The sequence below is a fragment of the Emydura macquarii genome, unplaced genomic scaffold, assembly GCF_026122565.2.
Source record: "Emydura macquarii macquarii isolate MOO-44397 ecotype Brisbane River unplaced genomic scaffold, CSIRO-AGI_Emac_v2 contig_71, whole genome shotgun sequence".
NCBI classification, from domain to species: Eukaryota; Metazoa; Chordata; order Testudines; family Chelidae; genus Emydura; species Emydura macquarii.
The window spans coordinates 7,748,170-8,160,245 of record NW_027130208.1 but is presented as its reverse complement, the minus strand read 5'-3'; the positions used below and the strand labels follow the sequence as shown (position 1 = coordinate 8,160,245).

General features: G+C 43.1%; 6 protein-coding genes across 18 annotated transcripts; 5 read left to right on the top strand and 1 right to left on the bottom strand.

Moving 5' to 3' along the window:
- Positions 1 to 53,036: 53,036 nt before the first annotated feature.
- FRMD4B (FERM domain containing 4B) lies at positions 53,037 to 238,627 on the top strand. 6 transcript variants are annotated; one of them, XM_067542255.1, is made up of 24 exons: positions 53,037 to 53,204; positions 99,885 to 99,999; positions 155,468 to 155,533; positions 156,559 to 156,653; positions 159,061 to 159,153; positions 168,199 to 168,283; positions 181,860 to 181,916; positions 183,056 to 183,078; positions 201,327 to 201,410; positions 202,580 to 202,645; positions 203,909 to 203,966; positions 205,233 to 205,319; positions 220,257 to 220,333; positions 221,520 to 221,658; positions 222,166 to 222,307; positions 222,911 to 223,044; positions 223,127 to 223,246; positions 224,665 to 224,893; positions 228,491 to 228,547; positions 230,092 to 230,239; positions 231,520 to 231,639; positions 232,702 to 233,504; positions 234,707 to 234,827; positions 235,431 to 236,983. In XM_067542255.1, the coding sequence occupies exons 3-24, from the start codon at positions 155,468 to 155,470 to the stop codon at positions 235,558 to 235,560; spliced, it is 2,934 nt and encodes a 977-aa protein (XP_067398356.1). In that variant the 5' UTR covers positions 53,037 to 53,204; positions 99,885 to 99,999; the 3' UTR covers positions 235,561 to 236,983. The 6 variants fall into 6 exon arrangements, with proteins under 6 accessions (XP_067398356.1, XP_067398373.1, XP_067398364.1 ...); XM_067542272.1 differs by lacking the exon at positions 53,037 to 53,204 and adding an exon at positions 55,933 to 55,956; XM_067542263.1 differs by lacking the exon at positions 53,037 to 53,204 and adding an exon at positions 97,578 to 97,683.
- A 17,968-nt stretch (positions 238,628 to 256,595) lies between these two features.
- Positions 256,596 to 278,285, top strand: LMOD3 (leiomodin 3). Of its 3 annotated transcripts, XM_067542219.1 has the most exons (5): positions 256,596 to 256,679; positions 259,779 to 259,936; positions 265,348 to 265,651; positions 267,974 to 269,377; positions 273,955 to 278,285. In XM_067542219.1, exons 3-5 carry the CDS (start codon positions 265,358 to 265,360, stop codon positions 273,979 to 273,981), a joined length of 1,725 nt encoding a protein of 574 aa, XP_067398320.1. In that variant the 5' UTR covers positions 256,596 to 256,679; positions 259,779 to 259,936; positions 265,348 to 265,357; the 3' UTR covers positions 273,982 to 278,285. The 3 variants fall into 3 exon arrangements, 2 of the variants coding, with proteins under 2 accessions (XP_067398320.1, XP_067398325.1); XM_067542224.1 differs by lacking the exons at positions 256,596 to 256,679; positions 259,779 to 259,936 and adding an exon at positions 264,631 to 264,648; XR_010918648.1 differs by lacking the exons at positions 256,596 to 256,679; positions 259,779 to 259,936 and having other exon boundaries at positions 265,231 to 265,651; positions 267,974 to 270,597.
- On the bottom strand, positions 278,274 to 292,527 carry ARL6IP5 (ADP ribosylation factor like GTPase 6 interacting protein 5). The gene is made up of 3 exons (XM_067542233.1): positions 292,301 to 292,527; positions 280,645 to 280,862; positions 278,274 to 280,221 (listed from the first exon to the last, which is right to left on the bottom strand). Exons 1-3 carry the CDS (start codon positions 292,474 to 292,476, stop codon positions 280,049 to 280,051), a joined length of 567 nt encoding a protein of 188 aa, XP_067398334.1. The 5' UTR covers positions 292,477 to 292,527; the 3' UTR covers positions 278,274 to 280,048.
- A 1,330-nt stretch (positions 292,528 to 293,857) lies between these two features.
- On the top strand, positions 293,858 to 321,693 carry UBA3 (ubiquitin like modifier activating enzyme 3). 3 transcript variants are annotated; one of them, XM_067542197.1, is made up of 18 exons: positions 293,858 to 293,984; positions 295,492 to 295,533; positions 298,624 to 298,744; positions 300,050 to 300,130; positions 302,080 to 302,162; positions 304,396 to 304,476; positions 305,699 to 305,742; positions 306,030 to 306,094; positions 314,533 to 314,688; positions 314,817 to 314,919; positions 316,696 to 316,809; positions 317,089 to 317,142; positions 317,995 to 318,031; positions 318,102 to 318,183; positions 319,468 to 319,568; positions 319,694 to 319,757; positions 319,855 to 319,909; positions 320,850 to 321,693. In XM_067542197.1, exons 1-18 carry the CDS (start codon positions 293,959 to 293,961, stop codon positions 320,936 to 320,938), a joined length of 1,398 nt encoding a protein of 465 aa, XP_067398298.1. In that variant the 5' UTR covers positions 293,858 to 293,958; the 3' UTR covers positions 320,939 to 321,693. The 3 variants fall into 3 exon arrangements, with proteins under 3 accessions (XP_067398298.1, XP_067398301.1, XP_067398309.1); XM_067542200.1 differs by lacking the exon at positions 293,858 to 293,984 and adding an exon at positions 295,284 to 295,367; XM_067542208.1 differs by lacking the exons at positions 293,858 to 293,984; positions 295,492 to 295,533 and adding an exon at positions 295,342 to 295,367.
- Positions 321,694 to 323,339: 1,646 nt separating this feature from the next.
- TMF1 (TATA element modulatory factor 1) lies at positions 323,340 to 354,471 on the top strand. 3 transcript variants are annotated; one of them, XR_010918622.1, is made up of 17 exons: positions 323,340 to 323,615; positions 329,320 to 330,563; positions 332,881 to 332,984; positions 333,492 to 333,618; positions 334,596 to 334,701; positions 336,446 to 336,588; positions 338,349 to 338,515; positions 338,690 to 338,846; positions 339,493 to 339,585; positions 341,464 to 341,620; positions 342,571 to 342,763; positions 344,335 to 344,404; positions 344,487 to 344,579; positions 345,702 to 345,839; positions 347,129 to 347,275; positions 347,372 to 348,875; positions 350,630 to 350,650. XR_010918622.1 is itself a non-coding variant. In XM_067542183.1 (17 exons), exons 1-17 carry the CDS (start codon positions 323,474 to 323,476, stop codon positions 350,771 to 350,773), a joined length of 3,351 nt encoding a protein of 1,116 aa, XP_067398284.1. In that variant the 5' UTR covers positions 323,340 to 323,473; the 3' UTR covers positions 350,774 to 354,471. The 3 variants fall into 3 exon arrangements, 2 of the variants coding, with proteins under 2 accessions (XP_067398284.1, XP_067398288.1); XM_067542183.1 differs by having other exon boundaries at positions 348,750 to 348,875; positions 350,630 to 354,471; XM_067542187.1 differs by having other exon boundaries at positions 323,341 to 323,615; positions 345,720 to 345,839; positions 348,750 to 348,875; positions 350,630 to 354,471.
- Positions 354,472 to 359,425: 4,954 nt separating this feature from the next.
- EOGT (EGF domain specific O-linked N-acetylglucosamine transferase) lies at positions 359,426 to 402,451 on the top strand. Of its 2 annotated transcripts, XM_067542162.1 has the most exons (16): positions 359,426 to 359,647; positions 362,595 to 362,695; positions 363,942 to 364,050; positions 364,862 to 364,956; positions 366,884 to 366,988; positions 368,637 to 368,743; positions 370,703 to 370,806; positions 375,745 to 375,837; positions 377,001 to 377,072; positions 377,256 to 377,342; positions 378,867 to 378,935; positions 382,155 to 382,216; positions 383,392 to 383,511; positions 384,401 to 384,503; positions 384,876 to 385,001; positions 402,369 to 402,451. In XM_067542162.1, exons 1-16 carry the CDS (start codon positions 359,438 to 359,440, stop codon positions 402,399 to 402,401), a joined length of 1,596 nt encoding a protein of 531 aa, XP_067398263.1. In that variant the 5' UTR covers positions 359,426 to 359,437; the 3' UTR covers positions 402,402 to 402,451. The 2 variants fall into 2 exon arrangements, with proteins under 2 accessions (XP_067398263.1, XP_067398271.1); XM_067542170.1 differs by lacking the exon at positions 402,369 to 402,451 and having other exon boundaries at positions 384,876 to 387,344.
- The last annotated feature ends 9,625 nt before the right edge of the window (positions 402,452 to 412,076 follow it).

Below are 412,076 nucleotides of genomic sequence, written 5' to 3'. Positions count from 1 at the left end.
GGAACAATGAGACAACACTAGTCAGCGTGATAGACAGTGCTATCAGCATATGGGTTGCCTAACCTTTTTCTAGTTTTTTGTATGAATTATATTAATCCTGCATTATATACAGGGAATGTCATGTGAAAATAAAGATCTTTGTGGTTGCTCCTGCAGCCACGTTGCACAAAAAGACTACAGGCTAAATAAAACCCTGATTAATTCTTTATTTACCAGTATATTCACCTGAGCAGATTTCGGAGTGACCCAACTGTTTGCTTTTTGACTGGCTGAGGTCTGCCTCAAATTCACTATTGATTTAAAACAAATAATAAAAATAACCAGAGTAATATAAACAGCTATATTCTGACTATAACAAAAAATGCTTTAAGTTTGTTCCCTGCCTTTTCCATTATACTAAAAGGAAGAGGGTTTCGGCTAGATCCTGATGAGGCTTTTGCGGATGGGGTTCTCAGTCTGAAATGAGGATTATGATATGGAAAATACTGAGAACTCCTTGTCTGAAGGCCATTATCCAGGGAGAAGAGACTTCTGCGGGCTATATAGCACAGATAACCAAACAACCCCGCCATAAAAATTTTATCCCATTCAGTGCTATCATTTGATTTCAAAATAAATAGTTAAACTGGTGCAAATGCCTAGTGTAAAACCACTTAAACTGGTTTAACCCTTTCTTAAATTGGGTCATTTTAAACTGGTAAATTGCAGTGCCAGCTAGACGGGGTTAAGTGTGTCTACACTAGGTGTTTGCGCCAGCTGATGTAGACTCAATTTAAATGAGAAACTAGCCATACAACCTTGCCAATTTTAAACTGAGTTTGTTAAACCAGTTCAACTAGTATAGGTGAGAGGCCTTCATTAAACTGTAAGAACGCCAAGTAACAAGCTCAAGGAGCAAAGTGCACGGAGGAATGAAATCTTGACTCAGTGTTCCCAACGACAGAGCTGATTGGTCCGCTCCCTTATAGTGACATGCCAACGGCAGGCAGCTGAATCAGGTTTATCCCAGTCATCCTGCGGAGTTCTTTTCTCAAATGATTTATTCTTAGGTTTCATGATAAACTGTGTCATTTTAACATCAACAACACTTAGGTCTAAATCTGTACCTGAAAAACTGTTGCAGAAGGTGAGACCTGCTCCAGAACAGTTTTGGATGAAGAACCAAGGATGTTTTCAGTGAAAACTTTGAGAAGACTTCTATTGAGAAGCAGTTCTTTGGCTAGATTGTATCTGTCCTCTCTTTCCTCCCTTGTGTGTCTCGTTACTGGTGACAGTCATAGGAAAACAGCATCTTTGTTTATTTAAGAGTTCAAAATAATAAACAACAACATTATTTGTATTGCAGCCCTACAGTGATCAGTCAGGGAACCCACTGTGCATTGTGCCATGTCCTGTACATGCACAGAATGACGATGGACCCTTCCCAAAAGTCTAAGGCCCAGATCCTCAGAGGTAGTTAGGCACCTACCTTCCATTGAAATCAATAGGAGTTAGTTGCCCAAATAGCTTTGAGGATCTTTGAGGACCGAGATCCTCATTCCCCACCTGAATGTGTATTGTTCCATCTTCCAGTCTCCACAGCAACTCATTGTGATGTCACAATCTATGAAGTTTGCCTTGAGATGAGAGGGAAGCAGCAAGGACAGCAGAAATCCTAAGCTGCAACGACCCCTTTTTAATGTAACACTTGCTAGGTTTGGGGTTTTTTGTTTTTTTTTAAGCAGCAGGTGAGATCCAGAGGAAGAAGCTACTAGCATTTTACATTCACATTGCATGGGTGTAAATGAGTACACAACGGGAAAGGCCCTGGAGAACCAGGTCCATTTATAAGTGGAATTGTCTATACAGAGTCATTTTCTAAATCCTTCACAAAGGGTCACGGAATGTTTTTACTCATTTCTAGCTCAGGAAAGTTTCCCGATTTAACACATTTTTACTCTTCCCTCGGTCTGCTGTTTGATCTGACAAGAGGCAACAGAAGCCTGTGGCAATTTTCTCTATCTACCTGGAATGAAATATTTACAAGAGTTTTATTTCTAAGACAAGACGATTTGACAGGAAGGAAAAAAACCCCCAAAACTTGAAATACTAGAGGTGGGTTTAGGTCAGCCCCACATTAGTTTGTGAAGGAGGGTACCAGTCTCACAAGTCAGCGATGCATTTAAAGATCCAGTTGTGTTGGGTTTAATTGTTCAGTACAAAAATGTGCCTACAAAATGCCTGCCCATGATTAGGCAGCTATTGCACCTACACCACAGCTTATCACCAGTATTGTCCCAGTGTTTCCTTAAATTCCCCGTCTGTCTATATCCATCAGCCACCTTTTATCTCATACTTAGATTGTAAGCTCTTTTTGGGCAGGGACTGTCTTTATGTTCTGTGTTTGTACAGCATCTAGCCCAATGGGGTTTTGGACCATGGATCTTAGTTAGAAACTGAATTGAATCTAAAGCCTAGACGCCAATAGACCTGAATGAATGCTGGAGCTGTATTCAAAATCCAAGTCTGGGTCCATATTCAGCAAATGGCCCCTCTTGTCCCTGTAACGCTCTGAACCCAGCCCCCTTGTCTGAACAATCTGAGCTTTGGGAAGTGTAAACTCTGAGTTTGAACTTGGTGGTTTGAGTTCTAATTTTCACGGCATTGGCTGCAGAGCCATTGAGTGAGCGGAGTGTCAGGCTGCTGCTTCCTATCCTGTCATCTTACCAACCGCTATGACATCAAGGTCTCTACAAACCTTTAGTCAGTATAAACTGGAAGTGTAACAGGTGGCCTGGTGACCAATTAGTTTCAGGTCGGCAACTATCTACAGCACTGCTTGCATCCAAAATTCTTAGACTATCAGATTTTCTTTGGCAGTAATATAATAAGCCCTGATATGAAGGGTACTTTGTGCATGCTAAATAGTAGCGCACCACAGACCAGATTTTAAACAGCTGAATGAATAAAATAAATAAGTGCACACATGGTTTAATGCTCCATACTCCTCTGGATGAGGCAGCATTTAAAAATGAGAGACAACATGCTTGGAAAGGCCTATAATGTTTGACATGGTTTGACTTGTTTGGGTATGTTGGGTATCGTCCTCTCCAAGGAGCTACATGAGTGAAGAAAGGAAGTTTTGGAGTTCATGATGTCTGCTCTCCAAGAAGTTAACACCATTACCATGACAGGATAGAAGAATACACTGTGTACTAGTGATGAGATCATAGAAAATATGCAACAGCTATTTCCACAATAAGCCATTTAACCTAGATGCAACCTTTCTCCTCCTTCTTTTACCAGCTGGTTACAGTGGGAAACAGGACTACAAATTATTTGCTTATGCACCTCCCTCCTATGTGCACACTGTGTCTATTGGAGGTAGCACACTTAGTGGTTGCTACTTTATGAGGCTGTTAAAGTGTTCCTGGAAAGATTGTCAGACCAGGTAGAAAATAAAATAAATTAAACAGACATTCTAAGCACTATCCATACTTAGTCAAATCTGCTGTAGCTGGCACTTTTTGGTATTCAGAAAACAATCTTGGTATTAAATCCATGTTCTCAAAATATTCATTGACTTTTAGCACGACTCTTCATAAGACAAGCAGCAAATAATCAGAACTTTCAGTCTATTCCTCCAGGGGCTCTTAACAGTGGAAAAATGTTGGCAACATCAGTTTTCTACCTGAAAGTTATAAAAAAACAAAACACAAAAAAACCAGCAATGATGTTTTTCTTTAAAAATGTTGTAACAGTCAGAACATTTATCAGGTGCCATTTTAATGGCATAATCTTAGTGTAGTGGAAAAGCAAATTATTATTATTACTTATTTTTACCAACTCGAGCGCCTAGGGCCATTAATGATAAGTGAGCAGAATTCTTTTTTGGCTCCTGCATCATCAACAAAGTTGATTACCAATTTTTCATTAATAACCATGGTGTAAGGAGGTACAGCAGTGGTAGACTTTGGATCCTAGGACAACTCAGTGGAGCTGACAGAAAAAAAACCCCTCAGTACATGTGACATGGAAATCACTGAATGAAAACAAACATGGAAGGCCACAATATTATTCTTATAGGCCCCATATGAGCAGTCCATCCCTATTCAGCAAAACATTTAAGCATATGGTTAACTTTAAGTATGTGCTTATGTCCCATTGATTCTAGCAGTTTAAGTGAACTTTACAGTTAAACGTTTACTTACTTAAATGCTTTACTGAATTGGAGCCATAGGGTCAGTCCTACTCCCTTTGAAGTCAGTGAGATTTTTTGCCATTGACTTCAAGGGTAACAGAATCAGGGTCATAGTCCTATGCTGACTATAAATGCACTTTAAACCTCACTAAAGAGCCCAGGGGGGATTCTTTCTGAGATCACTGCAAAGTGGGAACACTGGAAAGCTTGTGCAGCACTTACTAAAGAAATAGTTTGTTCTTGAGCCTTAGTCTCTGTGTTTGGTTTTTTTAAAAAGGCATTCAGGAGACAAAAACACCACTGCAGTTCCTCGTTACGCTACATTTTAGATCAGCAGGCTTGCAGTCCTCACTGCCAAATATTGCCATGTTTTCGGACAATTCATGTGACCCGGGTTGACGCCACCAATTTGTTCTGCAATGTCACTTCATAGGAAGGTGAAATGGAGTGTTTCCATCTGCAGTTAATCACAGCAAATTGTATAGGGTCAAATACACCCCCTAGACCTGGCATTTTTGAGACATTATTTCAGCTTTATTTTTAAATGTCTTATTACTTGCAGATCGTTTAAACTCCCTAACAATAAGCTGTTTTAGCACAAGGCTCACATCACCCCTACCACCTCCACCACCTATTCCTTACACTGATTCACCAGTCTTGCTATGGCAGTATTTGGATAAATTAAAGTGCTCTTTATTAATAACCAAATAGTGGAAAAAAGACAACTGCTATTTTCTTCACTTAAAAACTGGAGTGGATTTTTATAAGCAATTGCATTATAATAAAAAACAAACAGACGTTAAATGTAAGTGTGTTTGTGTTTTTAAATGTGTGTCTATCCTACGTGCAACCATTTAAGCAATATTAGACTCTTCCACAGACAATAGTATACTGCACCCATTTCACTGTGCATTGACTTCCTCAAATCCCCATATAGCTGCGGTACAAGAACACAGAAGCAAGGAAAATTACAGTCAATTTTAGTTGCTGGGATTGTAGCCCATATGGTATGTAAGATCTCATGCTGTTCAGAGACACCTCTGGACAAAGCACTGGGAGGTAAGGAGCATGTTAGGTTAGCCTGAACCTGTACTGCCTTGTCCATGTTATATTTTAAAGTCCTGAACACTATGCAAATTCTGCTGTTTGTTTCCTTCCTCTCCTTTACTTTGTTATTTAGGTAAAGACAACTGAAAATTCCATTTGAAAAATATTCAAACAAATGTTTGCTGTTGGATCCAGTTGGCTACTAGGTTTTGGCATGGATCTATCAATCTAGTGCTTCCAGGGGCTACTGTTTCTGGAGCTCACTATCTCTCCAGTACCAACCCACCATAGAAGAGTCCAGATGAGGAATTCTGATGGGATCTATAGGAATTTCCACTAGGGAAGCTAAAGAACATTCTGACATGTTGTAAATGGGCCAAGCCTGCTAGCCCACCGGATGGTGCCAGATCTAAGTGCATTCCTAGGTGAGGCAGGGAGATGAGGCCAATTCTCCTAGGCTGGAAAAGGGAGGGTGAAATGTAAGACAAGTGTTGTATGTCAGACACAGGAGATAATTGGTCCTACAGTACTCGGCACTGGGGAGGCCCCAGCTGGAGTACTGTGTCCAGTTCTGGACAGCACTATTTAGGAAGGATGTGGACGAACTGGAAAGAGTCCAGAGCAGAGCAACAAAAATGATAAATGGTTTAGAAAACCTGACCCATGTGGAAAGGTTGAAAAAACTACCATGTTTAGGCTTGAGAAAAGATGAGTGAGGGGCAACTTGATAAGAGTCTGCAAATATGTGAAGGGCTGTTATAAAGAGGATGGGGATCAATTGTTCTCAATGTCCACTGAAGGCAGGACAAGAAGTAATGGGCTTAATCTGCTGCCAAGGAGGTTTAGGTTAGACGTTAGGAAAAGCTTTCTAACTATAAGCGTAGTTATGCTCTGGAATAGGCTTCCAAGGGCGGTCATGTCGTCCCCATCATTGGAAGCTTTTAAAAACAAGTTGGGGAAATGCCTGTCAGGAAGGGTCTAGATTTACTTGGTCCTGCCACAGTGCAGGGGGCGGGACTTGATAACTTCTCAAGGTCCCTTCTTACATGTCTATGATTCTATCATGCATGTCCCTAAAAGCTTGCATGAGACTGCTTTATATTCTCGGGGGGAAGGGGAACGTTTCCCTCTAGCATCAATGAAAGGCTGTTATTGTTCCCTTCCCAGGGGTGGAGTCATAGCCAATCTCTGTATACCTGCAGCAGTGGGGCTCACTGGAGAAGCTTCCAACAAGGGCAGGATGGACAGTCAGTGAGCCTGGGACGATAATGGGCCCCAACCAAAAGGTACTGGGGTCGCACTAGCTCATAGCTCTATTTCGAGACCAGGCAGAGGAAAGTGGAATGCTGTGTTTCTGAAATGTTACTCACCCCACCAAAATAAGGCCACTGAAGGTGGAGAGATGTCCTCTGGATTTTAACACGGGAGAGCCTCCAAACACGAGGAATGTGGGATTGGCTGCCTCCAGGAACACCACAATAATGCAGGGCATAACCTTGCCCACATCCAGAGGCTGCTGGATGACAGAGAGAGACCAAGATTTCCCACCATCACAGCTTACGTTTTCTTTTTCACCAATTCCCAACTTGTTTCAGAGCTCTCAAGCTCCGTAAGGGCTTGTAAGACTAGTTCCAGAGCGTTCAATCCGTCCCTTCCCCACCACCTACAGAGGGGGTATTTATTTCAGCCTTAGAGCTGGTGTCATTCCTAGAGACTGCGTGGCATCAGGAAGGTAGGTGAGGCAGTACATGGAGAAACCAAGCACCGGGACTTGCAATGGCCCTCCATTCAAAGACTGTCTATCTCTTGGCAGCTCTGAACCTCCCCACTGGAGCTTTTCAAAAGACAACTCTTGCCTTCTGTGGCAAGCCAGCCTTTCTACTGAATGGGGTCAGCCTATCATGAAGCTAGTCTTCAGAACGGTCTACCATTGTGAGTGGGTTGGAAAGCCATGAATGTATACACTGGAATGAGCCTGAAGGTGGTGAAACTTGTTTTATCTGCATGTTTCCGTTAGTTTTTCCTGGTTTTGTGACACGTGTGTTGGTTTTCTTAGTAGTTTAGCTTATTTGACTTTCATTTTCTCCCATTTAACATGCATTTTCTTTTATGGTTTCTTAGCTCAGTTTTATTGTCCTTGTTCTGATTTGCATTGAAGTTCTATATTTCTGTTTGTTTTCTGGTGTTTTTAAGAGATTATTTTAGGGAATTTCCTTTCCCAATCCAGTTTATTCTGTCTTCTTCTTCAGTCATCTTTTGGACTGAACTGCCCTAGTTTTTCACTTTGAGAGATCAGTGATGTGATATCTCATATCCTATCCCTCTGGCACGGAGGCACCATTGTTTATCACATCAATCCACAGAGTAGAGTCATCATGATGTCAGTGTGGATGTTATATATTATGAAACTGTGGCTTATTTTCATAAGAACGTGGCTGCTATTGGTGCAAGAACATCAGAATAATTAAGGGTGCTGCATGATCTATAGGGAATTATCTGGAATTTTATCTAGAATAATCAGTCACTGGCACTAAGTCACTAAGTTCTGTCTTAGGGTTTTGTACTTACCTGCCTTCCAGTAATAGATCCTCCTCGGCCATTACAAAGTTTGTAGTGGACTTCATAGAGTCTCTGACTCAAATCTCTTCACTGGATACAAAAAGTTCTGCCTGGGCTATTTTATTTGAGTAAAGGAGGTTCTATAGATTTGTTTCTATAGATTTGTATAGATTTCTTTGTTGCTATAAACATCTTTCTGGGCTATTGGCATCTTCTCTTATTTCATACAATTTTCAGTATAAAACAAAATCTTTCAGAATTTTCAGCCTGATCCTGTGACCTGCTGCTCTCCTTGGAGTCAGTGAAGTCAGTGAGATTACTCAGGAGATTCATGTTTTTCATGATCGGCCCCCAACGTCACAACTTTTCCAGCAAGTAGAAGTGAAAGCTGGTAAAGATTAGCTTAGCAGAGAGGGTTCACTTCGTGGAACTCGCTGAAGAAAGCACAAATGAAGATGGAAACCACGTCTTGGTTGTGTTCAATTTTTCAAAGTCAGTCAGAGCAAAATCTCCTGTTTATGAGATCACCATGACCTATTGAAAAAGTGGAAGGAAGACAAATCTCTCTTAACGTTGTGACTTGACAAAGGGAAGTTGTGTGGGCAGAAGCTATGAGATGACACTACACATGGAGACGTCTTGTCTTATGATGTGCTCTTTCATTGGGATCATTTTGCTTTCCTCCGGCTGGTGAAACTTTAGGTGCACAGCCTAGTAAGGAAAATATTACATATGTCCTGTTTTGGACATGCTAGTTTTTAAGCTAAGTCGTGATTCCAACCAGACATCTCATATTGCTTTCTTCCCACGCAGTTTATTTGTTGTAACTTCCTTTTTTTAAAGGAACCTTTGTTACATTTTTCACTCGATTACTAATAGCCACATGCTCTGGGTGCGGTAGCTGGAGTAATAGTAGGTCAGAATACTAGCTCCTCTTCATTATAGTGCCCACAAAAGGAAGCATTCGGATTGTGTACATCCGGGGTTTTGTGATCACACCCACAATGTGCCAGGAGCTTTCCAAAGATGAAAGGCAGAGTACCAACCTTGGCCCGTGGGGCCTTTCAAAGGGCCAGTCCCCTCCCCCTGCTGCTAAGCTCTGAGGTCCCTGCCGGAGCCAGAGGAAGGGGAGATCAGCGCTCCCCTCCCCGGCTCCAGCAGCGAGCAAAGCGCTCTGCCTGGGGTTACAGCTACACGGACAGCGGCAAAGTCGCCACCGTCAGATCGATTTTTCTGGATTGACTGAGCAGTCAGTGAAGACCCTCTCAATCAATCCAGAAATCGATGGATTAAGATGACCTTCTCAAGTGGCGTAGTGCTGCGTCGATGGGAACGCGGTTCCCGTCGGCACAGTGCAGTGAAGACAGCGCGCAAAAGAGAAACAGAGAAATCGATGGGAGTTATGCAAGTTTTTTGCGTGGCTTGCGTAACTCCCGTCGACTGCCACCGAATCTCGGAGGTAAGGGTAGACAAGCCCTGGGTCCCTAGGTGCTGGGGTCCCTGCTGAAGCCAGAGGGAGGGGAGCACTGATCTCTGAAAATATCCTAGACTATTAATTATTTTAGAGAGAGGGGGAAACAGGCCTCCAGTCTGGCTGAGTTGGCTTTCATGGGGACTTTACTCACACACATTTGCTCTGCTATGAATGTGAGGCAACATGCAAGATGGATTTGGTCCAAGTGCATTTGAGTATCTCCAAGTTTGGGTCTGCCAACCTGCTCGTTCATGGGAGGCGGTAGTTTACTACAAGCACTTCATCTGTTAGGTAATTGCAGAGGAGCCCAAACATAACACCCACACGGCTCCCACAGAAAATAGCTGGGCTATTTATATCAAAGAGAATATGCGCAAGAGAGCATGAGAACCTTGGCAACCTTACAGAAAATATCCCTATGTTCATGTGTAATTCATTATCAGACTTCATCGCTGTTTATTCTTGGACGGGTAGGGAGGGGACTTGGATCTCGGTCATGTCCCATCCCCTTTTTAACATTTCTCCTTTTCTTCTTATGGTCTTTAGAGGAAAACTTGTTTGCAGTTTTTAAGATTTGCCATGTGCTTGAAGCTCTCATTCATGGAAATGGCCCTATTTTTTCCCCAAGGGTTCACCTCCACATCACATTTGCTTTTGCTGCTATTAGACCCAGGTTCAGTTCCCAAATTGCCCTATAGCTAGATGACTGACATCTCAAAGTCCCGTGGCATCCCATTATCTTTACTGAAAGAGGGGTTTGGGTTCAGTCATTTCGAATGCAGATTACTCTGGCCAGGGTCTGATCCAAAGCCTGGTGAAGTCGAATCAGGTTGTTTAAGACGTTGGACTTTGGACCTGGCCCTCTGTGAATTGATCCATTTTCTATTCTCTTGGATGAAAACAGTGAGCCAGTTATAGGGCAGAGCAGGGCTTTATAGTAGCTTCAAATGACTTTCCATTCAAGTACAAAAATGCCTTTACAAGAGCCATTAGAAGCTTCCGTTTTAGTGGGCCTGCAGCATAACAAATCCAGAGGTTCACGTCCAAATTCCCTCCTTTCTAGGTCATTCAGCGCTGTGGTTTTGAGCCATCTCTTTAGCTATAACAGATGCCGTTCCCCACCCCGCCCACACCCTAAAAGTGCCATAAAGAGTACACAGAAGGGAGATAAGCCTCAATTCTGCAAGACACACCAACTGCATACAAGCTTTGAGCATGCAAATGAGCCGATTTCCATTCAACAAAGTACTACGCATGTGCTTATCTTCAAGCAGGCAAGTAGTTCCACTGAGCTCAACTTGGCTAAGGCTACAACTAGACAGCCAAAAAAAGTCCAGATCCTCTGGAAGTGAGCCTCAGAGTCCAGGTCAACTGACTTGGGTTCACAACACTGGCATGGCAAGGCTAAAAAATAGCCATGTAGATTTCCCAATCGGGCTGGATCCAGGGTTCTGAGACCCTCCCCCCGCACCAGGTTTCAGAGCATGGGCTCCACGTGCTAAAACCTCTACACAGCTATTTTTAGCCCCATAGTGCAAGCCCCACAAGCCCGAGTCACTTGACCTGGTTGCTAAGACTTGTGGCCACAGGATTTTTTTTATGTGCTATGACTTACTTTGCACATCAGAGTTCAAATCCTGCAGTCCTTAGTTCGTCCTGACTCCTTCTGTGAGTTAAGATTTGGCCTTTGGCTCTAGCTTTCAGCTGGTTAAATAAGAGAAGACTGATTACCTAAATACTAACACCACATATGTTCCAAGCCAAGCTTTTCATAATTCACAGTCACTTAATAGAATGATTGTCCTGTGGACACTGCTCCTCTCATTTACGATTGCATGGACCACTTTCACTTCCACAGGTGATTGAATGACCTCCATATGTCAGCTACAGCCTTTGCTTTCTCGGGAACCTATAGTAAGAAAGTATTTAATGTAGTTTTCGTTGTCCTTTAATGCACAATGTAGGCAGCCAGCATATGTGCCACACCCCAGAGTTTAGGAAGCACTGTTTTAAATATAAGGGTAAGAAACATTTCAACGTCAACATTACATACATGGAAATAATTGCCATTTGGCAATATTAGCAGCAGAGGGCAGTACAGATTAAAGATTTGTTCAGTGCAGCTACCCGGCCAGTTTAGAACACAGCTCAGGAAAATCCATCAGCAATATCCAAAAGTGGTTTCATGTTAAAAAACCAGAAAAACAAAAAACAAATTAAAAAAAAAAAAAAAACCTTACAGATTTTCACTCTTTGCTTTGTATTTAAATCACTTTCCAAACAATTTTCCAGCTCTAAGTAAATGATTTTGCAAATATCAACCAAACTGTAAAACAGCCAGTGACGGTTAGAATAGAACATCAAACAAAATATTTTCAGACTAAGTAATTATAAATGTAATTAAGTATAACAGCGTGTGGGCAGCACATAGTTGGATCTTCTTACAGATGCCTGAAAATTTTGGGAGTTATCCTAATAATCAGTGTTGGCTTGGCATTTTCAGAATCATAGGATACAATCTGAGATTTTACCTTTCTCATTTAAACAGGTGATTATTTTTTCCCAAAAAATCAGGGACTTAAATGGTCCAGAAATGTAAGAGGAGCTCTCTCTCTGCAAGAAATTAACTTTGTTGTGCCCTGCTCTTTTTGTTGTGTCATTATCTTCATTTTAAAGCCTTGTTCTGAATCAAGCTGCTGCCCTTATACAGGCTGTACATCTGATATTTGGCTACTTTATCCAAGATCAAACTGAAATAATTAAAATGTCCATGTGATTTATGTCAAGTCAATATCCTTCCTCATGAAGTCCTCACCACACAGAGCAACTCTTTAATTATGAATAATAGATGGGTCAGAAACATATATCTGTGTTAGAAAGACCAAAGAAATGAAACATTTGAACATCCACTGAGAATTAACAAGAGCTACTGAATTTGTAAAAGGAATCTTAGCTTTCAGTAAATAACAAGTCTCAATTTCTATATGATAATTCTGAATTGAATAGGGTTGTCCAAAATTCTGGAAGCATTAGATATTTGGAAATATATTTTGAGACACCTAATCACGTGACCTGGTGATACAATGAATTTGTCTGGCAGGACAGCCCCTTCATCTCCCATTCTGAACTGCCTGGGGAGAAGGCTGTGCTTTACAAAATCCCTGAAAGGTCACCAGATTTAAGCTATTTTAGACCAAAAGGGTGCAGGGTAGGGAGTGAATTCCGAATCAGTAAGGCCCTAAAAATAAAAATAATAATAATAAAAATAGTACCCAGTCAGTAGCTCCTTAATTACACTAATAGGGCTTCAGCTCAAGTACCTCTGCTGGTCTCAGCTGTGGCAGTTTGGCACGGGGCAAGAGGTAGTACAGACTTATACCATTTAGGAATTTAACAGTCAAATCTAGCACCTTAAACACCAGTTGCAAATTCATCAGCAGTCAGCACAGATCATAGGGCACTGGTTTAATATACTCACAGCAAGATACTCCACTGACCAAGCTGGCTGCTACTTTCATGTTATGGGCAAGGATGCCTGCAAGGGACAGGTATCTCACACTGTCCAGCCATCACGTCTTCAGTTTCTATGTGGTTTTAAAGGTGTCCGTTGCAGCATACGTAGCATTAGCATGATCCCCTTCTTCTCCAGGCAGATACTCTGAAATTGACCAATTCCCATCTGTTACACAACATTAAAACTTTATAGACCAGGATAGCATTCATTTGGGGGTAAAGATGTACTAAAGTAAGTCCCAACCCAGCAAGCTGATCTGTGTGTGTGAACTTCTACAGCCCATGTGAAACCCCAGCGAAATCAATGGAGGCCCTTTCCCCAAGTGGAACAGCTTGCAGTATTAGGGCTTAGTTTGTATGATCAAAGGAACAGGAAGTTGTTGGCCCACACTGGAACTTTGCAGTTATATTTCCTGTGTGTACAGTTCCATTTTGAGATATATATATATATATATATAACTAAATCAAATTCACCTCTTATCTCTTCCAGTCAGATTATATATTGCATGCATATGCATAAAGATGGGGGGGGGAGGGGAAAGCATCTCAGACATATCACTCATGCTTGTCTTTCCCAAATAACTAAGCTTTTCCAGATTATGGCTGTACTTTATCCCTGCCTCAACAAGCAACAGAGAGAAGTCAATATTTTGCCAAAATAGATCCATCCTATCCTGCATCTTGTTTGATGCCTTTTAGCATGTCATTGTGGGTGGATAAAGGGATAATGTGCATTCTACAGCCAACAGATGGGTCTCATCTTGCATTGTTTTATTGATAGTTACAGTTATTTGCACCATTTTAGGCCAAACTTTATTTCAGGAATTTCTTCCCAAGAGCATTTGTATACATAGTCAGGAAAGGCTGCCCAGATGCATGTTGCTGACTGCATAATTTGGATACATCTGTTTTGATATGTAGAAGATTCAGAGGGAGGAAATAAATAAATAATCTCTCCGCAAGTGTTATTTGAGAACTAAGGCTTTAATATTTAAAGCATCCCTTGCTGCAGGTGCAGTGCACTGAAGTTATCAACATTTTATATGGTACATAGTGAGCTAATGTAGACCTCAGGCTTAATTTAGTAACAAGATTACTCAGGAGCAAATAATGTGCTGAAACCCTTTAGGTGACAAGGAAATATGACTGAAATAAACTTGGCCAGTGTGCTTAATAGATAAAAAACCATTTATTTCTTCTTGAGAACTTAATTAAATTTCCCATGAATTCATTTGTAGCAACAGTGATAAATACCATATGTGGAAACAGTCAATGAACTGTTAGCAAGATAATTTCCTGATTTTGGCCTATATCTTAGAGTCTAAATCCACATAGATTCTAAATACAGCCAGTATGTGTTATTCCATTCTGAGTCTCAGCTAGTAGGAGTGTGTGACCAGACAGCGTGTGTGAAAAATTGGGATGGAGTGGGGGGGATAATAAAGTCTTATATAAGACAAAACCCCTAATATTGGGATTGTCCCGACCTCTGGTTGCCCTAGTCTGTGTGTGTGTGTGTGTGTGTAATTGATACATTTTGTGATGTTGACACAAGTTTAAGTCCACAAAACTATTGTTTGTAAAATCGTGTTGAACTATATAATGACAAGAGACTTAATGTTACTTCTTATATTTAACAGAGAAGCCTTCAGTATTTGGGATGGAGGAAGGATTTCTGCTCTGTCAGGGAGAAGAGATCATCCACAGAGCTTTCTTGCCAACAGTTCACTTATCAATGGGAGTTAAGAGGCTCAGTACTCAGCAGTATCACACCCCATGGCAGTCCGTTGTGAGGCGCACAGTACTAACCTTTTAACGGTTATAACAACTCTATGGATGGCACTTCTAGAATCCTAACTCTTTGCCATTCATCCTGGAAAACATTAAATAATCAGGACATAGTGGTTATTACCAAGAAAGGCAAGACACAGTACATATGCAGACATCTGCAATTATCTTGAGCAGTGTCACTGAAAGAAACTGACTGACAAGTGAGAGAGACAAGGTCAATCTATTTTATGGGACCAACTTCCGTTGGCGGAAGAGACAAGCGTATGAGCCTTTACAGCATTCTTCTTCAAATTTGGAGATGGTACCAGAGTGTCCAAGCTAAATACAAGGTGGGACAGATCGTTAAGCATAAGAAGTTAACACATGCTGTAGGAGACCTCTTAAAATGAAGTCGGCAATTAAGGGGTAGCAGACAGTAGGGTGTCACAAATTGTTGTAATGAACCACAAACCAGTATCTCTGTTAAGTTCATGATTTTTAGTATCCAGAAGAGTTGTGAATTTAAGTTTGCAGGATCGTCTTTTGAAGGTGTTGTGCAGGTTTCCTTTGAGGCTGAGAGGTCAGCTATGGAGTGATCACTTTGTGAAAAGTGTTTGCCCATGGGTGATAGAGTGTTTTGGCTTTTTGTCATTTTTCTGTATACGTTCATTCAAGAGCATAGTGATTGTCCAGTTTCATTCAGATACTTGTTGTTGGGGCACAGGATGAGGTACGCACATGTTGTGATAGGCATGTGTGGGACCCAGGATCTTGAGATCTATCTTACTGGGATCATGAGAGCCTTGTCCAAAGCCCTTGGGAGTCACTGAAAGGGTCTCTTTGATTTCAATAGGCTTTTGGCTCACGCCCCAAGAATGGGCAGGAGGAAGGGGATTGAGAAATATATGGTTGTGTTAATAGGACAAGAAAATTATCCCCTGTCATGCCTCATGTTTGACAACACCAACTAGCAAAGTTCTTGGATTAGGATTTCTCAGAATTGAGGTAGCCGTAATATTTTAAATCATCATGATGGTTTGGTGAAGTGTCCTTTGTCTCCTGGCAACATTTGTAGGCTCATGCCATGATCAGGTCCCAAAGAGTGAAAAAACTAGAATCTTAACCATATTGTTCACAATCTTCTTTTTACAGTTAAGTCAACATTATCAATGCAGTAATGCTACCACCTCAGGGGCTGCCTTAGAGGCCTGAGTGCTATGTTTGGGTCGCGTCTCCTACCTGGAAACATAGGTTGGAATGCCAGCTGGACCTACTCAGCTCAGCTTTTGTACTCACTTCATCTTTCCAAGACACATTAGTGAGTTCCATGGAACTTAAGAAAATCAGCTCTGTGCTCTGGGTTGTTGCCTAAAATGCCTCACGTTTTGCTATGCAGCCTGCTGACTGTCTGCCTTGCAGCTCTGTGCGGTATTTAATAAGCAACTGGGCATCAGTTTTATCAGGAGAGAAGGCACGGCACTTTCTTCTGTTAGTATATTTCTAATATTCAATACATCTGGATATGAATCTTTATCACATTGTGCCGTCTTTAAGAGATTTGTCATTGTCTTACTAGCTCTGCCATCCCATTGGTCTGTGGGTATTTTGGCAAGGAGATGATGTGCTCAAACTGATAGATCTTTGTGAATTCTTGAAATTCCTCACCTGAGGTCAGGAGTTTTGTCAGTAATTATTCTACAGCTTCCAGGCCTTGCATTTTGTGATCTGATACAGGTAATCCCCATTCCACCGTTTGTTACTGAATATCCCTCTCAACAATAATGCCCTTAAAGGAAAGAGCAAAACTTGGCATAACAAGAGTAATCACTGTAGATAAATAACATTTAATTCTACTTATCGACATTAGTGGCATGATTCTGCTTTTTCTATTCAAGCAAATCCCCAGCTCTAAGTGTTCTACAAATCTCTGTTCTATGGTCTGCCCCCACATTGACTCTAGTGACACCATCACAGGCCCTAACCACATCAGCCACACCATCAGGAGCTCATTCACCTGCACATCTACTAATGTAATATATGCCATCATGTGCCAGCAATGGCCCTCTGCCATGTACATCGGCCAAACCGGACTGTCACTACGCAAAAGAATAAATGGACATAAATCAGACATAAAAAATGGAAACATCCATAAGCCAGTCGGAGAGCACTTCAATCTCCCAGGACACTCTGTAGCTGACTTGAAAGTTGCCATGCTTCTACAAAAAACCTTCAAAAACAGACTTCAGCGAGAAACTGCAGAGCTGAAACTCATATGCAAACTTGACACAATCAGACAGGGTCTGAATAGGGACTTGGAATGGTTCTCTCATTACAAGAAGTAATTGTCACTGTTCACACATTCTCACCTCCTAATCAATGGTTGTAAATAGGCCTCATCTACTCTAACTGAATGGACTTTGCTTATACCTACCTTCCCCATTGTTGTTCCTTACCCTTGGATGTACATATATACCTCCTATCTGATTTCTATTCCTTACCTTTGATGAAGTGAATTACAGCCCAGGAAAGCTTATGCCTGCAGAAATTAAATGTGTTAGTCTTTAAAGTGCTACAGGACTCCCGTTGTTTTTGCTGTATACAGACTAACATGGCTACCCCTCTGGAACTTTTCAAGTTAATCTAAGCCAGGGGTGTCAAACAACGGCACCGCTGAAAATTGCTGATGCTGCGCCGCCGAATATGGGTAGACTGCATGAAATTTTCGGCGGAGAGCATTGCATGGCCCTTTCGAAGTACAGGTTCTGTGATTTTGGCCCGTCACCTTGAGCGATTTTGACACCCCTGATCTAGGCACTTGTAAGGATCCCTCAGTACTGCCAGATCTGAGCATCTGACAATCATGCATGAATATATCCTCACAATTCTGCGGAGAAGTAGGAGAGTACTGTGATCCCGACTTTACATATTGGAAACTGAGGTGCTTAGGCCCTGATTCAGGATAGCGTTTAAGCACATGCTCATATTCCATGAAAGTTAGACATGTGCTCATGTGTTGTCCTGAAGAGGGATGGATTTAAGTACATTCTGACCTGCTTTCTTGAGTCGGGGCCAGAAAGATTAAAGCTGGGACTTTAAAAAGAACCACTGAAAATTCAGTGGGAGTGGGGGGAGGTGGGGAGGGGGACTCCCTTAGGCTCCTTTGAAAATCCTAACCTAAGATCACAAAGGGAGTCTGAGAGCCAGGAACCACACCCAGTAGCTGCAAGAGCAGCTTTTAAAAATGTGATCACTCAGCTAGATGATCATTTATTAATATGCTTTACAGTTATAAACATGAAAACACAGCAGATTTCCTGTGGAACAGCATAAGGAGGTTTTCTATGGATCATGCGGCATGTAGCAGGAACTTACTTCAACTGGTAGCAGGCCTATAGTTGCCTCAGTTTCCCTCATTTCAGCATCTTGATCCCTGTGCAGGAGCCTTCAGCATGCAACATCGTTGAAGTGACTTAGCCGCCCAGTGAGCCACAGGGGAAAAAAAAAATAATGGTAACAAGTGTTGTGCAAAGATCAAAAGATACAAGAAAATAATCTTCCACCTTAGGCTCCTCCAGGGCACAGGCCTTCCTCTGCGGGTCGGTCTTCAACTCTTCCATTGGATTCAGCTTCCCACCCTCCTGGGCTCCAGTCACCCTCTACATCCCGTAGTCAATAGGGCAGCTGTTCTAATTCCCACAGTGGGAGGAAAATAGAAGGACCAACACCACCCTGTATAGGGATCTAAGCCACCCAAACTCTTTAGCTTTCCTTTAGCTTTCCCCAGCGACTCTTCCTCTACCAGCCTTCCTCCAGCTTCCCCAACATGTAAACACTCTGCCCGGGGTCTCTCAGCTGTGACATCCCAACAGGCACCTGCTTATCTCCTTGTGCTTGGGAACTAGGGCTTATCTCACACTCACTCTGGAGTCTCTCTCTTAACTGAGCTCCTGGCTCCCCTTATATACTTCGGCTGGTCACTTGACTGTCATTCCCATGACTCCTGGTTCCCTTACTTAGCAGCAACTTCTTTAAAAGGCCAGCACTGGAACAGGCTACACCAAGCATTCAGGCCCTAAATGTATCTAATAGCTAGCCTATTTCCTTGATCTTTATAAGAACAGGGCAGCCGATAGCACGTGACATTAATGACCAGGAAAATGATTAAAATATAATTGGCAGAGCACACTGCAAAAGTCTGACCTCCTTTTATTGATGGGCTGTTAGCAACGTAAGCGAGTGATACACAAAGACATGCATGCGAGTTTAGCAAAGATTTTGTGTGGAAGGGAACCTTTTTTATGTGATATGCACCATCACATTGCATTTTAATTACGTTTTTCCCTTGGTATCTAGGCAGGAGTAGAATACTAATGACATTTCAAATGACCCAAAAGCTAAGAGGGTAGGCAGATTGGTAATCTCTAAGAAGGCTCTCTTACAAAGGGGAAGGTCGGCAACTTGACATCAGAAGGTAACTAATGAATATCTAGTTAAAATACAGATCTTACTGTTCACTCCCCCTCCCCCCCAAAAAATGTTGTATTATTGATTGTGTTTAAATATGTTTAAACACTGACCACTCTCATGAGGTACAGCTCATTTTTATGAGAACGCCAAGGGGGAAACCAGCATTTTTACAATCTTATTCCAATTTATGTCAATACAACACAGACCACTCTGTCTAAGGACAACAGACAATAGCATTGGAATATGACCTATAAGGATGCCACTTCCTCAGTTTTGTAGCCATTGGGAGCCCATTCACCCACTTTTACATTAAACATCTAAATATTAGCAGGGTGGTGTTGCCTGAAATCATTATTGTTGTACGTACTTGTAACAAGCCTATGTGTCCCCACTTGGGTACAGATTGTCCTGATAATTCTGTACAATGGTCATCAGTAAAGTCATTACAAGGGACAAATGTTACAGTGGTGCTGATGGGATCCCCTGTACTAAATGTAGGAAATACCAGGAATATCCCTGCTTTGTTATCTACCTCCAAAGGCAAAATGATGACTAATTAACTGGTCCAAAGATTTCACATGTGGCTACAGAAGAAAGCTCCCTTGATTATATGGCAGCCCATGGTAATCATGATGCTAAAGAGCCCAGTATAATTTTCAAAAGTTTCCTAAGTGATTTATGACTCCAAATTCCCTTTTCAAAAGTGATTTAGGCAATTAAAGTCTTCTAAAAAATTTACCCTAATCCAGCTCCAATTGTAGTAAATAAGAGCCTTTCCACCAAATTCAAAGGGAGTCAGATCAGAACCTATATTATGTATTTTGTGACCATGCTGCAAATCTCTGTTTACTTTTCTAAAAAAGAAATAAGGTTTGTATTCTTCAAAATGTTGAGAATCTTTTTTTTTTAATTATGACTATATTAAAATAACAACCAATATTAAATGGATATACAAACTCTGCTTATCAGAAAGGAGTGTCTGATTCATGTGTTTTGTGCAATAGTTAATGAAAAACCCCTAGAGATCAAAAATAAATGCTTTCAAAACACTTTGCATTGCAAGAGTGCGAGCTATTCCTAGGGGGAAGTTCTGTGTTATATTGCTTTCTGTTTGCACAAGAGAAAGACGTTTTCTTCCATTATTGAGGTTAGTAATGCAATATTTGCCATTTCATTACATTGTACTGCTGCCAGAAGAATTCTGATTACTTTGGGCAGCATTAAAACAGAATAGCTTGCAAAAAGATTTGATCCAGTAAGATAAATCAGGGAAGGCTTCCACTGAAATGAAAACAATATCTAAAGCTATGAATTAGCCTTTGCCATAGGTTGCTGTTTACAGTAGAATTTTATCATCACTTGCTTGGTTTTGTAGTTAATTCCCCCCTTCTTCCTTGCTTCCTGTTCTTTGATACTTGCCTGTTCTAGGAGCTTAGTAGATGATTTAAAATTTCTAAATGGACAAGTTTTGCCACATTAGGTTACTTGGCAGGACTGATCTGATCATATCTCCCTTATTCTAGCAACACGTCTTTTGATCTCGTGGCAGGTTGGGCTGCTCTGTAGTGACCCTATGGGACCGAGCTTGGTACTGCAGGTATTCCCTGCCTTAGTCTGTAGGTTTCAGGCCGCCTGCTTGAAGCAGGGTGGGCTGAGCTCAGGGGCATGTGCAGGAAATTTAAACTTGAACGTTTTTGGAGGGGCATGTTAAACACACACAAATGAAAAAACGAGATTCCTGTAACACTTTAAAGATTAACCAATTTAATTTTTATAGGCATAAGCTTTCATGGGCTGCAACCCACTTCGTCAGATGCAAGAAATAGAAATCAAATGGCAGGTATATATACACATCCAAGTTTAAGGAACAACAATGGGGAAGTAGTTGAGGCCTATTCACAATCATTGATTAGGAGGTGAGAATTACTTCTTGTAATGAGATAGCCATTCCAAGTCCCTGTTTAAACCCAGGTTGATAGTGTCAAGTTTGTAGATCAGTTCAAGGGGCAGAGGCAGTGTAGGCCGGTGGTCCTGTCCGGCCTGGGCGTTGCGGCCCTTCCTTGGGCCCAGGCTCCGAGAAAGGCCACAGCGTCTTCCTACAAGGGGAATAATTTGGTGCCTATGCACCAGTCTTAGCCCCGGCCCTCGGGTAGGGCGGGCAGACAAGTAGTCTGTAGCCTCCGGCCCTTAGGCAGGGTGAGGCAGGTAAGCAGTCTGGATCTGCTGTCTGTAGCAGCAGGGGAGAGCACTTTCTCCCGGGATGGCTAGGGAAGAGGGGAGGGGGACGCAGGCCCCCCATCTCCACTGCGACCCAGCCCAGGGCCCTAGCAGTTGCAAAGGCGTTTGCCACTGAGTCGGCGGAGCTCCCTCCGCAACACACCGATGGGGGTCTTGCCCCTGACTTAGCCACTGGCTATGGCTGTCCCAGGCCACTTCCTCCCCCTGGTCCGCAGGTACCTATGTCTTCCGTGTCCTCGGGGTCACTGGGGTACTCGGCACGCGGCAGGCTCACCAGTCCCTCTTCGTTGACCACCGGCAAGTCAGGGAGCTCCTCTACAGAGGGCAGCTCCTCCAGGTCACATGGCTCCTGGGGTTCCTTGGTGTCAGGCAGCTCCTCCAGGTCAGGGCCGGCCTCAGGGGGTATCTCCCACCTGTGGGCCTCGGGGGGCTCGGTCTAGTCACTGGGGCCCGGAGGCCCTACCCAGTCCCTGGGGCTCGGTAAGTCAGGCAGCTCCAGGCGCCTCGGCTCTGGGAGGCAGTTGCTCGAGGAGGCTGCCCAGCTGGGGTCAGACCTACGCTGCAGCCGGCAGGATGGCACGTCTGCCTCCAGCAGCAGCCTGTCTCCTACTGAGCAGTGGGGCCTGCCTTTTATATTTCCTTCCCCTGCGGAAGCTCCGCCCCTCTATTGCTGGGCAGACTGGCCTGCCGGCCCTATCACTGTCCGGCTCCTCAGTTGCCGGGCAGACTGGCTTGCCGGACCTGTTCCTGTCTGGCCTGGGTGTTGCGGCCCTTCCTTGGGCCCAGGCTCCGAGAAAGGCCACAGCGCCTTCCTAGAGGCAGACTCAAGTGCAAAATCTGAAGACCCCTACTTGCTCTAATATCATAGAATAATAGAAGATTAGGGTTGGAAGAGACCTCAGGAGTTCATCTAATTCAACCTACTGCTCAAAGCAGGACCAACCCCAACTAAAACATCCACCCAGGGCTTTATCAAGCCGGACCTTAAAGACCTCTAAGGATGGAGACTCCACCACCTCCCTAGGTAACCCATTCCAGTGCTTCACCACTCTCCTAGTGAAAAAGTTTTTCCCAATATCCAATGTAGACCTCCTCCACTGCAACTTGAGACCATTGTTCCTTGTTTTGCTATCTGTGACCACTGAGAACAGCCTAGCTCCATCCTCCCTGGAACCTCCCTTCAGGTAGTTGAAGGCAGCTATCAAATCTGCCCTCACTCGTCTCTTCTGCAGACTAAATGAGCCTAGTTCCCTCAGTCTCTCCTCATAAGTCATGTGCTCCTACCCCCTAATCATTTTGTTGCCTCTGCTGGACTCTCCAATTTATCCACAACCTTTCTCTAGTGGGGGGCCCAAAACTGGACAAAGTACTCCAAATATATATCTCTTCAGTGCAGTGCAGTACACTATGAATGTTGCAATTTAAGGGACAAATTCAGTCTTAGGCTAAGAGGATGAAACTCCCATTGGCATCGCCAAGATTATATTTGGTTATTTGTCAAGCCGCATGTTAGCTTCTACACTTAAAAGTCAAACCTAATTTAACTCAGGTCCCCATCCAGTGCCACAGGTTGACATATAAAAGCAGAAGGATTGGAATGTCTAAAGCACTCCACATTGGCCCAGCTATTGACTTCAATAGGAGTAGATATATATCAATGAGGAGCTTTTGAAAATTCCCCCCGAAGTGGTTAAGGATCTGCTTTTGTCAGTAACAAAAAAGATTAGAGTGAAAGCAGAAAACCTTTTATTCTAGGGCACCTAATTTTTGTATGATGCACATTACATTCTGCCTCTGGCAACTGCACAAGCTGATGTTTGTATTGGAAGCTCACTCTACATCAAAAATAATGTTACCTCTGGTTTGATGCCCAAAGGGGAAAGAACCATACTATCAGTGTAAAAACCATGTTAGTAGAAATTAGATATAGATGGCCACTGAAATCCCTGGCTTGGTCTACCCTCAAATACCACCAAAATATTCCCAGCTAAGTGGGTAACTGTCAGTGTAATTGCCAAAACATCTTATCGTCAGAAGCAAGGGCAATTTACTTTAAAATTAGCTACTCAATTAGTTTTCATAGCAAAAATGAATGTGCTGACTACATCGTGACAAACTTGCTCATTTTTCATCTTAGTTGTCCCATTATACAGGAGCCCTTAAAATGATACAATTTGCTCTTCAGACATCAAATCTTACAAAGTGCAAGCGTGAAATACACCCTCCTGCACTAGCGGTTTAAATATAAAATTTGCCCAAATGCCAGCAGGCTAGAATAAACTGGAAGTAATGCATAATATATAACCCAAATAGATAGGTCATATGCAATTTGATGGGTTGCAAATCTCAGCCTCGTGACACATCTCCACAATCCTTTACATTTTGTTGGCTCCATCTGACAGGGTTTGAAATAAAGTTGTAAACCAAAAAGGCCTTTCACTATCCATCAGTTACAACACTGATGGCAGTGGATGTTGTGTGGTGCCACTGGCTTAAATTACAATTGCTGATTAACATGTTTGAACCACTGACTGTTTCTCAAGAGAACACAACAAGCTGACAACTTCAATTCAGTTAAAAGCTATGCTGGATGTAAGATTCACAACCAGATTTCTTTTGTTGACACAGAGCTGCCAGCACATCCTTTATCAAGGCATTTTGATTGGTCAATTCCTGCATTTTGCAGGGCTTTATGAATCAAATTGTGCTATCTGCCATGTACATGCAGCTACCAGTGAGGCCAATGGGAGAAGACCTTGCATATCAGAGAGTAAAAAGTAGTTCTATAGTAGTCTGCAGCAAGATGATAATGTAACATATTGACAAGTGTAACAATGGCATCCCACTGTCCAGAGCAACTTTTTGTTGATGGTGAGAAGTTCAGAGGTTTCCGGCAGAACTAGATGGAAAAAATTCTTCCCCGCCACCAGTGGAAAATGTTGAGTTTTCTGCAAAAAAATTGAAAACTGAAATATTTTGGCCCAAACCAGAAATATTTTGATTCTGAAATGCAGCTGTGATGGGGCCGGGGGGAGCCTGGCCCACAGAGGAAAATGGAAGCATAAGGCATCCCCAAACTACCACCCATGCGGTACTGCAGGTACATTTCAGAATCAAAACAGTTTGGTTTTCATCTGAAATATTCTGGGTTTGGGGTGTTACTTTTTTCAAAGCAAAATTGAAATTCTCTGCCAAAAGGAGACAATTTTGCCTCAAAAAATTGTTTAGTTGAAAACTAAATTTTTTTTATTGAACAGTAGCGTCGATGGAAAATATTTGACCAGCCCTAGCTCTGAGTTCTGCCTTTGAACTGCCCCAAAACATTCTGAGAGACAAATCTTTTAAGACCAAAACACTATGTGCTTTTCTTCACTATAAGTGCAGTCTCACTGTCATACGATGGTGCATGAATGATATTTATTTGCGGCAAAGGCCCCAAAGCAGAAGGCTAACATACTCCCCCTCTGCTACAGAGATTTGTGCTTGCTTGATTAGATGAGGACTAAATACCAGCAGATTCCTGTCAAAAATAAAATGACACCAAAATATGAACAGAAGAAACACTGGAGCTACAGTATGTATTTTTCATAACATGTTTTTAAAATATTATAACAACGTCAGCATATTCTAGATGTGGCACCTTGACATGCATCCTGTATCAAAGCAGGCAATGATGCCTTGAACAGATGAGAATCTGAGTTGCGTACACTCTTGAGCGCCTTCTGAAATAAGAGGAAATCCGAAAACAAAAATGTAAAATTCTCTGATGTTCCTGAATCTATTTACAGATTGCAGAAGTGAGTTCTCTTTGGGCCCAATCCAATTCTCACTGAAGTCAATGGAAAGATTCTCGTTGTGTTCAGTGGGAGTTTCCTTAGACCCTCATGAAAGAATAGAATAGTAGTGTTGACTTGTCTGCTGCTGTTTAAAAGATACCATGTAGGTCATGGTTCTACAAGTGAATAACAGCACTGAGAAGGATGTGTTACTGGAGCACGGCATGGAGATGTTGCATAGCTCAGAATGATGCATAACTTGTGTGATGTGATGGCACTGGACATTTCTAGCACTAAACAACATCATCAGAATAATGGCACTTACTGGTGGGTATCATTCAAACCCTCTGACTAGTATTATCATCGCGGTTATTCGGAAGATGTGAGGGGCTCCTTCCAGCAACTACATAACTGAATTTGTGTACAGAATTGAAGTTTATCTGCACATAGTAAAACCTTGGACAGAGTTAATATTTGGGAAAGCCCCATACGAAAGGGGCTGCATCAAGTGCAAACTAGAACAAACCAATGAAAACTAAATCATGCGCATCATAGTGAAGGTCAGAAACACGTCTATGGCTATTTCCTTAATTTAATCATTTGCATGATTCTCAGAACGCAACACTGTAAAACATTTGATGCGAGCTATTAATTACAGGCAAGGAGTCCTGTCTTGTAAGGTTTCACTGTATTGATTAAACTGCCATTACATGGTTTAGAAATAAGATAGAGTACTGTAAAAGTAATGAAAATGATTGAAACCAGGACCCTCCATGAATTAGAAGAGGCTGCTTCTTCTGCAACATTACTTACCATTTTATCAGAACACTAATTGTATTGTATTTGTTTAAGACTGAAGAGCAACAGGTTAGTTTTAGATGGGTCGTTGAAACCAAATATATTCATATACACTTAAAACTAGACAAGGCAAAGCACAAGAGAATATACCTGAGGGAATAACCCCACTCTAGCACAGAGATGAACCTGAAAAACTAATACATCTTTTCCACTGCAACTAATAAGTTCTCTGTGCATCCATATTGGTACTCGTTCAATATCTGGAACTCCCAGTAATTCAACAGGAGTTGTTTGTAGAGAACAGCCCTCTGAACTCCCGCTACTCTATGAATTAGGAAGTGCTGACAAAGCAGTAAATACTAAAAAAGAATGAATGATAAAACAGGAAATATCCCTGGACCAACCATCAGTCACTAGTTTTTTAATAGTGACTCAGCCAAAAAACAATTACAATAAAACTTAAAACTAAATCCAAAATTATAAAAAGTTAAAATACTTAAAAATTAAAAAGCGTATACATCATTAAGCCATATATGATCACAATGCCACTTGCTTTTTCCTTATTTTAGCAGCTGACCATATTTGATCAAATGGGACAACCGCTCAGATCACAGACACACTAGCACTGAACTAAACATCACAGCTAGTAATCAGACATGTCTTCTTCATTTATGCAAGATACTTTTTATTATTTCCTTAATAAGTAACTGGTGTACTGTGCCAAGACTTCTTTTTCCTGTTGTGAATGTAATGCTCATGAAACACAGCTGTTCAGAGCTTATGTAGAGAGCTACAAAGAGGGAACCATAACAACAATGAACTTTATTGCACCTACTGAACCCATAAACAATGCTATTTATTCGTAAGCCCCATCTACTGGAACATTTTATATTCACTATTTACGTATATGCAGACACAAAGCATTCTTGTAACAATACCAAACTGACAGCTAGCAGACCCAGGTCATAGATCTAGAAGGTCAAAGGCAAATTTAGTAAGAATTCTGGAAGATTTTTGTCAGTACACTTTGAAATATATATTTTACATTGCATTTTTTGGACAAATTATCCCCTCCACCTCAACGGGGAGAAGCACTGATTCTGCTGGGAAGAGAGAAGAGGCGTTGCTAGGCCACAGAATACCTATGGTGAGTAAGTTCTATGAATTGGAGAAATTTCTGAATGTGTTCAGATAGCTATTGGAGAAAGGTGGTTCATTTTTTCCTTCCCAGATATACACATTAGGCTTGACTCAAGCAACTGAGCCATATTCTGCTGGAAGTGTCCACAAAAGCTCCACAATGGTGAAGACTACTCTAGTCTAAGGAAAAGGTACCCACTTCCCCAGGGTCTGCTATCTCTGCCACCACTGATGGTCCTTGGCAATGATAACAGGGAACTCTCAAAGTGGGCTCCTGCACACCAGGTCATCCAAAGTTATAAGGACTTATTCTTAGATCTCTACCACCCAGTAAGTGACATTTTAGGATGATTAGCGAGACGAGGTGGGTGAGGTAATATCTTTTCTGAGACCAACTTCTGTTGGTCAGAAATACAAGCTTTTGAGCTACACAGAGCTCTTCTTCAGGTCTAGGAAATGTACTCGGAACGTGACAGCTCAATACAAAACAGATAGTTTTGCATAAGTAGTTAGCACATATTCTAAGGGACCATTTAAGATGAAGTGGCGCATTAGCATCCCTGTAGTCATAGGATAAAAAGGGAGGGGGTTAGTGGGTTACAGATTGTTGTAATAAGCCATAAATCCAGTATCTTTATTAAGACCAGGATTTTTAGTGTCTAGCAAAGGTATGAATTCAAGCTCCCAGGCTCATCTTTTGAAAGTGTTGTGCAGGTTTCCTTTGAGGATGAAGACCGATAGGTCAAATATAGAGTGATCGATGTGTGAAAAGTGTTCACCCACAGGTGATACTGTGTTTTTGTCTTGTATCATTTTCCTGTGTGAGCTCATTCGAGAGCATAGTGATTGTCTGGTTTCACCTACATAGTTGCTATTGGGGCATTTAGTGCACTGGAGAAGGTACACCACATGTTGTGATAAGTGTGTGTTGTGAAAGGTGTGTGATGGGGGGCATTGATCATTGTAGAGTGGAGATGTGTCTGCAGGTTTGCATTTGTTGTTCTGGCAGGGTGTGGTGCTGCTTTGGGTTGGTGTGTCCTGGTCTGTGGGGAGCCTGCTTCTGATGATGAGCTTGGAAAGGTGGGAAGGGTTGTTTGAAGGCCAGAAGAGGGGGTTCATGAAAGATTTCTTTCAGGATGGGGTCCCCATTAAATATGGGTTGTAGTTCTTTGATGATGCCCAGTATGGATTCCAGTGTGGGTTAGTAGGTGACAACTAGGAGTGTGCAGTCAGAGGGGGATTTATTTCTGTTTTGAAGCAAGTTCTCTCGGGATATTTGAGTGGCCTGTTCCATGATATGATCTACTTTTCTGGTGGAGTGTCCTTGTTTGGTGAAGGCAGTTTTGGGTGTGGTAAGGTGTATATCCCAGACTTTCTCCTCAGAGCATATTCTGGGGTATCTGAGTGGCTGTAGATGATAGATTTCTTGGTGTGCTTGGGATGGTCACTGGATCTGTGAAGGTAGGTGTGGTGATCCATGGGTTTCTTGTACATAGTTGTCTGTAGGGTTCCATTATTGAAGCTGATCAGGGTGTCCAGGAAGTTGATGCTAGTGTAGGAGTGTTCCAGAGAGAGTTTAATGGACGGGTAGTGGTTGCTGAAGTTGTGGTGGAAACTTACGAAGGAGTTTAAGCCATCTGTCCAGCGAACGAAATTATCATCGATGTACCTCAGGCATATCATGGGTTTTGTGGTGCATGGTAGGATGATGATAAAATAATACTTGGCATATGTACAGCTCTTTGCATTGTAGATCTCAAAGCGCTTCACACAGGAAAAGTATCCCCATTTTACTGTTAGGGAAACTGCAACACAGAAAAACAAAGTGACTTGCTTACAGCCTCACAGCGAGTCAATGGCAGAAACAGGAATAGAATATTGGTCTCCCCGCACCTGGTACAGTGAAGTACTGACTGCACCATGCTGGGCAGGGGTAATGTTAAGTCTCCTTAACACTGTGGTGGGAAGTACATGGTAGCTCAAATCCACAGAATGCATCACTATTAAAAATCTTTTTATTTCATTTCTTGAAACAATATGTCTTTCTTTCTTCTAGAGATGTTTTCTTGTCAATACTACTTGTAAGTTGCCTACTCAGAATTCTAAAGACCTTCCTCACCTCAGTTTCAAATTAACATTCAACTATTTACAGAGTTCTGCTCTCAAGAATGCAATCGCACAGGCTTATCGTTAATATTTTCTTTAAAATGTTTTCCATCAGACCATACGGGTCATACGCAAATGGCAAATAGGAGATGGAAAATGTGCTGGTTGAATGAATTGCAGAGGCAAGCACATGTCTTGGAAAAAATGAAGCACGTTGCATTTTGGGGGGACTATAAGGCCTTGAAGTGTGTTAGGAATTTTTAACCACAAGCAAGTCCCCAGAGTAAGAATATATTGTCATTACCTAAATATTCAAACAGCTGGAGTATTTAGTATGCTGAGGAAAAAAATATCTATTTATCTCATCTCATAAACCACTTGCAAACTAATGAAAATGAACTTCCCTGCATTATATAATCATGAAGCATGCAAAAAGCAATTTGTACTTCCACAGGTCTACTGGTTAGTTAAGATTTAAAGGCTTTATTTATCAGTCCTACTGACTCTGTAAGATTCTGTAGCCAAGCACATGATACAGGAGCCATGTCTACACTTCTTGACCCAGTCCAGGTCTTAAGAACATCACTTCCTCACTGGGTAGAATATTTCACCTGACTTGCCGTGTTGCTCTCAATTGGAAGAAGAGTCCCATTATTTAAATTAATCTCAAGGCACTTCTTAAATGTAGCAGTCTCTTGTTCAGTTGAAAGATATCATTTTTGAAGCTCCCTCTCATTCTTTCAAACCTCGTGTGAGTTGATAAAATTTGCCAGCTATGGTCTTGTTTATTTCAACGTGGGTTTGGAAACAAAGTCTCCTACTTCTCCTGACACCTGCCTCTACTACATTATTCGACTCCTTGAAGGGCATAATGTTCTTTCCGGGCATCTGGAGAGGCCAGCCATGGCTCTTTAGCTCTTTAGCTCATAGTTCCATGGGACTAAATAGATGGTCCCAAAACAAAACTGCACACTACTAGAGTTGGGGGAAGTTCAGATCGGAATATACCTATTTTCAAGTAGCCCACTCAGCCACTTACCATTACAGGGTTCTGGAGCAGTTTGCCCAGCTCTGTATTAATTGCTGTTGGCCATGCAAACGATTGTTTAATCAGTCAGGTAGAAAATTCTGCTCTCTGCAGCCCCTGATCTGCTTAGTGGAGAATGAGAGAAACAAACAAACAAAAAACCCACACCCCAGACAATTTGGATCTATAAAGGTAGGTGGGGTGATTGTAATTGGGTTCATTTCAGTTCAGATGTGTTCTAGTTTGGTGTGTGGAGGAGGGTGGTGTGTGGAGGAGGCTGCTCTAGGAATTGTAAATGAGTTCAGAACCCAGAATCCTGAAAAATGGAGAGAGAGCTTACAGGGAGAGCTTCAGAAGCCAGAGTTAAGACAAGAGAGAGAATCCTCAGACTAGAGAGAGCCCAAAGGACGAGCAGAGCTGGGCTGAGGGAGGGGATGCCCCTGAAGGAGGGAGTGGGGAGAGTTTCCTGGTTGAGCAGTGGAGCCAGATTAGGCTGGTGAAAGCAGAAGACAAGCAGGCGGTCAGGAGGTCACTTACAAACTCCCCCAGGCCGGAGAGCCACGGCCAGAGACGGCTGAAGGCTGGAAGCAGCACAAGGAGATGCCTGCTGGCTCTCTGAGCTGGAGACCTCAAGCTGGAGAACCAGAGAGGACTGAAGTCTGGAGACTTATGGCGAAGTGAGCCTGTCTCCAAGCAAGAGCTGGAACCCTACCTGGGAAGGAAACAAGGCGGAGAAACACCCTACGTAGAGGGGCGGGGTGAGGCATGGAGAGAGATGTGGAAGCGTTACATGGCTGGGGTGAGCCTTGGTGAGAAATGCTGGAGCTTTCTCTGGCAGTTGAAGTGAGGCAGGGTGAGAGACACCAGAGCCGTACCTGGCAGTTGAGGTGAGGCATGGTGAGAGACGCCGGAGCCGTACCTGACAGTTGAGATGAGGCATGGTGAGAGACGCCGGAGCCATACCTGGCAGTTGAGATGAGGCATGAGACATGGTGAGAGACATGGTGAGAGCCCGTACCTGGCAGTTGAGGTGAGGCATGGTGAGAGACGCCGGAGCCATACCTGGCAGTTGAGGTGAGGCATGGTGAGAGATGCCGGAGCCATACCTGGCAGTTGAGGTGAGGCATGGTGAGAGACGCCGGAGCCGTACCTGGTAGTTGAGGTGAGGCATGGTGAGAGATGCCTGAGCCATACCTGGTAGTTTAGGTGAGGCATGGTGAGAGACGCCGGAGCCGTACCTGGCAGTTGAGGTGAGACATGGTGAGAGATGCCGGAGCCGTACCTGGCAGTTGAGGTGAGACATGGTGAGAGACGCCGGAGCCGTACCTGGCAGTTGAGGTGAGGCATGGTGAGAGACGCCGGAGCCGTACCTGGCCGTTGAGGTGAGGCATGGTGAGAGACGCCAGAGCCGTACCTGGCAGTTGAGGTGAGGCATGGTGAGAGACGCCGGAGCCGTACCTGGCAGTTGAGGTGAGGCATGGTGAGAGACGCCGGAGCCGTACCTGGCAGTTGAGGTGAGGCATGGTGACAGTTGTCAGAGTCGTGCTTGGTGCCACACTGTTGTGACAAATGTACTTTTTGGACTGTGCTGGGAGGATTCTGGTTCGTGGTCATTGGACTCTTGGTAATCAATTTACCTCCTAAAAAGGGCTATTTCTATTCTCTGAAGGCTGTACTGAGTTTATCTGAAGAATGAAGAGGGAAACTGAGGCAAACGGGCACTTGCAGGGCTGCTCTGAGACCATAAGACGGTGCCCAGGAGGAGGCCATGTATTTACAGTGATGAGTAGATTGGCAGAGTGCTGAATCCACATCTCTGACCTTTTGGCTCTGCTACGGCGTGGAAGGCTATGTATCCATTTTGATTAATAAAGTGTTAAAGGTGACTGGAGATCTGCGCTCTGACAGCCACTCTCTTTTACACAGCTATAATTTTATTTAAATTTGCCCACGAAGCATTAGACCATAAACTCTTCAGGTCCCAGCTGGCAAGTCATTCAGGTGCGGAGAAGAGAGAGGTCAACAACGTGCTGAGATTGCCATTGTTAACTCTTGCACGGTGCTGTGAAACCAGCCGTAGATGTACTCTCCGTTACTGTTCGATTGGAGCCAAACCCACCAGGCTATCTGCTGACAGCAAGAGTCCAGTCCTCCACGCATATAAAGGACCTTATGCTCTAACGTGCCCCAGGGCCTGGCATTCCTTAACCAGAGAGCCCGCTCCACCATGTCTGAATTGTGACTCTAGTACTTAGAGCCCATTCTCTTTTTCTTAATGCTGCACAAACATTACGGCCACGTTTTCCAAAGCTGAATGTTCTGAAGCTAGATAGGAGCGGGCAGGCGAGGTTCAGCGGCCTGCCAGCCCCAAGAGGTCAGACAATGATCTCGATGGTCCCTTCTGGCCGGAGAGTCTGCGAGTTGATATTAGTGACCGGGTGTTACGAGATGACACCTTTAAGGAGGCTGGGGCTCTGCTACATTCTGCTCCCGGATCACATGATGGGAAGCATGTGATTAAAAACGCAGGCCTGCTGCCATCAAAGGGAGACTCCAGTGAGACCAGACCTAGGAGAAGAGGCCAGGCTGGGCGTGTATAAGAAGAGGCCCGGGGAATGGAAGACAGCACAGTGGTTTTGGGTTCCCAGCCCTGGGACTCCCTTATTAGGGAGTGGGTGTGGATTCTCTCTGTACCGCCACCTTGCAAGGAGATGCAGTGACTTGGACTAGATGACCTCCTGAGGTCCCTTCCAACCCTGATCTTCTATGGTTCTACGACGTCTGTACTCAAACTGAAGAAGGGGCTCATTAGAGCCTGGGAAGGTTGGCCGCTGATCCCAGGAGGAAGGGCTGAAGATAATGTGAAGGAGGACAAACCTTCACAAGGAGAGCTGCATCCCCTGGAAGAGTTTGGGGTGGAAAACTTGGGTTTTGGTTCACCACGGTCTGATTTAAATCCCAGAATGGGTGGAGTTTTGGATTTAGCTGGAGGGCCCAGGTCACTACAGTGACGTAACAGAGCTGGGAGCCACTGAACGACTGATTCTAAGGGGAAAGCAAGGCAAAGGCAGGGTCTGACACTTGGTTAGGAGAGCCCTTGCTACACCTGGCTGTTTAAAGTGCCTAGCCCCCAAGTCAGTGGAAGCTGTAGACCCATGTATCCATCCAGGTACTTTTATAGCCTCCATCACCATAGTGTCAGAGCACCTCAAAAAGATGAATACATGTATCCTTCCATAAGCCTGGTAAGTTGTGAGAGAATTATCACTGTTCTACAGATAGGGGAACAGAGGCACTGAGGGAATGGCTATGCAGCACTTTAGACCTAATAGGAACACGCCTCTCAGGCTGGGGTGACAGACTGGAGCAGGCAGAGTTTATGCTGGTGTTCTACAAATAGCTTTCACGTTGCAGCTCAGGACTGAAGTTTGGGCTCTGAAGCCCGTCCACCCCCAGACCTCTAGAGCCCCACATACCCAGAGAGGCTGAGTGATTTGCCTAAGGCCATGTAGGAAATCTGCAACAGAACGAGGAACTGAACCCAGCTCTCCAGAGTCCTATCCCGTGTCTTAGCCTCAAAAATCTCTTTCCTCTTCAAGCCTAATTTAGGCACCCAGATAAATGGCCTAATCTCCAACAGTGCTAACTAGTCACAACTCCCACTGAGGTCATCGTGAGCTGCAGGTGCTCAGCCCCACTGAAACACAAGCCACTCGTTTAGCTGCCTATCTTTGGACACCCAGGGTAAGATGATGCCTCTGAGATCCATGTGTGGCCCTCCATGTGTGTATTCTACCCCTCGGGCAAGGAGGCTGTTGCCTCTGTGGCACTGTTTCAGACCCACGCCCGCATCCCTCGTGCTCTTGTCACGGTGGGGATCGTGTGCTGCGGAAGCGGGGAATGGAGCAGGGCTGAATGGAGCAGGGCTGGTGCACATTTCCTTCTCACCACCCCACTGAGTGTTCCTTTCGCAAACCATTCCCGTGGAGCCCCTCAGCCTCTTGTGGTGGGGAATTGCGAAGACAACCAGGGCCACATTTCCAGTGAAGACTTCGCTGTGGACTCACAGTGCTAGGAAGTGAAGGGAGGCACCGGGGTCTCAGGAATGTCATGGAGTTACTAGGCCTCCTCCCACTTCTCCAGGATCTGCAAGGTTTGTGAACTGGATTTAGGACCTGTTTTGTGGCAAGACAAACCTCACCCCTAACAGAATGATTCATGAGGAATTCTATGAGGGGAGCCCTGGGATTTTCCGTCTACTTTGTCCCCTTCCACATATTTTCTATGAGAGGGAATGATCCCACACCAGATTTTGACTGAGATCCATATCTCAATTGCCCATCAGCACAGTACGTGGGATCTCCTCCCGGTAACGAGGCAGACTAAACAAAGTTAAATACCACCTATCCCGGCAGTCACTGCAGTCCACTTTTGACAGACTTCTGGCACAGCATAAGCTCGGCATGTTTCTTCTCAGGCTTTTCGTAATGAAAGGCCCAATCCCAGTGTGAGTTTTGTCTGAGTTCAGGATTGGGTCCAAAAAGAGGTGGCCAGGATATTGACCATGTGGGGGGTCAGCCATTCATCCAATTCAGCAGTGGGTCTCATGGATTCTAAATAGGGTCATATTGATTACTATTGATTATCACTGTGAAGTCCCTGATGCCCCAGTGAGGAGTCCTTTATATGTACTTCCTACGTAAATATTCATGTAGGATGTTTGCTTGCTTTCTGCTGCATATTGTTTTTTCCCTACACTTATTAGAATCCAGTTCTGTTTAGACAGCAGAAACCAGTGCTGTGTACTGTTCATCTCTTTCTGGTATGAATTAAAAAAACCGATTAGCAGCCTCTCCGTAACTCACCAGATTTTATCTGATGACAACGTTCACCAAAAAAAAAAAAAAAATCACACTGGCATCCAAAGGTGAAATAAAGACTCACATGTAATAATTTCGAGCCCCTCACCGAGATGAATCATTTGAAAATGAGCATTTGTCAAGCGCCGACATCCTGTACCATTCAGCTTTGAATTTGTTTCTCAATGGTTCTAAGGCAAAGCTGTCTGTTTTCACAGATGTTAATTATTTGAGTCTACAGTTAATTAGTTGTCTGAGTTATTCAGGCTGGAATAGTGACAGAAAGACTGGGGCTTTTTAAGGTGCTTTGTTTATTGTCCCTCCCCCTCTCTGTTCTGTTCAGTTCTGAACCAGACCATTTCGTTTTAGTCATGCTGCCAGAGGCCAGACACTTTGAGGACCTTTAAAATTAAACACTTACACTGGGGAGCAGGAGAGGGAGGGATTCAGTTCCAGGAGCACGCCAGCTCAAAGCTTTAGTGATGCCTCCCAATGTATTCATTCAGTTAGCCACAAATCATATCCTCATGTTACCATCTTCTGCGCTGTCCATGGGCTGCTGACTCGGTCTTCCCTCTGATGGAAATTTCCACTTCTTCAGTAATTGGTGCCCTTCTCTTTGTTACTGTATTAAACAATTGCTGCCGTCAAGACCTTCTAAATAACTGAAGTTTTATGGAAGAAAAGGGTTTGGGGCAGATAAGAAAATCACTCACCACTTGGCTAACCTCACAAATATGCTATTCAAGCCAAATTCTTCCTCCGGCTTCTTATAATTAGGAAAATGCTGTTTATGTCAGTAGGGGGTTGCAGTAGTTTTAACTTGAAAACAGCACTACTCAGCATGTGTAAGACCATGCACTGAAGGCAAAGCAGAGTCTTTTCAGTAAAATGGCAGATCATGTAGTATATATCCTAGTTACATCAATGCTGACTCAGGTTTTTGTGTGTATGTAGGATGTTAAAAATAAGGGGTTTGAGAATTCAGCTAAGTAGCAGTCTTAGCAATCTTAGCCAGGAAAATAATTCACCATGAGTAATTTATTCCAATTTTATCTTTCTGTTTGCAGATTGCCCATGAATAGATTGATTTTTACTCAAATGTACTGTTTGCAGTGTTGTAACTGTGTTGGTCTCAGGAGATTAGAGAGACAAGGTGGGTGAGGTATTACCTTTTATTGGACCCACTTCTGTTGGTGAAAGAGACAAGCTTTTCAAGCATACACAGAGCTCTTCTTCAGATCTCAACCTTACGGATCATTCAGACCAAAAAATGTTTGCCAATATTTCTTGGTCTCTGGATTTCTTCTGAGAAGTTATAAGTATTGGATATTTGATATTCAAATATTGTGCTGTTTTGATTGGTGAGAGATTACCTGGTATGTTGTTGTTCCCAGGTTGGGTGAGCATAATTCTTAGAATTGGGTTTTTGGTGCAAATGCTCATGGTTATGATTCTGAAGTTCACTTTCTCTCTGTATTCTGCAGTATTCACTGTTACAGAAAATATTCCTGCCAGGAAACTCATTTGCTAGAACATTCACTCAAAAATGAACGCAAAAGGGATGCAAACCAAATCAAAGAAAAATTGTTTTAAAAATTCAAATGAATATTCATGGCTGTGTCTCTCACAGCATTCACCCTGATCTCCTGTCACATAGACAGTTTGCAAAAAGCCAGTGAGCATAACACATATTGCCATTTAAGCATTCATCATGCCACCACCACCGGATGTTCTGATGTTTGTGCCTAACAAACTAGCAAAGAATTTTTATTAATGCATTACTGAAGAGGATAGCAGACTGGCATTACACTGAACCTCCATCCGAACTACTTCCACTCTGCTTCCTACATCCACAAAGCCCCGCCAGCCCTACATCTGAGTGTTCATTGTGAGTAGGGAGCTAAATTTGGAAGGGAAAAATGTGAAATGACAAGTACAAAGGAAGATTTTTAAGAACATAGTTTCGAATGAAAACCGCTAATGTTCGATGTGTGGCTATAGTCTGTGTCCTTGTAAAGACACTTTAATTAGTACAATAGTGGGAAGTGCTGTTAAGGGTTCTGTAGGAAATCGGTTTACGGCATCATACTTATACATTACCTCAGATCCATACGTTAAACAGACCGGTTTTTAAAGGGTTGAATTCTGTAATTCGGTGTTGGGCCTAGAAATCCCTCCTTTGTCTCTTTTTGGACCCACTCCTGGAATTCTATTCACTAGTCTCTAAAGCACAGAACCAATTGGCAGTATTTTTAGCAGCAAAACTCAGAACGGGATAAAACCTTGTAGCTGTTGTGCTCTTGAACGTGCTCTACGCTCTCAAGTGTTTGAGTTTCATTTGTAAAAGGCATTCAGGCCACTTTTCATCCAAGCACTTCATCTGGAAAGTTCAACAAAGATTCTTGCTTGGAAAGAAATTGGAGTGTTAAGTGCCTTAGTGAAGCCAATCAACAGAAAAGGAGGTTGTGGGGGGGAGGGGGAAGAGGAATAAAGAAGGTATCAAACAGGACATGATGACAAATCCCGGATAAAGTTGGGCAGTGAGGAACAATAGATATTCCCTGGCACTATGTGTGAAGGAATAAAAATATTGTTACTGTCTATGGAGCTAGCTGAGAATGGCAGTCACACGGAGGCTTTGAGCTAAATGAATTATAGAAGCAGAGAGCACGGAAATAAGGGTAGAATTAAAAGGCTTTGGAGATAAGATGGAAGGCAGCAATTGAAGAAAGAAAGCAGGCTGGGAGGAGTGGAGGAGTGTTTAAATTATATTAACAAAAGCTTGAGGGACTGTGAAGGAAGTGAGACAGCTGGGACTGGGGCAGATAAGAATGAATAAGAGAACGAAAGCAAAGGAGATAACAGAGCTCCTAAATCACCTTGAAAAAAAGTACTGCATGGATGAATGAGATGAATAGAGGCATGATAACTAGAGTCCTATCACAAATTCCTAGAGGGATATTTTATTAAGCAGATACTAGATAACAGAGACATTCAATGCACACATACCAGGCCATATTCTCGACTGTTATAAATCAGTGCAGCTCCATTGACTATGCCACTTTATGCTGGTTGAGGAGCTGGCCCATTGTCTCTAAACCCGTTGGTGCTAAGTGGTATTGGAGGGATGGTTAATAGCGGACAGATTCCATGACTGAGATGTCTATCCCAACAACATATTTATTAGAGTGGCATGAAAGTAATGAACTGCCCCCAGTGCTTGAAAAATGTTGTCATCCCAAGTGAAGGATCATTGAATTGTGGCGTAGATCTTCTGACACAGAGCAAGCTGGGGGTGTTTTCAATTCGTCTAGTTATCACTGTTCATCTAATTCAAGAGAAAAAAAATCAAAAGGAAAGGTCTGTTTGAAGCAGGTAGTGGCTTGAACTAACAGTCCCTTGTAAAGTTCTAGAAATCCTACTAAATCTCGGTGATTACTGAAACAAACCATTTAGGAGTCTTGCTGTGGATTTTATTGAGCTGTCCTCCATACTTAAGATCTATATTGCCTTTTTGGACCGTTAGCCATGGTCAACGGAGAAGACTCTTTCTCAGACAGGGTATCTAAGATGGTTTGCTGTTGCAAATAAAACTGTCAGTAAAGCCGGCAACCATGTGATGAAGCAGAGAAACCGCTTCCTGGCACAGAAGGGGTTAAAGAGAGCCTTTTGGGCCCAGCTAGCCCCGCCCCATTATACCTGCAGCCAATGCCAGGCCTGGAGGGGGTAGAAAAGGAGAGAACTTGGCTCAGTTGGGGGCTGACTGGTGAAGAGGAAGGAGCTTGCAGCTGTGGGTCACTGGCCTGCTAGTTGATGAAGCCACCAATGACTTGGACTAGAGGGCTGATGCCTCAAACTGAAGGAACAGCGGTAGAAAGTAGCCCAGGGCAGTGGATGTAGACTTTCTTCTGGGAGGACCCTTCCGCCGGGATTGATTTACACAGAGCTGGGATCTGGTGGAGGGGGAGGACCTGTGTTCTGCCCCCACCATAAAGACTGAGGCACCTCAACCAAGCAGGGGGTTGGAAGTAAAGCGCTCCAACCACTTGGCTGCCCAGCCCTTCAAGCCCCGTTACAAACAGCAACAAAAATAAAGGGTCTCTTGTGAAATTATAAAATCCTGCTCCAGGAAACAGTCTCAACAAAGGGCATAACCATTGCAAGGTTCATGCTACAGGTTCAGCGCTTTTTAATTGCAGGAAAAAGCCCTAGAATGTACACTGCGTAAGTTAAAGCCTTGGCAACTGGATGACCCACAGCTATGGGGGAAATATTTTAGGAACAGTGTGTAGTGGAGGCTTGCGTGAGCAGTACTTCACTAAGCAATGACTGGGTATCCATTGGAACTCAAGGAGTTAAGCCAGAAAAGGGCAGGCGGAGAGCTATGTTTGTGTGACAAGAGAACGTAAAGTGAAAAATTACCTGTTGGAGAATATAGTATATGGATGGGGAAGCACAAGCATGCAAGCCAATTTAAGTTCAATAAGTCTGTGAGACTGGATAGATAAATCAACCACACAAAATATGATGCAGCTGGAATAGATAGCTGTAATGGCCCTTCACAATTTTGGCTAGCAGAAAGAGGTGAAATTGCAAGGCCTGCAGAAGAATGGTTTCCCAAAGATGAAAGATGCTGAATGTGACCAAATTGGGGTCAGGTCTACTATATTCAGCTTTCCCATAAAGAGCTAAATGACATGGCCCTCTCTCCCACAAAATATTCATAGATTCTGATGGCCAAACCCCTTCATGTCATTTTAAAACATTTTTTACACCTTTGTCCTCTTAGCTTAGCGCAAAAGAACCATCAAAACTACAGAAAAGTAATGGATTTGCTTTCCATAGTATCGTATTGGTTCACAGCTGGGTCTGTTTGAGTGATACATTGGTTAAAGGAATTCACTAGTCATTGGTATGACATATCATGTACCCCAGGAACAAATCTATCACAAGACTTAGTCACCTCCTATTTGTTTAATGTCTGACTACATGAAGAGAGAGAGATTCTGTTTATTTAAATAGGATCCCAACTACTAAACATTCAGGCTTTTGCTAATCTTCTGGCAGCCCCTTATTTTTGGCCTCTCCTAGGTTCACGCCTCCTGTAGAATCATGTGAGGCGTTCTGCATCTGTCCAATTACAGCAGTGGATGACAGAGAGAACCGCTGCTGTGTAGGCAACTCAGACGACAGAGACATGAACAGATACCCTTGCACACACATTCTTGGATTATCTGCTCAGATGAACAGAGTCAATTCCTTTATTAAACTGAATGCAAATAATTTCACAGATACAAATAAGTAAATTTCTGTAGCCAGAAAGCATATGACTGAGGGCAATTAATTGTTATCCCACTTTTCCTCTAACAGCATGATACGGGCTTGTGGGGGTTATATGTGGCGAGTCGGAGACATGCGAGCTCATGATCGAATGACATTCGGATAACTTGCTACCACGTGGAAACGGGAGGCCTGATCCTGTGAGTGACTGTGCACCCTCAGGACCTTTGCAGCATCAAGCCTCCATGAAGAGTAGAGAATGATTATCCTTAGGATTTGATTTGGGTGGGATTTTCAAAAGCAGCCGCATGATTTAGAAGCACCAACCGCCCTGACTTTCAAAGGATGAAAATCCCATCCTGTGTCGAATCGGGAATTTGAAAAACTGTTGTTTGTGCACTTAGTATAAATAGAGTTAACCCCAACTCTCTTTCCCAAGCTGGGAATAGAACCCCGGGGTTTGACTCCCAGCCCCCTGCTCTGACTATTCTGGGTCTGAATAACTTCTCACTTAGCCTGTTTTTACAGTACTGTAACTAGTGGCTTCAGTGGAATTACACCTGATTTACAATAGCACAAGAGAAAGGAGAATCACACCGATTCAAATTAAAGCATTTTAGTTTTAACATGCTCACTTTTCACGGGCCAATTGAATTTTCCATAATATCTCTGTGACAGTTCTTGGGGGTACCCAGGACTGACAGTCACCTTATCACCCCTGCTTCTAGTGAAAGGAACTCTTGCCTATGGTAGCTGAGTGTCAGCTCCCTAACATCACCATACTTTCCCCCACTCAAGCACTCTCCTCCAGATTATGCCAGCACTGTTTTTGCCTTGCAGGTTAACAAGAGGTGCACCCCATTTCCCCTTGAAACTTTCCCCTGTGATAGCCAGCCCCTAACACTAGCTCCTCACAGAAATCCCAGCTTCTCTGCCCCTACCAGAGTTTACCAGTTTTACCTTAGGTCACCACTCCTGTGTAACGCACAGCACTTATAATAAAACAAAAGAAAGTTTATTTGAGAGGGAATGGAGGTTCCATTAGAAACAAGAGAGAGTGTGATGGAAACGGATGGTTACAATAAAACACAAAATCATAAAATGTGAATGAGGGCCGACACTTATTAATAGTTACCTTTCTTATCTAATAAAATAGGCTTTCCTCCCAATGTTCAGTCAGCTTGCAGAACTGGCTGGCTGGCTTCACAGAGACCAGGAGCCAAGCTTTCATGAACCCCCTCACACCCCACAGCTCCACAAGATATTTTCTCAGTGAATTGATGCAGAGTGTCTTTCCCCACATTGCGACACACTGAATCAGTCTTCTGTCTTCCCCCACAGACAGGACGATCCCCTGTCTGATATGTTCTTTTTTACCTCCAAGTGCCTTCCATTGTTTGCAGTTGTCTTTGATGGTTTTCCGTTGACTGTTTTGGGATGAGGCAAGGGTCGACAACTGAACCTTGCATTACATCACTGGCTGACCCAGGGAGGGGTGACAACTCCCTCCCACTGGAATGGCCCATCACCAACACACATGATTCCCTGGTGACTAATTTTTACTCCATGAACATAAGGCATAGCTTTGAGTTTAGTTATATTATGTGTTAAATACTACCTGCATGCACATCTCACAATGATTATCAATATTGATAAGCAGCAAGTTTTTAGCAGAGAACTCACATGCTACCCTTCATGGATGAATACCACATAAGTGGTATATTAGGTTATGACAGTCTACACTGTTGTAGTCACCACTGTTACACAATTATGATAAATCTTATGGAAAGTAGGCCTTGTGAGGTATCATTGGAAAAGTCATAATCTGTTGAGCATCACTATCCTGCTAAAATGTGAGTATCCTCATTGTACATGGAATTATGAAACTTTGCTATATGTTTTTAAGTGAAACATGTTGTGAGTCTGGGGAATGCCCACAGACCAGCCCCTCAGAGGTAACAAAGAGCAATGAACAAAAGTCTTACATGTCAAGCCTTATGTACGCAAAAGGTGTGAGCAAAAGATTTGCAATTCACCTGAGACGCTACAAATCTCATGTACGCCACAGACTGAGCGTCTGCACCCCAGTAGGGGGGTATTTCTGAAAACTAGGGAGTATAAATAAGGTATAATGACATCGCCTCTCCTCCCCCAACTATACTGAAGGCAACACAATCATTTGGAAGACAAAGACACATTTGAACTGGGGGGAGTGGTCCTAACGGGAAAAGCTTTCCAGTTAGCACAGACTGCTGTAGGCTTTTGAGTAAGAGAAACCTTATTGCTTCAGATTTGATTTAGCCTCATAGAGTTTAGGAAATAACTTGCAGTTTTTATCTTTTCTTACTTTTTGTAACCAATTCTTACCCTAACATCACTTATTCTTACCCTAACATCACTTATAATCATTTATAAACCTATCTTTCTATAGTTAATGAACTTATTTTAATGTTTCATCTACACTAGTGTGGTTTTGATTGAAGTTTGGGGAATGCACTCAGGTTACAAAGGCTGGTGCATATTCGTAAATTTTGATGGTATGAAAAACTAATTAATGAGCTTACTCTGATCAAGAGGGTCTTCAGCAGTGTAAGATGCACATTTCTGGGGTGCAAGGCTGGGGGAATTTGCAGCTGTCTCCCTGGCTACAGTTCATGAGTGGCTGTGAGAACCACTCACACAGACACTTTGGGTACAATACTTTGGTACCGTTATTTGCGTGTGCCTTCACAGGCTAATGGCTGTGTGAGAACTAAACTTGAAAGGGCTGCTTGTCACCAGCAGAGCAGTGTGAGAGAGACCCTGAGCTAGCGAGTTAAGGGGTCATAGCAATTCCAGAGTCCAGATTGTACCCCAGGGCATGTTACATAGGTGTAGTGAGTTTGTTAGGACTGAGACAGGAGTTGCTTGTAAAGAACAGTGAACTCTGCCCATTGTCACCAATGGGCCTCTCTGGCACAATCTCCTTGATCAGATATATATGTACATTTTGGCAAAGGAAATGTTTTAAAATTAGCTATATTTGATTTATTTTTCCTGTTGTCTGCATCACTCTCCCCAGCACCCACATGCAACAGCTTGAACGCTAGCCTCGTGCTTTTTTGTACACAGATCCATTTATACATTTTATACTACACAGACACGGCCATAGAGACTAGATCTTAATCTGGTCATGGTCAGAGCTGGAAGATGTACATTTGTATGTAATGCAGAGGCATTCTGATTGGCGTTCTATTATGGAAATGATGAATTTGAGTCTGTTTCAGTAGGATGCTGAACATGAGGTTTGAATGAGGAGGTTTGTGAATGGAGGTTGATAGATGTAATGAGTTTTTCACTAAAGTATTTTTATTTAGGGGGTGTATTACACACACCGGCTCAGAATTACAGGATAGAACTGAAATGCAGTTTAAAAGATGAAAGCATTTAACATATAAGATTTCATGTGTATAAATGACCTTTTTCTTTGAACCACAGAGGATTCTGGCTATGGATGCTCTCGTAGATTCTACGCCCTGACACACAGGCTCAGGTTCTCCATAAATCTAATTGTATGGTTCACTCAATCACCAGACCGCATTACATGTGGAGCGTTCTGAAGGCTGAGAGCACTAATGTAGCACTAATGTAGGCTCTGTTCTGACCGCTCTGCACATTCGCACTCTGCTGCACTGTGGCCATGTAAACAGGAAATAGCTCCTCCCCACAAGCCCCGGGAAATTTTGAATTCCCATTTCTTGTTTGGTCAACGTGGCAAGAGCTTGCCAGCACAGCTGATCGTGGCAACTGCACGCCCCAAATGTGCTCCAGCCTGGAGCCGACCTGAGGTCTTGGATCTCATTGGTCTTTGGGGCAAAGAGCCTGTTCTGGCTCTGCTCCGAGCCAGCAAAAGAAATTTGGATATCTATGAGAAGATATCTCATGGCATGTTGGAGAAGGGGCATAACAGGGACATGCAGCAGTGACGCATTAAGATCAAAGAGTTGAGGCAGGCTTACCAGAAAACTAGAGAAGCTAACAGCCGTTCTGGTTCCTCGCCCAAAACATGCCACTTTTACGAGGAGCTGCATGTAATTATCGGCGGAGATCCCACCACTATGCCACCACGCAGCATTGATATCTCTGGGGAATCCAAGTCCAGGATGAATGAAGACAAGTCCATGGACAAGGAGGAGGATGAGGAGAACAGGGGGCAGGCGAGTGTGGTATTCCTTCCTCCTGAAAGCCAGGATCTGTTTGTGACACAGGAGCAGCCCACCCAGACACAGGAAACCGTGACTGACTGGTATGCCGGGGAAGGCATATCTGGTGAGTACATACTGCTAATTGCATGTCTTTGGTTATATCCCATCTAGAATCTTGTATCAGTGGGAAAAAGTGGTGTGTGCGGCGGTTGGGCTGTGCTTCCTTGTACTTGGTATGCTTAAGAACTTCTCCCCCTTTGTCTCAGACATTATGGAGCATACAGCAGGCAGAGATAACTATTGGGATGTTTCTTTCACTGTAGTCTAACCTAGTGAGCAGACTTCGCCAGCGTGCTTTTAAACATCCAAATGCACGTTTCACCACCATTTTGTTCTTGCTCAGTCTATTATTAAAACTCTCCTTCTCGCTCTCCAGGTGTCCAGTGTAGGGCTTCATTAGCCAGGGGAGCAAGCAATAGGTAGGGAGGATCACCCACACTCACTATTGGCATTTCAACATTGCCAATATTTATTTATGTGTACAGAGATGCTCCAAGAATCCTCCATATCTCCAAGAAGCTTTCATGCAGGTACTCTGCAATCCATTGGAGAAGGTTTCTTGGGAGGGCAGCCTTATTTCTTCCACCACGATAGGACACTTTCCCCTACCACTCTGTTACTAGGATGTATTAGGAATGCAGGACTGGGCCCTTAGTAAAGTCCTCCTGATACCTTCTTCATCTCCTGGCAGCTTCTGCTCAGTTTGGCCCACGGGGTCCCTCATCTCTCCCACCTGTTTGCCCAAGCTATTGCAGGTGGTAGGTTGTGCCTATTATTATTTATATCTATTAAAATAGCACCCACAGGCTACAACTGAGATCGGGGCTGTCTGTACACATAGTGAGAGACAGTCCCCTGCCCGGCAGCACTTACAATCAAAATATACAAAGGAAGGATTGTTCTCTCCATTTTACAGATAGGAAAAGTGAGGGATTGAGCAACTTAATCTCTAGAGTAGAGGGGAAAGATGGTTCAGTGGTTAGGGCATTAATTTGGGCCAGGAGACCCAGGTTCAGTTCCCAGTTTGCCACAGGCTTTCTGTAAGACTGTGGGTACATTACTTCATCTCACTGTTCCTCAGGTCCCCATCCATAAAATGGAGACAATACCATTTCCCGGCCTCCTGGGGCACTTGGGAAGATAAATACATTAGAGATTGGGAGGTGATCAGATATTAAGGGCATGGGGACTGTAAGAGAGATATCACACAGGGAATCTGTGAGAAAGCTGGAAACAGAACTCAGATCTCCTGGCTTCCAGCCCTGTGCCTTAATCAAAAGTCTCCTGAGGACCGGGATATCCCTTATGTGTGTTCATAGAGCCTAACATGGTGACCTGGGATGGGGCCTTTCAAAGTAGTTTGCTCTGCCACTGCTGCTGTTCTGTGGCTAACCAGAGAACCTCATTGTCCAGGACTGACAATCTGGTACCTTTCATAAGCATAACATTCACACACACAGAAAGATCATCAACACTAATGGAGTTTACAATCATCGTTAACTCCATTAGCATTAATATTCTTTTAGGAGACTAGCAATTGACATGGCCACATTTAAATGGGAGAAAAAAGATCATTGTGCAGCAATGTTATCTAAGAGATTATTTTTGATGAGATACAATTAGCGAGGTTATTTTTTCCCCATATTGAGTGACATTGCACTTACTTAGCAATTAGCTTCGTGCAATAGGATGGCATTGCTGGAGCTACATTTAATTTTTTTGGAGCAAGGCTGTTTTGCCTTAAAAAAATTTCCTATTTTTTCAGGCCCTGAGATCATTGCTAAAGTGCAATTACCAGCAAGACAGCTTCCAACATCTATGTATGCCATGTCTTGCCATGGCATTAGGTCTTTCATTTCATGTTTTTCATCTTCTAAATATTGCTTAGTCATATCTTCTGGCTGAAGGCAATAACAGCATTTATTATTGAAAATGATAAAGGGAACACAGAGCTGCTTTGCTGCATCAAAGAATATAACTGATTGTCTGGCTGGCAAAACTTGCCACCTCAAAAACAAACCAACCAACCAACCACATTGGAGAATCTTCATGTCTCATGGGTCTTACGTCATCTGCCAAGAAAATGGAAGAGAAAACAATACTTTCCAAAGGACTTTAAGAGAAGCAATGCTGATATTAGAAGGCTTCCGTTTTTCTGCTACATGGAGCCACAACTACTGAGTTCATTTCACATCAATTCTCTTCATTTGAAGTTTACAATCTTCTCTAGCTAGGCGGAAATGAGCTAATGAGAGAAGAAATCACAACGGATTATGTTGGAAGGTACAAAATGACAAAAACTGGAATACATAATATAACCAACTTGTGATATAGACATGGCAGAACAGAGAGAAGGGACTTCAGCACTGTATGACAGTGTGACAAAGGCATTTTATACATCAAGAGATCACTTATGTCTCAACCCTGTATTGAGTATTCCCCCAGAAGCCAATGAGACATCTCACATGAGTAAAGTTAAGCAGGTGTGAACATGTTAGCTGAATTAGGGACATAGACTTGAATTCTGACTTCCAGAAATTACCTCCTTTCTAGGGTTCAAATCTACCACTGAATTTTACGTTCATAGCCAGGGTTTAGGGGGGATGGAGGTGTTGGTGATATAAAATTCAGTGAAATAAATTTCATTTCCCCTCTTTTCCAAATTTTACTTTATTTTCCCAACTCCTTTCCCACAAATGTGCACAAGGTGCTTTCGTATCACGTCAGGCCCCTTTGCCAACAATTTAAAACTAAACAAACTAAAACCAGAAAGCTGACCTCACCACCAGCCATAACACTCAACCACCACGCACTTCACCCCCCTCAAGCCCCTCCCATACTAAAACCCAAATTAATAGAGACTCTTTGCAACATGCTGTGGAAGTCAACAGTGTCACAGTTTCAGGGTACCTGCACCTATACACCCCCCACCCATGCGCTGCACTGTAGTAGTGTCCCGTTAGGTGATGGCAGGAGTCCTGAGACCTGTCTCTGGGCAGGGACCCTTACCCCACTCCCTGGAGGGGTGTGGAGGGAGTTAAAGTCTGCACTGCTCCCTGCCTTACACTGTGATATCCCCAGCAAGCCAGTCTGCCTAAAGGCCAATGCCTGTGCTTTGCTTTCCTTTCTCTCCAAGGGCTATGAACAGTGCGTCGCCAGCAATTACATGTTACCGCACAGTTCTTTCTAAGCAAGCACCTTTATTCTTAAAGTAAAAGCATTACAGAGAAAACATAAAAGATCCTCTATGCATGCTAAAGCTTACCAGAAGTCACCCATTAGTCTTATGGGGCCCTAGAAGGGCCAATTCTTCTGCAAGGGTTTGGACCCCCTTGGACAGAAAGCCCTGTCCTCTTGCTGGATCAGAAAGAAAGCCCTGAGTCAGTTTAAATGCTGCTTTTTCAAGTCAAAGGCCCTTTCTTTGTTTTCCTAGTCTCTGGAAACCCAGTTTGAACCCATAGATGTGAACCTCCCTTGGAGGTGATACCTCTCGGGAGTTATTTACAATGCAAGTGATTCACCTAAATCCCCCCCTCTTTCCCCACAGACTGTTTTAGTTCCAGATGGATCTGTGGCATTAAGCAGAACACAGTCATACATGCAGTCCTTCGCCTACAGTGATACCTAAATTTAAGACACTATGTTCCCTCAAAGATACTGCATGCAGTTGTAGTATCTGTCACAAACAGACCCGGCTATTTTGGAGAAGGGTGAGCAGGGGGAAAGAGAGAAAGTAGGTTTCCAAACTGGGTAGTCCTCAACCTTCCCTATATTAGAACAGATGATTGTGTACTGGACAATAACCAGATTATCTGCATCAAGCACTGGTTTCTTGAGTGGTGCACAACAGCTGCCTGAAGAGCAAACAGCACTGTGCTGTCCCGAACGGAGGTGCTGACCGTATACACTGGGAGTTCAGTGATCACGAAGGATCCACATGACGACATTTAAAAGTCAGGCTATTTATTTGCCCACCAAAAAGGGGTGCCATGAGTAGTTGTGGTGAAAGCTTCCCGACACAGTTCAACCAGTGAAGTGTATCTCAGCTCTGTCCTGGAAGGGACAAGATTAGGGGAAAGAGGATATATGTCAGTCTCTAGGGCTCAGATCATTAAAGGTTTTTAGGTGCTTAACTCCCATGGGAGTCCATTCAGTCCCGTGCATGTTACATCCCGAATTTCCAAATAATATACATCACCTACCCTAACAAACTGCATAAAGTAACAACCTGTGACGGAGGTCTCAGCAGACAGGCAAAGCATATTTTTATCACTATTCCTCCTATGCAATGAAGGGAATTTGCACAGAGATTTGGTCAGTGTTAGAATCCAACTTTCATTATGGAGAAAGCAGAGCTAATTAAAACAGTGGTTCCCAAGAGATTTTTATCTCCATCTCACTTGATTATCTGTGGTCGTCAGTTCCTTGACTTAACTAGAAATGATGCATAAAAAATACAAACACACTTATTCAGGGAACAGATAGGTAAGTCTTTCAGCAGCATTTCAGGGGTCTCCGAACCTTCAGGAAATGGGAGTTTCTGTTCAACCTAGATACAGTGCTCTGTGTACATTGTTTTTAGGAGCTGTGACTCATTTCAGTTAACCAAGAGCTTGTTAAATGAGAGAGAGCAAAAGCAGGGGGCGGAGGGGCTATACTGTATTGTTAAGGCCCGGCTTGACAAAGCCTGGCTGGGATGATTTAGTTGGGGTTGACCCTGCTTTGAGCAGGGGGTTGGACTAGATGACCTCCTGAGGTCCCTACCAACCTTAATCTTCTACGATTCTGTGATGAAGGTTATAGTCAAATTAAGATATGTCACAGACTAGACAGACAATTGAAATATTTACACAAGGAAGCATGATGCCATCATGATCCAATCTCATGCTCTCTAACCAGAAGTTGATGATTTTAGAGAGGATATTGCAGCACTTGGAAATAATCTAATAGAAATGGAGTGACCAAGGAATGAAGAAGAAACTCTGGTACAGCTGAATCACACTGGCTAATTGGCACATGGAATAACTGAGTTTAAGTAGGTGAGAGCTAGTAGTAACTCAGCATAGTAGCTGCTGCAGTTGAAAGGAGAAGGCTGTTTAGAGTGCTTGTGTGATCACAAACACCACCTGGAGAGCTAGCTGATTTATTGTCTTCCCAGTGCCACGTCAAGCATGAGGAAGAGGGACTACTAACGGATGGTTACGTTAGACATCATGCAAAGAATCTAACATGGCTCTGAAATGGTGCATCCTGAAGACCCTGCTTTGGGCTGGGCAAAGCCTGGCATAGAAGTGAAGGATGAGCCGGGCAGAGAAGCTGAGTACTAGGCCACAGAAAATAAGACCCACAAAGATCTGAATGCTGACACCCTATGGTAGGAGCTCTTGAGGCCTTTTTAACTTAGAGAGGGGACTGAACCCTTTCCCTGGATCAGAACATCACTGGAACTGGGGAGATGCTGTACCGACTCCAAACGTGGTGACTCAGACCTATTGCTAATTTAGTTTAATTTGCTTCTATTGATTATTTGTAATTCAACACAGAGGCAGCATGGTCCAGTAGATAGGGCACAGGACTGGAAATAAGGAGACCTGGCTTCTTATTCCTGGCTTTACTGTGGGCCATTGGGGAAGTCACTTCTTTGGGGCCCTCTTTCCCTTCCAACTCTTGGTCTAGTTTGTCTATTTAGCCTGTAAGTTCCTCAGGGCAGAGCCTGTCTTTTACAAAGTGCTTGTACAGCACCTAGCACAAGAGAGCCCTGCTTATGGCTGGGGCTTCTAGGTGCTACTAACATATAAATAATTGTGTGTCCTTATGTATATGCTTTCTCTATGGGTTAAATCATGGTCACTTTGCTTGTGTGAAGTCAATGGTGCAGATCCTCAAAGGTATTTAGGAGCCTAACTTCCATTGATTTCAAAGAAAGTTAGGCTCCTAAATACCTTTAAGGAGCTGGGTCAATGAGACTGCTTGGGTGAGTAGGATTTGGTCCCGTGTGTCTTTTAAAAATGCACTGCACTGCAATTACATTTATTTTCTATATACTGCTTGCTTTGGTACTGCAACCTTGCCAAGTTTTTCCCCACACCCTTTTAGATGTAATAATACTACAGTTATAAAATAAAGAGCATTTATTTCAACTACTGTACAGTTTGGCTGACCTTTAGAATTTATTCTCTTCTCTGTTTCTAGACTTTGATTTTAGATGATTTATGAAAGGCAAATGGATGCATATATATATATATATATAACATCACGATATTTGTCAATGTAATTTCCCCTTATGAAGCAATGCAACCAAGACAGTGCACATGGTGTGTTTTTGCAGCACAGATAAGCTGTATTTCAAATTGCTGGGTATAACGAACTAACATATTTATGGATAATTGTGCTAGGGCTGTACATAATCTGCAGTGCAGAGTCCACAGGGAATGGCAATGAATAATAGGTGGAGTGTGGGTAGGGGTGAGACACAAGTGAGATCCCGTGGGGAAAGGAGAGAGATTTGGGAGGTGTCTGATGGTGAGTAGAGGTCGATGTCATAGTGTTGTGACATTGCATCACTCTGAAGCAGCTTGGTACGGAGATGGAAATATCACCGTCTTGCACTGGAACATGATGGGCACTTCAGGGGCACCCCCAAATCCCAAAGCTGGAGCCGTAGAAGACCAGCAAAAGGGAGGGAAAAGAACAAGGCAAGAGAGCCCTGAGGTGTGTGGGATCACTGTAGGAGGAGAGAGAATGGGAGTTGTATGAAGAACATTAGCTCAGACTGTGCAATGAGCATTAAGGAGCTTTAATACACCAGATCATTGGCAAGATGGAAACATTGCAATTTGGCTGGGGGAAAACCTGCACATTAGTAAATATACTATGCAGAATGCTTACGCAGGTCTGTCTATATTTATACTTCTGCCTAAAGAAAAAGCACAGCATAGTTTATATATAATATAAGATACTGTACTGTAACCTACACCCACAAGAAATATGGAAACACAGACTTAGCAACTGTGGGACTAATAGCAATTCTCTCTTAAAAAAAAAAAAAAAAGACAGTGTTTTAAAGAAAAAAACAAAAAACAAAATCAGGATGGTACACTGGAATTTTTTTAACTAACCAGATCAACAGGATATACTAAATTTCTGGAAAATGGCACTTTTACACATGTGCCACTTACCCACAATCCTTTTTCTGAGAATGCACAGGACTTACCGTTTCGCTGCTTCGTTTGAATAACAAGTCAGATTTCTAAGATCATCTGCTCCAGCCTACAGTTTACCTGACAACCCCCAAACGATAGTCAAAGAAGACTACGCTGTCTATTCATTACTGTACTTCATACAGCATTAGAGTACCATAGAATGATAGAAGATTAGGGAATGTGGAAGGGTCCTCAGGAGATCATCTAATCGAAAGCCCTGCTCAAAGCAGGACCAACCCCAACTAAATCATCCCAGCCAGGGCTTTGTCAAGCGACACCTTAAAAACCTCTAAGGATGGAGATTCCACCACCTCCCTAGGTAACCCATTCCAGTGCTTCACCACCCTCCTGGTGAAAACATTTTTAGTAATATCCAACCTAGACCTCCCCCATCGCAACTTGAGACCATTGCTCCTTGTTCTGTCATCTGCCACCACTGAGAACAGCCTAGCTCCATCCTCCCTTTCAGGTAGTTAAAGGCTGCTATCAACCCCTCCCTCCTTCTCTTTTGCAGACTAAACAAGCCTAGTTCCCTCAGCCTCTCCTCATAAGTCTTGTGCTCCAGCCCCCTCATCATTTTTGTTGCCCTCGGCTGGACTTTCTCCAATTTGTCCACATCCTTTCTGTAGTGGGGGCCCCAAAACTGGACACAATACTCCAAATGTGGCCTCACCAGTGCCAAACAGAGGGGAATGATCACTTCCCTCCATCTGCTGGCAATGCTCCTCCTAATGCAGCCCAGTACGCCGGTAGCCCTCTGGGCAATGAGTAGAAGAGTTATAAGCCTGTCTTTGTAACACACCAGCACACGTGTATTCTTGTGCATCTCTTATTGGCTTGGCATTCCACATCCCGGTACACAATCCAGCTGTTCTATCCCATAGATAATATTCGACTAAACTACAGTTCAAATCTCCCCCGCCATGCAAGGCAGGAAAACAGAAAACTGCCTGTGTTAAAAATCACAGTTAGCAGTAAATCAGGACGAGGGAGAGGGTCATCAATTGCTCTGGGCCTCCTGAACCCGCGGGAGTTACTCACATTCTTCCCGGCAAGTGTTTGTTTCATGAGGGACAGCGGAGACCGCGGGACTGAGCCGACCGTGCCATGGCCCAGGCAGAGAGCCTAGGATTGATCCCCCCCCCTCGGGCTGCAGCCAGAGACGGACCCTGCCCCGGACCCTGCCACCAGCGGGCAGGCCCCAGGTGGTTGCGGCGCGTCTCCCCCACCAAAAAAGGAAATGCAGCTTCCGCAGCAGCAGCTCGGCGCTGCTCGCACTCGGCCGCCTGCTCCACCCCAGCCTCAGCTGCGAACCCGCGGGGGCGGGGCGGGCAGGAACGTGCGCTCGGGCGGGGGGAGAGAAAAAGGGGCTGACAAGCGCCGCCGCCGCCAGAGGCGCGATGTGCAGAGGCGCCGCCTGGCAGGAGACCGCCCCAGCGGCAGCTCCGAGCCGGGCGGGCAGCGAGGCAGCAGCAGCAGCAGCAGCGGGCGGCCCCGCTGGAGCGGAGCGAGCCGGCGAAGGTAGGCGGGCGGGCGCCCGGGCCGGGCTGGGCTCGGCCCCGGCCTGCGGGGACAGCGCGCCGGGCGCTGCCCGGGCCGTGCATGGTCGGGGTCCGCTCGCTGCCGGGGCCATGTGCTTTGTTGTGCGGGCGGGAGGCGGGGACGCCGGCTGGGCTGGAGCCGGGCGCGGCGGGGGCTGGCTCCGCAGAGCCCGGGTGTGTGTGTCTGTCTGTGTTTGCTGGTGGAAGCAGGCGGCGTTGCAGGGTTTCTCCCCAGGCTTCCCCCCCCCGGCAGCCTGCTCCCTCCTGTGCGCAGAGCCGGTTTCTTCCCCCCTCCTACCCCGGGGGTGTCCGGCTGCTGCAGGCTTAGACATCCCGCGCTCCGTCTGCGGACACTAATCCCAGCCGCCGGGTCTGGCCGGCCTCCCGCAGAGCGAGCGAGCCCCCTGGGCAGGCTGCGGAGGGGGAACATGGGGCGATTTCTTTTGTGTGGCGGCGGCCGGCTGTCAGCTTTGTTCCTGGCCGGGGTGAGCTGACCCCCCACCTTCCTCCCACCGGCGGGGCAAACCGGAACAGCACAAGGCAAGACTGCTTGCTTTCAGCTCGAAAGGTGCCCTCCTCCTAGAGGATGAATCACCCTCTCAGGTGCGCTGAAGTTTTCCTTCAGTGGGAAGTGCAGAGAGCTGGTGGCTATAGTGAAAGGAGGCGGATGCTTTCTGAGCGTTCATCCTGGCATTAGACCGTACTGCTTACTTGTCTTAGTGATAGAATAATCTGTAATCTACAGCCCCTCTTTCCACACGGGATGCATGTCTCTGATGACTGAGTGCTTCCCCGTAGAGGGGAATACAAAGCTGAAAGCAAATGGTACTTCAAAAAATAAAGCACAGTTGTACCGTTTATACAAACTGTACTTCTTGTCTTAATGGGAGGTATAAAATAATTCAAGCGTTGTTTTGAATTCCCTGGTCAGAACAGGTTTATCACTTATTTGTGGCATTTGTCTGTGTGCCTTTATCTAGAAGGATTTGTCTAAATTCAGTAGTATTTGCAGGATAGCATTTTTATCTGTATATGTTGCAAAAGCAAGTAAAACGTGAAAGGAGATGGAGATTAAATTTTACCTTCAGCAGATGAACATCTTACATTTCTTTAGTTCCACCCTCATTGTAGTCAACAGCAAAGGCTCACCATTTCCCAGACATAGAGAGTCATTTGTTTATCCACAGGCTCAAAACATTTACTAGACACTAACCTAAAGAGAGAGTCTGCTAGCCAGCATGGGAGATACCTGTGCCGTCACTATCCTACCCTTCCCTTAAAAGAAATAGTCTTATGTACTGTATTCATTTGCAGCATAAATCATCTGCTTTCTATGCACACCCTTGCAAATACTTATCCTTCTCTTTGCACACAAGAGTACATGTCTGCAGGATCAGGGCCTCATTTTGTTAAAGTGTAACTTACTATGTATATTTCCCTTGTTTTTGTTACACTTGCTTTTCCCTCCTGGCCTCAACCCAACTTCCTCTTTCTTTCCTAGAATAGTTTCTTTCCCAGTATTGTTTTCAGTGTCTGTTTCCTCTTGTCCTTTTCTTTCTCTCCCTATCTCTCTCCAGTTTTTTCCCCTACATTATATTCTTCACTACATGTTTTCTTTCTCCTACTTATCCCAAGACTGGTCATTCTCTCTCCTCTACTACTTTTCCAACTTCAGGCTTCTCTGGGCAAGAAAGTTGCCCCAGTTTAGCTAAAAGTGTGATTTTTGAACCAGCTGAGTGAAACTACCTAAGGCTGTGTGGACACTCATGTTTCAGGTTAGGTTAAACTGATTAGGAGCAGGCTTAGTCTTCTTCTGGTTTAAGAGTAGCTTTAAGTTTATCTGCACCAGAGTTTTCAGCAGTTTAACTCAATCTGTTTGAAAAACAGTATTTAAATTTAAACCAGTGTAGTTTATGCACATAGACAAGGCCTTCTAAATGCCTCATCTAAGTTATAACCCTATAGGACATGTACCTGCTTTGCATGTATGTATATAAAATAAGTAGTCACTTTTTCTCTGGCCTCACACACTTCTTTATATAGAGGGCACCAGCTCCTCTGAATGTAAATCAACATACCTTCAGTCACTTTAGTGAAGCTATGCCAAATGACAACACCTGGAGACCTGCCCCAAAGTTAGGGCAGAGTTATTAGACATCTGGGCTCAGACATCGGTAGAAGTTAGGAGCTTACAGACGTTTGTGGATCAGGGTTCTTGTAGCCAGAGGATTTAAATAAATGATGGATCCTGCTGCAAAACCAAGACTTATCTGCTGGGATACTTACCAGAATATTGTCCCTGAGTCTTGCTAAGGGTTTCCATCTTTTATAGTCTCACTAGGAGATGTATGATTGACTTGAAGGCCCCCTTTGCCCTCCTGGATTGGAGAAAGAGCTTTCTGTCTCTAATTCTCTCCCTCTCCCCCTTTTTCTTCCATCAAGAGCTGCTGTATGAGTGGTTTTAGGCTCTGCTTTTGGATGTTCTTTCTCAAGCCCTGTCTTTGCTCTGAGCTCCTGCAGAGTGAAGTTGAGCTGAGTCTTGTCTCTTTCACTGCTGGTCGCTGGGTTCCCAATAACAGCAGTGAAAATCTGTTGGGTCTTTAATGAGTCTTCACTCAGCTGTGGCTTGGGAAAGCTCTGAGCACCTGCTTTATTTGCAGGCCCAGGAAGACTGCAGTAGTGTCATTTTATCCTTGGTCACATGTGGCTAGGCTATTTTCACACCCCCAAAGGTAAGAACCCAGAAAGAAAACTTTTGGAAAATCTCAAAAGGCAGATAAAAAACAGTTGACGTTCTTTGCAAAACATTTTTTTTTTAATTTTCTGACCTACTTGAAGCTTGTTTTTGTTTTTTTAAAGTGAACTTATTCTACAGAAATCAGCAATACCTGCCTGAGAAAGACTTGCATTCCTTGGAGGTGAATGGATTGTCAAGGTCTGATCTACACTATGTAGAACTTTCCTGTGCTGATTTCTCTGGGCTTCTATGTATGCAGCTGAGGCCATATTGATCTTTAGTCTTCAGTTTGATTTTGATGTAATGAACACTTCAGAAATGCCGGCCACTGAAATTGTACACTTCAGTTAGTTAAAGATATACATGTTATCTTAAATCAAAAGGCAACACTTGTCTAGAGATTTTTCTTTCCTTAAACAAGCCCTGGAATCCTTAAATTTGGAAGCATTAGAGGAACAAATGAATTCCTGAGGTGTAACTTGCCGGTATCTCTTTTCCTGTGGCTTTCTGCTAATAAGTTCCTTTTACTTTCACTAAAGCGGATCTGTTTTATGGCCAGTAAAACTACTATCCAATTCTCTGGAGTAAATTTTGTGAACGAGACTTAACAGTGGAAGCTGGGGATGTTACATGGTTTTCTGCTAGAATTTTTCTTTTTTTAAACAAAGAAGTTTAAACTTTTAAAGCTCATTTGAAAAAATATTTGGCTGGTTTATTTTTGTTTTTTGTAGATGCGTAAGAGTTACCAGCTTTGTCAACGGTGAATTCTGCTAACGCAAGTCATAATTTTGTTGATGGTTTTTACATGTATCAGCCTTTGTAGAAGTCTTAACAGAGAAGCTATGGACTGGGAAGGGGTCATGGAGAATGAATTGCTTTAGCCACTCCTGCAGCATATAGAGTTGGGTAGTATCTCTCTAATAGTTGTGTGGTTTTCGTCTGTAAGACGCCATTGGGTAACTTCCAAACAACTGTGTTTGCTAACTATATACAAACATACCAGGCATAGCTTCATCTATATGCTGCTAATGTGTTGGGTTAAGATGGATTCTGTTTAAGGGGATGCCACCCAGTTCTTGTACACCGCCCACGCATCCGTCCCAAAAGATGGTCCTTTTGAGGGATGGTGGGTGGACTGAGATGGGGTTGGGGCAGGAGCAGGGCAACACAGGGAATCCTGCAGTACCTTTGCATAAAAGAAGTGCTGTGGACTGCAGGGGCCAAATTGATCCCTGGGTCAGCAGATGTGACTCCCTTAGGTGTGCTGGGCAATTCACTAAATGCTGACTTAAATGGTGGTGTACGTTCAAGTGGGGTATAAATGAATTAGATATAGTGGGACAAGTTACACTATCTTACCCTTTATAACCATTTTCGGATCTCTTCTACCGCCCATGTGTCACTGGTGCTGTAAATCACAGATGAACGGGGGCCCCTGGACTTCATGCTAGCTCTAATCCTCCATAAGGTATGAGATGTGAAAATCAAAGGTATGTTTTATGTTACCAAAACTTCCAAGTTTACAGCTTTAGTTTTTTGGGAAACAATTAGGTTAATTATTATCGGGATGTTGCTATTTCAGCTGTACTCGGAACCTTTTTTAAAAAAATAAATAAATAAAAGCCACAGGCTGGCTTGCGCTTTGGAAAACTTGGACCCATCTTATAGTGCGCTGGTAGTTCCACTACGTTTCTGATCACAGTTTATTTTCATTTGTTGTTGGGTGCACATGGTTCAGAAAACGTGTGATCTGGGCTCTTAGGATGGGCAGATGCTTGATCTTTCTGAGGGTAAGTGAGGTCAGAATTGGGGCCCTTCTGGATCACAGTCGTGTATGTTGTAGCTCATTACTGAGTTATGAAATGCAGCTTTGTGTAATAACTAGCGTTTAGAGTCTTATTCCATTATCCATTCCAAGTGGCAAATAATGCACATTAATCGAAGCTTTGTGTGGCGTGATATATACTAGATCAGAAGGCCAATAATTGAAGGAAATATTTCCATTTTGATATTGACCATCCCGTAGCAAAGTCTGCAGGTCTCAGAGTGGTGTGCTATCATTTGTAAAGGTGCGCCACGTACGTTTTAACTTTAAATAGTGCCGTTTATGTGAGCAGAGATTTAACTTGTATTACCCTGATTTACAGTAGCATGACGCTGTTGACTTAAATGAGTTACACCTGACTTACAGCCTGGTCAGTGAGAAGAGAATCAAGCCACGTGTTCTTCGTACTGTATTTCTTAGCTAAAGAATTCCACCTTCTTCTAAACTGACTTATTTGAAAGGATAATAGATATATTTGACCTTAGCATCCAGCTGTGCGTGAGAGGCAGTGAAATGTCCATAATTAGAGAAAGGAGTGTCTAGTCTGGCCTTGACTATCGGGAATTCATTAGAAATAATGATGCCAGACACCACAATGCAGGGGAAGGATGAGATGAGCTACCAGAGAGCTCTTCCAATTCAAATGATTCACTGAAAACGCCAATGTCTCTCATTGCTTCTTCCGCTCCATGCTGATTTCAACTGACAGCTTCAGCACAGGACCAGATGAGAGGTTGGCCATTAATGTCCGCTTCAGTCTCTTTGTCACCTGACTGAATCAATCCGATAAACGCGGTCAGTGCAAAGGAGAAGAGTGAGCCAGAGATGTGTGAAATGGGAGAGCTGAAGCTTGCAAAATGAAAATCTTGCTTGCCAGAGTTCAAATCTTTGTGGAGCAGCTCTCTATCACGATTCGGCATAGTGAAGGAAAACACAGGCTGGACAGCAATTAAAATGAACATGAATTAGACCAGTCTTTCAATTAATTGGAAGCACACTCAGACCTAGTTAATCTAACCAGCATTACCGGGTCTGTTGTTGTTGTTTGGGTTATAACCCCAAACTAAAAATTGGCAAATGCACGGGAATCGGTAGGTTTAGAATTTTATCGCAATACCGCAGTAAAATGGGCTTCTTTGTGCTTTGTACAGGAATTCCCATTACAATATTGAATGTAAAGATTTGCCTGTTGCACAGCAAGTTTAATGAAACAGCTGTGTTTTGCTTAGGGTTTTGGGATTCTGATCAGCTGGGGACAACTGTAGAACATCCATACCCACATGACCAATCAAGAAAGGTCAAGAGCTTTGTAGATGGCCATGTCACTAAAGAGCAGGCTGACTGAAGAGAGGTGGCGATTGGACACCTTTGGATTTGTAATCAGAGGTTCAGATAAACCAGTACAAACCACAGGCTGCAAGACTGGTCAACACTTGAAACCTTTTAGATATCCAGACATGTGGTTAAATCAAGCACAGTGTATGGTAACTGGGTTACTGGGTTTTAGATGAGCTATGTGAATGTCTCTGTAAAAACACATCAACATTACATGAAGACATTGCTTATCTACAATAGCAGCGTCCTAGCCAGCGTAGAACATGTACAGTTGTGGTTTTTTTTAAATGAGGTCCACGCTTTGCTTTCAATACAATGCTTAAGTGCTACAGAGAAGCTCTTGTTGGTAGATCCAGCCAATTCAAAACATTAACCTTCTGCTGCCCCTTCCCCAAACATTGCATCAGTGCTTTCAACAACTGTTAACGATGCCATAGTTAAATGGGATAGGTTATACAGAGCAGAAGAAAAAAGCTTTCAACACTGTCAAACGCTGTACCTTGAAATGACAGGAATTTCTGAAAAACCCGTAATGGATGTTGAATGTCTATACACTCGTGCTTCAATTAGCCTTTCGTGTGTTTTTTAGTTGATAGTTTAGTCATCCATTCTTGACTTTTCTAGGGTCCTTTGTATGTGTTTTAATTTGAATGTGATATAGCCTCTGCTGGCTGGCTTTTTTGTATGGGTGGATGATCTTTAGAACTGCTAAAAATGTTCCAGGTCTTGATTTGTTGTCAAAACATCAATTCAAAGAAAGGGAAAAAATTCTGAATTTTTTTTTACTAGCTCCAACTATATCCAGCTGCTAAGAATGGATAAGAAACATATGATCTGTTGGCTTATCCATGATGATGCCCCCTAGACTCTATGGTAATAAAATAATTAAAGGGTCACTCTGCAAATTGTTAGGTCTAAAAATATACACAGGACTATCCTAGAAGCATAAGATGTAGAGGTGATAGACACTTTAAATCATCTGCTCCTATCTCCCTGCTAATGCCGGAATGATCCATATTGTACAGTCCAGTTCTAGATTGGGATTTTCAAAGGAGCTACTGTGTGCTTACAAGAGAAGTTGGGTGTCTAAATTCTTTGGAATTCATTTGAATATCCAACCTTAGGGTTTTATCCAGACACCTTTTAACTGCTCAGTTCCTTGGAGACAGAATTCCACAGGCTGAGTTTAATCTCTCACACAATGAATCCTTTCCCTTTTTAGTTCAGTATGTAGCAGAGATTGTTTACCAAAGCAGTGTGTTTAACAATTGTGTTGCCTTGTTAACAAAAAAAAAAGAGATGTGTTTTAACTTCTAAGCTTGCATGCATGCATGCAGTCAGTCAGTTTTTTTGTTTGATTCTCCGCCCCACTCAAAATCAGTATGTCTTTTTTTGTGTGTCTCCCTCCCGCCCTTGGGATTTAATGTCTTGAAAATACATTTTATTGCCAAGCCACTGACAAAAAGATTCAAGACCAAGGTTGAAATCCTGGTTCCACTGAAGTTAATGGAAGTCTTGGCCATTTGAGTTTCCACCAGGATTTTACCATACATTTTATTTTACTTTATTTTTTAGAATTGTGTTGGTTTTATCAAAATAGATATACTAATAATACAGTCGTATTTTACTCATGATAGAGTCAGAGTGGAATGGGTTACCATTGATAATTGGCAAGCAGGATTGTGGTGGGAGTTAAAATACTTTATGCCATCCCGGATATTTCTATGAATTGGGGACTAACCTTTTGTAGATATAACTGGAAACCCTGAAGCCTGCTTTCTGGTATTGTAATGCCTCTGCAGCTATTACGTCAGAAGTGTGTAAGAGCACCATTATGCTATGATTCTCATACTGGGGCTGGATTAGTGATGGCATGGAAGCTATAATGATGTCATTTCAAGAGCATCTCAGTTATAGCGGGTTTCTGATGGCAAAACAGATCAGTAGAGTCCTATTACTGCCTTCCTCCTTCTGTATTTCCTACTATTGTTTAAGTCATAATTTGTCTGGACCTGGCTTTGCTTCCTACTCCAAAACATCCTGACAGCCTCTCTGCTACTTCTTTTTTCCACATTCCCCTTGATCAACTTTTCAAATGGCAAAGATATAATCCAATTGATCATTGCTAAAATGCAACTATTCAGCTAGATTTGACTGTATAGAAAAGGTTTCTCTCTACTCTGACCATTGCAGAAGATGAAGCGGTGACTAGAACAGAACAAGCTGGACAGGGATGAAAATGCTTTCCAAAACTTTCATCCTGTGATCACTGATGCTTGTCTGATACGACAATATGCCTGGAGCTGCACAAGTCAAAAATGAAAACAGTCCCTGCCCCCAAAGAATTTTTAACCTTACAGATGCAGGCAAGACATGACTCACTGGGAAAACCAAAGGAAGGAGGTATTTTGAAAATGTTTTTGCTTATCGAACGTAAATGCGTCTTTAATTTTTTTAAGTTAATCAAATGGGATTCCATTTCCCAGTTTGGTAATGTATCACATGCGCACTGTCATGAGAAAAACACCAAACTGAGAAACAGTTATTTCAGTTTACTCGTGAAGCAGATGCAAAGTGGGCTGTGATTAAACAGCAGTGTGAGGACTCAAATCCTAAAAAGACAATGTTGCACACATGAACAATCCCATTGACTTCAATTGCTCCACTCCTATGCATAAAATTAAGCACATATATAATTATTTGCAGGATCAGGGCTTAAGAGCAGATACAGGTCCCAAAGCAAATTTGAAAAGAACTAAAATGTTAATTACAGTCTTTCAGTAAAACCAACCTACTGCATGTATGTTGCACATTGAGCAGGGGTGTGAAAATTGGAGGTTCAAAGGGAAGCTCTGCATCACTAGATTATGTATGTTGTATATAAACAATCAAGTATTTTAGTGAAGTAGAATAAAACCATTTTAAAGAACTTGACCCAGAAAAGGAAATGTGGTGGGAAATTAATTGTCTTTTAAAGGTTTTAATGATCAAAAGTACCTAATTGGAATTTTATTATAAACATCTTTGCTATTTAGGATGACCAGATGTCCCGGTTTTATAGGGACAGTCCTGATATTTGGGGCTTTGTCTTATATAGGTGCTCATTACTCCCTCCCTCCACTCCCAGTCCTGATTTTTCGGTTACGATCTGGTCACCCTATTGTTATTAGAGGTAACTTGCTGAAAAGAAAAACTTTTAACACATCAAATATGTGAGAACTAGAAAGCACATAATTAAATGCTTATCTCCCCTCCAAAAAACTTGAGCCAGATAACTAATGGAAACTTGCCTAACTTGTCTATTGCCTCATTCTCCTTGAAAGCAGGATGTATTTCTTTCTAGCATAATGAAGTGCTAAATTGTCTTGTGAGGGAAAGATGCCTTTGCCAAGGAATGTTTGGACCAGGTTATCTTTCCTGATTACTGCATTAAGACCACATTCTGATGCTATGCATTTGTGTCTGTTTGACAGCCCTGGAGGCTGAAGTCCTATTTGTCAACGGAGCATAGAGAAAACTGCGGTCACCTGTCAATACAGCTTAACGCTAACTGTGTAAGACGACTTCTCTGGGTAAAAGGATAATTCGATTTCCAGGTCTGTTAATCCTTGCCTTGTCTGCAGAGACAACCAGTTGGGGTTGTGGGTATCCCTTCCTGCTAGAAACTGACTTAGATAAGTCATCATCTAGTAGCAATTTTCAATCACTGAACTTGAAGAGGATTTGAACCAGCCTTCACAGGTGGTAAATGGATCCCAAGTCTCTAAGCCACTCATCTCTGGCCATTGTGGTGTGTGTAAGTGCTTACCAGAGTTTAGTAGAAACAATCTGGTGGTCTTCTCAGGTTCCCTCTAAGAGCTTTTCTGGCCTCCTAATTCCAAGTGCCCTATCTGCAGCTAGGAGAGTTTCTCCTGACTAAGGTTAAGATTTTGTCACGGTTAGTTTTAGTAAAAGTCACAGGCAGGTTATGGGCAATAAACAAAAATTCATGGGAGCCCGTGACCTGTCTGTGACTTTTACTAAAAATAATGGGGTGCGGGGGGAGGAGAGCCCAACAGAGGGATGACTGAAGCCTGAAGGGGGGAGGAGGCGTTGAGAGGCCAGCAGTCGCCACCGGGGTGACTCAGACCTTGGGGCTCCAGCGTCCGCGCTGGGTGGGAGCTCCGGGGCCCCCGCCACCCCGGGGCTGAAGCAGACAGCATCATGGAGGTCTCTGAAAGTCATGGAATCCGTGACCTCTGTGGATGTAATTTTATCCTTCCTCATGATGTATATCGACACTGGTTGACAGATCTATTAATACGTACGGGAAGAGGGGATCTACTGAACTGTTCAGCCTCCCCGAGGCTTTAATTCGCATCCTGCCCCTTTGCCAGTGAGGTGAAGTGTCTGGTTTTGGAAAAGAAGAACAGCACCTCTGGTGGCATGACCCTTTCAGCTTAGGTTCTGTGGAACAACCTGGTACATCAAGGGTTTTTTAAGTAAACAGGATTCAAGACACGGGGGTTTTATAAAAACCTAAATCAGAGCAGTCCATTCGGCTAAAATAACACCAGACTTTAACCCCGTTGTGGAGTCCAGCCTCACTGGTGCTCTTAATTACCTACTTCACTGCTAACCGCATTCCCTCCCCTTCAGACAGGAGGGAATTGCTTTAGGTAGAGAGATTTTAAACCAGGGACCCCCAGCCTGAATTCCTGTTTCCTGAACCTAATCCCCTTCACCTCTCTGCCGATAGGCAAAGTCCATCTTTAGCAAGGCATTAACTCCTTGTCTCCCAGGAGTCCCACCTTGTCATAGCACCGTATTCCTGTCTGGACAAGTTACACCTGTTTGTCTATTTCAGTGAAAGAAATCCTTTCGCTTGCTTTTCACATACATCGGTATAACTCAAATGGAGCCTGCGGTGCGCAGGAACTTTCAGATGAGAGGCTTGTTTTGTACCAGACACACTTAACGGTATTTATTTGCTTGAATAGTGCCTAAAATAGAGTTGTGGGGGGTTTTGAATGACAAGCGAATAGGGCCTTTTGGTTAGGTTTAATTTTGACAGCTCATATTTTCTTTTTATCTAACTACTTCGTAGTTATAGGCTAGGTGTCTAGCTTCACTTGGCATTTCTTGTGCTGCTGTCAGTAAACTTGTAATTTTCTCTGCGTGTGTGTGTCTTTTACATGATGCCAGAGTTCTGCACTACCATCATCTTATATGACCACGACTTAGAATTATCCCCGAAGAATCGCTAGACGCAGAGGGAAAGAGCACTGAATAACACTCTGAAAATGCCAAATTAGAAGGAGAATGGCAAAAACTTGTTTAAATGAGTGTTTGGATTAGCAGGAGGCTGCGAGGCAGATTTGTGAACTGAGTGGATGACAAATACTGAAATCCTGGCGGGCTGGATTGACCAGGCGTTGGTAATGGGATACAGAGCCTTTCACTTAGAGGTTCCTGGTCTGAGGCCAGGCCTCGAAGAGATCTTGATAAATGGAGAGAGATGTTGGAGAGAGATGGGCTCAAAATAAGATGAGGAAAAACAGAGCATAAGGTATGTAATTTCAGGAATGTGAATGCTTAATAATTATCCTTGAAAGTAGATGGGCAGATGACACCGAAAACACAGTTTCAGGTATATGGGAGAATGGAGGAAGAAATTAGAGCTAGACTAGTAAATGCTTGGCTGAAACGGAGAGAGATACTACACCATTTAGGTGACAGGAAGATAGCAATAAGATTGAAAGGGAGAGCCTGTAAAATGGTGGTCCATTCATTTTAACATATGGTATTGATGTTGGGCAGCAAAGATGAAACACGAGCAAATGATCAGCCCCACAGAAATGTGCATGTTGACGTGGATGAGTGATGTAAGCAAGAAAGACCATGTGAGGAATGTAGAGAGACATGCTCGGACTAACACTCAAAAATGAAAAAATGAGAGCACGTAGGTTCAGGTGGTTTTGTCGCTTAAAGCATGGTCCGGCCAACTATCTTGGTAAAAGAGTTCTACAGATCACGACCGAAAGAAGATGACAGAAAGGCAAACCAAGATGAACTGGTCAGATTTCCTAAAGGAAGACATATTAGCATGTGGTGTGAGAGAGAATATAGCATTGAACAGAGCATTTTGGAGGGATAGGACTCCTAGGACAGACTCTGTTTGATAGGATTAATGCAGGGAAGAAGATGATTTATATCCTCCATGTAGTTTTACAACTCTCAGCTACAGACTACGTAGCTCTATGCAAAGCTCTCGGATATGGAACAGAATCAGGGAGGAACCCATAGGGCCATCCCAACGTGACCCTTCCTTTGTTTGCTGTAAGAAATAGGGCAAAGGAGAACCAATGGAATTACAAGACCAAATCTAATTTCTTTTCCATTGTGTCTGTAGACAAAAGGCATCTACTAGTGACGCTGTCTGCACAGGCTCTCAATGTTGCATGCAATGACCTATTCTTCATATCCCCTAATGTTTCCCTCCTGTTTCGCACGTGGTTTACTGTACATGATATGCTTGAGACAGACAGATTATATGGAAGGATATTTTGTTAGAAGCACATCTTTTACTTTGTGGTATAAATATATAGATATCTGACCTTATATTATACTGTAGCATATATTCCATGCAGAAGAACTGCATCCGGGTATTAAGTTTTTGGAATCAACTACTCAAAAGTTAGGAAACAAATGAAGGTTGAAAAGCCAGCCCTATTTCTGCCTACCCATCCGTCTGTTTTGGATACAAAGATACTAATAGATAAGCACAATTTAAATGGCAGTTTTGTCAGAGATTGCATGTGACGGGGATAGGGCAGTTTCCTGCTTAGAGTGTTTTAAGATGGTCATCGGAGCACTACTCAGTAGCCTTCTTTGTGATGTAAACTAGAATGCCCAGAAAGCGTCCTCCTGTCAGGGTCTGGAGCACATTAGGCCTGTTTGGCATGGGTGAGTGTGAGATTTCAGGATCGTTTTACCCCCGCCCCGGGGCAGGTGGGAGTAAACGCTCTGTTTAAACAGGGAGGTGTTTGAGGTGGTGATAGAAGCATTGTTCTACCCAGAATGCAACTGCGTCTTACTACTTCTGAAAAAAAGATCTGAAAAGGGTCAGGTTTTTTTTCATTATGAGCTCTGGAGTGGAAGGGGGAAGAGAGAGATTGTATGCCTGTAACTCACTGGCCAATGGGTTTTGAGTGTATTGCAGCTCCCAGCAATGCAGACTAGCTCAAGCAGAGAGACTCCAGTTCAGGCCCTGGTGTCAACCAAGGTAGTGGCTGTCCTAGACTCATAGATTTTTAAGGCCAGAGGGGACCATCATGATCATCTTCATCTGATCTGCACATTGCAGGCCACAGAACCTCACTCGCCCACCCACACCTGTTGGAGAACCCTAACCTCAGCTGAGTTACTGAAGTCCTCAAATCTTTCAGTCAAGATTTGAAGTTACAGAGGACCCACCATTTACACTTATTTAAACCTGCCAGTATCTCATGCTGCAGAGGAAGGTGAACACCACCTCCCACCCCCAGCCAAAATTCCTTCCTGACCCCAAATATGGTGATCGGTTAGACCCTGAGCATGTGGACGAGACCCGCCAGCCAGACACCTGGGAAAAAATTCTCTGTAGTAACTGAGCCCTGCCCCTCTAGTGTCCTGTCATGTAAATTGTGGGCCTGCTTCTCTGTCTCAAGCCATAGAGACTTACACCTTTAACTCCTGAAGATTCCTGGTTCAGTCCAAGATGGCAGCCATCACGTAGGTGGGCTCACCTGGAATTCACATCGGTGGGCTCACCTGGGACAAGCGTCTTCTGTCCAGAGCAAGTACATAACCCACTGATCAGTGGATGTAATGTGCCCTCCGCTGCACCCAAGTCACTCTGTTACAGGGTGTGGCTACAGGAGTTTATGCCTCAAGCTCCAAAGATTCCTGGCTCTATCCCATATGTGGATGAAGATGGTAGCGATCACATGTGCATGGGAAGGGAGTTAAACAGGCTTCATGGAGATGAAGAGACTGCTCTAAGCACACTTAGGGAGGATGGTTCCTCTAACTAGTGTGTGAACTCCTAAAATAAACGACTCGGTGAGTAAACTGTAATTCTGACTGATGAATAGTGGCTCTCTGCAGAACAGGCTAAGTCTGCAAATAAACTTCAGGGCAGCGGAAAGAAGCACAACTACAAATATTTGAAAGATGCAAACATCAGTGCAGACAAAGAACTATTCAGGATTGTTGTTAAGGAAGTGTAACTAGAGGCAGAGGCATGAAGTTAAGAGAGCAGAAAATACAGGTCCCGTAGTAGGTAACTTGGAGCTGTGGTAGGAAGTTCTTCTGGAGCAGATATATTTTTTTTGTTTTTTAAAAAAATGTGAAAACTAGAGCTGTGGCTTTACAATAAGCCAGCGTAGCAGAACACTTTTGGCTCCTGATCTTGTAAGCTGCCCCATTCGGGTGGACTCCTGTGCCGCAGAGTCCTGCGACTTCAGTAATTCTAAGGAACAAATCTAGTTACTGGCTTAAACTGGTTTTGTGCACGCAAGTTTGGCTTTCAGTAGGTTTCTGCTTTGGCACGTCTGCTGAGAGACTGAGACGTGTAATTGTCAAGGCTAAGTCCTTCTATGGAGGCACCGCATGTAGCAAAGGCATGTAAATAAAGCGCAGTCTTTTTCAGTTTACATAATTTTAAAAGGGAGAGGGAAAAATACAGGTCTCTGCTAAAATTTCTTTGTACCTTTCGTGCCCAGTTCTCCCTTTTTCCCCCGCACAGGAAGTTTTGACTCTCATCAACTGCGTGTATGTTATGTTTCTGGAAAGGAATTTTTAAAAAAGATATGCACTGGGGAGAGGGAGAGGGGCAAGGTAGGAGGAAAGGGTCCATTCTTTAAACCTGCCCAGTCCATCCCTTCTTCATTTATCCTACAGAATTTACAGCCTGGTAACACCAACACAGTTGAAGTGCATCTGCTCTGATTTAGGCAAAAGCATAAGTAGTGAAATCCTCGTTAACTCAGCCCCCTCTCTCTGTTCCTAGGCAAAAGCATAAGTGAGACTTAGCAGTATTTATTCAGTCCCCCTCTCTTTGTTCCTAATAGACCTAACTTAGACCAAAATAAGTCTGCTTTGAGCCAAAAAAGGGTCCAGGCAGCCTTTATGCCAATTATTGTATTAATTTAAAAGAACACCTTTAGTCAAACTGGTCTAACTCTGCATGTAGGTAAGTGCTGAGTCACTTAACCTCTCTGTGCATCCGTCTAGTCATCTGTAAACTGGGAACTGACAATCTCTCCTTTCCAGGGGTGTTTGTTCTGGTTTGTAATGCTCTTGCAGACCACCAGATGGATGCTGTGTAAGTGTAAAGTCCCCCTAGTAACATTCTGACAATGGTTCAATAACAGCTAGCCGGTTTGGGGATTGATGCATGAGTGAAGAGGAGTCTATTGAGTGATAGAGTCAGCTAACTTCCATGTATCTTTACTTGTAGGAGCAGAAGCCTATTTACATGCTTGCTTAGCTCACTCAAGTTTAGTGTTTGTCTGAACTTTGGAGAAAACATTTTGTACATTCGTAACATTGTTAGAAAATCTTGCATACAAAGTCAACTTCATGGGGAAATTTGTGGACGCTGAGTGGCTTTATGGCCATGAACTTTCTGAAAATTTGAGGAAGAGCAGCAATTGGTTCTAACTTACTCATTCAAATCTTGGCCTTGGACATGCTACGGCTTCCATAGCATCCCATCTCTCACCATCCCATCCCATCCCAACAATACTGCTGAGATATCAACGTGTTTGGCGGCGGGAATCAGATTTGTATAATAGGACTCGGAGAGCAAAATAGCTACTCAAATCAGTGATACCAGCAGACAGGCCTGTCTGATGGCATTTTTTGTGACAGCAGGTATATGACTATTTCATTGATTATGTTGTCACAACCTTTCCTGTGGAAAAAACTACATGGAGGAGTTTTATCCTCTAAGGCAAAAGCAAATTAAACAAACCAATAACTAGAAAATAAATATTGGTGCATTTCTAGGGTAAGGTGGGTGTGTTTCCCATCGTTATCTAGCGTGCAATGCATCAGTTTTCTGCCATGTTTGTAGCTGTTCAAACTACAATAAAATCCTCCCACACCTTACATACTGCATGTGTGTAATTTATGTGCTGCTATCCTGTGTACTGAGGGACCTCAACTATTTAAGTTGTTCCAGGCCAGTTACTCCATACGTATTTTCTATACTAGTATAAAATAAATGTTGACTTACCAGCATTAATGGAGGGGAAAAGTATTATGGCACAAATTTGAAGCATTGATGCTCTTTGTTTACCATTTCCAAGAACCGGGGCCCAGTCTGCTCTTATTGAAGTCAATGAATATATATTTAAACAGCCCTATATTAAGGTTCACACTCAACAAAGAAAACAGAAGTAGAAAATGCCTCGGGTGAAATTTATCCAGTAAACCAGGATTTCACCCATGTGTTTGTGTGCTCCAGACAGCTGAGTTACTATCGGGGGACTCAACCCTGCAATGAGCTCCATGCTGACTGGCAGACCCCATTGCTGGGGTCATAGCCATAGAACCATTTAACTTTGAGTCATCAAATAAGATGTGGCTAATGTTGCCTTGATTTCTGCGTGTACGCTGGTGTAACGGATATTAGAATTGGGTTTATGCAGTGCTTTCTTCCCCAGGCCACTACATTCCTTGTGGCTTTGTATGCTCATTTGACCTGGATGAGTGCATCTAGTAAGCAAAAATAAGATTTCCTATACGCGTGGCTTTTTAGGCTTTGACTTTCAAAGAACAGTTGAAGGAAGGCAGTGTGTTTTAAGCTCATAATCTTATTTATATGGAATTATGGATACAGGGCAGAAAGTTTTCTTCGTAATCTCTATAGCAAGCATGACTATGTTCCTTCCGGTAATCGTACTTAGCCAAGCTGTTGGTAAATTAGACTTGCAACTTAGATATCTAAGATTCCTTATTCAGAACTAGAGGTAGGAGAATAGAAAATAGATTATGAAAGGGCTGGCAGTTTAAAAACTGGGGTCAGGACTAAATTTGTTGTTTCCAAAAAGGACGGTCTGTAGAGACCATCCTAAGAACTGGTGGAGTAAGAGGGGAGGGGGAGATTATTTCCTCCAAATGATTGCTCTTGGCTTCACCGGGGGAATCAAGCGTTGATTTAGCTTCATCGCTCTTTAGTCTTCTCAAACAATCTGAGTTAAAGGAAAAAAAATAAATGACAGCGTGTTCCCTATACAGGATGGAGGTAATCAGTCAGTTATGGAGAACAAAGGAAGATTTCCACGTCAAGGAAGCCAATAAATCCAGTGCAGGTTTATCATGCTGGTATGCGTGATTGTGATCCTAATGCTGAGATATGAAAAGGGGACCGGAGACTTGATTATATTTTAAAACACAGTGCCTGGATATTCCTAGACGGTGGTGAGGTTGTAAAAGGAAGGGAGACCTGTAGTGGAAAGATCGAGGTGATTATACCTCTGGGATAGAACTACTGAGAGAGTTTCCTAAAATGTAATTATCCAAAACCAATGTAATCCCATTTCCTAGTTAATGAAAACTGCCAGGGATCATTCAGATGTATGGCAGCGAGTATATTCCCTTTGTACTTGCTGTTTGGGAACCTTAATGAACCTTATGGGTTTTATCCAGCATCTTGCAAAATGTCAATGTGCCTTAAATATTAAATGAAGCCCATTTGTCTTGATAACAGTGTATGTGATCCAACTCCAGTCCAGTGAAGACTGTAGGACTCGCCATGCTAGATCAGATCACTGGTCCACTTAGTCTAGATCTTGTCGCCGACAGTAGCCTGAAGAAGAGCTCTGTGTAAGCTCAAAAGCTTGTCTCTCTCACCAGCAGAAGGTGGGCTAATAAAAGAGACTACCTCAGCCGCCTTGTCTCTCTAGTATCTTGGGACCAGCATGGCTACAACAGCACTGCAAACAATAAAGATCCGGTAAATGCTGCTTTGGAGACAGGTTCAAGAAATCCTGAATTAGGATTTGATTTACTTGCAGGGAAAGTTTCTTTCTAACCTCCATTAGCGAGAAGCCGACTCCTGCCCCAGAAACGGGAGGGTTTATATCCCTTCTAAAACTCTCGGTTTTACTTTAATCCGGCTTCTTACTCTGGCCTTTTTTGAGTGTCCCAGTGACATGAAAACTCCTGGATTTGGTTTGAGGCTGGTAGGCCAAACACAGCTGCCTGGCTTCAAACAGCTGCTGCTGCTGCTGAGAAGGAACCTGTTATTTTAAATGACTATTTCTGCTCCGCCATCCTGCAGATGCTCCGTGTCCTCACTGCCCATCTGTCGGCCTCCGATGGCTTTTACAAACATTGAAGATCTGAGCCTTGCAAAGACACGGCTAAGGAAGTCTTGTTCCCGTTTTCGAGATGGTTAAACTGAGTCACAGAGCCCTGAAGTGACTTGCCCACATCACACTGGACATCTTTGGCCGAACTGTGTACGGATCCTGTTCTGTGGGCTCCCAGCCTTCGGTTTTTACTCACAAACCTCCTTCCCTTTCCAGACCAGTGTTCCCCAAACAGCGGATCGTGGCTGGCGCACGGGGTGGGCAGCGCCACTCACTCAGAGTTGGCCCATCAGCCCCTCCCAGGGCAGGGCAGGCTTCCTCTTCATCCCCCTTCCCTCCACAGTGAGCCGGGGCTTGCCATGCCATGGCAGAGGGTGATCAATGCCCCCTCATTGGGGTGAGGAGGAGCGGTGGCAGTGGGGGAGCAGGAAAAGGATACTGGCTGATGATATTGGTACCCCTCCCCAATGGATTTGGATTTCTTTTTTTTGCATCCCATCCCCAAAATGCAGTGGGTGGCTCACCCTAGTCAAAAGTTTGGGAACCGTTTTTCTAGACCACTCGGCAGTGTGTATGGAAATGTAGCCAGTGGTCACCGTTGCAAACGACCATCGCTAGTTTCTGTTCTGTGTGTGGCACAGAAGACGTGTGTATTGCAGACACTACAGGTGGTAACTGTGTGTCCAGTGGTGACTTTCGAATGGCCAGCCGTGTACGTTGACCCAGTGGAAACGTGAGATGGGCCGACTGGGTGGGAAGCGATCACGTTCAGGATGTCGCTCCAGACAAGTCGGCCCTGCAAGTGTTTTGTGCAGTGCTAGTGGGGAAGCATAGACAGTGTGAGGCCTGGAAAGATTCATTGAAAGAAAAACCTATTCTGACCTCTCTGCCTCTGAGAGCAGATACAGCTGATAACAGGCATTACTTGAAAAGTACCTTTATGTTTTGAGCTCACCCCTTGTGTGCCACTCTTCCACCAGCTGCAAATCAAACCAGCTGAGTTCTAAGTTCTGGAGGAAAGGTGTTTACAGGAGGGGCAGCAAAGGACCTTTAACTCTAATTGCCCAGGGGGTGCTGCTGAAATAACTGTGCTAGAGAATCAGTGACTTGCCTTCACTAGCAGATTTTAATGCTTTTGTAGCTAGTAGTTTAGTTGGTGGTACACAGCTGACCGAATGGCAGCGCCGTGCGTTGGATGTAGCTTTGTGGATCTTAAGGCAACAAAACAGAAAGTTTGTATTATCAATGCAAATTGCAGAGGAGGAGGAGAAGAAGGTGGAATTCCCCCTTAGATGTTCAATCTACAGGCAAGTACTTGTGCTGTAATCTCTGTAGTTGTATTATTTCTTTGGATGTGTGGGTGGAGAAGAAGTGAAGAGTCATAGTCACTTGCTACATTCAAATATTCCCATTGTGTATGGAAGGCAATTTAAACTGTCTAAAATGACAGCTCTGACAGCCTGGATTGTCAAATATGCGTGTGCACACATTCACGTGCATGGATAAGGGCCTCTCCATCATAGGTCATCAACCAAAATTGAACCCTGAAACACCTGCCCTAAAATCATTCTGCTGCTTGAGCTAAAGGAGGAACATGTCCCAGCTGGTAGCAGTAGTACTGTGTTTTCCTAGATGGGGACATGTAATATGCATGCTCAGCAGTGGATTTCACACTTTACATGTGCAACCTAATTTATATGCAGAACTATAGGATTGCCTTTGCAAACCCCTGGATTTGCACATACGTGTATCCAGGAATGTGTCTAACTGGCTATTTGCATGCACATTCTAGATTTGCGCATACAGTTCTGGCAATTGTACATGCAAAGTGTGCATGTGGGGACACACTTTTGCACGTGCTATTGCCCACACAGCTCTGAAAATCAGGCTTTGAATGCCTAGTAGTGTTAAAAACATTGCATGAATCTTTAAGGTTTTCAGGAACAATAGCATGGGTACAGAAAGATAAACTTCAAGGTGGTCTCACCAGAACTATGTAGTGAAATCTGAAACCATTCCAAACTATCCTTCTTTGGACGTTTAGAGTAAACTTGAAACTTAGCCCATTTACCGTTTTCCATCAAAATGATGCAAGCGTTGGGGTTCAGTGTAAACCTTGGCTCTCATTGATGGAGATGGGTCAGAGCCAGGAGTTTTCAATCTGAATTCAGAGCCAAACTTCAGTGATGCTTAGATCTCGGGTTTACGTTTCGTCCTTTGTAGAAATAGGGGCCAGCTGCTAAGATCAGATGTGGATTCACTTCCTCGAAACTCCTTGACGCCTGGGTTTTGGTTCAGACCCATTTCTGTTTGTGGCTGCTGCTTTATTTCTTAGCTATATATTAAAATGTGAAAACGTTTTTGTTGCTTCAAAAGAGCAGTAAAAGGGATATTTTAAAAATCACTTCAAATCCTGTAATCAGTTGTACTAGGCGACGGTGGGGAAGCTTTGTGTGTATTTCATGTGACGTTTGTTCATCTCGGGCTCGTTTAAAAATTCTTTTGATGCTGCTTTGCTTTCTCTCTCCATTGGCTGATGGAATAATCATACCGAAAATAATGGTGTTGCTTTTGGTGGGGGGGAGAGTACGTTGACTACCCGCAGTGTCACTATACCTTATACTACCGTGTGAGAAGTACGTCATCTTCTCATAATGTTCCTCTGAGTTATGATTGCCCTCCTGTTAGTGCTGTTGGACGTGGAAAGCAGTGCTATCAGATGAAGGCTTATTCATGTGCTTTTATGCACTTAGCTCTGCTAACTGAAATCTTCCTTCCCTGTTTCTTCCTTGTACCTCTCTATCAGCATCACTTTTGCCGTTTCCTGCCTGTGTTCATCTCCAAAACCGCCTTCCCATATTCCCAGAGCAACCTTCCCTCCCCCTCCTCCTTTTTCTGGATTTCATACAAAGCCATTTTGCTTCAAATGTCCGTGACCCAAAAGGAAACCTTCTCCCTTATGGAGGACTGAGCTCAACTGAGTAGGTGCAACAGCTTCCGTGTTCAAGGGTGCTCACGTTTTGTTTTAAAGAATGGAAAGCCAAATCCCACTGTTTAAAAAACAGCTGCCCTGGAACCGTTGCCTCTGAAGGAAGGTGCAAATCTGCATGCCTATGTTTATGTCTCCCTGCATTAACCTAGTGCAAGTGTTTATATCGGCGCCTGCCGCATTCTGATAACGCTGCTGTAAACACATTCCCAGTGAGGTTTCCGTTACCGGCAATAGTAACTTTCAACCAAACTCTTGGCAGAAGAAACTATCAAGGTCACTTGAATTCCAAAAAGGCTTCATTGCAAAGGGTAAGAAATTAACAAATGGTGTTTGGTTGCCTGTGATCAGCCTGGTATAAAGAGGGGGTGTCAGGTGGCAAGAGTCTATTAGTCCTTGTGTATCTCTTTCTCTGGACTAGGAATATCAGTCCTCTGCAACTGGAGCAGTTCAGGCATCAGCAAGGAAACCATTTGAGGGCTTTGAGGTTGGGCAGGCGAAGCCAAAAAGAGCATTTAGAAGCCTCTTCCTTCTATTCAAACAGACCAGGGAATACAAATAACAGATGAACACAGGAGCTGGATGTCTAAATGGGCTGGGTAATTTTTATGAGCAAAATTAACTCTTGCTGCCCAGCCTGTAAAGATAAAGGTAATGAAATCCTGTGCTCCCTAGGGGCAAGCTGGTCTCTGCAGAAGTAGAGATGGCATTCACATTTTCTTCCCCCTCAGCCCACGCCATGGACAGCATTGCAGCTCTGGTTGCGTGCATCATGACTTTGGTCTTGCTCGTGTATGAAGCATCAGGTACTGTCCTCTTCTGGAGACAGGCTACTGGACTTGATGGATGGATGGTCTGAAACAGAGTAAACTATATTACAGGATTTTAGAGTAGCTGGTGTTTGCCCTGCTTTGCTGCTTATGCAACTGTTTACCTGCAGCTGTAATTGTAAATTGCCCCGAGTCCTCCTTTGCATGTTAGTTGCACATGCCCCCTTTCAGCCCCACTGTTTCACAATGGAGATATTCTGCTTGATGCTCCATTGGGGGGTGGAGGGGCCACGCATCGGCTGGACTCCTGGGAAGAATACTGGCTGAGTTGGATAGAATTTTATGAAGAGGATCTCTTGGCAGTACACACAGCTATGCTGGCTAAACTACCTTCTTCAAGAGGGACTTTTTGCAGATGAATGACACTGCCATACCCTATCTCTGGTCCCTTCTTGGCACCTTGTGGGAAACTGGGGCGATGGTCTCCGTAGGCTCTGACTGGCCCCTGTGCAAAGATGCAAGAGGGAGAAGCTCCTTTTGCATGCTACCATGCCTTGTGTGCCATCCAGGGGCTGGGTCAAAGGAAAAAGTGTTTAAAACTGTCCTCTCCCTGAGACAGAGTTTTGCAGAATGTTGATTTCTTGGTATGTCCTCAAAAAAAACAACAACAAAGCCCAGCACCATGATCACTCCCATTGTTGTGGTGTTTGGCAAATGTATTTGTCACAGCTGTGTTCTCAGGCACTGCGACCAGCCAGAGTAAACATAACTGAATATCAAACAGGGGGCTAGATCTGGGGCTAGTGTAAATTGCCACAGCATCATTGATTTTAAGCCAATGTGCACCGACTGATCTGGCCCATAGAGTCTGAAGATCAAAGCGGACTTTTCCCACTTTCTGGTGCTGTGCGATGAGAACAAACGTGCAGCACATTACAGCAAGGCTTGCTAACGCTAATGCCTGGCTCGTTCATCGTGGGGAGTGACAACTGCTCTCTATCTCAGGGGACCCATCGAGCTGAGATTGTTATCCTGGCGTTCTTTGTAACTTCTTATCTCCTCGGTGGTTCCAGGAGTTGATTAATGTGAATAAAAATGTCTTGGTGCCATTGTGTCCCAGAGAGCTGTATAGCCCTAGTCTAGTCACTAGATCAGCCCTTGTCTTGACTGTGAGAAGATAATCCTAGAATATTAGAGTTGGAAGGGACCTCAGGAGGTCATCTAGTCCAACCCCCTGCTCAAAGCAGGACTAAACCATCCTATTATGCCACACTGGCTCAGAATGGCATTTGTTCCAGTTTCCTTGGAGCTGTCTTGACTGTGGTGTTAGAATTTATACTCCATTTGTTTATCTGTTCCATTGAATAGATACGAGGGAGCATCTAATAATCCAACCAAAAGTGAAATATGTAACCAGGTGGAACACGGTGGTAGAACGCTATTGGAGAGGTGTGCGCTTTCGTCTGTGTGAGAGGGACATGCATTACCTGCGTAAATGCCATGCATATTGATGGCACAACAGAGACCTAATTACAGGCCTATTCTCCTCCTCTGTCACAGCTGTACCTTCCATTTGTACATGGCTAAGCCGAAATTTGGATTCCCAGAGGAGACATTGTATGCAATTATATTTTTAATGATGTTATCCAGCTAAAGCGGAGGAGAATTTCCCGCGTTCTCCTGCCCTTTGCCATGTACGCTTCCCCCCCCTCGGAAGAGGAATCCATTGTGGTTTTCAAACTGTGCTTTTAGAACTTCTTTTTCTTTTCTTTTTTTTTCCTGTTTCATGTCCTCTGTTTGAAAACCTCAGAGACTTTTTGCTTCGTTGGGTCAAACCCTGAGATGTCAGCCCCAGATTTATACTGGATATTCATTGTGTTTGAGCATCTCAGAAGCCAGGCGGTCTCTTCAGTTTTTTGGGGGGGATCTTTCTATTATATCTTTCTTTTCAAACCTACTTTTAAAAAAAGAAAGTCACTTGTAATGTGTTCTCAAAATTCCCCACGCAAAGGGAGTCTTTAAATAGATGGACCTCTGGGGAGTTTTGGAAGCACTAAAGCTTAATGCCACCAAAGATTGTGAAATAAGGGCGGGGAGGGGGGAAATCTACATGTTAAATCTTAGTTAAAGCAGAGGCAGAATCCCTTGAGTTATTCTAACACCATATGATGGATGAGAACCTAGGAAAAGAGTCATTTAGACTCCTTAAATAAGTAAGTACTTTCCTTCCCCAAGCATTGGTTGACACTAATCTGAAAAGCAATATTGTAAATGTAGCCTATTTTTGTCTCTTGTCCCCTCCCGCTAACCCCACCTAACGTTAAAAGGCAGAATAAAAAAAATCTACACTAACAAATACAGTAGCTGAAAGAAATGGAACAAGATTTAAATTTGTGCCAAAAGGTGGCGGGCCAGACCCTGACCACAGCTGTCAATATCCGGAGTAACCCCCTTGACCTCTGTGGAGTAATTCCGGATGTAAACTGGAGTAACATCAGAATTTGCTTTTTGGAATTAATTGGTTCTTATTTAAATATAATACATTGTAAGTGGTGTGAGGAACTAGTTCAATTCTGTGGTGACTAGGTTCAAATCAGATTAAAAAAAAAAAAAAATCTTCCGTGCTGTCACACATTTTCATGTTTTTCTCCCTTTTTTTCCAATTCTCTTCCTTTTAGATCTTCACCGAGTGAGATGTGCTGGGCTGTGTTAACAGTTAGGCAGTGTACAACACCGGCTGGAGCATCCCAAGAGGACAATTCTTTTAACTCTTGATTACTCCAGTGGTGTGATACTCTGAGCAAATGGCCTAGTAAAGACTTGAAGTTTAGGCCTTGCCTACACTTCGGATACATCTACACGGACGGCGGCAAAGTCGCTGCCGTCAGATCGACCTATCTGGATCGACTGAGTGGTCAGTGAAGACCCGCTCAATCGATTCAGAAGTCGCCGCAGTAAAACCACCCCCTCAAGTGGCGTGGCGCTGTGTTGACTGGAACGCCGTTCCCGTCAGCGCAGCGCAGTGCAGTGAAGACGCTGTGCAGAAGGGAAGCACAGCAGTCGATGGGAGTTACGCAAGCTACTCTGCGTCACCCCCGTCGACAGCCGCCGAATCGCCAGGTAAGTGTAGACCAGGCCTAAGAAGGGTTTGCCGGTATAGCTGTAGTGGCATAGCCATGCAAACAACCCTTCCAGTCTAGGATATGAAAGAGTTCTTTTGCTGGTATAGCTCATACCAGTTCCCCAAATAAATTATACCATCCAAAGGACTTTTGCTGGTCTGACTGCATTCCCACTAGGGCTTTTGTCAGCATAGCTATGTCCGTTATTTATTTAGTTTCACACTCCTAACCAACAGAGTTATGCTGGCCAAGGGTAGATCTGCCCTTACCGCCTTAGGTTGAAGAGATTCTTCCTACTGTAGAACGAAGAAATCAATGGGAAGGGAGAGTTGCTGTGACTTTGAACCAGAGACACCAAGTGAGACCCCCATGTGCCAAAAACTCAGCAGGTATAAATTGGCATAGCTCAATTGTTTTTCAGTTAACTTTTACCAGCTGAGGATCTAAGCTATGGTTCTTCCTGAAATCAGGCTCATGTATCTTAACCTTAATTCTAGTTAAACATGAGGTGAACTGCTTTTTGGCAATCTATGTATGCACCAAAAGAGGTCCACTCGTAGGCTGGCTCACTTGCTACCTGTGTATGTGTCACTATCTGCCGGCAGGGGCTATAAAAATCACACTAATGATCTGAAATGAACATTTTTGCTGACCCAAGGTGTCGGGGCTCTCTAAAATTGGCTCTCGAAGAGCTAATGCAAGATGGAAATCACAGGCAGGGGAAGCACTGAGGTAGAAGTGTGCAAGCAAACTGGAGCAAAGAGTGAGAAATTGGAACAAGCGGTAGTGGGGTACAGAGAAGACTCTTGTCGCTACCATAGGAAGTCAGAAAATCATGTGAATGTGGTCCTAAGTGCTTAGCACTTGCTTCTACTTCTTGAACTATTGATACGGTAATTCCACGAGAACCAAACCCATTCTCTTAAATATAAGACAAGGTGATCAATTACTGACTTGGCTTCTACTAGGACCAACCTGGGTATGTCTGTAATTACTGATTGATTCTGGGCTATTTGAGTTTTAAATGTAATGCCATAATTTTATCCTAAGTCACGTTCACGTCTCACGTTTTTATTTTCATAAGAACTTTTTCTGTAGAAAAAAATTGGAACGAGTGTGCGGATTTGTTTTTGGAACAGACCAGCTAAAAATGGAATGGCATTTAATATTCTTGGAGGTTCGTTTTTCGGATAGCCTCAATGGGATTTGTAGCTGTTAGGTTCTTTTTAGCCAGTGCATTCATATTAGAGCCCCAGGACCTTCTGAAGCATGTAAAATAACTCCTTTCTTGATAACAGCAGAGTATTTGTTGAAGACCCGCTGTTAAAGCAAACATGCACTTCTTAAGGAGTGACACTGGAGAGACTGTTTGTATTTCACGAACTGATGGGAAGATGTAAAGTTTCTCAGTACACATTAAGAATTCCCACAGCTATGCCACAAATGAAACACAGCTGTTCTTATGTGAACTACCACCGCTTGTTATCTACCTCTTTGTTTCATCCTCACTCTAGATTTCTCCCCTTCCCTCCTCCCCCCCCCCTTTTTCTGTTTTTTACCTGTATGGATTAACTGAGTAGAAGATTTGTGATTTGAACCCTCTTGGAGAAGTCCTGTAGTGTTTAGTATAAACCCATCTTTCTTCAGGTTTTGGAACCATTCTGTAAAATGTTCTGGAGATCTATATCCTTTCTATAAACAAAATTCTACAGGGTGTTTCAAAACACCCCTAGAAAAATATTAAATTGTATAGGCTCAAAGCAATTTTTATAGAACCCTACTGGTTTCATCCCTAATTATATTCTATGGGATTTTTTTTTCCTGTAAGAGTGGACTTTATACATACAATTTATTCCTGAACAAATATGGTTTAACTCTGGAATGCCTGGGGAGTGCAAGGCGATCGGAAGGGGGTTGATGAGTGGGGAAGGGAGTTGCTTTCAGCCCGGGTGTTCGTGTGGGCCAGGAAGACTTAAATCCTTTCTGAGGTGCGTGAGCCTCCTGGTTGCTAGACAGGACGCCTATGGGAAGTGGCATTTGTTGCACTTGTCGATCAGGTATAGCCAGCAGTCTCCCCTCCCTCTCCACCCCCATCCCAAATTCTGATGGTGCTTGTCTGTCAGCGTTTTCTTCTTGTAATATGTCTGAAATGCGGGGAGCATTATTCTTCCTGTATGGGAGTGCAGGGCACGGGGCAGAGAAGGAGTTCCCTATATTCTCCCTTTCTACCCATACTTGAAAACACACACACACGCCACTCGTATTTATATAACTCCTTGAAAATTCAAAGTGCCTCACAAATGTTGGGCCAGATTCTCTCCTATGATCTGACCCCTTAGTGCTATTCGGGCAGTGCAGAGGGGCCAGATCCTGTTTGCAAAGGCCCACAGAGAATTACCCCGGCAGAGGGGAATGCTCTGTGCATGTAAACCCAGCAGCCGTCTTGTACCCACCCTGCAGAATGTGTGTGATGGGATGGAGGAGGCGTAGCAGAACTCAACTGCATTGTCCATCCACTGATGTAGGGACACTGGGCCTTTGGTGTGAGGTGAGGGCAGCCTCTAATTTACCTCAGGTCAACTTCCCTTCTCACTCATGCTGGAGCTGATGCAGACTGGCCCCTGGATGCCCCATTCCTCTATGCTAAGTGGAGCTTGGATGCAGGGTTGAATCTAGCCTCTTAACTAATCCTCATGCTGCTGTGTGAGGTTGGTCAGCAAATACTGACAACTCTTCTGACAGCTGGGGACACTTCAGGCAGAGAAGCTGACTCACTTCCCAAAGGACACAGAGAAAGCCAGCAGCAGGCATAGGATGTTGGAGTTCCTGGCTCCCGGTCTTGTCTTCGGACCACTAGTCTACAAAAATGCATATACCTGAAATAAATAGCACAATTGCTATAGCTGTGTTTAAGGTGCAGGTGGTTTATGTTTTAAACTGTTGGTGGCAGTGGATTCAGCCAAACAGTAATATCTCTTTTGCGGCGCTGTGTGAACTTAAGCAACTGGGCAACACATGTGGGGCCAAATTTCCAAAAGGTCGTATGGCTTATATGTTTTGATGCCCAGAACTCTGACTGTCCTATCTAAATGCTTGTGTGAGCAGAAACGTCTGAGCAGCTAGACCTCTAGAAGCTCAATTTTGTGGGTGCAAATAGCTGTCCCAAAACAAATCACTTCAATCTCGGTACCCAGAAACTTATTTGTTGCTTAATTATGGGTCCCAATTTGTGGCCATTGAAAATTGAGCCTTTCGCTTCAAGCTTAAACAGAGAAACAATTGACTTTAATACCACATGAATTTACAGTGAATTCCTGATCCTTCGGTTCAGAAGAATGGTAAAACTCATTTTCATGCTCAATATGTTTTGAAAGGAAGCGTTTCTATCTTAGTACAGTATTAGCATGTGGTATGAATGCAGATATCATTTACATAATGTGCTACACCAAGATACCTACTTGCTTTAACTGAAAGTGGCTTTCTCAGCTGCGCTGAGCAATCTTGTTTTCTGCCAGAAAATAATAAACTATTTTTTTCTCTGCAAAAATAGCCTCTTCGGGGAATACCGATTAAGAATATTCCCAGGGTCTTGGAGCCTTGAATGCATTTTGCAGCTGGGTGTCTCTGAGTATATTTCAATAGGACCTCAGACTACAGCTTGCAGTTCAGTGCCACTGAAAGGTATGTTGTAATGCTATTAATTTGAAACAATCTGCTGCAATACGGTCATTTTGTAAAGCCCTGGTTGCGGATTGGTGTCATCTTGGTTTTTGGGAAATTAGAAATGGCCTGTAGTACTGAAATATAAATATAAATCTAGGTCTGGTACAAGGGAAGATGACTTGCTCAAAGCTTTAAACCAGCCCCTCCTTGCAGAGAGACAGATTGAATTCTCTTTGATTTCACACCATCACAAGGATTGCATGTTGGATTTACACACTGGATAGTAGCGAAAGGGTGACAGGAATTCAGGCTGCCGTGGATAGGATTATATCTTTTGGTTCAAGCTGCAGGCCAACTGAGAGCTTTAAAAAATGGAAATGGTTATTGATAAATAGTCCTATTTTCCTTGAGAGTATTGGAGACGTGAAACTCTAACGAATCAAACCAGTGTACTGAAAATCTAGCTCATGTTATCAAATGTGAGCTTAGCAAAGGTTAGAGAGAGAGAGAGTTCTTATATTTTACAGCAAGCATTTTATAGAAGGATTTTACTGTGTTCTGGATTTAAAAACTGGACTCTGTCTAAAAGTAAGCTACATAATTTTAGAGCACTTGGACAAACCTTGCCCAATAGACACCTTGATGTACCTTTTCATGCTTTCCCACTGTTCTCGTTAAATTTACTTTCAGCGCGCCAAATTCACTGAGTTACCCTAGGGATGAATGTGGCCCACTATGTTCAGAAAAAGATCTGGTTTATTGTTTAGTATCTTAGGCATGACTTCTGCTTTTAGGTTTATTGGTATTTCTTGACTATAGAATCCTTCCTTGCTAACACCGAAGATAGTGGTTTTCAGCAACACTTTGACATTCAGTAAACAGAAGCACTTCTGTTCTCTGACCTGACTGTCATGTCTTATGGTGGTGTGAAATTCCCTTTGAGCCACATAAGGAGGATGGTCAGGAATCAGAAATGAATACAGGGATTTTAAAAAACAAACAGAAAACTATTCAGATACTGAAGTGAAACCCATGAAAATCTGTCTGAAACCTTTTATTGCAGCTAGTGATAGCTGGCTTGTGCTAAACACGACAGGCTTCGTTTAGTGCTCACTGTTGTAATTACTACCTGGTACTCAATTCAGAGAATCTTAGGAGAAAATTTAGCCCCTGGAATAAGTAGGTGCCACTCCCTCTGAAGTTAATGATAACTGTGCTTATGCCAGAGGCTGAATTTGGTCCCTAGACTCTAGATGTGGAAAAGACCTCCTAGATTCTTTAGGCCATGTCCCTGCCATTGCAGAATTGGGAAAGGTGTGTATTTAATGGAAGTCCAGTTTGGATTAGACACTCAACTGGGAAAATCAGCAAAGCTCCGGTTGATTTATATAGTACTATGGCAATCTGACTGGTGTCAATTCAGCAGTTATCTTAAGTGATGCAAGATCATCAAGAACATAAGTGTTGCTGTTCCAGATGACTGGTTCATCTGATCAGCAACTTGATTTTAGTCCAGGTGCTTAAGTGAGAGGTTAAACTACCCAGATTATATTTGTCCAGTTGGACAATTCTGTATGTGAGGTAAAATTCCTTCCTGACCCCCGTATAGTGGTAGCATCTTATGCCCTGAAAGAGGAATTTTAATGATCCATAAAATAACAGCCCACTTCTTCAGTTTGCTGAGCAAGCTGATTTTCAAGAAGCCTTTCACATCGTAATGAGCCACCTGTCTCTTATTACCAGAAGCCTGAAAGGGACAAGCCTGCCTTATAAATATGCTTCAGCTGCTATGAAATTGCTGTGAGCTGGAAGAGCATTCTGGGTATTGACATGCAAATGAGATGGCCAACCTCCTACTTTGCCTCACAGTTACTGTGAGGAAAACCATAGGCACAAATCTATATAAACAGCTCCCTCGCACACACACAACAGATGTATGTGTGTGTGTGTGTGTGTGTGTGTGTGTGTGTGTGTGTGTGTGTGTGTGTGTGTGTGTGTGTGTGTGTGTGTGTGTGTGTGTGTGTGTACAATTCAGCATGTTAAGCTCGTGTGTGCATCCCCTATACTCTTATGCCAGATGCCTGTTTATAGTGGGTAGGAATTTTACCGTCTCCAGCATAGCGTGCTATCTGCTAAAGTTAATGAGTTGCCGCATCCATTATTAGCCTTTTCACAAGACTATCCTGACCGTGCTGTATTAATTCCACGCCATGTGTTGAGACAATCAGCAAGAAGATTTTACTTTTTGAATTCTCTTTATCCCATGTGTATAAATGCTGCACGGATCAATAACCAGCTGCTCAGTTGCTCAAATCCGAGGGTCCCATCATCTTCATGAGTTGACTTTTTATTATCATCATCATCATCATCATTGTCTAACCAACTGCCAGCACTGGCTTTTAGCTACCCGAGATTCAGATGGACTGGGTGTTAGTTTGAAGTAAACAATACTGCAATCATGATCGTGATAAGCGGAATTTTCCAGAGCCTAACCATAGCTAAGTGGGTTTATAGAATAAGAGGGGGTGTGGGAAAGTAAAAGTGGAACTGGCTTGTACAAAAATATTAGAGCCCTTAATTTCCATTTAAATACGTTGATCAAATTCATAAGTGCTTTGATCCAATGGAAGCTGTGTAAGATAAAGAAAATAAGATTTTTGGTTAGACGTGAAGCCAAAAGCGTAGGACCAGATTAATCATCTTCCAGTTAAATCTTGCAAGTAATACTGTATAAACACTTCAGATCCAAAGGGGATTATAGCTAAACACTGAGCTGCTGGAGGAGTTTAGGGCTGTTCTGACTTGCATAACAGTCATTTAGAAATCCAGTGTCAGGGGAGAGCATGCATTGGGCGGAGTGGGGGTGGGTGAGGAGATGGTGTTTAGGCAGCTAAGAGGGAAGGGAAAGACAGATGACCGAGGCTGTAGAGGGAAAGCTACAGGGGAGGCCTAACAGAGGTGAAACAAAAGGAAACCAAAATGATCTCTACAAGTTGGTAAGCATGACACAGTAATGTTTGTATGGGCTGTCAGGCACCCTTCCTGGTTTGCATTCCCTGTTTCCCCCTTTTCTTTTCTTTTCCTTGCCCTGCCTTGCCGGTGAGGAGTTAGAAATAAAACCCTCCTCTTTGCTGTACCTAGGGGCCTGTTCTGCCGTCTGCAATGCAAGCGGTGTGGTGGAAGTGATCTGGAAACTTCCCAATCCTTCAGCTCCGCAGTATTCCCCTCTCTGTGTCAGCAGAGCGTAATGTGTCTTCCCACAATATTCATCCTCTCTCCCTGGTTAAAGCTGGACCTTTACTGTGGTTCCATTGGTAGCATTGCCTAGTGGTTACAGCAGCCGGAGGGGTGTCGAGACTAAAGTGCTGAGCCACTGTCTCACTGCGTGGCTTTGGGCAAACCCCGTAAACGTTTTGCGGCTCAGTTTACTCGTCTGCGGGACGATGATCTTTGCCTCGCCTATTGTGTGTCGTCATCCGTTGATGTCTGTGAAGCATTTGAGAGGCCCTTTAATTTCAGAGCAGTTCGTGAACCATAGTGCAGTGTAATATTCCCTGCCATCATGCGGCGCTACAGGTGATAGGGCTAGTGGGTTTGAGGGGGAAAAAGCAAAGCTGTCAGTGTGTGGTGTGTAGCATTACCTTCGACGAATAAAGTTATGTACCGTCCTTCTCTTAGCAGTTTACGTGCTTTCCTTTAGTACCTTTACTGAAATATGTATGATTTAACCGAGGGCTTTATTTCCCACAGCAGGGTGTGTGTATCTGAATTCCCAACGATCCCCTGCCCTGCAGGCCCATCCCCTGGATCTCGAATTGCTGTATATGAAGGGTTGCTACGTCATTCCCATGTTGGGAGATGAAATGCAGAGCTTTGATTGCAGCAGCTTCTTGTGCGGTTTACAGTGCACCGGTTTCCTTGGGTTATTTATTTGCTCTTGTCCGTAGCTAGTGACTCTGGAATTGCAGTGGCAGGGCTGTCAGGATGTCAAAGAAAAGGAGTCTCTCGTTTCTCCCGTGCTGCAGAAACCCTCTCATTTTATTTCTCCACTGATCTTTAATGCTCCCTGTTGGTCGCTCGAATCCTCTCAAGGGAAAAATACGCCCATGGAAAACATCAAACAAACGGCAACTGAGTGAATGCAGGGGTTCCTTTCCAGAAGTGATAATACCGCCTCCACCTCAGGGAGTTGCTTATCCAGAGAACACTCTCATTCACCAGGACAATGGGTGGCGTTTTGTTTTCCTGGGTTAGGAGTATATTTTACGATCTCTAATGTGTCTGCACAGGGCAATACAGTCTCCCGGTCGGCATGCATGGCTCTGTTAGGGCACAGGGGAGGAGGACGCGGGATCTGCATTCGAAGCTCTTCCCTGTAAGCTAATTGGTGAAGGCTGCGGGGAGTGGGTGGGGCCATAGCTTGGCTCCTCCCTGATCTGCCAATCTGCAGAGCGAGCCAGGGCTGATTGGGACTCAAGCCGGACCCTTGGAGCAGGAGCGGGGCAAGGGTGGAATTGTGACTCTGAGCGGAGTCCCTGCTCAAGGAGACCTACCTGCACCAGCTGTCATTGAGCGAATGCAGTGAAAATAGCAGTGTAGGCGAGGGCTCATGGCAAGCATCAAGCAGCGGTTTGGGCTAGCGTTCCTAAGCAGTAGTACCCCTGCGGTCCAGGCGGGTTAGGGTGACCAGATAGCAAGGGTGGAACATTGGGACGAGGGGATAAGAGACGCCTATGTAAGACACAGCCCCGAATATCGGGACTGTCCCTATAAAACGGGGACATCTGGTCACCCTAGGGCGGGTTTGTACTGGGGGCAGCAAGCTCCTCTTGCTACTGCCTGTGTTACTGCTGCAAGGGTGTCTGTTCAAGCTGGGAATCGCACCGCCAGCTCCACGTGGAGATGTAGCCCGCGTCACAGTCCCCTTCTTCTGGGGTGTGACCGCTACATGCTGTCTCCGATTCACGGATCGGTCTGGCCAATCCTCCATCTAGTGCGAGCCCAGCGTCCAGGTCATGCCCTGCGTGTCTTTACAGGGCGGGGGGGACACCTTCCGCTAACATGCTGCCCCCACCCTCCTCCTCGGCTAGGGCACCAGGGACTTTAGCTCCGTGCTGTGCAGAGTGTGCACAGCTAATCCGGCTACCCAAATTCCACCACTGCCCACGCTCAGCAGAATCCTCTTGCGTGCAGAGGAAGGGGCAGGATTTACCCTAGTTCCAGATGTTTTTAGATAGTGGGTCGGATTCTCAGCAGCTGAGTGATTCCCTGATCTTGGGATCAGTTCTGTACTGGCTCTAGAGCGGCCAAGGGGGAAGCTCTAAAGCATGCGTGGCTGATTGTAGCGCATAGGGGCAGTGTGCTATCTGAGAACAGCTGTTCTCTAGTCACAACTCTTCCTGTCCGAACACCTACACTGGAGATCGCAGCAGGGCTGTCTTAGGAACCAGCTATACCTGCTTTTAGCCAGCTGGGGGAAATCTGGATTTTCTCCAGGTTCTTTGTGCCATGTGAATTGATGGGAAGGGGGGGTGGGGCAGAGCGAAAAGGCCCTGCCGAGGGCTATGGACCTAAGTAGTGGAATACGAATGATCAGTAAGAGAGAGGCGCATCTTAATAGGAGCACAGGCGTAGGTGGGAGGAATTCCAGAGGTGGAAGCCCTGTGCAGACAATGACGGCCGGAATGGACTTGAATAAGTCACTTAACCTTTCTGGAAAACAGCAGTAACTATTTACCTGCCTTTCAGGAGGGGTGTGAGGAGCTGCTTTTAAAAAATGCTTTGAAAATTAAATGTGCTAAGCGTTGTCGTGTTAAAATCATATTCCGTGTTCATGATGAATTCTCCAGAAAACGAGTGTCAAAAAGCTCATTATTTCTGTCTTTAAAAAAAAAAAAAAAAAAATTGGGAAAATATTCTGTGCAGCTGTTTGAAAGATTTCAGATTGGTGCTTGTGGTACTGAACATTGCATACGGTGCAAGTTTGTAGTGAAATGCTGACAAAATCTTGCATCTGGTTCCCATAAGACTAAACACTCAGGTGCTGTAAATCTGGATCTCCAAGCATTGGTATATGCACGCAAATATCTGCTCTGAAAAACGAGCAGCTTCCCTTCCTGACTCCCTTACATGTGATAAATCATGCAGGGAGGAAGGCGGGCTGGTTCTGTGCTTGCTGTCTCTTGATAAAGTGGAGTAAAAATTGCATTTAACAACAGAAAATAGAGGTGCTCCTTCATCTCATAGCGTAGCTCATCTCATTTTAGCGGGGAAGGAATCTCATTTCTAACTATGGATCTGTAGCGCTTTCAACGTCCCAGAAACTCTTGTATTCTCCATTGGGCTAGATGGGATTGCAGAACAGATCCCCTATACACTGTCCTATTTATCTTTCTGTCTGTCAAGGCAGGCATTTTGCCATGTTCACCCTGCTGGTATCAGAGTGCTGGTCTGCCAGGCTAGTGACTTTTAACTTCAGCAGATGTTTCAGCTTTAAGGTCAGCGGGATCTTTGATGGTTGTATCTTGAGGACGAAATGACAAAAGGGTTTGGATTTTGGAGCTGTGCCCACAGTGTTGCATGTTGTAAGGACTCAGGCTACTAGGAGGAACAGAGGCTCTGGCAGGATGCAGCATTAATCTGCCAAATTGTCATGCCAGCCAAGAACCTTATCGTTCTCTCATTTAAGTTAATGGCAAAGTTCCCACTGATTTCAATGGTATAGGATTAGATCCTAAGTGAGTGTAACTTTTTGTTTAACAGTTCCAGTTTTCTCCCCTTTCAGCAGGTCCCAGTATAGTATAAATTACTCTAGTGCCTGCCCCGGCTGAGCTCTTCGGAAGGTTACTTCCCCAAAAAAGCAACAAGCAGATATAAGTCAAATCACTGAAACTAGAGTAGAATAATTTATATTCTTGGCTTCCTAAACGAGACGGGTGATGCGAATTGATGTGGTTGCCTTCCCCCTCGGATCCTCTTTGTTAACAAATGTTTGCAAAATTACGAGCTGTTACATCTGAAGCGCCACTCCATGCTAATAATCTGAAAGGTGAAATCCGGTAATTGGGCAGAAATTATTAAATGGGCCTGGGAGTATTATTAACCAGATGAAAATTATTTACTAAAATATTTGAGCGCAATTAGCATGCAGTGAGAACAACAGAATAAGCATCTAACGCTGGCTTACTGCAGAAAATAAAATAAAACAAACACTTATAAATAACATGCTATTATATGTATTGGGAGGCAGTGCGGCCTAGCAGATACAGCCCTGGACCTGGATTTGGGAAGCCTAGATTCTAATCCCAGCTGTGCCACTGGCCTGCTGGGAGAATTTGGGCAAGACACTTCACCTCTTTATGCTTCAGTTAATGATACTTGCCTGCTTTGTAAAGCTCTTTGAGATCTGCTTATGAAAAACAAGCTAAGTACTATAGTTATATTATTCTGTAACAAAGATTTCTTTCCGGTTTGGCTTGGCATGTAAACTGTTTCCAAAATACATATACATTTTTCCTGAGGATAAACTCATTCATATTCACATAGGGGATGATACCTGCCCTGGGGCTTGCTTAGATCAAATATCACTACCCACCTGCTTTTCCTCTGGAAGCAGATTCAATCTTCAAACCACTGTGAATGACGTGAACACTTGGATAACAAGGGCAGTTGTTTTTGAAACAGATCATGAGATGATACCGTGTCATGCCACAGTGTTTAAATGGAATAGCCAAAGGCTTATCCAGTAAGTGTGTTATGAAGTTGTCAAATAGGACTTTTAAAAACAATAAGCAAACTGTTTTTAAAAGTAGTAGCTCTTGGCTGCATACGCTGCTCCTGTTGATTTGAGCAAGAATTTAGTTGGGACCTATACGAAGAGCCCAGATTCTGATCTCTGCTACGCTGGTGTAAGTGGTGGTGTTACTCTGATTTATGCCGGTGTAACTGAGATCGGAATTATATTTGCCTATTTAAGCATGTACCGGCTTCCTGCGCTTGCTGCCACTACTACGCACTCCCCCTTCTCCCCCCGCCTCCCCCCCCCCCCCCCCCGGGTCGCTGCTGCCCCGCTTCCTGCGCTGTAGATCCTGGTTGTTTTTTTCTGAAAGGGGGAGGGTTCGGGGGGAAGGAGTGTGCAATTGTTAGGACCTACAATGTGGGACACGCCACCCCTAACAATCATGCGCCCCCCTCCCCCCGAACTCCCCCCTTGAGGGAAAAAACAGGGCCTACAGCGTGGGAAGCATCCCCCTGTTTTTTTTCTGAAAGGGCCCCGCCCTTTCAGAAGGGGGAAGAAGGGGGGTGCAATTTGGGGGATGGGGGGGCACAATTGTTAAACAAAAGCCCATGCGGGGGCTCCATGTAAAAAGTTTGAGAACCAGTGGTGTAGTAGATCGGAAGTTAATGGTCCCAATAGCACCCGTGCTCGTTCAGTGTGGGGATCTGTCCCCCTCTAGTGGCGGATGGGCCACACTGAGAGTTTGACACGGAAGTAGGGTTGGCTAACGGCTGGCTTGCTCTTTCAGCACAGGTGGTAGGAGCTCATGCTTTGATCCGGATGTCTCAGGTTTGATCCCTGCTTCCGTGACCCAGCCAGGTGTGTCGCATTACGCCAAGCCAAGAGGGAGAGACTGAGAGGCAAGGCTTTAAAAACCAGGGAGGCTGGTTCGGAGCGGGATTCCGGATGGAAGCATCTAGGGCGTTGTGAAGGCGAGGCACGTGTAACCGGGTGGAATGGCTCAGCAATAAACAGGTGGAATGATGCAGCAGGTTTTTGCATCAAGGTCTCTTCTTTCAGGGCTAGTGGCTATTCCTCAAAACCAAAACAATTTAGCTGAATCCAAAAGCAAACAGAAAAGTCTCAAGCCACTGGGGTTCGACCCAGTCCTCAGGTGCTTGGATTGTGAGTTTGACCTCCCCAAAGGCGTTCTCCCTTCTTCTGTCTCCTGAGGAGCCCCTGTGGCAGTGCTTCTGCCTGAGCCCCAGTGCAAGAAGAGGGGGAAGCTGAGCTGACGTTCACCCTTTGCTCACGGGGGTGTCCTGCGGCCTGTCACGAGGACGGTGACTCACCAGTCCTTTCAATTCACTGTGCAAAATGAATTCCTTGGTGTAACTTCACCAGAGTCCATGGAGTTACAGCAGGGATGAATTTGGCCGGTGGTGACCTGGAGAAGTGAAACTGCAGCTGTTTGCTTGAAGGGAGAGCGAGCAGATTTTTAAGGGTCTAATATTAATGTTTACATTAAATGGATACCGTCAACCTAAATATCACACCTCTGCCTGAAAACACTTTGCTTGCTGCTGTTCTAAGTGATCAGGTTCATACACCTGAAAGAGAGTCTTGGGGGGTGGAGGGGAGAAATCCTGAGGTTGTTTTTAAAAGTTTTGTTTCTCCGTGCATTTGACAGGCCTCTGTTTGACACTCTTCCTTCCCCAGGCCTGAAGAAGGGCTCTGTGTCGCTTGAAAACGTCTAGCTTTCACCAATAGAAGTTGATCCAGTAAAAGATATATTGCCTTGTCTCTCTCAGGACTCTCTAAAGTAATTTTCACCATTTTTCTCTTGTAGAAAATTAGGCTGTCATCCTGCAATTGTTCCCCAGGCAGCCCCCTGCACCAACACAGAGCTCACTGCAGGATTATAAATTTTCAGGCCAGAAAGGACCGTCGTGGTAATCTAGTCTGACCTCCTGAATAACACAGGCCATAGCATTTTACTCAGTAATTCCTGCATCGAGCCTGTAACTTTTTTTTGAACTAAACAATTGCACAGCTTTTAGAAAGGCCACCTACAGTACTTCAGCATCAATCACGCGTCCACTGAACATTGGCCAAGCAAGGATGTTTCTCCGCCTTCATAAAGATACCTCCCAATTTTCGTGGGAAGTAACAGTTCGTAAATAAAACTCGATCGATGGGCAGGCTTCCCGCGGCAGTCACTGTAACTGTCCCTGCAGAATCACCGTTTCCGGAGCTGGGAGGGAGATCACATTTGAAAAGCTTTTTATCACCGATCTCTTCAAGCGTTGGCTCGTCCTCTCCCTCCTTCTCCTCTTCCCCATCGTGCTGTGTTACACAATGCGTAGTAATAGGGCCCGATCCTCCACTTTTTTGCAGTGGATTTATGCTGGCGCAAGGCCTCTAAAATAAGCAACTCCGTGTGGGCAAGCCCAGGTGCTCAGAGTTGGGGTAGGACGGGTGTAGATGGCACCACGTCACAGAGGCTGGTCTTGCTGTAATACGCAGTCCTAGCGCGAAGATGGCAGAACTGGCCAGCCGTCTGTCGATAGGACCTGGCTTGTCTCCTCAGAACAGCCCTTTGCCTGTCGTACCAAGGTGCTGTCAACAAGGCTGAAAAGTTTGTTTTATTCGTTTTTGCTCAATTTGTTCAGTGACGTGCCAGGCCTGAATTGTAACTGCCGTGATAGCGCACAGAGCCTTGTCAGTTGACGGACGATGTGTCAGTCGATGCCTGATGCTGCGCTGGTTCATGTCCTGGGCCATGGCACCGAAGCCAACAGGTGGAGCCCTGCGTGGATACAAAAATGTGGCTCCGCATCCGCGAGAATCAATTTACATCCGACCCCCCCCACCCCATACGCAGCCTCTCTCTTCTATGGCATCCGCACCACGCCCACGGCCCTGGGCTCCCCCCCCGTCAGCTGTTTGGCAGCCACCCCCACTGATCAGCTGTTCGGGGACCACACCCTCCAGGCAGCTGCTGAACAGCTGATCAGCAGCATGCTTGGGTGGGGGGGATGTGGGCGCCGAAAGGCTGATGGGTGGCCAGCCCCCTCAGATCTCAAAGGCGGGGAAGCAGCCTCAAAGGCAATGAGCTGCAGAGACAGCTGCTTCCCCGCCTTGGAGATCCCTATCTGATCCACCAGCTGCAAAACATGCTCCGCGGATGTGGATGTCTGCAGATTTAAAGCAGATAACTGAAGATGTGCCAGCCTGTACCAATAGGGTAGCACGGAGCGTAAGCCAGCCGAGAACGTGACCCGTACCATGTCCTATGTACAAAGCTCTATAACTTTGGAGTGCAGGTGCGAGAGAAAGGGAACAGCAGGTTGAAATGGTTGCCTGTTACAGAGCAATAAACTAATTTGAAATGAACGAGAAATGCTGAGTGTCTGGTTAAATACACTGGGCCCCCTGTTTCCTTCCCACATGAAAAGACACTGGAGGGGAACCAGGCCTTTGAAAAGCCGCGTGGGGCTAAGAGAGCATCACTATTGGGCTGTATTCCTCCCACAGTGTGGCAGTAAAGGCCATGGCTGTGCCCTGAAGAAAGAGGGGAACAGGGCGTCTCTGGGCAAATGCACGTGGGGCATCTCCCCTTGTGCTGTGTCTCCTCTGCAGAAATGGCAGCCTGCCCAGCTCCGTGGCTGCCACCGATTCTAGGGCTGTGACTGCACCCTGTGTATACGGGAGGGGTAATGAACAGAGCCTCAGCGGATCACTCGCCTTTACAGCCCACGTTGAGAAAACTAAAGCTGAGGTTAGCGCGCGAAACGACGTTCTCAGCACGATCCCCTGGCGCAAAGCAGCCAGACCCTCTGCTGAATCCGTCCTGCCGCTATCTTGCAGGACGCCACGTCATCCTCACCGGTGTTGCTCTTCCCGATAGCCACTGGAGAGTTAAGCAATGCGCAGATCCAAGACATCTGCAACCTGATCTTACACCGATGCTGAGTCAACTGAAGTCAAGGCCAAGTTTTTTTCCCCCACTGTTAAACCCCTCACATTGCCGCAACTGAACCCTTGTGTGTTTGGGTGGCAAACAAGAGTAGAGAACGACCTGATAGCCTGTGCTCTCTGGCTCTGACCAACCTAGCACCTACCACATGGGATCAGCCCTGGACTCTACGGTGTTGGGTTAATTGACTCCGCACTGGAGTTGGCTGTCTAGGCACATGAAGATCAAGTGGGGCTACATCATTGGCCCCTATAGTGTGGCTGCAGTAGCATCCCCTGCGATGCCAGCTGCTTGAGCACGTTCTCTTCCAGTGACCTGGTGGAATGCAAGGATCGGGCAACTGCGTGTGCACACGTATGGCAGGAAGCAGTGTGAAGGTGCAGCAGCAAGATGGTCAACTCAGCACATTTTAGTCGTTGGTATAGGTGGAGGGGAACATGATGCTCAGAACAGCTGCTCTGAGCCCTTGCCACCCTGGTGCTTGGATCCTTCCCCTTTTTTGATCCCAGCCATTGGGATATGTGGAGTTTTTGATGGACGATGACCGTGATTGGGTGGGGGTGGACGGACATCCTGCGGAGTTACGTTTTCTCCTGTTTCTGCCCCTGACCACGCTTCCCTGGGGCTCAGGGGAGTTGTACCCCCAGAGAGGTGCTGGTAGGGAGTGGGCATTCATACCACACAAGGCTCTTTTGAGGATTGTCTAATTAAGGCTTGTAAAGGTCCAGAAAGATGCAATGTGCCAGATAATGAAGTATTGCTATCAGTAGAGCATCACCCTAACCATTTGCATTTATGGCATGTATCCCCCTGCTCTTCATATGTGTGAGTCGACTAGCAGGCTGAAGACCAAATCATGTCGCATATATAAAAAAATGTTTTTTTTCCAGAAATTGTGTTTTGTCACTTTGGGCCAGATCATCGTTGTCTTCAATGGGGCTATGCAGATTTACACCAGTTGTATTGTCAACTCTTTAATTAAACTAATATGAGATAGAAATGGAAAATTGGCTAAAAATAACAGCTCTTGGAAGCGTAGCTTGTTGGTCTATTCAAAAATTTCTTCACCTTCTTTGTTCTTCTGCTGAGAATGAGGGAATTCTTCCCATGGGATAAATTTAATAACCTGAAATGTGACTAGTTTATTTGTGTATCTTGCACTAATTCATTATCTTGTAATTAATTATCATGCAATGTATAGCATGCTAGTTTTTCTGTACCCTGCCACAGGTCTTTGGATATTAAGATGCACAGAGCTCATCTAAGAGAGATCAGAAGATTTTTATTTATTTTTTTTAATAAGGGGAAATTTTATCCCATCTTGTATTTTAAAACGGCTTGAAGAGAGGTTTTGCTCAGACATTCCAGAGCAGTTCACCTTCAAGCAGTAGGTGAAACTTTAAGGAAATTATGGCTTGCTGGAAATAGGATCACACCTTAGTCCAGTTTTACACTGCTGTAACTCCACTGAAATCAGTGTAGGTGCAGAAGTGTAAAGTTGGAGAAACTAGGAATGAATCAGGCCCAACCGATTATAACAGCAGTGCTGTGTCAATTGAGATCTGTGACTAGTATTTCTTCTCTCTCTTAACTCAATGCGAGTTTTGCCATTGATTTCCGTGGGAGCAGGATTGGACTCCACGTTGTAACATTCCACTATTGTCTTAACGCTAGTACCCTTTCCTCTGGTCCAGCTTTTATCTAGCACCAGCAGTGCTCATTGCTTGCTTATTTTTGTTGTATTCTTTTAAAACTCAATACACATTTAAAATTCTGTACAGACTAACTGCGACTCCAATGACTGGAGTTAAAAATTAAGCTCCAAAATTGTGCTGTGTGTATATTCTGACCATTAAGTGAACTTATCTTGGTTTATTTCAAAATGGCTTTCTTTTTCCAATATATTTTTATACAAGTGACAATCCATATGCAAGTAGAGCTAAAATAATAATAGGAAAGCTTGAATTGCGGCTGAAAATTTTTCATTCAACCCATGCATATGAGAAGCTGCAGTGTTTCAAAAACAGTGACCTCATGTACTACCATGCTTGATGAGTTCTTTAATGTAGTTTAATTGCTTGAGGTTAACCTTGTAACAGGGTAGAATGTGACATTCAATCTGTTTTGTTTTGCTCTGTCCTGCAGTGTAAGATGAATACCTATTATGGGCGTGGAGTTCAATATTTGTGAAATAAAAATAAGTTTGCCGACATTGTAAATATCAATTTGTTGTGTCTCAGTGTGACAGCAAATTTTTTAACCATAAAAAGCTGGAAAAAATAATTGTGATGTATGTTAACAGTGCAAATGACTGAGGAAGGAAGCTGAGAATCCTAATAAGTTTCTCATGTTGAGCAGATTGTATCTCTTGTAATGATATGAGTGTAGAGAGGTGTATCAAACTTTAAACTTGAGGGAAACATTTTGAAAACAGCTAGGGTGGTACATTACCCTGGGTGCCAAATTAAAATGAAGAGTCTTTCGAATTAAGATGATTTGTGATCTATTAAAGGAAAGAATACTTTGAACACCTTATATTTTTCTTTTAGTATTTCCATGGCAACATCCTTCTTTACACAGGCAGCAATGTAGGCAAACTGTTGAGGATGCACCTAGCCCCGATGCCCTCAGTGAGGTTGTGATAGATTCAGCGATCTGTTCATGTGAATCCGATTGCAGAATCAGGGCTTTAGTGCATCTACTACTGCTGGCGAACAGAACTGAGAGTAGGCCATAAAATGTGAAAAGAGAGAACTGTCTTATTTTCCAAAATAACGTATTTAAATACAGCACTGCATAGCTAATATTTTGATGCGGTCCTTTCTGGTCTGTGAGCCATTTTTTGTACTGAGTACCAGATTGCAGCAGCTTTGGCTGTAATAGAACTGAGTGCTGCCAGTTAAAACTCCTAAGCAGTCACAGAGCAAGACCGATCAAGGCATAATTAAATTACACCGTAAGGGCCAGATCCTTAATTAGTGTAGCTCTGTTGAAGTCAATGGAGCTATGTTGAGTTTTACCAGCTGAAGATCTGTTCCAGGGCCTCTAAAGGGCCTAATCCAAAGTCCAATTAAGTCCGACTCCAAATTCCTTGAGTAGGCTTTGGATCAGGACTTTAATTGCTTACATATTCTGTTCAATGCCACAAAGGATACCCATGTCTAAACTTTTTTGCATCTGGAAACTTCCCTTCCCAATCTGATTAATGGTTGATAAAAGTGAATCATTTCTGCCAGAGGCTATTAAAATCTGGTGAGAATTGACCAAGAGACTAGGTAGTAAGTAAATCTCATAGTTGCATAATAGATTATTGCCAGATTTTACATTTTCTGGCCAGTGTCACGTAAGAGATCTCCCAAGGTGTGTCTCCCCTGCAGTCCAAAGGGAAACTGCAACTCTGGCAGATGCATCTGTGCCAACACAGTTAAAAATAGCAGCGTGGATTCGCTGGAGTGGGTTTGAGCCCCAGCTGTGCACGCACGCCAGGGTCTTGCGTTGCTGAAGCTTGTGCCGCAGTATCTCCCCTGCTGTTTTTAGCCATAATTGCATGTGTAAAATGTAGTTCACATACATCTACCTGAGTTAGCGTCATGTCTTGGATTGCAGTATAGACATATGCTCAGAATGCCACACTCAACACTTCATGACAGGTAGATGATGTTGTGGTGTTCCGGGTGGGGATAGAGTGAGGGGGCGTCTTTTTCTTGAAGCTGTGAACTAACGGAGCTCTACCTTTTTTGTTGTTGTTTGGATCATTTTTGCCTGATAGGAGTCAAGAAACAAAAGCCTGGTTTATTTTCTATTGATGTGCTAGCATTTATTCTCCTCCGCTAAGCTGATTACTACCTGATTCTGTCCCCAGGGTGGTGAATACAGACCTAGAGATATAGATGAATACTTTGTGATGATCACCGAGAACAGATATTTTTATGGCCACATCTTCCACATGTGGCCAAATATTGGCCACGCGCCAATGTGCAGGTAATGCATTTGAATGAGAGGAAATAGGAATGTGTGTATGCACGTGGAGTGATGGGGTGATCAGTGCTGCAGTTGTTGAACTTGGGGGACAGGAGCTGGAGATGCTGAATTTCAGTATTGTTAAGATGAGGCCATAGGCACCTGTTGGCATACAGAGTAATTGCATGCACAAAAAAGTGGGCACCAAAGTTTTGTGTCTGAGATCCAAATTTTTAGCCCTGCTCTGTGTTTTTGCACTGTTTTCTCAAAAAAAAAATAAAATTACCAAGCGCTGTCAAGAATTAACTGTTGAGGCACACATGTGAGATTTATAGGCGAGGCAACTAGTACGGATTTTGCTTGCCCACTATTATACACTGAATTGATTGTGCACAGAGAAGTGTTCATGCTTCCATTCTGTGTTTGAAAACAGCCTCTTGTTCATGCAAACTGAATAACTGAGCTTGCACATCTGAATACAGATTTTTGCACATGCAAAATGGGTTCAGATTCACCTTGGCGAGTGTAGCCAATTTTGTGTGCAAAAACAGGTGCAGAAAAATGGATGATCAGTGTTGAGCTCTTGAATTGCAAAATGCTCCGGACAGTGAAAGCTGGTTTTTTGTACAGTCTGCCCTCTGGTGTGCAGATGGCTGCCTTAAATAAAATAACACACGGAGAAAAGGGAATGGGAATGTAATGGTCTCAGATTACGCCCTCTTAAAACATTTTGATCACCATGTATACTTTAATCCATTTTAAACTGGAGTATAATTAATACTATGTCTTCATCCCAAAGAACAGTGTGACTTGCTTACAATAAGCTCCAATATAATGAAATTCCATTTATAGGGAAGAAGTATGAAAGCCTCAGTTGTTTCAATGTACAAATTGATTCATCTGGAATTTATTCGGGAACCTGGTTCTGCTCTCATTAATGTAAATGGCAGAACACTCATTGACTTAACTTCACATCCTCCTGCTAAGGGTAAAATATTCCTCTAAGATCTTGATATAAACACAGGGGAATTGTAGGTCCATTTTAAGAGTAAAATACTCCAGGAGCAGAGGATGGATCTTGAGTCTGATATTCTCCTCCTCCTAAATGAGCCGCAGTGTGGTTGAGTGAAGGTTTTTCGTGCACATCGCAGAGAAGAGCTTTGCCCGGTAAGGGTCTCCTCCTGCAATGAGATCTGCCATCGCAGACACTTTTGCCCAGATGAAGCCCCACTGAAGGCATTGAAGAATGAGATGCTACTGCTTGAGCTAAAAGATCAGCTCCGCTAAATTGAACCCGGTGGGATTCCATGTAAATAAATCTTTTGCAGGATTAGGGCCGTAGTCAATAATTTTCTGGTGGGCCAGATGTTCTTTTCTCTGTAGAGTAGACCTGGCCTGGGAGCTTAACATGTAAGAGTCATGACCGCTACTGGCCAAAAAAAAACCCTACTCTAAGCAGAGATTTCCATAACTGGAGAAGAGCCAGAGACGCTAAGACATCTTACTTGGGATTTTACCGTTGTTACTCTTAGAGTAGCTTTCTATTGTAAAGGAAAAGCAGGCAGCATAAAACCCTGAGCTACAGACACTTGAATGTGGGAAGGGGACATGTAGTGGCACTATGGAGGGTGACAGCTTGAAAAGTGATGCATGGGTGTGGGTTTCAAGTGTCCTATAGTGCTGTCAGCCTTTTGAGGAACAGTACACTAGAAAATGGGTAGTCTCCTGGTTTAAGGAACTGTTTAGCAAGTGCCTCTTTACCCACCCTGCTTCTGTTTTCATAATCAGTGTTACTAAGTTTAGCCAGGGCATGTTTCTTTAAGGGATCTGCTTAGTTCGAACTTCTGTCATTAGCGAACATGTACATTGCTGTTCCCCTTCACGCATTAATCTAATGGAGGAAAGAATTATGCATGGGTGAAGTTAAAAGACATTAAGTAAGTCTGGTTTTGCATCTCCAATGAACTGAAACACATAGCTCTAGAAAATAGAGCCCTCGGAGACATTAACAGGGAGCAGTGCCACAGTGTAATTTTGTGTACAACTATCTTGGCAGTAAAGCTTGTTGTTTTGCATGCCAGTCTACTTTGTGTGCATAGCTGGTTATTGCCAGTCTCAGGTGGTGAAGAATTTCAGGAATGAATTGAAAACGGCACATTGGTAGGATGGAAGAGGTATTTTTTCCTGAAGGAAAAACTGATCTTTTGTCATCTTTTCTGTAGCGCTTCATGACGGATCTGGCTAGAACAGAAGAAGGAATGAAGGATGAAATTGGCGCAGAGTAATGGAAAGCTGAAGAGGATTTAATAGAGACGGAAGGCTGTGCCAGAGCTAAAGGTATGATCCGATATAAAATCTTGTCCTTGTAAAGTACTGTGGTATCATGTCAGTGTTGTGATCGCCAATGGAAAATAGGGTAATTTAATCTTGAGAGACAAGATCAGTTTTGACAATCTAATAGACCAAGCCAGGCATTTCATGCCGGTTAGTCATTTGGGTGAGTTGATGATACAGGATCCTCCTAGGAGTGAAGTGGGTGAATTGCAGTAGTGCTTGTCGTAGAAAGGCAGCTGTCGGTGAAATGCAGCAAAGCGCAAAAGGGGTGTAATGATGTTCAACACGACGAGGGTTGGAGTGACTTCTCGCTGCCTAAAGTGTTTGTGCATGTGTGAGATGCTTTATTTTGCACTCCAAGGAGTGTGGATTAATTCTCATCGGGGGAAAGGTGGAAAATTGATGTAGTGAGGCTTTAAATTGGTGAAAAATTGCAGCCCAGTCCTTCTTGCAAGGAAATCATTGCTGTCAGTAGGGTCAGGATTGGGGCCGACAGCTGCTTCGTGTGTTCGGTGATACAAAAAATATATTGAGTACGTGTTGAGACCAGCCTTTCCCTCGGTACAGTGATGTGGTGGTGAAATCATAGTGATCAGTTATCATGTTGTTCTGGGCTTGTGTGCTTTAAATCAGATGTGCAACAAAGCGAATCAATTCACTCTGCCTGCCCCCTCCAACACACACACACATGGGGAATTTATGTAGACTTTAAAGATGCAAAACAAAAGCAAATTACTCTTATAGATCAACAGAGATCCTGTATAAAATGTGCTCATACATGCTGAGAGTTCTCTCTTTCCTCCCATATGAAGACAGGAGCCTGTAGCTAGTAACTGACTACAAAGTGATGCTGTTTTCCTTAGTCATTCTGTATTCTCTCCAAGTAGGTATATTGTGTTCATTATTGAAAAGCAGCCATGATATCAGATGAGGGGAGAGTATTTAAGTAGGGAAAATGGATGTGGTTGGGGGAGGGAAGGACTCTAGCCTTCTGACTTTGGACCTATTTCCATAGTTGAAAGAGGAAGACACGCACATATTAAAACACACACAAAAGAGCCAGAAGAGGTTAGATAGGTTGGACTATCTGACTCTGTGAGTCCTACAGGAATTATGAAATTCCAGCCTCTGTTTTGTTCTGCACTTCCAATGAGCGAATACCCGGGCCCTCGGAAAACTTGGAGTGAAGTTCTTGGGCCCACTGAGCTACCTTTTCCGCAGGACTGAGGAGGGAACAAAGACAGATGAGAAATGCCTGATCCTGGGGGTAATCAGGGGCTGAGCTGGCCCCAGCATAAATTAGAGACAGCTTTCATCTAGTCTGGTGGCAAAAGTCCCCTGGCGGCTGTGCTGCTGCCTTTGGATCGCTGAAGCGTGCAAGGGGCTCTTCCATTCCTCATGCTCCAGGAATTTCCCTACTCGAGGGAAGGTCTTCACCGAGAGCAGCTTTCTGGCCCCTTTACATCAGGGGAGTAATGAAGGAAGGCTGCACTGGGGGGGAATTCTCTGTCCCGTTGTCTTCTCTTGCAAGTGTACAGCCAGGATAGCTTTCCTCTCCAAGGGAAGGAAAATCTGTTAAAACTGCAGACGTTGAGCGGCAATGCGGAGCGCAGGCCATGCGTGTTGTGCTCATACACACCATGTGCACACACGAGACCTTACTCTGTGAAGGTGAAGCCTGACAGTTTCCAAGACAGGTCGCATCTACGCAAAACTATAGCTGCATTGCAGATTCTCCTCTGTTTCCATGTGAGATGAACCCTGTTCAACAAGGAATCGAAGCCTTGGACTCTGAATTGTGCAAAAGATGATAGGATAGGCACTGACCTCTTCAGTAGGAGCTGAATTCTGAGCTCTCTCTGCAGAGAACCCCCGGTGTGGTCTAAGGATCTCCGTGTTACCAGATCCTAGGTTTTGATTTCTGGTTATGAGTGCCGGCGCTAGAAATGCCTGTTGCCATTTTAGAGCTTTTAACGTCTGTTCCTGAGTAAACAGACTCTATTCTACTGAGTCTGGAAAATGCCACTGAGCGCGCCTCTTGGATTTGTTCTGAGGAGGGCAGCGTCACTAATCGCTGTCTTTGGATTAGTAATTGTACTATAGGTCTACAGATACTTGATGACCAGGTTCCTGGCTCTCAGAGCTTCCCAGACAAACACATGACAAGCTCAGGGATGAAATCTAGCTAAATCAGTTTCTTAACAGGCCCCCGGTCGCCATAGTACTGAACACCTTACAGTCTTTCACGTACATATCCTCACAACACCCTTGTGATGTAGACAAGTGGTATGATCCCCATTTAACAGCTGGGGGAGTTAAGGCACAGAGAGACTAAAGGCTAGATTTCCTAAGGTATTTAGGCCCCTAAAGAGGTAGGTGAGATGCCTAGTGGCATTTTCAAAAGTACCCAGGCACCTAAATCATAGTGGGAGGGGAAAAGGGGGTCAGGCACCTAACTTACTTAAATCTCACTAGGTGACTAGCTGCATCTTTTGGCGTCTAATACTTGGGACCACGTTGTCGAGGGGAACTTGTCCAGGGTCACACAGGGAATCTGTAGTGGAGCTAATGAATGGAAGCGAGTTCTCCCCCATCCCAGCTTCGTGCCCTACTCACTGGACCATCCATCCGCCTCTCTTCTGTATGCTAGGACAGCAGAGGGTAGAACTTGCTCTGAAGTCAGGCATGGGGATGGGTGTAGACCGCACCAGAGCAGATTAACACTGGGTTACATCTATGCTGTGTTTTTTAAACCTGCGGCAGAGTGTCTCTGAGCCCGGGCCCTCGTGCTACGGTGCTAAAACATCTGTATCAATGCTCGGGCTGGAGCTCTGGGTCTGAACCCCGCCCTCCTGCCTGGGCCTCTGAACCGGAACCCGCACATTTATACTGTTGTTTTAGCGCCATAGCATGAGCCCCCACATCTGTACACCGGGGCCCTGAAACTGGCAGCTGCAGGTTTTAAAATTGACTGTAGACCAGGGGTTCCCAACCTTTTTGACTTGAGGGCCATGGATGTCATTTTTACAACCCTGAAGGGCCACCGGTCTCCACCAGCAACTCCCCTCCCCACTGTGGACGGACGGAAGGAGTTCAGCGAGGAGGCTGGCTCCCGCCTTGCTGATCTCCCGTCCCCCTGGCTGCAGCAGGGATACTGCACCCGTCCTATAACCCTGGACGCTCCACCTGGGTCCCTAGGCAGCAGCTCCGTTCTGCAGCCAGGGGGACAGGAGATCAGCAGGGACCCCAGCACCTATGGACCCAGGCGGAGAGCTGTGCCATGCTTCCCACTCCAGCCAGGCGGAGGGGAGCATGATCTCCCGTCCCCTTGGCTACAGCAAGGAGTCTGCACCCGTCTTTTAGCCACGTGGCCACGGGCTCCCCCTGGGTCCTTAGGTAGCGGCTCCCTTCTGCAGCCAGTGGAGGGGAGCAGTGGGCCACTTGGATGAAAGCCGCCGCGGGTTGGGAACCACTGCTGCTGACGGGCCCTTGAAGGCTGAGTGGAAGAAGTGGGATTTGAAGCAGGGGCTGCATGAGGAAAAGGCACCGATTTCAGATGAGGCCCCAGATAGGCAGCATTAGAAAGGACTTTGTGTGGAGTTGCCAATCCGCTGCTGGAAATGAAATGCATCCTCTGCAACCTCAGGTGGGGTATCTTCCCTCCCTGTCACTTCCGGTATCCTTAGCGTTCGCGTGAGTCAAGCCCCGATGAGATTTGGGAGTTGTATTGCCTTTAATTTTCATTGGAGTGCTTCTCTGAAGTGCTGTCTCCGCTGGGACATCAGGGACTGAACTGGGGACCCGACAGCTAAAAAGCAGGAGCTGTTTTGCCTTGAGTTGAAGAGCCAGTGCGCTGTCCGTGGGGCTGTCGCAGACTCAGCTCTGCAGATCAGCACAGCGGGCTACCTGTAACGCACTCACCAGTGGGCTACACTGCCTGCGTTCGCTCTGCTTCAGTAGCAACCAGTCACCCCCTCCATTCCAGACAGAGAAGTGGGGACCTGGAACGGGTTGGATGTTCGGGATTTCTTTCACACCTTGAATCTGTCCTTTAGAAGTAGAGTTTGTCATGTCACCAGCAGAGGGCACTATATGAATAGAATAGTTACTAGCTGGCCTCTTCCACTGTGGGAAGAAAGAGTAACACATTCAGCCCTTCCTTGCAGCAGGAGAGAGGAGAAATTTGGTCCATCTGCCGGCCCAGCTCACCTATGCAGTGACGCTCCCATCTGATTTCCTGCCAGCTGGCTGGTGTTCACTTGAAAAATATTGAAAGGAGAGAAGCTGGTGTTACATCGCAACCTCAGCCCCTCTCCCTTCTCAGGGGGTCTTAGGTACCTCCTCGCCATCCGAGGTCCTTCGGAATCCTGCAGACATATGGAAGTTGAAAACTAAAATTCATTAATTAACGTTTGCTCCTGTGCTGGATTTAGTCTTTAATTCACACAAGTCCCACCGAAATCTCAGTTTAAAAAATTAGACACGGGAAACTTTGACTTATTTCAGGGTGGTTGGTTGGTTTTGCTTTGTTTTTTTCCTCCCCTATGATTATAACGGAGACAATTTCTTAATGAAATACTGTTGGCAATCCTTGGAATATTTAGAGATGAAATTGCTGATCTAAATGTGCTCTGGCACGCAGAGCAAACAGCTGGGGAATGTGCCTCGCCTGCAATATTCCAATGGTATGAAGCATCATCAAGGGCTATTCATTAGAGCTGGCTTTCTGCGCACATGCCGTGTGTCTGAGAAGAGAGAATCTGTAACCCACACTTCACTAGGGCATTTCCCAAATGTGCAGGCGACAGACTCCTTGCTTGGGTGGCAGACATCATGCCGTCAGCTCCATGGTATACCGAAAAGAACATACAAGTAAATCCCTTCTGTCATCACTGTGAGTTTCCCATATTGAGAAACAGATGGTGCTTTTCTAGGATTGTACCTGGTGTAAGACTAATGCTTGATTTATTCAGATTGAAACGTGAATTGTATTCCAGGGACTGCTGTGTTCTCACTCGTCTTGGTTTTTGTTTTTAAAGTTGATTTACCAATGGACAGGATAAAGTTGAATTACGGTTAGCTAACTCCCCTCCTCCCACACACACAGAGGTTTAGGGAAGGCAGGACCAGCCACAATTTACTAGAAGAATGCCAAAATACATGGTGCCCTTAGCAATCCTCCAGTGCAAACCTAAATCACATTCATGGAGTTGTGCTGCATGAGCCTTATTCTGAAGGTGCTGGCTGCCTCCTGCAAGGTGCTGAGTATCCTTAAAGTCCCCGATGCTTCAGTGGATATTTAAGGTTGCTCAGCACCTTTCAGAAATGTAGCACAATGCAGGATCAGGAAGGCAGTCACAGCCACCGACATCCCATAGTGTACCTTGTTTTTTACTGGGGTCCTATTTCTTTTGTGCCACCGGCAAGACTTGAAAGGCAGGTAAGGAGGCTGTGAAGAAAGGTGAGGTAAAACAATGGTCCTCCATCTCTTGTCTAGCCTTAACTGGGGTCCCCGCCCGTGTATCAACATGGTATGTGCAGGGTAGAGTGGTCTTGATCCTGTTAGCAGCCCTTAAGTTGCAGACTCAAGGTGCGACAAGCCGCAGCAAGACAACATCTAGCAACCTATTCAAACCGCTAATTTGTGCATTGCATTGCAGGTAGTTTTACAGCATCAGGGTCTCACCCTATGACCACATGAAGGGCCTGATACAAGCACTTAGTTTGTTCCCAGACATCCTCTTCCTGCTCCAGATAGCTTCCCAGAGCTGGCCGTGCTCACATAATGCTGTCTCCTAGGGGGATGGGGCGAGCCCGTTATTCTTAGGCAGTCTTGGCCAGTGAAAATTGCACCCATTAAAACCAAATACTCTTTTGTTATAAACACAAACCGTGGATTGCAGTGACGTTAGAATAGCAGCTAGGTCGGTCCACACACCTCTTCTGTAGCCCGTTGGGTACAAAGAAATGATAGTTTTCTTTTTAAAAGCTCTTCAACCCCCTTCCAGCCATCCTCTTAAAAATCATTTGCCACCAGGGAGCAGTCAGTTACCAGTGTTGTTTTCCATTCTAAGTCTGTGTGTGTGGGGGGGGAATATATGGCACTGTGCGGTAATTGGTCGCAAATGCTGAACTTCTACTTGTATCCATTGTAACAGGAATAAAAAGCCACTCACTCACATGTGTCTAGACTGGCTGCCTGGTCCGTGGGGGAGGTTGTGGTGTTACAGAATGGTCCACAGTGGAGTTGGAGCTGCTGAAACTATGGGGAGCCGGAGCAGGAAAAGAGTCCCGTTCAGAATAATGTCTGTTCTCTCCATGTGGCTCTTCTCCCTGCCTCTGCCAATGGAGCTGCTTTTTGAGTCTGCAGCGAGGAAGTCCTGAAATGCCAAGCTAGCTCCAAGCCATGCCATCTGCGCTTCTCCCACATGCTCTGCTTCCTCTTTCCTGAGTCCTGATGAATCAGACGCCACTTTCCTCCTCGACAGCCTGTAAAGAGAAGGGCACAATTCTATGTCCGTGAATTTCCAACATCTGGCCCTGTGTTTCTGCTGCTGCCAGCTTGCCACGCCGGCGGTGGTGCTGCTGCAGTGACCCGGATCTCCGCTACAAACCCACACGTTGCCTCATCTCAGCGATTTACGGTGAAGGCCTGAGCCTTCTCCCACTCCAAAGTCAGTGGGAGTCTTGCCCGTGATTTCAGGGAGAGCAGAATTGGCCTCAAAATGCTGCATGAAGCCAGGCTCAGAGCAGCCTGGCAGCAGGGCTGGTGGAGTAGTGTCCAAAGGACACCAGCATGGGCTCAGGGACTTAAAAATAAAACAGCTTCTACCCCGCAGGAAGGGCAAGTGGTAGCTGGTGGAGATAACTGGAGAGGCCCGTGGCTGGCATTAATCAGCATTACTCCATGGCCTTCAGTGGGAGCAGACTCTCCATCCTTAGAGGTTTTCAAGGCCCGGCTTGACAAAGCCCTGGCTGGGATGATTTCATCTGGGTTGGTCCTGCTTTGAGCAGGGCTGGGACTAGATGACCACCTGAGGGCCCCGTCCAACCCTCGTCGTCTAGGATTCGATGAGGTCACTTTTGACCCTTTCTGCCCTCACCCTCCAAGTCTGCATCATCTTGTATCTGGGTTGTGGTCTCTGCCTCGGACGACCCGCCTCGGTCTTGTTCTGTCACACGCCCCTGGATCACTGCCCTTTGCTTTTCAGAGGGGCGAGGCCTCCGTTTCCTCTCTCCTTTACTGGGCTGACTCAGCTAATGGTGTCACAATGGACACGGGCAGTTGCGACTTCCCCCCTTTCCCTTTCTAACTTCCTTTCTCATTGTTTTGCGTTTCTGACACTTCCAAATGTCACTGTTCCCACTGGAGGGGACGGCTGATTAAAAACCACTGCTGGCGTCAATTCGTTCCCTGGATGCACCGGTTTTTCTTTTTAAAAGTTTGGACTTGAGTGCAACTAAGGGATTCCACTGGAGCAGCCCTTTCAGATGTGCACTCTAATTGCACTTGTTCGTAGCGGAGTAGAAAAGGTCTGTGATCTGATGTAGCATAGCCAGGGATTTCTGGAAATTGAGGGGCTGAGAGGAAGGGGCAGAGAACTAATCACTGAGGGGTCCCAGCTGTCAGTGAGGACTCTTGCATTCTCTTCCCAGATATGCCACGTACTTGTTTAGGGACTAGCCAAGTCACAGAGCATCTCTGAGTCTTAATGTCCCCATCTATAAGATGGTTATAAAAATTCTTCCCTGTGTCCAGGTCTGTTGTGAGGCTCAGTGAATTAATGTTTTTAAAATGCTTAGAGATCCCCTGATGGAATAATGCTGTTTAAGTGCAAAGTATTAATTACCGGCCGGCCACATGAGGCTGTTAATAACTGGCACTTGGAATTGCAGCCCCCTGGTGTGTCAGCGTGGAGGACGCTCGCACGGCAGCTGTCTGTGCTGGACAACTCCTCTGGATAAACAGAAGATGTTGCTCCCCCAGGGTGTCAATTTTGCTCCTTTCAGAAATGCTACATGTCAGGAAAAGAAAAGGAAACGTGGTATTAGGTCCGGATCGAAGACCCATTGAAATCAGTTATCTTTCCATTGACTCCAGTGGACTTTGGATCAGGCCCACAGTGTGTTAATTATTCCTTATCTCGGTTGTCTTCTGAGGATAAAAAAACAACCTTTAGAAGGCGACTTTGCTCCTTTCTCTGTTCTTGGTCACTGTGGCCTCACGCTTACCCTAGACCCTTCTCCTCCTGCAAAATATCCTGGTGCTTAAGTAGTCAGTAGCTTGCATGTTTTGAATGGCCCAGCTTCCACTTTAATTTTAACAGAGCCCTGTCAAATGGATGTGATCCCTCTGGATTACATGGTTGAAATACCTTGTGCTACCGGAGTCGTTTTCTCTTGCACAGTGAATCGCCTGAGATAATGCTGCTATTCGATTTCTAGATGTGTGCTGCACTTCAAAGCACTGTTTGTGCCAAAGCAAATCTGCTGCAATAAACAAAGCCTATCGACTCACCACCTTTCTGGATCCTAGATTGTCATTGGCTTTTTGGTGCGAAGACCGTCGAACACTCGTCGTACAAGTATTTTGCTAACAGAAAGGATAATGAATTGGGAATGGGTGATACCATTTTTAATCACCCTTGCTTGCAATCTTACCATGCGTCCCCGCTGTATATACAATATACCCACAAAGTGAATTGTTTGGTATAGCTGAGACTATTTTTGGGACTGGCAGCTTGCTAGAGCCGATGCCATAAATCGACCTCTCCCCTCTCCTTTTCGACTGTGCTGTGTTTGCCCCAACGTGTGTCCCTCCTATTGCAAAAGTTTTTTAGGGAAGTGCACAAGATTTTGAAGCTCACTTTTTATCCTATACGGGCATGTCACAAACACCGCTGATGTGATTGGGAAACTCCCGTTGACTGCAATGGGCATTGGATCAAGTCCCCAAGGAGAGCGATTTCATTGCACCACACTTTCGTTCGAACGTGAAAACATCTGTGATGAACGGGGCTTTAAACTACAGGCCACACCGGGCCAGAGGTGCTTAGAGGACACTTGCACAAAGCAAGTACAATGTCCTGGGAACCTGCCTGTGTGAGATCCTTTCCCAGGGTGCATTGTGTTCCCTTTCCCTGCCCCTTGAACAGATCCACCTCTGCTGACCATCGAGAAAGGAAACAGGGTCGTGACCTGGCTCCTCTTGTGGGGCATGTAGTTAAGTGTTTATATTATGGTAGCATCCAAAGGGCACATTTAGGATGGGAACCCCATTGCGCTGGGTGCTGTACAAACACAGCAAGAGATGATCCCTGCCCAGAAGGGCTCGCAGTCTAAAATTGTAGATGGAGGGTAGACAATGGGGGTAAAACATGCAAGCTCCATGAATCTGGTGAAGAGTTGGCTCAGCTTTGTTAGTCCCATGCATCTTCTTGTTCCACCCCTCCAAAAACTTCCTTAGCTGAATCCTGAAAGCTCTGGTGCCTGCCTCCTGTAACAGCTCGGACTGACTCTTCTTCCTCGGGGGGGCGGAGAAGTGGGGAAGGCAGACAGTTGGAGGGGTTTTCCCCAGAGCGGTGACTATTGGACGAGGGCTGGAGCTGCTTCTGATTCTGAGATGTGCTGCAACAGGGACCACAATTGCAATCCTGAGGGTTGGTTTCGCTGCTATGAAGTCTACGTAGTAGTAAGGGTTAAAGGGCTGGGCCTTAGCCATTTGAGAAGCACTATAAAGAACTGTGGTGTAAACCATACCTGCTCCGACCATTAATTCCCTTATTGGCTGACCTCTGTATCAGTACTTTCCAAAGTAGGGTAATTCCCGGCATGTCCAATCTGCATTTAAACTGCACTCCAGCTAACTGAGTGGAGTCCCATTTGTTCGATGCAGGTGGATAGCCAAATGCGGGGCGGCTCAGCCGATGTGAGCAGGCCAGCGTTGTACAATGGCTGTATGTGCTGTATCTGGGAATAAACCAGGCACCAACCTCTGTAATTCCTCTCTCTCGTGAGGATTTTGACTTTGGCTGCAGACCGGCACGCTGTGAATCGTTTCACCTGCTGCAGTCAGGCTGCGAAACGGCGTAAACGCCCCATTTGCAGCAATCGCTTGTGGTCTGGTAGCCATTCTTTGACACTGTCATTTTAAAAAGTGGAGGATTCATCATTTTCTTGGTGCCCCTCCCCCCCATAGTCCCCACCCGTGGGTGCTGCAGTTGCCAAAGACGCTCCAGTTTTACACGCTGCCCTGCCCGACTTTTGTTTCTGATTTCCTCCAGATGTTCGGGGGAGTGGCACTAAGTGCAAAATGATTTTGTGTCTTTCCAGCTGCCCTGGCCATTCCAGCTGGCAAGGTGCTGCCTCGGTGCAGCAACCACAGAAACATTCAGGGTGTTCTGCGGGCCCTGCTCCTCGAAAGAGGCAGCGGGCTGGGCAGAACCCGATCTCCCTCGCCATTCTCTTCTCCAGTGCAGAAGCAGACTCTGCCAGGGTGCAGTTAGAATCGTAATTAGAAACGGAAAAGACCCGTTGGAGCATCTAGGCTGTCTCCCTGCCAATTCAGGATTGCTCCCTGCAGCACATTGGGACAGGATCAAAGAAATGAGCGAGGGTAAAGGTTTGGTTTCTTTTTAGCCCTGAAGCAGGCAGATTTGCTGAACCGACTGCCGTTTCGAAGTGGGCTAGAGGGATTCTTTCTGTAGTGGTGTTGGGTGGGAGGAGATTAGCTTTTGCTAATGAAAGGGCGACGTATTCAGTAACCTTCTCCCAAGCTGTACAAAGATCGGTAAAGACCTTTTCTCGTGGAACACCTGTGTGGTAGCAGATGAACTCTGGCCTGAGTTTTATTTAGACTAATCATGCTTAGAATTTGGACAAGCGGACAGATTTTCAGAACACTTGCTGGGATGAAGTCAGAAGCTGCAGAGGATGCAGTGGATAAGAAAAAGAATTGTCCCAGCACTTGTAGCCTCTGTGTATTTTTTTTTGTTTTTTGCTAGGTGAAGGAAGTGTTTTATTAATTCATACTGCATGCTGTCATCCTACCCTGCTCTGTGATCTCATCAGTTAAGCAGTCCTCTGCACCAAATGGACTGCAGTGACAGCCACTATTCAATAGGTGGCAGTCTACCTTCTATGGTGAAAAGTTCCAGAGGGGTAGCCGTGTTGGTCTGTATAAATGTGTTAGTCTTTAAAGTGCTACAGGACTATCGTTTTTAATCTACCTTCCGAATCCGTGCTGAGCCAAGCCCTACCATGGAGTAGGGTGTTTTATACAGGCCACATTCTGCATTGTCTGTGAGACACACTCATTGGGTCAGATTCTCAGATGGTGTAAATCTAGGGCCGTTCGGGAAAATGACAAGGATCTCCCTTGAAAAATGTATAAAAATAAAAAATATTTTTGTTTGAAAATATTCCGATTTTTTTTTTTAATGGAACAAAAGTTCATTTTGGTTTGAAACAAAATCTGTTCAGTTTTTGGTTTTTCAAAAACTGACAAAAACTTTGGGGGTGCCTTACCACCACTTCCTTCTTACCCTTCCCTTCTCCCCACTACCCCCCCAGTGGAAAGAAAGAAAGCAAACAAACAAACAAGATTTTGACATAAAATTTTTGACCCGTTCCGTACGGTTCCACTGAAGTCACTGAAGCTGTTCCAGTTGACTCTAGCTGAGGATTTGGCAGATTGTTTTGAATAGTGTTATGCGGGGTATAGGTCTGGACAGAAATTAGCACATAAGTGCAACTCTGTTACTTCTTGGTAAATTTGGATTAGCTCCATTAACAGAGCATTACTGGCCCCTAGTGTGTAAATTGCACTGAAGCTGCAGGCATAGCTTTAAACCTATTGGTAGGTGGACTGAAAAAGTGACAGTGAGTTCATATGTCTGCAGTTATGGCTTGCGATCACTGCCACATACTGCAGATCACTAATAAATGTGAGATGGTTTTTTTCCTAATGTTTAGAGGCAAATACATGCACAAAAATTAGGTGTGTGTGTGCAAATGACCAGTTAGATCCCCAAGTTCAGTATGCTAATGAGCACACAATTTTGTGCGTGAATTTGTATACCTAAACTTTTGAAAATCAGGCCTTCTCTTACAAAATCCTAGCCTAGTTCATAGACGTGGGTGTTTAAACAGGGCCTGTTTGGGCATTTGGAGGTTTAAATCAATATGGAAGCATGTGGGTAAAATATTCAAAAGCGCCTAACTTTTGAAAATGCGGTGTAGGATTCGAAGTCACTTAGGCACTTTCGAAAATTCTGCTCTGTATGTGTGTGCGTGTATGCATCAGGACACTCAGTAGTACTAAATGGCGCGCACACTTCTTTTTTTGGAACAGATTCTTAGCCGATATATATTCATGTAGCTCCATTGACTTCAAATGGAGGCATAACAAATTACACCCGTTGAGGATTGCCCTGTGCCATTAGAAAGGCCAGTACCGTTTTATGTCAATTGAGTCAAGGTAACACACGATCTCACCCTCCGATGTTGCAACATTTAAAAATGGGATTAATCCTAAAATCAATCCAATTTCAGGGTACGAGCTCTAACCAGAATCTCAAGGCATAATAGAGCCTGCTTATCCCTACTTACAGTTGTATTTGACATAAGGAACATCCAGTTCAAACTACACTGCTCGATGAACACTGTACAGTGTTGTCAGCTCTCACCATCTCTTGAGTCTCTTCTGATTAATATTCATTCATAGATTCCAAGGCCAGAAGGGACCAGTGTGATTATATTATTATTCATTTAGATCATGTTTATTATTTGTATTCTGATAGCAGCTAGCAGCCATAGTCATGGGGCCAGGATCCCATTGTACCAACACAGGGAAGAAAGGTCCCTGCCCCAAAGAGATTGCACTCAAAATGGATGATCTTTTGGTCGAACTTGGCACGTAGGCTACCATTTTTCTGATAGATGGTCGCAAGTGTCTAAGAGGGGTTGCATAATGAAAATGAAGGACGCTGATAACTTTATTTCTCATTATCTTTGCTAAGCTAATGAGGGACCTGACTGTGGCAAAAGGATTTTTGAAAAGTTGCTTCCCTTTTGCGTTGGGGTTAATTGCATTAGCGCTTACAGCTCGACTTGTCGGGGGAGGCCAGAGGAGGGTTAGACATATGTGACTTAATTAACACAACGTGCAGATGTCCTCTTTCACCGATAATCCTGCGGTTCTTTCCCTGTTTGTCAAAAGTCATTTGAATCAATATTTTACAGGGCAAATTCTAAACGGGGTGTCTTTTAAAGTTGTGGGGTGCTGGCTCGCAAGGAGAGCTGGTCCTGGGAAAAATTCAAACGAACCATTGTTTAGTCGGCATTCACTGGTGGAGTGAAATGGGAACATTTGCAGACAGCCTGATTTTGCCAGAGTTCTGATGGAGCCCTGCCTGCCTTCTTGCCAGCCCAGACATGTGGTCTGTTTCAGGGTGGGGATCCAGGGCTTCCAGAATCTGTGGCGTCAGGGCAGCCTGCCAGACGGATTGCCTCGGCACCAGGACTCCATCCCCTTTCACAGAGAATTTTGAAATTTTGGGGCTTTGTTCTTAAGCTGAAGGAAACCAAAATTAAAAAAAAAATCAAAATCCTTCATGAAACAGAATTGCCTATCTTCACAAAGCCTGATCAGAACCTCGCGAAAGTCTTCTGTTTTCATACCGTCTGCATGGTGCACTTGCATTGTCTTCGTTATCAGTGTGGGTTTCTTTGTCTCTCTTCTGCTATGGAGAGAGCTATGCAGAGTGCTTTTAAATATCAGATCTACTCAGAAAGGGAAACCTGCTCCTTGAAATAACAAGGGCTGGTTTAAAATAGTGACTCTTAACCTTTCCAGACTGTTGTATCCCTTCCAGGAGTCTGATTGGTCTTGCGTATCCCCAAGTTTCACCTCACTTGAAAATTATTTGCTTACAAAATCAGAAATAAAAATACAAACCAGTTTCAGCACACTTAATGATAAATTGCTTACTTTCTCATTTTTACCATATAATTATAAAGTGAATCAATTGGAATATAAATATTGTACTTCTGTTTCAGTGTATAGTATATAGAGCAGTATAAAGTCATTGTCTGTATGAAATTTTAGTTTGTACTGACTTCATTAGTGCTTTTTATGTAGCCTGTTGTAAAACTAGGCAATATCTAGTTGAGTTTATGTATCCTCTGAAAGACTCTGTGTACCCCCAGGGATACGCATGCCCCTGCTTGAGAACCACTGGTTTAAAATACGGATGTTTAAAACCATTTTCTATCCACCAGTCTGCTACTTCAAATTATCAGGCTTGTGTATGTCTGTTTGATGGTTTAAATGAATCCTGTGTAAGCAAGGTCTGAGTGCGCCGCTCAGCCAACTGAAAGGGGGGGCACTTTATTTGCATGGGCTCTATATTTGCATGCATACAATTAGGTGCTCCGCATGATTGCACTGTATCTTCATAAGCGCACCTATGTGCTGAGCATGGGAAATGGTCAGTCTGGCTGGTATTGGGTTACAAAGCACTTTAACTGCAGGGGTAATGCAATGTTGCCCTCCTATGGTATGAACAAATGGCAGCAGAACTGTGGTTAGCCTGTTCTGATGAAAGAGTCACTCTCATCTAGACAGAACTCAACAGAGGTTGCCTACAGATGCTAGAGCACAGTTAAAGCAAGTAGGGAGGAGTGGGGGTTATCTTGCTGAAGCTGCAGTAGCTGTGTACGCTCAGGCACGGATTGACTATCTCCTTCCACTGTTAAAAGGTAGAACTAATGATTTCTCCTGGTGGCGTTTTGTTTTGTCAAAGAGCAGGGACTCTGCTCTGCTGGCAGCTGGATCTGTCTGTAGGGACAGAGCTGCTGTGTAGGCAGGGGGTTTCCCATGGACTCAGAGCTGAAATCACTAAAAGCTGAAATTCAGTAGAACTGAAGTTGCTGGGGAAACTGGGAAACCCAAGGGACTGACAGCTGTGGGGGGGAGGAGGGGCGGGCGGCAGGTGGCGGGAGCCAGCAGAAGGGGAGTGGCTGACCCCAACAACTGAGAGGTGGACATGCAACTATGATGGTCAGTGGGGCAGGGGAAAGCAAAAAAGGAGAGGCGAAGGACACGCCCCACGTACTCTGGCGTGGGGTGGATCCGGCTCATTGTGTTAATGAATTCTGTTTGCACTGTTTTCCCGAAGCAGTGCTGTGTTCCTTCCTTCCTTTTATTAGAAGGTTTACTTTCTGCACTCAGACTCTGTGCTTGCGAGAGGAGAAGTATGGCCTTTTGGGGACGCCCAGGGGATAGTGTGTGATTTCGCAGATGACTTGGTGCTGTATCCTTGACAGGGACCCCTGGGTATAGAACCCGGCCCTTTGCTGCTGCCAGCTCTGTTTGGCAGAAGGGTTACGCTTGTTAAGAAGATTCAGAGACCGAGAGCGATCAGAATTTAAGCCCTTTATTCAGGGGCAGGTATCAAGCAGGAAACTTAAGGATAAGATTTGCCAATATGTTTAATCTGTAATGATCTCCTGGGGCAGTGTTATCTTCACAAGGGGGAGGGCATATTGATACTCGTATTACTCAGTGCAGGTGGATTGTGTCTATTAATAGGCCATATTTTGGATTTAACACATGAGCTACTTTGCCGTAAGGACCCCCAATTTAATTTACCACTTAAGCTCTATACACAGGATACATCAGCATGGAAGAAAACCATGAAAACCCACTTAGGATCATCCCCTCCTATGGACTTAGCAGTTCTAACCCACAATATTTGTTTCCTTCTAATCTGTGTCTAACTGCATTCTTTAAACGGTTATTTCAATGTTCCTGTTGCTACCTGGAGTATTTTATAACACACGTTAACTTTATTTAAGGACATTTTCCTTAAATTCTTGTCATGCACAGTTATTCCTTAGCAAGAATCCAGGACCCTTGTTCAAATGACAGTAGATCAAATAAATGTGTAACGTCTATCATCTCTGTTCCCTTCAAAATTATGTGTACCTCTACAAAGTCCATTCTTGATATCTTTTTTTTTTTTCCCCCTATAGAATATAAATCTGGTTACTCTTTTGGGTATCATACAGGTTTCCTTCTGCTATATTTTCTGTGATATCCATTTTACAATGAGGGTATCAGAATTTTATGTAGAAAAGTATTTCAAAGGGACCCTATCTAGTCCTTCAGAGCCTTATCTAAAGCCAATAGAAGTAAAGAGAGAGATTTCCATTGATTTCAGTAGATACTGGATCAGGCCCCTACAAAACACCTCTGAATTACATTTAACTGTTCCCTTTGCATCCTAAACTTGATTCATTTTTTTCCATTGATGTTAAGTGCAGTGTTCAAGGTTCAGAGGCATTTTGCTTCTTATTCCCCAGTATAGTACTCTTTGATCCTTCTCTCATTCAGTAGTTTGTGGTAGAACAATGATATATTGGTTTTATACTCTTCACTGCCTTCATCAGTCTGCCCGGTCCATCTCTGACCTGATATTTTATAGACTTTCCTCCCCTTGAATATCTTTTGCTCTTCCTTGTTCATCCACACCAATGCTTGTTTCTTACCTTTAATGCAGGCAGGAAGGACAGGTCTGTGTTAAAGGCCCAGGAATAGGAATCAAGATACCTCGATCCTACACTCAGTTCTGCAACAGATTTCTTGTGTGACCTTGGCCAGTCACTTTGCTTTTCCCAGATTTAGTTCCCCCTTTTGCAAAGTGAGAACAATGACACGTCCCTACATCACAAGTGCATGGAGGCTTATTTTGATTGCAAAGCATTTTGAGCAAGTGCCATAGGGACGTGCAAAGAATTATTGACAGTAAAATTCACCATACAAGGCTAGATTGTGCCTTTGGAAACAGCCCTGAGCAAGAAATGCCCCTGCCCTGGGATGCTGTGTAACTCAGGCACACCTGTGGAGTCACAGTTCCCCTCATTGCTTCCAGGGGACAGTAACTTGCTGATGACCTATACCAGTATCTGATTATTGCTCCTACCCTGTGCTGACTCAGCGCTGACCAACAAGTAGCAGGATGGAGCCAAGACTCCACCTTTTTCCCCCATCCTCCCCAATCACTGCCTCCAGAGAGGAAGCAAGAGGATGAGTGAGACTTTTTTTTCTCTGATGTGTCTGGACCCAAGGTCTTAGGTACCCATTGTAAGAAGGGTATGAAAAGGTTTCCACTCCCCTGCATGGTCGTATAGGCAAAGTCAAACTCTAGCCCATGGCTTGGCAGGATTTTCTCCCTGCTTGGGAGAGCCCAAGAGCTGGGGGGATGAGGAGGGAGGGTTACCCTAGTTCTTGCGATCAGACCATTACCTTACTGAGTGTTTACTAAATCCAGCCAAAGAAGAGTAAATTAAAAAAAGGAGATCGTCAAATGGCAATGTACAAAGTGATTGGGAAGCATAAGGGGTAACTATGCCACGTATACACTCATCCAAATTTTTTTTTTTTTTTAAAAAGATACCACAGATGACAGATTAATTAATGTAAAAAAACTTTCTCACTATCTTAAATGGGAAAATTCTTGAATTTACATTCCTGGCCATCTGAAATTAAGTGATTAACGAAAACCAAAAAGGGCATTAAGACAACCGATCTGGATTAAAAATGTTTTAACTTTCAGTTGACTGGGATTTTTTTCCTCCTCTTCAAAACTACATTATTCTGCCATCTCTCAATAAGCATTTTCTTAAACTACAAAGCTGTGCTGGTGCTGGAACTTGAAAAGGATTGAAACTGTGTTTTCTTGTGTTATCTGTTTTAGAGTTAAACTCGGAGAGGAATAGACCATTATGCACCGAGGCCATGAAAGATTTTTCTGGCTGGTTCTTTTGTGAGGCAGTGTTACCTGAGGGAATGATGATTATCTGGATGCAGATTTTCTCTCTGCTACTTACTTGACTGGAAGCATCCTGCTGCAGATTTTTGCCATCACTGGGAAATGGAAACACACACTTCGCAACGTTGTATCTTCTGACTTTTAAGTTTACACCCTCTAACCACAAATAAAAGATAATGTTTCATGTTTGAGGAGGGGGCTCCCCTAGGTCGCAAAGTCTCTAAGGTAGCATTTCCCAAACGGTTGAAAGCTGCGCCGTCCCCTTACCCTTCACCAGCAGGAAGATGAAACCAATATTGCCTCTGCCACGTGCTCATCTTAATTTATACATCCTCCGTGCTTCTCCAGTGCACCACACTTTGGGAACGCTGATGTAGACCTTCCTCATTTGATCCTTCCTGCCTCCTTTTTCTTGCATGATGTGCATGTATGTTCAATTTAAAAAAGCCCCAAACCCTACCAAAACAAGCACATGCTGCTTCCCCTGCGGGGAGTATGACAGAACAAACACGTGATAGATGGGTAGTCACGTTGTGCTACTGGAAGGTGCTCGGATGGAATCTGTACAGAATAGACAAGACTAGAATGAGTGGGGAAATTCACTCTTCAGAGATACTGTTTCAGGCTCTCTGACAGCTCAGGGGTAGTCTCTGCACTGGTCACACTTCCTTCAGCTTGTGAAGATTTTTTTCACAGCCACGAATGATAGAGATGTACTTTTAAAATGAAAGCTGAGACCGTGAAGAACTATTGAAAAGGCTTTGCACTTCCCCTCTGAGCTGTCCTTTCCCAGGCCACCCCACATGTTGAAATACTGAGAGGAAAGGGCACGGGGCTGGAAGCCCAGAACTGGGTCTCACGTAAGGCATAGGTGGCCACCTATGGCAATGCATATTAAAGGAGTCCTTCCACTCCACCTCCCTTCCGTCTCTAGCTGGGAGCTGTGCTGGGGGTAGAGTCCCTTTAACAGTGCACCGATGATGGTGGCCAACTGATAGCAATTGCTCCGGCATGTCCTCACACCACAGAAGGTGGCAGGGGATGTCTGCTCCCTCTTAGGTGCCTGCCCCCTGACTACCCCAGCGCTGCTGCCTTCTTTCCGATGTCTCTTGTGGGGAGGGAGGCGGGGGAACCCAGGACAGCCAAAAGTCTAACGTCAGCCTGGCCCAGCCTGGAACTCCACTCCCGCCTGCAACTGGCCAGAGCAGCAAACATAAATACTAGTAAATGTAAATACTAGAACTGGCCTGGGCATTAACGGACTACCCTGTCTCCGGGGGCAGCCCCAGGTACCGCAGGTTTCCCCTGACTCTGAAGCACAGCTGTATATTTCCTCCACCCCATTTAAAGTAGGGACAATAACACCTGGAGCCAACGGCACCTTAAATCCTGTCTAGTTTAGATTTTTGCCTCTGATAAACCTTGTGATAAAGCCTCTCAGACCTTTTAGTGGCATTTAGCAGATCTCTGCTGTGCTTTGCCAATAACTTATTAATTTATGGCATTTAACGGACCTCTGCTGTGCTCTGCTAAGCATTCTTTTTTTTCCCTTCCCCTCTAATACTGCTCTCTGGAGTTCCTTTTATACCTGGTCCCTGTCTCCCCCTAAAACTTCCAGTTCCAATCCATAGGGCCCCCTAGTCCATAGGGGCCACCTTTTAGATTTAACCTACTTCTCCAGCGTGGTACTAAGTTACTTCTTCAGATTTAACCCATAAGCACTTCCAGTGCCATTTCCCTTAATGCTAGGTTGCAACTGTCACACTAAGGGGTCTTCTCATTACCTGCTCCAGACGAGCCGATCCAAGTCATGACACTGGTATGGTGGGGTAGCTTCTGAGACCTTATCCACTCAGTAGCCTCCAAGACCGTAGACTTTTAGAAGATTAGGGTTGGAAGGACCTCAGGAGGTATCTAGTCCAACCCCCTGCTCAAAGCAAGACCAACCCCAACTAAATCATCCCAGCCAGGGCTTTGTCAAGCCAGGCCTTAAAAACCTCGAAGGATGGAGATTCCACCTCTTCCCTAGGTAACCCATTCCAGTGCTTCACCACCCTCCTCATGAAAACATTTTTTCTAATATCCAACCTGGACCTCCCCCACTGCAACGTCAGACCATTTTGCTCCTAGTCCTTCTATCTGCCACCACTGAGAACAGCCTAGCTCCATCCTCCCTGGAACCCCCTTTCAGGTAGTTAAAGGCTGCTATCAAATCCCCCCTCATTCTTCTCTTCTGCAGACTAAACAAGTCTAGTTCCCTCAGCCTCTCCTCATAAGTCTTTTGCTCCAACCCCCTACTCGTTTTTGTTGCCCTCCTCTGGACTCTCTCCAATTTGTCCACATCCTTTCTTTAGGGGGGCTCCCCAAAACTGGACACAATACTCCAAATGTGGCCTCACCAGTGCCAAATAGAGGGGAATAATCACTTCCCTCCATTTGTTTATTCACTCGCTTCCCAAGTACTCAGCTTGTCACTGAGGTTTCTTTATTGGCATACAATTAAACGACACTTGAGCTGATCAGCTTATGCGGAGGGGGTCCGGACAGGGCATGCCACACATCTAGTTACCCAGAAACCCTCTTCCTTGATATACATTGACACGTCGCGTTGCATTTGCTACACACTGCATCCCGTGTTCTGGGATTGGCTTGGTTGTTTTGCAGGAACCAGTCCCTGCACAGCATGCTCTGTCCATGCACCAGCCATGTTCGACTTTACTCTATACCTCATCTTTACGCTCCCGACTTCTCTTGACCATTTTTACCTTGTAAACGGTTTCCTGGTTGTTCGCACTCTTCTCTTAGCTAGCTCAGACGTTCCTGCCTTTAGCTTACTGACCCATCTACTTCTCTTAGCGCAAAGGTTCCATTTTTAGCCTGCTGATCCAGTTATCTCCTTGATCTGGTCTTCCAAGAAAGGAAGCCTCCCCCATGTTGAATTACTCATGTCAAGCCAGGTCTGCACCTCATTGCACCCATTTTAAAGATGGCGGGGGGAGAACTAAGGCCAGGAAAGATCTAGGGTCTGATTTTTCAGAAGTGCTGCGCTCCCACCGTTCCGCTTGGCATCTCAGGGAGCTGCAGCGTCTCTAAAAATTGGGTCCGAAGTAACTCCCTCAAGAGACACGGTGATCTAGTGGGTCCGATAATGTCTGTGTGAGCTTCAGTGAGCCGCTTAACTTCTCTGAGCCTTGGTTTACCCATCAGTAACAAGGGGATAATTCCTTTTATAGGGTCCTTGTTCTGCTTCTACAAGAAGGCCATGTGGCTGTTTGGGAAGATACCACTGCTTCTGTTCCAAACACCCTAAAAAAGCTGTTGCATGACTCCATCAGGTAGAAATTTTTGCACAAAAAGGGCTGTTTGTTGTGTTCATGTGCTTAGTTACCAAAAATGCTGCATTAAATCAACATTTGCATCACAGCTCCTGCCGTGCGCCCCTTACTGGCCTCCCGTTAGGACTGATGTGAGGGAAATACAAGCCTCTGTGCTCTGGATCCCCAGTAGGTCTCAGGCTCTTGGAGCCTGAATCAAGTCCAGTCACTGTCCCAATCTCAAGGTCCCTAGACACACTCTCCGGGCCCAGACCTTCCCTCTGGCACCCCTACCCTCTGTTTTGGAACCTGGTGTCCTGTCACCCAAGCCCCACCTTATTCAATTCACACCCCATTTCAAAAAACACTTAGTAACACATCTATGTCAGCCCTTCCCTGAAGTGAGGGAATAATGTGGAGTCTCTGCCACGCACCAGGAGGTACCTGGGGTTTGACTCCACTTCTCAGATTAGGATTTTGCTGACACAGCCTCTCCATGTCAAGGTGACGGTGATGATCCATGTCTTTATCTTCTTGCTCATGCTGGCTTGGTTCCTCTCAGTCTGCAGCCTCTCGCTCCCAGTCTTCAAGTAGCTGGGTTTCCAGATGAAGCGTTTCCCTCCTGCTATATCCTCTTTTGGCCCACCCGTAGATCTGTCCCCAATCCCTGATGCAGTGATGCATTTGGTCTGGATGGTCCGTCCCTGACCTGCTTCTTTCCAGGGAGTTGACTCGAAGATTTCCCCCGCCCGCTGGACCCTCTGCCAATCAGCTGGCTGTTCTCTGCGAACCTAGACCACGGTTCCACTTCTGGCTGTCAGAATCCAGCAAGTCGACCGGCTGCGCCTTCGTCCATTCCTCAGTGTTGGGCTGCTCTTCTCTGAACATGTCAGCTGGCTTTTCTTCAGCAGTTCATAACTCAGTCTCCCCTCTCTCTCTTGATTATTTCTTCCCCCCAAAAACAGACTTTCCTCTATGCTTTTTCCCTTCAATAGTGCTTGCATTCAGTGTTGACAGTTCATACTGTCATATATCCCAGTACTGCCACCGTATAGATTCACAGTTGGTATGTGAAATGAATCGGTGAACATTTTCACTGGGGTCTTGCAACTATCCAGCGCCAAACTATTGCTAAAATAGGGAAGCGGCAGCTCTTCTATACACACCTTGTTTTGTTGATTCAGCTGTGCATTGCTCTGTCACTTCCCATTCATTGTGCTGCCCAAGAAAAGGGACCTTTCCAGAGTAGTTGTGTTTTTAGGGATTACAGCCAAAACCTACACGCTGACTGCTTTCTTCGGGTAAAGTAATGACGGGGATGGCACGTGGAACCCCCAGCAGCTTTTTTCCCCAAAAAGCTAGGAAAGATCATATCTCATGAGAATTTTTTTTTTTTTTTTAAATTAAACTCTCTGATTTCTTCCGTTTCGGAGCAGCTCCCTGTAACCTGTTAATAAGGAATAGTCTGCAAACAAAAGGTGTAATTCTCCAGCATCAACAGTTAAAACCTCAGCAGGTAGAACTGCTGCCTAATTTTATACTGAGTGTTGAGACAAACCCGTGATTCTCTTGTGGGCTATTATTTCAGCCTGTTTATTTGCTGTGGTCTGTTTGCGAAGGGCTCAGCTTCCAGGAGGCTGTTTTTCCTGATGTCACGAGCGCTGCATTAATAGGATTATGCTCACTGAATAGTAGATCAAAATGATGTCTCTTTCGGAGGCTGACAGTCCATTCAGCATTTTAAGGTGCAATAACCAAGCAGGAGGCAGACGGTAATGTGAAATGTGTTGTCCAGAGGAATGCACTCCTCATGTTGTTTGTGGGTTCCGAGAGCCACGCTAAAAGAGGCATTATTATATTTATTGCAGCGAGAAGTCCTCTGATGTGATTTTCCATGTGTTACTTCTGAAGGTGTTTAGAACAGGACTTCTAACATGTTGTTTGATCAACAGATAAGCCAGAAGGAACCAGTGCTGTTCCCTTTCAGGCAGATAATGAGGTGATGGAGGGGGGAGAGGGAGAGAAAGAGAGAGAGAGAGAGTGTGTGTGTGTGTGTGTGTGTGTGTGTGTGTGTGTGTGTGTGTGTACATGCTGTGCAATAGGTGTGTGTGTAGTGCCTGCTGAGTATCAAAATGTGGAGGAGAGTATTACTCAGGACTACTTCTAGTTCTTTTCCTGGACTATATAAATGGGGTGGTTGTCAGGGCACATGGAAAAGGGGTTAAAATGTAATTAGAATACATAGTGGTAGCAACAAAAGCTTAACAGAGATTTATATAAGCTGTTAAGAAGTACAAGGCTGCTGTGTGAGCTTCTGGTTGGGGTGAGCCAATGCAGCCGTTGGCTGGACTTCAAGCAACACCCAGGGCATGCCTCGGTGTCTGCCCAGGAAGCACAGTGAAAGAGGAGTTTGTTTTAAGATTTGACCTTGGCTTCTCACAACACCCCTACCCTTTGCACGCTGTATAAAATGAAGCTGCTCTAACAGCAGGCGTTTAAATGAGGACACAGTGTGAGGCAGGAAGCGAGGTTTCTGAAAAGGGATTCTGAAAGGGTAGATCATGGCTTCGGTGTTCATGTGCGGAGTGGAAGATTTGCTTTTCACCGGCAGCCGGTTTGTGTGGAACTTGACAGTATCGACTTTAAGAAGGTGGTATACAGAAAGAGTGAGAGCTTGCCATCAGGTGATGAGAACATGGTGTGGTCTCAGAGAAGTTTATCAGGTAAACCCCTGGCTATCTTTGTTTCATTTAAAAAATCCTAGAGTATTGTCTAGCAGGCGCTTACTAATTCCTAGAAGTGGCATGCGTGTAGATAACGTGATGAAAGAGTAATTTAATAAGACAGCATGTTTGTAGTGGTTAACAGCATCACACTAGCGTTGTGCTGTCAGCCTCCCTTCTGTTTAAAAGAACTAGTTACATTTGAAATCCGCAAGTCTGAGGTGTCGTTAAATATTTCAGTTCAAATGATTCAAGCAGCACTGTGTGTCTGTGTTGTAAATTCACTGTTGGAGAGGTGGTTGCTGTGTAAAATGCAGCTTGCAGCCTGATTGTTAAAAAATGCTTTTTGAGATCGACTGTCCTTTCTATCATAGCCTTTCAAGAGACTGGTTAGTTGCTCTCAGTCTCTTATACTTGAATCTAATCGGTTTAAGTCGATTCATAGCCTGCATTTGCATAAGAATGTCCAAGATAAAAAAGGAGAAACTGTAGCTTATTTTTTATTTGCATTTCCTGAATAGTTATTAAGGAAAGTTCCATCATCATCATATCATATTACCATAATACTTTGCATCATGAAATGGTTGTTATCCGAGGGTGACCAAAATTAGTCCTGAAATAACTGTACTTTGAAGTATGCTTTTAGCAGATACTTTCCTTGCTACTCCATTTACACCTGTCTTGCAGACAAAAATGCAGAAACATATTTGCAAGTATTGTGTTATCCAGTTGCAGTTTGGAGCTAGTTCTTGTTTGCATTCCCCCCCCCGATTGTAAGGCACTGATTTTGTCTGATCACACCATAGGCATAAACATTTATTACAATGATTTTCCTCCCCTATACGTTGTGTTCTAGCAAATGACGCAGTGGGTAGGAATCCTGTTTGCCAAAATATCGCTATGTAACCTCCATCTGAAAGCCACATAAAGTGGAAATCTGCCACTGACTATGAAATCTGTTTGAATTATTGAACTCTCAGTTATGCCCACAAACGGGAGCATTGCTCTAAAATAAAGCCAGGTCTTCTGAGTGTTAGAACATCACCTGGCCACATTGCATAAAACTCCTTTTATGACATATGCCCTGCAAAATGACACTTGTATGGCCATATAGATGTACCTCATGTCCTTGAATTCCATTCCAATGAAGGGTGGCAACCGAACTGCCTTGACTCCTCAGGGTGCATTGAAAGGTATATGGGGCCCAGACCTACATTCTTGGTTTTTACTTCATCCTTATGAAGACAAAATGCTACTCCTTAAGAATAGCAAAATTCCCACTTAGAGCAATTTTGCCTGAGTACAGACTACATTACTCAGGGAGGTGGTGTCCCTACACCAACAGAAAAACTTTCTGTGATGGCATAGCCATGTCAATATAGGCTCTGCAGTGTAGACAGTCTGAGCAAGGACTTGATCTGTGTATTTTACGAAAGGGGCTTTAAAAGTTTTATTTGAAAACTTTTAGACGCCAAGGATAAAGCAGGTCAAAAACTGCTGAGTGTTACAGTTGGTGTTGAGGGTTTAATCTGCTTATATCTTAAATAGTCTAACCCTCTGATCCTACCATCACATGATTCTCTTTCTACCAAGAAGGCACATGGGTGTCCTTTCAAAGAAACCTTCGCCAACACATCCTTGGTGTGCGCTCTGCCTCTACTCGCATCCTACTACTGTAGAGCCAGCTGTACCTTTGCCCCCGCCCTAGAGTACCAGTGAAAGCTGTGGTCCCAGCAGCGGTAGATAGAGCAGCATGCCTCAAAAGGGACTATGCGTGCTTGGGAAAAACGTAACATCTGCTCCCTGGGCCGCTGCCCAGCAGTTGTGGGAGGGGCCTGGCCACGCCCCTTTGGGGAAAGGACAGCCAATGGACATGTGGGCAGGCCAAACAGCTTAGCGCATCAGGGAATGCTTGCTCTGGACATTGGCCTTATGGGTGTACCCAGCCGCCCTCTGGTTACGTAAATCAAGTTTCAACCCTCTGGTTTTTAAACTGGGTTGCATCCTAATCATTCAGGCTGTCGCTATTAATGTAGGAAATGGTTGAATGGCTACAGTGAACATTTCCTTCCTTGGGGTTGTATGAATGATGCTGCACAATCTGTTGCTTTAGGTTCTGGTTCTTCTCCCATTGAAGTCATCGGCAACCCTCCCATTGATCCAGTGGGAGCAGGACTGAGCCCGTAACTATGAAACGCCACGGGTGTGAGTTTGGACGTCAGAGATTTACAAGAGGATCTCGTTAAAAACATTGTTTGATTGGGGGTGGGGCGGTTCTTTTGAACCATGGAAGCATGGAATGATTAATTGGATACCTAAGCTCCCAAGGACTTGGAGAACATGACACTGCATGTATAGTTGAAGGGCCTGATTCAGCACTGTTTTACTCTGAGTTTACCATGGTGTAACTCCATTGAGGGTGGAGCATGCTGGCAAGAAGCTTGAGAAACTCAGGCCCCTATGTCCTATTATACCTCGTCCTGTATGTGATCAGGTCTCTCAGAGAGAAAGGATGGTCCAGTGGTTAGGGCACTGGGACTTGGGAGGGCTGGGTTCGTGTTCCTTTGCGGCCCCAGACTCTATCTGATGGCAACAAGTCACTTAGCCACTCAGTGCCTCAGTTTCCCTATATGTAAAATGGGGATAACAGCGCCTCCCTTACTCTCAGAGGCTCTGGGAGGATAAATACATAAAAAAAAAATGGTGAAGGACTCTGTAATGGAGGCCCAGGAAAGTAGCTCTGGCAGGTGAATGACGTAAAGGTGCATTTCTTCCTCATCCTTCTACTAGTGAGTGAAACTGAACATTTAATGCAGATGAAAAAGGATTTTAATTGCATGGAACTGGTCACAGCCTTCTGGACTTCATCTGTGTCCATAGTCCAGGGCTGTAATAAGGCCATATACAAAGGATTTGGCAATAGTCACTTCTTCATAAGAACACAGAAGGTGCAATTTGTTCATTGCCATGGAACATTTTATCCTATATCTCAATTTCCAGGAGATGCCTGGTTTAACTAGCTAACAGCTGTGGTGGTGGTCTCAGAGTAAATACGGTTTAAGACGAGGTGGATGATATTAGAGCTGCCCTTTACCTATGAAGAGTTTAGAGGCGATTGGATTTATCTGCCTCAATACTTTGGGTGCAATTACTAACCTGGGGCCAGTAACCTCTGTTTTTCAAGTGCGTAAAACACCATTAGCTTTTCCATCACTATAAATCCCTGTGGTAACGGGAGGGCCAGGAGGGTTTTGTTTCCTGGGCTGGTACATTTTCATGACCGGCTTGTAAGGCTGAGTTGAAGGATGGATGAGGTGCCATGAGTGTTCAGCCGTGAGCCCAACCGCCATGTTTAATCTAACAAGAGAGTTGACTTCCTCTGTCGGGTGGGGAAATAAATACCTTAGAACTTCTACACTGGGGGCTCTCGCCTCCACCGTTCAACTTGTCAGGTGTGAGGATTGTCACATGGACAGAGCCTTTGTGCAGAAAGCGGCAGAATCCCCTCTCCTTGTGGAAGGGTCTTACCTTGTGTAGCAGCTACTTTATTTTTTTTTAACCTTCTCGGTCAGCCGCCTGGAGGCCTCTGTCTTTGGTGGTGGCACCACAGAAATTTGCCTCCGAAACCTGACTGACTGACTGTGCAGTGGTACCCACACAACGAGGCACCTGCCCGCAGGGACTTGCTCACCTTGGACCCTGACGCAGAACTGGCAGTCATTCTTTCACACACACAATCCCCATTGGAGGAGCTTGGGGAGGGCCTGGAACTGTCTCCATCCCAGGAGCTCTGCAATCACCTGAGCCTTCCCTACAGAGCAAGGATGTTTGTTTGCTCAGCTCTATTCATTTGGAGGAATTCCTGTGAACTAAGCAGGGGACCCGATGTCCTATTTCCCTCTTAAATAACTTCCGAACCCTGGATAAAAGAAGAAAATGTACTGTACATGAATTTCTTCAGTCACAGGGAACTGAATCTGTACGCCAAGGAATCTAGTCTTACATACAGCATAGAGCATCCAGGAGTCTGTCCTAGGAAACATCATTGAAAGATGCAAAGTACTGATGACGAGGTGACACAGATACTCTTTGCAATTGCTCCAAGCCAATAAGAGCGAATGCCAGTACGGATTGGACAAAATCCCAAATAAAAAATGCAGCTTAGAAGTCTCCAAGCAGGTACCCATTTGGTTTGGGGAGGGAGGGAACGGGGACACGACATCTTTGCAGTAATATCTATAGTTCTCTGGGCCGGCAGCGGGGCTACTGGGAAATGTTAATGGAGACCCTCTGAGACTAATGAGCAATGTTGGACACATGAACCTGCTGTACGAACACGTATCCCACAAAGTGGTTGTCATATTACTGGCCTGATTATCTCTGGGACCCCGAACTATGTTGCACTTGTGCATCCCAGAGCATTCTCTTCCCACATTAGCACCTGCACTTCCGACGATAGAATTTTCATGCTCTGGGCCCATTTGGGAAAACCGAGGATGTGAGGACAAGTGAGTTTTGTAAGCTAAAACTCTACTGACCGTGTGCTCTGCTGTTAGTGTTGGAAGAGAGCACGTGCAGGCGTGTGTACCAAGTGTGCATCAGAAGAGACCATTAGAGGCCCAAGGAAAAAAATCATGCAATAAAATACAAGGCACTATTATAAATCTATGACTGACATAAAAACAGTAGGGAAGAGGCACCTCTGAAACTAGCTGTATAACTGAACAATTTATGTCTGTCAAAGGCTAATGTACATATGCTGAACTCATGTAGTTTACAGACAAAGCTCATTTTAACCTCAGGAAGGTTGTTTTCTCAAGGTCAGGCGAAGAAATTGCTGATGAAGCACAGTGCAGAAGATTGGCGCTCCACACCTAATTTGGGGTGGAGGCATGAGAGAGGAAATGGACAATTTCTTCTTCCTATGGTGCAAAGCTAGTTCGCTTGGACAGCTATAACGACTCGTTTCCTGTACTACCGCACCCGATCGTTTATTTTTCTTACAAAAGTTGACCAAAAATGTGAGAGACTAGTTTTGCCTTTTCAAGGTCATATAAGAAAAGAGAATCTGTTCAATAGGCACAATCCTGAGAAGTGCGGCATGCTCAAGGGAGTAGGAGTTTAAGGATGTCCAGCACTCGAGAGAAAGCTCTCAACACCTTACAGGATACAGCCCACGGGCCAGTGCTTTGCTCATATGAGTCTTCAGAATACCTAGCTCCAGCCTGATAGGCCATGGCTTTCAAAAGTCATCCCTGGGTTGTGTCTCCATAATTGGGTGCCCAACATACGCCACCTTTAAAGCATCCTGGTTTTCAAAAAGTACTGAGCACCCGCCCCTTGGAAGTGTCTCGAGATGAGCACCCAGAATCGTGAGTCACTTTTGAAAACCTTTGCTGTGGTTATAAGCCAGTTTGGCTTTTTGCAGTTGGCGCAAAGGGATTTGAACCAGTGCACTTATGTCTTTCAGAAATACTTTGTGTGTTTACGTCTTGGGCTTTCCTACTGGTGTACTGTGTCTGAATGTTCTCTTTTTAAACGGCTTTTCTGTTCAATCAACAGCTGAAAGCAAGTTTTAAACCATTTTAACACTTTCTGAAGCTTTGAGAACACACCAGTTCAGAGTTAAATTTAATATTTACACATTCAGCTCTCCAAGAACAACTTTCCAGATATCTCTGCCAGACCTATTTCCATTTGAACTCATGATATAACATTTTCTGTTTGAAAGAGTTTGTTCAAATGAAATACGTTTTTGTATTGCCCCTTCCTCCCCCCCCCCCCCCCTTAGCAGACAAACTTCATAACCAGACTATGAACTTCAGCTAATTTCCTTCTAGATGTCACAGTGCCAGTTTCAAAACAGTGGCCTCTATTCACTAATCATTTATATTAGCTGTATTTTTTTTTCACTCTGACGTGGTTCACTAATACACTAACATTTCAAATGTAGCTGGTGTTAGTTTTCAAAAATAAACTCTTGTAGAGGCGTCCAATGGGGAATCGCCTGTGTTTCATTTCCACAGATATTTCAATCTTCTCTGGAAGGTCTGGGTAATTCCCTTTCACAGGGTGAGGGGTTTTGCATAAATGGAATTTAGGGCAATTTTTAGCCCTTTGTGTTTCTCCGTTTTGTTTGTCCTTTTGAGTTTCTATCGTCTTTCCGTTTGCCTGTGTTGTTGTCATTCTTCCTTCAGTAAAGATCAAAGGGATGGGGGTGCTTAAAATAACATTGCAGTATATTTATCTCCTAGTTTTACTGTCCCTAAAAATCAGGGCATCACTCTTAAGACAACTGAATCATAATTAGTCATTAGTAATTCTAGTACATTTTCAGTGACTGCAGAGGATAATGTTATCAGCACTGGGATATATTAGCTTAATTTAGCGTTCCACGTGCACATTCATTCTCCCTCTCTCTGTAGATTACTGTTTATTTAGATTTGTACAAATGCTTTTTTAAAAAAAAAACCTAACATAAATAGACAAGACAAATAATATCTAAATGTATAGCAGTGTAATCAATTATAAGTCAACATCAGCAAAGCCAGGCAATGTAAAAACTCAAATTGCTGCCCTCTGCCAACATCCTTATAATCATTCCCTCTGCCTATTTTCAAATGCCCAGGAAAAGAAATATATACATTGCTACGTGCCCTGAAGGTCATTAGATCTAAGCTATTTCAAAGCAAAGAGGGAGCACAAATTCCAAGGCATTGAAGCAATTAGGGCCACTGCAGAGAATATCCTGATAGGAGCCCCTTTCTCACTTGTACTGACAGTGCTTTCCAAGTTGAAAGTCTTTGCTGATCTCTTACTGTAGCTGTATGCAAGGAGATGAGAGGCAGCTTTTCCAAGAGTTAGGTCCTAAGCCATTTATAGGTCAATTCCTTAAACTTCACCAGAAACCTGAATAAGAGAACAGAGGGGGACATGCTTATTTTCAGCTTTTTTTTTTTTTTTTTTTTTTTTAAGTTTGCTAAACTTCTTCTTTTCCAAACCTTCGTCTGCCTCTCTAGCTCCGTGTCTCATCACTTGTAGGATCCAACACCCATTTATTATGTAACTCCATTGAAAATCACCTGGATTAAAGATTCTGTTTTGTGTCCCTCCATTCAAGGACTTGTGATGTCTGTGTCTGGAATTTCAGACACGCAATGAACTAATGTTGTGAACTGCATTTACTTTTTACAAGTATTATTAATTCGGCTTACAGAAATCCCCAGGAAGATCAGGACCTATTCTGTTGGACACTGTACAAACACAGAGTAAGCTACGTCCTGGTCCAAACAGCTTAGACGGGGAAATAAAGCACAGAGAAATGAAGTGACATGTCTCAGTTTCCAGGTTAAGGTCAAACCAGGATTAGAACCCAGGTCTCCTGACTTCTATCCTTTGCCTTATAACAGACCACGCTACCTTTTACTCCTGTTTGTAAAATTCTAAAGCATTGGTATGCCACTTCCTTTACTGAGTGTATGAGGGGTTTTTTTTCCTACACCAGGCCATACAATTAGCTGTTATCCATTTTAATATGAACTTCTGCTTCTAAATTTGTGGTAGTTCAACATTTTGTGACCTTACTCTTCCTTTTAAAAAGAAGATGCTGTTTTCTGGAGGAGGAAGGCATTATGTTACTGGAGAGGGGAAGCTTATACCATTTAGAAAATCCCCAACCTATGAGGTTCAGCTGTTCTTGTACTAATCCCATATTAAACAGCTTGCCTGTTTGTGTTAGTGAGACCTGCCAGAGAAGGAGAATGTGTAGTTTTTAAAAAAAGTATTTAGGATTTAGTGTTTTAAAGATATCGGAGAAAATACGTTGTTCTTAGTTTATCAATAAATTAAACAATTGCTGGTCATGCTTTAAGGTTTAATGTCCTCAGCGAATCCAGGATTAACCATTTCATGTATGGACAGAGTATCTTTTGTCATCATTTTAAATGTAGTTTATGGAGACGAAGACTGTCTGCGATTCTTAATTTCTCTTTTCTTCACCTGCTCTGTTTGTTTATTGAGCTATCTTGCTTCCTAGCTTTTTGCTAGTTAGCTACCCAGAGGCCTTTGCATATGGGGCTCCTGTATATATAAATAAAGCTGTAGCGTTATTTATTGTTCTCTTGTGTATGACTTCTAGATGAGACCTTTTCTTTGGCCAGGAGCCAACATAAAATAGATACATGATCATCTCGCTGTGTGAGGTCTCCATTCCCATGAGTATCACTCTCCACTCCTCTTTATTGGTCAAGTTAAGACAGATACCTACAATGCCAGTGGAAGCTGCAGGCATTGCAGAAGTGACACACACAGAGCACAAGATGTAACCGTAACAGTACCTGCCTGGCCTTTTCTCACAAGTTACCCCCTGCCTGCTTTTTGACCAGGGCAGCTAGATTTTTACCCCCCAGATCCGGTCCTCTGCTCTCTGAGATGCCTGGGTGGGGTGAGATGTGCTACTGTATCTGATGTTACCTGGTGCATGGGAGAATTTCTTGCATGCTGCTAACTTGTTAGTTGATCATAGAATCATGGAAGATGAGGGTTGGAAGGAGGACCCCAGGAGGTCATCTAGTCCAACCCCCTGCTCAAAGCAGGGCCAACCCCAACCAAACCATCCCAGTCAGGGCTGTGTCAAGCCGCACCTTAAAAACCTCTAAGGATGGAGATTCCACCACCTCCCTAGGTAACCCATTCCAGTGCTTCACAACCTTCCTAGTGAAAACGTTTTTTCTAATATCCAACCTAGACCTCCCCCACTGCAACTTGAGACCATTTTGCTCCTAGTTCTGTCATCTGTCACCACTGAGAACAGCCTAGCTCCATCTTCCCTGGAACCCCCTTTCAGGTAGTTAAAGGCTATCAAATCCCCCCTCATTCTTCTCTTCTGCAGACTAAACAAGCCCAGTTCCCTCAGCCTCTCCTCATAAGTCTTGTGCTCCAGCCCCCTAATCATTTTAGTTGCCCTCCATTGGACTCTCTCCAATTTGTCCACATCCTCCTTGTAGTGGGAGGGCCCAAAACTGGCCACAGTACTCCAAATGTGGCATTACCAATGCCGAATAGAAAGGAATAGTCACTTCCCTCGATCTGCTGGCAATGCTCCTACTAATGCATGGATTACACATGGGAGGAGGTCAAGAGATGGAGGATCATGTAGGCATAAATGGGAGTGCATGTAAGGCCAGAGGATTGAGATATAAAGAGAAGTGCAAAGCAGAGGCAGAGAACAAAGAAAAAAGGGGATAATGGGACAAAAGAGGAGGAGGGAGATTGGGGAAATAAAGGATGGAGAGCAAGGAAGGCAGGTGGAATAAAGAGGACAGAACCTCAGTCTGTTCCCATTGGAGGGCAGAGCTAAACTCCTATGGGCTTCAGCTAGAGCAAGAGGATTTTTCCCAGGATGAGTAGCACCAGGAAAGAGGGACGAGCAGAGAAATAAGCAGGAATCGGAGGACAGACAGAGGTGTGGGGGAGGGGGAAGGAGGGTGGTGGTTTGACTAAAAAGGAAGCGATTCCTTCACGGTGTTTTGCCCACCAGAAAGGTGGCAGCCCTCTACACAAGGCAGGTTCCCCCAAGGGCCCACTAGAGCCTGGCTTCAGAGCCTCATTCACAAGGCTGAGGTTACCGCTCGTGATTACCACAGTGGCATGTGCAGAGCGGGGGTGTGTGCATGTGCGTGTGCGCGTGCGGAGCCGGGGTGAGTCCAAACACCCATTTGCACGTGCAGTCTCGGTGATTGCACCCACACGTTAGACATGAAATTGCACACGTGAGTTTTTAAAAATGGACCCCACGGGGCCAAATTCAGCCCTGTGTAAATGAGTCACTCGACTGATGTCACCCAACGGGTACCTGTTCTTCCAACACCTGAATGTGGCTGGGGGTGGGGGCGAAGACGTGGGCCTCTTAGGGTTGGCTATGGAGTATGCTTCGACTGAACGCCCTGACGCCGTAAACCTCAAACACTATAAAGGAATGCTGCATTCTCACGTGTAGAACTAGGGCTCGCTACTGGACTCCTAGCACTTTTGCCCTTGTAACCAGTCATGTCTCTACATCTCCCTGCATCCCATGGCAGGTGCCTATTACCGGCACACACTAAATATATTTCAGGTTCTGATCTTTTTTTCCCCCCAGAATAGCTGCATATGCCTTAAGGGTGCATCCAAATTATGCAGCACAGTCTAGTGCTGGGATCCTCCCAAAGACTTTCCAGCCCTCTCTTTCTTGCCACATTTTCCTGCTATTCCTGACCTGGGTTGTTATTCCGCTCAGGGCAGAAGTTGGCATCACAGTGGTAACAGTCACTTTTTCTTTTGCTGCTAAAAGGAAAAATGATTCACTGCCTAGTTTCCATCTTGCTTCTTGGTTTTTTTATGAAATGAACACAATTTTTTACTAAAAATGGATTAGTCAGCCGTTACCCATTCATTTAACTGATGCAATCTGATTTGTAACTGATTGAATCTGTGTGGATAACAAGCGTCTTACTCCTGCAATGTTGCCAAATCTAATGATTACATTATGTGCCTTGTGATACTAGGTATTATTCTGAAAGCGTGAGCTCCTGGAGTCATGGGATCAGGTGGGAATCTCAGCTTGCATTTGAAAACAAAAAGTGTGACAATGTGCTCAAAGTGCACCCTAAAGACTCAAAAGACAGAAAGCAAAAATAGAGAACCGAGAAGATGTATTCGAAATCCCAGGAGTTTTAAGCCAATCTCATGGTTTTGGGGGCCGATGTTTGAATATGTGTGGTTGGCGATGTTGCCTCTGCTTTTACTGACGTCAGTAAAAGCTGTGCTTTTAAATGTGGTCTGTAAGTTGGACACCCCAGTTGTTAGGGGTCCAATTTTAGACATGTGAGGCCTCGTTTTCAGAAGTGTTGAGCATTTGCACTCCCTACTGATCTTAGCTGGAGTTGCAAGTGCCCAGCAGCTCTGAAAATCGAAGCCTAGGTGTCTCAATCTGGGGACTTATGACGGGGGTGTACAGGCTCCACATGGGGCCTAAAGGGGTTAAAGGACCATACGGGGCCCAGATAGTCCCGTTCCTCCAGGCCTGCAGAGCAAGCTCTGGTTAGAGGAGCAGGTTAAAAGGAGCTCAGTAGCCAGGCTGGGGTGGGGGGACAGAAAGGGGAACTGGCTGGAGAGAAGATAAGGCCTTCTCTTGGAAACCGGATGGAACTTTGACCCTAGACAGGACCACAGTGCTGATAAGGACCCGAGATGGTCTTCTCCAACCCCTCTTCGAGAATCAGCAAGTCCTGTGGGGCTCTGCTCATCTTGAACTCCATTAAATTCTGGATTATTGGGACTGTAGGGGACCATAACCTAAACAAAGGAGAATATAAGTAGGAAGTGACCCAGGATGGCACACCAGGTGTTTCGACCTTGGAGGATATTGCTGGTGCAGCTCCTTAATAGGGCTGGGCGCTGGTGAAGAGGGAGGACCCAAAGCGGACCAAGCCTGTGACATTTCTGGCCTTGTGGGTAGGTGCCGGATATCTCTGCCCTGCTTTTGCCTGGGAAATGAGAGACTGGAAACCACATGTACTAACCACTCGGACACCTGGCCCTCTAGGGACTCCACTTTTGAAAATGTGGGCCTAAGAGTTATCTTATTGATTTCAGGGAGAGCAGGACCAGGCCCAAGTTGATGTGCTCCAGGCTAATTAATTTTTAAAATTATTTTGAGTGTGGTAATAAGGAACATAAAAATGGGAAAAATATTGAAGAGCTATCCCATATGAATATGTAGCTATTTCCCTGCACAATTCTGAGCACAAGCAACTAAAGAACAGCATCAGCATTAAGAGGGGAAAAAATCCTCTCCAGTTCCCACTGTGAATCTCTTACCCTGCACTTGCTCTGTGTTCAAAACTCCTATTGACTTCAGTGGAAGTTCCACCTCCCCTGTTTAGAGGCCAGATCCAAAGTCAACTAACGCTAATGGAAATATACCAGTTGACAGCAGAATGGGCTAAATCCGAGGGTCCTTGCTCGGTGTTTACTCGGACACCACTCCAGTTGATATGGGGTCCAGTGGGCCAGGTTTTCAAGTGGTACAAGTTAGTGCAACTTCAAAGGTGTTATGCAGATTTACACAAGCAGAGAATGTGGCCCAGTGTCTGCAAGAAATGCACACTGCAGTGAAGAGGGGGTATTGTCTCCTAAAGATATAGTGCTACATTTTCTAAGACTGGTCTCCCTTTTGCAGGCCCTGCACCTGCATTTGTATGAGAAAATTTGAGATCTTGTGTCTCTTACGTACCTGACTGCATGTGCAGCTCAAGTAGCTGATGGGATAAATCCTCAGATTTGTGCCCACAGTTAAATTTTTCCGGCTCAGATTGTGGCCTGTAAAAAGGAGGTTGGATTTCAGCTATTTAAATAGTTTACCCCCACGCCTGTCCTAAAGTGTCATTCAGCATTTACAGTAGAACAGACCACATTCCCTGCATATAATACTGTTGCCCCTTCCTCTCACACCAGTGTCTCTTTCTGACACAACTCTGCCCCTCTGCCTGAGTTGCAAATGTCGGGGGCCTTTCAGGTTAGTATCTCAGTAGAGGAGTAGCCAGCGAGGCAGAGTCTAGATATATTCTAAGTGTAACTTGTTTGTTTACATGCAAACTCGAGTCCTGGAACAGAGGTGATCAAACAGCATGCAGGGCAATCCCTTGTTCCAGAAATGGCAGCCCAACACCAATGCCCCCAGTATCTAGAGAGCAACTCTGCCTCAAGGATTAACTCTAATCAGAGATGGAGGCAAAGGGCGAATTCTTTTGCTGCTTGCTCAGCAATGCTTCCCCAAGCTACCTTTTATACCAAACCTTGCTCAAACCAAAAACTAACTATGCAACACGGCCTTTCCAAAGAGTCAAATCTTGTTCTGTTTCTTAGCATCTGAGCCTGGAAGATTATATGTAATAGCAGCCTCCCTCCAAAGATGTCTGCCATAACAATTTCTGCTTTCTCCTGGCTCACTGGCCTTAAATTAAACGAACAGTGGTCCCTTTAACTCCTGGTTTCTGGGCACAGCTCACACTTTGGGTTGGGGCCAAAGAGCATTTTCCATACCAAGCAATGAAGTTCTAAGCTCTAGGAGTGTATGATGCAGCTTTCCTCATATGTAGGCAGCGTCTGGTCATTGCAGCATTGTTTACTTGGACTGGAGAAATAAGATACAGCCAGGCCTACCCTTTAGACCCAAAGTTCAGTCTGACCATCAAGGACTTGGGGGAGGGGGGCGGCTTAGTGCTAATTCTGACCCATCCCTACCATTGCCCATGCACGTAATCCTGATATACGTTAAGGGGACTCTCTGTGCCATATGACACTTTCCATTCTCTCCCTCTGAAAAGCTCTCCTGGCTTAAAGTACAACAGTGCAGTTTAAAGGTATCCCTGGTTTTCCTCCCAAATGTGCCTACAAGTAAATCAAACGTTAGCAGGTGTGCATGTCAGAGCTCAGGTATGTATGTGGCTCTTCGTTGGCCAGTGAGAGAAGTTTTTCCCCAGTCCTACTCATAGCTGCATAGCACGCTGTATCCGCTGGACTTCAGAAACTGCCGAAGCAAGAACTAAACCCAGGTCTCCTCAGTCAGTGCAGTGCTTTAAACCCCAGGTCTGCGCTAGTTTCCAATGACCCCCTCTGCCCTGTGAGCATGGCGTAGAACTGGCTATACTGACTTCAATAAATACTCCGCTGCCCATTTAAGGGGAATCCTCAGCTGGTCCCAGCAAGACAATGGGACTGGAAGATATCTGGGATGTAACCCCTAGCAAGAGGGCTTGTTGCCACTGGGCTGGGCTGGCCCATTCTAAGATGACTTTGGTAGATGTTGGGTTTTAATTTTCATGGGTTGATTTGATCCAAAAAATGGGGTATTGTTTGGGAAAAAAAAAAACCCAAAAACTTATTTTTTTCTCCCTTTCAAATATCAGACTTCAACATCTTGCATCCCCTGGCTAATGCTGGAAGGGCTTTTGTTTCTGAATCTGTAATCAAAGCAACAAACAGTAAGGTCATTTCCTTGAGATTATGTGGCAACGGAAGAAGTCAGGGATTGAGTGTCCCCACTTCCACTGGCTCGTTTTGAGAGAATAGGACAAAGGCTTAGTACATGCACGCTTTGATGTGTAACTTTTTGGGTTTCTCCAGTCCTTTTAAACTACCAGAGTTTGTGGCTTGGAGGTAAGAGAATATGTTTATTTCTGAATCTTACCAGCTGCAGATAATGTTGTTTATTGCCGTTGCACTGTGCCCTGACTGAAACGTAAGAGAGCTCTGCAGAGTTATAGTTACAGGCAGCGGGGGGAGTGTGAAGACAACAGAAAACAAAGTGAGTTTGCTCTTGGAACCTTTCATGGTGCAGACTTAAATATCGGTGTTAGCTGTTTTGCTAAAGATTAGCTCTCGTAATTTTATTTGCGTCTTCTGAACTCAAACATGGGGAGTGCGTGTTTGTTTTACTGTCAGCATTTATAGCTGCTTTCTCTGCTATTCTTTTAAGCACTTGCCTTGCCTTTTTTTTTAATGAAAATGCTAAATCTAAACTGGACGATCAGGTCCCTCCTTTTTGCTTTCACAGGTAATGCATTTTCAACTTTTACAGCAATAAACTGCTTGGAAATATTATTTTTTACACCATGTGACTCAACCTGGAGCGAGTCTGGAGGAAAGTAACTGGCACGGGAGCCCCTTTCAATTTGTAACTATTCAATGTCTCATCAGTGAGATCTCGGCTTCTTCATCCCCGATCCTTGTATGAAAGGGTTGGCACCGAAGACACAGCAGAGCACATGGAACTCATTAACAGCCTTTCAGAAAAGCCCCTTTGATTAGACACCCTTGTTCTCCTTAAGAAAGAAGCCTGGAAAATCCAATCCTGTCAAAACCATTTAACTGGCTAACAATGTGTGTGTCACCCGGGCAAGCTAGCATAGCAAGATGTAGCTACCCTCCGAAATTCTATTTGAGGATGAGGACGTTCATTAACAGGGCATGAGCCTAAATCTTTGCCTTATTCCAGAAGGGCTTTTTTATTTTTCTTCTGTACTTTCAAAGCCAATCCAGGTGGACCTCTCTGCTATAGCCCGTTTTTTTTGTTTTTTCCTGCTTACCTAACGTCTGTTCAAGCCTGGCGCCTAGTTCTCCTGCGGGCCGGCTGCCAGGAAAAAGAGGGAGGGTGCCAAGAAGCAGGGTGGCATGGAGCCTGGGACAGAAGGTGCAGACGGAGTGGGCAGGGTGAGAAGGGAAGCAGGATTTTGCTGGGAGGGGGGAGCCATAGAGGAAGCGAGGGATCCTGCAGAAGGAGTTGGCTGGGCCCTGGGGAAGGAAGGGGAGGTGGGAGGAAGGAAGTGAAAGAGCAGAGAGGGAGGAAAGGTGGCTGTGGAGAGAACAAGGAAGTGAGTCTGGGAAAGGAGAAATACTGCAGAGGGGGTGACCCCAAGAAAAGGGAGGATGCTACGGGGGGCCTGCTGGGAAAGAAGGAAGGGGCTGTGCCTTGAGGGACCAGTGCAGTGCCTCCGGCACTCCCTCTGATGAAGGGCTTTAGCGGCTAGCACCAGGCTCACCAACAGCAATTTTGGATCCAAGGCAGCACGGTCCCATCCTGACTCGTCCACCCCAGGCCCCGCCCCTGCTCCGCCTACTCACCATCGCATCCCTTCCCCCCACACTCCATTCGGTCCCCCGTCCTCTCTTCCACACTCCTCCTCCCCCCCCCCCCCCCCGGGTGGTGAGCAACAGCCGGGGAGGGCTGAGTGGGGTGGGGGGGATGCGGGGAGCAGCGGGGTTGGGCGGGGCTTGGAGTGGAGTGTGGGCGGGGCCACGGGCAGAAGAGGCCTGGGCCCTTTTAAATTGCCAGGCCGCTGGGCAATTGCCCCCTGTGCGCTCTCCCCCCATTGGCGGGCCTGACAAAAGACAAGGGCTGCAGTGACAGCAGAGCCTGAGGATCCATCGGGCCTAGAGAGAACCTCAGTGCAGTCTTTGTTTTGTATCTGCGCACATACCCGAGCAGGCTGGCGGTTTCCATTTACAGCAGGTCAGGGATGGTTTCTCGGATGCTACCAATTTTCTCAAAACTTAAAAAGCCCAGTGGAGCATCCCAACAAGCGATCTCTGAGGCTGCTGGCCCCTGCTCTGCTGCTGAACTCCGGCCCACGGATTAGTTCCGTTAGGTAAGCAAACAGACTTCCAATTAGGCTGTTCCTCTAGTTCCCTTCAGGCAGGGGCAGCAAATTGGGGAAACCTGGCCAAAATGCAGGAAAAATACTCGCGGTCCATAAAAGAAGCGATAAAGGCAGTCACCCGTGCTATCAACCACAATCAAATGGGGGACACACAGCAAACAAGTGTGTCCTCTATGACGGAGACCGGGGTGCATCTCTAAGGGGTGCAGCGGAGAATTTGCAGCCCTGGGAGTGCAAGGAGGGGGAGTTGTCACTTTTAAGCCGCCTTTGACCCTCCTAGTCTTGAGCTGCTCTGGGGAGCAGAGTAGCCCCCTGCACAACATAAGGTATGTCTTCACTCACAGCGGCACGTTTCGCACCATAGGATCGATTCTTCGGGATCGATCGAGCGGCAGTGGAGACAGTCGATCCGGAAGTCGACTCAATAAACCCACCCCTGCAAAAAGATGAACGCTGCGTCGACGGGAGGGCATTTCCCCTCGGCGCAGCCTAGTGGGGATGCCGCGCTAATTAGAAATTAGGAAGTCGACAGGAGATACGCCGGCTACTCTGCGTAGCTTGCGTGTCTCCCGTCGACTGCCACCGAATTTTGCCGTGAGTGTAGATCAGGCCACAGACAGCTTTGGGGGCCTGTCTTAAGTTACAAGTGCCTCCCCCGGCTGCCCACGGGGTAGCAACACTGCACAGAATCTCCATAGTACTGTGGTCCTGCCTTTTCCTAGCCTTGCCTCTAGCCTGCCCCCTATGCCTGCACCAGAGGAATCGTTCTCCAGCCGACATGGAAATTTTAGGCCTACGTTACGCCAAGTGAGAGGGCTGAAGGAGTGTAAAGGGGTCGGGGGGAGGGGGAGTGTGAGGATCCTCACCCCTGATGCCTCTGAGTGAAAATATTCTGCTAGCCCAGCCTTGGAAGAACTAGAAGCCAAGATATTTTTGTGTAATTCGTTCTCTCTTGCTTGTTTCGTTTTTAACGAAAACCATGAGGCAGTGTGGGCTGCAGGAATGAGTTGGGTGATCCTGACTTCTGAGCTGGCTCGGTTGCTGAATTTTACTGGGTGGATTTCAGCCATTTACTTCACTTAATGTGTCCGTTTCCCCATTTGTAAAAGTGGGGCTATTAATCTTGACTCAGGGTATTGTGAGAATTAGAGAGTTCAGGTCTACACGGTGCTTTGAGGCTACAAGATACACACCAAAACATTAGGAAAAAAGAGCCAGTTACTTTAAAAAAACAAAACAAAAAAAAAAAAAACCCAGCAGAGAAATGAGGAATTGATGGACTGCCTGATATTCAAGGGTAGAATGGACAGCACCAGCGAAGGGTTTGTCTACGTGGGGAAAATTACCAGAATAATTATATGACTATAGTTATACGGGTATAACTGCGCCTGTGGATACTCCTATTCCAGAGTAATCACACAGGGAGTTATAGTGGTATAGTTATGGCTGTACATTTCCCCGTGTAGACAAGTCCTGAGAGGAGACTGTCTCTGGTCCGAGCTACATTGTGATAAATGGCAGTGGTGAGAGGAGCGAATTTCTTCTATGTGAAGGGAAGGTATGTAAGATAGAACTGTAAGATTTCAGCCACTAAGTAGAAGAGAGAAGAGATGGGGTCTGGGCGATGGAGGAGGTGGAAAATCAGTCACACATACACCGAAGAGTTGACTTTGCATTATCATTATTATCCTATTATCTACCTGTTGTCACTCGGTCATTGCTTAGTTATCACAGGAGTTATCTGATGTCATGAAATTTTCCACGATGTCCCAGGAGATGGTGTCATAACTCATTGGAACAAAGCGTTACCCTGGCCTCTTCCATGGTAACTATGCAATTACAGTGACTGTCAGCATTGCCTGTGGTAAGCATGCCACTAACAAGCACGGATTTGTTAATGGTGTTACTGCCAAGGAAAGCAGCTATTCTGTGAAGTTTTGCATTGACTTGGTATTTATTGCAGGTTTGCCTGAGTGCTTCCTGTTCATTTTCCTGATGTCATCATTTAACTGTCGAGTTTGAAGCCTATGTTTGTCCTATTTTGCTTTTGGTTTCTTATCTAGTGTAAAGTATGTATGGCAGAATAATGAAGTCACTGCCAATGGGATGTATGCATTGATTGTGATTGCTTCCATTTCCAAATTAAAAGAGGCCCTTTATTTAAAGAGAACACCCCTACAGAAATGGACTGTTCCTCTAGGAAGAAAGCTAACCTCTTCCCCAGTCAATCAGATTTCAGAGGATTTCTCTCTTAGCGAGATAAGAATCCCTTCAAATGTTAGGGGAGCCTACGTGCTGATTGGCTGGAGAGACTGGATGCTGAGTGTTGGGTAAATGTGGGGTTTAAGGAGTAAGGAGTGAGCATTCCCACAAAAGCACATACCCCGATGGTGCTTCAGAACCCTGCCAGAGCATCTTACGTGCACACTTGCTCAGTTTGCATATGCAGATGCCTGTCTGCGTGCACAAATGGGAAGGTTTACAGAATGCAGGGTGCATGCAGGCAATCGACAGCATGGGCATAACTGTGTTATGTACCTTAAGCTATGGTGTCTGGCGACAGCAAATGCAGGTGTAGTATCACCTTACAGCATTTGCAGAAATCATTAGTCAATTATCGTTTTAGTGGCCTTGTATCTCGTTAACGTTTCCTCATTTTTGGCAATATGTGCACCGGATCCTTATTTTGGAGTTCTGCACATTTTGTCACTTTGACTGCTCTGGGACTTTTGTGTTTGTGTGGTTTTCATCACAATATGCTTGTCATTAAGGATTTTTTTTTTAAATGTCTCTATAATTCAAGCATGACACGACTTTCCACTGACTTCAGCGACCTTTGAATCAGGCCCTGTCTGAACCAACAAACAATGAACAAAATAGTGGGAAACTAGCTTACGATCACTGTTTTCTGTGTGAAAGAGAGACAGAAACAGTAAAAAGGAGAATTGCACATAAAATGCATTGGCTTTGGCCCTGGCCCCTGAAAAATCATAGCTACTATAGTGGGGGAGACTGCTTTGTGTTGCTACCTTGCCAATTTTTTACTTTCTCAGCTGGTGAGGCTTACATGAAAGTCAGCCGAAGCTACGCTGGAGCCAACCTTGTAAATGTCTTCAGTACATGGAACTATTTTGGGAAGGTTTCAGATTATCCAGAGAGCGTTAAGTCCCACTATTCCATTCCAGTATCTTCATTTCTAAGACTCAGCCAAGTGTAACGTAGTCAAGGCTTCTGTGCAGAGCATCTGGCAGAGAAGCATTTGCACCCGTTACCATTTAAATAACTTTCCTCCACCTCTCCTCAGCTGAAAACGGCACTCTGGTTAACATTAGTTTTTGAAGATGAGCCTCAAAGAGTTGATGATCTCCTAGAAAGGCATAGCTATGATCAGATGCACCGGGGAGTCCTAGAGGAAGGGGTTCATTCGGTATTGGTTTTGTATTATTTTCTTCAGCCTTTACTCTCATCTAAGATGTTGGGAAACTGACGTACGAGCTTGGAACGAGAAGCCCCTGTTTGCTTATTAATCGGCACCAACCCATACACTGTAATGAAGGTTTATTTGTTTCCTGTGCACTATTAGTCACTCATAGTGCAATTTCCTAAGGCATTAATGCTGTAAAATCACTATCATCAATGTCACTCAAACCCTGTATTCTTTGAGACAGAAACTGACACACGCTGTGCAGCACTTACAAAGAAATTGCAGTGGACTCTTACAACCAAAGGGGCTTGGTGAATACAATGTAGCGAGGAGTCTCTTTGAAGTGGTGCATGGAACAAGGGGAGTAACTAGCTACTTGGTTGTACTGCCAGGCTCTTAATATTAAGCAGATATTCGGTGACGGTAAATATCGAGATGTCAACCGGTAATGAAGGGGGAAATCCTGGCTCCACTGAAATAAATGATGAAACTCTCATTGACTTCACTGGGAGCAGGATCAAGCCGATGTTGTCAATGGAGGCCCTGCTCTAGAGGTGCCGCGGGGAACATGCCGACAGATGAACTCAAGCCTGAGTGGAGGATCCCCAGACGCTGGGGAAATTTGGAACTGGGACCTTGAGGTTCCAGGCCCCTTTCTCGTAGCTGTCAGTGTTGCAAGGAGCTCTCTTGTTTTGCTGGAGATCTCTGTGTTTCCAAAGAGTCACTGTCTTAAATAACCCTGTGGTGAGTGGCACAAAGAGAAGAAGAACCTCCCAGAGGAGGAGGCGGAGGTTGGAGATTCCTGGCTTCGTGCTCTGCACCAGGGGAGGATGGCGACCAGTTGCTGGCTGTGCCGCGGCTGGGATAAAGATTCCGTGGCTGCAGGGAAAAGGTGACGAGGGCAGTCCAGGGAAGGCTAGACTTTTGGGTTGTAGGCGATGGGGGAAGGAGGAGGGAGAAAAGGATTATCTGAACTATAATCCCACCCACTGATCCGTGTGCCTGTGCCCCCTATCCCTCCACTTCAAGGCAGCAGAGAGTTCAGAAAGGCCGGGTGGAAAAGGTGGGGAGCCCTCCTTGTAGCTCCCGGGCGGCAGCTTTGAACAAGCGGGGGAGTCGTACGGAAGATCAGCTGCCCAGCGAGTGTCTTTCTGCTCTGCTCTGCACTCAGAGACGCCAGCAGGAGGGGGGGACAGTGACGACCCCAGTCAGCACAGTGACCCAGCGTGGTGGCATGCGACCCTCCTCCTATGGTAGCGTTCCACAGTCCCCAAAAGAGTAGTTTGGACTCTTGGTACCCATAAACCTGGGCCCGAAGGGACTGTTTGTGTGGGTGTGCCCTCAATGAGACTTGCACCCTTAAGAGCAAAATAGGCCCCTAGCACTGGTAGTGGAAGTCATTCTCCCGGGCTGTAAAAGTAGGATACAGAATGTGTTTCTATTGCCTTCACTGCTGAGCTGCCCAGAGACCTTTGGGGGTTCCATTTCCAGATTGGCCCTGAAAACTGCACCTGCCAATTTTATGCATGCATCACAAACCCGCACATACACACTCCACAACTGGACCTTAGAGGTGAACTAGATACGTGTCCAGCTAGCTATTGCAGGTAGGGCTGTGTGTGTGTGTGTGCGTGCGCGTGTGTGTAGGTATTTAACCAGGTGCTCAAGCAATATTTGTCAAGGCTGTTTTGGAGATCTGTTTGAAACGGTTTAGATTTTCTGCAGCGCTGCCGGTTAAAATGATGTACTTGCTCTTCAGCTCACCCAGTTTGCTTTCACTGGTATTTCTTAAAGCTGCATGGGATTTCCTGAAGGGTCGAATGCTGATAAGTCCTTTTTATAAGATAACATAAAAATTCTGAGGTCATTTCGGGCAGAATGACTTTTCTACTTCCCCTTTCCCTGTCCATCTGCACCCAGGCCCCGTCTTCACTAGGGACCAACCACTGTTTTTGTTTTCCTTTCTGTGTTACATTCTTGCATTTTATCCTACCAGCCAGTGCACTGCTACGAGGCCAGGTGCCAATTGGCATAGTTCCCTCGAAGCTATGCCGCTCTATGCCAGCTGAGGATCTGACCCTAAATGTCTTTGTGACCGCCGAAAACAAAAGGTCCTAGGAGATGCTGATTTCCAAAGCAGGCTTCTTGAAAAGCTGATGTCAGTTCATACGCTCTAATGTTCAACTTCGAAATCTTTAACTCTCCTGAGTTACGGCACAGATGTTGGGAAATTTAAAAATCCCCTTTTAAGAAATTCCCTGTGTCATTTCTAGCTATTTAACTCCAGCTCAGAAGGGAGCTATAAGATAATGTCTCTCATCTGTTTGAGCACAGCACTGATGGACTTCCCTTGCTCTTGGTTCATGTGCGTAGCTCCTGCTAGAAAGATGGTCGTGGGATTAAAACAGGACTAGGAGCCAAGAGAACGAGTCCATCTTCTCTGCTTCGCCACAGACTTCCTGTGTGATCTTGGCAAGTCACCCATCCTCTGTGTCTCCGTTCCCCGTCTGCAAAATGGGACAACACTTTACTAACCGGCCATCCTCTTCGCAGTGCGAGTGAATGTCCATACATGATTTCTTCATGAGTCGGACTCCTTTACCCCCTGTAGATTTTGTTGCTGCGAGCTGTGACTGTTGATTCAGGAATAAATTGGACCGTTTTTACAATACACACCACAATAGCATATGGCAGGCCATTTTTCCTGCTTAATATTACGCGTTTTGCAGCTTGCATTAGCAAAAACGGCTTTGTCACCCTCTGTGCCGTATGCATCTATCTAGTGTCCTTCCCCAGTGTGAAGTGTTCTCCAGGGCTTTTTCTTCTGCATAGTGTAGCTTAACATCGGGCAATTAAACTGAGAGATGCTTATAGAAATAGGACTTACTATCCAGAAAAAAAGAAAGCAGTGAGTGAGTTAAGCACTCGGTGCAGTCCGGATCAAATCCTGCAGGCTTTACTCTGGTCTTCCCCTGGCAAAACTCCAATGGCAATTGTGCCTGAGTGCAGGATTTGCCCTTACAGAGGGGAGGGAAAAAGAGAGATGCAAACTGAGGCTTCTTGTCATGAGTATCAAGCCTGTGCCCCGACCCACAAACATTTTATCTAGGTGAGTAACTTGACTCATGAAACGAGAGTTCTGTGGCACCTGAAAGACTAACAAATGTATTTGGGCATAAGCTTCCGTGGGCAGAAACCCACTTCATCTTGGGTTTATGCCCATGAAAGCCATTGCCCAAATAAATTTGTTAGTCTTTCAGGTGCCACGGGACTCTCGTTGTTTTGCTGAAAACAGACTAACATGGCTAACCCCCTGGAACTTGACTCACATGAGTAGCCCATTGACATCAGCCATGTGAGCTGCAGAGGACGCCAGGGAGTTCTACTGAAAGATGGCTGTAAAGGGTCTGTTTACCTGAGTAAAGTCACTGCCATGTGTAAGTGGCCAGTGGCATCCGGCTCTAATTTTAGGTTACGATTTTGGAATATTAAAAGGGTTGGAATCAGGCCTTGTCCACACAGAGTTTTGGGTTTGTATTTTTTTAACATCACTGGTATAGCTGCGTGTGCAGTGCCATCATGTAGACGTGCTGCACCAGTAGAAGTCACAATTAGTCACCAGAGCAAAACATCTATGCGAGGAACTGACCCTCGGGCATCTTTGTCAGTGTCGCTTCACTGGTAGCTAAAACCCCAGAGTGGAAGAGTTCCAAGGGAAAGCAACTGTGACGTGTCTGAGTATTTTGATGGTAAATAAACAGTTCCCAATTTTGTCTCAAAATGACATGAGCGTCTTTTAAATCCTTTTTTTTTTTTTTAGTATCTTTACCTACTTATAATTGTAAAAATCAAAGGCTGCTTTCACAGCATTTTAAAACTGAACAAAACAGGCTATAGAACTCTGACTGTGACAGATCTCGCTGGCTAAACCACTCCGTAGCTGTCTGTAATTTGTCACGGGAGATGAAATCTCAGTTTGGTAGAGGGAGTATAATGGGTTTGGGTTTTATTTTTGTCTCAAACCCTCCTAGGACTCGTGCACTTGAGCCATCCGCTCCGTGTTATTTTGTCAGCTTTCTTCACTTAAAGTTTTGTGAGGCTTCCTGTTTACACAGTGTCTAAATATGGTGGTTGTTGGTTTTTTTTAAATTGATGACACAACGATGTCTAAAAATATTGTGTGTAACTACTGGCTTCGAATAGAGAGGATGTTACTGCCAGGGAGGCATAGCAGAAATATCCTGCAGGTTCTACTCTGCACAACCATTCGGGAGCAGGATATCATGGGGAATTTAGTCTACGTGGCTAAGAAATTGGCTTTTTGCTTGTAGGTTGCATTTTTTAAAACTACCGAAGCTGTGCAAAATATGCCTCAATGGCTTGACATTGAGAATTCACCGACCTACGATTGTCTGCAGTGATGTCCCAGGAGTGAGATCAAAGCTAATTGGTGTTTCCTCAATTTCCAGTTTGTTTGTCTCAGGGTAAAAGCTAGTCTAATGTTAAATGAGTGTAAATCCAAAGTGACTTCCCTGAAGCTACTCATGATTTACCCTGCTACAACGGAGAAAAGAATTTGGCCGTAGTCCTTTAATTTTGTGTGCACAGTTCTGCCCCTTTACCTGTATGCTGCACAAGCATGTGTATGCTCCAGCTCTACTACATGATAATCCTTTTTGCGCTGACAAAATTAAATGCTGTGTTGAAACCCCTCTAAAAACGTAAACTGCATTTAATCCCAGTCTTGCTCTTTGCTTTACTTTGGGACATGCACAGATGCAGAAAGGGACACACATTCCTGTTCTCTTAGTGCGCTCCTTTTTCATTAAGCATCTGAGTAAATCACCTGCTTGCATAAAGCCTGCTGGAATTGCTTGTCTGGAAGCTAAGACTGCTGCAGAGCTGCGGTAATGTCTAACCATTGCCCTGGACAATCATTCTCCTCTCCTTCCCCTCCCTCTGCTTTTGAATTGCATAAACCTGCATTAGGTAAGAGCTGGCCACTTGTGCACAGAGGAAAAAAGGCTGGTTGACGAATTTGGAAAATACACGAATCCAATACCTCTGCAGTTTTCTGTTTGGTTTTGTTGTGAGCTGGGTTCCTTGTTGCGTTTTGTTCCACTCGTTTCTTGATTTCGTGCAGGAGATAGGATTGGAAACGGGGGCTTGAGTGTATTTAAGTTTCTCCTTATTTAACTGTTTTCCTGTCAGTGGACAACACCCCTTCTTCTCCCACCCTGTCACTGAAATCAGCGCTTGGATGTATGCAGTGACACAGGCTTTTGCAAAATAGAAAGGATATAAATGTGCATTGGCGCACAAAGCAACAAAGCATTTAATTAAGCCGAAATACATACAAATCCATATCTGTCTACGCACTGCTTATAATACCTGTGTCTTATCTTTGCCAGGGTTCATCTTGCAATAGACTCTTTAATAAGAACTGCCAGTCAGACCGTTCATCTTAGCAAGGCATTGTGAACAGGAGATGAAAATGTAACTGCAGGAGATGGGACCTTGCAGCTATTAGAGCTATTGGATCAAATCCAGATCCCTGCACAGATCTTGAGTATATGGGCTTAAAAAACTGATGGGCTACCAGTAAATAAATCACCCGTACTTACCCAAGGAGCCAGGATAGCCCTTTGGGCTTCAGTTCCAAAAGCCCACTAGAGGGCGACATTTGTAAGCTCTCTGCCTCCTTTTGTTATCTGTGTGTACAGCAGGTAGCACGGTGGGGCCCCAATCCCTGATTGGACCTTCTGGGAATTACCACAATACAAAATAATATCGCCCCCTATCCCCGTGCTTTGCGGGAATCCTTTTCCCAAGCTGCAGGAGGGCTGCAGTAGCCTCCAAAGTTGCTGGTCCTGCCCGGGGTGAGTGAGGCTTTGGACAGGGGCTGTGTATAGCCGTGTGTCCACCGCCACCATCATGTACCTGCCCCATTCTGTGCATTAGAGGAGGATGTGCACAATTCCCTGGTGGTCAGGTGTCCTGAGCTGTGCCATCATGGCCTACGCAGAAGCGTGATGGCTCCACGGCCATTTGGGCTTTCTGGGCCCACAGATGTGAGGCAAGAGTTGCCTTAATAGCATCAGGATTGGCGGAGCACTTGAGGCACAGACCTCGCCTCCTGCTCTTCCTGGCAGTGATTAGACTCATTCAGGTCAGGGCAGGTAGTTTTGTTCACGGCACGTGTGGGAAATGAGCCTTTCCTTGCACAGAGCAGCTAGACGGCAACGTTGAAGGGATTGCCCCAGCGTGGCGCTGCTGGAGGAGATCTCCTTTGGATGTGTCAGGTGCTGGCGTAGATGTTTTAGAAACGGGCTCCTCGTGTTTATATTGAGTAACAATTGTGACTGTTTGTTCAGGGTTGTGTTCGTTTTGTTTGATTACATCGTCTACGTAGCTATTAGAGAAATGGGAGCTGCCCCTTTAAGACAAGATGGGGACACTGGGTGTGAGCACTTGCGGCGCTGATGGGGTGTGTGCATGTGGGGGGTGTGTGTGTGTTGCTGAAGAGGCTGGCTTGTTGTTGTGCAGTGGAAGGTCTCTGCCTGCAAGAAGCCCCTACAGAAAAAAAAAACGGTTGGATTCACAAAATAAAGGAAGTTCTCCTTGGAGATCTAAGTATAATAAATGCGAAGGTGAAACTGACATCCCTATAACTCGTGTCCCTGGAGATCCCGTGTTACTTGTCTTACACATGCCCTGGTCCCCCTGTGTGCTGAGCAACTACAGTCTGCCTACCTAAAGCGCCATCTCTCGTTTCACCCGGGTTTCCGGTCCTACGCTGTTGCGTAGCGTTGGTGAGCACTGTCAGATGTTGGTAGATGAAGTGATTCTACGTTGCTCGCAAAGGGCTTTGGGATCTTTCTGGAGGAAGGGAGCGATGTCAGCGTAAGCGAGTCGTTCTCTCTGGGCTTTGCAAGCTGCAGTGCGGAGCCCCATGGAGTCCATGAGGCTCGTTGTGGACGCAAAGTCTCTTTGCCTGGAGCAGCTTGCCTGGTTGAGGATGTCCCCAAGGGAGGTGATGGAGCTACCACAAAAATCACAGCTCAGGACAGCTGAGCGCTAACCGCTCTTACGCTGTTCTGTTCTACCCTACATCTTCCACACTGAGCCTTCTGAAATTCTGGGAAGTGGCCACATCATTGCATTTTTGAGAGAGGATAAAATGTTTGAAGTTCAGGGAATCTTATCAACCAGAAAACTCCCGATTCAAGGGCTAATTCCAGGAGTTATATGAGTAGTTTCATTTTAATAAATCGGGTGCTAGAAGAAGAGGCAAGGATGGATTTATACCCCTAGCTGTTTAATGATTTATGAAAAATCTCCATGGATAAAAGAGAGGCCTGTCTTGTAGTTAGAGCACGAACCTGGAGAGTTGGGTCCTGTTTCTCCTATGTGATCCTGAGTACATTATTTGTGGCTGAGATACCAAGTACTTATAGATTCAGTTGAGCACTCACAACTCCATTAGAAGTCAACACTTCTCAAAATTAGTCACTTACGCTCTGGGTCTAGTTCTTGCCTTCTGTAAAATTGGGGATCTCACGTGCATTTACCCCTCTCACAGGGGTGTCATGAGGTTTAATTACTTAATATTTTTAAGTGCTCTGAGATTCTCTGTTGAATGGCGCAGTGGAAGCACAAATGATTGTTTCTTTTACACCTGAATCTTTGAGGCCACATTCCACTTTCCCTGGCACAATGTTTATATGTATTTTTATAAGGGCAATGTTTTTACTTGACAATAGATAAATGCGACAATTACGGCGACAATGATCAACGTGATTTCACTGGGCAAAAATGAAAGCAGCGAGCAATTAAATAATGGCGACGCCTATGCTATCTCAGTGCAACAGATGGGGTTGGGACTTCAAAGCACTAATGGATCCGCCACTTCACAATGGGGGCAATTGGCGACAGTAAGTCAGGCAGAAAAAGTTGATGAGATGACTAATCTATAGTAGCATGTGTGTTCATAAATAAATCACAATGGCTTAGTGACAAATGAATCTGTGATCAGATTGTAATGAATTTAAGGGCTCCACACAAGGGAGATAAATCACATGCGTAGTTCCTTGGGAGCTGGGACTGGAACCCCGAATTTTTGTTTCCTAAACCAAAAGTCTATAGCAATTGAGTTAAAGGAAGTCTACCACATCCAGCAGTAGTTGTAAGCCACACATCTTCTTTGTGGGCCAGTAAGTAACGGATCTCTCTCACACACAGTGTCACACGACATTACAAGATATGCTGCAAAAAGAAATAATAATTATTTCTTTAATTTCAGCCTGGTATATACATAGTTTTTGTACTGTATATTGTCTTAAGCCAGTATAGCTTATTCCCCTTCCTGTGTGACAATAAGCTATAGTGATATAAGTGCATTTATACCGGTATAACCGCATTAACTATGCTGGTGTTTGTGTGTCACTAAGGTCTTATGTATATATTTTTTAAATCTTTACATGTTACATGTTACTCTCCCACATCCAGATTGTCTCGAGCTTTGTCTATGGAGGGACTTGTCATGTCACCATTTTGGGTAGAATCCCAGCCCCCTCTCAGAGTGCAAGCTATTATTAATTTGATGTAGCTCCACCGTATTTGTGATGTTTAATTCATTAGGAAATCCCTATCTTAGAAAGCCACCCTCTGCCTATGTTTAGAGCTGCAGATTTATTGCCTGTGAGAAGCTCTGTGTTTTCAGGAGAATGAGTTATTCTGAGGGCACGAGGAAAAAAAAATAAAAGCCAGGGTCACTTTACCAGTTGTAATCTTCAGAATACCTGAAAACAGGCTCTGCCCAGACTGTGAGGGACCCAGAAGAGAACTGTTCTTAAATAATGCAAAAGCTTTCATGGAAATGTAATAGATTTTAAAGGACAGATGTAAAAGGAGCATAATGTACATTTATGTTTTTAATTGTTCCAAGAGAGACTGTGGGAATAGATTTCAATGGATAAACATGACATGAAACTGAAACTAAGATGACTAAAACAGTCCAGATCTAATAGCAACGGAGTGAGTGAGCCTCATCTCATTGCATATCCCTGGAGAAACCTCATGGTCCAAGCAGCTGTGCTGGTCTTGAAACTCAAACAAGGCAATGCCATCATCTTCCTCAATGAGGCTGTCTCTCCTATGTCTGCCAAAACAAGGAATCTAAGCTTTAGTGTTCTAATGTATGACTAATCCATTCCTTCTCCATGGGCTAGGACTGATTTTAACTTCCTTATGACAAGAGACAGAATTCAGGCTAGCTGGGAACTTCCTAATTTAGTTCCTAAACTTCCTAAATATGAACCAGATCAGCTGGAAGAAAGAATTTAATCAGAAAAATGTGAATGACACTTGGAAATAATTTAAGAACACCTTGCTAGATGCCTGAAAAGCCACAATCCAATAGTTGAGGAAGAAGGTTATGCTGATTAAAAAACCGACCTGGTTCAGAGGGGAAATGAAGGCAACTATAAAAAAAAAATTTTTTTAAATGTGTATAACAAATGGAAAAAAGGGAAGGTTGATATTAATGAATATAAATTAGAAGTTAGAAATTGTAGAAAATTGATAAGGGAAGCAAAGAGACACAAGGATAAATCTATGGCCAGCAGAATTAAGGACAGTAAGGGTTTTTAAAAAAATATATTAGGAACCAAATGAATCTTGACAATGGTATTAATCCATTACTGGATGGAAATGGTAGAATTATCAATAATGCAGAAAAGGCAGAAGTATTCAATAAATATTTGTTTTGTATTTGCAGAAAAATAGATGATAGTCTCTTCATATGGTGATAACATTCTTTCCATTCCACTAGTATTTCTGGAGGATGTTAAACAGAAGTTACTAAAGTTAGCCATTTTTAAAATTAGCAGATCCAGATAACTTTCATCCAGGAGTTTTAAAAGAGCTGGCCGAGGAACTCACTGGACTGTTAACGTTTATTTTCAATAAGTTTTGGAGCACTGAGGAAGTTCCAGAAGACTGGAAGAAAGCTAATGTTGTGCCAATTATTAAAGAAGGTAACCAGGATGACCCCGGTAATTATAGGCCTGTCAGCCTGACATTGATCCCAGGCAAGATAATGTCAAACTAATTTGATATGTTTTTTTGATGAGATTAGAAGTATAGTTGATAAAGGTAATAGTGTTGCTGTAATATGCTTAAATGTCTGTAAGGCATTTTGACTTGTACAGCATGATATTTTGATTAAAATATTAGAACAATATAAAATGAATATGGCACACATTAAATGGATTAAAAACTGCGTAACTGACGGGTCTCAAAATGTAATTATACACAGGGAATCATCATCAAGCGAGTGTGTTTCCAATGGGGTCCCACAGGCTTTAGTTCTTGGCCCTACACATTTATGTTTATTCAACATTTATATCAATATCAACATTTATATTTATTATTTATTCAACATTTATATCAATGACTTGGAAGAAACCAAAATCATGACCTGATAAGGTTTGCAGATGACACAAAAATTGGGGGAGTGGTAAATAATGAAGAGGACAGGTCACTGATACAGAACGATCTGGGTTGCTAGGTTCATTGAGTGCATTTTAATATGGCCACATGTAAATAACTGCATCTAGGAACAATGTTGGCCATACTTTCAGAGTGGGGGACTCTATCCTGGGAAGGAGTGGCTCTGAAAAAGTTTTGAATTGTGGAGGGTAATCAGCTGAACGTGAGCTCCCAGATGTGACACTATGGCCAAAACCGCTAATGCAGTCCTGGGATGAATAAATGGAGGGCGGGGAGGGTGACAGGAGAGAGAGAGTTAAGAGGTGATTTTACCTCTGTATTTAGCACTACTGTGACCTCTTCTGGAATACTGTGTCCAGTTCTGGTGCCCACAATTCAAGAAAGATGTTGCTAAATTAGAGAGGGTTCAGAGAAAAGCCACAAGAATGATTAAAGGATTAGAAAACATCCCTTATGTTGATAGATTCAAAGAGACTCAATCTATTTAGTTCAACAAACAGAAGGTTAAGGAGTGACTTGATTACAGCCCATAAGTATCTACATGGGGAATAAATAATTAATAATGGGCTCTTCAGTCTAGCAGAGAAAAGTACAACACGATCCAATGGCCAGGAGTTAAAGCTAGATGCTTCCAACCAGAAACAAAGCATACCTTTTTGACAATGAGAGTAATTAAACACTAGAACCAAGGGTCATGGTGGATTCTCCATCACTGCCTATTGTTAAATCAATATTGGATGTTTTTCTAAAAGATATACTCTAGGAATTATTTTGGGGATGTTTTCTGGCCTGTGTTATTCAGGAGGGCAGACTAGATGGTCCTGTCTGATCTCGGAATCTGTGATTAAATGTTTTGTTTATACCCAGTACCGGTTGCTCTACCAGAGCATTAGAGCATAAGGACATTGCTATCTCTGTGTAATAATAAGTCTGGTTTATTTTCACTACTGCAATTAAATTACAACTGAAGTGCAGCTCTGCTCTAGCTTTTGGGTAATTTTCATCTGTTCCTGAGAGGTGTTAAGTATCCTTAAATGCTGTTTGAAGTCGATGGGAGTTGAAAGTACCTAGCAGCTTCTGGGATCAGGTCCTTGAAAAAAGAACCTTAGGCCTGGTTCACACTGGGGACTTAATTCAATTTAAAGTCCCTTAATTTGAATTAATTACTCCCGCATTTACACTGGCACCACTGTTAATTCGAATTAAGGTGTCTGTAAAATCGAATTAATAAGACCACCCCTGCAAGTGGCGTAGCGCCTAATTCAAATTTATTAATTCGAATTAGTGTCAGTGTGAACGTAATGTTAGCCTTTGTATAGTGAATTGATTCAGTTACTAAGGCGTCGTCCAATGCAGTTCAGTTACCAAGGACATCAAAACCTACTGTCATACACAACTGCCTGTTGAAGCTTTTAAATGGAGTTTCCTCCGTTCCCTCACCACTGACACGTTCCTTTATTTCCAGATGACAGAAGGCCGGCACTGCCAGGTGCAGCTTCTTGATGACCGGAAGTTGGAACTGCTGGTTCAGGTAAACACTCTCTTTTGGGGCACCAATAGCATCACTTTGCCTGACAGAGATTGGTTTTATAGTGTCATCTGTGCAATCCACTTCATTGTGTTTTTACCAGCTTAAATGGACACAAATGTTTGTTAAATGTCTGTGAGTAAAGTTTTCAAAATGCCTAAGTTCCATTTTCAAAGGTAAGGTAGGCACCTACGCTCCTAAGCCTCCTGGTCTTCTAAGTGCCTGCATCACTTTTGAAACGGGACTTAGGCCCCTAAGGCAAAGAGGTGCATCTAATGTCTGTCTGCTGACAACTCTCATTAGTAACAGGGAATGAATTTCAAAAATCTAGATCAGACTTCATCTTTTTGTTATTTGCGTGGACAGCGACAGAAGCTGGGTCTGTTTGACATCACTTTCGTGGTCTAGCTTTCGGCGCTGTTAGGTCTGGAAAATTTTCAATAACTATCTTTTAAAAAAATCAGTTCTCACTAAAATTCATACCACATGAATCACTTTGGGGTTCAAATTTTACAATCTTTTTGAAAATGATCTGTATTTTGGATTGTGTTTTGGAGTGGATGGTACCCTTTCATAATTGGGGGGGGGTGTCTAGTTCTTCTAGGGCATAACTGGTTCTATTTTGAAAAGTCCTTCCTGCAATAATGTCCAGAAAAAGCCTGAGTTCAGTCCAGTTTTTTCCCCTAGACTAGCCACTTCTTTCTTCTATCTCCTTTTATACATTTCAACTGGTCTTGGGAAGCTAAAGAATTTAGTTGCCTCTGCTCCCCAGCCACTTAGTCATTTATGTCTGGTTCTAAATTTCTGTAGATCTGACCGGTAAAATGTGGTTTGGAGTCTTGGCTGTACTTGGGAAGTCAATACCCAAGTGCATAAGGCCTCATGGGACCCCGTTGGGTAGTAGACAGCACCATGGTGCTTTAAACTACATGGCAGCGTCCCTTTAAGACAATATACCTAGAGAAAACTAGTTTAAAAATAAAATGGCTGAGCTGAATGTAATGATATGATGATGATTCTCTCAATAGCCTAAACTTTTGTCTCGGGAATTACTGGATCTGGTGGCGTCACATTTCAACCTCAAAGAAAAGGAGTATTTTGGGATAACATTTATAGATGATACGTAAGTATCTGCTTTTCTTTTTTTAAACAATCGGTGATAAGATTATTGCAAACCAACGTCGCAATCCATCCCACAAAGCATAGAAGTTAGACTCCAAGCCAAGCCACAATGATCAAAAAATGTTTTCCTCCCCCTTAGAATGGGCCTCTGCTGAGTCAGGATGACACACCATGACAAAACAGAAGGGCAGTTCTTTAATATTCTACTCGAGTTTATTTTGCTCTTTTTTATTTGTCTTGCAAGTGAAAGGTGGAAAAGTTGATTGTGTTCTCTTCTTCCTATATGAGCACACGCCTGCATGCCTACTCTGTGCTTAAAAAAACTGGGGGAATATGCAAGTATTTTCAGTACTAATCAATTACATCATTTTGTATTTTCTGGCCTCAAACCCAGTATAAGCAAATCTTTCATCCCTAACTGGGATAACAGCAGAGAAATGTGACGTCAGATAACATAGGAACAAACTCTCCCTAGTTCTGTGCCTTTTGGTTATTTTTTGTAAAAGTCTAAAACCATTTCGCCGTCTATCAAAAACAGCTACAAAGTAGCGTGCATTTTAACTCCGTGAATTCCTCTCTCATCCAGTCGTAAGTGAAACCTCCTATCTGATTGACATTTGGTGAGCATGCTGCCTGGCCTCAGCATGCATTTTACTGCGTGACATTGCACAAGTCACTTTATACTCCCTTTTAACGAGCATTTCCAGTGCAACCACAGCCCAGCTTCCAGAAATGGCAGAAGAACCGTGCCAAAAACAAGCCCTGTTCAGGAGGGGTGGAGGTTCGCAACAGTAGCCAATGAAACTGGATCTTGACCCCAGTTACAGCTTTATTACAGGGCTGACATTAATCCCTGTCCCCACTTAGGACATTTCTCGCCCTTTTCAGCACCTCCCTGATCGCTGGGTAGCTCACGTAGGAAGCCTCTGACAGTAAAAAGACCCTTAATCACAATCTTTTCCCCATTGTATGAAGCTGTGGTTCAAGCCACAGCTGCAGAGACAGTACCCTCCTCAGGAGCTTTGGGGCCGGGGAAGGAAAGGATGCTCGTTAGATTGTCATCATAGCTGGGTATCACCCTGGTGTCAGGAGATGTCTGCTTCTGAAGCCCTTCCTGGCACTGCCACGGGTATACTTTTTGAAGAGCTGCTGTCCTCCTGGGGACTCTTTTTAGAATATTTTTGTCGTGTCCTTGCCCTTTCCAGTGCTGGAAAACATTTTCTTCCAGCATTTCTTCTATAAATCATCCTCTGGGATGATGTTTATATTCCTCCCAACCTCCCAGGAGAACTGCCATGAGACTTTTTTTTTTTTTTTTTTTCTTTCTTTAATTGCTTAGTGGTTCGATGAACTTTTCCAAAGCACTGCCTGGGTGTTTCATAAGGGCTGCTAGTACCCCAAAATAGCAAGCAGAAAATTTGACAAATCCTAGTAACTTCAAAGGCATTTGCTAAAGATGCCCAGGACCCTCTACGGGCCGGTGTGTTTGGAGTGTGTGTCTGTCACCTCTGGAGGGCAGTCATGCTGTTCCGGCCTGGGACCTTTCCCAGTGCCAGAATATCTCAGACAGCAGCAATAGGCATCACTGAGTTACTGTCTCTCCTAGCTAATCCACAGGACAAAGAGAGGAGCAAACCACATCCCCAATTCTATTCCTGCTTGTTATTAAAAACGGTGCTTGCGAAGGCATGTGTTCAATTCTCGGTCATTCCCTGTGGGTGCTGCCCTACACTGATTCAGCCACTGCATTGTTCAATAGCATGGGCACCATGCATGTATTGAAAAGCTCTGCTCCGAAATGTAGGGTGCCTCACCCTTCCCTTTGGTTTATTTGGCAATTGCCAAAAGCAGGCTTTTCATCTTGGGGATCTCCATCAACAGTCAGACGCTGGGAAACGACAGCAGAAAACTCTGCAATCTCACTGCTCATGCCGTGATTATGGAACCAGCAACTTTCAACCCAAAAGGGCACCACCCTTATGCTATGGGTCAGATCCTCAGCTGGTGTAAACCAGAGTGGCTCCTTTGAAATCAGTGGAGCTGCTCCAGTTTACAACAGCAGTGCAGGATCTTGCCTTAATGTGGAGAGGAGACGTGTTAGTTCTCCTGAACTTCATGTCTGATCTTCATGTTCCAGCTTTAGAATGGGAGGCCCTCGTAGTCCTAAGGGTGAAGGATGTCAAAATCTGCAAGTTCTGCTAAGAAAAGAGACATTTGGTCAAATCCTGCCTCTGTTGAAGAGTTGTAAATTTTGACACTGACTTCAGTGAGAACAGGATTTCCCAGTCTTGCTTTTTTGAAAGTGCCGGTTTGAGTAAATGCAAGTGCTGAAGAGAATCTGTTTCAGTATTATTAATGGAAATTGTTCCTCTCCCCTATTTCTCCCCCCTCCCAATTTGTTCCTACAGAGGCCAGAACGTCTGGCTGCAGTTAGAGCATAGAGTTCTGGGTCACGACTTACCCAAGAAACCAGGCCCCGTAATTTTGTACTTTGCAGTTAGGTAAGTAATTGTTTTCTATCAGGAAACATGACCCGTTTGGTTTATTTCTTACCACAGCTCTTTGCTTTAATGGGTTGATAACTAATTTGATAGAGGAAATAAAAGTCCAAGCCATATGTGTTATTTTTAGAAAGCAATCAACTCCTGGATAAACACAGTTTAGCTATGAGTTACTTTGCAGACTTGCTTGTTGCCTTTTTAGATATAAACAATATTTTATTAAAATAAACAGATATTGTCAAGATTTTTTTTAAACCCTATGCTGTACTTAAAGAGTTTCCGTGCCTGAATTGCTGTGAACAACTTTGATTATTTAAACTGTACGAACTCTTAACAATGACCGTTACTTTGCTCTATTTATGGTGGCTAGTGTTGTTTTACAGTTCAGGCAGTCTGGAAAATGAAATGAGGTGGATCTTTTCCACTCCCCAGGATTAATATGACACAATTTCTTGTTGGATTTTGGCTGAGTTTGTTAAAATATTTTTGTAAGGCACCCTGAGAGAACAGTGATTTGTGTAGCTTTGAGAAGTAGGTTCCACAAGGCTGCACTGTCTGTGTTTAGGGCATGGTAACGGATGGTTCAGAATAAACAGTACTTTGTGTTTACTGAATACGCTTTTATTCTTCTTAGATTCTGTAGCTTCCCACCTTCCTCAACCCCCATTTAAAAAAAAACAAAAACCTAAAACAAGCTGAAAACATCCCTTTAAATATATTTATTAAGGGCCCTTCTTCCCTTCTAAATATTCAGTGTCTCTGACCAGGAAAAGTGAGGCTGAATTTGTGTGTTCAACTTCAATCTCTTGCATGGCAACAAGGCAAAAACACTGTCACGGACTTGGCCAGCAAATCAGTCACATCACTAACCCTCCCCATCCTTTCATGAAATGTAAAGAGCTCCCTGCAGGCAGGATCCTGCACCCTTGTAGGAATCCACTGACTTCAGGCTGCTCTGCTTTTATATCAGGGGACTGGAACGGAGCACAGCCAGTTCAGGAGTGGGGGATCGCCTTAAAGCCACCTTTACACACATTTCCTGAGCGAGGGCTGAAGATCTAGGCCAGGGCCTGTTAAGATACAGAAGTGCTTCTTCTGGGAGACAGAAAGCACTGAAAGAGTTAAAAAGAGAAAGAGCTGACTTGGGAAGGGAAGCTGCTGGAAGCTAATTTTAAGCCCCAGCACTTTGGGATAGAGTTTGCATCTTAAGGACTTAAAAGCTGAAATAAACTGTTTTAAAATGAGCAGGCAGGTGCTGAATGGAGAGGCCTTCAGAAAGGAAAAGCGGAGGATACGGGAATAGTTGACAATAGACAAATTATTTCGCTCCACGGAAAGTAGACATTCTAATAGAAAGCGCCTTCAGAATCTGCGAATCTATAAAAAATATATTTTGCCGCATCCAAAGAATCGTTCGGACGTGTAAGCGACGTTGGGTTTTTGCACCATGGCATGTGCCTGGGGTGGTTAGTGCCCACACACTTATCTCTCCCTAACATACGTGCTCTGTCATCAGCTATTTTTTAATTAAACCCAGATGCGAGCGGTCAGAATGCTAGATATGGGACTGTGTGCGCACAACTTCGGTGGGAAGGCAGGGGCAGGGATGGGGGGTTAGAGCAAGGCGCTCGTGCTGGGCACTACACAGGGTTTGCCACGGCCTGTGTGGGCCCCGTGGGTTCAGAACTCAGCCTTGGGCCAGAACCGAGGCGGAAATGGGGCTGGTGCTTCTTACTGCCCGTCTCCTGCCAGTTTAACTGCTCGTGCTTTTTGGTTTAAACAAGTGCTGTGCCTGCTTTATTTTATTGTTGGTTCTTTTTGTGTGTCCTATTTATTTCTTTATTTGTTTGATAAAATGCATGGTTTCAAAATAGGAGCACGGACGAGCTATTTCTTAAACACGAGCGGTTTCGGTTCCTGGCCTGCTGGAAGGGGTCAAGGAGATTTTGCTTGGGGGGTAAAGAGCAAATGTGAACATTAGCCTTTTCTGCAATATGCCTTCTCTTCCCCCAACTCTTTCTTAACACCTTGGACAGAGGAAATTAGCATCCTCCCTGTTCCTGGGCTTTTGTATGGCCTCGTTTGTCTGTCAAGCTCAGCATTGACATTGGGAGCTCTTAGGGGCAGGGACCTGTCTTTCAGTGTTGTCGCTGAAGCACCTATCACACTTGCAGGTGCTATGAAACAGTGGTTCTCAAACCTTTTAACTGGAGCCTCCCCTGGACTTTTGTCCAACAATCGCTCCGCCCTCCCCTGAATTGTACCCCCTTCCCCCTTCTAAAAGGGTGGGGAGCCTTTCAGAAAAAAACGGGGGGGTGCTTCCGGCGCTGTCATCCCTGTTTTTTCCTGAAAGAGTGGGTTCGGGGGGAAGAGGGACGTGATTGTTAGGGGGGCGCTCCCCGCACTGTGGGGCCTACAGCGCGGGGAGCGGGGAGCTGCAGCAGCACGAGGGCAGCAGCAGTGCAGGAGGTTGCCCGGCAGCAGCAGGGGGCTGCTGGTGCAGGAGGTGGGCGGCGGTGGCAGCTGCTTCCGTCTCTGAGGAGCGTGGAGCCAGACCGACTCTGTCCCCTGCTCCGCGCCCTCCCATGATCCAGCTCGCGCCCGCCCCCCACTTGGAGAGCCACTGCTATAAAATACACAACCTTTGGAAGTACGCTGTAGTAGCTTTTCAGCATCAAGTGGCATCCCCTGGAGTTCAGAGTCTCCTGGGATTAGCCGGACTGTTAAAGTGACAGTGTCTGGCACCTTTGACCTCGCATCCTGTATTCCTTAGTCAGCTGGAAGTTGTGCCTCAACAAGAAATGCAGCATCTCGTTCTTAAGCTTTGGTCAACTGGTCCCACCATTTACAATGCTGCTAATTTTAATGTAACCTTTAGAAACCTTTCCAAAAATAAACATACACAGGGCAAGCCATGCAACTTACGTTATAGTTAAAGGTAGTTGTACATAAGTTCCCTGGTGTCATACAACCTGGTGTGTCATATTCACTATTTATTTCCTTGGTGCCAGTGTATTTAGTTAGCTAGAGTCTGATTTAGATATCACTCACCCAGATGTAAAATTATGAGTCATTTCATGAAAGTCAGCGGGTAGTGGAGGTAATTGAACACACGACAAATGAATTATAAACAATAAAACGTCGTTTTTGGACCGGTCGTTCTGATTAATAAGTGTCTCCTGGCAGTTGCCAAGCACCCTTAACTCTGACTATCTGGAGGGTGCTCAGCATCTCTCAGGATCGACCCTTACCGTCTGCAAAGCATTCAGTAGATGAAAAGCGCCATTCAAATGCCAAACGTTGTAATCATTAATAAAGCGTGTTTGTGCTGTTTATATTGCAACAAAGTGTGAACGGAAAATGGTCCTTTGAAGATATCAAACTTTTGTAAGACGTGTTGACTTCTTGGAAATTTCCCATTTTTTTAATCAATTTTTTTTTTTTAAATTGGTTTAGTTTGTGTGGAGAAAAAGTCGCTCCTTTTACTCTTCACACAGTGACCTTTTCCTGTGGAAAAAACATAAAAAGCTGAGAGACTGGCTTGTCCCACACTGAAATGAATTTTGTTGTTGAAAAATGAAACATTTCACAGAGAGTTGCCAACTTACCAACAAAGATCATTTATATTTCTTTCAAAAAACTTTCATGATACATACTTGTTTTTTACAAGTGCCAGTCATTAATAAATTGTCTCGCAGTCTTTTCAATTCCAGAGAAAATGTATAGCACATATAACAATGCAGTGCTGTGAGCAGCCATTATCATGAGCAATGGTGAATGCCCCTCAATCTTTTCCCATTACTGCAATGGATCCTTTCCCATTAGTGATATAGGAAGGGCAGGGTGGCACTGACCCTGACACACCTGCTCTGACCCACCTCGGGGTTATGACCCCAGCTTGAGAACTCTTGCATTACGGTAATGAAAAACAAGTGTCAGATTGTGCCCTTCAATTTTAGTTAATAATGTTGTTGTCTTAAGTCAGCCGTAAATTCAGTATAGTCACACCAGTCGTCATGTGATATACGCAATCAGTTAAAGACTCTGCCGCTTACAAAAACTAGTTTTAAAAATATGACTCTTTCTAGAATGATGACGGCATTGGAAACAAAACCAGATCCAGCATGTTATTGTCTTGGCAAACATGCCTGTCATCCCTTGAACATCCTTATCTCTGTGGTCCCGCGTTCCTTGCTCACGCTGCGGAAATAGGAAAGTACAGTATGTCCCATAGAAGAAATAAAAACACATCTACAAAGTGCAGAGGAAAAGCCTCCCCAGGTTAAATCCTGAAAGAAATTGCAGCTACTTGGGTGAGAGCATAGGATGGTATCTGTCTGAAATGGCACTTGCCCGTGCTGCAGAGTTGCGACCTTTGTGTGCACCTTCGGGAGAAGTGGCTCTGTTTGCACAATTTGCATTTTGTAGCGCGGGTGCACTGTGTGTGTTTAAATGGTAGAAAATTCTACATTTTAACAAGTGGTCTAGAAGTGGGGAAGCTTTGAGCCTGACCCTGCTAGGTGACAGGTGTCCTCAGTCTTCCTTAAAATCAGTGAATCAGATTTCCCTTTCTTACTCGTGTAAGCCAAGAGCAGATTCAATGAAGTCAGTGGAGACCCATCAGTTTCTGAGCAGCGTGAGAAGACTTCATTGACTTGAGTGGACACTGAGGGACCCAGCATCTCAAAGGATAAGGTCTTAGGACTCCATGGCTCTGTGCTCCGCTCTGCCCCTGATTCACAGGTGGTCTTGGGCAACCCTTGGTCTTAAACCTCTCTGAGCTAAGCTTACCCATCTGTAAAATGGGTATAAGAATACACTGCTTGTGGGGCCATTGTGAATAACTAATAAATTAAGAGCTCTGAGATCCCTGAGCAAAAGGAGCTCTGGAAGTGCAAACGAAGGCCCCAAATCAGGAAAGTAACACTTTTCAGAACAGCATTCTGTTCTGTGCTGTGCTGTATAGGTTCTTATACCACGCTCATCACCATAGCATCTGAGCACCTTCATGTAGTGTGTTAAGCAACATGACTAACATCTGTCATATACTGTATTTTCTTATGTCAATGAGACGTATGCGCATGCATAAAGTACACAAGAGCTGTACTGAATCAGAGCCAAAGTAGAGACATTGTAAAGGGTCGTTAAATTCTGCGGAGTCACACATTTGGAGAAATAAATTGAGAGCAAATTCATGGCACCATTTAGCAGGGTTGTTTGGCGGGACAACATTTGGTTTTAGCTAGAGGGAGGCAGAAACGTCCATAGCGCACACCACTCTCTTTTCTCCTACAGGAGTTTTAAAGCTAACGCACTAAGTGTAAAGGAGTCTTGTGAAAACTGAGGGGAAGGATGGTCTTCTGGCTCCAGCACAGGGCTGAGAGTTGGGAGTGTGGGTTCTGTTCCCAGCTATGTCACACTGTGACCTTGGACAAGTCGTGCATTAGCTTAGGTGTGTTCCAGTCTGTGAAATGAAGATAATGGTGTATCTGTCCTTTGCAGGACAGCTGTGAGGCTCAGTCGTGTTAGCCAAATGCTTTAAAATCCTGGATGGAAGGTGCCGTACAAGTGCAAGATACTAGAACAATTACCATTAAATTTGTTCTCTTCTGAATTGCTGCATGAATAATGCTATATATTGCGTAAGTTTGGCTAACAAAAGCAGTATGTGTTACCATCCATGGAATAATACCAAGGACAATAGCACTATCTCCCACTCCGTGCTGCTACTCTGGGTACATCCCTGGCTTTTCGGTTCACGCTGTAAGTCCTTTTACAGATATTTATGGTAAATATTCTGAACTGAGATATAAGGGGCTAGAAGAGGAGGCAGAAAGCAGCCATAGTGCTCCAGGGAGGGGAGTTCTGTCAGGAGGTACAACCCTTCCCAAGTACTCCAAGGAGCATAGCAAGGCGTAGGCACTCTGCCTCATCCCTCCCAGCCCTCCATCTGTGCTTCTGGGGCACATAGCGAGAGCAGTCCCTAGCACGCAAGGATTGCAGCGGTCTCTGGTCTTTATGTTGGGGGGATAGTCCTAGAACCCAGCTGTAACAGGCTGCTCTGACGGGTTGGAGGGCTGGGGCTGGCCAATCCTGCTTACAGAATGAGCCCCACCTGGGAGAGACCACGATGGCCGCCCTCTAGAGAGCAGCAGGAATCTGCCGCAAAGGAAAGGGTAGAGAAACAGCAGAGAGTAGGAAAGGCTCCTGCAGGAATGACCCTGAGACCAAGGGAGCTGTGACAGAGGGGATGAGCTACAATCAACAGGATGCTCCTGCTAGAGACCCTGCCTGGAAGAAGGATTTGGGGGTCTGGAAACCAGAGGGCTGAGCTGCAGCCAGGTAAAGCCAGAAAGACTTTGAACTGGGACCTCGCTCTGGGAAGAAGGGCTGGGGACTCCGGTGTAAAGGGAGAGAGTGCCCGAATTGGGCGTCAGGCCTGGAGGCCCAGTATGTGAGGACTCAATAAATGGGGCCCCAGGTGGGGAATGTTTTGATCACCTGTGGACTGAGAGTTATGAAGAGGGCGTGAAGAGGGGAGGAATCGGCAGCAGGGCACAGCAGAGGGATCTCTGGCCACGAGGAGATGCCCAGGAATCAGCCATCCTGCTACACCGTCCCCCGGCATTAGGGGCCAGGGCAAACTGGCCCCACACGTTCCATCGTTCTGAGAAGCCCGTGCACTGATAGCGAACTGTTCGGACCTTTCAGACCTTTCAGACCATGTTGTCTTTGCTTTATATAGACTTGAGAGATTCACGCTTCCGGGATTATAAACATTAATTGGCTAGGCACCGGTTGGTGTGTAGCGTTCATAGTCTTGGTCCTGTTGAGTGTAATATCCCAGGTGAGGATTAGGGGGAAAGTGCAAAGCAAAAGCACTTATAGAACTTGTTGTTGCGTTTATTTTTTAGTATTTGTAGAGTGACAGCAAGGTGCTTGGCTTTGTGTCTGTGCATCAAGCGTTGTGTGTCCAGACGGTGATCTCATTCATGCCAGTAACTCCATTGTATTTACTGGAATTCCTCCAGATGCCAGCGTATCTGGGATCGGTGTCTGGGCTGCGATCCATCTAGACATGGAAAATACTGTATGCTTAGACAGAGGGACTGGAGGATGGGCGTCTCTTGGTAAGCCGAGAGGTGTGAGATTTAGTTTCAGAATATGTTTTTGAGGATTGGTGTATGCTGTGGGATTTGCTGCTATTTTCTTGGTTTTGTATTTTTATCTGATTAAGCCTGGAACATGCGTTCTTTTCTAGTAGTTTAAATCCAAGTAAATATGATACTGTAGCAATCCCGGGCCATCTAAGATGTGACCGTTATTGCATCATGGCCACTAGTGTCTGCACGGTGACGGTGAGGTCAGAACTCAGATCCTCTCTCTCAAAAAGCAGGAAAGCCCCCTTCCACTTGACCTAAGGGAGAATTTTTCTTCAGAGTCAGACTGACACACTGCATAGCAGTACTGATTCTGACCAGTAGAGAGCAGAGGTACATCAGCTAGTCCATGACAATACAGGCGGTAATGGTGCAAGCGCATAATGATGAGGACGTCAAGGGAGACCAGTGAAGCCAGGCTTCAGAGAGGAAACGTGATTTAAGGAGGGTTTTAAGGGAGGTTGTTTGGCACACAAAGAGAAGGGGGGGATGGTTCAAAGCTTGTGGAAGAAAGTGCAGATACTTCAGGCAAAGCTTTGGAATCACCACAAGTAAAGAATTCCTTTAGCAAATCAGTCAAGGAGAGCTTCACAGTTGTGAGCCTTTTGCGAATAAGGAAACACTTATTTTCCTTCAGAGGACTCCACAGACCCAGCATTCCTAAGAGCTGTCAAGAGTGCCGCAGCTTGGCCATGCTACAAACAAATGCTCTTGCACCTGCTATATTTAGTCACACAAGAAGGGGCTTCTGAAAGCCTGGTGCCCAGAGTGAGCTGCCACTTGGGGGAAGAAGATTCAGTGGATCAGAAGGGTTCAGTGTCAGACTTTTGATGTTTAGAGAGAGGTCAGATGACACAAGTGTGTCCCTGGCCTCTGGTTCTGGCAGCTGAACTCCAGCACGGTCAATAATAAAACCTTAGACCTCACATGCTGGAAACTGAATCAAAAGGCACCATGTAGCAGCCCTGATCATCTTTAGATTCATCACACAGGATGCCTATTTACAGAAACTGCTCAGCACCGATAAACATTTTCACGCCCCTCCAGTGCATAGGTGCTAACACACCTGAGTGCTGGCAAAATGCAGTCAGGGAAGAGCACAGCCAGTGTGCAAAATGCTTCTCCAGCCCTGAACCAATAGCACTTCCTCCACATGGGGTTTCACGCTGGTTAAGAGAGGGAGTGGTTGGCAAGGGGGGGAAGTAGCTGTCCAAGCTTGTGCCATTTCCAATGGACATTCCAGTTGGTTCTGAGCAATCTCACTGAGTCCTGTCTATGGCTTGACCCCATGGGGGAAAGACTGTGTGCCCCTATGCGGCAGCACACTCCTGAACTGGTGCTTGTTTCAGAGAGGAGGGGGGGGAATCTAGAACAGTGCAGAGAGGCAGGCATTCTGTGCAAATCCCTGACGGTCCAAGGTACTGGAATGAGAACTCCCATGTGTTCTTGGACACGATGTGTTCCAAGGTCGTGCCCCTGCCAACCTGCCACACTGGCCCTAATCTTTCTGCCACGGTGGGTTTTGCATTGGCTTTGTCGAGTTGCAACACAGAGTTTCCATTACCTTTTCCAATTCCATGGTGTCTTTTCTCTGCTTGAGAGGACGACTTGCTCCTTTGAAACCTGACAAGGTTTTCAAAAGAGATGAAAAGTCGTCAGATCGCTCTTATCTGTTGAACGGGTGTTTGTCATTCCCTTTTTGCTGCGTCTTTTCAGGTCTTTCTGCTTGTTCCTTACTAATAAGCAGGAAATTAAATGCAATAAGTCATAGTTCCTCTAAACCATCTGTACTGCTGGAGAACAAAGACCATAAGGAAATCAGAATGACTTGGGAGGGAAATGGAGCCTGGGTAAGAAAATAAAGTCGCTTTGTTCTTTTTTTCAGGTTTTACATTGAAAGCATCTCCTTTCTGAAGGACAAAACCACAGTAGAACTCTTTTTCCTGAATGCAAAATCTTGTGTGCACAAGGTAACATGATGTCTCTTGAAACCTTTACCCATTATTATACATTTTCCTGTACTAGAGCCCATTGCCTAGACTGACTGATAAATTAGGTGTTAATGTTATCATATTTCTAGATTACAATGAAGGATTCAAATCTAAACACTCCCCCCAACTTCAGGTACATGGATGACTGTGAAGGGGATGGTTTCAGGATGCAGTTTTCACAGCCCTCTGTCTTTCAAAGGGGCTAAACCAAAATCCATATTCAAATATACCCAGACTTTTGGAGGTTTGAAATCTGGATTAGAATTGTGTGGCTAGCCCCCAACTCTGATTGATTGACATCACACATGTGCTTCCCAGATGCATGTAATATTGAATGGCCAAAGCAAGTGTCTACCTTAGGTGACCCGTCCGTGCCTAGGGTAGCCACCTGAAAATGCCAAGGGCAGGGCAGGCTACAAAAGGAGAGCGGATTTTCCTGGCACTGGTGGGTGACACTGAAGTCAGACTTCCCAACCAGCCACAAACAGTGCTTCTGACTCCCCACACTAGTTATCAAGAAGCCAAAATAAAGATGTACACAGCCCCCTTTACTGCATTTCAGTCTCCGGCTCCCAATCGGCCACTAGGTCCAGTAAAGAGACCAGTTATTTAAACTCTATGCTCTTTACCAACAAGGTTTCTCCTGACCCCAAAGGGTCAGCCACAGTACCAGATCAATTTAAGTTTGGATCTTACCCAAAATACCACGCTGCCAGCCAATCCTTTAGTAACTAAAACTAAAGGTTTATTATAAAAAGAAACAAACAAACTATAAAAGAAATATTAAAGAATTAAAGCAATCAGATACATACAAATGATTTGAAAGTCCAGATATACCAGGTTTCTAGGAGAATTGTGGAGTTTGCAGGCTTGTATAGTCCCTCTGGTGTACAACCAGTACCTGGAAGGGTCTCAGTCCTTTGCTTCACAGCTTCAGTAGATGAGTTGATCTGGAGGTATGTGATGACTGAAAGACAGACTAAAGACTGGTGACTGAAAGACAAAATGGATCCCGGGCAGCTGCCTTTTATGTCCTTTGGTCTATGCCATGCTGCTTGTGGAATTTTGCAGGATCCAAAATGGAGTCCAGAGTCACATGAGTAAGTCCTGGTGACTCATCAGGTATATCCCTGGCTTTTCCACTTGGGCCCCCTGTACCTGTGCATTTCTTAATGGGCCATTAAGCAGGCTAGTGCTGCAGCCATCCTGTCTGGGGTGTGGCCCAGACAGCACAATTTGAAATACAGATCTATCAAACATATCCATCACTTCCCTTACACATAAAACACATGAACATCATCATCTTACTGAGCACATTACAGCCTTTCTAACAGTACCTGACACGGCATATCTCATATGAGTTATTATGATTTTGAGATACTGATATCAAACAATACGATAAATGCCCCTCCAATCCAGCCAGCGTGACACCCCGAACGTGAGATTGGTGTAGAAGGGAGTAATCAGAGCTCCTGAATACACCTCAGGGGCCCCCCTAATCCAGCCACACCTTAGTTCTTCCTTAATCTCAACCAGAGCTCTGCATCAAGATCAAGTGGAAGCACATGGCCCCGTGCATGAGACACACAAATTTGAACGTGGGTACTTCTTTCCCTGAAGGTACCCCATAAAGTCAAGAACAAAGAGAACGTGCTTTTAATATATATGTGTATGTACATGCGGGTATGTATGTATACACACACACACACACTTACTTTCTGGTTAGGAAGTTACACTTGGTGTATAGAAAATTCAAAAATTCACATTGGAAAACATCTTTAAACTGTGGCTTTTTTTTAATCATTGTCATACTACTGTGTTTTAAATGGTAAATTAGCTGTCCAGAGGACGGGAAATCTCTCTAATCCTAAGTGAGGACTGTGTGTACGCATCAAATAAAACCACAGGTGGCTCCTACCTATGCCAGTCTGCCAAAACTTTGCTGTAACAGCAACCATGTTTCAATAAACTCCACTGCCGCAGTGCCTAATGTTTCTGTGACTTCTGGTAGTGTCCATAAAGTCAAGCAGCAGTTGTTGCTTTTCATACAACCTGCCTAGCTGTGACGCGCGGGAGGTGTGGAACTCGATTCTTTCAGGTATTATAGAGAAACAAAATAAGCTGATCATTCATGAACTGGTGCAGCCATTCAGTATATTAGAATCATAGAATATTAGAGTTGGAAGGGACCTCATGAGGTCACCTAGTCCAACCCCCTGCTCAAAGCAGGACTAACCTCAGCTAAATTATCCGAGCCAGGGCTTTGTCAAGCTGCCCCTTAAAAACCTCTGAAGATGGAGATTCCACCACCTCTCTAGGTAACCCATTCCAGTGCTTCACCACCCTCCTAGTGAAAAAGTGTTTCCTAATGGCCAACCTAGATCTCCCCCACTGCAACTTGAGACCGTTGCTCCTTGTTCTGTCATCTGCCACCACTGAGAACAGCCTAGCTCCATCCTCCCTGGAACCCCCTTTCAGATAGGTAAAGGCTGCTATCAAATCCCCCCTCGTTCTTCTCTTTTCCAAACTAAACAAGCTTAGCTCCCTCAGCCTCTCCTCATAAGTCTTGTGCTCCAGCCCCTAATCATTTTTGTTGCCCTCCTCTGGACTCTCTCCAACTTGTCCACATCCTTTTTGTAGTGGGGGGCCCAAAACTGGACACAACTGGACTCCAAATGCGGCCTCACCAATGCCAAATAGAGGGGAATAGTCACTTCCCGCGATCTGCTGGCAATGCTCCTCCTAATGCAGCCCAATATGCTATTAGCCTTCTTGGCAACCAGGGCACACTGCTGACTCATATCCAGCCTCTTATCCACTGTAACCCCCAGCTCCTTTTCTGCAGAGCTGCTGCCTAGCTCGTCGGCCGTCCACACTGTGCATGCCTCTGCAACTCCGTTGTTTGCTAACATTCTCACACGTCACATTTTAAAGGATTGGAGTTCAAAAACTGGCATTTCTGGCTGGGTGGAAACCTTACACAGAATATTTAATGGCAAGAACGTGAATCTCACTTGTATCGGAATTTGTTTCTGGGAGAGTGAGGAAAATGGTACCCCACTTCCCTGCTCCTCCAGTCTCAAAAAAAAAAATTAAGAAAAAAAGTAAACATCTGTTAAGAGTTCTGCGTCTCATTGGCTAAGCTTAATAGCTGAGAAATCTCAAGTTTAGTCTGTTTGCCATCTCAAATAAGTGTCTTGGCAGTTGGTAGAAATTGTTTCAAGGAACTGAAGCAGTTTAACTAGGCACAAAAGCACATAAAATATAGAATTGGAAAATGTAGCTGATTTAGTCATGGGATATGGAGAATATTACCACTTATCCGGCGCTAAGTTGATATTAAAATAAATGCTAGTCACATCAAAACATTGGGTTGTGTGAAAGGTATGGGTCAGTGTTTGTATTTATGTGTATGCAGTATAAAAGGCCAGGGGACAAAATGCTCCATATATAACATAGATATCATCTGGCCAGCCAGGAAGATTCGCATCTGGCCCTGATAAATATTATTATTCACACAGCATAGTTGTATGGTATTGAAACAAACTGATGATCATGCACAAAGTGCTGAAATGAACAGTGTATCATCTAGTGATTTATTTCACTACTTTGAGTGTCATCATTTGAATGAGAGCCTTTTTTCTTTTGCTAGGTGTGCGCTTTAATTAGTATTAGTGTAGGAAGTGCCAGCTGCCTGATTTTGCACAGCACACCTGCCAGAAGAGAAGAGAGAGAGTTCTCCTAGTGTATGGTTTCTGTAGGAGGCATAAGGATAGGGAGCTTTGCTTAAAATTCAGAAAGGAGGTTTGCTGGGAAAAGAGAGTTTCAGAACAGCACTAAGATACTAACAAACTGCTATAAAACCAGACAGCCCTTCAATCTCTTTGTATAACTTCTCCTTCAAAGCTGGTGCAATGAACCCTGGATTATCTCTGAATGTAGATCATAAAAAATCAGAGCAGATCTCATAGACTTTAAGGTCAGAAGGGACCATTATGATCATCTAGTCTGACCTCCTGCACAACTCAGGCCACAGAACCTCACCCACCCACTCCTGTAATAGACCCCGTAACCTATGGAGTCCTGAAATCATTGTTTAAAGACTTCAAGGTACAGAGAATCCACCAGCAAATGAGCTGTGCCCCGTGCTGCAGAGGAAGGCGAAAAAACCCCAGAGCTTCTGCCAATCTGCCCTGGGGGAAAATTCCTTCCCGATCCCAAATATGGCGATCATGTGGGAAACCTGTCGCCTCTTAACCATGCTGGTTAAAACTAGTGCTGCACAGACAGCATGGCAGTATTCCAGGAGAATAGTTTGGTCTTCACTTGCTAATCAGACTGAGTATACAGTTGGACGAGAAGTCAGAAGGAACAGCACCTATGAGAACTGGAGGTTGAACCTATGTGAACTGTAGCAGTATGACGCTTCATTTGTCTTCATGTTGGGGTACCAACCCGGAAGATCCTTACACTGCAGGATCCCGTACCAAGAGAACAAGATTGGGTTCAAGCTTTTCTGAACTCGGTAATGAAAGCCTGTGGGTTTACCCCACCCCCACCCCACCCCCGCTTGTTGTGTTCAGAACATGCTACACCACGTGCTGCAATCCCTCCCCCCTAACTCCCCTCAATAATTCCCTTCTTTTAGCTTGCAAGCTCTTTGGAGCAGGGACTGTCACTGTTTGTATAGCACTTAGCACAGTAGGGCCCCACATGGCTGGCATATTATAAATGTGAGCATCTTGGGCTCGATTATTATTTATGGCTACACTTTTCTGTGCGTGGCAGTAATGCAATTCGCAACAATTCTTAATGGTGTATGGAATATTCCTAATACATTAGATAAAGCAATAAATGTGGGATTTGCATGTGCAAAACGGGTGATTGCCTATTTTTCTATGTCCCATCAGTTTTGCATGGGTGAAAAAACTGGAGGCTGGCTGGAAATTTGGGTCAAACTCATCTTTGGCATAGTTCCGTTGAAGTCAGTGGATTTGCCCTAGGGAAAAATTTGGCCCATTGCCTTTTAACACTAAAATTAGTGACTTTATAGTTAGTTAATTCCATTTGGGGAACATCTGATCACAATTATGGCCGATTTCAGCTCATTGGAGGTTATAAAAAATGCAGTCTAAATTTGTGTTGAATTAACACATCTTAACTCTCATTTAAGAACCTGTCATTCAGGTGAGAAGACAGGTGCATCAGACGTATTCAAAAGCCACATTAACGCAATAAACAGCGTAGCCACTCTCGTTTGTGCTTCAGGGCAAGGAGGCACAGTCCGAGTAAAGGGCAGTGTCAGCTACAAAATATAACCGGATTCCCAACTCCAGTGACGCAACCCACTGCTAGTCACTAATGATAGATAAGATGTTCTCTGGTGTTTCTCAGTAGTTAGACTAGCTAAGGGTGCTTAAACTTGTTGTGTGGGTTTTTTTGTTTTGTTCTTGTTTTTGGTTTTGGTTTTGCTTCATTCGTGCTGCATGTTGTGAGGAAATCCTAATGTCTTTTAAAAAGCCACAACCTGTATATGAAGCGCTTGATGCAGGGATCTCAATAATGCACCTGCACTGGCTGTTTACCTAAAGGATGAAATATCAAAGGCCATATCCAACTCAAGATCTTTGCAAGAAGCTCCCCTTGTGGGACAGGAAGGCAGTTCAAAAGGTGGGAGATAGGAGAGTGGGAGAGAAGTATGGAAACTAGGATGGGTTGATAAAGATTGCTTAAAATAGCATCTTGATGATCACTTAATCATTTTCACAGAGCTGTTCTCAATATTCTTTCACCTTTCACTGTTTCAAAAATGGAGAGAAACGTTTAGAAAGGCCCCAGTTCAGGAAAGCACTTGGACCTGTGTTTAGCTTAGTGTCTGCTTAAGTTCCAATGATTTTCATGGGATTTAATCAAATGCTTAACTCTAATCATAGGTTCTTTCCTGAATACCAGTGCATTCCTGAATCCGAGCCCAGCTGGATGGGAATATGCAATTGTGCAGTGTGCCCTGTGTCGGTACCTGCCGTATGCACTAGAGATGCCTTCCTTTCAGTGGTACGATATGCATATGGGGTGAAATTCACCCTTGTGCAAGGCTTACGCAGCAGCTAAGTGCTACTTTGAGGAACCAAGTCACACTTACGAGTGAGATCTAGGCCTTGTGCCAGTCCACTGCCTAGGAGGAATTTTCCCCATAGCTTGTAAAGTGCCAGAGAATCCTTCAGGTTCAAAGTGCTACCTAATGATGTAATTATTAAAAATTCTTTATTGGCGTCCTTCTTTTTCACGTGAGAAACGCTCTGTAGAATTAAGTCTTCATGTGTCTATGGGGCAGGTTTCTCTGGAGCCGGTCTCTAAATCAGAGCATAGGACCTAAACGTCGTTTCCACGCTTTTCCTCTTCCAAGCCAAAGGGAATTTTTAAAAGAGGAGGAGGGACGTCAGTGCCTGGGCCATGCAAACAGACCAACATCTCCGGACCCCCTAGCAGGGTACAGTGCCTGCCGCTCTTCACCGGTGCCATCGGTCAGTGTGCACGGTGACCGCTGATCCAGGGCGACCCGGCTGTAGCCTAGACAGTCCTTTGCTGCAGACTGAGCATCCTGGTGAACAACAGGCTCTCGTGGGGAGATGAAAACGATCCTGCTCCCCATAACGCCTCTCCCTTTTCTCCTCTCATCGGGCTCTTCCTGGCCTTGGAGCTGTGAGCCGGTGACCCCTTTCCATGGAAGACGCTGGGCAGCCAGTCAGGCTTATGATCCCTGTAGGAAGTGTCTGATTCACTAGGGCATCACACTCTTTGTATGGTCTGTTGGCCGAGCGCGTTGCACACACCAGGGGCTCCTTGCATCCCTCCATTTCCTCTCCCGTGCCCCACAAGGTCCCTGTGTGCCACCCTCCCACCCCCTTCTATGTCAAGGACTCCCTGCAAATCCACCCATCCCCTGTAGCCAGGGCTCTGTGCCCACCACCATCCCATCCCCCATTTCCCTCCCGCCATGCCACAGGATCTGTGTGCATCCCCATACCCTGCCATTCTTCTCTTCCCTTCCTCTTAGCCCAGCAGGAGGTCTGTATGCCCCCCTTCCCTCCCTCTGCTACATGCTAGGATGCCTGTCTCCTTCACTCTCCCCCCTATTTCCCATCCCCTGTTCCCCTCTCTTCCCTGCTCCGTCTGCCCCCCGGCGGATCTTACCCCCTCTGATCCGTATTTCCTCCCCCTGGTCTCTGCTGCATTTCCCCCGTCCCCACTCTTGCTTCCTCCCTATCCGGCTCCCCGTTTCCCCCTCACACTCTGCTCTCCCCTCATTCTACGGTTCTCCTACTTCCTGTTCTAGTCCACGCTACGTCCAGTCTCCTACCGCAGCAAGGTAAGCTGCTGCCTCTGATATGTGTGGGCAGCAGCGTGAGTCTTCTGCCTGCAGCACCGGGGCTGGGTGCTGGCCAGAGGCTCTGATTTTTCCTGTGAATCACGCTTTTCTGGTGGCCCGATTTGCAGCAATAGCAATGGCCTGGTGTCCCTTGATGCCTGGAACATTCCCTGAAGTGTTGGAAATTGACCGGATGTGGTGCTCCAGACAGACAGAGAAATGACCTTGAGCTGAGCGGGACTCCTGGCTTCGCTCAGCCAATTAACCATGTTCACTTTCACATCCTTGCTGCCCCGTCTTGACCACAGGGGCTGCCGCTTCTTAACTTCCTCACTGACCTGTCTTTCAGCACCAGCCGTTCTCTTGCGACGCATCTTAGGTGAGGTCCTTGCAATTAATACCAAGTCACACACCCAAAGAACAAACTCCTACATGTTAGCCTGCCCAATTCACTCTGTGTTTACTTGTGCTGTCTGCCTGACTTTGCTTTCCCTGTGACCCACGCCTGACAAACAACGCAAGCACATAAAACCCTAGTTAACATGGACTGAGCTCAGCCACTCGGGTGTTCTAAAGGAGCATTTCCTTATCGCTGGTGCATGCATGAGTACTGGTGCGTCAGGTTTTTATAACTAGCACGCCAGGCTCCCTTCCCCCCACCCCGCCTTCATGAGGTGTTGCTTGTTTTATTTATTTATTTTTTCTGGACACTATTGTTGTGTTCACTTCTGAGTGGTCTAACCTGCCACGTAGCTAACTCTGCGCCCATCCCGGTCTTGCAATCTGCCTCCTGCTCAGTGACATAGACGCTGTTTCGCCTGGAGTTTAGAGTAGCCCAATATCCATTGCCATTGAGAGCGTGGACAGCCGAACGGCAGATGCTGATATGGATGAATAACACAGAAAACAGTTCCAGCCCCGGAGATCTTAGTCTAGCTATCAGACAGGACACAATGTGTGAACTGAGTTGCAGCAGATGGAAGACGTAATGAAACAAATGGAGTTTAGCGGGAAATTCTGAAGTCTCAGCTCATCACTTGGCTAACCAAGGGCTGACAATAGTGAGTTGTAGGTATCTTGGCTGAGGTAGGGCACCAGGGATCGCGCCCAGGAAAGAGACAGGAGACGTTCTCTAGCCCCCCTCTAGCTGCTGATTGACAGCATATATCTAATCAGTGGTTGCTGCTTCAGGGTTGGATTAGCCTCTAAGCCTCTGTCCGGCCCCTGCACTCAGCCAGACGGGACCCTCCATGGAGTGGTCCTCTGTGATACACTGGGCTTCACACCGTGTGCCCTTTTTATGCCCCCCCCCTCAATTTTTCCTGCCCCCCTCAATCTAGCAAGACTCAGCAGTTCCACTGCACCTGGAACTGTGTATGCCTACAGAGGAGGTGTTTTCAAGGGCGGAACAAGGTTTCCCCCTTAATGAGAAAAACCTGTGCACCACATAATGTAATGACATGATCCTGGGATCTCCAAAACTCACCGTTTGGGGTGAGCGCAATGCATGCGGATAAAGCTCCTGATAATGAAGGGACTTGCGGAGTGTAGGCCTGTGCCATTAACAAGCTCCATTAACACTGTGTTCTGTATTCTGGTATCTCCTGACTTTTTCTTCTGAAGTAGGTTTCATTAATGGAACTTCCTATTTTAAAATCAAAGCCAACCCCAAAATACGGAAATTTTATCAGGTGGAACTGCACTGACCCACCAAAAGCAGGGTTCAGACCTCTAGATCCACTACAGTGACCTCAACCACTTCAGCTACTGGAGAACAGGTGCCCATCTCCCTCCTGCTCCTCTTCCTCCTCCCTCATCCTCTTGCATTCCAGTCAACCTGCAGCTGCCGCCGCCGCCTCATTCTCCGTGCTGCCTGGGCAGCAGAAGCCGGAGCTTTCCGAGCACGGGTGGGAATGTTCCTGCTCACAGCCCACGGCTGGTGGGTTGAGAGGAGCAGTTTCAGGGATGTCCTGCTCAGTCCCTGCAGTCCCAGAAGGAAGCATGATCCATGGGGATGGCACACGCTCCATCTGGTCAGCACACAGGAGCTGTCAGAGGATGGAGCATGCTCAGTACAGACCTGAGACTTTGAAGAATTTAGCTGCCAAACAAGTCTCTGCTGAGCATGTGTAAACTGAGATTGTTTTTGTTTTTTGGAGGCCTAAATTAGCTGTGTTTAGGTAGATTTTTAGGGAAATGGCAGAAGACACATCCTTGGCACTAGAGTGATGCTCCTGACAAATTTCAAGTCCCTATTTTATAGCTAGGAGCTGCTAGAGTTTCCCAACAAAATGGTGGTGAGATTTTTTTTTTTTAAATTTTAACATGGGCAAAAGAGTGTATTTTCCCTGATCTCACTCTGAGAAATAGCCTGAACTGTTTAAGCTAAAACTTACCCCCCTACCCCCCCCCAAAAAAAAATATATCAGTGGAGACAGATGCCCCGGCATGGAAAATTTCAGCCCAAACGTTTAACTTTGGCAAAGTTATAAGCAACTGAAAACAGGGTCTTATACCGGGATATGTGGAGCAATCTTACCCCTAGGTCAGCGGTTCCCAACCTGTGGTCCCTGGAAAAGAAAAATAATAACGTCTTCCCCAAGGAAATGTACAATTTCAAATAAAACTAGTAGCATGTGGTGGGCTGTGAAATGTTTGGAGGTGGAAAAGGGGGCCACACACTCGGGAAGGTTGGGAACTGCTGAGCTATGTGACAGTATCCGTTCTGCCTATAATTAAGATGTGCTCGTAAATGTCAGTGATCCAAATAGGGCCCCAGGTGTCTCTTTTCAGTTACTGGGTATTCATCTCTTATCAGCGTTTGCTTCATTTGATCATGTTATCCAGTGTTGCCTCCCTGGAAGGGCGAGTTGTTACATTTGCTTGGCCTACTTTAGTCCTCCCTAGATACCTTTGTCATCTGATAACAGGTTGTCCCTGCTCACCACACCTTTGATCTTCAGAGCCACTCCCTTGCTTGAGACTGTCTCTCCCAAATGATTTTACAAGAAGTAGAGATGTAGAACTGTTTACAACGCGGGGATCTGACTTCCATTGACAGCCCAGTGGTGAAATATCAGTCAGGTATCGCAGAGATCAGTGCACCAATGATGGTGATGGGAACGAAGATAGAAGGTGGTTGGTCTTGCTCTGCATCCTTATCACTGCATTCGCTTGCACTGTGTCCACATACAGCCTGTTGTCTCCCTTAAAACACTTCATTGCACGTGCTGTGGTTCTTTCTCTCCTCTCTTTCCCTTCCATCCACTCCCTCTTTTTAATTCCACCCTTCTCTCTCCTGTTCTCTCACATATTTCCCTTTTTTCCATCTCCCTCCGAGTAACTGTGGTAATTATATATGCAGTTTATCTGGCTTTCTTGAGGCTATTCAAACAGAGAACTTCCTTGGACATCACTAGCCTGCAGTAAGGGGGGAAAAATGAACAGTCCACCCAGGTTTCTGTTTGAGAGGAGGAGGAAGATTTTAATGGTTCGGTTCTTATTTAGATACCAGTTTTCAAATCTTCTTTTGAAATGTGTCTGTAATTGATTTGTTTGTTTTCTTCCACATGCCCAGACTGTTGCTTTGAAGGACCCGTTTCAGGTCTTGATTTCTTAGGGCTGGTCTACACTACAGAGTTAGATGCAAGGCAGCTAACGTCAGCCTAACTGTGGAAACGTCTACACTTCAATTTCACTCCCTCCGACCCAATCGCCTAGCTCCACCGACTTAATAACTCCCCCCTCCATGGTCTGCATAGAGTCAAGGCCAACGTAGTTAGGTCGATACAGTGTCAGCGTAGACACTGCGTTGCTTAGGTCGCCTGTTACTGGCCTTCAGGGGCCTTCCTGCAGTTCCCACGCTGACTGTCTGATAGATACAAGCAAGATACAAGCTTGTTACTTAAGAATCCGTATTAAATGTGCCGGAGGTGGAGGAAAGTATTTTGGGGGCAACGCTTTGTGTTGTTTGTCTCTGTTATTTGTGACACTTGTTTGGCGTGAATGAAACGCATCCGGTACAGGGTGCTCATAATCTAGGGACTGCCTAGCGATCTCCTCCGGGTCATAGTAGCAACACCAGTTGGAAGGAGAAAATTCCTTGTAGTCTAACATTCTTGACAGGCTTGCAGGGATTTGTGGGAGGGGGAGAGAGGAATGACTTATGCTGCTGGCAGCGCTGGCAGAAGATGCCCTTTCTGTGAAAACTGAATTATTTACTAGCTCACTTTGAATTCAGCCTCAGTGGGCTGGGTCCCCAGCTACCATAAAGTAACATGGATCAAGACTTCTCTCTGTGAGTCCTGGTGACTGAGGGGTTGAGGCATTGGCTTACAATCCCAGAGGCTGTGGGCTCGGGTCTCACTTGATTTCAACTCCAGATCATGCCGCTCCGAAATTGGGTATCTGATCTGTAGGGGGAGGGAAGTCAAAGGTGGCTAGACATGACGCTAGTCACATCACTTTCTTCGGTATCGTTGGCTATGGAAACTAATGTGCTGTAAACAGCATCCGTCTGATAAGACATAGGAGGTGTGGGGCAGGCTTTGACTCTTGGTGGTATCTCTGTAATTCTCTGGGGCACCAATTACGCTGTTGGAACTGTTTCAACCCTGCATCTTACCTGGTCCATGCAGAACCCCTGAGATTTCCAGTAGACTAAGGATGTGCTATGACTTGAGTTACAAGAAGCAGGTGTCACATGTTCAATATTCTCCCCTGGAAAAATGGGAAATATTTACTGTTCAAAAACTCACTGGCCCCAGTCTGTCCTTTGTACAAGAGGCAAGGGGATAATTTTCCCAAATCAGGAGCCCCATCGTAAGCGGCTCTGTGCTGTCCCAGCCTAGCTGCTGAAGGTGGAATGTGATAGATGCCCCAGTTCCTGCAAACCCTTCTGCATCTGCCTGACAAATGGGCTCATTCACACGTGCCAAGTTGAACCACCTGTGTGGTATTTGCAGGATTGGGTTCCTAGATTGTAAACTCTTTGCCGAGGGGGCTCCCTCTTGCTTTGTGTTGTATAGCACAATGTACAAAATGGAAACCCCAGTCCTCAAAGGGCCTCTGGGTATGCTACAGCAATGTAAATATTTATTTACTAGTATTCACCATTGATGAACTAGGACCAGCCTCTTCACAGGTGGATGCCCAGCTTTGTAAATCTGGACTCGATGCTGTAACCAGGGGGATCTGCTAGTTTATGCATTAGCCAAAGCAGTGTTTTGGCATTTGCTCTCTGCTGTACATCTCTTAAGTTACTGGGTTCATGATGTTGTCAGAGCACATCTCTGGGTAAGTCAGGCAAGTGGCTCTTCCCTAGAGGTGGGTGAAGAAGGAAAATCTGGGAGGCAAGGATTCTGAGAAATTGTTTTGAACTTCACAGTAAAAACAATTACTTTACTTATGTGCATAAATCTGTTCTACTCATGGGCCTGATCCTACAAAGGAAGTTTAGTCTGAATGTTGTTATGTTGTACCCAATGATTATTAATAATATTTATATAGCCTCATGGGTGTCCGTGGTACTGCACAGACATAAGAAACTAGATAGTGGCCCTGAGGAGTTTGCATCTTAAAACATGCACATATCTTTGGCTCAACCCTGCGTCCCTTGTGCACTCAAATCTCCCACTCTGACAGGGTGTGTCTAGTCAGTTGCAATACAAAAGGATTTATGCAGAAAATACGCAATCACAAAATTAACTGAGTGGTGACTGGAAGATTCACTGGAGGGAGAGAGAACCAAAGACACACACACCAAAGAGAGAAATATCGTATCTGGGAAGTGAAGTGAGTGCCGCCAACTGATCTGGTGAAACTTGTAGGACTTGAATGTACTAAATGGCAGAGACAAAGGAATGATTCATTATGCATCACAGACACATTCAAAGAGCAGCTCCTGCTGTTCTCTCCCTGAATCCTGTTTTCAGAATTAACTTTCTTGAGTTAATTTTTTTTAAAAAGACAACAAACCTACACCCACAAATGGCAAAGTGACTGAAACTTTACTTGGTAACTCTTTCCTCCCCCCCTTCCCTCATTGCTGTGGTATGGTCTGTGATTGAGTGAGACCTAGAGATACAGAGTAGTGTGACAGTCTGCCAGATTTAGCAATCCTGGGCTCTGTCCCTCCACTGCTGAGTCAGGATATGTACATTAATGCTTTCCTCTTTATGCAAACAGGGGCAGATTGAGGTAGAAAGTGAGACGATCTTCAGATTAGCAGCCCTGATTTTACAGGTAAGATTATCCTTTCTTTGTGTGTGTGTGTGTGTGTGTATTTGCTTCCTAACATAACCCATAACTTTGAAATTTAGGTGTGTTTGCAGCGGTTTGTGATTGGTTTGCTAATCAGATTATTTATAATCCCCCTTCAAAAAAAAAATATATATATATATATATATTTGGGCTACATTTTGCATTGTCTCCATTACAAACATATGTTTGTGAATACTGAGGAGCTGCTGTTTCATTAAGGCCAGTGAGAGAATTTACTTTCAAACAATTCAGGTTGGAGGGGGGGGGGGGGGAATTCAAGTGTAACCTTTTTCTGTGAGAAAGATCATTGAACAGAATGATTCTGTCAGGTCTGTAGGTATTACAGTGGGTTTCTAACCTGTTTGTCACTTCCTCCTGCACCACAAATAATTGACATGCGGCTGTTTTTATGACAGGAGATGTTGGAGGGGAAAGGGAAATAGAGTACAATAGCGAAAAGTTACTACACCATTCATTTGAATTTTCCTTCAAGAGGACTAAAAACAATCTAATTGTTTTTCTCTCTGTTTTGGCAACAAAAATAAATAGTTTTCTCGCCATTAATTTTATGTCAAATCATTAACCTGGTCCATGTTATTTTTTTGTCACTAGGTTTACATTCTGTTTATGGTACAATCTGTGATTGAACACAACCACTTTCTTAAAGATGTCTTCATTAAATTTTCATTGACAAATGCAATGCGAGATTGGGTTGGCTTGAGCTGTAGGAATGATTGTTTTCAAGACTCATCACAACCGCTGACCTTCTTGTAGAGTCGGCCTTTAACTACAGGTAGTTGGTTACAGAGAGACTGGGTCTTTCTTTTTATGTCTCTCATAGTAAAAGTGACATGGGCTTTGAATGTGAAATTCATCAGTGTTTTGGGAGCAATGTGAACACGGTTTGTAGTTGGAGACGCTACAGCTGGAAACGCTGGGACAAAATTCCGCTCTTACATATATGCATGCAACTCTAGTGACTTCCTTGGGGTTGCATGATTATAAGTGACGTCAGGATTTAGCCAGAAAGCTAACATTAAGGATGCTGAGAATAGCAAAGTTCATACTCCAGGCTTTTGAAGAGATTGTGTTTTAATTTTGTCACTATTTTTCAATTGTAGGAAGCTAAAGGTGACTATTCCAGGTAATAACATTTCTCTTTATAAAATGTTTGTGCTTACTGGCTATCTTTCTTTGGTTCGCTTTGTATTTTAAACAATCATTTTACTACCATCAGCAGTAAAGAAAAAACTCAGCCTCATGCAGTAACCGAAGAAGTAAAATCTCTGCCATGCCAGACAAAATCTTTTGAGTTCATGTGGTGAAGCGTTTATTTTGTGAACAGGTTCTGAATTGAAACATTCTGTTCCAAACTATCCCAGTCAAATCACACCTTCTGATCTGCGTTTCCTTTAAAATGGGACTAAATAAATGCTCCCACCATTTCACATCGGAGACCAGGACGCTGTCCTGTGTCTTCGTTCCATGTTTGTAAGCTCCTAACGACGCTGTGTATAGTGCTAATGCATGCACAGAAAGATGGAGTTTGTCAGCTGCCTGCTTTGGAGATCAATGCAGTGCTTTCTTCTGCAGCTGCCCTGCAGGGGCCTCACCCTTCATGCACTTGACCTGACAGTTGTATTGTAGCTGGTGTGAGACTCGGAGTTCTTGGGTTTAGCTACCTAATGCCGCATAATCAGACAGCACTTACCCTTGAAATCATTTTCTACCTGTTAAACTCGGTTCCTTGCATGCAATAACTGGCCAATGGGACAAAAGTAAGAGCTGAAAGGAGAGACCTTCAATTAGAAACAGCTCACCAAACAAACAGAAATTCAAAAGGTCAGCTTTAGTCATGTTAATGTTTTACTACGTGCTGAGTTTCCACATAGGAAGGATGGCTTATTTACACTTCTGCTACAAGAGCTTTCAAGTGACACACTTTGCAAATGCAGGATCCTGAGGCTATCGGCTGGACTGCAGTAACTAACAGCTTCGGATTGCCAAAGCCAACAACAATAGCTTGCCTCAGCTTTTGTAATCAACGGACAGTTGTCAAGTAAGTTCGGGTTCTTCTAACCAAGATCCTTGCACCTCCAAGAGCTGGTCCTCCTTCCAGCGAAGTCAGTCACAAAACTCCCATGGATTTGAATGGTTCAGGGCCAGGCCCTTAAAAGGAAAAAGATGATCTTGTGGCTAAAATAGTGGATCGGGGCCCCAAGTCATGTGGGTTTTGATCACAGCAAGTCACTTAAACTTACTGTGCCTCTATTCGCCTCTCTGAAAACCGGGGATAATATACTTCTCGACCTCACAGAGACGCTGTGAAGCTTAGCTCGTGTTTGTGATCTTCTCAAAAACACTTTGCAGAGAAGGTGCTACTGAAATGCTGCAAAATTAATTACTTCATATCTTCCCCCTTTAAAGTTCCACACCCGCCCTGCAAGTTCTCTTTTGTGGAAAGGCGCAGCTGCTATGCTCGTTCCATAATGGGTCAGAAAGTGTGAATTAAAACCAAATGTGTGCGCAAGACTACTTTAGATTAATCCTATGACAGAAAGAAGACATTTGATTCTGCATCTCAAGCGCAATTATTGGGGTCGTCAGTGATAAGGAAATTAGCTCAGTTACCAGCATATCTTGCAAAAATATTGTGGAACGTGTTTTCTGTGCCAAACCCACCCTTGATAGGAAGAATACATTCCAGACACAGTGTCGTTATTTATGCAAGTATAATATTTAGTCAGTCTTCCCCATTGTCAGTATCTGGTTATTGACGTGTTCGTTGTAATCAGCTGGGAACTAGAGTTTGAAGCACTTTGGAAAGTGGCTGTCCTGAGATTGTGTTTACTTGAAATTGCGACAGTAAACTTTTTAATGTGGGGTTTTATATTTAATGAACCTCCAGTAAATACAGGAATCACCTAGGCATTTGCTTGCAAAGAGTTAAAATGGGCTACATGTAAGTGTGTGTTAAGTGATCCCTTCTGTGCCTGGTTGATCTTCACACGTCTGGTGGCAAAGGAATTTTTTGGACCTGTACATTGAAGCTGTGGATGGGAAAAGGGTTACTAGGGTTGAAGGTTTTTAAAGAATGGTTCATATCCTGATGTTGATCTGTGTATTGAACTCCCACTAAAGTCAGTGGGAGTCTTGCACGCTGGGAAGGGAACAGTAATGTTCCAAGAAATTGTCCCGATTGCCGAGTGGGAGAGCACTTTTTTGGAAAGCTGTTATTTCAGTAAGAGAACATAGCGTTTGCTTACTTGAAAATCATACAGAAAGGAAAAGCCCCTGTCCCGTGGAGACCGTCCTACAGAAAGTTTGCAGTGTGGCAGCACACTGGCCCATGGCAGCTGGAAGATAAAAAGCCTCTGATTTTTGCCTTCCTCAGGTTAATTCCAATATGGGCAATGGAATCCTGGCCTGAGGAATTAGGACCTTCGAGCTCAGAAAGAGGGATTCCCAAGGGAGGTAAAATTTTCAAAAATGCCTGAGGGTATGTCTACACTGATGGCGGCAAAGTCGCCGCCGTCAGATCGACCTATCTAGATCGATTGAGCGGTCAGTGAAGACCCGCTCAATCGATCCAGAAGTCGACGCTGGTAAACCACCCCCTCAAGTGGTGTAGCGCTGCGTTGACGGGAACGCAGTTCCCGTCGGCGCAGTTCAGTGAAGACACCGCACGGAAGGGAAGCACGGCAGTCAACGGGAGTTGCACAAGCTACTCTGCGTAGCTTGCGTAACTCCTGTCGACTGCCGCCGAATCGCCAGGTCAGTGTAGACCAGGGCTAAGTGACTAAGTCCCATTTTAAAGGGTGATTTAGGAGTCTAAGTCCCATTGACTTTTAAGACTTCCTACAAACCTATGTACCTAAGCTACTTTGGAAAATGGAACATAGTCACTTAGGCATTTTTAAAAATGGCACTTCAGGCCAGGTTCTAGAGGTGCAGGTAGGGGCCCAACTGGATTTTCAAATGTGCCTATCTGCATTTTTAAGCCCTAAATCCCCTTAAAAGCCTGGCCCTTAGGCATTTTTGAAAATGCTACCCCATAGTAATATCTCACCTGGGAACCTCCCTTTCTGAAATACATGAGGTCTACCCCGCTCCTACGTCACGTCTGAGAATTTTACCCAGGGTATGTTTCTTGTACCGAGGATGTCCGTGTCAGCACAGTTAGTCGTGTTTTGGACAGCACTAGTCTCTAAAGTTACTTCTGGTTCCATGAGCAATTATTAGCAGAGGTGGCAAAACAGAATGGATGCCTTTCAAATGATGCAGCTCGCCATTTTCTTATCAATCATGAGCCGTTCAGTTCCTTTTCCTGTTTACTAAATTGTGATCCTGGCCAGGATAATTATACTGTATGTGTTTATCAGGAGTTGTGTAGGAATGTGGCACAGCCATGCACACTGAACAGCCAATCTATGGATTTAATGGGACAGTGTTGAGCTTGACGTGGCCAGAAACTTGACCTTTGATAAAGCTTTTCAGTGGTGCTGTTGAGTTCCATGTGAGCTTGTTTTGAATTGTTGCAGATTTTTGACCCATGGTTTCCCAGTAATGATAATGTGGTTGGTTTTTTCAAAGAGAAGAGAAAGATAATGTTTTGCTTGTATTTACTTTTCAGCAGTTCTCTGTGCATTGTGCATGCTTGAATTTAAATTGAAATTCCTGTAATCCATAAAATCTCCTCTCAATACTGCACCCTACCCCAAAATCCCACAGACAGCACAAATTAATTCTTTAATGCACTACCATGGTTTTGGTGAAAGAGAAAAAGCTACAATCCTCGGTTCAGAATGACTTGAACCTGTACATTCCAATAAGATCTTTTTTTTATGTTAGATTCAAGTTGCAGCTTCTGACACAGTTAATGGTTAGAAAAATATATGTGTTATATTCATTTTTCGGAGTCCACTTTTAACTTGATTTTTATAAAATGAATGTTGTGTCAAGGCTTCATGCAATTAATAGATTTGGCCTTCTGGTAATTATTCATAGTGTAAATATGCAACATATAGCATAGTGCTGCTCTGGAAAATTAACAAACTATCATTCCCCAATTAACTCCTATGGAATATAAGTCTATTCACCAATCAGATATTGTACAACACTATATTTTATTAATGTTGTATTAAAGTCTTTGCAATATTTATAGTGATCTGATTATCCACCTTATATGCATTGTGTGGTACAATCAAACTATTTGTCTTTTCTTTAGTCTTTATAGCATAATCCTTTTTTAATTTTTTTAACGAAAATATATTTTCTATTAGAGATAGTTGTGATTTCCATTCTCTTCAGGTTTGTATAACTTCTGGGGCATGACTGAAACAGACAGGTTGAAATGAAGATTGACAGTCCTAAATCTTGTGCTTCCATAAGCAAGAAAAAGTTGATTCAAATCAGATTAAGTACTGTGTGCAGTGTAAGGAGAGTTACCTTTTTAAAAGTTTACTTTGGGACAGATAATCTCAGATCATATTTTCCACAGTAATTTCAGAGCTGAGCCCAGCCCAAACCCAGGCTGTCTGAAACTTAATTAAATTGCTGGAGGAGGGCTTCCATTTTCTTTAAATAGCTGACACATTGGATTTCCATTTTAGCCTGCAGGCTGCAAAGATAACTACCGACTGGGTATAACATAACACAGCCAGCGTAATGAATTCCTGATAGCTGACATGTCTGAGAGGCTGGGGTTTATCATTTTATGGGCGATAAACACCGTTTGTGAAAGGAAATAGTTTGTTTAAAAGATACAATTGCCGTCTGCAAGGGTAGCATAATTGTAAATTCAGGGGCCTCCGAACCAAATTTCACAGAGGAATAAATTAAATGCTTCCTTTGTTTTTAGCTGTAATGAGCTACTGTTAACAACTTGCTCCAAATTGAGAGAGAGAGAGAACAATAATATCAGCTCTCTGGTCAACATTTACTTGAAAATCTTATTATTTTACTGGATAGACCGGAAGATTGTTTACAAGAGAGGAATGTTTATCAAAAAAGTTGGAACAGTAGCTGCTTTAAAGCTGTTCAGAGTTGTTTGTCTTGTAGAATAGCACCTGTTTGCCATATTTTTCATCCTATGACTGACGTCACTTTAAAAATAGTGCATCCTGAAGGATTGGTAATGGCTTTACAAAGCCTTTCTTGTCTATAGCTTCCTAGCTGAAGTCCAACCCAGTTCGTAATGCCCAAAAGTCTTAACTGTCTGTCTGCTGAGAAATAAGTAGGTTCTCCAGGTCCCAGCAGTCAAGTGATCACGTCACAAAAACCCAATATCGAGGAGTTGTGCTTATCATTCGGAGCAAAGAGGCCAAGGATTGGATGAGCATGGAGAGTGAACTGCTGTCTAAGCCTTAGAGAACTTCCCATCAGGATGAGATTTGGGCATGTTGCTGCATGATATGGGAGAGCAAGTGGCTTAGTGGAGGACTTCAGTCTCCAGAGATGTCAGTCTAGCACATTTCACAGACACCAATTTCACTAATGAAAGATGATAAATAAAAATACAGGTTGATAAATGCATATTTAAATAAGTGTCTAAGCAATAACATTAAAATAGAGTGTTCCCCCAAAATATTCCATTGTAAGTGCATTGAAGGTACCATACAGGTAGTTCGTAAATCAATATTGACACTCTGGCATTGCATTATGTTCATATTACTGTATTTCTGCTTGGTTGCCAAGTGAATCATTGTGTATTTTGCCTGTCAGCAGTAACTCTTTACATAAACGTTTTCCTTAGATACCTCATTTGAACTTAGTTTCTTTCTCTTGATCAAATTAAGATACGCTTTTTCCAGCGAAAATATGGACACAGTTTTGGAAGTGCTTACTTGAAGTTGTGGGCAACTAACATGAATAAAGGTTTGCAAGATCAGGCCCTATTATTTTATTTATTTGTTCATTTAATTAATTTTATATGATGCGCCCAGCAAAATAAGCAACATGCATTACAATTTAGATAAAAACACATTTAATAAATTTAATCTATTGACAGTGTCATAATACCTCTCCAACCTACACAGCTAAGGGTATGTTTACACTGCCGAGGCTGCACGTATCAATGCACAGGATCGATTGAGCAGTCTGTGGAGACCCGCTCAATCGCTCCCAGAAGTGCTGTCCGGTCGACGCCATAAATCCACTCCCACCTCCGCCCCTGAAAAGAGTAAGGCTGCGTCGACCAGAAGGCGTCTCCCGTTGACGCAGTGCAATGGAGACACCACAGTACGGCACCGTAAGCAAGTCAATGGGAGATACGCAAACTACATTACCTAGCTTATGCATCTCCTGTCAACTGCCGGCGGCAGTGTAAACCAGGCTTCAGACCCTCCTTTCCCAGTCACCCCTTTCCTAGTTAAATATAGCAGATAGGCTTTGTAATGCATCTTAAAGGTAGAACTGCTTGGAAAATGAGAGTGGAGGAGAGGGAGAGGAGTACTACAGTAACTTTAGACTTTTCTCAGTTCTTGCTGAGCCATTGCAGTTTATCAAAGGAGATGTAGTCCTGCTGGGAAACCAAAGAGGAGCATGGGGGTACTGAACTACAACTTCCATGAGACACCTTGGCAGAATTTCTGAATTGAAAACTTTTCAGACGTGACGTTTTTCAACCAGAAGTTGAAATTGTCCATGGAAAGCAGACACCTTTTTGCAAAACAAACCAACCCCAATTTTCTGTCCAAAAAATAGTTTAGATGGACATTTTTCAACCAGCCCTACTTGAAGGTCATTATATTGAAGTCAGACCAGAAGGCCAAGCGAATTGCTGATCCTACTCTGAAAACCCCAAGCCTTTTAGTTTTGTCATCTTGGATGGCTCTTCTTCCTCTTCTGTGATTTGACATGGAGAGGGATGGTCTCTCAGACACAAATTATCCAAACTGTAAAGAGCTACCTGCTAAAAACCAGCAACGTGGCTTGCACTCTTGAATAGTGTGTGTTTCCTTGAAGATTTATACTCAGAGCAAAATTTGGACTGGTTTTCTCTTACTTCTTTCAAGCTAAAACAAAGGTTTGATATTTGTGTAAATCCATCCACCATTGTCTATACAGTAGGCAAAATGAAAGAAGAGCCTCCAGAAGTAGGTGGTCATATTGTAAAGTATGAAGTGCAAAGGTCTTCCATGTGATAAGTTTAGTTATCAGTTTGAACTGAGCTTCGCAGTATATAGTACACCCTCCCGAACATGAGTTCTGTGGTGTTCAAGAGGGTGTCTATCTTAGTACTAAACCTGATGGACATTTGTTTAACTTTGCAAGGGTCAGAGCTCAAATGAAGGTAAAGGAGATCATCCTAAGGGACCTGTTGTTTACAGATAATGAATCCCTTGTGGTCAGTGTTGATGCCCTACAACATCTTATTACCAAGTTCTCTGATACATGTAAAATCTTTGGGCTAGCAATAAGCTTGAAGAAGACTGTTATCATGCATCAAGGCTTGTCAGAACCAGTTCCAGATATCACCTTAGGTGGTATTCATCTGGATGTTGTTGACAAATTTTGTTACCTTAGCTCTACTGTTATAAGTGATGTAGATCTTGATGCTGAGCTTACTAGTAGAATCGGCAAAACAGCCAGGAACTTTGGTCTTTTGCAAGACAAAGCCTGAAACAATAACAAATTGTCAACTAAAGTGAAAATCCATATTTATGAGACGTGTTGTATCCACTGCTCTCTGTGGCTCAGAAACATGGACGTCTTACGGCAGACATACCAAAAGACTAAACAGCTTTCATATCAGATGCTTATGTAAAATTCTTTGAGTAAGATGGCAAGACTGGGTGACAAATGTGGAAGTATTCAGTCGTGCTGGTATGTCATTCATAGGAACATAGATTAGTAAGAAAAGACTTCAGGTGGCTTGGACATGTCAAGCAAATGCTGGATTACAGGTTCCCGAAGAGTGGGCTGTACTTTGAAGCTCACGAAGGATCTAGAAAGAGAAGCAGACCGCTGCACAGATTTTGGGATGCTTGCAAAGATGACTTAGTATTCTTTGGCATCTCTGTGGATGATTCAGAAAGGAGTGCAGAATGCCACTCTGATTGGCAGAATCAGCTTGTAAATGGAGCAAGGCGTTGTGAGGCAGATTGGATCAAGCTTTGTGGTGACCAGCGTCAGAGGAGGAAGGAATCTGGTGCTCGGATTCAGAGCATTGCTAGTGCACGGGTGTAGCCCTACCTGTGGACGGGACCCGTCACTCATGCAGCATACTCAGCAGCCATCAAAGAACCCATTGGTGCCTACACCATGCTCTATAAAGAGCAACGGTACCATTGACATAGTACATGAGGCCAAATTTACCCTTTGTGTAACTCCATTGACTGAGTTACTCCAAGAAATAATTTGGCTCCTGCAATCTAAACTGTGCGGGTTCATTATAGCATTGCACACTGACCCTGCTGCACGTCAGCATTTCTCACTACATCTGAGATAAAAACCTGCTTCTGGCTGAAACTTTTGTTTACGTACTGTTGTAGGTAACCCCTAAGATGTCTCCAACTGAAAGTTGAGGGAGAATATATTTCTGGGTTTTCTCATTTATTTACATTATCTGTTTGACGGCACTTTGTGCATCGTTCCTTTCACTGTTTCCCCTGATAGGCCCCCATGCTTCGAGACTGCTCAGACACAAAAAGTTGTGTGTCTGTGTAAGAGTTTGCAGCTGTAGGATATCTGCCAGTGTTTTCTGTTTGCGTGGGTCTTTCACTCAGCAACAGGGGACACAAAATGCATTTTAAAACAGGAAGATTTGACGTAAAAACTACAGAACTCAACAAGGGGATGTTGAAGGCAGGTGGTGTTCCTGCAGCTACTTCTAACTCTCCTTTGAAAATAATCAGATTTCAGTTTGATAGCTCCCTTTTAACATTTTTCCATCTTCTTCTTATAATGATCTGTGTAAAGGCTTCCAAGGAGTTTGTACAGTCTTTGGAGTAAATATGTATTTTTGTAGTTATCTGTTTTGGATTATCCATGCAACAGACCATAATGACATTGAGGGCATGTCTACACTGCAGTAAAACACCCACGGCTGGCCCAGCATCAGCTGACTTGGGCTTTGCGGCTGTAAAATTGAAATGTAGATGTTTGGGCTGGAGCCCAGGTTCTGGGACCATGTGAAGGGCGATGGTTCCAGGGCCTGAGCTCCATCTAGAGCCCCAACGTCTATAAGATGTTTTCAAAGTAATTTAATAACATGATCTTGTGGTCTAACGATGCGTAGTGTGATCTAAGAATAACATGAATTTTTACAGAAATGTAGCTGTACATCTGATATTATCAACATACACTGCAATGGGTGCAAAGGAGCTGTTTTGCTCTGTGCCATTCATACATGCTCCCACAAATGGGGTCCTTCCATTTTTAAATACACCTGTAAACCGATGGGCAAATCCTGGTCCCGTTGCTGCATGCCTGGCGCAGTTCTGCTCAGCAGGGTGGGCAGGATTTGGGGAGGCCTGTGCCTGTGTTCCCCTTGGTGCAGAACTAATTGTGCAAGGTGGACCAGAGAAGGGTGAGTGTGGCCCCAGAGGGTCCAAAGGTCATGCAGTCCTCTTCCCCATGGAGAGGCACACGTTAGAGGTATGCAGGCTACAACAACCTCAGAGGCTCCAGAGCCTCAAGGAAAGGATTGGCCCCAATACATCTTCCCGTCATGCAGACTGGTCGTTAAACTGAGGATTTGCCTCTGCGCTGGGTAAAATTATGTTCCAGTGATTCTGAGCTGCAGTCTGTTTTCAATTACACTGGTGAATACCTGGCGATACTCCACTGACTTCAATGAACTTTCTCCAGATTTGCACCAGGTAACGGAGAGCAGAGTCTGGCTTCAAGTGACAACCTCAGAATTTCCTTCCCTTTAGCTGCCTAATTTTCTCGCTCTGTACTGGAAGGCTCTTGATTTCGTTGCATACGTTTTGCACTACCTAGGCATGGTGGGAATGAGCAGAAAAACAGCAGCATTTCAGTCTCCGCTTTTTTGCCGTTGTGGATTTGTCAGTCCTTTTATCGTTATTTTGATCCTTTTTGTGGGGGGGGGGGGGTCTTTCAAAGTATCTTTATATCAGTACAGAGGACTGTGATAACAAGCTTTAAACTTTGCTGCTGTATTCAGACCTACAAAAGAACCATTACTAATTTGGCTAATCTGACTTTTGTCTGAACAGACAGAACTCATGGATGTTAGCAATAACAGTCTGTTGTTTTGCGGGGAGAGTTTGGGATCCTTTGATCATCATGTCAACTGTGAATAATCTTCACTTGTTCAAGAGGAAATCTCTAGGTAAAGTGAAGTAGATTTGCATCCTGCCTGGTCTTATGGGAAAATATTAACAAATGCACACGTGGGCACTTTTTGCAAGTTATCTGCGTACTGCTTTAATTCTGCCCATGGGATACCCGTTGGCAACGGTGGAAGTTTTGTTCAAAGACTGAGGGTTCTTATGTTCAAAATACACAGCTCTCAATATTGGAGCTGGAGAAGAAAGACGGCCGAGAGGGTAAGGCCATGGCCTAGGACATTGGTTCTCAAACTGGGGGGTTGTGACCCCTCAGGGGGTCACAAACTGTGAGCCCCGGACAGGCTCAGGACTGTGTGTCTCCCTGCTTCCTCCTGGTGGAGGAACATGAAGGAAGGGGGCGAGCGGTGATACACAGATACTGCTCACCTCCCCGCCAAGTTCCTCCACGCCCTTCTATGGTCTGGGGACGTGGGGGGGAGCAAGAAGCAATGCCAGGGCTCTCTGCATCCAGGTCACTTCCCCCACCTGGGCAGTGCTGTGAGGCCAGCATTCGGAGCAATCAGCAATACCTGCTGCTCTGTGCATGCAGGTCTATTACCCAGGTGGGTGCGGGGGAGGGGGGGTGGGGAGGCATGCAGGGGTCAGGGCAAAGAGGGCACACTGAATGGGTTAGGGGTCCAGGGAGAGTGGGGAGCCCATGGGGGCCAGGGGCAGGCACCCACAGGGGCCTGCTATGTGAAGGAAGTCACCAACACAAAAAGTTTGAGAACCACTGGCCTAGGACTTGACACCTAGTTCAAGTCCCAACTCCCGGACAGACTTCCTGTGTGATCTTGAGCAAATCACTAAGCCTCTCTGTGCCTCAGTTCCCAACCTGTAGAATGGGGATAATAGCATTTCCCTACCTTATTATGAGGATACATACATTAAAGATTGTGAGATGCTCAGATGCTATGGTAATGAGGCCATATACGTGTACTTGGGTACCTCGTTGAGCGAGGCTCTAATGAGTGGACTGTCCTAACATCATAATATATTCCATCTGAGGACCTCCGAGCACTTCCCAAACGTTAATGAATAAGGCCTCCAACATCCCCTGTGAGGTTGGTAAGCATTATCTCCCTTTTTTTCAGAAAGAGAAACTCAGGTGTAGAGACCATTTGTAACTTGGCCAATTGAGCAGTAAGTACCAGAGCTAGAATTATAAGCTACGTCTCCTGGCCCCATGGCTCTGATCCAACTCCCACTGAAGTCAGTGGAAAGAGTCAGTGGAAATCTTGTGCTTTTGTTACAAGCCCATCTCTGCCTATAGAAAGTTTTACAAGTTAGTCTCTCAGCAGATCTTAGGTTGATACGCGCCATCAGTGGGTTTCATCTGTATGATCTCTTCTTTCCGCACTGTAGAGTTCGAAAAGCCTTTTGACAGATGCTCTTGCAAATGCCTGATACTGTTTTTGTCCTCTGTGCGAGGGGTCAAACCCTGTCGTCGTTCCATAGAGAAGCTCCCCATTGGCTAAAGGAATAAGGGCCTGATTCTGGAAAGTTCTGAGAACCTCCAACTCCCATTGAAGTACATCAGTTGATCAGCCCTTCTCAGGATTTGGGCCTTATGACTAGAAAAACTTCCTGAATGTTCTGGAATACTGTACTGTAGCAGACTGAGAGACTAGGGAAATAATGCAAATGTCTGGTGTTTGGCACCAAGAAGACCAATCAAATGAATGTATCTTAAAATGCTGCGCCAAGACCCATCTGCTCTATTCGCTTCTCCCCTCTGCTTGGAGCTCTCCACTGGATTGTACTCTCCTGTTTGGTTTGAAGGGAGGGGGGTTTGTACTAAGTTCAAGTTTCCTTATCTCACTGTGAAAAGCTCTCCCTTGCTCCACCTGTTCTATAGCTCCCCCTCCCCCTTATTTCCGTCTACACCCCTTTCACTCCCTATCCACCCTCATTTTTTTTTTTTTTTTTTGCTGCCTCCTCCCACGCCTGCTTTCAAACTGCCTTTATGCATGGAACAACATCCCAATGAATAAACACTAAACCCCCGCCTCCCTGTCCTCCTTCAAAAAACTTCTGAAGACACATCTGTTCCAGACGCATTCCAGCCCTAAGACTGACATTCCACTCACTGAGTCTGGCTCTCTGGTCTCCGCTCATCCACACTGGTGTGAACTGGGAGTAGCTCTATTGAAGTCAATAGAGTTACACTCATTGGATCAGAATCGTGCCTGGTGTCTGTTCGGTCTTATGTAAAAAATAATGCACAGTGTTCTCATTCAGTGATAGTCAGTCTTTGTACAGTTACAGGAGTTGGCAATTCTCAAGAATCAGGATAAGTGTCGGAATGTTTTAAGTAATCTAACCATTCTCCTGACAGAGGAATTACAGATCCCATTTCTAGTATTTAATTTGTATGTGGGTCATTCTTTTTCTAACACAAAACATATCGAAGAACAGCAGAGGAAATTTTTAAAAGAAGATTTCTCCAGCATATGGAGTACATGGCAATACTGCATTGTCTCTTGCATGTTCCAATCCCTTCTCTTGAAGAGATTCAGATAATAGAACAGAGACCCCCAGTCAGGACTGCCAGGCAGAGGAGGCATCCCCGGACTCAGTGGAGGCCACCTCACTGCTGAATGGTGTCTGCCCTCTCAATAATCCAAACTCCCAATTATCCGAATAAAATCCCTGCCCCCTGTGCTGTTTGGGAGTGTATTGTGTTGATTTTTGGGTGCCCAGCATCAGCCATCTTTTAAAGGAGCCTGATTTTCAGAAGTTTGGGTGCTCAGCACATTTTGAAAACAAGGCCACTGTAGGCTTCTCGGATTGAACTTCCAAAATCCTTTAAAGAATTGAGCTGAATATAAAATATCCTGCTCAGAAGGACGTATATAGTAATAACTTGTTCCTAATTATCAGACAGTGTTATTAGGTTATTATTGATGAGAGGACCAGAGGCTCAGAGAACACAGGAAAATCATACATGATGTCTTTCCTGGTGATAGAATCCTTTTTTTTGTGACATTTGTTTGCAAAACAATTCAGGAGTGACAAAAACACCTAATATCACTTTATGATCCATTCCAGACTTACCAAGAAGTTGTTAAGATTTGCACAGAAATGTGAGATGTTGAACTTTTATGCTATATCAAATGTAATTGGTTTGTTAGTTAGTGCTGTCCTGGGTGTGTCTATTGCTGTTGCCTATTACTTCATGCTCCACATTTTATGATAATCTCATTAACCACGTTTTGTTCCATCAACGTGTTTACCTTAAGTTACTGCATTAGCAACAAAAATACATGATTTGACACAGTGGACACAAGGAAAAGGCTGGGCATCTATTGACAAATGGTTTTAATTAGCACAGTTCTGTCGTGTCAGTAAATCTTTAGCTAGCAGGGAGTGTTGTATCACCAAATCACAAGCTGTGAAGAAACACATACTGAGACTGAAAATATATTATGAATCCTTTTTAATTTTTTTAATTCTTAGTAACATACTTTCAGCAACGTGTGCCATTATTGTTCGACTTAACTTCTTAAAATTCTATTGGGGATTTATGTATAAACTTAAAATGTTTAGCCACAATCTATTTTTTCTGATATAAGGTGGGTTTCAATAGGCAGATAAAGTTAGGCCAGACTTTCTGTTAGAAAAACATGGTAGTTTACATGATTAGATTTCTATTCTTAGCATAGTATCTGTTTGGATTTTGTTGTTGGGTTTGTTTGGGGTTTTTTTAGGGATACACTGCACTCAATCCACACACAGCACAATCACTCAGAGCTGTACATACAGATCGAGGGCAGAATCTCACCCTAAGCTTGTTCATATTGTTTCAGAAAACTAAATATAGAGAATACATAGAATGGAAATTAAAACATTGTGTTGTGAGAGGCACACAATGTATATTTTCATTTAAATCTCATAATCAGTGTTTTCCCATCCAGATGATGGTGATCAATTCAAGTTATGTTGAATTTCCACTAGGGGACAAATTTTTCCCCCTATAAGGGGGTGGGATGGAAAAGAAAGAAGAAAATGCACATTTTCTTTCATATTCCTCCTGGAGGGAAAATACTTCAAATGAGCTTGTCTCATATTCTCTTCCTAGGAAAGAAACAAACTTTTGCCAGAGAAATTCAGCCCTGTTGACCCCGTGCATTTTAAGTGTTGAAATGGTGCCAGGAACCACCAGGGCCGAGTTATGAAGAAGCCCCTTGGTATTGGAGGTCAGATTAAATGCAAGTGGGGGGCCCCCCAGTCCTGACAGCTGAATTCCAGCATTGCTGGCTTGTGTTATCTCCCACTACAACCAACCCACCACCTACAATAACAGTCCCCCACTCAAACATTCATACAGCCAGAGTCATTTTTCAGAGAGAGGCTTTCAGAATTCTGCTCAAAGCCGGGCCCATTGAGCTATTGCTCAAAGTGAGTTATATTTTGTTTGTTTGGGCGGGTCGTTTCGACAGTGGAGCAGTGAGGGTTTCTGCACAGTCCCCTCCTCATGATTTCACCTCTGTAAAAACGGAACAGCAGCCTGTCATTCAAATTGCTGCAATTTTCCTCTGGACGCCTCACCTCTGAGAAACAGCTGAGTCTCTTAGTAAGGCCTGCGTAGTGATTCTAAAGGTCAGGGGAAGAACATGCTTTGTCCCCTCTGTCCAGAGGGAGAAGTGATAATGAACTTTTTGGGAGGCGGAGAGAGGCTCTGACTCTAGTTTCTCACTCTCCATGAAGCTGTGAATCACCACAAATGCTAATCCCTAGTGTGTACTCAGCAGCATGGCGCCATTTAAATGCCAGGCTGTGCAATTTACCAGAGGGCAAAGGTACGTGATGAATGAAGTGGAAGGATGGTCATTAGAAATTTCAGGCCTTCTCTGTAATAACCAAACTCCCCTACAGTAGTCTGGTACTTCCAGGAGCCAGGCTGCAGAATGCTATGTGGAATATGCACCTGTCAAACTGTGCATAAAAAGGTGGCTGGATATGAGATTGGGACCTTGGGAAAGTGATAACTTCCAAGGCCCAGCTTTCCCCAGACAAAAATTGTTTTATTCTTCATATTTATGGGGAACTGGGGGTTTGGTGGGGGGAAGGTTATGTTCTGATGCCAGAGGTATGCCCAGCTGTGTAAATCATCAGAGCTCTGTTGACTTCAGTCAAGCTCTGTCACCTTTCACGAGCAGGGGGCCTGGCCCAGCATCTTTTCTCTCTTGGCCTCCATTTCAAGTCCAGTCGAGGCCCGGCAAGCGATTACAATTTGTGGCTGCGGCAGAACAGTTCTCAGGGGCCTGTGAAAGGAGCTGACGGTCTGGGTGTGGAGGGTTTGCATAAAGGCTACTCTCTGTAGCCAGGAGGGGAGTCCCCAAAAGGGACTTGTGGTGGGAGGCCTAGCCCCATCGGGCGGTGAGAGCGCTGGCTCTCCTGACCGAAAGGCAGCAGGCTGTGCAGAGCTCAGTGTAGGGTCAGATTGCAGCTATTTCAGCAGTATCAAGGGGCATATTTATTTGTTAAGACAGGAAGAGAGCTAAGCTGGAGCCTTTGTTATCTGATGAGGATCAAATGTTCATAGACTAGTCTCCTGTCCTGCCGTGTGCTGAGATGAGAGGCCTAGCAATGAGGCAGAAAGCCTGCCCCAGCTTAAAGCCTGCCCCGGCTCAGAGCCTTGTGTACTAAGGCTGACATTTTCAAATGGAGGTGATTAGTGCAGGCATCGAAATGAGTAGCCCGGTGTCCAGAGATGCTGAGCACCCATTGCATTCAGTGAGATTTAGCGCCTGTGGAAATGAAGCTACCTCCGTGGGACCCTGATCCTGCTGGCGCAGTCACGAAACTCCCAAATGAGGGGCCTACATATGGATTTTGGTGCTGAAAACTAGCCCCGTTCTCCCCCAGCTGTCAACACTGTGGCCTGAATGTCTGTATTTAGGAAGGACCCACCCCTCCTCGTTGAGTTCTCATTTCCTTCTAAAACCCAGTCCGATGTAGTTCAGTGGAGTGATCAGCATCACCAACCCAAAGTGCCCTAAAACCAGGAGTCTGGTCCCAAAAAATCATGAAACTGGTTTAAAGACTGAGATTTTTCTTTTAAAAAATAAATAGAAGTTGGGTTCTTTTTATTTGCTTTCTAATTTCTGACTCTTTAGGGAGCACTTGGTTTATGTTTTCAAGATTTTTCTCCATAATCCTGAGGGCTAGAAACTTACTGAGGGGATTTTTGTGTGTTTGGTTTTTGTTTTGTTAGTTTAAATGGAAGCTGAGATTCCCGTGTAATTGCTCTTAATCCCAGCAGCTCAGACTCTAAGGCAATAACACTAACTATCGTGAGAGTTGGCAACACCGAGTTTAACAAAAAAAAAGATTCTGATTTTCTCCCCAAATCCGTATTTGTGGCATTCAGGTGCTGGCCAGAATGCCAAGAGCTGTGCATGTTTCCAGTACAAGAGAACTGCTGTGGGAAGCTCAGAAATAAAACTTAAAGCCAGTTGGTGTGTTATGCCACCCTTGGTGGCAACTTCAGCAGAAGCAGCGAAGAATAAAATGAGGCTGTTGATTGTCTTCATTGCTAAAGGAGGTTCCTCTGTATCCGGGTTGACACATTGTCAGGGTGATGTGGAAGAAGCTTGTGCTGCTGCTAGCCCGTGGTTTGAATAAACACGGCTTGCATTGACAGTGTCTTCAGCGCAACACATGCCAAAAGCACTGAGCCCTCTTCCAAGAAGTCAACTGCAGTGCTTTCTCTAGATTCGGTATTACAAGACCTGTGTGTATGCTGCTGTTTTCATGCTCCTCTCTAGCAATGCACAGTGGCACACATGCCAAGAAATACTGAAGGAAGAACTGAATATGACTTATCCAAAATCTTGAACTGCAGTGTCTGATCGGCAAGCTGGCAAAACAGAAACATGAACAACTCCTCCATGAAGTCACCCAGCTTGTTCAATTCAGAAATCTAGGCCAGAGCTAATGAATCAGAGCAGTGCATTCTTTACATAAAAAAGTCATGTTTATGCCTGTTCCTATCACTGCTAAAGCATGCATAAATCCTGCAGAAATGAGGCGTGCAAGTTTCAGCTGATTGATTAATGAAGCACTGTAAACAGAAAGTATTAACCAATTCAGTGCTGTCTATTTTGCCAACTTCAGTGGGTGCTAGTTTGTTTGTTTGTTCAAAAAGTGCTGCTTATTGTGTTTACTTTTATTAGAATATGAGCTATTTTTCTAGAACTGCTCAAAAATGGAATTACTGCTATTTTGATGATAGTTTTTGTCCTAAATTGGGCCCCAAAGTAAAAATACCTGAACTTTTCACAGAATGAAACGTTCAGAAAAATTTCTGTTATAGAGGGCGAAACATTTTGTTTGTTTCAACATTTACAATCCAGACCAACATTTCGACATACCCTAATTGAAATGTTTTATTTCAGTTTGCCAACCTGAAATGAAAACAGTTTGTTTCCGCTCAGGTTAATGTTAATCTCTGTGTCCACCCAAACCTCTGCAGTGTTTCATGGGAATTATAGTTCCAGGTTAAAACCAAAAATGAAACATTTTATTTAGGTTTTCTCCATGGAAATTCTACCAAAATTGGTGTGGGTTTTTTTCCTTGCAGAAAATGTTGATTTTTGACTATACCTGTTTTTTCAACAGAAAAATATTTGGTTAGAAATTTTTCAACGAGCCCTAGTATTTTTCGTGTCTAGAATAGGAGTGGATTTCTAACTAAAGACTGAACAAAAATTCTACTGGAAAGGGCAAAAACAACATTGTCATTCAGGCACATGGTTTCCTTTCTGCAAATGCTATGGGCAGGTTTCCTGTATTCTGCCTGGAATCAATAGTATTTTTTAAAAAGACTGATAAATACCATCTCTTTTTTTTCTTCAGCAGCCTAGTTTCTCCATTAGCCATGATATTGTGCTCAAAATGAGTGTACAGGACAGCATTTTACAGGATTGTCATATGAGAAAGCCTATATAGAATTAGATTGCTGGAATATGGTTCAAATAAATGATACTGGTCTTGGGTAACTAATACCAGTGGCTCTATTCTTTTACAGAAGCTAACGACTACATCTGTGATTTCACAGCAGTAACTTTTGTACCATTCTTATTTTTAGTGACGATAACACAAGAAAAGATTTAAAGATACTGCCTGTCTTTCCTACCAGGACGTTGCAGGAACACCCATCACTTGCTTACTGGTAAGCTCCTTGCTAGTATAGAAATGTAAATATTCGTAGCAATTACCAGGTCAGTTTTGCAGATCGTTTGCAAAGGTTGTAGCATGTGTTATAAGTGGGTTAGATTCCAAGTCCTGTATCTTAAGACTTCCAACCTTTTGGAGGTTTTGAATCCAAACCCAGATCTGAATCCAAATGTGTTAGCTAGCCCCTGCCTTTGTGATATGGGTCAAACAAAATCTCCCAACTTCGAAGAGACTTGCAATCCAAACTCCAGCCCAACTCAGCATTTTGCAAATGACCCTAATTATTTATAACAAGCTGACTTAAAATAATTCTCCAGGCATGGGGGTGTCTGAAATACAGAGCCACTTACAGCTTTGTGGCTTGAGTCCATCTCTGGCACGTGTCCGTAAGTAAGAAATGCAGCTCAGCATTGTGATGTGAAGAAACAATATTAAACATTAATATACTTTTACGTTGTAATTGATCCCCTTTGTGCAAGTACGGTATCACCAACTTTATTTCTTTTCTAGGCCCTAATTTATTATGTTTTTCTCACGATACCACTAATACTTTTAGGACTCATTTTTTCCTACTAAATGCTATGCAGCTAAATGACTTGGCTTGTTTTTCATTTGTCTTCAATAGTGGTAAAGGTCCAAATGCATATTTTGTTTCTAATTCCAGCAGAACAAAATGTAGATGCAAATGATGGAGTGACAATGGTAGAGGTTGTTGTTGATGATCTGTAGGTTCATTTGTTACATGGCTGAGAATAAAAATAACCTGTGTGAATATGTGGGAATTAACACATCTGTTATAACTTTATTCTGCCTTACATATGCAGCACTAGCCACTGTTTGAAGTCCAGGGTTCTTTAGGCGCTAGATATGAATTTATCCAATTAGTACCATTATTCCACAGCAGCATCTGTAACAAAGCTGGTTGATCTGAAATGATTAGCTAATTAAACTCTGGAACATTGGATGCTATAATAAGGATTAGACAAAAGATTCCATTCTGCATAATGAAGGATTGGAATAAAGTCATTATGAAACTGGAACTATTGGGAAAATGTTCAATGAACTATCTTTTGTGCATGCTGGGTTTGAATATCCTCAATTGTTACTGCATGTAAAAAAAAAAAATAACTGAGACTCTACATTGATTTTGTGCTTGTTTTGCAGTGAGGACAGAGTCATTGAACATTATATAAAAATTAAAGGTCTGACCAGAGGACAAGCTATTGTTCAGTGAGTGAATCACTTATTTAATTGGGGGGTTACATGTGAAATACTTTCTGCAGCTGTGTGGGAATGCATGCTCTTCTGGTAGTCATTCATAGTGAACCTTTACCATTCAGACCTGTAGCGATGACATTTTTGATTGATATAGGTTAATGTAGGTTGGCTGTTTGTATTAAACAATGTCTTAAATTTTTCATTTCACAAGTCCCCAGTTAAGGTTTCACCTTGTTTAAATATCTTCGATCTGCAGAAAATGATTATGGCCTCCTTTTAATATCAGTATCTGGGGGGTTGCCTTCATGCTTTGTTTGTTAACAGTTAATTTTTAGCCCTAAATCGGAAGGAGGATGTTGCCTTAAATTGTGTAAGGATAACAAATATATTTATTGTTTAAAAATGGTTTCAATTTGGTTTTCAAAAAATGAGGGACATGGGGTCTGTTCCAAAGCCCATTGAAGTCAATGGACAAATTCCCATTGACTTTGCTGAGCTTTATATCAGACCCTAGAAGCACCGAGTGGAGGTGAATAAAGTGTAAAGGCCTGGTACGCCCAGAGGTTGGAGAAGAGCTACAAAGTTATATGAAGCAGACAGCATGCAAGTTTCTCCACACAGTTCTCTGACTGCACTTCTCTCCTGACCAGCAAGAGTCCTGCTGTTAAGTCTTAGGGCTCTTTCAAGTAGGAATGTAGAATAAATTATCTTTTTTCAGCAGTTCACTAACCCATTAAATCACCTTAGTCCCTTAATGGCATAATTGTATAATATTACTACTTCAGACCACTTCTTTTCTGAGGTTACCATAACTCTCCTTCCCATTTTGCCGAGTCACCAGAATTAAGTAAGTGTAGGCAGCTCTTTCCCTGCAACATTCTGTCTTGGATGGTTTAGACAAAACAAATCCTGCATTTTGGCAGGGGATTAGACTAGATGACCCTTGCGGTCCCTTCTAACCCTATGATTCTAACATTTCAGAAAAGGCCTTTCAGTCTGTAGTTTTAGTCTCAGCTTCCTCAACTCTTAATAAGAGGAATTACAGGGAACAGCTACTTTATTTTTCAAAATTTTGTTGCATATGCACAAAAGTTTTGCCATCTATTTCAACTGGGCCAGAATTTCACCCCTGTTCCCAATGGATGGTGCTGAGCCTCTCACTTAATGTGCAAAAGATAAATGTCTTGATCTGAATACATATGTAAAAGATGATATGTTAATAGACATTACTCTCTCCAGAGCAACTCATCAGATGCACTTTAAATCTGTCTACAGGTACATGAAAGTGGTAGAAGCTCTGCCTACATATGGAGTCCATTACTATGGAGTAAAGGTTAGTGACTGTTCACAGATAACGTGATTGCATTCTTGAAGTTTCTCTACACGATATCTGCCTGTCCGTATTAAAAACTGGACTTCTGATTCATACTTTTTCAGTGTTCTTAAAGAACTGTTTTGTTATTGGTGGACTACAGATCATTTACAGAAAGGCAGAAGGGAATCTTTTTTTTTTTTTTTTTTAAACAAGAACACAAAAAACCCTTTGTAATCCTATCATCCTAATTAAACTAGATATCACTTCTAGCTTTTAAGCAGTTACATTTTTTCTCATCTTGATTAACAATGCACCATGTCTCTGGAGAAATGTAACAGAGAAAAGACTAAGGGTACATCTGTGCTGTAGCCCGGGGTGTGGTTTACAGCTTGTGCAGACATACCTGCGCTAGCTGTACTCTAGCTAGCTTGCTAAAAATAGCAGTGAGGACATGGAGGCATGGCGCATTGGCTGCGCAATCAAATATATACCCAGGGAGTCAGGCAGGCATATGCAGCCCACACCCTCAGAGCTATTTAAGCTTAAAGTTAGCACAGATGCTTCTACATGAGCTTCAAAACACACCCCTAGCTGCAGTTTAGATGTATCCCATGTGATGTAATCAGTGACATCCTGCTGCCATTACCATGCTCAGCATTCTCTTCTTTCCCACCCCCCGGAACATTTTAAGCGTTCTGTGAAAATTGAACAAAATCCCGCTAACAAAATGTCTATATAACTGAAAATATTTTTGAGGTGGGGGAGGGAATAGTTTAATAACTAGTCTCTACACTGGGAACAAACCTTGGATAAACGGGCAAAGCATGAGCAAAAAGTCTTTGTTGCGTATGAGGGCATCTGTCCATCATGGCCACTAACTATGCTGGATGAGGACTATTAGACAGAGTCTGCTGTTTCCTTTCAGCTTTTTTTTTTTTTTTTGGGTGCAATGCATCTGTGCATTGGCCACATCCTCTACTGCCCTGCGTCCTTCCCTCCCCGCAGTCTCACCTGGAGTGAGCTACACCCACTTGGTGCGGAGTCTTTTTGCCCACTTGAACAACCAGCCGACAGCCTCCGTTTTCCCGCAGCTCCATCTGAGATGGCAGTGGCAGAGTCCTTTCATCACAATCTTGCTGCTTGATTGCAGGCTTGTTTGCAAAGTACTCCTGTGTTCCTAACCCGCTGATACGTGTCGCTGAATGAAATAGGCAAATACTATGTAATCTTTGACGTTCTTAATTCCTAATCAGATCTCGGTTCTTGTGTTCTTCCATTTTACAGGATAAACAAGGAATCCCTTGGTGGCTTGGCATCAGTTATAAAGGAATTGGCCAATACGACTTACAAGACAAAGTCAAGCCTAGAAAAGTAAGTTGGTTTTTTGCCATGTCAAAATACATTTTTTTTTTAAGCCATTGCTAACTCCAGTCCTGAGGAAAATGAAAGCTTTAGGACACCATGAATTCTGGAAAACTGGAGGGGAAAGCATGCTTCCTCTCCATCAGATAGCCAGTGCAAACTTTTAATGTGCAGTCCAAATGTGTTACCTTGGGGGGTTTGTTTTACATGTGCTTCTAATGAGTTTGATGGTCTCAGTGCATTCGCTACCAAATTCTTCAAAACTTCACAGTATGAAGCAATCTGGTGGAGGTGTCTCTGCTTTACACGGGATAAGAGTTATTGGTCCTGGCTTTAGTCTTTCCTCAAACAAAATCTCCGTTGACTTCAGTGGGTGTTTTTGGGTGTGAAACGATTGGTGGATCAGGCCAGAACATCAGATTAGTATCTCAGATGGTGATCTCCTTGGTGAAGCTGCAGGCCAATCAGTGCCTCTGCTGAGTCCCAGGATGTGTGGAACTGTGGATGGCAGGTTGAGAACATGTGTTGGAGTATCTGAGGCTCCTCATCCCCCTCTGTGTATTTGAGTAATCCCTGCCAGTAATCTCCATTACTAAAGCAAAGCATAGGGCTCTGTATTCCCATGCTGGCTTCCTCTAAGTCATCCATCAGCGAGCCCTAACAGGCCCCTCTGCTGGCAGGCTTCAAAATGATGTGTGCGGGAACTATTCCAGCTCAACAACTGATTAAATCCCATTCGGAGCTGGAACGAGCCCTGAAGGTTTTTGGAGAACTGGTTTCCTAGGTTGGGTGGAGGGGGAGGTTTCGGCACATGCACGAGTTGTGCTATGGGGGGAACACACCTGGGTTCTCTCTTGCAGCTGTGTCTCCTCTGTCCCCTGCATGTCAGAGCCATGGAAGCCATGCAGAACGGGTTCTCTGTTGTGCTTCCTGATCCCAGGATTTGGGCAGTAGCTCACAGGAGCGTGCGTCCTGCCAGTGGCCACGTCTTCAGATCAGTTTCGACCATTGCACAGGCCAGATGATGGAAAGTTACATAGGCGGAGGGAGCATGTAGAACAGAATTGGTTAGCGCATACTCTGGATGAGTTTCTGGAAACCTGGCTTTATGAAAATGTGAGATCCATTCGTAGCAATTCAATGTGCTAAATAAGACCCACCTTTACCACTGTGTCACTATTCTTCTCTCCCATATGACAATCCGCTATTGGTTGGTTCCTTGTGTTTTTAGCTAATTTGTTACCAAGATCGATCTCTTAAATTTCTCACATGTTCGGTCCAGTGCAAGGCCTTTATTTAATCCCAGGGCTTTTTGCTGTTCATGCCACGATGACAGAACGGGTTTGATTTGAGTGTGTGATTATAAAATAGCTAAGATTGGTAAAAGATCAAATCCACATGGATTCACAAGGATGACTGTGCCTGATGTACTTCCAAACATTGGCTGAGTACAAACAGTACATTAATAAATGGGTAGGCAAAAGGAGGGTTGGGAATCTCATCCTCTGATCACCCCTCAGTATTGTTGCAAATACTTGCAACACTGGTACATGGACACAGTTGTGTCCAGCATCCAATGCAAAAAAGTGTGTCTGCAGCTGAACTACTGCTCAGTTTAATTCCTTTTCTACCTGTGGGATTCCAGTTCTCTAAACCAGCTGGGCAGATTGGGAAGCTCCATGATGGGACAGCCTAATTTGACTATTGACTGATCTTTGACTACTAGCAGTAAATATGCCCAATGGCCCGTGATGGGATGTTAGATGAGGTGGGTTCTGAGTTACTACAGAGAACTCTTTCTAGGTGTCTGGCTGATGAGTCTTGCCCACACGCTCAGGGTTTAGCTTATCGCCATATTTGAGGTCGGGTAGGAATTTTCCCCCAGGGCAGAGTGGCAGCGGACCTGGGGGGGGTTTCATCTTCCTCTGCAGCACGGGGCACGGGTCACTTGCTGGTGGATTCTCTGTACCTTGAAGTCTTTAAATCATTATTTGAGAACTTCAATAACTCAGTCTTAGATTAGGGGTCTATTTACAGGAGTGGGTGGGTGAAGTCCTGTGACCTGCATTGTGCAGGAGGTCAGACTAGATTATCATAGTGATCTCTTCTGACCTTACAGTCTATGGGTCTTTAAAGTTGCCAGGGCCCAAATGCCGGCAGTCACATCCTGCCCCCGTTACACCTGTGACACTCCCTCTAAAGTTAATGGGTGTTTTGTTTATAAATCAGTGCCAAGGAAATGTTTGCAGACCATTCACTGCAGTGCCACTTCTGTGCCTTGCTGTAATTATAATCTCACATCTTAGAGGACAAAACAAAGGGGGAGGAGGAACATCAAGGTCGGTGGAAAGCCTGATGCCAATAGGCCGTTGGAAACAGTGACTTATTTAACACAAGATGTCATGGACCAACTTTGAGGAAGAAATTAATGTGCAAACAGGTTCTTTACACAAAGGGTGGTTCTGTGTCTGGAATATGAAACAAAACTGCTTGAGTTAGCAGTAAAAGTAATTAGGTAAACTCAGTTGAAAGGGAGGAAGGGAGACAGTAAGTAAATAGAGGTGAACAGATACTGACTAGATTTTGAGGTTAAGATATTGAGATATACTGCAGAACTGTTTATTTTCACACAAAAGAGGTTCAGGGCGTTTGCTCACGTCAACTTTCATTCGCAGTCCTTCTCATCCTCTGCTACGGAACAGAACTATTTGCTTATGGCTAGAAATAATCAGTGTAAATTCATTTTTATTAAGTTTTCAGATCTGTGAATATATGGGAAGCTATGTCCAGAAGGCGAGGGGGCTTTGTGACTCAGCTAAACGTCTGTGTAAATCTGTGGATACTCCACACCACAACCAGCAAATATGATCTTATTTCAAGGCAGTGGGGGAGAGGGAGGTAGCATGGAGACTGTTTGCCTTTCTGCCCTGATGTGCCGATAGCATTGGATTTTCAGGAAATTTCTTGTTTTGCCCTTCTGGATGCGGCCAAACTGGCAATAGTCCACATGGCCAGCCCTGTACTAGAATTATCCTGCTGTTTGTGTCATTGATCAAAAGTCTTCTGGTACTATCCTTCAGCCGTTGAGAAGGAGCTAAGAGAACCCTCATTGTGATCCACCCACCAAGATAGAGATCTTCAAAAGTGAGCATGTGTTTGATTAGCAGAGTAAGAGAGATGCCATGTTAAAATGTAACTGGCAGCAAGCTGGCTTTCCTGTTTTTAAATATTTAAGTGATTGCTGGGTGTACAAACATCCACAGATACTTGCTGGGGCTGGAAAGCTTCTGAAGTTTCAGGTATGGCCCTTTTAGCAGGAGTCAGCATTGTTATCCCCAGTGTGCTGGCTAAGTCCCAACATGGTAATTGCATGCTGCCTACACTGGCTTGTACTCCACATTCTTTAAAGGCTGCTGCTAGAGATGGCTGCATTTTTTTCTTTAACGTTGTTGTCCATTGATAACCTGCACTCAGCAGAAACTCTCAAAGCCTATATTCAATTAAAAGACATATTAACTAGACCCACTCGGATTGACCCAATGCTAACGAAAGGACAACAAAAAACCCTCCTCCTTAAAATATAGGAACCTCGGGCCCCACCCAAATAGCTCTTCAGGCAGAAAAGGCCATGTGGAAAGACATGAGCCCTACAACATAGTGCAGGTCAATAGACTGGATCAGCAAGGCGAGTAAGATCCAGAGTTGAGAACCCCTCACTGAAAATACCTTCTTAAACAAGGATGAGTGAAATAATCTCTACACATGTAATCTGCAGTCTGGCCAACACTTCCACATGTTAGGTTACCCATGAGAGCAGTCCCATAGATGGGGCTACTCATTCGCACGAGTGTTGGCAGGGCCAGCGCCATAGTTTGTCATCAAGGGCTCAGTTTTCATGTAAGCAGTCCTGTTCGTGAAGGAACTCCTCACCCGAGGAAGGCTCTCCAGCCCCGCCAACTATCCGTGGCTATTTCTTCACCCAGCAATCACTTATCTATTAAAAACAGGAAAGCCCAGCTTGTTACTGGTTACATTTTGACATGGCAGCTCTCTTTTCCTCTGTTAATCAGCCATGAACACACTTTTAATATATCTCACTTGAAAGGTGGAGCAGGTTTGTTGAGCATATTGGGATCGCTAAAAGAAAGATACTGTAAAAATGTCATGGAGCCATAGAAATGTAGGGCTGGAAGAGACCTCAAGAGGTCGTCTAGTCCACCTCCTACATGTCAGTTACTACCGATGTATTGGTTCTGCTTAGGAGCTGAGGGAATCACTCTGCTGCAGTGCTGCGATATGCTGACAATGGACAAGTGGGGCTTGGGAGGGATGGGGGGTTTAAGTGTCATTGTTGCATTCATCTCTGAAGACCAAGGCAATTTTCATGAATGAGAGGAAATGGATTCCGTGTTGGCCACACGCTGAAATGTCGTCATGGCTCAGTCAATAAGCACCCTAAGCTCTGGGACGTAAGATCATTAGGACATACGATGCCTGGTTTCAAAACCTACATCCAGACTTAAGTCCATGCCCGGGATTAACGCTGCACACTCCTGTTACGGTGCTAGCACCGCCTCTCCTCAGTTCCGATGATAAAGTCAGGTGTCATCTTTGTCATCGGCTCATCTTTGTTGATTGTCCAGATGTTATTTAACAATCCCATTCCAGAATCCTTCTTGAAGAGGTTAGGAGATAACACTGGGATCCTGGCCAGCATTCCTTTTCTAAGTAAAACAGATTCTAGTGTCCAAAGCCCCATGTGTCCGTTTAGAACACAGCGCGGATCTTCCATTTGCCTATAACTGTGTCCAGCTTATTAATATGTAAAGCAGTTTGGGCTACCTCTGTGTCTGAAAATGAAACTAGATTCCATTCTATGCTGTAATAAACCACTGCATGGTGATCTAATGAGAGAGGAAATTTGAAAGATAATGGCAACATTGGAGTAAGCAAGTTCAGCTAAGTTTTCTCCCGTTCTGTCATATTCCTGTTTGCAAGATACCACAGAACTGAATGTAGTCCTAATGCATACATAGAAAAACCAGATCTTATGGAGTTGTATTAAATGTATAGTTATTTCAGTATCAATTTCCTTGACCACACAATAGCCTTCAGGAATGTTGTTAGAGTGAACTGGCTTTGCAAATAGGTAATGCTTATGATGGGCATTTACAAAATGAAGCAAAAAATATCTAAATCTTGATGCTGAACATTTTCTCTTCTGGAACAATTACTTAATATACGTTTTAACACAGCTGTTCAGAATACAATAGTACTGGCACTGAATTCTCAGCAGGCTATTCTAACTAGGCAAAGATCCCTTTTGCTATGTGTGTTTTTCACCCAGTGGAAGCCTTTGATTTAGAATCCAGACACTGATTGAAAGTAAACACAGGGCTTGTAATAAGACTGTTCGATGAAAAGCAGTTCCTTCCAGATGCCGACTGCTGTTTGAGCTTCAGCTCTTTAAAGACACACTCGTTTTATGGTTGGTTGGTTGGTGTAAAATTTCTGTGGATTTTACTGGGGGAGGGCAAAACAAGTGAGAACATGGTTTAATTTTTTGAGACATAAAAAATATTTCATCAGTAGAAAAAGTTCTGTAAATCTCTCCATCAGACTAATGATTTAATATACAGAAACTCTCTCCCCCGAGTTACCAGTGCAACATTAGTTACAAAACCCAATGCCCAATTATAGGATCCCATCTGGTGAGTAAGGTTGGAGAATGATATTAATTGCCATGTGCACAGGCAAACTACTTTGAATGCGCTTTCTGATTTTCTTTTGAAAGGAGAAAACACCTGTACCAGCAGATGAGATGCTTAAAACAGACAGGAGGTAATCGGCAACTCAGCACACCACTGACCTCCCCGAATGATCACTTATGGTATATTTAAAACTAAAGAGCCTACAGATTCCAGCCTCCATAATTGTGAGGATAATACGGCTCTGGATAAATGCCTTGTTCTGGGCAAGTCCTGTAAATGTCCCCAGCTCAGCCCCAGATTTACACTGTGCATACCGTTATTCAGTAGTTGCGTTTGGCCAAACTAATCACTCAGCTCCCAAGGCCAGAAGTTCCATACTTTGAGTCTTCAGATTTTCACTCCCCATTCAGATGACCTGGGGAATCACCCAGCCATTTTCTTGCAGTAAGCTACAGGCAGAAAAGATTGATAGGTGCATTAAGTAAATTGCCTCCTAGAAACTTCTGGTAAATATTTCTCCCCCAAAATGGGCTCTCCTCACAAAAGTCCAGCGCACCTGGAACGTTGCCATCAGCCTGGCATACAAAATGTCCAAGTAAGTTTTCTTTCCTTCAGAATTTTGGGTCTGACTGACCACGCTATTATTCTAGGTTTAAAAAACAAAACAAAACACTTTTCTGCCATGAATATATCCCCCATCTATCCATATCTACCTATGATCTCTCATCTCATACTTGGATGGCAAACTGTTTGGGGCAGGATGTGACAGAGGGCTGAGAGATGCAGCTTAAGCTAGCATCCTGGCCACTCTTGGCACTAATTAGGTTCCTGTGAGAAGGCCTAATTGGCCAGGGTGTGCCTGATTACTAGGCCAGACTGGGGCTAGGAAATTAATCAGCTAATTAGCCAATAAACAGACAAGGGGGTTAAAATGAGCACAGGAAGGAAATGCTTGAAAAAGGAAGGGGGACTGGGGAGACGAGCCAGAGAGAAGGTGAGTGAGAAAAAGGGTAGGCGAGGCTGACATGCTGAGTTCTCTGATGAGATGCCTCAGGGCCTCCCACCCCTTTTGGAGACGGGACCAGAAAGCAGGAAAACAGTGCAAAGGTGTGGATGCCCTGCCCTGATATGTGTTGGTTGGTGGAGGTATTGAGACACTGTAAATAAAGTACACTCCAGTGTTTACAAGGAAGAAGGTCGGAGCGGTCTGTGTTTGTGGAAAGGGGTGGGGATGTGGTAGGTGTCCTCTGCCACACAAGGAATGTCTTTTTGTTTTGCGTTTGTACAGTGCTTAGCACTGTGAAGTCCTGGTCCATGTCTGGGGTGGCTATGGGCTACCATGATCCAAATAAACCATTAATAATAAATAAAAAAGTAGTCCAGTAAAAGCACAAATATAGCGTGTGGTTCACCATGATACTATCTCAGTTTTAATCCAAGTACCATGGGCACTTCTAGATGTCTGGATCTGTTTCAGAAATAAGAGCAGAAGGTCCGGTGGAGAGTTTCTTCTAAATTTTCATTGTAATAGATCACGAGTTATGCTTTTTTAAAGGCTTCCTTCAAGCAACTATTTCTGCCTAGAAAATGTAATGCTTGCTGAGGATGATTGTGTTGCCATGCAAATAGCTCCATTCCTTTGAAGACGTTTCTTACAGCGAAAAAAAGAAAATTAACCATTTTATACAACAATTTCGTTTTTCCCAAAGCCACATAACGCAGTCTGGTTGCATGACTCATTGGCTGACGTACACATGGCCTAAAGCATCCCCGATTTTACTTGCTTCATCACAGTCTGGTTTGCATTTAAATGACTGACTATTAAGTATTGCCAAAAATGACCCCTTGCAACACTTCCTTTAAATTGGTACAAGAGTGTAGCCTGTAATCAGGGCTGGATTTCCAATTAGGCACAGTAGGCATGTGCTTAGGGGCGGCCGGAATTCCAGGTGCACCTAAACGGTGGTGGATTACCACACGTCAGTGGGCCGTGCCCAGGGGCTCCGGCTAATTATGGGCCCTGCACCAGTGCCGGAACTCTGACCCCATTCCCTGCTCCTCCACTTCCCCTTGATGCCTGTCTCCTGGACAAGGGAAGCTGGAGCCCAGGGGTGAGCATATTCCCCCTCCCCTGAGCTGGCTGAGCTAGCTGCCCCAACCCCCCACCCCCGCGAGGAGCTGGCCCAAGCAGCCCCTCTATCCCCCGTCCCACCACCCCATCCCCTGGAAAACACAAAGGTCGGCTGTTGGCAGGGGGGCACTGAAGATGCTGTGCCCAGGGGCGCATAAGTGTAAATCCGGCCCTGTCTATAATCCGAGTTTTTCTGGATCAGACATGACCCCCTCTCTCATCGAGCATCTCCCCAGCGTTTTCATTCAAGCTTTAGAAGCTTCCGCAGACAGCTGACTGTAGGCCACACAAGTGCATGCCCAGGGAGCCCAGACTCTACCCAGTCATAAGCAGGCATAAATCGACTGCAGTTGTGTTTTGCACCAGGATATACCAGGGCTGATTGTTTCCCCTTCCCTCCTTCTCTTGTCTGCTCACTTGTTGAGGTTACCTCCTTGATTTAGATTAAGCACATTTCTCTTGATCAAACCCTAACTGTTATGAGTTTATGGCTTATTGCATTACCTGTATTTAACACTTCCCACATTCTCATGGCATGTTTCCCTCCCCCCAAGCATTTTATCCTGTACAGAAAAGATTTTGTCCTAGAAACAAAGCCCCAGAGGTCAGATCTGGATGTGAATTTTCACAAACTTTGGGGCTCTTTCTCATTTGTTCCCATAAAATTCCTTGAAAGAATAAATAGAAGAATCAGGTTTAGATTGTAAACTCTTTGAGGCAGAAACTGTCCTTTTGTTCTGTATCTATCCAGGGTGGCCAAACTTACTGACCCCCTGAGATCTCCCCCACCGCTGGGCAGAATCTCTAGTTCCACCAGCCTGCCACATGCTTTACCCACCCCGCCCCGCCCACCCTGGTAGGCCACTGTCCCAGGTTGGATTGCTACTCTTTCCGTTTTGCTACATATATATTTTAGGAGAGGGGAAAATTAAGTAGGATTTAAAAACAGGTTTGTACAGAGTTAGGTAAGGTTTAGTGGGGGAAGGATTCATGCAGTGTGAGTTTCCTGGCGTTTGGACCTCTGGATTTGGCCCCTGATCTGGAAGAACTTACTTGTAAGCAGTTTGTACAAATCTGTTTCACTCCCTTTGATTTTTCTCCAGTACTCAGTGGCCTTTGTTTTCCTGGTCTTCCCTTATGGCCTGTCTCCACTGCTTTCAAAAAAGTAAGGAGGAAACGCCTTTCTTTATTCATCAGTAATTGAAGGTCATTAGATGTTATTTGTTTGTTTATTTTTGAGTGCCTTTGTATAAATATTATTTGCTCACACCTTATTCTGTAGTTACTTTCTGAAAGGACAGTATGGCAGTATAGTTCACTTTATTTAAATATGTTTAAGATGAAACGCCTTTGGAAAAATGTGTGTGTGTTCAAATATGCATACAGAAAATTCAGAGATGTGATGATTTTGTAGAGAAAAAACTTTAGGTAGCTAAGTTCTTCTGACCATAGGAGAATATATTGTTTAGTCATATGGGTTATTAACTAACAGTTTATAATTTCTTAGTTGAGTTATTTGAAAATATGATAGGCTGTAATTACATGTAATGAACCCACAGATCCTTGGTACAACAGACTAGCCTTCAAAACAATTACTGATTTTTAGCATTTCTCATGTCGAATGTACATAGATTACATATGTGCATAGATTTCATGCAGCACAAAGCGAGTACAGCAAAGTCATATGCAAGCATAAATTTCTGAACATATCTATTAGTGCATACTAGCAGAAACGTCAAATGTATATAGATTATGACTAATTAGGAATAAAAAGCTACAGCCTTTTTTCTGTTTAGGGCAGAAAGGGAGTTGCAGTTTAGATATCAAATCTGTGAGCTGGGAACTCGGAATTCTAGTCATCCTAATTCTGCTACTGACTCCCTTTCTGTTCTATGTTAATTCACTTGACCTGTCTGTGTCTCAGTTTATCACTCTGTAAATACTTAATGTACCTACTGCCAAAGGGTGTTATAAGGGTTAATTAGTTAATAAAGTACTTTGACGTTGAAAATTCGAAGAATTGCAGTATTATTATTGGCGTTACTGTACAGCCATCAGTGTGTGGTAGAGGTTGTGTGTTGAGTGCTTTCACAAGTACTAAATTCAATTTGAAATTCCCATGTTATAGTAACTTTACACTAAAATTTCATACCACACAGTATTTGGCTGTACTACAGCCATTGCAGCATATACTGTAAAGGTGTGTTAATAACAGTATGCGCTCCATATCAGGGATCCAAGCGAGATACAGCACCTAAGTCATTTTGCTGCTTTTTGTGCATCGCTCTTAACACTCCTATGTTGTAATAGTAATATGCATTTTTTTTTATTATGCATCTGTATGACCAAACAGGTAGCAAATATTGTTGAGATCAGTAGTTCCTGCATGCTGGCTGATCATAGAAAATTAGGGTTGGATGGGACCTCAGGAGGTCATCTAGTCAAACCCCCTGACCTTGGCGCTCAATATCCAGATGGTTTTAAATGAGCAAATAGAGTGGAGATTATGGGGTGGGGAGCAAGGTCAGGGCCTCATGACCAACTAACAATGTAAACTGCCCAGGCCATCCTGGAAATGAGCTAAACTGGGAACTCCACTGCCCGGGGCTGTCAAACCAGAACTTCTCACTAGCTGTACAATCCATTTATAAATGCAATTTCTCAGTTCTAGGAAGACAGAAGAGAGTCTACAAAACTAGGAAATGGCTAAAAGTGTCTTCATATGACACCACTGTACTTAGTAGGTTGTCTTTTAATAAAAAATATCAATTGGTGACTGAATTCTACAGAATGATAGGGACAAAAACACCTTGTCTGGGTAATTGTCCGTACGCTGTAACTTACGTACGTTTGTGGGCAAGATTAGAAGAGATTTGGCAAGAGATGGGTCAACATATATGAGTATAGAAGAATAGGACAAATCTTTAGGCTGAAAACCATACTCATGAGATCTACATATGGGACCATCTCCTTTCCCTTGCTACATAAACAGGAAGGTTGGCCACTTCTGTAGCTCCTTCCCACTCTCTAGACCTCACAAATGCCTCTCCATTGGCCCAGATTCCATATGCTCTCCTGCCACTGGCACTACAGAAACTCCTTGGAAAAAAGAATGCAACCCTCACCTCTGTCATCTGCTCAGCTGGGCCTCCCACAGGCCGTCATGGCTAGGGGAGGATCTAGCAGAGGCTGCAGTGAAGCCACGCTTGAGACTTGGGTGGGGCAATCGGGCCAGAAGAGTTATGGGGTACAGGGCCTTGTGCACATGATCTAGCCTTCTATGGATCCCTGCGGGCCTCCAGCTCTGGGGCAGGTCCCACAGCCTTTTCCAGAGTGGGGAGCCTGTGGGGTTTCCATGAGGGGATTTTTCAGATTTTCTTCTCCAGAGTACAGCCAGGGGTTGATCTGGGCCTAACTAGCAGAGATATGCTTCCCTGCACTAAGCAGGGTTCGGCAGTGATTCACGTACATGTATGGCACATATTAGACCCAACAGGACGATATTTACATTTTGTCATGTGCTGTTTGTGGGGCCAGAATCTTTTCTCTCAGCTTAGGGTCACCGAGGTGAAGGGCTCGCACCTTAGTCACTTGCCAAACCCCATCTGGTTCACACGGTTTTCTTGTAAAACCGGTTGTCTCTTAATTGTGTCAGTCTCTTTGGCTTCCCACAGCCGTCAGGTGTGCAGGGAGCATTTAGTGTCCTGGCCCCCCCAAAAAAAAAAAATTCCAGAGGAAGTGATAAAGGGGACAGGATTCATCATTAGTCAGTGATAAGACAGAGGCAGGCCATGGGTCAAAGAGATCTTATTTCAAGCACGCCCATGTTTTTTACAAGTGGGGGTGTTGCGCAGAAGGGAAGCACAGTTGGAATGTAGCATAACTCTTCCTGTAGATTGTAGAACCTGTTACATTTCAGAGGCAAATAAGGGTCGTGGTAGGATTGAGCCTTTTAAGAGAGCCTGAATTTGAAGTCACTTCGGTGGAGCTCCCGTATGAATTCTGCAGCTGTCTTAAAGCATGTCCCTCCTCTATGAAACTTCCTCCTGCGGTCTGTGTTTAGTTATCTGTGGGGAGAGGGTGGAATTGGGGAGGCGTCATTGCTGATATAGCTGGTGATGTCAGCAGTGTGTCAGCAGTGGGAGGTTAAGCCTGTGAAACTTGAGTTACACCTAAGAGGCTGAAACTCAGCAGCAGAGGGAAGGAGAAAGCTGCTTCTTTGGTGGGAAACATGCTGGGGGAGGGGGCAATGGTATATTTTCTTTTGAAATGTCACTTTTGACACAATTGGATTAAAAACTAAACAAACGAGAACGAAGATTGCACATTTTTTGTAACCTGGGTAAGTATGGAGATTCAGACGTCTCATTCTGAGTAGCTATATACCCTGTCTATGCTTAGGAAAAATGTTGGTGCAGTATATGATAGCGCGTGGACATTCTTCTTTTGTATATGTAGATGCCGTTTCTGGGCTACTGTGTGTAACAGAGTTGTGACTCTAAGGTGACCAGATGTCCCAATTTTATAGGGACAATCCTGCTATTCGGGGCTTTGTCTTGTATAGGCGCCTGTTACTCCTCACCCCTGTCCCGATTTTTCACACTTGCTATCTGGTCATCTTATGTGGCCCTGCAGAGTTTAAGCGCTCTCTGCGCACTGTGTTCTGGGATATGGCCGCCTATTCTTGGTAGAATTCATTCATTTAGAAAATCCAATTTAAAGTATAAGGAATATATATGTTTTTTAAAGAAGTTTTGTCCAACAGCTACCTTTTTCTTTATTGCTGGAGGCTTTTTATGTTAATTTAATGCAACAGTAAGTAGATTTCTCTTTAAGCAGCACTGTTAAAACATACCAGTAATCTGTAAATGTGCATGATTCTTGTACACAAGGGTCCTTTCTCACTACAGCATTTTTTAGTGTAGCAGAGTTTAATAAAAATATAATATCATTCTGGCAAAGAAAAGTTGTGGCTAAGCAGGATTTCTTAGCGTGAAAGGTCACTCCCGTAGTTTTCCACAAACACATGAACAGGATTATGTTTTATTTATGATCTGTGATAAGTGCATTTAAAAATGAAACAGCACATAATATTTAGCCGTACGAATCTTGATGTTACTTCATGCTGCAGCATGTCGTGTATGTTTAACAGATGGCGTCTGACAGTGAGGTGACATTTGAAACGTTACCTGGAGATGAACAGCAATATTGTGTGGGATGGCGAATGAAATGTGCGATAAATTGGCTACAAAATTTAAAGCCCAGTTCTGCCTGAAAAAGTGACTTTGGAAAATGGACATTCGGGGGGTGGGGGAATGGGGATGTTACATGCTCATTGTGTCTTGGTGATTTTCACAGCAAAACTGCTCTGACAGTCTTTCCATCTCATGCATTGACTCCAGTAAGGGAGGTCTGCAGGCTAAATTAAGGCCTCGGCTACACCTGTGCAACCCCACTGTCCTCAGATTATGCACTGTGTGGCCCCGCTGGCGGTAAGTGGCTTTGCACAGGTGTCACTGCTGAAAATGAAAACACGTAGCATCATCCCCTTCTGCAGTAACATTCCACCGCAGGGGGGAAAGCTATGTCAAAAATGTGCAGGCTGAACGGATGCAAGCCCTGATGTATTCCCCTCAGGTAATGACTGGTCTTGCTTCTCATGCAGAAGTGGTAGGTTCAGAAGATCCATAGGGAATTCTGACCACCTGGTTGCCAATCACCTGGCACCTGACCACCTGGTACCTGACCACCTGGTTGCCAATCCGGGCGCTGGTGCAAAATACCTTCCTGGGTTTGCTGTCCTAGACTAGTGGTGCCCAAACTTTTTACTACGGCAACCCACCAACTGCATTTTGTCTTTTTTTGGTGACCCACTCATGGCCCAAATGTGGGGAGGGACGACAAGGGGGCACTGACCCTCTGCACGGGCACCACAACCCTACACCCAGCCTGGTGTGGAAGGGAGGTCCACACCCAAGCGATGGCTCTTCTTCCTTATGCCTGGCCTGGCTCCCCATGCCAGGTGTTGTGACCTGGCAGCACCACTCAGGTTTGCCCCGGCGGCCCTGACAAAGAGATGGCTGGGAGAAACCTGCGTGGTGTTGCTACCCCGTGCACCAGGCCGCAATGCCGGGAAGTGGGGCAGCAGGGCCCATCCCTGTGGGACAGGAGCTACCACTACGTGGGGCAGGCTTGTTCTCCAAACCCCCCCTCTGCACCAGGTCTGCAACCCATCCAGAACCTTCTTGAAACCCACTGGTAGGTCTCAACCTATCATTTAGGAAAGGCTGTCCTAGACCCCAGTTCTCTGATCGTGCTGTCTCTGGTCCCCAGCGCATGGTCACACATTTCTTTGTTATTTGTATGACTGTAATGCCGAGGAGCCCCAGTCATGGACCAAGACGGCATTGTGCTAGGTGCTGTACAAACGCAGAACAAAAAGCTGTCTCTGCCCCAAGGAGCTACAGCCTCAGGAAATGCATGGTTTTCTTCGAGGAACATGATATATGGAGTAGCGTCTCCCCAGACTCTCTTCCAGGATGTTGTGCAATCTCTTCCCTACTCCATCCGACCCACAAATCTCTGAGTCCCAAACCCAGTGGTTGCATGGAAGGTGTGTCAGGACTAGGGCATGCCTTTTCCAAAGCTATTGTTGCTTCATTACTTTCCTGTGCATCCGGCAACTGACTGGGGGAGCAAAGGCCATAAAGAGAAGAACACATTATTTTCCATCACTTCTGGTGTGCAACAATTTGTACCAGCTCCTTCATTTGATCAGAGTACAAAGTACGTTAGCTCTTCTTCCGAGACAAAACCTTTGATTAGGCGGGAACGTTTAGCCTTAAGATGAAATGTGTTGTTGGCAAAAGCAGCTGCTTTAACAGTTCAGATCTGCAATTTACAATGCAACGTTTATAACATTGTGAGGTCGCTTTATGGGTCCTTTTTATCTTATAAACAATTACTTTTGGCACAATTAATTTTTAACTGTAGCATGAGCGCCCCGATTGGTATTTATTAGAATGAATAATGTGGTGGAGGAAAGAGAGCAATGGTTCTTGGGGTGACTGTGTTTTGTTTCTTTCTCTCTCCGAATACTCATAGTTATTTCAATGGAAACAGCTGGAAAATCTGTATTTCCGTGAAAAGAAATTTGCAGTGGAAGTTCACGATCCGCACAGGTGAGACCAGAATGGTGGTGGTTGTAACAGAAAACCTTTAATCATTTGACAGCTAATCCTTGTGTCGGCTGAGTTCTCATTTCAATGAGCTGCAATGAAGCAGGATTTCATGGATGCATACAATTTTGATCTTCCTCTTTGCTTTGAGTTATGGGGCCCAGTCCTCCAGTCCAGGGCAGCAGGACGGTCTGGTCCATGGTTTCCAATAACTAATGATAAGAAATAGTTTCCTGGAAAGGCACAAAAAGGGTTCCAGGACTGATCTGTAAGGTGGGGTGAATTTTGAGGTGTGTCTCAGGGAACTTGTATCTGCTAAGCTGCAGAGGATGCTCATAGACACTCATTGCAGTACCTGCAGAGGGGAAGTTTCCTCCCTGATTTTGCTCCCCTCACAAGCCCTGGAGAGGCAGCTCCGTAGGCCCGTTGTGGCTGGAGTCACGGGAACCGTGGGGCCAAGAGGCTAGAGGGCATGACCCCCACAAGTGCATGTACATCCCTGGGCAAGCAGTGACTCCCACCTCCTTAGCCCACAGCCTGGGGGGGGGCGGGGGGAAGGGGGCTGGAGGGAGTGCTGCCCCTCGGAATGTGAGTCCGCCGTAATGCTGCCCTTCTGTGCACTTGTTTCACACTCACTTTCATAAAGGACCAGAATTTGCCCTGGTAAAAAATCCCTTCTTTCTGTTTCCATCTGCCTTCTGGCCTCTCCCGCACCCACCTTCCTTTCCCCATTGCCCCTAGCAATCTGCTCCCGGCCCCCTTCACCTCTCTTCCATAAGAGCAGCTCGGAGAGCTTCGAGATACTTCTCCAGTCTCCCTGGCACATCCCGCACCATCCCTCCAGGATCCCTCTGCATTCCATTCTCTATTGTAGATTTATAACATGGCCATCCCTTTGCTTCTGATCTTAGCTGCAGCCGCACCAGCCCCTCCTCCCTTTTAGCTCGGTGGGTTGCAAAAAGGGAGAGGTTTTATGGCTGTGATTCAATTCTGTAATAAAAAGGGAAAGCACAGGAGCAGCAGACACACCGATGTGTGGAGAGGATGGATTTTTCTTTTTTAAACCACTGCAGTAAAGGACGTTGCTCACGGGCTGTGCATTGAGTCTTGCCTGCTTCTGAAAAAGGCAGCTCATATTTTAAACCTACAAGGAACCAGCCTCTGACTGCATTTCTTTCGCCCCTCTTAGAATTTCAGTGTCAAGAAGGACCTTTGGACAGAGCGGACTTGTAGTGCAAACCTGGTATGCAAACACTTCCCTGATCAAATCCATCTGGGTAATGGCAATCAGTCAGCACCAGTTTTACTTGGACAGAAAACAAAGCAAAGTAAGTTACCAGACATGTTACCGTAGGCAAAAATTTCAATTCCCATACTTGTACACAAACTTCAATGTGCATTGTTCTAGAGATAAACTAGTCCCAACAGAAAGGCTACGCATTGGCTTTGTAGGAGTTACGTGATCTGTTAGATCAAATAACAATGCTACAGCTATTTTAGCCTGCCTCCTGTTACGAGCTGTGGAAGTGAAATCACAAAATGGGGGAATTATCACGGCTCGATGTTTAATCTGCCCTGTGTCTGGCCTCATTCTCACGTTCATTTTTAACATGATGTAAATAATAAAGGGGTTTGCATTTTGGAGATAACCAGAATGTGGGGAAAATGCCAGGCAGTGGAAACCAAAGTGTAAAATCCCACACAGTGGTGTTGCATGAGCTCTTAATTTACTATGAGGAGAGGTGTGAAATGTCATCCTCTATGACTCTTTGTTCGGAAGCTAGTTTGAGATAACTGGATGATGCAGGATTGTTGGGGTTTTTTAACTCTTTCAGGCAAAAATTCCCTCAGCCAGAAGTTTGGATGATATTGCAATGGACCTGACTGAGATGGGGACACCAAAGGTTTCCAAAGTCGTGACCTTGGAGGCAAAGAATCAGCTTATCATGGCCAGCAACGGCAGTTTAATCTCTTCAGGTAACATTTTTGCTTCAAGCAACTGCAAGTTCTGTTATTAAATTGTGAGGCTTATATGTAATAAAGGGGAAAACTATGCCATTTCTTCGGATCTGTGGTGGAGTAGATGTCAGCGTATATCAGATTAGAAAGATGTGATTTTATAAACCTCACACACCAATTTCTTTGTAAGTAAGTGAAGAGGCAAATGTGCCTTCTGATAGGTTGGCCTCTGTGTGATATATTTGTATCCCAGGCATAATTTTGATATCTGTTTACTTGAACCTTCAGCCTGCAGGTCTCGTCAAAGCCAGGGGAAGCTTTGTGTCTCTGCAGCAAATGCAGAATCAGACCCATAGCATTCACTCGAATCCAGGCACATCTAATAAAGTGTGTCCCTTGAGTCTGCTATGCACAGGTACTCAAGCATGTGTGAGTGAGAGAGAGAGTACAGAGACTAGGGTTATCCGAAATTGGACATGACCTTCAGTGGGATTTGGTGCTTTAACTTCCATAGGCAGCTTTGCGAAATCCCACCCTACAGGATCGGGCCCTTTGGCATAGGCAAAGGAAGGAAATGGGTCTACCCCCAGAGTCAGCATTAAAGATAACTCATTGCTCCAGGGTCTCAAGATTCTGAGGTCAGCGAAGAGCAAAAGAAGGAGAAAATTATGGAACTGAAGAGGAAAGAAAAACTCCTGCAGGAAAAACTGCTGCAGAAGGTCGAGGAGCTGAAGAAAATCTGCTTGCGAGAGGCGGTGAGGACTGCTCTTAAATTCCAGAGGTGTGCTGGAACGCCTCCCCCTGAAGTTAACAACCCGCGTCCTTTCCATTCCACAGGAGCTGACTGGCAAAATGCCAAAGGAGTATCCACTGAGCGTGGGAGAGAAACCCCCTCAGGTCAGAAGGCGTGTAGGCACAACATTCAAATTGGATGATAACCTGCTTCTCAGCGAGGAGGTAGGCACAGCAACCACAGGCCAGCCAAAGCCTGGACCCAAACAGCGTCTAATACTCTGGCTCCTGCCAGGAATGAGTGGTGGTTTTGTGCTCCTGATATCAGTTCAGGGAGCAGACACTAAGGATCAGCTGTTGTAAGTTACCCCGGCTTGTCTGGGACCGGGCAGGGGTTGGTGTCTGTGTGCGTGCATGTGTATACCCTAAAACCACTGTTAAAACTATCCAGTTCCACAATTAGGATCCAATCCTGCCGCCCGTATGGAAGCCAAGCTCTCCCTGACTTCAGAGAGAGTCTGGCCTGGCTAATGACAGCAGGTTCCCTTAGGGCTCGATCCTGCACCACTGACATCAGTGGAGATTTTACTATTGACTTCAGTGAGAGCAGGTTTCTTCCCTTAGTGCATAGGCATAGCCCGGGCCTATAATTCTGTGCTCTAAAGGGCTGAATCATACAGTGGTTGAGATTTGAACTGCAGTACACGCGTTGGGCTCGGCTCACTTCTGCAGCCGCCTGGGACCCTAAATTGCACCCTTCGGTGACAGCAGGGGTCACTGTGCTGGTGGGTGGGGATTTGCATATGTAGCAGGGCACGGGTTCCACCCAGGGAGAGGTGCTTTGCTCCATTCATGGAGCTCAGTAAGGAGCTTTGCAGGCAGAGGGACTCTGCGGGACGTGCTGAACACACAAAAGACTTCTTGCAGTCTCTGGGTACGCCATCTCCATCCGCTTTTTCAGGGCTGGGTTGGCTAGCTTCATTCTCCCAGTGGAGTGTGGGATTGCAGGCACTTTGTACCCCTCTGTCCCAGAAGCTGCGTGCCCCGGATTACGATGCTTGCATAACCCAGAACTGCAACAAATTTACTCAGTGTACATTACTAAATCCTCTTGAAGCAAAACCCTTCTGACATCAGGCAATAATGCACTACGTAGCACTTCTGTAGCCCAAACAGTAATTAATTTAGGCTCTGACACCCTGTTAGGTAGGTGTGATTATACCAATTTCATATCTTGCTAAAGTGAAGCAGAGAGAGATTTCCAGGCGGTATTCTCAATCCTTGACTTCAGTTGGAGCAGCCAGAGTTTACCGCCCCTGAAAATTGGGTCACTTATTTAGGTGTCTTAACATGGACTTAGATGTCTGACTTTAGGCAGCTAGGTTTGACAATTGTGGCCTGTGTAACCATCTCAAGGACACACAGTGAGTTCAGTGAAGTTAAGGAATAAAACCCAGGAATCTCTTAAGCACTAGACCATAACCATATACGCTTTTTGATGATATTTCTGTGTTTTCACTTAAGATTTCATTTTGTAACCTGAATTTCATTTACTTGTGCAAAGCTACATTTCTGGTTTTGACGTATATAATATAATATAATATAACATAAAACAAAGAGCTAACGTTGTCATGAATCTGCAGGACCCCACTTTGCAAAACTTGGAGAGCAATTTCATCATACAGCAAAAGCTGGTGGAAGCTGCAAAGAAACTTGCCAGTGAGCCAGATCTGTGCAAAAATGTAAAGAAGAAAAGAAAGCAAGATTACGCTGGTGCCGTGAAAAAGCTTCAAGCGATCGAGAATTCCATCAATGAATACAGGATCAAATGTGGCAAAAAACCAACACAGAAATCAACCCTTATTTTGCCAGGTAAACCCCAAGAATCTTCGCATTGCTGATGTGGGTGATTGAACTAAAGAACATCTCTAGTACAAGAGTTGTTTACATATTTGGTATATGTTTGTTTCCATGGCACTTGCGTGGAAGAGGAAGATGCAGTAATGCCTGGTATACATGAAACATTGTTCCTGGGCTGTACACAAGCTGTGGGTAGAACAGATCAGAGGAAAGGTAGGCACAAGTGCAGACATGTTCTAACATCAGAGACCAAAGAACTGCAGTACGCAGAAGGGCTGGCGGCATCATCTCAGCCGAAACTGGTGTGGTACCTTGTTCTCTAGCATATTAGATGTTCTTTTATTTCTGAAATAAGCTTCCAGGATCTCTCAGCTGTTCCAGTGCACCATTATAATTCTCATCGCCTTATTTTTTATTTTAACGGTGATAGTTAAATATTTCTGCAGGGCCATAACAAATCCTGGGGAGAATCAGGAAAATAAGCCAGGAGCAAAGACTATATGTCTTAATTAGAGATGTATTAGCTCCTTGTAAGACAACAACAAAGCTGTGGTGGTCTCAATGTGCATTGTTGCATAAAGGCTCCGTAAACCAGGTGTTTAACTGCTTAAATGTAGCAATGTGATGAGTGTGTGTGTTTAGCAGCAGTCCCTTTGCAAATAATGATGTGTAGATGTTACTACCTTCTTCATTCTGAAAATGAGGCGTGGTCTGATTCCAGTCCTTTTGTGTGAGAGTCAGTAATTAATATATTAGGGTAACTGAGGAAAGGTTTTTGGAATAGCAAAAACCTGCATGTATTGTGTCTTCTTTTAGTTTTCTATGCTGATAAATGGCTTTCTGACACATCTTCCTGCTCCTTCACCTGGGAACAGCTGTATATATGGTTGTTAATGTTTGAGCAATCTCTTTTCACACATTCTGCTGATCCCAGAGCACATGCTGTTTGTTCCATGAGATGTATTTTTCTCCTGGAAGCAGCAAAGTCGAGAAGAAGAGAGTACTTTTTCTGTAGTATGTTTATATTGTATTCCACTGATCCCTATGTGGGATGTCAGTATGGTGCCTCTTGTACCTCTTCATTTCTGAAATAAGAATCCTTAACAGCCTATATTCTCCCCTTTTAATATTGCGACGTATGGGAGTCTACACATGGCCTAGATTTTCTGCCAGGGTAACTGCTGTTGTGTTCCCTTTGGTTTAGGAATTCACTTGGAATTTTTTTCAGCAAAATAAGTGGTAACTCAAGGCTATTTATCATGGCTGATCGGCCAGTTCAGATGGCTGAAGGATATTAGCTGGACTAGCAGCCAGATTCTAGTGGACCAGGGTGAAGATAGTATCTCCTTTTCCAGCCCTGTGTTGACCAATGTAGGCAGTAGTTTTGGAAGTACTTCTGTGTCTAGAACAAGTAACATACTGTGCTAATGAGGCAGGAAGTCACTGATGGGCTAGGAAGTAGCGTGAACATCCTGGTACACTATCTGTGTATAATCACGGCTGCTCACCACACGGGGCACGTTGGCACCATTGTGTAAAATGGGGAATTTAGAGTTTAGAGACAAATCCTTCAGTCCTCACTCAGGAAAACACCTACTTACTCCACCGTTTCACAGTGTCTGGCAGCTGACTTCACTGGGACTTTTTAATAAGCTGCACTCCAAGTTAGTCGCACGGCTCCCTCAGAAGCAGTGCATGTTTAGAAATGATGCTTGACTGCCTGGAGAAGGGAAGAGCATGGTCATTTATGGTAGATCTGCCAAGTCTTCTGCAACTGCTGTACAGGCAATCATTCGACCATCCCTGGCCATGCTTGTTCTGAAATAATCACTGGCATGTTCTCCGCCCGCCGTTTCTGAAAGCTGAAGATTAGCCTTTTGATGAGGAGTGTGGCAGTGAGTCGCAGCTGTGAATTTTAGGAATGGTTTGTTGGAAAGGACATATCAAATAGCAGCACCCGTCTGTCGAATCAGCCCTGCAGTGTTCTCATTCCAGTCCTCTGGGGATGGGACATTAAGCGTGTGCTTGACTTCCATAGTCGTCATTCCAGGCAGTGCCACTTGTCATGGACCATTCACTCACACACCCCGGTTGCAGAAGGCTCTGGTTGTGTCTCTTCCACATGGTATAGTGTCTGACATTTGTGCAACAGATGGTGTGTGTGGCCTGGCATATATTGGCTGGATGAATGTGTTAAAAAAGTGGAGGAGGGTTAAAGTACATTGCAAAACAGCTGATTTGTTTAGCACTGTTCCTAATGACTAGTTAAAGAGAATGGAAATGATGGAGATTTATCTTTCTGGAGGGTTTTTACCCTTTGCTTGTGTAGATCTGGGTGTTTGGCTAGCATCACCAGTGCAGACTGTGCTTCCAGGGACTTTTTCCAGAATCAGTATCTCTGTAACCACTTTTCCCTGCTGACTCTCCTTTTACCCAGCACCTTCCCATGCTGAACTCTCTCTTTTTTACAGTTTTCTTCCTCATGGGAGATTTCTGGGGCTGGAAGCAGGGATGGGAATTACACAGATTCAGATATTTGTGATGTTGAATGCTTTTCTGCATAACAGCTGCTCATTCATTGTTATCTCAGCGGTGGGGTTTTGCCTTTCATTAAGCCGGATCTTGATATCTTTACTCTTTGTTGACGCTGTTTTTACTCAGCTGAAGCCAATTGAATGAACCCTGAGTCAGAACCGTAGGAGTTCGCCCAGTGTTTGTTATTCTTGCAGAGGAAGGAAGTGGTGGCACGGGCCCTGCATGGTAGTGTTCTTCCTCTGCAGTAGGGGAGTCCCTTCGGTGTAGCAGCCTGCTCTGATACTGGGCTGCTCTTTATAAACCCCAACAACAGCAGACCCCGCAACAGAGAAAGGCATGAGAACAAACTTGTGCAACTTACGTTTATGATGACTGATCGAAGAAACAGCTGTGCTGTGCAAACAACCAACTGCAGTGGCTTTTGCCAGCTTCTCCCGTGACGGACCCTCTTGTGTTTAAGGATTTTTAAGCATCAGATTCCTTGCAGACTGATAACTCATAGCCTCAAGTGGAAAGATGAGACTCCTCTGTTATATGCAATAGAGTATTATGAATAAATACGGAACGTGTGTTTAAAAAACAAATTGCTGAGAGCGTGGATCAAATTTAGCTCTGTTTCACTGGTGTAAATTTCAAGTAATGCCACTGAAAACAATGGAATTATTCTCGATTTACATCAGTGTAACTGAGAGCAGAATTTGTCTAAGGGTAAAAATTTTCAAAAGCCCCAAAGTCCATTTTCAAAAGTAATCTAGGGCCGTGATCTCAAAGGTATTTGGAGCCTAAAGTGGGTTTTTTTTTCAAAAGTGCCGAAACAGGTTAGGTGCCTAACTCCCACTGGACTTGAAAATTCTACCCAAATGTTGTCATATTTGGTATTTTATTAAATTACAATGTAAACAAATATGGCAGGTGTGCAGCGCAAAATGAGAATGTCAGACTGTGAAAGGCTAAGTATGCTTCGCATAACACTGCAGTTCATGTCCATGCGGCTCTGTCGTTTATTTTAAAATAAAGTATTTAGAAACCTCTATAGAGGATCCTGTATCTCAAATCCTTTATTTTCATTTACAGATGATATAATCCCATCTGAAAGTAGCTCTTTGTCTGATACAACAATTTATGACGATGGTATGTTGCTTGCACTTTTCTGTTTACGAAGTATAAAGTATATCATGCTATTTATAAATAATAATGTAACTGGTTTTCAGTATTTACATCTTTGATATCTTTATTTAAATCTTTGTTTGTTTGCTAAATCTTTTAGTGAACAATGATTTTATACCAGAGAAGAATATGCTTAATCAGAATCTATTCTTTGAATAGATTTGTCAAAAAGTGGGAGGCTCTTCTGCTGGCATGTGAGTTTTCTTTGGAGAAGATTGTCCTTTTAATGGGATAGCTCTTTTGATTAAGCTTCAGAAATATGTCACTCTTGCGCGAACAAACAATTCCAGCAGTAGTAACTGGCAGGAAAGGGCACTTCCTGATGGCGAATGACTGGCTGGAGGAATCCGGCCAGTTAAGGCAGCCAGTTGTTAGCTGACAAAAAGTACCCAGCGCAGATGTCGTTATTGCAGTTATACATCGTTAAAATATGAAAACATGCCGAGAAACTAATGACCTGTTTGCATGTGAAATGGTGATCTACATCTTGCCTGGGATATGGCGTTCTCTTTTAGCATACTAGATTTTTTTTTCCCCCTAGCAGTTAACACTTAGACCAGTCCACCTCTGGAAAAGATTTGGCTTGACTTTTAGATTTGTCATCCTCATTTGGGAACAAACATTATCCAGACAATGATTTATTGCTTAGTGAGGGCCTGACTCTGATCTCACCCCAGTTTCATGCTCATGTCTTGACTCTTAAATGGAGTTCCGTCTGATTCTCATTGGTGGGGATGAGATCTGAATCAGGGCCTCTGTGCCTCCGTGAGTTCACTCAGTGTTTGATCCTGCAACTATTCCAGTCAATGGAAGCTTGCTCATAGACTTCAGGAGGCACAAGATCAAGCCCTAACGGAAGTGAGATCAGAACCAAGCCCCGAGTTAACACGCTTGCTTCCAGCTAAATACACTTATCGCTGTTTTCCTCACTACAGATCATCAAAGTTGGTCCTTCCTAGTGAAAAAATATTTTCATGAAGCTTTTATTTAAAAATACCTTCTTAAGTAGTCATTTTAAAGCTAGGGACTGATGCTCCCACATCTGACCTGGGCAGAGAGGAGAAAATTGAAGGGCAGGGCATGAACAAGACGGGAATCCGTTCTGCTGCTGGCCTTCCTGCCATCTCTGCAGAAGCCCCGACATGAGGACAGAGCCCCTGAGCAATCGCTTTCCCCAAGAAGTTTGCTTCCTGACCTGGCAGAAATCCAGGCAGGAGTCAGTATTGCTAAAATCGGTATTAACGGCCACTCTGCGGTGTCTCTTCACCACGGAGGGAGAGTTCAGTGCAGGCAAGGCCCCTGGGACAGGAGAAGCTCCAGAGGGGTTAGGGCTTCCTCTCATTGTCCCCACAGAGACGAGCATTTGCTAGCTGCACCTCAGGGAGTTTCTAGCATCCTCGCCCTCCCACCCCCAGGTCAGGGGGTGGAATGAAGCCATCATTTTTTCATAAGTGTGTAAATGTGCCTAAGATTTTGCTAACGAAAAGCATCACGTTTCTTTCCAACAGCCAACGATTCCCTTACCGCACCAGGGCAGGGAATGAGTTCCGGGCAGCTGTCTCCAAGAATCCCTCCGCCAAAGTCCCTTGGCGTAGAGAGAATCCATCTGAGAAAGTCCTCCATCAGTGAACAGCTCCTGGAAAACAGACATTCTAGGTACAGTACGTCGATTATTGCCACGTTATTGGTGTAAGCTTCGTTTTATGTATGGTGAGATTTCTGTTGTAACAACATAGCCTGCTGGCATCAGGGTGGAGCTTCTCATTACACTCCTGTCTGGCATGTTAGCAAACAGAATAGACTTCCCTGCTGTGCTTGTGGTTAAATTCGTTGCTTAAATATTATAATCATGTTAATATAAGTTCGGCTGAATGTTAACTGTGAAAGCACGATGAATCTCAATTGGAGCAACTGGTAAAAGGGATAGAGATCTAATTGCGAGTGTGGCAGGAAAGAACATTTTATTGCCACCAGCGCTTTCATTCTTCAGCTCCTTTTGTGTGGCTCGTTTCCACTATTTAAAAAAAAATTATTTATTGTTTCCCTGCTGGCGATGTTTTAATGATTTCAGAGAGAGTAGAATTCCTGTACATCCATCCTGATCATGTCCACGTTCTAGCCAGGGCCCTGTTGTAACACAGTTGCACATTTCAGACACTGCTAGGTATGTGACTTCTGGAAGTGGGAAGAGAATAAATATGATCTCAACCTACTACCAATTATAGGGCCAGGTCTACTAGGATGCTGCGGTCTCTCCGCTCCCATTGATATCAGTGGGAACTGAGACTTCTCAGCTCTACAGGATCAGGCCTCTGGTGCTCATGACCATGAGTTAACCTACTGCCAGCCTATTAATAAGTAATGTGGGATCCAGTCCAATGCGTCTTGTACTCAGTGCAAGAATTCCCATTGGCTTTAATGAGCTTGGATCAGGTATCATGCCTGATAGTAAGTGCTTGAGGGATCAGGCTCTGCGAACGTATGCGTAAAAAAAATATTACTGTCTGTTGGCCACTTCTGGGCCCCTGGAATTTACGCAGAATTCTCTGTCGCATCAAACTCGTATAGAGAATGATAATTATTTTAATGTCTGTAACTTCAGACCGTGCCATTGTACTATTCCTTTGCGTCTCAGCTTCCTTTTCTGTTTTCTATGCTCTGCGTCTCTGCCCCTTGGCAGCAGCTGTTCCTACTGTGGTGAACTTCCGTGCTGTTTAACCGCTTGAATTAGAGGGGTTTGAACTCGTGCTGTTATAACAGCGCTGACCTTCACCGCTGGTCGCATACGCTGCCCTACTGACCTCTGCTTTCTCTTCTCTCATCTAGCTTTTCCTTGGAATCAATATGCAAGTAATGTCAGTGCTGTTGTGCTTTGCATTTAATTGAAGATATTTTGGTGATGCCCATGTGCTGCGTTCTTCTGTTTATAATCACAGGGACCCTCTATCGACACACAGCAGTCCTTACCGAATTCTGGAACGCCAGCCCCACGGGAGGAGAAGCATGCCTACAACACCAATGCTCCCACGCAATGCCTACAGTAGCACCCACTTACAGTAAGCTGAGTTCCATTAAATCAATGGGAAGGAACGTGCATTTTGCGCAGAGAAGTATAATCAGCTGTGTGAGAGGGTAAAGAAATAGGATCCTTTTGGGTGTGACCTTTGCCAAGATAGGGGCAGGGTTGCCTGCCTTTGATTTTTCACATGGATAATTGTTCAGCCATCGTTTGCACATGCAGGTCTGCACCAGCTTTTCAACCTGCGGTTGATAGACTTCCCGTTTACAAGCAACCTGCACGTGCGCAAGTGCCAGCTGCAGATTTCCAGAGGACAGCATGTCCAAACTTGTGCATGCAAACTTAGAGACTGGATTGAAGCCGTTTTGGAAACATTGCCCGTGTGGTGATGGAGGGCTATAGAAATAGATAGAGTCTCCATGATCATCCTGATTTTCTAAATATCCAAACTTCAAGTTTAAGCTACGCAGTATGGTTTGTTTTGGAAAGGTTTCTATGAAAGTCTTTAGACACGGTTAGCCAGCGTTCTTTTATCATTTTATCTTTGTAGACATTACACTTAAAAACTAAGCAGTGGGTGAGATCCACTTGTAATTCATTACCAGAATATGACCTCGTTCGTCTCACGTTAGCCACAGGTTTGAATCCTCTGTTGTTGCTCTAGCTTGGTGTTGCTGCAAAGGTAGAAGCTTTACACCAAGTTCACTTTACTGTCATCCCGATCTTTTATCCAAAGAAAACAGAGAGCTGATTTTGAGACCATTCCCAGGCATTCCAAGGTGCTGGAGAAGGTGGTGCATTGTCTAAAAGGGATCTTTATCTTCCCTGTCCATGACTAAAGGATTTGGATTATTGTAAACTAAACTTGGTTTCAAGCTTTTGACCTTGTTCTACTGTACCACCAGGAATAAGAAAGGATTTGTCCTGGATGATGTGGCAGGTGGCTTAGAATTAGTCCACCTAGGACTTTGTATCGCCTGCCAAAACCTGAACCTGTACTTTGCTTGGAGAGAATTCTTTGTTTTGCCACACATTAATGCTCAAGTGCCTTTTATCTGCATACAGTTCTTTCATGCAACCTAATTTTCTGCCATTTCAGGCCGGATATTTCCCCAGAGCACTGCAGACAGCGCAGTGGGAGTCTCGAATCTCAAACCCGCTTGCTGTCGGAAACTGCCAGTGAAAAGCCTGTGTTCTTCTCGAAATCCCAGCAAAGTAGCAGCACTGAAATACTAGACGACGGATCGTCCTACACCAGCCAGTCAAGCGCCGAATATTACTGCTTGACGCCTAACCCCAACCCATATTACACCACTCAGACACTTGACAACCGCACGAGGGGCCGAAGAAGGTCTAAGAAACAAAACATTTCTGCTGCAAGTTCGGGAAGCATGCCAAATCTTGCCCAGAAGGACCCACGGAATGGTGTCTACCCAAAGGATCAGGAGCAGCCTTCTTCTAGTTACTATGTTTCTGGATATTCACCTTACACTGAATGTGACGTTTATTACACTGGGGGCTACGTTTATGAGAATGACACAGAGGGACAATATAGCGTCAACCCTTCATATCGCTCATCAGCACACTGTGGGTATGACCGTTATCGGGAACTCCGGTCCTACCATGAAGGTGAGGTGGAAAGAATACCACACAATCCATATGCAACTCTGAGACTTCCCAGGAAGCAAGTTGCTAAAACGCAGCATATAACCAAAAACATTCACAAGGCCTTAGTAGCAGAGCATCTCCGTGGTTGGTACCAACGTGCCTCCGGTCAAAAGGACCCGGGTCAGAGTCTGCAGGCAGGCTTTGACTCAGACCGAGGATCCCAAAGGAGTCTGGGCTTTGCAGGTCTGCAAGTACCGTGCTCTCCCAGCAGTCGGGCTTCTTCTTTCTCTTCAGGTAACGTATGATCTGTGATATTTTATATTTGATATGCCCCTGCGGTGGGTCACATCCTCTCTTTATTTATACCCCTGCAAACCCACTGAAATCCATGAAAGAAATGAGGCTGCATGAGCGTAATCAAGGGCAGAATTTCATCCGACAAAACTAAAATACAGACTAGCTCAATATGAATCTTTGGAATTAAAAAAAGCTGTAATTGCTCTATCATTGAAAGATGCGGGTGGAAGAGGCCCTATCAGGAGGGATAGATACATGCTCCAAGCTTACCTATATGCATCTTGCCTTTGGGAAAAGCGCTTGGTTGTCCGGGATGAGATATTCGTGTCAGTCGCTCAGCATTTTCAAAGGCTGGGGTGTAATTCCTGGAAGCACCACTTGCCTGCAGAGCACACTGGGAAGGACACCACCAACACTGAAGTGTACCTACCCTCTGTTTGCCAGGCACCTGGCATTGGCCACTGTCGGGAGATGGGAGACTAGGCTAGATGGACCATTGGTCTGAGCCAGTATGGCCGGTCTTATGTTCCAACATAGTGATACCTTTAAAATTGAGCCTGTGCCCAGTATTCTGTTTAATACGAGTGGCAGACGTACCTCTGCTGCCCTTCAAAAGAATGCTACAGTAATAGGACTTAGTCATTTGCGAGAGCTCACCGAGTCATCGGTGAAACACGACCGTGAGGCAGGGAAATCCTGTCATCCCCGTTTTATAGACATTGCAGGTGGTGAATCGCCCCAGGTCAGCAGGTGAATCGCCCCAGGCGGCAGAGGTAGCCCATGTCTGAGGTGGGGCTGGTTCGTTGGGGGTCCTTTTCTCACGCTGTTGGGTCGTTTGCCTTTATGCAGAAATAGTAGTCTGAAGAGAGGCACGGCGAGGCCCATGTCACCAAATACACACAACATGCGAGGCCTAGATCAATAGACACACTGCTGCTCTGGCTGGTTGCTAACGCACAGAAGTCAGCGAGCACAACTCCGAGGCTCACACGTTCTTTTTGTAGGGACACCACCCGATTCCTTTGCACTATGCCCACATGATGCCTCACTTTCCAAGTCCTTGTGAATAGAGTTGTGTTTTGAGTCTGTGGGCCCTGCAGAAACCTGCAGAGATGGTTAATGAAAAAGTCTGGCTTCTTTCAGTCCTCTTACGCTGCCCAAAAAACCCTAATTTGCTGTAATTGTTTTTACAATTCTAGCGTCTTCCGGAAACTGGCGGAACCAGATTGCACTAGGGCTCTCCGATTACGACACATTGTCTCATTCCTCTTACACCAGTTGTTATGGGAATGCGTGTGGCAACCTTCCACTGCAGAGCAGGTGAGCAGAGTGCAGTAAGACTTGCTGCCCTGTCCTCTACACTGTGTAAGCTTTTCAAACTTCTCAAGGCAGCAATCTGGATTCAGGGAGCCAACGCCTAAATCAAGAGCGGTTATGAAACCAACTATGCAGTACGCTCAAGCAAGAATATTCCTGTGTGTCTTTCTAGCTGTTCTACGGTGATGTTTTACTTCTACTTATGTGGCATCTTTTATCGGAAATCAATAACACTAGACCAGACCATCAGCTGGCGTAGATGGACAGAGCTCCCTTCTAGGCATTGGAGCTTAGCTGATCTAGACGAGCTGAGTTCTGGCCCATTAATTAAGCTCGCTGCGCACTAGGCCTGGGAGGGAGGTATAATTCTGTCTATTTTAATGATAGGCAAACAGGCACAGAGAAGAGTTACGGCATAATTGTACCTGTCAATATCAGGGCTTGCAAGGATGGGACAAAGTGCAAAAGGCGTTTCCCCCTTACACCTCTCTTCAAGGGCGGGGCATAATCACTGCCCTGACAGCAGTGATTATCAGGCCAGCATCTCCAGTGCACTAGCTTCTCCAGAGAGTGCAACTGTGACTCTGTCCCACCCTCCCTCCACAGAACGGACCCCACACAGGAGAAAGCGTACTCTGCACCCTGTAAATGGTCCGACGGCCGGGTTCCTCCTCCGCTCCTGCAGGCATTGTGCCTCCTGAGAAAGAGGCTGTTTCTCTTCAAGCTACCTATCTAGAATTCAGAGGTGCTACTCACAGCTGTAGTCACCACGAGTGAACCGAGTGCGTGTCACGTTGGGGGCTTAACAGTTCAACCATCCTGCCTTGACGTGGCTACAAATACAGCTGCCTAAAGCATGCAGAGCGGGGCTTTGGACAAGTTACGCACCTTACTCCCTTTCACATCAACATAGGAACTGGCCACTCTGGTTCCCGTTTACTTTGTCAGGGGTGGTAACTCGCCAGCATTTCCCTCTAGTGCTGCAAACAGATATTCACGTGACTCTTCAGCTTCTGCTTCCTGTTTTCTGTCTCCTTCCTCCTCCGCTTTCTGACTCCACCTGTTATCAGTCAGAACAAAGGTCTTCTTTCCAGGAGAATGCTTGTACCTGCAGAAATGAGATCATTTGTAAATACTCTTATGCTAACTGTAGCCAGCTGTAGTAAGTACTCCACATTTGTGTGTGCTTCTTAACGGATTGCAGTTTTTGCTTGCTGCTGGGTTGACTTGTGTGAAGTTACTTATGATTTATTTATTTGTTTTTAAACAACCTGAAGCATTAAGAAAGGAGCATAAAAGTTTTCACATTGATTTTCACTAAATGCCTTTAAGAATTGGGTTGGTTTTTGTTTTTGTTTTTTTTATTGCAGTGACTAAAAGAACTACAGTAACAATATTTAAAAAAACATCATTTCTACTAATAACTTAACTTTCTACAATTGGGTTTTGAAAAATATAAATGAGTTGCCTTATTTTGACAGATTTGTCCATATGATTTCCATTAACTATAACTTTTTTTCACATTCTGATCATTGTCCAAATCTACACCAGTATCACGCTCTTTGTAATGAACAGATCAGTGTGTGAATATTGTAAATGACTGATTGCCATATGCTGTATGGCCCTTATCTTCAGGCAAAACTCCCATATTAGATGCCAGTGCAATGTCACATGCAGACCAAGGTAATTTGATACGACTCTCATTACCTAGTTGAGACTGGGAAACACACAGGGGTAAGTAATTGGCATAGCTCTATTTGAAATCAATGGAACTGTGGCAATTTACATCATCTGAGGATCTGCCCCTTATAATCTTCCCTGTCTGGAGCACAATGCACAGGGTTACAATTGGATCCCAATTACACTGCCGTGAGCCCAGATAAGATACACTCAGTGAGGTTACTCTGAGTTTACAGTGGTGTAACTAAGATCAGAATCTGCTCAGTCTCTACAGCTTATTTACATCTAAGCATTACCAACCCAGCACCTGAAATCCCAGTGCAAAGGTTACTGCCCCCTCATTTATCATGTATGTTGTGCTTCTTTTGTAGAGCGTATGCAGAGACAAGCCAACTGGATGATGCTGACGGGAACCAGTTGGAAGCTGACTTGCATAGTAATGAGCAGAGGCTATTTTGGCATGAGGATTCTAAGCCTGGGACGCTCGTGTAGGCTGTCGACAGCCTTGCGTTTGCACCCCCCCACGTGCCTTGCACAGAATGCTGTTCCTTCGAAAGAGATCTTCAGTGGAATTTCCCCCCCCACCCCTCCCAAAAACGAAAGTATTTTTGGCTTGTGGGCGAAGATTGTGTTCAGCATTCAGAGGGACATGTACGAAATTGCAAAGTCTTTCCAACAATGCCATTTCTTTCTGAATCCAGACAATAGCCTAACTGAGCAAGGGCAGGCCACAATTGAATCTATGATGAGATGCAGCACTTGGCTGAAGTATTTATATTTAGCAAGCACTTTTTAGAAGACTGGAAGGTGTTGAAGGCAAGCCTCAAAAAAAAAATGTGAAAAGGAGACTCTTACGGAGAAAACAGGAATTTTAGGAGCACAATTCAGATGGCTGAAAGAAGAAGAAATAAAAATTTCTTCTGCCATTGCTTATGATGACCAAGAAGGACATCATAAGCTGATGAAGGATACTCTGTGTGCGTCTGCGTCTGCGTGTGTGTGTGTGTGTGAATGAGTCAAAGATGGACTCAGTCAGTATTGGAACATTACTTGAAGGAAGGCTGGATTTTTTAATAGAGGTTTGAATGAGTTAAAAAAGATTTCGGGGTGTTGTTAAGAGTGTTTGTTTGTAAGCACCAAAAAATGGGTTCCGGAAAGAAAGGCAATTGCTGTTGCAACCTGCAATGTAAAACTATAAGGCTGTGGATTTTGGAAATAGAAGCAGCAAACTTTGAACTGTTTCCATGATCAAATGTAATTAATATCCTCACGTTTAATGAATTTTCCATGGTACAATTTCATTGTGCAGATGAGCATGCAAAGAGTCATGTTGAATGCACAGTGAACTGTTAATTAGATAGTTATTACATTTTGCTCTGCCAGATTGATGGAAAATCTGAGGTGGAATGCTCTAGTTATCACATGTTGAACAATTTTACTAAACTGGCCAGTATTCTAAGGTGGATGCAAAAAAAAAAAATTAAAAGACCAAGTGGGTGCCTTAAAATTGAGGGCATTAGAATTGCGTAACGTCGTCTGAAATGCCAGGTGCACTGCTAAGTCACTAAGTGACAAAACAGCGTTTTCACAAAATCATTTACATTGTTTTTGAAAAATCAGCAGCAGTTTTGATCTAGGAGGGATAAGCCTACCTCACATCATCCATCTGTAGGAACAAATTAGTGTGGAATAACTAGAATAGTGTCTAGTTTACAACAAAAACATTATCTGCATACTGTAAAATAATTCTTGTTTCTCAGCTGTACTGTGCTTCAGGATTCCATAAAATGGTGCTCTTTTTTTTTTTTTATACGGAGGATTAGTTATTCCTTGTTCATATTGTGAATAGCAGAGTTTCTGATAAACTTTTTTGAACATTTTTTTACCAATATTCCAAAGCATGTAATATAGACCGAAAGACAAATTTGTTAAACTGGTCCCCAGTCGTTTGTATTATTAGAGTTGAGGTTTGGAATAAATGAAACAATAAAAAATAATTTATTTCTTTTTGCATATTTATATACCCTTCTAGAAATGTAAAAGTCCTTTTTGCTTATTCTTTTTCTACTTCTGGCTTTTGCGGCCTATTATTTTTGTATAGGTCAATAAACTAAACGTGTGCTACCAAAAATGTTTTGATATTCTTCTGTTCTCCTGTGCTCTCTCTAACAGTTCAGTGTGGGCGATTTGAGCGCTTTATTCTAAGCATTTATAGGCAGAACTCATCCGGGTCTGATTTCTCTTAGTCTATACCATCAAAGCTTATCATCAGGCAGTCAATGACCTAGGGTCATTTCCTACCACAGTTGTCACCCCTCTCATCCGGAGGTAGGGAGAGGGTCTGTATAACTCTGATGACTGAGGCTGTAATATTGCTTTGTATGTCACAAAGCTATTCACCTTCATAAAACAGCATGTGGAAGTTCATTTTTTGTTCTGTATTTGTACAGCACCTAGCACAATGGCCTGGCCTGTGACTAGGGCTCCTACTTGCAACAACAACACAAATAATATATCATAATAATTTTCTTAACAGCTAAGAACTTGATTTTCTGCCACTGCTGGGCACTCAGAGCTCCAGCTGAAGTCAGTAGGACCTGCAAGGTGCACAGCGTCTGTATATGAAATCTGCTAACACATTTGTCTTTGGTCTGAAATCATTTGGAGGCGACAGGAGATTAACAAACATAACAGAAAGTTCAGCGGCAGTGCTGGGGATAGTCCATTGATTATCAATTGCCAAGCATCATAGTACACAAGGTCTCTTGACGGCATGGGTATGACAGAGAGACATTGGCTCACTGTAATCTAATCTATACTGTCAGACTCAATGTGTCATCTGCATCCCTGTCATCGATTTTCCTTTTCCGGCAGTGACAGTGCAGTGGGATTTCTCCAAACTAAACAAGCACGTCTCGTCCCCCTCCTTCTCGCCCTCCTTTACAAAAAAGAAACGTGTAAAGAAAATTCTTCTTCAAGCTGGAACTCGGCTTGTGAAATTAAAATCCGGGAGCTGATGGCATCACTGACAATTATTTTTTTTTATCTCCCGAGACTCCCAGCTGAGTTCCCTTTGTGTTCATGCTCTTCCAGTGGGTGAGTCTAGCCCCTATGAGGTGAGAAGAGGGGTGAAATTTGGCCTGCTAAAATGCAGTGCAGCAAATGGAATTTACCCTTTGCCCTTCAACCCACCCAGAATGGAGAGGCGCAGGTGTAATGTTTGCGAAAGACAAAGTAATTTGTTGCCAGCAGCTGACTTAAAAAAAAAAAATCTTGTGTGAAAAGATTTTGGGGTGGTGGTTTGGTTTTGTTTTTTCCCCAACAGTAACAAAAGACTCTTATCAGCCGAGAAATTTCCTTCCCCAGCTTAAACCTTTTCCTTTTGCCTGTTTCTGACTGACTCCCCCAATCTCCATGCAGTTGTCACTAGCTTCTTATCTGACCCAGAATTTAAGGCCCGAGCCTGCTTCTCTTGGAAAGTTAGATCCTGTATTGTCGAAGGGGAGGAAAAAGCTGCTCCCAGAGAACAAACCGGCTGCCACACAGCCCCTTCTCCGGGTCTCGCCCTCACTGGCTTATCAGGTTCTTCTGGCTCAGCCACCGCATCCGGCCGCAGAGGAGCGGGTCAGGAACACCTCTGCGATACTGCTCTCTCAAAATAAAAACTACCCCACAGCCAATGTCATTACCAGCTGGAGACAAGAGAAAAGTAGGGCACCACCTCTGCTACTGCACGCTCCCCAGGGAGCGTTTGGTTAGGCCAAAATATATGGTCAATGCAATGAGAAGCTGGCTGGCCCGTCTTACTAACAGTAGCACCATCAGATGGCTAGTCTGGGCTAATCTGGGTCCTTTTTGTTCCTCCGAATCTCGGGCAGGTTTTGAACATGGACATAAAATAATTGCAGGTCCAGGTGGTGGATGAGTATCACATTAAGAGGGGGCTCTGCATATGTCCTCCAGCTGCAGGATGAAGGATGTGTGGACCCCACGAGCAGACACGTCCCGAAGATGTTCCCACTGAAGGATGGAAACACCAAAGCTTCATAAAATTTAAGGCCAGAGAAGATCACTGGATCATCTAGTCTGACCTGTATGTCACACGCCGTCCTATTTCATCCTGTTACCCCTGCGTTGAGCCCAATACCTGGTTTGACAAAAGCATAAATGGAGTTTGCATCTCTTCCAGAAAGGCATCTGACTTGATATGAAGCAATCAAGGGATGAAGAGCCCACCACTTCCCCGGGCGGCAGGGAGGTTATTCCGGTGGTTAAATTGCCTTCGCTGGTTAAAAACGGGGGCCTAATTTCTCATTTGAATGTGTCTGGTGGCTGCAGCTTCCAGCAACAAGCACAGTCCATGGGGAGAGGCAAACCTCCTGCTGTTTTCTAGGCCAGTGGTTTTCAAACTGGGGGCTGCGATGAGGTTATCGGAGGGGTGCCAGGCCGTGGCCAGCTGGCTGTCTGGGCCAGGGCAGGGAAGCAGTGGGGAGGGTGGGCAGGAAGCCTCTAGCAGTTGTGGGGAGAGGAGGGGCCCAGCCCTCCCCTGGTTACAGCCTACTGCTCTCCATTGACCGCTGGGGACTCCCTGTGAGCTCTCCCTATCGCTGCCCTGCTCTGGCCCCCAGGCCCAGTTGTCTCCAGCCCCACAGACTTTAAACCCTCCAGAGCCAGTGGAAGCAAGAGGCTCTGGGCAAGAAGGGAGGGAGGGCAAGGAGCCCTGGTCCACTCGACACAATGCTGCCATGGGCTCCTCCAAGGATGGAGGAGCCGAGGCACGAGCCGCCCGCTCCCCTCTTTGAGTCACTTTCTGCTCCGGGTGGGCGGGGAGTTTGGGGGGGTGAGGGAGCTGTTATGTGACTCTCCTGGAGAAAGCCAGCAAACAAAATCTGGGAATCACCGCTCTAGATAAATCACAGGGCAGCATGGCCTTGGGTATCCAGCCCTTTTTTAGGCTAGAAGAAATAAAAAGTGGGGAAATAGAAGGGAAGGAGGAGGTCCCTGCAACTCTGAAAGGGGCTGAGAACGTGGAATTAAAACTTCCACCCTCCAAAGTACCCAGCAAGTAGAGCACGGGGAACCCTGGGGAGAACGGGAACATATGGCCAGCCAAAATGGGGATAAGAGAAGTAGGGAAAAACTGGCGGATTTCGCACCCAACCTAGCACCAGCACAAGGGCCGCTGATGCTTTCCATCCGGGGAGGCACTGAGAGACGAGCAGAGCTGGCCTGAAGTCTGATGTTGCCAATTATTATCCAGCACTCCTGGGCTACAAGTGTATACTTTCTTGGGGGTGTGAAGCAAAACCCCAAATCCAACCTCCCCTGGCGTGTGAGCAAATTCTACCTGGTTCTGGCTCTGAACCTTTGGGGATCTCTAGTTTCTTATTTAGTTACAGAACATTATATTTCTTTAGTGATGTTCCGCTTTAATAGTTGTGAACAACCATGGTAATCTGTGCAGCCTAATGCACTTGAACAGGCATCGTTAAGGGTGTATTTGTAATTATGATCATCTGTAAAGAACTGAAATGTAAAAGATATTTATCGTCTGTGAGTTATTTCATATGCGTTTTCAGCTGTCCGAGGAAGGTTTCGTCGGCCTTTCTTGCATAGGAACAGTGAGGACATCTAGTGTCTCATCAGGATCATAGCAGGTAAGAGCTTTCTCACCTTTCATCGTCTCAAATCCTTCTGCCTTTTCTTTGGGAATATTTTATTTCTCTCATTTCCATACTACAATGCATTTTGAGACACAGAGCAGAAACCAGGAGAGAACATGTAAAGATATAACAAACAAAAATCCACCGAACAGGTTCAGATTGGGTCCTACATTCATCTGAACATCGCAGGAGGCACTCTGTTCAGTTCAGTTCTGTACAGGTTCTTATGCCGCCCTTGTCACTGCAGTATCCGAGCATCTTCTCTTAGTGCATTACACGATGTGACTAACGTCTGCCACATGAGGTTTGTTCTTTCTCTGGTCACCTCCACAGAGGACGGATAGTGTGTGCAGCGGAGAGTTTTGTTGTTGTGGCTTTTTTAAATGCACACTGCTTTGTTTTTATGTTCGTGAAGACAAGTGGAAGATGTGCAACGGACACTTAGCGCTGGAAGTGAAACTGGGAAGGTTTGTGATGGTCCTTAGTTCCTTGAGGGAGGTCATTCCACAGTCTGAGACCAGCCCCTGGGGAAAGCTGTCTCCTGCCCAGATGAGCTTACCCTATGGCAAAGGGCTTAAAAGAGCATTAATTCATAGCGGCAGGGCCGGCTCCCTAGTAAATATTACAAAATCTCAGCATTAGCCCAGCACTAGATTTTACTTTGCTCGCTCTAGTCTCAGGGAAGATGAATATTTACCTAGTTCTCACAAGATCTGTGTATGAAATTCAACCTGTGCACAGGGCCAGAGCAAGGCCTGTGCACCATTTACGTCTCCCTTAAGCCCTATTTTGAGCATTTAAAGTGGATTTAAGTGGCACCCAGGCCTTGTGCTGACCCTCTGCACGAGGTGAATCTCCTCCTGCCCCTTCCCCCTGATATGTGCATGTGGAAGAGACCTTGCAGAACTCAGTTCTTTGTCCATTTACTACATGGAGAGTTTTATGAAATACTTGGTGCAATCACCTACTCCTCCTGGGCAGTTTGGTGAAGTAAGGTCTAAAATTGGGGAACACACTAACTCTGCTTAGCAGTGATAGCTAGCTCCTGGGAGCGAGCGATTCAGAGATAACCGGGTGAAAGGATCCCTGTAGTCTGACATGTACATAACAGCCATGCATAATGCTTGCCACAAACACCCTAACCCCCACGAAACCCCTGAATTCAGTGTTCGTTCCTAACCCAAGATTCAGCTCACCTGTGTTGTAATGTTCGCTGAGGTCCAGAGATCTCTAGCACTCACCTGGCCTCAAGTTTTGGATTTGCAAAGAAATCATGTGAAATTGGCTCATCCCCGTGGCCTCTGTGCAAAACTCCATCATTTCCACTCCGCTTTGGTTCGAGATGTGGAGTTTGTGCGAATTCAAAATGAAACGTTGGGGCTATTGTAGATCAAAGCTCTCAAACTATCTTGTATGCAGCAAAACAGCCAAGCTGCTTTGAGCTCCAATATATGGTGGGACAGATCCTCAACTGGTGTAAATTGGCATAGCTGCCCTTGGCCAGTAATCTGGCCCAGTGTGTTTAAATATATCTGCCAGCTAACAAGGGCTTTCTTCAAACAGCAGCTGGGTGCCCTCTCCTGGGCATGTAGAATGATTGCAAGCGATTGCAGAGACTACGTCACCCACCTTGTCTCTTTTATTGGACCAACTTCTGTTGGTGAAAGAGAAAAGCTTTCGTGCTACACGGAGCTCTTCTTCAGGTCTTCAGAAATTGTACATCGTGATTCTGGAGCTTAAGAGAACGAATGATATCAGTGCTTGCACTCCACTTTCTAGATAGACTAGTTAATATCCTCGTGAAGATTTCCATGCTCCACATGGTTTCTTTGACTTTCTAATTTGTTTTATACATCTCTGTCCTCTTTTACAAGTTCTCAGGGTAAGAAACTCAGGCATGGGACTCTGCCCGGGCATAAAGGCCCATAAAACCAACAGGTGCAGAGGAGCATGTGGTTTGGACAGAGACATCCCTTAAGGGAGAATCTATTAACAGAGATTCTCTATATCCTACTAAAGAGGAGAGGATAGAAGTTGATAAAGTACAGGTGGAATTGAAGAGAAACAGTCAAATGAAAGAGTCACATTCAATTACATCACATGAAGGCAAATAACTAAAAAGGGACCAATTTTATAAATGCTCATATACTAATGCTAGAAGTCTAAATACTAAGAGAGGGTAAACTTATATTAAATGAGGATATTTAATACAAGTTTTACAAGGCTGGTATTAAACGAGGATATTTATATAACAGGCATCACAGAAACTTGGTGGAATGATGGCAGTCAATGGGACATCTAGGAATGACAGAGTAAACCGGGCTGGTGAGGGAGTGACACTAAAAGTGAAAAAGCATAGGGTCAAATATAGAACAAATCTTAAATGAATCAAACTGTACCATAAAATCTCCATGGATAGAAATTCCACGCTTGAATAATAAGAATATGGCAGTAGGTACCTACTGGATGTGTCACAGGATGGTGACAATGATTGTGAAATGGTCAAGGAGATTAGAGAGGCTATAAAAAATAGAAAACTCAGTAGTAATGAGGGATTTCAGCTATCCCCGTAATGACTGGGTACATGTCACCCATAACAGGATGCAGAGATAAAGTTTCTAGACCCCATTAATGACTGCTTCTTGGAGCAGCTAGTCCTGGAACCCACAAGGGGAGAGGCAATTCTTAATTTTGTCCTAAATGGAGCACAGGATCTGGTCCAAGACGTGCATATAACTGAACTGCTTGGTAACAGCGACCTTAAAAAGTTAAATTTAACATTCTACGGGGGGAAATACCAAAGAAACCCAGAACAGTACCATTTAATTTCAGAGAGGGAAACGACACAAACATAAGGAGGCTAGTTAAACAGACATTAAAAAGAACAGTTACAGGAGTGAAATGCCTGCAGGCTGCATGAAAACTTTTTAAAAACACCAGTACAGAGGCTCAAATTAAATGTATACCCCAAATTTTAAAAAAACATAGAGGACCAAAAAAATGTCACCGTGGCTAAACAACAGGATAAGAGAGCCCATTAGAGGCAAAAAGACAGCCTTTAAAAATTAAAAATCCTACTGAGGAAAACAGGAAGGAGCATAAACTCTGGCAAGTCAAGTGTAAAAGTATAATTAGGCAGACCAAAAAAGAATTTGAAGAACCATTATCCAAAGACTCAAAAAAACAATAGCAAAAAAAAAAATTTAAGTACATCAGTAGCTTGCCAAACAATCAGCAGGGCCAGTGGATGATTGCAGTGTTAAAGGAACACTAAAGAAAAACAAGGCCATTGCAGAGAAGCTAAATGACTTTTTTGCATTGGTCTTCACTGCAGAGGATGTGAGGGAGATTCCCACACCCGAGCCGTTCTTTTTAGGTGACAAATCTCAGGAACTGTCCCAGATTGAGGTGTCAATAGAGAAGGGTTTGGAACAAACTGATAAACTAAACAGTAATAAGTCACCTGGATCATATGATATTCACCCAAGAGTTCTGAGGGAACTCAAATATGAAGTTAAAGAGCTACTAACTCTGGTATGTAATCTATCACTTATATCAGCCTTTATACCAGGTGACTGGAAGATAGCTAATGTGATGACAATTTTTAAAAAAGGCTCCAGAGGTGATCTTGGAAATTGCAGGCCAGTAAGCCTAACTTCAGTACCAGGCAAACTGATGGATCTATTTTTCACTATAGTTTCAATCAAACACATAGATGAACACCATTTGTTGGGGAAGAGCCAATGCTGCTTTTGTAAAGAGAAACCATACCTCACCGATCTATTAGAATTCTTTGAGGGGGTCAACAAGCATGTGGACAAGGGTGATCCAGTAGATATGCCTACTTTGACCTTCGGAAAGCCTTTGACAAGTTCCTCACCAAATGCTTCTAAGCAAAGCAAGCAGTCATAGCATAAGAGGGAAGGTCCTTTCCTGGACCGGCAACTGATTAAAAGATAGGAAACAAAGGGGAGGAATAAATGGTCAGTTTTCAGAAAGGAGAGAGGTAAATAGTGGTGTCCCTCAGGGGTCTGGACCGGGACCAGTGCTGTTGATGCAATCCCATGCTCTGGGTGTCTCTGACTGCTAGATGCTGGGAGTGGACGACGGGATGGATCATTTGGTAATTGCTCTGTTCTGCTCATTCCCTCTGAAGCACCTGGCATTGGCCATTGTCAGAAGCAGGATACTGGGTTAGATGGACCATTGGTCTGACCCAATATGGCAATTCTTATGTTCTGATGTATGCATACAGCAGCTGGCAGAGTCAGAGGCATACATTGTACTGAACTTTTTGTTTTAATTAAGAAGCTCAATCTTCTTTGCCCCACTATCTTGTACCACGGAACTTCAGGATTTTTTGTGATCGGGGAAAAAAAAGATGATTTATTTATTTTTAAAATATTTGCTGGTAGTAGGAATTTACCAGTTTTGCAAAGAAATTCTGCCACTTTTTGCAAACAAAATTGAAGTAAGAATGGGGGGGAAAGTACTATTATTATTAGTTTCAAATGTGTGACAATGTAAACTATTCTGTGACCTTTTTAAACACAAGGCTATAGGGCTTTTGTACGTGCATCTGTTCTGCATATTTCCAGTCTGGAGTAATGAGATGGTTACTATTACTGCCCTAGGCGTGATTCTGTGCCCACTGAAGTCCAATGGGAGTTTTGCCATTGACTTCAGTGGAACAGGCTTGGGCCCACTGACTCTAACTTTCCATCCGTATGAGAGTGTCTGACTTGGGACTAGATCTGGATTTCTAATCAGCTGGATGAATTAATGTGGTGTCTGTGTAAGTTGTGAACACATTCCCAGAAGGAAATAGTAAGTATGGTGATGACTTCCAATCACGTTGTAAAGCAGCAATTCTGTTTAATGGGTTTAAATGGGGATAAGGAAGAACGGCCCAGAAAGAGTCTCAGTGAAAACAGAGTTAGGACTTTGGAAATTCAGATCCCACTTTACATCTTATCTCAGCAGTCAGGTAGTGAGCTGAGACATTGCTTAAGATGCAAATGCATTCTTGTTTTGTTGTCACCTCACTCCCCCTTCTCTTTACTGCTGGTCTGTCTCATCCAGCTGTCATGTCTTGTCATGAGCCTAGCACGTATCCTCTGGAGCAGAGACTGTCTTTGCACAGCAGGGCCCTGATCCTCGCTTGAGACTCCTCAGCAGTGTAAAGATGACAAACCAGGAAAAAAACCCACACAAAAAGATAAGGTTTGATCCTTTAGCCTTTCCTCATGTCACTTGTCCCAGCGATTTCAATGAGACTTTTCCATTCAGGAAACTTTCTCCAATAGACCGTTCGGGATTACAGCAAGTCACGAATCCACACGAGCACAAAGTCAGCTTTACCAGTGATCTAGCCGTGTATCATCGTGCTAGCAATGAGAACTGGGGTCAATGTTAATTACAGTTGAGGGCTAGATACTGATCTCTCACAGAATAACTCAGAAAAATGGGACAGGAGACAGAAAAACTGTTTCCTCGTAACCCTTTGGAGGGAAGCGAGCTTGACAACCCACACAAAAAGGGGGTTTAACCATCAAACCTTGTGGATCCCCTCCCCTCAGATCCACATAGATCTTGGGGAATCCACAGGGAACTAGACATGGCATGCATACACATGCAGTTCTGTTGGACTCTCCTCACTGACGCTGCCTGATCCCCCCATGGAGAGGGAAATACCACTGCACAAAGGGGTCATGTAAAAAGGAATGCCGCAGAGGGCTTTTGCACAAATTATCCATGGAGTATAGAGTGGACAGTGCATGTGCCTCTGGTCCTTTCTTTATGCGCAGATTTTGGACTTGATGGGTACTCTAAGGGGCTCTAGATTAGAAGAAACAATGGCACAGAAATAGCTAGCCCCATCTGCTGCATAGGAAATGAGAGAGCCAGGGCTGAGAGTCTCCTCCATGCACATACACAGGGTAAAATCTGGTCTTAGATTTCCTGATTAGAAAGGGATATGATATGAGGTGCCTTAGCAAAACCAGAGAGGAATCCTGCAGAGTTCCACTGATACCAAGTCCTTTGTCTTAACCTAGGATCCTGTAACTCATTCACAAAGTTCTCGATTTCCCCTGTGACTTTTTCCAAAGGGAAAAATCCTTCAGCAAGTCCTTTTCTGTAGAGTGATGCTCTGTCTGCCAGCCCAATGTGACACACCTCTTGGCTGTCAGAGGAGCAACATGCATGAGTCTCGGTTTATATTTAGTCACTACGCTGTCATCAACGAGATGGAAAATGGAAAAGCTTGGAGCCAGCAGGGTGTAACGCTGGGGTAACTCTAGACGTCAATCCTGCCACCTGTTCCCAGAATGAGGTTAAAGAAGGACATGCCCAAAGCATATGTATTAAAGATCCCACATGTATCTTACATCCTTAGCAATATGGGGGGTGGCGGGATATTATGATATATCCTGGGTGGCCCAATGACAAAATATAAGCCTGTCTCTGATATCAATGGTGTTATGTTTAATGACGGCCACAAAAGTTTCTTCCCAGGTCCAGTCTGTTCTCAAACCATCGGCTCATTGTCTCTTTAAACCTGACTTGAGACAGACAGTGTTAAAAGAGCTTTACACAGATCTGAGACGGGTGGTTCACTGAAAAGGCCAGGACAAAAATTATTATGAACGTTATTCTTCAAAGAGCCATTTGCACCATTTAGTTCTGATTTAATAGTGCAACCAGCTGGAAGTAAATGAAATAATGTCAGCTGAAATAATTTAAATAATTTAATAGTTTAAAAAAATATAATAAAACAACAGCCATTATTATTAGTAGTAATTACGTTAGTACCCAGAGGCCTTAGTTCTGATTGCGGTTCAATTGCGCAAACACAGAGAGAGAAGCCTCAATCCCAGAGAGCTTTAAAATCCCATTTGCTAATGGGAGGGTGAAGGTGACATTAAAACCAATAAAAACCAAACCCCCAGATCTGCACACCCCAAACTCTGGGAAAGCTGAGACTCAAATCTAAACCGTATGGCTTTGACCCATCTCTAGTGAAAACCTTTCAATTCTGAAATCGTCATCCAGACATTGAAATAGCTGAAAATCATTCTATTAACAATCTCAGGAGCTTGGCTTTCCACCCTGGAAAAAATAACTTTTCTAAGCAATTCTGAAATTTCAGGGTGTTAACTCAATTGGAAGAAATGGTGATTTAAATGTCCTGTACACCACTGCTTCCAATTCAGTCCAAATATGTATAAACTGAATAATGGTAAAAGCTTTTATCCAATCTGTTGTTTTAGGGTAATACAGTAGATCCATCAGGTCATGCCTTTGGCTGCTTTTTGGGTAAGTAACAATTTGCTGCTGCATTTCATGAGCAGAAAAAGAGGCTAAATTCATGAGATAAATGACTTGTTATGAATTATTTGCTCAGTTATACTCCATTCTTGTTGAATCACAAAGAATTTATCTTTTAGACTGTGTTCAGAAATTGCTTCACTTTGGGTCTGATCTTGCATTCACTATGCATTCAATGTAGTATTGGGACTCTAGGTTTCTTTGGTACCGAATCTGTCTTACTGACAAGGTTGGAAAAATATGATCTCGGTGATCTGAAATACCTGGTATACCTGGCACTGTTTACTTGTAAAATATGATTCAGCACTAGATGTCTCTGTTCACTGTATAGAGTTCCAGACAGAGAATGGTGCTTGCTAAACAAGTGAGACAAAGCTGGAACTCAAGCTGTGTGCAAGCCTGTTTGTGTGTCTAGTTTGTAGATGTTTTCTTTAATAAGGCCCCTTCTGTCTAAGAAGGACAGTGATTCCACATATTAAGACACAATGTAATGGTATAGACAGACAGAAAGATGAGGTCCTTGTTCTGAGGCCCTTACAAGTTAACCCACTCAAATACAAAACACAGGGCAAAAGATCAAGAGCAAAAAGGAGCAGACAGCATCAGACTGGAGACTGTTGGAAGGCTAAACTGAGAACAGGGAGAGAGGTTTGAAGAAGGATTAAAGCTGCTTAGCACTGCGGATCAGGGTGAGTAATCAAAATTAAGGAGTGGCTGGGAATAGTTTGGGTAAATGTTGAGGGTACGTATTTCTGCACACACTGAAATGCTCATGATTTTCAACACTGAAAAAGGTGAAAAATACAGAAAAGTGTTGCCCAGAATTCTGCGTTCATTAATTATTGCTATCATGGACATCATTCTTTCCATAAAAGATCATTGCAGAAAGGAGTGGAAAGGAAAACACTCAGGTCTTTATAAAGTGATTGTGGGAGAGGCATTTACATAGTGTCTGGCAAACTCCAAATCAGCCTGTCGTCATTGGCTGAGAAACTCAAGACAAATAGTGTTCAAACTGTGCAAACCCTAATAGGTTCCAAGGGTGAAGGCAGGAGGAAAGCAGACCTCAGTAGGCAAGTTAAAGAGCAAGAGGTCAGCAGCGGTGCAGGAGGAGAATGGAAAGAAATCATTCATTTAAAAAAACCCGATCCTCATCCAATGTAAACTGCCATAGCTCTGCTGAAGTCAATAGAGGATCTGGTCTGTTGTACTTTTCCACACTTAGGTGGCTCACTGCTCAGCTAGATTTTGTGCAGTGATTACAAAATTGGTTCCCATTCTCTCGAGTATCATGCAGTATGGGGATTTTTAATGGTTTTAAATATTAGTTCGATACGATGAAATGGGGTTTTAACTGTTTTCATTGTAAATATCCTTTATTTCATTTGACTCCTCTCATAATTTTCCCTGACAAGCCACTTCACATGAATTAATATGTTGTGTCATTACTCTTACTTAGACTAAAATTCTGATTTCTTCCTTTTTTACCAGCACTGTGGTTTTTACTGTGGCTTTTCCCAAGGACCCTAAATGATGAGATCCGCGGTAGATACTTGTTTGGAGAGACATCATTAATGCGCTGTATTTTACAAGTGATGCCCGGTTATGTTACATGGATACATTCTCCAGCCTATGCCAGTTAATTCTTTGGCACTTGGTAACGGAGTGTATTAGTAGAGGGCAATAAATATGTGGGTTTTATCAGCAAAAATGAAAGCCAGCAGTACACAATTTGCTTTATAAAGCATTTGGAGTTAGCACGTATCCCTATCAGTTATCTTAAAAATAGAACCCATTGAACTTTTGTGGAACTTAAAGCATGTTTTGATGCTACCTTGGAGTCACACTGTGACGCACGAAGAGAAGTTGGTGAATGAGTCATCCTCTCTTTTTATTCACGTTAAAAGCTTGTTGCTGTTTCTACTTTCTAGATGGATTGAAGGACTGAAGATTTTGAACAAAATACAAGAAAAATAAATAAATTTAAGTGAAATAATACAGTATTCAAATGTTCTGGGCTTCATACTAATGTTCATGCTCCCAGTACTTGCCTTAGAAAAAATAAGCTCTCAATATTAATCAATCATTGATTTCTATAGGCATTTTTCATCTCTCAGCACAGTTAACACTTATTCCTTAACTGCTTTTATTCAGAACTTGTAAAGTACCTATTCATCATGACAGCTAAAATTGTAATCATTGGAACGAGCACATCATTATTCCATATATGAAACAGGTTCCAATTCAGTAAAAGTGACTTTTTTCTCATTCATATTTTGGATTTCATGTTAAAAAATGCTGCCTTAATAATAAGAACATAAGAACGGCCATACTGGGTCAAAACAATGGTCTATCTAGCTCAATGTCCTGCCTTCCAACAATGGCCAATGCCAGGTGCTTCAGAGGAAATGAATAGAACAGGAAATCATCAAGTGATCCATCCCGTCTGCCATTCCCAGCCTCTGGAAAACAGCAATCCCTGCCTATCCTGGCTAATAGACATTGATGGACCTGTCCTCCATGAACTTATCTAGTTCTTTTTTGAACTCCGTTATAGTCTTGACTTTCACAACATCCTCTGGCAAAGAGTTCCATAGACTGACTGTGTGTTGTGTGAAGAAATACCTCCTTTTGTTTGTTTTAAACCTGCTGCATATTAATTTCATTTGGTGACCCCTTGTTTTTGTGTTATGAGAAGGAGTAAATAACACTTCCTTTTTTACTTTCTCTACACCAGTCATGATTTTATAGACCTCTATCATGTCCTCCATTAGTCATCTCTTTTCCAGGCTGAAAAATCCCACTTTTATTCATCTCGCCTCATATGGAAGCTTTTCCATATCCCTAATTATTTTAGTTGGTCTTTTCTGTACCTTTTCCAATTCCAATATATCTTTTTTGAGAGGGGGTGACCAGATCTGCACACTGTATTCAAGATGTGGGCATACCGTGGGTTTATGAAGAGGCAATGTATCTTCTTTCTTGTTATCTATCCCTTTCCTAATGACTGCCAACATTCTGTTAGCTTTTTTGACTGCCACTGCACATTGAGTGAATGTTTTCAGAGAACTATCCATAATGACTCCAAGATCTCTTTCTTGAATGGTAACAGCTAATTTAGACCCCATCATTTTAAATGTATAGTTGGGATTATGGTTTCCAGTGTGCATTACTTTGCATTTATCAGCACTAAATTTCATCTGCCATTTTGTTGCCCAGAGGCTCAGTTTTGTGAGATCCCTTTGTAACTCTTCACACTCTCCTTTGGACTTAACTATCTTGAGTAGTTTTGTATCATTAGCATATTTTGCCACCTTACTATTTACCACTTTTTCCAGAACATTTGTGAATATGTTGAACAGTACTGCTCCCGATACAAACCTCTGGGGTCACCACTATTTCCCTCTCTCCATTCTGAAAACTGAACATTTATTCCTACCCTTTGTTTCCTATCTTTTAACCAGTTACTGATCGAAGAGAGGACCTTCCCTCTTATCCCTTGACCGCTTACTTTGCTTAAAAGCCTTTGGTGAGGACCTTTCAAAGGCTTTCTGAAAGTCTAAGTATACTATATCCACTGGATCACCCTTGTCCACATGCTTGTTGACCCGCTCAAAGAATTTTAGTAGATTGGTGAGGCATGATTTCCCTTTACAAAAACCATGGTGATTTTTCCCCAACAAATCGTATTCATTTCTGTGTCTCATAATTCTGTTCTTTACTATAGTTTCACCCAATTTGTCTGGTACTGAAGTTAGGTCTACTGGCCTGTTATTGCCGGGATTGTCTTTGGAGTCTCTTTAAAAAATTGGCATCACATTAGCTATCCTCTAGTCATCTGGTACAGAAGCTGAGTTAAATGATACGTTACATACCACAGGTAGAAGCTGCGCAATTACACATTTGAGTTCCTTCAGAACTCTTGGGTGGATACCATCTGGTCCTAGTGACGTATTACTGTTTAATTTATCAGTTTGTTCCAAAACCTCAAATGACATCTCAATCTGGGACTCTTCCTCAGATTTGTCACCTAAAAAGAATGATTGAGGTTTGGAAATCTCCCTAACATCCTCAGCCATGAAGACCAATACAGAGAATTCATTTAGTTTCTTTGCAATAGCCTTATTTTCTCTGAGTGCTCCGTTAGCATCTCAATCGTCCAGTGGCCCCATGATTATTTAGCAGGCTTCCTGCTTCTGATGTACTTAAAAAAAAATTTAGCTGTTACTTTTTGAGTCTTTGATTAGCTATTCTTCAAATTCTTTTTCGGCCTTCCTAATTATATTTTTACACTTCACCTGACAGAGTTTATGCTCCTTTCTATTTTCCTCCATAGGATTTCACTTCCCCTTTTAAAAGGATGCCTTTTTGCCTCTAACTGCTTTTTTTACTTTGTTGTTTAGCCACAATGGCACTATTTTGGTCCTCTTACTATGTTTTTTTAATTTAGGGTATAAATTTAAATTGAACCTCTATTATGGTGTCTTTAAAAAATTTCTATGCAACTTGCAGGGATTTCACTTTTGGCACTGTAACTTTTAATTTTTGTTTAAATAACTTCGTTTTTGTGTAGTTCGCCTTTCTGAAATTAAATGCTACCATGGTGGGCTGTTTTGGTATCTGTCTCCCCCACAGGGATGTTAAATTTTATTATGTTATGGTCACTATTACCAAGCGGTTCAGCTATATTCACCTCTTAGACCAGATCCTATGCTCCACGTAGGACTAAATCAGGAATTGCCTCCCCCCTTGTGGGTTCCAGGACTAGCTGCTCCAAGAAGCAGTCATTTAAGGTGTCAAGAAACTTTATCTCTGCATCCCATCCGGAGGTGACATGTACCCAATCAATACGGGGATAATTGAAATCCCCCATTATTACTGAGTTTTCTATTTTTTTATAGTCTCTCTAATCTCCTTGACCATTTCACATTCACTGCCACCATCGTGGTCAGGTGGTCAGTAGTAGGTACCTACTGCCATATTCTTATTATTCAAACATGGAATTACTATCCTTAGAGCTTCTATGGCACAGTTTGGTTCATTTAAGATTTTTACTTCGACTCTCTGCTTTCTTTCACATATAGTGCCACTCCCCCCACCAGTATGACCTATTCTGTCCTTCCGATCTATTTTGTACTCTAGCATTACTCTGTCCCATTGATTAGCCTCATTCCATCAAGTTTCTGTGATGCCTATTATATCAAAGTCCTCATTTAATACCAGGCACTCAAATTCACCCATCTTAGTATTTCGATTTCTAGCATTTGTATATAAATGCCTTAAAAAATTGTCACTTTTTAGCTGTCTGCCATTATGTGAGGTAATTGAATGGGACTCTCTTTCATTTGACTGTTTCTCATCAGATTCTACCTGTATTTTATCCTCTTCCATCCTCTCCTCCTTACTAGGATATGGAGAATCTACATTAATAGATCCTCCCCTAAGGGATGTCTCTGTCTGAACCATGTGCTTCTCCGCATCTGTCGGCTTTCCCCCAGCCCCTCGTTAAAAACTGCTCTACAACCTTTTTAATTTTATGTGTCAGCCTCCCAGTTCCATTTTGGTTTAGATGGAGCCCAACCTTCCTGCATAGGTTCCCCCTTTCCCAAAAGGTTCCCCAGTTCCTAATAAATCTAAACCCCTCCTTCCTACACCATCATCTCAACCATGCATTGAGACCCTGCAGCTCTGCCTGTCTAGCTGGCCCTGCGTGTTGAACTGGAAGCATTTCAGAGATTGCTACTGTGGAGTTCCTGGACTTCAATCTCTTAGCTAGCAGCCTAAATTTGGCCTCCAGGACCTCTCTCCTACCATTCCCTATGTCACTTGTACCTACATGTACCATGACTACTGGCTCCTCCCCAGCCCTGCACATAAGTCTGTCTAGATGTCTCGAGACATCTACAACCGCCGCACCCGGCAGGCAAGTCACTTAAGGAATAATTAACAAAAGGAATTAGCACTGAGTTCAGATCTAATATTTACTCCTATTTGCGGTTTTCTGTACAAGTATGGCGTTCGTAACTCAATGTATTCAAATCAACTCATGTAAAAGTGCTGCCGCAGTGACCTCTCAGAGCTCCGGGAGCCTCTTTGGGAAAACAATGTAAGTTCTTCCTCTTGTCATGAGTTCTTCATGCTTTATAGAGTGACCTCAAACATACACTTTGGTTTTTGTGAGTAGCTGTGTAACTTGCTCTTCAATTATCCATGCCAGCTCTGCAGTAAAGGCTAAAAGGACCTTATTTTTCTACCAAGTGGGAAATCATTAACTCAGTACTATTACTGTGAATCTCTGACAGCCATTAATCACCCATGTCAATAAGAATAGCTCCTAGAATGCTTGTGGAGTTTGCTAAAGGAGAATTCCCTGGGGTGGCCAATCTTTCAAAACAAGTGGTCAATCTTCAGCTGGAAGATGCAAGGGGAGAGGGTATCCAGTCGGCTTTAAAGATTGTTAGCATCATCTTAATAAAAAGAGGAAGGGGAAATCCATTTCCCCCCCCTGTTTATGTGACAGCCACTGTCTTGGCTGACACATCGTGGATCGAAGTGGGGACCTCCAGCACTAAAAGTACCAGCTAATGAGCCAAACTTCTGTAGCTCATACCCTCTGTGGACTGTCACAGAGGGAGACCTGCAAGGGACACTCACGAGTGGGTTTCATTCACTTTGTGCGTTTCATGCCATTTTATATCTGGCCGGCTTCCTTTTTCCCTTGCAGAGTCAGCTGGTTTCCCCGGCTGTTTGTGTGGGTCTTCCTCACAACAGCAGGGGAGAGGAAAACATTTTGAGAAACAGGGTCATGTGATTGTAAAGCCATAAAAATCAGCAGGGGGCTCAGGGCCAGCTGTCAGACTTGAAATGAGCTTTTTTTAAATTGACTGGAGTGGCCGTGTTCCTTTTGTGACAGGGCCAGACCTGCTGGCTACAGGAGAGTAGTAGAGGGGGTCTATATTAGCCCCAGGATTAACAAATCCCTGTTCCCTGGGCGATCCAGCTGGGGCTACTCCGGGGCAATTAAGCCAGCTGAGGCCAATCAAGGAGCTTGCCCCAGCAGTTAAAAGCCTCCCTGTCAGGCAGACGGGGGCAGCTGGAAGGGAGTTAAGAGGAGGAGCAGCAGAGCGGAGCAGAGCAGCTACAGGGCTGGGAGCAAACACTGCTGCTACCACAGCCCCAAAAGGTACCAGAGACAAAAGGGGGTACCTGTCCAGGCACGGCCAGGGATCCAAGGCACAGGCCTGAGGGGGAACCCCTCCCCCACCCGGTTCCAGGAAGCGGACCGCGAGCAGTGGGGCCAAGGACAGGCGACCCAGGGAAGGGAGTAAGTCACGGACTGAGCAGTTTTGAGACTACTCCACACGGGGTCCCTGGGTGGGGGCCCGGGGCAGAGGGCAGGACCGGGTCCTCCCCCCCCTCCCCCCGCTCCCACCCAGGCATATCGCCAGCTTAGCCGAAGAGGGCGCAGGCCCCACAAAAAGGGCAGAACAGGCTGCCCTCACCACACTTCAAAGATGTTTGTAAAACCTGTTGCTGTTTGCACTTAATGGAGCTGCTTCTGCAGCCCTAACTCAGCTCAACCCCTCCCGCCTGACTCTTGTAAGAAAGTGGCCACCACCCTTAGGGGCCGGAGATGCCTCTGCAGTGCCCTGCATTTATTCCCCTCCTCTTCAGGGCTCATGAAACAAAGGCCATGAAGTCTCTCTTCCAATCACAGCTGTTCTGCGGGTCTGCAGGTCAACAAAATTCCTCAAAACAAGCACAAAAGAAATCTTCTGCCCAGCCTTAAGCTGGGCACAGCCCTCCTCCCTTCCTCCAGGACCATTGCAGAGACCCACTCCCCTCTGCCGTCCCCTTCTAGCTCTGCCCTCACGGAGGCACCTTCTGACCTTTTATAGCCCAGGTGCAGCACCCTCCCTGCTCCCCGCTTTAATTTGCTCAGCTGGCAGCACCTGCTGTGGAACAGGGTGGCTGAATCTATTCTAATCCCAGGGGCCAGCCACCCTGGGACAGCTGTAATGGGAATTTTGCCTGAGTAAGGATTGCAGGATTAGTCCCTAAAGGATTAGACCCAGGAAAGATATTGATGTTCCTGCAAAAGCTTTCCCACAAAAATGACTTTACAGCCTGACCTTATAGACTGATAGCATTCAGAAATACTCCCCTGCTCTAACTGATAGATGCATTATGGACCAGATCTGCAGCAGATGTAAATTGGCATAGCTACATGGGTTTTCAATGGATCGGTGCTGATTTAGACCACCTGAGGATCTAGCCTCAAATATATATATATAGAGAGAGAGAGATGTAGATATAAACTTGACTTGAAGGGGTGTTCTGCCTAACAAGCACAGGACAATGTCATTATGTTGTAAAATATATTTTGGGATTATTTTTGTCTAAAAGAACATTACTTTAGCACACACCCCTATAAAATTCACTGGAATTCCTATCCCATCTCCAAAAGATATTCTTATACTTTTATTCAGCCATCCACCCATTGGCTTGTATGTTTTCAGGATTAAACTTGGTTCTCTAAAGCAGCCAAGGAATGGTTTTCTAATCTTTGTATGGTACTCAGTGGGACATGCACTTTGATAGATAAAAAGAGCTGATTTGCCAGAATCTCGCAACGTTGATTCTGGGGTTGAACATCAATGAAAAACCAACAGAGAGAAATCTCTAACTTTTATGTCTCCGATTATCACCCTCAAAGTTACACGCATCTGTAATACTTTGGTTGTGCATTTTATAGGTCTGGTAAGCTAATTATTCACACACACACCTCTGTGAAACTTTCATCAAAACTCTGAGTTTTGCCTAACTTCCGATTTCATCATGGATGTTTCTCACTGTTTCAGTGCTGATCCCAGAATCCCGGCCATACTTCTGTTTGGGCAATTCCGTTCTGCCTGTAGAGTCAATAATCTAAGGTAGTCTCCACATCCTGCCTTAAATTGTTGTGTCGCTATATTGTGCTTTGTTCAGCAGCTGCTACGTTCCACGCAAAGGTGGCTGCGTTTGTGTTGCGTGATGTGATCCCTGCAGGAATGGCTGCATCGTGCTCCCATTTAAGTCAATGCCAAAATTTCCACGTGTTGTTGCAAAGTTTATGCAGCAGTTTGGGCTTTTTGGGGATTGAAAAAAGCTACAGAGATGTCAGTTTTTTGTTGCCTCGAGGAATCAAAAAGGTATATAATCCCAAACCTCTACTAGAGAAGTGATTGATTTGGTGGAAGTCCTTGTCAGTTAGTCCCTTCAAAGAAGCTGTGGTGGTGTAACTCCAGTAATAGTCAGATCTGTGTCAGCCGGGAGGCTAGAATGTTTCGAAGGGATTGGGAAATACTATTGTCGGCACCTTTTACTAATCGGGAGCGTTCCAGTTGGGAAGATCCTGACTGCTGCAATCCAGCCTCCGAGACTCCCATGATGCCTGAGGGAAGAGAGAAAGAGACTTCCTCTTCTAGGGAATTCAGGGAGAGCATGCAGTGGGGTCCATTTTGGGAGGGAAGCTGAGATTGCCTGATGGAGCCCTGTCCAAAGCAGGAGCTGCTGCTAAACTGCGGCTAGGAAGCCAGAAGCTGCGCTGCTGCGGGTCTCCTGGGATTTTGATCAAGCAGGGAGCCTCAGAGGTTGACTGGAGCCAGGGCACAGGCAGTTGCGGCGCCCAGCGCTGACTGAGGTTGGCCTGCAGTGAGGGCCGTGTGAGTTTGGGAAAGTGCTTGCAAGGGAAGGGGCACAGCACAGAAACTCTCTAAGGAGTTGTCTGAGGCTGAGAAGAGGCGGAACCGTCATCGAACCGGAAACCCAGGGTTGCTGCCCGCTGGTTCAGACAACTCCAATCTTCAGAGGGGTCGTGCAGCTGGGAAGGATCTCAAATGGGAATGGTCCTGCCCCTTGTGGCTTTTGGCTGGACTGATTCACTAGGCCGGACAGAGCGCTGTCCCCAGCGTCGAGATCTTCACTTGCACCCGGGCAAGTGTTGGACTCTGAAATCCAGAGGCATGTACGCTCCGGGGCAGAGCAAAGGGAGGCAGTGCAAATGCAGGTTAGAATACATTCCATGTACCACTGTGAACTGCGTTTGCTAATTGATTTATTGAACTGCCCCCTGCTGATTTAAATTAGTGACAGTTAATCTCAGTCTGTTATATCATGTCTTCTTAAATTGTTAGGTAAAGGTGTGTTAACTCCAATCTCAGTGTATATTGTTCATAGTTGGTATTTTTGAGTTAGACCCATTGCATAGATCAATTTAGATTTATTCCTTGTGTGTGTACAGGGTCCAGCCAGGTGGAGGCATTGCCAATTTTAATTTCCTTTACAAGCAAAAGGACTGCAGCAGAGGGGTGGATAGAGGATTCCCACCTATCCTACATCTCCACCGGGATACTCAGCGTCTCCTTTCCTGTCAACCACATCCGGCGCCTGCACAGACAGGTGAGTGTTGCCTGCTGCCGAGTAACCCGGGGAGGAAAGGGGGGTTACACTATCTTCTCCTCTTTCAGTTCCAAATAGGGCGGTAGGTGCCAAAGGAGTACCCCAACTCACTTTGTTTTGAATTAAGCAGTGATTTCTGTATTAAAGGAGTTACTCTGCAAGAAAATTTGACATCAGATGTTGTAAAGGTTGCAGATGAGAATTACAATGTCTACTGTGACCATGAAACTATTTTGACTATTAACTGATGCAGCTGTGCATCTTGTCTGTACTGTTATCTTGTCCTTTCTACCCTCCTTTCTCCTTTATGTCTCTTTATTTACCTGTTGCGCACAAAATCCTATGTTGTGAGCAGTCTGTTGCTGGTTCAGTCTTTGTGTCATTTGTTGGTACAATGGCTTGTACAATAGTGGTCTGATCTTTGTTTGGGATCTCAAGGCGCTATCACAATAGAAATAATAATAGATCGTAATAATAAGGATAATAATTACACCTATAAGGCACCATTTGATGCAGATGGATCCCACGATGCTTCAAAAATTTATTTTTTATAAACTACGGGGCAAAAACCTGCAGCCCTTATCTAAGTGAAACTCCATGGGACCTCAGTGAGGGGTTTGGCCATGTAAGTCCTCTGCAGGAATTACATCATTCATCACCAAACTCTGTGAAATGCACCTATTACCAGTACACATAACACTACATAACAGGTTAGGAAAGGAAGTGAATCCTGTACCCAATTTAATTCACAGGGGAGCTCTTAGGTAGGCAGAGTGTGATACCAAAACTGGGATTTGGTGGGACCCTAGAATTATTACCCTTGCCGTTGCAAAAAAGCATCATAGGTTGGACCTTCTTTTTAAATCTAATATAAAAGATGGCACCCCACAAGCACAGGGCCTTCCGGAGTTCTGATTCAACAGAAAAACTGCTGCCTCCTGAATCCACTGCAATATATAGCATTCCCTGACGTGGACTCATTCTCCGTGAAAGTCCCTCTGCAAAGTGCACCAGGCCCCACCTGACTTAACTTAGTGGATCTGATGAAATTGCGGCCCAAGACGGAATGGCTGCAGTTCTGGGAAATATACGAGAGGATGACTAAACACTTTATTTACAGTAAAGAAGTCAACAGATTTGCAAGCAGTAAACAGATAGCTTCAGTGACCCATGGAGCATTGTTTGAGGGCACAACATGCTGACTACAGAACACAGCTGATTTATTTGATAGCATCAGGAAAGCATTTATGGACTACGTTATGGACAGGGATTGCTGGGCTTGGAATTTGTAGACCAGGCAGACTGACGTGTGGGTCTGCTGTTGTGCTTACTGAGGCATAATGTAAAATAAGGCTGCCTCTCGAAACACGGAAGGGGTGATGAGCTCCCTTGCATTCATGGTCACATTTTATTTTATTTTTCCTTTGCCTTTTGTTTCTTGGTACTTCACTTTCTTGTCATTTCTACTCGGGTCATGGAACTAGTTCAGGGATTATATTAGATTTAAGGCCTTTCAGTGGAGGTTAATAGGTACTTAAACCGTCTGCATGGCATGTTTGTCATTGTTATAACAATTCATCCAAGACCTTAGGGCCCAGTGAATTCAATTGGAGTCCTACCATCGACTTCAACAGGATTTCGATTTGGCCGTTAATGTGAAATATGCCTGAAGGGCACAAACTGCTTGGAGATTGGAAGTCAGTGACACTTACGCTGATCTGCCATTCCAGGGGGATGGAAACGTGTGATGCAAATACAGTGAGAGCAAGAGGTGTGTGGCGGGACCATGGAAAGCAGCTACAGGAACGTTTAAGACAAAGCATGGGGCATGTATTCCACCCAGCACTGGGCCGGCAAGGCGAATAAGTTTCTGTGGAGGGGATGAACATTAGCTGGCCCAGGTCTGTGCAGCCATTTTTCACCAGTGAAATACAGTCACTCACCCCCCCACCCTCGGACTGCCCGAGAGCACACGCTGGGTGTGCGGGAGACAGCAGACTTGCACCCCACACAAGTTGGGGGAGCAGGGACGGGGGCCACTGAGGGCCTGGAGAAGCCAGCGGGGATAAGAGAAGTGGAGGAAATCAGGACAGACTGTGGGTGAGAGAGCAGAGGGGCTTGTTTGGGGATTGGGGAAGGGGCAGGTCAGCCCAAGGCAGCCTGGGCAGGAACTTCTCCATCTGGCCCCTACTTCCTGTTGCCCTTTCTGCTCCCATCTCCCAGCTTGCACGTGTCCCTCTCCTGCTCCTCACCCTCCTGCCTGAGTCACAGATGCAGCCAGCTGCTGGCTCCGGGCCGGCAGTGGGGGCACCGAGAGCAGAGGCGATTCAGTCTCCCTGTCCTCTGTGTTGCTGCCCAGTGCCATGATGGCTGGGAAGAGCATTACAGGAAAAGCCCTCTCCACGCCCGCATCCCTGCACTGAGCCAGAGACTCCCAAAGGGCTGCAGGAATGTGTGTGGGGAGGGGCAAATGCCATGAGTGTCAAAACTAGCCCAGTGCGTGACCCTTGGCGACGGGGCCTACCTGGGCTCGAGAATGCCCTGCCAACGGGGTTCAGGGCTGAGGTGGAAGGTGAGAACTCAGCACTTGGACTGCTTTAGGACTCAAACTGTTGTTGAGTTCCCAGGAAAACCAGGAACGTTGTGAAGGGGGAGAACCCCTGTAATAGAGCTAACGTAGTGCTGTGCCTCGGCGCATCAACTCTGGAGTCAACTGAACCTGGCACCCATCAAGCTGCCCTGGCTCGCTCTTTACTCAATAAATGAGTACGTTCCACTCATTTCCCACACTCACCGAATGCCAAATTAGTCGAAGTCGCACGATTAACTCCCAGTGTCTGTCTTACGTTACTGTGTCCGTGACTGCAAAATTTATCCCAGAGATTCCCCAGGAGGTTTCACCCACTTGTTCCAGGCTGCAGTTGGCCCACGATCCCTAACCACATGATGGAAAAATAACACTTTTCAAGGCAGGCAATTGGTTGACAATAATTCCTAACCAGATTCCCTTGTCCAGAGGCAGGGCCCAGAATCTGATCTGACATATCTTGTGTGAGCACACTGCAGTCAAGAAGGCTGGCAGAGATTTTGACCTAAGATGGTTTGATAGTGAATTGGAAGGGGACAGTAAATGATGATAATAATAATGAGGATTTCCCAATGATTCATAGATATTTGGTAACAAGGAGCTTTAGTGGAATGTTTTTGTTTCCCTTTGGTGCACTATTGCCCACATGAAAGCAAATATAGTATTTATTAAGTCTCATAAATCAAATTATATTCCCAGATATGCAGCAGTTTAGCGCATTGCTTCTTAGCTGTGAATCTCCTGTGAGAAGGGTTAACTTCTACCAATACATCATGTACTACAGGCCCAGCTAGCTCCTTACACATGCACAGTAGGATTAGGGATGCCAGTTTTGGGTTGAAAGTATTCCAGGAGGTTTCATTACATGATATGATCTTCCATTAAAAATTAATCTTTAATTCCTGGAAACTCCAGGACAATCCTGGAGGGCTGGCAACTCTAAGTAGGATGTTAAGTAAGGTCTTATTTTTAGATCGGTAATCTTAGTGCATTGTAAAATACCTATAACCACAAGTAATGCTCTATATTTAGTAAGCAGGAACAGCATGCACAGGATACTCTTTCTGGGGAAAAAATTGAGAACACGTCTACTGTGATACAAATCCAGACAGACAAAAGCCTCATTAGCTTTCTTCAACACACATGGTGTGAGGGAAATCTAAATAAAGAATAAAGCTTCATGATGGTGTTCAGTATACATGGTGAATGGGCCCAGTAGTTTGTTTTAAACTTGCACGACATCCCTAGACTCATAAACAACAACAGCAATATTCTGATGTTAGTAGATTGGTGTGAAAATTGTATGGTGAATCCTGGGAGAAACACTGCTAGTGAATTTCACCCGTGCCTGCACACAGACTATGCACTGATATGTAACCCTCATATAATGAGGGTTATTATATAGTAGAGAATTCTTATCATCCTATATGAATAAAAATTGTATAGAGGTAACAATCATTACATTCCTGGTTCTTTAGATTCATGTTATTATTTGCATGTAGGAGCCCCAGTCATGGGTCAGGACCCTGATATTAGTAACAAATGCATCTTCGTCTGATATATTTTGTTTCTTATTTTTCAACCTATCTTGCCCAATCTTTCATAATTTTATCCAAAGCACAGTTTGCCCTTTGGACTGCTCATGTGACCATGGGTATTATAAACAGATATTCAGCATTTGAACTCGAAGCAAAGATGCCCTCAGAATTCAGTCATTTTTGAAAGCATAGGAAAGACTACAAACACAGTATGAAATTCACTCGTGTGTAAAGATCCAGCCCAATGCAACACCTAAGCCCTGTGCTGAGGCTACCGTGAGACATAAATTATGCATAAGAACATAAGAACTGTCATACTGAGTCAGACCATGGTCCCTCTTGCCCAGTTTGCTGTCTCCAGCAGTGGCCCATACCAGAGCTGCAGGGGAAGTGTACAGAAGAGGGCATTTACGGAGTGATCCATCCCTGTCTTCCATTCCTGGCTTCTGGTAGTCAGAGGTGCAGGGTCATCCTGAGCGTGGGGTTGATCTTGATGAACCTATCCTCCATGAAATTATCCAGTTCTTTTTTTTTTTTAACCCAATTATATTTTTGGCCATCACATCCCATGGCAATGAGTTCCACTGGTTAGTTGCGTGTTATGTGGAAAAAAAATACTTTCTTTTGTTTGTATTAAACCTGATGCCTATTAATTTCATTGGGACCCTTGGTTTTTGTATTTGGTGAAAAGATAAATAACACTTCTATTTACTTTCTCTACACTACACATGATTTTATAGAGCGCTGTCATATCCCTTCTTCGGTGTCTCTTTTCTAATCTGAACACCCCTAATCTTTTGAGTCTCTCATCATATGAAAGCGCTTCCATACCTTTGATTGTATTTGTTGCCCTTCTCTGAACCTTTTACAATTCCAAGACCTTGTGTGCTGGTTCTCTGCACAAAGGTGAATTTCATCCCATATACATAGCAGATTTGTGCATAGGATGAGAAATCACTGAAAGTCATCCTCTGAGGGGAATGCTCTAGAAAACTATCATCTTCTCTATTACTCAATGAGGGACGTACCAGCTGTACTGAAATGTCAAAGGGTTTGCACAGCTGACTAGTTGCTGAAAACGGAGCATGGCAGCATCTCCAGAAATTCTCTTTATCCAGCCAAGTGCGACAGCTTAATATAGATTTAGCAAAAGCTTGAGTCCCGCTGTCTCTCTCACGCATTAAGATCAAGCGCTGCCACAGATCATGACAAACCTGTGAACGCGGGGATTTCATAGCGTGTAATACCATTAGTAGCACAGCATTTTATACATTTGTTTTCTGTAGGTTTAAAAAAATGTCTGACTTCGGCCAAAACTCTGATCAAGAAGAAGTCAGAATCGAGGACATGGATGAAGATGAAATCTTAGGAAGTTTATCCCCTGAAGAGCTGAGGGAGCTCCAGTGTGAAATGGAAGTCATGGCTCCGGACCCAAGAGTCCCCGTGGGAATGATACAGAAAGATCAGACTGAAAAACCTCCAACGGGAAACTTTGATCACAGATCTCTTATTGATTACCTGTATTGGCAGAAGGCAACAAGACGCATGCTAGAAGATGAGAGAGTTCCTGTCAACCTCTTGCCATCTGAGGTAATAAGTGAGAATCACAACGGTTTATTATGCATCTGCCATAAGACTTATTGTAACAGTATCTCGCCAAAGAGCAGTGCCTTGATAATAATAGATTTGATTCTTTTGTCTTCCTCTCTATCAGTTCCTTCTGTAAATTAAAGCCCAGCGTAGAGTATGAATTTAAACTCAGTCAAATCTTGTTTCAAAAGTCTCTATAACTGTAGGATCTAACTTGAAAGATTACCCCAGGGTTTTTTATTTTTACTTTCTCCCCTAAATTGTTAGTTATGTTTTCAAATGTAAGAAAATTAAATTTTTATTTCATTGAAACCTATGACTGATAAAATGCCATATAAAAGCAAATCAAAAAATAGAACTCAAGCTTTTTATTTTGCCATAACATATATAAGAATGTATATTTTGACTAGAGTAATTTGCCCTTATAACTTTAGTATAATTAGGAGGTCGTAATAAACTCAAAAATTAGATGATGATGATAATAATAGTAATTAATAGAACTTAATGTCACACTGAAAATGTCCATCTTTTTGACTGAGTTATAGTCACTAGTGACTGAGTCCAAACTTCATGGGCCAAATACCAGCAGATATAAATCAGCCAAATTAATGGAACTACGCTGATTTATACCAGCTGAGGATCCAGTTTTATGTCTTTTCATAGGCTGTGATTCAAGAGTCCAGCCCTATTCAGCAAGGCACTTAAGCACATTCTTAAGCCCCGTTGACTTAAAGTTAAGCACATGCTTAAATACTTCACAGAATTGGGGCCACAGTCTTTATGCAGGCAAATTCCCACTGAATACAAGGGGAGTTGTACCTGAGTAAATATATCAGGATTAGGACCTTTAGGCATTTTAAATGACTCAAAGGAGAAACACAGTGTGACTTTTTACCACCAGTCCAACCTTATAGAAGATGGTTGTATTCTAGTACATGGCAGTACAGTATATCACTGAATTCCACTATCAGTTTTTGTGTCCCAGTAGCTCTTTACATAGAAGATAAGCTGTAGCTTCATCATTTTTGGCCTCTGACAGGTTCATATATAAATGTGCTTCCTTTTATACTTTGGGATGTTGAAGGTTGTTGGGGTTTCTTTAACCTCTCTTGTACAAAGTAGAGATGGGCCTGAGTTACATGGTTTGGATCCAGATTTGAACTATTCCAAAGTTTAGGGTTGTTTGGTTCATTCCCAGCTCTACTTCAAGTTAATTCCATACTAAGACACTGAGGGGTTCATTAATACAGCCAACAGACAGTGATTTATTTATGTTTCAGCATCCCCTGCTTTGTCAATTCAGAACTTGACCAACAGCAACCGTCACTGTTACAAACGAGAAATGGAGATAAATGTCACTGTGGTCCCAATCCTGACCTCAGTGGGTCAGGATCACCACCAATATCTGTGTCTCTTACTCTTGTACCTTCAAAGGGCCTGATCCTGCACTCCTTATTAATATATAAAAACTCTCACTGGAGTCCATGGGAGTTTTAAGCTGAACACGGACTCTAAGATCAGGCCCTCTGTCTCATTGTTTACTAACAGCAAGCTACAGATGAAGTGAAATGGGTTCTGAGTAGTAAAATCCAATTCTTTTACCCTTCATGACTAAGGGACAAGAAAATTAAATTTTACATGAAATGGACCTTCAGGGAAAGTGGCTAACCTTCCTGGCAGAAACTGAGCAGAGGCCAAACATGAACTCATTCCTGAAGCTAAAAGCACAGACCTTGTATCAAGCAGTGTTCAGAGACCACTTTCCCACCCCCAGAACACAAAAGCAATTGACCTAATATTCACCTACATCCCCAGTGGTGCCTCCTGGTTGCTAATGCTCTACACAGAAGCCCAGACTCCTCAGGCTTGGACACTAATAGTTCTACCCGTTACTATGGTGTCTCCTCTTTAGTCTTCGTTAGACTGAGCCACAGAGCCAAGATCTAGAAATTTATCTCCAGTGTTTTTGCTACATGAAAAACAAAGGTTTCCTAGAAATGCGGCAAACAACGCATTATTACAGCACAGAAAATTAGGGCCTGATCTAAATCCCATTGACGTCAATAGAAAGATTTCTCTTGCCATGAATAGACTTTACATCAGGAACCAGAAAGAATTATTGGCATTCTTAAAGTGTGTATATGAGAGTTTATAGTAGAAGAGTAGTTAAGTTAGGCCAGAAGTACTATGAGCAATGTTTCTCTTTTTCTAAGAATATTTTCTCCTATATGATGTGGGGGGGAAATTTTTTATTTTAGCATATAAGTCCTGTAACAAAACCATTTTAAATTATTTCAGTTATTAGCATTTTGTCTTCTTTAGAGAAACACTGCAGAGAAGTGTGAAGAAAATACTGGTGATATTGACGATATTGCTAAGAAAAAAGTGGCAGGAGATACTACAGAAGCAGACCAAAAAGAAAAACATTACAGAAATGAATGTGTCGAACAAGCAAAGCCTGGTTCAACCCAACAATTGGGAGAAACAAATGAAGACAGAAGCTATAAAGAGAAAGAAGATGATGACGAGGAGGAAGATGACGATGACGAGGAAGATGAGGAGGAGGAGGAGGAGGAGGAGGAAGAAGAGGAAAATGAACAAGAATCAAGAATGAAGAAACCATGTGGAGACAAAAACAGCAACAGTGATCAGATAACTAAAAAGCCATGTACGGAATCAGGGGAAAGTCCAGAAAATCAAGAGAAGAAAGTATCAAAACTACATCTTCCAAAGAAGTTAGCTGTAGATACTAGCTTCATTAAGTTAAGTGCAAGACCTTCAGGAAACGAAACCAATTTAGATGACAGCTTGGAGAAGGTCCGGAAAAATGATCCAGATGTGAAGGAACTCAACCTGAACAACGTTGAAAACATCCCAAAGGAAATGCTGGTGGACTTTGTGAATGCAATGAAAAAAAATAAGCATGTAAAAACATTTAGTTTAGCCAATGTGGGAGCTGATGACAACGTAGCTTTTGCTGTGGCCACCATGTTACGTGAAAACAGGAGCATCACCACTCTAAATATTGATTCAAATTTTATCTCAGGCAAGGGAATTGTTGCCATCATGAGATGTCTGCAATACAATGAGACGTTAACTGAACTGCGTTTTCACAATCAGAGGAATATGTTAGGCCATCAAGCTGAAATGGAAATTGCCAGACTTCTGAAAGCCAACCCTAAGCTGCTGAAGATGGGCTATCACTTTGAACTTCCAGGTCCCAGGATGGTTGTTACCAATCTGCTCAGCAGAAATCTTGACAGACAAAGGCAAAAAAGGCAGGAAGAGCAAAAACAGCAGCAATTAAGACAGCAGAGAGAGTTAATAGCCATGCTAGAAAATGGACTAGGGTTGCCTCCTGGAATGTGGGAAATGCTAGGCGGACCAATGCCTGATTCAAGGATGTGTAGCTCAATCCAAGCCCCCAAGCCAGTTGTCCCTAAAACTATGCCAATGAGCAAGAAAAATGAACATGCAAGAAAGCCAGCCCCTGAAGAAAAGCGCGGTGAGGAACCTGCCTCCTTCAAAACGGTCAAACTCAAGAAAACTCAGCGCAAGCCCACTATACCCGACTATGTGGAACCAGCTGAAAAAACCAGCATCAAAGACATGATCAAGACGCTTAAACCAGTTCCAAGGAAACGACCATCTCCTGTGGTTGAGATCTCCCCAAGAGATAAACTATTAAATGACATTCGTCAGAGTAACGTCGCTTATCTTAAACCAGTAAGTCGATACGAAACAGAATGGTAGCAACAGGGAAATATTTCAGTCTCTGTAATTTAGTGCAAATCAAATCTGATATTCTATTTTAAGGGCATCCACAAAAACATATACAAAAATTGCGGGGATATTCAGCTGCAGACACATAAATATATGTTTGCATGCAAGTTGGCATTTTTGTGAACAGATTTTGAGCATTAGGCACTTGTTTCTATATGCACAAATGCAGACTTTCACACAGTCAAATTAATGCAACCACAAATTTTGCAGGTGCATTTGTTAATGCCTGATGAAGATGTGGCCACTAGGCTTTATGAATAGATTCATCATGGTTTTAACATTAAGTACATTTGTATTATGACATTTTGATAAAGGATTTGTTAAGCCTGGTCTACGCTTACCTGGTGATTTGGCGGCAGTCAACAGGAGTTATGCAAGTTACGCAGAGTAGCTTGCGTAACTCCCATCAACTGCTGTGCTTCCCTTCTGTGCGCTGTCTTCATTGAACTGCGCCGACAGGAACCGCATTCCCGTCAACGCAGCGCTACACCACTTGAGGGGGTGGATTAACAGCATCGACTTCTGGATCGATTGAGTGGGTCTTCACTGACCGCTCAATAGATCCAGATAGGTCGATCTGACAGCGGTGACTTTGCCGCCGTCAATATAGACATACCCTTAATTGCCTCCTGGGCCATTGTGAGCTGTTAGGTGAATTCATACTTTAATTCATACGTCACATTCCAGTAATGACCTACCACACTTTTATTTCAAATGTGAAGAAGATTAAGCCCAACTGGAAATCCTTATATAGGAAAAACTCCCACTGAGTGTTCCTTTAGCAAGGATGGCACGACCCAAACCATTATTTGCCCATAGAATGAGATTTTTTATACCTAATTTCAGCTCATAACTAGACCAATCATAAACCACTGTAAATAGTAGTCAGTGAAATGGTACCACTGATGCAAAGTCCTAAAGGGAGATTTCAAACCTCTGTATGCTCTCAATCATAAAGGTAAAAGACAAGGACTTCACCCAATAGATAAGCATGTGCACATGTGTGTTTGTGTTTCTTTTAGGGTGCAAATAGTTGCAGGAATGATCTGCACGTTATACAGAGTCCTGAGACAATTTATGGCCAGTCCTATGAGGTTCTGAGCCCCATAATAACAATACTTATCTGGCACTTTTCATCCATAGATCTCAAAGCCCCTTACAAGGTCAGTATCATTATCCCCATTTCGCAGTGGCAAGGATTATTCAAAGACTGATTTAGCTGCAAAGAAAGGCAGTCTTCGGAACTTCTTCTGATTTTTTTAGATTGGTGTATAAGTGTTGCATCCTGGATGCTGCTATGCTGTCTGGAGTGGCTCACAGTTGTGAGTGCTAACCTCAGGTCAAGGCAGGCACCCCAAACTGGTGGTATATTCTATGATTAGATTTCACCAAGCCAGGGACAGATGTGAGCTAGATCACTATATCAGTCTTACAACGGAGACACGGACAGCCCCCTTAAACTCTCCAGCCTGTCTTGCCACCCAGACAAACTGACCTTTGTGATTAAAGGTTATATAAACCAAAACTCACATCACATGAGGTTACCCCCAATCCCAAAGGGTCGGTCATTTACCCCAGATCAATTTGGTACTCTGGATCGCACACCAAAGTCACCGCTGGCAGCCAATTCTCAGTAAACTAACTAAAGATTTATTAGCTAAGAAAAGAAATGAGTTATTGAGAGGATAAAGCAGGTAAAATACATTAATAGGTGAGCCAAAGTTTGTAAATCCAAAATGATAAGAGAGATGTAGTAATCTGCTAATTTCCCAAAAGTCTTCCAGGGTTACCCAGAATAATTCTGGGGATCTCCATCTTCTTGTCTAGATATTCCACCTTGTTGGAGTCCAAACAGCCCAGAGATCAGGATTATTCCTTTGAATCAGTATTTATAGTTTCTGCTCACAGAAGACAATCTGGACAGCGTCTTTATCCACATGGGCCAGTGAATTCCCATTGTTGAACACAATGGCCCTTGCTCTGAAGTTAGCACTCTTCTTCATTCACATTTCCAAGGCTCCAGTCGCATGTGATGGATAATTTAATTACAGCAAAACACACAGTGTAAAAAGTAATGCAATAGCAAACAAGAATCCTTCATTAGTTTTCATGAACTTTACACATCAAGTACGTGCTCATTTTAACACTAACACGCACTTTTGATCTAGGATTAACTAGTTACAGGGATATACATAATGTAATGTGATAGCAATCCTCGGGTTATGGGTAAGTGAAGACAATGCCATTAACGTTTCCTTTGAACTAAACTAACACACCAGTGAATTGGCCTGATTACACTACCTTTTGTCACAACTTTGATTTCTGTTAGCATATGAGCGAGTTAGACTGCAGCCCTGTCTTGAGCGGGCACCAGGGTAGACAGCATCACAGATGCATCGTATAAATAGTAAATAGAGAGCCTGCTTTTCAGTACATTCAGCAGCATACATAACAAAGATCCATACAATGGCATGTCTGGGCAGGGGAAGTTTCCCACCTGGATCTGGGTTCCCATTCATGAACCACCCTCCCACATCCACTGTGTTCTTGCTCTCTTTCACTTTCCTCTAAGGAAAATGGTAAAATCAGGGTGGTCTGTAACCCCAGTAGCATGATATGTATGTTTTGGATAGGAATGATTAAAAATCCTAAATATTTGAGCGATCCAGGCTGCAGTATTGCTTTAAAAAAATCATCGGGTAGGCCCTCACAAATTATTTTAAAGTAATAGATTTGGGTTTCTTTTTATTTAACTTCTGGTATTTGAGCCTTTAGGAGTAGCATTTTCAAGCTTCTCTCCACAACCTAGAGGGATAGAAAAAAAAAACTTAAAACTTAAAAAAAAGAGAGCGTTTGTCACTTCATAACAAGGCTCCACACGCGGGAGCTTTAAGAAAAACACCAAACAACACAAGAGATGGCCACCCTGGGGTTGGTCTCTGGGCTCTTGCTTGTTGTTGTACCATTTTCTTTCCCTTCCTCCAGTTGGGAGAGCTTTTTCTGGTGGCTCCATCCCCAGGTGGGAGAGCTCAAATGCCAGCCATGAGAACATTGCAATGTGTGTGCAATGAGGGGGAATGTATTTCCCGGCAAATCTCCTCCTCTCAGTTACAAGGCTGGTCTGGGAACTGCCTACTGGAAAAAGTTGGTGTGCACCAGAGCTACGTCCTTATGAGGTTTGCATGGCTCAAATATTTTCAGCTGGATCAAGGCAAGTGTGTTGCACCTCTTAATCACTGAGGTCAGCCATTGCATTTATATTTAATTACGTCGTCTTGAGTGCTGCATGAGTTGTTGCCCAATGTACAAAGTCAAGCAATATACTATGCGGCCAGTGGCATTCTGCTCACTGAGGTGCTGGGGTCACTGCCCTCAGGGTGGGCCTTAGGGAAAATGGCACCCTTAGGTGAACTTTCTTTGATGTCCTTTAAGTACTGCTCCCTGAGCAGCAGGCAGCCGCTCAGCAGACGGAGCAGCAGTGGTGCTGCAGATGTCATGCTGCCAAAAGTTCAGAGAGGGGATGCGTGTGAGTGATCCTTTCGTCCTCTCTCCCCAGCCTCCTGGGTGGGCATGGCCCTTCTGCAGTTTCTTGATCATGGTGCCATCATCCCTCCCCCTAATCACGGCACCCTGGGCAGAGGCCCACCCGCCAGGCCAGTCCTGGCCGCCCTGCTTGGGAAAAAATGAGCTAAACTTCCTGTCGTCCTAATCTCGCCTAGCACTCATAGCTGTTACCCAATATAGGGGAACTATTCTGTGAGCAGCTCTCGTGTCCCAGTGTCTGAGTTACACAGTTCAGCAGCAAGATTTCCAGGAGGGCACTGGACTGTAATTCACTGAACAGCCTACCGTCCACAGCAGAGCGCGGAGGGGCATTTCTAAACGTGCCCCTCGGCCTCAGTCCCCTGCTGTGGCTGCCAGGCTAGTCAATGATCCTGCGGGAAATTAAGGGGAGCTAATGCGCCATCTAAAACACTGGCCTAGAATGGCCACGGAAATAGAAATAGAAAACAGTATCAGCCTCGTATTGGAATCCTTTTTCTTTTGCCCCCTTCTGTAATCTAAAGAGGGACCTGACCAAAGTAAAATACCCCCAGTGGACAGGCCATTTTATTTGGATTCAAGGCATGTGGGCGCTGCTCTTAACTCTGCCACTGACTCACTCTGTGATCTTGGCATGTCACTTAACCACTCTCCAGAGTTTCTGTTTCTCCATTTGTCATAGGGGGATAAGAAAGCTGCCTCACCTTATAGTGCAGTCTGAGATCTATAGGAAAGTGGTGTTTCTGGGCTAAGCATTCCTATTGATTGCTACACGACAATAGCCAACAGCTTTGTGAATTCTAAGAGAGAACAAAGTGCCAGGAACTTCTTAACCATTTGAGTCACAGGATTTCTTGTTGCATTGTCAGTACTTTGATGTTACTGTCTGAGTGTAATAACCACAATTATTTTTGGATAGAAGAGCGGGAAGCCATAGTTTCCTACTACCAACATGTCGTCTTATTGGTCTTGTACAGGTGCCACTGCCAAAGGAGCTAGCGTAAAGCACCAAGATTCATCTGAAGGAAACAACTTGAAATAAAGACTATTCAAGTTTCACTTCAAAGGATGCTTTCTTCGGCAGCCAGGTGATAGATGCGAACGTGTGGGAGCAATGCATGTAATATGCAGTCTGTTTATAGGATGATGAAAAAGGGTGGAATGGAACAAGTCAATGCTAAAAGGATTTCCATCAGCTATCACGTAACGATGATGCCTTCGCATAATCTCTGTCTGCCAGTTGGATTCTAGTCTCCAATTTGCCCAGGTGTATTTGCCCAAAAGTAGCAATAACTTGACAGTTTTTACGGATTCGGACAGTGCACCCTACTGCTTTGGGACTTTCTGCTCTTAAATGCTCCTGCGGCACATAATGACCTAGTGTGACTTTTTTTCTTTATGTACATACGTCTTTTTCTTTACCCTGCTGTATGCCACTGCTTTTTACAAAGAACACACGTGATTTCTAGCTACACAACTTAATATTTTCAGTTCAGAATTACTTTCATTTTTAGACTGAGGAAACATCAACCGAAAAAAAGAGCAAAAAGGCCCTGGCTAGGAGAGAGCACAGTGTGCATTTCTTCCATAACAAACTGCAGTAGTCCTGACACCAAAATGGCTGCTATCTCTGCAAACAGGCAGAGTTCTTAGAATCTTAAAGGCACAGTACCCAGGAGAAAAAAAGTTGTAAGGGTTTCAAACTTCATATTCCATAGAATGCTTGCCAGAGCACATTCTATGTGGTTAGCATTTAACACATGAAGCCATGTGCTGTTTTGGGAGCTGTGTGATCTTTATTCCCCTGGCACATTTGCTCTGTCCTTGCTATAACCCCTGAACCGTTTCTCCACCCCCTACACATTGCAGTCACCTTCTGAGAATAGAACTGGACTATTTCAGATGTCCTTCAATATTACTGATTAACTGGCCAGAGGAGTTGCTTCTGAGTATTGTGGGGCCCTTGCCCCCTTCCCTCTGCTTGGGGCTTAGTAAACTGTTTGCCAGTTTGAGGAAGGAACTGAATTTCTCGCTTGCATGGCGATGGCAGTGCAGAGCTCTAGCTGAAGGTACCTGCACTCCCCCATCGTTGCACAAGCTAATGGTTCCTAAATATTATGATGGGAACAAATACTTTAAACGGTCAAGGCTCTGAGCCTTGACTCTATAACATCTAAACACAACAGAAACACCCATAGAACGTGTTCAGGAAAGGAGGAGGGTTACCTCTGGTTTTGAGGAAAGTCTCCTCAGTTTCTCTCATCTTTAATGAATCCTTTTTCTGGATGCTTTCCCTCTGCTACCAGGCATGCTGTTGTATTCCCCCACATCAGTCTGTTTGTACCAGCCTATCCACTCTTTCCCCCTTGTTGGTTACTCTCTCTGCTTGATTCCTTATCTGCCAACTCTCCCCTGGGGCTCCACAAAACTTCACTCCACCCAAACCAGCCTCACCAAGTCCATTAGCGGCCTCCTCCACCTCTAACAGGGTTAAGGACGTGCTATTTTTACCTTCTTGGTCTGCCTGCTCCTGTTGCTCTTTTCCCCCTCTTCTTGACTGCATGTCCTTGGCCGTTCAAGAAGCTGACCTCTCCTTTCAGCATCTCCTTTGGTTGTTCCTCATCCTAACCTTATCGCTCAAACTGATCTCCAAGGCTGCACATAATCTTTGTGCCAGCCAGCTCACTCGCATGTCACTTACACAATCCATGCTCCCTTCCCAAACCCTTTTCCTCCCACTTGCCGCTTCCACTCATCATATTGTCCCCACATCGGGCACAGTTGGCCATGTCATGCCAGTCAACCCTTTCTCTTCTTTCAAACCCACTCTTCCAACTTTGTTCACCTCCCCTCCCCCTACCTTAACTGATCTGCTCTCTCATTCCCTTTAAGACTCTTGGGCAGTTAGGGTGCTCGGCTTACTCTCTTTGTAAGGGACTGTATCAATTCACAGCATGCTAGGGGATGTTTAACACTGACCGTGAAAAGGTTAAGGGGGAAAAAAAACAGTTTTACTTTATTTCTCATTTGCAGCTGTCAAATGACGAGACAGTTCTAAGTGGATGTGCCTGTGTTGTAGTCTCTCTTTAAACTGAAGGATGAGCAGGAAAAGGGGCATCATTTCTGCTCCAGCTAAGTTGCCTTTGCTGCAAGAGGCTGGGAGGGGAGGAAAGAGCAAACATGGCTTTGCACCACCCTTATTCAGCACTGAGTCAGGACTCACCCCCACGGTGAGCAGCTTTTGGAATGGGCAGGCTGGAGGAAGGTAGGCCCTGATTCTAGCTCTTAGTACCATGGCAAGCCAGAGGCAGGGTGAGGGATGACAGAGCTGCTACAGTGGCCCTATGCTACCAGCAGATCTCTACATGCTGGGTATGCTCGCAGGGCCCCGTAAGTTGATTTTATGGCTAATCACTGTAGTGAATGAGGCCCATAATGTCCATGTAAAATGTTTAGTGTTCCTCATGTCTACAGTGTGTAATAACACGAAGGAGCAGGCAGTGAGTGAGCTCTGGGAGCTGCTCTGTGCTCACAAAACCTGCCAGGGTCTCTAAGTGTTTGGAAGAAAATATGGCAACCCTACCCCTTCCTATTGGGAAGAAAGCAGAAGCCCATCACTACCTTATGTGTAAGCATCTGCTACCATCCCACAGCATGTAGCTTGACCTGTGGCAGGAACTGGCCCCATGGATAAGATACAGAAGGGAACTATATGGAGGAAAGAGTGGAACCTGCTATTCTTGGTGGCATCAACCCACCCCTAGCATGTGATTGCAGGAGAGGTCAGAGTGGATGTGGGCAAAGGAACAGGAGGTAGATAGAGCCTAGGGAAGGCCACACAAAAATCGTGCCTTGGGAAAAGTAACAGGTGGGCTGTCAAAGCAAGTTCACTACTGTTCCCAGTTGTCAGAGAAGCAGCTCCACCAGGAAAAGACCCCATCTCTCACCCCTGTAGAACACATGCAGAAAGCAAACGCCACTAGCCAGCTCCAACTCCACTGGAGAACGGGTTTTGTCTCAGTGCAGGGACTCGCCGACCACGGAGTTGGGCTGACCCTCACGGCAGGAGGCTCATCTACTATTAGCCCCTGGTAGATGTCTATAGTTAGCATGGTCGTGTCCATCGTTGTACCCTACTCGGCAGGGTGATTTTGGGATGTATATCCCATCACTCCCACCTCACCCTTTTTTTCCTTCAATAGGAGTTATACATTATCACATCTGCTACTCGCTGCCCTATTCGGGTAGGACTGCACTACTTTCTCCAGTGGTTATACCTAAGCAGCTGTCTTCCCCCAGTAAATAATTGAGCCCACCCCATCTCTTTTTTGATGGCCACTTATAGTTACTGCCAGCCTGTAACAATGCATGCCCAACTCGTGCCTTCTGTACTTCTTTATGGACCTAATGGATCCTGCTATGGCCACAAACAAACTTTGCTCTCGCCTTTGCTGCAAACTTTGCTCTTCTCTCTCCCCCCAAAACCCAGGACAGATATCTGCAAATTGGGATTTTTGTTATTCTTAAAGTAGAGCCTCTGTCATCTTGTAGAGGAACGCATCCCCTTTGAGGCCACAGAGCGGTTTACCTCTTTTGAGTCTGAACAAAAGCTGCTGCACATGTACAGTACTGATCTACTCCCAGTTGGTGTGCGGCTTCATGAAGGATGTTTGGTTGTTTTTTTTTGTTTGTTTTAAAGTTGGGAGGGGAAGGCAGAAGTCTTCTTCCTTCAAGTTCTATGTACATAAAGATTATTAATATAAGGCTAGAAACTGAAAACTATTATTCACATATAGGCTGCTGTGGTTTGTACATGCAATTTGGAGTTTTTCTGCAACTTGGCATGGTGGAAGACAAAAAAAAGCTAGGTGTCCACACCCTGAAAAAAGATTGGTTTAAGAAGGAGGGGGAAGGGAGGGAAGAGAAACCACACCACACACCACCCAGCCTGCTAAGCATACCATTTCTCAAGTGATCAATAAAGTAGTCTAAGGAGCAGCCCTTTCTCCTCTCTTCCACTCACCCACCCAAAAAACGATAGCTATCCTTACTGCTCCATGCAATGAGTCACTCTGGCATGTTAAAAATCAATTCCCTTTTTAAAGAGGAAAGACGACTACCGCTTCATTGGGTTGTACTTTTGTTAAAGCACTGAGCATAGTTCAAAAGCAAAAGTTTGTCATTTAGACTACTCCATATCAGATGGACTGCACAGTTTTTGTAGAGGAATGTGATCTTGATTAAAGCTCATTTTTCTGCATTGATGCATTTAAAAAAATGAAATAAATGCACTCAGTTTTATCATCAATTGTTAAAGTTTATTCTTCACAACTAATTTTTAAAATTCTATAGTGTAACCATATATTCATGAAGTCATAGGTTAATCTCTTCTAAGTGTAGCAAGAACTACTCATCAAAAGCTAAGACAATGCACTACAAGAAAGGAACAGGTCATTGCTTCTTACTCTGGTATGTATACATGTACAGAGTTTACAGACATACATCCAATAAATACTGATCACTCTAGAACGTTTGTATGGAATGAGGTGTTCTGACTCCTAAACAATTCATTGTGAAGAGACAGGTGTGTGTGACCGCATCTACATACACAAACGTGGAAGAGGTTTTTGGGTTATCTGCTATACCTGACATAGCAATTAGGTCAGTTATAAATACTTCATAAAAAAGGGAGCAGAGATGCAAGAGGAATAGTTGCACACTATGTTAATCTGCATAAATTTTTCCTTGCATAAGGTTCAGGTAGCACAGACTGCAGTCAAGCGGATGTTTACTGAAGCTACTTGTAATAATAGCTCTTCAAAGTAATTTCTTCAATGACTTTACAAGTGGTTCTAAGAATGTAATTTATTATTTATAAGCCTGAAATCTAGTCTTATTTCCCTTGAACAGAGTCATCTATGGAATAAAGTTAGCAAGATGTCGGTTTTAGCCAGTGTCTGTTTTCCAGTTAAAATAAATCAGAGCACAATTTGGACACCGAAGTAAGTCCTAAAATCTCTTAAGGGACAGCTCTGTTTAAAACAAAACAAACACCAAACAAACACACACCACCCAAAAAAGCCAAGAGAACACCCCAACGTCAGACAGTGGACTGTAAGGATAGTGTCCTAACTATTCTGTTTAAAAAAAAAAAAAAAAACCCACCAAACAAACCCAGCTTAATTAAAAAAAGCCTTGTAAGTGTGAAATCTTGGCTCTATTGAAGGCAATGGCAAAATGTCCATGGACTTCAATAGAGCCAAGATTTCACTGAGACATTTAAGGCCCACAAGTACCTTCAGATACACATGCGCCTCTTACTTGAATTCAGTGGAATTTACACAGGTGTGTTGCGGGCAGAGATGAACAATGGGACTATATAGTTTACATAGGTTGCCCATTTAGACTTGGCTCTCCTGCTATAAGAAATAGTTCAGTTTATAAACAAACTATGGAGCATGTCAGGTGAGGGAGAAGTTGATGCACTGTGATCAACTTACTCTTACCATCTGCTACTTTAGATAGTAAGGTGGTTTGAATACAACCCACTTGAAAAGTTAACAGGAGGGCACATTCCTTCGAGGTTCTTTTTTGGAGGAGTGGGGGGAAAAGGAAATGGAAAAAAAAAAAAAAAAAAAAGTTTGACAGAGCTTTCAGCCAGTCCTGACTCTGCCGGATTAGTGCACTACTGGTGGTCATAACGTTTTTAGCCAAACGGCCCCTCCCCCCAAAACCATCATCCCAACAAAGTGCATTATAAACACTTGGACATGACACTGGCTAACGAATTCATTCAAAGACTGAAAGTCATGTTCCCCCCTCCCAAAAAAAACGAAACAAGTGCTTGAAACAGAGAGTGTGTCTGTGTGTAAGACATTTTGCCATATTATAGAAAGGTGACCCTCTCCTCCGCAGTCTTAGAGGAGCCCTGAATAACTTCCTATCCCTGTATCTTGCCCTTGTCAATCTGTTCGGTACGTGCAACTCGCAGACAAACTGAAAACAAGCTTTGACAAGAGTAAATAGCAATTAAATTCCTGCAACAGATAAGAACGCCATACGAGATGCACATTATTCCTTCACTTTAGCAATGTAGTCAGCCAGTTTAGTGATGTTCTCTTCCTGCTGTTCAAGAGCATCAAGTACTATGCCCATGGGGGTCTTCTTCAAGCCTATTCCTTCCATTTTATTCTCCAGTTTGTTCTTTATGTTCCGAAGCCTCAGAGACGCATGGACAAAGGTCACTAAGAACAGAAACAGGTATTTGGTAACTGACATTTCCGCATTTAATACCTAGCTCTTTAGCACTCTTCCTCCGTACATTTCAAAGCACTTGGAATGAAGTCATCGCTCCTTTACAAAGGAGCCGACATCCAAAAATAAGAAGCTGGAAGTATAACATTGGTACTGATGTGGTCTGCTTAAGAAGTCATGTAAGTACATCCTTCCTCCAGTATGGATTATTGTTCTTAAACGGAAAACTAGATTTCTTTTAAGGCTGTAGCAAGTGAAACTTGAGTTCACCAGTATAAGATTGGTCTTGGACAAATTTTTTAAAACCTCAAATTTTATATTATATATATTTTAAGTGAAGCCAAGAGCCAATTCAGACTTAATATACTCGAGCTTTTACTTTTAGGGCGGAGGGGGAGGGGAGTTATACTTACACAGCAGAGGAAATGTTATCCCAAATATGAACACCATGACACCTCCAAAATAGGATATCAAGAAGTAACTAGACAGCAGGATGGCTACCACAAACGCAGTTGGGTACTGCTTCTTGAACTTCCGAAGGATGTCTTTGTTGTGTGAGGCCCACACAAAACCTGTGAATACCAGCACTACGACGGTGCCACCCAGGATCATATTCAGTGGGCTCAGAAATCTGGGGAGAAAGCGAGGGAAAGTGTTTGAGCAAAATCTTCATTATAAACACGTAAGTTACGCATTCAGCTTGAGCATCTCACTATTACACAGGTGGAAAGATGGAGACCGTTGATAAGGTCTACGCGTCAATGCCTCAAAACTCTCATCAGGTCACGCTTTATTTGCATGACAATGTTGTCATGCAGAGATGGTAAGCCACTGGTAAGTGCTGTGCTGCATTAGTATGGTTTTTAATGTGCATTTACACAAACTATTCTCTGGTTTTTGGAGATCAGTGCTTATGAAAGCAAGGAGCTCGTCTAGCTAGAATCCTGACAGGAATCCCTGTCAGCGCATCTAACCACCACCCACCCATTTCACTCCTGGACCTTTGCTGAGCAGCATCTGACAGTCATGCCAGAATGTGTGATGACCTAGTACTCACTGGGTCTTGTCTCTCTCACTTGTGGTCTAAAACAGTTTTCACAGGTGAAAACACTAGTGATTATCCACTGTAGTGCTTTGATCCTTCAGATAAGGTTCAGACCATTATATTTCATTTGCACTCCCGCTCTCCCCCACTATATTGTGCAGAGTGTTACTTTGACTTCTATTTATATTAGAAATCATCAGATATCGTAAATGTAAGAGAAGAGATGCAAAGATATCGTGTGTATCAAAACCCAGGACATTCTGTATCCACATGAAGGTCAATTACTTTCATCAGCATGACTGATGCAACTGCAGGAAGAATGGGTGTCTCAGGGTCAGAAGGAACTAGGGCTTAGGACAGACATCCTGCTGGGAAGCTGTAGGAACAGCCAAGTTTGGCACAAAAGCCAAGACTGCGGTTTAAGGTTCTGTTTCCAGAGATAGCAGTGGGACAGATATGACATGGGACAGACCTTATGGAATTAAGATCAACATTACTGAATTAAATTCAATACCCTGCAGGGCCCATTGTATTAAAAATGCAGTTGTTTGTGTTATTGCAAGCCTGTATGTAATGTTGTGTATGTTCATGCGCTTCCTGTGGTTATCAGCCCTTTGAAGCCATCCCCTGGACAGGTTTGTATTAATAGTTCCAACTAGATTCTCCAGGACCAAATAGTTTTTTTTGTTTTTGTTTTTTAAACTGGCTCAGGGCCTTTTATCTGTTCCGGCAGACAGACAGGACCCCTGGTCTGCTGAAGGGCCCCAATCCTTAGGAAGAGTGGAAGAACTTTCGCCTACTGTGACCCCATAAGACTGACTGCTAGTTCTGAGGTGAGACTTAAGAACTTGTGACCACAAGAGAGACCTCTTTGGAGATCTGAAGGACTCATGCCAATGCTCAAACATCTCCCACATGGGCAAGGGAATCTCTGGAAGGTTTTTAGCATGTGTGCAGGTTCTTGTATTGTTTAATAGGTTTTCTATATGATCTTACACCCTCCTCCCCCCGAAAGAATAAATAGGCTTGCACAGGACGTGCTGTGTGGTAACACACCCGGTGCAATTACACAGTTATATACAATTATAACTGTCTGAGGAGAAAGTCTGCCGAAGCACACCTGTCTTTTGCTGGGAATAAACACAGCGAAGGCAGGGGCTGTTTAGCCTGGGAATGGCCTGGTCAGGCTGGAGAGACTCATAGGTCTCCACTCAAGAAAGGCAACAGCCAGGGAGTCAGATGCCTGAGAGTGGATATACTTACTGGGCAATGAAGACGACAGTACAGGTGCAGTTGCCCTGAACTGTGACAACCAGAAACCAAAAACCCCAGGATGGGAAGGAGTTTGGGATTAACTCCACCGGCTCACACCACTCTTCAAATAGTTGTAGGCCATTTTGTCTGCCCCTCCCCTACCCATAACTTTCTTAGCCTGCTACTGCACTTAAGCAAACAATCTATTAATTCATAAGAAAGCCATACTGGGTCAGACCAATGGGCCATCTAGCCAAGCAGACGCAGGGAAGTGATTGTTCCCCTCTATTTGGCACTGGTGAGGCCATATTTGGAGTACTGTGTCCAGTTTTGGGTCCCCTTCCCACTACAGGAAGTGAGAGCAATTGGAGAGAGTCCATTGCAGGGCAACGAAAAGGATTAGGGGACTGGGGCACATGACTTATGAGGAGAGACTGAGGGAACTGGACTCATTTAGTCTGCAGAAGAGAAGAGTGAGGGTGGATAGCAGCCTTCAACTACCTGAAGGGGGCATCCAAAGAGGATGGTGCTAGCCTGTTTTCAATGGTGGCAGATGACCGAACAAGGACCAATGGTCTCAGATTGCACTGGGGGTGGTATAGGTTGGATATTAGGAAACACTTTTTCACTAGGAGGGTGGTGAAGCACTGGAATGGGTTACCTAGGGAGGTGGTGGAATCTCCATCCTTAGAGGTTTCTAAGGCCCAGCTTGATAAAACCCTGGCTGGGATGATTTAGTTGGGGTTGGTTCTGCTTTGAGCAGGGGGACTAGGTGACCTCCTGAGGTCCCTTCCAACCCTAATCTTCTATGAGATTTTTTGTGTCTCATTATCCATCCCTTTCCTAATGGTTGCTAACACTGTTAGCTTTTTTGACTGTCGCTGCACATTGATTGGATGTTTTCAGAGAACTATCCACAATTCCTTCAAGATCTGAGTGGTAACAGCTAATTTAGAGTCCATCATTTTGTATGTATAATTGGGCGGTCTTCCTCCTCCCTGCTCCATGTGCATTACTTCACACTTAAAATTGAATTTAATCTGTAATTTTGTAGCCCAGTCACATGCTCTAGTAAAATCGCTTTGTAACTCTTCAATCTGTTTTGGACTAAGCTACCTTGAGTTATTTTGTCTGGTCTGAAAACTTCGCCACCTCACCGTTTACCCCTTTTTCCAGATCATTCAGTTGAGCAGCACTAGTCCTAATACTAATCCTTGGGGTACCCTGCTAATTTCTCTTTCCTTTCTGAAGGCTGACCATTTATTCCTCCCTTTGTTTCCTGTCTTTTAACCAGCTAAGGATCCTTGAGTAAACCTTCCTTCTTATCCCATGACTGCTTAGTTTGACAAGTTCCCTCACTAAAGGCTGTTCAGCAAAGACTTTCTTAAAGTCCAGGGACACTATATTGACTATCATCCTTCTCCACCTTTGTGGTTATTCACAGAATTCTAATAGATTATGCTTTGCCAATTTCCCCTTCCAAAAGCCACATTGACTCTTCAACATGCCATATTCATCTAGGTGTCCAATAATTCTATTCTTTACTATAGTTTCAACTAATTGGTCTGGTACTATAGTTATGTTTCCTGGTCTGTAATGGCCAGGACTATCTCTTGAGCTTTTTAATTTTTTTAAAGTCAATATTATATTAGCTACCCTCCAATCATTTGTGACAGAGGCTGATAGTTAGCAAAGCTGCAATTTCACACTTGATTTTCTTCAGAACTCTTGGGTGAATATTATCTGGTCCTGGTGACTTACTGTTTGTCCGTTTAATTCCAAACTTCTTTGGACACCTGAATTTGGGACAGTTCCTCAGATTTTCCATCTAAAAAGAATGGCTCAGGTGTGGGGAATCTCCCCTACATCCTCTGCAGTAAATACTAATGCAAAGCATTCATGTAGCTTCTCCACAATGGCTTGTCTTCCATGGGTGCATGGATTTCTGTTACAGCTCTGGAGAAGTTTGTCAAATAGGGGAAGAAAAACAAAAAAACAAAACAAAAACACCAAATTCTGACACGTTAAGAACAGTTGTGGTGCCTGCATGACCAAGATGATCCTGGCTTGCCCACTGTTAAATGGGGTTCATCCACACGTTAGCAATTCCAATATTTCAGGCCATAGTTCTCCTCAGGCATAACCAGATGCAATGTCAGAGCTAAGGGACTGGCCTGCACTAACACCAACAATAATCTTGGCTCATCATCTTGGGACACTGCTGTAGCATATGTTAGCATGTATAGTCTGCCCTTAACATTCAGCAAAAACCAAAACCAAGAGCCATGTCACACACATTATCGAGTTACACTGGCCATATTTGAACCATGACAAAAAGGGTTCTTCTGGAAAGGAGAACTAATAACAGTTGTTTCAGACAAAAGTGGTCTCCAGTTTCCTCTGTAGGCCAGCTGTCCCAGCAAGAATGGGACAACGGATTGAAAATAAAAACCCAAGTGAGCTGCCCACCTGCTCCTGTTGCTCATGTCTGAGCTGCAGCATGGCACACTGGACCTCTGGTGATCCAGCAGGCCAGTTTGCAACATGTGAATCACTCATTGCAGTCAGCCACAGACTATATTTAGGGTAAAACAGTCTCAAGCTTCCAGGCTGGAAAAAGTGACCACTGCTATTCAGGCAGAAGTTATTTTAAATCTGTGCTCTATTGCATCAGGATTTGTGATCAGACTCCATGAGTAATTCTAGTATTTGTTTCTCAAATAGAAAGTGCTTGTAGTACTTTTAAAAAGTCTACATACACCCCCTATCCCCTCCACAAGGAGGATTAACCTTGATAACTTCATGAGAAGTGACTAGGTCTGTTGAAGAGTTTGTTAGTAGCCACATCATTCGACTTGTGTGTGGGTGTTCACTTGGCTGCAAATGTTTGATATCTTCCAATTCAACATTCAAAAGCTTTTATTTGTTTTCCCACTTCTGAGTTTGTGTAAGTCACTTCCTCCCAAACATTAAACTATATTTTTATCCATATTTACAGGTAGTTCATACCAAAAAAACAAATAAAACAAACCCCTCTGCTTCATAGGTTTAAAGTTGTATTCTAGGGAGTTTGTGCAGTTGGCGTTCCTCAGATGCAAAGACAGTTGCAAGTGATCCCACAGAAGAGCTCTCCTGATGAAAGAGTTAATCTGAAGTACATGTTTTCTGAAGTGGGATGAATTGGAAAAAAAAAGCACAAAGAAGCAGTGAGTGCAAGTATGAAATGAGATCATTCAAAAGCCACATGAAGGCAGACTAGTAGCAACTGCTATCCAAAGAACATTAATATTCATGTTTGAGCCACGTGGTTCAAATTCAATCTTGGACGTTCTGCTTTTATGCCATTATCCCCGTAACCTTGTTACAGAAAGCTAGCTGCAATATGAAGTCCTGCTTCTTGCCCCCACATGCAATGCAGTGCTACAGCAGGATCATGCTCACAAGCAACAAATACCATCAGAGAGAAAGAATCAAGTGCTGACGTAGTTCATGAAGGCTGCGTTCTGCTCCGTGAGAGTCTAAATCAGACTTGTCACTGTTACTAGATATCAGCTATATTTAATGCACTCCGATTTAAGGAAGGAGCGAACAAATGATCAGACAATCCTAGTTTTCCAGGTAGAATACTTTGCTCGTGAACAGTTAGGTTTTCAACTTAGTCCGAGATATCAGAGTAAGTGACGGGAGGATCATGGAAACAGAGTGCAGCGAGGCTGAGTTGCCTCAGGTTAAACCTAGGTATTGTATTTTGGAGCATAAGTTTATTTGGGTTCTTTGCAGCATTTATCCAATACCAGTGACTGGTTAAAATGGATTATTTGAGATGACTTCCTCCCAACATGAAGTAGAATAAATTAGTTTAATAGATTGAGAGGCTCAGAATTGCTTTCCCAAGGGCCAGATTTTTCTCTTTTACATCATAAATCTGAAGCATCTCCTCTGATATCATGGCTATCTACACAAAATCATCAGAATCTGCCTCTGGGATGAATTCCACCAGCCAGTGATTACTGCTTGTCTGTCTGTAGAATGGTAGTAGTGGGAGGCTCATCTAGCACACTAACACTCAAGGAAACATGAGCTGCACAAGTGAATGATAGCAGGGTATGAATTAGGGCCCAGTACAGCTGCTCATTAAGGTAATGAGAGAGAGAGAGAGACTTAAGCACCAGGCACAAAAGCATGCAGCACTAGTATCTGAGAATAGGAGTTATGTTGACCCATATTCAGTCTCTTAAAACCGTGTCCTGGAAGTTCCCCTACCACAGCACAGCAAGTATGTTCTGGCATTGCTTATATTTTAATCACTGTCTTAGTGACTTCCCAGCCCTCGTCTGAAGCCTAGACTGAAATCTTTCAAAACTTGCAGAGAGACTAGATAAGTGACCAGATGAAAGGAGGTAAACCTCTAAAGGGGAACTGAATTGTATTTAGAAAGTATATTAGGCATCTCAAAAAACTTAACACATTTTAAAAGACATCTAATGGGACGGCAGCACTGCAGTAATTTGAGTTTTAGGTTTCTCAGACAACTTGAAAAACAGAAGCTTGGGAAGAAGGCAAGTTCTCTCTGGGAAACAAGAACCAGTTAAGTCAGGAATAACAGTGTCTAGTGCAAAGTGTCCAGAACCAACTGCATGCTAATTGGATACTGCATTGCATTGGTTTCTGGGATGGAGGAGGAGTGAGCCTGGGATCCACAGCCAACAGAGAATGGCTGGGACAAAATCAGCAAGGAAAAACCAGCCAGCTAGAGATTAATTTCTCTGTAGTCTCATGATTACGGCAAGTATCCCACTGCCTCCTCTGAAATAGTATTTACTCTCATACAAGGTACAGTAAGACAGAATACAAGAAAATGGATATGGGAACTAACTCATATTTGTGCTCACAGGCTAGTAAGTCTGAGCGAAGGGCGAGGAAGAAGTCAGGCACTATTCTCAGTGAGCACCGTGTGGGTTCAGACTGCCTCTTAGTTTGTTGGATCACTGTGAAGTGCGACCTTATTTGATCCAGACCGACAGGCTGAAACTTAGTAGTGGTGCAGGAGGAATCAGGAGTAACTAGGCAGAAGGCATGTCTGACCATCAAGATTAGATTAAGAGGAGGTATTGAACTGTTAGAATTCAGATTTCAAGACGGATGGCTCACAGTTACCATCATAGGCTTCAGGTTAGATTTTCCTACGGTTACACATTGAATTAGAGGTGTCTCTAGATCTGAGACCCATACCATGCTACCTCTCTTCTTGGTAGCATATTTTCCATAATAGCCAGGTCAAGAGTGTGAATCAACATACAAAAAAAGTTGAAGTGGACAACTGTATGGAGAAGGGATAGCTACTGAAAAGCCAGCCAACTGGGCTAAGAACTGAAATAGTCCTTTAGTAAATAGAGCCAGCACTAGGCACAAGCAGACTAAGCAATTGCTTAGGGCTCCAAGCAGCTCAAGGGCCCCCCATTAATTAGTGTGTGTTCTGGAGGAGGGGGTCCCAAAAATATTCCTGCTTAGGGCTCCCAATGGGCTAGCATCAGCATGGCCTGTAAGTGAAGAATAGCCGACAGAGCTCCAGTGAGGTTATTCTTTTTCATGAGCCCAGGCAGAGGACAGTTCAAGATGTGGCACTGTGTCAAGCTTTTGAAGTGGAGATGCTTTAAGAACAGAGCTAGATTGAGTCTGTGCTTTATTTAGCAGCTGTCGCATCTATCAGCTTGTTTTGTTTTGCATGTGACCTCACTTCAGGAAAGTCCTTATAAAAAACACACTGGCAGAACCTGTGCGTTGTATTAAGTGTAGCTGAGGTTTTTGCTAACTGCGCCATGACTGTAACTAGGCTCACCCTCAACACAATAAATTTGTTTAGGGGGAATAGGTACAAAAAGACACCTATTCTTTAGAGGCCCAAGAAGGTGAGGCTCATGTACCCCTCCCCCCCTACACACATTCCAGTGGATTTGCAGGCATAGTGCGGCTTTACTTACTTGTAAGAAATGAATTATTCCAACACAGTACAGATCAAATGCTGCCCTCAGTTACACCTATACAACCTCACTGAAGCCAGTAGTTTGCATAGGTTTAATTGATGGTACAATTTGGTCCTGTACATTTAAGCAAGCATGAGAATAGGGATAAATATTACTTATATTACTAATGTTTGAGTTACCACAGCTGTGGGAAGTAAGTCTATTTCACATTCCAATAACCCCTAGCATCCCAAGATCTTTAAGATGTTCATAAATATGAGTAACTGCTACTGAACCCCCATCTAGGAATAGAATCCAAGAGACAAAATTCCCATGTCCCTCTGCTACAGCGACTAGATACCATTTCTTTGTATGCTTCCCACAATTTTGTTTTGCCATGTATAGAGGCCAACAATAGAATACTCAACATGGATCACGGTTTTTATCCTTCCGGTGATTTATAGCCCAACTCCTCCAAGCATTAAAAATTAAGTGGCATTTTGCTGCTTTGGAGTGATATCCTTGCACAAGGCATTATTCCAACTATATCAATCAGTTAATGGGGGGCAGAGGGAAGGGTGGGAGAATAAAGCTGTTAATTGTTAATGGCTGTGCAGTAAGCTAATGGAAGTATAAAGAAAAGGAAATCAAAGGAGGGGTGGGGAGAAGTCACAACATTCAGCAGCAGATAAGCAGACTATTAAACCATATCAGAACAGAGAAAAGGTGAGAGGCTAAGGTCTTTTACTGGACCAATTTCTGGCAGGGAGAGAGGCAAGTTTTTGAGCTATGCAGAGGTCTTCTTCAGGTATGAGAAACTTACTAATGTCAGAGCGAAATACAAGATCAAACAGATAAAGTTAGGAGTATGTGCGATTTGATCTTGTATTTCACTCTGACATTTAGTACATTTCCCAGACCTGAAGACGACCTCTGCATAGCTCAGAAACTTGCCCCTCTCACTGACAGAAATAATCTTTTCTTGGACCAACCTCACCCACCACCTTGTCTCTCTAACATCCTGGGACCCACATGGCTACAATACTGCATACATCAAAACAGAGACAGCTGTTGACTCACACAGCAGATGAGGGGCTCTGGGATCCTGATCTTTTGACACTACCAAATTTATAACGATTTTTAAGCAGTGTGAAGGCTCTGATCATTAAAATATAAGTGTTGACCTGCATGACAAAGGAGTTCCAAAAGACTATGCAAGTTTAACTGAATAAGTAGTGAGTGGACTTGTACTCAGTAACACAGAAACCTACTAGGCAAGATTCCATTCTCCTGCCAAAGTACCCTACTAGGATGCAAGGATGGTCTAGGCATACCTGGTCCTGCCTCAGCGCAGAGGGAGGAATACATGACCTCTTTGAGGTCCCTTCCATCCATATATTTTCTATGACTCTTCTTATCAGAGTCATAGAAATACCATCACACAATCTTAATGATAGGACAGATCTATATTTGAATGTTTAAGGGGAGATTTTTGGATCTTTGGGTTTATTTTTTATTCTGTGTGTACAGCACCTAAAAACAAGGGGGCCCTGGGGCTCCTAATGAAACAAATTAAAAAGCACAAAAAAAAAAAAAAAAAGACAGTTAAGCACCCAATTCCCATGGATTTTAAATCTCTAATTGATATGAAATATCTTGAAATGGCTACAAAGGTTCATAGGAGATATACAGCAACATAGCACCATATTAAGAATAAGTCCAGCCTTAACAAAAATCAAGTTACTGTCTACGATGGTGTTTTAAAACAGAGCAGCACTGTGATTCATTCCCACTGGCACTTTTATTGTATACGTAAGCAACCACATTAGCCAAGAAATGTTAGCATCTAGTTTCTGGATTCACAATTTTCTACTTAGTCCTGGAGGGGGCTCATACGCAGAAGAATGTTTGGTTTTGTTTTTTTTTTAAATGCAGTTTTGTTGTAGCAGTGTTGGTCCCAGGATTTTTTTTGTAAAATGTCACACAGGAAATGTGCACAAAAGAGGCTGATTACCATCTGAATGCTAATCTTATCCCATAAAAGCTGCATATGCATGTGTGGTGGTCCCACATGGCAAAGTATAAAGACCACTAAGAGTATCATATGAAAATTCTCTATTGTACTAGGAGGAAGCTATACAACGAAGGTAATATTGTACTTTTACAGTGTGCTCAGAATGAGGGATACAATAGATATTGCTCCTTATCCCAGGTACTTTGTATTCACTCGAGGTTGAAAAGTCTAATGAGTTCCATCTTATCAGATTCAATTTACAGCTATAAAAAGATTTTTTAATGTTACTAGCAATGCTTAAGAGACAATTCCTAAATAATGCTGATCACATTGCCAGACACCATCACCACCACAACTGCTCAACTCTTACAGTGGAGATCATAAAAACTATACAACCCAAGGTTACAAAAAACCACACCCAGTTTGAATGAGATTAGTTAAGGCTACTCTAAAACAGAGTTGACTATGGGCCAAAATTTAGCCTTTGAGAGCAGGATAGAATTTGGCACATCACAATGCTTTTTTGTGGAATCCTGTCCTTATAGCTCCTGTGCAAATTAAATCTCATCTTCAAGAGGGTTTTCTAGAAGATGTAGAGCTTTGATTCAGCATGGGATTGCTGCCCAGTGAACACTTAAGCATGGAGAATTTAGACAAATGACTAAGTCGGTGATGCATCAGCAGAGCTTTCTTTAGTTTTCCTGCTCAGCACACCGAGTATTTGAATTGGTGAAGTCAGTCAATCTGTCTCACATTAAAAAGGACAGCTTTAGGTCATGCATACTCAGAAGTCTGGACCTTGGCTTTCCATTAGGACTTGATACTGGATTTAAAAAAAAAAAAAACAAAAAAAAAAAACCACAAACACCCAATCAATATGGGAGTTGCACTATTTAGATCAATGACAGCAGGATTGGCATTCCTAGGAAGCAAAGAAGATCTCAGATTCACCTTACCCTGGTTTTTCCATTTCAGGAATTATTTTTGAAAACTAAACACCAAAACAATGTGTGTGTGTGTAAAAACAAAATACACCCAGCAGCCAACCAAACACCCACACACGCCTTCCACTTTCTAGATTCTCACTTGCCGGATTCTACCATAGGGCTGGCAAACCTTCAAGCAGAAAACACAGATCACTGCAGAGGAAGTGGTATGATTTTTTTTAAAAAGCGAAGCAGAGTTGTGAAGAGCACAGCATCCTGTTCAGAAACTCAATATTGTTTGTTTGAGGCTGAGCAAATAAAAGTTTGATTGGATGTGAAGCTGTAAACTATTTAGATCTCCAAAACAAGCCACTCATGTAGATAGATATGTGTATGCACACACCAGCAGAGAAAGGAGATGATGGGGGGAGGGTGGAGGAGAGCTGTTGTAGGGACTCCTGCCATCACACAACTGGGCATTAAAACGGAAACCGCACCAGCAAGCCGTCCCTGCAGTCACACCCTTTTTTGCCAACTCCACCAAACGGAGCAGCTGAATGCAACGAACTCCGGTTTAATGAGAAGAGCATGTCGGCTGCCGCCCTGAATATGCCCCGGTTCTCACCCGCTGCCTTTGCCCTGCCCTGCCCAGGTGGGTGTAGGCCTCGTGGGCACCAAAGAAGAGCCCTGCTCCCCGAAACCTTTCCGGTGCCTGTGTCACGGGGCACACACTGCACGAGCACAGAGCTTAAAGTGTGTGTGTCCCCTGCACGCTCAGCCCAGGCAAACAGCCCCCGGCCCGGCACGTTGAGCCGTGCTCGGCGCTGCAGGTCCAGGAGGGCGAGGGCAGCAGCGAGGCGCACTCACCCCACCACGGCGATGACGGCGGCCGCCAGCAGCAGGTAGTTGGTCTGGTAATAGAGCAAGTTGCTGACCACCCGGTTGTTCCATTTGGACACGTCCTGGACGTCCGGCCGGGCGAAGCGCTCCAGGCCGGGGAAGAAGTCGCCCCAGGCTCGCAGCGGGGCGAGCTGCACCTCCATCGCGCTGCTCTCTGCACGCGCCGTGCCGCACGTCAGCTGGGCCGGGTTAAAGAGCGCCGCGCCGCAAATCAGCGCAGGGGGGCCGGCCAGGCTGCAGAGTCTTTTCCTCCTCCCCCCTGCCTCAGCTCGCTCTTCTCTGTGGTTTCTGCAGCGACGGGCCTGAGGCTGCGAGCACAGCCGGGCGGTATTGCGAACACCCCATTTCCAGCAAGGATTCCTCCTGAGCGCGTCTTTGTCTTTGTTTTTGCAAACTTGCCTTTCAAGCGGATCCCGGATAAGCCTGCTGTTCAACGGCTGAGGCTGTATCCGCTGTGGGAATGTCCTCCCTGAGAGTGAGGGTCAGTCATTTCTTCAAAGGACATGAACGAGCCTGCAGGAGCAATTGTCGCAGGCCCTTTTCTGCTCAAACCCGGATGAAATGTGCGCTCAGGTCAGATGATGAAGAGGGGAGATTGTTTCCAGTGTAATGGGTGCATTATTGCACTTACCTGAAAATGGAGAGGCAGGCGCATTAGTTTAAAAAAAAAACCTGATAGTCCTAAATCAATGACAGCAAGGTTTGTAAACTTAACAGTGGTATGAAGTGCAGGTCTACCAAGGGTAGGAGAACAATTTTACAAACGGCAGACAGGAAATAAAAATGTTTAAAATTGGCATGACTTTTTTACAAAGGATAAAGCACATATAAAGCAAATGTGGAATTAACTTAGTTTAATATGTGAAGTGCATATTATTTTTTCATAAAATATTTTACACCATCCTGTTCAGAAACTCAATATTGTTTTTTTGAGGCTGAGCAAATAAAAGTTTGATTGGATGTTCAGCTTTAAGCTATTTAGATCTCCAAAACAAGCCACTGTCTCTCTATATATATGCAAGCAGAGAAAGAAGGAGATTGGGGGGAGGGGGAGGAAGGGTGGAGGAGAGCTGTTCTAGGACTCCTACCACACAACTGGGCTTTAAAAAGGAAACCACACCAGCAAACCTTCATCGAGTCACACCCTTTTTGCCAACTCTACCAAACCGAGCAGATGAATAGAACAAACTCCTCTGGTTTAATGAGAAAAGTATGTTTGCTATCGCCCTTAATAAGTCCTGGTTCTTACACGCTCCCTTTACCCTCCTCTGCTCATGCGGGTGTAGGCTTAGTGGGCACAAAAGAAGAGCCCTGGTCTCAGAAACCTTTCCGTTGCCTGTATAATTGTGCAAACACTGCATGACAACAAAGCTTAAAGCTGTGTGTGTACGTGTGTGTGAGAGAGATACAGTCTGTCAGCCTTTAGAGGCTGACAACACTGTCTCCTGAACACACAACCCAGGAAAACAACGTCCGGCCCAGCAAGCTGAGCCGTCCTTGGACCACAACGCCTGGCAAGCTGCAGATCCAGGAGGCTAAAGCCAGAAAGCCTCGCCAGTGCTTTTGGTGTTTTAGTGTTGTGATGGAAATCGCTTCATGAATTCTAAACTATTGGTGTTTCAGAGATGTGCTTGAATTCAATGGGACTCAGGTAAAGATGATGGCTAGTTTCAGCAATCGGTACGTTAGCAAATGCCGATTCCATTGAATGTTGTAGTGCATTTTATTATTTCCACTAAGGGTACAACTCACTGTTGCTATGCCATTTATCCCATTCTTCTTCTAGCCTTAGTCCCATCTACATGGGATTGACTCTTCAAGTCCTTCTTCATTCCAGTCTGTCTTGAAGCAGTGCCTTAGAAACTCCACAGCTAATCAGATCCTTTTGTATGACATCCATCCAGCTTGTTCTTTTCCAACACTTCTCTTACCTTCCCACTTCTAATTTTAACACCATTTCCCATATATTTTTCCAATCTTCTTTTCACATGCCCAAACCATCTAAGCCTGGGTACCATCAGCTTTTCTGTAACTGGTACCACATTCACACTTCTAATACAGAAAGACAAAAATACATATGAAATCCATCAATAAGGTGGTGCTGGCCAGCTGGCTGTATGATTATTGCTCAGCAATAAATATGCAAGAGGTTGATTCAGTTATGAAATCTGGGCTCTTGCTCCTCGAGGCTCTCGGCATTCAAAGTGCAGCATGCTCAGGCCCTGTAGGGAGGGTGAACTTCTCAGAGCTTTGTGGTGATCCCTCAAGCCGGTATAGAAAGGGCACCTAGGAATTTCAGACGGAGATCCTCCAGTTTCCATCAGCCTATGCTCTCCAGTGTTATGAACACAGGTGTGAGTTACAGACTCCTATATGCTGCATGATGGGTGTACAGCTGATAATAGGGCCTCCTGTTCTGCGTGATGGGCATAAGGAGTGGCTTTAGGGAATCAGACCCTATGTGAGGAAGGCAGGGGGAATTCTATAGGGCTTACATCTTGTATTATGATGGAGCGAGCTCCGCAGGGGCTTACACCCTTCACTTGGGCAAAGTGGAACGCGTTTTGGAGGACTTCGCCCTATGGTTTGGCTGCGAAGTGAGAGGTGCTGGGGGCTTTTGCCCTGGGTTTTGGCTCTGGGGTGAGCTACAGGGGACTAGAGGCTGCAGTGTGGCTAGAGGGGGAGTTCCACAGGGGCCTCTACCGCCCATGTAGGTCCTGGACTCACTTACAGGGGATCCCATTCCCTGCATTCTTACTATGGGGATTAACTCTATGGAGAGCCTGTGTATGGGACTGGGGTCGCGTGATGTCTCCTGGGCGCTCTATCCTCCCAACTACTCTCTATGGCCTTCCTCCCTTGGCGCTCTATCCTCCCAGCTGCTCTCTATGGCCTTCCTCCCTCGGCGCTCTAGCTGAGCGGCGCCCATAGAGGCGCGGCCGTTGCCCGGCGCGAGTAGAGCGGTTGAGCAGGCAGGGCGCGCGGCGCGCGCGGGGCACTGTGGGAAGGGAAATATGGCGGATGGCGAGGAGCCGTAAGTAGCTCTGTGTGTGGTTCCCCTGTCTCCCCCGGGGCTTGGTGGGCCCCGGGGACCCTCCCCCTCCCCCGCCGGGCTCGGTAGCGCGAGACTGACCCTTCTTTTATTCTCTCTCTTTTAGGGAGAAGAAAAGAAGGAGGCTAGAGGAGCTGCTGGCGGATGGGTTAGTGCGGGGCCGGGCTGCGGGGCCTAGTGCGGTGGCGGGGCCTCGGGGCTAGTGTAGGGCCGGGCCGGGAGGGCCAGTGCGGGGCCGGGCTGCTGGTCGATGGGTTATATATCGGTCTGGGGGGGACGGGGACGGAGGGATGGGGCTGGAGGCAGCTGCTGTTCGTGCGCGGGGCCAGGCGGGGTGGAGCTGGCGGGTGGGTTAGTGGGGCCAGGCGGATTAGCGGGGGCCTCAGGGGGGGAGTGGTGGGGCAGTTACTGGCAGGTGGGTTAGTGGGGGGAAGGAGGGGTTGGATTCCTGCTGGGCCCGGTGTAGTGAACTGGGGTCGGGGGGGAGGCTGCGGGCACAAGGGAGCTGCTGTGGGATGTGGGCTTGTGTGAGGCAGGGCCCCGGGGGGAGCTGGAGCAATGGGACTGGAGGAAGCTGCTGTGGGATGGGTTTGCAGGCTCATGGGTGCTAAAAGGGGCTTGACTAATGGATTGGGGAAGAGAAATCTCTTGCAGAGAGGGGGCTGGTGCTTGGCGTACTGAAGGCTTGGCATGAGTATGGCCTGAGTGAGGCTGGACTGCTGGGCATAAACCTGAGGAGGTGGCCGTTTTAGCTGCCGAGAATTAACAATCCAGGCTAGAAAAGAACTGCCCTTGCTTATTAAAACCTCAGACTCTCTGCACCTACCCTTACTCTTCAAGAAGTAATATATGGGAACCCTCAAGCTGTATCCTCCCCTCTGCTTGCAGCCTTCTCCCTAAAGATCACAAAACAAACCTAACTAATTAGCCTGAGAGGTAGGCTCACAGGCAGTGCATGTGTATGTTTGGGATGGGATCACAGAGCTTCTTAGGCATATTGGGTGCATGTTGATGACCGGGCCTCTCAGAGGTGTGGAGTGTTGGGCACTGGGAGGGAGCAGGAAAGTGTGGGGCCTGGGACAGCATATGGACTGTGATACCATGACAATTAATATGAGATTGAAAATTAAGAAAGAGAAATTGAAACAGTTCATTGAAATATATTATAATATCCTTAATCAAAATTTAATTATACAGAGACTGGCTAATGCCATGGTACTGCAAAAATGGAGACTTTTTAAAAAACAGTTTTAAAAAAAAAAATCTCACTTCAAATGACAGATTTGGCAGGTCTACAAAATGTCTAACTCAAAACAAAATCTTACAGCCTACGCTGTAAATTAAGAAAAATGTAATCATCCCCCCCCCCCCCCCCCCCCCAAATAAAAGTACAGTTGGATAATGGAAACATTTAGACTCTATGTAAAAAGCATAGAAAAATCAGTTCTTAATGTCACCAAGCAGAGCTGTACACTTAATTCTAACTTTTAAATTACAGTACATAGGGTACAGATTGATGTTTGTGGTGCAAATAAACCAAATTAAAAACATCTATGAGATTTGCATTTTCTGTAGTAGCCATGCATGCTAAGAACCAGTGTACAATAGGAGGATCCATAGATCCAAGAGTCAGAGAAGAGAGTGTGAGCACATTTTTACTCTTGGCCTCTCAAAACTTTAGTGTTTGTGAATTATACATATTGCAGAAGATACAAAGGTGAAAGCAAAGCAAGTTGCAATTACAAAAGAGATTTTTGTGTTGTAGTACTTTTTAGCAATCCCTTCATAAATTAGTAAGTGGGTGTAACTCCATTGAATTCAATAGTTACCCCCAAGGATGAACTTAGCCCACTGTCTGAAAATAGTCAAAATATTGACAACTTGTGAAATATTCAAACAAATCCAGTTTTAGGGTTTGTTTTACACTTTGTTTACTACAAGTTTTTGTTCCCAAATTATAGAAAGTCTTTTGCAGGGTTTATAGCTTATTAAAAATACATCAAATACAATTATAATGGATGTGATCCTGTTGTCTGTTTAGAATTTTGAAAAAAGGTTATGCAGTGTTTTGCTGCTTTGGTGAGGTTCCCTGTTTTTTTTTGCCAAGCAGGGAGGAGAGAGACAAATAAGTCCTAGCCTTTAGTGAATTAACCTTATGTTGCATGAGAAATATAAAGAACACTTGTAGTAGAAAACAAACTACATTTTTTGCATATGTCAAAGTTGGGTGTGCATGCTCAAGACTGCAAAGTTATTTTATAATTTACGCAGCTCTTGCTAACATTGGGCAGTAATGATAGAGGCTGAGTTGAAGTAAATATTAAAATGGGAGATGTGCTCTGTCAGGGAAAGATTTGTTCTGTATATAAGTTAATTAAAAAGAGACAAGTGATGATCTTAAATTAAAAGTGATAGTGAAGTGAGAATGCTGATTCAGAAGTATTCCAACAAGATATTTTGAGATACATTTTTAATTTTATAATTATGAACTATTACAAGCGACCTGCAAATGGAGAAAAAATGGGTTATGGCCTCTTTTTGCTTTATGATGTAAAAATTCCTTAAAGTTTAAAAGAAAATTAACAGTGCAAATAGTTTTTAAAATACTTTTATTAGAGTTTCAGATTGTCTGCCCTGGAAGACCTTATGTTTAACTGGCAGATAGTTGCAATCAAAATGGTACTTTGTTAGTTGCGAGGAAATTACTTTTATTCAGACATTTGGCATTTTTGTTAACGCCCGTTTAAAATCCATGGAAGAAAAACTATTAACACTCCACTCTTAAGTGCTGAGAGTGCCTAATACGCCTTTCTGTCTCATCTAAGAAGTCCAACTAAGAAAAGCAATTTGGGAGTTGACATTACTTATATTTCTAAAGAAAATTGGTGAGAAAAAACATCTTCAGGCATTCTTTGTACATCAGAAACAAACAACAAAAGAACACACTCACTTTTCTTTCCTGGTCACCTTTAGTAGATTATAGGTATTTAGCCAGATTATTTTCAAGTGTCTGTTTGTCTTTGACTATGATGTGTAGTTAATGGAATTAATCTATAGTTGCAAAAATACTCGCTGCATATGTTTACACGTGCTTAATTAGAACTGGAGTAAAGTTAAACACATGTGGACATGTGACCATAGTTTGGTTTTCTTTTAGCACAATTGATGGAAAACAAGCTTTAGAGGTATGGCATTTTCTTTACTGATTTTGCAGCTGAATTTACTATGTTCTGTTTAGAATGGCTGTTGATGGTGGGTGTGGGGACACTGGAGACTGGGAAGGTCGCTGGAACCATGTAAAGAAGTTCCTCGAGCGATCTGGACCATTCACACACCCCGATTTCGAGCCAGGCACTCAAGTGAGAAATATTTATTTTAAATAAAAATGTTTGTAGTGTTGTGTTGCAACTAATTTTTTGGTTTACCATCCAGCAGTGCAAGATAACTAAAAATGCATGCAAAAATGTGTGTTTAAAGTGAATCAATTTAACCTTATGATTTTAGAAGAAAGTACAATGTTGTAAATAGACTTATTTTCACTCTTCTTTATAAGCTACAAGTTTTCTCAATATTATATACATAAATTGTGCACTGCATGTGGGGTATTTCCTGAAGTTCCAACTGGAAAATAGTAACTTTCTATTGGTCTTAGATATTTGAACAGTTGCTATGAGTCCATGTGTCACACTCATGTCAACCCTGTAATTACATGGGTTGTGTCAACTATTCGTATATATATATGAACTAGCCTTGGCAAATACAAAAAAATTAAAAATAAGCAAGTCCTTTGATTTATTTTGCCTTTTCCTTACTAATTTTTGTTCCCTCCTTTCTCTGTCCCTCCTCCTAGTCCATTTTCACGTGCTCATTTTTCATTGTTTTTCTATATTGATTTTTCACTTTATAAAAATTCTTATTTCTTACCCTTTTTCTTCCTTTTCCTACTTTCCATTTCTATTCTGGATTCTCAGCCTGTTCTTTTTTATTTTTATCTATTTTTAATGCACTCTAGCTTTACGTTTAAAAAAAAATTCTCTAGGTTTTTTTCAAGTGCATTTTAGACTTTCTTGAGTTTGTCTAATTTTTTCTGTTTTTCATCTTTTTTTTTCCTCCTTTTTTCTGTGCATTTCAGAGTTTATTCTTGTTTGTTATCAAGAACATTTGTTTTATTCCTTTTTATCTGTAGTGCACTGTTCCATCAGCTTCCAGATCAAGATAAGCATCTGGTGGAACAGTCCACAGAGAGCAGTTATCTAATTCTGCAAGTATTTCACTCCTCTTTAGGCCAGCAATATTTTGTGTCTCTGGGTTTATTTTCATTTTGTACTGTGAAGCAGAAAAACTTTTCAGGAGGAGAAAGGCACTATCATATCTTGAAATATATTATTTTGTGGCTGAAAGGGAAGATGGTGGGCACCCTGTTTATTTCAGAAGCAAAATAGGAAAAATTGAAGGAAATATTAAAATCATCAGACATTTAGTAGGATTAGTCACGGTATAAGGATTGAATGGACCGAAAAACTGTTAACGTCCAAGATCAAAGAAAAGTTTATTAGGAGCTTAGAAGTTGTAAATTAATCATATGATAACAGTTTTGTGATGCAATGGGGAAATCTTAGTTTTCCCTTGTTCAACATATTAATATCCTTTTTCATTCTTTACAGCCTCTCGACTTCTTGTTAAACACATGTAAAGTTCTAGTTATTGGAGCAGGAGGATTAGGATGTGAACTCCTGAAAAATCTGGTAATTACTTTGATTTTCCTCTTTGTTTCTTGGAATCCTACTCCTTCCCTCAAGAGATTACTCATTCACTCTGACTGTTTTTGTGCTCTGTCATCTCATTCTTGTGTGCAAGTGTTTGGAAGATGATAGCTTAAGTGTTCTGCCAGTTTCTTTGCTCTGAGATGCTTCTTTCAAGAATGAGGAGACGTGCTGTACTTTCAATTTAATCTCAAATCAAATTTACTCTAGCAAGTAAAATAGTCAGCTGGTACAAAACACAATTTAAGTATGTTAAACAAATACTGATGGTTCAATTTAAAATCTGATTTGATTTTCTTTAGACTTTTGTATGAATTTAAAATGACAACTGAGCATCATCCAGTGAAACGAGATGAACATGCAGCACTTAAATTCTCACTTGCTACTGCTGTGTAAGAACACATGCTTTTACTTTTAAAAAAATAGATTTTGGTTTCTATTTAATTAGTGCTTTGAATACAGTTAATACATGTAATATGGCTTCTTGGTGTTCAGTTTTAGATGTCAAATAATAAGAATGGAAATGCTTTATATGTGTGAGAACATTGAATTTTATTCCTGTAAGAAATTGGATGACAAGGTTTTTCATCAGATTCTGCAAATTTTATTTATTCTGCTTGATAGTTGCTCATTTTTGAGAGGCAATGTTGCAGCCAGTATCCTTGTTGCTTTTATGGACTGAACTGAAACCTTCTTGGAACGCATAATTATTTTTCTTGGGACTCATAGTTATTATGGCAGGAAGGTCACTGTCCAGTAACACAAGGCATTTTCTTCCTCTGAGGCAGTGTGCTTGTCTCCATAGCATTCCAGTCCTTTTCACTGCAATTCAGACCCAAGTCTTTGGCGTGATGTCAGGGCACTGTGATTAAACTACTGGATCAGCCGCACAATAATTTTGCACACAGTGTTGTGCTTTAATACTGTTTGTCATTACTGGTAATGGGCTGGCCTAGCAACAGTATTTGACAGATCTTGGGTGGCAGAGATATTAAGTCTGTTGAGTTGTGTCAGATAATAAAGTGATTTTGCATTCGTGGTTGTACATCAGTATTGTTGACTATAAGTTCTTCATGCTTATATTCAGCTCTGATTTGAGCACAGACGTGGAAAGCCCCGATCTGCATTTATCTTAACTCAGAAATAGTTGTTAAAAGAATTTAAAATTGCTATGGAGTTAACTTTCTGCCTGAACATTTCTGAATCATGTAGGTGAGGGATAAGTGGTTTAAGGTAGTTCGGCAGAGTTCACTCTTTTGCGGAATCTAATCTTATTTTTAAAAAAATTCTATCCCTTGTGGTTGTGAAGGTACCATTCATACTGTAAATCAGCACATTACCAACTTGTTTTATAGTGCTGCAGTCAGATGGGCTAAAACAAAACACCAAGTATTAATGTCTCATTCATCTTAATGGTGTGCTAAATTCAAAATGTATTTTGGCCATTTCTAATGTATTGAACCAGTTTTTCCAAATACCAGCTTTTGTAATAAGTATTTTAACCAGTAAAAGACTGCACGTAAATTACTTACATAAAATGCACATAATATGCATTATAATGTCCTGTCACTTATCACATAAGCATTACACTACTAATATTTCAGATATTTTCTCATCGTACTCCTGCAAAACCAGTTTTAAAGTGAACTATCCCTAAAGCATGATGTGTGTCTTACTACAGAATACACTCGCTAAATCTGTGACATCTTGCACTTTTTTTTGTTAGTCTAATAAAAGTATGTTTATTGCAGGAAAAAAGTCAACAGGTTCCATGTTATGTATGTCCATTTACCAATCTGTGTATACAATTGAACAAATTCATAGATTCCTTCAGATGCTGGCTTTTTAGGAACCCTTTAGCATTTGGAATGTTTTATTGGGGAGCTATAAAGATCTCCTTTCCTCTTATAAGCTTTACTTTATTTCCACAGGCATTGTCTGGTTTTAGACAAATCCACGTTATTGACATGGATACTATAGATGTTTCTAATCTGAATAGGCAATTTTTGTTTCGGTAAGTGATTATTTTTATGATCTAAATATTCTTAGATTTGTAAGCAAAAGGCATATGTATTATATTGTGTATCTGTTCAGTCCAGTGAAATTGCTAACTAACTTTTTATATCCAGGGAATACTCATTCTTAACTAAGCCGGGGCCAGATTCTGCACTGCTGTGCACCGTTAGAAGTGTCTTGCACCTATGCAAAGTGAATCTAAAATTCTCACTGTTCTGATCTGGTAGTGTTTTACAATCAGGCTGGACTTAGTTTTCACAGGTTTCAGTGTCTACACAAGATGCAAGACAATGAGTGGAGATTAGAGTCTCTCATCTCTTAAAAGATGTTGGTTAATATGTGCAAGATGATCATTATTGGAAATAGCCTTTATAGCAGGGATGGCCAAACTTACTGACCCTCAGAGTCGAATACAACAATCTTCAGATGTTTGAGAGCCGGGTGCACCTGCTGGAGTCTGGGGCTTCAACACTGTGGGGTGGTGGTGGGACTTAGGGCATGGCAGGCACGGCCCATGGGGCAGAAGCCCCAAGCCCCATCACCATCCTTCCACAGGGCAGAAGCCCAGTGGCCTGGCAGATGCCTCCCATGGGGCAGAAGCCCCTAGCTCCATAACCCCACTGTGGGGCTGAAGCCCCGAGCCCTAAAAGGTGTGCCCCATGGGACTGAAGTCCTCAGACCCCCCTCCCTGCTGGGCAGAAACCTCTAGCCTCACCACTCCACTGCATGGCAGAAACCCTAAACTCCCCAAACCAGTCTGGTAGGCAGAGAATGGGCGGTTGGGGGGTCATTGGGGACTTGGCGAGCTGAACTTTAACTGTAAAAGAGCCACACATGGCTCCCGAGCCACAGTTTGGCCACCCTTGCTCTATAGCAAACTTCTTAATCTTGCCAATTCAGAACTTTAGATGCTTTCTTAAATATGTTTTTACAGGTATAGATAAATGTTGAATACTATTTTAAACAGTATAAAAGTTATTCTTTGGAGATGTACCGTCAAGAATATCCCAACATCCTCTATACATAAAAGTAAATTACTAGAACATGTCCTATAGAAAACAGTTCTGGATTGTTGAGGGAGACAGTAGAGCGCCTAGTCAGGGAAGTCTTCCATCTCTAATTTCTATGCGTAAATGGTGGCTTTCCAAGATTAAAAAATAAAATAAAATCTAATCAATTGTGGCTATAGCTGGCATAGAAGAAAATAGAGAAAATGTTAATGCTTATCACTATAAGTCTAGAGACTTGCAGTGAGCATCTAAAATTAACTGTACAATTTGTTGAACAAAGTTCTGGTTGAAATATTGTTGTAGTCTTGATCAAAGTCTACAGCAAATGAAATGTAACAAATCAAGTTAGCTTTTCTAAATACCACAGAACCAAGATTTATCTTCAAATGTATTTTGTCAGTTGTAGAGAGACAAGGTGGGTGAGGTATCATCTTTCATTGGACCAGTTTCTGTTGGTGAGAGAGACAAGCTTTTGAGCTTACACAGAAGTGTTCAGGTTTGGGAAATATACTCCAAGTGTCTCAATTAAATACAAAGTGGAACAGATTGTTTAGCATAAGTAGTTAACACACATTTCAAGGGACCATTCAAGGTGAAGTGGTCCATTAACACCCTCCTATCATGGAGTGGGGAAATACACTTTATCAGTTCTGTCCTTTGTTGCTCTTGGTGTAGGAGTTGCATATGATGATGAGAGTAGACTTTGACCCTAGACTTTTGGTTTAATACCTTCTTAAATTTTAAATTGAAATCAAATTATGTACCGTTAAACAGCATACAAAAAGGAGTTTTCTATTGGGTACAAGTATGGTGCTTTTCTTTTTTAATTAAATGGAATAAAGCTCTTAAACAGAACAAATCCGAGGTGTCAATTCTAAAACAATTCTCTGATGCCTAAGGTAAATAAGTAATACTAGAGAACAATTTATACATATTAAATGTCAACTTCACAAGTACCACTTCCTTTCCTAATAAAATACAATCTCCGCTAGTTTTTCAAATATATGGTATCAGCAGCTGTTAGGAAGATGTGTTTAGTCTCATGTCTGAAGCCTATAAGTAAAAACCATTTAACAAATGACAGGAATATGCCTAAATAGTCTTACTAGATTCTCATAAAGTAACTTTTGATCATTTGTAAATCATCATTTGTAAGATGTGAATTCTCAAAGGTTAAGGAATGCTATTAGAATAAGAATTTTAAAAACACGTTTTTTGCAGACCCAAAGATGTTGGACGACCTAAAGCAGAGGTTGCAGCTGACTTTATAAATAACCGAATTCCTAATTGTGCTGTTGTACCGTATCCTTTTATAGATAAGTAATAGCCATTGAAGTTCTAGGTGGTCAGGCTATTTAATTTTAAAGAATCTAACTTCACTTCTTTTCATTGGTTCAAAAAATAACCTACTAATTGGACTGATGACTTAGATTCTTTCCCACGGTGGCGTTATCTTATAGGACAGCAAAAATGTGCATGAGCACAGAAGTATTTTCTGATGTATGTATTGTTTTATTCCTTACAATATGTAGTAAGTATCTGTGATAAATATAAACCTATTCATCAACTAGAATTAAATATATTTGAAAAACTTAAAAGGAACCTTGCCAGCATGGAACCTCCTGGGCCCACAAGCTGTAGATAGCCATATATGTTGGGGTTACACCAGCACCTAATTATATCCTTGTGCACTCTACTCAGGGTGTGTAAGGGGACACACCTTTAACCACCACTCAGTTTCTTCTGACCTTAATAGGCAGCAGGTTGAAACTTGGCAGAATCCATTGTTACTCCCACTGGCCCCCTTTTTTGGAAAGCTTAATGTTTTCTCAAATATATTTTTATTATTCAAATTATGATAGTTGAGGCTTTTCTGTATTGCTGTGGACCTTTTTAGACTATGGCTGCTTTTGGCACTGTGACCAGAAGTTCATTAGCATTGATTCTTGGACCTTTTGTGATGTCATCTCTGGTATCCAGCCTTCCTCTTTGGGCCACACTTTTAATCACTGGTCTAATTTTTTTTGTACAGACTCTTATCTCCTCCTTTTTTAATCTTTTTTCTTCGTTGGTTTTAATGGGGAATTCTCCCTTGCTCCCCTTTTCATATATCTCCAGTAGGATTGATCCTGGGATCAGGGAACTCCCAGATTCAACCTCATTATTATCTGACATCTGCACCAGGTTCCCTTTCTTTCATGGCCTTCCTACGCACTTAAGCTCAGGCCATGATCCTCATCACCTTCAGAGAAGTATGAGGGTGAAGAAACTAGACAGCACTCTCCAGAGGGGCTACTATTTTTGTCCTCATAGCAGTCTCACCACTAGATGACTTCAAAATTTTCCAGAAATTGTGACGCTTCTGATCACTCATATAAATATTAATAGGGTGCTATATAAAATTATCAATAGATCATTAGGTCTTTTGACTTACTGATTTTGTATTTGTTAACCTAGATTTGAATATAATACTTTAAAAGTATTAATTACCATAATATAATTCCTTTACTGCATATACATTCAGACATTTTAAAAAAATTCAGGATATGGATGAAACTTTCTATCGACGTAAGTAGCATTTGCTAATATGCAAATTCTCCACTTGTGCTTTGGGAAAGCACTAGTTTTTGCTGGTTGCCATTTTTTTGTTAAGTCAGTTGAGATGTTCACTTTTTATTGTTTCTTTTGGGTGAACAGAAAATACTATTCACTACAAACCAGTACCTTTAAAGTAAAACTTTCTTATAGACTACATATGGTAGTTAACTTCATTCCAGTTTAAAAATTGTGAACAAAATATATTGTTTATTCAAAGGAAAACACACTGAAATTTTAAATAACATTTTTTCTTCTAGAATTTCATATTATTGTATGTGGGCTGGACTCTATAATTGCACGAAGATGGATAAATGGCATGCTGGTAAAGATTTTATTTTAATCTTTCTATAGTTAATCATTATCATCTGAGTATAGTTAGCTAAATTTAAACAGCTTTATGCACCGTATAGCAGTAGTATGGAACAAAGGGTGTTAAAACAGAATTTTAAAACTGGTTAAGATATTGGTAAATATCTACATTTTCCATTATATTTCATATTTTGAGTATATTTTCATCTTGATGTATGAAGAGTTACACCTCTAATTCCCTGTGTGATGATGAAATGTACTGTATTCCATTTTGTAAAAAATTCCCCTAGTTAAAAGTTTTACATGTAAACTATAAATGGATTTTAATGCCACTGAAACCAGGTCATCCTTTTTTCTTGAGTGGGTTTTCTTACATGGGTTTACTTTTGGGTGGTAATGAATTCCAGTTCTTGCTGGACAGCTATCTGCATCACAAAATCCACCAGTATAATTGGCACTACTTTGTACTTTTCTTTGCATTCTGAGAGGCCAAGGGTTAAATGAGCATAGAAATTTATTAACTCCCTTTTCACACCTAGAACTGGTCCTTCTAGGCCAGAGTTGAAATTCAGTGGCAGGCAGCATGGAGAAGTTTGCCTTGCTGCTGCCTGCGCTAATGTTGTCCTGTTAATAAACAAAGTTCTGTCTTCTGGGCTGTCAATCCAACACTTTTAGTGAGCATTAAATTCACTTCAAAACAGATAAAAGCAGGCTCTAATTATAAACTAATATAAGTAAGGGAATTGAAGTTAAACTGTTCTTCCATTACTTACTCACCACTTTATTCCTTGTTTTTAGTGTTTATTCAATTGGCTCAATGAGATGAATTAAAGATAGAGGTGCATCTATTTCTCTGAATTTTCTTGCTCTTTGTTTTTTGTATTTATCTTGTATTACTTTAGATCTTATTCTTAAAGTCTTTTAAAAAATAACCTTCTGACACTTTATTTGTGGAGACTTTGGACTTAATAATATATGAGTGAGACAACTGATTTTTTCCAAAGGCATTCTAGTGGTGCCAGATAAAAATTATACATTAAGTACCACATCCTGCTCTTTCTAAATACGACTAGTCACAGAAGTTGATGGGACTACTTGTGTACAGCAAGCAGGATTTGGTCACAGGAAACTAATTCTTTATTAGTATGGGACTTTCTGAATAAAGATGGTACTCTGATGACGCTGCAAGGTCTAGTGGACTTGAGCATAGGACGAGGAACCAAGGTTTCCTAAATTTCAGTCCTGCCTCTACCCTGACTTGCTGTTTAACATTTTCATAATTCACTTAACCTCTCCAGATCTCAGAATAAATTAAGGCACTTGGCATACGTATAATAGTTTGTCTGCATCCACACCCTCTTAGAACTTAGTGCTATTAGACTCATACTGGGATAGGTTGCTATTTCCAGCAAATGATATGAGCCTGTAATAGCACCATTTCAGTTCATGTGTAAACCTGAGATGTTTACAGTGGCACTAGTTAATCAGTCCTCCCAACACAATTCCCGCAAGTGCTCTTGCTTATCCTTCAGTGATCTCTCTAGACAAGGGTTCCTTGGCATTTGTGTCCCAGGCTTAGTGCATACCATGGCAGTCCTCTCTGAAGTTTTATACCTGTTTATAATGTTCTGCGTTCACCTGACATAACAAAACATGTACTTTGTAGTCATCCACTGCTGTCCAATCACTGTGTTCTTGTGCTAGCTATCTTCTGCATTTGGTTTGGAAACCATGAGCAACAGTTATTCTATGATTGTGCTGCTTGCTGGTCTGAGGCTAATGTTAGGGCTGTTCTCAATATCTGGAGTGATGAGGGGATCCATTCTGAGCCGATTCTTATCCCGGGCACTCTTGTTTATGCCACATGTCACAGCATCTGGTCAAGCTTGGGATAAGGTACAATGCCAGGCAGTCCTGGGATAAAATTAAGAGCATGAAAGTGTGGTTCATTTGGGTCCAGAACAACTCACGAATCTCTGGAAGGAAGACAACCACGCCTTATGGATCTGCTGTTGTAGATTCCAACTAACAGTGTTGGAATAGAAGAAAGATCAGACTCTCCAGGTAAAATGTAGTGTTTATTTATAACTTAACTGTGAGTTTGAGATGAGAAAGGTCCAGATGTTAGTGATTCATTGCTGCTGCTGTGCGGGCGGATGCTGCTGCCATTATGGCTGGAAGTCTTCCCTCTTTCTACCATCCCTGGGGACCAAATGAGCAGAGTATTGAGCCCCTCCTACAAGTGCTGTTTGGCCAAAAGACTGATATTTTTCTTTTCTTCTCTTCCCTCCCTCCCTCCTCCCCCCGCCAAAATGAGATGGTTCATGTTGCCTTTTACCCACCCCCCATCATTCTTATAGCCAGATCCTGCCTTTGCGAGAATCCTTTCTACTTCTACCATGTGTTAGAGAGACAAAGTGGGTGAGGTAATATCTTTTATTGGACCAAATATTTTGTCTAATAAAAGATATTATCTCACCTACCTTATCTCTCTAATATTCTGGGACCAACATGGCTACAACAGCTCCACCTTATGTTGTCAGATTGGCCACCTTTAAGTGTAGAAGTGAGTGACCCTATGCTTTCCCTTAAGTATTGTGCCCCATGTAATGGCATCAAAATAGCATGAAAAAGATATTAACATGTAAAAGTTTCAAACCCTCACTGATGGTATTAAAGCCAGTATCAAAAAGCCAAATCTACTTACTGCACTTTGTAGCTAGTAGACACTAACGGTCTGAATGGATCACTGTAGAATAGGACCAGAGCATGTAACTAGTGCTGATAACAGTTTGTCTTAGCTTCAGTCTTCCTCCAATTTCTGGGTGTTAGAGTAGTGAAATGCTTGGTGGTTCACTCCTGTAGCTCAACAATGAGGTTATTAACAAACTAGCTTTTCATGACCCCTCCCTAAACCACGGTCTCGGAACTAATAATCAATTAAAAAAAACTAATCCAAATTTTACTGAGGTAACCTAGGACCTTTGATTTCAGGATATACAGAACCACAGTGTTCACCAGTGGGTTGAACGGTAAATGTGTGTAAAACCCTGTGCTAAACTGAACACCTCTTATTCTCCTCACTAAAGTGGCAAAAGCTTCTCACAAAACTTAGTTCTCAAATCTTAGTTCTCCCTATTTTAGTGGTGGGCAGCTGCCAGTGAGACAGATTAAGATGAAGGGAAATTAAATACCCCTGTTAACCCTGCTGCTTTTCATTTCTTTTTAAAAAATTGATATTAGAAGGGGGAGGAGACAGCATACGTTAGCAGGAACAAATGTTAAGATCAGCTCAAAATCGTTCCTAAGAAGAAATCAAAGATTGATAGCTTCCCTGAGTTACAGAGGGATCCCGATTGCTGGGAGCCCAAGAAGAGGAGGCGACAGAAGAAGTGAGCTTGACAAATTCTAGCCGTTCATTGAGAACAGTTTAGAGTATAGTAGTCTGACAATATAGGACAAGGACCAAAGACTGCAAAACTGTATGGAACATGAGACGGAAATAGGATGGCTGGAAATAGAGCAACATTCAATGGCAATGCAGCAGATGATGGGGATAGGGTAAGCTTTTTTTAGAATGAATGCCTGACATTCTTAGCCTGACTGTGCCTAACACCAGGCTTGTTCCAACAGTAACCCCTCTAGCAGTGATGTTTTCATGACTGTTTCCCCTGCTCTGGAATACCTACTCTCAATTTCTCACTTCTTGGCTTCACTTCCAAAAGGACAACTGTGACGGCCTAGACCTCAGCCCATTTCTGGTGTCTCCATCTTTAGTCCTGCTGCCTGCCCCACTTTCTTTTTCCCACCCCCTATTTGTTTTTGCGATATCTGACCTTGGGCACTGTGCAAACACATGCTTGTTATCTTTGCCCTTGCACATGTTTGGCTTTTTATAATTTAAATAAAACTTGTGAGGGATGATTTTGTTTCATTTACAAGTAATTTAGTGGAGTTGTATCACCTCTCAAGTTCACCACCAAAAAGCATTGATTAAATAACTCTTTAATAGTGTAAGAAGTAAATCGGCTATGATTATAACTATCAGCATTGTCAGTCCTATTTTGCATAATACTAGCAGAAGGCATCCCTAATATTAGCATATTACTTACTAGCAGCGGTTGTGATTTCCTTAACCAAAGCATTTGGGTCTGGTTGGGGAAATACCATATCTTCATTTGCCTGCTCCGTCCACTCACTAGTGACCATTTCCCTTTCGCTTTCATAAATGCAAAATAAGTGAGCAGATGACCTATTCAGTAGCAGTGTAATTTCTCTTCTCTTAAGGCTGCAGCCATTCCGGCTTTGCTGAACCAAATAGTTTAAGTGACATCTGTCACTATGTAGTAATCATGGTAAGGTTTCATAAGCTAGCCACACTGTCCTCCAGAATCACTATTGGGACAGGCACAATTATTGTCTGTGGTGTAGGGTGAAAAGACTGTATTTCTGTCCACTCCAGAGCAGTCTAGAATTCTTGAAAATTAGCTCAATCGTTTACTTTGTCAGGCCAGCCTAACGCTGAACGGTATGCCTGTGTGATCCACCAGGGCTTGCGTTACCATGGGGTAGGTAGCTTTTTCAGTCAATATCCTCTGATATTGCTTGAGTCGGCACAGAATAGTGCCATCAATAGCTCTAATGCAGTTATGAAACCTACCTCAAGAAATCTAATTTTGGGGACATTTTACATGTTGATCACATTTCCCTGTAAAACTTATTTGCTGAGATACATACCTCCAGCACAAAAGCACCCTTTTGTGGACTTTTCAAACTCCACATATGTCCCAATGAGCAATGGTTGCCTGCAGTTGCCAGCTTCCACATGGAAAGTGGATCTCTCTTTGAGTGGATTGGAACTTGCATGTTGGTATGAGCTCCTGTGAGAGAGACAGACAGAAGTCTCCTTCATTAGAAGAGTTCTAGCCACTGTTCCTCATCTCTGGTTTCTTGCACAGCCCTATTCCTTAAGTGACTGGACATGTCATGGTTCAAAAATATTTCTTGGTCAATAAAAGACAGCAATCACCTGAGCTAGGCATGAATGTGGGTGCAGCGTCCTGAGTGTTGAGCCCCCATGATGCATGACCAGGGAATTCTTGCTTTTTAACAGCCTTCATTCTCTGCTGGAATTCTGCCTGCTGCCATATCCAGTGCTCTTCACCCAACAGACTCTCTGTTGCCAGGAATTCACTCAGTTTGCTGAGCCAAGAGATGGTGCTGCTTCTTTCAGGATGTGCTGCATATTGAGATTAATGCAGACAGCTGCAATGGGTGGAAATAACCTGGTGGGATGTTCTCGGCAGTCTCTCAGAATACCTTTGTCATTCGCCAGTTCTTGGCATGTTTTCCTATAAACCCTGTTTTGGGAAGTGTCACGGACTGTTGGACTGTCACGGACAGGTGCTTCAGGAGTCTCATGCTGCACGCGTATATGGTAACCATCAAATAGGCATAGTCTACTGAGGACTGTTGCATTAGCCAGAGTGATCACAGTTGATGGTGTTGCACCAAGTGTCATGGAGTGAAATTCCTACATCTGGCTCAATCCTGCAATCCACGAATCTCAGGGGTGGCCCCGCAAGCGGTGCTGGGTAGGGTCAGGGCATTCATCCCTTCACATGTCAACGAAAAGTTTGAGAGCATGTTGTACTGGGGTGTTTTTGTCCATTCTGGCAACAGGGCCAAAGAACATACAATGCCACTTTTTAATATAATGAGCGATTAAAGGAAAGATAGATCTTTGCAAGACATTATGACATTTTGTACAAAGTCACCACAGTTGCTCAGGATTTGGCACTGACAGTGCATATGGAATGTCTTTGTCTGCTCCAAGCCTGCTGATGAGAAGGTCTTGGTTTCTGACCCATATAGCAATACAGGTAGTACACAGCTTTGATAAATCCTGAACTTTGTCTCAGCACAAAGCATTTTTTGCATCTATAAGCAAGACATGGAATTCATGCAGGAAGCAGTGAGACCTATCCGTTGAAGAATATCTGGTTTGCTGATGCTGTTTGAATTCTGCTTGCAGTCTAGGTAGTTCTTCAAAGAGTTCTTCATGCTCTTACTCAACCCCACCTGCACTGGGGGTTCTTGGCTCAGCTCCCAGTTTCTGGACCTTGATCTTCTGCTATGAGACATTCAACTCCGTGGGATTGGTGGTGTCTTGGAGACCTTAGAGTGCAGGGCTGAATTTCTCTGACTTTTCCACTAGCAGGACAGTGTTATCAACATAGTCTTGGTTATTGAACACTTCTTGACCAATCTTGGTTAAAATGTGTGGAGTGGCAAATGCTAATATCCAGTATATAGCTCAACAGAGCAGTGCCAGGGCAAGAATGCATGCCTGCCACACACCTGAGATTGTGTAGAAACGTGGTGAAAGCCATGAACCAACACGCACTTGGGCACCAGTACCAGTGTGAAGATCACATTCCTGATTTAGCAGAACGTCTGGAATGCCAGTTCCTTTCAGTGCAAACCAAAACGCTGACTTGTCCACCGAATCATAGCTGCTTTGAAGCCAGAAGGTAAAGATAGCATCCATTGTCGACTGCCCAGCAGTGGACAGCTGTGGACAATGAGGTCTTAAAGAAGCAGCTGCATGCTACCATGCACAACATGAGTGAAGACTTTTCCAGGGATCAATAGCAATGAGATTGGGATGTAGTTGTCACACTCGGTGTGAGATTTTTTTGCCCTTGTACAGGGACCCCGTGATTCGATCTTTTCATTTTGCTGGTTCACATTTTTAAGAACAGTTGACGCAGGCCGATGCTCACTGGTTCCAAGGCACCTTTGGCAGCTCTAGTGGAAGATCATCAGGTCCAGTAGCGTGTCCATTCCATAACTTTTGGATGGCCTTTTGTACTTCTTTCAGTGACCGAGGATCACTATTTGTCCCCAGGTCTGCAGCTGTGCAGTTTGTCAGGTCATGTAAGCTCTGAACAGTTGTCAGCAGGTGCGTGGGTCAGCACATTTTCATAATGTATTTTCCATCTGTCCAGGACCTCATCCATCTGTGAGCAGGGAGAACCATGATGGGAATGTTAGAAGGCTGTTTATGGGTTGCCAGCCAGGTCCGTGATGGTGTTCTCCACTTTGTCAGCCAAGGAGTTGATGTAGATCTCACGGTGATGTTTTGTCATGTCTCAGAAAATGCCTTTCAGCTATTTTTGTTCTTGGACATCTCCTTGCTTGTGTGCTTTTGACTCTTTTGCTTATATATCTAATATAATATAATATATCAAAGGCCTCTTCAGAAAGCCAAGGATTCTTGCCCAAATGTCTGAAACTGATTTTTCCAGAATGTAATCTAGCATTATGAATAGCACTCCAGAAAATGTCTGAGGGGGTACTGAGGTTACATATGTGATCCTTAACTGCATGGCTTCAACAGGATCCTTAGATAGATGCTGGACATTGTAATGTTGATGGATGTTTGGCTTATGAGGAGATGGAAAATAGAGAGCTGAGCAACAACTTGTCAGTTGATATAGTAATTGCATTATGTGGATTTGCAGTATATTATTCTAGATGTCTGTGCAATATAGATTTCTAAGCAGGATGTGATCCCTTGTAAACAAAGGAGACAAAACTGGAACTGTGAAAGCCAGTATGGGAAAGTATGTGAAAGCCAGTTTGTGTCTGTAGTCGTAGCCATTTTCTTTATTAAACACCATTTACTTAAAAAGGCCTGTGATTCTATGTATCTTGACAGTAATGGAGGGAATTCAGTGTGTGAGCATACTATACCTACTTGATCAAATCAGATTGAATTGTAAATACATACACACAATACTAGAAATGCTTAGCTGTAATGTTTAACCTTGATATGGTTCAGTCACCCACCATACATAAGCTTTCTGTGTCTGTTTCCTCATCTCTACGATAGTGTGATAAATTATGTACCTTCCTCCATGGATGTTTTGGGAGGGTGGGCTGGTTAATGTTTGTATTGCGCTTTGCAGATGTAAAGCTCTAAATATTTAGGCATAATACAATTTATCGGACTTATAAGGAAGGAATTTTGGTCTATAAATTCCATTGACATCTGTATGATATACAGTACATAATATGAAACATTTAAATCTAAGCATAAATAACAGGTCAGTTTGTATTTTGGTCAGATACAATGGCGGATGCATCTGTCTTTTTTTTTTTTTTTTTTTTTTTTTTTTTTTTTAGATTTTGGCAGGTTAATAACATTGCTGTTCTACTTGACTAGGAACAACATTCCACAGGAGAAGAATTTGAGGTTTAAGTCTTATGTATCGAATAACAAATATGAAAGCAGGAGGATTTATAGATTATTATAATTACAATGTTGAATATTTCTTAGCGTGTCCTGTTGTGTTACATCTTTAAGTAATAATATGATCTCTAAGGAACTTTTTGGATTTGATATAATTTTGTTATGCTACTTGTTCAAACTTGTAATTTTAACAGATGTCATTTTTAAACTATGAAGATGGCATGTTAGATCCAAGTTCCATCATACCTTTGATAGATGGTGGGACAGAAGGTTTTAAAGGAAACGCTCGTGTGATTATTCCTGGAATGACAGCTTGTATTGAATGCACTCTTGAACTTTATCCACCTCAGGTAACTAAAAGCATTGATTTTTGTTCTGTGTGTTCCATTTCTGCCACCTATCCCTTCTCCTTCCTTTTCTTCCTCTCACCTCCCTCACAAAATACATGTTAAATCATTTTATGATCTTTCCTCCTCAGATCAATTTTCCCATGTGTACTATTGCATCTATGCCCAGACTGCCAGAACATTGTATTGAATATGTCAGGATATTGCAGTGGCCCAAGGAACATCCTTTTGGAGGTAATTAATAGATTGCATTTTATTTTATTTTATTGTTTTAAATTAATGAACAACTGTGATTTTTAAAGAATCAAAACATTTGCATCAAAGAAAGAGGTGTAAAATCATATTTGGATTCAGTAAACAGTTTGTTTTAATTTTGCACTCTTATCTTACAAATAACCACTGCCCAAACTTCAGTCTTGGATTAAAATCCTACATGCAAGTTTTCAGTCTGAAGCAAGTATTTTACAACTGCATTAGAAAGAAAACAATAGACTGATCATGTTGAATAAACACTTATTGGTCTCTTGTTCATCACACATTGCTTATTCTCTTTACTAATCGACAACTGCCATCAGCAGAAAAAAGAACTGAGATATGATTGTTAGCAGACAATAATGAAATACACAGATGTATAATTCTGGACTGAATTTGTCAGTTGTGCAAATAGTTCCATTGAGAAATGCCCTTTTGTTATGTTGAATAATTGTTACAGTATTGAATATTCCTGTGGGTAGCTTGTTATGGTTTTCACTGTTTATTACAGTAATTGTAAACTTAGTCTGTTAGTGGTTCACTGACTTTGAACAGTTATTTAGATTCTTTTAATGAGTTTAATACTATGTCATTGATAAAGTATCTCATAATTTTTAACACTGGCTCTTTTACTTGCCATTCATAATAAACTCTTGAAAGCGTAAACATTCTTGCTGAACTTTTGGTTCCCTTGTCTGAACCTATAACTTTGCTACTATGTTTGATTATGATTGATCATATTTACATACTTCCTGGGAGGGGCTGAATTTTGAGACTTTGAGGGGGTTGGAAGAGAGAAGCAAATCTTAAAGTCCATGTAATTAGTTAAGAAAAAAAGTAGCTCTGGATTTGATCTACTCATTTTAACATTGATCTTAAAAATATTATAAGGTCTCAACTCCTGAGAATGTGTAGGTTTTTTTCTTCCAGCAACAAAACTGTACATTTAAAGTTAAAGTTGCATTTAAAAATTAATATTGGGGAGTATGAAAATGCACGGTTATGGTCAGCCAATATTAACTCTGCCCCCTGGCCACTATCCACAGAATAAACAAAAACCAGACAACCTTATCTCTAAATAATGCCCATCTTCCTCACGAGTAAGAAAATTGAGAGGGAATCTAATGTAACTACCCAACTTTTGTTAATAGACTGATTACATACCTTTTCTCTTTTAAGGTAAATGATAGATGTTTCTAGCTTAATGACGTTTTAATCCTGGGAGTTTCCTTTAGGACTTTAAAAAGGCATTGAGCAAATCTCAAATACTAAACCCTCTAGAATTTGTTAATTTGGAGGGATGGCCCTTCAACTCAAGATACTCTGTCTCATCAATGCCCCATGGGGAGAATTGGCCATATAGAGTGGATTGAATTGGGGAGAATTCTCCTCAGACCAGTAAATGGAATCCTTATCCTCCCCAGACCAGATCCCCCTTCCTACATAGGTTTTTTTCCCCTTTCTGTTCACACCAGCCTTCCTCCCCCACCCCACAATGTAGTTCTCTGCTCATAGCTCCCCCATGCACCATGTCATGACCTTGCAGATTTTATAAACTATGCATCGGCTCATAAAATGTATTGAAATCACTTTTAATAACTAAATTGTTTTGTCAACACTACCTTCAAAAATGTGTTAATTTTCACTGACTAGTGAATTAAAATAAATTTAGAATTCATAGGCAAAGAAAGGAGATGTTTATGAAAAGCCATTATGAATTTAGATAAACTTGTCTGTATATCTTTAATTTTCCTGTAGAGAGTGTTCCTTTGGATGGAGATGACCCTGATCACATACAATGGATTTACCAACAATCTTTAGAAAGGGCATCGCAATTCAATATTAAGGGTGTTACATACAGACTTACTCAAGGTAAGAGAGTGCAGTAGTTGGCATTTTGGTGAGTGTGTGGGGACAGTAACTTCTTGCAAATGACAACAATAAATTCCATGAAAAATGCGTAGGTACTTCAACAGCATTTAGATACTACAATGATGGGTGCTGTAGAAATGCCCAACATAGGAAAGTGTGTAAAGTGACTTAGGGTATACTGTGCTGCAGCCAACACAACCACAAATTTTGTGTAACACAGCCCTCTATCTGGGAAAACTGGTTTTGAAAGGCGTAATGCTATATGTTTTGTCTTTGCAGGGGTTGTTAAGCGGATCATTCCAGCTGTAGCTTCTACAAATGCAGTCATTGCAGGTACAGTAATGCCCAAAGGAAAGCTTTGGCTTTCAGTAGAAGGTTCCCAGGCATCTGAGTACAAATTCTCCCTCACTTTGTTTATTCATTGTGGGTAGTGAGTTTTTTCATGAGGCAGCAGTTAATACTCCTGAGGGAATTTTGCACCAAAAAATTAAAAATTCTGGACACAATATTTTACAATTCTGCATATTTTATTTGTCAGAATAACACTGTGTAATCACACCAATTTCAATTAGTTTGGTAATCCATTTCAAAATACCTTTTCAGCAACTGTGTAATAATACAGACACAAAAAAATTCCCCAGCAGCAGAGAATTAAAGAAACACCTACGACAAACCACTTCCTGTTTCTCTGCATCCCCCCCACCCACCAGAGCCCATCTGGGGGGGTCAGACACCTGTACTCCCTCCCCCCCCAGAACCCAGATGCGGAGTGCTCCATGGCCCAGGCATCTTCACCCCCTCCCCCAGAGCCCATCTCTGGAGCGCCTCCCTAGCCCAGACTCTCGCACCCATTCCTTTCCCAGAGCTCAGGGATCCAGAGGGAGAAACAGCCTAATGTTAGGTTCTGGACTTGTACAGAGTTTCCTGTATGCCACCTCCTTCCTTCAGGATGTGCTGGGGACTGCAGATGCTGGGAACCCTCCACTGCCACCTCAAAAATGTAGAAATAAAAGTAAAATGCAGATCTCCAAGACTGTCTCAGATGAGTGCCAAAACCACCACATATTAGTATGTAGCATTACCAGTTAAGTCTCCGATGAACCTTTCAATCTGTAGGCATTTTGATTGTGTATTTTGTGCATATTTTAAGATTGAGAACAAAGCAACTGTTTTTTCCTTTTCCAGCTGTATGCGCCACTGAAGTTTTTAAAATAGCCACAAGGTAACTTGTTTTTAATAAAATATTTTCAACAAACTTATTTGTATAAACACTAACACATTTCTCATTACAGTGCATACATTCCTCTTAATAACTACTTGGTGTTCAATGATGTAGATGGATTATACACATATACATTTGAAGCTGAAAGAAAGGTTAGTATTATTACAGAAGAACTTCCGGGGCTGGGTGGGTTGTTTCCTGATTTGTTATAACACCTATTGCAATGGCAGCTAGATACTTGGTGAACTTAAAATTCAGTGTCTGGTCCCCACTAGGGTAGTATCTAAATATCTCCCAAGTATTTCAAAATTGATGTAACAATATGTCTGATTTCTTTCCCCTGGAGGAGTAGCCTGATGAGTATACAGGATTTTTTTTTTGCAGTGGGGTTGGTGTGGGGAAGGTTGGTCTAATAGGTAGTGATGTGGTAGATCCCTAGAGAGCAGCAAATCTATTCAGCTGTCAAGTGGAGTAAATTAAGGTCAGTTGTTGCTGATCTGCAGGTACATCAGATGTCTGGGATATGGCAAGTGTACTAAACACTCTTTCTGTGGGAAGAAATCTTTCCACTGGTCCTCCAGATCTCAGTGATCAGCAGTGTTAGTCTCTGGGTCCAAGCAGTCAGGCAACAACTGCATTAGAAAGGGGAGCATTCGATAGTTGGGGAAGGCCTGGGAAAATCCTCTCCCATCAAATTGCCAATACCCATCACAAAATAAATACAAAATACTGATGCCTTATTTAAGAAATACTTATATCTGTTGGGCCAACATTTTTCAATGGCTGGGGAAGTAGTTCCAGATGCAGGGAGGATTCTCCACCTGCTATTTGTGTTGGGGTTATTGGCTGCATTCAGTGTTTAAAGTAGCAACCCCTGTCTAGAAAGGTGAGCCAGGTGACTAGATCCTTAACTCTGGCAATTGCTTTTGCTAATCTAGCTGGAGGAAAACAGTAGCTGAGCCTGGAAAGCAGGATCAAGGAAATATTAACCCTCTGACATCAAGAATCATAATTCACAGAACAAAGTACATAGCCTTAAGGACACAACAGCAACTGTTGACATGAAGAGGTTAGGACAACATAGTTAACTTAGTAACATACAGGATTAACCCTCTTTAAACCAAACAAAATACAGATTGACCATATCTTTTTGTATTTATGCAAAAATACCTAGTTATATATTAGTGACTAACAACCTGATTCAAAGCCCATTGAAGTTGATGAAAAGGCTCCCACTGACTTCATAGGGCATTGGATTGGGTACTTAATTTTCACAGAAGTATTAATTTTGATAGATCCATGCATTTATAAATTTTGCATATAATTTGTAACAGCAAAGGTCTACATTTTGAATCATTACCGGCACTGACATAAGTGCATTTGAAAAAGTGTATTAATATAAGCTTGATTACTGCACTTCTTTTTTTTTTTTGTAGGAGAATTGTCCAGCTTGCAGTCAACTCCCCCAAAATATAGAGTTCTCTCCATCAGCTAAACTGCAGGAGGTCTTGGATTATTTGACAAACAATGCTTCATTGTAAGCGTGCAGCTATTCTGATTTCTTTGTTTTGTACAAACTTGATGTTTGTAGCATGTTAAAATTTGATTTTTCAAACTGCATTTTATCTTGACATCACTCTTATTTTAATGTTTTTCACGCAGGCAGATGAAATCTCCTGCAATTACAGCAACAGTGTACGGGGGAAATAAAACTCTCTATTTACAGGTGAGCAATACCTGTTCAATTTTGCTTAGTTAATTCATTTTCATTTAAGTTTAGCTGGGTTTAATTTAAAATGAAATGTTTTTGTTTTATTTTACAGACGGTAGCTTCAATTGAAGAACGAACAAGGCCAAATCTTTCTAAGACACTGAAAGGTATTGTCTACTTGAGTCACACACAGAATATCAAGACATATATGTAAATCAGAGAGATGGTTACTCAGTTCTAGGGCTCTTTTGTTTAATGTTTCTGTAGAGTATATTTATATTTGTAATAAAGCAACACTTTAAGCAACAAATCTTTAAAATTACATGTAAATGAAATAAAATTTAGTACGAGACTAATTTCAGAGCTAGGTTTGTATCTGATGAAGTCATTTTAAGATATGGAAAGATACAGATTGCTGGATTGTCATAAAGCTAATGGATTGATTGATTTTTTTATCTGGGATTATTGTTCCCTATTCCTCTCCCCTAATGGTTAAATTGGGATTTTTGTGGAGGAGGAACTATAGGGATTACCTACCACAAACAGGATTTTCATTGCAGTTGGCTGTCTGCTTTCCTGGAAAGTAAAACCAACTTGCAGAAGATGGGGGGAGGAGAGAATTGCCCCAGTTACCCTCTCTCCTTACATCCCCTCCACTCTATTTTTCTCCTCTTCGTTTTCTGTTCTCTTCCTCTAATTCACAAACACTCTTACCCCATAAACCTATAAGAAAGTAGTAACTCACTCTCTCACTCACTATTTCCTGCAGATAACCCCTTTTTGCTATAGTCAGCCTTGCCCTTAACATTATTTTGGGGATGGGCAATAACTCCTTTAGTAATATTTATTATGTGGGCAGATGTCACTAGAAAAAATATTTGAGTCAGCAAAGGATGTTGTGAAAGCTGCATTTTCTTTGTTCTTGACAAATATCTGCTGCTACTCAGCTTTTTGGTTGAATTAACTCAGGTTATCATAGCTAATGAATTGCATATAACTTAATTCCCATAGTTTAGTTTAAGCCTTTGTGGAAGTAATTCAGTTTTTTACTAAGCATAGATTTGCTGCACACAACTTTTTTTTTTTTTTTTTTTTTTCCTGTTTCAGAGTTGGGGCTCGTGGATGGTCAGGAACTTGCAGTTGCTGATGTAACTACACCACAGACTATGCTGTTCAAGCTTCATTTTACTACTTAATTTAAGCCTGATTAATCTGCACATACAGTGAGAGAATTCTGCACACCGTGTAAAACATGTTGTGCTCTGTGTGGATGTTAAAAGTAACCTTAAAATATCCCTTTTAGTACTACCTTGCTGGAAGTTAGATTATCCCAAGTGAATCACTCTTATTTTAGAACTGTCCTTAGAAGCCAATATTTGGTGGATGGTATTTGTATAAATGCTCATTAATGTACAGAACTTGATGTACAGTGATAATTTTTTCAGTTTATGTTTATGCTGTTAAAATAATGCCAACACTTCTTCCTACACATAGACATTTTATGGTGGTCAAAGGAGTTGTTCTCTGCTTGCATCTGAACACCCACATCTACAAAAGAATATCCTTTAAGGAGAACCATGATGATTTTAAATTAAATTTTAGAACCTATATACATTTGCTGGGTCTTATATAAAAACCTGTGGGCAGTACAGTAAAATAAGCACTATATGTTTCCTCCTTTATTTAATATTCATTTTTATTGACCTGCTAAACGGATATTAAGTATTGCAGAGGGTTAATTCACTTTGTTTACAAAATATGGAAAGACAATGTAATTAAACTAAATGAACATCTGCATGAAAATAGTATTTTTCATGTGTATATTTGCAGTGGACTAGTGGCTACTATGCACAATAGTGCAGTCAAAAGCCCACTGATGTTCAGGATTGGCGAGTTATGTTTGGTTATCATTGATGCTCTCAAAGTATTTATTAATAAAAATATAAAGATACCTTGTTCTGTAGTGTCTGTGTGGGAGTTCAGGATAATACATGACCATAAGTAAGAGAGGCAAAAACATAAGATTACATGGTACCAATTGTCAATTAAAAGAACTGTTTCTATTAACATAACTGGTACAAAAGGTGTTTGTGTGTGTGTGAGAGAGAGAGAGTGTGTGTGTGTGATTTATGCACAAATTAACTCAAGTGGATCTGAAATCTCTTATGTTTGATACATGCCTGCCTTTCTCTTCTTAAAACATTCTTTCTCCATCCCAGCTTTTAGAGATGTGTAACTAGAAAGTACTTGAGGACCATACGTGCTGAAAAGACTGACATGAACATGTCTTGCAAAATGTGGCTACATTTATCACCATTTTAAACATTAAAATTAAAGATGGCTGAAATATTTTTAAATATGAAACAGATACAATTTTTTTATAAATCTTTGCCAATTTTGACAAGCTGTAATCAAAGGAGAAAAAGCTATTATTTTAGCCCTTTAAGTAAATTGCTTTAAATAATACTTTAAATAGTCATTCTTAAAACTGACACTTTCTAAAAATTGACACACCTTTCTAAATAAGGAATAGGCCCAGCTTTTTCTTCTTTGATTCTTGTAAGGAACATAAGAACGGCCATACTGGGTCAGACCAATGGTCCATCTAGCCCAGTATCCTGTCTTCTGACAGTGGCCAATGCCAGGTGCTTCACAGGGAATGAATAGAACAGGTAATCAAATGACTCAGGCCAATTGCTCTCATATTAAAAAAATGCCATTTCTGTACTCCTGCTCAAACTAACCAAACGGCCTGTCTCTGTCAATTTTTTTGGCCCTCTCTAAAGCAGCATTGCCAGTTCCAAGCCTTCAAAAATCAGGAGTCTGGCAGCCAGAAACCATGCTTTAATTCTTTTGTTTAATGTTCCTGTGAGCATTTTGTGCCTGTCACCCAGCATGGGCTCAGGTGTTTATTCCCCCTGCCCTGCAAGCAGGTGCACTAGAGCTTTTCCTTTGTAAAAAATGAGAGCAGAGAGGCTCATGTAATTACTCCTGTTAGAATGGGGTAAGGAAAACACCTAAGGCATGGGCTGGGTGTCCTCAGCGCTACCTGCCCCAGCTGTGCACCTGAGAGTGGCCAGTTAGTGCCAGGGCCCTGGAAGCTAGGGTGAGCAGGCAGCAAGTGGGAAAAATCAGGACCCTCTTTTAGGGGGAGGGCGGCTAGTTGCATCTACAAGATAAAGCCCCTGCGCTAGCAAGGTGTGGTGAGGGGCCGGGCCATGTGGCGAGGCGGCACCGAGACTGCATGAGAGGGAAGGGACGATCTCGGGTGACAGCGAGGCCCTGACCTGGCCCTCCGCCATGACACATACCGAGGCGGAACGCGCGGCGGATGGGAGTTGCGCGTTGTGCCGCGGTAACTATGGCGGCGGCGGCGGCTAGACCGGCAGTCACGTGGCACGCGCGCGCACGCCTCTTCCCTCGCGAGACTGACGCGCCGAGGGAGCCTGCGTTGGCTTTTGTTTGCGAGAGCCGGCGACGTGGAGCTGCGCGGCGCGTCGGGCGCGCGCGGCGGGGAGCGGTCGTCCCTCGGCCTGAGGGGGGCGGGGCCCGTGCGGGCCTGTCTCCCGTCCGCTCCGCTCCCGTCCGGCTGCCAGCCGCTGCGCCCCGGCCCCGGCCCCGCCCGCGCTCTGAGGGAGCCGGCTCGCTGCTGCGTGCCCCGCCTGGCCGCCGAGTCGCCGCCGGGCTCCCCGGAGGTGGCCGGGCCGAGCCGAGCCGAGCCGGGCGGGGGGATGAGCTGGTTCAACGCCTCCCAGCTCTCCAGCTTCGCCAAGCAGGCGCTGTCGCAGGCCCAGAAATCCATCGACAGGGTGCTGGACATCCAGGCCGAGGAGGGCTCCTGGGCCCAGGCCGTCCTGCCCGAGCCCGGCGACGGTAGGTGCGCGGGCGGCGGGGCTCCGCTGGGGGGGGGAGAGGCAGCGCGGGGCCGCCTTCTCTGAGCCCTGGGCTCGGCCCGCGGGCCTGTCACCGTGGCGTCTGGGCCGGCGGTGGGGGCGGGGCACCCTGAGTGCGCTGGGGGGACGCCCCCCCCTTTTAGCCACGCGCTGCTGAGCTCGTGGGGGCTCGCCGGGGGCAGGTGCTGTAGGAGACGTGGTGCCTGCCCGGAGCTGCTCACAGCCTCGGCCGGTGGTTTGCACCCTGTGAGCCAAGGGTCTCTCCCAGTTTCCAAAGGCTGCATCGCTGTCTGACGGGTTTTAAGGCTCGACACATGAAAACAAGGTTGAAAACCAGCTGCCCGGGCAGAGGCCAAGGCTGGGCAGGTTCTGCACCCGGAACAAGGGCAGGCTCCGCACCCGGATGTTCGCACACAGCAGCCAGCCCGGCTTGGGAGTGACAGACACAATCAGCCTGCTAGTAAAATGTGCATTTACTACAGGGTGTGTTCAAACACTGCACCAGCCCTCCAGGAGCTGGTAGAACCATCTGCTGTCGTATTTATTGTTAAGGGATTGATGGGGAGGCTGCCTTGAAAACAAGGCTTTTTCTGCCTCTTTCACATCTTCTGTTCTGTTTTTGTTTTTAACACTTCACCTTCATATGGCCCCACTGGAGGCATTCAGAGCTCTTTGCCAACAACTACTTATGCTTCCTAATATGTTTACCATATTACAGGTGGATGAAAAGGAGGCACTAAAGCTAAGTGCTTTGCCCAGAGGTGTGACAATAAGTAGGGTACTGCTAATTTCAGTGGACCAGGAACTGTGACATTGGTTCTTGCCTGTGAAATCTGATCTCTTCTGTTCTGTTGGGAGTGCCCCTAGCTGCTAGTCCCAGCCAGGCTGGGGTGCTCCCAGGAGCACAGGGGGCCATCAGATCCACCTGCGGTACCTCCCCCTGCTGCAGAAAACTCCAGGGCTTCCCTCATGCTGCTGAAGCCCTATTCCTGCTATTCCTGACTGGGTGCTCTCTGCAGCATAGGGGAGATAAGATTCTCCTCCTTCCTGCCTTCAGAGCTCAGAAGTGAGTGTGGCAATCTTGCTACCCCCCTCCCCCCCCACACACCAGGTTTGCGATTCCCATTTTGAGTTGGGACCCCCCACAGTTACAACACTGAAATTTCAGTTGAAAATACCTGAAATTGTGAAATTGACCAATTTTCAAATCCTATGGGGGAGGGTGTGTGAAATTGACAAGAATGGACCCTGAATTTGGTGGGGTCCTAACAATGAGACATTGCTGGAACTGATATCAGTCCTTTTTCTTCTGCTCTGATTGATGACTGACAGTAATACTCTTGATTTTGTATAATGTTAATATGCTTATGCCTTGAGGATAAACTTTTAATTCATGTACTCAAGAAACTTAAGTCATTGTTGCTCAATGAGGATGACAGGTGTGAAGAGAGAAATGTCTAAGTAATATAATTTCCCCTCCACTCCTTTCTCTAATTCTGATAGAAGTATCTCTCTCTGTACTATTGTTGTTTGGGGGAAGTGGGGAATGGCAGCTGTCTGCTGCATCAATCCCTCTTCAGGTCCATAGAAATTCAGTGAAGTTTCATGTGGAAGTTAATGCACTTTGTGGCAGAATTAACTACTGCAACTTCCTGGCTGCAAAGTGTCTATTAAACAATTAGATTGTAGAAAGTTTGTCATAGTCTAAATATGAGGTGACATCTTCTTCATATAAGGCACAGCATTAATACAAAACTTGAAAGAAAAGTTCATCTTAACATACAGACTTGAGTTTCTTTCTAAGCTATACTTTTCAAGGTGAAGAAGTCCTGATAAGTGACACTTTTAAAATTAGGGATGCAGGAAGAAGAGACTCAGGAAGCTTTAAATGATTTTCAGTCAATATCCTTAGTACAAATGTTGTGTACATCTTGAGTATAGTCTAGCAGTAAAAGGGAGATAGCACTATGTTTACCAGGCAAAGTAAACTTGAATCTCTAACAAAGGACAGTTGGAGAGCGTTTTCCAGGTTGATAGTAAAGTGTGTGTGTGTGTGTGTAAGCATTTCTAGTAAAAAAGCGGCAGCCACCTGTCAGATGGCTTCAATGTCATATAAGTTAAATTGTGAGGGGTTTGTATGCATAAAGGTTCCACAAAACTCAATCCCTGCTCCTTTTAGTATTACACAAAATCATTTTAAAATACCAGTTGTATTTAAGTTTTTGTGATGTCCTTTTGAATTTCATGTTATCAGTAAAGGTTATTCAGGGGACATGAGGAAACTCTGCCTAGACCAGATAAAGACACATTTTAGTGATTTGGGCTTATTTTTAAAAATAAGCATATGTACTGTCTAACGGTTGGTAGACTTTCAAAGGTGCTTTATCACCTGCATTTCACAGGAAAGGCAATAAGAGCTCTGGGTGCTCATCATTTTTGGCAATGATTGGTGTCTTAGTGACTTGGCCATTGGTGTCTTAGTGACTTCAACATTAAAAGTTTGGGTAAGTATGATGTAGTCAGTAATGTACTGGTGCAACCATAGATATTGAGTGTTATAACTTACAGATTTTGAATTAGTTTACTACTGCATGCCTTAGCTAAATATTTGTTGGGACAAGTCTCTTTTTACATAGGTCTAAAATAAGTAGTGAGATACCCAGTGCTTTGGGAAATGTCTTGGAAATTATTTTTTAACTCCAAATTATTTTTGTTCCTTATTGTTTTGTCAGTTACTGCATTTAGGACGTTACTAAAATTTAACAGTGAAATTCTTCACATCCTACCCAACATGCAGTAGCCAGAGAACAAAACCTACATCAGAGATTAATGTGAGAGATGGGGTTAGGAGGAATGCCACTGAAGTCCAAAGCAAATGGTTGCAGTACCCTATTTGCTGCTGTGGGACACCGCTGAGGAGCAGAGTAAAGCTAACTGGATTCTTGTTGGTTTTACTGCCGTCCCATGGGACTGGGTATAACAACAGTGAAAACGAAGGAATGTCTTATCACTTTCACTCCGTTTGAGAACGTTAAGAACAGCCCCTAAGGCACTGGAGCTGTTTGTCAGAAGCCTCAAAAAGTTTGCTTCATTGATTTCTGTTTGGAAGCTTGTTGTCTCAGCCATAAAGCTGAGAACCTGTTAGCCCTAAATTCTTCAAAAATTGAAAGCTCAGGCTGTCTCAGTTGTCAGAGTTAGAACATAAAAATGGCCATAGTGGGTCAGACCAGTGGTCCATATAGCCCAGTATCCTGTCTTTCAAGGTGTTTCAGAGGGAATGAACAGAACAGGAATCATCAAGCGATCCATTCCCAGCTTCTGGCAAACAGAGGCTAGGGACACTTCAGAACTTGATTGTGCATCCCTACTAATAGCTATTGATGGACCTATCCTCTATGAACTTACCTAGTTCTTTTTTGAACTCTATTATAGTCTTGGTCCTCACAACATTCTCAGCAAAGAGTTACACAGCTTGACTGTGCGTTGTATGAAGAAATACTTCCTCTTGTCTGTTTTAAACTTACTGCCTAATTTCATTGAGTGACCCCAGTTCTTGTGTTATGAGAAGGAGTATTTAACACTTCCTTATTTACTTTGTCCACACCAGTCATGATTTCATAGACCTCTATCATATCCTCCCTTAGTCATCTCTTTTCCAAACTGAAAAGTCCCAGTCTTATTAATCTCTCCTCATATGGAAGCTTTTCCATACCTCTACTTGTTTTTGTTGCCATATTCTGTACCTTTTCCAATTTCAATACATCTTTTTTGAGATGGGGCGACCAGATCTGCATGGAGTATTCAAGACGTGGACATACCATGGATTTATAAAGAGGCAATACAAAGTTTTCTGTTTTACGACCTCTCTCTTTCCTAATGATTCCCAAAATTCTGTTAGATTTTTTGACTGCCGCTGCACATTGAGTGGATGTTTTCAGAGATCTATCCACAATGACTCCAAGAACTTTCTTGAGTGGTAACAGCAAATTTAGACCCCATCATTTTATATGTATGGTTGGGATTATGTTTTCCAATGTGCATTACTTTGCATTTATCAACATTCAATTTCATCTACCATTTTGTTGTCCAGTCACTCGTTTTTGTGAGATCCCTTTGTAACTCTTCGCAGTCTCCTTTGGACTTAACTATCTTAAGTAGTTTTGTATCATCTGCAATTTTTGCCAACTCACTGTTTATCCCTTTTTCCAGATCATTTATGAATATGTTGAACAGCACTGGTCCAGTACAGACCCTTCGGGTACATCCCTGTTTACCTCTCTCCATTCTGAAAACTGAACATTTATTCCTGCCCTTTGTTTCCTATCTTGTATCCAGTTACTGATCCAGGAGAGGACCTTTTCTCTTATCCCATAACAAATTATTTTGCTTAAGAACCTTTGGTGAGAGACTTTTCAAAGGCTTTCTGAAAAATCTAAGTACACTATATCCACTGGACTACCCTTGTTCACATGCTTGTTGACCCCCTCAAAGAATTCTAGAAGGTTGCTGAGGCATGACTGACTCCTTCAAAGAATTCTAGTAGATTGGTGAGCCATGATTTCCCTTTAAAAAGAACCATGTTGACTCTTATCCAACAAATTGTGTTAATCTATGTGTCTGGTAATTCTGTTCTTTACTATAGTTTCTACCAGTTTGCCTGATACTGAAGTTAGGCTTATTGGTCTGAAATTGCTGGAGCCTTTTTTAAAAAATCGGTGTCACATTAGCTATCCTTCAGTCATCTGGTACAGAAACTGATTTAAATGATTGGTTACATACCACAGTTAATAGTTCTGCAATTTCACATATGAGTTCCTTCAAAACTCTTGGGTGGATATCACCTGGTCCTGCTGACTTATTCCTATTTAATTTATCAATGTTCCTAAACCTCATCTAATGCCACCTGAATCTGGGACAGTTCCTCAGATTTGTCACCTAAAAAGAATAGCTCAAGTTTGGGAATCTCCCTCACATCCTCAGCCGTGAAGACCGATGCAAAGAATTCATTTAGTTTCTCCGAAGTGGCCATATCTTCATGTAGTGCTCCTTTAGCATCTTGATCGTCCAGTGGCCCCACTGGTTGTTTAGCAGGCTTCCTGCTTCTGACGTACTTAAAACCAAATCACTGTGACTAGCCTTCTCTCACTAAAGGAAGCATTTTGTAGTCCCTGTCTAGTGTCCCCTTCGCTAGTTTCTTTGCCATCTTGGAATGAACCTCAGAATTGTCTTTTTGATTTTCAAAACTCTGTATGGACCTATTCCGCTTTCTCTTTAATTCTCATGTCCACCTTTATCAGCAGCTTCTCAGATCTTGGTATAACTCTTGTCTGCCTTCCTATCCTCCTAGCCCCAAGACTCCACGGTTGCTGGGAGGAAGAAAGTCATTTGCATCTGTGTTGCTCTACCTTTCTGGTATTCCTTCTGTACACCTAAGCCATTGAATTACTATCGTTCCTTTAAACTTTTTTCTTTGACAATAAACTATAAAATGTTGTAAGGTTGCAATATTAATAAAAGGTACTAAAGCTATCCGTATATTTTCTTTCATACTGTATGTTCAACATATAACTTTCTTTGCTTAGTTCTCTATATTGTTGCATCTCACAATGCAAGTACTGCAAAACCGAAACTTTTATATTTTAGATGTTTTTCATATGGCTGATTTTCTTTATTTCTTGTTTTAGGCACAAGTTCTCTTACAGGTGGAGGATGGGATACTTCTACCTGGGGATTAAACTCAAATATAGAACCTCAAAATCAGCCAATATCATCACCAACAGCAATCACCAAACCAGTTAGGAGGACAGTGGTGGATGAATCTGAGAATTTCTTCAGTGCCTTTCTCTCTCCAACAGATGTTCAGAGTATACAGCAGAGTCCAGTGGTGTCTAAACCTCCAACCAAATCACAGCGACCCAAAGAAGAAGTGAAAAGCACTTTAAAGGAATCTCTACACAACAGTCAGACAGAAACGCTAGTAGAAACAGAGACAGAAGCAGAAGATTTCTCAGTGTCTGCACTAGTGGACTTGAAAAATCTTGATGTACCCCAGGAAAAACTAGAAGGAAGTTCTGCACTCAAAACTGATGCTAAGCATGAAGAGAATACAAACAAAGGCACTGATGATAAGGTGGCCACTCCGGAACTGAAAGTATCTGAAGTTGCTGTTAATGTGACATTTAATGCAGCAAATGATGGACCAGGAAGTGCTCCCGACAGTCCCGCACAATCTCTTACCGCAGAGACAAAGGACATGGGCTTGGAAAGTAAGGAACAAAAAAATGAGGACAGACAATGCAACACACCTTCACCTCCTATTAGCACTTTCTCCTCAGGGACATCCACAACTAGTGATATTGAAGTTTTGGACCATGAAAGCGTAATAAGTGAGAGCTCAGTAAGCTCAAGACAAGAGGCTACAGACTCTAAATCCAATCTTCAACTGATGCAAACTTCCTTTCAGCTCTTATCAGCATCTGCCTGTACCGAGTATAATCGTTTAGATGACTTTCAGAAACTGACAGAGAGTTGCAGCTCCTCTGATGCTTTTGAAAGAATTGACTCATTTAGTGTGCAGTCATTAGATAGCCGAAGTGTAAGTGAAATCAATTCAGATGATGAGTTATCAGGCAGAGGTTGTGCTTCAGCGTCTCTTGCAGTCAGCCCTTTAACACCCAAGCCTGAGATGGTTGACCCCATGAAAAGTAAATCTCAAGAAGAATTGAATGAGACACTCGTACATGCAGAGGAAACTGAAATGGAGGAAAGTGGGAGAAGTGCAACCCCTGTTAACTCTGAACAACCAGATGTTTTGGTTGCTGTTGTACAAACAGATGAAGGACAAACTGTCCAAGAGGAGGTTGTGATGCAGCAGCAAAGTGCTGAAAAGTTGCCTGAAGTGAACTGCGAAAAGGAAGAGCTTTGCAAGGTAGCTATAGAATATGTTGCACAAAGACACAGCATGAATTCTGTGGGCTAAATTCATCCCAGTTATGAGTGTGTAAAGCTCCACTGATCTTGACACCTAGGTACTGACTTTCATCTGGACCAAATAAGTCCATACTGCATTATTCTGTACTAATTTTACCCTGTACCAGGTCTACACTACAGACTTATATTACTATAATTATGTCATTCAGGGGTGTGAAATATCCACTCTCCTGAGCAACATAGTTATATCCACCTAATCCCCTGTGTAGATAGTACTTCTGCCAACATAGCTACCACCTCTAGGAGGTGGATCAGTTACGCTGATGGCAGAAGCTTTTCTGTCGACAATAGTGGTTACTCTGAAGTGCTACAGCAGCGCAGCTGCAGCAGTGCAGCTGTAGTGTTGTATGTGTAAACAAGCCCTCAATTTGTCAAGTGTACATACTCATTGCTGTTTTGTTGTAAATTTAACTGATTATCACATAAACAGTGAAAAGAGCCCCTTGAAATGTTTGTGATATAAAAAAAGGAATTATCAGTAACCTTTAGCATTTAAACAGTAGTCAATCAATTTCTGAATATACTTTGCTATATAGATGTGCAAGCTGTATTAAACCAATCACGTAGAATTATCTTGAAAATATTTTAATACATTTTCATAGGCTTGTGTACATATATTGGCTTTGTAATGTATAAATTTAGTGTTAACTCATTTTCTGAAATGGCAAACATCTTTGATTCATCAGAAATCATGCTGAAAACATTCTGCATTATACAATAGCTTAATTTACACACTACATCAGATTTATTTCAGTTGTAAAAACCTCTCAGAGAAGTGTTACACTCAAAAGATACAAATGACTTAGTTTTTGTCATTAGCAGATACTTTAGAAAGAGTAGGTAAAGTAGGGTTTTACGGTCAAGAAGAGAAACATGTTAGTGAGTATTGACTAGAATAAGTACAAATTGGATAGCTAACTTAATTATACAAAAAGGAGAAATGTAGAGAGGAAGCATTGTCCAGCAGAGAGGATACTGGCCTGGAACTTGAGACTTGGGTTCTGGTCTCAGTTCTGGCACTGACCTGATGTGTGACCTTGTGCAAAGCACTTTCCTTCTTTGTGCCTCTCCCTTCCCAGCCTTTGTCTGTTCTAAATGGTCTTTGTGGATTTTCTGTTTGTGCAGTGCTTAGCACAGTTGGGTCCCAGTCTTGGTTGGGACCTCTAAGCACAGCAGTAATATTACTATTAATAATAACAATGGGAAAAGAGTGTGTGGGAGTTTATGAAATGCCTTTAGTTAATCCACATTTCAAAGAAAATGAAGTGTGTTCCTTTTTAATCTCCATGTAAAATTGTAGCGAATTATGATGTAAACATTGCAGAAAAGTATACAGTCATGGGCATAATTACGTTTAATACATAACTGGGTAGGGAATTGAATAGGGAAGACTTTTTGAATTAGAAACCTGTTATTGTTCATGAAATATAGCAGATTTTCAGTTACATTTGCCTTAATTAGATGGTGGTACATGTTTGATGTACATACTTTACCTGTTATTGGAAATTGACTTGATTTATAGTTGTTAAATGTGGCTTGTAGACTCTCCACTTGCATTTTGTCATGCCTTCACTGTTGCTTGCTGGTAAAATACCACCACACTTTATAAGAATAAGTATAAAGGAGTTCTTAATCATGCACATTTATTAAAAATAAGTGTAGAGCCTTGTTTTTCGTGTTTCTTAACTTCATGCTGATGAATGTCTGAGTTTGTTTGTTTTAGTGCTTACGTCCGGTAGCTGTAAAACAGGACTTCTGCTTCCTATTGTGAAAATATAAAACAGCCGTTACAAGTGAAGCATTTTGGAAGCAATTACTCTTGCACTTACATAACATCTTTATATCCTAGAAATGTGAAAAAAGGATTGAAAATTAAATTGTCAGATGCCACCATTGTGAGCTCTGTCATCTGCAAGTATATCTGATAAAATAAGCAAATAGGAAAATAGTTGAGACTATGGGCCCTATTTAGCAGTCTTTACTCAGGCAGAATTACCGTTCAGCTACCATTGAATTTCATGGAAACTTTAGCTGAGCTTAGGAGATCCCTTTGTTAAAAGTCTAGAAAACTAAATAGAGGAAAAACCAGAAACAGAATCTGGACCTGTAATTACATGTGAACGCTTAGTTGTGGGGCTTGGCATTCTTCATTGACTTTAAAATAAAAGTTCCAACCTCAGAACGTTGCTAGAGGAAAACCACCCTATTTCCATTATTTAACTGTTTTTCATCTTCATGTCTAAAATTTTATTCAGATGATTGATTTGTTGACTGAAAAGCTGGAGAAGAGGGAAACACAATTATTAAGTATTAGTAAAGAGAAAGCAAGCCTGGAAGAAGCTTATGATAACCTGAAAGAGTAAGTATCAAAATAGTCACAGTGCTGAGTATACGTGTTCTACTTGTAAGTGTCAAATTGTGCTTATGGCAACAGAAATGATGGGGGCTACTTAAATGGTGTGATACAGTAAAACAAATATTTTTTGTTTGTGCTCAAATAACTGTTCAATATCAGGCTGATTTCACAAATAGTGTGAAGTCATCATGATTTTTCATTTGCTTATTAAACAACTTTTATCAGTTGTCCTACATAACGTAACTTTTCTTGTTGTACTGAAGCTGTATGTTTACCCACTCATTAGCAGAGTTTGATTAGTGTAATGTGTTTTAGATGAAATCATTGAAGTGCCAACCTTATGTTACACTACTAAACTAAATGAGTAAAGAACTTCTAAAGACCAGTGTTTCTGATGAGTGTCAATGACTTATTATGACTTTCTAGTTAAAGTTCATTATGCAAGCTTGGTGAATGCAGTTTGAAATGTTAATATAACCATGGGGCTATTCTAAAATGTCTTAAATCTAGTGAAATGTTTAGAGTGAAAGAAGAAAGCAGTAGCATTTCATCTCTTAAAGAAGAGTTTACTCAGCGAATAGCAGATGCTGAAAAGAAGGTCCAGCTAGCATGCAAAGAGAGGGATGCAGCTAAAAAGGTAATCAGCTTCATAATTGAATTAGTATTCATAACACTAAGAAGTCTGATTTCCCTTAGGAGCAAATCATAAAAATGGAGTTTGGGAAAACATGAAACTTACAGGCCCCACTGTGAAGTAACTTGGATATCAATATAAAGGTTTTGGGGTTTTTTTGTGTGTGGTGGTTTTAGAAGACGGATACCACAAGACCTAATACAGACATTTTTGTGATTTTATAAAAAGAAAAGGTTTGGGGTATTTAAACATTCACTGCTCAAACACTACAGTATTTTGCTTAAGTGGTCTGTTCATCATAGTCATTCTGCAAAAAGTAAATTAAACAGCATAATTGTTGAAAAATAGTCTTAAAAATTTCAGATTTAAAGAAATTATTTATAATAAACACTGTTTTGTCAGTGTCCCTCTAAATATGTGTTGAGGCAGTAGGGGTTGTACTACTTTTTATGAGTAAGTAGAATCCCACGTTATCTGATACTCACTTGCATGAATGAAATAGTTCTTGGTTTTTTTTGCTACATCACAAAGGCTTAAAATAGGATGAGGTATAGAGACAAAAGAAACTCTGGGTAAGAAGAGAAAATAAGGTATTCATAGATTCCAAGCCCAGAGGGGCCACTGTGGTCACCTAGTCTGACCTGTTGCTTAATACAGGCTATAGAACTTCCCCAAAATAATATGGGTGTCGGTGAACTTAAAAATATATAGACTTAAAGTTAATTGTCACCTTCTGCATCTTCGAGTTCACAAACAAATATTACCTAGTTCTTGTAGAATAATTTTGTTTTCATTCTTTTAACTGCTAGTTTATTCTAAAATGCTAAGTCTAGAATCTTTTTAGGAATCTGAAAAACTGTTGGTATACTGTATTTGGGGCCATTTCTATTTTTCTAATGGCTCCATGTAACTTAATAAATGTATTTTAAAAAGGCTAACATTCTTTATAAATAGATCTAAGAATATTTCCTTCTTTATAGGAAGTAAAGAATGTTAAAGAAGAATTGGCTACTAGACTAAATTGTAATGAAACAACTGAACTATTGAAGGAGAAGGATGAACAAATCAAAGGACTACTGCAAGAAGGTAAAATTGGTAAACACACCTGTTATAGTAAAGATCTTTTAAAAGTGTCTTTTAATGCATTTTGTTTTATTTTAGACCTTACATGAAAATGTCATGTTATTTCAAATATCTTCTTCATGTGGAAAATGTTTAAGCAATGACTCTCACTCCAATCCATACTTTTTAAAATATTGAAGTGTGGGTATAGTGAACCCCAAATTTGATGGAAGAATTTGGGATTTTCCATCTCTGTCTCCACTTTGTGATTTGACAGGGGACTGTGGATGTAGAAGCCATAAATATTTTGTTCTGTCACAAACAAAATCGGATCAGCAGTATGGGGCACATGCATCTGCACTAGGAAAATGAGATATTTGTAACAGGAGGTGTTAAATTCTCTATCCTTCAGATCCCCTGAAGCAATGTTCAAGAAAAATGTCTAGTATCCTTTGCTTCAATGAGTGTTGGCCTCAGTCCAATTCACTATGATAAGTCTTTCAGACCTCTTGGAGTCCAGAAAAGCCATATTTTAGTGACTTAGGACAAGAGAAAGGTAGACTGAGAGCTGAATGGAGCTGTTTGTAAAGAGCCATTCGCAATGCTGGTGAAGTGCCTGCTCCTGGGAAGTTCCTGGCATGCTGCCGGGAACCACCTCTTGCTGCTGCTGGTGGCATTCATTTGGCTACTCACCTTTCCCCTCCTGCCAGTGTGGATTGATTTAAATTAGTGGTTTTAATCACAAATTTTAATCGTGATTTAAATCAGCAAACAAGGAGCCTTGATTTAAGTAAGAGATTTAAATCTTGTTTTGCATTTGTACTTCTTAGTTCTTTTCCTAAAGTTTAATTCTTGTTAGTTGGTGTAACTATTAAAACACACTGATTTGCAACCAGATGCAGCTTTTATACTAAATCTGGTACTTTATGCTAGCTAGGCACATCCATTATACCTATACACATTTATTTAAGCAATTATATAGCTTAGTATATGTTTATTCAGATTCTTCCTTTTTGTTTTTTTTATTGTTAGAAAATGGTGACTTTTTTTACTTGGGATTTATGCCAAGCTCCATTGGGATGAAAATTGGAATTCAATTAAATGAATATAAACATTTTAAACCATTTTTTAATTGATTAAATGAAACTACCTTAATGCGTGGGTGCATAAGAAGGAAAGTAAAGTTTATCAAAACGTGTTTTGAATTTAAAACTGATTCACTGAATAAACAAGTATTAACTGTTGATAGTGAAACGACCGGAAACAAATTTGTCAACCTGGGCTAGATTTTCAAAGGTATTTAGTGGGATTGGAGGTATGATGACTATCCATTTAAGATGGCCAAAATCCACTGATAATAGAAAACGTTATAAGGCTGCCATGTCAGTAGCAGTGTAAATAAATATACTATAGGTTGAAGTGATTGGGATAGAAGAAAATGAGCAGCTTTAGCACTGATTCACCATCAGTTTAATATTGGAGTAATACATGATTTTTTTAGATTCCAATGTCTCTATATAGTAAATATAGTCCATGCAACAGTTGCATTAATTATCCTTAATATAGCACAGTGTAAGCATGTAGATACTATGGCAATGGGTGCTATACAGTGCCCTAAATAGATGGTTTGAGATTAAGCAGTATAGAGGAGTCAATGTAAAATCCTATTTCTTGCTAATACTGTTACTCATTAAAGAAAACAAATCTTGCACTACATTGGATGATGGGAGGGATATGCTAATACTTCATACACATTTTTCTTTTATAGGAGAAAAGCTTTCAAAACAGCAGCTACACAATTCCAACATCATTAAGAAGTTAAGAGTGAAGGAGAAGGAAAATGAAAATATTAATACAAAGCAAAGCAAAAAGATTAAGGAGTTAGAAGAGGAGTTGCAGCATTTAAAACAGGTTCGATATATTTGCAATTACATTCTGTAAATCATTTATTCTGGTATTGGTTCCTTTAACTCTGACTATGCAAGGTGGTCTTTTTGAGAGATTCCAGAATAGCTTTTGTTCCCTGGCTGTCCCTCTTCTAATTCTCAGTAGCTTGGGGCATATGGTTTCTGGATGCTTTCACTCAGTACATTAACTGTTCTTCATCATTAGTTTCTAATTCTGTAGTTCCTCATTGTTTGCACTATTTCTCAGTCTTCCTTTTGGGGATAACTTCATGTAGCTGTAGTTAGTTTTTTTTTTATGCAGTTTTATGGGTGTCTTTCTAGAAAACTTTCACTTAAAATAACTATTCATTAATGTTTCAATATTGCATAGCTGAGATGTTGAAATATCTCAGTGGTTGCCAATGTTATAATGAATGAACAATGTCTGTCTCTTATAACTATGTCTGACCCTTGTAAGCAGGTTATTTTATTGTGATTTCCTGTGAAAGGTCAGGACACAAATGTCACTTCATTAATATCCCTCCTGGCTGCTGTAACAGGTAGCTATTTTAACCTTTGTGATCAGATGTGGAGGTTTACAGCACTTATGAAGGGCTCTTTTTCGTATGTCATCTGCGTTAAAGATATTATTGATTCTCGTTCCTTGGAGTGGAGATACATTAGCGCAACCAGAGAAGTTTGATGATATTATTATAGTTCTTCATTCATGTTGCTGTCAAGTGTTCCTGCAGTGGCTCAAGAGCATGAGTACCAACCTCAGGGCAGATTGTCAAGAAGCAGGGCACAAACCTCAAACTAGCTGAGAGTCTAATTACTTAGATTTCACCAATCAAATATGAGGTGTAAACTCCTCAGGCACTGTAACAGCTGAATCATGGAATCCTCTTGGGTACTCTATCTTGTCACCTAGTCAAGCTTGCCTTTGTGATAGATAGTCACATGCATCAAAAATTACAACAATATTCAGGTTACTCTGAGTGCCAAAGGACTAGTTACTTACTCCAGGTCATTTGCACCTTAGATCTCACACCAAAGATGATACGTGTAGCTAATCCTCTCATAAAGTAACTAAAGGCTTATTAACTAGGAAAAGACAGTTATTTACAAGTTTGAAGTAGTTAAATATACATACACACAAATGGTTAATCTTAAATTTCAGAGGGTAATAGAAGTTTCTATAATAAACAAGCTCTGTGTATCCTTTTATGGCTAATCAAGCCAACCACTGGTGAGCCATTTGTCAGTGTTCAGCTGAGACCTAGGAGCCTTGGCCTTGGCATGTGCTGGCACCTGGTCTGCCAGTGTCACAGTTGTCACCTAATCTTGATGGCAAGATTTTACTTCTGATCAGAGTGAAGCATCCAATGGCAGTAGTTTCCTTATCTCAGTAGGCATCCCAGCATCCTACACCTCTCCCATATGGTGACATAGCCTCAGTAAGTCTTATTCGGGCTCTTGATACTTCACTCACTAAAATTTAAGTTAGTGCTCAGTATGGCTCTCTATTGGCTCTGAACATGGTTGCCACAATGTGCCTATGCTCCTGCTTAGAAGGAAATGTCACTATAGAGGCCTATGTCTTTACTGACTCGTAGGTGTGCTGTAACCATTAAGGTGCCAAATGTTGTTGTCTCATTGGAGCTGGTATTTCAGGTTTTAATGGAATTTAACTCAAGAAGACTTTATAAAATGCTCCATTTTAAATTTGGAAGGGTTTTTTCCCTTTTTTTGGTAGACTGTTATGAATTTTTTTCTCTCTGGTAGGTGCTTGACGGCAAGGAGGAGGTTGACCAGCAGCATCGCGAGAACATTAAACAGTTGAACAGTGTGGTAGAGCGACAAGAAAAGGATCTCAGCAGACTTCAGGTGGACATGGAAGAGCTTGAAGAACAGAACCGAAGTGTTCAGGCAGCACTTGACAGCGCATACAAGTAAGCGGATATTTAGAAACTCTGTGTAGGCCCTCAGAAATGTTTATAATATGTAGTAAAAAATTACTTGGGTAAGTCACCTTGACATGGTGTAAACTTTGAACGTCTTTGTAGTTCTGCTGAGTTTGAATTTCATAATCGAGAAATCCAGTGCCTTTTATTTTTGGTTTGCAGGGAACTTGCTGATCTTCACAAAGTTAATGCTACAAAGGATAGTGAAGCACAAGCAGCAGCATTGAGTCGTGAAATGAAAGCGAAGGAAGAACTTGGGTTAGCTCTGGAGAAGGCCCAAGATGAGGCCCGCCAGCAGCAAGAGGCTTTAGCAATTCAGGTGAACTTTAAACATGGTGATTAAAGCTTTCTCTTCTAATTTGTTAGTTTATTTTGGACTTGTGGATGATGTGCACCATTGAAGGGAGCCAGGCTTTGTGCAAGCTGATGTCAAACTTCTCCTCCTTTCTCCCAAAAACAGCTACTGCCAAAAACAGCTTGAAAAAATACTTAAGAAATCTAGCACAACTGTTTTTGTAACCTAGTAAGTAGAAAATAGCATGAACACCAGATATGTCATAAATTCAATTAACAATGGAGCAAAACATCAGAGGAGAAAAGTCATATTGCACTAACCCGCTTGTCCAAAGTTGTAATCCTTATTTTAAATCTTGTCCACATGCATGATTATAATTTTGGTGGTAAGCCATAGTTCATGCTTGTGACATTCTCTTATTATGATGCAAAGCGTTTCTTCCTTGAACAAGACACTGTATAACCAGTGAGTGGGTAGGTAAATTAGTGAAACTGTTACACACATGCTGTGTGTGGGTATGCGTAGCTGACCTGTAAAACTCATGAGCTGGAGCCCCTGTACAACACGCACTGATGGAAATACATATGGCTGTAGCAGTGACTAGGGGAAACTGAAATTCTCTATTAGGAATTAATTAAATGTAGTAATTGTCTATTTCCTGCTGGTACAGGTGGCAGACTTGAGACTGGCACTTCAGCGAGCCGAGCAGCAAGCAGCAAGAAAGGAAGACTATTTGCGCCAAGAAATCAGTGAACTACAACAGGTGCAGTAACAATTGTTGCATTGATGCTTTTACCTGCTCTGTGTTCATTTGGTTCAAAATAAAAAATGCAAGGATTACACCGAGACAAGGTGGGTGAGGTAATATCTTTTATTGGACCAACTTCTGTTGGGAGTGACAGCGCTAGCCCATTGAGGACCCTAAACAGGAATATTTTTGCACACCCTCAACACATACTAAAAAAGCAAATGGGGGCCTCCGTGAGCTGCTTGGGGCTCTAAGTAATTGCTTAGTCTGCTTATGCCCAGCACCGGCGCTGTCTGTTGGTGAGAGAGAGAAGTTTTTGAGCTACAAACAGCTCTTCTTCAGGTCTGGGAAAGGTACTCCCAGTGTCACAGCAAAATGCAAGGCAGAACAGATTGTTTAGCATATGTAGTTAGCACGTATTGTAAGGGATCATTCAGGGTAGAGCAGCCCCTTAACACCTCTGTAATTATAGGATAAAAAAATGAGGATTAGTGAGTTACAGATTGTTGTAACAAGTCATAAATCCAGTGTCTTTTCTTAGCCCCCCACTTCTGGCCTTCAGACAACCTCCCAACCTCTTCAAGCTCATCATCACAAGCAAGCTCCCCACAGACTAGGACACAACTCCTCAAAGAAGTACCAGATCCTGCTAGAACAACAGATGCAAAACCTGCCGACATATCTCCACAGCTACAATGATCAGCACCCCCGACCACACACCTTTCAATATCCATGGCTCCCATACATGTCTATCTCGTGGTGTACCTCATTCAGTGCACTAAATGCCCCAATAATAACTGTGGGTGAAACCAGACAATCACTACACTCTCAAATGAACTCACACAGGAAAATGATGCAAGACAAAAACACTGTATCACTTTTCACAAAGCAATCGCTCTGTATTTGACCTATCACTCCTCATCCTCAAAGGAAACCTGCACAACACTTCCTAAAAGCAGAATATAAAATGCAAAAATTACTTTAAAGTTAATGGACCATAAGATAGCAGTCTAGACAACATCTAGTGCAGAAGAACATTAGGAAGAATGTTAGGGAAAAGCCTTTAGTGGTTCTTTGGTTTGCAACCCATATATTTCTTTGAAAATCATTATGCCATCTTTTTAAGCATGACACATCTTTTTACTATTAAGCAAAATTTAACCATTAAGATTGTGATTATACTTCCAGCAAATGGACACTTAACCCTTATGCTTCCAGCAAATGGACACTTCAATTCCTTCTTACCTTCCTTGGAAGAATGGACTACTTCTTCATCCTTTCCTCTCAGGAGTAGTCGAGAGATTAGACTAAATGTGGTCTCTCCCTGGGGCAGAGAGAGAGTATTGCCAAATGAATCTGTTAGCTCCAGGAGAGAAAGATGGGCTTAATAGCAGATCCTGTTGGGGTGTGAAGGGGTTTGTCTGTGGTTAGAAATGAGGCAAAACTCAAAAGTTGAACTTTGGGCAGGGATGAAGTTGGAGGAGAAAAATCCCCCAGATTGGGGTGCATAATGGCATTCTTAAAATTGAAAACATACTATGCTGTCAGCTATGAACTAGGGCTTGCTAGGTAAGGCTTGTCTTCTGACTAATACTGGAAACTCCAGTTATATGCTAACACAACACTACCATCGGAAAAGGGATCCTGGGCAATTAAATCTTCTTCCACTATTTGAATTAACACCAGATTTGTTTCCTAACGACAGGTCTAAAAATGTCACTCCAGCTTCTTGATGATGTATTCTTCTCCTCTAACTTTACTAAATAAAAGTGCAGATTAAATTGCAGTTATTGTAGAACATATAGAGATTGTAGTTAGTTTTTAGCTGAATTTTGTGGTAAAATTTAAACTGATCATGCAACAGTAAGATTTAATGGCATTTAACTAATTCAGAGACTCCAAGAAGCAGAAAATCGGAACCAAGAACTGAGTCAAAGTGTTACGTCTGCCACAAGGCCACTTCTTCGACAGATAGAAAATCTGCAAGCAACACTGGGAGCCCAAACCTCCTCCTGGGAAAAGTTAGAGAAGAACCTTTCTGACAGGCTTGGTAACTCTAGCTTGTAGCTTTTAATGTATTTTATGAATGTGGGAGAGACAATAGATGGCAGTGGTGTAATGGGCATAGTCTTATGTCTAGACTCTAAAGCATAGGACTGGGAATTGGGAGATCTGGATTCAAGTGTATCTGTAAAATAGGATGATACTTAGGTGCATTGCAAGTGTGCTGTAAGACCTGATTTACTGAATTGGTAAAAGATTTGCAATCGTGGTGGAGGTGATTTATATTAGTGAAAAGCACTGTCTGTATAGAATATTTAAAAGGAAGTGGGCTTGGGAGGAGTGGAAATGGACTGACATCTTCAGTTGTCACATGTAGTATTTGGATTCCATGCCCTGAGCTCTGCTAGTATAATTTACTGTAAGACTATTCAACACACATATTTGAGCTGGGTTGAGAGTTGTAATGGAAAATTATTGCCCCTTGGATGAACAAAACGACAACAGAATAAAATGTCCAAAGCCTCAGGTATAGTGTATAAATGTTTCCTGGGGATTGTTTCAGTCCTTTAATTATATATACTCTTTAAGAATAGAATCCCAAATCCTCCCTGTCCAGCAGTTCTCTTTACCTCCAATTGTATGCTCTTTTTTGAGGACAGGCATATTGCCACCAGCCAGTTCTCAAACAGTGCTGTATCTGTTAGTCCACAATATGCTTCTGATGGCTAATGCCAAGGTGTAATTGCTTAGCACATTTTGAATTCTGTTGAAAAGACTACATTTCTCTTAAAGCCTGGAAATAGTACAATAAACCTTTACAAAGTTTGAAACATATCTGAATTGCATCTAAAACATTTGGCAAATATGCCAAACATTTCAGGTAGACACCTAAATAATTGGCTTAAGTTATGGATGACTATTTTGGCCTAAAATTCAACTAATAGTTTTTTTGTTTTTTTATAATGGATTGTGTATTTATTCTTTCTTGGGTATTAGGTGAATCTCAAGCCCTTCTGGCAGCAGCAGCTGAGAGAGAACGTGCTGCTACAGAAGAACTTCTTTCCAATAAAATCCAAGTGTCTTCCACTGAATCACAGAATAGCCTCCTGAGGCAAGAAAACAGTCGCCTTCAAGCTCAGCTAGAAGCAGAGAGAGCCAAACTCAAGAAACTGGAAAATGAAAACAATAGGTGAATTGGATTAAGTTCTTGGCTCATAAATGTTTCTTTAGGTTCACAAGGAAATGAAAGGAGGAACATACCATCTTGTATAACAAACTATTTCAGGTTTTTGAGTTTGAATAGGAAGACTTGACCTTTTGTATTAATTTGATTATTACCATATAAAATACTGATAGTTATTAGTATTGCTGGACAACTTTTATGAAGAAAGACAAATACAGAATCCTTTTGACTGCTACTCTCAGGTTACTTCAGCTCTTCTCGGCTGTCTTTGTACCCTTAGGGTTCCTAATGGCACTTTTTATAGGTTGAGGCTTACATCTCTCACCTCATCCATGACCGATCACTCAAATCTACTATATTTGCTTTTGACAAGAATATTAGATAGTGTTCTCTTTGACCCTGCTCTTGCAAGCTGCTTTTTGCAGTTGCAGTCAGTGAGCTTACATGCAGGCACAATAGTCCATCTGCACAGAGCAGCTTACAGGATTAGGACATTAGAAATCATTCAACATTTTCTTCAAAATAAACCAAATCAAATAGTTATCAAATGCTAAGAAGTCGAATGGTGGCAGCGATTATTTTCTCAAATTCCTGCTTGTAATAGTAAAAAAAACAAAAAAATATATCCCTGAAAGACTAATGCGTCTTAGTGGCGCCATGCGACCCCCTCCCTCAGCTTTTGCCCAGACGCATTTCTCCCAACATCCAATCCATGATTTCCTCCTCTGCCTCAGCTCAGACGCTACTGTAGAAGCAAACCTGAAATCAATAGCAGAAACATTACCGTGTGAAATTCTTACTCTTAACTAGCTCTGTGACAAATTTGTGTGTTTCAAGTAGGGTGTTTCCCTTTCAAGCCCCTGGGCTGTTTGAGGGGAAATGTGTTTTCCTGGATTGAGATTCCAGTTCATATCAGGAAATTCCGTTTTCAGCATCCTGGTGGCATATTGGGAGGATCAGAATACTTTCTTGATCTTTCAGTAGACTTCATCCTGTCTAGTCAACTGTAGTTTCTTCTCAGGAGTCTACCAGTCCTAAGAAATTCTGACACCTAGGATAGTTCTGTCTCCTAGCTTCTGGGTTTCACTGTGATAATTTGAGGAGTCATATGCCCACTTCTGTAGTATGTTTACACTATTTTTGTACACACAATAGTTAAAGAAAAGTTATTAAAAGTTGCTTTAAGGTTAATGTGTTATTGGTTCACACAATGATAGAGCAAGTACCCACAATATTAAAGCGGCATGCACACAACAAATGAGGCGTAAGAAGATACTGTATGGAAATATCAGAAGTGCTTAAACGAATTCTTCATTCAAGTAGCCCCATGCTGTGCTTGCAAGTCAGCGTGAGGGTATTTTCTAACATAAATAATTTTAGTTCTCCAGTGGGTAATACAGATCAGTTAAATATTAAGGTTAGCTATAGATATATATTTGTATACAAAACAAATACAGTGCATTATGCTTTTAAGTCAGTTTCAGTAAATTATTTTCTTTGTGTGAACCTAAAATAGAAACACAGAGGAGATTGTCTTTAAAAAAAAATTACATTACTTCTCTCTCTTTTCAATATAGGTATGAAGTTGAATTAGAAAACCTGAAAGAGGAGTATGTGAGAGCTCTTGAAGAATCAAAGAAAGAAAAGGTATCTGTTAATTTGATATTACATTGCTGCTTCATAAAATTGAGTTTGCACTGGGTTAACAATCCACATTTCCTCCTTCTAGATGCTCTTAGCTACTCAGTTAGAAATGGAGAAAATGAAAGTTGAACAAGAAAAAAAAAGAGCTATTTTTGTACAAGAAACAGCAAAGGAAAAGGTATTGAAATTTGCTTTAATGTTATTTCATGTATTTTAAAAATCATATTGGGTCATTGGTGACAGAGCATGTCTTAAACACTAAAATGTCATATAAACAACAAACAGGGATTAAAAGTATATAGCATAGTAGTGCTATGAAGTATCTGGGACTTCCCCACATCTTTTTTTTTTTCTAGTGAATTCAATGCTTGTGTGAATGGTGCTGTATTGGCAGTCCTGAATAATTCCTCTACTTAGCCACAGAATAAATGAAACATGAGTAGTGGCAGCATACGTTGATCCACACTGCTGCACCAGTGTGTCTATTCTCCTTACTTTGCGGGGCATGGAATTCAGTGTCTGGGCCCATTGGAAAAACTGTTGCCTCTGCTAAGACTACCAGCAAAGTGCCAGTTAATTCCAGTTATGATGCGTCTTTGTAATTTGGATACTGGTCCATAAGACTCAGACTCCACTTTGTTTAGCATCGGTTACCAAATGACCATCAGTTGGCAACAGCTTTCATTTACTATCAATCAGCAGTAAGTATTCTAACACAGCTCTGTCATCACTGTTAATCTCCTAGTTGCTGCAGTTCTGAAACCAAAGTCCTGAATTAAGCTATTTATTTCATCTGTCTGAGGCCAGTATATCTTCAGATATTGACTGCAGAGGGTGTCAGCCTATTTAGAAAACTCAGCAATAACAGAGATCCTGAATTTGGGCATTGTAACACTTTTTAAAAATCTTTTCACATTCCCTCAACCAGGGAAGAACCTACCTTTTGTTTGTGGTGTCATTCCTGTGAGGCACATGAGCTCAGCAAGACATCTAATTGTCTCTAGGGTTCTCATACTTAGGTGGTCTTAGGTCAGCATTATGCAGTGTGGCTACTTTTCAGTAAGTAGCAAGTTCTGTTTCTGCATAGCCAAGAAAACCTAAAGAGTTGAACTTGGGCTTGATGTACTAGTGACACTTAAATCCACTTCACTGTTTAAACTTCAGTTACTATACAGAAAATATGAATTTATGCTCTACATTTGAGAGTGAAAAAAAGAGACTCCATTATATGCAAAAAGGTCTGTTTATCGTCGTCTTCCTCAACCATCTTTGTTCCTTGTATTCGCTTTCTCTGAACTAGCTGTTGTATTTTTCAAAGGAGCGTAAGTCATTTACCTTATCAGCAATGGAAACTGTTTCGAGTACTCCGACTCTGTCACGCTCAAGTTCTATAAATGGAGTTGATACGGCAGGGCTTCAGACATCCTTCTTCTCTCAGGTAATATATCAATTGATGTTTCTTCATTAAACCATTTTCATAGAATCATAGAAGATTAGGGTTGGAAGGGACCTCAGGAGGTCATCTTATCCAACCACTTGCTCAAAGCAGGACCGACCCCAACTAAATCATCCCAGCCAGGGCTTTGTCAAGCTGCACGTTAAAAACCTCTAAGGATGGAGATTCCACCACCTCCTGAGGTAACCCATTCCAGTGCTTCATCACCCTGCTAGTGAAAAAGTTTCCTCATATCCAACCTAGACCTCACCCACTGCAACGTCAGACGATTGCTCCTTGTTCTGTCATTTGCCACCACTGAGAACAGCTTAGCTCCATCCTCCCTGGAACCCCCTGTCAGGTAGTTAAAGCTGCTATCAATGCTTCTACTAATGCAGCCCAATATGCCGTTAGTCTTCTTGGCAACAAGGGCACAGTGTTGACTCATATCCAACTTCTTGTCCACTGTAACCCCCCAGTCCTTTTCTGCAGAATTGCTGCCTAGCTAGCCGGTCCCCAGTCTGTAGCAGTACATGGGATTCTTCCATCCTAAGTGCAGGACTCTGCACTTGTCCTTGTTGAACCACATCAGATTTCTTTTGGCTCAATCCTCTGATTTGTCTAGGTTTGCTACCTTGTGTGTGTTCGCAATGAATCATGTTGGTGTCTTCAAATAGTTTTATTGGCATGTTAATTTTACCTAGCTAATAACTACTTTGGGGAAAAAAGTGATTTCAACTATTCTTTCTTAAACATACCTACAAAATGTCTAGATTTGCACCTGAAGGTGGGTGCCTGAGAGCCTATTTGAAAAAAATATAGTACAGTTATATGCTGACTATAAATTTCAAGTGCTATTCATGTAATTCATTCCAGGGTACTTTATAAAATAAGCAGACACTATATGTAGGGTTGGCTTTGACTGACTTTTAATCCTGTGATTCTAGTTTAGTACACCACTCACTCAAGAGACGCTGCCACTGTGTTGCAGTCCGTGCAAAGGCTATTTCTTCTGATGATTTGATCTATGAGAATACAGAGATCTGTACTAGCCACATGACAGCTGTAAGGGTGACATGAGAACAAGCAAATAAGGAGTTCCCTAAAACTTTGTTTAGCTATTCAAAATGAGCTTTTGTTTTAAATAAATATATTTGAAGCATTGAAACGTTTGACTATCATGATGACAGTCTGCATTTAAAACAAGAGGCTCTGGCTTCTAGTGCCAAAGTCTTCAAACATGAAAGAATCTCAATGTCCCATCTTAAGGTTGGTTAACTTTTTATTTGTAGGATGATCCTCATGATCATTCCTTTGGACCAATGTCTACAAGTGGGAGCAATCTTTATGATGCTGTAAGGATGGGAGCAGGGTCAAGCATAATTGAAAACCTGCAATCGCAGTTAAAACTGAAGGAAGGAGAGATTTCTCACCTACAGGTACTGTGAGAGTCACTTGATTGTGTGTCATAAGTAGAAAGATTAATGTGATTTTCCTTTACTGGCTTTGTTTTACAAACCTTATTTTACTTATAGCTATGTAGCTGGATATGCAAGCAATGGTTTGGTCTTGCACTGATGTAGGGACACTCCTACTTTCCCATCCCCCAGGCAGCTCTGTTAAAGTCATGATGGACCATCACTAGAGATGTAAGCAGTTTTTGGATGAGATGGATCAAGTAGACTCTACCTGGCTATCTCAACATTGATCAGGGTTCTGAGGAAAGGTGAGGAGTTTGTGTTGAATGCTGTTCCACAGGGCACTTAATTGAAGATGCTTTAAAAGCAGTATATCAAAATCTCGCCCCCTGCCTATCTCTGTATTACCTAATTTGATTGCTCCTAGTTTCTACTGATCTGGGAGTGAAAATCCCCAAGACTTACTCTATCTTAAGTGTAAGGAATACTAATGTGAACTTATGTGACATGCAAGTTGATAAATGCAGAAAGTACTTAAACACGTAGTTGTATTGTGTGTCATGGGAAACGGGTCTTAAACTTGAATAATGTGGTTTTCCACATTCAAGGTGTATGCACTCAGTTTAGCAAATTAATCTTGAGCTTCAATTTTTATATGAAAAACAAATCTTTAAATTTGATACCACTTCACTTTTATAATAGTGTGTGTGTGTGTGTGTGTGTATTTTACCCCACTGCAAATACTGTTTTATCTGTTGTTTTCTTACTTTATAAATCTGGCACCCACTTTGTACTGTCTATAGCAGTGATTCTGAGACTGAGGCTTTGTCTATGCTGATGGTAGCAAATTCGCCACCTTCAGATTGACTTATCTGGATCGACTGAGCAGTCGGTGAAGACCCGCTGAGTCGATCCAGTAATCGATGTATTAAGACCACCTCCTCAAGTGGTGTAGCGCTGCGCCAACGGGAACGCGGTTCCCGTCGGTGCAGTGCATCGAGGACAGAGCACGGAACAGAAGCACAGAAGTAGACGGGCGTTACGCACGTTTTTTGCGTAGTTCGCGTAACTCCGGTTGACTGCCGCCGAATTTCCCAGGTAAGTGTAGACAAGCCCTCAGGCTTGCCAGCCTCAAGTGTCTTTAGTGTCTCTCCTGCGGCTCTTTGCAACACATGATATTAAAACATCGTGTGATTTAATTATTAACCAATCAGGATGCTTTTACTATGTTTTTAACCAATTGTAGATGATGATATAATAATACTTGGTCAGTCATTTTGCAAATGAAACAATGAATTCATACTACTGTGGCTCTTTTGGGTAATGTTGATTGCTAATTCGGCTCTTGAACCGGTGAGGTCTGAGTATCACTTGTATGTATAATAAATTGACTTCCAAGTCAATCACTCTGATTTTTGTAATGAAAAACAAAGTTAGCAATTCAGTAGATCACGCTCAGTACAAAGCTCTAATTATTAAATGCCTGTTACCTTAGCTGGAAATTGGAAACCTTGAAAGAACTCGATCAATAATGGCAGAAGAGCTGGTTAAACTAACAAATCAAAATGATGAATTTGAAGAAAAGGTGAAGGAGATACCAAAACTACGTGCACAGCTAAGGGTAGGTGGCTTTCATTTATATAAATCAGATGAGAAACTGACATGATTTATGGAAGCTCTTTTTACTAAGTTAAAAGATAAATAGATAATGTAACTTCTGCAGGTGCCCATAGTGATACTTTAAGGAGAAGAGATTTTGCACTAGGTTGAAAATATGGTAAGAATCACAAAGTACATTGAATTATTAAAAGGTAGGCCGTATAAAAATAACTCAAAAAGGAATATAATTTTAGACTTGAAAATTAAGTGATCTTTTTACAGCAAAACTCATAAATTGCTTTGTAACTTATAGCATGCAGCTTAGAGACGGATAGATTGTGATCAGGTTTTGCTGTATTGCATGGCAATTATCAGTTACTTCCAAAATTGGTTTTCAAATTGTTACTGTAGTAAAAAATACAGTTCAGTGAATGTACGTACCTATAAAAGAATCCATTTTAAATGTCAGGAATTGTGGTATGCAGATATACACAGCCATATTTTCAGAATTATGCCCACTGTCATGAATACTAAACTGTGCCACGTGCTCAGTGTAATTGTATGTGTAAATGATGGCTTCATAGCCAAATAGTCATTTGCACTTACAGTTGTCATAATTGTCACAATTACTTCATTCTGGAAAAATATTCATTTTTTTTATGCATGCAGCATGTTGTTAAATTTCCAACTGGAAATGTTTCGAAGCTAAGCTTCTTTCTACAACAAAATCTAGTGATGATTTGCTGAATGTTCTCTCCTTGACTCATCTTAAGTCAAGAACATTTACAATTGCACAATTTTCACATTGCTTTGGTGCTATGCAAAAATGAAGGAAAAATACTTAAACTGGTTTAGGTTTTCATGTGAACAGATGCTTGTAAATTCTGGAGAGATGTTGCGGGGGTGTGTGAAAGAGAGATCTAAAATTGAATATTATAATTCAGTGACCTGAGTCATGAAGTAGATGCCCTTTCATTAGATAACAATTTGTTGAGCTTTCTAGATTATTTTACTTTGAAATTCATATAGAAACTATAGCTGCCCACCTGCTGAGTGGAATGCTGTGAGCAGCCAACCTCTGTGCCTAAGCATTCAGGTATATTTCAAGATCTTAGTGGTCTATAGAGGCCTTAGTGGGCTGGAGCCTGTTATCTGAGATGCCAGATGAAACTTGCGCGCAAAAAAAAAAAAGGTGCCTATTTTTTAAAGAGACTTGGGCATTAAAGCCTGAGTCATTTCTGAAAATTTTACCACCTCGCCCTGTCCTCTACCACAGTAGCTGAAACTGACTTGAAGGTTCATGCTATTGACTCATAGACTCTAAGGTCAGAAGGGACCAATATGATCATCTAGTCTGACTTTCTGCACAATGCAGGCCTCAGAACCTCACCCACCTACTCCTGTAATAAACCTGTAACCTATGACTGAATTATTAAAGTCCTCAAATCATGGCTTAAAGACTTTAATGTACAGAGCATCCACTAGCAAGTGAGCCATGCCCCATGTTACAGAGCAAAGCAAAAAAATGTTCTTTGTAGTTAAAAATCCTGCCTTTGGAAATTTTGCTATAGTTCCTAAGAGCACATGTTTAGCAATATTCAGGGCACAATGCAGTATGTGTTTATCTGGGTTACCATAAGTTTAACTTTTTTATACTTAAAGCACTTCAACTTTGTAAAATAGCTGCTAAAGCGATATGCTAAACACATAATGAAAATGAATGAGGCACTGCTTTTAAATTGGGGAAACAGCCAAATAACCAAAATGTTGTTCTAGGATTTGGATCAAAGATACAATACTATTCTTCAGATGTATGGAGAGAAAGCAGAAGAAGCAGAAGAACTTCGACTGGATCTTGAAGATGTGAAAAATATGTACAAGACTCAGATAGATGAACTTTTAAAACAAAGACACAACTAATTCCTGCTGAAACTGTAACTTTACAACAATGACATTTAATTGTAAAGAGTGGTGTTTATGTAAATGCAGAATTCAAATGCCTTGTAAAAAAATTGTACTATAGAAAATGGGATTATACTGTAGAGTTCTTACGTTGGAAAAAATCATTATGCTTTAACAGTATCTAGTACTGTTCACAGTTAAATTATTTGTGCATTTTTAAAAATATTTTAAATAAAACCATCCCTCTCTTCATTTAAGGTTAACCAAAAGGTGGACCATTATGTTCAGATAGTAGCACAGAGATTATTTGACTCATGTGACATTACCTAATGTCACATTACCCATATAACACTGGAAGGTGTAAGAGTACTGTAGCATGAGGCTTTATTAGAATAGCCCCTGATAATTTTCAGATTACTATTTTGCACACTTTCCTGGGTACAGATCAGAGTTTATGTTCAGGGCATTAAAAAAAATCCTTTGACGTTTTTTGTATAATCGTATAGTACAAGTAATAGGGTTTTTTTAACATAACTATAAATAGCAATGATTAGCAGGCTGAAATTAAAGGGGTGGTAGATAGTTCAGACTTAGCTTTTTTTATTAAGCGAAAATTTCTGATTTATACTTCAGGGATCTGAACATGCAAGAGTAACAATTCCATGTTTGAAGACAAAATTTTGTCTAACATCTTTTATCTTAAGTCCCCAAAGCAAGGAGATTGACTCAAAACTGCCATTCTTGTTCTTAAACCTACTGCTCCATCTTGAATACTCTGTGTTGCATTGCTGAAGCATAATGGAGCCATTTAGAGACAGTTTCTTTTAGAGTTACAGGCAAACCTAACTTCAGTTCAATAAGCAAGACAGTTCTTTCTGTGGTTCTGGGTTTGGGTGCTGCTTTTTAACAGTTCTATTTAACCCCCCCACACACAAAAAAGCAGAAATATAAAATTCTCTTGACACAAAATAATTGCTGCTGCTTCTCTGTCACTATTCATGGTCTTGTTTGTCTTTACAGAATTTTAAAAGTGGATTCTGATGTAGGATAATTTTTAAGATAGCCTGCAGTGGTTAGAAAAGAGCTCCCATTTCCCATTTGGGAAAGACATTGGCTAGGAATCAAATAACCTCCACATAGCTTCATGTTTAAAGAGCTAGGTTTGGAGTTGTGTCTGAGGGAACTTCTGAATCAGACCCTTGGGAGTGCTGAGAATTAGCTTGCTTCTTCCTCTTTGCATTCCAGACAGCAAATAGCTCATTACATCTCAGATTTGTAGCAGTGATGGATACTTATAGTGTGAACTATGCTGCATATGAAATTCTCTGCTTATTATACCACTGCTTGCAATATGAGAGCTTTCTCTCCCTTCCTGATAAGTTACAAATACATATTAAGTGTCAGAGAATAGTCCCCAATGTTAGAGCTCTGCATTAGTTGGACTTAATGGGATATTGAGATTTGACTGAAGTTTGATCTATTCTAGAAACCTATATTGGTATAATTATATTGCTCGGTGGTGTGGAAAATCCACATCCCCGAGCAACACAGTTATACCAACCTAACTCCCTGTGCAGACAGTGCTATGTCAGCTTTTCCCATCGACATAGCTACCATCTCTTGTGGAGGTGGATTACCTACCCCGATGGGAGAAGCTCTCCTGTCAGCGTAGGTAGCGTCATCACTGAAGCACTGCAATGATGTAGCTACATAGGTGCAGCTGTGCATTTACGGCCTTTTAAGTATAGACAAGCCCTGAGGAATCAGCCTTTTCTAGAGAGATGCTTCTTATAGTAGGGCTTTCCTTCTCAGGGCCTGCCTGCATTAGGGATTTCTGCACTGATGTAGCTACACACCTATAAAACCACGTTTGCACTGGTGTAATTTGCAGTTTCAAACAGAACACATCAAGATTGGAGATTTGCACTGGAGCAAATGTCTAATGTTAGCAGCATGGTTAATAATGAGATATTCAGAGCATTCTAATAAAACAGTAGAGAATTGTAAGGACTCTAAAAGTTATGAAACCCTGCATCTGTAATAATAACTTTTACACAATTTGAAAGAGCTGTTTTGGTAAAATAAAGGAACTCTTACTTTTGTGGGTAGTGAAGCCTTATAGTTTCTTTATTTCATCTTGGAAACTAATGTATTTCTTATACTAAAAGACAAATTAACACTTTGCTTTCTTAAAATGACATTTTCAGTTGCTGGCAAATAGAAAATATAGACTAAAAACCTATTTTGCAAAAGGTGAATCATCTACTGGTTGGTTAAATCATTTAAAATTCTGATGTGTAAATATTTAAAAGATTGAGCCATTTTTAATGGAACCAGTGTTCTATGAGAGTTAAACTTAGTTTAGGGCATCAATTAAGAATTGATTTCATATAGCAATTTCCCATTACAAATGAGACAACACTCCTCTTGTAGAAAGAATGAATAGGTATCTAAAAATGAAAATAAATTAATTCTTTTAGTAGACAAGTCAAGGACTACTCCCAAGAGAGAGACACATCTAGTTTTGTTATTTTTATTTGGCATACAATTGCAGGTGCTTTTCTAAGGTAACTTTCCTTGCTTAAAATGCATGTGGATAATTTTCGGTCAAAAGAGCTGACATAGCAGCTGCTCTATTCACTAATAGCTGCAAATATATTTCAGATGTTCTTTTCAGTGTTGAAGAGCTTGAATAATTGGGGAGAAATTAGTGTACACTCTGCAGTCACTGTTTCTACATCAGTTTTAGATATAAAGTGATATGTCACGTACTTCAGGTCCAGAATTAAAGTTTTAAAAAACTTGATATAGAGATTTTATAAACACTTTGGATTCAATGAAAAGATGGCTTTTTGTTTGCATTCAGTCATTTTCATGTGGTGAAACCATTCACTATACTAGTGCATGAAAATTAGAAAACGAAACAGTCTAATATACTTTACTCATCAAAGTCTTGTGAAACATAAAAAGTAAATAACAGATTTTCAAAGAAATACAATTTTCACTAAATTTTAAAAGTTCTTTGTTTTAATCATCTTGGGTGTAACACTGGTCTCTTAGATACCATTGTTCCTTAAATGCAGTGCAGTAAAGATTCTGTCTAAAAGTAATATTTGGGGTGGGGAGAAGGGATTATAAAAACATTTTTGGAAAAGTCTAAAATCTATTCAAATTAATAGATCAAAATATTACCCAAAGAAATAACTGTTTTGTCTGTACCTGTTATAGTCTCAAGTAATAACTGCTAGATGAGTGTGAAGAAACTACCATGTATAGACTTGCTCCAAGTACATTTCTCCAATGGGGCCTGTTCTATAGCCCACTGAAGGCAATGGAAAGAGTCTTATGGGCTTTGGATTAGCCCCATGATTGTCTGACCGTGTGCAACAATAGGGAGAAATTAAGGTACAATCCAGCACTCATTTACTTTAATGGGCATTGCATTGCATCCTTAATGAACAACCAGAGTAGATGTTCCAATTGCTATCTACCTGTGTGTGTGTAAAAAAATTCATTTTCACTACAGAGAAGTGAACTTGTCCTGTTATGAGACTGTTTTTGCTACGATTATGTATGTATTGCAAAGGGCTACAACTATCTTGAATATAAGACAGAAAATGGATAAATATACTATGAAAATTGAACATTTGAATTCTGATTTGTAAAATAATGTAAATAATTAACCTGTATAAAACATGGGTCTGGGTAAAATAAAATGTGTTCCTAGTTTTCTTTAATGAAGACTGAAAACTAATTGAAGGTGGTTGTTTGCAGATGTCAACATGGCAGCCTGCAAAGAGAATGTATCAGCTAATTTCAATAAGCAGCCCTCAAAAATGTACACAATGGACACTGAATTGAATCAGGCTTTCTGAACACTGGTTAATCTTGCAATTTTTGTTTGTGCAGCAATATGTAGGCACAATAGGATGGTTTAGCAAACGTAATTCTGAATTTTAATGATGTTATAGGATTAAAATAGTCCAAATCCTGCATTAACTTTCCTTTAGTCTGTGAATGTAGCCCATTAAAGTTAATGGGACGTAAGCTTGTACTTAAGTGCTTTGCTGACTAGCGATGGGAAGACGGATGGTCCAAGGGTTAGGGAGCTAGTCTGTGACTGGGGGGAACTGGATTCAATTCACTGCTGTGGCACAGATTTCCCATGTGATCCTTAAATCACTGTGGCTGTGCATTTGTACCTCATCTGTAAAATGGGGCTAATAGCACTTCCCTACCTCACAGGTGTTGCGATGATGTATTAGATATGAGGTGCTCAACTCCTATGGGAATAGGGGTGCAATATGAACCTATGGGAATGGTTTGCTGAATTGGGGCTGAGACATCTGGCAATGTACCCACTAAATGTTAAATAACCAATTGTTTATTTGTAATGGCCTAGAAGGACTGATGTCTTTCAGACCCTGTCGTCACTTGAGGAGCCAGGTTCTAGATCCTCATGCAGTTCATTCACTATTAAGCAGTTCACTAATGGCTTTCCCAGATTGTTTTTAAAAGTTCCTCTTCATTTGAACTTTTTCTCACTCCAAATTACGCTTTGATGGCTGGAATTCAAACCAAAGTGAAAAGAACCTATTCCAAACTATGAGCAGACCAAAAGGATTGCATTTTGGCCAGTGAGGTGCTTTGCATACGAGTCAATGGGAGTTTGACCTTTGACTAAAGCAGTATCTAAGTAGGAAAATAAGTTCAAGATTGAAGGAAATCAAACAATGGTGTTTTAAATAGCTGTATTTCCTGTTGGGCCACCCGAGGAAAGGCCCTTTTCCGGTACACCCTGAAAAATACCAAGAGGATAGCTCTGCTATAGTACTTCATTTATGTTCTGCTTTGTAGGTAGGTGAAGGGAAGATAAATGGAAGGTCTGAAATATAAACAGATTTTAAAAGTATTTAACATTTATATTGCAGTAGCACCTAGATGTCAAGGAGGTCAGCTCCTCCCTCCCCTCCCCTGCCCAACTAGATGCTGTGCAAACATGGTTAACAACAGTTCTTACTGCAAAAAGCTATGAGGGGTGGGAAGGGGCTCTATCCCCCTTCACAATTTATAAATCAAGACACTGAGACTGGAACAGAAGCTTGTTTATCTCACTTTATTTAAAGGTGAACACATTTAGTCATGGTGCAAAATTCATTAAAGTGCTATTCAACAGCAATTTTTTTTTTATTTCAAGCCCCTCCAAATAAAAAAAAACAAAACCCCAAAACAAAGTTGCTTATGTTCCTACCAATAATACCCCCTGGGGATCTACCTACCGGCCAAGCCACTGAGTCCGATCACCCTGGGCTTTGAGCAGGACAATTGAAAACCAGCTCCACGAGCTGACGAAGTGTGCAGAGGGAAAGAAGCCGGCTTTGTGTGCTGAACTTTGTCTTGGTACAGCTAGATTGGGGAGGGGGAGGCGGATTCGGATTTATCCCGGACTCGTATACCCCGACCACTCCTAGGGCGGCTGCAGACCCAGTGATGGCAAGGTCCCTGGTACAGATCTAGTGTATTCCCTTTTATGATCAGGTGTAGCTGCCTTCGCAAGGCTGTGTGTGTGTGTGTGAGTGAGTGTGTTAGTGGTTTCAGACAGGGCAGGTGGCACAACCACTGCCGTGTTTGTTTCTTTCTGTGCTAACAGCCCGGCCCAGGGGCGGCCCACGAGACCCCGGCACCGGCGTGGACAAGCCAAGGGGCCGTTTCCTGGGCCATCCACTCCAAGCGGCGCCGTGTGGACGCGGCCCCACAGGGGGGGGAGAGCGCGGCCGGAGCAGGCGAGTCAGCCCGATGGGCCTCTGCAGGCGGCGGCGGGGGAGAGCCGAGCCGAGCCGAGCTGAGGCGAGCCGGCCTGTGAGCGCCCCCTTTCCCGCCCCCGCCGCTGGGTGGGGGATGGGGGATGGGCAGCGGGCTCGGATCCCCGCGCGCCCCCACGCACGGCGGCGGGTGTGAGGCAGGGACGATGCCAGGCGCTCAGGCTCAGAGGCCGGGGTGAGGGGCGGAGACGGGCGGGAGGAGGAGCCCCGTGGCCAGGGCGGGGGGCGCGGCTTCCCCTCGGGGCGTGGCCGGGGCGGGGGAAGAGGCTCCGGCCCTCGGTCCATCCGGCCTCCTCCTCCTGCTCCTCGCCGGCCGGCTGTCGGTGAGTGACCCGGAGCCAGCCGCGCCGGGCTCCCTCCTCCGCTCCCCGGGCGGCGCCGGCTGCGGCAGGCAGCGAGCGAGCGAGCCAGCCCCGGCGGAGCGGCCCTCTCCAGCTCCAGGTGGGAGCGGGGCCGGGGCCGGGGCCGGGGCCGGGGCCGGAGGAGAGGCTGGGGGCGTCCCCCTGCGCCCGGGGGCTGCCCGGGGCTGGTGGGTGCCTGGCGCTGCTGGGGGGGCTGCTCGGTGTCCCCCTGTCCCGCTGGTGCCTGTCCCTGGGGGGGGCACAGGGTGGCTGGCTGGGTGCTCTCCCCCCTTCTCTCCCCTCCCCTCCCCGGCTGCTGGCCGGATGCACAGAGGATCAGGATCTTTCTCCTGCCTTTCCCTGGTGTGTTTGTGTGAGGAGGAGGAGGAGGAGGAAGAACTGGCTCGGCCTCGGGGTCTGGCCCTTGCCATCCTGCCCCTCCAGGTTGCGGAGGAGGTCACTGACATTGCCTCCCCTGGCTACTGGACCTGTGCGGGGGCCGTGTGACCTGCCAGCCCTTTCTGCAGGAAGGGCTGTTTTTTTTTCAGTTGCCCAGCTCTGCCTATGAGCCAGCTGGGCTCTGCAGAGCCTTAACCCTCTCTAGCTAAGCTAACCTAACCCCTGTCAGAGCCTGGAGGATCCTGGCGCCTTCTCCCCCTGCCACACCAAGCAATGGCTGTGAGCCGCCTTCCAGGAGCTCCTGAGCATGGTTCGTCCCAGCTCTAGCTAAAGCAGTTCCAGGGTGTAAAGCTTGCCTCAGTAAAAGCAAGAGCTGGTGTGACACACCACTTGAATTCCCTCCACTCCAGGTTTGTGGGGTTTGAGAGGAAGTACCATTTTTGCACTCACTAACTTCCCATCACTTTACTGGATGTCAAATTTGTCCTAAAGCCATCTGCTTCTATGAGTGTCTAAGACACACTGCACCTTAGGTCAGGATATTTAACCTGTACTCCGTGAAAGACTTCATGAATTTATATTGCCCATACATTATCTGCCTGGACAGACCCCCTAAGTTTGCATGGAGCCCTGCTAACCACATTTTCCCCCTCTGAGATCTTGAACTTAAAGCACCAAGTAATTTCAAAGTTCTATTCCTTGTGTCTTATCCGGTAGCAGAGTCCCAAACCCTTCTGTGCTGAAAGGCCTCTTTTTTTTTTTAGGAGCAGCATTTAATTTTGTCTCCCAGTTAACTAACTTGTTTTTACAGAACGTAGCTGTTCAGCTGCCGGCAGTTACAAACTACATTTTGTCATTCATTTGTGAGCATGAGTTACTGTGGTCGCAAATGATGATTGTAAATGCAAATTGAATGTCCCTAAACATTTAGTTGCACTGATCCGTTGGAAACTGGTAACTGTAGAAAAGGGCACTGTGGATGGAGAATTCATCTCAGAATTATAAAATAGGCCAGCTGGCTTTGTGTTTGAGGGTGGGAAAGAGTGGTTGTAGTAACACTGGGTTTTGGTTTTGTCTTCTGAAGACCCTTGGATAATCATAGCAATCTTTCCTTTTCCTACAACGTTTATTACTAACTGAAAGCTTGTCTGCAATAGGAGTACAACTCAGAGGGGCTGGAGATGGCAATGTTTAAAGCTATAGGTTGGATTTTTGTGCACAGCTTTAACAGCTACAGGTGTTAAATTATTATTAAAAATGTACTCACAATTCTGCTTATTGTACTGAATATTCTCAAAGTATGTTACTTTGTGTGTGAGATTTTGTATGCAAAATGTATTTAATTCTTCCCTGTAGGTTTATATAGCCAGAAAATCTGGAGCAGTTCTCATTGTATAGACAGGTAAGATAGACTGCATCATAAGAATATTGCTAATGGGCTTTAGTGGGTTACAGATGCATTTATTTTAAGACCAGAAGGGACGATTATATCATCCAGTCTGACCTCCTGTATAGCACAGGCCACAGGATTTCCTCCTGTTATTTCTGTATTGAGCCCAATGACTTCTTTGACCATTAAAGCATATCTTCCTGAAATGCATCCAGTCTTGATTTGAAGACTGCATATGTGTATATTACATTCAGTTATAATATACTCCTTGAAAAAACAAATGTATAGTGTTAATAAAAGATAACTATGCTGACACATTCAGAAACTCAGATGTCATATTGGGATTCCTTACAATCTCTGAAACATGACATATATTGCCATTCAACTAAACTGGTGCATTCCCACTTTGTACAAGGGAACAGTTTATATTTTCCAGCATCCCTAATTTTTTAAGTTCATTTATAATCTTTTTAAAAAGTAGGCAGTTTTCTAGAGCAAGTTCTTCCTACAGTCCAGATACAATATAATCTATATCTAGTTTCCTGATTTGGACACTCAGGATCCCTTGGGACTTGGCGAAAGACAGCACACCCAAGTTCCCTGCCTAGGGAAAAGCTGCATGGTCCAAGACAAAATATTTAAAGTGTATGACTTAATTTGACAGAATATTGACCAATAGGTCCGTTATGTTAATGTCTCTCCATTTTAACTTCAGGACAAGTTGGCTGCCATGCTAATGTTGCTTGCATTTGGAGTGCTGCTTCAAGAAATCCTGGCTAGTACCCAAGATGAAAATCTTACTGAAATCAAAAGCATTCCGGAAATGCAGTTATATAGCTACGAAAGTATCAATGTACCAGAAGAGCATATTCCATACTTTCTGCACAACAATCCGCATGTTGCCACAATCTGTAAGCAGGACTCTCATTGCCCATATAAAGTAGGTATTTCTTTGTTTACTCAAATGTAATTTTGGGGTTACTTATTTTTAGAATCATAGAAGTTAAAGATGGTAATAAGTTGGTCTTCTTGCCAATGGGTTAGTCATCTCAGGGTTTAGAACTGCTCTTCCTTAAAACGACTAAACAGTGTTCTTTCCTGACTTCTGTGCTGTCACAAGAATGGTAATAAATCAGGAATTTATATGCAAAGAGTTTTTTCTTAAATACTGTGACAGTCTGTACCCCTGTATTCACCCCTTGCACACTATTATAATAATCTTTGTACGAGTATGCCTTGTGAGGTATCGTTTGAAAACTCGTAACTCGCTGGTCAATATTGTCCTGATTAAAATACGTGTGGCAACATATGTAAAGTTGTAAGATTCCACAGCAAGATGTTACTAAGACACTTTCCAAGTCTGGGGAGCAGCCAAACCAGTTACTCAGACGAAAGACAAGCTGACGCTTCAGCCACCTGTCAGCCAGTTCTAATGAGCCATCACCTGCTTCAGTGGCTATTCATTGGCAGAAAAAAGGGACACGGGCAAAAAAATCTACGTCTTAAAAGGAAACAGCTTGGGGTTCCTATCCGCACAGACTTTGTGTCCCCTGACCCTCAGCTGGAGATGCTTCTTGAAGAAGGGAAAGAACTATAAAAAAGGGAGGGCAGATGCCCCATATCATTCTTCCCTTTCTCTCTGCCCGTGCCCATCCACGACACCTGAAGAACAAAGGAAGCAGCATTGGATTGGGGGAGGGGTCGTGACTGAAAGAAGTTCAGGCAGTAGGATTGCTGAAACGTGGTGAGACCTTGCTTTGAATTCATTCTAGTTTGTTAGGCATTAGTTGCATTTTACTTTTATTTTCCTTCTAACCAATTCTGATTTTATACCTCATTACTTAGATTCCCTTTAAAATCTATCCTTTTTGTAATTAATCAACTTATTTTATTGTTTTATTTAAACCAATGTTTGAGTTGAGGTGTTTGGGAAACTCTATTTGGCATAAGAGGATTTGTGCATATCATTTTCTATTAATAAAATGATGGACTATATATGAGCTTTGGTACTGCCCAGCTTTCTCCTGGACAACAAGATGTGTATTTCTGGGGAAAGTCTGGGACTGGGAGTTTGCTGGTGTCACTTTGCAGTGTAATTCAAGAGTGGCTAGCTATTGCACTCAGTGTAACTGGGAGTAATTTACAAGCTGGAGGCTATGTCTGAGTAGACCAGGAGTGGTAGCTGTCACAACAACAGTGTAAAAGGCACCTTAGATTAGAGAGCTGCAGGGACAGATTGTACCCTGGGTGTGTCACAGTGGCACAGCAAACAGGCTGTGTGCATGGCTTGTTATTTCAAATGAGGCTTGCACTTTAAGCTCTGGTATATCAATTTTAAGTGAGTCTCAAGTGTGGTGGCTGGAAACAGTCAAAGAAAAATTACAGTTGTTTGTTTTCTGTTTGCTTATTTTGGGTAATTGAAATAGAAACAGTAAACTATAAAAATGAGCAACAGTGAAACAGCTGAAAAGCTACAGTTAGCTAGACTGGCCACAGGAGGAAGGGAGCAAGAACACAAATACCAGAAATGGAAGGCAGAAATGAGACTGGAAAAAGCAGCTGCTGCACTGGAAGCTGAGGAAGTAACCCACAGGTAAATCATGGAGCTGAGACAACAAGAAGTTGAAGCCCATAAAAGAGCCATGTAGTAGAAAGACAAAGAGGTGAAGGGAAGGAGAAGAAATGTAATCTGGACTTGATAGGAAAATATGGAAAGATCCTAGAGTTACCACCATCTTTCTCCTCTCAAGGAACCCTCAGCTTGGATGAGTTGTGTCCTGCATACAAAGAGTCAGACTGCATTAAGAAGTACCTCATCACTTTTGAAAAGCTGTGTGAGGTTCATAATATTCCTAAGGACAAGAAAGTCCCTACACTGATTGCAAGACTGTTTAGTAAAGCTTTAAATGTATTTAATGAAATGCCAATTCAGGAAGCTTTTAAATCTGACTTTGAGAGCTGTTTTACAAAGGTTTCAAATTACACCTGAAGTGTGTAGTTTGAAATTTAGAAATCTTAAAAGGGGTGCTGGCATGAGTCAGTGAATATGCTTATAAAATGTATGACCTAATGGGAAAAAATGGGTAAAAAGGAAGAAGTCTGAGGATTATGACCAATTGCTAGACCTCTTTGTTCAGGAACATTTATTAAGTATATGCAAGGAAGATGTAAGGAACTGCATGTGGGATAAACCTTTAAAATCTGCATTAGAAATGGCCACTGGCTGATGTCTTTGAGCAAGCCCATATGTGCAGTGAGCGCAAGCCACAGAATGAGAGGCACAAATGTAAAGGGGGAAATCCCCTTTTGCCCCTGGGAAAAAGAAAGGTAGTTGGGACCCTGAGTACTCCCTCTTTCCCCCCCAGAATCATTTCCCTCTTAGAAATCCCCATCACAAACAATTACTATACAGCCAAAAGAGAGAGACTTGTTTACTCTGAACAGCATCTTCATACATGGGAAAGAAGTTCTGTATACTAAATAGAGTTATTAGAAAGTTTCTAGACTTGTTTCCAGGCTGGTGTACTTCATCTCATGACTTTTATGTTGGGTGTATTGGAATTTTAAGTGCTAAGTCTCTAATCTTACAAATACTATGCCCGTGTCTATAACTCATGCATATAGTCTTATTGAAGTCAATGGGAAGTGTGTGTGTGAGAGAGAGAGAGAGAGAGAGAGAGAGAGAGACTGGAGCCCAAGATATACACAGATAATCTAAGCAGTTCTTCACTATAATGTGGTGTGAGAAAAATGTAAAATTGAAAGCTTTTTATGCAAGACTAATTTCAGAGAGAGGTTATTAGCTAACTGTTTGGAAGTCAACTGAAATTTGTTGAAATACAACCTAAGAAATCAACCGTTCTCAATGGGGATCTTCTATCTTACAGAAATACTTGAAGAAACTTAAATCCTGCTGGGGCTATGAGAGATTCTGCAAGCCAGAGTACAGGTTTGGTTACCCAGTGTGTGATTATGTTGAAATGGGATGGTAAGTTTTTATTTAAAATGTATAGAAATACAGTACGTCCATAACATACCACACTCATGTTTATGTTGTGTATTGAATTAACTTAATTGTTTCAAAGCATAGTGCAGTGTTCTCTGTGTAAAGGTGGATATTTGTCATTACTCTAGTCTTTTCATGGAGTCCTGCATAACATCGAATTTTTTCAGAAAAACTGTTCTTTGAAGAACTTCATGTCACGATATTTCTGCAGACTGGCTTGTTATAATACAGCCTTAAATTCAAGCCCTTTAAAAGACTCTGGAGTACCTTTTTCATAGCTTTAAAAAAAAGGGAAAGAGAACTTGGTGTTGATGTTGTTTTCCTCTATCCAGTTTCCTGTTTTTGAAATTGAACAGAGATGAAAACAATACCCTGGCTGGCTCTTCTGTTCTGGTTTATGTTTTAGTAATAACTTTATCTTATAGAGTAGACTCTCTCTCCGTATGTGGTTGTCAGATCCCTTCTGTGATTAGGGGAATGATCTTTTCAGTTCTGTACCATATTTTCCACCCAGTCTCTGACACACCTTCTAAGGACAAAACCTGCAATCTTGATTTCTGTTGAAATTTGGCCTGAATGAGGACTGCTTGTTTGCCTCTCTTAGTCCCAGTGCTGGATTCACATAGCGGGGGTCATTTTGCAGGATCTGTACCATCGTAACTGACATTCTTTCCTTTTACTTTGTCTCCTTTTTGTATCTCTTCTAATTTTTACTGTCCTATTTTTATCCTCTGTCTAGCCTGAGATTCTGTCTGTTGTAGGAATAAAAACATAAAATAACCACCATTGCATTGCTTCCTCTCCATTGCTTTGGTTGTAGGAGGTGTAAATGTTGCTTTTTATGGCTCTGTTTTCATAGATTGATAGATTCTAAGGCCAGAAAGAACTGTTGTGATCACCTAGTCTGACCTTTTGCACAGCACAGGCCATAGAAATCCCCCAAAATAATTCCTTGGTTATATCTTTTAGAAAAACATCCAGTCATGATTTAAAGATGGTCAGTGATGGAGACTCCATCATGGCCCTTGGTAAATTGTTCCGGTGGCTAATTATGCTCACTTAAAAATTTACACCTTATTTCCAGTCTAATTTGTATAGCTAGATTGAGATCTTATAGAAGATGAGGATACATAAAATAATTTCTCAGGCATCCTCCTACAGTTTGAATTAGAAGGTCATTTAAAAAAAATGTGTTAAATGAAGGTCCTTGAATTTTTTCATGCATCAGGGCTAGTGACATTGAGACAGCCCAGCAAATATTCTGGAAACAAGCTGACTTTGGTTATGTTAAAGAAAGGCTGGATGAAATGAGAACCCACTGCAAGCCTATAGCAAAGGTAAGTGTTTTTGATATGAAGGCTGCATTGTTTATCTTAGATGTATAAGTTTTTAAACATAATGCGACTACGTGAACCCTGGTACACCCACACCTGGAATACTGCATGCAGTTCTGATCGCCACATCTCAAAAAAGATCTATTAGAATTGGAAAAAGTACAGAGAAGGGCAATAAAAATGTTAGGGCTATGGAACAGCTTCCATTTGAGGAGAGCTTAAAAAGAGTGGGACTGTTCAGCTTGGAAAAGGGATCACTAAGGGGGAGGATAAGATAGAGGTCTATAAAATCATGAATGGTGTGGAGAAAATGAATAGGGAAATGTTATTTACTCTTTCACATAACACAAGAGCTAGGGGTCACTTGAATAAATTAATAGGCAGCATGTTTAAAACAAACAAAAAAGGGCAGTACTTACTCACACAATGCACAGTCAACCTGTGGAACTCATTGCCAGGGGATGTTGTGAAGGCCAAAAGTGTAACCGTGTTTTTAAAAAAGCATTAGGTAAATTCATGGAGGGATAGGTCCATTAGTGGCTATTAGCCACGATGGTCAAGAACACAATCTTAAGCTCTAGGTATCCCTAAGCCTATGACTGCCAGAAACTGGGACTTGAGGATAGCAAATGGATCGCTTGATAATTGCCCTCTAGTGTTCCTTCCCTCTGAAGCATCTGATGCCAGCCACTGTCAGAAGACAGGATACTGGGCTAGATGGACCGCTTGTCTGGCCCAGTATGGCCATTCTTTTGTTCTTATGCTTTTAGTGTTACTTTCTTTTAATCAATCCCTACTTGTTCTTTTTGCACAGGGCGATTCATCTCTGGCCTGCTCACAGTACCTCCAGCATTGTAGAGCAACAAACTTGTACATTGATTTAAGAACCACAAAGCGAAACCATGACAGGTCTCTGAATTGCTTATGTTCCAGCAGTACCAGGAAACACCAGGGAAAATACACTTCAAAATGCATATTTCACAGATCTCCCTCTCTGCAGTTATCTAGTGCACACGTCGTCATGGTACCTGGGAGCCACAAGCTATAGAACCAAAGAGTAATTATGCTAGGTTCTTCCTGGTTTTACACTGGTGCAAACCAGTCAGCTTACTGGGGAGACTTGGGTGATGATCCTGCAGACACTTAAGCATGTGCTTCACTTTGCACATGGTAAGTAGTCCCCACTGAAGTCAGTGGGATGATTTGCAAAATTGTGCAAGTCTTTGCAGGATCCTGGATATTGAGTATCAATCACAGGGTTAGATTTCAGGAAGGGGAGTTTTGGCCTGTAGCATTTTCCAAGTATGGCAGCATCACTCTCATTGGCATTCTCAAGGAATGAAACTGTAGGACCACCCACATCCTGTTTTTTCCCCTCTTGGGAGTGATTTGGTTTTGGGGAATATGTAAATACCCTTTTTTAAGTAACAAATATGACCATTTGCAAATGCAATTTAATCAATTAAGCCTGTCTAAAGTACACATCATTTTAACGGGATGCAGTTAACTTGAAATCTAGACAAGTTTAAAAAAATGAGTTCAAGGTAGTTTGTTGCTACACCTTCCCTGAACCCCTGTCAATATTTCTTGGGTTCATAATCACATTTTCCAATTTAAATATATAAATATATCTTTCTTGCCTCTATCTATATTTATATATTGTCTTGCTATATGAAGTGCTTGGTCACACTTACTAGTAAGGCTACAATTATAAATAGTTTTAAAAGGGTTAATTTATGATTAATATGTATTTTAATAAATGATTATAACCCAACAGATCACCTGGTTGCTTTTACATCTTACATCACCTACTGGCATATTTATAACAACATAACACATGCTACTTGTGTCTGTAACATGCGTTTATCACCTGTTAATCATTTCTTGGTAAACTGTGTAAGTGTTAGTGTAATATAAAGTGTGCCCAAGTATTCACACAAACAGGTGAAACTAATGTCCATATCCTGCATTGAGCTCCATGTGGGTGCAGCGATCCTCCCATGTAGCACTCACTACAGAATTGAGGACTAACTGATTGCACAAGAGGAAACTGTGAAACTGAATAGGCAGTGTCATGACATGCACATATTAAAGACATTTAAAGAATTGAGGAAAAATGTGGGGATCTTTTCTGGTTAATCTTAGGTGTTACTTGTTATCAGGGAAGAGAACATTTCCACTCTGAAAACATGCCTTTAAAGGGACAGCAGTAACTTTTTTTTTAATTAGCACACCCATTTAAACCTAATTAAAAGATTTAATGTTGGTAGTTGAATAATATCCCTATTGATATTCAAGGTACAGTATTACTATGTTTTTAATGTTATTTTGAACTGTTAGTACTGTGCCATCTTTATTCTTGTAATTAATCTGTGTTGAAGCAATCTCCATTTTTTTTTTTTTCTGTATAGTCTGTGGTATCACTTCCTGGTAAAATTCAACCCTCTTGTTCTGTATGAAAATAGGTAATACTTCATATAAATGAAGTGATTTCTGTGAATGAATATAATGTTCAGAAAGTGAAATGAGCCCCAGTTCAGCAAGGTGCTTAAGTATATGCTTAACGTTAAGCACGTGAGTAACTTTATTTAAGTCAGTGGGGCTAGTTGTGCTGAAGCTTAAGCACATGTTTAAGTACCTTGCTGAATTGACCTAGCACGTAAGGGCATTGGCTTGAGCAAGTGCTGTGTTAGCTTTCCTGTGTAGAACTGCAGTGTAGCTCAGTACTGGTCTGCATCACTCCTGATATTACAGTCTTGGGCCGGACCCCTCTTGAACTGCTTACACTTGCGCCTGGTACTTTTACATTTAATGGATTTTTATTCCTTTGCATCAGATTCAAGGAAGACTTTTTCCAGAAAGGAGAAATAGGAGGCTATTGTAACTTCGACAGTCAAGCGTTCATGGCGGAAGGTCAGCGCAAGAGCCCTCTGCAGTCTTGGTATGATTTGGAGTTGGAGCTGTTTGCAAGTTAGGGTTGCTTCTTTCTCTGTCTGCCTTTTTTTGGCACCAGCAGTTTCAGTGGGCCATTTAGTGCTAATGCATGTCATACTGGGAGATACTTGCTCTCGGAAATATGAAATGAATAAAAGTTGAATCCCACATGCAAGTATACATAGCAGAACATAGTCATACATTCGCTGCTGTTTTCAACACTGATGGGGGCAAAAGTCTGTAAACGTCCCACAGTGTTAAGTTTTAGTAACTATTGATCCAACAGTTAGCTGGAGGAAAGGATATTGTCCTGTCTTGACCAAAAGCTGCATTGTCATTTTGTTCGAGATCCACTTTCAAACAGTGTTTGAAACCAACCAAACGTGAACAAGTAATAATAGACTGAGCACAGTACTGGGAGTCAGAAACCTGGCTTCTGATCTTTACTTTGCCTTGGCCTAGCTGTGTGTCTGAGTACTGTCCCTTAACCGGTCTGCACCTCAGCTATCCCATCTGTAGAAATAGGCAGTAATGCTGCTACTTTTGTTTATAGTGCTCTGAGATTTAGGGATGAAAAGCACCATTACTTGGGTCAGCCAAGTACTTAAGATGTGAGCGTTAAGTGCTTTGCTGAATCAGGGCCTACATGATGTCTGTGGTTTACACTCCTGTACCTGCACCAAGGAGTTTGTGCTTGAAATTATGGGATAGGTGCAACAATCTAGGGGCTCAGTGACGGTTGCAGGGAAGTGCTTTGTGAGGATACTCCATCCTGTCACCCAGGAAACTGGATGGGTAGCATGGGAGGCATTGCTTTGTTGCCACTTGCAGTGCTGCTGTTGCATTGGGTTTGTCTGCACTGCAGTTAAAAACCTGCGGCTGATCCATGCCAGCTGAGTCAGGCTCACAGGGCTCGGGCTATGGAGCTCTGGGACCCTCCCACCTTAATTGCCGTGTAGACATACCCACAGTTGCAGGTTAATCTCTAGAGCAGGTGGGACTGGAGACATCAAGTAGAATCTAAGGATTCAGTTTCCTCCTTGTCACCTTCCATTTGTTGTTTGTCTGGAGTTCCCTTGTGTTCCCCTCTCTAGCCATGTTTAACCTCATTGTCCGCGCTGTGATCAGTAATCTCAGTGCTATCCTCTGAACCTCTGATCCATTTTCAAAAGATGGCAGACAATATGCAGGCTGTTCATTACCAGCAAAACGAATCCTCCTAATTGGCTTCAGATTTAATGAGCCATGCACCTGCAGGCATTAATCTCACCAAAGCATTGAGGTCTGCAGTGAAATGCCTTTTAAATTCAGATCAACAAGTTGGACAGACACACAAATGTAATCACAGTAACTGCACCCTGAAACATGGATGGAAGAAAAGACTCTTCACCATTCTTTGCTGGGTTAATTTGTAGATCAAAGATGCTGCTTGGACTTGAGATCAAAGGCAGAGGTTTTAACCTTTTCAAGCTAATGACCTAAAACCCTTCAGTTACAATTAAAAATTATTTTTAATTGTCCTTTTTAGCAAACTTTGGTAGCATTGTTAGATTAAATGTACATGTGAACTATTGCTGAACTCTGAGTGTATAATAGGTACTTACCGTATATTCAGGCACATTATTTTAAAAGCATATGTCATTGAATAATTTCAGGTTTGCCGAATTCCAGACATATACTTCACTAAGCTTCAGACCCATAGAAGATGGCAAATGTGACATTATTATTGAAAAACCAACTTACTTCATGAAATTAGATGCAGGTAAGAGTAATTTTTCTGTTTCATACAGTGTGATAATACAGCGTCAACTTGCATTACATTTTTAGGGTACGTGTGTGTGTGTTTGAAATTCACTCTGAAGATGTATGTGATGTTTCTAGATCTTTGAACTAGAGGGTGAGATTGTAAAACTTTCATTCCTGTTAGGTTAACCAAATCTGGAAGATTATTAATAGTACAAAATTTGCACTTTGTTACAGACGCTTAAACAAATAGAAAAGTTTCACACCACTTCCATTACACTTTGACTTGACTCTGTCTCCTGATTATTTTCATATCTCACTTGCACATTATGGGAATAAACATAATTTATTACTGGTTCTATGAGTTCAGTAAGTGCAGCTTCTGCCTACATAGAATACATAACAGTTATGGAGGGGGATGGGTGGAAGGCCATGTATTTCAGTGGTGCCCAAATTTTTCCTGTTGTGCCCTCCATTACCAGTAGGAATTTGTCTGCAACCCCCCTCCATTACTTCATAGTTGGATGGCAGAGGAGCTTGGGCGGGCCACGGAGCTGGGAGCTGAACTGGGGATGGGTGGGGAGAAACTGGGGCTAGAGGCGAAGCTGACCTCGGGGCAGAAAGGGAATGAGGGTGGAACTGGGATGGGGGCTGGGGCTGGGGACAGAGCTGCAGGCACAGCGGGGCTGGGTGGCGCACCCTCCCCACCCCTGATGGGGGCTGGCCCAGGCCCCAGAGTGCCCCCCCCGAACGTTCATCCAGGCATGCCACAGTTTGGGGGCCACTGATGTATTTCAAAAAAAGAATCCAAGTAAATAACTTTTTATGTAGTTATGTCACTTTAACAGTATAAAAAATAGCTTTTAAAATATTTTAGGGCTTTGAACTAAGTGAAAAGCAGCTGCAAAGTATGTAATATCTTATCTACTTCAGTATGGGAGAGCCCTAGTAATTGCTATGCTGCACCATATGAAAATTCACGAGAGGCTTGAAGTGGATTATGAAGGTCTTGCCATCATGAATATTTTAGCATTTCTGCAATTTATTGATCTTGGCTTTAATGTTCTTCATTTTAGAGACTTAACATTAATAGGGGGTAATACTTAGGCCATGTCTATATGTACAGCGCTGCAACAAAATCTGGGAAGAAGCTCTCTGCCTTTTCTGCCACTCAATGAGGTGCTGTTGGCGAGAGAAGCTCTCCACTGACATAGCACTGTGCACATGAGTGCTTATGTCGGTGTAACTTGTCGCTCGGGCGGAGGGGTGTGGAATGTCCTGGCAATGTAAGTTTTGCTGACACAGGCTATAGTGTAGACATAGCCTATATCTGGTATTTAGACAAATGGATTAGGCTTTTTTTAAATAGGAGTGAGCAGAAGCACTGTGCTTAGAAGTCTGCTTGTTTGAAGCAAGCTTTGAAATGGGCTTTGGAGCAGGTGCTAAATGAATAACATTGAGACAGTAGTGACTTCATCCACAACCCAGGGTGAAGTTTATTGTACCTTTTTAAAAAAAAAAAAAAAAAAAAAAAACTCCCAAAAACCTGAAAACATTTTGCTGAAGTCCTTATATTAATATTTGCTCTGTGCAGCGAGACATTGCAGTGATAGTGACTTAGGTGTATAACAGAGTCACAATAGCAAGTGTAACTTCTTTGAAGCTACAGCTTATGGTTTAATTTCTTACTGCTTTTGGCTACCCTGCCAGTTGGATTTTTTTTGTAAAATGTGGGCTTACTTCAGAGTTTTCTTCATGTGATTCCATCTACTGAAGTTCTGCATCTCTAAGGCTTATTATGAGTTCTCAGTCACATAAAGAGTAAAACTAATATAAAACAGAGACCTTGCTATACACAGGAACAGGGAGTGTATTCAGTAATTTCCCTGTGAATAGTAAGCACAACTGTTTGCGAAAATGGGAATGAATAATGTTGTATCCTGCTTTATTAATACAAAGTTTTTCTTTCTCCTGTCAGGTGTTAATATGTACCATCACTTCTGTGACTTTGTCAATCTTTATATCACTCAGCATATTAACAATTCATTCAGCACAGATGTCAACATTGTCATGTGGGACACCGTAAGTAGGACTTGCTTTTAAACTATTTGTAGCAGTTACATCACCCAGTGTGTCATGTGCTGCTTGACCAACACCCCGTGCTTATCTTCTAGCGAAGCACCAGTTCTGCCTTAGAATGAGCCTTTGCTTATTTATTATCCAAGCTTGAGCATTCTGATCAAGTTATTTGGTGAGACCTGGTACACGATGCATATGAGTCTTTGTGTCTTTAAAATATAGAGTCCCAGAGCCTGAAAATTCCATCTGTCCTGCAAAGATTTCTTGCCCGGCAGGATGAATGCCACTGAGTGACACACGCCTTACCTGACTGCAGGAAGGTACATCAGACTCCAGCACTGCAGGACTGTTTTGTTGAAAAATACCTCATGTGAGCATGGTGGGATTTTGACCCACCTCTTGTTCATGCCATTAAACCTGAGACTAAGTGGTTGTCTTCACTGAAAGAGTTAGCTCAAGATACTCCCCTGGAGCTTGCCTAGCTCCACTGAGAGAGACCACACTGCCAAACACCACTCCAGCTAGGGAGGGCTGAATTAACCTATCACTGGGCCCTAAGCAAACATGCTCTTCTGGGCCTGTCTACTGGCTAGCGAAACTAGATGCTCCTTCATCGCATGGGATGTGTTTAAGTATATCCTGGCCAGCACAGCTGCGCTAGTGATCTGTGAACCCAACCACATCCAGTGACTGACTCCTGCTGAATACATGCTGCCCTATTAATCCTATTGTGTCCACTCCCTGCCGTCCCTGTCCCATTGGAGGGTCATGCAGTTACTCACTGCAGCTCCCCATACTTGTCTTGAGGCTGTGATTGAGTGAGTTCTGTGGGAGGAGCAGAGAGGACACGGGCCGCTGGCAAAGGAAGCCCTGGTGCGGCGGCAAGGAGTAATGCTGACCTTTCCACTGCCTACTCAGGTTTGGTCCAGCCGCCCTTCTATCATGATGTCAAAGTCGAGCGAGTGGCGCTGTGACCTGGCGCACAGGATCGCTGTGCCACTCGGCTTGGGTCCCCTCACGCATTTGGGCCCTAAGCATGTGCCTTGTTAATCCAGCCCTGCAGCTACACACTGATCCGATTAGCAGCTGAGTTGTTGTAAGTCAACCTGCTGCATCCCCACCACAACAGCAGCACGGAAGCTTCAAACCCCCACCCCAAAACAGGCCGGCTAGCTTGAGTTTAAAGCATCACTTAACTTGAGCCAGAGATTTTTGTGTGGGGACAGGAGACAGGTTAGGGGCAAAACTCGAGTTATCATTCAACCTAACACGGCAGTGAAGACAAACCCTAAGAAACCTATCCTGTGACTGACTGCATGTGGGCATGCCACTGCATCCGCACAGAGCCCTATTGGGGGCATAAATACAGGATAGAGACCGAAGTGGTGATTAATCTGTCAGATCCTGTTTGTTTTGCAGTGCGTTTGTCCCTCTAGAGGGCAGGTACCATTGTCTGGTGCTTGGGGCACAGGCTCAGGAGCATGGAGACCTGGGGGCAGATGTTTCAGAAATGTGGAATCACCCCCGAAGCCTGTTGATGTTGGTGGGGTGCTGGATATCCTCAGCACCTTGGAGGATCACATCACTGGTCTCCACACTCCTACTCTTCAGCCCTTCTTAAAGCATAGTGCCCGCTGGAGAAGACCCTGTCTTGAAATACTGTGCTTAGCATATAGAAAGCTCACTGCTACAGCACTGAGAGAACAGTAATCCTTGTCATGCTGGAGTTTTATTAAGTCCTTCCTCAGTGTTGCCACAGTACTCCAGCTCTCAAATGCCAACTCTAGTTTCCCATTGTATGTAACAAAATCTTTATTATCTCTAGCTTTCACAGTCTGATGTTATTTCTTCAAAGTAGCATTTCCCCTAAGAACTTTCGGCTAGATTTAGTCTCATGGAATTTGTAGGTATGAGACATGGAAATACAACAGTTTGTATTGTTTTCCCCACAGAAGTAATGTACAACCTGTATTTTTAAAAAAACCCAAGCAAACAAACACTAAATATTGCCAATTACTGGATAGCACATGAACAGTCTCATTGCAGTCAATTCTCTTGATCACCAATGTGCTACCATGACATTAAAAATTAAAATAGTTCCACCTATCCACACTCCTTGTAATTGAAAATTTTCAGTGGCTCTGCTGATTTGAAACTATGACAATTTGTCTGTTAAATGTGGGGAAATGAGTTTTATTAACCAATACTGAGTAATATAGTACCCGTTTTTTATCAGTTGGATGAAAAACTAGCCATAACAATCCAGAAATTCCACCTGTCTGAAACATTGTCTTTAAACCCATGCAGGATTTCCGTTTCTAACTATTTTTTGCATTCTCTGTGTTCTAACTCATCTGAATGTTAACCTTCTTAGAATTGCCAAGTCTCAGTGGGGGTATATCTCCTTGCTCTTCAACATGAATCCTTCTTGACAAATCAGATGAAAATAACCTGTTTCTAGGTTCTCTAATATATTGGAAGCCAATACATATAAAATATAAGCATCTCTCTGCCTTCATGTATAGTATCTGTAAGTTTAATAGGGTCATGAAAACATAATTTGTGGTCTTCCTAAGAGATCAAAAACATCATCATCCTTTTAAGAACAGGGATACTTTTCCTAGTGTTCTTGTATTACTAGTGTCTTAGCATTGTATTACTTCTCGCAGATGCATAACACAAAATAAGTACAGTTTTTTTTTATGTAATGGAACTAGTAAATTCTGTTGAGACACAGATTTTATTACCTCATGCTACCAGATGATGGCACCAAGAAACTTCTTGATTTGCTGAATGGTGTCTGTGATTACTAAAAGACAGACTCCAGCTTATTATTAATTCCCTTTTTTTCTTAACATAATTAGACATGCATGTAGTTTTTGGCTACTGTAGAATTGCTGTACTGTCCTTATTAAACAGTAATGCCCTTAGATGTAGGTGGAGCAAAGCAGAAAATTAATAGGAAATACACTGGGCATATATTGGCAGACTCTCTACCCTTATCCCCACAAAAAAGTCATGTTTATAAATTCCCCTACAATCTGTTGTTTTATGGAGGATAGGCAGTGATAGGAGTGGAGCTTTTAGCTTTGAAGATCAGTGCTTTGCTCCTGATCTGGAAGAGCAGTTCTTAGAACACAAGCTGCTGGAGAATAATATTGAACCTGAAATTCATTAAAACTTCAGTGCAGCAGTGGAGGAGGGGAAACAAAGCTGCAAGCAAATGAAATCTGCCATCCTTTAGATTCTGTTACATTTCACTGGCTGCCTGCTCTGTGTTGCAGTCTTTTTTTAGTCTGTTTTTTAAAAATTAGTTTTATTAAGTTATTTTCACTTGACATTAAAGACGGACTGATAAAACAGCTGCAACAGCCAAAGGAAGTGTACGTGCTGCAAACGGCAATCTGCTTCCAACTTCTTGTGGCCCCATCTAGCTGCAGTGCGAAAGAAAGCACTGATGCCTCTGTTCCCTGCATGTTAGTGATCTCTTAATATATGTGGAGAAAGGGGGGGGGGGAGGAAATGTGGTGACTCTGGCAGGTCATTTGTAGGGATTGACCCATAACCTTTTGGGTCTGAAGGCTTTGACTTCTAGCTCTTGACCTAAAGGCCTGTCTCTTAGATGTAGTCTATGCTACAAAGTTACGCTGTTGCAAAGTGATTTATGTTAATCAACTTGTGCATGTATCTATACTCAGATTTGTCTGCAGTTGACGTAAGTGCGTTTACTGCATTACGGCGATGCAGTAAAACCACCTCCCTAAATAGCGTTGAGGCCTAGTCTACATTTATAAGGTTAGGTTGATGTAAGTTCTACCCCAGAGTAGGTTATACAAATTTTACAAAAGACATGGCGCTGGATGGTGGTGCATGGCACACTCGAATACCTACATGTGATACACTACATTTTGTATGGGCACAAGCACTCCTGGTGAGTACATGCAGCACCGACACAAGCAGCCAAATCTGCATGAATGGTATACTAACTTCAGTGGCTGTACGCCGACCATGTATGCCGACCAATACATAATTGCATTGACCAAAGTTTGCACTATAGATATAATATTGGCTTGAAGGCAGTAGCAGGTTTCGAAACCTCTTCACGTGGTTCAGCCACTAGAGGGAAATATAGGCACTCTTACTCAATGTGTTATGCAATACTACAACAAGCTTGTTATAGATAGTGCTGAATTCAGTCACAAAGTTGCCTGTTACTTTTATTTGCTGGATGAAGTATTTCCATCAAAGGCACACTGGCTGAATCAAGTAGCCACTCTGTGTGTTACTCAAGCAGGTAGGCCTGTGCAGGGGGTTTTTCTAGAACCAGGAGCCTGTCCCAAAATCAAGGTTGATCCGGATCAGACTTATAATAACTGTTTCAAACACCTACTCTGCACGTGCATTCACAAATGGGTTTGTTAATCTCAGCAGCCCCACTTTATGTACCCACCCTCCTCTCTGCCCTGCCACCCACACCCACCGTTAGTTCCTCTTTCTTTGGGGATCAGAAGGGATCCAAGATACCTCCCATTCCTGGCTGGTCTCTCCACCTCCTCAGGTTTGTCTAGACTAGAATTTGAGTTGATTTATTGAGTTGATTCATTGCCAGTTAATTTAAGTTAGCTAACACGATTGTCAATTTTAGACATCGTAAACTGTGGTTTACTCCAGGCTGAGTCCCAGCTACTGTGGTGATGGGGCCAATATAAGTAGATCCCTGCAAATCCACGGATATCCACTTTATATCTGTGAATATCTGCATCTGTGGATGCAGGTGCGGTTGTATTGTTTACCATCTTTGCAGATCGCTGATCGGATGTGGAGCCAAATGTTTGTATCTGCGCATGGCTCTATAAGAACCTGAACTAATCTGTAGAATTCAGTTTGTTTCATGAGCGCTTTTATTCATTGTATGCGTGTATGTCTTCTCTTCTCTCCTAGAGCTCGTATGGCTATGGTGATTTGTTCAGCGAGACCTGGAAGGCATTTACAGACTATCCCATAATACACTTGAAAACATATGACTCTAAAAGGGTATGGAATTGTATATTAAGCTATAATAGATAGTGATTATGTAATAAAGGATGCCATGATGGAGTTTTCCAGCCAATCCAAAAGCCAATATTTCAGAAGAAGGCCTTACCCTGATTATAAAACATAGCTAAACTCAAGGTTACCCTACAAATTAAGACCAGGGTTGTAAGCTGCTTCCCTGAAGTGGCTGCAGCTGTTGCGTAGACAGGGCCATACTTCCATGGCTCTGAGAGAATTGATATTTAAAGATTGGTGTTTATTGCCTCAGCAACTCCCGTTTGAAATGGGTGTACATCAAAGCTATGGAGATTTTAGCATGTTGTAGCAGGGTTCACACAGTGAAATGGTGTATGGCAAACTGTTGCGCTGTAGATTCACACCCTGGCTTCCCATGCTAACTTGCCATATTAACAAGCTCTAAGGGTTTTCTTGTGTTATCATTCATTCTGAATCTTATAGGTTTTCATTGGGTTACATGTTTCATTTGTGACTTAATATAGCTTTTATGTTTGATATTCTTGACCTACTAGGATGTTCCTTCCCTGCCCCCTTCCATCCCACCTCCAAGGTATGAGAACCGTGGGCAATAATCTACCCTTGATTTTTGTTCTCAAAAATCTCACTGCCTTCAGTGGGAGTTCATCTATCCTCCCTTAAATTCCTCCTTTGAAACCTGCTTCCACCATGATGCCTCTAGATTGCTGCCATTGGTTTAGCTAGATGGACACCTGTGATTATTGACTCCTGAAACTGCAAATGCTCCCTTGTCTTCCATCCTACCCTACTCCTCTTTTGTCTTTTTCCACCTGTGGCATCTTGTCAGAACCCTAGATGGCGTTCTCTGGGATAGCAACTGTCTTTGAGTATGTCTATAAAGCAATTACAGGGTGCTACTGCAGCTTGAGTTGACATACCTGAGCTAGCTGTTATCTAGATAGCTATGTCTACTCAAGATGCAGTCACACCTTGTAATTAGATTATAGACATATCTTTGTTCTGTTAGTTCGCAAAGTGCCTAAATCAATGGTGTCATGATCCTTGATTGGCACCTCTAGTTGCTACCCCAATATAAACAATATCTGCAGTGAGCAAGCATGGAATGGGCCCCTTTAACTGTATATTGGAGTATGACCATAACTTGTTAATGATCTTCCCTTTTTCAGGTTTGCTTTAAAGAAGCAGTGTTTTCATTATTGCCTCGAATGCGATATGGCTTATTTTACAATACACCACTGGTGAGTCCTTTTTACTGTCAATGTGAAAACTAGACATCTGTGTTTGTATTAGCATAGAACTTCAGCAAACAAATGCTGGAAAAACCTAGCTGAGTTATATAAGTATATAAATTGTATATAAATTGTAATATAAACTGTAAGTGAAGCATCTGATAATATTATAAATTGCCTCACTGATTTCAGATCTCTGGCTGTCATGGTACAGGATTATTTAGAGCATTTTCCCAACATGTGTTACACAGATTAAATATCACACAGGATGGACCCGAGGTATGACTGATACACTCTTGGTATGAAGTTTGCATTTCATTTATTAAAGCAATCAAAGTTCTTACCCCAGTAAGTAGAAGTATTTGGGTTTGTCTGGCAGAAAATAGTGGCAAATATGACTCTATTTTTGGTCCCTCAGTGGTGTTTTGGTTCCGCTTTTTGTTTGCCAGTTTGTTTCATAAAGTTCTTTTAGCAAATATCTACACGTATTTGTAAAAGGCTCCTCTGTGTTCTCTCCCACAGGAGGAGGCCTTAGAACGCCTGTTCCCCATTTCAGCCCTTCTGTCCCAAGTACCTGCATTATGACAAATGTTCTTCCAGGCCAGGAGAGCTGGATGTATGGCTCCTTTTGGAGCCTGAATCAAGTGCTGCCCTTGAAAACCTGAAAGAACACCGCAAAGCCATGCAATGTGCACTTCCTTTCTGCAGAAACTCAGGTGCTGCCTCTCCAGAGCCCCACGGTCCCTGATGACCTGGGAGCAGAGAAAGGAGCAATCAAATCTGGCCCTCCGATCCCTGCATGGCACCATCAGGCCGGCCCTCGGCTTCTCAGTTTTTTAAAACATTTGTTATTTTTTTCAGTCCATTACAGTGGCTGCATTGATGAATACAGCAGCTTTTGATTTTCTGAAGTATTTGCCAGAGAGTAGCCTACATGTTATCGCTAAGGGATACGCTTTCAAAGCAGTGCATGAGCATTTAGCTGCGCATCTCCCACCGACACTAATGGGACTCATGCAGCTAAATCTCTGTACTCCACTTGGAAAATTTACCTCTAAGGGTCCAACTGATTTTAAAAGCCGAGGGAGGGGGAACTGCTCTACAGGCAAAGTAACTTTTTTTTCCACATGTCTTATGCACAGATTATTCCCGGTCTCTTTCCTGCTTTCAGATACCCCTGTAATGAGCAATGCAGTGATTCTTTTGTATTGAATAAAAGTATACAAGTTTAAGAATCATTCCATTGTTGTTAGGGTCAAGAATTCTGCAAAATCTATTAAATGTTTATGTTTGGAAAACGCTTTTTTTGGAGGGTATGCCATGTCACTTTGGCGAGGTCTACACTACTGACCTATATTGGAATAACTGTAGCTCATGGGTGTGAAAAATCCACACCCCTTAGCGACGTTTTAATGCCCTAACCCCTTGTGTAGACAGCACTGTCAACAGGAGATCTTCTCCCGTTGATGTAGTTACCGCCTCTCAGGGAGGTGGATTAACTACACTGACAGGAGACGCTCTCCCTTTGGCATAGTAGCGTCTTTACTAAAGCGCTAGAGTGACACTGGTGCAACTGCGCCGCTGTATGTGAAGACAAGTCCTTTGTCTTTAGCTATCAAAGGCTTTTTTCTGGGGTATGGAGGCTACTTTTGTATATGACATTTATCTTCTCTAGACCTATTATTTAATATTCCAAGTAATTGTTTCCTTTAAAAATTTCATGGCAATTTTATTGTGTAGTTTTGGTCAGTCAGGCCCTGCAGATGGGGATATATCATTGCAGTTTCTCTCTTCTGTCTTTAGAATGGAAAAATTCGTGTCACAATACTTGCGCGCAGTACAGACTACCGGAAAATACTGAACCAGAATGAGGTTGGATTTTTTTTTTTCTTTTTAAAAAAAAGGTTTTGGTAAAAATTAATCTTACATATTGTGCATGATGCATTAGGATTTTCAGATGAAACCAATACATTGTCTATTGGTAAATCTTGAACAGGCTCAGTGGTAATATTACATTAATCTGACAGATGTTCTAGCCGGCATCCACTTCTGCATCTCTGGTTGTGAGCCTTGTAGCCCTTTGTAGAGGTTCTTTCAGAGATTGGTGGAGGACAACTGCCAGATCAGAAGTGCCTGGCTTTAAACATAAAAAAATGTGCACAATCATAGAAATGTTGGGCTGGAAGAGAACTTGAGAAGTAATGAAGTCCAGCCCCTCTGCACAGAGGCAGGACCAAGTAAGCCTAGACAACCCCAGAGAGGTCATTGCCCAGCCAGTTCTTAAGCTCTGCAACAGGCTTCCAAGGGAATTTGTGGAATCCCCACTACTGGAGAGTTTTAACTACCCTTAGTGTTAGAAAGGTTTTCCTAATATCTAACCTATATCTCCCTTGCTGCAGATTAAGCCAATTATTTCTTGTCCGACTTTCAATGGCCATGGAGAGCAATTGATCACAGTTCTCTTTAGAACAGCACTTAACATATTGGAAGACCAGGGTGCCGTGTCTCCCCCCCCCAATCGTCTCAGGTTAAAAGAACTAGATATATTTCTTCTTTTCTTCATATGAAACGTTTAGAAAACCTGACCTCATTTTTGTTGCTCTCCTCTGGACTCTGTTCAATTTTTTCCACATCTTTTCTAAAGTATAGCGCACAGAATTGGATATGGTACTCCACTTGAGGCCTTATCAGTGCCAAATAAAGTGGGACAATTACTTCCCTGGTCTTACGTATGACAGAATAACAGCCTTTTTTGCAACTGCATCCCATTGTTGTCTCATGTTCAATTTGTGGTCTAAGATAAGGTCTAGATCCTTTTTAGCAGGACTACCACCTAGCAAGTTATTCCCCATTTTGTAGTTGTGCATTTGATTTTTCCTTGCTGAGTGAAATACATTTTTAATTGTATTTTGTTGAACTCAAGACCAGTTCTCCAGTTTGTCCATGTCATTTTGAATTCTAGTCCCTGTCCTCCAAAGTGCTTGCAATCCTTCCCAGCTTGGGGTTCTTTGCAAATTTTGTAAGCATACTCTCTACTCCATTATCTAAGTCTTGAATGAAAATATTGAATAGTACCAGACCCAGAACTGACCCCATGGGACCCTACTAGATATGCTTTCCTAGTTTGACACCGAGCCATTGATAACTACTCTTTGAGAAGTCTTTCAAGCAACAGTGCATCCACCTTACAGTAAATTTATCTAGACTTCATTTGCCTAGTTTCTTTGAGAATGTCAGGTGGGACTGTGTCAAAGCCATACTAAAATCAAGATATATCATGTCTACAGCTTTCCCCTATCCACTGTGCCTGTAATAATGTGATTGTAAAACATATTCTCTTTTTCTGAATGTTATTCTTTAAAATTTCCTTTTCTGGGCACCACACTTAGGTTTTTTTTGATAGACAGAGGCTGAAAACCAGAAGACTAATTAAGTGTTTTATGTTATGTGGATAGACCAAACCGTGCAGGTGATCATAGCTGAGTACATGTACTTGTACCATATATCGCATTTTCAAATCACATAATCAAGAATGCTTGCAATGACATACTCCTATAATTATAATGACATCTAGCATTCTTACTTTTTAAGTGCTTTAGAAAGGTGGATTAAGCATTATCTCCATTTTACAGATGGGGAAACTGAAATGTAAAGATCACACAGCAAGTCAGTTACAGAACTGGGAATACAACCTATGTCTCTAAATTCCTAGTTCTATGCCCTATCCACGCTGCCTGCTTATGCTGACATATGTAGCATGCTTTCTTATAATGGACATGCCCCAAGAAGAGCGAGGATAGCATCTTTTCTTGACAATACTGTTATAGGAGAAAAAACACTCCAGACCCCTCTTTCCTCCATCATCCTGTTTTCTTCGAAAGCAGTAATAATAATGGCCATAAAAGCCCAGAATTGCATCTGTTCTGACCAAAGGCAAGATACTTCTACTAAGTAGCTTGGAAGATATTTGTCTTTGGTAACCCACTGACATTACTGTTCAAGTTCTCTGTAATAAATGTGTGAACTGCACTTGGTTATAAATACAGAAAACCTTTGTGGCTTTCTCGGATAGAGATTAAGAGTGACTAGTAGGCACCATGGCAGATCAAGATCAGAAGGCGTGTTTGGTATCAGGCTTTGAACAAACCAGAGCTGCTGTTACTGTCTGCTGGCTGGCAGGGTAGATTTTAATTGCAGTGCATGGCATTAGGTACCTAAATCCCTGATGTAGCAAGATGCTAAAGCAAGTGCCTAACTTTGAGCATGAGAGAAATCCTATTGAATTCAGCCAGTTTCTACACCTTGCTCATTGGGACCTTAATCCCTACATTAAGCACCGAGGACCAAATTCTCATCTTCGTTCCTAGCACTAACTGGAAGTAATTATATTGATGGTAAATAGGCACTCTAGTGTAGAACTGGATTAAGCAAAGACCATCTGAGGCTCACTGGATTTATACTGACATGACTGAGACCAGAATCTGGCCTGGAGAACTAAGAGCTAGATTTTCAAAGGTACTTAGGTGCCTACACATGCAGAGAAGCACTTGGTGGTGTTTTCCAAAACTCCTAATTAAGTTGAGAACCAAATTTCCATTCATTAGTTTACTTTCCCATTGAGTTAGGCATCTGTCCTGCCTAGGGACTTCTGGAAATCCCAACAGGTGCCTATCTGCGTCTTTTAGATGCCTAAATACTTTTGAAAATCTGGCTCTAAGAGTCCAGCCCTGTCCCCATTCAAGACCATGGCAAAACACCCTCTGGCTTCAGTGTTACAGAATCAGGCCTGAAGGGTTCATGGAGGAGATAATTGAATCAGATCTTCTGCAGCTTCAGAGACTATGTAGTCCATTTAATCTCTCTGCAAGAAGTAAGATGCTGAATTGTAGGTGGGAAGATATGAAAGAATCTCTGTGCTGGCACCTGAGATGCAGAGACTGAGGGGGAAAAAAAATGATATAACAGTGGGAGAATGTGCTGTCGTTCTCTAGTATAATTCCTTGGGGATGTGTGGAGAAGGTAAAAAGCAGCGGGGGCTGGGAAAAGGAAGTAAAACAAGTACCGCATTAAATTTTCCTCTTTCTTTCCTAGCTTGTGAATGCTTTGAAAACAGTATCGGCGTTTGAGGTCAAAGTGGCAGATTACAAGTACAAGTATGTATGTTGGTAGAGAATCATAATAGTGTCTGTGTTGTTGGCTGTGCTTGATTACAATCCAGTAACAAATGGAGGAACTGAGGTCTAGACCCCGCCCACCTGGCCACAGATTCCTACCTATGTGCAGCTGCTTCCAGAAAAAGCAAGAACCATAAATATAAAGAGTAATACTGTTACTGAGGAATTGCAATGTGAACTAATTAAACTCTCCCCACCCTGTTCCACAATGTGCTATTAAAAATGTCTGTCAAGGTTTCACAGGCCCCAGACTGAACCCACTGTTAAGAATAACAAATTTTGAAATCCCCCAAAATCATTATGTATCCACCATGCCTCTGGGTTTGCTGATGATCACTGCTAGCTGCACATCTCAGGGGATCTGTGAGGCATGAGACCAAAGATCAGTTACCTCCAGTCCCTTTTAGTAGATTATTTTGTAAATTCCTTTATGATGTTTGTTTTTGTAACAGTTAGATAGTAGCCTATGTCTGACCTGTGTGTATTGGTGCCTAGAGATTGCAGGTCCATTTGCTAGGCACTGTATACACACACAGTAAGAAACAGTCCCTGCCCCAGAGAGCTTACAATCCAAATAGACAAAACAGACCTCAGAGGTGAAGTGACTTGCCCAATATCACCCAGCAGGTCTGTGACAGACCCAGGAATTGAGCCCATCTGCTGACTCCCAGTCTAGTCCTCTGAATGCTAGACCTGTGAGTTGATGTGCAATATCTGCACCCTCAGGAGGGAGTCGTGCACTTTCATAATGTCCATTTTAAAATACTATTTTTTGTTTGATTTGTCTCCTGTGTAACTCTTGTTATAAAAAGGTCTAACCAATAAAGTAAGTGTCTGAATGTAACAAATGAATGATCGAAGAATCATTATTGGAACCATAATTAAATGTCATAACCTATCTGAAAAAGCTGTACGTCTGTAACAGTCTTACTAGAATGAAGTTCTGAAATCTTCAACTCTTTGTAATTCCATGCTGAATTGGTTCTGGGCTGAGTAGTTACAATTTAGAAGATCATTTAAAATAGATCAATGCTTTGGAATGTTCCTTTTTTTCAAAATTATCCATAAGTTATTTTTGCATTATCTGCATGTCGCTAATTCTTGCTAAGATGGATGAGCATGCTGGAGACCCACACACATTGTGTTGTCTGCAGGGAACTTGAATTTTCAGAGCAATTGAAAATCACGCATAACTCTGACATACTCATTGGAATGCATGGAGCTGGACTTACGCATTTACTTTTTCTGCCAGACTGGGCTGTAGTGTTTGAACTGTAAGTCTGTTTTTCTTTTTTAAGCTTATAACTTCCAATGTTCTTTCATGCATTCTACTGCAGCACTCCGTTGTTCATATTTTAGCATTTATAGCAACAGCTGTAGGATTGCGTGTGTGCTTCCATTATAAAGGCCCTACTTCAGCTGCTCATAACTTTCACCTTTTGGGCTGAAACATTTTAGGCATGGTCTCTTGCTAAGGGTAGTTATCTTTTTCCAGGAAGAGTGAGGGGTGCATGTCCGATCCGTTATATGACAATCTCACCATCTTGGCCTGTGACTTCAACAGAGCACATGCCGAAGTAGGGAACAGCCTAATTAGTAATAGGATGGGAAAACTCCAAAGAAAGGAGGGGTGCTGGTTGAATTCTTTTCTTTGAGTCAATGTCGCAGCAATATCGTGGGGTAGGGGGACATTGTGGTTATCCAGGGGAGTCAGTTAGATGAGATGGGAAATGGAAACCCTAACTCTTAAAGATTTCATGACTACATTTGTTGCTACATGAGTAAGGATGTTGGTGCAAGCATCCCGGCTAAATTCCAGCTCTGTTACTTGCATTCTGTCCCTACCTACCTTTCTCTTGTAGTTCCATTTAAATATATTTTTTTGCTGCAAAGTATTGTTATTAGAAACCCTTCCTTTAAAAACAAAGGACAAACATACTGCATTTTATTAAGCACATTTATTTCCACTCTGGGCAATCCTGTTTTAAATCGATAGGATTGCCTAGGCAATCAGTCACAGTAGGATTTGGCCCATTGCCTGTGGTCTTTCGGTTTTATACATGAACAACGAATGTGCACACTGTAAACTTATTCCATCTTGATAGACTGGAGGGTAGTTGTTGTGGGTAAATGTAAAATGACAGTGATGCTGCATGTCCCCAGATACAACTGTGAGGATGAACGCTGCTACCTGGATTTAGCAAGGCTGAGAGGCATCCATTACATTACCTGGCAAAAGCAGAACAAAGTGTTCCCTGAAGATCAGGTAACATTTAGCTGGTGGGGGGAGGCCACCTTTTTCACATTTTAATTGTTTAAAGGTAGATTTGTTTTTACCCCTCTTGATGCTTGTACATGAAATATTATTTCTTTGCTTTAGCCCAAATTAACTTTCCGTCTCTGATTAAGGAGTCATTTTATATTAATAGCTGGGGGAGAAAGAGAAATGAAATTAATTGGCCATTAAGTCAAATTGTCAATAACTCTGTTGTTACACAGTTACTGACTTGCACTGTTGTTTTAGAGGAGATCAATGGATTGAAGATTATAAATTAAAATGGAGATCACTTAATTTGCTACTTGTTTTTCAAATGAAAAGTGCCTTATTTGCTTGTATAAACTTGTTTCATTTTTCCAGGGACACCACCCAACACTGGGAGAACACCCAAAGTTTACTAACTACTCCTTTGATGTGGAAGAATTTATGTACCTTGTGCTTTTGGCGGCTGATCATGTATCACAACATTCCAAGTGGCCATTTAGGGTAAAACACGATGAATTCTAGGTCAAATTTAAGGGTTAAAAAATCATTTTAAGCAACACTTCATAAAAATGTATTAAAACAGATACAAATCCATGCTGGGATAAAGCTTACCAACTTCTAGGATGGCGGGGGGGAACCTACCAAAAACACTCCCATAGCTTGTTACTGTATTTTCATATTCTATTTTCAGTTCTAAATTTTATTCTAGGAGTTTTTTGTTGGTGATTTCTATTTATCAAGATTATTTTTTGCACTAGTTGTTTGCATTGCTAATTCTCACTACTTGACTTTTTGTATAGAGATTTGTCCATCCATTTCAGGTTATATTTATCTCGTATAAATTGTCATCTTCTAGCAAGCTGTGCATATTTAGAGAGAGGAGGGATAAGGGTGGGGAATGGGGTATGTGTGTTGTGGGAGGATTAATACAGAACTATTTCTCAAGTTGGTCCTAGTATGAATGACGTACGTATTAAAGTGTAATGAGGGAAACAGTTCTCCAGTTCCTCCTCCTAGTCTCAGCAATGTTTTGGTCTTGAAGCTTCTATGTTGCAGTACTGTACGTGTTGCAAATATCTGGGTAGGAATTGACTTCCTTCTCTAGATTTTAAGCCATTCCTTTGTAAAGCACCTGTTGTCAGTATAAAGCAGTTACTAGTTGATATGGTGTATACCCTGAGAGTCAGATTTTAAACTCAGAAGCATTTTCCAGATACAAGCATTGCGCCTTGCATCTTTAAGTTTAAAACCTAAACCTTACAAAAAGTAGCAATAGTTTGCTTTAATTTTGTGGCTCCTCCCCGCTCCTCCAAAAAAAAAAAAAAAAAAAAAAAGGTTAAAACTATAAAAAGCACCAGTTCTGTCAAAGGCCCCTGTCTGGGCTAGATCAGGTTTTCTCTTCCAAGATGTAAGAAACCTTTTCTTAATCATATATTGAGGTAATTCAGTTAATTCCAGGTGTTTCCAAATCTTGCACAAAAGCAGCTCTTCTGTAGCAGAAAACATCACAGTCTGAACAGTATTATATATACTCTCTTTGAGGGGGCTTATGAGAATTGACTGTCTTTTTTTCTGGCAAAAATGATAGGGTGATGTAGCTCTCAACTAAATTGAAACAACTCAATCATGAAAAGAACATTATTATTCTAGTAGAGCCTGATCCACAGTAGGATTGACTTCAGTGGGATCAGGCCCTGTGGATGTGCATTTCGAAAGTGCTCTATATTGGTCTAACTCAGCCCCTGTTGAAGTCAGTGGGAACTTTACCCTGGACTTCTGCGGAGGCAGAGCTAGGGCAGTGCTGAGGGTGTTCAAAAATTCCACTGTAGGGGTGAAATCCTGACCCTGTTGAATTCAGTGGGAACTCTCCCATTGATTTCAGTAGTGCCAGGATGATGTGTGTAAAAACTTGTATAAATATCTAAAGATTGAGGTCAACAAGACAAAGGACAGTGTTCCATGTTATACTGTGGATTTTTTAGAATGAATTCCATGACATTCCTGCATTATAACAGTACAGTGTCTCAGTTGCCTGAGGCAGAAGATATATTTGTATGCGAAAGCAAGAACATGTTACGTTAAGTGTAAACACTTGAGTGGTATAATTGTAGATATTATTGACTTCCATTCTGTAACAATCATAGGCAATTTCACAGAGTGTAGACATATTTACTGTCCTGCCTATAATGGTAAAGATAAATTACTGTAAGTATAACTTGTCTATAGATCTCTCATGACCTTAAACAGTGTATAGAAAGCTAGAGATCTAAAACAGAATGCATTAAGATATTTGGTGCAATTCTTAGAGTAGGATATTGGGTAACTGACAGACAAAGTTGTTTTACTTTAAAGGAACTGTATAAGCAAAATTGCACTTCTTCACATGAAAAATGCCTTTTAAAATACAAATATCTAAGAAATACAGAGTTCTTGTATTCATGTGTTTTTACCTCATTTTTTTAAAAAAAAAGAAAAATGTATAAAAGAAATATAAGCTAATAAATGTGTACTGAAAATTTAAAATATTTTAAGACTAAGGAAAACATAACTCTGAAATGTACACAGATATGCTTAATAAAGAGAGAATTGTATATAAAAAGCACAATGCATTGCAAAAAAGAAAAAACGAATCACTCTTTTGCCTGGGCTTGAGGAGGAGTTTCATGGGTCTAGCTGTCTGTACAGGGCCTTTTCTTACTGTGACAAAAGCCAGGGGACTTGCTGAACTCCCCAGTGACGGGCAAATTTGAATATCTGGTTGTGTCTACACTTGTGTTGAACTGTTGATTGTTATACTAATGTGGTTCTGGGTGAATTAATAAATTGCTGTTTGGTTAAGAATAAGCAAGTGTCCTGACTTGAGAAATATTGTTCAACTTGAAACTTGACCTGAAAAGAACCCAGCATTAAAATTAGTAAAATTAACGCCCCCTGACTCAGTAAAGAAGGGATTATCCTTATAGATTCCATTCTATATTGACTGTAGTACTTACCCTGTTGGCAAACCTGGTTTGTTAGATTTCAGCTTTCAAATCTAACTGGCACCTTGGCAAAGTCATGAAAATTGACCCCCTTTTCACACTTACGTAATTACTCTTACCTTACTCCTGGATGGTGCATGTGTTTGGATCGGTAGGTCCATGGTCTGACCTTTGATTGTCAGAGGACATCAGGGGTATACTGTGGTAAGCCCTGAGTCTGCAAAGATTTAAGCATATGCTTAACTTTATGCATTGCAAGTAGGGCTAGTGAAGTCAGTGGGAATACTCAGGGTAGATCTACACAGGAGCTGGGAGGTGCTTCCCAGCTTGGGTGACATGCACCCATCAACTCTGCTCAAGCACGCACGTTAAAAATAGCAGTGTGGCTAGCCCCAGCTGCTGCTTGTGCCACCACAGCCACACCGCTATTTGGTAGGCGCCAGTTGGAGCAGAGCTACCGTGTGTACATGTAACTGAGCTGGGAGTTACACCTTCCAGCTGATGTGTAGACTTGCCCTCAGTCTGTAAATGTAAGCATGTGTGTGAGTCTGCAGCCCAGGGTCCGGGAGTGGCTGTTTTCACATTGCTGCTAAGCTCCAATTCAACCCATGGTGTGAACGCTGGCTGTACAGAGATGGACTGCTGAATGGGGGCCTTCACCGGCAAGCCTGGGCAGGATACTCTCCCAACTCAGCCAGCTGCAGCAAGCCTGAATGTTAACATTTCATTAACACGTTCGGAGCCTTCTCCAGCCCCTGTGGCCTTGTGTCATTGGGATGAATCCACCATGCAAGCTCATGAACGTTATTTGATAACTCTTTGTAAATTAAAAAAAAAAGGCAAACCCAATCTTGGCAATAAGTAGAGGTTGCCTTTTTTTTGGTGGTGGTTAGTGGGAACTCGATCAAAAAAATCAGGGGCAGTTTTTGGATGGAGGCAGTGGTTTGGTTCAGATGAGCTTCCAGGACAGGATTCCAGAGAGGTCATTTGGAGGGAGAATAGCCCTTTTTCGTGTGAGTGGAAATCCGATTTTGGGGGAATCCATGACATGGCCGAGGCCCATTGCTGTTTAAACTGGTAACGGGTAGGCTGGGTCCCCAGGGACCCAGTGGGTGTAGAAACATGATTAATGACCCTCCCCACTCACAAGGTCAAAAGTGGACTTTGCCATTCACAGTGTCTCATCCTGTCATTATCTGCCCTGTCAGTGGGTGGAGTTTGGCCCAGCCCAAACCTTGCCTTTCTCCTGGTTTAGTTGGGCAGATGGACATACAACTTCATTTACCTCAGTATCCTTTCTGGGTACTGCCTCAGTGTTCTGAGAGTTACTATTCTGTCCTACTTTTCTTTTCCTTGCCCCTTCAGCTGACAGGCTGTGGGGCTTAGGAGCTTTGCGAAAGCTCAGTTCTAGTTGCTGGAGAAAATGGTGGTGTGTGGTGTAATTCTAGCTGCATTGCATATGAGTTAGAATCATAGAAGATTAGGGCTGGAAGGGACCTAGTCCAACCCCCTGGTCAAAGCAGGACCAACCCCAACTAAATCTTCCCAGCCAGGGCTTTGTCAAACCTCGCCTTAAAAACCTCTAAGGATGGAGATTCCACCACCTCTCTTGATAACTTATTCCAGTGCTTCACCACCCTCCTGGTGAAAAAGTGTTTCCTAATATCCAAACTAGATCTCCCCCACTGCAACTTGAGATCTTTGCTCCTAGTTCTGTCATCTGCCACCACTGAGAACAGCCTAGCTCCATCCTCCCTGGAAAGAGGATGTTCATCTCAAACCAAGGTAGACCAAATCACTGACAAGCTACCCCAGAAACACAGATGTCATCACTCCCTTCATTGCTTTCTCTCCAGGTCTCCAACTGCCTCAGAACACTGTCTCCCCTTTGAAGGCTAATGTTTAACACTTCCTCTCTCAAACAAAAGCCTTTGACTTCTCTACCTGGGAGATCCCTAATCTTGACCCTTTGCTGTAATGCACTTGCTGTCAAACAGCAAACTCCAGAAGCTGGAGGAGGTCAGGTGTGAGGTAAATTTGTGAGCAGTCAGCAAAGAGAGATGATAGTTGAATCCTTGAGAGTGGCTGAGGTAAGGCAGAAGGTGTACAGGGAGATGAGGAAGCAGCAAAGAACAGAGCCGTGAGAGACTCCTCATGAGATGATGGGGAGTTGCCACTGTCAATGAAAAGCTGAAAGAATTGTCCAGAGGAAAGGACTCCTGAAAAGACAGGGCCATAAAACCCAAGGGAGGGCAAGGTCTCAAGGAGGAAGGAATGATGAAAGAGTTTGACGGCTGTGGAAAGGTCAAAGAGAATGAGAACAGTAAAGACGTCAAGCCTTAGCGAGGAAGAGAGGATGTTTGAGGCCTGGATGAGCATGTTGCTCAGTAGATCCAGGCGTGGGTGGACAGAGGAAGCTGATGTATGCATAAACTGTCCAGGCAAGGAGCTATTGTATCAAGAGTAAAAGGATGCATGGGTGGATTTCTGAGGATGGGAGAAACTAGAGAATGTTTGCCCAGAGGAAATAGAGTCAGATGAGAAGGAGAAGGTAGGTGCAACAGAGATCAACCACCAAACGGAGAATGAGGTGGAGGGACTAAAAGTGCCTTTATGGGTTGTTATGAGTGTAGTGTGAAAAGTCACTTGTTTTTGAAGTTATGTGTTCTGCCATCCTAAAATTCCATGACTATTTGAGTTCAACCTTATACTGCTGTAGCATACCAGTGACCAGTTTTAATATTCTGTAATCTAGTTTTCCAATTTTAGATTCCATTCATTTTATTATGTTTGTGTTCAAACTGTTTTCATTTTTGAAACAAAGCGTTACTCAAATTACATGAACGTTGTAACATTTTTGCTTTAAGTAAGCAGGTGGTTTTTTAAGAGGTCTGCATTAATCCTTCAGACCTGCACGAATTATAAATCCATCTTTCTTTTGTCGTAGAGCAGATTTTGATTTCCATGTAGTTCCAAAGGGGAGTGCTTGTTTGGGAATACGTTAAAGATTACAGCACTAGATGGCAGTAGAACACTTTCAAATGGCATATATGATCATGGTTCTTTAAATGGTGTCTCATTATAAATTCAAAGAATCAGCTCAGAGGCAAGTATAGAGGTATAGGTGATGGTTTTGTTTTCCCCTCCTCCTACTTTTAGCGGGAAATTGTCTGAAAAAATAATCTGGACAGTCTTCAAAAATTTCTCAGATGCTACAACATCTGCATTTTTTTTATCTCTTGATGCCTTTATGATAAAACTTAGCTGGGCTTAGAAAACAATTTTTAGTGAACTTTCTAGCACTCCCTTATTTTCTTGTGAAAGGGCATTTTGTATTAAACCATCACTTTTTTAGCACTTAACACTTTTTCTGTTCGACTTGGAGGCTTAATTTCCATTTATGCCACACCATTACCTAGGTTGCACGATCCATTATGTATCATCAGCTACGTAATTATCTCTACCACTTAGTTCAGTAGGGGCTGTGTTTGATGAATGTGCACTTGGCATGGTGGGGTTTTAAAATGAGAGCTGACTGACACTCTCAAATCAGAGTGAAAAGACTGTAGGACGGGACTCTTGCTCGCGTGGTGGGCTTTATTATGAGGTAAAAGTAACTGAGCGGATTCATTTTTGAAGAAAGATACTGGGATGGATTTGTGCTCTTTTTCAGATAATTTTGGCGTATAGGTAACCTGCAGTCAGAAGGAAAAATGGATTAAAAGTCAAATTACCATGTGCTCCTTGGCCCCTTACCTTGATTCTGTAGGGTGTTGTTTACCTCCTCAGAGGTGCAGAATATTCACAACTCTCACTTGTTTATAGAAGTAATTGGGAACTGAGATATCTCAGCACTTGGTAAGAACAGGCTTGGAAATTTGTTTAGCTGAATGAAATTAAAATACTTAAAGACAAGTAAAAGAGAGGGTGGTTATTTGAATCAAAGGCAAGAGGGGTCAAAACATAGGTGTCTTTTTCATAGTACGGTGTAAGTATTGTTAAAAGGTAGATGGGCTGGGATTACCAAAACAGCCTACGAGAGTGAGACGTTCAAATCTGAATGAGATTCAAAACTATTACCTTGTCAGTAACTCACATGCTACAAATTACGGATGTATGCAGATAGAGCACTCTGCACTCATAAGAGTACAGTACAGTCAAAAACCAAAAAAACCCCAGCACATTTTGCACGTTTGTTGAAATTTAACATATGAGTCAGTCACTTTTCATCAAGTGAAGATAGTTACCTTAACATTGTCCTTTCTTGGCTGCTGTATGCCAACAGGTATTTGGATGCAACCCACTGACTGGAAGGGATTTATCGCTACTGACTAGGCAGTGGGAGAACTGGTAACCGGTGGGCAGGCAGAGTTTATTTGGGGGTCTACCTAGCTGGTTATTGGTTTGGGTGCCAGACAGAATTCATGTGCTAAGATGTGCTTGTTCTTTGATTATCACAGCTCTTAGCTTTTGGGGGGGGACAGATTAAGTGCATTGTTCCCTAATTTATAGGGGCAAGGAGACCGAACATTCGCATGTCTGCAACAAAGGGAAGGTCATTCCCAGGGAACAGGGGCACAGTATATTTTTGTGTCTAGGTACACTCCTGGAGACACTCCGGAAGTTACTGTTTTCTCCTGGTGATTACAGGAGTTATGTCTGAAAGAGGCAGAGCGTTGCATGAAATGGGGAGGCTACCTTGAGCAGATTCTCAGCAGGTGTAAATCATGGTATTTCCACTGATGTCCATGCAGTTGCAGCTACCTACATCAAGTGAGGAACTAGTCCTGATTATTAATCCATTCGTCTTGGGGTTTGATGAACATTCATTTGAAGCTTTGGTGGAGGCCTTAGGTGAGGATCTCTGGTTGTAAAGTTTTGGGGCCTAGAGATAATTGCAGGATGGATTTAATTATGTGTAATGTTGAAACTGATTGACAAAGATGCAGCCTCCTTCTCCTGCACTGTGCTGCTGCCCACTGATTCATTTCATGGGGCTTATCCACAAACAGAGAGCTACCATCTGTTAGGTGATAAAGAAGCAAGGTGTCTGCTCGACAATGATTGTCATTGGACATCATTAATTATTCCATCAAGAATGTAGCGTGTCGGTCAATGAAAAGACATGTGCATTGCATTAACAACTCTGAATTGTTTTTTCACCACTTGCCATGCCAAAGCCCTGATGACACAATGAAATATCCCTTCTACCTGGTATTTCATCTTTGTCAAATTGCACGTACATTCTCAGTTTGTCATAATGGAAAGAACTTTAACGGCATTCAAAAAATATTACTGCAGAGGGATCTGTGGAAGGATCTGAGGGGGAGAGAGTCAGGATGGATGTTGCTAATTGAAGGTATCCGAGCCCAGATGAAAATGTTGTGTTGAAAAACACTGGTGAAAGGGTCAACCCCAAATTCTGCCTTCATGTGCTTACTCAGAGCTCGGGAAAGAATGTAGTGATTTCTCTTCCCTAGCCATCTTTACGTGTAGAGTTGTATTCAGCCTTCCTTATCATTTATTTATCATGGTGTTAAGTTACGCTAAAGTATTTCATCTTCCCTGTCTGCCCTCTTACATTTACATCCTTTGATGCATCATAATTCATTATTTAAGAAGCATGGATTCTACTGGACTTTTTCAAGCTATTTCCTCCCCCTCCCCATCGCTTAATGTTAGGGGTAATTTGCATAATCATGTCAAAAGCATTCCAACAGGCGACACATGGTGAAGGTTCGTAATATCCTTCTTTCTTAAATTCCTCAGTCCAGTTCCCGTATCCCCCCCACGTCACCTGACAGTAATGTGACATCAGCATAGGTCTTTGAGAACTTTTTTAAAAAAAACATAGAGGAAGGGCAGCAGACCTTGAAAGAGAAGAGACTGCCTCCTATGCTGAAATATGTTCAGCAAAGCACTTAAATATGTGCTTAACTTTATATATGGGTGCAAGTGCTTTGCTGAATAGGGACTGACTTAAGCGCATGCTGAATCAGAGCCCAGATGTTCCTCTACAAAAGAGAGGATGGAATGGGTTAGTGGTGAATGCACAGGAACGGGAGTCAGGAGACCTGGATCCTATATTATTGGCTCTATTGCAGATTTTTTTGGTCAAAATCAAACACTGCACCTTTAGTCAAATTAAATCTTTCTGTGCCTTTGTTTCTCAACCTGTAAAATGGGGAAAACTTACCACACAGGAATGGTCTGAAGCAAAATGTAATCATGTTTGTAAAGTGCAATGGAATCCTCTGATGGAAGGCACTGTTGGTGTACAGAGTAATCTGTATTGTTGTTAATTACTAAGTGGGATAATAGCTGTCAACAGAAAAAATTGCAGCTGAAAAATGCATCAGTACCTCTTGAAGGCTGAGAGCAGTGCTATAATTTGAGTTGGAGTGAGTAATCCATTTGTTCATTGGCTACAGTGCTTGACTGAATGCCAAATGTGTACATTTTGTTTTGTGTTTTTTTTTCTTGAAGCTTTACATGAAAACTCTGTGGGATGTGTGTGTTACAGGCAATGGTATCTTCAAAGTGGATCTTAATTGTTCATGCTATGTCTTTTTCCTGACGAGAGAACTGCAGAATTAATCCAATGCAGAATATTAAACATTTCATTAAAATACTGCTAAGTAAACCAAGAGTAACACAGATGCTCCAAATCTCCTTCCAATGCCCTTGGTTACTATATTGCCTTTGATATTATATATTCAGCATTTTTAACATTCAACCCTGAGAAAAAATTGGGAATACTAGACCTTTTCATTCATGCTTCAAAGAAAACATTTCTGAATGTTATGTAATAAATCAGTCATTACTTACTAAGTAACCTTAATGCTTTCCTTTGAAGTAAAGAATCCAGGAGAGAAACAGGGATTTAAAAAAAAAAAAATTGATAGCTCTCTGGTCATTTGATGTAAAGTGTGTTTTATTGATCAGATTTGAAACAGTATTTGATATTAGTGCCATGCAAAGACATCAATTCAGCATGATGTTCTCTCTTTGGAAACAACACTAGAAAATACGAAATCCCCGTATGTCCTAGAAGCTTGATCTTTCTGCAGAAGAGACATATGGTACAACAGTATTTGAGCATTTCTCAAATTCCACTCTCTCAGCTCTCCACCAGACATGTCTTTTCCTTAGAGTTTTCTGTAATGCAAACGTTAGATAATGATTTTTAGGGCTTTTGTGGATAGCCCCATCTTGATAGACTAATGTTTACTTGTTCAGGATTCCTCTCTCTCAATGTATTATCTAGCAACACATCTATACTGTTTGCATAACCAATATTTTTCACCTTCTCAAATTAGCCATTTTTTTTTTCAATAAAAAAAATAAATCAGTTTTGAAATGTCCTAGCGCCACAGAGTTTAAGACCAGAAGGGATCACTGAATCATCTAGTCTGCCCAGTATATCACAGGCCATCAACACCACCCAGCACCTGTACAGTAAACCCAACTACCGAAATCAGACCATCATATTATAGCCCAGAGGAGACTAGATGATTATGTGCCACAGGCAGCGAATATGAGGGACCAAGGTGCACCAGAATCGGAGGTCCACACAATGGCAGGGAAATGGTTACATGAGAGAGATCCAGATAATCCTGGCAAGCAACCCATAGCCACACGCTGCAGAGGAAGACAAAAAATCCCCAAGATCACTGCCAATCTGACCGGGCATGCTTAGATAGGAACATAGGAATTTCCATCATGAAGCCGAGTGGTGGTGCATCCTGTCTCTGACAATGGTCAGGACTAGATGCTTCAGAAGAAGGTACAAGGATTCCTCTAAAGGACACTTTGGCATAACCATACATAGAAGTTTTTACTTAATGCCAGGCACTTACTGATTGGCTTACACGTCAAAGCATGAAGGTTTATATCCCTTACACTTTTCTACCCTATCTAATGTAACTATGGATGGTCTCATTATCCATATGGGTATCTAATCTTTGTTTGAATCCTGCTAAGTTTGTGGTCTCCAAAGCCTTGTGACAGTGAGTTCTCCAGATTAATTGAGTTGGTTTTTTCCCATCAGTTTTATACTTATATTGACTTTTAGTTTCTTGAGATCTCTTCTCTCTGTGTGATGAAAGCTGTTACAAAGTTGCACCAGATTCTTTACACCTTTAATTGTTTTATATATTTCTACACATTCTCTTATTCATCTCCTCTCTCAACTGTACAGCCCCACCCTTTTTGATCTCTTCCCCTGTGGAAGTCTTCCTAGGTCTCTTAATTTTTGTTGCCTATCTCTGTATGCTTCCCATCTCTGCCATATCTTTTTCTGAGATTAGGGGTCCAGGATTGAACACAGTGGGTGAAATCCTGGCTCCATTGAAGTCAATGGGAGTTTTTTCCCCATGACATTAGGGGGGCCAGGATTTATGCAATATCCAGGTGAGGGCATGCTACTAGTTCATAGACTGGAACTGGAATATTTTTGCTCTTCTTTTCTCACCCATTCTTTAGATACCTAAACAGTTTGCTTTTTGTCGAGTGCTTCATATGGAGAAGTTTTAATTGGTCTGTCTGCAATGACCCTGAGTTTCTTTCTTTTTCCCGGAGTGGTGGCAGTTAATTTGGAACCCAGCACTGTGAAGTAGTTCAGATCTTTCCCTCCAATGTGTATTACCTTGTATTTGTCAACAATGAAATTCGTCTGCCTGCTCATTTAGCTCTGGGTTTCTTTGGAGTGCTTCAGTCTTCTCAAGACTTTACCACTTACTATGTGTCCCCTTTTCCAGCTCATTAGAGAATGTATTCATTAATGCGAATGACAGCTCTTTGGGCTTCTTCACTGTTAGCTCTTTTTCAGTGTTGAAAATTGACCATTTATGCCTAACTTTTTTTATTTCTTTCTCTTACCCAGTTTCTGATCCACGACAATACTTTCTCTCTCACACCATGGCTACTTAGTTCTCTTAATAGCCACTTGTGATGGACTTTGTTCAAGACTTTTTGAAAGTCCACGTAATTTATATCTACCACTTCTCCTTAACCACTATTTTGGGGATACACTCCAAGAAATCCAGTGTGGAGAGCCCCCGTTTTCCTTTTACAGAGCCTAATGCTGAGTCTAAGAATTTTAATTTACGCAATTTTGTCCTTAAGGATTTCTTGACGCTTCCTCATTTTTTTTTTTTTTTAATTCTCCCTTTCTGAAGTTATCACCATGCTCATTTTAGCCCCATCCTTCCCCAGAGACACTGAACTTTATTACCTTGTTGTCACTATACATTGCTGACCCTAATACTTAATCGTCCAACTGTAGTTATGACTTGAACTACAACCCACCATTCTACACTGAGAAAGGGCTGGTTGGGATACTTCAGTTCAAGACTGAATTTCAATGTTTGGGACTCTGTTTGAGGCCTGATGCACACTCCGTAAAGGAGGTGACTACCTTGGCTTGGACGTGGGTAGTGAGTTTTTCCTGTGTATATGAGTTGACTAAAGTTTTAGCCCTTCACTGAAATCGTAATCGGCTGGGGGGAGAATTTATTCCCCAGTCTCTCAATGGCAGCACAAATGACAGAAAGGCTGAAAATGTAATGAGACTTGTAGTAGTATAAATTATTTATCAAACCATAGATAGGAAGGCCGTCTACTGCAGCGTGCTTAACAAATCTATTGCAAACTCTTCTGTAGTCATGCAAGATCATTTTAAATGAAATTTCTTCTTCCAAATATTCCTTGAAATATTTCTCAAGAACATTTTGTTTGCCAGGAAACCAATTCCTATCACATCCTTAACATGCTGTTTGGATATGGCAGTAAATGCCTGTTTATATGCATCATCACTTTGAGAGAGGCATGTGTAGTTTTTTAAATAAAACTGTTACATCATTTGTCCTAGAGGCCTTCATTCTTTTGGACACCTCTATACTAAGCTTCCATATTTTCTGGAATGTGCTGCTACAGAAGTTCATTAATTAGTAATAAAAAGGCATGTGGAAGAGAAAATCTTTGGTGTTAGTTTGTAATAGATACAATGCAAGCTCTCCCTACTGACATTATACTGTATCAGTTAGTGAGGTTAGACTAAGGTGATTATAAAGGAATTCCTACCATTGGTTTTCCTGGAATAATCTTCTTTATGCAAGGGTCAAAAAGGATGAGGATTAACAAAGCAATTAGGAAGCAGGTACAACAGGCCATTCTGTTTACCTACTGTTTATAGAATCCACTAAAGGGGGATAAATCTAGACTGAAAAGGAAGGCCCTTAACCATTTTAAATTGAACATAGTCACAAAAAAACAGATGAATCTGTGGACTTCAGCATTTTGCTGACCATTAGGGGTTTGGTCCTACTCCCCTTGAAGTCAATGCAAAGACACCTCAGGATCTCAGATTCCCCCCATTGATTTAAAAAAAAAAAAAAAAGCCTCAAATTTAAGACAACTTAAACTTTGACAGATTTTTAAATGTGCCTCCCCCCCAAATGCAGATCAACTGTGTACGTACATCTCTTCAACGTGAGTTTTATATTTTTTACATATAGAGCATGACGTGTGGCCCCCTCAGTTCTAATTTTCCTTAGGGGATCCCATAAACAAAGGTTTTGGCAGGATTTCACCAGTAGAAAGTTGGTTACCCGGGATAATGCTGAGCTGTCATGCCTGTGAGGAAAGACTTGGAAGACCATGCTAAATATTTGTCAGGATCTAAGGTTTGCTATGGAAAAAAGGGTGTAAAAACATTTGTCCTGGGAAATATTTATTTATTCATTCATTGATTTTGTTTTTGTATTGTAGTATTGAGTAGATGCCCCCCTCAGGGTGTGAGACACCTTTGTGCTAGGCACTGTGTATTCACATCATGAAAAGATGGCCCTGGCCCCAAACAACCTACACTCTATGGCAGTGTTTCTCAACCTTTTAAGTAGCAAGTACCCCCTAACTTCTGAAAGTTGCAATAAGTACCCAACACTCCATTTTCCACAGGATTTTATATTTACAGACTAAAGTGAGCCCTATGTTGGAAGAAGGGCTGAGTATATAAGGCCGTGATATGACAGATGTCAGATCTGGTGTGGGTAGAGTTACCGCCTTTACACCAGGGGTGCACAACTCAAGTATGTACCTGGGCTAGAGGTGATGTTGGCCAAAGCTAGAAGGCTCTGAGCTGCATGCCAACGCTGGGGACTATAAAGCGCTGTGCCAAATTTTATGCCATAGATTTGAGAGGAGGAAGGGGTGAGAGAGAGGAAATCTGGGGCTATCATAGTTGTCAATTTCACTGCTCAGCTAGAGGAGTGAAATGGACAAGTTTTCTGGGCACTGGGCTTTTGAGCCAGGGAGGGGAGCTCCCACCTGGGCAAGTTGCAGGCAGCTGCTGCCTGGCTACCAGCCTGGGAGGTGGGCAACTGCCACCCAATCCGAGCTGGGGCAGAGGCGGCTTCCGCGCCGGCTGGGACCCAGGGATGTGGGCAGGCGGCTGCTGCCTGTCTTCAAACTGGGGCGCTGGAGGCTGTCCCTTGGCTTGGAGCTGGGGCATGGGTGGCTGCCGCCCAGCTGTGAAGCCAGCTCATGAGACGCAGGAGGCTGCCACCGGGCTCCCACCTGGGAGCTGGGACCTGGCGAGAAGCAGGGGGCTGCTGCCCACCTCCCCCAGAAGCTAGCGGCTGCCGCCTGCCTCCCAGGTGGGAGCTGTGACTGGGTGAGAAGCGGGGGGCTGCCCCCCGCCTTCCCCAGAAGTCTGGGGCTGCCACATGCCTCCCATCTGGGAGCTGGGACCGGGTGGGAAGAGGGCTGCTGTTGCCCGGCTTCCCCAGAAGCCAGCAGCTGCCGCCTGCTTCCCCTTCACTCTGTTTTTCCTCACGTACCCCTGAGGATACGTGTCCCACAGGATGAGAAACTACGCTCTAAAGCTCTGATCCTGCAAAGACGTCTGCACGGTTTTAACTTTACGTGCTCCTTGTGGTTCAGGTGACTTCAGTGGGACTGCTCCTTTTGCATCAAGTTAATCACCTAGTCTTTGCCTTCTTGGGGCTGTTAAAGTTGAGGGCAACTCCACCAGTATTCCGCCGTCTATAGTCCAGCAAGGACACCTAGCATAGGCTCCTGACTCTTCAGCCTTCACGGTCTTGGGTGAAGACATGCATCTCTCTCTCTCTCTCTCTCTCTCTCCCCCCGCCTCCCTGCATCTCCTGACCAGGGTAGTTCCAGGCTGCACAGCTCGCTGTCTACACGGTGAGTTCCCCAGCAAGGTCAGACTCCCTAAGCTGGCCTGCGTTACTTTTTGCCTCAGAGATGGTAAACGGTGCAATTGTCTCAGTTAAGTTACCACCCAGCTCTTCCTAAGCAAGCACATTTATTCTTAAGGTAAAAGCATTACAAGAATCTACGGGTCTGCTAACGCATTTACCCGCTATCTCCTCTGACTCCAGAAAAGGGCTCTGGTGATGACCTTCCAACTCCACACGGGTTTTTCCTGTGGTCACAGGCTGAGCCTTTGCTCAGAACTAGCGCACAGATTGGGCCAAATCCTGCCAACCCTTCCAAGGAAGGATAGGGAACCCCCTTGGACAGACAGTGCAGTCTATATGTTTGATCAGAAAGCGGGCTCTGAACTCAGGCTGTTTATTCAAAACCCCTTTTCTTTGTGTGCTGGTCTCTAGAAAATCCTGTATGAACCAGCAGAAGCATGTCTCTCCTGGTGGCGGTAGCTCTTTAGAGGTGTTACAATCTGAGTGAATTTGCCTAATCACCCCGCACTGTTCTTAATTCTTGCAGGGCTGTGGTCTCCCTCTCCTATGGAATTACAGACAATCCTTAGCCCCATAATGATACATAAATATTTGCATTTTTAATACAGTGAGCTCCTAAAACACGTAAACTTTATTCAAGGTTTAATTTAATTCACTGAGGTTAGTCCTATTGTGGGAAATTGTCATATCTGTCACAGGGCCCTAAATCAATTGCTTAACAAACCTCCTCCCTCAGATTTGTTTGTTAGTTGCCCCAATCTGCACATTGCCTCTCATTGTGCTGCGCAAAGACCCCAGCATGCAGAGTGCTGTGTCAGTCATTCAAACAGCAGAGCGCTTTAAGACCAGAGATCAGTTTATCAGCATGCATCATTACATTGCCCCTGAAATCTAGTTCTGCTGCACTGAGTGCGTTGTTATTCATAAAATGTTAACATACAGCAGCCTAGAAGATACACTAACTGCAATAGCTTTTGATTATGCCCACTGTGAGATGCTTGTGTTTTAAAGAGGTTTCAGGTTCTAGGAGGTTGGTATTAACTGTGCTACACACGCAGATGATCACATAAAGAAAACATCTGGTGATAGTCTGTACTAAAAGCTTTGTTACCTGGGTTAATTAAAAGATAATGTCAGTGCAATTGAATGGTGTGGCTGGCACCAGCGCTAAGATAAATACTAAAAGAAAACCAAGGGGATTTGTAGAAAATAAACTTGAGAGTGGTAGAATGCTTGTTTTCAGAAGTAGAAGCGCCCACTGCGTCCCCCTGTTACATTTCATTAATGTTTATTAATATTCCATATGACGTGCAGTATATTTAGCATGAAAGAGTGAATGTAGCCCTTTCACTAATCTGGTAGGTTACTCTATATTTAATTGGAGAGATGGGCTCAGAAAAGCACATTACTTTTTGGTTTTAAAAAACAGGTAAGTCTGTTTGTGGGGAATGTGGAAATTTTTCACACATGGGTTTACTGTGCCCTTTAAACGGCATCTGATGTTTGGTGCTAAGTTTCATGCCCAAAAGAAAGTAGTTGGAGTCCCCTATAAATAAAGCTTTACTTGGCCTTTTTCACTGAACCTGATGCCTAGAATACAACACGCTCAACATTTCCATAAGGGGGGAAAATAACTTGGTACAAAGACACACCTTGTAATTTACAAACCTATCATCTGTAATAAACAAGACCTTGCCTGTGTGTCCATTTAAAGTGGGGCGATGGCAAAAAATGTGCAAAATAAAGTTCTTTTGAACACAGATACTAGACAACACCGTAGAACAAAATCTTGTATGGAATGTCCTGAAACTGCTGATTAGGCGTTCCAGGCGATCGAGAGAGCCTCAAAGAGGAAATATCTGAGGAGCTGATAAAAGCACCCCTTATCTTCAGCTTCTAACCTAGTTCTCAGAGTCCTATCTCTTTCTAAAGGGTACAGATCCTTCACCAGCTAGCTGTGTGTGAGAGGAACATCCCACAGCACTGGTATGCTACAGCCATGTGACATTAGTCAGTGAACTTCAGATTGGGACATGATGATAGCAGCAGCAGCTTGCTTAATTCAACACAGTGCCACCCTGAGCAAGCAATGCAGAGAAGGATTTATGTAAGAGAGAGGGAAGAGGTGGTTGAATTGCTCTTACACGGTACCCAAACCAGGATGCATATTGATCGCACTGCCTATAAACTGAGACAGGGCTGGTTGTTGAGAAGGGTCATCACGTCACAGCCTGTAACTGGGGTCTTCCTGTCCTCTCCCCAGCATCCTCCAGTTATTTCAGTGACAAAGCGGACCAGCATGGGGTGGAATTTCAAAAGTGACTTCAGGTGCCAGCTGTTTACAGCACTGAACATCAAGGGCAAATGTAATGGGGGTTTCTTGACATAAATACACTCCTTACAGAAAATATAATTGTTCAGTACTGTTGACAATTGGACGTTCTATTGACCAGCATCCGCCTGGAAGGGCTGTGCTTTTAGTTGCTGAAAAAAGTTCTCTATTTCTCTGCTAAAACGTTTGTTTCAAAGAAACCCCCTATTTGCAACAGCTGTGATAAACATCTGTGTTTTAATGAGTGGATCTCTTGATCATTCTCTGCAGTGACTAATGTCTTGTTTAGCCCTTTGGTATTTTACGACATGCTCTTTTCTGATATTTGCAGCTGAAGGTATTTTTAAAGAACCTGTTCCTTTAAAAGATTGTTTGGAAAAAAAAAAAACAACAACAACCCAACAGTTGGCATTCAGGTTCGTGATGAATTTTTAATAGTTTAAAAACCTAGCTAGAGAGCAAAGAAATGATTTAATGTTGTAAATAAATCTCTTTGTGGGGTTTAATGTGCAAAAATGGACAGCAATGGCTTTAAAAACGTCCCACAAATGCTTAGATCTATATAACAGTACACTCGGTATATGTTATATCCATAGCCAGTAATGGCTTCTTGTGTCTTTTTTAGGTAGCGAAGGAAGGTACTAAAACCATTTTCTCCTCCAGGACTTTGCATAACAACCATTAGGCTTGGAGCAGATAGTTTAGATCTTCTGGGGAATGTTTACTGACCTGAGAGTTCACCTCTGAAGCCCGGGTTCTCAGATTGGGGCTTGTGGATCACTGATGGGGCCACATACCTCTTCTTGGGAAACCATTCTGAGACCCACCTAGTGGAGGAAGAGATTGGGAATGTTGGGAAGGGAAGCGACATCCACTAAAACAGTTTATTTTTACAGAGTGATGCACAGAATTTAACACTGGGGATCTAGGCCCTGCAGTAAGCACCAAATTGATACAAACCTGTGCTTCCTATGACAAATTTCCAGATTAAAATAGTTGTTGTTCGGCTACATTTTGTGCTTAAAAACAAACCAAAAAAACTCTTGTCGGCGACATCAACTCATGACAAAAGGTAGAGACTTCCTTGAGGAGGAGTGAATTGAGATGAAATTAGTCATATAATGTATTTAGCATGCTAGTTTAAAATGGAGAATAAAGATAACTAATTTTTTTTTAAAATTAACCAAATGTATTGGGCTGCAGGTAATGTAAGGCTGTGTGTAAGTTTCCTGTTCATGAGAATCCGTATTTCCAATGCTGTCAGTACAAGTCTCCTCACTTTCAGAGCATGCTGTAAGGTATATTTGTGGCCAACCCTTTCACTGAGGTAAGACTCTCTCTTCTTCACTTTTTCTGAGCAGTATTCATTCTTGGTGCTCAATGCAGATGCCACAATTATGGTGCCATTTTTAATAACTATATCAAGCACTATAATAAAAGTCACTCGGAGCTGTGTTCCCAAGTCACCTTTGAAAATCCCACAGGTATCTAAAAAAGAAAAATCTGAAGTGTGTGTGTGAGAGAGAGAGAGAGAGTTTTCAAAAGGAGCTAAAGTTTGAGGGCCTTAGTTTTTGGACAGCCAATCCGAGACCCTTTTAAAGGGTGAGAGTTTTCAGAGGGTGGGTGCTCGGCCCTTTTTGAAAAGCAGGGCCTTGAAAGTGTCTCAGATTGGACACCTCAATACAGAGGTGTTCAAAATCACTAGTCACTTTTGAAAACGTGTGTGTGTGTGTGTGTGTGTGTGTGTGTTAGTTAGTTAGTTACCAGGAGTATGAGGCAACCTTAGCTATCGAAGTATGATGTGCTTTGCCTGTAATATAAATATGAATTCCTGTGACACTTTGTGGGTCAACTCAGAGCAGGACGGGATTCTGTCACCCGCTGCCCCGCAACCCTGGGTGCCTCTGTGCTGAGCACGTTTGGCTCAGAGCCTTGAGATCAACCGTCTGCTCACAGCACAGCCGCCTCACCTGGCTTCCCTGTGCAGCCTGGGGACTCGGTGCAGGGTGGCACCAACGGCCCTTCCACTCCCAAGCCTCTCCCAAAGACCCTCCCTCTCACTGGAACGAGGGCAAAGCCGTATCAAGTTCGCTGCTCCTTTAAAGAGACAGTACGCAGCACCCGCTTGTTAGCGTGGCGGAGGATTTTGCTCTGCGTTTTGAAACGCAGCACTGAGATGGTTGTGCAGTAACACAAGAACGAGTGAATTACCGAAGGACAGAGATGTAAGTAAGACCCAGAAGAAGAATTGGGATAGCAATGGTTACTTGCAAACAAAAGTCAAAATACATTTCTAAGACTAAAACCCAACCACACACTAGAGGCTTTTGTTCAACGTAGTCTTCTCACCGCAGTTGTTCTTCCAGGCTGGCTGGCCAGTCCTTAGCCAGTCAAACACACAGCCCAAAGTGCCTGGTTTCCTCATCCTCTCAGGCGAAGGGTAACTGAGAGGGCTTTTGGCTCCCCTTATGTTGTTCAAAGTCCAGTGTGTCCGTCTCAAGAGCCAGGAAGGTTTCCTGAGGCAGCGCAGACTCTGTCCCTGGTACGCTCACTAAACTGTTGGCCTTCTTGGCTTGTATATAAATGGGGTTTCTGTTGTCTTCCATTGTTAGTGTTTAATATTCCACGGCGTTTAATTGACATTGCCTTCCCTTCTTCCTGGCAGAAAACTTGTTTCTCCCTTTGTTTATTCACAGGCTTTCAGGGCTCGGAGCCAAAGCGGGCACAGCACAGATGCATCTATGGTTACAAGGCAGGCAGTGACAGAACCCCTTACAGGTCTGGGTACCTGCTAAAACAGAACCACCACCAAGAACCAAGTCACTAAATTGACATAACATTTCCCACCCTCTGCCCCCACCCGTCCCCAAGATAACAAACCCAAATAGTCTAGGGTCCTGCACTCTTCATGCAAGGCACTCTGCCCTTTGCTGTGATATCCTTGTTATGAAAATCTAAACAGAAATCTAAAACACCAAGATGCATGCTCTGGTTTATGAGGAAAGCATAATCTCAGCCCTCAATAGAGAAGATATGAAATAGGTCCACCCTTGTTGACCTTAATTGCCCTGGGACATAGATTAGCAACTGGTCCCATGGCTAGACTGTTGCTATAGTATTTAATTTGGAGTTTCTATAAATACCCCTAGTTAATTTATGCAAATTTCTCCTCTTCTTTTAACCTCCTCTAACTTGTCAATATCTTGCTGGCAGTCAGGTATTCGGAACGTGATGTGATGTACGAGGAGTGGTTGCACCAGAGCCAGATTAAGGCATATGCACTAAAGGACTTTGCCTGGAGCCTTCAGTCCTGCAGTCATGTGAGTACATCACAATCTCAGCTCTCACGGAAGAAAATAATTCTCTAGCCCCCATGACTGAAAAGAAAAGCTCGAGAACTAGGACCAAAGTGCAAACTGAAGCCGGGATGTTTGCCTGAGTCTGCAACCAGCCTGAAACAATAACTATGAGAAGTGTGAATTGTACGGTGCATCGGAATGGATCTTAAGTCCAGGGCCCCACCAACATCACCCCAGCAAAGGATTCTGTGTGCGACAAGAGGAGAAAACTACTCACTTGTCCAAGCAGATATACCCTGGCTGCTGGGTAAATACTGAGCACCCCTCTGTGTGTGTGTGTGGGGGGGGGGGGAAGAGGGGCAGCTGTTGCCACTCCTGAGGTGGAAATGAGACTCCATGCTGCTGCCCTTGTTTCACCGCTAGAGGGTGAGTGACCCTGCTATCACCATTCCTAGGGAGAGGAAGAGAGGGTCGTTGGTGTGCAGGCAGAGGGCTCCCAAATGCTGCTGTGTTTAAAGCCTTGGATTGCGTTAATCCAGCTGTGGGTTCCAGCAGCATTCCGCAGTGTCCTGGCTCGGCGATGCTGGATAGCTTTACCTGCTGCAGCCCAAAACCTGCACTGGCCTTTTTCATCCAATGTCCTCTTGCCAACTTGTGTCTCATTTCCTGTCCACTCTCACCTCCAAGCCTCATCCAGCAGCACCGTTTCCCAGCCTGGTCCCTCCAGTTGAATATGTGTGTCTCATCTTACATCGTGCATGCGTGGACTAACGTCCATTACCCCAATATCATGCCTAGAGCAGATCTTTTAGAAAAACATCCAATCTTGATTGAAAAATTGTCAGCGATGGAGAATCCACCACAACCCTTAATAAATTGTTCCAGTGGATAATTACCCTCACTGTTAAAAATTGACACCTTCTTTCCAGTCTGAAGTTCTCTAGCTTCAGCTTCCAGCCATTGGATCGTGTTAGACCGTTCTCTGCTGGAGTGAAGAGCCCATTATTAAATAGTTGTTCCCCATGTAGATACTTAGACTGCAGGCAAGTCACCTCTTAACAGTTTCTTTGTTAAGCTACATAGATTGAGCTCATTGAGTCTGTCACTATAGGGCAGGTTTTCTAATCTTTTATCATTCTCGTGGCTCTTCTCTGAACCCCCTCCCATTTATCAATGTCCTTCCTGAATTGCAGGCACCAGAACTGGACACAGTTTTCCAGCAGTGGTTGCAGCAGTGCCAAATACAGAGGTCAAATAACCTCTTTCCTCCCACTCAAGATTCCCCTAGTTTATGCATCCCAGGATCTCATTAGTTCTTTTGGCCACAGCATCACATTAGGAGCTTCTAATTCAGCTGATTATCCACCATGCCCCCCCCCCCCCCCCAATATTTTTCAGAGTCACTGCTTCCCAGGACAGAGTCCTGTGAGTATGGCTGACACTCTTTGTTCCCAGATGTGTACGTTTACACTTAGCCCCATTAAAACGCATATTGTTGACTCCTTATTTCTTTCAGTGCATGCAACAGCAGCCAGATAGGAGTCCAGATTTCTTACTTTCCCAGATGTATTGACTTCTTGGCAATTAGTACCATGGTGTTGCAGCTGTCTGTGAAATCATTCCTTATCAGAGGAGCTCATATCCCTGGTTACTAAACTTCCCCAGTTCTCTCATTCAGTTTCCCTCTATCTGTAGGGAGAGCCAGGAAGGTTTCTGTGGTAAAAACATCTTTGGATCATAGATTTAGCTTCGATGTCATTTAGGAGACTCTTGGAATCATGTCTGGCTGTAACTGTTACCCAACAGTCCAGTAGCAGATTCCTACTGACATTTCACTTTTTCATGCCTTGTGTTTCTTAAACAAAGAATTTGTTTCCATTTTGCCCATCGTTGCTCTTTAAACAAGCACATCCATCAGTATGTGGTAGCTATCATTACAAATAGGTTAAGTCCAGGTAACCTTTAAATCCAGTTCTCCTGTTGTAATCCACTAGATCCAGGAAGGAGTAAATTATTTGATAAACAGATTTGGCTGGATATTTGAATATGGGGAAGAGTTTCAGGTTTATTTGTATTGGGGTAGCACCCAATGAAATATCTGGGCCCCACTGTTCTAGAAACCTGTATGCATTTAGAAGATAAATATTAAACTAAAGACTTGCTGATAGTGGTTAAATAATTATGTATCCTATCACTAATACAAAGTTCAGCCATCAGAAGCCATATTTAGAGATGAAGGTCCAGATTCTGCTTTTGGAATAAATCCGAACGAACTGCATTCAATTCAGTGGACTTGCTCTGGATTTACAGTAGAATAACAGAGAGGAGGCTTTAGCCCCTGGTCACTGTCATTATAGCTTTCCCTCCAGAAAGGAAAATTGTTTCCAATCTGACTTGAACTAAGCAGCTTTAATCATTCAGTTCGGACACCACCAAAACTGGTGTGTGGTGGGGGGGCGGGGAAACACACACCACGGACACGAGAATCCTATAATCTTTGGTTTAGATGTAATGAAATTGTCCAGAATGAGGAGGAAACAGATGGATTCTGATTAATTTCTTACTGAGAAAGTCAAGTATAGACCTCAGCATCCAATGTTGACATGAATGAGGTGCACAAATGTCACTCATGCATTCAGAGTACAGAAAATATCGCTATTACACTGTATTTCATTTGCCTGTTAGATACTGAACTCCCAAGTGTAAAAGGATATTACGCATTGCATTTAGTTAAAATACACAGACATATGTAATCCAGTATGCCAGGTGGCTTATCAAAATTGAACTTGATGAATGGAATGAAAGATGCATTGCTGCCATCTTTTCTTCTAATTTGAGAGTCATTATTTATCGGTAGACAGAATATTAAGATGGTAAGATCTTCTCCTAGAGAATATTTAGCTGTCTCACTATAGAGTGTGAGGGAGGAAAAGTAATACTGCTAACTCAAATCTGTCAAATGATGGGACATTAATGTGTAGGGCTAGATTTTGATCTCACATCACTGTAAACCAGAAGATAACTCCACTGTTGCTTCATTGGAGTTATTCTGTGGTTTCACTCAAATAACCTAACTAGGGTTGCCAACCCGGCAGGATAGTCTGGAGCCTCCAGGAATTAGGGTGACCAGATGTCCTGATTGTATAGGGACAAGCTCAATATTCGGGGCTTTCTCTTACATACACATCTATTGCCCCTCACTCTTGTCCTGATTTTTCACACTTGCTATCTGTCACCCTACTAGGAACTAAAGATTAATCTTTAATTAAAGATTATGTCATGTGATGAACCTCCTGGAATATGTCTAACCAAAAGTGGCAACCCTACCTAACCCACATAATTACATGTTTAAGACAATGTAGTTCATTCACCCATTGTTAGGATATGATTGAAGCCAGATAGATAGATAGACAAGCCCACAGCTGCTTGCCTTACTTATATGAGTGGTCCCACTGAAGTTGGTGGACTATACAATGTTAGTAAAGTGAGGGAGACCTGATCCATGTTGAGGAATGATGTTAATTAAGACTGTCTTACTCTGTTTTAGTTACTGCACTTCACTGTCCAAAAGGATGTCATTTGCATAGCTACCAAGGCATTTCATCACAGAACTTGAGGATAGAACATAGACAGTAGGGGAATCAGATTTTTTTCTGAGTTCAGATATTTTCCCCCCCCTTGGAAAATCAATAACATTATATTGTAGATGGGCGTTTCCCAAGCTTTTGAAAGCTCCCCTTCAGGAAAACAAAACTCGAGGGGCTCCTGCTTCAGCCCGGCTGTGTGTTGCTAAACGTCTGCTCATCCTGACGTGCGCCTCTCCCCACTTCCCTTTCGCAGGATGCTGCAGTAGATCAAGATTTTTTGAAAAGATTCACATTTCGTTGCAAGTTACAATAGATCTATTTATTTTTAGACGCTAAGCTAATTCTGGATGCTAACTCCTGGAAGTAGAATAACGGCTGTCCTACAGTGGAGGAAAATGTAAAACTCCAGGTTTGCTGCAATCTTTACTTTAAAGTCACTGAAGCCATATCTTTTAACGTGGAATGTTTTGAAAATTGCAGATGCACTGAATATTGAGAACAGCCCTGACGTTTTAAAGTCATAACCTTCATTTGAAATGAGTCAGGCTGTTTGAGAAAACTTGACCTGAGGTTCTTGGGGTTTGGATTGTTTGACCCCGTTTTGCCCTGTGCTGACATAGTCTCTTCTTTGCTTGCGAGACACAGAGGAAACTTGTTTTCAACTTTCATGCTCATTAGAGGACAACTCCTGGTTTTTATGGCCATAACTATGTAAGATTCTAAACAAGATGAAACCTGATTTTCAGCCAGCCGAGGTTTGATACGCAGTTGCAAGTGTGTTTTGCACACACAATTAACAAAATGTTGCGCACTCACAGGGATTCACACCCATTTATGTCTAAAGCTGCCCTAATTATATGCCCAAAGATGGTGCACTATTTGTGCACCTGCAAACTTTCTGAGCAGCACCATTCTCATTATTGAACTAGGGACTGTTCTCACTTCCTCCCCCATTTCATAGTGCTGGATTGATGATTGACTGGCGATCCAGTACTAGACACTCGTAGGCAAACAGCTTCCTGTCTGACATCCTCCTTTGACTTAATTGCTGGTGATGCGATGGCATGCTGCCTTTTTATTGTGTCACCGTAGTGGTGTCCATGGAGTGGCTGATGGCCTCTGTCGGGGCTGCACATTATTATTATTTATGTATTGCACCAACAGGGTGCTAGGTTCGATTTTGACCCTCCAAGTATACATTAAACCAGTGGTTTTCAATCTGGGGTCTGCAGGCCCCTGGGGATCTGCAGTCTATGTCTAAGATCTCCAAGGGGTCAACACTCCATTTGAAATTTTTTAGGGGTCCGCAAATGAAGAAAGGTTGAAAAGCACTGCATTAAACAAAGTCAGAATAGCTATCTTTTCTTAGAGAGAGAAGGTGGGTGAGGTCATTTTTATTGGACCCACTTTCATTGATGAGAGAGACCAGCGTTCAAGCCACACTGAGCTCTTCCTCTTACCTTTTCCTTATTTATTTTGATCTATACTGGCAACCTACTTCAGTCTCCAAGCTCAGTTCTGCATTAAGTCTCCTAACTGAGGGCCTGATCCAACTCCCAATGATCTTATGTAGCCTGATTTATGTCACCTGCCATTAATCTTCCACATCTTTCTGCCCCCCTCGCCCCACAAAGAATGTGCCTCTCTTTGCAATGACAGCGTAATCCATTCTTTCTGTCGAACAGCCCTCTCTCCCTCTTGCTGTCAAAGCTTTTATTTGAGGCTCTTTCACTCTGTACCAAGTCCAGGTGGTACCCTGCTGCCTTCTTCCTTTGTTTTCTCTCTGTGCACCACTTAAATCCCACTCAAGTCCTATTCTGAGGATTTAAAAGGTGCATTGGCTTTGCTGCGGGACTTCTGAAAAGGGAGAATTTCATCCCACTAGAAGAATAGTTGTCTCCTACTACAGGCGACACAATGCTTTTCTGATTCAGTACTGTGTTGCCTCAAGACCTCAGATGCTCCCTGCACTTCAGGACAAGATACTTTATTAATGACCTGGTGTACACCCTAGACACAGGTGTCTTGTGCGTATGGTCCTTCATCTGCAGTTTCCATTGGTTTTTCTTTTTTTCTGAAAAATTCCTGGATTTTACAAAAACTTATTTTTATTGATTTTTTTTACCCAAATTTTGGACCACTCAAGTACATGAAAATACTGATTATGTTAAGAAAATGCAATACATTACAATAGGTAGATCTGTTTATGTTCATCTATAGTCTAAGTGTAAATGGGAGGCTGTCTGTTAAAGTAAGGCAAGAAGATATACACACACATACATGTATGGGCTATAGTGAACAGGTCATGAAATAAACCAAAGCATGAATCTGCTTTTACTTTTCACATGCTTACTTTTCTCTATTTGTTGCTTTTTTTCCTGTCCTCTTGTCCCTCCACTATTAACTCCAATAAGTACCCAGAAAACAGTGAAGTTAATGTTTTGCACTGATTTTCAACATATTTTTAAAATTTTGCAACAGACACGGATACGTTGACAGGAAATTTTAAACAAAATAAAAACTGAAAATGAAGGACCTTGCTCATGCTATAGATGTGAAGTAACTCAAACCCAAAAGAAGAAAGATCCTGCTCACAGCACCAACAAATAGGCCTGGGGAAGGATATAAAGGAAGAGGGACGCAGAGCAGTGGGAAGAAGTGAAATCAAGTAGAAAGATCAGAGGTGGGTTTGTGATGAGGCTAGCATTATGGATTTGGAGCTTTGAATAAATTAATTTGCAAAGTGATAGAGCAATGGACTATCCAACAACTGCAGAAATGGGTTGTCACTAAAAAATAGTTAATCAGTTAAACTGAGAATATACTCAGTCAAATGTAGCCATTTTCAAGGTACAGAATGATGACAATGGGACGTGAGCATCAGGTTGCTTTTGTCTCTTTATGTAAGCATTACACCTGAAAGTCCTGATTAGCACTACTTCCTGTGTACAAGCAAGCCCGTTTAGATACTAAAATGGGGTATAATGATGAATGAAAGTGAGGGATGTGGCTTGGTTATCCGAGGTTTATAACGTATAATTGAATTATTTTTGTAAGCTTATTTTAAGACCTTTGATTTCTGGCTTTTGATTTTAATTAATCAGCCTTCTTCTTGCCCCAGTATATTATTAGGCTGTTCATTAGCATTCAGTA

Bases quoted from the DNA above. Each gene is read 5' to 3' on its own strand.
- FRMD4B (XM_067542245.1), top strand. From the start codon at position 123,706: ATGGCTTCGGTGTTCATGTGCGGAGTGGAAGATTTGCTTTTCACCGGC. The intron at 205,320-220,256 runs GTAAGTTGGTTT...GAATACTCATAG, and splicing joins ACAAAGTCAAGCCTAGAAAA to TTATTTCAATGGAAACAGCT. The intron at 231,640-232,701 runs GTAAGCTGAGTT...CTGCCATTTCAG, and splicing joins TACAGTAGCACCCACTTACA to GCCGGATATTTCCCCAGAGC.
- LMOD3 (XM_067542219.1), top strand. From the start codon at position 265,358: ATGTCTGACTTCGGCCAAAACTCTGATCAAGAAGAAGTCAGAATCGAG. The intron at 265,652-267,973 runs GTAATAAGTGAG...TGTCTTCTTTAG, and splicing joins TCAACCTCTTGCCATCTGAG to AGAAACACTGCAGAGAAGTG. The intron at 269,378-273,954 runs GTAAGTCGATAC...GGTCTTGTACAG, and splicing joins ACGTCGCTTATCTTAAACCA to GTGCCACTGCCAAAGGAGCT.
- ARL6IP5 (XM_067542233.1), bottom strand. From the start codon at position 292,476: ATGGAGGTGCAGCTCGCCCCGCTGCGAGCCTGGGGCGACTTCTTCCCC. The intron at 280,863-292,300 runs GTGAGTGCGCCT...CTTTCTCCCCAG, and splicing joins GCCGTCATCGCCGTGGTGGG to ATTTCTGAGCCCACTGAATA. The intron at 280,222-280,644 runs GTAAGTATAACT...TTCTGTTCTTAG, and splicing joins GATAACATTTCCTCTGCTGT to TGACCTTTGTCCATGCGTCT.
- UBA3 (XM_067542197.1), top strand. From the start codon at position 293,959: ATGTGCTTGAATTCAATGGGACTCAG. The intron at 298,745-300,049 runs GTGAGAAATATT...CATTCTTTACAG, and splicing joins ATTTCGAGCCAGGCACTCAA to CCTCTCGACTTCTTGTTAAA. The intron at 319,910-320,849 runs GTATTGTCTACT...TTCCTGTTTCAG, and splicing joins TCTTTCTAAGACACTGAAAG to AGTTGGGGCTCGTGGATGGT.
- TMF1 (XM_067542183.1), top strand. From the start codon at position 323,474: ATGAGCTGGTTCAACGCCTCCCAGCTCTCCAGCTTCGCCAAGCAGGCG. The intron at 336,589-338,348 runs GTTCGATATATT...TCTCTCTGGTAG, and splicing joins AGTTGCAGCATTTAAAACAG to GTGCTTGACGGCAAGGAGGA. The intron at 338,516-338,689 runs GTAAGCGGATAT...TTTGGTTTGCAG, and splicing joins GCACTTGACAGCGCATACAA to GGAACTTGCTGATCTTCACA.
- EOGT (XM_067542162.1), top strand. From the start codon at position 359,438: ATGCTAATGTTGCTTGCATTTGGAGTGCTGCTTCAAGAAATCCTGGCT. The intron at 375,838-377,000 runs GTATGGAATTGT...TCCCTTTTTCAG, and splicing joins AAACATATGACTCTAAAAGG to GTTTGCTTTAAAGAAGCAGT. The intron at 385,002-402,368 runs GTAAAACACGAT...TGATATTTGCAG, and splicing joins ATTCCAAGTGGCCATTTAGG to CTGAAGGTATTTTTAAAGAA.